At 39.3% G+C, this 506,464-nt stretch overlaps 27 protein-coding genes and 2 long non-coding RNA genes across 46 annotated transcripts; 11 read left to right on the top strand and 18 right to left on the bottom strand.

Moving 5' to 3' along the window:
- The first annotated feature begins 2,667 nt into the window (after positions 1-2,667).
- Positions 2,668-5,521, top strand: cfap97 (cilia and flagella associated protein 97). Its single transcript, XM_061273527.1, has 4 exons — positions 2,668-3,483; positions 3,772-4,043; positions 4,823-4,967; positions 5,050-5,521. Exons 1-4 carry the CDS (start codon positions 2,985-2,987, stop codon positions 5,172-5,174), a joined length of 1,041 nt encoding a protein of 346 aa, XP_061129511.1. The 5' UTR covers positions 2,668-2,984; the 3' UTR covers positions 5,175-5,521.
- A 32-nt stretch (positions 5,522-5,553) lies between these two features.
- slc25a4 (solute carrier family 25 member 4) lies at positions 5,554-7,807 on the bottom strand. Its single transcript, XM_061273530.1, has 4 exons — positions 7,624-7,807; positions 6,240-6,726; positions 6,038-6,178; positions 5,554-5,948 (listed from the first exon to the last, which is right to left on the bottom strand). The coding sequence occupies exons 1-4, from the start codon at positions 7,732-7,734 to the stop codon at positions 5,791-5,793; spliced, it is 897 nt and encodes a 298-aa protein (XP_061129514.1). The 5' UTR covers positions 7,735-7,807; the 3' UTR covers positions 5,554-5,790.
- Positions 7,808-8,983: 1,176 nt separating this feature from the next.
- Positions 8,984-31,678, top strand: acsl1a (acyl-CoA synthetase long chain family member 1a). Of its 5 annotated transcripts, none has more exons than XM_061273511.1 (22): positions 8,984-9,098; positions 9,442-9,497; positions 26,467-26,673; positions 26,804-26,918; positions 26,979-27,043; positions 27,114-27,215; positions 27,313-27,412; positions 27,479-27,654; positions 27,901-27,933; positions 28,010-28,061; positions 28,133-28,206; positions 28,480-28,557; positions 29,047-29,181; positions 29,282-29,416; positions 29,744-29,839; positions 29,911-29,983; positions 30,069-30,157; positions 30,288-30,404; positions 30,476-30,619; positions 30,696-30,797; positions 30,894-30,965; positions 31,039-31,678. In XM_061273511.1, the coding sequence occupies exons 3-22, from the start codon at positions 26,479-26,481 to the stop codon at positions 31,177-31,179; spliced, it is 2,094 nt and encodes a 697-aa protein (XP_061129495.1). In that variant the 5' UTR covers positions 8,984-9,098; positions 9,442-9,497; positions 26,467-26,478; the 3' UTR covers positions 31,180-31,678. The 5 variants fall into 5 exon arrangements, with proteins under 5 accessions (XP_061129495.1, XP_061129492.1, XP_061129493.1 ...); XM_061273510.1 differs by lacking the exons at positions 8,984-9,098; positions 9,442-9,497 and adding exons at positions 23,007-23,107; positions 25,924-26,022; XM_061273508.1 differs by lacking the exons at positions 8,984-9,098; positions 9,442-9,497 and adding an exon at positions 22,948-23,107.
- helt (helt bHLH transcription factor) lies at positions 18,213-24,952 on the bottom strand. 2 transcript variants are annotated; one of them, XM_061273536.1, is made up of 5 exons: positions 24,675-24,952; positions 19,897-19,950; positions 19,416-19,520; positions 19,226-19,322; positions 18,213-18,811 (listed from the first exon to the last, which is right to left on the bottom strand). In XM_061273536.1, the coding sequence occupies exons 2-5, from the start codon at positions 19,921-19,923 to the stop codon at positions 18,300-18,302; spliced, it is 741 nt and encodes a 246-aa protein (XP_061129520.1). In that variant the 5' UTR covers positions 19,924-19,950; positions 24,675-24,952; the 3' UTR covers positions 18,213-18,299. The 2 variants fall into 2 exon arrangements, with proteins under 2 accessions (XP_061129520.1, XP_061129521.1); XM_061273537.1 differs by lacking the exon at positions 19,897-19,950 and having other exon boundaries at positions 24,675-24,947.
- primpol (primase and polymerase (DNA-directed)) lies at positions 30,767-34,836 on the bottom strand. 2 transcript variants are annotated; one of them, XM_061273521.1, is made up of 13 exons: positions 34,465-34,836; positions 34,288-34,382; positions 33,983-34,121; positions 33,732-33,879; positions 33,602-33,656; positions 33,393-33,517; positions 33,157-33,319; positions 32,983-33,080; positions 32,820-32,906; positions 32,475-32,583; positions 32,318-32,394; positions 32,198-32,244; positions 30,767-31,910 (listed from the first exon to the last, which is right to left on the bottom strand). In XM_061273521.1, exons 1-13 carry the CDS (start codon positions 34,636-34,638, stop codon positions 31,692-31,694), a joined length of 1,536 nt encoding a protein of 511 aa, XP_061129505.1. In that variant the 5' UTR covers positions 34,639-34,836; the 3' UTR covers positions 30,767-31,691. The 2 variants fall into 2 exon arrangements, with proteins under 2 accessions (XP_061129505.1, XP_061129504.1); XM_061273520.1 differs by having other exon boundaries at positions 33,393-33,520; positions 34,465-34,834.
- A 1,723-nt stretch (positions 34,837-36,559) lies between these two features.
- LOC133150904 (neuromedin-K receptor-like) lies at positions 36,560-43,842 on the bottom strand. The gene is made up of 5 exons (XM_061273525.1): positions 42,049-43,842; positions 41,453-41,641; positions 41,223-41,373; positions 40,319-40,515; positions 36,560-40,231 (listed from the first exon to the last, which is right to left on the bottom strand). Exons 1-5 carry the CDS (start codon positions 42,462-42,464, stop codon positions 39,997-39,999), a joined length of 1,188 nt encoding a protein of 395 aa, XP_061129509.1. The 5' UTR covers positions 42,465-43,842; the 3' UTR covers positions 36,560-39,996.
- Positions 37,331-39,618, top strand: si:ch211-145b13.6 (GPI-linked NAD(P)(+)--arginine ADP-ribosyltransferase 1). 3 transcript variants are annotated; one of them, XM_061273532.1, is made up of 5 exons: positions 37,331-37,491; positions 37,834-37,939; positions 38,081-38,150; positions 38,257-38,933; positions 39,118-39,618. In XM_061273532.1, exons 3-5 carry the CDS (start codon positions 38,100-38,102, stop codon positions 39,194-39,196), a joined length of 807 nt encoding a protein of 268 aa, XP_061129516.1. In that variant the 5' UTR covers positions 37,331-37,491; positions 37,834-37,939; positions 38,081-38,099; the 3' UTR covers positions 39,197-39,618. The 3 variants fall into 3 exon arrangements, with proteins under 3 accessions (XP_061129516.1, XP_061129517.1, XP_061129515.1); XM_061273531.1 differs by having other exon boundaries at positions 37,332-37,491; positions 37,780-37,939; XM_061273533.1 differs by lacking the exon at positions 37,834-37,939.
- A 43-nt stretch (positions 43,843-43,885) lies between the features above and the next one.
- Positions 43,886-47,551, top strand: acy3.2 (aspartoacylase (aminocyclase) 3, tandem duplicate 2). Its single transcript, XM_061273528.1, has 7 exons — positions 43,886-44,027; positions 45,164-45,393; positions 45,464-45,656; positions 46,271-46,364; positions 46,514-46,621; positions 46,963-47,075; positions 47,172-47,551. Exons 2-7 carry the CDS (start codon positions 45,164-45,166, stop codon positions 47,364-47,366), a joined length of 933 nt encoding a protein of 310 aa, XP_061129512.1. The 5' UTR covers positions 43,886-44,027; the 3' UTR covers positions 47,367-47,551.
- On the bottom strand, positions 46,514-51,229 carry cldnd1b (claudin domain containing 1b). The gene is made up of 5 exons (XM_061273535.1): positions 51,133-51,229; positions 50,292-50,609; positions 50,026-50,133; positions 49,513-49,650; positions 46,514-48,498 (listed from the first exon to the last, which is right to left on the bottom strand). The coding sequence occupies exons 2-5, from the start codon at positions 50,575-50,577 to the stop codon at positions 48,278-48,280; spliced, it is 753 nt and encodes a 250-aa protein (XP_061129519.1). The 5' UTR covers positions 50,578-50,609; positions 51,133-51,229; the 3' UTR covers positions 46,514-48,277.
- Positions 51,230-51,487: 258 nt separating this feature from the next.
- glb1 (galactosidase, beta 1) lies at positions 51,488-59,280 on the bottom strand. The gene is made up of 16 exons (XM_061273513.1): positions 59,027-59,280; positions 55,589-55,758; positions 55,331-55,481; positions 55,014-55,074; positions 54,837-54,931; positions 54,501-54,681; positions 54,360-54,418; positions 54,029-54,150; positions 53,798-53,838; positions 53,610-53,722; positions 53,460-53,534; positions 53,063-53,152; positions 52,823-52,936; positions 52,593-52,724; positions 52,137-52,376; positions 51,488-52,041 (listed from the first exon to the last, which is right to left on the bottom strand). The coding sequence occupies exons 1-16, from the start codon at positions 59,078-59,080 to the stop codon at positions 51,790-51,792; spliced, it is 1,950 nt and encodes a 649-aa protein (XP_061129497.1). The 5' UTR covers positions 59,081-59,280; the 3' UTR covers positions 51,488-51,789.
- A 138-nt stretch (positions 59,281-59,418) lies between these two features.
- On the top strand, positions 59,419-61,209 carry ccdc86 (coiled-coil domain containing 86). Its single transcript, XM_061273526.1, has 4 exons — positions 59,419-60,216; positions 60,393-60,522; positions 60,590-60,664; positions 60,822-61,209. Exons 1-4 carry the CDS (start codon positions 59,513-59,515, stop codon positions 60,993-60,995), a joined length of 1,083 nt encoding a protein of 360 aa, XP_061129510.1. The 5' UTR covers positions 59,419-59,512; the 3' UTR covers positions 60,996-61,209.
- Positions 61,210-62,288: 1,079 nt separating this feature from the next.
- Positions 62,289-66,191, top strand: LOC133150900 (circumsporozoite protein-like). Its single transcript, XM_061273519.1, has 3 exons — positions 62,289-62,603; positions 63,179-63,249; positions 63,328-66,191. Exons 2-3 carry the CDS (start codon positions 63,213-63,215, stop codon positions 64,836-64,838), a joined length of 1,548 nt encoding a protein of 515 aa, XP_061129503.1. The 5' UTR covers positions 62,289-62,603; positions 63,179-63,212; the 3' UTR covers positions 64,839-66,191.
- A 1,122-nt stretch (positions 66,192-67,313) lies between these two features.
- rnf24 (ring finger protein 24) lies at positions 67,314-76,342 on the bottom strand. 4 transcript variants are annotated; one of them, XM_061273539.1, is made up of 8 exons: positions 75,799-76,342; positions 75,184-75,230; positions 75,025-75,105; positions 71,279-71,428; positions 69,900-69,942; positions 69,496-69,537; positions 68,731-68,810; positions 67,314-68,228 (listed from the first exon to the last, which is right to left on the bottom strand). In XM_061273539.1, exons 4-8 carry the CDS (start codon positions 71,419-71,421, stop codon positions 68,087-68,089), a joined length of 450 nt encoding a protein of 149 aa, XP_061129523.1. In that variant the 5' UTR covers positions 71,422-71,428; positions 75,025-75,105; positions 75,184-75,230; positions 75,799-76,342; the 3' UTR covers positions 67,314-68,086. The 4 variants fall into 4 exon arrangements, with proteins under 4 accessions (XP_061129523.1, XP_061129525.1, XP_061129522.1 ...); XM_061273541.1 differs by lacking the exon at positions 75,184-75,230; XM_061273538.1 differs by lacking the exons at positions 75,025-75,105; positions 75,184-75,230.
- Positions 76,343-82,482: 6,140 nt separating this feature from the next.
- On the top strand, positions 82,483-84,387 carry LOC133150912 (uncharacterized). Its single transcript, XM_061273534.1, has 4 exons — positions 82,483-82,614; positions 82,921-83,172; positions 83,430-83,687; positions 83,916-84,387. Exons 1-4 carry the CDS (start codon positions 82,539-82,541, stop codon positions 84,113-84,115), a joined length of 786 nt encoding a protein of 261 aa, XP_061129518.1. The 5' UTR covers positions 82,483-82,538; the 3' UTR covers positions 84,116-84,387.
- Positions 84,388-93,854: 9,467 nt separating this feature from the next.
- Positions 93,855-98,936, top strand: smox (spermine oxidase). Its single transcript, XM_061273517.1, has 6 exons — positions 93,855-94,062; positions 94,590-94,816; positions 96,223-96,396; positions 96,516-97,212; positions 98,064-98,224; positions 98,397-98,936. The coding sequence occupies exons 1-6, from the start codon at positions 93,855-93,857 to the stop codon at positions 98,547-98,549; spliced, it is 1,620 nt and encodes a 539-aa protein (XP_061129501.1). The 3' UTR covers positions 98,550-98,936.
- Positions 98,937-99,379: 443 nt separating this feature from the next.
- On the bottom strand, positions 99,380-118,467 carry fbxo41 (F-box protein 41). The gene is made up of 14 exons (XM_061275466.1): positions 118,370-118,467; positions 111,643-112,379; positions 111,324-111,553; positions 108,427-108,631; positions 107,333-107,406; positions 105,758-106,146; positions 104,213-104,451; positions 103,821-103,936; positions 103,556-103,708; positions 103,370-103,465; positions 103,165-103,283; positions 102,936-103,094; positions 102,701-102,816; positions 99,380-102,325 (listed from the first exon to the last, which is right to left on the bottom strand). Exons 2-14 carry the CDS (start codon positions 112,189-112,191, stop codon positions 102,263-102,265), a joined length of 2,508 nt encoding a protein of 835 aa, XP_061131450.1. The 5' UTR covers positions 112,192-112,379; positions 118,370-118,467; the 3' UTR covers positions 99,380-102,262.
- Positions 118,468-136,748: 18,281 nt separating this feature from the next.
- Positions 136,749-138,438, bottom strand: LOC133152087 (early growth response protein 4). Its single transcript, XM_061275624.1, has 2 exons — positions 138,282-138,438; positions 136,749-138,055 (listed from the first exon to the last, which is right to left on the bottom strand). Exons 1-2 carry the CDS (start codon positions 138,436-138,438, stop codon positions 136,749-136,751), a joined length of 1,464 nt encoding a protein of 487 aa, XP_061131608.1.
- Positions 138,439-147,826: 9,388 nt separating this feature from the next.
- mogs (mannosyl-oligosaccharide glucosidase) lies at positions 147,827-151,802 on the bottom strand. 2 transcript variants are annotated; one of them, XM_061275111.1, is made up of 6 exons: positions 151,689-151,753; positions 151,081-151,121; positions 150,638-150,998; positions 150,304-150,527; positions 150,024-150,217; positions 147,827-149,781 (listed from the first exon to the last, which is right to left on the bottom strand). In XM_061275111.1, exons 3-6 carry the CDS (start codon positions 150,981-150,983, stop codon positions 148,011-148,013), a joined length of 2,535 nt encoding a protein of 844 aa, XP_061131095.1. In that variant the 5' UTR covers positions 150,984-150,998; positions 151,081-151,121; positions 151,689-151,753; the 3' UTR covers positions 147,827-148,010. The 2 variants fall into 2 exon arrangements, with proteins under 2 accessions (XP_061131095.1, XP_061131096.1); XM_061275112.1 differs by lacking the exon at positions 151,081-151,121 and having other exon boundaries at positions 151,689-151,802.
- Positions 151,803-152,252: 450 nt separating this feature from the next.
- Positions 152,253-159,414, bottom strand: pdcd4a (programmed cell death 4a). Its single transcript, XM_061274912.1, has 11 exons — positions 159,129-159,414; positions 156,337-156,636; positions 156,041-156,138; positions 155,280-155,393; positions 154,972-155,193; positions 154,656-154,753; positions 154,422-154,536; positions 153,654-153,761; positions 153,150-153,260; positions 152,948-153,087; positions 152,253-152,762 (listed from the first exon to the last, which is right to left on the bottom strand). The coding sequence occupies exons 1-11, from the start codon at positions 159,172-159,174 to the stop codon at positions 152,711-152,713; spliced, it is 1,404 nt and encodes a 467-aa protein (XP_061130896.1). The 5' UTR covers positions 159,175-159,414; the 3' UTR covers positions 152,253-152,710.
- A 620-nt stretch (positions 159,415-160,034) lies between these two features.
- Positions 160,035-165,577, bottom strand: LOC133151989 (uncharacterized). Its single transcript, XM_061275448.1, has 5 exons — positions 165,464-165,577; positions 165,140-165,172; positions 164,862-165,009; positions 164,598-164,759; positions 160,035-164,437 (listed from the first exon to the last, which is right to left on the bottom strand). Exons 1-5 carry the CDS (start codon positions 165,509-165,511, stop codon positions 163,488-163,490), a joined length of 1,341 nt encoding a protein of 446 aa, XP_061131432.1. The 5' UTR covers positions 165,512-165,577; the 3' UTR covers positions 160,035-163,487.
- Positions 165,578-168,413: 2,836 nt separating this feature from the next.
- On the bottom strand, positions 168,414-168,947 carry LOC133151049 (eukaryotic translation initiation factor 3 subunit B-like). Its single transcript, XM_061273784.1, has 2 exons — positions 168,775-168,947; positions 168,414-168,705 (listed from the first exon to the last, which is right to left on the bottom strand). Exons 1-2 carry the CDS (start codon positions 168,945-168,947, stop codon positions 168,414-168,416), a joined length of 465 nt encoding a protein of 154 aa, XP_061129768.1.
- Positions 168,948-169,666: 719 nt separating this feature from the next.
- LOC133151620 (obscurin-like) lies at positions 169,667-173,834 on the bottom strand. Of its 2 annotated transcripts, XM_061274802.1 has the most exons (5): positions 172,925-173,834; positions 171,291-171,572; positions 170,741-170,998; positions 170,395-170,646; positions 169,667-170,174 (listed from the first exon to the last, which is right to left on the bottom strand). In XM_061274802.1, the coding sequence occupies exons 1-5, from the start codon at positions 172,980-172,982 to the stop codon at positions 169,972-169,974; spliced, it is 1,053 nt and encodes a 350-aa protein (XP_061130786.1). In that variant the 5' UTR covers positions 172,983-173,834; the 3' UTR covers positions 169,667-169,971. The 2 variants fall into 2 exon arrangements, with proteins under 2 accessions (XP_061130786.1, XP_061130785.1); XM_061274801.1 differs by lacking the exon at positions 172,925-173,834 and having other exon boundaries at positions 171,291-171,755.
- A 3,661-nt stretch (positions 173,835-177,495) lies between these two features.
- Positions 177,496-179,976, top strand: LOC133151628 (uncharacterized). Of its 2 annotated transcripts, none has more exons than XR_009713957.1 (4): positions 177,496-177,959; positions 178,067-178,235; positions 178,721-178,808; positions 179,318-179,976. It is a non-coding gene; the product is annotated as an uncharacterized LOC133151628 (long non-coding RNA). The 2 variants fall into 2 exon arrangements; XR_009713956.1 differs by having other exon boundaries at positions 177,499-177,959; positions 178,721-178,781.
- A 3,705-nt stretch (positions 179,977-183,681) lies between these two features.
- Positions 183,682-212,019, top strand: mxd4 (MAX dimerization protein 4). Of its 2 annotated transcripts, none has more exons than XM_061275583.1 (6): positions 183,682-183,915; positions 184,438-184,537; positions 185,311-185,365; positions 186,380-186,409; positions 206,788-206,950; positions 207,049-212,019. In XM_061275583.1, the coding sequence occupies exons 1-6, from the start codon at positions 183,852-183,854 to the stop codon at positions 207,231-207,233; spliced, it is 597 nt and encodes a 198-aa protein (XP_061131567.1). In that variant the 5' UTR covers positions 183,682-183,851; the 3' UTR covers positions 207,234-212,019. The 2 variants fall into 2 exon arrangements, with proteins under 2 accessions (XP_061131567.1, XP_061131566.1); XM_061275582.1 differs by lacking the exon at positions 185,311-185,365 and adding an exon at positions 206,051-206,165 and having other exon boundaries at positions 183,685-183,915.
- A 66-nt stretch (positions 212,020-212,085) lies between these two features.
- LOC133152054 (PRELI domain-containing protein 1, mitochondrial-like) lies at positions 212,086-214,868 on the bottom strand. 2 transcript variants are annotated; one of them, XM_061275585.1, is made up of 6 exons: positions 214,705-214,868; positions 214,050-214,247; positions 213,766-213,991; positions 213,478-213,591; positions 213,213-213,291; positions 212,086-212,859 (listed from the first exon to the last, which is right to left on the bottom strand). In XM_061275585.1, the coding sequence occupies exons 2-6, from the start codon at positions 214,139-214,141 to the stop codon at positions 212,744-212,746; spliced, it is 627 nt and encodes a 208-aa protein (XP_061131569.1). In that variant the 5' UTR covers positions 214,142-214,247; positions 214,705-214,868; the 3' UTR covers positions 212,086-212,743. The 2 variants fall into 2 exon arrangements, with proteins under 2 accessions (XP_061131569.1, XP_061131568.1); XM_061275584.1 differs by having other exon boundaries at positions 214,050-214,278; positions 214,705-214,867.
- Positions 214,869-216,121: 1,253 nt separating this feature from the next.
- On the bottom strand, positions 216,122-217,980 carry gpank1 (G patch domain and ankyrin repeats 1). Its single transcript, XM_061275580.1, has 4 exons — positions 217,251-217,980; positions 217,030-217,171; positions 216,883-216,952; positions 216,122-216,766 (listed from the first exon to the last, which is right to left on the bottom strand). Exons 1-4 carry the CDS (start codon positions 217,659-217,661, stop codon positions 216,325-216,327), a joined length of 1,065 nt encoding a protein of 354 aa, XP_061131564.1. The 5' UTR covers positions 217,662-217,980; the 3' UTR covers positions 216,122-216,324.
- Positions 217,981-218,246: 266 nt separating this feature from the next.
- On the bottom strand, positions 218,247-223,220 carry LOC133152051 (zinc finger protein 271-like). The gene is made up of 2 exons (XM_061275579.1): positions 223,043-223,220; positions 218,247-222,653 (listed from the first exon to the last, which is right to left on the bottom strand). The coding sequence occupies exon 2, from the start codon at positions 222,566-222,568 to the stop codon at positions 219,623-219,625; it is 2,946 nt and encodes a 981-aa protein (XP_061131563.1). The 5' UTR covers positions 222,569-222,653; positions 223,043-223,220; the 3' UTR covers positions 218,247-219,622.
- A 274-nt stretch (positions 223,221-223,494) lies between these two features.
- On the bottom strand, positions 223,495-364,563 carry sdk1b (sidekick cell adhesion molecule 1b). Of its 2 annotated transcripts, XM_061274806.1 has the most exons (46): positions 363,179-364,563; positions 314,006-314,162; positions 312,197-312,303; positions 311,976-312,123; positions 293,095-293,228; positions 278,009-278,035; positions 273,006-273,108; positions 271,415-271,590; positions 268,939-269,022; positions 267,217-267,411; positions 266,994-267,110; positions 266,484-266,651; positions 265,368-265,470; positions 265,110-265,283; positions 263,623-263,759; positions 262,090-262,237; positions 257,233-257,373; positions 255,242-255,423; positions 252,591-252,706; positions 250,707-250,902; positions 249,216-249,314; positions 248,210-248,401; positions 245,200-245,321; positions 245,027-245,139; positions 243,857-244,007; positions 242,085-242,319; positions 241,713-241,828; positions 239,808-239,994; positions 238,920-239,018; positions 236,413-236,607; positions 234,077-234,278; positions 233,303-233,406; positions 233,154-233,224; positions 232,363-232,495; positions 232,001-232,057; positions 231,819-231,920; positions 230,577-230,692; positions 227,758-227,944; positions 227,556-227,693; positions 227,315-227,476; positions 226,806-226,931; positions 226,329-226,493; positions 226,119-226,256; positions 225,038-225,161; positions 224,828-224,957; positions 223,495-224,746 (listed from the first exon to the last, which is right to left on the bottom strand). In XM_061274806.1, the coding sequence occupies exons 1-46, from the start codon at positions 363,327-363,329 to the stop codon at positions 224,438-224,440; spliced, it is 6,537 nt and encodes a 2,178-aa protein (XP_061130790.1). In that variant the 5' UTR covers positions 363,330-364,563; the 3' UTR covers positions 223,495-224,437. The 2 variants fall into 2 exon arrangements, with proteins under 2 accessions (XP_061130790.1, XP_061130791.1); XM_061274807.1 differs by lacking the exon at positions 278,009-278,035.
- Positions 224,846-226,121, top strand: LOC133151623 (uncharacterized). Its single transcript, XR_009713955.1, has 3 exons — positions 224,846-224,986; positions 225,058-225,196; positions 225,677-226,121. It is a non-coding gene; the product is annotated as an uncharacterized LOC133151623 (long non-coding RNA).
- Positions 364,564-506,464: the final 141,901 nt, after the last annotated feature.

The following is a 506,464-nucleotide window of genomic DNA, read 5'->3' as shown; positions in this document are numbered from 1 at the left end:
TGACCAAAATAGCAAAACATCTCGGCGCCTTTTTCCACTTAGTGCCACAGTCTTTGCTCAGAGTGAGTGATTCTGCTTTTCTTGTGCTGGCAGTGGTACCAGTCTGCACAGGCCAGGCGACAAAGGTGACATGCGTGGGCAAGCTGGGTGGAGAGCTCGACTTGAAGATGGGTGGCAGAACCGCCCCATTCAAATGGCATAAGGTTGACACAGAAATTACTCAGGCCAATTCCAACAAGTACGGTGGAGTCATCAAGGATACCCTGACGATCAAGTCCCTGGACAACGACGACGAGAAAGACTTCAAGGGCACCGGCACTGGCGGGCCAGCTCAAGAGTTTTCCGTCCAAGGTTTGATGTTGCAAGAAAGCCGGTCGCCACACGAAAGCTTTTTGTGCACCATTTCTTGATATAGGCACAATCACGCACACGCACACACATTTGCAGGCTTGGATTCTCCTGGCAAGCCATAAAAGAGCAAGTCAGAAAAACAAGAAGGTGCACATGACAGCACCTTAGCCAAATGATTACCAAACATTTTGCTAAATGTACACTCACAATCCATCCCGTGTTAACAGAATGTCCATCTGCTTTTCTTGTGCTGGCAGTGGCCAACTGCCTTGGCGCTACGGGAACCGTGCCGTGCCAGGCCAAGCTGAACGAACCCCTCAAATTAGGAATCTCAGACACAGTTAGTGATACTGTCACCTGGGTGAAAGTGGACGGCCAGCTCCCCGCCAACAACCTGAAAGTAGGAGCCAACGACGTAGGTCTGAAACTCAAGGACCTGAAAGCAGCCGACGTGGGAACCTACAAGGCCACCTACAACTCTGACACGGAGGTTTTCTTTGCTGTCAGCGTTCCGGGTGAGTTTGATGTTGCAAGACAATCCACTCACTGCTACGAGAGCCGAAAAGCTTTGATTGACCCGAAAACATTTTGCATTTCATTGGCAGTGGAAACCAACCAATAAGCTAGCCCATTCAGCAGCACTTTTTGTTTTACAAACCGCACTCGCAGTACTGCGCGCTAAAGTGTGCGGCAAGTTCAAACGTTGCCACTTGACCTTTTCCAATTGCCATTCTCCCATTCAGCTGGCGGCGACACCAAAAACAACAAGAAGGACAACAACAACAGCGGCGGCGGCAGCAGCAGCAATAACACCAGCACTGACCAAGTCAATTTTGGCGACAGCAAGCCCAAGCCCGAGGATGGCAGCGGCGTCGGCGGCCTGTCCTACTCACCTGCTCTGCTGGTGACGGTCACCCTGGTGCATCTGCTGCTTCAGCTGGCCGCCTAGAAGACAGCAGCAAGCTGAAGGTGGAGGCAGAAAAAGCCAGCCCACCAGCCATTGATTGGTCTCTGCATGCATTCTACTACCATTGATTTGCCACTGTACATTTTGCCATTGAATTGCCACCATAGGCGCATTTAGTCGTTGATTAAGCTTACATTTGCCACTGTAGGCGCATTTAGTTAAGTTTTGGCGCATTTAGTCAGGAGTTAATTTGCTTTTCCTTTGATTGCTTGAACTCAATGCTGCTCGATTGTTCTCTTTTTTTTTTTCCCTATATTCAATAAAGTCGTCAATCTTTGTTTTGAATGAGCTCATTCACAAACGGCGGCCACATTTCGGGCTTTAATGACGATCATTGCGTCAGCTGAGTGTAACACATTTGCTCCATCCACCAACGAGCGGGTGCTGGTGGTTTTCTCTTGCAAGTCCTGTTACTGTTTGGGGCCAGTGCAGTTTTCAGTAACGTAATAACCAAGACAACAATTGACAATGGCTGAATAAATATTCAGAAATGAAGAGGGCAAATAGCATGTAACAGTACGAAGGGCGGAGCGGTCAAATTGAAAGTCCAAGGCACAGTTACTGACCCTGATCCGGATGTCGCGCGGCATAAGGATAATGCACCTTCCAAACTTACGAGTGACAACACTAAGTACAAGAGTACTGGTGCCAAGGACATCGAACTGGAGATCCTGAACCTGGTAGAAAACGACAAGGGAGAGTGCGAAGCCAAAGGCATCACACCAGTCCAAAACTTTAATGACACACACAATCATTGAGTCAGCTGAGTGTTCAACAAACATGCTGCATCCACCAAAGATGAAATTGTGCTTTTCTCTTCCCCAAAAGTACATGCTTCATATTGTAAGTCCTGTCAATAGCCTGCACTTGGAATCTTGCATTTGGAGGCCCATCGACAAGACTCCGTTTCTGGTCACATCATGACGAGTCCATTGCCAAACGAGATGAATGGCTCGACCCTGGGGCCCGTTCCATGGACATTTAAAAAAAAAAAAAATGCTAGTGCGCGTAATGTTTGTATGGCAATTCCTAGGATAGAGCCGAGATGTTGGTCCGTTACCTTTCTTCTCCTTGAGCCACTCCTTTGAATGGAAGGATTCCAGGGGAAGGTTTGTGGGTGGCTTTAGGCGAACATTTTCGAGGAATGTTTACATGCATTGGCTGATATTTTTGCGGAAAGGAGCTGATTTATTACACCTAAAAAAAATGTAGACCACGGCCCGTTTCTACGATGTTCATGTCCCATCTCGATCGCGAAACGATGACGCCAGTTGCTCGTGACATCTAGTGGACAAAATGTTGAATTGCATAAATACGTCATCTCCGTCATGGGCTGACATAATCCTTTAAATCCGCTGGACATTAACACGTAAGGTCTTTGACCAGTGTCATAGCGAGCTGTCATCAGTATGCGGCTTTGATTAAACCAGTTGTGTCACTTCTTTATCACATTCGTAAGAGCGATGACGCGATGATTAAATCGGAGATCGAGCTCCCTTCGAGGCTAGTTAGGCCTAGCTCGGAGTTTAAAATGTGTATCCAAGAGGCACAAATCTGGCAACCGCGACCCATGACAACCGTTGCCAGGAAGTGACGTCAGCCAGCGTACTTTCGTCGCTCTTCTTCCTGATTTTAAACGCCGCGCTCCAGTCTCGCCCGTACGGCCATGGACAATTCAAGTGACTTGGAGGGTGACGTCGACCACTCCTTTTTTGACAGCGATCGCGACGATGACAGAGACCGGGCTAGACGAGGCAGGAGCGAAGACAATGGCGCGGAAGAGAGCGGTTCCTTCGATGCCTTAGAGGACGGGGACAGCGACTGCAGCACGGGAGGCACCCGTCGCGCACCCGTGGGCTCGCGCTCGGCATCGGAAGTAACCAGCGAGCGGTCCTCCCGAGCCAGAACACTGCCGAGTTCTTACAACCTCTCGAGCCGCTACAGCTCGCCGGGAGCCTCGAGGAGGAGTGGCCGAGCACCGTCCGCTGGCGTCCCCAGCCGGGCGTCCAACAGGTTGTCCCGGGCTGAAGGGTCGGACTACACGCAGAGAGGCAGCCCGGCCTCCTCACCTTTCAGGGATAGCAGCGCCAAGGGGAAGCGGCGAGAGAGTGTGACGCCGACCCGAGCCAGCAGCATCCTCCGTCCAGAGGGAACCTTGAATGCAGGTGGAGTGCAACTGTCGATGTGACAGCTGACTGGTACATCGATACAGGGGCGTAGCTAAATATTTTTCAGTGGGGTGCACACTGGCCAGGGTGACACAATTCTTCAGCAAATATATTGAAAAAGCACTAAATAAATAGCTGTTGAAAATGTACAGCTAAGTAATTACAAAAATATCTATTCCAATTTGGCCACTTAAAAAAACAAAGCACAGAAATGTAATGAAAGAAAATGATAATAAAAGATAACCGAGTGACCTCGTTTGACGAGGATGTATAATTATGTTTCAGACACCGACTCCTTTGCCAGTGGAAGTTTCATGGAGGACAACCTCATCCTTCACTGCAGAGGACGCCCATGCAGGAAGAACTTCACCTTCAACAACAACGAGGTGCAACGCATCGACCACGAGAATCAGCGACTCCTGCGGGTGCTCTCCCGCATCTCCTTAGCGCCCGGTGCCATCGTCAACCAGTTCACCCGCAAGAACACCACCCCGCTCATCCCTCACAGCTCTGTCAACCGCCTGCGTGAGCAGAAACGCATCGAGAAGGACAACCAAGTGAGTTCAGCTTTGCTCTCCCGAAAGTGATGGCTTTGCGGATGTAGCTGAAGGGTATATTTCTGGGTACGATGCTCAAATAAGTCCACTGATGACTTGTAAGATTGAGTGGTGGTTGCTCAGCTGAGTTCTTGGAGAGTGGCTTCATTGAAAGAAGACACTTTGGACGGACGTGGACGGATGGTGGCAGCTGGGGAGGGTGGCGGCGCACCACAGCAGAACTCACTGTGACATTATCGGAAAATCCAACCACTGCAGTTCTTTTGCCTCTTCCCAGCCTATATCGTAGATATTCTTAATATGTTTTGCTCTTTGCTCCATATAGCTGAAAAACCAGTGTCCATTTGTGGTAAGCTAACGCTCACTGAATCGCTTGTTGCCGGGCAGAGTTTGTAGGGCTCTATCATACCTGCCCCATTGGCCAATGGTTTTGTTGGCTTATTCTAACCACGGCCATAAAGGGTGAGTGTTAAAAGTTAAATGGAGGTAAGGCTTTTAAAAGTTCACTTTGAACACGGCAGCCTCCAATCAAAAAGATGAGCCAGCCGCCATTTTGATTGTTCATACTGTGTATTGCGGTAAATAATTCTAAATACGTTCTCACTATTTTGAGCTGCTTCTTGCTTTGTGCTTCATCTCAATACTGTGTGTCGATGTTTGATGATTGGTCTTTTTGAGTATGCCCACTCTTTCACATCTTTGTCACTGTCTATTCCTGGATTGTAGTAATTGAATATGTGATCACATGTTCACTCACAGTGGCTTTGCTTTCTCTGCAGGCTCTCCTGAAGAGGTTGGAGTACGTCAAACCCACGCCGGCACTCAAACGTGCCAACCTGCTGTCCGACTACCAGCGTCAAGTTCGATTCCAGGCAACTCCTTGCGAAGTGTGCGACGCCGCCACCAACATACTTCCATCCAGCGGTATGACCTCACACACCAAAAAATAGTGTTAAACGGAGACGCATGTTTGGATGTGAAAATTCAATTTTGTCTTGGTCCACAGTGGCCGCCGGCTTGGCCTCGATACGGGGCAGCACCTCCCAGATTGGAACGCGAGTCACCTCGGCAAGCTCCAACACAGCCAGGTCTAAAGCCCTCCTCGCGGCCCGCCCACCTTTTTGTTGTTAGTCTTATATGCTGTACAGTGTGCATAAGTAGATTTTTTTTTTTAATGAAATAAAACATTCAAACGACATTTTGATTAGAGATTTCAAATTGAAAAAAAAACACTTTTGAAATTGGATAGGAAGCTAAAAGTAAATGATGCTGTATTAAAAGTCTAATTAATTAAATTACATGTCCTAATTGTAATGGTTGGTGAATCAAATCAAATGTGAAATTGTAAAATAACATTTGAATTTAAAATGTAAATACCACTTTTTCATTCGACAGTTAAGTGATGTCATATTTTCAAAACTAAAATTGTCTGAAAAATGTGTGATTAAAATGTGATTAAAAACATGTAAATGACACTATTTGTTTGACAGCAGTGTGTTATGGCGCCACATGGTGAGAAACTGTAAATCTTTATTATGTCAGCCGTTGGTTACACTTGGCACTCCCTGGCCACTTAATTAGGAACACCTCCACAATTCAATCTCAAGCATTGCATTTTGCAGGTGTACCTAATGTTGAGGCTGCGGATTTTTTTTTTTTTTTTTTTAGTTGCTCCCACACATGTAAAGAGCTGACTTAAGACTAGCGAGCATCCTGAAGGGTATCCATGGCGACGCACTGCGATGGCCTATGTGTACTTCTTGATCTCGTCGTATAGCACCAGCACAAAAGCTCCGCCCATCCCTCTGATCACATTGGACCAAGCGCCCTTGAAGAAAGCTTTGGAACCTTCATCCTTGAGGATCTTCCTCCAGCAATCGATTGTGCCCTTGTACATGATGTCAGCTGCGAGGAGTCATTTGATACAGCAAAATATTCCAGCCATGTTTTTCTTAAACTTGGATGAGAATAGACAGGTTTCGTGACAAGCTCACCTCCTCTGCGTCCAGACTGCATCATCATACGACGTCTGACGGTGTCGAAGGGGTACGACACAATGCCAGCCGCGGCCGTCACCGTCTGGGCGATCATCCAGCTGACCACGATGTGTGTGTTCTTGGGATCGGGAAGCATTCCTGTTGGCGTCGGAGGATAAATGTGAATCTTGGAGATTTATTTCACTGCATTTTGCCTTGCCTTTAGCTGTGTCAAAGCAGCCGAAGTAGGCGGCCCTGTAGATGATGATGCCCTGCACGGACACGTTGAAGCCCTGGTAGAGCCCCTTGAGCCCGTCCGCATTGAAGATCTTCGTGATACAATTCCCCAGGCCGGTGAACTCCCTCTCGGCCGTGCCCTTGCCAATGTCGGCGGCCAATCGCGTCCTGGCGAAGTCCAGTGGATAGACGAAGCACAGCGAGGTGGCGCCGGCCGCGCCGCCCGACGCCAGGTTGCCGGCAAAGTAGCGCCAGAATTGTGTTTTCTGGTCCACGCCACCGAGGAAGATCTTCTTGTACTTGTCTTTGAAGGCGAAGTTGAGGGCCTGGGTGGGGAAGTATCGGATCACGTTGGCCAGGTTGCCCCTCCAGAAGGACAGAAAGCCTTGTTCCTTTGGGATCCGCACCACGCAGTCCATGATGCCCTTGTACTGCATATCAACTGTGATCTGCTTACTGGCATGCTGGACCTGCACAAAAACAGGAGTACAAGTCTTAATATTCAAATTGACAAGTCAATTGATAACAAGTATAGATTGACAACATCACTGACCTCTATTTGTAACCTTCTGTCTACGCAATGCCCGGGTGTCCCAATATTTTTGTCCACGTAGCGTCTTCCCCACTGTCACTCGAGAACGGTCTGAGTATGAAGTTACAGTTCCCGAGTTAAATTTAGCGCTTCACTTTCACTGCTTATGCTTAAGTCGGGCTCTGAATTCAAGTACTAAATTTTGGCTCACAGATGGCGTTCGGCGGACTTTCAATGGTGACGCGTTCATAACAATGTTGTGAATTCCAAAAAAAAAAATCACATACTTACACGTATGACGCACAGTTAGACGTAGAGCAAGTTTTACGCACAAATCAAGATTCGACTCTGACACCGATTCGACTTACCAACCTTGCCTGACTTATTTCGTCTGGTGATAATGAGTCACCAACTTTTACGCACGAGAACGTTGGTTGATCCGTATCAGGAGCTGTCCTTGCTCCACCCACTAACTATTACGCATGACAAGATTAACTCGTTTCAGCAGTTGTTATTACTTTATTTTTTAACGTTACCGCACGCATTACGCATTATTTCAGGAGATCATTTTGACGACACGCTCATTGACGCGCATGACGTCCATACAAGCTTACGTCACCAACTTTTACGCACGGGAATACGGCGTTCTCACACTTGCTCTTACTTTGTACTTACTCGGTACTTTTACGCATAGATTACGCACCCAAATTTGGTTGGTTGGTTGCTTCAGACTGACGCACATTTAGACGCACAAATCGAACGCACTTGCTCTTGCGCACCACAGTGTTGCGCACTTATTTCAATATTGCGCACTTATTTCAATATTTGTCATTACCTGCAGTAAGAGTTTGACTCTTTCGATGGGTGCCACGGCTGTTTTGGAGATTGCGGCGGCCACACCACCGGCCAAGAAGTCTTTCAGGAAACTGGTCACCGCGTCCGACATGGCTGCACGCTTCACACACACGCAGCTCCTCCAGGATACCCAATGTGGCAGGTCCAAGTGGACGATGCGCCACCCACGCGTGTCCTAATATATGAGGGGAGCTGGTGTATCGCGAGAATTAAGAGCTGATGGATCTGCTCCTCGTCGAACCCGCTCACGAGGCTGAATTAATATCCGGGGTTGAAGTTCACGAGGAAGTTAAATGATGTGCGCACACACACATCGTGGGGACGTTTAAAGGACACGAGAGAGTAGAAACGATACGCTCACTTAATACGTGCAAATAATCTACGTGCAAGATTTTCTCGCATTTCTTATCTTCTCAAAAATTATCCAGTTTTAAATTGACCTTATTTGGTGTGTTTCTGTGTGAGTTTTTGTGTGACTTTTTATGATATATATATATATATATATATGAATATATATAACCCATATTCATAAATATACTAATTAAACAGTGTAGTCAATTATGAAAATTTTATTTAAAAAAAACAACCTGCACATTCACAAAATAATCCCATATATTATTTACATGGACACGATTAAACAAAAGTTTTCCCAGAATATGATCGAAGTGATTAAAATAGAGGCTTCAATAAATGCATTTCACTGGATAACCACAAGACGGTGCTGTTTACCAGTTCTTGAACTTCACACACCAGCCAGTTGATGGCACTGAAGAGCTTAGTGGCAACTCAAACAGCCACTTTTACTGGGCGACACATTAATAGAAATAACACAGCACTTTATTCGGCATTACCGTGGAGTGAGAAGCCCACTCCCTGAGTGGAGTCGCCCCCTCACCCCTCCTTTTGAGGTCAGAGTTGAAGCTCAGCTGGCAGACACAGAAGGTTTGCTGGGGGATTGAGCGTCCCTCTCACGTGAGCTCTTCATGCAGCCGGCCTAGCAGCGGACTTGCTTGCACCTGCTTCTTCTTGCAGCTTATTCCTAAATTGATTTTTGCCCCAATTTTTTTAACCCATTTCTTCCTTATTTATTCACCGCATCAAACCAATCAAAATACAAACTTTTTAAAGCTGCCAAATCTCTATTTTTTTCAATGTTCTATTCTTAACGGATGTGTAAGCAAACATCCACAAGTCGTAAAAGGTGACATTCACGTGGCCTCCAGACCAGCAGAGGGCGAGCACGTACCAAATTACAATTAATTGAGAACGTTCAGAATGCACTCCAAACCTGCAGAGGGCGATCACACAAATACAGCTAGCGGAACCAAAGGAAGCGTCGTAAAAGGTGACCACAACATTCACCTGTGCCCCTCTAGGAAAAGAGAAGCGTAAAATGTTTGTAAGTAGCCCAACAAGTCTGAAACAAAATTTCAGATGAATCTGAAAATGCAACAGGTAGGAAAACAAAGTCGAGTGTTGATATATTTCTAATGTCTTTATGATTGATTTTAAGAAGTACAATGCAATGCAGATTGAATACATTTTGACATTTTGCTAATTCAAATTGTGGACTTTTTTCATTTGAATAATAATAATAGTCAATTAAATTGTTTGATATGCTAGAATAATTTATATTAATTATTTGTGTAAAAATACTAGTACGTTTGTTTTATGAAACCTGTGAATCAAGTAAATTTGTATTGGCAGTATTCTTTATATTTTTCAAGAGTGTAGAGAAACAAAAGTTAATGGAACTGTATTTGATGTCAATCTTTTTCTGTATAATTTAATTAATCAGGCTGTTTTCAAAATTGGACTGAGTTGTCGTTAAGGAATACACCCAGAACTTGACAGGTATGTAAATACACACACACAGTAGTATCACAGTGGTCACAGGGTATGTGCGTAATGAAGTTTTTGGGTTGGGCAAAAAAAAAAAAAGTTGCTTGATAAGATCTGTCAGTTTGAGGGAGGGGATCATGGTGGGGATTTGCATTTTGAGTATGAAGAGCTGCAGGTGTCAGACAGTTCGACCCTCATCAAAATTCACTGCACAGCCACTACAGTGTCCGTTCGCTTACTCTGCAGGATTACGTTTTGCATTTGCCTGTGGTTAATGTGGAGAATTAAAAACTTTATCTGGGGTGTTTTTCATTGATGCTTATATAGTTAATTGTTTATCATATTTTGAACACTATTGGGCTTGTTTCGTCCTCACCGATGCTCAATCCCACGGGTCTTTGAAGACCAGCCTGTGGCCCTAAATCCAAAGGGCAGGCGGGGAGGCTGACTGGAACTGGAGCTCAGTGGAAAGGAGATTACGTATTTGATCATTTCTCTTCTCTTGGCCTCTTTCCATGTAATGCTAAAGAAGGCGTTGCGTAGGCCAGGGGTGTGTACCTTTGACACGAGTTTAAAACCTGCACCATTTGAAGGCGGTGCCACGGTCAGAGCAGCTAAGGTGCCTACATGCACACGCAACACACACGCACGCATACACACGGAAAAAAATCCCCATGACCAATCAGGAAGAGCTGGAGACATACAATCAGTGGGGGACAGATTGATGACACGTACAGTGGGGGAGAGTGAAATATGAAGTTAATGATGAACCAGGATGAAAAGAAGACTGGTCCAAGAGAAATCTTTTTTTATTTTAGAAATGATAACTGAGAGACAAACTCTTGACTTGAGGGTTTTGATTTGGGCGATGGGTTTAGGTCTAGGATGCGGTTACGATTTAGGTTAGGGTCCATAATCCCAGTCTTAGCTCCAGAGTAACCCTAAAACCACCCCTAAATTTACTGATATTTTTTGGGATAAATATTATATTATATTGAAGAATGTAGTAACCCTGATACTTTCTTGCCACTAGAGGCTGCACTTGAGCATCAACAAATCCTTCAATTTTATTTATATAGCGCCAATTATTTTAGAGGCATTTTACACATTAAGCTTGTCAAGAGCCACACTCATCTATTGTCTATTATTTTTTTAAAGAGTCTACACACCCCTGTTCAAACTAACGATCATTGTGATATAAAAATAAGACCTATATAAAACTAAACTACTTTTAACCCAATTTGTCAATCAAACCAAAGTGATGCAACTAGTATATTTCAAAAGCTGAACTTTTCCAAAGGGGACATCAATTAGAAGAAAGATAGTCTTCCAGTTCCTTTTGTGGTACAATTTAGCAGTTTGTCAGGACTCGGGAGTCTCTCTTTACACAGCAGCTCTGTGACATTGTGTCATCAGACGTATACACAACAATGTCACCAAATTGGATCAATTAGACAAAGTCAACCTTGCTCACAGTCCATCTTCAAGATAACAAGATTAGTTCTAACTGGAATGAAAAGTGGGGCCTGTAAGTCTCCAGCACCTTGTAAATCCAAACACTTTATTCGGTACACTTGTTGCACTTGCATTATTATTTTTTTCCATTATTTTTTCTCTCTACCTTCTGCTCTATCTGTTGAGTTTGCAAAGGTCTACCTTTCTTTCTTCTGAAAAATAAAATGAAAGCATTGTTATGAGTGACAAATAACTCGCTTCTATTATGATGTAAGTCTTGTACCAAGTAGCCATTTGCATGTGATTAGCAACATTAGCGGCTGCATTAGAAAGTTGCTCGCCTCCTCCCCCCTCTCAAACAAAATCCTCACTTACCCCTCTGACATTTCCCTCCTCTTCACCTTGAGCGCTCACGGCGATTTTCTTTTCACTCAGGCACCTCGCACACTTAACTAGAAGAATTCCGGCGGCTAATCTGGTGAAGTGCACGTATATTTGCAACACCCTTAACGCAATGGGCCCATCATTAAAGACATTCTTGGGACCACTCAAGATGCATGGTGGAGTTTTTTTTCTCTTTTCTACGATGTTGCAAGTGGCAACCAACAGGCATTTTATTAAAGGAACTCGAGTAAAGGGAAGGTTTCGAAACTGTCACATAAGCAACATACTGGCTATGATGTGATGACAACTTTTATTAGTATTCTGTCATGGACAAGAGTATTTATGACTTTTGGTGTTGCTTAAAGTAGTATATAAAATAATAAATACATAAGTAAAGAGTAACACACATATCTGTTGTGTTGCTATTCTGTGCCATGACAAATTTGACCCTGATCAATAAATGTCATGTATGCTAAAGCTCATAGGGAAAGCCTCATATGTATTGATTAAAATATGCCATGAAAACCTCCATTAGCACCAGGAGGCCTGATAAATCAATTTGTGTCCCTGGACAATGCATCGCTGACCCTTTGATTGAGGGATCAGTCGCCGTTTGTGCGTCCATCTTGTCTTGATGGCCGAAGAGGAGTCCCGATTGACCTCTTGACCTCGGGGGTGTGTTTATGTCCAGCGCTCCCGTCGGTGGGTTAATCAGCGCCGGCTGGGGGCACCCCGGGCCTGGGCTAAGTGACACGACCTCCGCTCTGACCCCGTGCCCGTCCTCATTTGGACAGCTGCTACACAAGCTTTTACCGAAATGTCCTTGAAAAAGAATTGCAGAAAAAGTCTACACACCCCTATTCAAATAGTCACTGTACTGGTGAATACTGTCTTGGACTTTTATCAATTGCAACACGGCCTTCCTGCATTAAGACAAGTGAGGTCAACACACACCAGATAGTCCACATCCCCTACCTCCCTCCCTCCCTCCCTTCCTTCCTTCCTTCCTTGCCTCCCTTCCTCCCTCCTATGGCAGCGTAGATGTTGGTTAACGTGAAAAGGGGGGTAATGAATTTTAAACTGCAAGAGTAACAGCTCTCAGACATGCGGTTTTAGTGTGCGAGCAAGGGGGCGAGTGGGTGGGCGTGTGTGCGTTTGGGATTTGTGTCTATGTATCTGTGTGTGTGTATGTGTGTATATGTATAGGGAGGATAAAGACCTTGCAAACGGGCCTGGCTTAGCTGACAGGTGACAAGGGTGCGAGTGAAAGGGGATTTTGTAATACCAACAGTGGGCAAGCGAGGAAGGAACGTGTGAAAGGGGAGAAAAAGAAGACTTTTCTTGAGCCGCTGAAGGAGCAGAGAAAGGAGGCCCGGAGGCTTTTGCATGGCACTAATCAAACCGCTCCACCGTCTAGCGCGCTCATTTTTATTCAAAAGCTCCAAATGCTAAAATGACGCCAATGGGGTTGATCCCTGTGTCAGCGCCTGTGTGGTATTTCCTTTCTCGCCTTTTTCCGCCCCGTCTTCAACTTTGACATATCAGTCAAGCCTCCCTACAATACGCAAGACAAACCACACACGGTCTAATGATGAAAAAGTGACATTAGAATCTGCTTTGGCAGCATGTTTGCCATTAAGGGGACTTGTTGAAACACAACCTCAGCTTCAATCGTTCATCTAACCTTCGTGAAATTTGGCTACATTTAGTTTTATAAGCGGGAATTCCTGATTGCCACGAGAAGAAGAAATTTGCCCCAAAACACAACTACCGATTAAATGGGTTTTTAAACCCTTTTTTGGATCATCTCCCTCTCCATTTCACACAATTTGGGTTACTCAAATGATAATTGTGAGTTAACGTGGGTTAAATGGGCCCTGCTGTGCCCGAGTTGGTCCAACATTTACTCAGTCAAACATCAGACCCCTTTTCTCCACCCCCCCTTTGTGTCCCCCAGTGGCGGTGAAAAGGCGAGCAGCGAGTGCAGATTAATCACGGGATGAGCGAGTGAGTGTTTGTGTGGTCCTGCTACGGAAGGAAGGAAGGATGGGGAGAGACCAGGAGAGGCGGGCAAGCATCTCAGCGTGGCAGTGTGTGGGAACCACATAGGGAGAAATCCCCGGCGAGGAACTTTGTTTTTCCCCTCCCTTGTGATCCCATCCCTTCTCTCCTACTATGTTTCCATTTTTCGAGGGGGTGGGAGCTTGGTTTCATTTTTATTCATAGGGTGGAGGCAAGGCTGTCCAAAAAGCAGTGTGTGGATGTAGTAGGTGCGAGCCCTCGCAACAATAGCCGCAGTGTTGTTTGGCGACTTGCAATCCCGGACTTTCGGACATTCTTCCCATGTCAGTATAATCACTACTGGGAGGTAGCTCCATTAGGGATTACCATATCATTAATAGCAGCCATGACTTTTGTTCAAAGGCCACTTGTGTAATGTTGCCTTTGCGGACGACGCTTAATCCGCTGAGCCGCAGCTGTAGGAAAGCGCGAGGCGCCGTCGCCGGGCGTCACACGGTCGACGCGGCGTCATCTCCATGTCCATGCGAGGCGCTCAAAGACACGCAGAAACAAGACTCAAATACAAAGTTCCTCCCATAGAGGAAAGAGAAACATCCATTCGACACTTCCCAACTGATCCCTCATTCTTCTTAATGCCAACCACCACCCCCACTACCTCTCTTCTTGACCCCCCCCCCCCCCCCCTTCCCCTCGCGGATCCCCAGCTCTCTTCTCAGATGGTGGGCCAGATTAGGAGGGCGAACAATAACAGTTTTCAATGTAAAAATGTGCATCTTGTTAGTGCTTTTTTTTTTTTTACTTGTCTCCGCCATGTGAAGATGGAGAGAGAAAAGGAGTTAGCAACCATTCACCAAGTTATCTGTGGGTGTCTTCACCACACAAACGGGGGGTGGGGGGGTTATAATCCGACTCCGGGTCCACCAGCCGCAGCTGGATTGTAAAATTCGGAATCTCCAATTTACAAAATCCCTGGAAAAGGCTATTTGGAAATTTGGGATGATGTCATTGTTTGGTTTGTTAAATTGTTTTGATGTTGCTCCTGATTGGTTGTTTCTTTGGATTTAATTAATGTCGATAGTTTGGCCTTTGGTGAGGATTGACGTGTTTTTGAGACATTTTTATATTACACACGCATGTTGAAGTTTAGTCGTTTGACTAGTGTAGAGAATAGGCTGCTTGACAGGATCCAACCGTGTTTGGCAGATTAAAAAAAAAAAGGCATTGCCGAGGAAAGTGCGCAGCATGTGTGCGGCTCTTGACAAGACCTTGTTTGTTTTGCTAATCGCTAACCGATGCTAGTGTCAGAAAAACAACAACACTCCTTCTGTCTATGTTCACATATGGAGCACCTTTTAACCCACTAGTTAAAATTCCCACCAAAAAAAAGATAAATACTTTTGTTGCTAGCTAATGCTAGCTCCCCTGGCTACTTGAATGGTAGCAAAGTGACATTTCTTCCGTTTTGTGTATGAAAAGATATAATAAAAAATAAAACTCCAATGTAGCTGGTGCACGACATGAGTTTGCCGCCCCTTTTCAACGCCCGAGCGATGTGTGACTTCCGCTCTGCGTGTGTTGCAACATGCTGTCATGTCCGACACGGGCTCCCCGCTGAGAGGGCCGCAACTAAGGTCAGCGGGGGGCTTTGACCGCCCCCCCTCCATCTTCCACCACCACAGCCCCAAAACGCTTGACCTTTCACGTAATTTTTATTTTTTTTAAATTTTTCTGCTGCTCAGTGACACCTTTTTTTTTTTTGCTTCCGTCCATTGATGGTTTGGAATCCTCCCCCTCAATCAAAGCGTCACACTAGCATCAGTCACACAGAAACATTTATAAGCTGCATCTTTCACTGAGGTTCATTCAGTCACTTGACTGCCAATCTTACTTGTCTCCCCTCCGGACCGCGTACTCACTGGGTGACCTCAGGGGGCGACCCGCCAAGCCCCCGGGGGCGCCCTCTGGACGCGGATAAATACGCCGGAGCAGCCGTCAACCGGCCGCACAAAAGAGGCGGCCGTGGCACTTTTGGCCCCTGGCAAGTCCAGCCAAGCGCACGGGGAGCATATTAGGACCCCGAGGTTTTATTTTCACTTTGGCCCGCTCGGCCGCTGCTTGGAATATGTCAGGTGGCATCGCAAATAATACGCACGGCCATTCAGTGCACGAAAGACTTTCAAGTTGCTTTCTCCTGATTGACGCTGTCACACTTCATATGCTCTTCCCGCCACTCAAGCGTGATGTTATTTTTTTTTTAAAGGGAATTGACAGAACTTCCCTTACGTACAGTAATCAACATAAGTGAAAACTACAAAAACAAAATTCTAGTGCTCTCAAATTTCTAAACATAGTAAACTTATCTTGTGATGGATGCTTCAGTAAATAAATTTCTCCCCTCCCAACATTCAAACAAAACATTTTGACTTTTTTTGAAGTAGTGTGTGTGTGTTGGGGGTGCCAGCTCCGTGGGGATGCCGTAGGGGGTGCGCAGCTTAAAAAATTTGGCAAGGGCCGCTTGGAATCGCATCTCCTTGTTCCCATACAAACAAGAAAGAGAAATAAATGCGAGGGCGTGACAGAGACGTGAGTCCACAGTGGGACATTTGGTACAGTATTCAACATGTTTTCATTGATACCAGAAGATGCCTTTGACCCCCCCTCCAACACACACTCCTGTAAAACAGCGCCCCATTCACTTCTGCCTCCGATAAGTTGCTCCTAAATAGAGGTAGTGTTGAATCGGGGGCAACTGGGAACAATTTGCATAATCTGATGGGATGGCGGTGGGATTGCCGAGCGCTTGCCAAAATAGGTGATGTAGAGTAATGTGGACTCCTGGCGTATATATATATATATATTTTTAATGCTCTACTTGGTCCAGTTGTAATGTTTTTGTCAATATACAGTGAGGTGACAAGTGTTGTTGCAACTGGGCCTCATTTATTCACTTACAGTGAACACGCTGCCAAGCATGGCTTCTCTTCTTCTGATGGGAAAACTGTTGCTCATGTGCCTGCCAAGTTTTGGCATTAATAGCCCAGGAAGGGGGGGGTGGCATTCGGTGGGGGGGGTCTTGGGCGGGGGAGGTGTGATAGATAGGGCTATCTAGTGTGGGAATGATTTCTATCCCCAATCCCCCCCCCCACCCTCAACCCACCCCTTTTGCTCCCCCGTGTTAAGCCTCAGATCAGATTGTGAGGTGCGTAAAGGCGGCCGATGCCGCACTCCGATTAACTGTTGGTCTTCTCGCAGCTTGCGTACGTCCAAACAAAAACATCATTGTACTGCGGGAATGTTCACTGGCACCTCGCTGGATGCGAGTACTATGGCCCTCTGCCAAAAGTATCGGGACGCCATGGTCATATTCCTGTTTTCTTTCTGTATTTCATGGTATTTACATTTAAATGTGGTAAATAACTCGAGGCACCTTTTGTTTAAAGTTACAGTTTTAAAATGAGCAAAAGTATTGGAATACATGAGTTTGACTGAATAACATTTAATATTCCACATGGAATAAAAGTTTTTGATCTGAAATCCAAATACCTTTATCAAAAAACAGACAAATTAGTTTGAATGAGGAATATCGATTGGACAAGCCACTGAAATTGGTTAATCAAGATACCACTGTACTTTTCAAAAATTCGAAAAGTCTCATTTAAACGACTCAAACCGTTTGTAGTATTAACACCAAAGACAGCGGCTCGGTTTACATGACAATAAATGCAATTTCTTTTTACCCGTGCTCATATTATTATTATTCATGCGATGTGTGTGAGGCTTTTTTCGTGTCCCCCTGTCGGCTTTACTTTGTGTTAGCGGTCACCATTCATCCGCATGCATGGCCACTGTCTTCTTTTCAGGTTAAGGGGGGCCTGCTTAATGCCGCTTAACGTGTTTTATTCAAGCATCCAGGCGAATGATGCCGTTTTATTCACATGCATCCAGCCACCCTGAAATCATTCTTGTGTACACATATCAGTTTGTGTACACAATGATCTCTTTTTATGTCTTTTATTGATGTTGAATGTGTCTTGAGATGCCACATGGGGAGATGTGGATTCTTTCATGTTTTGAAAAAAAATAAAAAAAACAGGAGGGGGTGCAAGAAAAAGTATTTTCTTGTGGTTTCCTTAAGAGCAAAACTTTGATTTCATGGTGTTGATGACGTTTCTTCGCAATCACTCAAGGATGAAGCGGGATTGTTTGGCTTTCAGTCTTCGCTCACAATGACGCGGCTTCTTTTAGCTGTTTAAGATCCCCCTTTTGAACACATACAACTTTGTTAGAAGAGTTGAGAAGAAATGTGTTATTTCTCCTTTTAGGACCGTTTCTGTACCAACTAATTTGGAGACTTCGCTGGATTCTTTTATTAGTGTATTTGGAGTGGTTGATGTTTAACACTATGCTCTTTTTATACAATTGACACTGAAGAGGGCAAAATAATCCAATAAGGGTTAAAAATACTTTTTTTTAACCATATAGCGTTATTTTTAACATATTTTCAAAATATTTGGTTATTTTAAACCGAAATTGTATTTTAATTGGGTTATTTTTTTAAATAGCTTTATACTTTAATACTTTAACCCATATCAAGCTATTGTTATTTGCCAATATTTATTTCATTCAGAGTAAATATGATACCGTTTGTATATAATCCTGAATTATTGCAGAATTTAGTTTTGTCATTATTGTCAAACAATATTGTCATCTAGCCGTGGATATGGTGGGAGAGCAGGAGGCTTCGTAAAGCTCCAGTGTTCACACCCACTACGGCGCAAAATGCCCTTTTGAAAAATGCTGTCAAGCTCATCCCTGATTTACATGATCTATCAAGGTCATGTGTATAAAATGGCAAAAATAGCTGTATATTTTTTAATGAAACATTTACTTACATCATGTACAAGTTCCATCTCATCCTCTGCATGAATATAAATAAAACGACAACAATTTATGTTACATGGCGTGTTGCGCACTGTGCAGAGTGAAGGTGTTGTGGTGCGCGTGGCCAAGCAAGTTGAAGTAGTGATGATGTTCGAGTCCCTGCACCGGTGATAAGTATCCACCGTGCTGCTGCGCGTGCGCTGCACTCAAAGCCACAGCGGGCGGGTACGAGATGGCCGGGCCGCGGGCCGAGCCGTGCCAGGCCAAGTGTCGTGGCGGGCTCTGCTGTTGCTGCTGCTGCTGCTGCTGGTGATGTTGGTACATCTCTGTGGGGCTGTGCAAGCTCTGATGCTCCGGAGACGAGTGCAGCTGGTGGCCCAGGTAGTCCGAGGCATCGGGCCCGGCGGAACCGAACACGGGCTCGGTGATTGCGCGTGATTTGGACTGCAGGAAGGCGAGGATACGCGCGTACTTGATGTCTTTGGTCTCGGCTCGGTCTTCCGTGGTCAAATAGTGGACTAGGTTCTTCATGCACTCGTGGTAGCCGTAGTGGAAGTAGTTGGCGAACTCGGTCAGTAACTCGCCTGAAGTGACACACAAAAAAAATTGATCACGTTTGATATTCTGATTTGTAGTGGACCGATACCGTAGAACTCCCAAATTTAAAAGACAAATCTCACGCTGACGTTTCATTTACACTTTTGACTTCACATTTATTGCATTGTCTTCCTTTTTTTTTTTTTTTTTTTTTTTTTTTGTGGACTGCGTTGGCTAAGATGACTGTAATCATTTGGAAACATTTGAAAATTTGATCTTAAAAATCGGATTTTTAGAGAATATGTATCTTAACATTGTTTCTAGTTGAAATTTCTTCTCAGTATGGAGCCACTACCATTTTTTTTTGTGTCCATGCACACAAACATTTTAAAAAAAAAAAGGACATTTTTTTTCCTCATTTTGAATATCAATCGACCCCGTCGAGTGTCGTATATACTCACCCTTTTCTCTGCCTCTTGGAAAATCTGCAGAGTGGAGAGCTCTCAAATACTGAACTGTCATCTCCAATATTTCAGCCTTCTCCAGCTTCCCGGAGTTCTTTTAGTGGGAAGGAATTGACATAAAATGCGTATATTGTAACCACAATATCAATTTACATCGCGATGTGATGACGTGTAAAGACTTCAATACCTGCTTGGCCAGCGCCATCGGTACTGTTTTCCCCAGCTCGTTCAAGCAGCGATTGATACGATCTCGTCTTCGTTTCTCGATCACTTTGTGAGAAATTGGCGTTCTCTGCAAACAGACAAGAGCATCATCTTTAGTGAAAGTTGAACTTTTTCTCAGGGGAGTGCGCAGCGGAGCGCACCGATGCGCGTCAGGCAGCGTTACGCACAGCTTCTGGCAACTTTTCTGCCTCAAGTGCACTATTAAAACCGAAATATACTCTAGTGAGACTTTTAATGGAGTATATTTAGCCAATTTTAAGGTACTGTAGCTGAATATAGTGATTAAATCTGTAAATATATAAGCGCGTCTTGTTATATAATGACGTGATGGCGTTGCATGCGCATAAATACGTGGAGACAAAGTTCAAGAAATACAAATAAGCTCTATTAGGTTACAACTTAATATGAAAGAAGACAAACGTGAGCTGCATGCTTATATATACCTTTCGTTCCTTCATTCTGGATGCCATAAAGGAGAAAATCTTTTCCCCCCAAGTCTTCCAAGATGTTGCAATTTGCAGAGAGACGCGATGCCGTGGAAAGTAAAATGAAATGTAAGCAGTGGAAAACAAGGCAAGCCCTTATAAAGGGGCTCGTCCAGGGGGGATTCACGCCAAAATGTAAATTATTCCACGCAGGGATTAAACTGGGGACCATGCGTGCACGCTGCGCTAAATGTCCGTATAGGATCAGAAACAGTTTAGGGGGGGTGGAGAAAAAAAATAAAGCAAAGAGGTGGGCTGTCAGGGGGGCTAACCTGGCTTTGTTAACCCACGTGGCTGCTTGAAAACCACGTGATTCGTCGTGGGATCATATCTTTGTATTGTATCATGAATGACGCGGAAAACGGCGCGAGTGAGTGGCTTTTGGCGCACATGAGCGCACGGCCCAAAACAACCAAACAAACAAAAAGAAAGAAAAGAAGTCGTCCGTTTTTTTTCCTCACACGACGCCCTGTTTCGTCGTCTTTCAAACACACACATACACACATGGCACACACACTCCCTCACTGCCATTAGATTAATTAAGTAAGCTTTTAATAGGCTGTTCCGCCAAGTTTAGGAGAAACCTTTTTTTGGGCACCCCCTTAGCGTCACACGATTTACTCTCGTGCTTTGTTTTTTAGTTTTGTTTTTGAGACGTTCTTCTTTCATTTGTGTGCTTGTTCTTTTCTTTCTAGCACGACGAGGGCAGGTGCATGCATGCGTGCCTTGCGGGGGCCTGCTGGCACACGAGCGTGGTCCGCGTCAAGGCGCACGCGAGGAGCCGCCACTGGAGACCCCTTTTTGGAGGGGGCTCAATTTGTATCCTATTATCCTATAAGAAAATGTCTATTCAGTGCCATGAATAGTTTCATTGGCCTAAATTTTAATAATGCTCTGCGAAGAAAGGGAGAAATAAAGAAGAATGCAGCTGGTGCGAGCGCGCATTATCCGCCGTCACCTGCGAGATGGATAGCCTGGAGACCCCTATTCATTTGCCTAATTTCGGTCAACTTAACAAACTTTGGGAGAAATTATACTGCCATTGTTGCGAGGGGTGAGGCCTTCTGATCGAATTAACAGCGTGTTTTGATCCGGTAAATGTCATTAGAAAGCGGGAAACAATCGCGTTTCAAGGCGCCCGGGGAATGCGCCAACGCGGGGACGCCAAAGCGCAAAGTGCACAAAGGCTGCTGCTGAACGCCCTCAAAGTTTTCCCCTCTCCAAACAAAAGGCATTATTTTATACTTGAATACATTTCGTACAACAATTGGCTGTTTGCTTCAAACATATTTGAAGCAGTAAGGTTAACAACAGGTTTATTGTGTGCGTGCACCCGGACGGCTCTCATGCGCCAAAACAAGGCGGCTCGCATGCAGTCTCGCCTTTTCACGGAGCTTTTCATGCAAAAAAAAGAAAATAATTCACCCGCCGAGCGGCTCGCCTATATTTGATCCTGCGAGTGATGTCAAAGAATTAAAATAAAAAAAGATTGGAAAAAAGAGCATGGGGAGGTTGTGAAAGAAAAGCCTCAGCAGACGTTTTGGAGAGAGCTTCTTTTCGGGGAGCACCATGGAGAGAAAGGCGCGAGCGAGCGCGAAGAGGGCATAAAATCCAATTACTTGATTGTGCACTTGTTTAAAACACTTTTTCCCCCCCCTTTCTTTTTATGTGTTTGTACTTTTAAATGTGCACTTGTTGGACTCGTTTGTGTGACGCACAACTGCTGGCTCGCTTTGGGCTCCGCAAAAATAACGCACTGTAAAGTTAATGTGTGGCAACACTTTGACAAAGATATAGTGAATTATATAGTCATTTCCCCAGACTATATTTTATTTTAAGGACAACTTGGAACTTTGGGACTACCATATAGTCATACAAACAATATTAGTCCATGTAGAATGTTTATCCATCATTTTCAATTGGAATTAATTCAAAAATAAATAATAATGTATATATGTATATTTAATTCTTACAATGGGACTGGCAAATGAGGTTAATTTAAAACTCTTTTTGTCATATGGCAATGCACCATAGACCTAATTTTTCATAAATGCATGAAATAATTTCTCAAAGCTTAAAATTGGAATAAAAGCAAAACAACATTTGACAAAAACCTTACTTAGTTGTATTGTCAAAAAATATTATTTTTCCTTTGCTATATGTTCTAGTCAAAATACAGAACTCCTGTCCACACTAATGATGCACTCTTAAAATTCCTGGGTTAAAAAATTAAAGTTGGGTCATTTTGGGCTTGTTTTGTGCATAAAAACAACCTGTCAAATTGTCCTAACTTCCATCCGGTATAAGAGTTGTTTTGTACAAAGTAACCCAGAAAGTTGGATCAAATTGACACAGGTCGGTCCAATCTTTGACCAAACTTGGGTTGTTGTCCACCCCCAGTTTTAAACGTGCAATTGCAGATGATGATGTCTGAACTATGAAACAAAGCAGACTTTATATTTAATGTGAATGTTGCACAATATTTTGCATCCAAAGCAACACTTTTTCTGCCATTTTCACCATACTCATAATGCTTGATTATATAAAGCAGTATCTTGTCTGTACTTTGTATATTGCAGACACCAAAATGATTGCGCAATATGTTGAATTACTTCGTTTGTTATCACATCCATACAGGATAAAAACGCTTACAGGCGAATTTCATTGTAAATCCTCATGCAGGCTGATGTGTGACAGACTAACAGAGCAGTGTGTCTGTGTGTTGTCTGGCGCTGATCCGTGACCCGTGGTGACCCCTAAGCCACACACCCCTCCCCTCACATACACGCTCACACTCCATTATTTAGCTTAGTACGCCACCTACAGCCTAAAGACAGCCACTTCACACAGCCTCCTTTGAGCACAGCCCATACAAGAAGTAAAGCACTTTACATGCCACACAACTCATTCATGATGAATAGAATGCAGTCAAGTGTACAAAAAAGTAATTTTTACTCCTTTTTTTTTTTTTTTTAAGGAGTGCCTAATGAAATGGGACGCTACATGACGAGGGCAACAAGTGAACCAATAGCAGCTCTCCTTCTAACCTTTGCGGAAACCCATGAAGTAACCCGTCTTCTGATTGGCCTGTTTTCAATTGCGTTATTTTAACCACGTTTTGTCCTCTCACGGAAGTGTCACAACTGTGTCCGTACAAACTTTTCTCACGGTAAGTGCGATGTTTTACATATATGACTCGGTTCATAACTTGTTTTGCCGAAGTACGCGTTGCCATTTGTACCGAAAGTTTAATGTTATGTTCCTGCTTTCACGCTGTTTAAGCTTATGACTCTCAATGAGATAGTTGAAAGTCTGTTTTCATTTGGGTTTTTTCTTTCTTCTGGGGTTCTGTTTGTTTTTGGTAAAAGCTCTGGCGGTGCTGTCTGCGTTACGGCTCATTAAACACCGTCTGGAATTTTATCTCGTCGAGGAACCGTTAGATGCCTGCAGAATTTGAATTCCAACCTTCCACCCTCTGGTAAACGTGGAGGAACATGGTCGTAATGGAGTCAAAGATGTTGAGCGTGCAAAGCAAATTTAGCAAGAATATAGGGAGTAGCTGGGAAAAGCTGTCTTGTTTGTTCTGATCCAGATGTGCCCGATAGAGGGCAGCAGGTCAGGTGGGCGGGGTCACTTGAGATTGAAATGCTTAAGTATGTTCTTTATCTAAAGAGTATTTTGAGGTGACTTGGCAGAAATAAATAAAACCCAAATAATTGTGGAGAATACCTTGCCTCTCCAAATTCATCAGGTGCTAGCTGACTCGTCACTTCATTCTGTTTTGTTACAAATATTCAAATTGTATCCAAATGAATGGCTGCATGCAAAGCACCACTGCAGCGACATTGTGAGGGCGTAACCTAGTTGAGTAAATATAATTATTTTTTTTGCGGTACTGCAGATATTGCCTAAAATAAAAGTAAAAGAGAAGGATATACTTTGTGGTCCTTTCTCAAGTGGTCATCTGCACATGTTCTGATCACAGGTCGATGTAACTGTGGGTTAGCGTAGCGACAGAAAGAATCCAGCCTGGACTTAGAAAAGTACCCTGAATCGAATTTAAAAGAATCATGTGACAATGTTTTACTGATGAGTGGTAGCTGCATGGAGAAAGAAGTCATGCTGCTCGCCTCAAGCAGTTTTACACTATAGGGCCATTTTGTTTCCCTTTATTCACACTATTAAATAAAATTGCATAAACTTGACTTGGTTAGCAGTGCACATAAATGATTCAGTTCTTGTTTTGAATGTCGACTTTGTTTGTCTGTCGGGAGTTTGCTCATTCTGCGTGTTAACGCCTGTTTTGGCCAGCATTTGCATGGATTATGAATGTTTGCAGTGGGTTTATGTGGACAGAGATATTTCCAGATGACATTTCTTGTGTGTACAAAGGAGTATTAGAGTGAAAAAAAAAAGAAACCTCCAAAGCAGTTGACTTTGTGATAAGTTGCACTTTTTTGAGACTGAATTTTTACATGAAAGACTTTGAAAGTCAAAATTTGATAATAAAAAGAGCCTTGCAAGGTTTGATTGTAGTTGAGAAGAAAAATAGGTGTACAATTTTATAATTAAATGACCTGGAAAATGAAAGACTGGGAAATCCCAAGAATTAATTTAGTAGTGTATTTTCTTTTTCATAATGACTAAAATAATCTTTTCTTCATACTCTCTCATACATTTAGACAGGACTTGCCTAATCTTGATATTTATATCCCAGACTCTCAAGTTACACTCACCGAAACATTTCCAGGAATGCTTCAAGCGGTTTTGAGGCATTTTCCACTGCAATGTGACGCCAGAGTTGTCTCTGTGACCTCCACGGGTCGAACGCACTGATGCTGTGTTGGTAGCAAATGACGAGTGCACGCCCTTTGGCCCAGTTAACAAATCTCGTCCTCCCCCTCCGGCCCGTTTGCCAAGTGCGGCCTCTTCTTTTCTCTCTAAACCATGTGACTGGAGGTGTACAATTTCATAGGAGGTCAAGACCCGCAGCGTGAGCTGGTGAGGACTGTCACAGTGATACCACTTTTTCCCCCCCACTCATATGACACTTGACTTACGATATTTCTAATCAACTAGCAGCGTGACGATCCGACTCGAGTCAAGCTGTCCAACCCGTTTACATCACAAGTAGCACGATGAAGCCAAACAGACCCGTGACGTGTGTGTGCATGTTCTAATGTTGAAACTTCCCGTCTGTGTTTGAGATCCGTGTTTGCACACGGCTGAGCCCGTCTTGACGTTGCGTTGTTTCCGATGACCCTCCTGATCCGCTTTGCCCTCTCTCCCACTTTCTACTCCAGCCTGTGTGGGTGAGGGTGGCGTGGGGGAAGGAGGGGGTGTATGGGGTGACCCGCAAAACCATCTGTCATTGGTTCGCCATCCTCCCGGGCCAAGTATGGAGAGTGGAGGTGTTGGCAGATTGCAAAGTACCTTTTGCCTCCAATAACGCTCAGCCAAGTATGACAGTGGTTGGGAACTGGTGGTCAGGACACAGTCACACTGACCTTCAACTAAAATTCTTTGAACGACATAATTATATGTATATCTTTTTAAAATGTCCACGTGGATACACTTTACGAATGTACTTTATCCTTCAACACTTACTACAAATTCAGCTCGCACAGGACTTTAGCGTTAGCGTAACAACTGCTAGCATGTGATCAGTTCATTTTTGAAATGTTAGCCATATACACAGTACTGAGAGCTTTTGCTATTTAGTTTGCTGGAATTGTACACTTTTTTTATTCACAATTCAGCCAAAGGGTGACAAAACTGCTTTTCTCTGTCACCGACTTTTTATGGCGGATGCCCTTCGGCGCACACCCCCCTTTCAGCTTCTCTGTTAGCGTTGTTGCTCTTGTGAAATATACACCGGCTGTCTAGAAAGAAAAATCTTCTTTGGAAGGTTGGGCAGTGCCGTTGGTCGCGTGTGTGTCTTTCTGTTTGGGAGGGGACTGTTGGGCGTATTTATGCTATTCATAGTGTGAGAACCTCAGAGGTCTATTAGAAGTCATCGAGTCCTTCCTCATAGAAACCAGCGCACTTCTGCAAAGAGTTTCTATTTCTCGGTCACTAAGAACTGTGAGTATGGCTATTTGATTTAGGTGCTAGCACTTGTAGCTGTGACCTGACTCTTGTCATTGTGATTTTTGTTGATGGATTGGCCTAAATAGAACACTTAGTTAAGTGGTGACTAATGGACATTATTTGCTCATTTATTTCTGATTGTGGTCCGAGTGGAAGAATGATCACGACATTGAAAATGATCAAATCATCTTCTCCCAATGGTTACATTGTTTACAATTTTGACACTTAATTATAAAAGTAGGTGAGAAGTCAATTGTTTCAACTGTGGCTGTTGTTTGTTAGCGTGTTAACATACGGAACAACATTTGTTAGCATTGAAAAGTTTGGTTTATTTGGAAATGTCCTTAAGTTTCAAAGAAAAGCGCAGATGACATGAAATTACATTTTATAACAGTAGTTCAATAAAATGCAAATGATCTTTGCTATCTCTAACCGTAGTACAAAACAGCCATGCAGGCTCAGGAGGTCCTGAGACAGTTGCGGCTTCCAGAGCTGGATGACCTGCGCCAGTACATACGTGGACTTCCCACCAACACGCTGCTGGGCATGGGCGCCGTGGCCACCTTAACCACCTACTGGCTCTGCACCCGACCGCGAGCCCTCCTGCCGCCATGCGACCTCACCATGCAGTCGGTAAACATGCAGGTATGTTGGCTCTTTAATCACAATAGAGGTGTCAAAATGAAAGGTCTGAAATGGAGGATTTTCCTTGCCACCACACAAATGACACATTTTTCCGCAGTTCGGCAACGGTTGTGTGTTTTCTTTCCGTCAGAGTGAGGAGAACGCGAGAAGATCGGTGCTCAACAACAGCGACGAACACATGGCGTACTACCACAGCGACGCAAAGACGATGTACGAGGGCTTTCTACGAGGGCTTCGAATGTCAAGTGAGTTATCTCATCAGCTCGCCACCGCTCCGCGAAGCTAAGCGCTGCTTCTTCTCCTAGGTAACGGACCGTGTTTAGGAGCGAGAAAACCAAACCAGCCCTACGAGTGGCAGTCGTACAGAGAGGTGAGCTGTCCGTCGTCTGAACCAGTCCCAGCCGACAGCAATGAGAGAACTTTGCTTTGGGGCGGCGCAGGTTGCAGACCGGGCCGAGAACATGGGCTCCGCTTTGCTTCACAAGGGTCACTCTCAGTCGGGAGACAGATATATTGGGATCTTTGCACAGAACAGACCAGAGGTAATACGAGTCTCGTTATTTTTTTTGCTTTGGTTAGTTAGTTTTGGTTAGCAAAAGGCAAAACATTATCCACATTTTTTTTTTTGTGATCTTTTAGTGGACCATTTCCGAGCTGGCTTGTTACACGTACTCCCTTGTAGCCGTCCCGCTGTACGACACGCTGGGCGCAGAGGCCATCGGCTTCATCATCGATAAAGGTAATCGATGTCGCTGTGTGACTCGGAGTGATGACGACAACGGTTTCTTTGCCGCGCGTTCTCCAGCCACCATCAGCACGGTGATCTGCGACGTGCCCGAAAAAGCTCGGATGATCCTCGACTGTTTCAACGAAAAAAAGCAAACGGTGAAGACGATTGTGTTGATGGAGCCGTTTGATGCCGAGCTGGTGGCCCGAGGACAAACGTTCGGAGTCGAGGTTATGAGCCTGAAGGACTTTGAGGTTTGAATATTAACCTCTTTTTGTGCATCATGTATCATTTGGATATTAGTTTGTTTACGATTTGATTTTTTTTTTTTTGTCATCAGTCTTTTGATCTATTAAGACAGGGGGAGTTCTTAGTTTGTCAAATCCTTTATTCAATCAACCAGAAGTCACTTAGTTCAATTTGGCCAATATAAACTGGTCAGCTGGGAATCTTTAGCGTTGTTGACATTGTGTACTTTTTTTTTTTTTTTTTTTTTGCAGGACTTGGGTAAAACTTACCACCATGATCCCGTGGTGAGTAGAAGCACATAAGTGAAAAATCTACAAAATGACTATTTCGATTTTTTTATCCTGTGTAACATGATTACAGCCACCGAAACCAGAGGACCTTGCGCTTATCTGCTTCACATCTGGAACTACAGGTAACTAAGAAAAAGTATTCTAACATTATTATTATTTTTTTAATATTGATATTTTGTCTATATTTTGTCAGGAAACCCAAAGGGTGCAATTCTCACCCATGGAAATATCATCGCAAACACTGCAGCTTTTCTTAAAATAACTGAGGTAAATGTGTTTGATTGCTATGAGGAGGGTGGAAAGCTACAAACGGGAACAAGATGGGATCTGGTTTCCTTCACCTTCATGTGTGCCCGATCTATAAGAAATGCTCCCCCCCCTTCATTTTCACTCTTCATGGCATTAGGGCAAAATACAGGCCTCTTCCAAAGATGTGCACATCTCCTTCCTCCCTTTGGCCCATATGTTAGAGAGAGTTGTGCAGGTATGCCCCTTCGCTAACCACGACGCGTGCATGTGTTTTGTGTGTGTCCTTCACAGATGCACTGCATGCTGAGCTGCCGTGATGTTCTCATATCCTATCTACCTTTAGCTCATATGTTTGAGAGAGTTGTTCAGGTATGCCACTGATATTTTTTTGATTTCTTCACCAAAATTTCAAGTTGCTTTCGAGGTCTCGTAAGAGGTTGGATGTCAGCAGGTTCACAATAGCCTGCTTGCGATGCACACTAATATTCACTGGTTTGGATTTTTGAGTTTTAATCACCTCTTCTGAAGTTCAACACTACCTGTGGCGGAGCAAGGGGGTTTGGGTTTTTCTGGGAATTTTTGTCCCCACATTTGCACCCATCCCCCAAAGAGAACATATTGTTATCGCTATATTCGTAAGAATTAAGAAAGAAAGAAAGAAAGAAAATGGTTTACAGACTCCCTGAGATATTCTTGGAAACGTCTTTGTTCCGCCAATACGTACTACAAGCTAAGAATCTTCCCAATTGTTGTTTCCTGCTTTTGTTTTCCTTATATTTAATCAAAGCCCATTATGCAAAAGTAGCTGTGAACATCTGCCTGGATGCAACATGAAATGGTTGAAACTTGCTCCACCAGGGCGTCATCCTCACCCAAGGCGCTCGTATCGGATTCTTCCAAGGTGACATTCGACTCTTGATGGACGACCTGAAAGAACTGCGGCCGACGTTCTTCCCTGTGGTGCCACGTCTCCTAAACCGCATGTTTGATAAGGTCATTCCGCATTCACGAAATGCAAAAACGCATTTTTTTTTTTGAATGACTGGACACTTGCACTCAAAGCTCTTACGCAAAACTGTGTTGCCCTCTGCAGATATTTAGCCAAGCCAACACGCGGCTAAAAAGATGGATGCTTGATTTGGCATTCCAAAGGAAGCTTTCGGAGCTGAATAGCGGTGTGGTCAGGAGGGACAGTATCTGGGATAAGCTTATCTTCAAAAAAGTACAGGTAAATGGCCAAATACAGTAATTTCATTTCATTGTTATTACAAACACAATATGCTGAGAGAAAGAACAATACAAATATATCCCATCTTTTTTTGGAAATACAATACTTGTTGTTTTGTTGCTCTTTCAAATTCATTCTCTCAGTGTGCTGCCTTCTAGTGGTCAACAGTAGAATTACACCATACAGAAGCAAGTGTTAATATTAACTGGAAAAAAAACAACCACAAACATGGAACCTGTGATGGACTACAACCACATTTTCAGCTTGGCTCAAGTATGTCGTCAACATGGCTTCAGTCGTGTTTCTTCTTCTTACTTCCTCGGGCAGGCAAGCTTGGGTGGACGCGTGAGGGTGATGCTTACAGGAGCGGCGCCCGTGTCGCCCCCCGTGCTGACTTTCCTAAGAGTTGCGTTGGGATGTCAGGTGAGACGCATAACGACAGCACTTGTTTTTTTTTTTGTCAACGACAATCTAAGCGCGCTCCGTTTTGTCAGTTTTACGAAGGCTACGGTCAGACAGAATGCACAGCAGGATGCTCCATGTCGTTGCCTGGTGACTGGACAGCTGGTAATAATAGCACTTTGCAAAATAATTCCAATCGGTTCTGGAAGCAAATCATTGAGGCGTATATTGGTTTTTTTTTTTTTTTTAGGTCACGTCGGGGCTCCTCTGCCCTGCAACGCTATCAAATTGGTCGATGTGGAAGACATGAATTACTTTGCAGCCAACAACGAAGGAGAGGTTTGTTGGGTTTCCAAATACTTCTCATCCTTTCCTAGCATCACTTTTAGAAGTTGAATACAATCCATTTTTAAGTGGCTATTAATGCTGTGACCCTTGAGTTAAATGGCGTCCTGCTCTGACTTGTCAGGTTTGCGTCAAAGGACCAAATGTCTTCCTGGGATACCTGGGAGACCCCGAGAAAACGGCGGAGGCCATCGATAAAGACGGATGGCTGCACACAGGGGACGTTGGCAAATGGCTTCCAGTAAGGAATCTAAATTGCGGAAAGAGGATCGGTCGGTTCCCTTTCATAGCGTCTGACTCCATCTTTTGCAGAACGGTACTCTGAAGATCATCGACAGGAAGAAGCACATCTTCAAGCTGGCTCAAGGGGAATACATCGCCCCGGAGAAAATCGAGAACATTTACAACCGCAGCGACCCGGTGGCGCAGATATTCGTGCACGGTGACAGCTTACAGGCGAGTGCTTTGTCAGTCTTGCGCAACATTCCAAACGCGATGTGTTTATTGACTTGATGTCGTTGTCCGTGGAAAGGCATGCTTGGTGGCGATCGTGGTGCCCGATCCCGACTTTTTACCCATTTGGATCAAGAAACGAGGCATTACTGGCTCCTACTTGGAGTTGTGCAAGAACAATGTGAGTTTATTTTGACAACAGAATTCAAGCCAACTTTTATTTTGTCAACAAAATTCCCAAAACATTCCTCCACAATTTGTTGTGATTTTCTGGCAGGATGTTAAGAACGCCATTTTGGAGGACATTCAGAGACTGGGCAAAGAAGCTGGACTCAAGTCTTTTGAACAGGTGAAGTTGTAATTGTCAAAAGATTTACAACTCTAATATATAATCTCTGACCACCCCCCTCCCCCCTCCTCAGGTGAGAGACATTGCATTACATTCGGAGATGTTCTCTGTGCAAAACGGCCTGCTGACACCGACGCTCAAGGCTAAAAGAACAGATATTCGGAATCACTTCAGAGTGCAGATAGATGAACTTTATGCGGGCCTTAAGGTCTAAGCGGATTGGACTGGAAGGTTACAACTGAATGGGAACATGTTTCCCAGTGACACATTTTTTTGGGGTCTAAGCTTTTCTCAACAGAGCACCAAATCAAGTGAGTGGTTTTATTTATCCTACTATAAATCTTGCAGAAGTTTAAACTGGAGGTTTTAAAGTTTGTGGCATGTGAGTGGATAATTAATGAAGACATTACAGGTAAATAATATTTGAATTGTACTTAATATAGCAAAGAATGATATTTGCATTCCCCCCATTTCTCAACCGGTTCAGTTTGTTTTTATGATTGTTTCATTTGGGGGGCACAAAATAGCAACAATTTTAATCCTGTCTTTGTCACACTACTCGTTTTAAAAGGTGACTTATTGGAATTGAGACCTGCCAATTCAAAACATTTTGTGCTTGTAAAATAATGTATAAAATATATATATATTTTTTGCAGGTCCGTGCTTGAGTTGTGAGTAAAACAAAGTTCAATAAAGTGCAAAAGTAAATTGGATTAACGTCATTCTCTATGAATGGAAACCTTGCACGCAGTTGAGCAGCAGCTCATCTGAGATTTCGCTGCTTGTCAGCTCAAAGTCGTTGAGACAATCAGAGAATTCCTGGTCGTCCTCAGCACTTCCTCCCCACTTGTCGGCGGCTTCTTGATACTCAGCCGCTTGTTTCGGTGTCTGGGTGGCTTCAATGTTGCCTGCATCGTCCATTACGTAGTCCTGATCCTCGTCGTCCTATCAGGACAAAATTTGAATAAGGAAAAAAAAAGCAATCGGAAGATTTTGATAAAATACAGTCTTGACATACAAGTTTCATTCATTCTGTGTCAACTTGTTGACGAGTGTAACTCAAAACAATCAGGAATATAAACCCTCGATCATATTTGACTTAAATAGGAACAACTTAATAGAATGTAAAGAATTAAAAGGGAAGTCAAGTTTAGACCCGATATTACTACTAACTCAATAATGAAAATCAAGCAATCAAAATCAAATCTTGCAAAAGTCACAAATTTACCAACCAGCATCATGATGTAACTGATGCAGATCTCCTGTGGCAGTGGGTAACCTGTAACCCAAAAAAATTATTGTTCTGAACTAAATTACTACTATATTTGTGATCGTTGCATGAAATAACCTACTTGAGGATCTAAAGTTCCTACACTCGGGATCGTGACACTTCTGGTACCAAACCTCCTCTTTGAGATCCACCACGATCCTGCAAACAAAGAACGGACTCAAATCAAAGCGGTGGCCCACAGGTGAGCAGTTATCGTGAATGTTACCGACTTCACGTACATGATGTTGTTGCTTTTGTGAAAGCGGCCCACGTTGTCACACCAACGGTACTTGGCAATGTCGTAGACCAGAAGCTGCTCGGCTGCAAAGTAGTGCCACCGTCTGATGCCTGTGAATGCATAGGGAGAAAAATGTAATGTTTTTTTCACAAAGCCTCTGTTTACACCCTGTTTTCACCAGATGATTAATTTGGGAGAATTCCAGCAGTAATTCTGAATGTTTTGAGCACATGCATGATGAGAGCTCCCTCTTGTGGTACATGAAGGAATCCCTGCTGCGTACGCTTCAGGACAAAAAAAAAAAAAAGGAAAATGTTTAATTGTCTTTTCCTATCACAACACTTACTTCCTTGTATGTTGTCCCTCCTAACCACTGTCAAAACAAAGTCGTCCACTTCTCTGTGAGGCGACATTAGGTAGCCTGAGAGTGAGCCTGTCAAAAGAAAAGTGGACAACTTTGAGTAAAACGAAAACAGTGTGGCGATATAGCTTGACTCCTGTGGTCTTACTTGAGTCACATGGTAAATCCATCTGGGTGTGAAGCCTCGTGGTCCGACACGCTTGGGTGTCTGTGACTTCCCACGTTAGAATTCTCTGGCCTGTGAAGCTGATTGCATAACAGACTTTTATTAAATAGGAATAGCATTGACTGACAGGCTTGAGTTGGTTTCATTTCAACATACCTCACATTGCACACTAAAGATGCCAAGAACACACTTTCTTCTGCTGAAATGCCCTTGGTGGGTTTGGAGATGAACTTGTTGTCATCTGCTAAGGAGAAGGCAGCGTTCTTCCCGACCTTAGATGACTTGTAAAGACGGAAATTTCTGTTCTTGGTGTAGACCCCTGTTGAGTGTCGTTGAAAGAAAGTCACACTTGGGGGTATCGAGGCAAACGTGCACAATTTTGTGCGGCTTACCAAGATCAACAAACTTAGCACGGTGCCCATCTTTGTTTTTCACGTGAAGAAAGCTGAGGTCAATTTCGTCAGTTTTCAGTCTTTTGGTTTGTGTACTTTGACTTGTCAGCTCGCTGTGTGTTCCACTGCTAGAAATAAAGTGTAATGATTTTTTTTAAAAAACAAAACAATGACCTACGTAAATAATCTCAGCAAACTGAAGTACAAACCCATTCACATTGCATTCATCCAGCACAGGTTGAAGTATGGAATTAATGAAGGCACCTAAAAGCGACAATAACATGACTTTGTGTGGTTTATTACATCCAGCCCGTGACTAGTGTACTGCGACAAACGTACCGACATGAATGTTGTCCTTGAAAACGGCATTTGGTAGATTGAAGATGAGATGTCGACTAAATTTATCATCTGTGCTGGAGTCCAGATTGAGGATGTTTGATGCGCAACATTCGACCCCATAGATGTCCTTCAGCTTTTGACAAACATACTGTCAACAAAGGAAAACATACACTATTTATATAAAACTATATAATACACGCGTTTGCATATAAGATAAATAAGAAATTAACATATGTTCAAAACTAGCCAACCTGGATCAACATGGCCACCATCTTTTTGCCATCGGCTTCTCTGTTTGAAGGCTTGTGGAACTCCAAGTCAAAGTACAGTTTGCAAACAGCGCCCTCTGGGATCACTTCGTAGCAGTGCATCAAGGATTGTGTGTAAGTCCTGTGCAGAAAATGTAAAAAAAAATCAATTGACCATGTCTCACAGTACAGCGGAATACCAAATAGCCCATACGTCATACAATTTATAAATAATAAAGAATACACCTTCACACTATGTCCATATTTGAGCTACACGTGTTCTGTACATGCAGTGCAGAGATCTTTACCTGTAGTAGTGCCACAGTTCACCGTAAGTGGTCACCAGGAATATCCTTTGACCCTGGGGAGCCTTCTCTTTTTCCAATGCAAAGACATGCACAGGCTGAGGAGCAAATCAAGAACATCAATGTTAAGAGAGAGACTTAGTCTTTGCTGGAGAACAACAGGCTGATTCTAAACTGTACCTCCTTGCAGCTCTGAGCAAAAGCAATGGCCACACTTTGGCGATGGAACAGTTTCCAGACGGAGGAAGGCTGGTAAGGCCAAAGTCGAGGCTTGTAGCGCGGAATTACTGGATTATGATGAAAGGTCTCGGCCAGCTGCTCCACCTTCTTGAGACGCTCGCCCCATTTTTTCATCCTCGCTGTTGTATTTGTCCAGGGAAGTCTGGGTGACGACAAGCGACACTTCTTCTCAGCCTTTAAGCGGTAAACTGACACTTTCGGTTTCAGACTTTGGCGCGGCTGTAACCGGAAATAGTGTCGGCTCGTGAGTGAACGATTTGTTCAAAGGACCAATTCTTTTCAGTGAACGAGAGTGAACGAATCACTTCCTAAAATGATTCGTTCTTTTTTCAGTTCATATGACTTCGACCAGTAGGTGTCAGTAATGCCCATTGAAGCTGGTGCCACCTCGCGGTAAAACAAAACGAAGAAAATGACGTCACTTCCCGTTCACGAGCGAACAAAACACAACTTCTTTAATGCGCGTTTTCTCCAAGCTAAAGGCTCACTTTTAACAACGGGGAGATTATGCTTCTCTTTGGGTAATCTTGATTTTATAACACGTATAGTAGTTTTTAAATAACGTGTATGCATATATACGCCTAAACATTGTAATCCAATATATCCACTGCGATTTCACATTGGATTGCTGGTTTGAGATTTACTTTTAATATTATTTTTAATAAACATTTGTTAAAACATGTCTGGTGTTTTATTCCTTGTTTTTATATTCGCCAATTAAAACATAAAAACGGACATTTGCTTTATATGACAATATGTGTATGTTTATCTACTGCAATTTCACATTAGATTGCTGGTTTCAAATTTACTTTTATTATTATTATTTCTTTAATAAACATTAAAAACCTGTTAAAACTGGTCTGGTGTTTTATTCCTTGTTTTTATTTTTTTGGGCATGAAAACAAATATCTGACATTTGGATAACTGCTTTATATGACAATATGTAAATGGATTTTACGTTGTATAATATAATGTAGTGTCTGTGTGACGTCACAGACCAACCAGCCAATCAGGAGGTGGGGGTGAGGGCGGGTGTGGCACTTTTCACTTTCAGTTCAGCTTTGGGCATGTTTTTCCCTAATGAACTGGCCTGTTATTAGGTACACTTGAAAATGGCAGTGTACCTAATGGAGTGTCCAAGTGACGTCACAGATACTTAATACAGTGCTTCTCAAATAGTGGGGCGCGCCCCCCTTGGGGGGCGCGGTGCTATTCCTGGGGTGGCGCGTGTGACCCTGGGGAACAGGCTTTTTTTTTGGCAGTACTAGAATAAAGTGTAATTGCGCGTTTACTACAGCAGGGGGCAGTGGCGCTCTCATTGTTACTTCTGTCACGTTTGCGACAGTGCAACATTTTACGACTTACAAGACAGGTTAGGATAGTCACGGTGGGGAGGGGGGGCGCGAATAGTTTTCTTCTTGCTAGGGGGGGGCGTAACAGAAAATAATTGAGAAGCACTGGGTTAAATAAAGGTTAACCTAAAAAAAAAAAAAAAATTAAAAAAAAAAAGTGAACCCTGAACTTTGAACCCGCCGTGACCCCGCGGTGACCCCGTGGTGACCCCGTGGTGACCCCTGGGTGACCTTTGAACCCTGAACTTTTAACTCTAGTTAAAAATCGAAAATGTGCACATGACCCCGTGAACTTTGAACCGACCTTTGACCCCTGGGTGAACTTTGAACCGTAAACTTTGACCTTTGACCCCTAGCTAATTACGTTTTTTTTTTTTTTTTTTTTAAACCGGCATAGCAGAACGATCCATGGTCTTCAGATGCCGCGCTGTCGCCATCTCCTGGTCAGTTAGTGAAATGCTTTTGCTGATGTTTTTTTTTCTCTCAATTAAAACAAATCAATTAGCCAGTTGGTTTTCTTTATTTAATATCTATTATCAGACAAAACCAAATTGTGAATCAGTCACCTAGGCTATAGCAGAACAAACAATCCATGGTCTTCAGATGCCACGCTGTCGCCATCTTCTGGTCAGCTAGTGAAATGCTTTTGCTGTTTTTTTTTCCTCTCAATTAAAACAAATCAATCAGCCAGTTGGTTTTCTTTATTTAATCTCTGATATCAGACAAAACCAAATTGTGAATCAGTCACCTAGGCCAGTGCTTCTCAAATAGTGGGGCGCGCCCGTGCTATTCCTGGGGGGGCGCGTGTGACCCTGGGGAACAGGCTTTTTTTTGGCAGTACTAGAATAAAGTGTAATTGCGCGTTTACTACAGCAGGGGGCAGTGGCGCTCTCATTGTTACTTCTGTCACGTTTGCGACAGTGCAACATTTTACGATTTACAAGACAAGTTAGGATAGTCACGGTGGGGAGGGGGGGCGCGAATAGTTTTCTTCTTGCTAGGGGGGGGCGTAACAGAAAATAATTGAGAAGCACTGACTTAATAACTCTATGCATTTCTTGAACGTGTCAAGAATGTGTATTTGACTACTTGCTCTTTATTTTGGGGGACACCAACACATATTACACAACTTAAAACACATATACATAGTCATATAAAGCAGTTAACTAAATGTCAGATATTTGATTTCGTGCCCAGAAAAATAAAAACAAGGAATAAAACACCAGACAAGTTTTAACAGGTTTTAATGTTATTAAAACAACAATAATAATAAAAGTAAATTTCAAACCAGCAATCTAATGTGAAATTGCAGTAGATACATTGGATAAGAATATTTAGGCGTATATACATATGCATACACGTTATTTAAAAACTACTATAAGTGTTACAAAATCAAGATATAGGGTGCTTGCATGTGGAGATGGGATGTCAGTCTAGCTGTGACCCCGCTCCTCCCACACACAATGAAAGGTTGGCCGTCAAAGTGCACAAAATGTGAAGCTCAGCAGGCCTGTGCTGTGCTGCAGTAGCCGCAAAGGGAGGAAGTTTATCGGAGGTCAAGAGAAGAAAGCTCCCAAGAGAACGCATCGCCCCGTTGACGTTACAATCTCATCAGGTGAGTGCAAAATCAACTATTTAAATGTATTTTTTTTCACGTTGACTTCTAACTATTTATGGTCAGTTGGTGCAATGTTGCTGCTGGAAGAGGGGAAACAGGCCAGTGTAATCATTCAGCGCTAAAACTAAAATGAAAAGAAATTAAGTGTAAGATATACCTGGGAAAGTGACAGAAATGTGGAACATATTATTTTCAACTACAGTGCAGGTTGACATTGTTCACATAAGCCAGTAGCAGCAGCAAGAGACAAAAGTGCTCTAAATGGCATGTTATTTCCTTCCACAGGAAAGGAAAAAGGAGTTGCCTCGGGTGATAATATTTTTTTCACTCCCTACACAGTTTTTACACTGAGTGCCCCCTCCCAGCCCTCTTACACTACTTACATGGACTTAAAATTGTGATTTTGCACTCTCACTGAGGTTGCACATCTCTACCCATCTCTGCGGTAAGTCTATACGAGCTGAGGTGATCAATGGTGGGTGATGCTCAAGAGATAAGAGTTGCCTGAGCTCACTTTGAAAGAATTTGAACTAAAAGCCAAATTGAGCGGACAATCACACTTTCCAAAAATACTTCTTTGGTGCAGATACTGAAAATAAGAGAAGATGAGAGCTATGAAGAAAACATTCCTGGTGGTCTACGTGGTGTTATACACGGTAAGCTACATTCACTTTCATTCAAATAAATTGCACAACATACTCAGAAAAGTGAAGTGGATCACTAGTTGAACAAAACAATGCTTGTTTTTCCTTTCCTTGCCAGGTGAGTGCAGTGAAACAACTGGACATGGCCCCCAACGCTGTGGACCTATTGTACGAGGGCTGTCGCGACGACACCATGGAGAAATTGATCCGCTCTGATGTGCTACACCAAGAGCTGAGTCAGAATATTGACTTCTACGCAGCCTGGAGCGACAAGTGTCCCACGCTGCTCCCAGGAGGCACGAAGGAACACACCTCCGCTCTCTTAGCCTTCATAAACGGCAAGAATGCGTTCAAGAAAGCCTTCAACGACGCGGTGGAGACCATGGGGGTCAACGCCAGCACTTATGAGGAGCGCTTTCATTATAAGTCCCTACACTTCCTGCTCACGGATGCTATGAGCCTGGTGAGGCAGAAGACGTGTAAGAATGTATACAGAGTGTCCGAAATGGAATACAAAGTGGAAAAGGGTGTCCGAGTGAGATTCGGACGATTCACTACGGTCCAGTCAGACGTGTCGATGAAGGAGGACGTGGAGGGCGGAATCTATTTCAACATCACCACGTGCTTCTATATCAGCCTGGAGGGCTTCTGCGGCATCACCGAGGACGTCGCCATTTTGTCCCCCACCGAGGAGTTCATGGTGGAGGACATCAAGTTGTCAGACGATGGCGACTACACCGAGGTCATCCTGAAACACTCCAAACTGAAGGCTACTGATGACTGTTACAAATCACGGTAAGGCTGGGAAAAATCCTACATGGTATCAGAGGTCAGAGGTCATCCATGTTTTTGAAAGCAAGAGCTACTTTTTAGCTACTGATTAAAGTTTGGTAAATTAATTATGTTTTTAATGTTGCTTTCTATCTGGAGTGACCAATGGAACCATGAATAAATGATAGTTAATCTTTTGTACCTACAGGGCCCCGGAAGAGAGCGCCTCCCAGTGGCCGATGATGGCACTTGTGTCCTTCGTCCTATTTGAGACACTCAACCATTAGCGTCGAAAGCAGCGGCTGCGCATTTATTGAGGTTTGGCAAATCCTGCCGCAATCGTTGATATAGTTGAATCGCTGTTTACATTTGAGAATGAATAGCACTAGTATGTTTGTGATTCCCTTATTTTCTTAATCTAAAATGTATGCTTGCTCTTAAGACGTATATATGTAAATGCAACTGACAAGAGTGCTAATATTGTTTTTGATCGCTAATATTGTTTTTAAAGGATTTCAGCAACATCAACTGACTTTTGCAATTGTAATATTGTTCAAGTTTGATTGCTACCATCAGAAATATTATTTGCTAAAATGCCTCTTGGTTTTTATGAAGGGATGAATGATTTTTCTCCTCTTCCCATGTATTTTATTTTAACGAGCACAAATAAATGATTCAATCGGTCGTACAATAAAAAATATCAGACTTATTTGACTTATTTGAATTTTACTTTCATGGTAGGCTCATGTTAAATTAAAGGCAAATAAAACATTCATCTGAGAGACACTTTATTTAGAGTATCTACTTCACTCAGAGTTGTTAACTTACTAACTGAAGTCTGTTAAGCGTTCACTACAACAACTTTGCAACACTTTACTAAACAAGTGTGCCATTATAACAAAAATGCAAATAAATTTGTGGCTTAATCACTTCAACTTTTCGATTTTCATGAGACATGCGGACTGTACCTTTTAAGCGCCGAAGTCATCAAAACACAAAAAGGGGCTAGTTTTACCCAAATCACCTATTTTGGATCCTAAAAGTTTTTTTGTGAAGAGGTATATTTTATATTGACTTTTAGCATGGCTCAAACATTCGGCGAGTCATTATCAGACTGCAATTTACACTTGGACCTACGTGTATTACCATGCGAGCGCACACTCTTGTCCTTGCTGAGGATGCTGGTGTTGACGCGTGACAGAGTGCACATGCTGTTCTGGGGACCCGGGCCGCTCCGTCTGTTCTGGAGCTCCAGCTCATCGTAGCTGGTCACTCGGATGAATGGACACCAGCGGAAAACGCGCTTGAAGCCGGCTCGAAACCTGATCCGAAGGCCACACCGCAATCCGGATGAGATGTTTTCCTAACGTGTGTGCGTGTGGGGGGGGGGGGGGGGGGGGGGCACTCACTTGCTATTGAGGCAGCAGTAGATGATAGGGTTGTACATGGTGGAGCTCATGGCCAGCCACAGCACTGCCAGGTAGACCTGCTGGATAGACTTCCACTTGCTCAGACGTCTGTTGAGACCCGTCACTATGAAGTACATGTGATAGGGCAGCCAGCAGAAGGCAAAGGTCACCACCACGACCATCATCATCTTCACAATCTGCAGTAGGGGGGGGGAAGATGATGTCATCAGCATATGTCTCTCTCTGTCAATAGCCACATTAACACAAGAAAACAGGTCATCAATGAAGCACTTGACAAGGCAGAACTCCATGGATGAGCCATGGAGATGACGTTCCTCTCCTCTCCACCACAGATGTGATTCAAGACACCCGCTTTGTTTTCCCGACATGTATCAAAACGCTTTTATCTGCATCGGCTCAATTTCGCTAGCTAATTGCGCCTTTGATGGTGTTTGTTGTCAGCGAAGAGCTTTAAACTATTGCACCTGTCGCCGTCTCTATTTGTCGCCATCGATTGAACCCATCTGATTCTTAGTACGTTCCTACTAAAAGGAACGGACTTCAAATAAACGGAAGAAAATGTATTCGTTTTCCAGCAAATGTTTCTGCAGCATGCTTGTCGGGTTAACCTGCAACATTTTTCATTATTTATCAATAGAATGTTCTGTTCCGGCATTAATCCTGCCGCTGTCTAGATGGAGTCTTACATCACGGGTACCTGCTATTGCCCTTAATCCTTATATCAGACTCATTCAGTGCTCTTCCACGGAGGATGTCAAACACATGAGTCAACTCATATTGGTGCATTAATTAATTAAATTAAGGAAAAAAGTGTAATATTATAAATATGGGAATTCATAAATGACATTTTGTTACATTGATCAAATTGGCTTAAAAGCCATACCTTCCTTTTTGCCCGGAGCTGTCCATGGTAGTTATCCGATGTGTCTCCGGGGATCTCTCCTCCCCACAGGTTCACACCAATGATGGAATAAGTGATGGCCATCACCACTAAAGGCACCACATACACCAGGACAGTCAGAATGATGTGGTACCTGCCGATGCAGACACAAATACAATCTCAAATGTGTCCTGTTAGTGATGGAATGTTGGAGGAAGTGTTCTTTAGCTCACATGAAGGGGTCGTCGGCCATGCGGGGCCAGGCCACGTAACACAGAGTCCTACGAGGCAAGGCTCTTGTTGTGGAGAAATAGCCGAGGGGGAAGGCCAGGACGAGGGCCAGACTCCAGATGGTCACGATCACGGCCAGAGTGGCTTTGGCTGATAGACGAGGCTTTAGGGGATGGATGATGGCCATGTACCTACATTCGTAAGCAGGGGGGGGTGAAGACATTCAGCAACAGTTGCGCATAAAGGTTACACACACTCACACACCGTCCAAAATAATTTAAAAACAAAATTGAAAAAAAAAATCCCAATTAGAAACTGCTGATAGGCACAACTGGGAAAACTCAGACATTAAATAGTGCACAGTTTATCAACCATTTTGTTCAAAGGTTATGGTCCATTAAGACAATAATGTAACATATCTTAGTATTCAAAACTAATCAATGATTTAATTAAATAATGTACATAACGCTAATATAATTATTTAGCGTAATTAGCCATAGTTTAGCCACACGAGGCGTCCCCCATTATTTAAAACTTCAAATAAATAAACTAATAACATTAGTATTGTAAAAAGAACGGCGCCGTCTATGCGCTGTACCTGTCAATAGCAATCGCGGTCATGGTGTAAATACTGGCGAACACCGTCGTGACCGGGAACAAGTTGTGGAAGGTGCAATAGCGCGCCCCGAAGTACCACTCTCCGTGGGCCGCGTAGATGAAGTTGACCAGCGAGTTGAAGGCGGCCGTGGACGCGTCGCACACCGCCAAATTGAGCAGAAAATAGTTGGTGACTGTCCTCATCCGCTTGTGCGCCAAGATGATCCAGATGACCACCGCGTTGCCCAGCACAGCCACGCCGAGGACGGCGCAGTAAACCAGGGCCCACAGAACGACTCGCCATGCCGGCTGCACAAACTGGTGAGCCGGCGGGCTTCGGCTGGATACGGAGGTGTTAGGGGCTGTAGACATTCCCGTCTTGGGTCCAGACAAAAAGACGCATCTGGTGCACGGCATCGTGATGCGGCCATTTAAATTACGCACACTTCAACCCCTCCCTTGGGAATGGGGTGGAGTGGGGGCACAAATTGTCGTACAGGAGGAGACTACTGTAAATATTTTCACGAAAAATACTTCCGCTTAATTGCTCATATATAAGTAGTTATTTGCATTTACAATTACTTGAAGTAGTAAGACAGTTATTATTTGTAAGTTTACTTTTAAGTTCTTTTAATCATTGTACGTTTTTTTTTTTATTGATCAGGGGGTTTGAATGTGCCTAAAAAAAAATTATCAGTCAGGCCCTAAGTGATGACGTCGATGTGCTGGATTCTGACGTCACACTACGTCACTCAACACCCTACCACATAGACACTGTTCACACCGGGTGGGGAAAAAAAACAGCACACAAAAAAAAGAAGTGAAAAAGTGTGTTTTCCTCGCAGCAAGACCTCATTAGCTCTTTTGGGCCACTCCCCACTCCAAATGTCAGTTGTTCCGTTTCCCTCCCTGCACCCATAGCTAAAAAGGTTAGCCTCTGAAGTTCATTTATGACATTCCTAATTCTTCCTCTTTGTCACATGAATAAGTCAGGTGTCGTTTAATCTCAAGAGGGGGTGCGGAGGGAGGAAATTTCAATGGTGCTGCATTATACGGAGACCTACTTGTAATACTTTGGGGGATTTTTGTTATTCTCGCGTCTACCTAGGAATGAATTATCAGTGTTTTCTGAACAACGTTTGGAGGTTGTAAAAAAAAAAAAAAAAAAGGTTTTATATATCCTTGTCCCCCTCATGTCCACCCCTAAGTAAAACATCCAAACTTCACTAGCACCGCCCAATACTGGCGAAAAGTTGCGGTCCAATTAATAATTTTAAGTTGAAGTACCACCATTCACCAATAGATGGCAGACTTAGCTGCGTTTGCAATGTTTACCAGTTATCTGAAGTTTTGCATTAGTCAAGAAATACCACTATTAATTTAGAAGGAAAGTCGTCGTCAGTAAATATTTGTATGGGTATTTTAGGGCTATAACTACAAAATAATATTTACCGAGCAGTCTTTTTGTCCCTGCCTGATGTTCTTGACATTTATTGCTCTCCATATGACAAATGTGTTTATGAAACAACTCCCTAAATCTAATTCACAATGACAAAGCCTAAGGAACATATACTTTTTTGTACTTATTGCTTGCTCGAAAAGAATCTTGTTCCCCCCTTGCCAAGTCAAGTCTCTAATTTATTAATGCAAGCATATATTAGAATCAGAAGACTTTTGCATTGTCACTGCAGGGAACCACCCATCGCGGCTCCCTTAGTTTTAATGGGAGACAGTGAGTATGTACTTCCTGTTACATCACAAAGTGAAATGTGATCTGCGAGAGGAGGGCCTTCATAAGCAACAAACAAGACGAGACCTGTGACTGGGGCTGGATCTTTGCTTGCTTTTTTACCACCCAGCCAACACCAACTACTTCTCAATGCTCCCGTGAGACGTGAGTTGGCAGAGAACTTTACACAGAAGATTTAAGGGGTCACCAAAACACTGCCATTGATTACGAAGCTGGTTGTTGGCAGACAGGTAAGCAAACGTACTGCATTATTTTAGTATGTGACAGGAAGAAATATATCATTCTACTTAGCTTTGTTTCCAGGAAGTGTACTGGATTCTGCACAAGTGTTCCTCAATAACTGGCATTCTTAGATGTGCTCCAGTTCAAAACACTTCCAACAAGTTAAACAGACTGACTGCAGTACTGTATTAGAATATTTGAATTGATGGGAGGAGAGGGTGTGTATTTCTTCCTATATTGAGATTACGCAAGAGCAGCTGTATGGTTGCCCCCCTTTTGGTGTGCACTGTTGATTTTGGAACAGCGAGAAGTTTGACTTTCACAACAGCAGTTTGTCAGACAAAGAGCAGTTCAATATGCCTTTCTTTCTTTCTTTCTTTCTTCATTTTAAAGCAAAACGGTTTTCTGCTCATGGGATACCATTATAGAAAGTTTTGATTAATTTATTTAAATCTCGGAAAATTAAATTAACTTCATACAGGAGCTTTTGGGAGTTTTTTTTAAACGTGGCAATTAATAGTAAAAATCTGAGTTTAATCAAAATGTAATTATAATTAAATCTAATTGAAAATCCATTAGTAAAATTAATTCTTAGTTAAAGAATGAAGAATTAATTCAATATTTACACAAAAAATAGATGTCGGCTTCCACGAGTATTAAAGCCCATTTTTTTCTGAAAATATTTAGTTTTCATGTTTTGGGAATAATCACCTTACATATGTAATTTATGTAAAGAGTGATGTACTGGTCTCCACTTTGGTAAACATCACATATATAAAGGTGCAAGGCAGTGCAAATTTAAAAAAACAGGGCTGCACTGTTTATTTTGGAATACAAAACATGTGTAAATATTCCCCCTTTTAAAGACATTGCCATAAATCATTCAATAATGGGACTGGAAGAACACATTTAAAAGTCTCTTGAAAGTTTTCTCGCTTGGAGCAAAACGTGCGCCAAATTGAAGGATCTCTTTCTTCACAATGAATAGTGGACAAAGATCACAGTCTGGAGTTTAAAGTGTCACTCATTAAAGTGCCGACAAGACTTTTGCACTTTGGATTATCTCCAGATTATATAGTTACCACCCACATTCCAAAAAAAAAAAAAAAAAAAAACACGTTAGTTTGACTTTCCCTCTCCACAGATGGAGGACCTCTCCTTTTCACCGATGTCCCGTGTCGCCATTTGCGGCGGTACACACGGCAATGAGATGACGGGGGTATACGTGATACGAGAGATGGAGAAGAAGAAAAAGGACAAGGTCGGAAACTCTGTGACCGTAACGACAGTCCTTTCAAATCCGGAGGCTGTTAAGGTGTGCAGACGGTACATTGACAAAGATCTCAATCGTTGTTTCACGGATACTTTGCTGAGGTACGTTCTAATCGTAAAACAACAATGTTAACTTTTTGACTCAGCTGAAATAAACACTTGGGGCTTTCAGCGCACCTTTATCGGCCAACTCGCCGTACGAGATGAAGCGAGCTCATGAGCTCAACGCGCTGCTCGGGCCTAAAGGAAACTTGCAGGCCGTGGACTTCCTGTGCGACATCCACAACACAACGGCCAACATGGGCATGTGCTTCATCTTGAACGGATTTGACTGGATCGCCCTGCACCTTTTTAAATACGTAAAGGTTGGGTCAATCACACACTGAGCGAGCCGTGGTAAACGTTTTGCACGCTCGTCCGGTCTAATTCTCAGGCAGCAAGATGTGACTGAATGTCAGGAAAGAACTAAAAGAACAGCTGAACTTTATTCTGGGTCAATAAGAGTCACTGATTCCCTTTTAACATGAGTAAATGTTTGGTTCCAAACACCTGAGGGTGTGCAGACTTGTGCAACCACATTATTTTCATTTTTATTTCTACTTCCACTCCCACAAAAAATATCAGTTTAACATGTCATAGGCCACATTAATGGCAAAAAATATATATTAATATTCATCTTGGGAAATGGTATAGAACACAAAAATCTGGGTAGAATAAATATAATAATTATTATTAATATAATATTAAATTAAATATTCGCGCACAATAATATTTATTATATTAATATAATAAATTATGGCATGTATCTCAATGATAGTGCAAGAGGAATATATAACTAATTTGGCCAGATAACATTCAAATATTTGTGTGTTATTGATACTGTCGTCCGGTACAAATGCTATTTTCTTACTAGTCCAATGAATATCATGTGATCAACAACCCAAATAATTACAAAAAGTTAATTTTTGTTTTCTCTCAGAGTAAAACAACATTTGGGCCTGTGAGAGCAATCCAGTTTAACACGACACTTCCAGAGGCCTACTCACTTGAATCTGTGGCTAAACATGGTTTTTGTAAGTGCGTACCCTTTAACATATTCAATTGTTTTAACAATTTCAGGGGTGTTCCAAATTTCAGAGTATCACCTTATTTTTCTAGAATTGAACATTTGAATTGTATGGATTTCAATTCCTGCCTTATGACGGTTTCTCGTCATGGACAGCGTTGGAGGTCGGACCTCAACCCACCGGAGTGGTCAGAGCAGACATTTACAACATGGTGACGGAAACGCTGGATCTCATCATGGATTGGCTTGAAAATTTTAATTCTGGTGAGCTCACACAATTCAATTAGGGAAGAAAGAATTATATATATAAAAAAAAAAAATTAAAATTATTTTCAATTGAATTAGGTGAAAAATTAGAAATTTTCAAGACACAAAAAACAGAAGGAAAAAATATCTCAATGTTGCAAAAGTATGACACCCTTAAAACACGAGTTAAAAATTGGACCGACCCAAAATGTAAAGTTTTAAAAATTGTGTGATAAAGGGAATATTAAAAATATATATTTTGTGTGTCTGTGTATATTCTCAGTCACCTCGTTGATGGGAATCTGCAAAGATTAAACAACCAAAAGTGGAAAGCGCTGAGGCTGTTGTCAATCTAACAGGAAGTACGTTCGAGGGTGGTGAAGTAGAGGTCTACTGTCAAACCGCCGTCCTCGACTACCCAAGAGATCCCGCCACCGACGAGATCATCGCTGCTATTCATCCCCAGCTACAGGTACATCACAACTTGCCTCCAAATGATCACCATCTTGGATTTAATTCTGGAGATCTATGCTAATTTTTCCAAGTACTGTCCTCTGTTATTTTGCAGGACAACGACTTCAAGCTTCTCCGTGCCGGGGATCCTATTTTCCGGTCGTTCAATGGTGAGACGGTTAAGTACGAGGGCGAGGAGGCCTACCCGTTCTTTGTGAACGAATGCGCCTACTACGAGAAGAGGATCGCCTTTCAATTAGCTCGCAAGATTAGTATTTGCCTCCCGTCAGTCTGTGTGAAAAAGAACTGATAGTTCTTACGAGGAGAAAATGTTATTTTCATAAAAGGTGCCTTATCTTTTTTTTTTTTTTGACTGTGGATCAAACACACAAAATTTTAAGATTGACAAGCCGTCCTGAGTGATTGTCTGAAAATGTTCAACTCACCAACGAGCTTTTAAAGTTATTGATACTGATTAAAGTCCTCCAAAAAGAGTCAGCGATGCAAAATTATCATTTCTTTTCAACTGAAGGCCAACTGTGCTTCTCTTTTACACTAAAACCATTCCAAAACGAGTTACATGTGAATGATTTCTGTGACAATTTTTTGTTTGTCAGAAATCCACTTTATTTGAACACAAGTGGTGTGCTTGAAAACAGTTTCATAAAACACTGACATAGTTAACAACAATTATTTTGGACCCCAAGAGTACACTTAAGTCACATTTTTTGCCATCCGCAAAATGTGAACCTCCTTTAAAAGATTTAAAAGACACCAGAATGGACGACAGTTGTGACCGCTCAACATTTCAAACGTAAATCACTTGACTTGAGATTAACTACAATAATAAACATTAAGCGCAATAAAAGTGGTTACAATTCAAGTGAGTGACATTTTGTCAACACGACACACGCAAGGCTGGAGTGAAACAAACTTCGAAAGAAAGATGTCTTGAGGCATTGTGAATTTGATGAAGTTTACAAAAAGTTAATGGCAAGGTGAAGAGCAGCAGTGAAACTGATGACAACTAAAAGAAGGCAATCTCCACAGCGACACCACAACTTCATAAATAATACAGCATGCGCTCTTAGAGAAAAGGCTACATAGATGCAATGAAGTCAAGAACCACAAATGGATGTTGTGTAAGCGTCAGCACTTCCGATAATTGGCTACAAACATCCTCCGTCCGCCTTACGAGTTGGCTTGCTCCGAGCCGCCATTTTACGCCACCCTGTAGGCGATCATGCGCGTGTAGTTCTTGCGGTGGCTGCGAGCCGCCCAGAGGAACAAGGCAGCCGCCATCATCTGCAGCGGGAAGGAGATGAGGGCGAGGTAGAGGGACCAGCCCAGCGATGACTCCACCCCGTCGGGCCGCCTGACGTACTGGTGGAGGAGATCCACGCCGGCCAGGAAGCAGCACACGCTGCCCAGAGAGCACAAAGCTGACGGGGAAGAGGAGGGATGTCAGCCATGGGGACGCCGCCGCATTGACTGTCCATCTCTCGGAGGTGAAAGCTCTTCCTTTTGTGAAGCTGTGCTGCCCGGTTCCGTGTTATGGAAAGCCGTTTGAGCAGGTATTTTGAGATCCAGGAGATCCATCTTAAGGTGCATGCACTCGTATTCTCTTTCGTATTCACTGGTAAGACGATCTAGTGCACTCGTAGAATGATAATAATGTTTTGTCCTTGCTACTTCCTTCCATTAGTTGACATTTGTGAAGGGCTCTCAAGTTCTCAAGGCACTCCACATATTGGGCAGGTCAAGAACCGTACTCCTTACGCTTTATACTGCAACACTTTTAATCTTTGTGGAACAATTTTATGACTCAGTGACTTCATTTGAGGATTATTAATAACTATTAATAATCCTCAAATGAGTGTGTGTGTGTGTGTGTGTGTGTGTGTGTGTGTGTGTGTGTGTGTGTGTGTATGTATATATATATATATATATATATATATATATATATATATATATATATATATATATATATATATATATATATATATATATACACACACACACACACATACATACACGTATATACACATTTTATAGATATGTTATTAGTTATTTTTGCACATTAATCCCTGGGACCTGAAGCCAGGGTTTTATGAAATTATACAGTATGACAACAAATAAACATTTTTTTTTTAAATTACATTATCATTGTGAACTTTAATCTTATATCCAGAAGCAAAGCTTTAAGGTCAAATCTGCTGACTAAAACTTGGACGGTATTGTGTTTACCAAATAGACCAAAAAGAAATAAGGCACATTACATCAAGTAACCAAATCTAAATGAAATTGGGCGCTTGGCAAACTAGCTCCTTTCTATTCACAGCCATGTTTTTGGTATAAGTAAAAATCCATTTAAATTAATCAATAAATACTTTTTGGCAATTTGCGCGACTTCCAGTGACTTCCCCTTGTGGAGGTGCTACCAGCCGTGTTCTTACCTGCGAGAAGATGAAGCACTCCCACAGCCAGGGTGGGCGTGAAGCTGCGGCACAGGCAAGCGCAGACGCCGATGAGGCCGCTCAGGAACACCAAGGCCAGCGATACCAGAGGCAAGAGAAACTGGCACCTCCACAAGTCTGCAACAACATTTAAAACATTAGGACCCTTAAATGACAATTGCATTGTTGCCTGTAACAGTGAGCCCCCCACTATACTGCAGATCTTTAAGCTATCCTTTGTATATCATACAGTTCTCGACAGGCAAAATAAAATTTAGAGCTGGATGGCTTCAGCGTAGTGACACATCGCAGGCAGCACTGAGGTCAACTGGAAAAAATCTAGTATAATTAACAAGAAGAGGCAGAGAAGGTTTGCATTTTACATTTCTCTGTTCCACAAATTCCAGACTCTACAGACAAATCATTTAACTATCAGTTAGCTTTTAATGGTAGAAACTGGATCACAAATATTTAACAAACTTCGTATTGGACATTGGAGCATGGCGTACGTACATGTCCTTAACAGGTCCTCGTCACGATTGTAGTTTCCAGGGTGTTTGTATTTTGGCAAGAACTGCTGCGGAAGAGTGAAGCGCTCACACTGCCTTTTAAAAATGGGATCTAAAATAAAATGGAAAAAAAACCAGTCAAGACTCAAAATCACTATCAGATAGTAGCTCTGTATAATTATTCCTCTTTCTTGCAAAATCTCCAATAGATCACTTTGGTCATTTTAACCCGAACACGGGTGACCAAGTATAAATACTAATAACTTCTACCTGGCTCCTTGAACCAGTGAGACTGGCTGGGCACCAGGATGCACCACCACCACAGTCCCATGGTGCCATTGAGGCGATACAAGGTCTCGCTTGACGTCTTCTCGTCAAAGTCGCCGTCAACAGAGTCATCTCCCAACAATGAGGTGTTGCTTCCGTCATGTGAGCCCGGTGGGCTGCTGTACTGGTACCAATGCTGCGTTCCCACGGCCACTGAGAGGTACACAGCAGCCAGCAGGCTCAGCACGGCGCCGATGACCAGGGCTGTGGCATAGCGGTTATCCACCATGGTATCAGCTCACTAGTCAAAGTGCTTCCTGGCTGTAAACATTAGCGGAGTGTCAAAAGAAAAATACATAATGGGATAAGGAAACAAGAAATTTCACATATGACATGGCAGATTTATAACAATGTGATATCAGCAAGATAAGTCTGTTATGGTCGCATTTAAATTAACTATATTATCTCAAGGCAAAACTGTATGCCAGCTGAGAGCTTGTGTATGACAACAAATGCTAGTGACGTCACCGTCACGACTAGTACTGGTAATGCCAAATACTGCGGCTTTGCCTCACTCGTCGTTTTCCTACTTACGTGTGCTCGTGCGTTAAATGCTCTTACTAACGAGGACAAAGGTCTTTGAATTTAAAACTGAATAACGAAAAAAGGCTCGAAAGTCGCTTGTTAGCAACTTAGCCTGAGGTATAGCGAATGGTTAGCGAAGAATCCTCCAAAGGTGATTCGTTATCTCATTTCAATCTGCTTTGAATCTTCTTTTTTTTTTTGAATGACATTTCATGACGTGAGAAAAAACTTTACATCATTGATAATTTGTATCTATTACCTCATTTCTGAACAAAAGGGCGGTTTCTCCTGTTCCGGAAACCGATCGGGCAGACCTTTCTTCTTCTGCGCTTTCTTCTTCTTCGCCTATTCGCAACAAGTGTGAAAGATAACACTGCCACCTAACGGAGGAAATTGGATCATGCCAGAGACGGGTTATTAACAAGCAAGGAAAAGGTGATAATAAAATTTAAAAAATAGAGACATCTCTCCTGTTGAATATAAACTACAGAACACAAACTACAGAGCATCAGAACATTATATATTCGAAGGTAAGCATAATTTGGGAATATTGCTATTGTTTATGGTGAAGTATCAACAGTAGTTGAGTACAAAGACAAAAAAAAGAAAAAGCATTTTAAAGTATCCGTCATTTTTATTAAGAGGCAGTGCATAAATTTAAAAAAATCTCAATTAAATTAAATCTAATTAAAAAAATAAAACATCGGCCAGTGTAAAAGTATTTTTCACTGTTGTGTTTTTGGCATTAAAAACTATTATTTTGGCAAAATACTGATTAAAAACCTTAAAATACCAAGGTGTGATCAAGCATTTCAGACACTGACACATTAAAGGTCAGTCACAAATCATGAAAAGACTGCAATCAGGCACAAATCACATGGTGGTTTCAGTAAGATACCACAGTCTCCCTTTTTTGTTAAAGCAAATCCTTTCTAAACATCAGCCAGGGTTGCCTGTGGTCGCTGTGCACTGTTGCGTTCAGGATGGGCATGGTTGTGAACTCCACCGTGCACGGTCCTAAAAGGCACGGGCTCACTTCCAGCTCCAGGATTGTCACATTGTTGGGAAAATCAGTGCTGAGGATGATTGCCGGGACGAAAAGAGTCAACTGAGGGCCTTGCGCCGACCAATAGCGTCCCAAATTGAAACCGTTGATCCAAACCTGGCCCTGAGGAGAACAACAAAATACGGACTGAAGGTTAGGAGCCCACATACTACAGTGAGAATCAATGACAGACAGATGGCAGTTTAAGCGTAGCGTGCCTTTCGCCATTTGGGCATGCTGATGAAGGTGTCTTGAGGTAGATCCGGGATGCCGCTGGGAATGATGAAAGTTCCTCCGTAGAAGGCCGGAAGTGACTGGGCAGTGGGAGGAAGTGGGCTGGCCGACGTGGGCTTTGTTTCCCATAAGAGGCCCTGGGCGACCGCTTGGTCGATACTGAGGCTGTACATGGTCCACCCTTTGAGCACGACGTTGTTCAACGTCAGGTTGCTCACAAGGCCCTGCGCAAAATCAGCACATGAAATAATTGTGTCATTTCCTACTTTCAGATTACCACATTTGCTCAAATACTGTAGATGCCTCCTCAGTCCTATAAAAAAAAAAAGCTCCAGATCTAACAAACTCTGGTTGCTCACAAACATTATTATAGTTCAATAAAACGAATGAAATAAAATAGAAAAAGCTCATGAATGGAATTTTTATAAACAATTAAAAACCTTGAAATCATTGATGCCTTTTCCATAGTTGATCCGGCCCATATTCTCCACCAAGACGTCAAGTTGACTTCCAGCTTTGCCCGTCACGTTAATGCTTAAAACTTTGTTCCTCTCCAGAATCCCAGAAGCAACCTTGAAATAAAGTCAGTGTGAATCAGTGTCAATCATTCAAAGATTTGCGCCACGATTTGATTCCTATCGCTAACGGTGGAGGTTCACTGCTAACTTACTCCATCTACAGACACATACGCTCGATCATGGACCCCGTTCAGGGGCGATGATAGCGGCGTGGGAGTGCTGCAGTTCATTGGCAGCTCAGTCCTGTAGAGCACATAGCCAAACGCCTACAGGACAGCAACAGAGAAGCCATTTTAAACAAGAAGACAAATACATACATCTAGCCATCCTTTGGTCTTGCTTGGAGATACAGAAAGATTTTTTTAAACAACTAGTAATGCATGAGGAGATACCTGGTTGAGGTCAATGAACGTCTGAGGGAACATGCTCTCCACTGGACCAGAGAAGGAGATGGTATCTAAAGCTTCAGTCACCGTCTGGAGCTGTCGGGATAGAAGCGGGTTATATCACTTTGTCTTCAAACATCTGTTGCTCGACCAGTTCTAAATCCATGACTATCGAGCCTAACTATATTAGCATGTCGATGGCATTTTCCAGTTTATGTTAGCATTAAGCTAACAGGCTAGACTTATTGTGATTTTTTTTTTTTACGTTTTTGCTTTAAGATTAAATTGATTCAAGTGAGAGTGGCTTAAAACAGTTTGAAGCCTCTTTTTGATTAATTAACTACCTGCCAAACGGCTACTAATTCAGTCATTGCAACGTATTATCATGAGATTATGTGCCTACCTGCTGCATTTTAACGGCATCATATGCAAACTTTGGACTTGATGGCGGGACGAGCCCTTCGGGTATTTTGCGGTACTGTTTAAAAAGAAATATGTGAGTTTCTTCACCTGTTACACCAACAATATTGCAATGTAATTCCCATTAACGTACCATTTTGATCACCTCCCGGATTGCAAAGTATTTCTCGGTGAGGTCGCCGGCCTCAGTGAGCGGAGCATTGTAGTCGTAACTGGTCGGTTGAGCGGCGTAGGGCAAATTGGCACCTGGGGGGTTCAAACGTGATCAGACGCCATCAAAGCTGTGTTATTAATAACTTTTACATACGTTTATGTACTGACCATTCCAGTATCCAAAATTGGTCCCGCCAATAAACATGTATCTGTCAGGAGACAAAATGATTTCCAAGACTATAAAGATGTTACAATTGGCATTTATACTACAGTATTTTTCATGATGACTTTATTAATTTCTTGACCTATTGATATTGCACTTGCTACTTTGTTGTCCTGATACATTTTCATATACACAAATTCACTACCAGATTAAAAACAAATGAAAAAAGGACTCACAGGTTGACGTTGGCACCCATTGCCAGGATCTCGTTGAGGGTCACGGCCACGTTTTTGACAGAGACAGTGGAGTGAGGCAACCCCCAGTGATCCAGCCAGCCAGTGTAGTACTCAGAATTCACCTGGAGGAACCGAAGAAAGAGGGAAAAACTTTCTTTAAGAAAAAAAAAAAAGGCTTGAATTAGTGGTACTTCTTAATTGATCTCATACTCATAACTCAAATCACTCTTAACACAAATATTTCCCCGCTGAAATAAAAAACACAGTAATACCTTCATTAGAGCAGAATATAAAGAACCAAAGTGTAGACTAAGACAAAATAAATGCTTGCCAAAGGTCCACGAGGTTCTGCGGATCGTTGCGTAGCAAACGCTGCTGACACATTGGAACCTGAAATTAAGGAAAAAAAAAAAAAAACAACAACACCATCAGGGTTTTAGTCTGGCCTCGCGTCACCGGGCCGCTGACCAACCTGGCCCAAAGTCGACTGTGGCGTAAACGCCTTGGATGGCGCCGCATTTGAGGAAACCGATCGAGGCGCCGTCGGTAGTGAACAGCACCACGTCGTGACCCAGGTAGGACCGCATCAGCTTGTAGAGGTGACGCATGTAGTTGTAGTCGCAAGTGAAATAGCTGCCGTATTCATTCTCCACCTGAACAGCAAGGTGTTAAAAATCCCGTCATCAATATGTGGAACTGTAGTGTGAATCCGTTTTTCAACACAATTATAAATCAATGCCATAAATTCAATTCCTAATATGAAGCCCATCCCGACTGAACGTTTTCATCGAAACAGACAAGACACTACCTGCACACTGATGATGGGGCCGCCATTCTGATAGAGGAAAGGCTTCATCATCGGAAGCAACCTGCCCATCCAGCGATCCACTGCTGCTATGTAATCTGAAACAGTTGATAGTATGGTTAATGCTATGTTCTTCAAAACACACACACATACACATGACTGCTACGCTAGGATTTTCACCTGGATCTGAAGAGCGCAGCACAATGTCTTTCTTTTGGAGAAGCCAGGCAGGTAGTCCTCCCTGGTGGACACATATTGCATATTTTTATTTTGTTATTATTGTTTTAGCCACTGAATCCAGCATAATTACCTTAATACATTCAATACAAATATATTTGTTTTTAAATCAATTTGTTGCTGTCAAAGAAGTGTAATTTTTGTTTTGTTTTCAGGGCTATCTGGTGGAATATGTTTGTTGTTGTAGGGTTTAGTTGGACTGCTTTTTTTATGCAGGTTGATATGTCCTGTTTGGCTGGAATGGATGGAGTTTCTCTCACCATGTCCCACTCGGCGCAAATATAAGGCCCTGGTCGAAGGATGACCAGCAGACCGACATCCTGAGCCAGCTGAAGGAAATGTTCCAAATCTCGATCGCCGCTGAAGTCGTAAATGCCTGGGGAGTCCTCGTGGAAGTTCCATGGAATATACCTGTAACGGGAAGATGTTGCAGCTGTATTATTTAAAACATATCAAAGAATAACATGGAGCTATTTCTACTGAGACAATCCGGCAACTTCGGTAACATGGTCACGTACGTCTGGATGGCATTCAGGCCAGCCAAGTACATCTTGAGCAGCCGGTCCTTCCAGTAGGCTCTTGGGATCCTGCTATAGTGGATGCTGCCCGAGATGTAGCGGAACTTCTCTCCATCTTTGAGGAAGCAGTCGTTCTGGTAGTCAATTTGGAAGGACGGAGGAGCGGCTGCCTGGGAACACACAAAAAACATTTTTTATGGATTCTTTATTGTCAAGCACGTGCTCCCTCGGCGAAAGATAACTCATTTGCTTGACGTTCATTATTTTAATAGCGTGTCAGTTGACTTGAATATGACTCAAGACTTTTAAAGTGTCAGCTGAGTCAGGTAGTCAACACAAGGTCAGTCATGACTATATTCAAATGTGACAAATGGGGAAAAAAGACATTTTAAGAAGGAATCCATCCGTTTTAGATGCCGGGCATTTTGACTTTTTTATTTTTTTTATATATATAAACCATACCATTATATACAATGGGACTTTTACAAGCATACTAGGAAAGGCGTCGGTTCACCATTGCTACATACATTATCTTGAAAATCTAATAAACAGACAGATTATAGGTTTTGTTTATTATAAATTGTGGTATTTGAATTTTTAGCATTTTTTTAATCGTCAATTTTGTAATTACGACGTGAGCGCAGGTTAGTGATAATCTAGGTTACGTGCAGATTCGGGTTACGTCGCCGCCGTCGTAAACAGAGGCGCTGCCACGCTTGTGTACAGAAAAGAAAACACCTTGAAATCGACGCCCAATCAGTTACAGTTGGCGTCATCTATAGAAGCCCGTCTGCTCAAGGAACTGAGCTTGAGCTACTAGATCAACTTCGATGTCACGGGAGAGGCAGAGACTGTCTGATTGTCGGTGACTTTAATGCGCCCGCTATTGAATGGGACAGCCTCCACTGTAACCTAGATCAAGGAACTTTCGATGCCCAACTGCTTGATACAATCCTCGACTGCAATTTGACCCAGCATGTCATGTCTCCAACCCGTATGTTTCCTGGTCAAACCTCAAACATCCTGGATCTTGTTTTAACAGCGTCCCCAACTGACATCGACAAATTGCAATGTTCGCTGCCAATCGGGAGAAGTGATCACTGTACAATTTCCTTTCACTGGAGCGGTTGTGCATCAATTAACGATTCTGGTAGACCTCGTCGAAATTATTGGCGTACAAATCAACCCACTCTTCAGGAAGCTGCTGCTCAAACAGACTGGAGTATTCCGTCTCATCTCGAACTCGAAGATGCCTGGACCCTGTTTCGTTCCAAACTTGAACTTCTTGTGGAGGAGCATGTGCCAATTTCTCGGAAACGAACCTTCACCAAAGGTCCTCCTTGGTTTGATGGTGAACTAAGACTCTTGCTGAAAAGTCGTCGTAAACTATGGGATCGATTCAAACTGTCTCAATCTCCCGTGGACTATGATCGCTACAAAATAGTTCGAAATCGGTGCACACAAATGAAGCGGAAAAAACGAACCGAATATGAACTGCGTCTGGCGGAGACATCCAAGACTTCCCCAAAGCTCCTGTTCGCTTATTTGAAGAGAAGGACCAAGGCAGGAAGCGGCATACCTCCCCTTCGTTCCCCGGGTTCTGAGGATCTCCTTCTCCAGGATGCCGAAAAAGCTGAATCACTCGGCTCACAATACGCCTCTGTGTATACCGTCGAGCCGCAGATCCTGGATTCCCATATTCCTGTTCCTGACTCAGGCTTCCACCATCTTGTATTTGAGCGAGAAAATGTTATGAAAGCACTTCTGGAGTTACGGCCGGACTCCTCTCCTGGGCCAGATGAGATGCACCCAGCTTTCCTCAGAACTATTGTCGAGCATATTGCAGAACCCGTCCGACACATACTCCAGCTTTCCTTGGAAACCGGACGTCTACCTGTCGACTGGAAAATCGGCACAGTCAAACCAATATTCAAGGGAGGAGCTCGCCATGATCCGACAAATTACAGACCCATATGTCTGACCTCGATCGTTTGTAAGGTCATGGAAAAACTACTAAAGCGGGCTCTACAAAATCACCTGAACGAGCTTGACGTGCTAACTGCTGCTCAGCATGGTTTCCAGGAAGGACGTTCCTGTGTATCGAATCTCTTAGTAGCCAGAGAGAAGTGGGTAGCTGCCGTCGACGCTGGTAAATGCCTTGATGTCATTTTCGTGGACTTTAGCAAAGCCTTTGACAGAGTACCTCACATGCGTCTCCTGCTTAAACTCCAAAGGGTTGGTGTAACTGGGAAGATCTTATCCTGGATTGCTGACTTTCTGGAAGGACGTTATATGCGAGTGAAAGTCAACGACGCATACTCAGCGCCTGTGCTTATGTCTAGTGGAGTGCCACAAGGATCGGTCCTTGGACCCGAACTCTTCAAGCTCTATGTCAACGATCTCCCACAAGAACTGAACATTGAGTGTTTACTGTACGCGGATGATTTAAAACTTTGGGCTGAAGTTACTAGCGTCGAGGATGCTGACCGTTTCCAAGACGTGTTAGATAGGCTCCAAAGTTGGACGGAAAAATGGCTGCTTCCAATAAACCATGCCAAATGTTCAGTGCTCTCCATGGGAACTCAGAATCCACTCGGGGCGTACCATATTGGAGGATATCTCCTTAAAAACACCACAAGTGAGAAGGACCTTGGTGTCATAGTGTCGTCAGACCTAAAGACTAGTCTTGACACCACGAAGAAGGTCACCGCTGCCACCAGGATGTTTGGATCCATCAGACGGTCTTTTGCCCGTATGACTCCTGCGATTTTCAGACCCCTGTTTATCTCTCACGTGCGTCCCATTCTTGAGTACGGACTGCCTGCAGTATTCCCATTGACCAAGTACGAATCCGATATGCTGGAGCGAGTTCAACGTCGCGGTACGAAAACAGTTGCAAAACTTCACCAGCTTTCCTACGAAGATCGACTGGAACAGCTGAATCTCTTCTCTCTGGCCTACCGTCGTCACCGAGGAGATCTGATATATACCCGGCGCATTCTCCGAGGCGAACTTGGTGAAGACCTGAGGGAGTATTTCATCTTAAATAATGATACATCGACACGTGGTCACAGTTTGAAGCTATACAAACCGAGGAGGTTACGCATCCATGGTGACGCCACTCTCTCTACCCGTGTAGTTAATAGCTGGAACCGCCTACCCGAATCATGTATCACAGCCCAGTCAGAGGAAAGTTTCAAGAGAAGTATTGACGCAGTGTTTAAAGTCTGAAAGGTGATGCTTGGTAGCATCCCTTCAACGTCCGGGAAGTGAAGGAGCTGACAAGGGATTCTTCCCTCTGCTTTCTACCTCTCAATGAAGTCAATGAAGTTTTGCGTAAATTTAAACAAATTCTTTTTAGTTGGAAAAAGCATGTGTGCTATTCTTGACAAGAAAAAAGTGGAGTATATTAAAAAAAAAAAAAAAAAAGATTCTTACCGACAGTCCGACGAGCAGCAGTAGGAGGAATCTTGTGAGACCCAGCAGCGACATGACTATTATTCCGCAATAACCTTTCCGGGTTCTTCTTGAACTACATGAAAGCGTTTGTTTCTTGTTACGATACTCCAATTGGGTTTCCTTGCATGTGCAAGCAGAGATACGAAGTCATTCTACGGCATCTTGTGGTGCGGAAGTTCTAATCATGTGATGCCATATTTCATGATGTAATGACGCTTTTCGGCCAAAAGACGGCAGCATTGCATTGACTACTTAAACGGAGCAGCGTTTGAAAGCGACGAAGAAAAACGAGCTGTATTTTTGTTCCGCAGAGATGTTTGTAGTTCGTCCTCCAACCAGAAGGTGGCAGTAGCGAAAAGACACGTTGTTTACAATAACACGGAAGTAGGCACCGCAACCACTACCGAGTCAACTTCAGTTGACTTCACACGTGGGAAGAGAGAATTAAGAGTGGCGTAGGAAAACATGTCGAAAAGCAATGATGTGAGCGACGCTTCTAAACCGGGGAACGTAGTGGAAGACGGCCAGGACCCACCGCCCATGACCACGCGGACCCGAAGCGGCCGAGTGGTGCGTCGCCCCTACGCACTCCAAAGCTCTGAAACTCCGGTAAGGACTCCCAGCAGGAGGACCAGAAGGTCCGTCATAACAGAACAGAACGAGCTGGAGGAACAGGCACCGAAGCCGGTTGAGGAGAATCCTACTGTGAGTGTCGTCCAAGAAACGGTACAGGAGAAGCCCGCAGTGTGTGGTGAATCGGAGACGGTGGAAAAGCCCGCCGTAGGTGTCGAACCGGAGCCTGAGCCTCGTACAGACGCTGCAGCAGAGGTTGACACAGTACCCACAACCGCTCCAGTAGAAAGAGCACCAGCGACCCCTCAGACGGAGTCGCAACCTCCTCAGACGGAGTCGCAACCTCCTCAGACGGAGTCGCGACCCCCAAAGACGGAGTCGCAACCCCCAAAGACGGAGTCGCAACCTCCTCAGACGGAGTCGCAACCTCCTCAGACGGAGTCGCAACCCCCAAAGACGAAGTCGCAACCCCCTAAAACGGAGTCGCAACCCCCTAAGAAGAAGCCTCGCCGGGGAACTAATGTAAAAGAGACTGTAGTGATTCCTCTGGGGAAGCCAAAATCAGGACGAGTGTGGAAGAACCGCAACAAACAGAGGTGACGTTTTATAACATTATTATTATGCATCAGCATGTACATGATATCTGTGTTGGTCGCTTCTTCAAAATAAAACAAAATAACGCACGCTATCCAGTCATTTGTCAATTTGTGTCTGAACACGTTATGCCAATCAGTTATTTTGTACATTTTTTTAATTAATTGCGTTTGTGTAGGTTCTCGGCGTTAGTGCGAGATGCGGCGCTGTGCACCTCCTGGGAGAAAAAGATGCAGGCCAAGCGAGAGAAGCAACTGGTGCAGAAGTACTCGTCGCAACTAAAAGAGCAGAAAGCCCAAGCGAAAGAGGTACGTACAAAAAAACAACAACATCTTCAAATCTTATTCACTTCCCTGTGACTCGCTGCCTCCACAGGAAAAGCGGAAACGGCGAGAGGAGAACTTGAAGCGGCGCGAGGAAAACGAACGCAAAGCGGAGGTCGTGGAAGTGGTATGTACTTAACCCCTGTGCTGAATGTCACAATATTTAGACAGGAATTCAACTCGTATAATCAATATGAACAGTCGTTAAATTCTTGCAGTACTACAAAATACAACTGAAGTGTTTGCAGCATGATATTTTAAATAATTTGCTTTTTTGTTGTTAGATCCGAAACACGGCGAAGCTCAAGAGGATGAGGAAGAAGCAGTTGAGGAAGATCGAGAAGCGCGACACACTTGCACTGCTGGAAAAGTCCAACAACAACAAGAAGAACCAGAACCAGAAAAACAACAACAAAGCTAAGCGAGCAAAAAACAACAAAAGTGAAAATCAGATTTAAAGACTTCTTTGTCTCCGTTTTGTTTCTGCCCTGCATTTTTTTTTGACCTATGTACACAAGATCTTTGAAGCTTTCTGTTTGACAGTGGGAAGCAAAACGTTGAAAATATTCTGCACTAATAATACAATTGCTGCTGTACAGGTCCCTCAAGTTCGGTTTCGCCCAGTGATTTTTGTACTTGCAGATCTTTCTATTAAATGAAGTATTCCCTGAAGTGCATGACTATTTTTTCCATTGGCCAGCATACATCCATAATTCACAGTTTAGCAAGAACAGGTGAAAATCAAGTTGTTGTTTTTTTTACATTGTACCACGTCAAACAATACTTGGTCACTACCACAAAGCCACAGTAACATCATGCGTGGTTTAAACATTTAGCATTTTTGTAAAATGATGTTTTAAAACATGCATTATATATTTAGCTTGGAAGTATCTATGTTTAACAAATGTAACACAATGGATTAAAAAAATATGGCCACAATAACCTAATGAAGTGTCTTATCATATCTACTTTTTTTTTTTCCTTCTCCCCATCATGTCTATCTGAACGGTCCACTTGATCCTAAAGGTAAAGTTGCAGAAATTGTCACTGCCTGCACAACCCATGTTATGTTACATCTAACTTCAGTTTAGTCAGTCAGAATGAATGTTCTTTTCCACGGATGTCAGACTCTTGCGTCACCATATGTGTTTGTTATCAGAGTTAAGCCTTTTATTATTATAGTTACTTGATGTCCAATCACTAACGCAATTTTGGGCAGTGATATTGTTGGTGGGTTAGTATCACTATAACATATGTTTGTTGTCGTCATTAGAATCAATTAGTCATCTTGAAAATATTTGCAGACCAATACAATTAAAAGTTTCTCATTCTCAATTTAGCCAAACTGTTTTTATTTTCATGGCTTTATTATCCGCAAACTATTTGACAAATTGAGTCATTTGGTCAAGTATAATTTATGTTTTATATGGAACATTTTGAACAAATCCCTCAAATTGCTTGTAAACCTTTAAAAAAACAAAAAGAAACCTCAGTTTTAGTGAATTTACTCCTCGTTTCTTCAATGGAGGCTGAAATTGTAACAAAATAAATATTTGCACTTGTATTTTGTGACTACTTGATTGTGTCTCTTTTCAAAAACTGAAATATGACATAGTACTATTTTTCCTTATAAAAAGTAACTTTTTTTAAGAATCTAACTTTTCTTTCTGGAATACATTAAGATCAAATGTCACTGTAGTGTTTATTTTTTTACTTGTTGACATAACGGGGCTTAAATTTAGAAAACTCCCGCGTCCCCACCTTTTTTTGCTCATTCCGCAAATGTCCTCTGTAGACAAGCATCCTGGGATCTGCGATGACGGCATTGTCAGCACGGTGCTGGCGTACAAGTGCGTCTTTGTACACACTTGTTTGCTTTGCAAGGGGGCCACGCCACGATGATGCGATGAGCCCTAAAAGAAAAGGACAAAGGTGAGCAAGGTGGAAGGAATGATCACAATACATCTTTTGGTTGTCACCAGGCCTATAAAGAGGTCAAAGTCACATACAACTAGACACACCAGGCTTCAAGTCATCTAAGACGCAGAAACACAAGTCAACACTGTGTAAGTATATTTCTTTTTTTGACTGTTACCATGTTTTCATATTTCTGCAGAAAAGAAAGACATGTTTTTATTATTATTAATAATACTAATGACTAGACATAGATTTTTTTTTGCTTTATATGGAAACATTTGAGATTTTTGCCCTCATGTTTTTTTTTTTTTTTTGTAGAAATGCTATTTTTCAAGTGTATGACATTTTTTAATCACTACATATTTTTCCTCACAATACTGCCATATATTTCCGAGTTCCTCTTCTGTTAAATCCAATAGCTTTGTGTCTTTTTCTCCCTCGTAGTGTTAAAGCTTCACTCGTTTAGTTTTTAATTTCTTCTAATACCGTTTCAATTTCATTGTCATTTGAAGAAAGACTTCTCCCATGTACCATTTTATTTCTCATGAAAATGTGTATTTGTGTGTAATGTTTGGACTTTACTGAAAAGAAAGTATTTACTTTACTTTTGTATTACAAGTTACATCCTATATACAGAACTTGTTTTTAACCCTGATGATTTTTCTTTTCATTTTTCTTGCGCAAATTTTACAATTAACATCATTCTTCCTTTTTTTGTTTTTAGGTACATACTTGTGAGATTTCATTTGCTGAAAAAAATGCTTTTGCTAATCCTGCTCCAACTCCTGCTCATTGGTAAGCTTTTATTCCTGCAGTTCACATCTATTGAGGATGATATACAAACTCGTCTGATTGTTTTGTTGTATTTCACAGCATCCATAAATGCTCAGACACCTGCCCTCACTACGTCCAATGCTGTGACCAGCAATGCCGTGACCACAGCCGGTAACGCCGCGACTGGCAATGCTGCAACCACAGCTGGCAATGCTGTGACCGGCAATGCTGCAACTACAGCTGGAAACGTAGCAACTGGTAACGCTGCAACCACAGCTGGTAACGCTGCAACCACAGCTGGCAACGCGGCGACCGGCAATGCAGCAACTACAGCTGGAAACGTAGCAACTGGTAACGCTGCAACCACAGCTGGTAATGGTGCAACCACACCTGGTAACGCTGCAACCACAGCTGGCAACGCGGCGACCGGCAATGCCGCAACTACAGCTGGAAACGTAGCAACTGGTAACGCTGCAACCACAGCTGGTAACGCTGCAACCACAGCTGGTAACGCTGCAACCACAGCTGGCAACGCTGCAACCACAGCTGGCAACGCAGCGACCGGCAATGCCGCAACTACAGCTGGAAACGTAGCAACTGGTAACGCTGCAACCACAGCTGGTAACGCTGCAACCACAGCTGGTAACGCTGCAACCACAGCTGGCAACGCGGCGACCGGCAATGCCGCAACTACAGCTGGAAACGTAGCAACTGGCAACGCTGCAACCACAGCTGGTAACGCTGCAACCACAGCTGGTAACGCTGCAACCACAGCTGGCAACGCGGCGACCGGCAATGCCGCAACTACAGCTGGAAACGCTGCAACCACAGCTGGTAACGCTGCAACCACAGCTGGTAACGCTGCAACCACAGCTGGTAACGCTGCAACCACAGCTGGTAACGCTGCAACCACAGCTGGTAACGCTGCAACCACAGCTGGCAACGCGGCGACTGGCAATGCCGCAACTACAGCTGGAAACGTAGCAACTGGCAACGCTGCAACCACAGCTGGTAACGCTGCAACCACAGCTGGTAACGCTGCAACCATAGCTGGCAACGCGGCGACCGGCAATGCCGCAACTACAGCTGGAAACGTAGCAACTGGTAACGCTGCAACCACAGCTGGTAACGCTGCAACCACAGCTGGTAACGCTGCAACCACAGCTGGTAACGCTGCAACCACAGCTGGCAACGCGGCGACCGGCAATGCCGCAACTACAGCTGGAAACGTAGCAACTGGCAACGCTGCAACCACAGCTGGTAACGCTGCAACCACAGCTGGTAACGCGGCGACCGGCAATGCCGCAACTACAGCTGGAAACGTAGCAACTGGCAACGCTGCAACCACAGCTGGTAACGCTGCAACCACAGCTGGTAACGCTGGGACCGGCAATGCCGCAACAACATCTGGCAATGCTGTGACCGGCAATGGCGCAACCACAGCTGGAAACGGAGCAACTGGCAACGCCACAACTGGGAGTGCAAACACTGGAGCAGCAACAAATGCTAACAACTCAACGACGACAAGCGCCGCTGTCATGTCAACCCGCGTGAACTGGGTTCTTCTAAGTCACCTCTGCGTGGCACTCCTTAAACTCTACACAATGTAAATACACTGGCTTTGTTGATTTCATTTAAAATGACACCAAATGTACGTTGACTGGTCGAAACAAAGATCCGGATGATGGCGTGTTTTATTGTTGTCATTGAAATGAGTCAAATATATTTAACCAAGACTTAATTTAACATGTTGATTATTGTACCGTGTTCAAGTATTTTTGCCCCATCGTTTCTACTGCCATTTATAAATATGTACGTGTGACTGAAAATATGGAAAGGCAATATTGTATAGCTATTGTAACTTATTTAAATGGTATTCATTGAGGAAAATAAATAATAAATTTATGCAAAGGTATGCTGATTTTTATGACTTTTATTTGGTCAAAACCAGTTGATCTTTTGCATTATATCAGTTAACGATATAGGTTGACAATTTCAAATACAAAACCAAGTACCTGCTTGAGGAGGAAAGGTGGAACGGCCAAATTAACATTAATACTGAAACATGAAATCAATCAGTCGTGTACTTACCCAAACAGAAAACTGCAATGCACGCAGACGTTTAGTCAGCCGTGTTTTCAGTTGCAGTAACGCTATACGACCACACGATGGCGATGGAACTGCAAGTTTATTTTGAATTTCAGCCTCATAAATACTAGACATCAGATTTGTCAGTCAAACGCTGAAAAGGACTCAAATCTTGGAAACGTTTATTACAGTTCAAGTGTGTCACATGCAGTTGCTTTCTTTTTAAAACAAATAACCATGAAATTAGCCAAATAAAAAGATGAGAACAAAATCATAGTATTTTCCTCTCAAAATAGTAAGATACAAAAATAGAGCTTACAAATACTGTACAGGTATTATTGTCTCCAAAAATATTCTGCTGCAGAATTCTTAGTTTTACAAACAATGTCTGTGAACGTCCACAAACAGAACATTTGTGTAAGTCAAGGTTGCTATATTTTATATTATTATTATTAGTGGGGGGGGGGGGGGGGGGGGGGTTGTGTGCGATGGGCACAACAAAGCTACAGAGGAATAAATAACATGTGCTTGACCTTAAAGCATCCACAAATATTCAAATGAAACTCTCCATTTGTAACATTCCTTTTGCTCTTTTACACAACATTTGTTCAATGATGCAAAAATATCCTGCCTTTTCATTGCATTAGTACTTTGACTAGAATCAGGATGTTTACATTATAAGACGTAAGACTTATTGATGGAAGGAAATGATAGTTTAAAGTGATGTCCAAAACTCTAGTTATGCGAGTTGTGGGTGAGTGGGGGTTGGTGCACCCCGTTTAAAAGTGATCTTGTGGTATCAATACACTAGCAATGCAAATGTTAAAGTGGTGATGGGAAAATACAGAATAAAAACTGCTAATTTGTTTGTTCAATTTTGCTGTTTTGTTCGCTCAAATCAGGATTTCAAAGTGTAGGTCGGTGGCCAAAGTTGTTGACCAAGAGTCAGAATAAAACAAAAGCACACAAGAGCTTGGCTCTTTGAATCATGTTCATATGGGAAAACTGTGATTAAAGCAACAGTGAAGGAAGCAACGGATATACTTTTTGTTCCCAGAAAGGATAATGTAGAGAAGCACTTGTTCCCAATTTTGTTAGACATTTGACTTAAAGTTGCATCTATGTAACTTTTAATTGCGTTTCAATTTTTGGGATGTTACTGATGGTGCCTTTATATATATTTTTTTATGATCAGCACTTTTAGTGAGAGTAGCTCACAACCAGGGACACAAAAAAAAAACCTACACAAAAAAGCAGGGCTCAGTGGTCCAAACAAAACGAAACTGTATAGAAAGGGAGCGAGAAGCGAAAGCTCGAGAAGCATGCATCCTGTGTGTGTGTGTGTGTGTGTGTGTGTGTGTGTGTGTGTGTGTGTGTGTGTGTGTGTGTGAGTGACTGAGTGAATGGAAATGCTGCTTCATTACATCCAGTGAGCGCTGACTCGGGCAGAGGGTAACTCACGAAAAATTAAATGCAATGAAACATATTTAGGTGAACAAACGACAATTAGCTCCATTCATGCTAATACTGCTTTAAAAACATTCACATCACGTGAAGTCGGGTTTTTGGCATTGAAGGAATTTTGTTAATTTTTCTTCACAATGTCTCACGTTTAGACATTGCACGACAAAATCCAAATGTACCATCTTTCCTCGGATAATGACCTTGCCTCTGATTAACATCACACATTAATCCAGTGCTTCTCAAATAGTGGGGCGCGCCCCCCTTGGGGGGCGCGGTGCTATTCCTGGGGGGGCGCGTGTGACCCTGGGGAACAGGCTTTTTTTTTGGCAGTACTAGAATAAAGTGTAATTGCGCGTTTACTACAGCAGGGGGCAGTGGCGCTCTCATTGTTACTTCTGTCACGTTTGCGACAGTGCAACATTTTACGACTTACAAGACAAGTTAGGATAGTCACGGTGGGGAGGGGGGGCGCGAATAGTTTTCTTCTTGCTGGGGGGGGCGTAACAGAAAATAATTGAGAAGCACTGCATTAATCGATGAATGACAAAATAAAAGCCACATGCTTGTAAGTCTTACCGCTAATCGTACTCTCTGGAGTTTAGTAAATTAGTCCTCTCACCTTCGCCGCACAGCCACTATAAGAGGGGGGGGGGGGGAAATATGGTAATTTTGGTTATTTAGTGGAACACACTTCTAGACCGGACAGAATACAAAACCATCCAAAGAGCAATGAAAACGTGCAAACATTTCCGAACATTTAGCAAAAGTCTTATTTTGTCCCTTTGAGAATAATGATGCGAGTCAAAGTTGACCAATTAAAAAAAACGAAAACCTGGGAGGCTTTACGCTAAACATGGAAGTAATGGTCAAAAGTTAGCTATAAAACATATGCTGCCACAATGGCAAGCAATTAAGTTTTGACTTCTTGTAAAGTGCTGTTTAAATTAAATAATGATCAAATAAAATACAAAAAAGAGATTATATATTGTAGATCTCGGCTGCTGTGTTTGTTGTCGTCCTGCTCTTCAGCTGGTGTCCACAGGAAAAAAAAAAAAAAAAGTGCTTTGGTTATGAACCGCATCAATGTTCTTTCCGTGTCCATGAAGAAAGAGAAAAGGTTAATCCAGTTGCTGAGCAATCCAAGCGATAAGTGAAAAATATTTTTTTAGGAGTCAACGTGAAGTTAGTCCAAGCGTCTTTTTTCACCAGACGGGTCCACAGAGTCACGACAAATTGGACCTATACAGCCCACTGTTATATTTGTGTGTGTACAAATAGTGTCACCATTATGTCGGTTTCAGGTCTACTAGACCAGGTTTTCAACACCGGGCAGAGGCTGTTGGCTCGGCACTGGCGGTTCCGTAGTGCCGGCCTGCTGGGCAAGCTGTAAGACGGGCATGTTGCACAGCGGGCACACTTTCCTCACCTCCAGCCACTTGATGAGGCACCTGACACATATGGAGAAGAGGAAATGTATCGACAAAACAATTATTTGTATTAAGGCTGAATGATTTGGAAAAACAATTAAATTGAGATTCTTTTTTTTCCCCTCCCTCCACTATTTTGTCTCCTTACCCCTGTGTTTACAGGTTTATTATAATTAAATGTCTTATGGGTTATGCACACTCACACACATGCTCACACTTAGTGGCAGTCATTCAAGGCCAAGAGAAGTGTCATACTGGTATAAACAACCGAGGTGAAAGGGCGCGGGCTGTGTGTGTGTGTGTGTGTGCGCGCGCGAGTATGTGGGGCAAAGTTAACTTGGTGAAGTGGTCACCTGCTTTGCAGTGTTCCCTTACACATTCATCATGATAGTTCCAATTTGAAGCTAACAAACATTAAATTATGAGGAAGTTGACTCGTTGAATTTCATCCCAGAACTGGAAAAAAAATAAAATAAAATAAAAAAAATAAATAAAAAGGACAACAACAAAGCTTTGCACTTACTTCCGATGAAACGCATGTTTGCACGGACATATCCCCAGCTCGTCTTTTTGCTTGAACTCCTCCAAGCACACCGCGCATATCTGCAAGAGAGCGAGCAAGGATTTATTTTTGTGTTGATTTTTTTTTCTTTCTTTCTTAAGAGGACATCTAACACCTTCGCACCTTCCCATGGATGAAAATAATAATTGGAAATAAACCCTCCCAAGACCAAATGAAAACGGACAGGACCAATCTGGCTCTCAGTCTGGCACATGTTCACTTAGCCTAGCGAGAGGTCATCGTGCTGTCAACGTTGTGAGCTTAGAGGGATTCAAATATCTTCAGACAACAATAAAAACACTCTTGCAGGTCCATCTGGCCCCTGTGGTATTTTAAACACTGTGAAATGAGAAGACTGAAAGCGCTGCACGCTTTCCCAGGGTGGGACCCAAAAAGTAGGTGGTCTTCTAACACTTTCTGCCTGTGCGAGTAACATTGCCGATAGTTGTCCGTGTCGCGGAGGCGACTCACATGACACTGTCAGATGCCTTCTCTCTGTTTGTGATGACATAAACAAGAAACTCCCGATGCTTGTTTTGACAGTTGGACACAACAAGGCAGAAAAAAACACAAAAAAAAAACACAATGCCCAAGTGCAGATGAACAACAAATGCATCCAAGGTTGTATTCTCACAAATAATGACCTCCTATTCTAAATAACTGCAGTTTCTTCCATAGTGTCATTATTCAATTGATTGACCATGAATAAGAAAGAGGACAACTCACCTCATGCAAATTTAACTCTTTCACCTTTTCCTTCTGAATAACCTGAAAGAAATATCGGCAGAAGAAAAACATTAGTCGCAGTGAGAAGAGAGAAGGTTTGAAATTTTAGGAAGCAATAACTTGAGGGGGAAGGTTTGTCACAACTTCAACCATCCATCTTAGAATATAAACAGTGGAGCTGTGTTCATCTCATCTTTTAGATTTGACGTCACTATTTATCAACTAAAAAGGGAGCTTAAGTAACTATGATGACATCACAGTCAGAAAATGCAAGTAAATAAAGACAGCAGCTGTCCCTCCCCTTTTACACCAGGTTAAGTTGAGTGTACAGAAAATTAAAAAAAATAAAATAAAAACAGACCCTCTCTTTTGATTTCAGTGTGTAGTGTTCTCAAAGTGCTTACTTGTTTGTATGCATAGAGCTCTTTGTGCGCCTGGTGCCGTAACCTGGGGAGACGAAAAGACAAAAACATCCTTCCGATTAGCCACTTGCCTCCCACGTCATTTCTACACAGAGAATTCAAAGATCCTGGGGGTGCAGGGGGAGAACAGAAAAATAGAAACTTGAATGCCCTCTCCTTGTCATGACATCAATTTGAAGATATGCGACATGGAAAGCAGGTGATAGCAAAATCGAAAAGGTGCTACATTTCGCAACTACGAGAGGGCGGTTGAGGAGGTTGTTTGTGTTGCTTTTGTTCCACATGACTGGATTTGCGGTCATAAGAATCACTGGCAATGGATTAACCAATTACAGGTTGAGTAAAAACCTAACTGTTTGGTTTGTGCTCAGAAAACACCTTACGAGCAGAAATTACATTCCTAAGAAATCATTTCAAAAACAAAATCCTAATGAATGCCAACGTAAGAGGCAGGGCCCGGTTTTGCTTGAAACTCTCGCCGTAGATCCTCATAAAGACTGCGAAATAAAATCATCGGAATGAGGAGAGAACAGGCACAGCGCTTAAAAAGGAACGTCTAGGCTACAAGAGTGACGATAAACATGGAGGACAAGGGGGAAGGATGAGCGAGAGGTATAAGAGAAATTTGTGGGTTTGTAAGATTTACCTCCATTACAAGTAACCTTAACCTCTCGCTGCAGAGTGAGAGGGATCTGTAAAACAAGCAGCACAGTCTCGGAGAAAAACGGACATTTCTTAATTTATATTTAAAAAAAAAAAAGAAAAGTCAGCACGTAACTATGCAGAGACTCCTAAAAGTCGGGGACAGGCTTCAGGGTGACACTATCATGGCTCTCTCGATGCACATTTTATAATACCACTTCCAAAATATTGATTTCAACAAACCATAATAGATTTATTTTGTTCAGTTACTCTCACTGGCTAACAATGATATATGACTAAATGGGAAATACAAATTGAACCAACCTTTCCTGCCTTAAATTCAAAAGGAATGAGTGGAGCCGCTGCCATTGGCCAGGACACAACTTGTCTGTGTTCACGCTCACAACGCCAAAAACAAAACCAAAACAGCATTTTGCACTAAACTTACACTGGAAATGAAAAATAGGGCCCTTAGTGTGATTTCTATTTAACTCTAAAAGCCAGTGGAACCTTGATCACACTAGATCCTCCCGAGAAAAAACAACACTGCCCGTGCTACATGTTGCAATATTTGTAGAGGTGGCTGACCTTGCGGGTTGCTAAGGTTGACTGCTTTACAATATTTGTTTTTGTCTATTCCATTGTGCATAGGAATGAGATGATGGCGCATACACTCCACAATGTCCAATTCAGATGACCAAGGTAAAAAAAGTGTTTACCTTATGAGGTAGCAGCAGAAGAGGAGGCTGAGGATGAAGACAAAGATGGCTGTCCCAAACACAACAATGTAGATATTAAGGGGCAGGTTCTGGAACCCGATATTTGGCATCCTGAAAGTGTAGTGTGAAAAATCCGAGCTCATGGATGTTCTGTAAAGCAAAAGAGTCCACAATCAGACGAATCACAATATACGTGTCCACGCTGGGCAGCAAAGAAACAACTAGTCGAAAGACAAAGTGAAACTAAAAGGCTATTCAAGTGAATTTTACTTTCAATATGACAGATTGGAATACATGATTATTCCCCAGTCATATTGACAAACAACCATTTAAAGTCCAATAAAGAGTTCAGCGATTCCTGACCGCAAGGGCAAACGTCCTCACCACAATTCCACTAAATCGATAGGTTCAGTAAACTAAGGCCTTCATAAAAAAAATGAAACAACACAGCTAACTGTGTCTGTCAACAGACAGGAAAGCAAATGAATACAATGACTTCAACAAAACACATGAATCATGAACGAATGACATAACGTGTTATACAAATATTTTACCAAGGGTGTTAACTGAGGCTGCTTCCCGCAAATAAACATAATCCATAAAGACTGAAGCTATCAACAAAGGTAGTCAAGGGGCTCGTCCAGAATCGAAGAAAAAGGACATGACTGGACATGTCTATTCCCCCCTTTGCAAGGAGGAGCACAGCCCAGGAATAAACATTCACTCCTTGTGAAAGTGACTAAAGATCCTCCCCCATTTGCAAACATCCTGACAGAGGGAGTTTTTGTGAAAGCCACGAAATGTGAGCCCACGTTGTGCGTTGACCTCCAAATGATGCCGCGGATTTCAACTGCACCCATTGCGGTGGGATAAGGAGAAGACATATTTATTTACACGAGGTTTTAAATCTGTCCCTCTGAGTGCAACTTCATTATATCCCAAGTTTGACAGCAGTCATTTAATGTTTTCCAGTATTGCTCTCAGGAGAGAAAAAAAAATGCCATCACGATTCCCGTCTCCACCAAGTGGACGGGAAATGTCAACACGGAGAGACCGGCAACATTCTAGACGTGCAACACCGTGGCGATGGTCAAATGACTCGAATCAGAATCCGAGCTAAAAAGTCTGAGACGAGCCTTGCAAATCCGGTCGGTCGCCTCGGAGGGCAAAGTTCAAACTTAGGCTAGGCAACTCAACAGGAAGTTGCCGGATGCCTTTTGCTTATTTATTTGGTCCTGAAGTAGGTTACAAATTGTTATAAATGCCTTACACAGAAGCTTTGACATTCCCTTCGAGGGAGAAAAGTTTCATATTATCACAAACACACTTTTTGCATCCCATTCATTAATGAGCAAAATCAGGCACACAAACTCTTTGCAGCCATCGTCAATGACGATAAGGCGACTTTGCCGAGGTTTTATTGTCATCAAATACTCTGTCGTTTCCACTGTCTCAATATAGCAACACGGCATTGAATTACTGAATTGTATCAAACTTAATAATGATGCCAGGCTGTCACTCAAGAGCAACCCTCGCGTGACTCACAGCTACCAAAACATTGGTCATTTTCCAAAACCCTTAATATAGATTTGTTGGGATACCCAAAAAAAAAGGTCATTTCCACCGACCTCCAAGGCATTTTGTTCAGGAGTAGTAGCTCCAAGGAGAAGTGGAAATTTCCACTAGCAGCATGCAAATCTGAAACCTAATATGCTTAAGGGTTGGACCAAAGACCGGTGCCTCAGAGGCAGAACAAGGAAATATGCAGCAGGTCCCAATGTTTATTTGACATGTCCACATTAAGATTGTGGCTTGGAGCAGAAGGCAACACAGTTGAACAGTTAAGCCTGACTGACTCATCCCGAATGCCAATAAAAGTTTTAAGTGCGGTTGTTAATTCACAGTAAATAGCAGTTTGCGATGGGAACACTTATTGATTATTTTTATCGCTTATAAAGACACCTAATCTGCGTTTGTTAAATAGATGTTCGGGAGATTGGCTATGAGAAGTAATAATGCTCCGAACAACGCTAAAAAAAAAGAGGTCATGACCTTTTCTAAATTTGCTCTTCTGCTCCCCCCCGGACCCCCCTTTCCAAAAGTAAAGCCCACCATTCCAGCGTGGCCTCTCTGAAAGTAACACAAGCTGCCACAAAGAAGAGGAACTGACACACACAGCTGTCCCCCAACTTTTTTTTTTTTTTTTAAACTTTTCACCCTTCTACACAAATCAAGTTCCTCAATTATGCAGATGGGTTAATGTTTAACAGCAAGCTGCGTGGCTGTCGAAGTACTACATTCCCTCTCGAGTCATGAACGCAAGGTCACGCTTAGACAGTTCTGCGGTTATCAGCTACTGGGAAGGGAGAACAAATTTGACCAATTGCGCAATGGGCCTACTTTAAACTGTAGTCGTAGATTACTCCACCGGGATAAAAAAAAAAAAAATCATCAGTATTGGTGAAGAAACTTTTCAAGGCACTACAGTATGCAAGTGTCAAGATAAGGACGAGTATTGCTCAGCATACATGTTCCTTCCTGCATAAAAGCTATTTCAAAAATATGGTGAAACCGATTATACAATACGTCGTATATGTCCGAGCATGAAGGTTACGTGTCAAGTGTAAGGTTGGGCAACATAGCTTACTAGATTTCCTGAGCTGTGTAATGTCGGATCGAACCATGTTGGCTAACAAACACTTAGCGGGACGGCTTCATGTATCATTTCTGGTATGTCGGTAACAAAGCAGATCTTTTAAAAATCAATCGTGTGAATGAAAATGACCTTAGATGAGATAGCAAGCTGGGAAAGCACTCTAGGAAGGTCTCGTATAACTTATGACACATTTACTGGAGCCAGCAATAACCGCAAGCCAAGATCAATCCGGAACATTAAGGAATCAGAGACAAGATAAAAGCCTCCCGCTAGCGTGATTGCAGGAGCAGACCTGATCGTATAAACATAACCGAGAGGAACTTGTTAAACTCCATGGCCGAATCTTCAGAACTTCAACCTCTCAACCGTTTTTGTAGTCCTCTACAAGAGCAGACTGATGATTATATTAATAGGCTCCACAGAAAATGGATGGAGACAAGGAATTAATTTTGGAGTTGTTCCAAAAGAAAAAAAAAAAAATGCAGATGTTATTTCTGTAGCACCAGGCGCTTTACGGGAACCCTCAACATACCGGAGCAACATTTGCAGGAGTCTGCTAGAAACGGAGCGTGCTCAAACAACAGCGGCACCTTACTGAGACACTAAGTGGCACCTACATGATTCCTTCCCAAAACTGCTCCAATGCCGCAAAGGTCCTAGATGAATGACTTCATTTGTTAAACCTGTGACGAGCAATCCAAGTCCAAAAATGATCAATCGTCTGCTGCTTTATTAAAAAATGATACAATGGTTGTTTCAAAGCTGTAATTCATCTCCGGGGAACACAAGGTTGGAACATTACGCAATAGTAAGTTCATATTGTTAAATTCATGTCTTCTGTGCAATGTTACACCCATCAGCAGCTGTGAGATGTCAGGTTATGTCATTTTCTGTAGGGAGTATCCAAAATGTCATACCATAAATATGAAATGAGCACACGCTTGTATTTGAATGCATACATGTGATTTTGTTTGACTGGTTGTAATGTTTAACTGACGAGCTAACAATAAATATATTAAAAAATAATAATAATATGCATTTTTATGCATTTTATGTTTGATAAATGTTCGTTTGGCTATATGACACCTACAATTGACTTTGGACCCGTCCAGGGTGGTCTGGATCTCTCAGCCAAAGTCAAGCAGGGTTTGGCTGCGGCTCACCGACGACCCTAATAAGGACAAGTGGTATAAAAATAAAAGGATCGATAAAATACACAGTGGAGCAGAGGGTAGTGTGTTTGCTTCACCTTATAAAAGGCTTTGCGGGTTCAAATGTCAAATGGAGTTTGCATGCCTGGAAACACACAAACACACGCACGCACAAAGCGTTCAGATGAAGACTCAGAATTGCCCAAACTCCAAATAATGAAAGCAAATAATGCTTAATACAACTCCACCAGCATGTGTACCTAATATTGTGTGGGTCACTGTGACATGATGATGACAATGAGCTTAAGTCACGTCGACAAGAATGGAAATAACACCGTTTGACATTTGACCACTAGGACAAATAGCCCAAGGAGGAATTTTACACACAAGGTCGTCCGTCAATGCAAGTTGGCCTTTTTAATTAGCGGCCGAGTGTGACCAAATCTTGTGGAAAAGGACGTAGGGGCGTAGGCTCGCTTGCTAGCTCAATAAACCCCCTGGGAATCAGCACATCGTAAAAGCAAAAGCGTAGTTTCAGTCCACATCAACAAAAACAAGTCATCCATGAATCGTTGAGCGTTTTGATGACGTTTAAGTGCCCCGTTTTTTTTTCAACAGCTTGGTAGCATCGGTGCTCGTTGCCAAGTGATGTTAGCTAGCTAGTAGTAATTATGTCAGTGAAAGAGGTCGTGAAGAAATGTCCACTCACTCACCAAATAGGCACGTTGCAAAACGTCGCTGTTGTCTTCTGTTTCAGTTTCACTTGTAGTCTGCAAGTTCAAGACTACGGAGGTAAATAAATAAACAGTAAAAATCCTCAATTGAAATTGACGTCGCCCAATGCCGCGGCTTGGGGGGACTTCATCACGTACGTCCGCCTGTGGCGGTGCTACTAACTGTGACTACTACAAGTAATAAAATAATTTGTAAAAAATCTGGGCTCAAGGATGTTAGTTTCTTTAGTAAAAAAAAAAGGATGCAGAAACGCGTGGAATTGAAGGATGCGTCGTCCTGGTCTTCGTCTCCTCTCACAAGGGGGGTTTCCTCAAATCCGCTGGAGGAAGAGAACGGTAGACTAGCAGCACGCTCCGCACGTAAACGTGTGCGGTTTTTTTTTTTTTTTTTAAACAGAGCTTCCACGAGTGACTCAATCCACACGTCCTCCTCCCACTCAGGCCAGCCGACAAGGAAGAGAGCTGAGCGCGTAGAGCTGCTGGCTTGTTTTGAGCGCGGCGTGTCTGCGGGTAATGATGCCAAAAAGAGTGGCGACTATCAACCAGAAGGGGGCGCGCTATTGGTTTCGTACCAATGCTGCGTTCAAATTTTTGTGGAAAAAGAAAATCTGCTTTAATTGTGACGGATGGATGATATTAGATGATACTAATTATACTAGTGGTCTACTGTGGCTGAAATTACTGAATGGCGATTAATCCATCTGAAAATCGTTATACCCAACTCCTGAAGAGACAGCGACAATCGTTTATGAAGGCTCATCGTCGCGCTCCAAGTACCACAATCATGACCGAAAATAAAATACAGTAGTGTAATAGGCCCAAGTGTTCATCAAAAATGAGAATGGGTTTATTCTTACAAAGTATGTTCAACATTTTAAAGTTACCATAACTTTATGCAAAATTGAAAAAGTTGAATACAACTAAACAGGAGTTAGATAATGAATGGATGAATGTCCGCAGCAATTCTTTCCTGTAATGAGAAGTATGTGCACCGTACTTTGAGTCTAGCGCTTTTATTTTATTTTCAGTGCGACTACAATAGTCTTTCCGGAGCGTGCGTCACATGAACCTACAGTTGAAGGTGTCGAGCACCCCCGCCCACCCCCTCCTCCTATCCTTTGCCAACTCACAATTTCCTCCTACAGAAAAAGGAACATGGTATCCAGGAAGCCACACTTTGGCCACCCAGTCCGGCACTTCATTCCCTTTGAATCGAGTGGAGGAGCACGCCCATTGGCCAATGTTGTCACTGCAAGCGCATGTCAATGAGGGTGCAAGTGACAGGGCTGCTTTGTGAGATGTCCCATGTGACACTCTTGAATAGGTTGCCAAGGGTTGGCCGAGGGGGGTGGGCAGCCTCCACAAAGCCCCATTGAAGAAGTGCAGACGGATTCTGCTCTTCCTTCCCCTCCATGGAGGAGGCTGCTGCTTGGTACCTACTCAAAGGAAGGATTCTTTGGAAAGAATTGGAGAGAAGATCACTATTATCACCATGTTACACTTCCTCCGCTTGCTGAGATGCTGCCTGTCAAATGACAAGTTTTCTTCTTATCACCTCAATTGACCCACAGCTAATATTGCCACTCAGCACTTAACGCCTGTAGTGAATTTGAACTTCCTTTGGTAAACGCAAAACACAAAAACTATTTCATTGTAATATAGTGGAGACATGAATTATTGGTTAGACTCAACCATTCAACTCAAAATGCAAAATGGTGGTTAAAGCATATGGCTCTGAGATTCTGGGTTTGAATTCCAGTTACTGTCCAGAATTTGTATATTCTCTGTTGGATCTTTCTAGTTGAATGAACATAAATGGCTATTTCCATTTATGGGGATGTGCCGCAGTATTCTTTTGGGTAAATTTTGTTTTTAAATTAGCTTAAGTGTGGTCTCAATGAAATGTGGCCTCACTTGGCCCCCAGACCTATGTCTGTTTGCTTCCATCTAGTGGTTAATAATAATAATAATAATAATAATAATAATAATAATAATAATAATAATAATACATGTTCAGATTTGTTCATGAACTCATTAACTGTATCTGCCTTTCTTTTTTAGGATGGATTTCAGTTTGTTCACACTTACGGACAATTTAGAGTGTTAACATATGTATGTATCCGAATGCAAATGTGCAACACACTATGGTAGGCGATATAGTCCATAAGTTAATAACAAAGTGGCCGGTAGAGGGCAGTGTTGCTATTCGATCGTGAGAAAATATGGATCCACACCCCTGTTCTGTTGGACTGCGAATTTCTCAGAAGAAAAACCCCTGAAATTGACTTCTACCTGGAATAAGAAGAACTTTTAGCCTTAACTCTTAAACTGCTCGAATGCCCTCCACCATTAAAGTTTCATATTTGATCTTCTCCAACACAGCCTCCTTGTACGTGTAAGCGTAGGGGCCTCCAAAGTAGCCCCCAGCTCTTCTTGTTGGCTCCACCAGCAGCCACTGTCCTTTTTGCTCCTCCAACAAGGCGTACGTATGCCTTCCGATTTGCAAATCCCAGACTCGTTAGCTCTCCGCCACACCTTATCCCCCCAGTCTGTGAACAACATCTACTGCGAGGTCCATTTTCACTACGAGCTCCGGACCAATCCTGCTGATATCCCGGGACGCAGCCATAAGACACCAGCTCAGTGGACTAGTGGTTAGAGTGTCCGCCCTGAGACTGGAAGGTTGTGGGTTCAAACCCTGGCCGGGTCATACCAAAGACTGTAAAAATGGGGGAACGAGGACACCGGCACCTCGTTCCAGAGGATGCCATGGACGAGGGTATCTATCTACCACCCCATGACGCAGAGGTACACAACTGAAGACGTGAAGAGGCCCAGCTTCTACGAGTGGAGTTCACCTGGGCTGACCTGGTGTAGAACGGAAGAACAAAAGAACGTACCATCATGTCCTGAAAAAGAAAAGCATTCTATTCCAGGTCTCCCCTATAGCAAAGAAGTGCATTTTAAAACTTCAAATGAGACTATGTATCTGTCCGTGCCTGTCGGCATCTAGTCGTTTTTGGGAAAGATTTGAATGAACTTTGAACTTTTTGGGTAACAGTTCTTGTCCTTGAACATTTTTTTTGTGTGTTTGTTTTTCCAAACAAAATAAAAAGTTTTGAAAGTGAAAGGAAATGTCTTCCATTTTCTCACAATTATAAAGATTTGAATATGAACGAAATTTCTTCTATTTTCTTGACGGGTTTGTTTCCTTTTTGAAGACCCTTAGATTTATAAAACAAATTCTATTCATCTTGTCGTGGTAACTGGCAGTTAGTTGCACGTTACGTGAAAAGCTCGAGCTAATTATATTTTTAATTCTATTTTGATTGTATTTTTATGATATTTTCTTTAATTGCTTTTTATTTGCTATTACATAATGGTCACTGTGTCTATTTCATGATGGTCGAAGCCCTTTTTGTCATGTACTGAATTTTTGATACGGACCTTCAATTTAAAAAAAAATAACATTCATTTATATAAGTTTTGGAAGTGAAACGTTTCCTCACAATTATAAAGTTTGGAACAAAATTTCTTCTATTTTCATGAAGAGTTTGTTTCCCTTTTGAAGACCCTTAGATTTATAAAATCAATTGTAATTTCGGTATAACTGGCAGTTATATGTTACGTGAAAAGCTCTAGCATGTTTTATTTTTAATTCTATATTGGTTGCAGTTTCATGATCTTTTTTGTCTTTCGTTTGGTATTGTATAATGGTTACTGTTTGTTCATTACTGTCGAAGCCATTCTTGTCACGTACTGTATTTTTGAATGCACGTTTAATGGAAAAAAAAAACCATACAAACATTCATTGATATAATTACTTGAAAGTCAACAAAGCATGCAGGGAAAACCTCTTGCCTTGTGACGATGGACAAGGGAGCGTCATTATGCACCAGAAGTGGCGTAAATAAAGGAGTGCCGTGAACGCCTCTTCATTTGCAGTGATGACCTCACCAAGCTCCCCGCTCTCAGCCCCCCCCCCCCCCCCCATCAACTCCACATTTTAGTTAGCCTGCTCTTAGTCAACAACAATCATGCTTGAAAATCAGTGGGAAGAACAATAGTTTTTCTGCAGGATTTGTTTCCGAATGATGGCCTGCGCATTGCTTACACGATTTTGGGCTTAAGATGTCCACATCTCACGAAAGAAAAACAAGCCATGCCACCAATGGCACGCAAGTGAACCCATAGAGGCTATTTTAGTGACGTTCCATTCCTTTATGGTCTTTGAGTGTGTCCACAATCGTCGTCATTGTGATTTTTTTTTTTTTTAGTTATTTCTTAATTAGGTTGGATGTCTTTTTGGTCGCGACGATTTCTACTACTGCCACTAAAGGCACCACCGGGATAAGGGGCACTCGAATGTCGAGGAGACGGCTGTGTATCTGTTCAGTGGAGTTGGAAAAGAATCGAAAAGACTTCTGAAAGGACAAAACGTGCCGCTTGTCGTGACTCGGAACCGCAACAGTTATGACATTTTGTAAAGGCTTTAAGGAGACGAGCAAGCAGCTGTATGGCGTAAGACAAAGGGAGTTATGTAAGGTTACGCGGCCGCTTTTGCGTACGTGTAGCACGCACGCACTCACGCACTCGTCATAAAGTTCCCAAATGCAGCCAATGAACGAGCAACAAATGTGCAAATTTTCGAAGCGCCATTGAAGATGACGGCGATTGAGAGCTTTATAGGAAGCTCGCTCGCTCGCTGAGTTTATTTCGGCTCGTTCTGTTCAGTGGATGCGCCTGCTCGCACCTCTTCACGCGGCTCCAGCTCCAGCAACAGCACCATCAGGTCCGTACGCTCCCTCCCTTCCTAGTCATCCGCGAAAGAAGATGAACTTCTCCAAGCTTCTGTACTTGGTGCTCGTGTGCAGCGAGCAATTTGGGCAAGGTAAGGCCGTTGAATTCAATTACTGTTGCTAACCATTTTGCGCACGAATAAAACTGGATTTAGGAGACGACGCTTTTGTTGTGTGCGCGCGCGCCTTGCTTTTTCTCTGCCGCATCACTTTACTTAAACACTATAAAGAATAAATTTGGATTTTTGTTAACAAATTGAAATCAATGTTGCATTCTTAAAGAGAACGTGGCGCTTTTTTAAGATAGATAACACGTTACCTTGATTTCAAAGAAAGCCTCTATTTTTTAAAAAAAAACTTTTATGCAAACGATATACTCTTAAAAAAAGAATGAATTCAGACTTGATTTCCCCAACAGTCTAAGGAATCACATTTTGCATTTTGAAACTGAACGTGGTGTTTTTTTTTTTTTTTAAATATAGTTAATCAGCATATGTTACCTTGATTTCGAAGAAAGCCTTTAAACGAAAATAACATTCAAAACCACTCATGGAAACTTACATTGCAAACGGTATCCACTGTCAAGAATAAATTCAGATTTTTTTCCTTTTTTTTTCTTCTAACTGATTAAAGGCAATCACACTTTGCATTTTTCAAACAGAACATGGCGTTTTTGGAATATTACCTTGGTTTCAAAGAAATAAAAGAATACATTTCAAACCCCTTTCATTGCAAACGGCATGCACTATAAAGAATAAATTAAGATTTTTTCCAAACAAAAAAAATGGAATCAGTTCGGGTTTTAAACAGAACATTTTTTTTTTAATTTAATAATCCAAATGTTACCTTGGTTTCAAAACGTTTCAAACCACTTTGATCGCAAATGGTGTACACTATATAGAATAGATTTAGATTTCTTTTTTAAAAGAAAAAAGGGTTTTTAATTTAATAATCCAAATGTTACCTTGGTTTCAAAACATTTCAAACCACTTTCATCGCAAATGGTGTATATACTATATAGAATAGTAAGATTTCTTTTTTAAAAGAAAAAAGGGTAATCACATTTTGCATTTTCAAACAGAACATGGCGTTTTTTTAACATAATAAAACACGTTACCTTGGTTTCAAAGAAAGCCTATTTAAAAAAACATTGAAAAACACTCATGGTAACTTTCATTGCAAACAGTATAGAGTAAAAAAAAAAAACTAAAAAATACAGAAACAAAGGGAATCACATTTTGTATTGACAAACAGAACATGACGTTCAAATATCAAAAATATTTCAAAGAAAGCCCATTTGAAACAAAACGTTGCAAACCACTCATGGAAACTCCCGAGCAAACAGTATACACTATAAATAGAATAAATGGTGAATTTTGCTAACACATTCAAATAAGAAAGGGAATCACATTTTGAATTTAAGAAACAGAACATGCTGTGGGTGAATAGAGATGATCAAAATATGTTACCTTTGTTTTTGTTTGAAACAAAACATTTCAAACCACTCGTAGAAAACAAAATAAGAAAGACAAATTAAATTGGTGCTTACAATTTGGATCCAGCCCTGTAACGTAATTCCAAAGACAACAATTGACGATGGCTAAAGGAATATTCAGAAATGAAAACGGCAAGTCAGACAGTCTTTTCCTCAAATGTGTACTTTGGACCCAGACCAGAGTGAGTGAGTGATGATATACTTTGCCCTCTTCTGCTTTTGTAGTGCTGGCAGCAGCAGCGCACACAGGAGCCGTTTGCACCGGTGGTAATACTCCCGTGACGTGCAAGCGCAAGAAGGGACAAGCCGTCACATTGAAATTCACAGGCGAAGGAACAATCACCTGGAAGAATGGGGATGACCCAGTCAACACAGGAGAAACTTCTAAATACGAAGAAAAGGCAGATGAAAAGTCTCTGAAGATCATGACCCTGGCAGAAGGCGACGAGGGAACCTACACGGCCGACGGCACCTCACCAGTCGAAAAGTTCCAGGTCCAAGGTTAGATGTTGCAGGAAAGCCGCTGGCCACACAAAAGCTTCTTGCGCACCATTTCCTTCTTCGCACAGGGCACACGCATGTTTTTAGAATGTGGGAGGAGAAGGCGCGCGCACAGGGACAACACGCACACACTCAACACAGGGAGACTGCGTTTGCAAAATTCTCTTATGCTCAGGAGAAAAGTTGGAGAAAAAAACTGATTTGTCCAAAGTTTGACCAAAATATCAAAACATCTCGGCGCCTTTTTCCACTTAGTGCCACAGTCTTTGCTCAGAGTGAGTGATTCTGCTTTTCTTGTGCTGGCAGTGGTACCAGTCTGCACAGGCCAGGCGACAAAGGTGACATGCATGGGCAAGCTGGGTGGAGAGCTCGACTTGACGATGGATAGCGGCACCACCCCATTCAAATGGCATAAGGACACCACAGAAATTGTTGCATCAGAAAAGTACGGTGCAATCGACGCGATGACCCTGACGATCAAGTCCCTGGACGACGACGACGAGAAAGAGTTCAAGGGCACCAGCACCGACAAAATAGCTCGAGTGTTTGGCGTCCAAGGTTTGATGTTGCAAGAAAGCCGGTCGCCACACGAAAGCTTTTTGTGCACCATTTCTTGATATAGGCACAATCACGCACACGCACACACATTTGCAGGCTTGGATTCTCCTGGCAAGCCATAAAAGAGCAAGTCAGAAAAACAAGAAGGTGCACATGACAGCACCTTAGCCAAATGATTACCAAACATTTTGATAAATGTACACTCACAATCCATCCCGTGTTAACAGAATGTCCATCTGCTTTTCTTGTGCTGGCAGTGGCCAACTGCCTTGGCGCTAAGGGAACCGTGCCGTGCCAGGCCAAGCTGAACGAAGCCCTCAAATTAGGAATCTCAGACACAGTTAGTGATACTGTCACCTGGGTGAAAGTGGACGGCCAGCTCCCCGCCAACAACCTGAAAGTAGGAGCCAACGACGTAGGTCTGAAACTCAAGGACCTGAAAGCAGCCGACGTGGGAACCTACAAGGCCACCTACAACTCTGACATGGAGGTTTTCTTTGCTGTCAGCGTTCCGGGTGAGTTTGATGTTGCAGGACAATCCACTCACTGCTACGAGAGCCGAAAAGCTTTGATTGACCCGAAAACATTTTGCATTTCATTGGCAGTGGAAACCAACCAATAAGCAAGCCCATTCAGCAGCACCTTTTGTTTTACAAACCGCACTCGCAGTACTGCGCGCTAAAGTGTGCGGCAAGTTCAAACGTTGCCACCTGACCTTTTCCAATTGCCATTCTCCCATTCAGCTGGCGGCGACACCAAAAACAACAAGAAGGACAACAGCGGCGGCGGCAGCAGCAGCAATAACACCAGCACTGACCAAGTCAATTTTGGCGAAAGCAAGCCCAAGCCCGAGGACGGCAGCGGCGTCGGCGGCCTGTCCTACTCACCTGCTCTGCTGGTGACGGTCACCCTGGTGCATCTGCTGCTTCAGCTGGCCGCCTAGAAGACAGCAGCAAGCTGAAGGTGGAGGCAGAAAAAGCCAGCCCACCAGCCATTGATTGGTCTCTGCATGCATTCTACTACCATTGATTTGCCACCATAGGCGCATTTAGTCGTTGATTAAGCTTACATTTGCCACTGTAGGCGCATTTAGTTAAGTAAGTTTTGGCGCATTTAGTCATTGATTAAGCTCATGGAGTTAATTTGCTTTTCCTTTGATTGCTTGAACTCAATGCTGCTCGATTGTTCTCTTTTTTTTCCCCTATATTCAATAAAGTCGTCAATCTTTGTTTTGAATGAGCTCATTCACAAATGGCGGCCACATTTCGGGCTTTAATGACGATCATTGCGTCAGCTGAGTGTTGAACACATTTGCTCCATCCACCAACGAGCGGGTGCTGGTGGTTTTCTCTTGCAAGTCCTGTTACTGTTTGGGGCTAGTGCAGTTTTCAGTAACGTAACCAGCAGCAGACGGATGGCGTGTTTGTGTGAAGTAATACAAACGACGTGTAACGGTCATTGCATAAAGGTATTTGGCTTTTAGTCGGTAGTAAAGCATGGATATTCGAAAAATACTTTTTGAAAACAAATGCTCTTATTAACAGCATAAAAAAAAAAATCACCCAAAAAATGATCAGCGACGACGCTGATATTAAGAAGAACCGTTCCCAACACCTCAGTGCCTTTCCCCCATCTACTGGGGAAAAGCAGTCACTGCAGGGGGAAATGACCCCCAAAAAAGTGTTCTAACACAATTGATTCAGTTTTGGCGGGCCCGGATTGAACGGCTCCGTGGGTCCTAGTTTGCCCAGATCTGTGCTAGGGGCATTGGATCATTGCGGGCAACTTCGGATAGAGCTGAGGTAGCCGCAGGAGGCGGCGTAGAGGCCTTTGTGCCATACTTCCTCAGTTTTCATCCTTTTTTATTTTAAATCCGCAATGTACCGAGGCCGCGATGAATGATCCGCAAAGTTAGCGAGGGATGTTACGATAAAGCCTAATTGCACTCAGATGCTGAGACAGATACGTTATGACGCTGCTGTTCCAGTGCAGTGATTTGTTATGACACGAGGGGGCGCAAGTGGATATGTAATAGAAGTTGAGAAACCTTTGTTTTCTCAGTCACTATCAGAGGCAACTACAGCCAGGCCTCTTTACGGTAGTGGGCAGAACTGTGCATCCATCCATCCATCCATCCATCCATCCATCCATCCATCCATCCATCCATCCATCCATCCCGCTTTGTCCCCACGGGGGTTGCTTGAGTGCCCGTAGAACACCCAAGCAGGCACGGGGAGAACATGCAAACCAGAACAGAGCATTCTGTTTAAAAAGCAAACCTATTACCAAATGCCAAAATATTGCATAACAGTCAAATACAATAGCTTCATGTATTTGTTTGAAATGTCGAAAAAAATATATATATTTGGTAAATTGGTATGTATTAAAAAAAAAAAAAACTTTTGCGGATGAATCGGTCATCATTTTTTTCCGCTTTCAATTTTTTGGGGAAATTTTTCTCAAAATTCGAATCGGTCGAGCCCCTGTCAGGGTTTGCGACATCTTTTTCGGTAGTGTTTTCAAATATAAAACATCATTCACTTTAGGTTCATTTGATCATGCTTTTGCTCATATTTAAAATAGGTGGTTTCAAACAACAGGTGCTCTGTCCAGATTTGTTTAACACATCTGGATGTAAACATCATTACATATATTTGTCAGTCTATTGTCTATTTTGGCCTGTTTTTGAAAATTGTTAACAGTTGATCCAGATTCATCTATTCTGCGTATTCAATCATGGCTTGCATTGTCTGCGCCGCTCACAATAACAGCACCAGGGTGGTGGCCACTCATCCCTTTCCTGCACTTCGAAAATAGTCTACGTGTACGCACGCAGCAGGCGCCGATGTCCGCCCCCACCTCCACATCTCCACTGTCGCACTACCGGATGATAGCATACAGTGGGCCAGGACATATTTTGTTATTTTGTTGCTGCCCTTTTGAGGCCAAAGTTAAGACAGGAAGCTATATTTATTATTGCATCCTCCTTTTTCATGTCTGTCTATCTCTGCCTGCTACCTATTGAATAACCCACGTTCACTATGTTGCTCCCGTTTGCTCCATCCCAACTCAATCATTAAGCTTTTGCTCTTTTGCAGTGAGTGCCTTTTTTTTTTTTTTTCAAAGCGCAGTTAAATGGGATTTCAGATGAAAGAGACTTTTGAACTTGTTCGGGAAAAGAGAGACAGATTTAAGATGGATAAATAAAATAGAATTCCTTGTTGAGAAACGATAACTGATCTCAGAATTCTGAGCTATGTTGTGCAATCGTTGGGCCGGCCTTGAGCATGACTTGGGTTCGCAGAAGGAGAATGAGTCAAATAGGCCGACGACACAAATGCATGATAACATCCCTGCATTATGTACTGTATGCTTGCGCTCCAATGAGAAGTTGATTTTTTTCCAGATATGCTGAGGCGTGTGTAATGTCCTTGGCACAATGTTGCAGCTGCTGGTGAGCTCATTTCTTTTTCCTCAGGAAGGGAAGTGACATTCTAGTTTAAAGAGGTTGTCTTCAAGGTTGCACAGACAGAGACAGCGAGTACGGGAAACTGCTGTAGACAATTACACCAAAATTAAATATTAAAAATGTATACTAAAGGTTGCACAGAGAGAGACACAGCACAGGAAAATTGTGTAGAGAACTACACCAAAAATAAAATTAAAATTTGCCTTGAAATGCAAAAGTGGACTAACATTTTTCAAGATAGATTTTAACATCCCATACTGTTGATTTATTTTAATTTATGGTATCGTAAGTTATCAAAATTCCCATTTGGCCCTCGTTTATTGCAGCCCGGAAGTGGATCCCTCTACCTGTGATTCCTTCTCAAGGTTTCTACCCACCATTTTCTCTTAAGGAAAGAAAAATCCTTGATAGGGGATGTTGTCGATTTTTGTGAACCGCAATCCTGGAAGCCATTAAAAATGCGCCATCAACGGCTATATAAATCAACTTGTCTTGTCTTACAGATTCATTGTTTTTTTTCAATAGGGTAAATAAAAGCTTGGTCTATAAACACTAAATAAGCAGTCGAAAATGGATGGGTGGAAGTTGGGAATCACATTTAAGAGGGTTCGGAAAATACAGTCACTGTCTTCAAATACCTTAACACGACGGCAAACGGAATCTCACAAGAATAAAAAGCTCAACCGGAAGAAAAACGTCATTAATTGTTGACCGATTACGGCGGTGTACTTAGTGATCCGCTCGAGACCTCCCGTGCAAGTTTCTGGTTGCTGGGGAATAGCTGGAGGTCATGACTGGCACTTTGAGCCAGCTGAGTGACTTCGCCGCTTCTGAAAACGTCAATGAAAAGCTACTTTCTCCCTCGCCGCTGTGTAGTGCGACAGGGAGGTGGGGAAAGTGTGGACAATACAGTCAGCCAACACTGGGCAGACTCACAATGTGAACTCTCTGTGAAGCCTTTCTCATGATCCAAGATTTGCACCAATCAGGCAATTGCATTTCTCTCCACTCCAATTATGCAGGGAACACATGCAAATTCATGTGCCGGCCCACATCACATTGGATGTGACGTAATGGAGACAACAAAGATGCATGTGATCATCCCCCTAAAAACAGGGACTACACAGTGTTGGGATTACATAATTCTGTCTTTGAAGAATCGCTGAGTATCTTGAACAGTAAAATGACCTTAGTTGACCTTTCGAATGCAGCCTCGAGGTTTGGTAAACTGTAAACACTAAGTGTGCTCCTTACCACCAGCGGTATTCTCCTTAATATTATGGAAGATCAAAACATAACATCGTGCTACTCCACTCATGTGCCTTGCCACAATAAGAATATGAAATGATTATTAAGTGAACAGTTATACAGCTATACAAGATAAAAATAACAAGAATTAAGCAACTTTTTCTGTGATGTTTGACCAGAAATGTCAAAACCAAGTCCAGAAAGTAAAATCCCAGCCAATGTTTGGCTTTAGTCAACGATGCTTCGGAAAGTAAAACTGCTGCTACCGTTTGGCTTTAGCCAAAAATGCTACTAATCAAACAAGCTAGCTGGCTAGTTAGCGAGGAGCTACACGAGCATAATATGCGCTGTATATTTACTGTCCTTACTAAACTGATTTGCATTAGGTCTGCACACCGATGATACGAAAATAAACAGCCTAATACAATCATCCCATTGTCTTTTACCTGAAGCGTTTACAAACAAAACCTTTGATATTCTGGACGACTGTCCTTGTAACAAAGGCCAGACCAAACTATTCCCATGACAGGATGGGAGGCAACCAAGCGAGATAATATTCAATAGTGATTCCATAGTCACACCCAGATTAAGTCTGGTAACATCTTAGATGTGCAACGATGCAATCATGACTTGCTGCTGATGAATGACTCAACCGGTTTAGCCAAAGCAATTTAAGATGGCCAAAGAAAACACCAACAGTCTACTTCCTGGAGGGTTTCCATCTTAACCACGCAAAATAAAAAGTTTTTAACTTTAACATGACACTGCATGGAACTATCACCGATCTATTATCAATGATCTATTTATCTCATATCTATTTTGTATTAGACAAACAAGCTTTGTTAAAATGTGGTTTATGCTGAAATGTTGGTAGTCAGTAAACATGTTTTGCATACGGTTGAGCAAGGGGCAAACCCAGTTGCCGTGATGCTGAAATTCCAAGGAGTTTAGAATGAATCCTTTTTTTGGTTGTAAAGGACAGCTATGTTAACATATGTACTAACACTAAAATACAGCCAAACATCTGAGCTCAAACAAATTCTGAGGATTTTTAACCGTACAATTTGCTCCTTAACAAAGTTGAAACGTCACCTATTGTGATTGTACAGATTTGGATTTGTTCTAGTTGAGAAAATTATATCAAACACGACATCCAATTTTCTCATTGCCACAGGTAATTTCAGTCGTTTTCAAGCAACGGTTGGCATTGAACTTTGGGACATTGTCAAGCATTTGATACATAGCTCTCCTTGAGGTTATAAATGTAGGGGTCTAACGATTCATCGATACACATCGATTAATCGATATAAGGCTCTACGATTTATTGGCATCGATGCTAAACGTAAACATCGCTTTATATCGCCGTGTTTGACCTCGGACATTAGTTCATTGTTGCTTGCTTCCTCTTTCCGGGAGCAGTGAGCGGCGTGTTGTGTTGTGAGCCGAGCAGGCACGTGAAAGGGGAGTCGACAACTAGTACGCGGCTTCTGGGCTGGTGCTATGGCTAGTGTCCAAAAAGACGAGGAAATTGGTTCCCCTTTAGGCTTCAAGTCATTCTTTGGAAGCACTTTGGATTCTAAAGAAAAGATGACTCAACGGACAAGACACGTGCAGTCACTTTGGATTCCAAAGAAAAGATGACTCAACGGACAAGACACGTGCAGTTTGTCAATCCTGCCATGCGGTGATCAAATATTCAGGGAGCACAAATCTCGCCGCACATTTAAAGAAAAAACACCACATCAAAGTTCAGTGTTAAAATAAGCGCTTTGTATTAGGGGTGTAACGATACATCGATACACATCGATTAATCGATATAATGCTCTACGATTTATTGGCATCGATGCTAAAGGTAAACATCGATTTATATCGCCGTGTTTGACCTCGGACATTAGACGCGACTTTATTTTGAAATCCAGTTCATTGTTGCTTGCTTCCTCTTTCCGGGAGCAGGGAGCAGTGCGCGGCGTTGCTGCACATGAAAGGGGAGTCGACAACTAGTACGCGGCTCCTGGGCTGGTGCTATGGCTCGTGTCCAAAAAGACGAGGAAATTGGCTCCCCTTTAGGCTTCAAGTCATTCTTTGGAAGCACTTTGGATTCCAAAGAAAAGATGGCTCAACGGACAAGACACGTGCAGTTTGTAAATCCTGCCATGCGGTGATCAAATATTCAGGGAGCACAAATCTCGCTGCACATTTAAAGAAAAAACACGACATCAAAGTTCAGTGTTAAAGTAAGCAATTTGTATACTACAATACTCTTGTAATTTCCTAAATAAAGAGTTTGCAGTACCTTGTTGATTTTGCGTATGAATTGTTATAAATCAGGATATTGTTCTATATTTTTTATTTAAAAAAAAAAAAAAAAAAAAAAAAAAAAAAAAAAAAATCGATCGTAGAGCACTATATCGCGATATATCGTGAATGAATCGCAGCAGGCTTTAAGATATCGGCAAATATCGTATCGTAGTTCTTTATATCGATATTATATCGTATCGTGACAAAACCCGCGATTTACACCCCTACTTTGTATACTACAATACTCTTGTAATTTCCTAAATAAAGAGTTTGCAGTACCTTGTTGATTTTGCGTATGAATTGTTATAAATCAGGATATTGTTCTATATTTTTTATTTAAAAATAAATAAAAAATGTATCGATCGTAGAGCACTATATCGTGATGTATCGTGAATGAATCACAGCAGGGTTTAAGATATCGGCAAATATCGTATCGTGATTCTTTGTATCGATATATCGTATCGTGACAAAACCCGCGATTTACGCCCCTATTATAATGCAGTTCTGGTCCAGTTGAAACTTTTGACAAGACTATAGTACACTATTGGGTCATCTTGGATGGCAGGTTGGCATTAAGGATATAGCACTACATTGATTCAGTATCCAAAGGCCAGTAAAACTTTTGCTTCTCTGTCTGGTATCAGTGACCTGACCTGACCTGACCTGTATCCCACAGGGATCCTCTCTTAGTAATCTACAGCTGTAACTTAATATGCAAAACAAAACCAAAGTTAGATTTATTTTTCAGTAAAATTGTTATTAGTTCTCCTTGATATGTTCCATGTCATCTATTCTAAAGTCCCGAGGCAGGGGTTTAGTTTGTGTTTGCTGCACGCAAATGAGCGTGCGCGCGGTGGGCGGGTCCGTGACGTCACCGCGCACTTGTTTACAACCAATGAGGCAGCAGCGACTCTGCACAAAACTGGTTGCTTCTGGTTTGCACGCATACATATATTAGCGGAGCCGGTGAAGAGGCAAACCATTGGCACAAAGGCGAGCCGGCGGTGCCACAGCCCGACGTTTTAGCGGCGTCAAAACGACGAGACACTCGGGGTAAGTCCGCCGGCTTGAAACACTACACGAGCGCTTGTCATAACACCCCCCCCCCCCCCCTCGCGACCAGCGTGTCACTTGACAGAAACAAAAAAAACAGAACCGCTCTTTTTGTTTATCGTCCGTCTGCACTTTAACAACGGTGTCACACACAAAAATATTTAATAATAATATTACTAATACTCAATAATTTTGAGTAGAAAATTGATGACACTCGTGTTTTTACTTTAGAAAAATAAGTTGTTTAACTGTTTGGATCGGCGTGCACGCGCAGTGTTTCTCTTGTCAGTTTTTTTTTTTTTTAACAAAATGCTATGTGTGCTGATGATGGGAAATCTCAGTGCACTTGTGTTGGTGGTCCATAGCCACTGTGGCACCGCAGTTTCTACGTGGCACTTGTCTGCCACCCTTACTAGTCTATAACAACGGTCAGATTTTTATTGTTTTTCTGGGACACAATTAATTTATTGCTGTTCTTTGGAATAAATGATTGATACGTTTTCATGCCTACTGCTGCTGATTATTGTTCTTTATTCAGTGAGTATCACTTGGGCAAATATCTAACATTTTATAGTAATAAATAAAAACAAATGTTAAACACATGTCCTGAGTGTTGTTAGTCACCTAAATGTTGAACAGAGGCTGAGATGTACCAAAGTCAAATTCCTTGTTTGGCATACTCAAACATGGCCAATAAAAAATCTTGAATCTTGAAATGATGATGTGTTAAATGGCCAGAGCATCTATTAGGAAGAGAAACTTACTCAATGCATTATTATTATTATTATTTTGCCTTTCGTGTCAGCATTCAACCTTGAAATAAGGCTAGTATCGGCCTGATATTGGTACTAGTAATTGTAGTATTAGTCGCCTTTCCTTAGTTATTACTGCTAAACCAAGCAAAGGAAGAATATTGCTAAATCAGTTATGAACCCATAAATCATCAAAAGTGTGATGTATAATGTCAAACAATTCAGATGGATTTTAAAGGATTTTTCAGTTTCAGCCACACTACATTAACTGAATACTTCACTCAGACATAATACAATTACATGTTGCAAAAAAAAACCCCAACCCTCATGAGAATAAAGTTGTAATTTTACAATAAAGAAATATTCCACACATGTTTGTGTTTTATTCCACACATGTCTGTGTATTTACATGACATTCCATTTAGGGCAAAAGTGTGGAATGTCTAACCTTTGACACAAAGCAGCTGAGATTAAGAGGGTTTTTTTTTTTTTGTGTTCTCGCTCGATGCAGCGAAGGACATGTTTGTTGTCGTACAAACGGGGTCTCCAAAATAACCGCAGATGTGACTGTGCATGCAGCTGGAATTAAAAATGGGAGAGATGGGGGACAGGTCACTTGTAAAAAAGGCTGACTGTGCTCTTCGAAGAAAAAAAAAAAAAATCAAAAGGCCACTAGCAGATGTGTTGTAGAGTGCCATTTCTAGGTCAGTGGTACCCCCCCACCCTCCTTACACCACCTCACCCTGAGCTCCCGATCCACCCAAGGCCAGCCCACACATTAATCTGCCGTGATGGTGTAAAGAGTGCGGCGGCAGTATTAACCAAGCACGAAATTACAAGCGAGAGGTTGCTTTTGGTTCTGTCAGCTTCACTCATTACCGAATATACATTCTTCAAACAGATTAGCATCTCTTTTTCAGTTCAGTAAAATAAATTACCCGGTCGGTCCAAGTTTGACCAACATAAAATTCCCGAGGATTACGTATGTCTCATTTGGGTTTGAGACCCAGCACGACTGAACCATCCCAAAGAAGTATTTTCGTAATTAGATTGCGTAATTACGTCAAAGTACAGTTTGTGACCTGTGGAGGCAGTAGTGAGTCTGGCACCACAATCCAACTGGGGAGCTGGATGATGGGACACAGTATATCCAATCTCCAACCCCCCCCCATTTACGTCTACAGATTCAGGAAAAAAAAGCCTTTAAAATTTAAGTAAAGCAGCAGCAAATGTTTTGTCAATATATCTCCTCAACCATTTGTTTCGTCTACTACTTTGGCACCCTCTTCCTCTTCTGGCACCAACTGATAAGTTTCCGTTTAAAATATCCACAAGTCTGGAGCAAAAAGCCAAAGCAAAATTACCAAATAGCTTCATTTAATTGCATTATTCTTTCCATAAAAACGACCACCGCTCAATAAATCCATGCGGCGGCTGACCCACATCCCGGTAGATGGTAACAGCGCCATATCACGTGTTCAGATAAACATGGTTAACACATATGTGCTCTTGTTGCCGCCCATATGAAAATAATGTCAAATAGGTGCTTCTGCAAATTTACGCGGTGTGACTCTCAACTCAGTCAGCTCGTGTTCAGCCCGCACCTTGCATGCTAATGAGTCAGTCTCGCGTCTTGAAAAGAGAAACATTTGATTTTCATTCTTGCTGTGTTGTCTTTCAATTCAAATGGAAATTCTAACCGAACCCCTTTTGAACTCCTCATACTCAAAGTCTGACTTGTCATCAGATTGCGAAAACCAGATGACGCGATTGCGGACGGCACTTACCTTGTGACTCAAGCTGAGTCAAAACTTTTCTTCATCCTTTCCATACAGCCCAAATTGCAGAGGAGCTTGGACGGCATGCAAAGTTGTGAAATCTCCTCAGACGGCGCTGATGATCCCCTTAGTAGCGGCCTGCGCACTCCTCGGCAGCCTCGAGTAGTCGTGATCGGCGCTGGCTTGGCCGGACTCGCTGCAACCAAGGTCTTGCTCAAGAGGGGCTTCACTGATGTCACAGTCCTCGAAGCCCTAGACCACATCGGCGGGAGAGTTCAAAGTATTAAGCACGGTGAGAAAAAACAAATATGGCTCCATACTGACAAAAGGCAGATCTTGTCTAACCAATTAATGTTGGTATCGGTATCGGTGCTGACATCAGGCTTATTTCACCGTGTAGGTACTGGCAATGTCAAAATGTGGCCCACCAGTCAATAGAAATTTGAAGATTAGAACATCGTCATTAATTTTATGCAAATTTTAAATTTTGGGGGCAAACCTTTGGTATCAAAAGTATTAGTGGTATCAGTTCTTGGTATCGGTGACTACTCAAGAACAATTGCTAAAATATCCAATAAAGTATCTATCTATCTTAGAATAAAGTAGTATTGAGTACCGCTAATATTTACTGCATATACTTTATTGATTTGTTCTTGCTTCATAGCAGAAACACAATTTTGTTGCAAAAGCAAATAACTTCAGTCGAGCCTCGGGCGACATTAAATCTGTCTGGAACACTATACTGTAAATGGATGAGGTCTGATCGGCGTTAGCGTCTCTCTCTCTCCCCAAAAATTATTGCTGCGTTTTGTCTTGCAGGCGAAACAGCTTTGGAGTTAGGAGCCACGTGGATCCACGGCGGCACCGGGAACCCGGTGTACCACTTGGCCGAGGACAACGGGCTGCTGGAGCACACCGCGGATGGCGAGACGAGCGTCGGGCGCATCAGCTTGTACAGCAAGAACGGTGTCGCGCACTATCTGACCAATGTTGGCAAGAGGATCCCCAAAGACCTCGTGGAGGAGTTCAGTGATCTCTACAATGAGGTCAGAGAACCCAAGTTCTTGGAATCATACCTAAACGTTGAATCGTTAAGTCGGTTTATGTCATCGACGCTTGCCTAAATAGTAACATCTCCCCTGCTGCCACGTTAAAAGCATTTGGTCGGAAGATTTTATTCACACACTGAATTGACATCATTTGGAGTCTCATGCATTTCAGTCGACGCATGCGTTTGAAAGCACAGGTCGGGAAGAAATCAAATGAATGAACATACAAAAACAGTACAAGGAAATTTTAGCTGTAATAAGTTCAACTGGTGATAGAGACTTAATTGCGAATCATGAAACAAACGATCGACGATTCTAAGGCAATTAAAATTGTTCCTTTTGTGTTCTCCTTCCACAGTGCGACAATAGATCAAAATAAAAAACAGCTACTGGAGCACCAATACAGCACAAGCCAACGCTTAATGCACCCCCCCCCCCCCCACCACAGTGCCCTCACAAAAACATTGAACAATGCACATTTGTTTTTACCGTTACCAAGCTGATCGCTCCACCGATAAACACACGCCATGGCGCAAGTTATCATATCTTGTCCCTGCCCCAAATATCTAATAAAAGCCCAATTTTACATCTTTGTCTTGCTTGCGGAACAAGGCCTAAATGACAGTCAAGGCTTTGTTTTTCACAAATAATAGAGCCCTTCTTTCTGCATCATGGGTGCGGGTGTACTACACATCTGGGAAAACAGTGACACAAATATCACAACCACACACACTACGCTTTCTTTGTTGACATTTTGCCCTTAGCGCTGGTCTATTTTCTTAGCAAACATCACACACTAAACCATCAAAATGAGATTATAACAGATTACCAGGCTGTCAACATGGACTGGCGTTATTTTTTTTTTTTTTGGGCTTCAAGCATGTTTGGAAAGCCATAAAAAAACATTACAAATAAGTGCCGATGTCAGCACAGCAGTATTTTTGTCAGACATACTATTTCCGTGCTAGTCATTACAAAAATAAAAAAGTCAGAGTTGACCTTTCTGTCCAACTCTGCCTTCATCACAACATTGTTCTAAACTTCCCCGAGTTACAAGGGCAAGAGACATAAATGGGTGTGATCCTCGGCCAAGATTCAATCTGGTCTGGGCAAGTACAAGCGGAACTCGTAATCAAGCAGGAAAACAAAACTGTCAATTCCAATGAAAGCTCAACTTCTGTAAAATAGTCTCGATCTATTCTATCACAAAAAACTTTCAAAAGGGGTGTGTAGACTTTTCAAATCCACTATGTCAGCTGTGAGTGACTCCAGTTCACCAGTGGAGGCCCGGCTCGAGGGACAGAAGATAATCTGGGTTCACTTCTGTGGTTGTCTTCCTTGTTTGACCTCTGTACATCTTTCTTCCTCTTTTTGCAAAGTGATGACTCTCTGTCTCGCTTTAGGTGTACGAGCAGACTCAGGAATTCTTCCAACACGGGAAGCCCGTCGGCGCCGAAAGCCAGAACAGCGTTGGCATCTATACGCGAGATGTCGTGCGCAAGCGGATTACAATGGACCCAGATGATTCCGAAAGCACCAAGAAGCTCAAACTGTCCATGCTTCAGCAGTACCTCAAGGTTTGCACACATGGAAATGTGGCCTCACCACAACTTGTCATTTCTCAAAGCTAGTATTTCTTTTCTTTTAATAACTTCCTACCATGCACTAAGAAATGTTGTCAAATGTCTTTTTTTAGGTTGAAAGTTGCGAAAGCAGCTCTCCCAACATGGATGAGGTGTCTCTGAGCGAGTTTGGCGAGTGGACAGAGATCCCCGGCGCGCATTACATCATTCCCACAGGTTTCAATAAGATCGTGACGCTCCTGTCCAGGGACATCCCCCTTCACACCATCTGCCTCAACAAACCAGTCCGCTGCATCCACTGGAACTACTCGGCCCAGCGGGACGACACAAACCGGAACAACAACCACAATCGAAAGACCCTCGACGCCGGGCACCCCGTTTGCGTGGAGTGCGAAGACGAAGAGTGGATAATGGCCGACCACGTGATCGTGACGGTTTCCTTAGGTTTGTTAAAGCACAACCACGAGGCCATGTTCTCACCTTCTCTACCTGAGGACAAAGTGTTAGCCATTGAGAAGCTGGGCATCAGCACCACAGATAAGATTTTCTTGGAGTACGCCGAGCCGTTCTGGAGTCCCGAGTGTAACAGCATTCAGTTTGTGTGGGAAGACGAGGCCCAGCTTGAGCAGATGACCTACCCCGAGGAGCTGTGGTATAAGAAGATCTGTAGCTTCGACGTGCTCTACCCTCCGGAACGCTACGGCTACATGCTGAGCGGCTGGATCTGTGGCGAGGAGGCTCTCTGTATGGAGCGCTGCGATGATGAAACTGTAGCCGAGACGTGCACAGAGCTACTCAGGCACTTTACAGGTCAGAAAAGCCCATTAGCATTTGTTGTTGGGTGAGTCCTTGACCGAAAATGAATCTTACTGCTGTCAAAATATTTACATTCTTGATGGAGTCATCTCATTTGCACAACCTACATGGAACTGGAAACACGGAACGTTCTGTTGATTGTTGACCGTAAGCAAAAATATTGTCTAACAGGTTTGGGTAAAGAACTTCAAAATGTAAAATGCATGTTGCAGAAAATGACCTGCATTTTCCATCCCGAGCTCCAACATTTAAGAAATATTTGTCCTGGGTCCCAAAATGTACACTAGGTAGCAGGTCTCAAGAGTAAGCTCTTTTAAAATGTTGTTGATGAAGGTGCCATTGTGCTCTTTCCAAGCATAGGTTTTTTTTTCCCGCTAAGAATTCTTTTTCCAGAATCATACCATGCCTTGTTGCTAAAAAGTAATCATACGTGTAAGCACACTGGCTCAAATTATTGGCTGAAATTACTTTTAGTGAACAGAAAGTTGAAAAAATAATGAACTAGCTTACCAGATGAGTTAAGGTGGTGTTATGGGTACACCTTTGGCGAGCAAAGCCTTCTTTGACATGTGGTCTGCCATTTCTACATGTAACTGAAACAAAATGGCCGACTCAAAGAGATGACACAGGTGATAATGGAGTAACACGCGTTCTGATAGGCTGAGAGCAAAGAAAGAGGAACTACTCAACACCTGTCATTAATTAGCTCACCTAAGTTTTTTTTTTTTTTTTTAACTTCTCTTCCTAGTCAAGCTCAATAGTGAGCATATACCAGCGCCAGGAGAGATTGACTAATTGATTTTAATCAATACATTTTTGATGATGCTAATAGTCTTTATCTTCAGGGAACCCTGACATTCCAAAGCCCCGCCGTATCCTGCGTTCCTCCTGGGGTAGCAACCAATACTTTCGAGGCTCCTACTCCTATACCAGGGTAGGCTCCAGTGGCGGAGACTTTGAGAGGCTAGCCATGCCACTGCCTTCCGCTAACAGCACCAAGGCTCCGGTAACAGTTGCTAACTTGTTGACATTCTTTTTTATTTTATTTTTGTAAGTTTTGTTAGAAAACATTGCACTGAGAACATGTCATGGAAAAACAACAACTCGGCATTAAAATACTATTTGTCACACTCACACGGATGTCATCTTAGCACTAAATCTCTCATTTATTTGCACAGGCCCTGCAGCTCTTGTTTGCTGGCGAGGCTACCCACCGCAAATACTATTCCACTACCCATGGTGCATTGTTGTCCGGACAGCGAGAGGCCTACCGTTTGGTGGAGATGTATCAGGACTGGCAAGCTGCTGACACCACAAAGCCTAAAATGTAAAAAAAAAAAAAGACAAAACAGGTGTGGACAGGGGGGAAAAACAACAACAAAACTTCTTACAGCTTAATTTATAGTCTTATAAATATATATATGGTGGGCATTATTACTTTTGGTAATATTTTTACTCTAATGTAGATACAAATCCTGCTACGTTGTATGTCAGGTGAAATGCTCGAAGGTTGCCAATGGTGCTATGTCAAAAACGATACTTCTTAATACCCAGAAACTATCATCTAATGTCTTTAATAACAGCAACCATGATTTAACTTGATTTTTTAATGTAAGTGCCTTCTGTACCCTAATGTTTGTTTATATAATGTGTGTGTATGGATATAAAAACTAAGAGGTTTTCAACCAATTAAAAGCTTTTATTATCATCTCACAAAATCGTTGTGTCATTATTGTCAAATTATTTTTGGTCATGAATCAACACGCACCGGAAACAAGAAAAAGTGTTGGCAGCTAAAATTGATGGAGATTGGCACAAACTTTGATCGAAAAGTACACTTCTCACTTATTACCATCTTGATACGAGGTAGTATTTCCAATTTTATCATTTTTTTGGGAGAAATCATTGAGCGTTTACCTACCCTTGCGGCGCATCAATATAGCCACGCCCACTTCCATGAGATTTCTGACGGCCCTATAGCACCCCCTAGGCCCGATGCAGTGTCATCGCTGCTTTTAAGACCAATCATGTCCATACAGTTAGCCTGGAAATCTGGAAAAAAAAAATCATCACGGGTACTTCAAAATATCAATTTGGCTTTTTGCCACCAAGATGAGCTCAAATAAATTTCGGAATAAACTCCATATTTTAAAGCGGGTTTATTGATGACAACAAATGAGAAATAAAACCATCTATTGCAGTTATCATCAGTTTTGATACCGTCAAGACTTTTTTTTTTTTTTTTTTGCAATCTTGGATGGACTTTGCAACACACGTACACACGCGCACTCACTTAATCACCCAGATAAGTGTTGAGGTAATATGCAAAATACGCTTCAGAATAACAGGCAGAGTACAATCGTTCATACATGAGGCCCAAGTATGTACAGTTTGTACAATTTGACAATAAGGTTAATGCGTGACGGTGACATTTGGTTCATCAGTTAAATAAATAAAAAAATGCAGAAAAAGTGGATTTATCTAGCACCTGCTATTGGTGGAAAATCTTCAGCAGGCCTTACTCTGTATATGCAAATATCATCAATTGGCAATGAATTGAAAAAGCATTTGGCAATCAATGAAAAATGCCAATGTGTATTATGACTAAGTACTCAATGGGCTGATGATCATTCAAAGAAAAGTGCATTTCATTGTGTCCAATACAAAGAAACAGCCCGACATTTAAAAACAACACTCTTCATAAACATCTGTAATATATTTGTATATATACTATGTCTCTATATTTTCTCTCACTATAGTGCAACAACAGTCAACTAAAAAGAAATGTTGTCAAACCGCAAGCAATTGAAGCTGTTGAACGTCACATTTCTTGCCACAGTAGCAGAACATTTAAAAGGCAACTTAATGATGCTTCAACACAAACATGCCAACATTATACATGTTTTTTTCCCTAAATATATATACATCTATAGAAATAAATAGCGGCGTTAGCAACTTCATCTTCTTTAAATAATTTCCACCTCTATGTGAATGGTGCACATTTAATATAAAGTATCTAAGACACAATTTGAACACAACTGTTTTACATCATATAATTCTCTTATGTCACGCAACTTGAGAATGCTCGCACAATGTAAACAATCAGCGTCTTCCACTAGCTGCTGATCAAATGTTGATGCTTTTCTTTTCTTCCCTCCCATATTTCTTTTTTTAGGGGGCGGGGCATACATTTTATGTACAAAGTAGCCAACAACAAAGGCAGGATTGTCAAAAATGTCAAATGTATTGTGTCCCTAAACATTTTTTCCAGACTAGCATTGATTAAATACTAAAAAAATAAACTGGGGCACAAGCAACATGAATTCTTTGAAGCCATTCTGATATTTGGCAAAATAAAATTCTAAAAACCGATTAATCGGCTGATATAAAATAACTTTTCGGGTCATACAGCGAAAATATCATTTACAGACTCAACATCCTCAAGAACCCCTAAAACAAAACATAAAATCCCTGAAAGTGTTGAAATGCTTAAAAAGGAAGGTCGTGATTGAATGATTGGTTGTCCTCTGCGAGTCACAAAGCGGGCGTGTGAGCTAGAAAACAAAAGTCGAATGCACTTGCTGTCAGAAGCTTTTGCCCCAAGACGAGCTTCTATACGTAACTTCATATTGCACGTTGCACAAATCCATGAAATACGACGGATGTGGCGGCAGAGGAGAATTTGACTTTTGGTTCTATAGACGGATTTAAGTATTGCTAGCTACTCCTGCTCCTCAAAATTTGTCAGTTTTCCACTGCATGGTACTCGGCTCCAAAAAAAATCTCAATTTGGTGTTAGTACCTTTCCACTGGTAAAAGCAGACACAACCAGGTTTTCATATCATCACTCTAAAATAAAGGTCGTTTTTTTTTTTCCAGGAAACACAAGGAACAGAACTAATACTGATGATGCAGTTTGTTTAAAAAGGCGCTTTTGTGTGAACGCTGAGAGAAACATTCACACATTCAAACATCCAGTTTTTTTTCTTTTGCTAAATACAAAATGGCCATCCATCTTTTTTTTTTTTTTTTAAATTCATGTCGTCATTAGCTAACTTAGAGGCTAAATACTTCTTGCCAATCACAGGATGTTATGCAAGTGCACGGCAAAGGATTAATACATCCTTAAACACACTTGATTGGTTGTTTTTCTTCAGGCGCTGTTAAAAAAAACAAATTGAATAAATTAGATTAAATATTAGATTATACTACTTCAATATTTGTATGAAACCCCCATCTGTGTTGTTAATATAAAACAAGCCGGTAAAATGGTAGGCGCGGCGTCAACCGGGTGTTTATTCATGTGCGGCATGGATCGCAGAATCTTCCGGCACCTGCAGTCGAGGCCGACCAAATTCTGAAGTGTGATTGATGGACATGAAATATTCCCACCTCAATGGCACGTCGGATTTAAAAAAAAGAAGAAAAAAATCTCACCGCAACGAGGGCAGACACAAATGGCACCGCTTTGGAGATGAAGATGGTTCTCTCAGTTTGCCTGACATTTTTAAAACCGTCAGGAACAAAAAAAACATCATGAAAGCAAAAGATGATAGAAGAAATACACGAGTGCCAAACCAGGAAGTAGGCAAGCACGCTTCTTGTGCAGGAAGTTGAAGCTGCAAGTTTCAATTCAGTCTCAAGGCTCGGGCCTTAAATCTTACCTCAAGTGGAAAGTTTAATGTGACCCTTGGCTCCACAGCAAGCAGTCCGGTGACCCTGCTCCGAGTGTTTCCACAATGAGATTCCGCTCTGAGACAACACCTTGATCCAAAAAGCAAGGAATCTTTTTTTTTTTTTTAGTGTCATCAGGAGACCGCCATGAGACCGCATCAAGTCATCACAGCAGTTCAGCAGATGACTTTGCCCGCAACAAGCGTCTCCTTATGCATGAATGAGCCTCAATACGGGTTCATCAAGGCGGCTCAGTGTTACGTCTGTTCACACACTCATACACACGTACGCACGCACGCACAGAGCAGCGTCGTTTTGACTTGAATGGTTTTCGGCGGTGACGTCTCAACATAATCGCCGTGAAATGATGCTAGCACAGACTGTCTGCTTTCACGTGGAGGATTTTGGAGAAGCCGGGTCTTTTCTTCAAAGCCTGTAAGAGAGACAAGGAGTATTTATTTAAAAGAAAAATCTGGATCCCAGCATCAGGTGAAATCGAATTTGTTGTTTTGTTGCATTGCACTCTGGACTGTGTGTAGTCAGGAGTAAAAATAAATGCAACTGTTAGTCATCAGATGTGCAGCAGTTGTGCAGGTGGGTGCAGAGCACAGTCAATAAATGGAAGATTTAAAGTCCAGGAGGAGAGGGGGTTCTAAATTTGACACACCACCCTGAAGAGTGAACAAAATTCTGCCAAACGTTGTTGGTTCAACTAAAAGCATTGTCAAGGGCTACCAGAATGTACCCCCATGAAACATCTCCGGGCATCTTCCAGAATATTCATCCAAGCGATTCTGTCAATTGTTACCTGGAGCTTGTTAACCATCTCATCAAATAGTTTCCTGGCTTCGGGGCTGTTGGGGTCTTCAAAGTAGTCTTCAATACCGATCTGCACCACGATGGACTTCAGGTTGCGGCACACACCTGCACGCAATGCAAGGAATGCTCATGAAGGGAATACTGATTATTATTTCATTTAATATCAGATCATAGCAAAATATGGATGGATGGATGGCCTCTTTTATATTTGCTTTCCAACTCACTGTTGAAATGAAGCAGAGCTTTGGGGGTGACAGGCGTGGAGGTAAGCACCAGCATCTCCAGGCCCTTCAAACCTTCCCTGCAGACCTCTGCTGCCACCTCCTGGTTGATTTCACTCACGTGATCCAACTCCAGCACTTGAAGGCGCATGCAGTTCCGTGCTGTATGAAGAGTAGAACATCATAAAGTGAGTTACCTCGGAGGTGCCCAAAATATATAATTGTCACTTACCCAGTGAGGCCAGGCCCTGAATGCCACATCCAGCCCCCCCCACACCGAGCGCACGGAGATGCGGCCAGCACCTCCCGATGGTCTGCAGGCATCTGTTGCTGAAACGAGCCGGCTGTTGACTGAAAGCGAAAAGAAAAAAAAAAAAAATCTGGTTAAGGCGTAATGTCGTAACCTAATTCGTTTTTCTTCTCAGTGCCATAATTACCAAGGGTGTAATGGTGCCACCTGCAGGGAGATAATGTCTCTGCACCCGGCCCCGAGGGCCCAGATAACTTCTTGTCCAACTGGGTCTGTGGCACTCCTGAAACATGCAGCAATAGACATTTTCTAAAATCTGAAGATCTTGTTGCAAAAAACGGTCGACCCTTGGAGCGACCCTACGAAGGCGGACCTGTAAGTGACGGCTTGCAGGGCTCGGCAGTAGCAGCTGGCCAGCCAGAGGGAGCGGTCGGTCAGCAGGTTAGGACAATGCGAGATCTTCAGGATGAGCAAATTACTTCCAGTAGCCTTCAGCAGCGCCTCCAATCCTTCCTCCAAACACCCTCTGACAGAAATACCAAGAAAAATGCAACTTTTATGTATTTCTGGTGGTGGATAAATATGTATTGAGCCCACAAAGTAATCAGCTTTTGAAATTTTGTTTTTCTGCAGCTCACCGTGTGCTTTTGAGGTACTCCTCTTTGGTTTCCTTCTTCCCGCGCTGACGCGGTTTGAGGTTCTGCAGGATGAGCGAGTGCGTCTGAGTGCACCACTGAGACAACGTTCCCAGCAACTAACACACAGAGAAGATTTGTCATGTTTGTGACTTCAGACCAATTCAAAATGACTTGAAATAAAACGGTTTCTTTGAATTACCGTAATTTTCGGACTATAAGTCGCGTTTTTGTTTTTCATCGTTTGGGTGGGGGGGGCGACTTATACTCAGGAGCGACTTGTATACATATATATTTTTTTTTTCACTCATTTTATGGCTGGTGCGACTTATACTCCGGTGCGACTTATAGTCCGAAAATTACGGTAGAACTCAAGAATTAAATAGACAACCAACCTTGGAGGAAATGCGCGCGTTCTCCAGCAAAACTCTGGTCCACACGGCCGGGTGGCGGGCCACGAACTTCCAGTCTCGGCAGACCTCGGCAGCTCTCAGCAGCGTTTTGGTATCCAAGTAGGTGAAGATGCAAAACAAACCGGCACGCATCTTCAGGATCTCGGGACTGATCACCTCGTTGGATTTGGACGGGCTCTTCTCGTGGCGACACGGTTTGCTGTAGACGCCTTCACTTCGACCTGTTGACAGATAAAAAGTCGGGGAAAAAAAATCAGAGACAATCAATTTTGATCGACATGTTTTCCCGATTTTATCGGTACACCGTGGAACCCGACCTGTCAAAACTCTCGCCTATTTTGTGCACTGAACGTAGCAAAAATAAATCAGACTTTGGGTTTTAAACATAGTGGGTGAGTCTTGGAATTTTTCTGACACACCTCGTTATTTTTAGTCCAGGCCTCTAATTGTCGTATTTGATTTGATTCAATTGGCCAATACGTTGCTTGCACCAGATTGAGCTGCATTTGTAACGGATGTACAGACACGGTAGATCTATATGTGTGTGAAGCTATTCATTTGCAGCTTTGCGTGTGTGCAGCTTGCGAAAAAGAGTGAAAATAAGCATTGATGGGAGGGAGATGGCTCGGGAGGTGACTCATCTTCATCTTCATCCAAGGCCGTCCGTCTGCTCCAAACCATCAGGCCTGTGAACCACTCTCGCTTTCCTCACGTATACACTGCGCCTACACTTACGACTGCAGAATGAACCCAAAAATAATTTATTTGTTAAGAAAAAAAAAACGTGCGTATGCGAATATAGATAATATCTGAGAAAACCATCTCCCGCTAAGGAACTACGTCAGAGGAACACCATGTCGAGTATGACATAAACGTTTGTCATATGGGGGTCCTTTCCATCCGGCAGCACATTTTGAGTCATGGTATTGCATTGGAAAGAGTATGAAACTCATCACAAAAAACGCTTCCTCTCAGTTGTTATGCTATGAATAAACCACTAGGTGGCACTGTGGCTTAAAGTAGGATAAAGTCATTTTTCCGGGAAGTCATAAATTTGATGGTTAAAAGAAAAAAAACAATAAAATAAATAGGAAATATTTTTTGAATTTTCACTCAAATTGGTTTTTATTTCGGTCTCACTTGTTTGTTTTTAAATTCAGGTAGTTTTAATGACTTTTTCGAGCGGTTTGTTGGGTTTTATTTCATTTTTTTTTTTAAATGCTTTGTTTTAATTTAGCATTTATGACATTTAGTATTAGCTCCACTTTTCTTTTATATTTGTAGAGTGTTGGGAAACGTTATTAAGATTTCGTAAAAAAATAAAGGAAACTACAATTCTGGAATGAGTGTTTAAGAATTCCTTCCGTCTTCTGTATGAATGCAGAACAATACTAAAATTAATAGATTTTCCGCAATAATTATAGTAAACTTAAGTTTCTTAGATTTATTTCTTAAGAATTTGTTTCCAACTAACAAAACAATTCCTTCAAATTTGAGCTGTTTTGCTAGTTTTGGTGACCTTGTTACCTGCGTTGGGTCGATATCCGGCCCTGCCGTGGTAAGGATAGGGGGCACTTGACTGCTGCTGCACTTCCGCCACCGCTCTCCTCTCCTGCTCCCACATGTCCACTTCGGACTCGGTTGTCCGAGAGCCCACGTCGGACACGTCTCCCTCCTCTCCCTCAGTGCTGTTCCTGTAAGGCCGCCGCTGCCAGTTCTGGATGGCCTGTTTGCGGAGCCCCCAGTTCCTGCCCCCTCCGCCGCATCCAGGGGAGCGCTCGTACGCTACTTCGTTCAGGCGGCACTGCATGTGGTAATACTGAGCCTCGGGGCACTCCTCCATGGGGTGCATCTCCACACTGTCGCTATCGTACCCGCCGGAACCCTGCGAGACCGACTTGATCCGACCCGATGCGCTGTAATGACAAGATCAATCGTGAGAATTGAATCCACGTGTCATCAGAGCTTTAATGCTACGCTGAGAACTAGCTTTCAATATGATGCAAGTCTCCTCAATTGAATTCACCGGACTGTTGTGGTGCTGCTGTTTTGGTTAGCAAATAATATCAAATGGGAGCTTCTGTTAATTACTTAAAGATGTGTAAAAAAAAAATAGCATCTATGAACTGAGATGATCACTTTTGTAAACACAAATGTCAACCTCGCACGGCTAATGATTGATCGTATACAAAAAAATAAAAATAGCAATCACATTGACGCAAGACAAGGCTTATGTTGGTTGTATAAATATCTGCTGAGGTCACAGAACAGTTGCACAGTTAGTCCAAGACGAGGAGCTCATCACTAAGACAGAAGGCTGATGGGCCCAACCGGGTGTCTCCATGACTAACTCCAGGCCGGGAAGTGTGTGACGTCCCAATAAGAAACATTTGCACCCCAACTGGCGGCTCAGTCGGACCTCACGCGGTGACTGGATGTCAATGTGTGAACTAACACAGTATTTTCCCAAGATATGCGTTTGTACAGTCACACTCTTAGCTCACAGAAGAAGACAGGTGTTCCTGAGATAGAGCGTGTATTTGTAAATGACAGATTGGCTTTCACTAGGGGAAAGTGATGTGCACTCATTTTGACGTTACATGAGCAGTCATTGAGCTCCTAGCCAATGTATATATGATATGTATACACTGAGAAGATCATTTGAAAAATTGAAAAAAAGAATTGTTACAAAATGGTCACAAATTGGTGAGAAGAAGGTAATACACTTGCAATTTGACATGCATAAAAGTCAAAATTGTAAGAATAAAGTTTTACATTACAAAAAAAGTAATTTTACAAAATGAATAAAGCATTATTTTAGGAGATCAAATGATCATCTTTGCACCAAACTGTAATTCTAACGTTGCAATTTATGTGGAGTGGGCTTGCAACTACGTGACAAATAATTGACACCTCACAGGCTCCGCCTTCTTTCTCTGATTGGTTCTTTTTCTTCAAACCTGCTAACTTCTTGTATGCCGGAGCTGGCAGAACGTATTTATCATGCCCTGAACTAACTGTACTTGTCCAATCATAATAACTCAACAAATATGTCAATCTATTATTTTTTGAAAATTAAAAAAAAAAACAGCTGCACCTTACCCCGTACTAGGGGAGGAGCGTCTTTCAGATGCTTGGTAGATGCCTCTTGTACTTCCAGAGATGCTGGAGTTTCTCTGCGGACACACATCAAGATGTCGATTTTTCCGAAAGACAAGAAAGTCTGAAGTTGTATGACTAATGTGGCAAAGTGTATTCTGCCGTGACCTGTGTTCACGCATGCTGGGCTGCGTGTGGGCGGGAGACACCTTTTATTCTCCTGCTGGGTCTTTAATTGCTTCCCAAGTGGCTAGAAGGCTTTAAATACATCTAAACATCATACCGAAGCCTCATTTGCAATTTTACGAGATTACATAACATAGGCTGCTCATGTCTTGTATTACAGCAGTAGTACAAATAAATATGCAAAATAACCAGAGCAAATCATTAATTGTGGCATTGATTTTTTTTAGCTTGACCTGAAGGTGGAGCACGAGTGCAGCGTTAAGAAAGCTTCATCACAAGATTTTTTTTTTTTTTAATAGTGTGAGCACAATCTGACCTTCACTTTCGCTTTGCCCTGAAGCTGTTTGTATGCTGCCGGAGCTTTTGGATTCAGATCTACTTTACAGTACACGAATGTGAGCGTCTGCCAACTGCCACGACACATAAAAACGTGCCCGCTCTAAATGTAAAATGCAGCCTGCCATTGGCTTTGCGCCCGCTATAAAAAGTAAGAAGGGTAAATGAAATCACTTTGCTTCCAGTCACTCAACTCAACCAGGTTTGACCGAGTTGAGTTTTCAGGTTATCAAATTGCTATAATCAATGGCAATCAATCACCGCCCCCCCCGCCCGACACCAAAATCATATCCTTGGAGAAGTAGCAAGAACTGGTTTCCACGGAAACGAACCCATCTGTGCAATAGAGCAGGTGGCCTCTCTCTCTCTGTTCCTCTCAAGCCCTCTCTTGCCGAGATTCTGGATGATGATCTGAATAAGTGACATGCTCGGCAGTTTCGTTTTAATCAATGTGGGATGAGATAAACAAGACTAGTTTATGTATCCCTGCCAATTCTGCCCTTTTTCCAGATCATTATTTTATTCTAATAACATACCATACATATGATGTGATGCCGGTGCAACGCTTTCCTTACCTGGCGTCCGTTGCCCTTGCCCTGGAGACTGCAGCGCCCTAAGCTTCCGTTGGGCGTGGTGCCGCAGCTACTGATGATTTGCAGCTGCTTCTCAGCACGGTCGGCACGGTCCAGCAGCTCCTCGATGAACTGCTGCAGGCGAACTTTGGCGTTGGCCTCGCGCGCCGCAGTCTCCTGCAGGAACTGGTCGATCTGGGCCACCTCCCTGTGAGACAAATAGAATATTTAACCCATTTTGTACGGTTTTGACGTGACAAACTATTATTATAAGTTGCATCACACAACCTGCGCCACAACTTAGACCCGTTTTTACCTGGTCTTAAGTCTGTTTCAAAAACAGAAACGGAACCTCAGAGTATGGCACATGCTGATTTTAAGGTGCTCTTATGCAAGAGTTTAACGTTTCTTGAAATTAGGGCGCTCTGGGCTAAAAATAATGCGCCATCAAGCTCAGATAACTTCTCTCATGTCGTTCTAAAACGACTCCCGGAGATCCACAGACACCAAGCATTTAATAATTGCTCAATTAGCTCGAACCCATCTACGTAAACGAGCAATGAGATCAACATGACAGTATGTAGAAGACTTTGACGTGGCAACAATTGGTGATTTGAATTTATGAATCTTTGTCTGCACTTCTTGACACAATGCGACTGCTTGCTTGTAAGACAAAGACCATTTTATCCATCTCAACTGTCTCCCCCATCTGCTATGTGCGGCTGGCACTCTGATTCAGAGCTCTTGCAAACAGATTTTAAAAATAGACCGGCCCGAATATTAGGCACGTTATACCGAGAGTCGCATAACACATGATCTTCGACGACAGTTTTGGTTCTGTTTGAAATAATGACGTACTGATGTTGACAGACTGAGCAGTAAAATCGACTCACACACAAACATGCTAACAGAGACATGCAAAACGCTACTCACAGTGTCGTCTGGAATAGTTCATAGTATTCCCAATTAAAATTAATGTTATGTATGGATAGTTATGGTGCAAAACTGTAAGTCCCAAGCGTCCCTTATTGACAAGTGAATATTTCTCTCATGAGATTTAAAACCGTGTTGAGTTCTTCCACGATATTTATAGCTAGCGCTTCATTTGCTGTCCTCTTGTCAGATCAAGCAGTGTAGACACCTCCATGTAACGGGCCTGAATAATAAAACATGTGAGCTTTTGAACGAGGGATTCTCTTTGAATGCTAATGAAGATCCTTTCACAGGTATCGCCGACGCTTTGCGCGAAGCCTCATCAATATTTGACGAATAAAGATGACTGAGCGAAAGAACCCAAATAAAAAATGCACGCGAAAAAACTCGCCAACTCGTAATTGACCCTCACGCTCAAAAATGAATTTTCCTGAACGGCTCAAATGTGTTTTGGATAAACTGTTTGAATTCATGCTCGAATTACTCCCCTGCTTTTATTTACCTCCAAGGCAGAAAATAATTCATCAGTCTTTAGTTGATTTGTCACAATTATGAATCCCGCCACCGCTCGGAGGACTTTGCTTAAGTGTCGTGTTGTCGCCTAGCAACTCTCATATTCTCGTCCTTCTCACCTCTGATGGTCCAACCGTGATTCTGTAAAAGCTTCATAACACGCGAGGACTTTTAAAAGGCCGTGTCTCCGTTAAGGAATGCTTAGTCATGGACTCAGTCGGACACGCACCGACGGTGATGCTCTTTTTCCATCTTTGCTTAGCTGTTCTGTACTTTAGAGTGTGAATGATCTCACTGTTTGACTGCCAACTTCTCCTCGGGGAGAAACAGAGAAATAGAGAGGCAGAACGAGAGAGAGAAGAAGAGAAAAAAAAAGGATATCCTGGTTTGACAGGCCTTTGATTATCTTCGAAAAGGCAGAATATATTGCTTTGGAGCTCATTAAGGTATGAGGGTGTACCTAATAAAATGATATTCAAATTAAAATAAAAAAAATATGGCTGCCGGCTACTTCTGCGAGAAGCTACCGTTTCAATCAATGACAATGTAATAAATTATTCTTTAGGATATTAGATAAGTAAATTTTCATTGGGATGATGGAATATCTTAAACGTATTTTTTTTACAATAAATAACTGTAGATTTTTAGTAAACAGAAGCTGATAATATGAAAATATGCGCATCTTTAATCTACCTCTTCCCTCATGTGAACATTTCTAATTTTACTATACACTCGTTTAATTAACGTTTGTTCTCTTTCTGGGCAACGTCGTAAATGCTTCACTGGCTCTTATTGAGTACAAAGAAAAAAAAAATCCTCATGCTGTATGAGAACTTCAAACATGTTTATCAAACTCATGTCCAGAAATAATTTCCATGGCCACACTGTGCGATTCATGTCCAAACAAGCCTTCTATTTACAGAACCTGAAAAATGAGCCAGCTCACGAAGTAGCTCAGTTTAAGACAAATGGACAAAAGTATCGGGACAGACATCCATAATGATGATACTCAAACCACCTGCAAAAAAAAACAGATTTGATTAGCAGCAATGCTATAATCCAAGTTGTTTTCAGTCAGCGGCAAAAAATAAAGAAACGGGCCTCAGTCTTCCAAAACTCTCGCCTGCAAATGGGATTTTTGCCGCATTCTCATTTCCCACGGTGAAAGAGGACACAGTCTAGAGCTGCAGAAAATCAATCCACTAATGAAGGCTGATAGAAAAAGAATTGGTTGGCACAGCAATACAAAAAGCAGCATTAACCAGAGAAGAATTATGATTTGGCGTCAAACCCCTACGTGATATGTTCAAAACCCTTCACAATGAGGTTGTAATTGAGATTCTTTGAGTCGGATTATTTTTTCAAAATGCGGTATATGTAGTTTATAATTAAGGAAGTGGGTTCTACTAAATGAAAACAAAGTCCGTTTGACTGTACCAAGCCTGTTCACTTACTGCTGCTTGTGGCTGAGCTCTGCTTCCTTGTTCACCAGGTCCTGTTTTAGGTTGGCCAGCATTTCCACCGAGACGTCCACCTGCCTGGACAGCTCCAAGGCCTTGTCCTCGAGTTCTTGCTTCTCCTGGCTGAGCCGCTCGCTCTCGTGCTTGGCCCGCTCCAGCTCGGAGCTCTTTCTCTCCAGCTCGGCCTGGAGACGGCCCACTCGGGCCGCTATTTTCTGCTCCACCTACAGGATGACAGATGTTGAAGTTGCGCTCTTGTCTATAGAAAACAGAAATTGGACGTAGTTTGTCCCCATCATCAAAATGGCCTTACCTCTTCAGACAGCTTCTCCATCCTCTCATCCAGGTCAAGACGTTCAAAGGCGCGTGCCTTCAACCTTGCCAAGCCTTCTTCATAAGCCGCCTCCACTGCACTGGCGGCCACGTTAGCTGCTACGGCCACGGCTGTATTGGGGTTCCCATAGGGGCCCGGGTCTGTGGATGTCATGGCCGTCTTCATCAAAATCTCCCCCAGAGGAAACTCCACATTGGGGATGTACCTGGCCGAAGTGTTGGAGCTCGCCGGCGTCAAACTCAAGTCGTCTACGCACGGAAGCTCTCGACAGGGGAAGCGGCGTTCTTTCAAAGCCGACGGCCGAAGCGGTTCAAAGGACTCGTTATTGTTGGGAGGCGGTAGGAGGGCTCCCTCTGTCACGAGGGGGAGCAGGGCGGCGGCGTCGCAAACGCTGTTGGACTTGGAGAGGACGTAGAGGGTCTCGTACGTGTGGTTGTACTCCAGGTGGGCGCGTAGGGATGAGAGGCTTCGGAAGCGCTTGTGCTCCCCACAGCGAGGACAGCGGTACGGCAGGTCCAGAGAGGCCATGCCGCGCGGGGTCCGCGGGGAGAATCGGACGGCGCTCACGCAACCGGACGGTGGCGCCGGCGGGTCAACGACCCATCGGATGCTCTCATGGTGACAACACTTGCAGTCGACCAAGCAGGCTGATGACAGATTTTAGAAGCTCACATAGTGGCAACTCCCACTTGGTCTTTTCACGCCATCATCATTGCCTAGATGAGAAGGAAACAAAAAAGCAGTTTGAGAAAATAGCTGATCAGTTAATTTTGGTATAATCTAATCTCGATGGTGGCCGTAATTCCAGTGTCGACCACTAGATGGCGACATACCAGGTAGTTTGAGATGGTATACATTTACAAAAAACAAAATCAGGAAGTAATAATAATAATAATAATAATAATAATGGTCCAGCACAGCTATATTTTTATTGATTTTTTTTACGTCATCCACTTTAATCCAGTTTTTATGTCTACAGAAAGCAACAAGTAAACAGTAGATTTATAATTTGCATCTTTGGTTATCATTAATAATACATGTGATTTTGAGGAAACTATGGAAACATGAAACCCTTGTTCCACTGGCCTACACTTGCAGTGACAATCTGTCATACATGCAAAAGTCCTCTAAGGACAACCGAGGGAAGCAACAGGAAATGGATCCATTACTGAGAGTGCTCCTGAACTCCAGTAAGCCTTCCTTTGCCTTCAACGACCTTAAGGCCTCGCTATAATCAAAACTCTCTAATCAAGCGCAGTGTTGATTAATAGGTCAAAGGCAGTCTTGAATTGCAAGCTACTCAAAAGGATTATGTACAAAGTAGCAGCTGTCTGCTCTTTCTTACCTTTAAAAATAATGCAAGCATTACCATGGGCACCATTTGAGGAACAATGGCAGGCCATGTATTTAGAAAAGGACTAACCCTAACCCCCAGTACCCAAACCTCAACAATGGAAATTCTAAAACTACTAATAACTATAGCCATCAAACTTTTTTTTTTTTTAGATGGCACAGCAGTCAGCTATGGCCTTGAGTCTGTCTCCCAGCCAGCGTGTGCCAGGAAATGTCACCTTCGTCAAGCCCAAATAAACAGGAAAGGCACGGAAGCGTTCCGAGCTTGGAACGCCTGAGAGACGCCTCCTGCAGGGGAAGATTCAGCTCTCGCAGCAGGATCGCGACGTGTGTCGAACCCAAAAAAATAAAAAAGGAAAATCCCTGCATTCACTCAACGGGGAAAAACAACATGTCAGTCATCAACCTTCTAACTAGATGTCACGAAACGATAAATGCTTGTGATGAGAGGAACTGCCTTTAAAAGGATCATGACAAAACAATCACTGTTGGCTTTTTACAAATTTACCAATATATATATTTTTTAAAGTTTAATTTCAAACAACTTGGAAATCAACCGGCGTCACGGCACCTTTTGTGTCCCCCTGTACTGTTATTCTGCCATCGCCATGTTACCATGACAGGGCGTCAAATATACTGCACCTCACTAATGGGGACGAGTAGCCTTCCACGTCTACTAAAAAGCTGCTTTATAAAAAGCCTGGTAAACATTCTCAGCACAACACAGTAGCACACAGCTCCTAATTTCAAGCGTAGTAATAAAAACCTTGTTAAATTAATACCTCATAACTGAACATTATTATCTTTATAAAGAACTAATTGCTACACAGAATGAATTGGATCTAATTAGAAGTGCAGGTGAGCGTTAAGCGGAATACGAATTAATTTGATCAAAAAAGCCGGGAAAGCCAGACTAAGGCTCTGAAAGATGGTAAAAAGTAAAAAAAAATAAAAATAAAATCACCAAAAAGAAGAGTTTGATTGACTTCCTAAGCTAAAGCCTCTTTTTCTACTACGCTTTCATAGTCTCTGTAGCAAGACGCTGCCCCTCATAGGCCAGTCTTGGTACTACGCCAGGCATGAGTAAGTACACACCATTTTCGGTAAAGATATGATTAGATCGTTAGATCTCTAGATTATTGTCTAAATAAGAAAGTAGTACTTTATTTTTCTTTTACCATTAGCGTCAGTGTTGGGTCCCAACAGAACAAACAGTAGAGGATTTTAAAAAGCAATAAAAAACGATAAAGATGTTATAAAGCACCGTCTACCTCACTTAAGTCCGCAAAAAGTTTGCTCCTGTGTGTCTGGGATTTTTTTGTTTTGCTTGCATGTGTGAGAAAAGGAACAAATCACGCCTGGCCTATGCCCAGCTTTATTTTTTTTCTTTAGCCAGCGATATTGCGACACTGTGGTCAAACAAGCAATGTGTTACCAGGCGCATAATAAAAAGTGCCAAGACTTGTGTTCTCAGAGGTGTGACACGACACTTAAGAAAAAGCACCTTTTCCACCCGCGCTATATTAACAGTCCAGGCTTGCGAGTAAATACAAGCGGCATTCACTTAAGAACTCGAGCATTTTGGCAGTGCAAGCCTTTGACATGTTTTACTCGAGTCTAAAGACATACAATATAACCTCAGGAGGGTTAGCCAGGAGCTCAACGAGGCCCGCGAGCTCCTACGTGAGCATGTCGAAGTGTTTTAGCACCGCTGAAGGTGAGGGGACTCCCGTGACAGGACAAGTTCACTACCTGAGGCTCGGCAACTGACAGCTAAGGGCACAGAAGAAGCACTTCGGTATTATTGCAATTCCGCTTTCTGACACAGAAAAAATATTGTAGAAGTCCATAAATGAAGGATGACAAAAAGAGCAGAACTAACTTGTAAACATGCTGGTTCATTGAGAGAGCCAAATCTATTTCTATTCATATTCTATAAAGCTTGTCCAATCGCTCTGCTAAACTGCATCCTCAGTGAGAGGGAGATATCGTGGTTAGAAGAAAAAAAAATTTGCTTAAGTCAAATATTTGCATGCAACACATATCGTGGTTAGAAGAAAGAAAAAAAAAAAAAACTCAGCTCAAGTCAAATATTTGCATGCAACACAGTCCCAGCAAAACAAATTGACCAAGCGACAGCTTTAAACTTAAAAATACTAGCACGTTAAGGTAACTTTGTGATTGCGTACAATATAAGCAATGAAAGAGTTAGTATACCATAATATGCCACCAATAGAAGTACCATTCGTAAAATTGTACAAGCTTAAACTTTCAATGCGTAATTGCCTACTTAAATGATCATGACTTGTGCCTGTTTTATTATTCTCACCATTAATATTATATTATTAGTACTGTTATTTACAAAAAGCATTTATTTATAATATATATGTAAAATAATCATTAGCCTTGATAATGATTAGCCTTTATGGTTATTATTAGAATAATAGTGTACACATGAGATATTTTGGAATTAAATCAGATATTATATTTAGTCTAATCGTACAATGCATACCTATATATTTATAAGTACATAACAAAAAATGAAAATACCCAAGATAGTTCATAAAATGGTGCTGACTCTTATCTGTCGTACAACCCGTACGAGTAAAAAAAAATATTTTAACGTCACTTCTTCCACACAACTAACATTTTCTCCTCAGGTCTACTATCTCCATCTGTTTGAATTTTTGGTTCAGAGAAGCCCCTTGCTTGGCTGTCAACTTTCTTTTTAAATTTAGCATTCTTAGTCCACTCACAGCACGGGGACGCTTTCTTCCTCTTCATTTGTTTTGACGTTGAGCAATAGTTTGAAAAGGTGCTACCCAGACCTCCGGGACTTTGTAATGTGTGACTTTTGTGCAACACCAGAAGAATACTAAAAGCAGCACTCACTGTGGTGCTACCGAATTGGTATTGGCAGCGAGATGAGGGGAATGATAGGACAGTGAGACTCAATGACTTCCTCCAATGGACGCTGATGGCTACACTCATAACAATCACTACACAGACACACACAGACACACACACCCTGCCTGCCCCCGTCTACTATTGATTGAGACAAGGATCTAAAGAAATAATTATACCCTCGCTTGCAAATAGCAACATGGCATAGAATGTAACCTAAAGTGACCTGGTGTTTCCACGGACCACATACGCACTGGCGGAGCTAGTGGGGGGGCTTGCGGGGGCACTACCCCCCCGACCCCAAACATGTATGGATCCTACAGGTGCTATACCAGTTAATAGACTTTTGAGTATTTTTTTTCTGGGATTTTTTTGTCATATTCTCCCGTAAGTGGCACAGTTTTTGTCAGAATTTTGTGAATGAATTTATGGCTTTTGTCAAAAAATAAAGGTCTGTAGACCACTTGCGATATTTTTAGATCACCACGGCCACCCTAGGAAAAATATCTTAGCGCCACTAGTGCACATAAGTCCTGCTCCAGACCAGCAGTTTACAATATCAAGTACTATACTAATATATTTTGTGTTTATGCTTTTTCAATAAGAAAAGCTGTCATTTTTCAAAGACACACAAAAAAAATGGCGACAAAGGCTCCAAGAAGGATTTGTGAAGCAAATGAGGCAGACAATGTCTGGTGAGATAAGTGGATGAATGTCTGAGGTCTTCTCATGTTCATCCCAAGCTTGAGAGGACGTGATATGCAAAATGTACACTATGCAAATGCTGCACATTGTTCAAATTCATGTTTGATTTTTACATCAAGTATTTCAACCTGGGATGGGAAATCATTTCAAGTACTGGACTTCTATTAGCAATTATTGACCGTAACCAAAACAATACCATTTTTCAGGGTATCAATTATGCACAGACTTTCACTATTCATGCACAATCCCCAGACAGTCCCCACTGCACATAAATCATTTTGAGGAAAATATTTTTCTGATGACTGGGTTAGACTGACCCACATATGGCTAGGGAACACTTTGGAACAATATCAGGAGACATTCCAATTGTGGGTCATTATTTCCTTGCCTGCTTTTGCAAAAGAGAAAGCGATTGAATACGTTGCATAAGTGACATTTTCATTCGTATTTTTCTAGGCATAGAGAATTTTAGACTGTGACAAAAGTTGACACCCTCAAAGGCCAGAATCATGAGCCACATCTTTGATTTGTAATGAACGCTTGAACGAACATCTTTGCACATGCAGCTCCAACAACGTGCCCATGGACTCGCACGATAAATACACAAAGCGCCAAAGTAAATTATAATGAAACTTGGATTATTATGACAGGGGGAAGAATCAGTATGACATATTTTGCCTATTAAAGCGTGTGTGTAGTATGTGTCGCGGTTGTTCACTGTCAAGTTATTAAAATGATGGACTTCATCTTAATGTCACACACGCAACTTAATGGATTTTCCCATACCACACACATGCACTCAAGTCAACCACGCTGGAGGATGTTCCATCCTATCTCAGCATCTTTTTGTTGTTTCTCCCTTTTCTACAACATACACACGAGTGCGCCGGTCTGATTTGTCACGCCTTGTAGTCACACCGAGTTTGCTAAACTATTCTTGCACTCTTCTTGCCTCAGAGTAAAGAGAGACATTTTTCTGGAGGGTGTTAAGTCAATAGGGCTGAGAAATTAGCATATTTTTCACAAATTAAAGCCTTCAATTAGAATTTATGAGTCAACTATACATTTAGAATGAAAGTTGGCTGTAAAAAGGATCTTAAATGTTTTTGTTAGCATATAATGCATTGTGAATAGTGTCTATAAAATTATCCAAAAGCACTAATGACACTTTTCCAATTAATTCGCAGTAATTCTCATGGGAACTTCCCATTTACAATGTTGGAAAAAATCTGATCTTGATTTATGGAAATTTACCAGAACCTTTCCACTTTCCCACCCCTTTGACATATGAAAAATATTCTGTGCTTTAAATTTGTGGCATGCACAAAGTCCGGCTTGTGGCCGTTGCATCTCGTGTAGCAACCTTCCAAGCAGGCCGAGCACAAGCTGCCCCATTGATCACCATCACACATGGCAGCCATGCAGGTAGGAAGGAACTGGCTGCATAACATCATGTGGGCGTGGACCAGCCCCAGCACATGACATTTTTGGAGCGTAAACGATCGAGGGGCCTGTTTGCTTGCAAAGGTGCGCGGACATGGGGTGCAGCTGCAGAAAAGAGCGCAACACCCCCCCCCCCCCTCATCTCCTCCTCCTTTTAGCTTCCCACCGCTAATATGGGGGGGACGTCAATTAGCCACACGGGAAGCGCCCATGACGCGATGGATCGGCCGCGCGCGCGCGCACAGGTGCATATACATTAAGGATAGGATAGGATTTGTTCTTAAAGAATGAAAAGACTCACCTAGCTGTGTGAATCTTCTCGTGCTCATTTTCCCTCCCTTTGCCGCTATACGGAGCAAGGAGGAAGCGCTCCAGCCCTCCTTGACGTCACAAGGCTGCTGCAGCAGAGAGAGAGAGAAAAAGGGAGAGGGAGATGAAGAGTAAGCCTGATGAGGAGAGGAAAAATAAACAAAAGAAAAAAATATATACATACTCCCTCCCCTCTTCTGAAAGTGCAAAATTAGGGTGTGCTGACCACAAATCTCATTATCAGCAAAATCATTTGCCAATAAATGATGTTAATAATTCCCTGGATGTGAAAGTCATTGATCCCTTCCTGCCTCCCTCCCCCCTAAAGCGTTTTGTATTGTGTCGTATTTTGACAAAATAAGCACTCTATAATATTATTATAATATTATATTTTTTTTTTTTTGCAGATTAAGCATACTGGAATAAATGAAGAAAAAAAAAATCCAATCTAAAAATACTACTGGAAGTGTGAAAACACATTTATTCGTGGCTGTTTTCTGAACGGTTTGTTCTAATTCAATGTTTCTGTATGTTTTAATTATACTGCATATAAAACACTGCATTTTTATTGTCACTATTATATAATTCATCATTTTTTAATATTGCACTTCATCTCGTGTAGCCCGTCCAAGTTGAGGCTGATAAGTGCATGTTGAACTATCTAGTGACGATGACCAATATATTAACTAATATTCCAATTAACAAGGCTGCTGAAAGCTAAACATACCATTTAAGGAGAATGAATAATTAATGCAAATGTACGAACGGAGACTTCTTTTGCAGCCAACAGTCCACTAGCCTTTTTTTCTGCGCAAATTCGCTTATGTTTGCACTCACTCAGTAAGCAATAAATTCAAACGAGAAGTCCAGGACTGGGCATTCTCTACTTAGTATATAAAAGTGGCCAGCAGAGGGCGACAGTACCGTTTGTAAAATGTGACTTATAAAGGATGGCGACAGCACGCGTTAAATCACCTTGAACATGTCAGCCATTCACACTCAGGCAAACGAGACTGAACTAGAGAGAGATGAATAGAAAGATATGTGGATTGACGGACGGATAGATGGATGGACACATAGAAATAGGAAGAAAAAGAGAGGAGAAGCAGAAAAAGAGGGATGATGTCTAAATATATAGTGCCAGATGAATACATAGATGGACGGTGAGATAGACAGACAGACAGACAGCAAGCCAGCCGCATGGACAGATGGCTGGACGAACAGACGACTACAAACGAAGGATGATAGAGAGCAGCATGCTGTTGTGCCACTTGTGTTAATATTCAAACGCACTTACAGTATCCAACATCCCCCCCCCTCAATTCTCTTGAGCTTTTAATCAATTCGTTTCCACCTTTTTCCAGAGCAAGTGATTGCAAGCAGCCTTTATAAAGCGCATTAAGGTGTCAAACGGGCCCTAATTCATCACCCCACAGTGAGTGTCGAATTATTCTTGCCAAAATGTCAACATTCCCTTGCTCCTTTGCCAGTTGCCATAACCCCTTCCTGATTTTTAAGGTTAAAAAAAAAAAAAAAGAGCTCTTTAAAATGGCAACACGGTGACGGGGATGGAAAACATTAATAAGTTTCACCATTAGTTCGATGTGTTTCAAACTGTCTATTTGTGAATGAATTAAAAAATAAAATAAAAAAAGCCTAATCAGGAAACTATAGGTGCTGGGGTTTTGGTTAGCAACAGTGTATAAATGGGCTCAGCAGGGAAATCCCTGATGTGAGTCTGAGCTGAGATAGTTATTGTCCCATTCAGTTGACCTGATGAGAGGTTAATTATATTAGGCAGTCAGTGCAAAGCAGGCCTAAATCTTTTTTTTTTTTTTGTTACCCTTCAATTTGTGCAAAAAAGAAAAAAAAAAATCAACTTGGGTGACATTGAAAGGACTTTTGATGGATGCTAATGAATCATTGACGTCAACCCAAAGCGTGTTCTTTAATACATTTCCATTTCTTAGTAACAGCTGACACAAAAGGAGCTTAAGAAAAAAAGCAATATCCATCGTAAAATTAAAAACTTAAAAAGAAATCAAAAATTTCTCCATCAACGTGCCCTCCGTCGCCGCCCTCCCCGAGCTGCACTCATACGCTCGTGACAGCACAAGAGTGACACACAAAAGCTTTAAAAACTCTTTCCCTCAGGAGGTTTTGATAGGATGAATATGACGCGAGACCACGTCAAATAAAAAAAAAAAGTGGCAAATTTAGACCCAACACCTTCCCTCCACCCCTCCCTCCTCATTCATATTTATGAGCGGTGACTGGCAAAGTCATTGTTGTCTAATTACAGTGTGGTGAACCTTCATTGTCTTTAGATTGGTGGAGACTGAGACATGCTGGGCTTTGCTTTGCTGCTGCACTTGTGCAAACCTCTCACTACCATGCAGACAATATTCTTCTGCAGTATCCAATGCATGGAATGTATTTTATACAGAATAAAGGCAGAAATGATGTACCCAGATTTTTGGGGTCATCAGAAATGGAATCACAATTGTAGAAGCAATTGCTTCTCAAACCTTTGACACTAAATTAACCCCCTCACCTCAAAAATGGCTCTCCGGGTAACATAACCAACATTAAAAAAAACAATCGTCTTGTAGGCCAAAATATTAATTAAAAGAAAGAACAGATGTTATTAAAATGGTATTATTATAAAATTACAGAATTTTCTACAAATAACCTATTTTTAGTCGAAATACAATATAAAATAAAAAAATAGAAAAATGTCAAATAGTTTTTTTTTGTAGGTTATTAGTTTGCCCATTGTTTGATCAACTTAATTGAAAAATGTTGTTTTTGTTCCAACTTTATTATTATTATTTTTTTAGAGTGGCATGTTTTTTGAGGTTGTTCAGTGGCTTCAACTATTGTTTTGTTTTGCCAGACTACCTGCTAAAACCCACGCAGGCATGTTTTTATCTTAATGTACTTACTTAGGAACTGTATTATCACATCAGCATTAGTCACGATGTGAAGCAGTGATAGCCATTAACAGCAGGGGGCACTAGCATAATGTGACCATCAGGGAAAAAGTCAGTGAGAGAAATGTTTCTTTTCGTCGTCACAATCAGCCAGAATCCCCGTACTTGAAATGTAAATTATTTCAATCATGTTTACTAGAGTTAGTACCACACTGAACATAATTTCATCATAATTAAGTCCAATTGGCAATAATAGAAAAGGAGACAAAATGCCTTCTCATTATGAAATAACATCTGACGCGTTTTGGGCTTCAAATCATGAAAATCATCTTTGATTGTGCATCACTATAATCTCAAGTGAACATGTGTGTTGATATTACAAACATTTCAAATTCAAAAGCATTTGTATCGTGATGACACGTGACAAGTGATTAATTGTATTATTATGATTTCACCCAGCGGAGAGAATTGCATGTGCGCAATTTTTTTTTCCTCTCAGTTTAGTCCAAGTGCTGCTGACTGAGCGCGCCAGCTTTTATTTTCACTCGAGCAGCACAGTTGGAAGTAGATGTTGTGTTGGCCGTGTCTTTTTTTTTTTTTTTTTAATGTACTTGTGAAATCAAAATGCAATAACAAAAGCAAAAATGTGTTTTGTTAGATACCAGCGTGTCTCAGGGCAAATCATTTTATTTTAAACCTCAAATTTTAATAATAATAATAATACAAGGAACCATTTATATATATATTTTTTTATCCTGTGCACAAGTTGCATTGTAAAAAAAAAGCAGATGCTGGCTGGATGGATGGAGACCTCATCATAAGCATTGAAAACTATTGTTGAGATTACCGCTGAATGGAGCCATTAATGTGCCAGTGTTGTATAATAATAACATGCACGCCTGTTAGCGAAACCCACGTTTCAAAAAAATAAATAAATAAATAAATAAAAGATACAAACATGACAACATTCCTCTCTGCATTCTTAGCTTGAGCCACGGATGTTGCCATAGTAACACAAGTATGTCTTATCAAGTACAGCCCTTGTGATTTTTTTTTTTTCCCCCACTGTTCACTGTAGGTATGACAATACACATAGTCCGTGGAGTTGTTGGATTCATTTCCATGCTTAATGGCGCTCGCAGCCATCGCACATTGCCTTGACCTTCCAACCCGCCCTGGCTATTAGCTCATGTCAAACTAGCCTGGTTGCACTGTTGAATTTTTTTAATGATCTATAAATAGGCATGAAGCTGAGAAAGCCATATACTGTGGAGCAGATCCAGACAAGTTGATGCTGAATAATAAAAACATTGTCACAGTGTGGTATTTGGATTTTGTATGTCAGTTCATGAGAATATTATGGAATTTTTTTGTTGCGGATTATTTAACCACTTGAAAAAATACTGTCCAATTCCAATTTTTTTCATTTAAAACTAATATAATTTTTTGTGATGTTAAGTTTTGAATTTTCGTTAGCTGTAAGCTAATGATACACAAACGGTGGCGCAACTGTAGACCGACAATATGAAAAAACTTAGGGGCATGTTTTCTTTCTCTCAAGGTAGCACTGTAATAAGAGTTTCACTTTTTGAATTAGAAACTATAGAAATAATGTTCTCAATGATATTCACTTGTTTTGGGACCAACACATAAGCACAAGTTATATTGTTGTGTCATTATTCAGTGTCATTATTACAGGCCTATGCATTGCACGGAGTTAACTCTTTTTTGTGTTGTTGTTTCCTTGGAAACCTGAGCTCAGCTGCCAAAACAAAGCAGAGTAAGGTTTGAAAGTTTACAGTGGCCAGTCCTGCCACTTCTACCTCTCCTTTCGTTGCAGTAGAAGGGCAGCTGAGTCCAAGTTGTCAAGGAAACAGCAAAATATTTTTTTTCTAAATATCAAATTTTACAATTGCAACAAATGATATACATTTAAAAATATTTTATATCTATATTAGTAATTATTATTGCACTATTGTATGAATCATTTCTATGCACTCGCTTGCTAGCTCTTGTTGGAATTAATGATGCGGTTCAAGAGGCCACTGTGAGCCCAAATGAGAGGAGTGGACCATCCAGGACACATGAAAGCCCTCCAGTGCATTTGGACCTGGACACCACGGGAGGCTACTCAGACCATTTGATGAAGGGCAGCAACAGAAAAATCCTGTATACACGTCTCCATCTATTTTTTTTTTTTTATTTCTTCATGAACACAAAAATAGGCGACGATGTAGTTTGGAGGTTTTGAGAGGGCCGCCATGATCAGACTTGATTCTCTCGTGTGGTAACTCTCGGCCCTTAAAAGTGTATGCCACTTTTCCAATATAAACACTGACCCAAGTTGTCCGATTAAAAGACTGCTTGTCGCGCTTTAGTTTGTCATGATAATCTCAACTATCAGCACGTGCGGCAAAGCGACGAGTCCATAAATTCTCTTTTTCTTTCCTCGTCAAGGGGCAGGAAGCAGCGTGTCTTCCGCTCATCATATCAATCTCTCTCCTCCTTTTTTTCCCAAGTCGCCAGCGTCAGCGGTGCCAAGAGAGACACAAACAGAGAGCGGATGGATGAGTAGGAGGAAGAAGGAGCGCCCGGCGCTGGAAGGATCGGCAGCTCTTCATTTATCCGTGGGACGATAAGAGGAAGAGCCCCAGCTGGGATGGGGTTAATATTTCCCCAGCCTGAAATCACGCAAGGGAGGCTTTCCGCCAGTGAGCCACCAGTGGCACTGCTCGAGTAGTTAATGGTTACACGCAGCATCCTGCCGCTTGTAGAAACTGGATGTCCTCTCGGTTTGGGTCTTTGAAGTTGAAGCTTTAATAACTTTCATTCATAGTTACAGGTAGTGCAACATTGACTCCTCGCTCGTTCTGTTTTTGTTACAACTCTCCCGCTCTCTGTTTTATGCCCTCTCACTTCCTCCGTCTCTTAAAGGGGTAGTGTCTAATTATCACGACACTACATCTCTCCTTTTCTTTTAAATGAAATGTCCTTCCTTAGTTTCAGCTTTACTTACCCTGACAGAATGTACAATTGAAATAAAGTGGTTTCCAAAATACAGTCATGTAAAATTGTGATTCCGTATTATACTATGAATTCAAAATCAGATATACAAACACTTTAACAAATAACTAAGCTTAACATCTCTGAGCAGTACTGAACACACATTACTCTTGTGTCGATAACAAACATAACGGTGGCGAGAATTTGTCAGTGTCTCATCACTCTATGGCCTTTGCTATATCTCAGTGATGAGTCTGAGGCGGTCGTCTGTTTACCCTCACAGGGCGTCGCCTCCTGGTTTCAAGGTTAACGTGTTCGGGATCACCTGCTTGTCCATTAACACTGTCGTCATCACAGTTATCACCGTCTCCTGTTGTGAATGGGACTTCCGGTTTGTGCTTCAAGAGTTTGAAGTGCGATCTATGTCTTGTGAGTCTGTGGTCCTGTCTCTGTGCAGTGACCATCGTTCCGTTCACTGCGATGACTTTGTAGGGGTTTGGGTTGAAGGGCGTCACAAGTTTTCCCGTCTTCCTCTGTTGTATTAGGACAACATCACCCTCCTTGAGCACAGAGTGTGATGCGTTCCTCCTTTCGTCCGCATACTTCTTCATTTTGTCCTTCCTCAATCCATCTGTCCGACGGAGATCATCATCACTGGGGGGACGAGAGATGGACGGCAGCTTTATACTTATGGGCCGACCATAGAACACCTCAGCCGGAGGCCGGTTGGTGGTATGATGAGGTGTTGCCCTGTAGTCCCTGAGGAACTTGTACAGCTCTTGCTTCCACGGCTTGCCTTCCAGCGTAGCTGTGTGGATCGCTTTGGTCAGAGTCCTGTTGAACCTTTCAACCGCAGTGTCGGCCTGTGGCCAGTAGGGGGTTACCTTCCTGTGGTGGAATCCAAGGTATCTTGCAAAGTCCGAAAAAGCCTTGCTCGAGAATGGGGGCCCATTACCGCTTCTCACCACTTTTGGGATTCCCACTGTCGAAAAGATTTTGTCCATGACAGGGATGAGTCTGCATGCCGATGTAGATGGCATAATCTCCACAAAGGGAAACCTCGAACACTCATCCATGAGGACTAACAGGTAGTCACCTGAAGGAAAGGGGCCACAGAAGTCCACTGCAACATCCTCCCAAGGCCCCTGTTGGAGTTCAGACATTCGCAGCGGTTGATGCACAGTCTTGGGTACTGCATGTGTAGCAATGACGGAGACATGCATTCCAGTGTCCACGTCATCTGTGATACTGGGCGTGTGAAGTGTTTGTGGATGGCGTGACACGTAGTCTGCCGAGTTTGATCTTCCAGGTTTGTGAACAATTTTGAGCTTGTAAGGTTGCACCTGTATGAGACCTAGTTTAGTTGCAGTGTCATGGCCCAGCAGCGAGCCGTGGTCTCCATCAACAACGTAGAATGCTGCCTGAGCTGTTCTCCCATTGGCAGAGACTGTTGTGGTGACCTTACCACGAAGGGAAAGGGGAACGTTTGTACCATAAGGGTATATCCTTTTGCTTGACTGCTCCAGTTTGAGTTTCGTTTTCAACTCGCCGTAGGCTCTTCGATCCAGGAGATTAGCTGAGGCTCCCGAATCAACAAGAACATCAATGCATTCACCAGCTACCATGACTGACCTCACTGGCGGTTTTCTCCCCTCCGCAGCTCTAGTGACAAAGATGTACTCATCATCCGTGCTCGAGTCATCAGCCGCGAGATGACTGATGGGAGCGGTGTCAGCACCGTCAGCAACAATAGTTTTGATTTGTCTGCGCCTGTTAGGCCACGACATCTCTTGTGCGCTCTGTGTCGGTTCCATTTTCCGTCCATGTTGACGGTGTTTCACCTTCATGCCAGGGCCGGAGAGACAGCAGCGGGCGAAGTGGTTGAATTTTCCACATGTCCGACACTGTAGACCTTTCGCTGGACATGCTGCCTGACCACCCTGATGAGGAAACGCACCTCCACAATTCCTACATTTCATCCCTGGCTGATCTCTACGGTCCATGTTTTCCATACGGTGTCCTGAGGTGGTCCATCCTCTGCGTCTTGAATTGAGCATGGCTGCAACATGTCCAGTATCTCGATTGTTTTCAATGCCAGACGCCTGAAGTTCCGATGTCTCGAAAGCTCGGGCCAGATCCAATAGACCTTTCAGAGTCATGTCCGGGTCTCTCAGTGCCCTTCTCCTGAGACGTGATGATGTGCAGCAGAGTATTATCTGAGACTTAATTTCCTTGTCTACATTAGTGAATTCACAATTCTGAGATAGCTGTCTCAGTCTGGTGTGAAAAGCATCAACAGTTTCACCTGGGTTTTGTTTCGATTGTCTAAACACGTAGATTTCATATTCTACATTATGACTTGGACTGAAATATTCGGTGAGTAGTTGTACTGCCTTATCAAAATCACCTGGTTGGCCTCTTTCAGGAAAAGTCTCAAAGATATCCTGCACTTGTTCCCCAGCGTAGTACAGAAGCATAGCCTTTTTTCTTGTTTTATCAGTTATGGCAGCCGCCGTGAGAAATGTCTCAAATCTCCTCATCCACTTCGTCCATTTCAGGGAAAGGGAAGCCGGCTCTGCATGTACATCAAAAAGGGGAAATGCGGGTAAACCAGCCACACCAGCCATCGTTACAATAGGTTTTGTTCGACAGCGTTTTCTTTTCCTTTCCACAGGAATACCACTGTCCACGTGTGTGTGTAGCCGTTGCTAGCCCCGATCCAGCAGGCAAACCGTTGTGAGCGGTAGAAACTCCGTCGCGGGGATCCGTTCACGTCAGTCGCGCAATATCCTCGTCGCCATTGTAGAAACTGGATGTCCTCTCGGTTTGGGTCTTTGAAGTTGAAGCTTTAATAACTTTCATTCATAGTTACAGGTAGTGCAACATTGACTCCTCGCTCGTTCTGTTTTTGTTACAACTCTCCCGCTCTCTGTTTTATGCCCTCTCACTTCCTCCGTCTCTTAAAGGGGTAGTGTCTAATTATCACGACACTACACCGCTCAGACGCCATTTTGTTTAGGTGACAAAGGAAGGCCTTGCCTCAGTGTCCGAACGCCGTCGCCATCCGTCCCGAGGGCCGACAGGGAGAACAAATACGCAAATACGCAGACGGCGGGAGGCCAGCGCTGATGCTGTAAACACATCATGTTAACAGGAAGCGGACGTGTTGACTGACAGGAAGCCCGAGCGCATTTTTTTTTTTTCCCAACCCGCTCTAAATCGTCACTAAATTGGTTTTTTTTTTTTTCTTCGCACCCCCTGAATAAGCAAGTCTACTGCTGACTCTCCCAAGCTGAAATACACACGGCGCTTAACACATTTCGTAGACCACCTGCTCCTTCCTATTTGTCTCAGCGTGCATTCGGCATCGTGCCGCGCTTTAATGGACACATTTGATTTCACTTTCCTTCTCAAAAATTCTTCCAAATAAGTACAATTCATAAACAACGATTATTAAACCTCCGTAGGTAGCGCTACAGACATATTGTTGGTAAACATTCGCCTATAATAAGTTTTTAAAATTATGTAATTATAAAAATAAATATTTTTCAAAAGGCCTGATGTGTGAATAATACATTTTCCAGAGGGCGATACTGAGTACGTTTTGAGCTGGGTCGTTTAGGACCTGCTTTAAAAAATACATATCGACTAGCGCTCAGGCCCTAATAGCATTTTAGCTAGCGGTGCAATGCTGATTCAGCAACTAAATAATTAACAAATTAATTGTGAACTATTTTGAAACTCACTTAACCATTTAAATGTGGCTGTGCTAATGCGTCTGCGCCAAAACCTTTCTGGAATTTCGGACTTAAAGTTCAACATAATACTATTCCGGTTTTCCGATAAAACCAAGAATGAAACATACACAGGTTTGCCGAAACTTTTTCAGGCATGGTGATATTCTCCAAAAGGCAATTTTAATTATCATCATCACATAATAGCAATAAAACAATGATTACAAGAAGGCCTTTCTATTGCCTGGTGCTAGGCCCTAATAACACTTTTGAATTTAACTTCACCTAAAGTGACAAAAGCAACACACACACCGTGCACACACTCACACAAACATCTAAATGTTATTTCATGCAGCGCTGCCAAGACAAGGGAATTAGGCAGCCTAGCAAAAGTGTGTTTTGATTTTTCAATGTGTGCTGCTGATGTGACTCACGCATATGAAAGGCCCATTTTAAGAGAAGCTGGTGGGGGGTTCGACATGGGTCTCTTTAGGCTTCCAACACTCTACAGGTTTGAGATCTGAAGCGGGCCTCGTCTGATCGACGAGCTCAGCCCCCCCCCCCCCCCTAAACATCCTCACCTGACCCCAGCATGGCTCCCATATATTCTGTGAGGAGGGGGCCGGGTGGCGTCACTCTCTACGTGTTCCCCACTGTGTTAGCGACAGGCCATTATTTCACAGAATTACAAATGTCTTTAACTTTTGTTTTTAAAGACTTTTAAATGCACTCTTAATAACGTTGCGTTAGCTTAAAATGCCCTCTATGGAAACCTGCCTTGCATGTATTATTTTTATGTAAAAATATTAGGTTTTTATTTTTTTTTTCAGCATGATTTCGCCTCGACTAAGTGAAGTGAAGACCCGACGAAATGTCAAGATGTAACAGCGCATTTTCCTGACACTCTGGGCGTGGAACAAAGGGCCATTCAGCATAATGTCAGGGTTAAAGCTATTCACCCGATATACTGTACATTTTTTAACGCATATAGTGGTGCATTTACGAAGCCTTTCTGTTTTTGTAAAAGGCTCCTTTTCCCACCAAAGCATTGAAAAATGTTTTGCCAAAAGAGCCACAGAATAGACATACATGATACAAGTCGCCATTTTTTTTTTTGGGCTACTCTATGCATGTCCATTAAATTGCTGCAGACGCAACTGTTATCGTTCCATGTCTTTTACGAACGAGAATTCATGCGAGGCGCTAATATTCAAGTGGCCTCATTTTGCATACATTTCATGGCGCGGCTGTACTTGATTTCGATGCTTAATTTAGATGCGTCATTTGCATGAAGCTGGTTGAGCGTGTGCAAATGGCTGGCCTGGCGCACTCTGTGAGCAAGCCCACTCACTCAATCACTTCCGTACTATGGCGAAACCTCGAAAGTCAAACGCCCTGCAGGTCCAACTCTTTGGAATTATAAGTATTATGAATGTGCAACACACACCATATATCACGATTGTTTGCATCAGTCATCATCAGCCAAAATCACAATGTTCAATTATGTTCTGTGTTTTGTTTCTTGCCAGCTCTTACCTGTGTTTTTATTGTTGCGTTTGGGGAGCGCGGCGTGCTGGGTTGAGCAGTGTACCTGTCGCCATTGCCAATCAACTTCCTGTTTTGAAAGTGCACACCTGGGTGTGATTGGTAATTGCTAATCAGATCCTAATCTTAAAGGGGCGGTCAAGTGAAAAAAAATATTCTAAACAATAATATTTCCTCCATTTATCTAAACGTGACATTGTGATTATTAGTACATTCGCGGAATATGATTTAAGGGGGCGGCCATATTGGCCATAAGTAAAAATGACATCACAATGGCAAAAGGGTTACCTAACGACCAATCACAGCTCACCTTTTCCAAGTCCAACATTGAAAGAAGATGCTACATAAAATAGCATCCGTTATAACAATGAGCTAGTTTTAAACTTTTTCTTATAGACTGTATAGAGTACAAAGTAAACCCTCTGCCTCGCCTTTCCGCATGGTTCCCTCAGACTTGTCTACCTCACAACAGGTGAGGCGTCATTATGGGATGCGAAAGAGAGGGAGAGAGAAAAAAGTCAGTGTGGCTGTGTTTGGCCACACTGAGCTTCCCTTCCCCATGCCGGAGTGAGCCGCCGGTGAGACACAGACGACGGCGTCTACCGCCGCCGGTGACACGGCTGTCACAGACGGGTGCCTCATTACTGCCGCCGCAAATGTCAAAGCACTAAAGTAATCACTCACCGCGAGGCCGGACACGCGGTCACGCCGCCACGTGTTTTTACAGGGAGAGGGTTAACAATGGTGCACGGAGACAGGCGTCGTTTTCAGGCGTCGCTTTCAGTCCTCTTTGGTGTAAAGGGAGCGTGCGAAATGGCCGTGCGTTCGTTTGACAGCATTCAACAGGTTTTGGGATGCAACTTCCCTCAGAGTCATTACTGTCAATCCAGGATGCTTTTAGCTACATGTCACCCGGTGTGCCGTTCGACGTATGCACCCAAAGTCGGAGCTCCCCTCATTAAATACTCAAGCTGTGAGGGGGAACTTCATTGAAATGGGTTCTATTTCTACTCTAAAGAACCAATCGAGGTGTATTTTTGAAGACAGCAGCTATCATTTGTTCAAATATTCCGCCAGCATCTACTATGCAGCTGGATATGGGAAATTAAAATGAATAGTCCACATTTACCGTATTTTCCGCACTATAAGGCGCACCGGATTATAAGGTGCCTTCAATGAATGGCCCATTTTAAAACTTTGTCCATACATAAGATATATACATTTGGCCCGCGGGCCAGACTTTGGACATGCCTGCTGTAGTGACTCAATATTGGTCCATATATAAGGCCCACCTGATTATAAGGCGCACTGTCGGCTTTTGAGAAAATTGGAAGATTTTAGGTGCGCCTTATAGTGCGGAAAGTACGGTAAATCAATAAGAATAATATAGAATTAAACGGTTTGTGCATCATGACAAAGTAATTGTGGCATTTTTCGTTGGGTGCCATTCAACCACCAGGAGGCGGTATAATACAGCCATGCCAACACAAACGAAGAAGACTTTCACAATTACTGTGATTCAGTCAAATGCCATAATATTTGTCATATTTGGACAAAGACTAGATGAATAGGTGTCTGTCTATATGTGTTGCTACACCGTTTGTTTTGAAATATATATCGCTTCAAATGTTAAAGCTTGTTATTCATTAAGTCATGTCTGCCGTTTTGTATTGTTTGTGCTTTTTATTTTTATTTTTGGGGCTTCAACACCTACCCTCAAAAATTGCTCATGGCCGATTGTCAGGTTATCAGGGTGTTCTTGGATCTAAGCACAGGAAGAACATGCTAGCTCCTCACGAACGGGAACATTTGATGACATTACCGCCTGATTACTCGCTCGTGTTATATTTCTGCCTTCACTCGGAAAAATAAAAAATAGTACACAACTTCAGTGACTATCCCCATCTTAAAGTGGAATGCAGACGTTCCAAGGGCATCTGTAAATTGTCTGGAGTAATTGGATGCCTAAGTTGTCATTCAGCGAGCAAGACGTACAAGGCCTCCCATTCATTGGGGACGCGCCATATGCTGTGACTCCTTTGACGTGGTTGCCATAGCGATGGCCTCCTTGATCCCCGGGGTTGACTTGGAAGGAAAGTGAAAGAGAAAGTACTTTCCACCTTGTTGCGCTCGGCCTCGTCACAAACACAAATGAAGAATTGGGAAAGCGGAACAACGAGAGATGAGGAATTAAGCACTTTGCAAATGTTTGCATAACGAGCTCCTTCGCCATGCAGCGCCTTCTCCGGGTTTTAATCACCTGCGCTCTCCAGACCACCTACACCCTTCTTCATGGTCCGAAGCGGGACCGGCGGCCCGAGGCTCGATCCGAGGAAAATGAATTCGTCGAGCCTGATTGCCATTAGCGCCGTGCGATTATACACCTTGATTACTGTGCCCACCCCGAGGACCATGACGGGGCCCCCGGTGCACATTTCGAAAAGGTACGCATAACATTATGTGATTGCCCCGCAACGGATTCATCGAGAAGCGCCCCGAGACCGCATAGACTGTCTCAAGTAGGGCTGTGATTATTAATTGGCACTTGAGGTGACCTGATATCCGGAGCTCCAAACACAGCAAGTGCCTCCGATCCCATCGTACAAGCAAATTAATTCAGTCTCATTCAAAGTCATTATTGGATTATTATTGTAGAGGGAGAATTGTTTGGAGTTCAAGCATGGATAACCGGGATGTTGGACTCTTGAGGGAAGACAGGGGGCTGCACTTGCGGCTCTCGAGATGGGTTTAAGATGCCGAATGGCTCCCGAGGATGAGAAAGGCTTTGACGTGGAGATGGGCCACTTAACTAGCGTTGGTATTTACAAAGGACGAGAGGGCCGATTCGCTCTTGACTGATTGTTAATGTTAGACAAAGAATACACCTACATCTTAATCAATAATCGTGTCCTTGGCGGATACTAGCAATTCATGGACAACGTGTTCAGGGCAGAGATTTTCTTTGGCGTTTTGAGTGGAACGCTTTCGAATTTTGTCCGATTTATTGATTTTTTTTCAGGCACGAGTTGTTGCTCGGGTGATTGTTTTTTTTTTCCACAATACTTCACTTTATACTGTACTTAAAATAACTTTTCAGGGAGGTACAGTTGCACCTGCTTATACAGAATCCAATAGGTGCATGCTATTTTACTCCCAAAGGAACGAATTAAAGGCCATTTCATTCATTCCAATGGGCAAAAATGATTTGAGATGCGAGACTCTTTACGTTTCAGTCAGCTCACAACATTTTACCATCCCCAGAAATCCTTGTCAAGGTGTCCCAATACATTTGTCCATACAGTGTAGCGAAAAGCCCGATTAAGTACAAAGCATTGTGCTGTGACATATCCTTTGGAATCTGGGCCAATCTAATCCCTCGCTGTCAATTCGAAGGCTTTTCTTAATCTGGAGCCAAAGTGCTCATTTGGTGCTGCAGATAAATGCTTCGTATTGATTTATCCAGGAGCAATCCTGCATCAAGCGATTAATTGGATGAGACAATGAAGAAGTAAGAATTCATCTGCGCGTGGTTACATTCGGAATACATTAGCAGCACAAGACACACACACACACACACACAACCTCAAATAACCCTCTTTGCTTTCCCCCACCTCCTCGTCCTCCTCCGGGCCTAATGTTAACATGTTTGCATTTGTAACACCTGGCAGAGATTTAATGGACTTGATGTGCTACCATTCACAGCGGAGGTCCGCGTCGTGAGAAATCTTAGCGGCAGACATATGCCCTTCTTGTGCGATTACTTAATGGCCTCTGCAATTATGCATGTCTACGGGAGCTGGCAACATAAATGTCAGTGGCAAGGAAAGAACTGATTTATGTCTTTTTTTTCTTTTTTTTTTTCTTTTCCTCCCGCGAGCTGGGACACGCCGTTCGATAAAGACGACATCGGCAATACACGCTCACCGGTCTATATTGAGCACCATTTATAATATGCAAATGGGGAATGTGCGCCCAAATGCAGAAATTTCATCGGTGGCCAGAGTTCAACAACTCTTCAATCTTCAAGTGTTGGGATAATGGTCACAGTGACTGCACATTGCTGCAATTCAAAAAGCTCCACTATCCATCGCTGGACAGCTTTTTGCCACTAAAACAACACGCATAATGAGTGTGCGTGTGCTATTGTGCGTGTGTGTGTGTATTACTGTAAGTGTTGATAGACAGCACAATGTACAATTCACGGTGCTCCAACTGCAGTAGCGGGAAGCGACCAAAAAGAATTATCGTGTTAGGGTACTTAAAGGGGATTTTTGTTTTTGCAATTTTCAAAAACTTTTTTCATAAAGCGTCATGCATGCTGGTTAGTTCGGCTGTTCAAATCGTTTTTTTTTAATTTTTTTTAGCTGCTGCTGCTTTTTTTGGGGGGGTTAGTAACTCGGAATGGCAATGGATAGCCACTGTTGTGAACGAGTCTGTCGCCAGGCGCCATTTTAACTATGATCCAAAAAGTAAGAAACTGAAATCGTCATCCATTTTAGCTAGGATCCAAAAAGTAAGAAACTGAAATCGTCATCCATTTTAGCTAGGATCCAAAAAGTAAGAAACCGAAATAGTCATCCATTTTAGCTATGAAGAAACCGAAATTGTCATCCATTTTAGCTATGAAGAAACTGAAATTGTCATATCTCTCTCTCTCTCTCTCTCTCGCTCTCTCTCTCTCTCTCTCGCTCTCTCTCGCTCTCTCTCGCTCTCTCTCGCTCTCTCTCGCTCTCTCTCTCTCGCTCTCTCTCGCTCTCTCTCTCTCTCTCTCTCTCTCTCTCTCTCTCTCTCTCTCTCTCTCTCTCTCTCTCTCTCTCTCTCTCTCTCTCTCTCTCTCCGTTTCTCTCTCTGTATGCCATAATTAGACACAAATGTCTGAATTCATACATGAAGCCAAATCAGTCTTTTTTTTTTTATTTTCTTTTTTAAACAAGTATCATTCCTTCCACTGCAGTCCAAAGTGAGACTATTTTAGTCACCTCTGTCCAACTGGCAGGCTGCCCTTTTAACACGGCGACAGTATGTTTGACACTTACGAGTTGCTGGGGGCAACCGAGGTTGCGTTGTTTCGCCGGATGAATGGCATCATGGGAACACGTCCGGCGTGCCTGAATTGTGCCTGCGCTTGCGTCATATCACCGAGTGTGGGCTTCTACAGCGACACAGAAAGATCGAGAAAGGTCATCAATAGAGTTTTTAATTTCAATTTTAGATGAGATACTAGTCGGGAAGTGAATTTGGGAAAGACGTTTTGACACAGGAGAGCATGACATTGGTAATAGTGGTAATAGTTCTTTATAAGAAGAAAAAGAAACCCCAGACTATAATCACTGCCTGTGGTTAAGTGGAAATGAATATTCCTTTCTGTTTGACTGGAAGTGTAAAGCAAAGAATAGCAATAGGGTATCAAATGATCACACACCAAAAAAGAAAATGCTCTTGAGAATAGAAGAAATGTCATCTCTGAAGTCGAGGGCGGTTGGCAGCAGTAACTAAACGGTTTTCCTTTAATGTTTTTTGGGAGAAGGCCTAAGTTGACATAAGGAGACATTTTTGGCGACCAATGTGCGTGTTAAGGTCCAACTGATTAATGGGCTCAATTCGGAAATTGGCAAAATTCAGGTGGATTTTTTTTCCCCCTGATTTTTGCAAATAGTGTTTTTCTTTCACACATTACAGCAACATTTAAACCTTCAACATTGTATCACCAAATAAATATCAGTTGTTTTTTCATATTCTGTTCTACTTACATACAAACCGACAAAGTAATGTAAACCGGTCAAATGTTTTGAGGACCCCCCCCCAAACTAATTAATGTATTTTAAACAATCGGCTGATTAATTGGTTAACGGAATATATTTTTGTCAGATATCAAATTTGGCATTAGCCTAAAAAAAAAAAAAAACATTTTAACACGCTGGTAAGTGAAGACATTCATCCTGCTGCTCTGTTCAAGGATTCAATTCAGCAAAAAAGCGAAGGGCAAATTTTTGTTACTTCAAATGATGCACAAAGGCAAAGAAAATAGCTGGCAGAAAATGTTTATTTTGTTCATCATCTTCATAAAAATAACAACATCGATATCAAGTTCATGTATTGTAGAAACTGTATGCAAATTCGAACAGTTAATATAACTTAAGGCGAGTTCAAATTTTTTTTTTTTTTTTTTTTTTTGCAGTACCCTGTTGGTGCCAATGTCACCCAACTGACAACCTTTATTATTTTTTTCAAGTTGCAGCATCTTCCAAGCAAAAGATACATTACATCAAAAAGTCCTTCATGGCTGAACCCAAGCTTGCAGCAATATGTGCTACCTGATGACCCATTCAGTGTAACAACGCTTGTCGGATGAAGTGCCCAAAAAAAGTTTCAGATATCAAACGGTGACATTTCAAATACTGAGTTACTCAACAATATAGCCCTCGAAAACCAACACGTGATTAAGGATATTTGAATACCCCCAGAAAACGAGGCTCAATTGTCATAAATGTAAAATATACACTCAGCTATAAAAATACAAGGAAGTACAGTCATACAAATATATTTATTTGCCATTAATTATATATCTTTCACAATTTAAACAACACAAAGTCCAATGACAAAAAACACTGACGGCTAAATGATAGGAAGTATAAACAAACACTAAGTTTGATCCAAACTTTATGGCCCAAACCATAAATATATTAGCTTACATTCATTTGAATAACCCCCCCTCCACTGTGACATGATTGAAGGAGGGGGGCGCTATTTCAGGTAAGAAAAAAAAAAAAAATCAAACATGCATTGAGCAACATAGTCCAATAACTGGAAAAAAGAGAGAAAAAAAAATAGAACATTCTTAGTTGAAAATCTCGATAGAAATCTGCAAGTGCAATCCACCCGTGGGCGATGAGAGGCGGGATGGGAGTGAGCTAGGAGCTGTCCGGCCGCGGAGGTGCTGAACTGAACAGTAGCAGTCATGCAGCAAACAGCCACGCTTGCCTCCACCACTGACGGCCACACGTCAATGTTCCCCTGACGTCTTAATCCACCCGTGGGTCAAATCGGCGTGCCTGTTACGCTCTCCATCCAAACTGACTTGAAGTCGTGTCTTCCGAGAGAGAAAAATCCTAAAATGTGGTGTGCGTGCGATACGATGCGTGGGGGAGCCTCGTCTTCAAATGCCCTCGGGCAGAGTGAAGGGCCACGCGTTGGGAGTCACTTGGGGCTTCAGCTCCATTTTCTCCTTCTGCTTCTGGTGCACGCGTCCGTGCCGCTTGCGTTCGTCGCTGCGGGCGAAGCGCTTGCCGCACACGTCGCAGGAGAACGGCTTCTCCCCCGTGTGAGTCCGGGTGTGCGTCGTCAGGTGGTCGCTCCGGCTGAAGCTGCGCAGGCAGATGCGGCACTGGAAGGGCTTGTGACCCGTGTGGATGCGGATGTGGCGGTTGAGCTCGTCCGAGCGCGAGAAGCGGCGGTCGCAGCTCTCCATGGGGCAGGTGAAGGGCTTCTCTTTAGGAGGGCCGTGCGAAGTCGATCCGGATGTGCTCTTCCGGGCTCTGGGGGGCTTGGCGGCGCTGGTGCCGGAGGTGGAAGTGGCGGCGGCACGCGTGGTGTAACTTTGGGCGAAGGAGTCGGGAAGCAAGGAGGAGTAGAGGATGGAGTCTATGGTGCTGGGTAAAGCCGGAGAAGCGTAAATGGAGTCACACTGGTTGGATGCAGGGGGGGCTTCGGGGTAGGGCTTCAGACCCATCGGCGGGGGGAGGTAGCCGTTGTACGAGTAGCCCTGGGAGCACGTGTCGGAGAAACACTGCTCCTGCTTGATGCCCCCCTCCACTTTGAACTCCACGTCCGGATTGGGGCACATGGCGGGGAAGGTGTCCAAAAGTTCCTTCACGTCCATTTGCTGCTCGGGTGGGAAGTCGCTGGACATGGGGAACGTCTCCGTGTGGAAGCCGCTCTCCAAGCAGTCGGATTTGCAAAAAGCCCCCCATTCATAGCTCTCAAACTCATTCTTGACCACCACCGGGAAGGAAGCCGCCTCGGACTTGGGCTCGGTTTTGGCGAAGCCTAATTGGGAGGTGGACGGCTCCGGCGCAGGGGGTTCGGCCTGATCCTGGGAGAAACCGGTCTGGTGGTCGGAAGAGGAAGAGGGGTACGCCGGCGGGGTGGGCGCCGAGCAGGTGAAAGGTTGCCTCTTGACGTCTCCAAACTGCGCGCTGTCCACAGGGGGCGTGTATGAAGCCCCCCGGCTGTTGGCGCTTTGCTGCTGGGCCTCGGAGAGCTGCATCGTGGATATGCCCACGATCTCGGTGATCATGTTGAGGAGGGTCTCGGTGGTGCACGGCGCCCCCTGAGAAGCTTCCACGTAGAAGCTGCCGGAGTAGGCGAGCGAGGAGGGAGTGTAGGCGTCTTTGGGGCCCTCGCAAGGGTTAAACGCGTATTCCGAGTTGGAAGCTTCGGTTTTGAGGGTCGCGGGGGCTCCTTCTGTTGAATCAGAAAGGGAGAAAACTTTGTCAAATCCCCTTGTTTGGCTTTTTCATGTGGGGGGCGGGGGGTGGGGGGGAACGCGACGTTACATAAACATGCATGCGCATCCGGCGCGCAAACGCGTCGACGCTGCGCCGCAAGTGTGGCCGATTTGTCGCACACCATCGCCGGCATCCGACATTCCCTTGCATGCAACATTTGCTCCCCGTGCAGCGGGACTCACCGTGGCCGAACTGCGCGGGCACCGAGCGCTCCGCGTCGCCGAACGCGTCTCGGTTGTCCTTCCTCGCGCCGGCGTCCATGCCCAGAGAAGAGCCGCTGCAATTGTCAAACTGAGGGTAAAAAGAATCTTTCGCGTTCAAATCCATGTTGTTCAACATAATGGTGCACTTCAAAGGTCCGGCTCCAGGATAAATGTATACTGTATCGGGAAATCGGGGTGACTTGTTTTCCTTCAAACCCCTCCTCTTTTTATTTTTGGGATGGTGTGCGACAAATGATCCCCAATTGTGCTTGATTTAAATAATAATAATGATGAAAAAAAAAAAGAAATTCAAGATAATCCTTCTTGTCTGTCGCTCCGCGGTCATTTGCTTGCTCTCCCGTCTCTTCCCTTATATACACTTTGGCGGCTCCACGGCCCTCCTCCCCATTCATCAGCTCAAGTGAGAGGATTCCCCGCTGCGTGTAAACTTCATGCCCATATATGGACAGAGGATGTGACGAGTCTGTCCTCTTCCTCTCCTCCCATCGTGGCCCTCCCCTTCCTTGCCTATCCGAGCAAGGATGGAGACTGACGTTGCAACAAGTGGCCACCCGTGCTGCTTTGCGTTAATCATCCCCAACATATGGCTGAAAGGCCACTATGGGAATTCCTCCAGAAAAAAACTGAGATGATAGCCGATATAACCCCCAGACCCCATCATCACCAAAAAATAGAGGACTACGTGAACCCGTAGGACACATGCGTCATGGTGTGTTGTACAGATATAGTTTTACCAACAAACTTCAACCACAATTGTATTTATTGTATTATATTGATGTGTTACTTTTAAATCACAAGCAGTAAATTAATCTAACGATGTAAGATTTAACATACATAAGGATTTTGGTCCTACAGAAAGAAAAAAGAAAGAAAGAAAGAAAGAAAGAAGAAGAAAGAAAGAAAGAAAGAAGAAGAAAGAAAGAGGAAGAAAGAAAGAGGAAGAAAGAAAGAGGAAGAAAGAAAGAAGAAGAAAGAAAGAAGAAGAAAGGAAGAAGAAGAAAGGAAGAGGAAGAAAGAAAGAAAGAGGAAGAAAGAAAGAAAGAGGAAGAAAGAAAGAAAGAGGAAGAAAGAAAGAAAGAGGAAGAAAGAAAGAAAGAGGAAGAAAGAAAGAAAGAGGAAGAAAGAAAGAAAGAGGAAGAAAGAAAGAAAGAGGAAGAAAGAAAGAAAGAGGAAGAAAGAAAGAAAGAGGAAGAAAGAAAGAAAGAGGAAGAAAGAAAGAAAGAGGAAGAAAGAAAGAAAGAGGAAGAAAGAAAGAAGAGAAAGAAAGAAAGAAAGAGAAGAGAAGGAAGGAAGGAAGGAAGGAAGGAAGGAAGGAAGGAAGGAAGGAAGGAAGGAAGGAAGGAAGGAAGGAAGGAAGGAAGGAAGGAAGGAAGGAAGGAAGGAAGGAAGGAAGGAAGGAAGGAAGGAAGGAAGGAAGGAAGGAAGGAAGGAAGGAAGGAAGGAAGGATTTGTATTGCAAGACAGATGGGTAGATTCTATGGTTGGGCAAATGGACTGCAAACAGAGCAATCAGTAGCTGGAACAATCTGAATGGGAATATGCGCTTGATGACGCATGATAATCAGTGTTTATATTGAACAAAGGTGAGTGAAATAGATAAAGATATTCTGCCAGACATCTGATGCCCATTTAAAAGGTTTCCACTCATTTGAGCATTGCGTTTTGACCATTCCATACCCAAGGCCAGGCTGCACATTTTTAGCAGTTACAGTGATCGACTCTGCCAAGCCGATCTTTTATCCCGCTAGTAAATTGCGGGTCACTCACACCATAGCGACGACGCCTCATCCGAAAACGACCTCTTGGCCTTTGAAAGCATCGGAGTGAGTCGATAACACCCCTGATGTGTTCAGTGGTTGAACCCAACCGTTCACGTGACATTTCAACACCCAAAGCGTTTTTATTTTTTCACTTCTCTCTTTCGGCATCTGTTGCCGGGTGAACTCGACGGTCACGCTTCCTACTACACAAAGTCGATAATCTTTGATAGGCCGCCGTGGTGTGCAGTGGACTTCTCGCTCAGGTTGTCGCATCAGAATGGTGAGGATCGGCTGTACAGATAGAAACACGCTGACTGGCCGTCTATGTATATATATATATATTTATATACATATATATATAAATAATATAAATAATAAACAGGGTTAATTTATACATAACCGCTCCCACAACAGGTTTCTCCGCCCATTAAATAATCGGCTAGGGTGGGTGAAGCTCCTCAGTAACTTTCAAATGATGGCCAGTGTCAAGTGTTTTGCTTCTTCCCCACATTTGAAGAGTTGAACCAAACTGAACATTAAACTGAATTCCACTCAATAACCAGACTGTTGTTCCATCTTTTCCTTTTATTTGCTCCCAGTAATTACTAGGTGAAAATCCTCAAGGACGAAACAAACAAACTTTAACACTTAATATTTTGCATATTATTTGTAAAAGCAGGTCCACAAAAAATAGCTGTGAAAACTTTGACATTAAATCCTAGAAAAAAGTTGTTTTCCTTTGAGGCAAGATAAGCGTTTTTTTTTTTCTTTTAATGATTTATGTAAATGCATCAAATATTAAAATACAGTTGTATAAATATAGTAACCACATGATGAATTTAAACTTCTTAGTAAACCCAATGAATGCAAATATTAAACAAACAGTGAACCATATTTACAACCATATATGATATTACGTTTCAGCAGTGAATATTTTCAATACGTTTCAACCACGTGACCTATGCAGGAAGAAAGATGCGCGTTTTTAATCCGTCGCGTTTTTATAATTGAACACAATAGTATCCACTTATCAAACGCACATTTCCCCCACGTCACTCGTATTGACAACAAGGAAGATTTTTGTGAGCTTACCGGCTATCTCTTTTTGGTATTTTGTATTTTCTCTCCATTGCGTGCTGCGGTGACATTCCGTTTTTCCTCCTGGGATCCGTAATTATATGCAGGTGAGTCGCGTGCACACGCTCTGTTTCCTTGATTCACGCAGGTAAGCAACGTGCACGCGCGCAGATAGCTGACGTTCACCGCTAACAGTGAGCTTTAACTCTTTTTTTTTTTTTTTATATCTTTGGAAAAAAAATAAAAACAGACACACAAAGAGCCCTAACCAAAAGTCAACATTTTTTTTAGTGACATTTGTTGGAAAACAATGAAAAAAAATTGGATTCCACAAAGGCTGAAACGTATTAAATTATGAATCATTTCAATGAGAATAATTCCCATATACCACAGGTGTCAAACTCAAGGCCCGGGGGCCAAATCCGGCCCGTCACATCATCTTTGTGGCCCGCAAAAGCAAAATCATGTGAGTCAATTCAATGTTTTTTATTAAAATACCAAAACTGAGATATTGCAATTTTTTTGGTGATAATCCTAATTTCCAAATAAATTCGAAAATTGTTGAACTTTTCTGTTGCGTGTTATGATAATATTTATTTCTATTTAAGTCTTTAATGGCCCCACGAGGGAAATCATAACTCCGATGTGGCCCGCAACACACAGTTGCTACTGAATCAGAACAAAAGCCTTAAACCATTGCATTTGAAGAAGAAACAAAAAAAAACCCAGCAAAACTTAATCAGCAATACGACATCTTTGTGCCAAAGCAGATTGACAGGGCGAAAAAATGAAACGCCTGAGTCACACGGAAATCAAACACAATACACACAATAATAGACATTGACTCAAATTGTGTCATTTCCCTTAACGCCAAGAGGTGGATGAGGCATATGAGTGCCACGATGCCGTCGTCTTTTTGGAAGGCGGCGTATGATAATAAGCTCTTTCGATGCATCGCTGACATTCTCCGGGAAACAAATGGCTTTCACCTTAGACGTGCACTCTAATTTCAAGGGCCTGCAAGATGTTTAGCTTGGAGCGAGAGACTATTAAAACCAATCTGATTGCTCAAGAGTTCAGATCATGGGAGGGCCTGGGACCAGAACTGCAGGGATGCTAACCTCGCTGGACTTCATGGAAATGCCGCGGCGGAAGGACGGCGTAATGGATTTATGTAACGTTAGCACTTACTGACATTACAGGTTGACGCTATACCTGCATTCATAATAAAGCTTTGTTTATGAACCTGCTGGCATCTGATGGACCAAATGCTCCCTTTTTGCATTTTAACAAGGATTTGGAGAAAAGAAAGTTCAAAATGAACTGGCCGGGATGCAACACTTATTTAATGAAAGTGTCTCTTGGCACTTTGACGAAAGGGGACATCTCAGAAAGCTAAGGTGTAAATTATCTTTTGGGCTCCTGAAATAAAACTGATGAGCTGGGGAAAAAAAAAATCACACCTGCATTGGTGGAATAAAATGGGGTATGTGGTCCAGAATATAACCCCCGCACCAAAAATATATTTTTGACCAGTCCTGGAACTTTCCTGACACATCTCAAATATGTTTTTGTGATGTTTTCTGATTGCATAACCATTGTTTTGTTGATGATTGGTGCAAGCTTTTCATAATATTTTCAGAACTTGGAGGGGTTTGCTTTGAGTCCTTTTTTTTTTTTTCTGTGCACTGTAAATGTAGACCCGTGTTATTTTAAGGCTCACTCCTGGACAGGGTGTGGGAGTTGTGCTTGCAGGTGGGTGCCTGACTTCCCTTAGGGAGCTCTGCCTGCAAGATAAAGTACATTAGATGGACAACACTGCCTGGGCTTGGAATATCTTTTTTTTGTTGTTGTCTCCACAATTGCTAACAAATCGCTGATGTTGTTGTGGGGAGACTCAAAAGTAACATGAGGAAAGCAGCAATGTTCTAGCTTCGGGCTCACAGGTGGAAGCGCCCGACGGTGTTACTCGACGATGGGCAGTGACCAAACTCTACTGACACGAGGCATAATAATGAATCATAACATATCTATTTTGAGTTCCACACCAACTCGCTGCTTCTATTTTTTTTTTGCTGTATGTGCGCTTTGCTAATACCATTCTTCCCTAATCAGAAGAACGAGAGCTGTTTCCATCAAGACATCGTTATATAAAGAACACTAAACTCGGCATTTCCGACAACCCTCACGAAATGAAAATAAATCACAAGAATTTGACCCGTGCCGCTTGAAATAATTATTTTCCCAAAAGCCCTTCAGGAACAACATTGCCTGCCTTGGATGCGTAGATCAATCAAAGACCTCCATATCAGCCGACAAACACATTAGCATTCAGCCTTAAGTGTTTTTGAGGAAACCCTTTTTCGCTTTATGGATGCAAAGCTGATTATTTGGGAGCGATCCTACAAATTAAAAACAAAACACACACGAGCGTATCGAGTGTTGCAAAATCCAACCGCCTCCTCCGAACCGCATTGTGACATGTCTCACATAGAAATCTCACCCCTGAGGCGTTAGCTGAGGGAACATCTTCAATCTAAACCTGGATACAATGGGGCCTGTAAGTCACCGCACAAAATGGATTGGGAGAGTTTAAAAACCACAGAAACCTCTGCCGGAAACACGACTTTCTATAAATACACGCTTATTCGCCTCAGCTGCCAGATCCTCTCATACACACATTTACAAACTCCTGTGTGTGTGTGTGTTGGGCCGCACACTGTTACATATACGACATCATCATTCAAATGTCGGGTATAAAAATAATAAAAGTAAAAAGCAACGGAAGCGTGGTGCTTCTTCTGAAAGAATTCTCACATCCTGCGCTTTCTCCCAGAGTGGGAGTGGGTTAGGGAAGCCCGGTACCAGGCCCCAACACGGCTTGCGCTGCCGCTCCAGGTTTCCCGCTGCTTCCAAAAATACTTTTGCCTCTCGCCCACTACGGTCCCCAGCTGCCTGTGGTTTCTACAACATGGTGATGATGGGTGAGGATGGCACACACACTGAGCGCTCGGATCATGATTGCGGAATGCCCCTGGTGTTTCTTCAAACGTGCCCCCAGACTCCTCCACGCATGGCTTGCACTTTGCACTCTTCTTTGCTGGATCCATTTTCCCAGCAGCAGTTGGACCCGATCCAGAGCCTGCACCTGCTGTTACCTAACTGTGAGGCTGCGCATCCATGACGCACAACTCTCTGCTCGTCTTAATTTGGCTAATTGCAGATGTTTTAAGCATATTTATGATGGAGTCATAAGAAAGATGGGGTGGGAAATCTGCAGCCCGTGAGCTACAGCGTTTGATTTTGACCGCCGTGCAATTCGGTATAAGAAGACTGGCAAGTCCAGTAAATTCTGTGTGGATTGCTAAAACTAATGTCAGAGGCACTTTTTTTTTTTTTTGCTACTAATTTTTGTTGAAAATGTTCTGCTTCGAATCAGTACATCCAAATGCCTTTTTATTTTTCTCAGCTAAAGAGCAGCAGAGCGGCCTTTGTCTATAAAACCGTAAGCAGCCCTTAGTAGCAAAAGTCAGGACACCCCAAGGGTTTCCCCCAGATACTACAAAACTTCCTGGACTAAAAAGATCAATAACCACACGCAATCATTATTATGGCTAATTGCATGTGCTGTTGACCGGCATAAGTTAATAGGTCTCAGTGTTGCGGTCTCTGACTCATCCGCACCCACACTGGTTTCTATTTGTTGCTCTTTCTCCCATGCAGAGACTCGTATGCGAAAACATGACTGCCGATAATTAGAGAACGCCTTCATCTTCATCAACCGTGCCACTGTCGACACATTCATTAGCGGGGACGGCGCAATGCAAACAGGTCCAAACAAATAGCCCGACGCGGCAGACACGCGAGGAAACAGATGAAGAATGTTAAGAGCTTGCAGCTAACAAAAGTAACTATGGAAACGGGCAGCTCGATGTGGCACTAGCATCCACAGCTCTCTCCAGAAATAATAAAATAATAAATAAAAAAAACTGTTGGGCCAAGAGCGAATCAGGTAAAGACAAAAGATCCCGGGTGAACCTATTTATAGTGGAGCTTACATAACATACATAGACCTATGTTGGCTCAGGCAAGTTTGCTGCTCAACAGCAAAACCTCTGTGGGGCAAAGATTTCATGGAAAGCAAAAAAAAAAAAAAAAAGAATATAAAGACATAGAGCGGCGTGCACGATGGTGGCTAATGCAACAAATGGAGGCAGGAAGGCTTGCTCATTTGGATGCCAAGGTGAATATGAATTGTCTGATTCAGAAAGCGCTCATGGCCGCCAGCATCAACTATTAAGCACGGATAGAAATTGCATCGAGCACAAGAAGCCTCATGTTTGTTTTCATCCAGAACATCGGCTGCGGCTTCCTAAAAAGCCCGCGAGAAGTGTCCCCATCCCTGAAAAAAAAAAAAAAAAAAAAAGTCCCCCGTGAAAATTACAGCCTGTCACTAGATCTTCAATGTAAATTGATCATTAGCATAATTATCCACTTACGCTGTTTTAATTCTAAGTAGCTCTCCATTGTAAAGTAAAATGATAGCCAGAATGTACTGTATTCAAAAAGCCTCTTCTGGTGAATGCTTTATTAATTAGCTCCCTCTAGCATACAAGCAGACTTTTGCAAAGTGCTGCATGGTTCAATTTAAGTACAGTGCAGTAAAACCAGAGCCGAAAGGGCTCAAATCTAAGATGTCATTTAAATTAAAAAAATAAAATGAAAAAAAAATGACAAGAAAAATCATATGGAAAGGCTAAAGTAAATTGCCTTTAATGAATGCCTTACTAATTATTGCAGCTTCCTCTAGCAAACATTTGGAGTAAATGCATACACGTCAAACTTTTTAAGATTAAAACATTGACAAAAATAATTAACATACATAGAAACAAACAATTTGTATTTATTACTGTGGTTAAAGTGATAAACAATCCCCAAAAGTATAATAGTTATTGCAATAATGACTACGTTGTTTCAATAAAATATTAAATAATCCATCAAATATTGACTACATTTATTTGGTACTTCCAATTCATTTTTAAAAACTGAAATGAATAAAATCATTTGAAAAGGAATGTTATCCCTAATAGTAATAAGGATTTAAAATTAAAATAATAAAGTTGGTCAATGGACAAATGGATTTTTTAAGACTGTATTATTATGATGATTCAATTTCCAGCAATGAGGGATATTCACAATTCCTGCATTACATAACCATATATTGATATTCATTGGGATGAACCTATTAGGCTACTGTACACATCTACATACACTACACTTGTTGATTAGTAGAGATCAATCAACTATCATTGCTATTGCTTATAAACAATGACAACATTGAAATATGCAAATGAGCACATTCTGACTCATCTGTTTATTATGCAGTCACATTAGTTAGCTCTGATGCCGTTTGCCTATTATCCCATCATCGCATTGGAAAAAAGGGTCTTGGGTGAGGGGGATGGAGCACTGAGTGCCTTAGTCACACACATTGTCTACACCCTCAAAGAAATACATGCAGTTTGGAGCCGCATAAAAGGGACGTGCAATCCATTTCCTCTGCGAGACACTGGAAAAGGCACAGGACGATGGCTCATCACCGTTAAATGCTTTTACTTCCGTGTTTTGCCTTCACACGCTCACAGGTCAGATGAGGCCCACTGACAATCATCGGACATTGACACAAGTCGTTTGACAGGTCTGGCAATCAGAATTATTGAAAGCACTGGACTCAAATTTAAATAAATCAATAAAAAAACTAAATGATAATTAGAAGGATGCAAGTGCATGTCGGTGTCCTCAAAATAATTTGATAATTAAATTAGATTAATTAAAATTGTGATTGAATTCCAAGTAGTAAAACTTTCGGGCGCTTCAAAATTGTCACACGGGCAGAAAAACTGTCATCTTCTCCTAAATGTGTCGCAACTGCAAATCGGGTCGTGGGACTGGATAGAAGCCATTATTTATATAAGCATGAGACCTTGCTGCACCGCTCCGAGCCTTCAACTTTACAACCGTATTCAACGCATTCGTAGAAACCATGAGATTGGAGTCATGCATGTTGACGGCCAGCATGGCCGCTCTGGCTAGCTGCCTTTTATACGTGGTGTCAAAGTATTAATAAGAATCTTGCCACTAGCTGCCCCGCCAGTGTGATTGTATGTCATGATGTCGCCAAGAGTGCACAGAAGTCAATTTTGGTGTCTTTTGATGTCAGCTTGAGCGGCGAAGCCTCACAACAACCATGCTCCATGGAAACCAAGCAAAAAAAAAAAAAAGACTTGTTATACTGACATTCTACTGGAAGCCTTCACACAAAGTGACAAAAGAGAAATGCTCCGGTGGCTTCGCTTCAGGTCACGGCGTGCTGAAGCTAATGTGAGCTACAATGGAGCAAGTCGTTGGCATGTACCTGGCGAGGAGTTTTAAGACATATAAAATAAATATTTCAAATATTTATACCGTTCTGACATGTCCTTTGGGAGATGTGCGAAATCAGAATGGTGATCGTAAATAGTTAAACATTTAAATGTTCCCCTGTGTTTTTTTTTTTTCTTTCACAACTACAAACAACCAAGTATGATGGAGTTTCTCTCGAAAAAATAAATAAAAATGGGTCAAGTTGTTGCATAGAGGTAGTAACACATGATTCATGCAAGTGTATTGTCAAAAACAGTTAAATCATTTATTTTTTTTCAAACGACATTGACATGAGCAGTGCCAAATTCGACTGATTCTTCAGGTCAAAAACATAAAAAGTATGAAAAATTGCTTTACTCATTAAATTATTTAAACCCCCCTCCCCAATGTCAGGTCTGGGGCGTTGTAGTTCTCTGATGAGATGATATTAGTACTGCTCAGCCATCATTAATAAAGTTAGGGATGACCACCCAGTGAAGGGGTGGCTCCCTTGACCCGCACCAGTCAAGTCGTCGTAGTTTTCCCAGATGTAACCCGTTTCGGCGTACTGTTTATAAATATTATTGACAATATTTGTCCTGAGTTCAACGTACAGCTGATTCGCCTCCTCCTTATACGGCCCCTTGGTATGGCTATAGAAGTAGAGGGCCCTGACTGCCAGGAAGTTGATATTAAGCCATATTGGTCCTCTCCAGTAGGGGGCGTCATGTTCCGAGTTTCGCTTCATGTACAACGGATCGGATTTGGACAGAGAGCGCAGGCCGTAAGGCGTCCACAGCTTGTTGGGATCTTTCATGTCGCTGAAGACGGCCTTCAATTTGGGGGAGTCGGGCTCAAGAACCAAAAGCAAGAACGGGAACAAGCTGACGTAACCCAGAGCGTTGACGTAGCGGAGTTTGGGAGCCTTGCGAACCAGGCGAACAAATCGCGTGACGGGGACCTGCTGGCGGTGTTGTCCGCGGGGCATGTACACCTTCTCCTGCTCCAAGGATACCTCCCGAGTGTGGTTGCCGTAGTCGCTGAAAGCCAGGAGGTGCTCGGACCAGTGGTGCTCGTACAGCAGGTCGTTGTCTGACAGCACTTGGTGGGTGAATTCGTAGTCCGCCCGAGGTTCGTCTAAAATCCGAGCGATCTGAACCATGATACCCGAGACCATGGTCATCCAACAGCGCAGATCCACGTGGCGCTCTTCCGCCGACGGGTGCGAGGCCCGCGGGTAGTCATCCAGACCGGAGGTCAACGTCTTGGGATTGAGGAACAGATTGGAGTCCTTGTCGCGCCCTCGCCAGCGGTACGTGTGAGGCAGCTGCCCCGCCTGAGTGGTGTTGTACCACTCGAACCAGGTCTTGAGTCTGGGGTAAAGTCGTCTGAGGAAAGGTATAGTTGGCCGCGCTTCCTTGCTCCGTGGCTCCGTTGACAACTGCTTAATGAGTTCGCCAAGTGCTAGAAAGAGCGTAGGCGGGTTTGCGTTCTCATTCCGCTGAACTATGAACTCAGCGGGGACCTTACTGCGAGCCTCATCTCCGAGGATCTGCTCGCGCGGGATCCAGCCCTCCACGTTCATCAAGTCCATCCAGTGGGCGATGACTTCTCTGGTCAACTGTGGGTCCCACTTACTCAGTAGCAGCTGGTGAAAGCCCTCATCCCAGAGAAAACCTCGGGGAAAGAACGAGCGCGAAGGGATGGCGGTGAATAACGCGCCCTCGGGATACAGGAGCGGGTATTCGTTGTAGACGGACTGCACCACCGACTGGCCGTAGAAGTAGCCCATTCCACCCAACATGTTACTGAGCGCCGCCTTGCCAAACTTGATGTAGGCCTGATTGAAACTGCTATTCTCGAGCTGAAAGGTCTCCTCAAACTTGGCGTTGAACTCGGCCTTCCTCTTCTCCAGCTCCTGGGTCATAATGGGTCCCGCCAGCTGGTCGGGGCGTCTGCGAAAGCTCGCCGATTCAAAGAGCACTTCAACTTGAAAGGGTACCTGAATGGTGACCTGGTGCACTACGAAGTCACTTTCTTTCCTTGCATCGGGGTCGTTCTGTTGGTTGGGCTGATGGGGGGGCCTGTAGGGGCCCAGGCCGATGTAGTGCCTGCTCTGCCCGTTCGGAGGGTTGTGGACAAACTTGCGGTTCAGACTGTGCTTCACGATGTCAGTCAGCTTGTCCAAGCCGGGAGTGAGAGTCTGAAGGTAGTTGTAACTGGAAAAGGCAGGAAACAAATACAGGCCTTCACAAACCAGTCAGTGTTACTTACATGTCCTTAATATTATTTATATTGGCTGTATTAGTCCTTAATATTATTTATATTGGCTGTATGAAGTGTGAGCGCTTGGTCAAACAAACGAATAGCTGCTACATACTGCCATCTAGTGGTCAACGTTGTGAAACGCTCCCTCATGCAGTGACATGAGAGGAGATGGACACGCTTGACATTTTTTTACCTGGCATATTTAGATTTGGTCAAATTCCGTCCAACAGGTTTCTGGAACGTGATCTTGAAATTGCCCAGCTCTTCCGAGACGCCCGTGATGGAGGCGAGACGGGATTTCTCCTCCACGTGAGCCTGCAGTGAGCCTTGGGTATCTGCTGCAGCGTAGAACATCAGGGAGAGGATTGGCCCCGCTGAGCCAGAGCTCTGATGGGTTGAAAACAAACAAAAATCAATCAATCAAAGATGGCGGTTTGTTCATAGCGGTTGCTATGGAAGCATTGTGACTCAACAGTTGGCTTAGCGGTGACCCTCCAGGTCCAATCTCCACCGTGATAACCTCCGGCTCGCTTGACGAACTCGGTGGTCAGTACGACATTGTTGTCTTGGATCTCCTGGACGCCGAAGGTGAGCCCGTCGTGCATCAGCCAGCCGTAACTTTTCAAGCGATCATCCTGCTCACAGGTGTGCCTCAGTTTCACATCCATGGTGGAAGGCTGAATCATCCACATCATACCTGATGGAGATAAATATACACACCAGTTGATCACAAATTTGGTTGTACCGATTTATTTCCGGAATAAAAAGTATTTATTTTAATTGACCATTCTCTATTCGTATGTCTACCTGTCACAATTGACCTAGGACTCCTTGTTTTCATGCCAAAGTAGACCTGAGGCCTGTAGGATCCCCAAAACCTGTCTGGAGAGACCTTGGCGCTGGTGGAATTGGCATCCAGGACAGGAGGCGACGGGTGCAACGTCACAACGCGCCTGGCCAGACTGGAGCGCATGTAGTACGCGTAGAAGAACCAGATGAGGCTGACCACACAGAGGGCGATGGAGATGTTGATGAAGATTTTGCCAATATCCACTTTCTTCTTCTTATCCTTGCGAGCTAACACAGAGGGCTTCTCATTATTTAGGAGAGAGGAGTTCTCTCTTGCCGGCACCCTCCTACGCTGCCTGCCCATCCTGATCTTGTAGACCTGCGGACGAGAGTAACGTGTGGAGCTCAAGGACTTGAATGGGGTCCAACGTGTTGAAGAAAATTATTAATGTGAAAATTACGTGTGCTTTTTTTTCGCCTTTCCAGGACTGACTGGCAAGAACTGGGACAAGACAAAAGTATTGAAAGCAACATAAACACAATGTTGTAACACTGCCAATAACAACTGAGACAACACAAAGTATTCAAAGCAATAAAGGCAAGCTGTCACAAAGGTCAACCACAATATTAACAATAACCATCATGGTGTCAATCAAGCCGTAGACGGCCATTAAAGGGGCATTATTTACAATTTAACAATTCGTCTGATGCATTAAAAAAGCCCATAAATTCCTTGGGGATTTTTTTCTGCACATAAATTACACATATTGTTGCTTCACGTTGCTATTGCTTTGTTCTGGTTGATATGGAACTTCTTGATGTTATAAAGGCGAGAGTCAAATTTGCATTTTCGGTACGGCAATTAAAAATAACTTGACACATGAGCCACTCATCACAAAGTTGCATCCACGCCTCCTGATAGAGCTGCCTTGAAGGCAAGACGATAGTACGGTTGGTTGTCACGAAATTACAATGTTAAAATGATTGGATCCAAAATTAAAGCAGTTTGATATAATGTTCATTGAGTGTATGACAATTTGATATGTGCACTGGGTGTACGATCACCCACCTGTCGACAATTTCAGACTCGGCTACTTGCTCGCTCGGCTCGCTACTTCCACGTTCACGTCGCTGTTTGATGACGTTTCTCTCGGGCGCTTGAATGTGACGTCACCCAATGGTACGCTAGAGCATATTTAGCTAAATATAAAAATACATGAAATAAAATACCGTGAATAAATTAAGGGTAAAAAAAAATGTCGTATATAAAGCGGTCAATAAATTATGAAAAGTTTAACCAATTAATTTACAGGTATTATATTGTACAATGTAATTGACACTGCAATAACTGATTGGTCTTTGTACTTGCTTAATTTTATAACAGGAAATAAAAAGAACTAATAATTTAGTTAAATTTTAATTTGGGCAAAAGAATAATATTTGGCTTTTGAGGAAAATAATGGAATTTTTCATTTAAACCTTAAATTAATCTACAAATTCTTAAGATTAATCAATACTTGCACTATATTTTTAGAAGTACATGTTTCAAGGTTTAGTGTGGCCCTCAGAGTACTGGGTATCACTTGTAAAAAAATAAATAAATAAAAAGTAAGAAGAAAACAAATATGCTGCCTTTATTTAATGAACGTATTTTATTTTTTTTTTTTTATACATATTCAAACTTTGGTCAATATGTGAAACAGACAGAAAAACCGTGATGTGTTTATGTTGAACCAAACCATCTCCAGATCAACTGACCAGAAATGTCCATTTATGGAAACTGTCAAGCAAAGCACCTCAATAGAAGGTCCACGATGATTTGACTGCACCTGCGAGTTATTTTTTTTGGAAAGGAAAAAATAATACAAAAGCTGAAACAAGACGGGTGGATTAACCCAAGAAACAATGAACATTCTTACAAAAACAACAACAGCGTTAACAAGATGAAGCAGACTGCCTTCACTTCCACCAAAGCTGCTGTGTGTGTGTTTGTGTGTGAAGACACCAGGGGGAGGAGCTTAAAACTCCCAACTTGTTCAGATGAAACTTGAATGCCCATCTTCTCCTGAGGATCCTCTTCATTTCTCATTTTTAATTTTTAATCTTGCCGCCATCACCTTCGCTGACCATACGCTTGCGCCCTCTATTAAAAAGAAAACAAAACATGGTGGAATGAGAGAAAAACATCAACAGAGGATCCTGAATACAGCATTTCCGGTAAATTTACTTTAAATCTAAAGTTTTCTCACCAGTTACACAGTAATTGAGTAGACCGGCGGTCCACCACAGCCTAAACGTAAAGGCGGAATTTTTCCATATTGTACCAACCTCGAAGGACAATCATCTCTTAGCTGCTTGGTGATGACCGACTCCTGGTAGCAGAGGTCCACAAACGTCTCCATGATCGTGTGGGCGTGCGGCACATCAAGACTGATTTCGGGGAGTTCGTCGTAGACCCGCTGGAACCCCTACAGAGGTAAAAGTTAGCGGGTCCACAAAGAGTTCTTCACACCAAGATGACGAGACTGACCCTGTTCATCTGATCCACGGTGAGGTGGCCCGTTTTCCAGAGGGACTGCAGCAGCTTGATGATCATGGGGCTGGCCGTGTCGCCTTTGGATTCGAGCACCATGACAATAGCCTGAAAATACAACACCAGCTTTTGGGCTCTCATTGTTAAATGTCATCCTCATTTCAATCCAATATTTTACAAATTAATAGAAGAACAGCCAGTGGCAAATTGGGAAGTAGGGAAATTTATTTCTATAGACGCTCTGCGACACAATGTTCTTATTTATTTTGGATTGGTCAGTACGGAATCCGTACTTGACAAATGAAAGTGTAGTCCCTGCCAAAATGAACAAATAGTCCTTGGCGTAAAACTGAAAGAAAAGATATTTTATTCCAATTAGTTTTGTACTTGGCTGGATGCAAGGAGACGCTAATTAGATCCAATATTCCCTTTATTTTTTAGCTAAAATATGGAGGGTGTCATGTTGTGGTACCCCCACACTATAAATCAGCAAAATGATACCTCATAGACAAGCTCATGGTGGAAGTGGGGGACTTCCAGTTCTCGGAGGCAGCGCTCGGCCTCCAACACATCTCCTGAGGTCAGGTACTCCTTCAGCAGAAGGTTCATCTGGGAACAAACATAAAACACTCCAAACTATAAGTAATTAAAAGACCCCAAAACCTAAACTGTGAATAACAAGCTTTTTTTTTTTTTTTAAACAGCAATACATTCTAATCACATACAGCAAGAAAACACAATTTTTTTTAAAAAACTTCATTCTCTTGCGCAAGATAGCATCTCATCTACACACGGCAACATCCAAATTCGAGCAGCAAAAATTCCACAGCAGGCAGGAAAAAAAAAAAAAAAAAACACCCTGGTGTGCAGATGTGTGTGTGTTTGTGTACGCCCCCGCAACAACACACATCCCTGCGCAGAAGGCACTCTGCTGCTGACAGCAACAAAACAGAGGCCACAGCACCTTTTGTTTATCTTGCGGAATGAATGTCCACAAAAAAGCGCGGCGGTCCGTACACACTCTCGAGTGTCTCCTTGGATGCAAACGCGTGGCAAGAGGGTCGTCAAACCACACAATGGCCTGCTACACCTTGGGCTGGTCAAGAGCCCATCACAAGGTACACACGGAAACACTTAACCTACTTAAAGCGTCACGTTTCCACAGCCTGCAAATGCCTTTTTTGTGTCGAGTTTTTTTCACCTACGATGGAAAATGTGGAAGTGGATCTTCACATTGTAGCAACAAAATGGTTACTGGGCTAATCGTACTTCTTTGATGAGATGTTTGACCGGTCTGAGGCCGCCGCCCACTCCCCACACGTTGTCCAGACGCACCATGGCGCTCTTCAGGGACAGCAGCACGGCGGCGCGGTCCAAAGCCACTCTGACCACAAACAAAAATAGGGTCAGTAGATATAAACAGCAGAAAAAGACATTTTCCATCCCATATAGAAAACAGAAGATTTTCAAATCAAATCATAAAAAAAAATATACAATATTCACCTGGCATGGTCACAGTCCACTTTGCCTTTGTAACAGTCCAGGAATGACATGGGAAGGACATGATCCGCTATGGCTCTGGCTATGAACTGGCCCAACATCTGGCGAGAGAAAAAGTATCAAATTAAAATAACACAGATGTACAGGAAACGAAATAAACTGGTCGACGTGAGAAAACTACTGACTACTCTTCCTTCTTTGCATTTTCCAGCAATCTCGTTGCCCTTGTAGCACCCCACTGCCCCCCACAGGTCAATCCTAGTACTTGCGTTTGTCACACACACCAACACAAGGCTAAATTCACAGATGCATTTAGTACCTGCGGAGCCTCAGGCGTGTCCAGTATGAGGTCGGGTAGGTCTTGGAGCATCTTGTCAAAGGCTTTCGCCATGTCGTTTTGGCTTAGCACCTTGACCGAAAGATCGGACAGTAGGCGGGAGGTGAGCTCTCGGTGGCTGGCTTTGCCTTCCAGGGACAGCGAGACGGCCACCGAGGAGAACTCGTACTTGTGGGAGCCCAAGTTGAGTTCCTTCAGCAGCATCTTAGTGCACATGCATCGCCGTGTTATCGAGTGCAACTTGCATGTAGAATCGGGTCTAATTGTGCTCAAATTGTCTTTTCACTAACCTGGACCTCCTTTGTGTCGCCATGTTCAAAGTATTCTTGGACAATTGGGTTGACCATTTTCCCCAAGTCCCTCTTGTCCACCTCTGGAAGAACTTTGACATAAACCGTGTCTCCCTTAAATGATAAAGTAGTGCGTTAGACCCAATGCGACTATGCTAAACAAATATTTCAAATGAATCATTCAATTCATCTGTACTGCCTATCGGTCTTAAAAAAAAAAAAAAAAATGTAATTGATTCATCTTGTTAGGGTTAGAACCATGTTTCCATCCTACAGTATGTCCCGAACCATGTGACCTTTTCCACATTTAACCCAGACGTTTATCTTTACTACTGGGTATCTTCCCAAGGACATTGTGGCCTTGTGGGTCAGGCAATCCCCTTGCTCAGCACACAAGCCATTTATTTGTCAGTACCGCTGTGTTCAAGTTCCCCAACGACACTGTTCCGGTTCCACTGTGTTCCAACATCAAGGCCGAAATTATACTGTTATCAACGCTCTTTTTTTTTTTTTTTTAACTTGGTTGCAGAAGCTCCGTTCCCACTCTACTTTCTTTCACTGGCACGCTGAGCCCTTTGCTTGATAAGGAGGTTAAAGATTGAAAGGTTCTGTTGATTGACAAGTGACACAGCCATCTGGATGACATGAAGGTGCTGGGATACGTCGATGCCGCTTTTTACTGATGTTTGATAATGCCATTCTGTCTTGCAGCGCTGATGGACATTATTATAATAAACCGAAACATGTTCGTTCATGCCAACCTGAGCAGATTCGTCGTAGTTGGGATCCTGCAAATCAGGTTCTTCATCCTCATAAACCATCCCAGCGGCACCCCACACACCTTTACCGCCTGCTCCACCTGAAAAAAGAACAACAAATAATTCATAAAAAAAATATGCCGTTTAAAATTAGGGTGTGTAGACTTTTTATATGCACTGTATGGCACCACATGTTGATGCATAAACAGGGAATTTTGGGGGGCAAAAATGTCAGCTTTTTAGCTAACAGCAACCAAAATATCAAATCAAAAAACTTTATAGTCTGGTCCAAAAAGTACCTTTTTTCGGCAGGCCTCTGCCTTTGCCCGTTCTGGATTTGCGGTCACTGGGGACGACTTTGCTTTTGGGACTGTTGGGGTCCACGCCGGCGGTGTCCCCCGACTCGGAGATAGAATCGCTGGTGGAGTTGCGGGATGACTTGCGCAGTCGCCGCTTGGCCTTGGCCTTAAGCCTGGCCTCGTGCAGGGCCTTCTCCTGAGGTGTCCAGTTGGCGTTCATCTCCACCTCGTTCAGCTCGTCGTCATCGTCGGCGTAGGGACGCTCTGCCTCTTCTGGCTGGTCGTCGCGAGGAAACGTCCCTGTGAGTGGGTGGGACAGTGGCAACGTTAATGAGGTTGTCTGCATGATGGCTGTGAGGCCTTCAACCGCCCCATTTCAGTTAAACTGTGCAGATGGCACTGATACTACTGGTCGCTTATGGAGGGAGAATTTGTCGAGCGCAAGATTTAAAAAAAAAAAATCAAAGTATTGCATAATAAAACACTTTCGGGGACTTTAAAACACTGTATTCCCATGATGATGATACATGTACACTGCATTAGCCTTAAGTAGGCCAACGTGGCCATTAAACATTTGTGGATTTTGAGGAACGAGTTGCAACAACAGGCTGGACTGGTGTGTTCCTGCAGGCGTGGGAGGGGGAGGAAGGAGCAAAGGGAGAACACATGGTAAAGAAATGCTGACGCCTGGTTTTTCTCTCACGTCGCTCCCGTCCTTGCACGGTCGACTCGCGGCGGCCGAACTGACTACATATGGCATGGTCGTGGGTCACATGACTGCCTCGGGCGGGTCCCTAGGGTGGGGTAATGAATACTTCTGCAGGGATCCAAAGGATAGTGTGAGCTCTCACTGCATATGCAGTATTATTACTGGAAGACATCCAGACCACATAAAAAGTCTCAACTCTTCCAAAATGAATTTTCATAGAAAGCCAGATGCACATTTTGCAGAATTGTAGTTCAAGAAATAAATGGAAAAATAAAAGGAACACTGCAGAAGCGACGACGATTAACTCTTTGCAGCCACGCCCGATGCCTTGAAAGAGTATAAAGAAAAACATTCCACTTTGCTTGTTCCTTCCCTCCCCATATGTAGGTCACACGGCCTGTCACTGGCTGTAAATTAGAACTCGACCAACCGCCCTATGCCAAAACACGTGGTCAACCAATCCGGGTAGAGTGGAGCGCTGCGAGGGAGGAAGAAAAAAAAAAAAAGTTTTGCCTAGATAGGAGTTGCGCAACAAGTGTCAGGCAATTTCTGCAACTGTTGAAAACTTTGTTGTTGTCACACGTAAACATAAATGGCCTATAATGGGGAATAGGGAACCTACAGCACGTGGGCCAGATAGGCCAAGAACATTTGATTTGGTCACACAGTACTGAAAACAAACTATTGAGAACATTTGATTTGGTCACACAGTACTAAAAACAAACTATTGCAATTGAAATTGTTCTTCCAATTTTCTAAGGATGCATAAATGGAAATATCTTGGTATGAAGTAAATTGCTACAATGTTGAAAATAGGGCGATTATTATGTTTTTTTTACTTTAATATTGTGATGGTGATTGTAAAAGGGGAACGAGCTGATCGTATCTTGCCATGTATCAATAAAATAATAAGCACTAAAGAAAGTGAGATAAAACCGCATTGCTGACGTGTTTGCTTTTTTGCAGCGTTCACAGGAGCGGCGCTGGAGAAGCGAGCAGGATGTAAACACTCCTCCCCTTTCAAATAACATGCTACCAGTACACCCGACTGTACGTCACAAATTTATGAGGAGCTCCCCTAAACATGACTTTTCCCCTATAGTTTGGACTTGCTCAGTTTAGTGAGCTAATTTTACAACTGGAATGCAAACTTGACACCTTCAGTGAACGCGCTACGTGGCCCAGTTGAATTGTTTCTCTCGCTCTTTCCTCACAAATGGATCTAATGTGGATCTTGTGCATACATAAGCTTCACTTGACATGCATAATGAAGAAAGAAAAAAAAAAGCCATGTGGGTAAACTAGAACACGTGTGTCGCAGAGGTCAATATAGGTCAGTGTATTAATAAGAACATGGAGGGACGGTGCTACACGGGGGGCTGGGGGTGCTTTAGCCTCATCGGAAGTCTGCGGAGCACGATTTAAACCTGTTCAGCATTTTCATTTCATATTCTATCTCAGCCTCCCTTATGTGTCATGCTCCCCCGTCAGACACAAAAATGTCTGCTTAACCTGTTGGTTATGCAGCTAATAATACATACAATACAATAATACATTCCGATAATAATAATACATTCCTACGCTTTACGTAACATTTCAACAGAGTATAAAACGGAGATTATATAAGACCTCCCTTTGGATACTAACGCTACGCGCTTGGGTCTTTGTGTAGCGTTACGTGACCTCGAATGTAAATAAATAAATACACCATAGAGAACCATGGCGTTGTTTTTGATTTTGGAACACTGTCGCGAAAGCGTGGGCAGACATGTTTGTCGAGGCGGAAGTGAGCGCTCCAAGATCATCCAATCACGACGCGAGGATTTATAAATATGGGGGAAAATTGCTTAATGTGCACGAGGGAGTAATTTGGAATATGGGCTGGAACTTGAAAGGTGCAATATTGCGTCATCCTATTGCGGTGATTGTTGTTGCGGTGGTGGTAGTTTGGGAGGTTCTCCGGAGCACATGGTGCATGCTAGCCATGCAGCCCGTCCCATGCATAGACAATGGGGGGTGGCCAGTGCATGCCATCAGGCCCCGGGGTAGTGGAGGTCGAACCCCAACCCAAGCACTGACTCACCGTCTGCCTGCTGAGCCGAAGACCGAGCGTCCACTTCGGTCGCCATGACGAGACTTGGCTGGATAACAGTCAGTCCTCCACCAACGCGAGTTCTGGAGTGTATCTTCCTTCTTTAGTTCCACAAGGGGACAAAAAAAAAAAAATCGGGGACGGGGAATTAGCTCAGAGGTTAGCAGTGGCGAGAAAGACACGAAAAGACGAGCAAGTAGACCTTTGAGGCCGAGCACGTTTGAGCAGTAAGATAAACAAAGTCTGTTTTTAACTTGGAGAGCAGGGAGTACGGTCACGTGGACGCGCTGAGGGTGGGGGTTGGCCCGTCCTGACCAATCACAAGCAGGGGGTAAAAAAAACTAAAAAAGAAGGCACAACATATCACTTTTATAGCCTGTTTTGTTTTAAGTAATGTAAAGTACATCGTCCCCTTAGTATTGCATGATAACAGACTAAGAATTCGAAATATATTCAAACTCAATAATAGAGTGGCAATTTCGTGGTCTCTAACGCGTGCAAGATGAGGTAAAGCGCCATTGTGACGGGTTGTTGTAGTTCCACTTCTCGCCAGCAGGTCGCAGTGTAAACCACGTTGATGGAGACTGGAACGTAGTGTAATTACGGACCGCGGCCCACTTACGGCATGTTCTGTTCTTACATACGATCCAAAGCGTATTTTGATCAACTAAGAAATGCAGCCATTTTCCCTGAAACCTGTCAGTTATAAATTTTTAATACGTTTACCTCATGGAATAATTGCAAATACAAATTCATGATTTTTATGAAATACAAAATGGGGATTAAAATATATAGTGTCTTGTTTTCTTAAAAGCATTTCCTTTCCAAACAGAATCATCTGGAAAGTCAACTTATAAGGACGAGAACACAAACAGTTGCTAACTCAGTCCATTTTATTTCATCACCAAATCCACATCATCCTTGATTTAAAGTACTATAGATGTCTGTATCCAACATGATAGAATTCCAGAAGCAGCAGTGAAGAAAAAATAACATCAGGAGATGATTATATCATAGGACCAACCTTCTGAATAACAGCACCCAATAAATATACAAATATATGAAAATGTTAAGAGAATCTCATTTCACATCTGAGTATGCACCACAGGTGTCTATGCTATACACACCAAGATTTTGAATCATTGCCAGACATAATAAACACGCCCGGATGTTCATATTGACAAATATCATGATAGTAAAATGACAATCAACTTTGGCCTCATGAAAAGCGTGTGTTTTGGTTTTTTCAGTTGCACAACAACAGTTTAAGTCTCTCACACATGCTAAGGTACAACACAAGAGAGCAGCACGGATAGTAGATAGCTTAAAAAGAACACCACAACTTGTAGTAATATTCATCGGAACTAGTTCACATAGTCACATGTACTTATTATATAAATCCTGCTTGCTTCTAAACACATGAATAAATGTTGTTTTACAAAGAATCAACAGTCTTGGTTGATCATGTGTTTTTGTATTCCTGGCAAGTTGCCTTATCAATCCCCTGCTTCACTCGAGTAAAAAATATAGAGGAAATGCTCTCTTGAGACAACAAACAGTCCTTAGGAGTCTTTAACAGTCTTAAAGTGGCCCGTGACCTAAATTGAGGGCAAAATTTGGCCATGTTTGATCTTAAACAGTTGCACAGAAGGCAAAAATCAAACTGTGTTCTTTATATACAGTGAATCAACGCTCAACAACTCGGCTTTGATGTGAAATCAACACTCGGTGGTCCTCATGTGTTACCATTATTATTATTTTTTTTATTTTAAGGTTTTTCCTCGTACAACTGACACAAATGTTAGTAACACATGGAGGCCACAAACAGAGCCTAAATAAAGCCACCTTTCTTGTTTGCACTTGGGAGAAGCCTTTAAGACAAAGGCAATTCAAATGCTTACAGTATATACATATACTGCGTATGTACAATCGAGGGCCTCGGCCCAGCACAGCTCACGGCTCAGTACGAAAGAGGTAAAAGTCTTTTTTTTTTTTCACAACAGTTTGTTTCCCATCAACCAGCCTCCACCAGAGTCAGGAAAAACAGTGTGAACACTATTGCTAAATACTACTTTTGCGATTCTCGCGTGTGCGGCATCTATTTAGAAAGTGACCGCTTAAAAGCACAGCTAAAACTGACTTTGTGTACGACACACAACGTACAAAAACACGCACGCACGCACACACGCTCATGTAGCAGCGAGAAAATATATTATGCCTAAAGAGCTTCTAGGCACCACAGGCTGTTTTAAATCACACATCAGCTAGTGCTAATCAATAACATGATTTAAATGAGTACAGAAATGTACGATACATCTTGGTTACAAGTAGGTTAACATTTTTTATATAACTTTGCATTTATACAACACCGTAATAGTTTTGGTGTTAACTCTTAGAGATTTACCATTTGATGACCTTACTGACCCACTTTTTGAATACATCCATTTCCTGTCTTGTCCACTGGGAGTCAGTATTGTGTAATATTGTCATAAAAACATTTGTAATAAATGTTCTTTCTTTTTTTTTCAAGGATATATGCCTGCGACAAAGGCTGAACATGATCTTTTTTGGCTAACAGGCTTTTAACCACTCAGCATTTTCACTAATTTATCACTTTCATGAACAGAATTTAAAATGTCAATATCAGAGATGTTATTTTAGCATTAATCTGGCAGGAACTCTGCTAGCATCGCAGTTTGGTTGGTTCAAATAAATGTGCAATTTAATGTTGAATTACAAGTGGAAGTGGCATGAAACAACTTTCTTATGATGTCATAATATGCCATAATGCTTAATTATATCTTGGTACTAATTATTGTCAAATTCATAGTGATGGGGTATAAAGGAAAAATCTAAATGTAAGCACTCTTTCCCTGTGAGACATACAGTGTGTCATAATGGCCTTTAAAAATCAAGCAATCGCAACTCTAACAGTCACGTTTGCCTTAGTGTTTAGGCTAATAGTAAGCATCACTTTCACACATAAAATGACCAAAAGGGCCGCTTTAAAATCAAAAATAGTCTCTTATCGATTAACCGTGTCCCCTATGGTAACGACAGTAGCACACGCGCATTAGTTTGATGCTTAAATACAGTCTATGTACGCGTGTGTGTTATCTCCATATAATGGAGACGTCACCAGGACAGAGTAACCTGCTTCAATCTCGGGTGGTACTTCAGTCAAGGGCTCCTCATCACCCACCCACTGAGGCGGGCACTCTACATGGGCGACCACTGTACAGTCCAACTAATGACTTTGAAGTACAGTGTGACTAAGCCTTAAAACTAACTGGAAATATTTGTAGACAGCGAAAAACAAAACACATCAGAGCTCGTATTGACTGGCTGCATACAATTCACTGTGGGGGGGTCCACCCCCCACTGTAAAAATGTCCAGAAGCATTCGAGCAGTCCTTTTTATACATTCATCATCAGTGTATGAGTGAGTTGGGTTAACATGTTGCCTTTAAACATTAGCAGCCTTGAAAGACACAAGAGAGCTGTATATTATGGTATCCAATTATAAAAAAGTGTTGCTATATCAACATTTGCACACCAGGAATATAATATGAAGCTGGTGAGAGGACATCTTCATGTACAGAAAAAAAAACAAAAACAACTCGTTGAATTTACTTTACATTGGGGAGAGTATCAATTCATGATTATATTTGATATATATAGCAAATGGATCAATCGCATCATCATCATCAAAGTGATTTGTACGGCAAGAGTGGCGGCCATCACATTGCCGCAAACAGTGTGCGACCTCCACCAAACTTGATTGTTTGATCAAACTTGATCACTTCATTTGCTGGTATAAAAAGGGTGGAAGGGATTTCATTACCTTTAAAGGTTACGTTTACTCAAAATTGAGAGCAAAAGAAAAAAAAATGACCGTAAATGCACTTTTGCGTATTCCCACCCACACATGGTGAATTTTAGTTTGTCACTACAATGTTTTTGTTGTTGTTTGCATAATCCTAACTATCACTAGTATTAAAACGAGACCTCTCACCTTGGTGATGTCATGTGGCCTAGCACAGGTTTATTGTGCAGTAAAAGACGGACTTTACCACTTTGACTATGGAGTGGGGGGGTGACTCGAAAAGGGAAATTAAGTAAATTCATGTAAACCCATCGACGTCTATCCAAATAACCTCTCCTTTGTGCTTTTTGTACTTTTGTACAATCGTCACGGCTCAACTAACACCTGCTCTCCGAGGTGAAGAGGAGATCAAACTCATCCCGTCCTCCCACTCACCTCCAAGACTTTAACTTCAGTGACTTTTCACCTACTAGTCTTGCTCTACGAGGACGACGCTAACATAACAACACTTCCTTCTTTGCTCGTCAGACAGCCGAGGACTCCACGACGTCCAGCAGGGGAGAGAGGACCCCCTCCTTAGCCCGGAGGGAGCAATCCACGCTGTCGTGCCGCTCCTTCTCCTTGAGGCCCGCTTCCTCTTCTCGGTCTCTGCGCTTCACTTGGCAGCGACACACCTCGATGCCGGAATCACCCGTCAGGCGTCGGTGGCGGAAGTGATCCTCCTCGTCATCGTCCTCGTCATCCTCCTCGTCGTCGGGGCGGATTGCGGCTGGGACGGCTCGTTGAGAAGGTGAGGTGGTGGAGCGAGGTAAGCCGTCTTCCGTTCTGTAGTTGAGCGTGGCGCGCAAGGGGTCGGAGTAGATGAGAGGCCGGACTTTCCCGGAGGAAAGGGAAGGGAGCAGAATGAGGGGTGAAAGCGGAAGGCGAGGGTGGGCCGAGGGGCGGTAGCTATTAAGGGGGCGCAGGGGAAGTGAGAGCGGGGCAGCCGGACACGGGATCCCCTCTTTGCCATGATAGGAACGACTGGGAACGACGTTCCGAGCGATCGGCGATGTAACATCCGCTGGAACCTGCGCCAAAGGTGGCGAAGACGAGGATAAGCGGCCGCCCCCCACCCCGGGCAAGAAGGCGCCGTCGCCACCCGTCTCGCTGGGCGTAGACACGCGGCTGCTGTCGTACGTCTCGTCCGTCACCTGGACGGAGAAGGAGGTGCTGCAGGGCGAGGTGAGGGAGCAGGACTCGCAGGAGCAGCTGGTGTAGTTGTCAGAGCTCTGGGGCGAGGTGAAGCCGCTGGGGCCCGGCCCCAGGTAAGGGGGGCAGGGGTGACTGTGGAGGTGGTGATGAGGGTAAGAGGAGCTGGACCCTAGCGTGGCGCCGCCCTGCAGGGCGAACACGGAGCTGTAAGGCGGAGGGGGCGTGGTGGGGTCCGCTGCCACTTCATCGTAAGAGGGTAACTTGAAGGTGGCCAGAAAACCTAAAAGAAGAACGCATACCTTCAGCGTCCATTTTCATTTTACAATTTAGTTTTAAAATTGAGTGGCACCAAAGTTAGACTGCACAATACAAGTAGGAGAAGCACATATTCTCTTTAAACACTACAAACCGATGAAATGTGTGTCTCTTAATAAACCTACTCAGATCCAGCATGGAGGACGGGTAGTTGTAGGTTCCGTTATAGGCAATAAGATTGATTTCCCGCTGTCTCTGTTGCTGCTGGATTCTCAGCTTGGCGCGGCGGTGGCGGTAAGCACAGAAACAGCTAAAGAGGATCAACACGGTCCACAGCAGCCAGAACCCTGCAAGGAAGAGTGAAGCCCCATTTTTAAGCCCCACCCAACCTTAAGATGTCCTAAATTATTTTCTATCTCGTTTAATGGCGACTGACAAAGGTGACTCACACCAGAGTTCGTAATAATAGGTACAGCAGCCCGTCTCTCCGCAGCAGTGTCCTGTCTCACACAGGTAACCCGGATTGTTGTTTATACCAGGACAGTACTTGGGACTGACTACGGGCTGGCTACCAGAACCGTCATGTTGCTTCACCACCTGGTGGACAAAACAAAACCCCATGTGACCTTTGCAATGCCAGGATATATTGCTCTTGCATTTATGTCAATGATTATGAAGATATAAGTTTGAATACAGAAGATTTTTAACACAAGTAGACTATTGACACCTTGTTGGCCGATTCCTTATTGGGAACAGCCACCTGTAAATAAAAAAATAAAAATAAAAATGGTTGCAGTCTGTCTGATGTGATATGTAATAAATGGATTGAGATAAACATTTTTTTTTTCCATCAGGAGCCGGCATTATTTCACAATGATTACATCAGTGAAGGAAAGCCCGGAGTGAGCCGCAGCGATATCTGCCTCGCGCATGGTAACCACACGAGCCGTAACGGCAAATAATTGAGTCGCCATGGCGACCACTGTGGTTATGCTCAGAGGCCTGATTTTCATAGCGCTCTGAAATGAATAGCGAAGGTCGAGCTGCTCACCGTGGAAGCCTCGGTGGTCCCATCCAAGTATCTCAGGGACATTGTCATCTAGTGAAAGACAAAGAGATACATGCAACCGTTACAGGAAACACCACATTGTGAACTTCCACAACTTCATTCTAGCAGAGACTCCACATAATAATCTCCTCCACCGGTTTAAAACTGCATGTGTAATTATTTTCATCTAAACAAACATTTCTCTATAGGTCAAGGAGCATCAAGGTTCCATTCTAACTTCATCTATCAGCTTATCCATCACTATTGCAAAGCGCAAGGGGCTTAAAACAGATCCCTGAGGCACTCCCAGTAAAATATCACGACTAATAAATACAAATTCAATCATTTCAAACATCGGAAGTCACATTTTTCATTCAAATGTCTTGTCAGCGTGTGCAAAAACTCCAAAATGAGTATATCAGTCATTCTTGTGTAAATGTCATGGAGGCCCACGGTGAGGAAAGTGACAAATTGCGAGTGAAAGTGAGAGGCAACAATGCAGAAAGACCGTGGCTGTGTTTGGAACTCTTTTGTCAACTGCCTGATGGATATGTCGTTTGTACGGGGGAACAAAGTATCGCCCTCTACCGCAATTCAACGCACACAAAGAACTCGACCGCGTATGCACGAAATGATGATGAGCCAAAATTCAACAAGCCCCAAATGTCACACTGTACACTGATATCCAAATCCAGAACTTTCTTGCTGTCTTAACTATAACGGTGGTTTTAAACAACATATATCTTTCCATATGCAAATTAGGGCAGGTTTATTTGTTACTTGTTTTCTCTTGCCCTCAAACTAAAAGTACTGTAGTTAGGAAATGCCATATTTGGGCTTTTAAGTTTATACTTATATCACATGTGCATTGTTTCACTTCAAATTCATCATGGTGGTATGCGAAGGTAAAGACGATTATTATTTGAAATGTCATCGTCCAAATAACTGTGCAACAAAGTGCAACTTGATTCGTGGCGAGAAGCTTTAATCACCACGCAAAAATGGAAGGTCATTAACATTGTGGAGCTCTCAGAATCCTGAATCAGCAATTTAGTCACTTCTACAACTGTTTGTCATGCATAAAGCATCACCGGGAGCAAAAAAAAAAAAGCTGTAAACATTGTACTGTACACAGGTGAAAGGCAGCATCTTAGAAGAACAAGGCATCCATTTTTTTTTCATACTCTCGAATCAAATATTTGTTGAGCATCTGCTAAAGTCTTTATTTGCATGACGAGTGGGAGACACGCAATTCGGAATTGGGGAACCAATTAAAAAGATCGGAGGTAGACATGAGTGCAAGCTAGTAGAGGCTGCTGCTGCATTGTTTATCAACATGGAAGCATGTTGCTCTGCAGCAATCCATGCCCTGCGTTTTGACAGCAGTGTGTGTGCGCGCGCGCTCACGCGTGTGTGCGTGCGTGTGTGTGTGTGTACCGCCTCAGCCTTGAGCCCGAGACAGAACGTCAAAGTCTTCTCGGGATCCATGTTCAGAAGAAGCGGACGTCCGATCGGAGCGGCGACGTGCACAAAACGCAGGAAAGAGATGCGAGCTCCTTCTTCGGGTTTAGAACTCCATCACAGCGGCCACCCCCCTCTCAGCAGACACGGCGGCTTCCCCATCCGCCATTCACACGGACAGACAGACAGACAGACAGACAGATAAACAGACGGAATGATGCCCCTCCCGGACCTCCTCTCAGTGTCTCTCCACACACCGCGCGTATTGAAATAGACCCATCCCCATATTACCCCACCCCTTAGGATGTGTGACCCCGATTTAAGAGGCTTGCAAGACGACGTTGTCGTCGAGTGACGTTGCATGTGGCGATGCAAATGTATTTTGGTCTCCCTTTGTTTGTTTTTTCGTCTTTCTTTTCCTCTTTGTTTTGGTGCCAGGGTCGCGGATGTTGCGGGTGACGTCATGCCTCCTGCAACCCCGCCATAGTGCAAATGCACCCACCCCGCGATCGACTTGATTGGCCTGAGCTACCAGCAACAGTTCAAAACCATAAATCCATGTATCACTCACCATTTATATCTATCTATCTATCTATCTATCTATCTATCTATCTATCTATCTATCTATCTATCTATCTATCTATCTATCTATCTATCTATCTATCTATCTATCTATCTATCTATCTATCTATCTATCTATCTATCTATCTATCTATCTATCTATCTATCTATCTATCTATCTATCTATCTATCTATCTATCTATCTATCTATCTATCTATCTATCTATCCATCTATCTAGCCATCCATCCATCCATCCATCCATCCATCCATCCATCCATCCATCCATCCATCCATCCATCCACCCACCCATCCATCCATCCATCCATCCATCCATCCATCCATCCATCCACCCAATCCATCCACCCAATCTATCCATCCATCCATCCATCCATCCATCCATCCATCCATCCATCCATCCATCCATCCATCCATCCAATGTCTCGACAAAATGAAAAAAATAAAATAAAAAAAACAGACCTTTGAAGCCTTGGACTGGCTCAAACGATCCTTCTGCTCAAAGATATTGGAGTATTTCTTCAGATCTTTCTTGATCAACTTCAAGAGACACAACAATGGAGATCATTTTTAATAATCCGAAAGCAGAAAAACATGAGTCTAGTCTTCAATTTTTACATTTTTTTCCCCCGACAATTTTCCAAAGAATTGCAACATATTTTTTTTTCCCTACAAATATTCGACCAAAAAGTTTGTCACCACGCCCTGGATAGGACAAAAAAAAAAAAAAAAGCCATTTCAACTTACATACAGTAAAGCAAGTCATCATTGTCAGATTTCGCCAATCCTTCGAGAAAGCAGATTGATGTATCTTTTGTATTTCATCAAAACAAAAAGATTTAAAAACATATGCTTTTACGTTGAAAAACAATGGTCATCATTAAACAGTAATTGTTTTTTGTTTTTTTGACTAAATCAAACAAAAATTGTATCCGATTGATTGACAGATTGTGAAAAAAGCAAGCCCATGTATGGTTTGTTCCGTTCCCTTTCGCTGCGTGTCCCTTTGGGAGTCCTGTCCACCTTCACGCACAGGTAGTCTCCATTCCTCTGCCAGTACAGCTTGCAGTCCACCACGTTAAAGAGGTTGCGCACTCGGATCTCCTGGCGGGAAGGCAGCTGCATCAGAGTCACCCTGGCCGGGATGTCCTTGTCCTCAGGCACCCAGAACGCGAGGATGTTGTCGCCCGGAGACCACGAGAAGTCCCTGTGTGTTCAGACGTACAAAATTTGAATTTTGAGAACGCTTAAAGCATGCGGAGGAAAAAACCCTTCCTTGATTCCGCTGATCTTAAGGCTCTTCTTGTCGAGCAGGCCAATTGACTGAAAGCGACACAGGGAGTGTTTTCTGCTTGAACTTCTCACCGCCCCACAAGGCCTTTGGTGGAAGGTGGCCAAGTAGGTGCCTTTGGGAGACCAGCGCACGTATGTCTCGGTCCAGCGCAGCATCCAAACACAGAAGTGGGTTCGTGAGTACTCCAAAAAGATGTAACTGGTGGAAAAAATACATCGATTATACATCTCTTCTTCAGTCATCAGAAAAAGGAGATGTCCTACCCTTTGGTCGTGCCATCGGTCTCCGGGTAGAACTCGGTGGTGATCTTTCCAAACTTGGAGAAGATTTTATGGATGACATTTCTGAGCTTTTCTAAACGCTCTGGGCCAACCTGCGGGACGTTGTCCACCGTTCTCCAGCCCTTGTGGGGAGGGCTCGGGATGGGAGGCTGCTTGCCTTGCTGGATTCGGACTTGAGGCGGTGTGAGCGCCATAAGATGTTCTTCTCGCGAGATCTAACCCTCAAACGCGAGCGCGTGCACACAAACACACACATACATATTTACGTGGGGAAAAAAAGCTAACTTACATACACATTGACGTGGGAAAAAAAGCTAATAAAAATACAGTAGGTTTTCAACGAACATGGGATACAATAGGGAGAGGTAGGACATACACCAAAAACTAAATACCGATCCGCAGGCAGAGGCCTTCCGGGGTACTTTTGCGCCGTGGGCCAATCAATCTTTTAATGGTGGTTGCAATATGAAGCATGTAGTTTTGGGGAAGAGAAAAACACCAGCAACACAGTGCAACACAGTCAACGTGTGCGTGCGCGCCACTCATTAAAGCCCGAAATGTAACCGCCGTTTGCGAATGAGCTCATTCAAAACAAAGATTGATGACTTTATTGAATATAGGGGAAAAAAAGAGAACAATCGAGCAGCATTGAGTTCAAACAATCAAAGGAAAAGCAAATCTAACTCCATGAGCTTAATCAATGACTAAATGCGCCAAAACTTACTTAACTAAATGCGCCTACAGTGGCAAATGTAAGCTTAATCAACGACTAAATGCGCCTATGGTGGCAAATCAATGGTAGTAGAATGCATGCAGAGACCAATCAATGGCTGGTGGGCTGGCTGGCCGGCCGGCCGGCTGGCTTTTTCTGCCTCCACCTTCAGCTTGCTGCTGTCTTCTAGGCGGCCAGCTGAAGCAGCAGATGCACCAGGGTGACCGTCACCAGCAGAGCAGGTGAGTAGGACAGGCCGCCGACGCCGCTGCCGTCCTCGGGCTTGGGCTTGCTGTCGCCAAAATTGACTTGGTCAGTGCTGGTGTTATTGCTGCTGCTGCCGCCGCCGCTGTTGTTGTCCTCCTTGTTGTTTTTGGTGCCGCCGCCAGCTGAATGGGAGAATGGCAATTGGAAAAGGTCAAGTGGCAACGTTTGAACTTGCCGCACACTTTTGCGCGCAGTACTGCGAGTGCGGTTTGTAAAACAAAACGTGCTGCTGAATGGGCTTGCTTATTGGTTGGTTTCCACTGCTAATGAAATGCAAAATGTTTCCGGGTCAATCAAAGCTCTCGTAGCAGTGAGTGGATTGTCCTGCAACATCAAACTCACCCGGAATGCTGACAGCGAAGGACTCAGTGTTGTCGCCGTAGGTGGCCTTGTAGGTTCCCACGTCGGCTGCTACCAGGTTCAGGATCGTCAGCTCACTGTCTTTTTCTCCGCTTTTGACGCATTTCTTATCAACAGGCTTGCCGTTCTTCGTCCAGGTGACGTCTTTGTCAGCTTTGCCTTTGACTTTCAATACGAGGTCTCTGCCCACCTTGCCCACGCAAGGCGTATCGTCGCCCTGGCAGACTGGCGCCACTGCGAGCACAAGAAAGGCACAAGTGATCAAATGGGAAAGAAATGGTGCACAAGAAGCTTTTGCGTGGCGAGCGGCTTTCCTGCAACATCAAACCTTGGACGGAAAACTTTTCATCTTCTGAGCCGCTGGGGCCGCCCATGAATTCTTTCTCGTCTTCGTCGTCCAGGTTCTTGATCTCCAGGATAGCCTTGTTGACTTGACCTTCGTACTTTTGACCGGCTCCAATGGTCGTCTTACCCTTCTTCCAGGAGAATGTGGTGCCAGTTCCGCCTGAGAGCCCCAATTTGATGCTGCCACCCTTCCTGCCCTTGCACAGGCCGGGTGTGGTTATGCCACCCAAGCAGTCCACCACTGCCAGCACAAGAAAAGCAGAATCACTCACTCGCAAAGTACATTGGAGCAAACAAAGACTGTGGCGCTAAGTGGACCCTTTGAAAAGGCCGCCGAGATTTTTTGCTATTTTGGTCAAATTTTGGACATTTTTCTCCAACTTTTCTCCTGAGCATAAGAGAGTTTCCCTGTGTGGAGTGTGTGCGTGTTGTCCCTGTGGGCGTGCCTTTTCCCCCCACATTCCTAAAACATGCGAAGGAAACGGGGCACAAGAAGCTTTCGTGCGGCCAGCGGCTGTCTTGCAACATCTAACCTTGGACGTTGAACTTTTGCTCTGGTGAGCTCTTTTCGGCTTTGTACTCTGCCTCATCAGCTTGTGCCAGGGTATTGATCGTCAGTTCCGCGTCTTTCGCACCACTCTTCACCAACTTGATGCCGTCAATATCCAGAGTCGTTGGTCCCTTATGCCACACGACAGGCTCAGAAACTGCGCCTGAGACTTTCAATTTGACCGCTTCGCCCGTCTTGCCCCTGCACTGCACAGTTTTGCCATTAGTAGAGTCGCCCTCGCATTCTGGTGTCCCGGCCGCCAGCACTAGAAAAGCAGAAGAGGGCAAAGTATCACCCACTCTGGTGTGGTCTGTGTGCAAAGTACACATTTGAGGAAAGCATGTTAGACGCTACTTGCCATGTTCATTTCTGAATCTTAATTTTGCCATTGTCAATTGTTGTCTTTGTTATTTACGTTACACCACTGGATCCAAATTGAATGTGTCTGTCTTGTCTTCTTTTCTATTGAAATGTTAAACAAAGGGAACATATTTCGATGATCTCTACTCCTCCCCACCACCAAGTTCTGTTGTAAAAGCAAAATGGGATTCCCTTGCTTTCTGAATGAATTATTTTTTACTCTATACCATGAGTGGTTGCCAATGTTTGTTTTGAACGAAAAACGTCATGTTCTGTGTGAAAATGCAAGATGCTATTATTAGCCTTCTATCTCTAAATCTATTCTAAATAGTGTATACCGATTGCAATGAATGTTTTGTTTTAAATAGGTTGTCTTTGAAACCAAATTAACTTTTGGATTAAAGGGAGAAAAAAAAAACATGTGCTGTTTGAACGCAAACTGATTCCTTTTTTTGTTAAAAAAAAATCTGAATTTATTTTCTATAGTGTAGCCCGTTTGCAATGAGTGGTTTTAAATGTATTGTTTTAAATAGGGCTTCTTTGAAACCAAGGTAACATTTGGATTATCTTCAGTTTGAACATGCAAAATGTGATTCCCTTTGTTTAAAAAAATCTGAATTTATTCTTTAAAGATGATAGCATTTGCAATGAGAATGTTTCCACGTTTTGATTTTTTTTTTTTAAAAGGCTTTCTTAAAAACCATGTCTTCTAATTGTTTGAAAAAAGGTCCGAATTTATTCTTTACAGTGTATATACCGTTTGCAATGATAGTTTCCACGAGTGGTTTGAAATGTTTATTTTTTAAATAGGCTTTCTTTGAAATCAAGGTAACAGATTTTAATAATCTATATTCAAAAAATGCCATGTTTGGTTGGAAAATTTATAATGTGAATCCCTTTAGTTGTTTAAAACAAAAATCGGAATTCATTCTTAATGGTTTGCAATGAAAGTTTCCATGGGTGGTTTTGATATATACATATATATTTTTTAAAATATAGGCTTTCTTTGAAATCAAGGGAACATGTTATCTAGATTCAAAAAACGCCATGTTCTGTTTGAAAATGCAAAATGTATTTCAATTTGTTTACAAAAATCTGAATTTATTCTTTATAGTGTATAAGTGAAGTGCTGTGGCAGAGAAAAAGCAAGGCCCACACAACAACAGAAGCGTCGTCTCCTAAGTCCAGTTTTATTCGTGCGCCTAAAAGCTTGCGCAAAATGGTTAGCAACATCGTAATTGAATTCAACGGCCTTACCTTGCCCAAATTGCTCGCTGTACACGAGCACCAAGCACAGCAGCTTGGAGAAGTTCATCTTCTTTCGAGGATGACTAGGAAGGGAGGGAGCGTACGGACCTGATGGTGCTGTTGCTGGAGCCGCGTGAAGAGGTGCGAGCAGGCGAATCCACTGAACAGAACGAGCCGAAATAAACTCAGCGAGCGAGCGAGCTTCCTATAAAGCTCTCATCGCCGTCATCTTCAATGGCGTTTCGAAAGTTTGCACATTTGTTGCTCGTTCATTGGCTGCATTTGGGAACTTTATGACGAGTGCGTGAGTGCGTGCGTGCGTGCGTGCGTGATACACGTACGCAAAAGCGGCCGCTTAACCTTACATAACTCCCTTTGTCTTACGCCATACAGCTACCTGCTAGTCTCCTTTAAGTCTTTACGCAATGTCATAACTGTTGCGGTTCCGAGTCACGACAAGCGGCACGTTTTGTCCTTTCAGAAGTCTTTTCGATTCTTTTCCAAATCCACTGAACAGATACACAGCCGTCTCCTCGACATGCGAGTGCCCCTTATCCCGGTGGTGCCTTTAGTGGCAGTAGTAGAAATCGTCGCGACCAAAAAGACATCCAACCTAATTAAGAAATAACTAAAAAAAAAAAAAAAAATCACAATGACGACGATTGTGGACACACACAAAGACCATAAAGGAATGGAACGTCACTGAAATACCCTCTATGGGTTCACTTGCGTACCATTAGTGGCATGGCTTGTTTTTCTTTCGTGAGATGTGGACATCTTAAGCCCAAAATCGTGTTAGCAATGCACAGGCCATCATTTGGAAACAAATACGGCAGAAAAAAAATATTTTATTGTAACAATATTGGAGTGGGGATTCATTACAATTATGTTCTCGCCACTGATATTCATGCTGGATTGTTTTTTTATTGTTTGTGTGTATATAATAATAATAATAATAATAATAATAATAATAATAATAATAATAAAAAAAGTGTGTTTTTTTAGTGCCGCTACAAAATGCCATTGCCGGTTACCTAAAAAAAAAAAAAGACTGACTTTTTGAACTCAAACTATTTGAAGCACCTGCGTGAGCCTGGCTTTTCCCACCCCACGCAAGTGTGTACTTTGTGTACGTACTTGCACCGTTTGACAGAACAAAGCGAACTAAAACGTGGAGTAGATACGTCTGTACACCGCTCAGAGACAGCCATTTCTTACGCAATCCACAAGATGGCGGCATTTCCATAGCAACATAACTTCACGTCACATTAGGCCCTGGCTGGTGGAATTGATTTTAATGCCACCACACTTTTCTCTCTTTAATCGTGTCCAGTGAACTCTCCCCTGCAAAAGATTAGATTTACATAAATTAATTTACGGTACATGTGAACTATACTGAAAGCATTATATTACATATATAGTTCTAAAATTTGAATTACTCATACTTACTAAGAGAGGCAAATCAAGACGTAATAATCACAATACAGTAATTGCCATATTGCTAAATTAATACCCATTTTAGAGTGTCGATCAAAACTAAGCATTTCTATCTGTCTACAAGTAAATTTCTAATTAGTTTGTGAGTGTGCCTAATAAGAGGGTAACAAAATACAGGCCTTGGATGAAGCCTCTAGTCCTAATATAGTAGAGCACGGTATTATAGTTGATTAAATAAAAGTAATCACGTATTCTACTTCATTGTGTTGGACACCTGCACATATAGCTAAATTGATCCCTTTTCAAATTAGCGGCACTTCCTATCTTATGGTGTACACTTTTGCCTGTCCCCGTCTCTTTTCATGTTTTTCTAATTTATTGTGTACACTTTTCTATGTGTAGACATCTTCCTTATGCTGTATTTGCTATTTTCCTACTTGAAAACCCAGATGAGCAAGATGAAGCTGTTTTTTTTTTTTTTTTTAAATAAAAGCAGTTTGCTAGATGTTCACACTGGAATGTATATTTAAAAAAATGGCATTATATAATTATTTATAATTGTCTAACCTCAAACTATCGGTTCAAATTGACATTTAACCCTAAAAAAATACATTTAGTCACATAATAAAAATGTATTAAAGATAATGCAATTATATACTTTTGTTTTTTTGTTCATCTTTAGCTTTCGTTGTTGAACGGAAGAAATTATTGCTTCCTTATGTCCGTTTCAACTTAAAAAAAAAAAGGTTCCTCCGCCTATAAAGGAGATCTACATAATAATCGAGAATGTCTGGGCGCTCAACTGGAATTGGTGAGTTGTAACGTTCACATGGGGTTGAAAAAAAAATCCATTTAAGGCGTGTTGCCATGATGCCATGATCAGATTTTCTGTAAATTTCCCAAAAAGCTTGTTTGCTCACTCTCCTAAATGACACAATATGTCAAAACTTCCTCTGACTCATCGACGCAACACACTCAAACGTGTGCTTTCACACACAGCACACAATTTAAAAATAGTGCTTAGTAAAGTCACCATCATATTTTCAGTTGATTCATAAGAATAAAATATGCTAAGCCAAAGAAAGAAACATGTAAATTGGAGGCGTGCTCAAATATTTGGGCTCAATTTCAAAGCAGCTCCTCTAACGACCTTTTTTTTTTCTCTCTCTCTCTCTGTCTAACACAGCTATGACCAACTAATGGCCCGCGGGCTTCTGTGCGTGTTGTTGTTGTTTTTTTTTTTTTTTTCCAAACCGAATAAATTCTTCAAAAAATGCTAATAAACATTTCATTTATGTTGTCCACAAAAAGCTGGAGTGAAATGAAATTCGAGACAAAAGAATCGGCCCTTTATGCGATAACGGAAATCCTCTCCTCGTTCTTGTATTCTTTGAATCTTATCACGAGAAACTGTCGTCAAGTTTAGCAGAAAGTCATAACGAAACTCATGATGCCAGCCGTCTACATGACGGCAATAATGCACCTTTAATTGTGCAGTATTGTCGTAAAAGAGATATAATTGGATTCAAAGTTTGCAAAATACAGTTCCCTCCATCATCCATTCAAACTGTCAACATATCCCACGCGAAATTCATATTTATAGCTGATGACAAAACACAAATGGTTTGATGAAACATTGGACGGTAAAGAGCTCACATTTTGACAGCGTTGTCAAAACAGAAGTCCTTGTACCGGCAAAAAAACAAATGTGTCTGCGTGTATTTTGAAAGCTGCCTGTCAAAATTACAGTCACACGTCTCAACAAGTGACGTCATCTGGAAAGCGCAACTGAACTTCCCTACAATTTCCAAATGCCGAGCAGAAGGTGAATCATCCAATGCTGAGAAGGCGTCACATCGTACCACGTTGCCGTTTTACACCAAATGTCAGGTGGACCAACGTCCATTTTCCAAACTCGTTTGACAAACCATTCCCATTGTTTTAGTTCTACGACTGTATTTTAACAGTAATACTGTATTTGAGGTTTAATTGACTGTTTTTGTTGTTGTCTCATTATTATATTTGTTACACATCCAGCTGCTGTGTATAAAAATAAAGTTGTATCGTATTGTACAACAAAAACAAAATGGTGTCACATTAACTTTACAATCCATATTGTTTTATATTGACAGCTTGAGCTGAATTAACATTACATCGTTCCCTTAATGGGGAAATGTTGAAACAAAAACCACTTGTAAGTCAACCATAGTCACATGGACGATTCTTTCATTCATATATCACCTTATGATGACCTTATTTACTTAGTTTTATATACAAGGCATATGATAAAACAATAAACTGTCACTCTAGGTACTTGCTGTAAAAAGTTTACAATCATTATGGTGCCCATGGAGTCATAACGGCTGACATCAGGTCAATAGGCAACATATCACAAAGAGGGACAATCAAATAAATGTTGGAAGGCACAACATGAAAAATGGAAAGATTCCAACAAGATGTTGCTGTTGTAAATTAATTCACTGCTAGTTGGAATGGATCTTTGACGTCTATAGCCGTCAATGGTAGTGAATGAGTTAACAAAAAACAAAAAAACATATATATATAAGAAGGAGGGCATCCCAAGTGAGCATGTGCAACGATTTTGTGGCGAGGTCTTTGCTAAAAAGGAAATTTAGGCATAAGCAGACACACAAAAAAGCTGACCACCGTGTCTGTGATCTATTTCCTCATTGCTGTCTTGTTGGAGTTCATGGACACACTTTTTAACGTGTGAATTCAAAGCCTCAAACTTTGTTTATGTAACGCCACAGCGGAGTGTAACATACAAAACACAGGACAATGCAACCATATGTTTGTGTTTCCTAAGAAAAATGAAGACATATTGCGGCAGAGAAAAGCTGCGTGAAAAGAGAATAATCAAAAAATTCTCCTTATTTACAAATGTTCCTGCCTGTATATTTTTAGGGGATCGGTCCTCAAAACCTTTCCACAAAGTACCACACACAAAAAAAATGACAACCAACATTAACGGAGCCGTATCACGCGAAATTGACTTTTGTTATCCGCGTGAAAATGTTATGCAACGACGAATCTGCTCGACTAAAGTTTTCTCAACTCATGTGCCACTTTAGTCAAACATTGTCTTTAGTAATCCCGTGCCAAGATCAACTCTCTGCAGTTTCCTGTATTTTTCACTTCTTCATTTATACTCAGCTTGTCCTGAGACACAGTGACCCATTTTAAATTCCGCCCACTCTGCGAAACAGTGTGAACAAATGTTAGCGCATAAAGCTAACGCCAGTTGTTTTGCAGGATTTTTGGAAAGGAACCCCCACATCTTTGCCAGTTTGTTGGGGGACCCCGAGTAAGATGCTGCTCATTTAAATACAGACAGCAAACAGCTTTATGAAATTTTGATGGATGGCAGGGATGGGTGTTGACAAAGAAAAGCAATTTTGGAAGAAAAATAAAAGGGGCTCTCCAAATGTAACAACAGAAAATTGATGGTCAGGATGTTTTTTTTTTTTAGACAGCTGTACTTTGCGGCTGTGGAAACGTTTACAGGAACCATGCTCTATTATTAAGCATGCAACCTGGATCGGCCATCTACCTGCACAGCATGCAAAGAAAACAACACGTGAATAATGTACACGACTTATTACATACTTGACTCTGGCATGTTTTTTATCATTACTCCTTCCTCTTGTTTTTCTTCCTGCTCCCTTCTCTACCTTCCCCCATGGCTGTGCATAGAAGGGCCATGGGTTCAAAGATGCAGAATGTAGGTCGACCATCAGTGCTGAGTTACCGATTAGAAACAGCTGTGTGTTCCTGAGCCGCTCTGTTGAGGCCAGCATCCATCTGCGGGCAAAAACGGAGCAACTTCACCCACGCTCGTGCATTGAATCGATCGAAGACGGGGGTGAGTGTTACAACTTGGGTTCTATGTGCAAACAAATCCCATGAGTCATGCTCAGCACTCCCGCTCGAATGAAATCGTGTGGTGGGTCATCTAGCGCCGTATGGTAACAGGTGAATGAACTCTCTTCCCAACACGCACCAGTTTGGCATATATAAGAAGTAAATTCAAATAAGAGAATAACCTCCACTATCTTAATGCTAGCATGAAACAAGAAATGCCGTAGAATGACAGGCTATGTGGCAATGTCGTTCCACAAAACGCAACAAATATGGTGCAGCAGCACACGTAGATAGATGATAATATCCTACTCATAGGTATTCTTTATCCTCTGCAAGGAACAACTACTATTACCGTTTTAGGAAGATTGAAGGAAAAAGTTGACAAAAACTGTTTGGTTCATTTTAATTCGATTTAATCAGCATCTTTTGTGAGTATTACACATTTTATATTCAGAACTGAGACGTTCTGTTTCTTATTTTTCACAGCAAAAATATTTCTCACATGGCCCCCTTTCCTGCTGCGGCGGACAATGGCTGTTGTGGACCAGTGAGTGTTTGAAGTAAAGTCCTGAAGGTGACACTGATTCTAACATGTCTGGATTACCCCTTGCTGGCAGCACTGCTTATTATAAACACACCCATGAGTGTATGAGCTTTAGAGCCTTTGCTAGTTTTATTTAAAAAAAAATGTTATTACCAAGTTTACACCAACCCCAGCGTGTTTTAAAAAGAATAGCATTAAAAATGAAAAGTAAAAATGAATTCAAAATATTATATAGCATGGAACGAACAGATAATTCTTTTAATTAATTCCTTTATCCAGATATATCAAATGGGTTGCTATTAGACTACTGCCAGATGGCTAATCCAGCTAACTGTATCTGACCCAGTATTTAATGTTTAACTAATTGCCGTGAAGGCTTTATGCGTACTATTATAAACTTTTTAAAACAAAAAAATCTCTTCTAAAGTATTTCAAACCATGTGGAGGGCTGAAGTTTTGAGTTTTCCTCTAGCTCTAAAGGGTTAAGAAAAGCACACACTGTATAGTACTGACACACAGACCCCCTTTTCTGATGCCAGGAGACAAAAAGTTCTGGAGTGCAAGTGAAGTCGTGGAATAGTACAGCAGGAAGGGAGTGGCGTGGCGACTCTTTGCACACCCTCAGACCCTTTGACAGCCCTCCCTCCACTGCCAGCTCAGCACCGGATATGAGCCAAACCCTGAACCCTGCAGCTGTGGGTCTGAAATGCCAGATGGGCAAAATAATGTGCACAGACACCCAAACACACGTGTCAGGTTTTTTTTCTCATAAATAACAAGTATGCGTGACAGGCTGCAAAGTGCACCAGCAAAAGCTTGCAGGCAATCACGACGGGAAAACACGTCATATTGTATGTAGTGTCTCAAGAGACGGGAGTAATTACGGCGCCCTCACACGCGATGTCCCCCGCCACGCCCTTTGGTCCAGAACTGTTGAAAAGACAGACTTTTCCCTAACGTACAACTCACAATTAACCCGACTCATGAATTTTTTTGAATGTACAGACTTGCAATTTACTTGGAAAAGATGAGTGAATGATGTATTTTTAAGCATGTGGGTTTCAACTTGTGTGTGTGCAGTTTGCCGTTTATTTTCTTACATTTGATCGAAGGCAGAACCACAGGGCGGTTTGCTAGAAATGCTTTTTCCTGTTCATAAATCAACTAAATGGCTGATAATGATGTCAATCAGGGATTTACAAAAGGGAGGGGGGGGGGGGAGGGCGCACCCTTGGGTCAGATTTCTCATGGATTAAAAAATGAATTGTGAAGCATTGAGACATTCACATTATTTTTTATATTTTTTCCCCACAAATTTCAATAATTTGATGATGTGATATTTTTATTGTTGAACTCAAAAAACAACAGGGTATTTAAAAAAAGAATACTCAAAATATGGCGGCCTATCGGTGGGGAATTTTCATTAATTAAAAAATAAATTGTGAAGCATTTAGACATTCACATTATTTTTCTTTTCTTTTTACGTACAACCTTGTCAGATGATTACTTGCCATCGATTAGCACAATGTACAGTAATGTTAGAAACTCCACACCCCAATCCCGAAATCCTGGCAGTCACTTTTTTTTAAATGCCATGCCCTGACTTTAATTCTACTTCTGTGTTGAATTGGAGGACCGGTTTATTTGGAGTCAGTGCACTTGAAATGAGAAAGCTACACGGAACAAACACAAGTGGCAAATAATAGGAGGAAGGGAAGTTACAAATATTCATAAATAATTCAAAATTGCTTCCGAGATTTTTAAATAGCAAACGTATGCGACCAAATGTTTACTGAGCGATGGTGTTCCATTCCAAGGCAAATAATAAAAAATGCATATAATTTGTTTGGAATTTAGAACACACTCTAAACAGTTGTAAAGTCTTTATTAGAGTAAATAATTCATTTCATTAATATTGATAAGTGATCAATGCAGTACATCCCTTTGTGCGTGGGTGTACATTGTTGTATTTGTCACTTCGGACAAAAGTTTACTCATTCAGCCTGCGGGAAAATTTCCAGACAGTTTCATCCCTGGTGTTTCTTTAGTATACATGACGGTGTATGAGACACAAGCCTCTCAAGAAAATGCTACAAACGGTTCAATGACTAATCGCCAATTGTTGCAGACTGAGCGGAGGATTACGTCACATTAACGTTGAAACAAAAGTTGGGACTTAGTCATGATGTAAAGCTGGAAACTACACTAGCTATACCAGTTAATGTGACCAGAGAAAGACAATTCATGCTAGCATGCTATTATGTAGCCTTGTTTATTCATTATTGCAGAGCTGCCGTGCCCTGGACAAAAAGCACTACAAGGTTTGAGCCACTGTGATCAGAGTGTATTCAGATGATGAAGTCTATAAATAGAAATGTTACAGCGGGAGGGATAAAGGTTTTTCCAATCGCAAGCGATGTAAAAGATTGCTTGGATTTCAGCATTTTTTTCAGAAGATTACTATTGCATTGGAACCTTTTTGATTGTATAATTTTGTTGTTGTTGCAAATTTGTAGTTAAAAACAACATTAGAATAAAAAAAAGTCTATTGCCATTATGCAGAGCTGAGATTTTAAATTCAATATACCGTATTTTTCGGACTATAAAGCGCACCGGATTATAAGGCGCACCTTCAATGAATGGCCCATTTTAAAACTTTATCCATATATAAGGTGCACCGGACTATAAGGCGCACCATTAATGCATCATGTCAGATTTTTAATCCAAATCAAATCCTTCTCCATTTTATCTTTTTTATTTCAACTTCAGACGCAACAAATTACTTTATAATCACAAAATAATGATCCATAGTCTTTTTGATTCATGATTCATAGTCTTCAGCGGGCCACTTATGATTGATTTCATGACACAATGCTTCGGGCCAGTTTAAATGTAGGAATTTAGTCCATATATAAGGCGCACCGGACTATAAGGCGCTCTGTCGGCTTTTGAGAAAATGTTAGGTATTTAGGTCCGGAAAATACGGTATGTATATTTATCATCAATATATGCAGTAAAGAAATGGGAGCTTACAAAAAATGGAATAAATATGCCTCTAAAGTAACACAACATTTTAACCATCCAGCATTACCAACAACAAATAAAAATTCACAATAGGCCTCCAGTTTTTGATTTCATTTGTGTTTTACTGTGCTTGACTACACTTTCCACTTTTCCAGCAATATGTACTGTAAATCAGCATCAGCACTTACGGACCACAAAAACACACTTGGCAGTGTGTCATCGCCTCATTTCCGCATATGCAGCACAGCTTTGAGAGAAGAAATAATGTTTTACCAAAAAAAGAGGAGTGCTTGGCAAAAAAAAAAAAACAACGTTAACTCAAACAAGATGGTGACTGCTTGCTTACATAAACAATCCGTGCGAGGTCAACGTCGACAAGGCTCGATTACGCTGAGGTCAGGCAAGAGCAACAGGGAGTACCCGCGCCTCGCGTGACGTTGTAAACCTGTGGCCTCCCGCAATCTTAGATCGGCAAGTATGTTACAGAGTTCAACGACACACTGTGCGTACGTCACTGCATCTGTGCGCCTTTGATAAGAGCGCGTTGCATATCTTGGCTAAAATTATGTCTGGAATAGTGTTTGAAATGCGGGCCAAACAAATGATCAGGTTTGACAACTTTAAAGTGCAATGAGTTTGGCATATGTGCATATACGTGCTGTTGCTGTGAGGTGCAGTTAAAACTCATCACACACATAATCAGGCAAAATGTGTCGGGGATCAGATCGGCATCTGCCTTTTCAAAACAAAACAAAAAAAACTTGGTTGACGGGAAGTTGCTAGCCATACATTTTAACAAGGGAAATCCATTGTCTATAATGCTGCTTGCCTTCACAAAGATGAGGCAAAGTCACATTTCTATAGTACTAGTAATCTCCTTTAGTAGTAACATTATCATGAATGCACCAACCTTATATGGTTACGCTGAAGGCAGGCATTGCATAGTTGCATAACATGACCTACTTCTGAAATTCTGTGCATTGGCTGGCGACCAATTCAGGGTGTACCCCGCCTACCGCCCGAAGACAGCTGGGATAGGCTCCAGCACGCCTGCGACCCTAGAAGCGTTTCAGATGATGGACAGACAGATGGATGGACGGACAGATGGATGGAGTACATAGTAACCAAAAATGTCCAAGCCATGTTTAAAAGATATGGTTCAATTTTGCACACCTCTCTTTTTAACGTTTATCAAGCTTGCCAACATGCAATTAGCATTGTCAAAGATGTCTATGACAAAAAAGCCTAAAAATATTTGCTACTAATGTGCTTTTCACTTTACACCAAGAGCCTTAGAGATTGACAGAGAATGTGCATCGACAATGTCAAACACCGCAAACATCTGCCGGCCAGAGCGAGCCACATTTAAACAGGCTCTCGTGCTGAGATGTTTCTCCCTTTACAATAATCTAGGGGGGGATTGTGTCACTTGTGCAAACTCTCACCATTTATATGCATGCTTATGACACTGTTGAGGCTTTCACACACATGATTCTTAACTACTCCCTCTAAGGTTCTGCCTCGCTAAAAACACTTAATATTAAGCACTTTCTAAACTTTCCGGCCTTTGCACTTTACTTCCGGTCTATACTCCCGAGAAGTTTGGTAACCAAAACAACAGTGGCCAGTTCAGCTGTGAGAAACGCCCATGAGCGATTCTAACCAATCATATGTCACTTGTATACGTCACACCAACCATGTGGAAGAAGGCGGGCTGTTGCTAGGGTATGTCCCCGATTACTTTAACCGGTGTCCGGCCAATCAGATTCCACACTTGACACTTTCCTCTAGCTCATTGGTTGAACGCTACACTAAAAGCCCGCCTTTGCTCTCTCCGATTGGGTAAGAATGACATCATTCATCTGACTGAGTTTTAGTTAGGTGCTGTAGGTTGTTGCTACTGTAGTTTGGAGTCACCAAGACTCAGAACTGATAATACCCTCGTACACACACCGGACTGAAACAATTTTTTGGTTAACATTTCCATTCCAAAACTGTATGTAATCTTGTGCATATACAGTCTCCTATTTGTTTTGAGACAAAAACAAGATGGAACTTAATTCGCTTCTAATTCTGCTGGAGGCTGCAGAGTACTTGGAAAGAAGAGACAGAGGTATTTCAAGCTAAATTGACGCGATGACAGCAACTATTCACGATTTAACTACACCCTGGACGAAGTGCTGACTTGTGTGGCGGTTTATTCTAGGCACTAAATTTAAGTTTAAGCTGACATTTTGGTGGTGCAGGTATGATGTCACTGTGCATAGACAATAGGACGTGAAGCAAACGATGGGTCCTAACTGGACCCGGTGTATGTTGTTGTTGCTTTAAAAAAACATTTACATGGTAACTAAACGCAGATTTTCGGGGTATATATATTTTTTAATCTGGGTGTTATTTGTTGGTGGGGTGCTGTAATTTGGTGGACAAATGGGTAAACAACAGTGACATCAGCTTGTAACATCACGACAGATGAAAAAAAAAAAAAAATGACGGGACATTTGTGTGTGCGTGTTTGTGATTTAACAAGACAGACACGTGACCCATTGACAGCTCACGTATTGACTCGATTCTGCAGCCACTTTTGCAACCCCCTCCCAAAAAAATGCACGTTTGTATTTGTTTGTGTCCACAGAGGCAGAACACGGATATGCCTCGGTTTTACCATTCAGTAGCGACTTCTCCAGGAAGAAGACGAAAAGCTCAGCAATAAACAGAAAAAGTCCGAACAATAGGTATATATCTACGTGCACCTCTTGTGTGTTTTTCTTTTTGTCCTTCTTCTTCGCATGTCAGTGTGAGTGCTGCTGCAGGCCGGGGGAGGAGGGAGGGAGGCGCTGTTTTCCTGCACACTGCCATCTCTCTGCTGCCTGGGGCTGGGTTGGGCTCTCTCTGTTTTGGTTTCTAATAAACACTGCCACGCGTACACTGTCAACTCTAAATGGGCCCTCTGCACCCCCCCCCCCCCCCCCATGCAGAGGGGCTGCAGTCCTTCGGTTACTGCACCTCTCCCTTCATGTGGGTTTCTACTGTAACTGTATGTGCATGTGAAATTGAAGTGCAGTACAGCTGCACTCTTTCTCTGCTCCCTTGATGCGGTTTGTGCACTTGTTGCCTTGAAAAAGATCTGAAATCGAGATTGATTCTGAGTGAATTGAGTCGCCCCACCGCAATATTCCCATTGTGTGCACTAGTTGACAAACCCTTGTAGTATTTGTGAAATATTGGCAATATTTTGACAAGATTATTGAGATATTTATAAGATATTTAAGCGGTAGAAGATGGATGGATGGATGGATGGATGGATGGACATCAGGTCACATGCTTATTTCCAAATCATTGTTTTACATAACATGTGACAGTATCTGTGTATTAACTGTTAAAGGGAAAGTCAATTCCCTTTAATGTTGTAGTATTGTAACTATTCCAAACATTGCATTCTTATTAATATTGCTTTTGTGGAATATGAATTAAGGAGCAGGATCTACTTGTTTTTAATCCATCTCAGGGGGCAGCCATTTTGCTGTCAACTGAAGATGACATCACAGTTGCTCAGAGCTCAGGTAACGACCAATCATCTGTTTCTTGAGTTGGGTCACGTGACATTTGCATGCTGATCCATGAATGGTTGTTGCAACGGTGGTGTCATTTTCAGTTGCCAGCAAGTGGCAAAATGGCCGCCCCCTGAACAGCTTCCTATTTTGACTAGTTGGGCCAATTAGTACATATCGTTAATTGATATTTGAGGTGATTCCACTTTATGGGACTTGATAATGATTTTAAACAGTCAGTGTATTTTCTTCACGTCACTCGCATGCCATGGTGCGTTGCCATCCAGATGCCTCGCGCTGGACGGCGCAGCTGTGGGAACCGCTGCTTCGCCAGCACAAGGGCCCTCAACCCGCGTGCCAAATGTGAAAGGGCTTGTTGTGTGCCTGCTCCCACCCCCTCTCCTACTACACACTTTTGTTGTCCCTGTTTTTGTTTTTATTGCTGTGGTATCCATGACGGCCACAACAAGAGGCCCCGCAGTGTCCTCACTGTTCCCGGGTCTGCGTATCACGGGGGGACGGGGGGGGGGGGGGGGGGGGGGTTGCTCCTCAGAATAGCCCTCGCGCTGTGGAATTCTGCACCGTCTCGGCCTCCAGACGTCTGTGGGGCGTGTTGTTATCCACACTAGTGTATGATCAGCATGCATGCTATTTGTTTGCGTGGGCAAGGAAGCGCCTTCTTATCCTGAGATGATCTTTTTTTTTTGGACACACGCTTTGTTAGATTGAGCTATGAATTTCTTGTCAATAATCTTACATTTTGTTGGATTAGGGTTCAAGTCGGTTTTCGAGCCGGCTTACTCATTTCTGAATTGGGGGCAATTATAAATTGGGTGGGACGAGGATGCATTTCTTTTATAATAAGAAAGTCAATTGGAGTCTCCCCTTCACTTCACCTGTCTTTAGTCACCCTAAAAAAGCATCACAATCTGACTAGTGACTAACTTCAGTTCCCGGGTGTAGTCTGCAAAAACATGCTCGTCATATTTGGAGACTCATCCTTACCTTTTGTCTGTTTCCTTTCAGATCGTCGCACAACGAGCTGGAGAAACACAGGTAAGGCTGCATTTCAGGTTCTCCTGCGTGTGTGTGTGTGTTTTAGTTCCACATACTCTAGTTGAACGTCAGATGCCACAGACGTCCTCATCAAAGCACTAGAGATTGAGTCAATTGCATTTTTGGGTTTGTCCGAAAAAGAAACTGATACTAAGATCTCAACCAGTTGGCCCTCATGCTGATAAGATATGTCATAGTTTCTCTTCCTTGTATGGAAATAAAGTCAATTCTATAAAATGTTGTTGAGGAAATGAAATCATGGAATTGCCTCTATTGGTGGTGCCTTTCTGCATCAAGATCAACCTGAGCGGCTCTCATTGACTCTTAACGAAAAAAAAAAAAAGGTCTGGCTAAGAGGATTTAGGAAACAGCTGATGTGAACTGTCTGCATGTGAGCAGAAGCAGCAACGGTTGTGTGAGGTTGAGTTGTTTGTACGAGAACGTGACGCACACAGTTGACGGATTACTAAGTCACATGTGTGCGAGTGGACGTGCCGAGCAAAGGGGAACATGCATGGGCATATTCCACCTCAAGACAAGACGGAGAAGTGTGATTACGCCGCCGATGTTGACACACAGCGGTTACCTCATGTCCGATCACGGGTGTGGTTATGGACAAAAGATGGATGACGTCCACGCGCAAAGCTGACGCATACTGGTTATACCGTCTCAGTCTTTGCCCTCTTGGATATGAGCATTATCGAAAGGTTATTTTTATGCCCACTCCAGAGTCCAAAACAGTGTTCAGAATCGACACCGATTATGGAAAAACGTTAAACACGGATGTGTTAAATCCATGGTAAAGTAACACGTAGCGAGGTTATCTTAATGTTGTCGTTTTAGTATAATTAAGCTAACTAATAAAAGTTCCGTTTCAGTTTCTTGCCATGTGCCAAGGGACCTTCCGATAGACCTCTCCAAATTGTTTTCCTCGATTTTTCTTTTCTCACGCTTCTATTTTGTGCTTGAAGGCAAAAATGACCGAACGAAAGAATGAGTCTCGAAGATAATAAACCAAGTCAATCTAATCTCTCTCTGTTGATGTCAGTCAGTCTGTTGATACATAAAAGTTTTCCTGCTCAACCAGTTCCATAGGTATTTGGCCACCTTGAATCGGTCCTTTCGAGATTAATCTGCCAGTATCGTGTCCCGAAAAGAACTCAACCTCCTGACCCTCACGCCATCAGATGCACTCCAGGGTGGCGTAGCTATTTGAGTCCTGACTCACCGTCTTTGTTCGGTCACATTGAGCTATCTTTATAGTCTCTGCTCACGTGTTTGGCAAGGTGACAAATAGAAGTCTACTTTAGATGCCACAAGGCAGTTGTGGTTGAATCCAAGGATTTCGAAGCAAGACGGAGTTGGATTGTTCATCCTTCAAACCAATTGCTCTTTGAAACCAAAATACGACTTTGTATAGCAAATTTACATTAACATCTTTAGCCTAGCGGCTCAATCCTGTGAGGAAACCTGGATTTGAATTAAATTCGATTTAAATCATTTGGAGATGGTTAACATTACAATATGTCTTCAGCATTTCACCATAGCACAATTCTGAAAAATAGTCCTATCAATCTAATTTCATTTGTCTTAAATGTGTGATAGATTTGCAATCATTCAACAGAGAGCACGCCTTGAAGAGTCTATGCTAGCGCGGTGTTGTTTGTATTTTGGTGCTTCTGCAAATATTTACTTGATATTATTAATAGCAGACCGGCTGGCTCTCACCAAGCTGTCTGCTGTTTAAGAGACGTATTTATGTCCTGTTATCAGAGTGAGGCCAGCAGCAGCCGACAGGGCCCGTGTCCTGATGCGACCCGGTTATCTGCTGCGGCTGTGCTGCTCTCGCTCTAGACAATCTCATTGGTGACTTCATTTGCTACTGCTTTATTTTTTTAATAGTAAACCAGGCCTGCATTAGTAAGAGATTAGTTATTGCTGTGAAACCAAAATGCCATGTGGCTCATCTCTAGTGGGTTGGCTTCCTTCCTATTTCTGACCCAGGCCGACGATTTGTCCTCACTGCACGCTTCCTTTTTTTTTTTTCTTCTTGTGACACCGATGCACGGTGAAGCTGCAAAGGTTGTTTTCCAGCATGTCACCTGTTTACTGGAAATGTGAGTCCACTCGCGTGCTGCTGAAAGTTTGCTTTGTTTTTGCATGCTTCCCTCAATTGACTCTCGGATTTACGCCTTTATTTTTATCCCCGCCCATGTTTGCTCTTGGTTTCATTTCTGACAGCGCACATGACAAGCGGGACGTCCAAAGTTTATCCAACAAGTTTTATTACCCTCTGAGTATGCAGTGGAGCCTTTTAAAGGTTGAACATAATCCATGACGGGTCATCGGTTGATCTGAAACTCTTCAAATGGAGCACTATAATATGCTAGGAGATCTTATGTATAAAAGGCATGAAAATATAAAAGTTAGCCTCAGTTACATGAGAAAGACACTTAAAACACAGAATTTAAATGAACAATCTCATGGTTTTAAATTAAATATAACAAGTGTACAAATAATCTAATATAAAGTGCTAAACCAATACAGTCCTCGAAATTTGATAACAAACAACGATGCGTATGGCAGCTGACACTGGGACTTCTCTTCTGGAACCACAAGAAAATGTTACAAAACATTTTTTCAGAATTATTTTTGTGTCACATCAACATCTCACACAACATGACATATGACAGGGATTGGACTCAGTTGGTATCCAAGATTGTGTCAGTCACACTAAGCAAACTTGCTAGCTACGAACTACGTCCTTTGCTAGCTAGCACGACTAAACACTCTCCTTCCAGGCTTCAAAACATTCTGTTCCTATAAATCACACAAATAAGATACACTTCGGACTAGTATCATTGCCGCTAAAGAAGAACAAGGTGTACCGATAGCTAATCATTAGACACACCAAGCAGGAAGAGAAAACAGGAGACGACGGAAAAGCCATGCTAACCGCTAATGCTGAGTCGCGCAAGATTAGAATTAGTGCCCAAGGTTATAATATTATATTGTGTAATGACAATAAAGGCATTCTATTCGATATTAAGACATATTTTGCCGAGTTTTCAAATTATTATACGACTTGAGGGAACCACCTTAAATCCCAACCCAGCAACTGTGCAGCAACTGTCCAACTATGAATTTAAATTTACTCGGGGAGTACTTGGCCACACTCTAAGCTTCCCTCTAATTAAATTTACTCTCTCGGTGTCTTTCACTCCCAGCTGTGATAAATGACTTATTTGGCTTTGGGGGGCTTTCACTTTCTCCCCTTGAGTGAAGCCGGGCCTCACGATTGCATGTGTGTCTTTGACTTATGGCAATTCGGCCCATATTGCCTCCACTTCCGCCATCTCTGTTCTTTTTCTATCTCTCCAGGCCACATCTGCTTTTTCTTTCACCTTCTCCTCATCCCACCTCTACTACCCCCCCTTTAAAAGTCACTGAGTCAGCAGAAACCTGAGGCAGGGAGAGCAACCCCCCCCCCCCCCGCCCCAGTTCTCTCACAGAGGGCCTTTATCGCTGTTATCCGGCTTGTATGCCAACACTGTGCCAGTCGCTCCTCTTGTGAAGTTATAAATCTTCTCTTGTGAGTTTTACGTGCAAGGTGGTGCGTCTGAGAGTTCAGATTCACATTGCATACTGCATGCATTCGAGGTCTTTTGAGGACATGTCATGAAGAGCCAGTGCGATATTCCAGGACTTTTTATTTTCTCACTCGTGGCAGCGGTGGTGGTGGTGGTGGTGGTGGGGGGGGGGGCATTATCTCATGCGGCTTTTGTGTTTAACTTCCTCAAAATGTCACACTGTCACATTCATTCCTCATGAGGGTGTAGTGACCGGCAGTGTGTCGTGCAAAACATATCATATGATGCTTTGCAATGCGCTGACAAAACACATTTATAAATTAAGTATGGTTCGTTGGAATCTAAAGTCTCCCACGTGTAAATGATTTGTGCGCATTGTAAAACGCCACGCCGCTAGAATCGAAAAGACACTTATGCAATGCGTCTTCTGCTTTCTACGTGCCAAGCAATTAATCAAGAATATGATCCACAGATTAATCAACAATCAAAGTCATTGTGAGTGACAGGTCTAATAGAAACGCTTTAACATCCTGCTTTAAATTTCATGCAGCTGCATGCACTTGTTTGGGGAAAAAAAGGCCGTAGAGACTCGTTGCGTACGTGCTGGGTGTGTTCCCAGAGGCTAAGATGACGTCTTTCGATTGATATTTATATCCAAATAGACCTGTCATTCAGGACTGAAGTACATTAAATTCATTTTACCATCATCAGACAGGTGCTATATTGACTGGCCCATCTCCAGTTTGCTTAATTCACTATTAATGAAATAAAGTAAAAGCACATTGGCATCCATTTTCCATAGCACTTGACGTTATTAGCGACTACATACAGAGTGGATTGCAGCTAGCTTGTTAGCAACGCCGGAGCACCCCGTCGGGTTCGGCCGTAATATTGCTTTTATAAGCTCTTCGTCATCCCGCTCATACGTGCAAAGTTAGTCCTTCGATACGGGCTGCACTTAACCACGCTGCTGAGAATTTTGTCATAAAATTTCTTTTTAAAGACTGTTTTTGATTGGTTCAAGCCTGGAGGACAGCACGGCATGTGGCCAAAATGTACAGGCAAGGGATGCCAAAAAGGCATACGTGCGCAAATAATTCCACGTATGCTCGGGTCACGCCCAGCCGCGACCTCAGAGAGGGAGGACGGCCTAGTACGCTGTCGCCGGCCTACCTAGCTCGCGTGTCCTCCCGTGCACTCGCACATTTCGGCAACACGCCCCCGCCGCCTCTCGGGTGTCAACGCTGCGCCACGGGGAAGGTCATGTTTCCGTGCGGGTAATAAGACGCCCGGCAAACAGCCGCTGCTCGTAAAAAAGCGGGGAAAAGTGCGGTTTGCGCTTTAATAAGTCACAAGCTTTGCGTACGGGTTGTATTTGAGTGGAAAACAATGAAAGAACGCATGAGGTTAACAGCGGGGAGGAAAGCAAGCTGGCTGCTTTGGATGCAGGCAGAGGCTGAGACATTCTTGAGCGTTGCTGTAGGGAGGGACGTGGCTGCTGTGCGGAGCAGCCAGCCTGAAATTCAGGTCAGCAGACTATGCACACATACGCTCCAACGGAGTGTTAAGTAAGCAGCACCGAGACGTTTTGCACACAGCAAGCTGACAGGGCGACAATTACGACAATACCGTATAACATTGAGGAAAGAAAAAAATAAATCATCGGATTTGTTCGTTGCTACTGATGTGTTTTCGGTTTAAACTTCCCATGTCCCCCTTCGTCTTTTTTTCTTTCCACCCACAAGTTCTTTATGAGGTTTATTTGTCCTTTTTGTAGAAAGGGTCAAAGAAAAGGAAGCACAGATTAATGAGGCATGCTGATTTTCTGATTTTCTGAAATCCTGCCAGACTTTGGCGCATGATTCTGGTCCACAAACACAAAAAGACACAGAAAAAAGCCAAACGTGGCCAGAATAAATGTTTTGACGCATGCTCGTAAAGAAAGGCGTTCTGTCTTTTTTTTATTGGAACTCTGTAGTCGTGTCGAAACTGTTTGCGAAAATCCTTCAATTTGACAAATTCAGCGCTTTCATCAGATTGCGCTGAGCCTTCTCTATACCTGACCCGTTTGTTCCATTCCTCCACTCGGTCGGTTGGCGCCCACCCCACCGTTCCTAATCCCGTGGTACAGTAAACATCAATGCTGAGCTCTTCTGTCATGCCACGGGATTCCTGCGTGCTAATCATTGACTTGGCTTCATTAGAAAAAGCCCAGCTAGCCCGTCCCGTGTCAGGGGAATGTGTTTACGGAGCTCTGGGAACTTGTCCGTGCTAGTCCGACCCGACGTGCGCGACTCCGGCAATTACCGTCCAAGTCTGTCATTTGACATTGTGCTGAAACGATTCTGAAACAAGGAAGGAATCTCTTCTGTGTCTTCCTGCTCTCCTTTCTGATCTGTTTTTGCTTCTCTTCAACTACGATTTGACATCTGTTTTCCTGTTAGGACCTCCGTAAGCGGCCTGCGGGGAGGGAGGGATTTTTTGTAACGACACGGATTGTACGTAAAAGGAAAACAAAAGTCAGATGACCCGCACTCGCGTGGCATTCCCGAGCACGCGGCAATAGAAATACGAGCGCTCTCGCCACTCTTTCCTGTTTTCTAATCATCAAGTTTCGAATACTCGTAACTCCGCTTGCGTGTCAGTCGTCATGTGAGCGCCGGCGTCAAGTTGCTGCCGTCAGGAAATCGTATTTACGAGAGGGGAGTAGACGTCTGTCTGCTCTCGCAGTTGTCCGTGGGAGGGGACGCGGATGACCTAAAGCAAAACACGTCTTGACCCCGTTTGACTGACAGTTGGTGTCAGGGCGAGAGAGGCCTCTCCTCGAGTGTACATGTGGGACGCACGGCCACTTTCACCTCCACGCTTCTTCTCACGGGCAGCACATGTGATGTGAGTTAAATGTAAACACATTGAGGGCAGGGGAAGACTGATGAGGACCTGCTGAAAGAGCCACTGTATATGTTTTTGCACGGCGACTTGGTTCCGTCGCCATCCGAGGAGGCCCCTCCTCCATCCATACGTGCACACCAGATGTGGAACCACCGCAAACCTAAATTGCACCAGTTACACCGTGGTGATCCACACTCACGCGAGCTGCTTCACTTTCGCTGCCAAACAGGCCACCAGATGTGTGTATGTGTGTGTGGGGGGGTGCATTTTCTGTTTGAAAGCCAAAAACAACATTGTTGGATCACTGTAGGACAAATAACATGATAGGAAGAAAGCCTCAAGGACAAAGTAACCGTGTATGATATTTTCTTTCCCACGATTCCGCGTTAGCGAAAGAGCAGCAAATTTTCGATCAAGTTGAAACGATGACGCAATTTAGCGACGACTGGTGTGAGAATGTTGCCACGCAGCAAAAAAAAAAGCCGGGTTAGCTGCTTGCTGTTTTTCATTCTACACATTCTGGACATTTTTCTTTTAATTAGGACTTTACGATGTTTGCAGACATTTGTGATTGATCAAATTCAGTTGATGTTGTTGGCGCGGGAACGGATTTTCATTAGAGGTTGACATTTCTTCGAGAATCCCACAATTTTTCTAGTTGGCCAAACCATAACTATCATGTCTTTTCCTACACCAATTTTGAGATACTAAAAAACAATACATGTCCCCCTTACCCCGAGTGTAACCATAAAATGTTGAGCTGAACCAAAGTGGCATGTTGCGTTACGCTAGCGTAAAGTTCAGGTGCTTTTACAGCTGCCAAGATGTGACCCTCATTCTAAAATGTTATTTTGTGGGATCAAACCCCAAAGGCCTGGAATTTTCTTTTCACCGTAGTAGCCGCAAGCGCTTGTGAGGAAACGTTGGAATGGGAGGGGGGGGGGGGGGGGGTCCTCGTGACTGTTGACCTTCATTTAGCAGGATTGGCCGTGTGCCAATCAAGCCACTCATTCCCGTGCATACGGGCTGAGGAATTTGCGGGGCCGCAGAAGCCTCATTAAGCAGCGCAACGAGCGAGTGAGTGAGGCTTGAGGGTCTGTTGTTTGCACTGGCTGGCCTTCTCATAACCTGCGCCCCCTTTAAGTCCCTGTTCCAAAGAGCTGTTGTCTCCAGGACGGTGTCAAACTGCTCACGTCTCTGGTACAGCTCACGCAAACACAGCCGTCGACTTTAAATAGTTGTTTGCCGGTCAAGGGAATCTTGTGAGAACGGACCGATTTGTACTCGGGTAACCTTGGAGCACAAGTCAGCAGTTTAAATAGCTTGCTCCAGTTTCTGCTGCTCTTTTTTTTTTTTTTTTTAAAGTTCCTTTTCCGTTCTCTGCTTTTGCTTTGTTTTGGCACTCAGTCGCTCAGAGAGGGAGGGGGGGGAGGGATGGGGAAGGCCAGAGATCAGACACAAATCATCCCGTGGTACTTTGCACGTGAGCGGTCAGGTGGTTGCCTCTCTGCAGACGTGACTTTGTCTCAAATTGAATTGCAGACTTAAGCCAAACGTGTCGAATTTGCTTGTTGACACTTGGCTAACGTCATTTGAATGTTTGTATCGTGAGCTATATGAACAAGTTTTTGAAGATCTGGAAAGAAAGAAAAAAATGGAAATGCTGGTGGATGCCTGCCAGGACCAGCTGTTAGCAATTAAGCCACGGACTCCAAAGACCGTAATGCTATCATTTTCAAAAATTCACAAAAACTCTTTTCAAACATTACTCCAAGTAAACAAACGAGCCAGAATTCTTATCCTTTTTTTTTTTCTTCCCCAGCCTCTCGTACACACCCTTTTTTTTAAACTGTGACGGTAGTATTTACAACCTCGGTATCAAAGAGCGTCCACTGTTGAAGCCAGACAAATTGGAAAATGTGATGCGAGTCAGAAGCACGCATACCAGACGGAGCAATCTGTCCGCTCCCCTTCATGCACACAACATTATGGTGCCACACTCTGCACGGATGTTTGGGACCATCTGATAAACATAGCGTGACCAGGGCTTGACTTGGGAATAACAAAAAATGAACGAGGCGGAGTAGGGGGGCAGGGAACCGGAGTCATGGATGTGGCTCCTCGGTGATCAAGCACGTGCTTCGGGGAAGGAGCTGTCAGGAACAACCCGCCGACTTTGAGCAGGTCCCGTCTGAGATACTCATCAGACGCATTGCAAGCTTTTTCTTCGACCCAGTCACAATAACACGGCAAACATAGCGCTTGTGGGAAGGCATGCCCGGACTTGTCTTAAGTCACGATGCAGAAGGTCAAGATGAAAACCGTAACGTGAGCTACAATTTGCATGTAAGGGAAGACTTTTTTTTAATCAAGTTTGATTTGGAAGAACTCATTTTGGATTCTAAGGCTTGTATGTTTTCTAGGGAGAAAAGTCAAATGGAACAAAAGCACACTCTGACTTTAGTTGTTGATCATCTTGGTTAGATGTTGTGACATTATTTGCACGTCAACATGATGTCCGTCTAGCTCCATTCATACCTTTTTGCCTGGTCCGACTCTGGCATGAAAACAGGGGTTCACAGACGAGAGATCCTCCCATCCCATAAAAAGAAAAAAAAAAAGTCCATCCTGTCGTGCACGTGTCAAACTCAAAGCCCGCAAAGGCAAATCATGTCGACTTTACATCCTTACAAATTGTCTCTACTTTCTAATGTGGTGAATTCTCTTCGATGGTCAGCTGGTCTTCCAAACAAGATGGTGAAAAAGTGGCTGGCTTGGGGAAGGAAAACTTCAGTCACACATGGCTGATTGGGGAAAGATTTTATTCAACCGATGTCAGAGAGAAGTGTCTCGCGCCCTAGCCAAGATGTCGAGTTCCTTTGTCTACTCTCGTCCTAAACCTTATACTCTTGCGCTTCCCTCCACGCGGGAGCGCGCAGATGGGGCTGTTGGCTGACCTATGACCCCGCAGTTGCCTCCTCAGCTCTACATCATGTGTATCTTAGCAGTCGTTAATGGAAGCCAGATGTGTCTGGCGCCAACGAGTCTACCTTCCTGGACCAAGCCCCAAACAATACCACACGAACCTGACCCGAACATGCCCTGGTCGTACTTAGGCTTACTAGTGAGATATACATTGCATGATACCAGAATAAAAATTCACAACATACCCCCTTGCCGGGGTACCACAAGTGCCCCGGCAACAACTCAACACGAAAAGACATCGGTACATCCAAAAACCTTCCCCCAACCATTTTATGGTTTTCGTCTACAATTTGGACCTATTTGTCTCATCCTAAATCATGCTCAAGGCATGCTACTTAAGGTTACATTAACTAGGAAAGCTCAACCTAATTTAATAGCAAATTTCTCCCTGACAGCAATCTGAGGCCTCTCAGGAACCACATTTGACCAAGATCGAATCCCCCAACCCCATTAACTGATTGACGCCGTCCGCACACCCCCCTTCGGTAATATATCACCAACGCCATCAATTTGGAGAGGAAAAGTTTGCTGTGGCCCGTTAGAAGCCCCAAAAAGCTGCCGGACCGCCGTCGAAAAAACCTCGCCAATCTAATGACGAGGAAAAAGAGGGAGGCCCATTCTACACCCCCGGAGGCGCCTCTCGCCTGGCGAGAGTCAGGTGAAGGGAGCTCCGGCACACACCACATTTCACAAAGCGTAGCATGAGCCCTAAACACAGCAACAAGCAGAACCATGACCCTCAAATACAGATCGCTCAACATGCAACGTCGTATCGTAAACATGCCACGGGGCAAGCAAATGAGGTCACATAATAAAGTAAATAACATGGCAACAAAACAACGATGTAACACAGTGAGGTATATAAAAACGAATCGTCAAAGCATGCGAGAACATTAAACCCGTCGTTGCGCTGCCCCCCTCGCATGCACAAGTGCGTGCAGATATGAAATCCAGTCCACTGATCCGTCAGTGGAAAATAGCACTAGTAGTAGACGGCACTGTCCCGGGCCGGCTGTCCGTTCAGTGTCCTCCTGTTGCTTATGATGGCCGTTGAATCCCGTGCAAGGCCCCGGTCAGCAGCCAGGCGACCTATGACAAGCTAAAGCTACTGTCCGTATCGAGTGACTTTAACAGTGCGAACATGTGGAGTCATAATGTCAAAGGTAGCAGCCCAGGCCGGACGTCCTTCCGGCCCCGACGGCCACCGCTGGCGGGCAACACAACCCGATAGCTCCAGTGTTTCCAGCCCCCTCAAATAATTATTTGGCGGTGATGGGGCAACGAGGAAAAAGCTGTGTCAATCGTCCCATCGAAACCTCATCAGAACGCCCGAGGGCTCCCGACACCTACCCCTCGTTTCCAGAGGCCCACGCGGTCCCTGAAACAAACAAACAAACAAACAAACAAACAAACAAACAAACAAACAAGCAAACACTCCAGGACCCATTCCCCTCATTTCCCGTCGTGCCGACAGCGTTGCTAGCTCCCCCCAGTCACAATGTAAATTCTACCTGTTCCTGGTAGCCTTTCCTGTCGCAGATGTCCCTGTCTCAATCACACTGTCATCTTTCTGAAGTCCCGTCAGTCATGTCACTTCAGCCGCTCTTTTTCCCGTCCAAATACTATTTGTCACCCCCAAATTCCTTCTTCCGTCTAAAGATGTGTAGCATTCTCAAACCGGTACCCCTCACAATACTGTAGTTTCCTAGGTCTGTACCTTTATGTCTCAGTGCCTTACGTTCGAGTCACCTCACTGTTCAAACCAGTCATCATCCTGAAACAACGCTCACGTAATCTTTCCAAAACGGTACAGCCACTCAAATCCTTTCTGTATTCGTTATGCAAACTACTCGTCCTAAAATGTATAATTAAACATTTGCCCTGTAATAGCAGCTTTGATGCAGTCACGCGTTCAGAAATTTCCCCGTTCCTTGTCTCTGGCCCCGTCTTCCCCCGACATTCTATAACCTTCCAAACTTTCGTTGTGTATTGTGCCACTGTCCACTCCCTAATCATTGTATGATTTGTCCTTCGTACTTTGTCATTGAAAAACCTTAAACCTTATAGTCACTAAATTGTTACCACGCTTCGCACCCATTCCAGGCTGTTGTCCCCCGTTAACTCCCTTTCTTTCAAGATGCTTCTTCCGCTCCTTCCGTCACTGCTAGTTGAATTCTGGCGTGTCCTGTTAAAGCTTAAAAACAAGTGAATTTGGAAAAAAACTTTGTATATCACAATTACAAATTGCAACCTACTCACCCCCTTTCTGTTTTACCACTCCCCCCTTTTGACACATTCACTTAATGTGTCATTACCTATCAAAAGGAACCTGCAAAGCGTCCCCTCTCATCACCACACTCATTGTAGCCAGGCCCGCGGAACCTCTAGCTCCAATCCAGGCCCCGGGACCGTCACCCCAAGTCCCTGAAACTTGACTGTCCATCACACACTCGGCAACACACACAAAAATCAGCGCACTCCTGTCAGTGAGCTTATAGCCCTGCTGACAGCGGACACTTGTACACACAAAAACAGACATCAAGTATCAAAACAAAAACAGTCATAAAATGAATCCTGGCGCTCGGGGATCCTGTCCTGAAAACCATGTAATCAACAAGTTCATTATAAAAACCAAAAGGGCAAGGGTTAAAATATTCTTGTAAATTCAACACAAACGTTCCACGAACGCAATCGACAACCTGCAAGAACGAAAACAAGTTACGCAAGCAGCGCGCAATCCGCTCCTTGGCTGGCGGCCGTTGCTGCTGCTGCAAAAAATCAAGTCACACAGAAAACCAAAGCAGAGCTCGCTCATGTCGCAAGCAAGCTCAAGCGTCAAACATTTGGTCACTGTCCACCTAGTCCGTCACCCCGTTGGGTGAGCTCAAGGTCGTCACACGTCAAATTGTCCAAAGTCTTGATGTTCAATACTAGTTCTGTCTTGTCTGACCATATCACTGAAACGGGCCTTCTCCATCGAACCGTTTGGTTGTCGATGGTGCCCCTGATTGATCATTGAACCATGGTTCCGATCAGAACTCATCACTTACCAGTTCCAGTCCCTCCGATCTGTACCACCCCTTCAGGTGAGAGGAATTTTATCCTCAACGGCAAACACATCATCCCAACTTCAGACCTCTCTGGCCAATCATACTGCGCACACACAGCCGTAGATGATCCCATGCGCACTCACCCATCCACACACTCACAGACACACTCATCCGTCTCTATCACTCAGCTCTCCCCCCAAACCAAGCAAAGTTAGTATGTTAGTGTGTAGGCAAATATTGACTCCTAGTAGTGACTCTTCACATTCGGACATACTCGTCAACATGACCTATTATAAAATCTCCAATTCAATTTTCCATAAACTCGCCCATCAGATTCATCGCAAATTGTCATATATGTCTATCTGAGGGACTAACTGTGGGACCCGCGTTTTGAGGGAGCCTCCATACCCTCGTATTGGTCCTACAAACTCGATCTCTATTACTTATGTTAATTAAATTCAATAAAGATGGGTCAGACTATTCTCTCTGGCTTTTTACGTCATCGTTTGGCTCTCCCCCTTTTTCCCCGTTGTCTTGCTCAAAACTGTTTCTCAGTCTGCTTCTCTTTATTGCCCCTCTTGGCGAGTCTCACTCCCCCCCCCTTTTTACTTTCTTTCTTCTACTTCTTCCTAAACCTCCTGCCTGTCACACCATCCAACACCTCTCCCTACTTCCTTGTGGTCGCCTATCACCACTCCTCACTCGCGCGGTCTGCCCCCCTTCTGCAAAGCTGCAGCTCCACACAGGGAGCGCCGAGCCCTCTCCCTCGAATGAGCAGTTTTTAATGTAATTCACGTCATTGCTGTCCAGATCTTCTATCCTCAATCTCCCTTGCTGCCAATTCCTGTTAAAATGCCAAAATACTCCCGTTCCTACTTGCTCTAATCCGATCTTTGACAATGGAGTTTGCCCTTATTAAACCTTCGAATATCTATGTCCTCCTATTATCCTCGCCTCCACCTCTTAGTAGTTCTTTTGTCAGAATCTCCTATTGGTAACCCTACAGCGGACTGTTTAGCATATAATCCCTTACTCCGCTCTCCTGCTTCCACATTGCCGTGTGGGTGCAGTTGAATTTGAGCCCTATCTCAGTCATTATCTTGTTACCTGTGGCCTTGTGCGACTCCTATGCATGAATGTGTGAAAGTCAAAAATTTAACGGATCCAACTTTCTGACTACCCAACCTCCACTATGGTGCAACAAACTTCTATCGTATTGAGTAGGTACATCGAGCGTCCTAGCTTCCTCTTGGCTGAATCCACTTTAGTCTAGATGTCTTATTCTAAAATTTATCTAACTCGATTTCTACTTCTTATGTGTGGTGAGCCAAAACATCAGATCTCGCTCTTGTTTCCCACCGTTTTAGCCCATTTGTTTTATTCAAATCTGTTCAATCTCTGACCATGATGCTTCTCTCTGTAGCTCTACGCATTATTCAATTTTTTATCAAATCTCCTCAGTTCTGTCAAACCCAGTGCACAATGAAGCTCCTGTCCACTCTAACCCAAGCCCCACGAGGTCTTAGCACCGCCACGGCAAGGAGTGCGATTTGGCCGTCGGACATTTCAAGTCCATATCTTTTGCCGCACCTCACCCTCTCAAGATGGTGTTCTTTTGTTGTTGCTTCAGAGCCAACACATCCATCACTCTCGAATGAGTCCATTGTTCAAATGTCCATTTTTTCTTCAACATTGTGAGTTCCTCCACTTCTCACTGTCTTTTCTCGTCTCCGAGGATGTTGTCTATCCTCCGGAGTGTACTTGCCCCCTCCAAGCACAACAACAGTCTTTCTTTGTCCTTGCCAGAGGTCAAAGGTGCCTCAAATCCAGGCAACGTCTTGTAGTCGTCCACGGCTGCAGGCGGAGTCTCGGGATCGGGTTTTCAGGGATCCTGGCACTGGAGAGTGACAGACTGGGACATCAAACTTGTAAGACTATCTCCAAATGTAGCTGCTGCCCTCCATTCACTAGTAACGTTTGTTTACCAAAAGTCGAATTCTCCTAGTAACAGCAATGTCGTCTTTATATTGTAAGTCCTGCAACTCATCCTATTGTCGAGCTACGTTTTGTCTATAGTTCCAATTTAATGGGACAGTACATTGTGTCTTCAGTATCATTATTCAAAATTAACTCCGAGGTCTGCGTCCCACAACTAGCCCTGATCTATGTCTTGATCTCTCACGCGTTATTACCTGTGTCATGCTTGCTCAAAAATGCGACTTAGAATATGTGCTGTGAATTTCCAATCTCCTCGATCAAAGTGGATCCCGCTTCTCAGCTCTCCTCTCTCATGCTCCTGTTAGCCTGCAATTGTTCAAATCAAAAATGTTATTGTCTTTTAACTGTCTTTCTGTTGAACCTCTAAGTCTCTCGTGTTGCTAACTTATCTCCTCCAGGAAATGATTTAAAGGGTGTTAAAGAAAGGACCAATAGATTACTCCCAATATCTCCTCATTATTTACGAGTTAGCCCCCCTTTCTTCTCTCACTCCCTCTTTCTATCTGTCTCTGGCCGCATTTGTGGCGTCCTGACGTAAATTAGTGAAGAATTTGGGGGCAGCGCTCCACGAAGCTTTTCCTCAGACGACCTGGGAGTTCTGTCCGTGTCTCTTTGTCCTCTGGGAGGAGACGTGCGCGTGCACCGTCTCGTATTTGTTATGCAAACAGGAGAAATAGCAATCTCGTTCAAGTTAACGTAATCACTCACTTTCTCATTAGTTGTCAGATGGACTAGGGGCGCTGGCCGCCCTCAACAGGCTCCCTCTTAATTTACGAGCGAACCCCCCTTTCCTCACTGTCTCCCCCCACCTATCGGTCCTGGGCCGAATGTGTGGCGTCCTGCCACAAATCACTGCTGCCACGGCCCAACTCCTTTCTTAAGACACACAGGTACACAAACATTAGTATTTTAGTGAGTATTGCAAGCATGTCTCTCTCTTGCCTGTTTGCAAACTGTTCAACATTAGTGCCAGTGAAGTTTCAGTTTCAATCATGCACGTTCGTTGTTAATCATGCACCCTTCGCTCATCCACATTCGATCTCCCCTCGTCATGTCTCAGTTCTCATCGACATTGACCTCTACCGGGGGGACCCAGCCTCGCCTTTGCGGGCTCCTCGGCACAGCGCCCTCGGACAAGGGGGGGGTCAGCGTACCAATGTTGACTCCACGGGCTGGCCAGGCCCGCGCGTCTCGCCGGCCCCCACCTTCGCCGATACAGCACCATTCCGCGCCTCGGAGCACGCAGGGCCCCCTCCTTTCTTGAACATTCTCCCATGCGTGTGCACATGAACACACACACACCGAGCGCGCACACAACCGCGCGTGCACACAACCATCCGCGCGCACGCACGCCCGCTCAATACACACCGCGCGCACGCAGAGCTCACACACTCACGCGCATCCGCACGCACGCGCACCCCATACACCAAGCGCGCACACAGCTCAGACGAACGACGACAACTGACAGAAACTTCACAGACATTACGCACAAACATAGAACACAGACAAAGGGATTCGAATCCATCTCTCATGTAGCTTCTCACTAACCGCTTCCATGCGGTTTGGTCATTCTGTGTCTTCTTACCGTGCGCAGGTGCACGTACAAACATGCCCTTCGCACTTCTTGTCTTTGTTTCCCCTAAGAGCGCTTTGCATTTCCCCTTATACTGCAGATTTTTAACTTCAGTGTGCACACAAATTACTTTTCTTACATGGTATACCAAAATTAACCCCCCTGAGGCCTCTTTTTTCCACGTTTTCCAATTTCTATCGGCTGCCCACTCCTCCGCTCTGCCAATTGCGGTCTGCTGCAAGCCGTAAATTTTATCAGACTTTGACAGGAGTGTGTGCTATTACAGTGCGCCTCGCCAATCGGAATCGGACCGTGACGACTTGGGTACAACCGCAGCGCACCGGTTCACCCCGGTAAGTTGCCCGAAGAGTGTCTCTCTAAGCGGCTAACGCACCAGCTGTCAGCCGGGGGAACCTTGCAACCCGCACAAACTCCTAATCTGATCAGTGCTCAAATAACGTGGTCTGCGCGCATCATCCTTCTCGGCACCCTGGTCCCAGACCCAGCCGGTAATTTTCCCACATTCGTTCACACGGTTACGGATGCCAAGGCTGCCCATTCCTCCGCTTTGCCAATTGCGGTCTGCAGCACGCCTCCCTTTTTCGTGCGACCTATATATAGAGACAAATGCCCCCACCGAACATCTCAACCACATTGAGTGTGATCTCAACTACATTGAATGTGATCTCGACGTCCCAGCACGACCCCGGGAATTGTGCCTCCGGTGGCTTGGTGGTGCCCGTCTCTTGTCGCACACAGTGTTCAATCGTACCTGTGTTTCCGCCTCAATCACACAGCTAAAATTTCCATCCTCCATCGGATCTGTAGCCAAAACAAAGTCCACGTTTTATGGGACTTTCTATTATTCTTCTCTCGTGACAGCCGATCAGCGATGTCCCAGACATCCTGTCCTGTTTCACGTGCCCTCTCTCGGAGCATTTTCTTTCTCATTCATCATTCACACCAGACATGTCACTCACACTGTTGTGCACATTCCCCATTAAGTTTTATGCTATTTTCCCATTTTTATTTGCCTTTTTTCTTTTTTCTATTTTTATTGAACATTTTCATTTTTCTATTGGGGCTACTCCCCCCTTTCAAACTCCACATCTCGTCGACATCCAGCTAGGGGAGACCAATCCCCCCCCCTTTTTGCCAGCCACTGGCACACCAGGCCCGTTAACTGTCCCGCTTAGGAGCCACTCCATCCCCCCCCACACCAGGCACGAGCACATTGCGATACTGTGAGTGAAAGCTTCTCACCTCAAACTCAGCCTGCCGGCCGGACGCTCGATGCTCGCACCCAGGCGGGCGAGGGCTCCCCGAAGGACAAGAGAACTGTTCGTGACGCCAAAATTGTGGTGAATTCTCTTCGATGGTCAGCTGGTCTTCCAAACAAGATGGTGAAAAAGTGGCTGGCTTGGGGAAGGAAAACTTCAGTCACACATGGCTGATTGGGGAAAGATTTTATTCAACCGATGTCAGAGAGAAGTGTCTCGCGCCCTAGCCAAGATGTCGAGTTCCTTTGTCTACTCTCGTCCTAAACCTTATACTCTTGCGCTTCCCTCCACGCGGGAGCGCGCAGATGGGGCTGTTGGCTGACCTATGACCCCGCAGTTGCCTCCTCAGCTCTACATCATGTGTATCTTAGCAGTCGTTAATGGAAGCCAGATGTGTCTGGCGCCAACGAGTCTACCTTCCTGGACCAAGCCCCAAACAATACCACACGAACCTGACCCGAACATGCCCTGGTCGTACTTAGGCTTACTAGTGAGATATACATTGCATGATACCAGAATAAAAATTCACAACACTAACAAGAGATACTGCATGATTTTTATAAGACAGGAAACCATAGCAACAACGTAGCCCTTGCCAAAAATAAGTTTGACACCTTTTGCTGTAATGAATCAACCAATCGGCCGTCTGCGGTTAAAATAATGGAGGGAGTGCATGTGTACACCTTTCTAGTTGTTACATGCCAGCTAAATTATGTGTCTCGTACACAGGTTAGACCTTTCGGTGAGTAAGTCGGGGGGGGAAAAAAAAAGTCAATTTTCTCGCGGGTAGTCAGGCGAGCGCACGAGCCAACGCCTTGTTTTTGTTTTTCATTACAAGAGAGGCAGAAGGGTGGAAGTGGGGTGCAAGAATTCTTGCCCATTGGCTCAAGTTACCCTTTGGATGATGTGTCGGGAGCGCTGCCTGGTGCAGCTGAGCACACTGCGCTCTCAAAGAGCCCTTTTTTCAAAGTCACCCACTCGCTCGGACCCCGCTCCCAGAAAAACACCAATAAGCCTCGCTCCCTCCTCCTTGCCTGCAGACCCCCGGCCGGCTCTTTCCTGCCTGCTTCCCCTGGCCAAGGTCCAAGTGCTTCATGTGGCTGTGACTGGAGCAGGTTGGAGGTGGAGTTCCCGCCCATGTCCTCTGAAGACACTTGTTTTCCGATGGGACGAGGGTGTGTTGGTGTTGGCAGAGTGGAGCAAAGGGATGGGGAGGGGGGGTTCTGCGGATGAAGGGGGATTGAGACAGCCCCTTGGGAGAAGAAGAAATAAAAGAACGAGAGAACTTTCACACGCCCTTTCCCAGGAATGCCAAATGCACCTGTAGAGAGGTAAAAACACTTGAAAGGACATTCAACAAGTTTTCATTTCACGATTTATTTCAAGTTAAGATGTGACTAGCTAGTGGTCCTTGGCTGACCCCAAAGTGAAACAGACCAGGCTTCTGAGAAGGACCTACTTGTGTACCGGCAACGCCCTTCCTGAAGACGAAACAGGCTGTTCTTGTGTCAAGAGTCCAAATGTAGCCTTTTTTTTTTTTTTATATATATATATGAAGCTGATTAGGTTGATTGTAGTTGCAGCAATGGTCAGTGGAGACCTTGCATTGTTGGGGTTTGTTTACTGTTCAGATGGATTTAGTCAAAGGAACCAGGGACTCGAGGAGGGGGGTTGCTCAGAACAAAGAAATGGTTCATGGACAAGCTTGACTAATGGAGGATCGAAAAGGGCCTCATGAACAAATTTGAATGGACCAAGGGCAGACAGGGAAGGTAATCCGCTATCTTTTTTTTTTTTTGTAAGAATAAAAGCAGTCCTTTGGAGATGCTACTTTTGTCTCTATCATGAAAATATGCATCTACAGAGATGTTTACTCGCAGGTTCACGGACATTAGCTTGGCAAGGGGAGACTTTTCCGAGGCCGCAGTTTATCTTTTGGGTTCCGTCTGTAACATGGGGGACTTCCCATGCTTTTTTTTGGTCCACAATGACATTTGCTCCAGGTTTCTGCATGCTGGCTCTCCAGGACTCAAATCTTCTAATTGATCAAACACAAGACAGTGTTGCCTTACTTTACATCGTCCAAATCCGCAGGGAATCATTCCTGATCGTGTAGTAACGAGTCTCTCTTGCTCCGTGGATGTATTTTTTTTTTCCCACCCCTCAAGACAAAACCAGTGAAAGGTTTTAGGCTCTTTAAGGTCACAGCGTTTGTCGGTTTGCTGCTTTTCGATAGTGACTCACTTAATCACACTCCGCTTGTGTCCTTGCAGACGCGCCAAACTACGGCTGTACTTGGAACAGCTGAAGAAGCTGGTGCCTTTGGGTCCAGACAGCACCAGACATACCACACTGAGCTTGCTGAAAAGGGCCAAGATGCACATCAAGGTATTAAAGAGCTCGTAATAAACAGGATACAAACTGGTCGGGCGCTATATCGTAGGTGTGGTGTTCTTCTGGGTATGTGCCGTTTTCTTTTTTTCTTTTTTCTTCCAGAAAATGTCGTACGATCTTGAAGATGGGAAGGATTAACTTTTGGACACACTTGTAAAAGACCTGTAGGCAAGAACCTCATGCTCAATGTGAAGCATGTTGCTTTGAGCTTGTTTTTCTTCTTTAGTCAAGGTAGTACGAGTTCAAACGGAGGAATTCCAAATACCAGTCTTTTTTTTTTTTTTTAACTTAAAAACTTCAGATGTCTGCTTAGAAGTAAAGCTGACGTCCAAATGTTTGTTCTGTTTACCCGCAGTAGAAGCAGCGGTGCCGTGTGGTCGGTGGGAAATTCTGTTTTAACCCTTGGTTTCCTGTTTATTGTGCACGCTGTTGCTGTGCAAACATGATGATTGTCGTCATGTCGTCTGACCCGAAAAGTGTTTATAGTGAGAAATCTATCTTTTCAGCCACCACCACAAAAAAAAAACCTTCGTCATTCAACCACTTCCTTATTGAGTCTTGCAATGCATTTGTTCAATGCATTCATTTAGTGGCCTCTATCTGTGTATGTTTACAGAAGCTGGAAGAGCAGGACAGGAAGGCTTTAAACACGAAGGAGCAACTGCAAAGAGAGCACCGCTACCTCAAACGTCGACTTGAGCAGCTCTCCGTGTCCGGATCGGTGGAACGCATCCGCACGGACAGCATGGGCTCCACCATCTCCACCGACTCTGAGCAAGGTACGCTATGATTCCATAACGGGGATGGTCCGGTTTTATAGTCACGAGAGTTCGTGTCATGATGGGATTACTCTCATGATTTTTTTTTTTCTGTGCAGAGGTGGACATCGAGGGTATCGAGTTCACCCCTGTCGAGGTCGACAGCGTGGGGAGCATCAGCGACCCCGAGGAAGAAGAGGTGGAGGACGAGGAGGAGGAGGACCACTACAGCCTCCAGAGCAGCTCCAGTGACACCAGCTACACGGCCCCACATTCCCACAGACTGCAGCCACACCACTGTTAGACTCCCGTGGCCCGATGATCCATTTTTTTTTTTCACCCCAAAATCCTCCAGACCACCACCAACCAACTTGACCGTGTGTACGCACAACACACATCAATGCAGTCCACAAAGGCGCTAAATGCCACACAAGCCTACTCGACAGCTCGCCCTCCCCAACCCTTGTTGTATCAAGTCCCAACCAACCAACCAACCAACCAACCAACCAACCAACCAACCCCTTAGCCTAGTGTAGCTCGCTGCAGGCTCACATACAGCAGTGGGGGACTTCTGTGGTGAGAAGCTTTAACTGTTTGGGAGTCAGAGTGTATGTATGCGTGTGTTTGCATGTGGCTGTCAGATGATAACACAACAAAAAGCTCTGTCTCATCTCCACATGGCAATAGCACGCAGAAAAAGGCCTTAAAGTATACAAATGACCTCCGTCGGTTTCCGCAGTCTGTACACAACTAGGACCTCATTAGCCAGCCACATCACATAGTACGAGCAATAGTCACACGCATGAATGCGAAGGGAAGGTCAATAATGTTCCTACGCCAGAATCAGGAAATATTTTTTAGCTTGGCACCAACGAGGTGAAGGAAAACTAGTCGACCTGGTTGTAACAATGAAAGGACGGAAAATACAGTGCACCAGCACTCTAAAATTCCCCTAAAATCTCATTTCATTTGTACAGTTAAATTGTATTCATACAGTTCCTAGTCGTAACAGAAGCTACAGTTGTGTTCAGAATAACAGTAGTGTGTTGAAAAAATGAGCAAAGTTTAAAATGCTAAGTAGTTACATGTGACATGGAGTCCGGCCATTTTAACACACCACTGCTAGCCTGAACATAGCTGCCAAATTTTAGCCTAATAGCCTCGTCATTTTCCTTCTGTTATCAGACTAAGGCGTTCCTCCAGATTGAAAGGTTTTCAAAAAAAGCGACATTCTCCCTGCTTCTTGCCGTCTTCACGCGAAGCTAATCTAAGCTAGGCTAATCGAGTCCACCGGCCGTATTGTAATTCAATTTTTTTTTGAACAAAAACAAGAGTCACTGAGCTGCCGCAGGGAACTGAATCATTTTATTAATTTGTGTGCCCCCTCTCCCCATCCACCCCTCGCTGCCATTTTTTTTTTCTCACCACTACTCCACACTACTGACCACTACACTATAACACCCTATGGTGTGGATGGACTACTATGGCCTTTTCGCACTTCAGTAGCGAAGCGATGTAGCAGAGCATGCAGGAGGAGGGTGCTTCCTCCGAATGTTTCAAATGATTCCCTCCGGGACCACGAGGCGCCACCGGAGACTCGCGCCCCTTTTTAATGCCAAACCACCAAATGGCCGAATCGGCGTTCCTCTGCAGCAGCTCTTTTTTTTTTTTTTACGTTGTTCTTAAATATCCCCTTAAGATGACTAACTCTCCTCATGTTCTTGTCACAGTCAGTCATATTTGTAAGAGAAATAATCTTTTTTCTTCTTCTTAACCTTTAAGGTTACAAACGACAGTCACTATTGACGGAAGAGGCGCTTCTGTTGGCCATTTCAGGCCACATCTTTGCGGGAAAAAAAAAGGTCCATCCTGTTAGACCTTGTAAAACAAAAAAAAAGAAAAAAAAAATTAACAAATCTCAAATGCACACAAAAAAAAATCACTATATTCGCCAGTCTAGTCTATTTCTTGCATTACATTTTGTATTCTATTTTCCTACATGTGCTCTTTTAAAAAAGTGATGAATATTATTTTTGTGTGCACATGCATACTAATTTTTGTATATATAATATGCAAAACTGACTACGTATGGATGTATACACAAATACAATACAAAGCCTTTCCAGAGATAATAATAATGTTCCAAATGCTTTTAGTTGGGTAGATGGCCTAAAGTCTTACCATATGAGCTCCCCCCCCCCCCAACTATTATCTCTGTAAAGGCCAAATAGTGGAAACAGTCTCCTAAGATTGTGCAGGTGTACCTAATGTAGTGACCGCTGCGTGTATGTATAGCTTTGTATAGAAATAGAAAGCTGGATCTAAATCTAGAGAGAGACTTGTGGAAGGAAGGGAGTACGGGGGCAGACTCTCCTGCTGTGTTCTGTGCCTTGGTGAGCCACCCGCCCTGACCCCGCCCCCAAAGCCCGGTCCCCCACTCAGGTTGCCCTCCACCCCTTGTCACCCATCAACTCGAAACATCAACCAAAAACACTTCCAACCAGCAGGGGGCGTGCCAGGAGAGGTCCACGCACCCCCCCACCCCGACCTCACCCCCACCCACCCCCCTCCACACTGGTAACACCCCACGGCAGCTTCTAGTTGGCCCCCCCTCCTAAAATGGTCACCACCAGGGGCTGGACCTTTTCAGGCTTGAAACTTGTTTTATGCGGATTATTTTTTTTTGTTTTATTTTCAAAGACTTTGTGTTAGTGGAGCGGGCGTGGCCGGGAGAGGAGCGATATTCAAGAATAATTGACCCGATGGCAGCTTTGCGGCGTGATCGTCTCCTCGACGTCCCACCTAAGGCTCGGCTCCAACAACAGTGTTTGCTTGTTTCTGTTTGTTAGCTTCCATGCTGGCACAGCAATACGACCATTGTGCGCTTTTTGCAAGGTGCGGCCAGGGTTTTATTTGATCTTTGTGTTTTCTTCTGGAAGACAAGCATTTTCTTTTCGCTTATGACTCTGTGGTGCGTTTAATGGTGACCAACTCTTGACGACCTCCTATCTGCACTCTCTTCAAACACTGCAGGAGGGCCCAAGAAAAAAAAATATGGAGATTTAAACGAAACAAAAAAAAGCTTTTTTTTTTTTTTTTTTGTCATTGACAGTTTACATTCATGTCGAGAATTTGAACATGACCGTTTGTAGCGTTCCTTTTAGTCTGTTAGTTAGAAATGTTTGGTAGCACATTGTTGCCACACGCCAAAAAAGGCTCAGTATCACATAATGACGTAAAAAGTTCCTTGTAATGTGCGAAACCTCCTAAACCAGAAGGACCACACCGCCCGATGGTGGCAGCGAGTTCAGTTCAACTGACTTCACAATATGTAGCACTTTGCCAAATAGTGAGCAACCCCCCCCCCCAAACGAGGCTCACGTTGTTTATTGCCACTCCTAGTTCCAATTAACTGTTAAACTAAACACAAAACTGCCCAAAGGCCCCACTAGCTTATTGTTAACTTGCGACTATGTTGCTGTTCTGTAAGCAATCGATTGAACACAAATCTTCCAGCAACCACGGCCTCCCAATTTAACAGTATATATTCTTTATCCTCTGCATAGAACTGATATTTGTCAGTTACTATGCATCGTAAGACACATCCTTCTAGAATAGGATTAGCTGCTGCAGAGGAAAGGACCGCTGACAAATCAAATAGGATTGATTCGTCATCATGAGTCTATCTGAGCTATACTGCCTCCAGGTGGTCAAGCCAGTCACGCAAGAAGGAACAGACTTTCAGATTCTTCGAATTCTATTCTGTTATCACTGAATGTTTTTAGAAGTGACACTGAGCCTTTTTTTTTCCCTTCCGTGTGGCAGCGATATGCTTTCATTACAAAAAAAAAACCATATTAATGGAATAAAAGATGATCTCTTGCACAGAACCTTCCCTGTAGGGATGAGGATGGAACGAGCGAGGCGATTTGCGGGCCACACGTGAGATTAGAATTCAGTGCTCAAGAGTTAGGGTAACTTGCAAGATAAATTCCCCAAAAGATGCACAAGTCTTGAAATTATGTTGGAGAAATATGTCAATTATAACTTCTTTTTACTACTTTTATCTTTTAAAAGTATGCCATTTTCTTTTTAAAATGATTACCTTGTTCCCGAATCATGACAATTTCTGACTGTTCTCCTAAATAATTTCTTTCTTGCGTCTATTTTAATCCTAAATAAGTTCCTCATTTTTGTATAAACTATTTTTTTTCTTGTAATATTTCCCTTTTTTTCCCCCTCAACATTAAACACTTAGTCAATGACAAAAAAATCTAATTAATACTGTAAAATTAAAATAAAATATTCCCTTTTTCCTTCTGAAATAAAATCACCTCATAATAAGAAATTATCAGGTTAGAATTTATCTTCCCAATTTTTTTTAAACAATTTATTCCTAACAGCAAAATTACCAAAATAGAAAAAAAAGTAGTGTATTTTAAACTGGTGATGGTTCTTTGTTCTTTCCTTTTTTCTTTTCCGTGTGGCACTAACAGCCCTTGGTAGAATGTGAGCAGCTGACATAGTCAGCAGCTATAGAAAAAAACAAACCTTTCAATGACGTGCCTTGTGATAAATGTATTTTCTTAAAAAGTAATTTAAATTGTAAAAAAAAAAAAAAAGAGATTATCTATGTAATCAGTGAGTGACTGATTATCCACTGTATCTGCTCTAAGTGCAAATGGGAGGCACAGATTGAACACACCATGATGATGATGATGAAGATGAGTGGTCTACTGTGCATCCTAAGTGCTTGTCAAATCAATATTCCTGCCAAATACAAAAGTCACTTTTGAACACCCTCACCATGCCGGATAACTAGAGAGATTCATGAAAGGACACTCAAGTCAAGATGTGTCTCGACGGCGAGCAGGGGGGAGCGTTCTGTGCCAGAGACCTGTTGAGTTATGTTCCTGATAGCAGATATAAAAACAAGGTTTTTGTGCGTTCGTATGCATGAGTTGAGTGTGTGTGCGAGCGCGAATGTGTGTGTGTGCACGAGTACCTGGTGCTAGCTATGTTTGAGCAAACACTTGAAGGTATTGTGTACGTTCTCATTGTAATATAATTAAAATGTTTTCTACTTAAAATGTGGCCTCGCCTTACTTATTGGCTTGGGTGGTGAGTCACGTTGTTTATGAAATATACTACAGAGCGGTAATTTATTTATTTATTTATTTATTTACACAACAATTTATAATACCTCCCCTCAATTTTTGTCAAAAAAAAAAAGCTTATTCACAGAGTTTTACAGTACATCACAGTAAATTAAAATACTTTTTAGAACACATTTTTAAACATTGGAATCATTTTAAAACTATTTCAGCCCCTATGAGAAGCAGAGGAAAATAAATATCCCACTTTTACGAGCTTGATGTCAAAGGAAAGACAAAAATTTATATGAATTGATATGTTTCACATTCGCAGGCATCAATTGCATGCAGTGTGAGTCATTTTTAACATTTCCTTTTCCTATACAAACAAGATTGTAGCCTTGCACACCCGCTCCGTGTTTTTGCCTTTACATGCACACACATGACGCATCAAGGTGTGTCTTTGAACGAGTGACTATTCAGGCGTAAGTAAACAACGTTGCGTGCAGGTCTATTGTTGTCGTTGCAAGCTTTTGTCTGTGTCGTCATGCCCAAAAAAAGTCAGATATGTTTTTAAAGATCACAAAATGGGAATGACGAGCAATCTTGATAAAAAGTACTAGCTTATGATATGGATTGAAATGATGACTGCAGCTGTGAAATGTGCTTCCGGGCTAAGACCCTGAGACCTTCCAAAGTGGGAGGATGGCTGTCTCCTCCGTCAGACGTACTGCCGAGGGTTCTGCGTGGTGGAAGAGGCCAGGCTCTTGGTGGCTCCTTTAGCCTTGTCGGAGGCTTCCTTCACTGGACCCCTGAGCAGCCGCTGGGGCGTCTCTCCTGGGTGTGCACAAAACCAAAACACCGGCTGTGACTTGAACGTGAGTTTGAGACACCCTGCCAATCAATCTACTGTGACCTAACCACTGACTCACTCCTCTGCTACACTTCACGTTAAGCCGCTACACGTCATTTGCATACTCACCAGGCCGCTGACGTCTGAAGGTGGCGGTGGGGCGGAATCACACAACAGCGATAACGCATCGGCGCCATAGTATTTTGCCAAAAGCATGGTTTTTTTTTTTTGTCATTGGCTTTTGGTCCAACCAAAAAATGATTCTGATTGGATGGACAAGGAGCTTTTCCTCTATTAATGTTTTTTAGATGCTGTGTTTGTCGTCGTGGCGACCAACCTTGCAGATTTGACAGCGCGTATTCCAGCCCTTTCATAGCTTTCGTTTGGTTGCTTTTGAAGCGGGCCAATCCAAACTCCTGAGTGCAGACAAGGAGGAACAACAGGAAAGTTGTTTACATGCAGGACAGATATGAAGAGCATAACTTCCTGTTTTGAATTTTTACGCCCTGCGGGAAAAAAATGTACTTTCTTGCACAAAGCAGTTGAATGTGTGTAAACAATTTAAGGTGAGGAGTTAACGAGACGAAAAGTTCTTCGGAGACCTGGATGGGTCGAGAGAAGCCGTAAATGCTGGAGGAGATCCATGCCTCTCGTTTCAGTTGGGTGACTCCCGGCAGCTCTTCCGAGTCTCGGAAAACACAACGCTCCTCCACCGACTGATGGGAAAACAAAGGAAAAGATAAGTCCAACAAAGCTTTTTGTGAAACAAAATAATCAAATTGCCTGATGACAGCTTCCAAATGTTTTTTGGACCATTTGTAGAGTTGCAGTGGTGACCGCAAATCACCTTCATTGGTCTATATTTCATTTCAGTGGGTCGGCTTTCTCACCATGAGAGTGGTGTGGTTGAGGTTCCAGGTGTACGTTGTCAGACTCCGGCTGACCGGGTCCACGATGGAGTCCTCCACAATGTACACGGAGCGCGACATGCCAGTGGGGAAGAAGCTCTCGGCCCAGCGCGGCAGCCGGTTGGTCTTGGTGAGCAGACGTCTGGAAAGGAGCCGGTGGTCCGTGGTCACCTCGCGGTGCACGACATCCTCCGTGAGAACGTGCGTGCTGGACAACCACAAGAACGTTCAAAGGTGGTCGAAGACAACAACGTCAACGATGTTACCTGAAGGGGTTGGGATAGCGCTGCCAGAACGCAGACACGACATGGTCCCACGTGTCGCCGATGTGACTTTTGCTAGTAAAGTACTTGACCATTGTTCTGCTGATGGTGGTCCGACTGACGTGTCAAAGTGCAGTCACTTGTTGTGACGACACCATAAAAACAACGGGATGCTGACTCCATCCAAAGTCTGGTACAGTTCTGCAGAGGTGAAACGATCATTGATGGGGACCTATCATGGATAATTCATTTGTTATTTACTTGTTGTACGCAAAAGAAGAACAAAACAGTTTTGGAATCAGGGAAGTTCCAAGTCGCTGTGACGAATCTACAGTCGCAAAACACAAAACTCGCCTTACAATAACAGTCGTAACTCGAGACGGGGAGCAAAATAACATGGGAGCAACTTGACATGTAACACCAGAGGTACGACGGTGTTAAGTTAAAGGTTGATTTACTAGCGTGCTAATGTTGCTGTACGACGGCGAGCGCCCTTCGCAGAGGAGCTTCCACCTCACCTCACAAATTGTAGTCGTTTAGTTTTAGTTAGTAATTATTGTTTTTAGAGATGCCCATTGGAACGAGAAGTAAACAATGAGAGGACGTTTGCTAACATATTCAAGCAGAGTGACGACAATGAAGAAATATCAACATTTACCTGTTACTTCGACGAAATGCTGGCTGGTATAGGACTGGATGTCTTCTTGTTCAAGCGTCTTACGATACTAAACTATAATTGGCCATTTTACACTGAAGACATCTTTGACGATCATTTCACGCCACGCCATTTGTCACCGCGGCCAAGGAAGGAACTGCAAACATGGCGCACGTATTGTGACCTAACGCTACGATCATTTTTAAAAATAAAAATTAACATATCCTTATTTGTTTTTGTAGTGTTTCGTTGTTTGCAGTTTTTATTTCGTATACAAATAAAAATAGTTTATTGTGCATTAATGACAGCAATTAAACAGGCAGATATTTTTACTCCTATTACCATAAGAAGTTCATCCCTGGCCCTGAGCTTCTTTATCTGTTAGCCCAGTGCTTCTCAAATAGTATATATCAAATAGTACTATTCCTGGGGGGGCGCGTGTGACCCTGGGGAACAGGCTTTTTTTTTGGCAGTACTAGAATAAAGTGTAATTGCGCGTTTACTACAGCAGGGGGCAGTGGCGCTCTCATTGTTACTTCTGTCACGTTTGCGACAGTGCAACATTTTACGACTTACAAGACAAGTTAGGATAGTCACGGTGGGGAGGGGGGGCGCGAATAGTTTTCTTCTTGCTAGGGGGGGGCGTAACAGAAAATAATTGAGAAGCACTGGGTTAAATAAAGGTTAACCTAAAAAAAAAAAAAAAAAAAAAAAAGTGAACCCTGAACTTTGAACCCGCGGTGACCCCGCGGTGACCCCGTGGTGACCCCGTGGTGACCCCTGGGTGACCTTTGAACCCTGAACTTTCAACTCTAGTTAAAAATCGAAAATGTGCACATGACCCCCGTGAACTTTGAACCGACCTTTGACCCCTGGGTGAACTTTGAACCGTAAACTTTGACCTTTGACCCCTAGCTAATTACGTTTTTTTTTTTTTTTTAAACCGGCATAGCAGAACGATCCATGGTCTTCAGATGCCGCGCTGTCGCCATCTCCTGGTCAGTTAGTGAAATGCTTTTGCTGATGTTTTTTTTTCTCTCAATTAAAACAAATCAATTAGCCAGTTGGTTTTCTTTATTTAATATCTATTATCAGACAAAACCAAATTGTGAATCAGTCACCTAGGCTATAGCAGAACAAACAATCCATGGTCTTCAGATGCCACGCTGTCGCCATCTCCTGGTCAGCTAGTGAAATGCTTTTGCTGTTTTTTTTCCCTCTCAATTAAAACAAATCAATCAGCCAGTTGGTTTTCTCTATTTAATATCTGATATCAGACAAAACCAAATTGTGAATCAGTCACCTAGGCTATAGCAGAACAAACAATGCATGGTCTTCAGATGCCACGCTGTCGCCATCTCCTGGTCAGCTAGTGAAATGCTTTTGCTGTTTTTTTTTCCTCTCAATTAAAACAAATCAATCAGCCAGTTGGTTTTCTTTATTTAATCTCTGATATCAGACAAAACCAAATTGTGAATCAGTCACCTAGGCCAGTGCTTCTCAAATAGTGGGGCGCGCCCCCCTTGACATTTGCACTGAAATAAAATGTTATTTTTACAACCAGACAGATATACATCTTAAGCTACTGTAATGTATTGCAAGTGTGAAACAACATGGTAAGCGTCAAAGATAGAAAGAGGCACGGAAATCTCTTTCCCAGGCCTTCTCTTGTTGTTCTTCTCTCCAAATCTGTTTTTTCGTCTTCCCCTTCCGACCCCGTCCCTCTTCCTCTGGACGCTGTGGTTTCACTGCTTCCCGATCCCCCGCTTTGAAGTGAGTCACTCTGGCTCTCGTTATTGCCCCGTAGCCGAGGCCTTTCTGATCCCGCTTCAGGACTGTGGCCACGGGTCGCTTGGGTCCTCGTCCATCCGGACCCAGGCCCCAGCCGGGCCGCCAGCCACAGCTAAGCATCATCTTGTAACTGTTGGCGGAAGGTGGGAGACAGTAGTACGGAGCTGGCGGGGGGCGTTTCATATTGAACTGATGCAGCGTGGAGGACAGATGAGATGACAGGCCGCTTGTATAGTCCACACCGCATGCTTCGCACCACCGAGGCCGGGCCGAGCTGAGGGGTAGACAAAAGACGACATTCATTAAACAATGAATTAGACAAATGTCTAGGTATCAATGTTTCAAGTGCTTGGGGCTATTTTTGCACATCAAGAAGAAAGGCTAACAAACCTGGTATGAGTTTGTTGAGGTGGACTCATCCCATAGTTTTCCAGCTCCTCCAACACGCCACTGTGGCCCGCTGAGGAGAAACCAGGTGATATGTCATGAGACCAGTACACACAGTCACATCATCAACATGGGCAGATGTTTACATACCCTCCAAGGCGAGATCTTTGGCATCTCGACCCTGAGTGTCAACAACGCCCACCCAGGCGGCGCCTTCCTCCAACAGCAGCCTCACCGCAGCTCTTTGTCCTGCCCAGCTTGCGCACATCACGCCAGTCCAGAAAAAGCTATCCTGAAAGACCAATGAATAGTGTTAGTGTTTCTATTTGGATCCCCAAACTTAACTGGTCACAAATCGGAGCATAACCTACCTGGAAGTTGATGTCCACCCCCTTCGAAAGCAAGTCCTTCAACCCAGCGAGGTCTCCATCTTGGGCAAAACGGAGCAGTCTGAGACCCTGGAGCTCCGTGGACATCTCAGAGTTGACATGTCCGCTTGTCGGCTCTCTTGTTCGGTTGCCTTCCGCTCCTCCAGTCGTTCTTCTTTCCCTTCCCACGGCTTGTGTTTCAGTCCTCCTTTTACTGGAACCCCTGTTCGTCTTCGTAGGATGTTGTCCAGATGGTCTCATGAAAGTCACTTGATCATCTATGAGGAGGTTTTCATAGAACTCTCTGGCTTCTTGTCCGCTGGATGTGCTGCTTGTTTGAGAAGGCGATGGTTCAAACGCCTCTATGCTAAAAATGTCCTGTTTTCTGGCACGGGTAAAACCTAACCCAGCCATCGTGGATGAATAATTCCACTATTTGCTTTTACATACCTCCGGTGTTTATAGTGCAGTTCCCGTTGACAACAAGCTAACATTAGCTAATATTTTCTCGGCAAGTGGAGTCTTATTTAGTTCGCTGTCGTCGTTGATTATCACGGCAGATAACTTATTATTCTGCTGATGTGTACGCGCGATTAAAATAACTTTTGTGAAGCGAAAATCACATCAACATATCGCTAAAATAAACAATTGTGTTACTAAGATAGCTTACCACACTGGGCAGTGAAAAACAAGACGTGACAATTTCTTCTTTTGAACGTAATCACGACGCGTGTGATCACAGCCAAAGTGTGTGCTGCCCCCTAAAGGATTTGAGGTGAAGTGCAAAAATCCAAAACGCATTAAAGAAGGGGCCTATCTTCATTAGTTTCTAAAGATGTATTAAGTAATACAAATGTTATTATACATATTAAAATATGAAAATATCATACATATTAAAATATGAAAATCTAAAACGATCTAAAAATACAAACTAATAAAACAACAACTTCCACCTTTCATTATCAATAGTGGCTGAAAATTAATGACTTGGACCTTGACAAAAGTTAAGACAACCGACTTTATTTTCACAAGTCTCAAGGCAACTGTTGGAAAAATGTATATATATATGTTATCATGCGTTCTCTTTTAGTTTCTGTATTATCATATTACAGTAAATGATCTACCGCTACATTAGTGCGGACGTGTGCTTGTTGTTCTGCTTTGCTGTTCTTATGTTCACCACAGAAAACCACATCAGCTTGAGTGTGAGGTCTTATCTTGGTCAGCGAGATGCAGCTGCAGAGAAAACAACACCCTGCAACGGCATTGTGTCTATCTTGGTCAAGTGGCTGACTCAGCACTTCACACCCTCAAGATATGGAGCGCCCCTGGTCCCTGCTGATATGATTGCTTGAACCCATTGAACTTGCTGAACTCTGTATGCTCCTTCCTATATCGCCATATTAGTATATCGTTTGCAGTAATCTACACTTACCAGAAGTTTTCTACGCTTACCAAAGCAGAAGCCTTTGCGCTTCCCCCTTCCCTTATCGGCTTCTGCTATACATGTGATTAGGGCAAATACCCCAAATAAAAAGAGCGAGGATGCAGACAGACTTTAGTGTAGCTCGGACATTGTAAGCTGTGACTCAATATTCTGCCTCACTTGTGATTTGTCTGCTGATGCTTCTCTCTTAACGTTTATTCACTTTGTCTGTAAAAACCTAACAGCAACAATGTAGTTCTGCACATAATATAAACGCGGCCCATTTGTTTTGTATTTTACAGATGCTCAAACCCTCCTGACATGATTTAAAAAAAAAAGATCACCTGTTTCCTGTAGTTGGTATGACGGATGCAATGGTACTCTTACCATTACTTACCTAATACAAATAGTAATACGTCTTTCGACTGATGAAATTTTATTTTATTTTAATTAAAAACTCATTTTTCCTGATGACATACACTTTCCTATGACATACATTGCTCTCGAATATATATATATATATATATATATATTTTTTTTTACAGTAATAACTTGTCACTACTGACCAAAACCTAAGTGCATGTTTTTCGGACAGTCCTGCTGCGTTTTACTTGAAAGCAGTCCGAAACAAGGCATTTTAGTTATATTGGATTCTGAACATGGGGTACTATGTAAACAGAATTTAGTACATAGATTAGACAAAGAAAAACAAAGAATCTATAAACACAGGGTACCCTCTTATTCCAAAGTAAGGACAAAAAGAGAGTGAGATAAAATAAATACTACACATTATAGGAAGCGCAGGTTGGCAAACTCGGGAGTTTGCAAGACGTCAGCAGTCACGGTCATCATCCATTTTGCAGGACCCCCCCCAAACATGTCCCTTAAAAGCACACTTTGATTGGCGCTTGCGTTACGACGGCGTGTGGAGAAGACGACGGGCACGGGGCTATAACCAGCCGTCGGGAGAAAGCAGTTGAGAGTCTTTTGGGTGGAACTTATTGATGTGTCTGTTGCGGTCCCCCGACTGCCTGAAGGTCTGCTTGCAGTGGGGGCACGAGTACGGCCGCTCGCCCGTGTGTATGCGAGCGTGCACCGTCAGCTTGTACTTGGTGACGAAGGTTTTGTTGCAGCTGACGCAGGTGAAGGGCCTGTCGCCCGTGTGGTAGCGCTGGTGCATTCTCAGCTCGGTCATGCGGCCGTACGTCTTGCCGCAGTCGGAGCACTCGAAGCTGGGCGGCGCCTCCGCGTGCCGCCGTCTGTGCAGCCGCAGGCCGCTGGCCGAGCGGAAGGTCTTGCTGCACTCGGCGCAGGCGAAGGGTTTCTCGCCCGTGTGCGAGTAGATGTGCTGCTTGAGGTTGGCGGCCGTGGGGAAGCCGTTGCCGCAGTGGGGGCACAGGTGGGGCCGGGCCCCCGTGTGGATGCTCAGGTGCTTCTCCAGCTTGCTGGCGTTGAGGAAGGTGCGGCCGCAGATGTCGCAGCTGAGCGGCGCCTCGCCCTTGTGGCCCTCCATGTGCGCCGTCAGCTCGGCCAGCGCGGCGAAGGCGGCGCCGCAGCGCGTGCAGTTGTACGGGCGCTCTTTGCGGAACTTGCGGTGCTTGAGGCAATGGCGCTCCAGCTCCTCGTTGTCCACAAAGGTGTCCATGCAGTAGACGCACTGATAGGGTCTCTCCTGGGTGTGCGTCTGGAGGTGATACTTGAAGGTGGTGCGCTTGAGGAAGACGTCCTCGCAGTGGGGACATTTGATCTCGCGCCGGTCGTGCATCTCGGCGTGGCGCTTGTACTCGGCCGGGCCGTCAAAGTTCTTGTTGCACACGGCACAGTGGAAGCTCGGGCTTTTGTGCTTCTCCTCGTGCTTTCTCAGCGCTGCCTTTACCTTGAACGTCTTGCCGCAGACACTGCACAGGTAAGAAGCGTTATGCGCCTCCAAATGCGCTTCCAGCTCCTCACGGCTGCCAAAGTTCCGCTCGCAGTGCGGGCACGTGCCTCTCTTTTCCTTGGCGTGATTGATCAGGTGCCTCTTCAGGCCCTCCGCCGAGAGGTAGGTCTTGTGACACTCGCCGCAGGCGTAGCGCTCGTTGCCGGCGCCCCGGCAGTGCACCATCACGTGCCTCTTCAGGTGGAACCTCCGCCCGAACACTTTGCCGCACTCTGGGCAGATGAGCGAGTGCGGACTGCGCGGGAGCTGCTCGTGCAACTTGAGGTGGCTCTCCAAATGGGCTTTCTCCTTGAAGCTCTTGTCGCAGGCGGGGCACGTCAGCTGCTTGGCCAAGTGCATCTTGCGGTGCTGCTTTAGCTTGGCCCAGCTCGCCAGCGCCTTGCCGCAGTTGTGGCAGCCGTACTGCCGCAAGCCGTGCTGTTCCCTCATGTGGCGGTCGCGGTGGTACGACTGGCTGAAGAGCAGCGAGCACACGGTGCAGCGGAAGGGCTTCTCTTTGGTGTGCGTGCGCATGTGGCGGTTGAGCTTCACGGCGTAGGGTAAGGTCAGGTTGCACACGGGGCACACGTGGCTCTTCTTGCAGGGGACGCTCGCGCCGCTAAAAGCCACCGTCACAACACGGATGTCCGATTCCTTCCTTTCGCTCGCGCTGCCGGTGTCCGTCAACGACTCCGTTACGTTGCTTTGGCTTTCCCCCATACTGGCCTTGATTTTCTCCATATTGCTTTGGGTTCCCTCCATATTGCTTTGCATTTCCTGCATATTGATTTGAGTTTCCTGTTGATGCGCCTCGTGATACGCGATGTGGCGTAAAAACGCCTCGTCGTTGGGTGACTTCTCTGAACAGTAGGGACACAGCAGGAACTGCCCCGCGTGCTTCCTCCTGTGGTCCTTGAGCTCCGCCAAGGTCCCAAAACTGTCGCAGCACGTGGAGCACACGTGCTGGGCGGCGTTGTGCTGGACCCGCATGTGGCGCGTCAGGTGGTAGGACTGGCTGAAGACGGTGGCGCAGACGGTACAGTGGAAGGGTTTCTCCTGGGTGTGCATCCTCATGTGTCGAGCCAGCTTGTTTGCGGTGACAAAGTGTTTGTCCGTGCAGACGGTGCAGGTGAAGGTTTTACGGACTTTTTGGTTGCCGTCCGTATTGGGCTCGTCCGAGGACTCCTCCAGTTTGAAGGGTGATAATAAGGCGCTATCATTGTTTTTCTCATCGCAATCATCATCATTGCGGACCGCATCGCCATGGTCCTCATCGCGCTGCAGGTTTTCGTCGCCACTCCAGTCGACTCCATGTCTCAAACTTTGGGTTTCAATCGCAACTCTCTCCATACGCCGAGGCCTTCCTCTTTTGCGTCGTTGCACGAGAGGCTTGACGTCAGGGCCGTTCAAGACTTCGGACTCCACCTCTTTGGCGATGCGCAGGGCGGTGGCGAGGGTGAGCGTTTCCCTTTGCGAGCGCAAGCGCTCTCCGAGCCGCGGCACATTTGTTTTCTCGATCAGTTGATTGAGGATCAGTTGGTTGTCCGTGCAGTCGGCGGTGGCCAGCAGCGCCTCCAACGCCGTCACAAACTCATCCGTGCTCTCACCGATCATCTGAGCCCTTTGGTGGAATTCCAGTAAACACGCCCGAGTTGCGCGACCGGCGCCGAAGTAGGCGGTCAGGGCTGAGACGGCCGCCGCGTACGATTGTTCCCGCGAGACAAGCGTTGCAAAGAGTCGCTGACCCTCTTGACCCAGACAGTTATGCAGAATCATACATTTACTGGTGTCAGTCAGCTTTTCGTCATCGAGTGCCTCCAGGTAGCGTTCGAAAGCAGCGAGCCACTTTGGCCAAACGATGTTCGGTTCATCGGGCGTTGGCAGGAAAGGTGGAGGCAGGGCCAAAATGATTAGTTGTGGTTCTGGATGGAGGACTTTGCCGATTAACTCATCCATACTGAGAGTCACTTCACCCATCTTTACTGATAAGACCACTTTTTGAAGTTTTTCAATTGACACAACTTCCACTGTGGTTCGCTGGAGTCACATTGAGGTCAGGACTCTAACAAAACACAAGTTCAAACATGTTAAAATGAAAATGTGTGTCCCTGTCAAGCCCTGCACATACGTTTCCACGCGTATTGCAAATGTGAGTAAACATAGCAGCCCATCAAAGTTGTGTATTACATTTTTATGCATGGTGGGACCTTTTGTTCTAAGTGCCCCCCCGTGATCATCGTGCCCCTCACTCCAGGAGTTATTGCATCGCAATTTACAAACACACACACACACAGCAGATCGATGGACACTTATAAACTCATAATAATTATAATACCAAGGACTGAAAAAATATTAGCTCCAAACATCGGTTTAAAAATAAATTGAGAGGTGCTTGGATAAGTAAGGTAATGCAGTATTCACATACAAAGGAACGAAGCGACACAAACTCACCACCCCGAATTGAAGAGCACAGTCAGCGGCTTGGCTCAACAGTCGCTCCGGTGACGAAATGCAGCACGTTTTAAAGACGACATTAAAATAATTTGAGAACGGATGTGATATCGTTGAACAAATACAAAACAGCCATGACGACGTTTGAGGACAATTTGCCGTGTCGACGCCCATTATTTCCGGTTATCTTAAGGACATGCGGCTAACTACAGCGCCCTCGTGTGGCCAGAATACGTTCTGCCAGTGTACCAATGCTGCGTTTTCTACTTTCTCGCATTTTGTGAAGCCTAATAGCCTTCAAATCAAAATGTACACATTTTGAGCCAAAATGTCTTATGTGCAATGTGTGCTGTAATGACAGTTTTAAATTCTGCACTTACTGAACAAAAGAATAAAAATAAAATAATGAATAAATAAATAATAATTAAAAAAAAAGGGCCACAGCCACACAGTTTAACAATGACCATTTATTCACACACCATATAGGCGTCAAAACGTGTGACAGAGTGCTGGAGGCTGCTGGCTGGAAACTTTAAATAATACATGAGTACAAAGTGTGTGAGTGTGTGTATATGTCAGCTTGCTCTGTCAGGGTTAAAGCTCGGCCACTTTAAATTTGTTTTCCATGTACAAAATCCATTCTTAAAAATATAAACACACAATGCGCCCGCTGCGATTGACGACGATTCTCTTTGTGCGCATGCGTTCAACGTACACACTCAAACTCAAAACGTAAAAAGAGAATGCAAAGGGGCTTCGGCTTAGTACAAGCGTCAAACGTTGGGAGAATAAAATCAAATGGAAAAACAACAACACACTTTTATATAATCAGAAATCACACTCAATTTGTAGTGCTGGGGGAAGAGTCCACACGCACGCACATGGATACTCACGCACGCACGCACACACACATCATCTAATAGTGATTATCACATTTTTTCCCCCTCTAGGTGTGTTTTAAAGCTGTCATCTTCAGATTTGTTCACAGGAAATCCATGTCTTGCTCCTGTCCCGCCTTCTTACCCCCCCAAAAGACTTCACATGGGTTGGTCCACGCGTGCTCGCATATGTGTGTAAAGACAGACGACAAGTTGCTTTTTTTCGTTGTTGTTTTTTTTGTGCTGATTTTTCCATGTTCTCCCAGCTCAGGTCTCTTCTCCGAGAGTCTCTGCAGTGTCCGGGTAGAAGTGGGAATGTGTGTGGGGGGATGCTAACAGTGTGTGTTGTGGGAGCACAGTGACACTCAAGCATGAAAGAGTTGGAGAGCGAATAGGGAGAAGAGCTGTGCTGCGTCAGTTTTTTTTCAAGGGGCATTAAGCTCAGGTCTCCCCTACCCTCAAGTCGTCCGCTCTCCAGTTCAAAATGGAAGTTCCCCACGCCGGCGCACAACCCCGCTCACACAAAGGAGGAGAATCCCGTCACGGGCGTGCGCGAGCCGGGCGGGTTGGTGTTGGGGTTGGCGTGGGCGAGCGCCGGCTGACCCGTTGGCGTGTAGACCCCGCCCGCGCTGTGTTGGGTGACCACCGTCTGGTAATACGGCTCCGACTCTGCGGCGGCGGCACACTCCTCGTAGCTGAACGGCGAGCCCAGCGCTTTGAGGCCTTTGGGTTGCCGCTTCCACGAGTTGTAGTAGGTGGGGTCGCTCATGTAGTGGTTGACGAAGGAATGCTTGGGCTGCTCGTCCTCGTAGTCGCTGTCCGTCAGCTGGACGCACACGGAAAAGACAGCCGGTGAAGACGCGACGGTGTGACGCCGTTTCACATTCCAAGCTAGCGGCCACGCTACCTCTGACTCGGAGACTTCGGTGGGTTTCTCTGTGAGTGTGGTGCTCTCCGTCAGAACCGCTCCGTTGTAGTTGTTACAGATGTCCTCATCCGAGTAGTGAAGACCGCCTGGACTTGGTCTGGGAGGTGACCTAGACGCGGAACCCGTGAAAATGAGAAGGTCAGCATAGTGCCTAAAGGAAAGTGTGTGAGACTGATTTAAACATGGCACCTGGTCCCGTTCTTTTTCAGAAAAGTGTTCTTGGTGTTGGTGAGCGCTCTGCTGTTGAGCTCCAATGTGGTGAAACCGCCGTTGTCCAGGGTGACAGATTCCTCCATAGAAGACATGTGCTTTCCTGAACGACCACAAGAGGGCGACAGATGGAATTCGGTTAACCCTTTTATTTTCTTTATGTATTTCATGTTGGTATCACAGTTAAAAGGAAGGTTCATATATGATCATAAAAAAATATCTGGCTAGAGACCAATAATGACAATATTAAAACAGCAGCCATGTTGAACACCTCCACCATTTTTTTAAAGAGCTGCCTCAATGGAGAACTGATTCCACAAACCATCATCCAACTCCTAAATGTCACATTTGCAAATAGTCCCGAAACGGTGAGACGGCAACTATGATGATAAACGTTGAACTCCGGGCACTTTATTATGCAGCGATAATAACCAAGTGTATAACGTCTTGGATTCACCCTCAAATAGACTTGCCTGGAATAGTTTTTATTAGAAAGCAAATATGGTACAGTAGCTGGAATAGTTTAAGCCTTAATTAAAAAGTTATTCCTAGTATCAGCCCCAAACCTTTTTCAGAATAACTCATGAAGAATATTTGTTTTTTCTGTTTTTTTTTTAGAATGAGATGCTTGAGGGCAGTATTCATTCTTGAAGCCTGCAGGAGGAAGAACAAAGATGACCTTGTTTTGCTCTCCGGTGCACGTCTCGGGCTGCTCCAGGGAATGTTACTTTTTAAGTGGAGTCTACTTTTTGCAGGAATACAAGCAAATTTATTTTATTTTTTTTAATAAATGCATTTTGTCTCCAATGTCGTCCTTGTTATGCGTTAGCAGAATGCGTGCCAGTGTCATGACTGAAGGGCTAAACTTTCCAAACTGAAGTACAAATACCTCAGTAGATTTTTCAATTATCTGTGCTGTTCTTAATTTCTCCCAAGTCTTTCTATTTTTACTATTTAAAAAAAAATACATACAATAGTACTTTGACTTACAGAATCAGCTTCATTTGTCTCTGTACCTGGAATTTTTATTTATTTATTTTTTGCTTGAATTTGATGTTACCTGTGCCACAGGCCTTGTACTTGTTGCTGTGGCCATGCATCAGCAGAGCGAAGACCAGGATGAGAATAAGGATGAGGCCCACCAGCGCCATGACAAGCAGGAACCACCACTCCTCGTAGAAAGGACGCTCGGACAAGGCTGGAGACGCAAAAGGTTGTCTTCAACACGATGATGCTTATTTGATAGCGTGGCCTTTCTGAACGCGCGTACCAGCGAGCGCTGCGGAGGGCGCGCTGGGCTGTCCGAAGCCAAAGCGGTTGACGGCGATGACCCGGAACTCGTAGCTGATCCCGGGTCGCAGGCGCTCCAGTGGGATCGATACGGACCTGGTGCCGGGAGACAGCAGTCGGATGAACGAGTCCCACACGCCCTCGTCTACGCACACACAAAAGAGGACGCCACGTCAACAACAACAACAAAAAGTCAATTCACGGAAATGAATGGATCGACTGTTCTCGTTATATTGTAAATATTTTCTCAATTATTGTGCCTGATAAACGTAATGATGTTGAGTCAGTTTACAATTCCAGTCGGGATCCTCGTAATAGTCGACAGTTTACCGCCGCCATTAAATCATTTGCCACTGATGAACACGCCTCTGATAGATCAGCTCATTACAAGCTTGCGGCTGACTTGATTAGCTCGGCAGGCGCCGACGACGAAATGATGGAGCGGTCCGAGCGTCACCTGAGGGACGGGACTCGATCACGTAGCCGCTGATGGGCGCCGCCCCGCTGTCGCCCTCTGCCCAGTGGATGGTGAGGGCGGAGGATGCTTTGGTGATGGAGATCTCCATGGGCGACCCGGGTGAGCCTGCATAGTCAAATAGCCGAATAGGAAATTGGGGCTCTGTAATTAATTTGAATGTTTCCCCCACAGTTCCTCCTTTGTGCAGACATAATATCCGAGCTTTTGAATACTACTTAGAAACATTCACTATGGGAACAATTCAGACATTCAAACTCTTCCGTGCTAGTTTAATTTTTTTTTTAAATGTGACATAATAGCTTGCTGAACAGCATCGTCGGGTGATTAATTAAAAAAAAAAGTGACTAGTAATACTAAAATTGTATATTTTAATGTAATCATTTATTATTATTTATTTTAATGTAATAATTATTATTTGCTATCATATATTTTAATGTAATAATTATTATTTTATTATTTATTTTAATGCAATTATTATTGTCGCTCACCTTGGACGGGCTCTGCAGTGAGGTTTGCACTAATTGGGGGTCCGTAGCTGACGGTGAGGGCATAGACAGTGAACGTGTACGTGACTCCTTTCACCAGATCTCGAACCTTCAACCATCTCTGCCAGCTGCCCTTCACGTCCACCGTCACCACTTTGCTGACACCTGCTCACACACGGGGCCAATGTGTGCGTCACGAGTGTGTTACTCAGCGTTTGTGTGTTTACAACAGGTGGGCGTGTACCTTGGACCGGAGCGGTGGGCTGGTAGATGACCTGGTAGCCCTCCAGCAGGCCATTGGGAGTTAAAGGAGCCCCCCAGGAGACGTTGACGCTTCCTCCAGTCACCTCGGAGAAAGAAAGGTAGCTAGGCTGGCTGGGGGCTGAAAGATGACAGGGTTATTACAAATTGTCTTCCACGAAGAAAAAAAAATCAACACTTCTTACCCGACTGCATTGTCTGTGCACCGCGAGGGTCGCTCGGCGGTCCGTCGCCGGCCGTGTTGAAGGCGGTGAGAGTGACCAGATAATGCGTGTAGCTACTCAGGTTGCTCAAGTGCATCCGTGTGTCCGGGACAAAAATCACCTTCACCTTCTCCGTCTGGTTCTGTTTATTCTTCTGCCAGTAGTGCACCTGCCCACACGAGAGGAGCCGTAAACAACCACGGCTGACTCTTCCGCGGCTCATTTGTTGGCCGGCGCCGCCGCCTCCTCTTGACAACACTTTGCTCTGTTTACTTTCACGTTCTCTGCTCCTCGACATCCCCCTCATTAATTCTGATCATGTGAAATGGTGACAAGTCCAAATTCAGAGTTGCTCGCCTTGCAACAAGCACATTTTCACCCAGTGCATCTTTTTGTGTGTCCAGGCTGAGCAGAAGAAATAGAAACTCCACCCACTAAGACTGGCAAAGCCGAGAGCTGCGAAGCAGACGGGTTAACAACAAATTCAGCGTGCTGCCAAAGTGCCAAACTTCACCAGTAATGAAGACGCAAAGGCTATTTTGGGCGCAAATGAACCAATCCCTCTCATGATGGAAGCCCATATGCTGATATCCCCTTTCAGGTATTGTTGCCATCGTCTCAAAATGTCATTTATTTTTCCAGACTAGAACAAATGTAACGCTAGATGTTTTGAAGGCCACTGATGAAAGCATTACTCTTTGTTGAGCCATAGTGGCCAAGTTTTTTTTTTTTTTTTTTTGCATCAGCCAAAACAAGTCCCAAGTGGGCAACACTGTACATGGTAAACAAGCAATGCACTTCCACGAAGCGGCCTTTGGAATGTATCAAAGAGGCGTCCTGTCACCCATAACGCTACAAGCCAAACATCATGCCTTTGATCCATTTGAGCAAAGCCCAATACGCGACTGATGGGAGTTTAGGGTGTGCCTCCCCTGCCATCATGAAAAGGGGAAAAACTAATTAAACTGTCATATTCATCAAATTGTTTTTATTATAAACTTTCTCATTTAAAGTCCTTTTCCTTTTAATTTCAGTAGTTTTGTATTATTTTGAACCAAAATCGCTGAATTTTGATGTTAAAACCCAAGAGGAGTCGCTCGGAGGAGGCAACTCTCTGCCTTGCCTCCTCTGAGGATTGCGTAATCACACCTGTAGAATAAGCGATCTCGCTGTGTTTTGCGGGAATAAATGAAGGTGCTAAGTGGCGGCAATAAAGGCTCGACATGGAAAGCGCTTGCAAAGTTGTCGGTCTATCCGATTCACACTAATTGCAACAACGGGAGCCGGCTCGGCCTCTTGCATTATGAATGCAGCAAAGAGGAGAATTTTTTTTTTTAATCTCGTAATCGCCTGAGCTTTTAGAGAGAATAGATCAGATGCGACAGTACACTTCACTTAGTTGGTTTATTTTTAGCTAATTTAAAGAAGAAAAAAAGTGTGATTATGACGCAATACACAATGAGCACATTTTATTCTACACCATAAAGTGCTTGGAGGCAGCCCCTTAGGAAAAGCACTTGAGGGCAGCACGACCTCGGCAGATTGAGTCAGGGAGCACAGTGAGAGAAATGTTCCAACAATTCCCGACGTTGAATGAAAGATTTAACCGTCAGCGTTGGAATGCAAAGAGCACATACGCAAAATATTTTTTTATTCCTTGTAATGAAGATTACATTAGCTGGTGTGAAATATTGGTTTATAATTTGCTGTCAAAATTACAACACGGCAAAGTCTCCAAACACACGAAGGCAATTGTAATGACAATTATCTATATATTCTATTATTTACATATGTTTATATTACGTTTTATAATTATTATATATATATATATATATAGAACTATTTATTTTGACCAGATCTCAATTATCCTGACAAGACCATTTAACACCTTTAATTGCCCTAATCGGACATCAACAAAGTCAAACTAATTATTTACGTACGTAACAACAAACAAAAATCCAAGGTAACAAATTTGGGTAAGTTGTGGCTGTAGCCCCAAAACGCATTAATAGAAATCATTGGTTCCCCAATACTTGTATTTGAAAAGCAGTCAAATAAAAAAAGCAAGGCAACATGACGATAGTAAAGTCGGGTTAAGGATCTAAAAGCTAATCAAGAGTTGCCACGGTAATATACTAAATCATTGATTTGTGCGCCGGGCTCTGTTGATAAGTACTCAACAGCGTGTAATTTTGGTGATTGATTTTGGCTGAGAGTCGCTATTACCTGTCGACTTTTCTATCAATGTGTCTAACAAGCCCACCAGGGCATTGCAGCCATTTACCTGGGCGGAAAAAAAAAAGTCTCTTCTACTCTTGAGAAGAAACATCGCCCGGGCGCTCGCTACCTGCTGCTGTCTGAGCGACTATTAGCGCAAGTCAGAAGCTATCAATCCATTAAACATTCATTCTTTGCTCCTATTTCGCTGCACTTAATCTGCTTAACCTCGTCGCCGCGTCCGTCCGTCTCTGACACTTTGATGCACTCCCCTTAATCAGGATTCTACAGGGACGGGCGCTCTCGGCTCGTTCTTTTCGCTCGGCAAATATTACATTGCCGTCCGTCTTTCTTCTCCATTCCACCTCTGCTCCGCTGCAGAAATCAATGTGTCCAAAGCGGGACAGATAACCTTGTGTTTGAAGTACTGAGGGGAGGGAGGGAAGGAGGGGCTTGTCGGGCCAAACGGTGATAGTGAAACCGTTTAAGTCGGTTCCCTTAACTTAATTCTCTGCCCCTCCGCAGGACACTTGAAGCACAGCGACAGCCTCGAGACGCACATTACGCACGTTTGTGCCCCTCACCTTGTATCCTTGGATGAGTCCATTCTGTGTCTCCAGGGGGGGCATGTCCCAGCTGACTTCCAGGCTGGAGGACGACACGGCCGACACTCGGATGGACTGGGGCGCCACTGATGGAGCTGCAAACGAGACGAAGAGAGATGTTACGTCAATGCTCTGTTTTATATCGAAGCAACAACATGGAATATTTTGTGATTAATTCACATTTGAGTGCATAATGAGCCCTTCCAATTAGAAGGGGGCCTAAGATCGGCAACTTTGGACATGCACGAGCGCCCAGAAAAAGGCCAGAGCACCGCATTTTATCATCAGCAGCCTCCAGCCATTTCTGCCACCTCACTGGACGCTGCTTATGTCTGATATGCGTGGCCTTCTCAAGCTGACAAAAACAAACAAACAAAAAAAAAAAACGCACAACCTCCCCTGAATGCCAACAAACATCTTGGCTGTTTTTTTTTTGTGTGGCGAAAGGTAAACATTAGTGGAGGCTTCAAGATTGGTCTACTGGTCTATTTGTCATTCAAACAGTGGCTAGCGGCCTCACGCTATGTAACATTTAAGGCTCGGCTGCAACCGGCTGCTTTGCCAAACAACCCATGGCTCGGCCGTTTCATCAGAAAGAACATTCTGGATGTTTATTTATTTATTGCTAGCTGCCAATAACAAAAGTGGCAGATCAGTCATTCACTCTTGTATTCATTCATAACACTGCAGGGATAGAACACAATAATCAAAACGATAGCGGCTGCTTCAACGAGCGGGGAGTGTATACGCAGAGAAATCAAAAAATGGACAGAGACTGAAAAATTTCTTTGTAACATCATTTAGTGTAGTGTTTTGGTTCACCTTGTCCAGGCATTGGAATGTAAAATTTCCACAAAAACCAAGCTGTGCAAAATTATAGAACTATATAAATAAACAAACACGCAAGCAAATAAATAAATATTTAAATAAAGGCACGCTGACTTTAAATTGACCTTGACAAAGGCTCAAGATCCTTAGAAGTTTAATGCTGATGAAGATTTCTAAATGAAGTTTACACAGAGAGGGCTGCAGCGAGGACGGTACGGAAATGATGCAACCCGAGCAATAGTCTAAGCACTTGGACCAAATGTTGCAGCAAACGTGAAACCCAACAAAGCTCGTAGCGGTCACAGTGGCTAACAAAGCACTTTTAAATAATCTGCCTCAAAAAGCTTCACAAACAGGATCTGTCGAAATCAAGGCTGACGGATTTCTACTTGCCTGCCTCTCCGACGGACACCTCGACGGGTTCAGATGGCGGACTCTCGCCCACGATGTTGTAGCTGGTCATGACTATTTGATAGCGCTTGAACTTCTTCAGTTCTGGAAAAAAAATAATCCAGTACAATAAACCTGCATGCTCATCAAGTCAACTCTTGTAATAATCAAGCGATATAACTTACGTGTCAACTCGAACTCTGTCAGTGAGGAGCTGCTGACTGTCTTGAAGGTGCTTTTGGCTTTGGAAGAGAAAGACAAATGAAGGAGAACATTGGTCAATTTTCACATGTATTGCATTCTCTTTCTTTCTTTCTTTCTATTTCTTATTCCTATCTTCTGTAAATAAAAAAAAAAGTGGAAGAGTTTTATTTAGACATAAGTACTGTTTTGCCGCCATCTTGTGGCACCTATAGGCAATTGCGCACCTTGGTTGGAATTTCATTCCGTTCCGTTCACAAGACAAAATTACAAGGTGCAACCTCCTCGTGAACTGATCTCACGTTGATGATTATTTTTAACGCAGACGTCGTGCGTGTCGATTTACTTGTAATGTGGGCGTCCGTTGTGCTTTTGCTTCCCCGGAGCACATCGGCAGAGAAAGTCGAGTTGGCTGGCAGCTCTCGATAATACAGCCGGTACCCCGTCAGCACCCCGTTGATGCGTTGGTCGCTGGGCCGCTGGGGGAAACACGCACGAGAAATCAGTCATTTATTTCCTAACGAGGACGTTCTGGAGCTTCATCTAGCAGGAGTGCTGACTGACATAAAAAAGTCACGCTGACAAAGACAACTTTTAAAGTGCGCAGAGCTTGAGTGGGTTGTAAAAGATGATGAAATCGTTGGCGACTTTGTTTTCACAGCCTCCTGCTTTTGTCATTAAGCCAGAAGGTGAAGACGCTCTCCTCCGTGTTAGAACACCCGGGGCTGTCCGAGGCGCCCAGCCGCTCGCTCGCTCGCCCGCCGAGCCCCTTCAATTGTCACTTTAGTCTGACGTGCTCCACTTTGATGAATAATGTATTAACAGCAAGCGCACATTCTGCGGGGCCCGGTGAATTATTAACATGTATTTGGACTGCACTTCAAATGTGTGCGTGTCTGAAGCATGTCAAGGGAGCAGATAATGGTCACTCATGGTAATGGTCGGTTAGCATAAAAGGCTGCAGGATGTGATCAGATTATGACTTAGTCGATCAGCGAAGCGAGATTTGTGTCAATGGTCCCCACGTAGTGAAAGAAAAATCCACTGTGGTCATATAGAAATAATTTCAATCTGGCAAAGGAATAACAAATGAATTTTATTTGACTAATATTGGGGTTCAACGGAATTCCAATTTACCTTCCACTGGACCATGACGGAGGTAGTTGTTGATGGTTTGACTGTGAGGATCTCAGGAGGCTCCTCAGGAGCTGGAAGGATAGCATTAATATCAATAGACCGACGGTCATATCTCCGCCAAGGAAATTTTGAAATCCGCCATAACTCACCGTCTTGTAAAGTCGTGACCGCATCCGTCTCCTTACTGAGGACGCTGTTTCCGATGTCGTTGGTGGCCACCATTCGCAGCCTGTACGAGGTGAACGGCTTCAACCTGCACGGATGGGCAGATCGTATTTGCCATTCACATTCTGCTCCCAGTTAGCAAATATAAGTCAATCGTTTGGCTGTGGAGCCACTAAGATTTACACCTGGTTTTAAACAGCATAAAAAAAATAAAAATAAATGAACTGCTGTGTGAGTACAATATTTTATCTGTTTCCTCCCCTGTGCAAGGTGACTGCATTAATAGTCTAAGCGTAATAATAATAACATTACTCACTTTGACAAACAGCATACTTAGAGTCAACACAATGAGCATGAACTCGTAACATAAACCGATAAATTGCATTTATTCATGCGAATGCTCTCCAGCGCACTTGCTGCTTAAAATGCACAGTAGGTTGCGTCGTTTTCAACAACAACAACAACAAAATAAAAAAAGAAGAAAAGGATCGGAAGTACAAAAGGCATCAAGCTCAGGGAGGCTTGGTCGAGCAAAAAAAAAAACGCGTTGGGACAATGTTGAGAACATTGCTTGAAGGTGCCTTGTGAAGTGACTGTTCTAGGCCTGAGGAATGTTTTTGTGTTCTGCCAGGATGTCCCATCGGCAAATCTCACAAAGTTACAGAATTCTGCAAAGAGACCCGCTTACATATATTTCCGACCTAATTCAAGTCAGACACTCCAAAGAAAAAAAAAAAACTTGATGGACTTGTGCATACCCGTCAACGGTCCAGGAAGTCAGGTTGTGCGGGATATCCGCCATATTTGTGATCCAACCGCCATCCGGCAGCTCTTTGATTTGCACGGTGAGGTACCTCACGGGGGAGGAACCTGAGCTGCCAGTCACCCAATGAAGGCGGAGCCGACGTGCTTCAACGCCATCTTGAGGAACTGCCAACTTCCTGGGAGGCTGGGGACGCTCTGCACATACGAAAATTTTTTTTTCATTCATCACAAATGCACAACAGGTTAGCTTAGCGTCAAAAGTAGCGATGTGTGTGGAGATGCTTAAAAGAGCGTGGCTGTCTAATTTCAGGGCTGCGGGGGGGGATATTGACTAGGTGCGGTAATAAAAGCGTTATCGATTCACATTCCGAGGTCTAATTAATGTGCACACGCATGCATAGAGGCGAGCGCGGTCGCGCACGCAGCCTCGCTATATTCTCCATCCATCCTTATCGCAAGTAATTAAGACAAATCGGATTGCTTTCCTCCATCCCTCTTTATCCCCATTTCCCAATCAGTCCCTTTCAAAAGATTTGACAACACCACTTATGTTGAATCATCTCGTGATAGCGGAATTAAAAAATTCTGACCAGAAATATAATTCTGGACCAATTATGCGTTTTTAGTATTCTTCAGCTTTTTATGACATTTATTCATCAACATGTCATGGGAGCCCTCATTTCATTTTATTTCCCTGTTTATTCGCATTAATCCGATTCTTTTCCAAAACATGAAAACATCGGTAGCGGTCGATGACGACTGCAATGAAGCCGACAGGTAGAAAGGATCCGAAGATCCTTGGTAAACAACGCCGCAATTTGCTCGCTATTAAAAATCTTACCGATTGTTTTTTAACCTTTCGCTAAAAATGTCGCTGCTGGAAAGGGGAGGCATGTTTTATGGCTTAACTCATGACACACACACACACACAGAATCAAAGAACCAATTTCGTTTTCGAGGGATTAATTTGGCTTGTTTGCCATCATCTGAAAGAATTCTTAATGGGACTATTCTAAATGGGCCGGAATGCCAGTGAAGGGGAACAGCCAAGCTGTGGATGGCGGCCCTGAGAAAAGTCAATGTCATATAGTAAGATAATCAACAGTTATATTATTTCAATGCTTACCGTGTTGACTGAATTAAGCGGGGAAATTTAAATATGCGAGCGGCATTGAGAAGAGTTATTAACGATTGTTAGCCTATGTTGACATTTACAGAAGTATTTCAAATAAAATTTAAACATATGCTAATTTAGCATGCAGCTATCTGATTACAATTAGCATTTAGCAAAAGTGTGAGAAAAACATGCTAATTGCTAGTCCTACCTTTTCTTTTTTTTTTTAATTAAGCCTGAAATTGTAATGCATTAACTTCTTAAGACGCCGGACATGAAAGACACACACAAACTTACGAACTTTATAAGAATAGCAACTTGAACTGTAACTTTTTTTTTTTTTTTTTTTTTTTACCCCATAATGGCAAATCTATATAAAAGCGTGACACAACTCATATTCTTTAATTTATTTTGAGAATACTAAAAGAATAAATGCTATTGAACGCAGTCAAAATTAAATGGCCTGAACATCATTATGATATGTCAAAGGTCAATTATTGTACCGCGTCAAACCGCGTGCCTGAAGCGTGTAGCGGCTGACGTTCTTGCCGGTTACGTTTTTTTTTTTTGCGCATTAGCAAATGATATGAACTGGATCGACTTTTAAAGAGGCTGTCGCTTCCGGCAGATTGTGCGCTTTACATGTCGCTGACCTGCCGCCTCGTTTTCGTGTCACACGGCCTCTGTGAGTGTTGTTTTATTTTCCCACGCATCATTTTAATTGCGCACCGGGTTCCATTGCGGGCAAGCGCATTTCTTTGCAATGAATTTTACATGAGATGAGATGTCGTGCGCTAAACACACATCAACGAGTAATAGCATTTCGCAGGTGAATGCATGATTTCCCCCTGACACTTTCAGTTTTAGAAACTATTTATTTTTCAAATATATATAAAAGGTTTTAGCAAGAAGTAACATATTTGGATACGGTTACAATATTTCAAATAGGCGGCTTTTTCTAAGCTTCAGTACACATCTTTTCTCTTCCCCAGGGGATCTAGTTTTATTATATGCCACAAAAAGACCTTATCAAGGTCTAGCAAGCGTTTGAATATGCTGACACGGCATTCGACAGTATAAATCAAGTAGATTCATAAAGCTTCATGGGCAACGCAGTGGCTGAATTGTGAGCAGGCTCACTATGGCCCAGGGTTCCAAAATATGAAATTTGGGTCCGTTTAATGATGATAATCGTTCCGACGCTATCAAGTTTACCTCTTCGCTCCGTGGTGACCACCAGGGCGACGTGTTCCTGGCCCCAACCCACTGCGGTGCGAGCCATCAGCCGGAACACGTAGGTCTGCTCCTGGTTGAGTCCGGTGACGGTGAACTGGCGTCCGTTGGACCCCACCTCCACCGTGGTCCACTGCTGACTGTCCCTGTGCTCCAAGCGGTAGGCGATTTGGTAGCCTGAGGAAGGAGATCAATGTTCAACGTGTCGCCAAAGTTGGGTGTATTTACAAGTGGAGAAAATAATAGTTGCGAGACTCTGACATTCTCATATACACGTATAACCTCTCATGCTTACCCTTGGCTGGGAATCCCCGTGTACTCGCTCTCCCTGTCTCATGTGCAGCAGGCCATGTAATAACACTAACACCTCACATCTCAGCATATATATATATTGTGCACACACACGGGCCCACGTCCATTTTTCCACAGGCCACTCACAAAAGCACGGTAAAGTCTAATCAATCAAAAGACTGTAACTTGTACTTGGGATGTGTACAAGGGGTCCTCGGATTACATTAGTTTGATCATTGAAAAAAAAGAAAACTTTTTGGAAGGGGTTTGGGGGAGCAAAAAAGAATTTGTGATCAAATTCCAAAAGGTCTTAATGTAAATAAGACTACATGGCCTAAGTCAAATAATGAAAATGTTTTTTAGAATTGGATATTTAAAGTGGTACATTTTTTTGGGCTGAGTAAAATACGAGTTAAAAAAATAATACATCTTGTTCCTTTGATTGAGTTGGAATCTGTCACACCATGGCCCTGATTTAAAAAACCAAAATGGAGCATTCATACATATCCTTTTGCTGAAAATGCGACTAAATTCTCATGAGAACATGCCCGGCGCCGGATACGATTGGTTAGCGGTAAAACTGTTATGACGATAATCTGCTGACAGGCGCTTACGTTTTGTGATAATCTCATCAGATAGTCCGATTGTTTGCACAGTGTAAGCGGCGAGCGAGGCAGATTACCGGATAACGACGAGATGGCAAATCCGGCAGCATCGAAACAATCGCAGCTCAGAGTTATGGACGGGATATCTCCGGGACATCCCCGTCGATGAGATCCACGCGGATAAATCTCCATTACAAAAAGGGACTGTGTCATTTTCGTAAAAAGCCCCCTCTCTGGAAAGATGCAGCGCATAAATATTTAACGCCGGCTTTTGGCAAAATGTGCGTCTATGGCGACGCTAGCGGCTCAGCGTGCTTGGCTGCGCTTGTATAGTTCATGAAATACTCATAAGCGCTGCAAGTTAACAAGCTTGTGAAGGTATTTTTAACATCCTTCTATGGAGTGCTTCAAAGAACATACAAGATGTCTTGTCGGGCACACATTGAAATGAGGCGGCACTTGTAAAGGGACGATATATAAATGACCACCTGGGGGCAGTATAAGACAAACACTGTAGCAGAGACACAGCTCCTTTTTGGGCTTCTCAGTACGGCAGTTAAAATCAGTCATTCTTCACAGAGGATAAAACATCTCTAATGATGTTGCGCTATAAAAACTGGATGGGTGGATTTGAAAATCTTTCCCAGTGTGACTTTACTGTATAGCACCAGGATGTAGAGTGACTCTTAAAGGACACACAACAGCTATTATTCATAAAAGGCACCTTGCACCAAATGAGACTTTACACTTTATGTGCACTTTGCCCCCGCGTCTTTGGCACACACACTTCGGGCCCGGCAAGCACAGCAGGATTAGGCGGCTTGTGTGCGAGTCTGTCGGCAAATGGCATCATTCGAAATGTCTTCCTGCTTACATTACGCTCGCTCATCCTTCACACTGTCCTGCTCAACTCAATGCCCCGCTGAGAGGACAAGTGTTTCTCCATCCTTGACGCTGGCGGAACCATACAAATACACAAACACACAAAAACTGCCTCCTCAATGAGGTAGCTGTCCCGTGGCGTGTTTATACATTTTGAACCTTAGCAATAATCAGCTGGTTCAGAGTCATTCTTCAGGCTGTGTGGGTTCGTACATCTATTTGTTTTTTAATCTTTGAGTATAGCGTATACAGTACACAGGTGTGTTGAGTTGTCAGACGGAACATGTTAGGTAGCAAGCAAATGAAGTGCTGTAGGCGATTGTTGTTGACACTATGTTTAAAAGGGAAAAAAAATGAACATCCCTGCTAGGGAAACGTCCATACCGATAACATTTGAAAACACAATTAGACTCATAATTATTGTATTATTTTTTTCGCGAACCGATCCACCGTCATTCACTGAATAACGAAACTAAAAGTACTGCTTTGGCGCCATCTTGTGGCATTTTGGTGGAAGCCAATCGCAAGACACAGACGAATAACCATTCACACTCACAATAGCTTTAAAATATCATCTTTGACGTTCCTTGTGTGCTCGCTCACTTTGTAAATGTGAAGTGGTCCTTCAGCTCCACTAAACGTAAACTACTGGATGATAATGTTTAACCCTCCTCGCCTATGTGTGTACGTGTGTGTGTGTGTGTGTCATACCTAATATGATGCCGTTGGGGTTTGCGGGAGGCTCCCACACCACCCTAGCCGATGACAGGCGGACATCTGGGAACACCACCCTGACAGGGGGTCCTGGGACTAAAGGGAGGCGGGAGAAAAATACAAATGGGAGTTGTCAGCCGAGCGGACCACTCATAATATAAAAAGAGCTGCAGAGCATCTCGGGCACTTACATTAAATGTAAATAAGAGGGAGCGAGGTTTTTTTATTGCCCTTCGCACACACACAAACTGTATAGAATGTCTTATTAATTTTTTAACACATGCCTCGAAAGATGTAGAAACATTTTTTTTTTTTTTTCTTAACCCCATTGCGTCTGCCTTTGAACCTGATTGAAGTACATGTTCCACACCATCAAAAACGCGTCATTGTGACTCACCCACCCACGTACCCCTTAGGAATCACACACCACACACACAAGGCAGGTTCATTATCATTTGACAAATTGACTTCTTCAAGTTCTAGCCTGAAATGAGAAAAACTTTCCAAATGTGACAGCGCTCGGTGATGTGTGCGTACGTGTGTTTGTGCCGGTGTTTCAATATTTAAAAAGGCCAGTAGAGGTTGCCACGGTGGTTATTAGCCCAACTTCCACCATGAATGTGTGAAAATATGCACGCCCCGATGCTTCATTCCACACTTACTGATGAACTGAGAGGTCCCCGTGACACTATGTTGGAAAATGAGCCTTGAGATGCTGCAGCGTGCCAAAGTTGGACATATATATGAACATATGACTTGCTAGGAGGATGCCTTATATTTTTATATTCACCATTTCATACGTACTTATGGCTAAAAAGCGAAGTGTGGAGAGTCTCTGTTATCGAACGTTAACCCTAGTGTGTGTAGCTGAAAACTTGTTGCTACCGTCTTCTTTGGTTCTCAGTAGCAGGGGGCTGCTGGGGGGTCCGTCGCCCATCCTCGTGAACGCCGACACCTGCAGCGAGTATACGGTGTACTTCCTCAGCGTGCCGAGAAGCAGCGAGGCGTTCCTCTCTCCTTCCGCCAAAAGCACACTGGGAGGACGTTGTGAGTCCTTCTCGGAGTACAACACCTGAATACACACACACACGGGCAAACACACACGTGTTTGGTTTTCTCCCAGCGGTCAATAATGCATCGGCGTTTTTAGCGTTTTAGTGAAGTCTGTTCACTCCACAAGGAACTATGAGGCAAACGTGCTAACCACTGCCCGTGTGCGAATTTATGCCGGAGCGGGGGTGGGGGGGGTTCTCCTTCGGCTTTTCCAACTCACTGCCTCACCTTACAAAAACGCGGAAAGGAAAATGTCAGTTGTGACTTGAAGGGAGCGCCGAGCGAAAAGTCAGGAGCCGCTGGTGGCAGCTGGCAGAAGAAACTATCGGGCGTCTAACGGCGAACGGAAGCGAGAGCTGCTGGCAGCTGCTTGTCATCTCTCAGCACAGTGGGCACACACCAGGGAAGAATATAAGTGTGCCACGCACTCTGGGGCTAACGGATTATATAAGCAGATTTCTTTTTTTGTCGAAACCTCCAAACAATGGAGGCTGGAGTTATTTTGTTTCCTGCATATTAACACGCGCATGTCAACACAAGTGGAAACAAATCCGCCTTTATTCATCTCCTTTGCAGATTAAGACGCGGACACAATTTCTACATCACATTAGCCAAAATAGTTTTTTTTTCCTCTTCGTGTTGTAAAAACACAGACACAAAGCTGCGTGTCGTCCTTTTATTCTCGGATCAAAACAACAACGTACATTACAATAGATCCTCAGGGGATGCGTGGGGGGAGGCTGTGAAAAGCAGTTTGAAGAAAGAAAAAAAAAAAAAAAAGACGAGCACATATCTTGTCTTCGTCTGGCGCTACTATTTATTTCTGTCCTGATTTCGATGAAGAGCTTTGTGACATTGTGCACGTTTGATAGATTGTCGTTTCTTATCGGGGATGACACCTTGATGATGGATCATCTTCATCTTGCGTTTTGTCATGTCAATATATCTCACTGTATGTTAAGGCCTTAAAACCACTTCCTCTTGTTTGTTTTTCTTTTTTCTAAGTAGCATTTTGGAATAAATTTGTCATGTACAGAACAACTCGCCAACAACTTCAGACATTTTCAGAAGATGACAGACAAGCAAAGATTGATGTCATGGGAAGTCATCTATGTCAAAGCTGTTGATGGTTTGAGGCATCGCCTGTCCATCCCTCCTCTCAATAAATGTAGACCTAACGAGCTGTTATTTTGCTACAAGGCTGGTAAACAACCAATTGGTATTCCTTTCACCAACCATGTAAGGCTACGACAGCATTATTCTGCCGTTGAGCACCCGCCAGAGCATAAAAATAGACAGACTCAACAATTAAACATTTGAAACTTTTGCCTCAAAGGTGAACGATAAAGGAAGTGAAGATGATTGGTGCAAAGAGTCAATTGTGGAGATGCCCGTATAGACAAAAAAATAAAAGTCCACAGTGAAAGTAGTGCTCACTCTGGGGCGCCATTTTGTGGCATTCCACGGCATTAAAAAAAAAAAAGTATCTCTTATTTATTCTGTTGGAACTAGAGAGAGGAAACAAAGTAACAAACTTAATGAAAAAGTATTACAAGATGAAAGCATGCAATTAGTTAGTCAAAGATGCAGGAGCTTGGAGTTATCTTTAGATAATACTGCAGTTACCAGACATTACATCATGTCTGGCCTTTTTTTTTCTTTTTTTTTTTTTTTTGCAAATGTGCGAAAGTCTGGGTTGGGTGTTAATGGTGTGTGCGTAAAATGTGTTATGCGCACCTTGTAACCGAGGATTGCCCCATTCCGCCTCTCCTGAGGGACAGGAGACCACGTGAGCAGAATCTTGGTGGAACTCACGGCATTGGCAGTCACGTTGACGGGAGATCCTGATGGGACTGTGGGAGACACACATTTGAGTCAGTGTTACTTTGCACTCGCAATCGATCTGGTCTTTTATCTGAATCATCTCCACCATCCTCCCTTAGTGACAGAGAAGTAAAGCAAAGTCAGGAAGTACGAAGATTGATAGCACCCATTGTGTCTTCTTACAATACAGAATGGTGCAACAATGGCCACAATGCAGCTAGATACATTTCTTTTTGTTTTTTAGCTTCTGGCATTTAAAAAAAAATCTTCTTTTCTTCTACTCACCAGATTCAGCCGTGCGAGCGGAGACTGCGTCACTCCACGGGCCAGGTCCAATGGAGTTATAGGTTTGTATCCGGGTCCGGTAGTGTGTCCATGGGTCCAGGCCCTCGACGGTGACCTCACCCGTGACCCCCTCTACCTCCACAGTCCGATCCTCAGCCAGGCCGTCTGTTCTGCGCACGCGAAGCCGGTAGCCCATCGTCTCCGGGCTGCCGTTGTACTCGGACTCGGGGAGAGGCTGGAGGTCATTGAGGGGAGAGATGTTTATGACTACAGGTTGCAGTTTTAGCTTAAATACCTGCGAAATCATATCATTATCTGATTTTTATTTTTTTGAATGACAGGTTTTTTTTTTTTTTTATAAGCTGACAGTCCCACAATGTCATGTCAAGGAAAGGACACATTAAGAGACACATTATTATTATTTTTTTCCATGGTCATTTGAATGACACAGATGGTGCGGGAATCTTAAGTAGATCTTAAAAACCCTTTTACAATCTTGTCCACTTTGGCATCCCATCTCCCAATCGCCCTCCACTCCCGTGTCCCGTTCACCCTTCATCATGGTTTGTGTCATCATCGTCATCCTCGTTTCGGCTCTCATTTCCTGTCATCGTCACCCCGCATGCCCCTTTACCCTTTATGCTTTGTCACCTCAATTTCTCCACCGTGTCATTATTTATTACCATCCATTCGCCGTGTAAAAGAGCTTCCACGGCCACGGATAAATATAGCGGGCATCGGCCACTGCTTATTATTGCACGGTCGACATCAAATTTGACTTTTATTTCTTTCTCGATGCAATAACAAGACTCGTAATGCTTCTCTACTCTGTGGAGACAGCTTCGGATAGCTGAGGAGGTTTTGCGCTAGCATGCTGGTTTAAAAAAAAAAAAAATTGCTATGCCGCACAGGTAGTGTGCATCTGTCAAAGTTTGATTTGACAGGGCGATGCTCTCGTTCCCATTCCTTAAATGGAAAATTTCTCCGCTTCACATGTTTGAGCTGTTAGTGAGAGACTCGTGCTGTAAGGATATGATGACAATGTTGTTTGCACCAATAAGAAGAAAACAGTAGGAAGTAACAAAATACTCTGCCTGAAGAAGTGAAAAAAATAAAAAGTCAATTCAATAATTCATCACTGTATTTACGTAAGTCGATTTTTACCTTACCTTACCGAAACAAGTATTCTGTTTACTCTTTCTTGAATCGATTTTTCAGGTACTTCACTTTTTTTACTTTTACTGTTTGAAAACAGATATATGTACTTTTTACTGTTTACTTTGTCCTATTTCCAACCTCCATGGAATACGACATGACATAAAAAGAAAAGACGTTAAAGTCAAGCACGGCTGAGCCCTTGGGGATTTATTAGCCAGAAAAAACAGGGACAGCAGCGGCATGGAGGAACGTGAACCGGGGGATGTAACGAGGATGATGAAACACACTTCTGGAAGCAAGATATTCCTAATCCTTACCGCCCCCACCAAAAACCTTTGACCTAATTATCCCAGAAAAGTATCCTCTGTTACTATGACGATAAATGTTATTGGTTGGCTCTTTAATTGCATTACAGCTTTGAAAAGAATTGCTATTGGTGTCTGTTTCTTTCTTGTTACTTCTGTTCTTAAGTACATTTCAAGTATGTGTGCTTCTAATTAGGTACGGCGTGAGTGCCTTCACCGCGGCACGAATGCTAATGAGCAAACACGGATAAGAGCCTGAGCGCCGCATGGATGATTCTCCATCAAGCAAAGTAGTTTGTATGCAAGTACCTTCCACCTGAAGCAAAGGGCGCTCTGTGTCGGAGACAACACGGTGAGGTTGGACGGGTGCGTGTCAGGGGCCGCTTGTAAGGTTTGGATCAGCCTGGAGGGGCTGCTAAGGGGACTGGAGCCCACGATGTTCACCTGCTGCATCCGAAACCTGCGGAGAGAGCACGAAACAACAAGAAAGGTCATTCAGCAGGTGGGAAATAAAATAAAGTGTTGTTCATAAGAGTTTATGGAATTTTAAGGACGAGCCTGGCCGTCAGGTTTTTTTTTTGTTACCCACCTGATGGTGTTAATCGGGGAGTGAGAAATTCACATACATCACACCTTCACAGGCAGAAGATATGGCAAAAAAAAAAAAAAGGGTGAGGGTGCAATGATGTCACTACCTTTGAACGTGAAGATACAAAGTGTTGTATCTCAGGGGATACGCAAAACAAAACTAAAATGTTTAAGTTATCACAAAACACTGATAAAGACTCACGCTACGAGGAGAAATGTGGAAAAGAAATTCCATGAAAAGACACCCAATTGGGGGGAGGCAGTGCCCCGGCGGACCCCCCCTCTAGCTACCCGCCTAGATTTCTTTTCATTATTACACTTGTTATAGAAGTTGACTGTTATTGAATGACTCTCCAATTACGTTCACGTCTTAATATGAACGTATCAACATAGTTTTACACTCGCGTGACGGTTACAAATGTTAAAACATTTCTTAAAGCATTGCCTGTAAGTGAATAAACGTCGGGCATGGACGTTGACAGTTTGACAGATTATTTCCATTTCCGTGATTTCCTACGAGAAAAAAAATAAATAAATAAAAGCAGAACAAATTGGAGTTGGCCAAGTGTCGTGGCTTTCTGCTTTTCCTCCTCACTACTCTGTCCACACTCTAATGACTTTTCTTCTCCCTTTCCTCATCCCTTTCTCTCTACCTTGCCCGCCTTCTTTCTTCCACTGCGCCATTTGGGGAGGGTAATGAGGATCTGCATGGTGTAGCCTGTGAAGGTGCTGACAAACAAAACAAAAAAAAGCCTCATCTGGAACCGTCTGTGTGATTTATCTGACTTCACTTTAGGCTTGCAATACAGCAAAAACTGCCAGAGAGTAACATTTGGAAGAGAGGCCACGTTTGTGTGTGTTCATAAATGAGATGGTGTGTTTGCCGTTTACCTATACTGAGTGAAGGGGGTGAGGTTGGGGATCTCCAAACTGTCAACGCCCGCCTGGTTGTCCAGCTGGTAAACAACCCTCCAGGCGTCCTCGGTGCCGTCCTTCTTCACCACCTGTGTGGGCAGCGAGGATTTCGTCAAGGATAGTCAGGTTTGGAAAAGGCGCAAACCCACCTGGCCTTCAACGATCCATCGCGAGATGGCCGTCTTGCCGTCAGAACCGAGTCGGAAGCGCAGGGTCACGGTCCGAGGGCTGATGTTGGAGATGACTAAGTTGGAGGGAGCGCCAGGGAGTTCTGGAACACACAGAAAGTTCATATGGATGGAAAGGAGAAACAATCTTGTACGGATACACGTATATTAGGGTTCTCGTTTATTTGGGAGTGCAAACTGAAATTTTAGGAGAACTTTAGAGAATTTTAGAGAAAATTAAGGGGAGTAAAAACACGGAGTGTAACTCGATATATCCGCCGAGTTGGGGACTTGTGATAATGACGTGAGTATGGCTCCACGGAAAACCAATTTGCTCAATGGTAGATTAAAAAAGAAGCAAGGCTTCGGTAAAATGGAATAATCTCGGCAGGATGTCAATCACCTGATGTGTGATGTAGAATATGAATAATCTTTTGTTTCCGAGCCACGGGGAGGATTATTTTTTATGTTTCTACCTGAATATAAAATTACAAAGGTGCCTCCACCAGCTCCCTTATTTTGTCTTGTGCTCTCTATATGTAAATAGGAACTACAGTGGTCAGAAAGCGGTAAAGGCTTGAACATTTTATTCGCTCATTAAATCTCGGTTGTGGTTATTTAGAAGAAAGATAAAATGCTATTTTCGAAAGTCTTGTCTGAACGCACACAGGTCGGGTTGCAAATGCTTACCATGCAGGTTTGGGGGAAACGCCGACTTGAAACTGAACTCAAGCCGCCCGAAGTTTGCTATGAACTATATGGCGTGACGATCCGATGCAAAGATTAATGTCTGGCGGTTAGCGATGAATCAAATGTGCGGTGCAATGTAAGTTCATCCAGGCCAGACAAGTGCGGGCGGCGAGCCTCGTTAATCACGTTTGACCCTCATTAATTGCTCCATCCCCGCGGCAATAACGGATGAAGGGGAACTGTCAGCGAGCTCAATGTGTTGTGGGCAGCCAGGAGAAAGCCTCCGCTTTGTCATACCTTTTCTTTTACATCATGTACTGGATTTATGTATGTAAAGTACACAACTACGCGGATATAAAAAGTCTGCACACCCCTGTTCAAATGTCAGGTTTTTATGCGAAGCAAAATCATTTCAAAAATTTCTCCGTGTGATGTGACACTTGCGACATAATACTAGAATTTTTAAAATCTGCTTCATAGGGAAAGTAAAAATAACTGGAACAATGCCGTTGCGTAAGTGTGCACACCCTCCTATAACTGGGATAAGGCTGTCCTCACAATTAACCAAACTCCTTTGATTGGAATCAGCACACACTCACGACTATAGTAAAGCACCTCCAATTAGCATCATAAAGTTCTGATGTTCTGGTAGGCTTTTCCTGACATTAGTTTGCTTTGAAGCTTTTCGAAGGTTTCGCGCAAAGCGCTCATTTGATTCGGGGTAAATCAGAGGCACTTTAAAAGCTGGCAGGTGTGTGCGCTGACTCCCAAATTGGCTGCATTAATGATTGAAAATGTTTCAAAATTTCTAATCTTGCTGTCATTTTTCTTTACCTCAAAAAACAAGGGGTGTGTAGACTTTTTATAACCACCGGATATTTACCTAACTGCATTATTAATGTAACCAAAAATAATAATAATTCTTATTATTATGATGACGCAGATATTGTTAAATGACTGCATCTCTTGCAAAACATCATTACACAACTTTTATGGGATAGCATTAAATGCAGACGCACCTAATGTTCTGGCTAGTGAATGCAATGTGTGAGACAATTTGCAGCGATTATATAATTGCATGGTTTATTTCCTTCAATGGCATACAGAGCAATTATTTTTTTTTACTAGTTATGATCTGGAATACATTACACATCAGTGATACCCTTTTTAATTTGCACACCTCGAAGGAAATATTAAAAATATAATAAAATATTAAAAAACGTCTTCCCTGACAGCTGCTGGAAACAGACCTGGCAGGCGGAACATTGGCAATATATGTGCACGCTTGTTTCTGTTAATAAAATGTCAGTCGGCAAGGCGTGGGGGGGGAAAAAAACTATTTGATATTTGTAGATGCTCTAAGTGGTCTCTTGTGATCAGCTGTAATCCGTACGATTCTGCAGCCGCGTTATTTTTTATATATATCTATGAATAATAAGCAAAATACACACACACACAAATTCTTCGTGTATCGTGTGCGACAAAAGGACAACTGTAAGCCGGTATGGCGATGATGATGTTGACATCAGGCGGCTGACTGTGATGAATGATCAAATGCAGTGAACTTCATGAATACATGAATAGCGATACGAGATAAGAAAGCGGGAATCCCGAATCTCTCTGTTCATTCTTTTGTTCCGTTTGAGAATCTTTAATCCTTTGGCCCCTGTCTTTCTTTGACTAGTTTTGCTTTCATGAATTAATGAATATCCTGTGAATCTAAGAACTGTCTGCATTCATCTTGTTCTCACTCTTCCTGCTTTTATTCATGAATTAGTCATTGGAAAGTGTCACACACACACAAATCCTGCTTTTACACTCCTCTTCCTCCTTAAGTCTTCCTGGCTTTAGGACAAATTTTGCTCTGGCTCATTATACTTTTGGCAAATCTTTTTCTTTTTTTTATTGGGCGGGGGGTGGTTGCTTTTTTGATGACCTCTTGTCAGTCCGAGCACAGAAATTTCAAGTCAGTCTGAATGACTGCTGATGATCTGAACAAGTGCAATCACGTTCACTCAGCAGGCAGAGTTCAGATGCAGCAAATCACAAATTCTGCGTGTTGGTCGGACTCAGACTATTCATGCACAGTCAAGCACTACTGAGAGTTGGCCCGTGTGTTAGGACATAAAGACAGACGCCAAATTATCAACTGATAAAGTGGGCCTGATTGATTGATTATGCTATTTTGGGTTAAATGGATATTACTTACTATTGAAAATCCATCATTTAAATACAAAATAATAAGAAACTCAGTGTCATGATTGGTTAAAGTAAAATAAAAAAATTAAACAGCCTGTCAAACCTGGAGGGACGCCCGTGGAGATATTGGCCGACGTGACCACGCCCCGGCCGGCAGCGGTGAGCGCGGCCACCTTCAACGTGTAGGTGGTGGTGGAGGTGAGGCCCGTGAGTTGGTACTGCAGCGTAGAGTTGGACAGAGCTCGTTCTTCACGCCTGGACTGCACGCCAAACACCTCCCACCACAGCGTATAGCCTGGGGGTGGGCATGCCGTGATTAAAGAGGTGCTTGTATATTGTGCCGGGCAATAAAATAAAATCAAATTTAAAAAAATAAATAAATGAATAAAAATGATGAATTTCCGTCTGTCCCATCACACCGTCACAGTCATACATTCCACTCTGGCAACTTCAAACGTGTGTGTGAAAGCCATCTTCCTGTGTTTGTGTGAAGCCCAGGAGGGAATTTGCGCGGTCCCTCATGAGTCCCTCTGCTCACCGGGCGCAGGATGAAAAGCAGGTAGAGGATAAAAGAAGAAATATGGATTGACTAGGTCCTCTCACACTCTGCTGTGCAGCTAAGACAAATACTGAGCGCCACCTCAGCTTGGTGTTGTTTCACCGTGGACTTAGTGCTGTAGGCGAATGAAGGGAAGTGGAATTTTCCCACCATTCCAGCCAGTGTGGCCAACCGTTACAAAGCGTGCTCTGCGCTGGGGGATTTTGACAGGTATCTAAGTTTGTTGCGCCATCTCCGCCAAAGGGAAGTGGTGGCCTATAAAACGGAGTTTACAAAACACCGTCTGCACTGAGCGATAAAGATAACGTGCCTCTTCATTCCAGTGTCAACACATCTGGTCGGCATCAATAAAGTTACCAAAATATGCTCATATCTGCACCATAAAGACAAGGATGTGCGTTTTGACCATGAGAAAGTGCACACAAGAAAGTGTGTGTGTGTGGTGCAAGATCCGTGCTGGAGCTAATATGAAAAGACAAGTTGCACAGAGTGGAGATTAGCAGGATGACAAATCGGTGACGCAAAATGAGGCCAAACAGGGTGAACTTACCGGTAACAATGCCGTTCTTTTCTTCAGGCTCCGCCCAGCTGACTTGCACGGACGTGTCCAAGATTTTGGTGAAACTCAAATGACGGACTGGCCCAGGTGCTGTAAAACACCCAAAAAAACATTCCATGTTGTTGGGCATATTTGGATAGAATACAAGCTACTGATGACAGTACCCCAACTTCAAGCCTTGGTGGAGGTCCTCTTTGACAAATATTTTTGGAAAAATCTTTCTAAAGTCAGAACGTCTGTGAAGTCAGAGTATTCTCTGTGTGAGAAGAACAGAACACGGAGTTGTGGAGTGTGTCTGCACATGCTATTATCACGCTGCCAACCAATCATGCTGCTATTGACCACTGTTGCGCTCACACACGCACACACACCCACACGCTTGTCCATGCGTGCCGGCCATATTTCATCTCATCTATGGCTCTCTAAGCTCCTCTCCCAGCAGAGCGATTAAGCTATTCAGCTGAGACATTCAATAACACACACACACATACACACAAATACACACAAACACACACACACACAAAGCCATCATCAAGCAAGAATTACACCCACCGTTAACCCTGCAACACGCCCAGCACCCGATCAATGCCCGTCAACGATTATGTGCATGCATGTGTGTGTGTGTTTAGGCTTTTACGTGTGTGTGTGTGCATGGCTCCTCATAGCCAGTCTCCCACTCAATAATTGCTGCATGCTCATAATGACTTGTCTGTCGGCCATTGGCCATTGTGTTTACTTTGACAGTGTGGCCGTGCGCGTACTCTCCTTATATACAATTATATACAGTGCCGCCTTAAAATGTGAGTTTAATCTGTTCCTTGACTATGCTTGGAAGTGAAATCATTGATTTCCTTTGGTTTTGAAATGGCTTAGAATGTTGACAAAAATATTGGCAACACACACAATTAGTGGCTTTGAGCAATATAAATAAAACGTCTTGCCTGAATTGACGGTGAATAGAAAATGAAATGTTCCTTGTATACAATAAAGAGTGGAGAATGATTAGAAGAAGTGACTAAACCTCTGGCCAGACTTAAATATTTGCTATTTGCAAAATCACTATGACTTAGCAAGCAAAGTTTGATCCAAGTCTGCAATTTCCCCTGGATCCACAGGACCAAACGGTAATATGATGAAATTAGAAGCTGATCTAATGAGACTGGACATATAGAAACACCTGAATATGTTAAATGGGTTCAATTCAATTTGCTTCCAAGTGTGCAATCTGGATGACATTTTTGGGGTGGTTTATTTGTACCGTGGCCACAAAATAGTTTGATTATTTCAATTTGATCGGGAGCTTTGTGTGAAATTGAAAAGCTAACCCTCAAGAATTGGAATTTAAGAGTTAGTAAGTGTGAACAAGATATTTTTGGGGAATATATTCTCTGTTATTTGCTGTTGCTCTGCTCAAGACAAAGCCATGTCTAATATAAAAAAGCTTTTGTGCCGTCTTGTGGCTTGTCGTGTGTGTATACTCACTGTCCTCATGTGTTTGGAGCATGGTGGGTGGGCTGCGTGGTCCGTCTCCAGGTGTTGTGAAGCACAGGATAGAGGCAAAGTACCAGGTGAATTTCTTCAGTGCACCGACCAGGCCCGTGTGACGTGAGCTGGGGTAGTCCGGGGTGATGGTTACCACGGTGACATCCTCCGGAGCTTGTTCGGGCCAGACCAGCAGCTACAGTTGGTAAAGTGCGAACGTTAATATTTAAAGTTCATCTCGACTGCCATCGGCATATGAATTCTCCTGAGATGGTCCATTCATCCATTTTCCTTGTTCGGTCGGGCAAAAGGAGAAACTGACTTCGCAGTCAGTTTTTTGACGACAGCGAACGTCTTGCCGGCTCGTTCTCCTTCATAAATTTGCGGCAGTTTCACAGGATCTCAAACCATTCACTGCTTCATCTATCAAATGGCATCTCTCTACTACCCGCCCACCGACAATGAATTAGCAGACGGACGGGCGGTTCCAACAACGCCCCCCCCCCCGTGTGAAAATAGCATTCTAATGGAAATCTAAATGATGCATTAATGCTATATTTCCACCAGGTGCACATTTACATTTGTCATGGTACTAAGAGCAGTGACTATTCGCTTCTGAGGCGAGATGTATTGTACTCACAGCGTGTCGGGATATCCTAATTACATTTTTCAGGTGTTGAACGATCAACGATTACACGAACAAACTGTTGATAAGGCAAAACTGGCACGTAATATCAATAATGAACACACATTGCACATTCCCCCCGGGATACACTGGGCTCCATTAGATTCCATTTTACTGCAGCAGGGATTTTTTTTAAGCAATCCCTTTGAAAGCCAAATTATTAATTACGAGCAACCGTGTCCACAGCCGGCAGCGCGTCGACGACGTTAATCCGAATGTGTCGATTTATTTGATGAATAGAGTTAGGATTAGGCTGCTTGATAGCGTCATCTGCAAATGGGGTGTTGGAATTCCGAAAGTAATCAAATAATAATCATACCTTGATTTAGGAGTTTGATTTATCCCAAGCTCCATTTACTCGCATATCAAATCCATTTTTCCCTATTGAAACGATTCAGCATTCTTAATCGCGACTCGGCGGCAAAAGCTCCGATCAACAACTTGAACGTGCCACTGACCTCCATTTGGGGGGAACGCGAGCGACACCCGGACACTTTCTTGTGGCCGTTTTTATTCCACGCCTCAGGGTGCCGCACTGCAGCCTAGGCCTGCCGTGGCGAGATAAGGGCTTCTATTGTCGTTTATTATCGCCGTAGTACATTTTGGGCACAGTAAAAGAATGCTGATTTGGCATCCTGAGCATCTGATGGAAGTCTTCAAACAATCTCTCCCTCCCGTGCCAGTTTCTTTTTTTCCAAAGGGTGCCAAAAGGGATCGGTCACACGGTTGCTATAGTTACATGTTGGATGTGGACCGCAGACACGAGGCGAGTTGAATTCACTGAAGAGTGCTCATCACAAGCCGGGCATAAATCACAGCGTTGCCATTTTTAACGGGCCAAGTTCACTTTTAAAAGGCTAAAAACCACACGCCATCCCATCCCTGCTTTTTACATCGCCGAAATGCGACGTGTGACTAACAGGTAGAACGTTTTTTTATGGTCTTATCTGAATGAATGCGGGGAAAAAAAGTCCAAGGGAGCGTAATATAATATTAAGTAAAATTATAAATATATTACAAAATGATAAGCCGTGTAATTATATCCAGGCCAAAAGGGGCGATACTTGTAACCTTTGTATTATTAAAATGTTTCGCCTTTTAATAATGTTTCTAATTTTAGCAACAGGATCGACATATTCCGAAGATTTTTAAAAAAGTTTTACCTTGTCACCGTTTTGATGTCAATGCGATGCGTTTACCTTGTAACCCTGGTTGATGCCGTTGATGAACTGCTGAGGTGGCGGATTCCACGTGAAGCGGATGGTGGTGGAGTTGATTGCGACGACTTCCACTTCCTGCGGTGGAGCTGTGGGAACTTCATACACACAAGAACACACGCACCATATTCAGCTAGCTGTGACGGCTCGACGAAAGGACAGGATGTAATGAAACACACATCAGAAAATCAGAAATGGAATAAACAATGCACAAATATATGCTGGTATTCAAATTTGCGGATAGGGAAAAAAAATTGGGCTTTCTAATTTTTTTTTTTATCACATCACCTGAGCACTTTAGAAGAAAAACACGCAGAAAACTTCTATAGAAATGTATATCCGTCCTAAAATAATCATGGTTACTTTACGTCCATGATTGTTCTTGCATTCTGCCAGAGCTGAACAGAAATTACTCACTTGTTTGTCCGTTATTATGAAAAATATACCATTTATACCATCAAGACGCAAAAAAAAAAAAAAAAAGGTAATCATTCGCAAAGTGCATAGAAACTTTAAAGATCAAAACAGAAAAGTGTTTTGAGCAGACAGTGATTAAGTGGAGGCGCCGAGGGACGTAGCATTTAAATGCCAGCTCATTTTTAAGTCTTATTATCAGTTTAATTTGAAAGCACGGCGCCTAGGAGAGATGTTCTGAAGAGAAAGATTTCGTCTTACTACCAGAGTGGTCAGACGTTCCGGCGCGTGACACGAGTGTGTGGGCAGACGTTCCGGTGATTACACAGTAAGAGGTTTACGTCCATGCACGGGGGACGTTGGGGAGTGATAATACTGCATGACGGGAGTGCCCTTTTCATATCATATAAGGGAGCCCCTGGAATAAAACGTTGGTGAAAAATGGGAAAAGTGGAGAGGCAGCTACGAAAGAGCGAGAGAGGGAGGGAGACGGAGATTAATTGATGCTAAAGATGTCCCCCCCCCCGCCATGCTGAGTGCACTCTTGGGGCCCGGCTTCTTAACCCCGGCAGCTCGTAGCTCCTGATAAAAGAGTAAACTCGGTCCTCTGGGGAGATCTCACTATGCACGTATGCCAGAGTGCAGGAGAGCAGCAGCAGGAGAGAAATGCTATTAGAAGACAAGTCCGCTTCACATAAGACAGAACGTGACTCATCGAGTGCCTCCACGCCCTCCGAATCACGTTAATGAGCTACACTTCGGAGTCTATAAACCTGTCCGCTTGGTGACGAGCGGGTTTGCCGTCCACTTTTAATTACAAAATACTTGAAACATAACAAATTGAGAAAAAGAAAAAAACATCACGTGCTTAAGTGGCTCCATCTTTTACGACTCTGAGCAAAGAGCATTTTGATTGGGAATTAAAAGCACGAGGCCGAGTTACGGTCACGGCGGAGCCAAGTTCCGACAGAAGGGCATCTGAACTCCCATAAAGACAAATTCATTGATGTGTGGTCGTTCAATTATGGTAAATATGCACTAGGCGTCCATCCGTTTTATTTGGCGCGCGTCCTCATTAGGATGGCGGGTGAGCTGGAGCCAATCCAAGCAAGAGGTGCGTTACATCTTGACCAATGGTAGGGCTAAACACAAACAAGTGCGTTAACACAAAAACACTAATAATCGCTGGGCTGAAAGCTTTGGAAGACGGTCTTGGACACAAAGACCATAAGCACTGGAGTCCCTCAGGGCTGTGCACTATGACCACAGCATTTCTCTGTCAAGGCTTGACACATTCCCAATTAAAATAGTTCAATCCTGATTTAAAATTAAAATTATTATTAAAATAAATAATTAATCCTGATTAATACTATTCTTTCCACAGACACCTTCAAGTTCCTGGGAACCACAATCTCTCGGGACCTGAAATGGACCGGCCACATAGACTCTGTCCGGAAGAAGGCCCAGCAGAGGCTGTACTTCCTGAGACAGCTCAAGAAGTTCAACCTGCCGCGAGAGCTTCTGAAGACCTTCTACACTGCCATCATCCAGTCTGTCCTCTGCACCTCCATCACTGTCTGGTTTGGATCGGCCTCCAAACAAGACAAGCACAGACTACAACGGACAATCAGAACTGCAGAAAAGATCATTGGAATCAACCTCCCATCTATCCAAGACTTGTACCTGTCCAGGACCAGGAATCGGGCAAGGAACATCTCTACAGACCCTTCTCACCCGGGTTGCAGTCTGTTTGAACTACTCCCCTCCGGACGGCGTTATAGAGCTCGGTACGCCAAAACCAGCAGACACAGAGACAGCTTCTTCCCCCAGGCTGTTGCTCTGATGAACTCACTCCACTCATAGAGTCTCAGAGACAATACTGTGCAATAACATCCTGCTCCTCACACCTTCTTGAATTTGTCTACACTGTTTTTGCATTATTCACATGTCCTGAATGTTGTTAGTCACCTAAATGTTGAACAGAGGGTGTGTTTCTACCGAAGTCAAATTCCTTGTTTGGCACGCTCAAACATGGCGAATAAAAAACTCTTGAATCTTGAATCTTGAATTCTGAGTTTTTAAACTCAAAACGGTGTCGTTTGGTTACACTGAAACAGTTCTTGGAAAACTGTAAAGTGCAACATTTGAAAATGCCAGAATGGTTTATAATATTAAAAATGGTAAAATGGACATCCCAATGGGACATCTTGTATTCTGACCTCCCTGCAGGGTGTATTCGGTAACAGCACTGCTGTAGACGCCCAGGCCGGCGCCAGTATAGGCGGCCACTTGGATCTGGTACTGGGTCCAGATGATCAGCTCCTTTAGCAAACAGTAGTTGGTCTCCGGACTGCTGATGTTCTTCTCTTGGTAGTCACCTGGAAGGCCCGCTAGACGGTACCTTAACACACACAGGTACACACATTGATGAGTCACATTATATTACTATTTTAATTATTACCATTATTAATCTCATTATTGACTCAAAGTGAATTGAAATATCCGTCCACAGATTACAATTTTTTTGTGCATACCGTTGCGTGTGTAGCGTGTTAGCACTTTGCTATCGCTCTGCCATCGGAGCAAAAAGCGGCACTAATCTGTACGTCAGTATCTTCATCCAGCGTCAAAATGTAACAAGATTGTTTGAACAGCTGACTCAGCGCTGTGGCGGACGTGCTGTGCGTCAACCCGGGCAACCCGCGCGCACACATCAACAGAGTTACATCCACTGGGGGCGCCACTGGAGGTTGACAGGATGTGTTTATGCAGGCGGGGAGATAAACAGCTCGGATGGAGGATGGCGCAGGGGGTGAACAGAGCAGAGGAAAGAAGAGAAAGAACAGAAGGTGGGGAGTGAGGAGATGACAAACTGGCAAAATAAAAGGAAAGGATAATCGAGGTGAGAAAGGAGGTGGGCGGCCCCTCGCGTCCCGTGAAGCCGAAACGAGCCGGCCGAGGTTGTGCTTTGAGTGAAGTGGGAGCAGATTACACAGTGAATAAGGATTAAAAACAGGAGCTGCAATTATATGCAGATGAGCAGGAGGCAGCGGAGGGCAGTTTGATTGCAAACAGTGCAAAAAAAAGAGAGAGAGAGGGCTTCTCCATCCTTTTTCTCACGAGACAGCTCGGGGCACATCCTGGACTGATCAGCGATGTCAAATATTTTTAATTTTATGTGTGTACTTTTTTGTGTGTGTGTGTCCTGCCCTGAGTGTCTGCCCAGAACAAGAACAAGCTATAGATGAGTAGTTTCAAGGTCCTCACAGTTCCATACATGTATGACCACTGTAATTATGGTGACTGATATAAAAATGCAAATAGCAGAAACTAAACTGCATTTTCACTCACTCTAACAAATTATAGGTATGTTTCCAGCCATGTACTGATTCTAATCTTGGACTATGATATGTAAAAAAAGCGCTAAATTACGTGTTCAATCACTCAAATCAAAGTGCATGCTATGTGGTCAGCAGATGTAAATGCGGTTTAGTTTGTAATTTGACTTTAGTTAGTCAAAAACTTTACATGACACACGCACAGTTCAGTTATAGACTAACAGAGTTCAAACGCAAGCTACTGATTGCTTTATTATAATAACAAAGGCTGCATTCGGAAATTAATGGAAATGCTCTGCCTCCGAAGTATATTTGTTTTGATGCATACATAGTTACTGTTATGCAGATTGCGAGTACGTGTTGTACCATAATTGTGCCTTGAACAATATAAACATGTGGCGGTGATAATATTTATATTATGAGGAAAAAAAAAAGCAAATTTGTCCTCTGTAGGAGAGTTTTTTTTTTTTTTAGATGAACGCCAGTGTGTTGCAAGCATGCGATCATGAATAATACATTTGTGTAGGCTCGGTAGAAGACTTTTACAGCAACTAATACACTCGCCTGCACTTGTGATATAATGCTTTCCATAAATGGAGATTAGTTTTTAAAAATGCATACTGTGACGCCACTATATAATATATTACAGAATGCAATTGGCCATGTAGTTAATGTGGGCTTTAATAAAGGGTGCTGGTTACTGTCTACATTGGCAGACTATTGTTTTTGTTTTTTCCAGTTACGATAGAGAGGGTTGAAGAGGTGAGGGAGGTACACAAACAAAACAATGGACCTCAAATTCATACCGATAGACAATTTAGAGTCTCACACCAAAACTGTATGCTTCATTCACAATGGTTCAGTCTTTGTACCTGAGCATATATCCTCTGAGGACTCCATTGAGCTGCGATTCTGGAGGAGGCTGCCACTGGACCATAATGGACTGGTTTGTTCGCCCGCTTGCCACAATGTTCTTCGGGGGGGCACTTGGCGCTTCTTCTCTCAGCATCAACCTGACATAGCATGAAAACAGAGTGGAGCAGCGATGCTAATTAGGGATGAGCACTTTGATATTCCATATTATTGTAGTAATGTCATAAAGTGAAAACAAATTGGTTTCCAATTCAATTCAGGATATGACCAATATTGTATTGTAAATGTTTTTTTCCCATTGCATTTCTTTTTCATTAAGAAGTAACACACTATAATATAGTACATAAGTACAGTCAGGAAAAAAAAAAAAAAACTAAGCAGTTTGTGCACATGATAATGCTCCAAAAATAATCATCATACCGTCTCTCCTAATGTTAATAGAATTTTCCATACTGTATAAACGAGCATTACGCGAAACAGACTTTAGCAAAGCTAACGGGTTTCTTAACTAAACAATGTGTAAATCACTTTTGCTTGAAGTTTAGTTTGACCGTAGATTGAAAGTGGGAGTAGCCACAAAAAGCTTCTCCTTCTCAGGCGCCTTGTGAAACTGTTGCAATGTAAGACAACAAATCCCCGTTACGTCATCCACGTAGCCTTTTGCTATTCTGCGCTCATTTCTCCCATTTCTCATTTATACTGTCACAGCCTTGTAGGGTCACGCCATTCATTCATTTGTTTTCCTTGTCTTGCGGTATTGTTCATTTACTTCAAACAATCACTGCAACAGCTACAGCAGATGATGATGGAAGTGCTTTAGCCATCATCCCCGGGGAGCGTTGTCGCTGACACCGGCTGTTTACAAGCGCCAACTGCAGATTGCCTCGTGTGTTTCGATGGCCTGGCGGCAGACAGCAAAACGCGTTTAGCGTATAGCCATCGCAAATTAAGATGAACGCAATGACTTTCACTTGTTTTTCGACATCTGTTTTGTTCGTTCTTGATTTTTTTTCCCCATTTACGATCGCCATCCACCGAGAAAAGCAGCATTTACCATCAATATAATACCCTGGATACTTAAATATTTCGAAGCCATCATACTAAGCAAGAGTCTTCTTTTTCTTTCTTCAAAGTGAGTCTCCCATTTTTTGACAGGGAGAGAATGAGAGCAGGAGCTTAGGAATAAATTTGTGTTGAAAGCCCGTGGGAGAAGTAAAACTATCAAAAAATCTATATGGCCTCTCTGCATCGTAGATTTTACAGAGAACGTCTGTTTATTGCGGAAAGGATAAACGGCCGTTCATTGTATCGTGACACGTGAAAAAGGTCCACTGTCCTGGATGCTCAGTAGAATACTAAAGAAACAATAATCATAGCCCGCATCTTGTCCAGAGTCCGCTGGGATAGGCTCCAGCTCACCCGCGACTCTAACGAGGACCAGAGGTATCGGAATTGGATGGGTCGATGTTTCCTAATTGAAAGTAACCAAGAAGCCAACAAATCAGAGGTCAGAAAGATTCGGGTGTAGCGCTTAGCCCATGTCCAAACACCCCGCTGTCCAATCACCGTGTCCCCAGCTGCTTACTTTTCAACGTTTTAATATCCGCTGCCCTCATTTCCCCTTGCATTTCTTCCACCCAACAAATCGCCATTTTTTTTTTCTCCCCACCTCCTTTGAGCTGTGGTCGACTCAAGCGTTTGATTTAAAAGTCGATACGCAATGTGGATTCGGTGCCACGAAAGCGTGTGGGCATTAAATGGTGAAGGACGACAAAAAAAACTTGTGTTAATTCCTGCAGAGTGGGGAATTACACACAAGCACACACACAGACGAAAATGTTCATCTCCTCCAGAAATCCATCCTCTTTTCCTTAATAGCAGGGGACAGATAAAGTGTGTCAAACAGCCTTCAGAGCAACTTATGAGCTAGAGTTATTATTCGGAAGCTGCATGTATATTTTTGCGCGAAAGTGCTGCCGCCTCGTCGTCAGCTGGGACTTTATGATTCGTGTTTGTGCGAAGTTAACGTCCCCGTGTTGAACCCACTTGATGTGAAATATTTACTTTTAAACGATTTGGGCGGGAATGAAGGCAATTCATGGTGTTTTTTTTTGCTTTGGGGTGCAACAGCTTGTGTGTGCGTATGTACTTGGGTGGCGTGCTAATTCACATCATCGATTTCAGTCAAAAAAAAAAAAAAAAGATTGTCAAAGATTACATTTCGTTTGTCTCCAGATGGTAAACTTCAACCATCAAAAGCCATGGGGCTACTCTGTCTGGTGTCTATGCTAATTTTCCAGCTAGTATCATGACTTGTTGTTAGTTGTTGTCATAGTCTTTGTTTTGTCTTATCTTGCTAATCAGGTTTCATTATCATCATCAACAATACAATAAACAGTGACATCTATATTTAAAACAACTTCACCTTTTGAAAAACTTGTATTAGCTTAATGCTAACGTAAAACTGCTACTAGTTAATATTTGTGACATGGGACATGGTAGCCAGGTGAAATTCTTCTAGCTTAATGCCAACATAAAGCTCCTACTAGTTAACATTTGGGACATGGGATATGGTAGACAGACTTGTTAGCATTAAGCTAGCAGAATTTCGATAAAATGACGTGATTTAGAGGAATATTTTGGCGTTTAAATCTATAACGTGTAAATGTTTTCATAGCAAATGGGAGGGATAAAAGTAAACCCAGAAACCTTTGCATTTTATCATTGCAGATTATTCTAATTTACCATATTTTAACAAAAGTGCACATATCGCGAGCACAAAACTAATGGCTCAGTAGCTCGGAGCATCATCACTCAAGAGGGACATGTGGCAAGTCATAATCCGTGCCAGGGAAAAGGCCATCGGATGTTGCGGCGCATCCTAAGCCGAGCGACAAATGTGTGTGTTGACACATATGCTTACTGATTATGTAAACTGAGCAGCTTACAGTAAAGCCACAAGCTCTCCCGCTTCCATCTTTTTTCTTTACCCCCCCCGCCGCCCCGACGTTTTTGGGAGTCATAACCACTATCAAGGCCAGGTCGGGTCAGCAGCGTTGGACGCCGAGCGAGGTTAACAAGAAGAAGGAGGAAAGCGGAAAGACAAGTGAAAGATGAAATAATTGAGGGCAAAGGACATGATGGACAAAAAAGTAAAAGGTTGCCAAAAATGGCGGGAGAAAAATGAAAAGTGATCAAGCTGTTCGAGGAAATTGGATGCTGGAGGAGAAAGCGAGAGGCCAGGAGGGATCACGCTGCTCCGCCGCTAAGAAGTGATCTGATGACAGCGGCCCCGTTCAAGTTCCTCAAGTTGAACTCATCAGATTTGGGCATAGAAAATCTCAAATATGGCTCTAAAGTCATCAAGAATGGTGTTCGGTGACACTTGACCATATCCCACGACATTTCAAATGCGCTGTTCGAGTACAATCATGACAAATATCCCCCGATGTGATCTCAAAGGTTAATGAAATGTCTCGGGACAAATCATCGCAACTAAAAAGTGTGACTCAAAACAATTAACACATCATATTAACAATCGATCGATGACAACACACACTTCACCACTGAAAGGCAATCACTTTAACTTATCCGCCATTTTAATTCCCGATAGGCAAACTTAGCGTTTAAATAATGAATCCGCTTGGCACCTCGGAAGTGTTTGAAATTTATGAAATAATCATTTTTTTTGTCATCCCAGTGGCACTTTTCCACTAGATGATGACGCATTTGGTTACGCCTCAAGCTTGGAGCTGCAGGCGAGAGCACCAAGTGTCTTTTTTTGGCCACTCGTAACGCGTGCGTCGCCTGGTTCCAGCTGACGTCCAAGAGATTAAAAGCGTCGCGCGTGTGGTCACATACGGAACGAACGCTGATGAAGAGCCGTATCCATCTGCTCTGATCCGCTGACCAACCGATGACTTGTCCACCTGCCAGTCTCTCATTTGCGGAGGATCAATGTATTCTGTTCTCCAGTGCTTCTAACAACCTACTTTGTGCTGAGGAGCAGGTGGCCCGCTGTCGGACAGAACCGACGCACGCAACTACTGAAGATTGGCAATCGACAAATAAAGGACACGTCTGCACAATTTATACTTAGTGTAATACGATTCAAGTGGAATTTAGTTCGCTTCAGTGGGATTATGTTTTGATTCGACATGATGTTATTAGTATACCTGTGTACTCGTAAATTGAAGAAGAAGAAAAAAAAAAGCACAATATGTTCAAACTAAACTTCGTTTAGGTTGTTAAATGAATGCACTTTCTATCATTACAATTGGCAGCAGCTCCATTGCTGAGATTATATTTGGAGGAGCGACATCTGGCATCTGTCAATGGCCACATCTGTGCTATTGTGTGTGTGTGTGTGTTCAGAAGCACAATTGGCAACCACACCTCCCTCTATGCCGCTGTTAGTGTCCCGTCTTTTCCCCCTCCCACACACACACCTGCACAACAATGGGTCCGCTTTTAAGGCCAAATCCACTCCCCCACTTTAACAAAAAGGCCGCTCACTTTCCCCCACCCGCTGGCTAATAAATTCCCTGAGACTGGCGGGGAAATAACATAGCACATTTCCAACGAGGACCTGATCACAGAAAAGCCTGCAACTAAGGCAAATGGATTTTTAACAGCAAACCTTGACATTTGAATGCACTAAATTGCGTGGCCTCTCTATGAGCATAGTCATGATTATATTATCCTGCTTTCTGACCGGCATTCAGTTTGCAGCAAAACTCTATTTCACAGAAAGCCCGGCTAACAAATTGTTTTCAGGTTTCCAACTAAATACGAAATAAAACGATAGCGAGTCTTGGGGATAAAAACAACAACAAATGAACACGAAATACTCTTACCGCTGCGTCTCGGCGCTGTACTGACCCCGGCCCACGTGGTTGACAGCGCAAAGGCGGAACTGATAAGTCCGGGCAGGGGTGAGCCCTCCCACTGATATGTTGGTCACTGTGGGGTCCACTTCGGACAGGTAGACCTTCCATGGAGAGTCTGGATGGACACAAGCGGGAGAAAGGGGGTTAGGTTTTTTTTTTACCCAATAGGGATGAAACTTTTTGCTATAAATCGTGACAATATTTCAAAATAAAAACAACCCCAAATAATAAAAGGAGCACAGATATTGACGTCCATTTTGTCTACGTGCACCTTCTCATCTGAGTGTCCAGGTGTGTGGATGGCAGGCGTAATGTGGGAGCGTATGCAAACAAAGCAAAGGCAAGAAAGCAACTGTGTGATGGATAAATACGAGCATTAGCAACAGCCACTCCGAGCACCTAATGTGTCATGAATGTGTGTGGGTGCACTCACACGGCGACAACATAACAAAACCACTTTTATCTACCCTTCAATGTCACCAGGCTTGCTATAATTTCCCCCCGTCACACTTCTTTTCTCCTTCGATGAAAAAATATTTTTGTGTTACATATTGCGTTCCACTTGCACATAAGAGCAGAAGAACAATTATCTATCTATCTATCTATCTATCTATCTATCTATCTATCTATCTATCTATCTATCTATCTATCTATCTATCTATCTATCTATCTATCTATCTATCTATCTATCTATCTATCTATCTATCTATCTATCTATCTATCTATCTATCTATCTATCTATCTATCTATCTATCTATCTATCTATCTATCTATCTATCTATCTATCTATCTACCTATCTACCTATCTACCTACCTACCTACCTACCTACCTACCTACCTACCTACCTACCTACCTACCTACCTACCTACCTATCTATCTATCTATCTACCTATCTACCTATCTACCTATCTACCTATCTACCTATCTACCTACCTACCTATCTATCAACTTTCGGCAATACTCCATGATAGTAAGAATAAGTCTAAGCTAGCAATGTAAAGTAGCTGTGAGCTGGAGGTGTTTCTGAGTCAGGGATGGAGTGAAGTGAGGCCTCAATCTTGCTCGTCAAGGTTCCATCCTCCAAGTTTACGCGTGGAGTTTGAGTTTTTTTAGTTTTATATTAAAATAAAAAGTGCCTGTCTGTGCACAAAATAGAAGGAGAGCAGACGTCGGTGTAGCCATCTTGTCATTCTCTTCCTCCATCCCTCTTTCCCTCTGTGTGCCATCTGAAAGCGACGCGGCCTGCTGTTCCAAACATCTGCGCTGACGGAGGAAGCGAAAGCGAGCGAGAGAACGAGACTGGTGGGAGGGTCGTGAGAATTTATTTATAGAGAACCTGGACGTACATTTACGCAGCAACACTATTCCCCATATGCTTATAAATGAGCGTACATCAGGGCCAGCTAGACAGCGAGCGAACAGCTGTTAGCCGCTCTGGGGCTATAAATTAGCCCACCAGATCCCCCCCCCCCCACACACACACACACGCTTATACGTACTGTTCTCCGAGAGCTCCAACAGATAGTAGAGTAGCGGAGAGTTGCCGTCGAAAGGACGAAGCCAGGAGAGCAGGACCGAACGTGAGTCAGAGTCGTTGAGACGCGCCGCCAAGGAGCGAGGAGAGTGTGGCAACTCTCTGGAAAAAAAAATAAATAAAAAACTTGCAACACATACTTTTACACAGAGAAAGTCTGACATTGGCATAGAGTAGATAAAATATATTAGTAAACCCCTTCAAGTATTCTTTCATGGAACAACGGAAAAGAAATAACACAAGTCCGTGTAAGAAAAAGCGTGATGGACACTGGCGGAGCTAAGATTTTTTTCCTTGGGGGTCCATGGGGTGACCAAAGAAATCTTTTTACAAGCCCTAAAAACGAGAGTAAACGTGGAAACAAATTCCTGTAAACAAATCGGAAAATTACCATCAATTATCTGGCCTGCCACCTGGGGGTCCGAGTATATTTTAGGCGAGGCCAGTAGCTCTAGAAATAAAACGGCTCGTTTGTTTCCTCCTACAATGCCATCATTAACTTTTTGTCGTCACCTTTGAGTCATTCCATATTTCAATAAAGTAATTGTGAAGATGATGATGGCAGACAGATGAAGGTGATGGTAAAGGTGGCGATGCTCCGAGAGGATACGGGGAAGAGAAAAGAGGACGAGGGGAAATGAGATTGATGTTTTCTTCTTAGAGCTGACATGACGGCATTAATTAATGGATGAGCATCGAGAATGTTGGAGCGCTTACCTCCGCTGAGGCCGCGCGCGCACACACGCACACACGCACGCACTTTGAGAGTGACGAACACATGGATGGGCCTTGTGAGAGTTGAACCAATAACCTGCTGGTAATTAGTCTGTCTCCTCAGCCGCCAGCGTCTGTTAGCCTCCGTGACCCGACGATAGCGAGCTAACGAGAATGTCACTCTCACGCATGCGCCAAATCCCTAATTTACCGTCCCCTCTTTTTTTTTCCATAAGCGTCAACACGGAGCTACTCCAACGGACAAGCAACCTCGCCACTCACTACGGTTCCGAAGACTACAGACCCGACTTCCCGCCTTCCTGCCTTGTAATTTTAAGAATATAGCATAAGTATGGTTTATAAATATATCATACAAGTGTTCATTAATACATAATGGGCCCCTACCTGCGAGCATTCCCTCACAGCGGCTTTAATGAGGTGCGCTTGGTGAAATATGCATGCGACCTGATTTAATATTAGTGACTCGTTGGGTGTGTGTGTGTGTGTGTGGGGGGGGGGGGGTATAATTGCCGACACATTTGCACATGACGAAAATATTAAAACGGATGACAAATTAAATGAGCTAAACACTTTATTAATGTCGATGTGTGTAATTTCTGACTTCTGCCACGTACGTTCGTTCCCATTGGGCAAAGCAATAAAAGCATCCGGTTTTTTATCTTAATCTAGTTTCAAATCCGAGCCGCCATTTTTTGTAGTTAAGGAATGGCAACTCACATGACTTCCAGGCGAGCGGAGCGGGAATCGTTGCCAGCCCGCGAGATCACAGTGCAGGTGTAATCCCCGATGTCGCCTGACCAAGTCTGGCCAATGGTGAGGGAGCCTTGGCGTACGGAGACACGCCCCCCGCTGGTGGTCAAGATGGGCGCACCTCCTCGCTCCCATTTGAAGCTGCAACAGAGAGGCGCTGCGTTTATTTCCAGCATGGAAAACAAACTGCCCTAAGTTTCCACTCTCAAACGAAGAAGTTGGTACCTGACGTTGACTCTCGGGTCATGTGTTGCATTGCAGGCCAAAAAAGCCGTGGTGCCTTTGATTACACGTAGCTCGGACGGGGGGACAGAGATGATGGTGCGACCTGAAAATAACAGTCATCAAAACGAGGCAAACTTCTAATACACAAAAGATATTTAAATTATTTTAAAGCAATATAATAATAAAGAAGCATAAAACCTCCACTTAATATTCGATCAACATATTTTAATGATGGCAATTTTTGAAGAGATGCTTGGTGTGAAAAGTCGGAGAACTTCTGCTTCGAGTACACAAACGTGACAAATGATTTGTTAAACGCGAAGCTGTGTTATTCTAAACGTTCACGCAAGGTTGCCCCTGACTCGGAAGAAGAAAAAAAAAATCAATTAGTCACCATTTAATCCAGGAACTAGCGGAGCACAACCGTACAAGGACGTACATTATCTGCTCGAAAAAAGACACGCCTGCGCTTGTGTTGTTCGAAAAGTGCTGACGACGTGGTATTCCGTTCCTCTCATGAAAAAGAAATAAAAATGTGCACGGGCGAGGACGTCGCCGGCTCATTCACCGTAGACGACGGCGGCGCTTTAGATGAATCACCCGGCAAAGAAGCACTGACGGCGAGCATCCAGCAGGCCGCCGGCCTAATCGAATCCAGCAGTATTTAATGTGAAGCTGGCGGAATAAATGTAAAAATGAACCGATCGATACGTTTAGCGGCCACTCAGTCGTCCTCCTGCCCGGCCAATCACATGATTTATTCGCCATCGCATCTGCCCGTGACATCGATCGGCAATCGTGCGGCTGTTTGCTATGCTGGACTAATGCCACCCGACAGGGACGGCTTAATTAGTGTTCCGCGTCTGTATTGAAGGATTTCATGTCGCTGCTCCCCCGACAAGGACGATACGCCCCTTGAAGTTTAGTTATATAAAAAAATCTTTTGATTTAAATGTATTTCCACCAAACTTTGTCAAGGCCTCTGGAAGAAACCATTTCCCAGTCCAGGATGATATGGGCTCCATATTACTGATAAAGTGTGCAGCAGAAGTTTGTTTCAAATAAAGTTCTGGACATACATCTGAATATTTGGTGGCAATTTGGAGTCTTACTTACTCAAGACAGTGAGCTTTGCCGTGGCGTTAATGGTCTTCTCCGAATTGGAGGCGAAGCAGGTGTATTCTCCCGAATCCTGAAAGCTGACAGGTTGAACCTGCAGACTGCCCGACTGCAAGAGTGTGAACCTGGGAACCTGCACGGAACCGCTCGCCAACACCTGCAAGCCTACAACACAGAAATTGAGACTTTTCGTTAACCTAAAGCAACGGATTTAATATTATACGTATATTTAGAATTCTGTATGTGCCTGTGACTGAAAAGCAAAGGGTGGAGAGTCTCTGCTCACTTTCCTCTATGTATTATAATATACAGGGCCTAGGCAATCCACTCCTGACAGTGGCGCCATGCTGTTTATGTTGCGTGTGCGAAGGAAGGTCAATTGCCTGGTGTGCGTCAGTGACTATAATTTGCTCTTGATTGTCCAGTTCAGTCGCGTTCAATCATATCGCTCACGCCGAGTGTGTGGCGAGCCCAGGATGCAGACTTCAATTTTTGTGAACATGTTACCTTTCCTCCAGGTGATGCCAGGCTTTGGCGCGCCACTCGTCTGGCATATAAACAAGGCGGTGTTGCCTTCAGTCACGGTTTTGTCGGATGGGCGCTCGGTGAAGGTCGGCGGCGCATCTGAAATGCAGCGAGGGAGCAAAGTTGGGAAGAAAGAAGACACGAGAGGAAAGTTGTGATGAGGATGCAGAGGGCGAAGGAATGACAGCATCCTTGGAGGACTCACTGGAAACGAGGAGCTGCGTGTGAGCTTGCGTCTCGCCGGCGGCGTTGCGGGCGAAGCATTGGAATATCCCGCCGTCCCCCGGCTGCACTCGCCGCACCGTCAGGCCCGCCGCGCTCGTGACCTTGTAGCGAGGGTTGGCTAGCTTGGAGAGAGGCACGGCGTCTTTGTACCATTCCAATCTGGGCGGAGGCACACCTGCGCAGAACAAAGAGTGCTTCCATTTTCCTGAAACATCAGGGTGCCACTGCCACCTACTGGAGTGGATGTGCAATTACACTTTCCCGCATCCCGGCATTGCATAAGTGATATTTCGATGATATCTCAAGTACATTTCTCAACTTGAAAATTGAGCCTGGGTTCTGTACACACAAACGTCCATCTTATCTAATTGGGACACAATTGAAAAACATTTGACCTCCCCGAGCAGTGCTCGTCGCTCCTACAACGCCTTTCCCTGCTCTCTGTTGCTATTAATATGTATGGCGACATAATGACTGCTAATAATATATTGATTGCAGCCCTGTCTGGGTGATGGGGGCAGCTGGAAAATACTCTTGATAAATTATAGCAGCAAATATCTACAGAACAAGCGGCAACCTACCTGACACTTATGTCGAGAGTGACAGGCATGAGGCTAATGTAATTAGCATCAGCTCTCCATACTAATTTGTACAGTATGCGTGTGTGTTCAGAATTCCTGCTTCTCGCCTCAATCCGTCGATGTCAAACTTCCCGCGTGAAGTATTCTCGGTCCCTCAATGCATGTCACTCTTCCTCGGAGCCGCCATCGCTCTGCTCTGCCCTCACCCCGAGGCGCTCAGACTATTTAATAACGCCCGGGCAGTATCGACGAGGAACGTCAAACTTGCTCGGTGCTGTGTGACGGATGCAAGAATGTTGACTTTTTTTTTTTTTTTCCCCTCCTAAACCGCGTCCACTCCTACACGTTAAATCATCTTTGCGTAATCCACTTTCTAGCATCTGTCATGAACAATGGGTTTTGGTGTCACTGTTTTAATCTGCTCCTACTGCTAAACGCAATTCTGATGTTCACGGAGCACGCAGACGCACAACGAGGGACGCTGTTGAAATACAATGGTGCTTTGTGATGCGGGTCCTTGACTGTGTGTAACTCAGCTTTCCCCTTTGAAACGAATGAAAAATGTTTTGTTTGTGTTTTCATGAGGAAAACTCGACCTCTATAATGTTGTACTTTATATTCGAAGCATAATCACAATTAAATTGAGTGATCAACACAAACAATAATCTTAATTACTGAAGTTTCATTAAGATTTTTAAAAGAAAATAAATATATACAGTACCAGTATTGTTATATGTGTATATATTTGTGTTCAATCGTATGTATCAATGCTAATGTTAGCATGTCAGTGAATATTAATTTGGAATCACCCTTTAATATGATACATGACGTACATTTGAGTGTCTTCAAATAATATAAACCATTTTTTAATGTAAAACAGCACCTTTTTACCAAATTTCTGGTGGCACACTTTGTATTTCTCATGCCGATGCAATTACAATCAACAATGACGTCAAGCAAAAGTGTCCTTGCTTAACAATCAATAAAATAGCTTGAAGTATTTTACTCTGGCAGCAAGCCAATAAACGCTGACCCTGGAACAGTTTAAGTGAACGCTTGGGAAATTGGGAAGAAGATAAAGCTCATATCTGCCGATGGAAAAAAAAAAAAATGCAACATACCCGTGGCCAAGCAAGGAATTTCCACATTTTTGTCAATCTGAGCAATGATCTTCAACTGGGGCTGAGCGGTCAAAGATGGTGGCTCTGGAAAGAAAACACAAAACATCATCTTCTTTCTGTCCTTCCAAATGGTCAAACTATTTTTGTCCCATAACATTACACTTTGGAAGAAGACGAAAGGAATACATCCATTTGAATAACTCGGACGCAAAACTATATCAAAGTCATCTTCAATTGTGCGGAATGTGAGCAACACCAAAAAGAAAGTGTAAGTTTAAGACGGCCGGCGTGAGGGAAGCTTCTCCATTTATTCTATTTGAGTATGCCTGCTTTTAAGTTGTGCTTTGTGCTTTCTCTTTTCAAACACACAACGTATGTTTATTGAGCACAGTTGGAGTTGCGTGTGATTTTCGACTGGCAAAGTGTGCCGTGAAAGAAAACAAAAGCGACATGATGAAAAAAATTCTAATTAAAAAAAAGAAAAAAAAAAAAGTCCTGGTGGTGTGACACTGATAAAGCACATGTATTAATCCTCTTCAATCAGATGAGTACCAAGACGCACAAAGCGAAACACATAATTTCGGATTTATTTAGCCAGTTTGGGCTTTCAAGACGCTTCTGCTGGTGTCCCATTTGTGTGGCAGTAAAGCAGCGGGAAAACAAAAACAGATCTATTGTTGTCGGTGGTGGCGACGCAACACGCCAGCTCCCCGTGTCATACATATTCCGATTGGTGGGCAGAATAGAAATGCGACTGAATAATGAAGACCTTTGAGGCACGCGCACGCACGCACACACGCGCCGTTCTGTATAGAAATTAATTTCACTGCATTCACGAGGTCTATTGAGTCCATATTAGATACTGAGTATTATTATTCATCAGTGATGCCGAGCAGCCCTTATATATTTTTTGTCGTATTTGTTCGAGCAGCTGTTATGACTTGCTATTATAGCGCGTGATGAATATTACCGTTTTTTTCCATGTATAATGCGCCCCCATGTATAATACGCACCCTAAAACTGGCATGTTGATGCTGGAAAAAAGCCTGTACCCATGTATAATACGCACCCAAATTTTGACTCCTACTTAAGTCCGTGAACGTAAAATTATTTCAGAAAAAAGATCATCTTTGGGAACAACCGGATGTTATTCTGCCGGTCAGTATCACTGCGCATGCGCTAGCAAACTCGATAGCGATGAAACTTTTCGGATTTGTGTAGGGTACATTGTGAGAACTTACGAGCAGGTGATCTAGCAAGCATCTGATACGAGAGCATTGTGTTCGTATGGAGCGTGTTTGAAGTGAACAGCAGAGAAGAAAGCGCATCTGTAATGGCGGCCTCCGTATCATATACGGATTAAAAAAAAAAATGTACCCATGTATAATGCGCACCCCAGATTTTAGGACAATAAATTAGTTAAATTTTGCGCATTATACATGGAAAAAAACGGTAACTGTGAAAAGAAGTCTAAAAAAAAAAGTAACGCTGACGCAGCTTGGACAATCACAAAATTGTGTTGTCTGCGATAGAAATATTAATCCCCAAAATGATTGTTCAGCCCGATTATCAACACCAATGATGTGTGTGCTCAGAGTAGAAAAAAGGGCTAAGCACACTCTGGCAGGTCTTGTGTCTCGTGAGAATTCTATCGGCGTCACTAGTTTGCTCTCTGTGCGTTAAGGCGCTCCCACGCTTCGACAACCGCAGTAGATCAAAAAAAAAAGACGCTGACGTGCGGGTAGGAGGGAGCGCTTCATCAATCAAGCCTTGGCTGCTGGGGTCTGTTGTTTTCTATTTACACACAAATATCCAGGACAGCCACCGCTTGCCATGAGAGCTTCTATGCGACTGCCTTGATTTTTTTTTATTTTTTTTATCCCATCCCCATTATTGATTTGTGACTCGGAAGGGGGGGAAAAAACTAATTTAGCTGGCGGGCAAACTGGCGTGTGTGCCCATAGTGTCATTTTGCCATTACATTCTAAGAGTGGAATTGACACACACACGTGCACACACGCACGCACACTAATTTACTGCATGTTGATACACTTTATTGACGGACAAGAGATTTAGCTGGAGTTGTCTCACGGTGGACATTTAATCCCCGCAGCGTGCGCATTTGCAATTTCCAGGGACATGTAACTATTTGATTTATTCTACCTTTTTCTATTCTCCGGGGAAATTCACTCTTCAGTGTGTCGTAATTTTTTACAGTTGATCAAGTTCAACGGCGTGGTGGTCCCACAAAAAAAAAAAATCCAGTTTGAAAACGCTGTCGCGTATGACGTCACCAGATGTCTCACAAGAGGAGGATTTACTTCACAAGCATTTTTATGTTTTTTTTTCATTGGATTTTACTGTGATGCCACCGGAGAAAAGATACCAGTGGGTCGTAAAGCCGCTGAAAACATATGATGGGTTCTTAAAGGGGTTGGACAGCTATTTAATTTTTTTTTTTTTTTTTTTTGCTTACCAATGACAGTGAGGTGCGCCTTGGCCTGGGCAACTTTGGCGGTGCTGTTGTCGAGCAGCGCTTCGCAAACATACTCGCCGCCGTCCGAGGAGGTCGGGACGGGAATCACCAGCTGACGCCCACTGGCCAAGTGGCGCCCATCGCGTTTCCATACCACCAGCAAGCTGTCTACATCTCTGAAAAGGAGGAGGAAGAAGATAATGACGTGACAGAGGAAAAAAGCAGAGCTGAGTAAATGCATCAATGAGAGAGCAAATGAATGGCAACAGTATGAATGACAGCAAGCATTGCGAGATCACTAGTATTATCTCCTTAGAAAATAATATTAATAATCATCATAACAAACATGCATTAGGCTTGGCGAATAAATGTATTTCATTTGATTCTTTTTTTTCTTTTAAAAGTTGTCGGAGCACCCGCTAAGGAGATTTACTTTGTTCTTGTTCTTATAAGAAAGATTTATCAAAGTGCATCTTATATCTGTTTCATTTCAACTTATTGTACCCTTAATTGGCAAAACAAAAAAGCTGTTATTAGCAATGATTACAAGTATTCATTAAATTTGCATTGGATCCACGACTTAATTCCCTCATTTAGACAGAATTGCCTCTATGAGTTGGTGGGGCTTAGATATTCATGACTCTGCGGTAAATTGACTTAACGACGATGATAAACAGTACTAATTTTAATTCAACAAAACTAAACTCCCATTGTGTTCATTGTTAATCACCCAGAAAGAGTCAAGACCTGTGAGATGAATGCCAACGCTTAGACGATAACTGAAACGATGCTAACGCGAATCATGCAAACATTTTGTGAAAAATGTGCCAACACCTATTAATAGCACTCTGTGGTTCTTTCCAATGGTTCTCAACAGCTACATTCCATTGGCTGATATGCGTAACTATCTATTGGCGAGCGTGCTGATTTGCTCTGTGCATCTTGACAAAAGCCCGGCCAAGACACACACGAGCCAGACAGACAGCGGGCTCAATAAGCCAATCCGACAAAACCCCTCTCCAAACACTCGAGTGCGCTTCGGGAGCGTGTGCAGCTTATCACCTGTTGATTTGAACACAGTCGGCCGGCATCTGAACACTGATGAAATATATCTTTTGAAAAGCTGGGTCAACACACATAAATGGTCCTTGCCTGCTATTATTTCGCTGTTGAATATCCTGGTGTGTTTGATATAAAAACAACAAGGCCTATGATGTAAGTCTAATGCAACTTCAGGGGTGCTAATAGTCATTCCGGTTGCATTTGTCATGCACTTCAAATACATTTAACGGCTCTCAGGAAGGTTGCCGTTCTCAACAAGACCAGCCCGCTCATTGTAAAACTCACAGTTGTGCTAAATTAACCGCATTGCTCATTTAAATGTATATATTGGTTGCGATCGGCGATTTCCAACCCTAAATCATCATTGATGTTAATATCCATGAATTTTCAAATACACTTTAGGTCTGAATTCAAGTGCTTGATGATGCCGCCAATTTGTATATAAAGCAGCGCTATTGTATTGGCTTACATTGGATTATGCAAACATAACAAATATGGCAGCCAGCATGAATAAATAAATTAAATGTACCTGGCATTGGCGATGCATTCCAAGGTGGCCTTGGTCCCTGCCAACACTGTCGTGTTTTTAGGTCCGATCACAATAGCCGGAGCGTCAACGTCTGACTCCAAATCTGCAGTAAAAAGATGAAACTCATCTCACGAGGTTCACCATATTTTCATTTGAACAGTAAATCCACCATCAACAAATACTCTAAACTATTCCTCACTCTTCAGAGTAGTAATGATGAATTGCAAAGAGGATAACACTACACATGTGTGACAATGATAACATGAAAAATAGTACACTGGTATGCGTGAACAATGATTTATGTCCCCGCTGGTAAAATAAATGGTGGTGCGAGTAAGAGATTATGATGATGATGTGTGCTTGTCTGAGAAGGAGCGAGGGAGAAGATGATTTATGACCCAAATGGCCTCTCATAATAAAAAAAAAAAAAAGACTCAATAGGATTCTTATCACAGCTGGAAAAGTGTATAATGTGCTCAGCAGAATTAGTATGAGAAGAAACGGCGCCTACACATACGAACGTCATTGGATTGGCCACGGCGCCGCGTAGTTATGAATATGCAGATTTGCAATCAGTCAGAAGTAAGGAGTAGAAATTAAAGAGGCCAACTGTGACAGGAGTTGGATGGGGATGTGAGCGTCAGAAAATGATAGGTTGAGTAGTGCGGGGTTAGGGAGCCAACGCACTTGGAGGTGAGCAGCGTCTTTCATCTCCCCTTTGAAACCGAGCACCAATAAGGTGGTAATTGACTCCCTGCTCTTTATTCCTTCTCCTTTTTTTTGGGAGACACTCACAAGAGCCAAAGAATCATATCCCGCTGTCACAGGGAATAAGACATGCGGGTGCAATAAAGGAGGCAAATGACTACACACACACACACGTATATACATTCGCACTCTTACACACACAATCTCACACTCTTGTACACTTTAACATGCCAGCGCCTTGTCACTGACACCCACTTGTCCTCCAACTTAGGAGTACAGGTTGAGTCACGAACTGAGAAGATACAAAAAGAAAATTGGGGGCGAACACCATGCTCTGACGTGTGTTAACATTAAAAAAGGGATTTTTTTTTCGCTAATAAAAGAGAATAGGATTCAATTTCTCCTTAGAGTCAGAAATTCTTTAATGACTGTAAAGGTTGCTAGATAACTTCTGCAGGCTAATGTTAGCTTTGTTGCGCTGGTGTCAATAGACTGAAACTAACTACCGTATTTTCTGCACTATAAAGAGCACCTAAAAACCTCCAATTTTCTCAAAAGTGCGATACATTGATATATTGTTATTGTTTTCACTATCTCGAGTGTTACTATATTGTGATTGCATTAACGTTTGAGCAACATTGAGTTATTTATTCGATGCGCTTTATAATCCGGTGCGCTTTATATATGGACAAAGTTTTAAAATGGGCCATTCATCGAAGGTGCACCTTATAATCGCCTATGTGGAAAATATGGTAAATTCTATTTGCCCTGAGCAGGTTTCACTTTCAAATAGGTGGATTTTCCCGGGGTGGCTGTGTTAGTAGATATCTTCATCGCACATAAAGGTTGTCATCGTGCAAAGGGCCAACGTGTCGTACAACGTGGTGTAATTAAAAAAAAAAAAAAAAAAAGACCTGTAGCAGGTGAGCAAGATGGAGGGTGGTCATTAAGACGAGGTCAGACAAGAAGCCATTGGTGAGCGTGTTAAACGCCGACAGTGGCCACGAGTAACGCGCTAAAGGTGACAGCCAGTTAGCTCGGACGGAAGGAGGCAGACGGAATCTCGAGGGAGGTTGAAAGGAGGTGAATAAAAGGGCTCGGCTGAGGCAGACAGCGTATCGAGGGGAGTGTCGCAGATGGCCGACGTCTCGCCGGAGTAAAAGATGGCGGAAGCGGAGGAGAAAGCAAAACGCCATATGGATGTGTGATCGTCCCTCCTATTTCCTCTCGCTAACAGCCTCTCCCGTCTGGGGAAATATTATTTCATCTTGTCACGAGCGCATCGTCCCTCATTCGCTTTCATGCCGTTTAAACATTTTCCAGTTTGTTTTACGCTGACATAATGGCAGGCAAAACTTTTTTTTTTCAGCTTTTAATTCTTTGTGCATGCACAAGCTGTGCCAGCTCGAACAGCTCCCTGCAAAGAGGCGATGCGGAAAGTCCAGAAATTTCATCAAAATATATTGGATTGCTCTTTAAGCGAATGAGAAACACCATGTGGTCGGCCGCCGTCCTACGAAAGCATAACAACCTTTTAAAAACAGGCAACCTTTGATAAAAAATAAAATAAAAATAAAAAACACCAGAGACTAGATTTGCCAGTCGACGGGACGTTAGCTTGTGCTAGTGTTGAATGCTAATGACTTTACTGTCTCTTCAGCTGCATGGCTCCACACACACACACACACACACACACGCACACACACACACACACACACACACACACACACACACGCACACACACGCACACACACACAAACCTGTGAGGATGGTGGGAAAGAACACAGTGTGCCTTTATGCGTGCGACTGTTACAATGCTGTCATCAGTGCACTCACTGCTGATTGACAGCTAGGCGTGTGTGTGTGCTTGATATTTGGTCAACAAAAAAACCCAAATTAAATAAAGGCTGGAACGATACAAAATTTAAAAAAAAACAGGGCTAGTAAAAGGATTTGTGCAGCTTTAGGGCTGATAAGAGATAGCGATGGATAAAGAGAGAAAAAGTGAGAGGGGGGAGAAAGTGCGATGGAGATAGAGAGAGAGATGAGAGGTGATTCCATCCAGATTAGAGTGTAATCCCGCTTTGAATGGATTCTCTTGGATTACAGCTTGTTCTCTTATTAAATCTGCCACTCACTCAACACACCAAGTAGTGTGTGCGTGCGTGTGAGTTGTAAGCCTTTTAAACAAAACTCAGCAAGGACCTAGAGAGCAGAGGGAATTGTCCCAAATTAGGTTTCCCCATTGAAATGAATGGAAATGTCCTCAATCTGTTCCAGGCTAATCTGTTCAGTCTTATCTTTCAGCCCTATTGTACACTTTTCTTTTCTGAAAGATTTCCAATGTTGTTTTGATGCCTTTCCTCAACGGCTATTCGGAAATACTGGTACAATACACTCGGACATCCATTTGGGAAATTAAACAGCCTAGAAGTGAAATAATTGATAAGTAAGTCAAAAGGAGAAAAACACGAGGGAGAGATGTTTTTTTTTTTTTTTTTCTTCTCTGGGCAAGTAGAAAACGATCATTTCCCTCACTGGCATGCGATTGCGAAAACGAGGCGAGTGTTTGTGCATGTCACCGCGCTCATTAATGGTGCTCGCTGACAGCGAAGTGTCACGGTCTGACTGCGCTAGCCTCTCGACGCCGCGACATCACCACTAGCACCACCAGCAGGCAAGAAATGACCCCCATCGACCCACGCAGAGCGATGCCCTATTTTAAATATTCATCCCTCGTTTCGGAGTTGCCAAAATCCTGCATCTTCTTTCCGATGGACTTAAGGGGAATGAAAAAAAAAAACGAGGAAAGAATTTTTTTTCCACACCTTACTTTTAGAACGATGCCACAATGTCATATTGACGTAACGTCATCAGCGCACCACATTAAAGTGGGAGCATGGTGTACACAATTGTTGTTGTTTTGTGATTACTATTTTAAACAGACGCTCCGGGGCATGAGTCCTAAATAAAAAATATGGCGCTCAAATATTTACACGTACAGGATAAGACAGAATACATAGTAGCACGATGCACTTCAATCGAGTACTGTACAGCATCGAATACAATATATATTTTTTTTCTCTCAAAGACTTTGAAATAGGGGGGGAATAATTTTGAAAAAATAACCTACAATTCATTGAGTTAATGCTTGTCGTTTCTTTGCTATTGGCGTCTGATAATGTCCTAGCATGAAGCGAATTTCATTCTTAGTCATTAAATACAATACATTTTTGTTCCTGATTTAAAAAAAAAAAAGGGTTAAAAGAGATCAGACTGACACCTTAGCAATGTTTTTGGACTCAAGCTCAGGTAACACGGTCTGGTGATGCTGTCAGAAGACATTGTTCAAATGGAGCTAAGTGAGTCAAGTCAGGTTGAAAGTGCGACAACGCTAACGTCCTGTCACTTAAACGACAGGAAAGAGCCGGCGGAAAAGCGACAAGCTAAACCTGCGGGTCATCTTATTTTCAAGTTCCTTCAATCAGGTTTCATTTTGCCACTGGATTTTCATTGAATCCAGTTCACAGTCGGAATATTTTTAGAATCGATTATTCTATCGGTTATACAATTGATTAATGGTAAAATCGGATGAAATTGAATTTTGCGTGAAAGTGTATTACGAAACCAATCGATTCATCGATTTTTTGACAGCTGTGGTTTACAAGTTACAATCTGTAAATTGACAATTATACTTTTAATTTAATAATGTTTTGCTTCTTTGTCTTGAATCATTTGGGCTATTATAAGGATTTGTCTTCCTGTATCCTACATTAATCCATTTACAAACATTTTTGAGAGGGACGCTAAACCAGATTTGCGATACACAGTATACAGAATTCCAGCAAACACACAACTTAGTATCCACACACGTGTGTCTGTGTGTGTTCCACTCCCTTGCATCCAGCTGCCAGGCTAACCTGGCCTTTTCTTTGCGGTGACCAATGAGGTCGGACACTTGACACCAATTAACGGCGCTGTACGTAAATTAGATCCTCGTCATAATGTGAGCTGAACCGAAAGGTATAACACCAAACAACAGGTCCTGTCCGAGTCCACGGTACAATAACGCTGGAGGCCATTACATTTACTTCAGAGTGTTCAAACTACACATTATTTATGTGCGTGTTTTTCCAGAGTTAGTTATTCATGATGGTAGTAGGCTGCAGTAATAGGACCACCCGCCGCCAGCATTTAGCCGAGAAAATCCCTTCGGAATGGAAGAGTGGCTCACAAAAATATTATGATCCAGAGACAACAAAGATATCGATTGTAAATGTAAAGATAAGATTTACCTGTTGACCCTCGGCTCTTCTTGCCAACTGTCAGCGAGAGGGGTGGAAAGAAAGAAGGGGAAAAGAACAGCTATTTTAGTGCATAGTTAAAAATGCAGTTAAAAAAAAAAAACTTTCGGAGCGTTTTCAATCAATTGAGGGTTAGACTTTTCGTCGCAGTCTACCTGAAAATATACTTTGAGTGGATATGCTTGTTTCAGGTGCTAATCGTTCATTTGTGAGACAGAAGATGTGTTAGCTAACGTGTTAGCTAACGTAGCTCACGTGTACGTAGAGTAATCTATTCCCTCATCACTATTAAACCAATTAAAGTCTGTGTGTTGACATTCTGTAACTTTTAACATTTATGTGCACGACGAATTTCCAGTGTTCACAGTCTCACAGACAAACAACTACCGTAATTTTCAGACTATAAGTCACGTTGGTTTTTTTTGTTTGGGTGGGGGGGGCGACTTATACTCAGGAGCGACTTACATACATATATATGTTATTTTTTCACTTTTTTGGGCATTTTATGGCTGGTGCGATTTATACTCCGGTGCGACTTATAGTCCGAAAATTACGGTATTCACATTTACTAGCATTAGACTCTTGAATGAATACTATTTGGAATAAGGGAGAAAATAAAAACCCTCAGAGAAGTGAGGCAGAGGTAAGAGTTGAAATTCGTCCATGTCATCTCTGTTCATAGAAGCACTACAATTAAACAGAATTTCCAAAACTTTCATTCCTCTGAAAGACTTTCTACAAGATGCTGGAGTGCGGCGTCTGTGAGAATTTCTGGCATTTGTTAGGCTCGAGGTCACCATTCTGTACAAGTTTTTTCCACCCAACTCATTCAAGCATGGTTTTGTGCAAAGGGATTAGACAAAAAGAAAAATCAAATAGTCAGGGGGGAAAATGAGCCACTGAGAATAAGAGTGGCTGAACAATTTTTTTGACATGCTTAAATGCATGAAAGAGAATTTTTTTAAAAATATGACGTTACAGAAAAGGATGTAATGCCACAAGAAGCTTCTTGCGTCCAGATATAGTGTGACCGAAAATGAAGGTATGGACGTTTTCTTGGCCGTAAATCTGCTTTGGCTCTGCATCTATCGATACACCCACTTCATTCCTGCTTTTGTTTTCATACACTCACCACTCGCATATTCCAAGTACGCGCCAGGCTCCTGACTGTTTGGCGGACATTGCGCAATCGGCCCGTAAATTAGATTCCGATGAATCACGTTGCCATCGACTGAACGTTTGCTCGGTGGAGAGACGCGCAAAAATACACACAGTGCCAAACAAAAGATGAGCACAGCAAAAGCACACAAGCTCAAATCAAAAGATAAAGCCAAACAGATAAATGGGGGGCAGGCAGATATTTAAGAACAAACTCTATTAAAATAGCATGATTGGACCTGACCAATCAATTTGACCTGAGATCAAAATATTAGGAACAACTCATTATAATGCCACCATAGCAAATCACAACCACACTATATTTTCTGGATTGTTTTGGTGACCCCTGACACCGGCAATTCTAAGAAACAGCTCTGACAAAGTTCCAGTCAACTTTTACACCACAGCAAAGCAAATGACACAGTCAATCAAAAGTGAATATTATTATTTTTGTCAAGGCAGAAGCTCATGTTTTGGCTCTCATTAGACAGCGTGGTGTGTGTGTGTGTGTGTGTGTGTATAGAATGGCCCACACATTATGTTAATGGATTCCCTTCAGCGCTGAGACATTGCAGCAGGTGGTGGATAAAAGAAAATCCAGATGTAAACAATAATGTTCACTGTTCTTGAGTGGTGCCAAAACGGGGGTCACTGACTGAACTCGCCAATGTACACATCCACTTTAAAGCACAGAGATTTCGGTTTGGAGGGATTTCAATTTTTTCCTTTGCCATATTGAAGGATCGTTTTTTCTGCAGTGTGGGGCAGAGAAACAATGAGGACATTGCAGTGACAATTCACCTCTCCCCCTAAAATAATTCTTAAAATACCCAATTCAACTTGTTTTGTTGCAATCCACAAAAGAAAGTTGTTATTCACTTATTTTGGATTTAGATGCAGGTTGATCTAGGTCTCTGCAATTAATCAAAATTAAAACTACGATGATTACACTCCACAATTACAAAATTGGCATAATTACAAAAATATTTGACTTTTTTTTGCAACCAAAAAAGAAATCATCATTTGAATAATTGTGACTTCAACTATGACCGAATTAATCAGTAATATTTTTTTGGAGGACCCAAAGTTCGACCCCATGTGAAAATTTTCCTGGCCTCAGGTACACTTTGTATTCATGAATTCACCGTGCTGTATTAATCTGCCCGAAGGATTTACAAACAAGCAAGTCACAAGCGTGTCCTCATGGTGTGTTCGCGTGTTGTTGTTTGTGTGATTTTGTGTAGTACCTGCCCCTTCTTAATGCGTGTCAAGGTTGTTATGTTTGTCATGTCTTATTGTGTTGACCCGAGTCCCTGCAGTGAGTCACCTATTAGCTGAGGTGACTTTACAAACCCCTCTGGACACACACACACACAACACACAAACACACACACAAAGCAAATGTCCTTTGACCTTGGTGGCAGCCTCGCTTAGTCACAAATTTTTATAGCGAGACATTTGGGACTTTTCTTCCTCCCTGGTGTGTCCAAGCTCCACGAAAAAATACTCACACTCCAATTTACCCTGTCAATCTCACAGTAGCCACAACCCTTCTTCTCATTCTCCTCTTCTCTGGTCGCATTTGAAATTCATATCAAGCACCATACAGACGCACAGTCACACTTTGGTTTTCCTGCGTAGACAAAATCATAGAAGTACACACACACACACACGCAGCGACACACTGGTAAAATAATAGGCTGGCAGCTGTTTTTGACCTCGGACCCAGCAGTGATCCCTGTAGGACTTCGATTCTTACAGAGGTCTGGCTTTCAAACACCGGCTAGTGAAGAGCTGAACTATTTATGCCCAATGTATATCTAAAAGCGCTGAGTAGGGTTTTACATATTGAAAAATACACACACAGATCCTCTTTAGACGTTGCAGCTACCTATCCGTCGACCCCTCCGGAGAACGCTTGACCTTTCCAATTTGAGATGTTCAGCCACGCCTGCAAGACGCGCACCAATTGAGTCTTTCCGTACGTGCGGCTGTCAATCAGAATCCAAAACGTCAAATACTTTGACCTTTGGTCTTGTCTTCATCAGCGCCGTTTGCCTCAATCACTTGAACACTCGTTTATCAACACTGCTTGTTTTTGGAATCTATTGGCTTTGTGTAATTAGTGCTTATGACATGAAAAGATTGGAGAAAATAAACACAGATAACCCCAAAAAAAAAAAAAAGGGGAGCGGAAACACGCAACTTTCCTTCATAAAGTCAATTTGGGAACTGACAATCGGGTGCGCCTCCTTCCTCCCAGCGCACTGCAAAATTAATGGACTGATGAAATCGCCTACCTTAGTAAAATCTAGAAATTGCAATTCTCACAGAAAAGTATCTGGCAATGTCATGACATCATTGCTTTTCTGTCCAAGAGAAAAGTCCAAGTCAGATAACGTGTTAGAGATAAATCTTCAGCAAGGTCAGTTCAATCTTTGAATACTGCTATTTGTGGCGTGAATGTTTGATTTTCCAGCGCCGCAGGAGGCCTACAGTGGCATATGATTGAAGTCAATAATCCAGGCACCATTTTGCTTCCTGAAATCCAGATTGCGTCACATCTTGCTAGCTTTACTCTTCACTCAGCGTCATATATTCGACCAGCGGTACTCCGATTTCAAAGTCAAACTAACTGAAACATATCTGGCGTAACATGTCTACACGATCTAATTACATTTATGCTTGCGTAATTGAATCATTTTACAAATTGGGCGGCATTAGCCGCCTTTGAATTTGCAAATGTGAAAGCACGGCGTCGCTCTAGAGGTTCGAGCTAGCGGCGGAACACCAGATGGAGAACAGGCGGCATCAGCGAGCATCCGTCCTCATCTAATCAGTTGCCTTATCCCCCCCCCCCCCCCTGAAAGTGGCCAGGTAGTCCTCCACATACATCACACTCCTTCATTGTCTCGCCTCTTTTGTCTTTATGTCCCCGCCGCTCTTTATCGCCTCGTTCTTGTCCGATTGACGCGAGTAAGTGAGCACAGCAGACCCTCGACGCAAGTAAATGTGTCGCCGTGTGAGTGGATATTGAATTTCAAGTGTCCCCCCCCTCAAGGAAGGGGAGCTATCCGAGTTTTGTGTTCATGACTCTTTGCATACGCTCTCCATTTTCTGGCCACTGTCCATTCAGACACATCAGCGGCGGTCGACAAGTTCTTGGCACTGGTTTGGCTCCTTGGGTGCTGCGAGCTATTCTGAGACTAACATGAGAATATGAATGCACTTGTGGAGGCACATTTTAATTATTTCCGCTAACAATGATGGCAGAGAGAAAGGTGGCATTATTATCGCCACAATAAACCGGGAATGGAAACAAAGGAAATAAAGCCAAGCAGTGATGAACTGGCCCTTTCCTGTTTAATTTGGACTTTTCCGTATGTCTTGTTGTCATGATGGGCATACATCCATCTCATTTCAAAATTGATACTCATTTTTTTTGACTGAGTGAAAGATATTTTTTTATTATCATACATTAATTTCATGAGCAACAAATTTGTTTTTTAGGGAAGTCTGGAGTAGTTGCGAGAGAAAAACAATAACCCCAAGAGGGTCCTTCCATTGGGCCCAAATGAAGAAGAAATGGTAAACTATATCGATGTATTATTTATAAATTGGGAATGAATAAATATGTAGATGGCAAATGAAAAATGAATGCAGATGATGTCATAAAACAGAGACAGAAATAGCAGCGTGTCGGCAGACGCTGACTATTTCCAACAATTTGTGCTATTGAATAAAAGTCTGATTAGTTATGCTGTTTATTTTCCCCGCTGATCCCATCGGCAAGGTTATTAGTCCAACTATATGCGAACATAATCATCCTCTATTGAACACGTCTGCTCATAATTCTCAGGAAAACGGAAACATGCTAGTCTAGAAGGAGCGTGCGCGTACGTGCTAATTACCGGCGTGCAATTGTGAGTGTTGTCGACGTGTCAATAATATCAGAAATAAATTCGTATGATTCTACCTCTCGCTCGAAGACAGCTGGGATGAGGTCCAGCAAGCGGGTGAGGATGACCAGATAAGGAATGATAACGGCTGAGCAAATTCCGACGCGCTAAGCGAGTGTTTGAGTCGGTCGCGCCTGTTGGTTGCATTTGGCGCACTTGCTGACTTAACTCCACGTGTTTGTGTGTCTTTTTGTCTGTGTTTATATGTCATGTGATCACTCATCCTGGCCCAGTCCCCCGGCAGGAACAGTTGGGCTCCGCGTCTGATTAATGGCCTAATTGATTAAGTGGCTCGGAGATTGATTGTTGAGGTCTGGCCATAACAGATTCATTAGGGCAGCAATAGATCAGTGCGATCTGGCTGCAGCTGTTCCGCCTGGTTTGGGCGGCTCGGTAATGGCCGTCATCTGTCTGCGGATCACGCCATGGCGACCCGCACGCACAAACACACGGCTGTCGCATGTGTTTTGATACAAAGAGTGATAGCGAGTTAAGCAACAGAGACTATATTTGGATTAAAGGCCCTGTTGATCTATTCCTGTTTTCAGCATCCCCTTTCAATATTTATTTCACACCCCGCCTCTCTTTCTTCTTCCCAGTTTTGTCCTCAAAGCTAGCGCGCTTTTTGCACCGGCTCGCCGCGTTTTCTTGAACTTCTCCCCCCTCGCACACCTTCCCTGCTCCCTCCATTTTGTTTTTCTATGTTTTTCTGCCAATGACTTCTGCGTTGTTTTTCCTGCATTGAAAAACCGTGCTGATTGTTTGGAACAAGAGTTTTAACGATACAAATTGGAATTTTGTCATGAGACTATCATCTCAAATTAGTTGAGTGTTGTTTTACAGGATAAGTTAATTTCCACTAACAACCCAGGTCACACCTTGCTCTGCCTCGAATCTTCTTCTAATCTTTCTTTTTGGATGGATGTGTGTACCGTGGGGGTTTACTGTACCGTTGGATATATTAGGAAATAGGTGTCAGAAACAGCATTGCATTAGAGTTTATATGACAAGTAAAAGAGTTGAAGGCACTGTATATATGTATATACCGTATTTTTCGGACTATAAGGCGCACCTTCAATGAATGGCCCATTTCAAAACTTGGTCCTTATATAAGGCGCACCGGACTATAAGGCGCACCATTAATGCATCATGTCAGATTTCTAATCCAAATCAAATCATTCTCCATTTTATCTTTTTTATTTCAACTTCAGATGCAACAAATGACTTTATAATCACAAAATAATGATCCATAATCTTTTTGATTCATGATTTATAGTCTTCAGCGGGCCACTTATGATTGATTTCATGACACAATGCTTCGGGCCAGTTTGAATTTAGGAATTTAGTCCATATATAAGGCGCACTGTACTATAAGGCGCACTGTCGGCTTTTGAGAAGATTTTAGGTATTTAGGTGCGCCTTATAGTCGGGAAAAAACTATATATATATATATATATATATATATAAACACACACACACACACGCACACACGTATATATGCTGAGCTAAGCAATCGATGCCCTCATATCCCCTTTTTTTCCACTCTCCGTTTCCGCTTCCTCAGCACCTCGTTATCTAGTGTCCCACCCTTCCTTTAAGTTTCTTTTCTTCCTACACAGCGTCACACTTGCTTTGACATGCAGCCTCATCATTCACTGGTGCGTCTGCCGTCATTTTTCTGTCGCGACAAATGAGCATCCGCCGACCGGGCCGAAGCTCTCATCTAACCTGTTACGCGGTGCGCACGAGAGGAAGCAGCGGCGCGCACAAGACGGGAAAGGCAAATTTGCATGCATAATAATACTTCATTTGTATTCTGGATACTCTGAAAGTGTTTAACAAAGCGAATGCGCTGATACAGACGAGGGTATGAACATTGCAATCCTGTCTGGCTGCTCCATTTTGGATGGGTGGAGAGGACGCATTGGAATCCATTTTCCCCCCCCAGAATTCTTTAAACCTACCGAGACAAACTACGACTTTGACTTTGTCCCTCCCAGTTCCACATGGGTGCCGTTTATACGTGCTCTCCCAAGTAATGAGTGTAAAACATCTGTCTACGTCTATGTGTTGTCTCCAGCTGCTATCCACAACACTCATTTGCATACACACATCACCGTTTGGTTACGAGGACAGCGGCGGGGACCGTTGGGATTATCAAAACAACGGGCGATTTATCGGCGTACTTGACATCTCATCCAGCATCCCTTAGTAGCTTTCATGTGCGCTCGTGCATTCCATCTCCTTCAAACGGCGCCAAATCAAATCCAAATGTAAAAGCGTGCGCCCGTAAATTAGTCAGCGTCGATGGCACATTTTTTTTTTTTTAGCTGGCATCCCTCACAATAACGCCGCATTATTCCGCCCGGCAACCCCCTTCGGCAATTCCTAACGCTCTCTCGGCTGATTCACCATCGGACATTGATCCATCTGCTTCGTTTGCATATTGCCACGGGACTTGTTGACGCATACAAATAATATGGAGATGCTCGTTTGCTGTTGAGACTCGGCACTGCTAACACAAAGTTAGGAGAGACTTTTTTTTTAGCCTCGCAGCTTGTCCAAAACACTTGTTACAGGGAGTTTCTGGCTTTTCTTGTTTAGTGGCTACCCCCAATTACAGCCTTTTTCTTTCAAAATATTCTCGAGTGTTGGCCGACGTGAGTGGGCGTGTTGCCTACGTGACTGTCAAAGCAATCCACGTAAATATCGGGAAAACTCATACAGTGAACAAGGTGGAGGGGCAACTGAAGTACACACAAAGCAGTCACACTGTGAGCATATTGCTTGTCAGAAGCACATAGTGCATGACTCACTCTCCTGTCCATCACTCCATCTCTTTGTCTGTGCGCCTGGGTTTTAATTATAGAAGCAAAGCGGGAGACAAAGACAGCAAAAGGAGACGAGGAGGAGGAGGGGATGGAGGGGCATGAACGGAGGCCGATCTGATCCTCTCTGCAGCTGCAGTAGTCAATAGATTCATTTCAGACGCAAACTCTCGTGGCGGGAATTAATAGATGCACAAAGTCATTAGGCACACGGAGCTGCGCGGGAATATGTATAAATCAAGTGTGGCTCCTCCGGAATAATGAAGGGCAGCTTTGCTAAAAGTTCTGAAAGTAAAAGCTGGCCTTGTTTACACAAAGATCCTGCTCATTGAACTCTTCAGAGCTGTGACCTAAAAAAAAAACCCTTTTTTTTTCCCACTTATGCCTGTTACACAAATCAAAGTCAAGTATTGCCACAAGAGGCAGTATAACGATGCTGTCCTCATCCAAATAGTAGAGTAAGTAGTAGTAGTCTTTTTACAAGCGGAACATAAAAAACGAGAAGACAGGATGTTTTTGAGGAGCATGCTAACAGCGATGCTAAGCCAACGGCATTTTTACATGGAGCCGCTTGTGTAACACGGTTAGAAAAGGTTTTGCGAGTAATTAATTCAAAGTCATTTGAGCGGAATTTATGTGATCTTATCAGTGTGGTCGTGAGCTGCTAAAGTGTCCAATGAGGGGCTTGACTCATCTTTGAAAATTGGAGAAAACCACCTGACAGTCTTGTCATGTTGAGAGCAATTGTATAGTTATTGTCATATTTCCATGCTTTTGTGCCTTTGATGAAAGTCATTTGTGCTTTTGGTCACTAAAAATACATTTTTATCACCGATTTATTGTGTGCCTTTTCCATTAAGCTTTTTACTGATTGGCTAAAATGAACATTATTTGCAAAATTCAGGTGCCTCCCAATAAATTCGAATATTGCGGAAAAATATTTCAAGATGACAATCATCATTGTTATTTTCAGAATGATTATAGCTTGTTTTATTTTGGTAAACTACTGAAATAAGAAAATGTTTAAGTTATATTCTAGTCAACCAAATCACCTGTCCACAGTCAAATCCATTTAAATGCCAATAATCTGTTCCCTACAATATTTTTCTGTCTGTTTAAGACAAACAGTACCGTTTTTTTCCGTGTATAGTGCGCCCCCATGTATAGTACGCACCCCTAAAAATGGCATGCTGATGCTGGAAAAAAGCTTGTACCCATGTATAATACGCACCGAATTTTTATGAATTTTTTTTAAAAAAAAATTTAATTTTTTTTTTTTTCTTTTTTAAGTCCCAATGATCGTCACACACGCAGGGAGGCAATGGGTCCCATTTTTATAGTCTTTGGTATAGTCTTAACTAGGCTGGATGTAATTTTTTTTGTTGGCGTTGATTTCTCCGACTGCCCATAAACGCACCACCGCGCTCCGTGCGCATGGAGCGTGTTTGAAGTGAACAGCAGAGAAGAAAGGAACAAGGCAAAGTGTTGTGAAATAAAATATTACCTGTAATACGGATTTAGGTAGAGAACTGAACTCTCGCTCTTTATATAGCTGACGTGTCTTGCTCATCCGTTCTGCGCATCTGTAATGGCGGCCTCCGTATGATATCCGGTTTGCGTGTGTGCGAGAGCGAGAGAGAGCGAGAGAGAGAGCGTGCGAGAGAACGCTCAACCGTAGCGCGCCGCCGACCGCCCAACTGCACCGGGCTGGCCGATTATTGTGACAGAGCCGTCGCTGAAATTTAGAAGATATTTTTAAAGTCCTGATGTACTTTCTAAAATTTAAGTGGACCTCAGTGCGCACTGCGCAGGGAGCTTAATTTGGTGCGGTCGCGCAACCGCAGCGCGCCGGGCGCTCACTGTCGCATTGCTTAAAGAGCGCCTTTGTGTTTTAGGATGAATAGCAGAGACCAAAGGAACAAGGCAAAGTGTTGTGAAATACAATATTACCTGTAATACGCATTTTGTTATTTGCTGATTGAAACTGCTCATTAAACTGTGAATTAAAACTAATAGGAAGAAAACAACTCTCGCTCTTTATATAGCTGACGTGTCTTGCGCATCCGTTCTGTGCATTTTATTTCACAACACTTTGCCTTTCTTCTCTGCTGTTCACTTCAAACACGCTCCATGCAACCGCAATGCTCTCGTATCAGACGCTTGCTCGATCACCTGCTCGTTTGCTGTCCCGTGCGCGCACGAAGCGCGGTGGTGCGTTTACGGGCAGTCGGAGAAATCAACGCCAACAAAAAAAATTACATCCAGCCTAGTTAAGACCATACCAAAGACTATAAAAATGGGACCCATTGCCTCCCTGCGTGTGTGACGATCATTGGGACTTAAAAAAAAAAAAAAAAAAAAAAAACAATTTTTTTTTTTTTTGTACCCATGTATAATGCGCACCCCGGATTTTAGGACAATAAATTAGTAAAATTTTGCGCACTATACACGGAAAAAAACGGTACTCTATTGTATAATTTAACACTACAAAATGTAATCATTAAATAAACAAACAGATGGATAAATAAATAAACTGCCTTCATAAAATAATTTATAATTACTGTATGAAAAGTCACGACAGCTGCTGGCATGCGATGTAATGCATGTATGACATACATATACAGACGTGCACACGTTACACTCGACACGCCACAACAATCAAACGCTGTTCAGGGGACAGTAAAAGACCTCCAATTAGACGCGCCGCAAAAACAAGAGGTGGGACCTGGAGCAAACACACACTCACAAACACGCACCGATGTGCACGCAGACAGCAAAAGAGCAGTGGCAGGCTCTCATTTAAGATTCAGTGACGCGGAATGGAAACATCTGGTCAAGGAGGGGATTAGGGACAGAAACAAATGGCACATTGGCACACAAGAAATATTGTCAGCACACACGCGTGCTCGCACACACAACCATACAACGCTGAGCAATTATTATCAAGTAGTTTTAAACGTTTCCGTGAATATTCAAAAAAAACTATTGCACTGTATCACATACACAGATAATAAATGGTTACAATTCTAAAGAAAACAACTTTAGAGCTCCTCCGAAAAGTATGAATAAATGAATGAAAATGAAAATATGACTACGAATGTGTTTCTGCTTAATGATAGCATTACCATTAGGCTAGCAGACTGAGCTAGGTGTTTCTTTTAAATACACAAAGTCTAATTCTCCTTGTTTTATGCTTAGTTTGACAGTAACTGGGAGTAGCATTAAATTGCTTGAAGGCTAATTTTTGAAGAATTGTTCACGACTTGAGGGGCAGGGGGTTGGGGATGGGGGGCAGCTCTACAGAGGTCAGACACCGGCTATGCAAGACCGAACAAGACACATATTCACTTCTGGGAAAAGAAACAGAATGAAAAGGAGGAATGGAAGCAGATGGGTTGGTTGGCGCCTTGTCTGACTGCAGGTGTAATCAAACCCTGAAGGATTTTCTTGCAATCACTACTCTGCCGTACATGCTCTGAAATACATTGCGGAGGCGTCTAAAGTCATTGTCCTAACTCTTCTTCCTCTGCCAGTCCTTGCTTGCACTCTATGTACGCTCTCAAAAAAGAAAGAATCAAAATTAATTGGATTCTATAGACTAAAGTGCAGCCTAATATAATACAGAACCTTGCATTCTGAATAAATCATTCAAACACGTGTTAAACGGGAGTCAACGCACAACTACCATTCAAAGTTCCTCTGATGACCTCCAAATAAATGCCAGGTGTTCTATTCAGCTTTAGTGAACATTTATTTTTCTTCTGCCTTTTTACAAACCCAGTTGTGGATTTGGAGCAGATTGGGTCAAAGAGTGCATTTGGGCAGGCAGCAGAGCTGAAGCGAGTCGCTATTGGATAGTGTCCACGTCTGAATGGGACTAATTTGAGCATTTTTCTTGCACTTCAGCAATCGTTAACAAGTGTGACATTAGCGCCTTCGCTATAAAAAGATGGAGGCGGCCGATCAATTACTGAGGCTAGAGCCGAGATAGCATTCGTAGCGCTTTAATAATCGCGCAAGCGCGTATTGCAGAGTTCTGCCACAAACTCGTTTGATCCACAAGCTTGTGTCGACAATGCGGCTACTTCCCTCACCTCGTCAACGTTGTTCCAGAACCACGTTCTGACCTCTTATTCTATGGACGTCCAATGCTTACTATTTCCCTCCTCATTTCTTTACTCTCCTAAACGCTCGTCTAGTCTTTGATGGTGTCCAAGACGTGGTGGGCGCCTCGAGGCGGGTGTCTTTGCTATGTTTGTGTGTCTTTCATGTGCCCGTGTGCGGTGGCGCTCTGTTTGGGGATATTTTGCTCTAATGGTCTGCAGCAGAAATCTACAAAGACCTCCACTGTGCTCAAGTGAGAGGAAAGACATGAAGGCTACGCTACCCCGCTTTTGATTGACAGGCAGGAGGTGTGTTGGTGCGCTCGGGCATCAAAGGGAGATGGGAGGATGTATGTGTAGACTTTAATTAATTGGACTACAGAGTCTCATCTCTTATCACTTACAGGGAAATAAAAGCCCATAGGCAATTGGAAGTGGTTCTCTGGCATGTTACAGACACACACACACAAACCATCCATTTTCTATCGTGCGTGTCCTCATTACGGTCACATGTGAACGGGAGCCTTTTCCCAGCTGACTTTAGGTCGATGCACCCTGGAACGGCCATCACTATCAACTAAATAAAGCTACCTTGTAGTAGAAGTTTGAAGAAAATGTTGCATTTATTCCATCCCTCGGGAGCAGTGAGGGGCAACCATGTCGCCGCCGGGTATCAAATTGAAGATTCCAGACGGCATAGAGGGGATGGGAAAAACATATCTTTCTGTTATGACCAACTGTGCAGAGATGAAATTGAAACACAGGTTTGTTTCTTGACAGCTCTGTGGGTAAAACTCAGGAGTCAAGCGGAGCGAGCCCGGAGACAGCGGTACCTTGAAATCCAAATGTTGGCGACATGGAAACTCAGCTTCTGACTTCCCCATCAATTCATCGGTGTTATCTACATACATCTTTTGAAGTTCCTCTGATTACCCACAAATCTATTTTTGATGTATTGCTTTATGCTAACATTGGGCGCCATTTTAAACTGTTCATAATTCCTTCTTTGAGTGTCCCATCGGACCATATCGGCATATTTTCCACATTTTGCTTTGGGTCTGGTTTTCTTCAACTGGAACTGGGGCCTTAGACAAAGTGGAGTGAATTATGAACAGTTCAAAATAGCAGTCAAAAAGTTTGGAAATGATTTATTTAGGCATTCCTAATCCGGCATGTGAACAAGGCCATGTAACTATTTTATACACACTCTTACAAGTGTGTGAATGATGGTTTTATTTTAGAATGACAATAAAAGTTCTAAGAGTGTCCTGCTGTCTAATGTGGCGCCTTGGTGACTGAGTTTATGGCCATATATTGTCTTGGGCATTAAAAGTGCTGCAGGAGCTGTTTATTTTAGAGCAGCGCTATACTCTCAGTGATTATAATGTGACCTCTCACCGTGCTGCCGAGCCGCCATCAATTGTGCCTGTTCCATCTCGAGCGCCGGTGACAGCTAACGCTTTTTTTTTTTTTATTCATTCGTCTTCAAGGTAGGGGAAGCGGGCAGGCGCATGGGGATAATGGATCTCTCAAGTGGGCAGGTCATGTGGCCGGTCGTACGCCGCCATCTAACTGGCTCGGCAGATTAGTCAAATGATTTGGACTGTCCATCACCGGGAAGCGAGATTGCGACAAGTCCACTCTCACCTGTAGCGAGCGGTTTAAAAAAAAACAAAATGATAGAAAGTCCTCCGCAGCGGCTGTGCCAATGACTCACTTCATTACTTCCTTTTTGTCGCTGCCTCTGCTAATTTGACTTTCCTTCTGTTCTTCTTTGCAGAGCGCAAAGTTGGAATCAAAGTAAGAAAAGGGAGAATAGGAAATCAGTGTCTAATTTATTCAGGCACATTTAAAAAAAAAAAAATAGGTGGTTCGACAGACTTCTGAAAATGCGCCTGTGCCGATTTAACGGAAAGAAGGTGGAGGAAAATATGCACAATTGTTCCTATTTCAGAGAAAAAAAAATCCCTAATTTCCCCAAATTCCTTCCTTATCTTTCCTCTCTCAATATCGTCAGCACCTTTGTTTTATAACAAAGGATACGAACGTTTACTGTGGGAAAACACAAGCTGATAAAAAAAAAAGCCAACGGGCATTTTACAACCCGAGTCTTATCAGTAAAGTCTAACTGTGCCCCTTTCTTACCAATTCTTCGAAAGCACCCAGGGGAACACTCGGCGCTGACAGCGGTAACAAGGTGCTGTTTGTGTGTCGGTGCGTAGACGTGACAAAGGATGCCAAAGGATACAACCCCGTAAAGAAAATCTAATTAAAAGTCGTTACAGCCACGAGGGACAGAGCACCAACTGCCTCTCTCGCTCTCAGCTGAAGGACTTGCGAGACGCTGAAGTCTATCATCTCACTCCCACAGAGATAAAGAGGAATGTTAGGGGAACCACGGGTGATAAAATAATTCCGGAAACGTCGTGAAAAATTGGCAAACCCGCGAGGACAATATCGTCCCGTTTGTACGCTGGACACAAACCCCCAAAAGTGGTACCATTTAGAGTTTAAACAACATTTTTTACCAAAGTCAAACCTAACAAGAAGACTTTTGTAGCTCATTCTTAACACTTGTTCTAGCTTGGCTTCCACCCATATTCCCAAAACGTGCATTGTTAAGTTCATGGAAGTCTAAAGTGAGTCAAATACTTGTCTGAATGTGTCCTGGGAGTGTCTGGTCCAAGATGAATCTTGCCTAATGTTAATCGGAATAGGACAAAATGGATGAATGCTAACATTACTAGCACTGCAATAAACAACTAGCATGACCAGAAAAGCTAGTTGTTGGGGCATTTTCAATTCTTTAGGTTTCATCAAAATTGCTGTAACTTGTTTTTGGACCCTTGTTTACATTGGTAGAGATGAACAGAGGCCAAATATCTGGGAGGAGAACTAAGATCAGCAAAATATTGTCCGATTAATCGCCCAGACCCAAAACATAACATTACTTAAACACCAAAATCAACTTTCCAGTACCGTGATAGCAGAGTTCATCTGACATTTTCTTCTTTCGTTCTTTTTCTTACCCGAGATGCTCAAATAGACAGCGGGACTGGTGACATTATCGCCCGTCATTTCATTCACGGCCTCCGCGTGGTAACGTCCCGCATCGGCTGTGGTGGTTGCCAGGACGACCAGCTGATTATCCAAGGCGATGGCACTGCGAGGGACAGGCATCAAAAAGAGGTCACGAAACAAAACAAACAAAATCCAGGCAGGTACATTTCTGGAAAGAAGAGATTTCGACCCGTTCCGAAAAACGAGGAAGGAAGAAACAATTAAATAAGAGCGTCAGACAGGAACGAGGATTTTTCCTCACGGCTATTGTTGTTATTGTTGTGTTTGCTCTCCTGCTTATCCGTCATCATTTCTCTCCGCAAACTAGCTCGAATCAACACCTCAGGCAAAATATCATCACAACAGACTTCTTTCGGAAGCGCTGATCGTGGAGTTATGTTGAGGGACCGAGCGGTTGGATATATTTCGCGTCGCTCCGGAAAATGCCGATAGTCGGGAAGTCCGCTTGATGGTTTATTGATGCGACTGGGTTGACGGGGACTAGAAACCCCGATATTTTCGGGGGTAAACATGAGGTCTAGTTATAAAATAAGATCAATATTAGAAAAGTCAGAAGAAAGCTTATTTAAAGCATGATGAGTGTCTTATTTATTCTGTGTCTACTGTACACGGTGTTCTGATATATACGATCCTGAGAGACGCACTCAGGATTTTAGGCCACATGAATAACGCATAAAGTGGAATAAGATATGAAATGTGCATGAAAGTGAATATTGTGTCTAAAGGCATTTGTATGCACTGTTGGCGAGGGTTGCTCTGTTTGGCAGGATGATAAACTCCAACCTTTGCTAACTTGATCCGATCGCAACGGAAGCACCGGAAGTCATTAACAAACAATTAAAATGTAATTAAGCTATCAGTTAGCCACAGCGTCTATAAATGGAGGCCTTGGTTATTCCGTTAGCGAGGGATTAAAGAATTTCACAAGAGGGTGTGAAGAGTCCATGACAATCCCCAGCAGCTTGTGAAGGGCACTTGATAGTCGGTAAAAAAAAAAAAAAGAAAAAAAAAGCCTCTGGTGATCTCGGCGGATATTCTGACGGCACTGACTGGGCCCGCTTTGATTACAGCGCCAATACAGAGAAGTAGCGATGGGAGGCGGCACGATATGTCAGAGTGTGCCTCTTCAGAAAGATGAGGGAATGAATGAGAGAGAGCGGACCCGTCTGGAACTAACCTAACCAGGCAAAACTATCCAAATCTGTCCTTAGAGAACTTTTTAGTTGTCCAGTTTTGCAGATTTACAAAAAATAATGCTATCCATGTGAAGCCATTTGAGACATTTAATGGCTATAGAAATAAATTGGACTTAACTTTAAAATGTTTACCTTATCTTAGATGGGCTACAACTATTTGAATAAAAAAAATGGTTTCCTCTGGTTTCTTTTACGCATTTCCATAAATATTACCCGCTCCGGCTGCGTTTACAGTGAAACAACAGGCAAGCACAAAAACACAAATTGCACGTAAATAACTTCAACGATGGGAAAGTTCACTTTGGGGTGTACTCGCTTTTGTTGCCAGCACTTTAGACATTATGTTTGGAGTCATTTTTGACATTGACACACAAGCTTGAAGCAAAGCGTCACCTCCAATGCTGTCTCATGGAAAAAGTCAAATCAAATATTCATAGATATGCGAGCGGCTACACACATTTCTTACAGTCACCACCGAGAGAGTTAATCTTTGTAAGTTTGAGGTCAAAAGTGCTCACCCCCCCCCCCCCCCCCGAAAAAAAAAGGAGAAGAGCAGCGATAAGCAGAGAGAACTCATCCATCGTCTAACAAGAGCTTTTTGACATCCACTCTGACCAAGACACACTCGCATTCAGAGTCTCAGGTCTAATTTTATTCGGGGTGATTTCCCACGAGGGCGTAGACGAGAGCCAAAGATTCAACACGTTGCCTGGTGAGTCGACTTTTCCAACTGGAGCATCACTCTAAGAGGTCTATAATGCAATTTGCAGCTTCTAAGGCTATTAATTGAGCTGGTCAGCCTATTTTCATTTCAACTGTTTTATTCAGCAGATTCTGATTAATAGGCAAGGACAGCGCTCTCTTCCCCTTGTCTGTCATGTGCAAGGCTGCTTTGAAAGAATTTGGGCACATTCAATTAATAACATTCAAAAACACAAGCGCTTCGCGTGGGGCTCGAAGAATGCAACGAGGGCAATTAAGATAGAACATTTACATCTCGGCATTTGTCGACTTTAAAGAATGTGTTCATTTTCGTCGTATTTTCCCCCCGTCATTTGCATTTTCTCATTTAAATGTTCCATTTGCACGTGAAATTACCGACGATGACACGGGCTGATGTTTGCGGTGATTCGCCTTGCTCGTTTGCTTCAAACTGGGAAGTCTCAGGCTTGATTTCCCATTAAATGAACACATGGAGCGCTCTTATCGGAAGAAACCCGGCGGAAAATAAATGAAATGTGCCAATGTGTGTCTGCTCCAGCAGCAGAGATTAGAGCACCTCAATTTATTGGATTTTTTTTTTTTTTTTCAAAAAAGAATAAAATAATTTCTCTAGCTGGAAGGTGGCTGTACATTCTCTCAGAAGAACAATATGTGTAAATTGGAATGTGGATGTAATGGAATAATTGGGAGAGGGGCGCTTCTGTTGGAGCCAATTTTCTGTTACATCTAAGTACTTATTATTTCCGCCTAAACACATCCAATACAGTACGAATTATTGCTATCTACTTTTTTGTTTTGTAGCTGGCCTTATTTTGAGGTATTGGGTACTCGTGGAGGCCGCCGAGATCAGGCACCAATGGATAAGTAAGTCCTCCTTGGCGCTACACAGCGGCAGTCTGACATCTGTGTTAGAAAGAAACATTTTTGCTCATTATTACATTGTGTTAAATGAAATTGTATGAACGAAAAGTACTATAGGTATAGGGACTTGATATCGGTGATGACTCAAAGAGAAAAAAAAATGGTACTGAACAGCCCTAGTCAAACTTTCTCTGGTCTTATTATGGCTTTTTATCAGTTATACTAAAAAAAAATGAGCAAAAAAAGTATTATAAATATCTGAAATAATAATCATAATAATCATAATAATAATAGTTAGCAGTCTAAATATCTTTACGATATTTTATGTCGGAAATATTGCCTTGGTTTTCAGCCAATTTAATTTGCATTTGACTTTCTGGAACAGATTCATCGGGGAAATTGAGGTTCCAATATGTGAGGTTTTGGGGCTGGCAGTTAAGAAGTGAACAACAAATTCAACATATTAGCTACAATGATAGTATTGAGCAACAGGGCCGTTGGTGACACACACTGACGTCTATTTACCTCCAGTGAATCATTCATTCAATATGAGCCGTTAACAAGCAATCGAAGCCACTGCCGAAGCAAATTCTCGCCCCTAACGGCAACGGAGCTTAATACTGACGGCTGTGTCGGTGTCGAACGGAAAGTTGGATGTTTACGTCCGACCGATGTGTGGGTGCTTGTCTACCGCTCACTAAGTGGAGGAGAAGCTAGCGAGGGAAAAAGAAAAGCTCCCTACAGCCCTGAACTTGCGGTCTACATAAACGTCACACATTTGCACTTCTAAAAAAAATAAAAGACAAAGCTCCAAAGGGGTGAAGGAAATGAGTTTCTTGTGAAAGACAAATGTGGCTTTGGCTTGAAGACATTATAGATAATTAATAATGAAATTGGAAAGGATGACTGGGAGGGACACGGGCAGCAACAACGCAAGAGAGGCGGTTTGGTTTTGGATTGCAATAAATCAATTTCCTTTTACCGCCTAACACACACACACACAAACACACACACAGTCGTATTCAACAAGTGAGCTTGTTTCTTTTTGATGAACACGAGTTTTGTTTGATTTCATTTAGGACCTGTACAACTTTATTTTTTTTTGTGTGAATGTGATTACCGTATTTTCCGGACTATAAGGCGCACCGGACTATAAGGCGCACCTTCAATGAATGGCCCATTTTAAAACTTTGTCCTTATATAAGGCGCACCGGACTATAAGGCGCACCATTAATGCATGATGTCAGATTTTTAATCCAAATCAAATTATTCTCCATTTTATCGTTTTTATTTCAACTTCAGATGCAACAAATCACAAAATAATGAGCCATAGTCTTTTTGATTCATGATTCATAGTCTTCAGCGCTTATGATTGATTTCATGACATAATGCTTCAGGCGAGTTTAAATTTAGGAATTTGGTCCATATATAAGGCGCACCGGACTATAAGGCGCACTGTCGGCTTTTGAGAATTTTTTTGGGGTTTTAGGTGCGCCTTATAGTCCGGAAAATACGGTACTTACACAAGCTGATACTGCGCACCAATGCTCGATAATGTGTTTTATTTGAATCCAAAATGGTTAAAGACAACATTTTTGCTTGAATGTTTTGTGGAAAAATAACAATAGCAAATAAATAAACAACATTACAGTTGTTTATGAACATATCATGTTGTTGTTCTACAACTGGATTAAAAAAAACAAGAGTAACAGGTGGAACATATCCAGTCGGCTTTGACATTCTGCTGCCAGTCGTTCTGCAACGACTGCTTGAGTGATTTTCCACACATAGCTTTAATGGTGCCATTGTTAACAGCCTGGGGTTGGATTTTTTTTTCTTTTTTTTAAGAGCATATTTGCAGAGCCCTCTTTAATCCTTTCGCTGTACCAAAAACAATTATCACTGAAGAACATTTGTAATAAATTACCACAAAATGTCAACGAGGACCCGTAAAATTATTGCACCAGAATTACTTCAAATAAAAGTGAGAATAATCCCAATGCCGCCCCAGAAAAATAGCTTTTATTATAAATTAAAACAAAATGATGTGTGTAAAAATTATTTGAACAGGCTGTTGCAATATCAATATATAAATCAATGAATTTATTTTTCACTATTAAATGTAACATGTCACATGTCGTATTTGTATATTGCTAGGGTAGAAATGATGCTGATAATCTGTATGAGGTGTCGGAAAGGTTTCCAGGTTGTTTACATAAGTCACCAAGGCTACTCAAATATTCATCCTTGAAATGTCAATTTTTTTCTGACATGATATAGATTAATATTTATGTTGAATTACCATATATGGGAGGAAAAAACAATCCAGTACATCTATCTTCTATAAAACCAGAATTAAATGACTAACTGTCAATCACCTGCACGCCCACTGCTGCTTGTTCAAAACTAATCTCTCAAGCACTTAAAGAAAACAATATTCTCGCCAGTCTTCTATCTCGTACTGAACCAAAGGGCAAAAACCAACAATTGCACATTTCAATAATGAGCTTGCTGGAGCTCAACCAAATGACACGAAATAATAAAGAAGCAAGCTGCCAACACATTAAAATTGTGCATCAACTATTTAGAAGGTGCGGAGGCTGTCTGTTTGGATGCGGGTCTTTTCACAACGATAACAGGGAAGCGTGCGTGCATGCTCGTTGAACTGGCTAATTGGGAATGCGGCGCTAGACAATCAGGTTAGGAAGCGAGAGACTTATTGTTATTCAGTGTCTTCCCATTTTCACTTCCTGTTTATTAATTGATAGAAGAGGACACCGCAGACCTGCTACCAGGCAAAACCTGAAAGCATTGATGGGCTGATGTTAGCCAATAAATAGCCCCAAGGTTGTGGCCAAGGCCAATCCCATACTCCAGAAGCTGAATCATGACTTTGTGCACAGTCATTGTGCCGCAGAAGGAAACACTTGCCAACTTTTGGACACGCCCGCTTCTCAAATACATAGTCAGGGAAAAGAAAAAAAAAAGAGACTTGATATTATGATTGTATAAAAAAGTTGAAATATAATAATAATTGTTGCAACAGTAGACATTTCTTGAGAAAAAAAATATTGTCATATTATATGAAAAAAGTTGTACCGTTCCAAGAAGAAAGTTGTATTTAGCGGAGTTGTTATTTTTTGAAGGTGCGCATTTCTCGAATAAAACAGCGATTCAAACGATTGAAAAACGGCATACCTTAAAGTGGAACGATTTGATTCGACAAGCTTACTTTCAAATAAAAACTAAATCAGTTTTCGAAAGAAATGCCCAACATCACAACTTGATACCCCTAATATTTTTTTTTTCAAATATTACAAATGGCCAAAATTGTATGTGCTTTTTATAATGTACTTTTTTTCACGATATTAGGAAATAATTTATTTGCTATTCATTTTCTTTTCATCTTTTCAGTGTGGCCATCATCCAATTTTGTATTTGAAGCACACACAACCTACAAAAAAGAAAATCTGGCATTTCAATCAATTTGGGTTGCACACCATGTTAATATACCCAAGTCCTGCTTTTACGTCTTAGTTCTGCTTGATAAATCTTTGATTTTTTTTTTCCCCTCAGCCTTAGATATATAGGCAATATATGTGACTGCAAATGAGAGCAATAAATGGGAGGGAGAAAGGGTGAAAAAAGAAATATGGTAAAGGTTACAGCAGTAATGAACCCTGATGTGTTTGTGGGATATTTTAACAGCCCCCTTCAGTGAGTCAGAAAACATTTTACTGCCTCCCCCCCCCCCCTACACACTCTGCAGCTTTGTGACTTGTAATTAATGCACTACCTAAATCACCGCCTCTCTTCCTCAATCACCTTTAGAGCTCCTTCAAACCGCCAAGCGGCCTCCGAGAGGGTGACCTCGCCACCGTGGCTCAGCGAGATAACGTTAACAATAAAAAGCAGGTGCAACTTTGTGTCGTTCAATGGCAAGCGCTATGTCTTTTTTTTCTTTCTTCTTAGTTATCTATAAAACACTATATTCACAGTGGCACTTTGTGAAGAAGAGGCCATGACTTTCATAGATGTAATGAAGTTTCCATGCCTGTTTTCACACAAATCAAAATACCTCCCTCCTCCTCCAGCTTTGCTTTTAAAACCATTCCGATAGTGACCGCACCATTATCGACCATTAGCACTTTCCACCCACAAAAGACACGCTCGTTCATTTCACGAATCTGACCATCATTGACCTCATTCTTAACCACTCGACAGCAGGAATTTTAATTCCTATGGAAAGAAAAGCATGTTGACCAAAGCAAATGGATTAAGAAATTGTTTCACAGCACTGCGAACAAAAATAATAAAACATGTCAATGTCTCGAATTGTTCGTGACTTTGCTTGCGCAATCGTGGGCCCAGGACGGCTCCGAAGGATGAGACCGGTAAACACTTCGCACCGGTTGCTTATTCAGCAAAAAAAAAATCCACGAGCGGCCTCCTTTCTTTCTCCGCGTAAAGGCGCCGAGAAAAAAAATGATTTGGTACATTAAGCTAAGAACGCCCTCTTGGAACAAGTCGGCTTGATTGTTTGTGTTTGTGTTTATACGCATTTAGCCGCATCGCTGTTGTAGGCCGATGGCTATCTAGACAAATGGCTTTTATCCTAATTAGCACTAATTACCCGCATTGCTGATTAACTGCAAAACTAGCGGTCATCTTGCAATCGAAGTCACACTAGTCCGAGGCTTTGCGGTGCAGTTACGGACCGACGGCGTGTTCCCAACTCAAATCGACTGTTGTTATCAAGCTCGGACTTATATGCGACTGTAAGAGCAAACGTAGAAGTCATTAAGGTCAACTCGGAGTGTTTCCAGCTTTTACAACTTTACTAAGTGAGTGCACACCAGCGAAGAGAATAGCTGTGCCTGTGTAGGGATGGCTATTGAAGCTGTGTAACAAATGAGCCCTTGGGGCTAAATTACCAAGTTAGATTAAGAAAATGAAGAAAATAGGTCTTTTAATCCTACCAAGTCCTTTTCTAATTTTCATTAAGAGTCAGACATTCATCTCCGAGGCCTAATCGTTATTCCCTCACCTGCCCGAGAGTCTGCTTCATGTCTTTGGCTTGTGCGTCGGTACTATTAAATGTCTTCCTCTAGAAAAATTCATCACACTGCCTGTCCGCCAGATCTGGACAAAGATGAGCCTAAGCATGTGGATGAAATGAAGCAAACATGTCCGCCTGTCGGAGAATCCGAATCAGAGCAAAGATGCTGACGGTGCATTCGGGGAGGGAGGAGGACAGTAAATCAATGGGGAGTCAGGTGGAATTCACACAGTGACATTTTGACAGCATGTGTTTCACCTGAGGGGCACTTTAACGGCCTCTTTCAAAGCACGGGTGGTCTTGCATCAAGCACAAACTGTACATGCAGATCCAGCAGCTTGTTTGGAAGGAGAGCAAAGGCCCATTAACACGTCACTCACTGAGGTGCATTTCTTTCAACGGGGTTTAAGAATCGGCTCATATCGCGGCCAGGGGAATCGGTTTAGTCAACTGCCGAGAGAACAAGCGAGGTCTGCTGGTTCGATTTTTCCGCGGAACTTCTAATTAGTTGTACTCGGGAAATGTTATGTTGTTGTGAGCTAGCTAACTGCTAGGTTTTTGCTAATGTTAGCATTTAATGAGCACGTTGAGGAGCTTCAATTAGCAACACCTAACTGCTGACATTTTTATTAACGTTATTTTCGGGATGAACTTGAATGCTAATGTCCTCGTTGTTTTGTATCAATGTATCATTAGCATTATTGTCATTTGTTTGATGACTTGTCAATATATATATATATATATATTTTTGTCTTTTTTTTCTTAAATATTTAAATATGACTTCTACGCAAGTCCAATCCAGTTTCTGCTAGCTCACATACAAGAACAAATGCTATTCAAAACGAATAGATGGCTACACGGGATTGTTTAGGTAATGGTCATGTGTCACAATGCCTCCATAAAGTACCTGAGGGTCATAATTCCTAACAGCTCACAACATAAATACAATCAAGTCATGACAAAGACACAATTTAATGAGTCAGCAATAAAAGCATACAGCCAGAACAATGCCTCAGCTTTATTGCAAACTGCAAACCTGGTCGTGTTGTTAGTCCCCGGTGTCTTCTCTCACAACAAGAGTTTTTAAGTGACACACTCGCCACCGTGCTAATCGCAAATCAATGCAACGGAAATAAGCATTCTACCCAGAGGCGAAAACATTTTCATCTACATTACTACGTAACCTCACGCCCACACGAGCGCACGCTTGAGCGTACGCTCGCTCTTTTAGATGCTTTTATTTATTTATTTTTTTTAAATAAAAGCCTGAAGCTATATTTTCAAGTCAATACATTGCCCACCCGACCTCATCTTTTGTCGGGTGGTTGTGTTAACTTTTGGGAAGTTTTGCTTTGACTAAAGAAGTTAATTACCGTAAATTCCGGACTATAAGCCGCACCGGACTATAGACCGCACCAGCTAAAATTGGGGGATATTTTTGTTTTTTTCTTATATAAGCCGCACCGGACTATAAACCGCACGTGCACATGCGTCTTTTTAAAAGGAAAGACCGTTCACAGAAAGCCTTTTTAAAGTTTTAATAACGTACTTTAACATGTCTTTCTAAACACTGCCTGTGACGAAGGGTTTAGAGCCCTTTGACGCAGGTCACCTAGCGTCCATTCCTACTAAAGCTCATAATAGTCACAAGCAACACAGTCAGAATAAGCAGCAGCCATAGTAGTGTTTCAAAATAGTATTTTTGTTGTTGTTTTTTTCTTCAGGATACCGCAGTGTATAAAAGTGATCAAGTCATCACAAAAATCACGAAGAAAATCCTTATATAAGCCGCACCTGACTATAAGCCGCAGGGTTCAAAATTTTGGAAAAAAGTCGCGGCTTATAGTCCGGAATTTACGGTAAATAACGTGACATAAAAGAACAGTGCATCCGACACAGAAGAGGAACATGACGCGGTACGGGTGGAGAAAAGATCAGAGTTTAAAGTCAACAGAATAAATGTATGACCTTTACTCATCGATCCAGGTCTGCACTCGTGAGAGTTTGAACCGTACACTGTGCAGTGTCTACAATCCAACAAGGTGACCCATCTATCCTAAAACCCAGTTGGCTGAAACAAAAACAAGGCAACTATCTCAGAATTATGATTGAACTCCACCTCGAGTCGCATCCATACATAGAAAGAACATTTCAACAAAGATGGGCTGTTGACAAAGAGAGGAGCGAGCTTTACCGAACAGATGCGTTTGTCTCGCCAACGTTTTGTTTATTGCTTTGTTAGCGTCGCCCTTCCTGTGCTAACCAGCCGTCGTACTAAAAGCACGTTTTCATCAGTCACTCACCGCCGCGCCGCCCTCCCCGCCTGCCTCGCTCACACCGAGTCGATTGCTCCCGTTCTCGTTTGCATCGATAGGTTAAGAACTCTCTCCGATGATACGTGTGTGTGTGTGTGCATGTGAAAAGTCAAGCGAGTGTGTGATAGATGTGAGCGTGGCAGGTAATTAAAAGTGTGATTAGTGGATAATTAAAAGAGGATTCTGTCTTTCGAATATTTAATGACTTTAGACAGGTGACACGTGCACACGCGGTCACATGCGTGCACGTTTGCAGGTGTTGTTTCGGGCCTTAATGGGGTCGTAATGATTTTGGAGACGGTGTAGGATGCGGGCAACGTCAAATGAAAGCAGAGAAACATGGTAGGAATGAATCACCGTCGGACGCCGCTAAAATGGACACGCGTGCGCTTTTCTCTTGCTGACTTTGAGTGATGGCGTCAGACAGGAGCAGCTGCTACCTGGCAGGTAGAAGTAGCTCAGCCAGCAAATTATCAAAGTAGGATTCCACTTAAAATCCCAAAAGTTTTTTTTTTTTTTTTACAAGAGTGACTTGCTGTTACCTTAACATGCTTTGTCTGTTTTTAAAACGTTTCAACGTTTTGACAACGTTTGCAGCAAAACGAACGGCGTTTCGAAAGTGAGGCTAAAAGCATTAGCATTATTCATAAAGCAGCTCGCGATTGTGTTTTGTGTGATGCTGTTGTCGAAGCGGCGTGTTTACACCTTGCATCTGTTTTTCGACATCTGCATGTTTAATACCGGGGCCAAGGGGGCCAATTAAGAGCAAAGGCTGATCTAATCGGGCTTGTTATGAGGAACACGTCTGTGTACTGTGCTATCTGTTTTTTGCTTCTTTGGATTTTAATGACATTAGGAGTGCATAGTAGTCGTGCTGCCTACATCTGAGAATCGAAAAAAATCCATATGGGAAGACACTTGCTGAATCTTTGCTAACTGATGGAATACAGAAGGAAATGTGTTCCTTTATAACCCTTTAGAACTCGTTTCATTGAGACACAATATGGTTATCGCTGGTTTGGGCCAATCAGAAGAAGGCATTTTGGCCTTACAAAAATTGCATTTGTGCACTTTGGATCCATTTGGTTCTAATCAACCCATCAGTAATCAGCTCATACCTGGGCTCTGGTCTGTCTGATGTTATTTTACCTACAAAGATAAAAACTCGGGAAATCCAATTGGCCAAGTGTCCCAGAACAGAGAACGTTCATACTTCGACTGAATTTAGAGATGGTAGTCACATCGGTGTCTCAGGGCATTTAAGGGATTCTTTGTTCTCGCTCTTCCGCTTTCCTCCCAGCTGAAGGTCCCTTGAGTACACGAGGCAGAGTAAGCTCCAGTCATCGGGGAGCGTCATTATGTACAGCCGCTGAGTCAATTGGCTCACCAATTCCTGCTTTTAAGAAAAGTTTTGTTTTCCCTCTGCTGTGTAACATTCAATATCAGCAAATTTGGAACAAACATCTCAGATGTACCCATCAGATATTTGATTTGAAAGATATGAATCTGAGTCATTTCATTTTTGAAGAGGGCAGTACAGTACGAGTACGATTCAGAAAATCGGCAAAAATATCGATCGACGTTTCGAAACGATACCAAACCGATAACAAAATATCAATGCATTTGAAATTTACCGAGTTGATCAATGGCCAACCTTGATACCCCAGGATTTGATCAGCCCTTGTCTAATCGCCTGACAAGCAATCCAGAGTGTAACCCCGCCCCTTGACAGCAACGCTCCAGCTCGCCCGTGACCCCAATCAAAAGAACTGGATGGATCTTTTTCCACGTGGTTGCTCACCTCCACGTTCTCGTATGGCCCAAGGCTGGCCCAAGAAGGAGCGTCAACACTGAGCAACAACAAATTGCTTTTGGCGTTGCAACCGATGAATATTCATGGCGTGACAGCAGGCCCTAAAGTGCTCTCTCCATCGTGTAATTCCTCCGCACTCCACGCAGACAATGAATAAGATTACTTGAAAATGCAATTAAAGCAAGCCCTTGTTCCCTTCCTGACTTTGCCACATGTCGCTCCTGCACTACCATCCAACATGCGGCAACAGCGGTAAGATTAAACATTTAACAAGTCTTCCGATTTTCTTGGACTGCAAAATTCATGAAATGTAAGGTACAAGGGGAACAAATCGTATTTTCAAAGTGGAGTACCATTCAGACCCGATATTTTGCAAACATGAGGGCCAGGGGACGAAGCGGCCTGTAGCATGTAAGAAAAAAGATGCAATAATCCTATAAAAAAATAAACACCTCTCTAACCTAATTATTTTTATGATTATGACAATAAATACGTCCTTTTGTCGCTGTCTCTATTTGCAAAGTATGGCATTGACAACTCACCAAGCAGGTGAAAATAATAAATATAAAAATGAGTTGTGTTTGTTCAGAAGAGAGAACTATATCCTCCTCATAAGGCCCTCGACTATTGTTTCAGCTGCCTAACTCTCACGCCCCCTTCTGAAGTGTCACATCGTTTTCTCCTCAGGCATGTCGGCGGGACGCCGTATAATAGGCGTAATTAAGGTGATTATATTTAGGTCATATTGCAAAAGCAAGAGAGTTATGGCGGAGTGGAAGAATTTTTATCGACAGCTTTTTTAGATGCGAGATTGAACGGGGAATAACGGAGTAAGGGTGGAAAAATAAACATCTATTTAAACAGACGAGAGGGATAATAAGAGCGGAAATGGACAAGTTTACAATAGAGAGCGTTTATTCGGGTCTTTGGCACCACGTTAAGGGAGCAAAGGGAGTCATTCAATTAGAGAGGAAAAAAATGGAGAAAGAAGTGGGAGCAAAGTCAAGTGAACAGTGAGGGGATACTATAAAATCATCAAGATGAGGCAGACATCCAAAAGACATTTGGCTTCTCTGAGGGATGGACCTTTTCACCGATTATTCGACAACTGTGTTGAATTGATTGTATTCCGTGCGTCATATTTATTCTGATCGTACTGACAATGCCTTTGACTTCAAATACCGTAATTTTCGGACTATAAGTCGCACCGGAGTATAAGTCGCACCAGCCATAAAATGCCCCAAAAAGTGAAAAAAAACATGTATATGTATATAAGTCGCTCCTGAGTATAAGTCGCCCTCCCACCCAAACTATGAAAAAAAAAACGCAACTTATAGTCCGAAAATTACAGTATACAATATGGGTCTTAAAAATCAAGCCGCGGTCTCTGCTCTCAAATGCTGTGGGAAAGTCCGCTAAATAATTCAATCTTACGACTCCTTTATGAGAATCTAAGGCTTAAATTCATTCAATTCAAAATACAGTATACATCAAAGAGTTGTCGCAATCCTTTCACACTGTTGTGGCGCTAATCATTAGCTAGCTTACAGGCTAACGGGCTTCCGGTGCCTCTCTCGGTTGTCACCTCCCTGCTAACAAATTTAAAATATGACGCCTAGCAAGCTAACTAGCTAACACTATAATGGGTCGGAGCAATCATAACTAAAAACTGTCCTTGTATTTTTGTTTTGTTTACCATGCAACACTGACATTTTTGACAGGTCTAATTAGGGCCATCAATTTTCAACAGACAGTAGAATGCCGAGCGAAAGCAAAGTCAGACCGGTGCGCCGGCTCTCTCCTATTTATCTTTAATTCTCTTAACGTTGCCTGACTCAAAGCTCACATTAACACACGAGTGGAAAGTACCTTGCAAATGAAGATGTACTACATTGGCATTTTTGCCAAACAAGTCAGACAAGCCATTTTAGCCTCGCAGAAAAGAGGCTGTTCTGAGGAAGAACTAATGTAAGAGACATTACGATAATTGAAACACAGCTGGCATAAAACCCGGCACGCCGGTAGTTTGCGATTAATGTAAAATTAGCTTTTTAAATGTGCTCGAAATGTTTAGAGAGGCTCTGATTTGCTTTTGGACTCCATTTATTAAATATGCATGACGCACGAGTCTGTTAACAATAAAAAAAGAAGGATGATACATAATGGAGCTGGATGAGAATGCTAATATAAAAAGTCTAACAATGATAATGCAGAATATACCTCCACAATAATTTCTGCCGCTAAAGGTTGAGACAGCCAGATAAATCCAGGGGGTACGTGACAGATGGATTCAAGCAGACGGCTTTGCAAACTACTCCAAACTGATCAAACGATACCTGCTGCAAGACTTATTAACAGAAAAAAAAACCCCCCAGAATCCGTTTCATATCCCGTAAACTCAGATGGCAAAGTAGATTGGCACTTGGCGGATAGCAGACATTCATCAAGGCCAAACAATTCCAATTGGAAGGCGTGACAAATTACACGCCTTTCAAGATTGAATTTGGCCTCTCATGCCAAAATTTTGTCATCACGATTAAAGCATTATTTATTGACAAATTAGGCAAAGTGCATTTATTCTTTCTTGAAACCGATAAGTTGCTTGGAAATAATTCATCCATTTTCTGTTCACTTGTCTTCATTGTAGAGGACACCTAGAATTGGTTGCCACCAGTCCTTCCGTTAAGTCATTTTGGGAGTCAAAGCAAAACTTTCTTTTGATTATAAATGGGATATTTGGTAAGAATGTTTGTTGCCTTCCTTATTATGCGATACTGTTATTTCCAAAATTCATGGTGGTGATTATCATTAATAACTTTTGGCAGTTGTGCTCGCATTGATTATCGCAGTTGGCACGTTGGGGCAAGCAAAACTGAACTAAAATGAAGCATTAAAAAAAAAAAGAAAACTAAGAAAAACTAACAAAGTACAAATTAAAACTACTTTAAAAATCGAAATGAAATAAAATTTTACATTTGAGGTCATTTCGAGGTAAGTTCGACCTCGTGTCATTTATACTTTCAGCAAATGAAACTCCACTCAAATCTGAGAACGCCATTCATGACCGGAGCACAAAAGAGCCAAGCAAACATTTGGCACATTTTGCAGACATATGTCCTCAAATCTTCAGCCTGTTTCCCTAATCTCAAAAGTAACCAAATCATATCACTGGGAAGAGAGTCACATACACTATTTAAATTGCTGCGGGCCCAGAGATTAAGTTCCAGACACAATGGATTGAGAAGAGCTTAAAGTCCACACTCATTTCCTGTTTTCAAGTATGCTGTCACTATGAAATGACCGTGGCTGCCGTGAGAACGGCCGATTGTATTTACGGTACGGAGCCGATACTTTGTTCCGATCTCTCCATAATTCCGCTCTCAAAGTTTAGCTACCGAGAAAAATGCTTCTGTTCGGGGGTTCTGACCTCTTCGCTGTGCGCAATGGAAAGCGGGATAATGAATTGTCTCCCCGCCTCTGTTAAAGCGGCGTGTGACGAATGAAAATAAATGAATGTCGAAACACACGTACACATTTTTACAGCATATGGCCTCCCTGCTGAAAACAAAAAAGTCCTGTTCCCGCCATGCTCTTGCATAGATCACTGGGTTTATTTGATCATTATCATCAGAAGCACACCCTGGCTTTGTATTTCGACGTCTCTTCATCACATTCCCTTCACGTCCATCTGCCACAAGCCTCAAAGCTAATTAAAGGCAACGGCTCGCCCCTCGCTGCCCAGGGCTGCGGGGGTCACCGCTAAAATATACGTCGGCGCGGGGTCGGCGGTATCGAAATTATTTTGAGCTCGGACAGCTGTGGCTAAAGATTGTGAGGTATAAATATTTTTTTACGACACTGTATATTAATTAATATCTTATATCAAATAATTGAAACACATTTTCCCATCCAATTGTTGGATGTTGTCAGCCGCAGAAGAATCGACCGACTCAAAACGATATCTCCAGCGAAAATAGTAAGCGTCTAATGAGAATGCTGCTTCAGATGAACAACACGACGTCATTACCTGAGCAACTGTGATGTCATTTTTAGTCGACAACAAGCGAAAAAATGGCCGCCCCGAGACTGGCAGGATTTTGATACGCAATACATAGTTTCGATCACTTCTACAGAAGTGAGCTTCTCGTTCAAGTTTATTTCTAAGATTGAATATTTTGCGTTGAACATATTAAAATATTTAAAAAAAAAAATTTTTTGTTTTTTAGTGTTTGTCCTTTCTTTGCTATTAGCCAGGTTTGTTGTTCTGCTATCGTTATCCGCTATTTGTTAGTGTACTCAGTGTGCTCACTCAAGTGTGAATGACAAGAAGTTAATTCCGTCAATTTCTTTCTCCCTACTCGAAGAAGGCGTGGGAGTACCTGCATGTGCGTGCACATGTGCAAGAACACAGAGCGAAGTTTTGAGGCCAGACGCCTGGACATAAAGTGCAAGCTGTGCGCGGGGGCTGAAAAGACCGCGAGATAGAGCGCATCACGGATCAATAAACATCATAAACGACATCATCAGCTTGGCCACCGCCAAGATAGCCAACCGCTAGGCGCCATCTGGCCTCGTCTCGCCGGACGGCGGGATCGGCCAGCGTCACCTCACCCACACACACACCTCGTCAGCAAGCTCACAATCTACGCACGGCTGCTCGCTGAGATCTTTCCGGCCAGGTATATGGAATCGAGATAAGTCTTTGGAGACAGATTGTCTCGGTGTGCGTCTTGACCGAGGGACAGACGTTTACGGCTTCACCGACAGTATATCCTCCCATGCCGTAATGACCGTAAAAGAGACGGAGAATGCAAGCGCAGCGAGGGAACGTGGCGGTATAAAGAATCATTTGGAGGCAGGGGGAAAAAAAAATGAGATGCGGAGGGGTGGGTTGGTGGGGGGGGGGACGCGTCTTGTCGAGACAAGAGGGGAGCTGTGAAGAAAGGTGCAAATTAGTCTTATGAAGGTTCAAAGGAAGTGCCACGCTCGAGTCTTCAAACAGCGGTTGTGAATGTGTGTGGGCGGCAAGCCAATCAGGGAAATTTCATTTCAAGATGAAGAAATAAAGGTTTCTGTCCGGATTTTTCCATCCTTGAAAAGGCGGCGGGATAGAGTGTCTTGGAAGGAAAATGAGATTCTGACATATGTGTCAAACTCATCAAACGGCAGAAATGTTGCCAACATCACACGGGATTAGTTGATTTCACACAACCGCACAGTTTGATGATGGAGAAGATCTTCTTGGTTGATTGATTGCTCAACCAATAAATAAATTGTCCACAACATGCGGGTTAGCGGTTACCCTGTCTGCTGAACAAAAGGGGTCCAAGGGTTGACCCTTGCGGGACACCGCACGGCAAGGCCTGAGCAGTTCCCGCGTCCTGCAGATCTTACCTTAAGCTACCCCTATTGGCGAGGGCTACCATGGAATCAATCGAGGTTTCTAATTGCCTTTCCTTGCTATCTTGTTTGTCATTTGCTCAACAGCAGGTAAAATTGATTTGCAATCGTTACGCCTTTCTAACCCTACAGGTTGATATTTTAAAATAGTGGCCACTTGGAGCTACAATGTGATGATTATATTTTTTTTGGCAAGGTGTTTGAACAATTTTCACACTGTTCTTCCGATGATATTGTCAAGGACACAGGTTATGGGGGAATGGGATGCATTTCGCTCTCTCTATTAAGTACAAAGTGCTTCAGAGGCAACATGAGCGGCATTAACTGCAGCTTCCTATTTCCAGGGGTGCTGGCAAGCTTCTTTTTTTTTTTTTAATGAAAAAGACACATTTCATATTGCACCAAATGTTATTCCAGCGAGAGACGCTTTTCAGAAATGCATAAGTGAAGGAAAGGCGGTATCTAATTGACACTAGACGGACATCTAACTGTCCATTACGCGATGCAAAAATGGGTGAAAATATGGAGACGCTCCAACGTTTGGCTTACGTTCCTCTAGGAACGCTTTCAGTGGAGATTCTGTGACGTCAACCATGACCCCTTCTTTGCGAAGGATGGGACGTGTTGGATGGCTGACAATATCTTCCAAACCTCATACAAGCATGACCTTGCTATGCGTACTGATAAGTTGGAGCCTTTTACCGATTATCATATCGGTAAATCTTGAAGTTGCACATACCGAGTTAGTTTCCCATCAACTGAATGCGATCATCTTTAATTTACGAATCGTATATTTGTAACAATGCTCATTTCTCAGCAGAATGCTCTGAAATTAATATATTGTGCCTTGTAAAAATTAAACACAAAATTTGGACACAGACAAACTGAACAAAATGTCGCAAGGACTTTTGTGAAAGTTCCGTCCTCTATTTGGGATTCAAATTGAATCTCTTTACGAAAGCTATTGATGCAAGAGCACGTTTCTTTTCCATCAACGCTTAATGAAAAGAACATCATATTAGAATTGAAATAATAATTGTTCTTTTATAACGCTAGGTAAAATATCTTCCCTTGTATCGGTTGAAATGATAAAAATGAGTTGATTCCTTAATGACCCCGTTGAGCATTTGGGAAGTGCCATTAGAGGAGTGAAAAAGCAGCAGACTGACCATTTACGTGCACAGAGAGGCCACAGACAATCTCATTCCATAGCACGCCCGGGAGCAGTTAGTGCTCTTAATGGTTAGTTATGCTGGCAGGCCACACACATCTTCGCATAGTTCACCCAACAAAATGTTCCAATTGCACATTTGTATCAAAAAAACATTTCGGCCAACGCATGAATCGGTTGAGCTTCACTGTGGGTGGAGAAGTGTCAAAAATGTGGTCAACTAGTCAGCAGACTCACCTGCTTCAAGTGAAAATCCACAATATAGGCTTAAAACAAATTTATTTTACTCACATTCGGTGGTTGGGAATAATCTTGTGTCCATCTTTGAACCAAGTTGCCAAGGGCTGAGGGAAGGACGCCAAGGGAGGCGGGCTGAGGATGGCGGCCTGGCCTTGGCTCACTGTCGTTCTCTGCTCTTGCCCTGAGAACCTCCCCATAACTAGAGGACACAGGAGTTTGTGTGACACACCAAAGTCTTTCTCGAACTCGCAAATGATTTATTTTGTACTCACAGGCCACTTGCACCTCGGTTCTTCCGTGTATGATGGCGCCCATCCTGTTCCTCACAGTGCATTGATACAATCCGGCGTCTGTCCTCTGCAGCGACGCCACAAATAACCTACAGATGACATGAGGATTGTGGAATGACCTTTCATATCATGTGATTCCCCACTTGTTATCCATTTTCCACTTATACAAATAACAATCTCGATAAAAATATCTCAAAATGAATAACTAAATAAATAAATGAAATAAAGTAAATATTATACAATAGGGATTACTGTCGTGAGTTTTATGAGTTCCAAGTTTCCATTGTCATCCTGAAAATGATATTTTTCTGGGCACTCTTACATTGGCTCGGCACCTGCATGTTTATTTCACTGCATCCATGTTTTTTTTCTTTTTTTTTCCTGAGAGGTTATTAATGTATTAATGGGTTTTAAATGGATAGGGATTCCCTAATGGCAACCTTGGCGTCGGATCTAGGTTGCTGCCACCCTGGACAAACTCTCTAATGCAAATACACACACACATACACACACAAAACTGGACATCGCTTAGGGGCTCATTATGAATAATAGGCCAGCCAAGTACTTAACTCGCAGGCTGTCAGTGTATGATGCCAACCTGTGCCAACAACACACATAGTGTCCAATGTGCATTGTTTGCACGCCGGCGTCATTTTTGAAAGGCTCGTATAATTCCGTTTAATCAAGAATAGCACATAGCGTAATGTAACACGGTAGCGCTCCCTTTCTGGCTGTCATTACGTTTTATTAGACCGATACGGTGGCGGCGGCGGCGGCAGGGCTGACACTGCAGTTTTTAAGCACCCGGCAAGTTTAGCTGGGAGATATCTCACTGGACTCAAAGTCCGTTGTTGACAGTTGCCAATCAATAGAATCATTTTGGTGACACAGTCGCTGCTTGGCTGGCAGGGCTCAATTCTCTGGATGATTTAGGACGGGTTCAATCAGCTTTTACTCGCGGAGGCGGCTTGCAATCGACCTGGCTGCCCTTGTTGCCGGGTGGGCTCAACGATGATTCAACAAGCACAATTTTAGAAGAGAGCAAAGTGAAGACTGGGAATATTTTTTCTTTCTTTTTTAATTCGGTCTTTAATAAAGACAAGAAAGAGAGGTAGAAAACAATATTACCGTGTCTAATAAAACAGAACTGAACTTAAAAAAAATATTTGGGAAAGATTAAAAACGTATTGTATTATTATTAATTAAATATTTTCTTGCCCGGGAATATTTTAAATTGCAAAATTTCAAAGAACAAGGTCAATTTATAGAAATAGAAATTCCGAAGATGTTGCTTTTAGCTGTCTTTGAACAACCGGAGGTAAAACGCACTCGTTAAATTTTTTTTTTAAAAAAGATCCTGCAGCTTTCCGTCCTCCCTGGTGTTTGTCCTCACATCAGACGTGTTATAAATTTTGACAGCAGCGCAAATACGACACACACAGCGCCCTGCCAATCTGCCGTGTTGCCGACCTCATCAAACTACAGCTGCCAAAACGTTGAGAGCGGTCCAACGTGTTACGCAACACCTCCTGCTTCCTCACCCGAGTAGATCGGCTCTCCCAAGTTTATCGCTATTTTAAACGATGACAAAAAAGCACTTGATTCTGTCAGCCTTGGCTCTTACTACACAAAACACGGGACAAGGAGAAAGACAGAATTGTGGAATGGTGCACTTCTAAATGTTGGGCTGCAATTATGTGAGACGTTTTTGCTATTTGATATAAACTGACAGAAACGTTTTGGACCTCATTAGCCCGACGAGAGCGAGTCGGCCAGTTGGCGGCAGCTGACCTGTACTGCGGCGTCCAGTCGGTGATGTTGCTGCTGTTGAGAGACCAGCGGTACTGCAGCGGCCAACTGCCTCCAGCCAAGCAGGTCAGCACCAGTCTGTTTCCCTCCAGCACCACTTGTTGCTCCAGGCCGACCCCTCGCAGGTAGGGCGCCACCTCTGACGGACACAAAGAGAAGTCATATTTGGATAAGGACAAAGTTGAACGTGCAACGGAAAGCCATGAGGCCGCAGGTGCGTATTAGTCAACAGCACATGAAGGTGCAAAATCACAGGATTCATCCAAAGTGTGACAAACTGTCACTTGCGATTCCAATAAATGGATGAATTCCCGCAACGGCCAGACATAAACATCAAATGATTCACTCTGGAGCGTCTAACTGTCCAAAAAGATATCACTTTTTTGTTTGACTGCAACTTGGGCTGAAATGGACGACAGATTTTTTGACACGGAAAAGTTCCAAGCATTTATTTTAGACAAAAAGATAAAAACAAAGTCTTGGAAGGTATCTAACTTGTGCAACTAATGGAAATTCAATTACAATTATTACACTCCACAATTATTACACTCCAAATTGGCATAATTGTAAAAAAGAAACGATTATTAATATGCATTCATATCTAATGGACAGTGTTTGTTGATACAGTACTTTTTTGCATCGTTTGGTCCATTAACTTACATTATCATATTTCAAAAAATGCATCTTAATATATTTTCTTTACATGTTCTTGTTTTACAATCGTTTGGTTTGACTAGTAATCGTGATTTCAATTTTTACCGTAATTCATATTTTTTCTAACAGCCCCACCACCTCCTTATCAAAATAATTGCCATAATCTCAAGTAACTTTTTGATCACCACCCAAGTGGATCTTTTTTCCAGCAGTAAGTAATTTGATACAGCAGGTGCTTTTAAGGTCAAAAGTGTTTCACTCTTCCTCATTCTAAGCAGCCCTCTCATTCAGCGTCCATTGCATTCGCTCCCACACTCCTTTTCCCAGTGGAGATCCCGGGGCCACATTTCCCTCCCTTCTCTCCATCTCGAGTTGCCCCTCTACTTTGGATTGATAGCTGCCTTTGCTATGCTCACGGGGGAAATGTTCCATCTCCGCTTGATTTATACGTGAGCCAGTGTGTGTGTGTGCTCGGCAAGGATGCAACCTTAACGGTTTATCATACCCGGTGACTCGTCTAAGAAAGGCAGGCCCGCTTGCAAAAAATAAAAATAGAAGCATGTGGATGTTTTTGAAGTGCCCCAGCGATTTTCACTTATCTGCACTTTCTTCCTAGCGCGCTTTACTCCTCGTGGCCCTTTAATCCTACCTTGCGCTTTAAAGCCAAGTCCATTAGGAATGACAGATGGAGACGGCGAACGCTAGCAAGCATCTGAAAGGAGCAAGGTCAGCTAACGGCTGTGTTTGTCGCCCGATGTCAACAAACGTCTCTCCGCCATTATGCCTAAACCAGCTAGTCCAAACCATGGAAAATCAGGGTCAAAATGTGCCGAGACTCGAGGTCGGCCTTGTTTTTTTTCCATTGTCCGTTGACTAACAGGAGAGTCAAGAAGAATAGGAAGGTAAAATTCACGTGGCGTTAATGAATTTGAGTGGGAGAGGTCACCCTTGGGGGCAGCCGTCCTCGAAAAATCACTTCATCTACACCCGTCGGGGGAAGCGGCCTGACAGAATTGATTGTCGCCTACGATGAATACTGATTGGCTGCACACGCTTTTGCTGCAAAATACCGAAATCAGTCTTTTTATGACATGTAATTTGACTTTTAATAAGCAGTAGCAATTTGTTTGGCTAAGCACTTTTCTCCCCGCCGCAGAAGACTTTTTGATTATCGGGTGCAAATGAGTTCTAGTCCATTTTGATCTAATAAATCTGCCTGCACTTGTTTTAACAGTCATTTACAACACGCAATTAGAGCGACGCGGCGGTTGGGGAAGGGAGGAGTTCAAGTTTTTGCCCGTTAACAGCACGCCGAAAGAAATAGGGGGGGGAAAGGCAATTAATGAGACGATGCAAGGTGAAAGAGGCTGATGATGATGGATTCGGTCATGGTTAGATGAAGACCAAAGCGAATATTAGAACCAATGCTGTTCATGCTACCTTTAATTACTCACGTAATAAAGGCGAGACTCCACTGGTGAACTGGATCGTGCCCGTGTCAAAATCAGATACACTTTCATCGAAAGCAAAGTGATAAATACATTTAAGTGTTAATCAACAAGTTTCATTAGGCCGGAAGGAGGATGAGAAGCTCGATTCCTGGGTGGTCAGAACGTTTCCTGGGCTTGCGGCTGGAAGTCGCATCCTCTTATCTATTCCGACAATTGCCAAATTGCGGGTAAAGGCCGCACTATTATTATCATTAAATGACTAACGATAACGCCGGCTGTTTTAAAAGAGCAGAGCGAGAGATTTCACGTTCTTTCCTCCCGAGATCCATAGGCGCCGGCTTCTATCACGCTCACCATAAGCTTTGACTGATAGCTATCAGATCAGAGTCGACGGGTGACTGACTGATCCCGACTCTCTGATCGACAGATGTCAGAACAGGCCACAAGTTAGCGAAGACGCCGCACACAAAAAAAAAGCGGGTGTCGTCGGGCGGAATAGTCACATTTTTGACTACGTTGCTTTCAGATAAGAGTTGAATTTGCGCTCTGTCTACACTTGTGACTCAAATCATTCAATTCAACTCAAAGGAAGTTCCGGATCTCTGGAGTAGACTTTGGTTTCTTGTTTTCCCTGTGTTCTTGTCTCATTTTTCGTTCGCCTGGTTCCTTGCGTCAACCAATCAGCTCCCTCCAGCTACTCCTCGCTGTCTGCTCCATTTACATCTATGTATGGCTTGAGGTATTGACCAGTGCAATCATGTTCTAGTATTTAGTTTAAGCAATGCTGCAGTTGTGACCTAAAATAATTTAGTATTTAAAACATTCTTTGCTTTTAACAATACACTAATAGTGCATATGTGAGCGAGAGAGAGAGAAAGAGAGAGAAGCAATCAAATGGAAGAGACTGTGCTCAGTGACATTTGTAAGAGGTGGGCCACACTGCAGGGCACATCTGCTAGAGAACACACAAATGCTACACGATACTGTCGGCTCTGATCGCCTGACGAGCTCACATCAGACGTGAGCCGACAGTCGGGGCCGCCGTCTTGAAGTTTTTTTTATGCAGAGGACGCGAACACAAATTGGACCGTAAAAGTGAGGAACTGACCAATTGGTAAACTGCGTCTGCATTGTTTATGAAATTGTGTTTTCTCTCATTTTTAATTGATGAAATTGACAGTCAAGTGTCACTTCATTAGGTCTACTTGTATGATGCTTCCAACACAACATTATCCTTTCCCAAACGCTTATTGACACGTTGTAGGTGGGCTTGATCTATCAAATATTTGCAAATATTGCAGGGTATTTTTATGATACCAATGCAAAGTATGCATGTGAGGTGCGGGTATTATTTTAGTCTCCAAGGGGTCGCCATCAACTCGTTTTAGGGCGGAGTTAGCTGGCTGTTAAGTGGCTAGCTTGTTAGCTAGTCTGTGTTGCTTTTTCTAAGCATGAATGTCAGATTGATTATAATTTTTTTTACGTTTCAGAAACAATTTAAATAGTTTTGAAATATTTTTATGTTTTATTAATTAAATAAAATTATTTTTTAAAAAAATCATTTGTATTTTTACTTACTTACTTACTTATTTATTTTATGTAGCTCCTGTACTGGATCTCGTTACAATGGGGAAAAGTACCTAACGTTTATCTAATGTTGTGGCTGATGCAAAAGAAAAACAAAAAAAAAAAAAGGAAAAACCTCAGAGTCTCAAATACCTTGTCCTTTAGTCTGACGTCTGTTCTTTTGGAAGAGAGTGAAATAAATAGCTCCCACTGCAACCAAAGACTCCACAGAGGGAAAGTTGTGCACAGTACACAAGTGACTGTGAAAATATTTCCACACTTTGGAGTGACACACACTAATGAATTCTTAGTTTTGATCTTCCCCAATGCCCACATACACCCCAACACTTTACATGTCCTCATTAAAACATGTTGGGAACAAGTGGATGGCGTGTGCCGGTCTAATTGTGTTGAGTGGGTGGGGTCAATAGCAACTCGTTCTCGGGGGCGGCGTCCTTGTCGGACACAATCATCACACAATCATCACACAACCTCAACGCTATCGCCCTGGGCTCCACACACGCTAACCCAGATCTGGGTCTGACTCCGATCTCCATGCCATTCAACATTTACACACGGAAGAAAAAAAACAGAAAGCCATGTCTAACCTTGAGGTTGGTCGGGCAGGCTGAGTCGAGTGTATTTTTGGCCTGGCTTCTCTCTCTCCGTTGCTCGGGCTGTTGTTTAATTATCCTTATCTTGTCTCACCTCTTTGGAGGATCATTTCAAGCCAGCTCACTTCATCCCCTCTTTTTGTTCTATTTTCTTTTTTTTCCCCTGCCCTCACTAAAGTACCCCATCCATCCATCCCGCTGGCTCGCTCGCTCGCTCTCGTGCGTATTCGGGCACCAATCATATCGCCCCTCTGACAGCTGCCACTGGCCTGACCTTGCACATTGTTGCCTGCCTGCTTGTGAGGTGATTGACGAATTGTATCCTCTCATTCATTATTGAAGGTGGAGATCGCAAGAGCGGCGCCAAGGGGTATCGCCGTTACAGCCCAGCAGAGCAGACGGCGATAAAGTGCTTGGGTGGAGGGGAGGTCATCCGAACAAACAAGAAGTAGGACGGCGGGGAGAGAAAGCAATGGATGCTCTTGGAGAACCGGATAGGATACAGTCGAGACAAGTTATGAAAGAGAAAAGACCGAATAATACCATTTTATGAAAGGTTGTTGCTTTTGATAATGCTTAGGCCAGCGGAGAAGGCCCTCGGTGGACGCCGCCGCTGGAGTCTTATGTGATTGTTTGAGAGAGGTCGTCATCATCGCAGCACATTTCACCCGTGTGGGTGTTGTGCACAGAAAGGCAAAATATTCCTGCCGAATAGCTTCGTGCCATGGCAGTGGATCGCAATGAAATGAGAATAGGCATGGCTGGAATTGCCTGTGGCCTTTTGGTAATTGCGAGGAAATAACCGAGACATGGCTTCATGCTATAGCGCAACATTAAAAGCCTTAAAGGGGAACTCAACCTAAAAATATATATATATTAAAAAAATAATAGATTCTGTGTCGAAACACACAGCTTCAGAAAATTGGTGAGCCGTGATTGGTTGTGACCTGAGACCTGGCAATGTGATGTCATTTTCGATCAATAACAAGTGGCAAAATGGCCGCCCCCGTGATGGATAAAACAGGTGAATATTTGGGCTTAACTCATATTCCATATTTATCAGAATGTTGTGTTTAGACTAGTGGGGGCACTAATAAAAAAAAAAGTCAAAAAAAGAACGAGAAAAAAAAGTCAAAATGAGCAAAAATTCTTACTTAGATGGTCCCTCAAAGAAACAAAAATAGAAAAAAGATAATTAAAAGCAAATTTCATATCATGAAAGGGAGAAAACGGAGGAGGTAATGTATATAAGAACATTTTAAAACTCGTAATTAAAATAAGTGGGGGGAAAAAAAGGTCAGTGTATTATTTGAGCTTGGCAGTTGTACTAGTTTAGTTTGTGCAAAAAAAAAAAAAAAAATTGTGCAGTGGCTTGCAGCCGTATTGCACACCGTAAACATTGAAGTGAGCAAGATTATAGACGTAAAAAAAATATCGCACGGTGTGGTTGACAGATTGTGATGTCATTCGTTCAGAGGTCTGATGGCATGTGGGTAGAAGCCGTTTTTTTCGTGGCTGTCATCTCCAGTAGCGTCTGCCAAGTAGGAGAGGTAGCTTGTGTTTTGGATGTGTGCATTTTCGGATAACATTCGGTGCTCTATTTGCGTCGCAGCTGTTATATATGAATGCAGGAGATTTGCTGTACGGCTTTTACGCATTCCTCACGTGGGACGTCATCCAAAGTCAGTCCTTCAAACTGCAACATTTTCAAAAACTTCAAGCATCTCTTTTTATTGGTCGTGACAGTTTGACAACGCACCGTTTTTCAGTCACCCGACGATACAAACAGCGATGAGTAATATCGGCTGAGGTGCCTACAAAATCCAATAGCGAGGCTCCGGTGTCCATCATCCATTTTGAATGTTAGTCCGCAACGGCCATTATTTTATGTCTATTTTCAGACGTTTATCGTGTCGCTCCTCATCGGTCTCCATTACCTTTGCCTTGTGTTTATCTCAGTTCCATCTCGAGCATAGGATAGCATTGATTTAGTTTTTTTTTTCCTGAGCTGGCCCACTCGCTCGCTTCTCTTTTCAAAACACACCGTGCATCCTCGGGCATTGCTATTTACCTGTTAGCTACAGTACGTGGGCAGGAGAGTAACAGAAGCGTTTTAAGCTTCACTTCTACGACCTTCTTCTTCCACTTGCTGCGTACTTTTCTGCCATTTTTGATGCTGTCTGGTACGAAAGAAAAACTGATAAGACTCCAAAAGCACATGTCCTTGTAATCGATTCGATGCGGAGTGTTAAGTTACCGTAGTTCGAAAAAAGTAGATCAAAACTAACTCAACGAACAGTTTTCTCGATCGAAATCCTGAAAGAAAGATGTCCTTCCGAAAGAAAGAACGACTTTGCGATTTTCTCATTCGCATTTACACACAAAACGTATCGACGTACGAAGGTCAACCGCGATTCCCGGCGCAGTTGTTTCTAGTAACAGCCAACAACTGCTAATGACGAGGAACACGCACAGAGAGACGCTCATTGGAATCTTTTTTCTTATTTCACAAAAAGCAGTTATGTTAGGAATTTCTATTTTGAGGTGGGTTTTATTTTGCATGTATGCAAATGGAACTTGTGAAGGGTATTTTATTTTTATTTTTTTTAAGTGATAGCTACTCGGAGTATCTTTAATCAGATTGCTGTCACCACTACACTTTGAGACAAACTCGAGTTGTGTTTATTTCAAGGTGCACTTGAACTCTTGCAGACACCGAGACGTCATTAACAGCACTCGGCTGTCCCAGTTTAACAAGCAGGAGACGGGGGCTACATTACTTTCCGGCATTTTCATGTCTCTTATCGTGGGAGAGAAATACTGAGAGAACTTTCTTCTGTTTTTGCTCTCGGGATATTCGGTAAGATATAGACTGTATAAGTAATGGCATTTCCATAACATATTTACGTACGTGTTCTTTGTTCAACTTTATAGCAAGAGAGAGAGAGAGAGAGAGAGAGAGAGAGAGAGAGAGAGAGAGAGAGAGAGAGAGAGAGAGAGAGAGAGAGAGAGAGAGAGAGAGAGAGAGAGAGAGAGAGAGAGAGAGAGAGAAAGAGAGAGAGAAAGAGAGAATGAGAGAATGAGAGAGAAAGAGAGAGAGAAAGAGAGAGAGAAAGAAAGAGAGAGAGAGAAAGAGAGAGAGAGAGCGAGAAAGAGAGAAAAAGAGAGAGAGAGAAAGAGAGAAAAAGAGAGAGAGAGCGAGAGAGAGAGAGAGAGCGAGAGAGAGAAAGAGAGAGAGAGAGAGCGAGAGAGAGAAAGAGAGAAAGAGAGAGAAGAGAGAAAGAGAGAAAGAGAGAAAGAGAGAGAGAGAAAGAGAGAAAGAGAGAAAGAGAGAAAGAGAGAAAGAGAGAAAGAGAGAAAGAGAGAAAGAGAGAGAGAGAAAGAGAGAAAGAGAGAGAGAGAGAAAGAGAGAGAGAGAGAAAGAGAGAGAGAGAAAGAGAGAGAGAAAGAGAGAGAGAAAGAGAGAGAGAAAGAGAGAGAGAAAGCGAGAAAGCGAGAGAAAGCGAGAAAGCGAGAGAAAGAGAGAGAGAGAGAGAGAGAGAGAAAGAGAGAAAGAGAGAAAGACAGAAAGAGAGAGAGCGAAAGAGAGAAAGAGAAAGAGAGAGAAAGAGAGAGAGAGAGAGAGAAAGAGAGAGAGAGACTTCAAAGACGGTGTAGAATTCAAAGTTCAGAGTTTCATCTCCTCACTTCTTGCAATTTGTAAGTCAATGTGGTGAGTGGATGCGTGCAGTGTATCAAACACTTGACAGGCTGTGAAACCTTTGAATTGAAAGATAAGGTACCGAGAGCACAGACTGACCAAGGCATCAGTCACTGATTGATTATTCGCTATGTCTGCGATGGCACCGACGTTGGTTGGTCGGATGGTGGAAACTTACACGCCTTTGGATTTCCAACAAACTTTTTTCGACGTACGGGTCTGGCATGGAGCCGGAAAGGATCCGATTTTTATTTTACGTGTGTACCGCTGGCAGGGGCGACACAAACCACTGCCAGTAGCTCAGTGGTCCGTCAAATTTGTCACACTTCCAAAGTAATCCAACGATAACGTCATCTTATCCTGTTGTCGTGGACGCGGCAGTGTCTCGTTATAATACCCCAACGGTGACGTCGGAGAGGTTTCGTGGCGCTCCCAACAACTTTTTTTGTGGAAAACCAGCCCCTCAAAACCAAAGCGAAAAGGCAATACTGCGCGTTTAAACCAAAAGTATCATAGCGGAAACTCGGCAGACATAACCAATGAACCGTGGGTTTGTGCAAAACCAAAATAGTGGCAGTTAAGGCTTTACTTTGCCTGATTGTGATAAATAGGTAATCTCCCACGCTTCTTTTCAATGGTTATATCCGCATTCAATCAAGTATGCAGACCTGAGCCGGGTTTGCTCATGAATAGCTAACAGGAGAACCGCAACAATGCTCAGATTCACGCAAAATGGCCCTCTACCAACAGTTCCTGTATTGGCTGCCGGTGAAGATGGATGGAGCATAAAGGGTGGGAAAGTAATGCAACAGAAGAGTGGGCGGAGGAGCAATCAAGTGCGAGAGAGAGAGAGAGAGCGGTGCAATGTGTAAAGAGAAGAGGAATGGAATATATCATATGAAGTTATTGGAAAAAGAAGGAAAAAGTCATTTCACATGCAGGCCATCTGCCAGTCTGTCTGCGAGGCTTATCAGTTTGCATGATAAACAAAGTTGATAAATGAACAGGAGCGTTTTTTTTTTTTTTCAGGAGACGCAGAGTAGGACGCACTTGTGTCACGATGCCACCATCGTGATTTTGGCAGATCTCCTGGAACCATTATTATCTAGTCTGCCTTCACATTCATTTGTCCTTTTTTTTCAGGTTGCTTTCAAACAAGTACTCCTTAGGAATTTGTTTTGCGGGTTGGTTTGTTTGGTTAGGTGTGAACGCAGTGACAGAATGCGGGTCAAGTGAAGTGTGTGAACACTTTGTTGTGAAAAGAACGGAATTTGATGGAAAGGAACCAAAGATGTTCTGGCAAGACTACCTCTAATTGTCATCAAGTGAAGGAGGCTTTTTTTTTGGTGGCGTATAATTACTATCTTCAAGGATAAAGCATTACTCACTGGGTCCACGAAGGAGTCAACACCAAACCCTCTCTGCTGTTATTGACTGGATTTAACAAATATGACTCATCTGACCTCAGCTGCAGAAATATACAAAGTCGAAAGGAAATGTCTTGGCTGCCTCACCAGGCACAAAAAAACACAAAAACGTAAATTATCAATATTTCCAATTTTCCGTCTTTTTCTGAATAAAAAAAAAAGAAAGGAAGGAAGTCTTTGTGCTTGCTTCCGAAGAAAAACACAACATGTTTTTTCACCTTGTCGCTGGCGTATATTTGACTATTTTTGTCCCATTTTCTGATTTCTTCAGATGGGTTGTGGTTTTCAAACAACAAAAGTGAAAACAGCTTCTATTATCTTGTCTCTTGGTGGAAAAGGCTCATCAGAAATATGTCATGGAAAGGGTTGTGATGTCTGGAAGTAGCCACTATCAGGAAATTTGAATTTTGGGGCAAATTAATGAACAATGTTTTTTTTTCTTTTTTCTAATAGGGCTGCAAGAATCTGCTACAATAGAAACACTTTGCTGCACTTTAGAAAAAAGAAAAGTAGCTACCAACCAATCAATTAAAAATACATTTGTACACTTTTTTATCCAATTAATCGAATAATTGATAAAATAACAAATTCGAAAAATATGAGTGAAAGCCCTACACTCCATTTCTGAAATAATGCTAGCGATCAATTAATCCATTTATCAGTTTTTAGGCCGTACCCTGGTCATTCTAACATGCATAAGGAAGTACAGATAAGTGAGGAATTTCTTTCCATTTTAAAACAATTTTTTCCCAAATATGCAAATCGGCACTTTGACACGATGCTAGCTGCAAACAACAACGCAGCAGGATATGAAAACAAAGCAGGAGCATTGCTACAGTCCCAGATATTGGGCTGAGATAAGCACAAACAGTGGATGTTGATTCAGAGGAAAGCAAAAGAGCCCGAGCAAAGCCAACAGGTACACTAAGCCGCGTGAATATCCCTCCAACTGCGCTCCTAACCGTTGCCGTGCTTGTATACCGATTCCAAATATCACACGAACAAAGTCGAGGTCTAATTAATCAAGCTCGTCGGTGGGGTGAGGGGGTGGATGGGGGGGCTGGCAGCTCAACCAGCCCACTCTGCGGTTGCTCTTCCAGGCTCTGACTCTGCAGCAGTTTACGCACATTGGCGGCTAAATATTGGCTCAGGAGGCTTTTTTTTTTTTTTTTTACTTCTCGCCAAAAGTAAACATGCAAAAAAAAAAACATCCGCCAACTTCATAAACGTGACCTCGGATGCCAGGGAATCAAACGCTTCACGGAACGTTTGCATAATGTTTGTGTGTTTTCCCCCAGAAGAGTTGACTGATGCAGTATATCACGGCTGAGAACCATTTGGAGATATGGAAGCAGAAATTCTTTTTTTTTCTTTTTCAATGTTCATCACGCTGTCAGAGGTAGAAACGTCGCAATTTATCACAACCGAGCTTTTGGACACAAAAGTATTCTTATTTAACAACAAAGTAACGACTAATCGCGCTATGAGTTATGCATCGCAGTGAGTTGTCATTGTGATGAGGCAGCAAGGGCGATAAAGCATTTCGACACTAAAAACCGAGGCAGAAAAAAATATTGCTTTGTTTACCAAAAAGAACTGCTCGACCTTGCTTTTAAGACGATCATTGGTTAGGAATCATGAGAGTCTTGATGTTTTTGGTAAGTATCCAAGAGCAACAACCGGTTGTGCTCACACCTGCTCAGCTCACAAAGCACCAAAGGGTAAACGAATTTTATCAAATCATCTCAACAAGGATCATGTTTTAAGAAAAGAAAGAAAAAAAAAAAGCCGGTTGAAACTCGCAACTAACATTACCTTGAGTGCCTTTAAGGGCTGTTTACAATTATTTCTGCAGACCCCGATGAATCAAAAAAAAGACATCAGCAAATATATTCATATTTTGATATCGATATTCTTGGCCCAATTGGACGTTTTATGTGTGCTGACTGAACACTATGTAAGAGTTAAGAGGAAGAACCAACACTGCATTTGGCTTAAGTAGAACATTCATTAGGTTGAAGTGAATTACAACATAGAGTTTGTGCAAGACAGCGCATTATGCAGCTTCGTTTTTTTTACGATCACACCTCAATCACTAAGCACTTCTCAGCATCTCGGGCCGACTTTTGACTTTGACCTTTCCAGCCGCCCTTCAATCAGGCCCTGGCGATCCCCCGCCCGTCCCGACACTTATCAGCGTCCCTTCTGTCTGGCACAACAGATGCGCACACACGCGGTGACACTTCCTGTCTTCACTTGACAGGCTTTTATATCACGTCAAGCTGGCCGGACCCACCTCGCCAGCGCTGCCTCTTCCCTCCTGACCCCGCGACCACGCCATGATGAGATATGGGACAATCTGCTTGGTGACAGCGCATAGACACGCGCTCGAGCACATCGGCACCTTTTATCGGAATGGCAAACTCATTGAACGCAAAATAATGGAAGGGCAAGGCGCAATTTAACGTATGCCTGCTTCGAGCGCCGGGGTCTGGGAATACCACAACAAAGCTCGTGCGTGCGTGTGGCAGCCTTTTAAGTGGAGACATGCTCGTCAGAACATTGAAGTCATCCCTCGCGGGTTTGGCGGCGTGAAGCAATTTTGTTCTCGTTAGACGGAGTCCATATTAGCCTCGACCAAACGTCAAGCACACAAACGCGGCGCTACCGTTCTCTGGGGGGGTAAGTTACTTATAATGCAGCTATGCACGCTCTAATCACACTTGAGATTCGATCAAGCGGGCTTGGATTCTCATTGCGGCACGTCCCGACTGAATGGCAGTCAGTGAAAGGCTGTTGTTTTGTCTTTTCCTCGTGTTTTCACCGAGGCTTATTGAAGTGGTCAATAAACAGCAATGACTCGCATTCCTGATTTACATTCTTGAATAAAAGTCAATATTTACATAATAATAATTTCACAAAGAAATGTAAGTACACATAACGGCGGAATGCAATTTCAAGTGGGTTACACAATTAAGCGTGATCAATAAGTCTCCTTCACTTTGATTGGATTTTATTTAGAAGCCTGAATAGCTTTTTAAGTCAAAAGCCTTTTGAGATCAACCGTAATTCATTTTCTATTCCAACTCGGATCACGCACGTCTCAAATCATCTTTGCAAATCGTAATGACAGGAAATCACATGAATAAGTTTCACCAAAAACTTGTCTGGATGTTTTTATAATAAAACTATCTATGATCTTGGACTTGGTTACACATAAATGTAATATAATGGATATGAAATATAATAACATAATGGTTGTATAACTGCTGTATATTGACATCTGTCCAGCACTGTATAGAAGTCTCAGCTCCTCGCAAAGGAAAAAAATATGAGAATTGTTTTATTGATCGTCCACAGTATGTAAATGCATTGCTGCACATTTGTATTCAAATATCTTTTGCTTAAACGTTTATATATGCATTTCCCATAACATTGGCATTAGCATTAAGCTAGCGGTTTTAGTACACGTGTAATTCTTCTGGTTTTATGTTTTGTTGAACAGTAACTTTTAACCGGGAGTGGCAATAAATTACTCGAAGACTTTGTTGTGGTTTTGTCAACGTGTTTTTTTGTGGTATGTCAAATAAATGTTAATTAAACCTCTTAATAAAATATATGAAGTATGCTTAGCTTTCCAAGCACGCTTTCAAAGAACGGATACAGTCTGACGGCATTTGATAGAAACAACGCAGTGCCCTTTTATTCTAGTCGTCCGGGCGGGCTTCAGATGATTCAGAGCGATCCAGCTCATCTTAGGTGTGAGCGCAACAGAACTGGAGCACACATTCCATTCATAAAAGTCTCAATCATTGCATTTATCCAACCCTGAAGAACTATGATGGAATGATCGGCTACTTGATCTGAATCATTGGTCTCCACCGCTTGATCGCCAAAACGACGATCACAAGGTGTCCGTCTTTCGTCCAAGTCAGCTGGGATGACTTCCAGCCTCCCCTGACAGTCAAGAGGATAAGCAGTATGGAAAAGGAATGAACAGATGCATGGTGCAGGTTCCTTGTTTCACATGTCTGTCCTCAACATTCCATCGATCCATCAACTTCGCGCAAAGGCCGAGCACAACCCGGACTGATCGCCAGTCAATCAGAGGTCAAATGTGAAGAGCGCAACGAGTGGAAATTGATCCCGTTAAGATAGGAGCAGCGTGGCGAGCAGGACAAAGAAGCAGAGTGGAAAAAAAAATAATCTTGCCCACATAAGGACAGGCACTCGACGCTCAGCCGAGTCCGAGTAACCACATCACGTAACTAAAGAAACAAAACGCAGCCACGAGGTAAACACTTTTAATTAGCTGCTACACATTTACACATGCCAGTGAGACTGTAGCATTTAACGCTACAGCTAGTGTGTCCAATTAGGCAGATAACGACAACAGTATCCATAATCAAACTTACTTAAGCGTGAAAAAAAAATAAAAATAACTCGCTTGCTTGGGTTCTTTTATCTCTGAATGCATTCCCCCCCCCCCCCCTAAAAAAATGTCTGCAGTGAAAGCAATGAAAGCGACTTGACAGATGAAGATGCAAAACTTTGCTGACACAATATCAGGAGATGAAACAATGGATTTTGGTAGAAATGAATGAGGCCTCTGTTTTCATCACATTGCGCAAAAATGGACTTGATTGTTATTCAACGTTTGCGCAGGCGAGACAAGCCGAGCCAAGTCGAGCAAGGCCGAAATTAACTCGAAAAGACAATAAGGTTGCACAAGAGCGACTGACGGGAAGCATTGTATTAGCGAAAACAAGTCAGGTTGAACGGAATGTTGAGGAGAACGCCATTACCATACAGACTGCGTCACTATTTTTTATCAGTTCTTTTTCCTCACCGTCTTTGTCTTCTCCGTTGCTATGCTACTCTTTCAATATCAGTTGACGATCTGTGTTATCTTTTGGACTAAACGTAGCAAGGTCGAACCTCAAGCAGATTCAAAGAAGCTGGAAGCCCAATGACATGAGAGTCTAACAACATCACGGTTTTCCAGTTGAATGGATTCAGGCTCTGACCTTCTGACCTTCTGACCTTTTCCTCCACACGTCTTTCCTCTTTCCATGTCACTCCTGTCCTTTGGTCCATATCATAATAACACACTCCTCTCAGTGTGTTGACTTTGCATTTGGCGTCTTTGGCTATCCGTTGTGTATCTATATCTCCATCCGTCGTCATCTGTCTAAATTCTCTCCCAACAATTGGTAATTGGCACAATTGGAAGTCAGGTTTGAATTAGAAAATCTCGTACTAGCACCGAAATTGTAATTTCTTCCCTCCAGTTGTGTCCCGGTGCCCTTTCTAGAGAACACAGAAAAAGGGCAAGAACAATGATGGCTTTTACAGTGAAAGGGTAGTCACATTTACAGATTGCCCTACTATTGAGAGGTAATCAGTCCTGGGTGTAAACTAACCTCACCCGCTTGGAGTCATCCGAGATGTCCAACGCCTGGCGGATATTTATAAGCGGCGTAGAAAATGGATTGTTGATAAATGTTTGTCTGCTGCCAGTTGGTGCGGCGTGTCAGATGATCTGAGTGAGTGAGGATTCCAATTTGCGGTGATATTTGACAGCTCTTTAATTCACAGGACCAAGCAGTGAGGTAAGGAGGGAATTACTTTGGGTTACATGGCCGCCAAGCTGATTACCTATCGACTGGTTTAAACACCCCAACGAGTAGTGTGTGCGTGACCGTTAATGTTTGTCGGAAGACATCGTCTACGCAATTCTTATCTTTACGTTTCGGCAAATAAACCCACGCTAGTGTCCGATTGCCTCTGTGCTATTTATCATGCGGGTTTTATTCGAACTGACTGAACGGGGCAGCAACCGATCAATAATGTGAGGAGAATGACATCACTGCGAGAGATGGACCTGGGTTAAATGCTCATCAGTCCAATCAACTGCTCTTCTGACACTAATGACCTCATTGCCCAGCGCCAAGATGGCTGAAAGATGGGCCCGGCCCGGCCCAGCCCTCGAAGAACTCAATTATGTTCTCGACAAGCAAGCCACAAAAGCAAACTTGTGAACACGCGTCTACAAATCTTATCAAACCTGGACACAGAATGAGTTTCCGTTTAGCCGACGTCCGCACATGAATAACAGATTGCACGCTAACGTACAAAAGAGAAGCCTACAAAAGCTTGTCGATTCATTCAACACCTTTCAGCTTTCATTGGAGCGGCACAAAATGAAGATTGAATTCCACATTCATCATATTGGCCGCTAAACTATGACAGCAAAAGTACACAAATGAAAATCCACCTATTTCAGTTACCATAATAACAAAGACCTCCATTATTTCGACATAATTAGATAATAACTAAAGCTAGAAATCCTTCTCCGAATACTTAATGCAATTAAACCTTGCATTGGGAGGTGGTCCAATCCATTAGTAACGCACTCTACGTTTTGCAAAATAAAGAGCTATTACTTACGCTGTAAATATTAATATTAGATGGAAGATATAGTGATTCCCCTGAAAAATGAAAACATTGAATGAAAAATGTTACGCCTGGCATCATTTTCAGGAGAAAGGCAAATAACAGGAATATTCTCCTGGTACTTTATCACGTTGATAGGAGTTACAGAAATGTCTAGTTCGCCATTTTACACGGTAAGTCATGACTGGAGGTGGATAAAGCGTATGCAACGACAATCATGACATGATGACTAACGCCACTCACTTGATTGTGTCGCCGCCATCTTGGATTTGGACCCCTTTGGTTGTTTAGTGGCAAATATCCTTTCTCTAGGGTGATTCTTTGCCATAGTTTAGTAAAGCGCCAACCCGAATACCTCACAAAGACCAAGCTGTAAGTACTTTGCACCATGTAATAATTTTCACTCCAAGCCCATGTCTCTTTCCTCGTCTTAATATAGATCACTTTTTATTATGCCCCCCATCCTTCTAACGCTTTCACTGCAGTAACTCTGTAAATTTCCCAGCGGTGAGACTAATAAAATATTTTTTTATAGCTTGATGACTGTTAAATCACAGTTACTTGGAGACAGGGCTAACAGACTGCTTCACTTTAATCACTTTTTAAATCAATTAGACACAAATTCAGTGCCTCTGTGGAACCTCATGAATGGAGGCGGAAAAAAAAAACCATGACCGTAACAACAAATACATTCGGAACGCTTACTCTCAGTTAATACTCAACAGAATGGTATTAAAATGAGTATTATTATCAGCGCTATGAAACAGAGAAACGTTTTGAGTTAGGAGCAAGGTCACACAAAGACCCAAAGTCGTATCTCAAGGCACCACTGCACTTAGTTGTTTAAATTCACACTTCATACGTGGGCGGGAACTCCAGAGAGCCAGTTATTGTATCCAACTAAAAGGCCAATTCCATCGAGGAACACAGAGAGGATGCTGAGCCAGAGACATGCATTAGCAAAGCCTTCCATTTCTCTGATTGTTACCAATTACTAGCATCCCGACCAACTACTGCGCAAATTAACGCTCGCATTAGTCTTTAGTCGTAAATGGACAGATAAAGTCCAGACAAAGGAAGCAAAACAAGAGTGGGAGGGCCAGGCAAACAGCTCTTCGTCGTGGGCGATGTGGCGAACGGCAAATGGAAAGAGCATGACGGAGGCGAAGAGAGAGAGAGCGAGCACGTACTCCGCTCGGGTGGAGGCCAGACAAATACGGTGCGTTTACTGGGCTTTCAAAAAAACGTTAATTCCAAAGTCATTCCTCACGCATGTGGCCGGCCGGCTGTGTCCGAGCAGATACAAAGGCCCGCGCCCTCTCGATTCAATCAAGGCAGGTGCCGTTTCGGCGGCGACGCGCAATGAATCACGGGATTGATGATGCGCCCCAGCAAGAGGACAAGTAATTTCTACTGGCCAGGAGATGAAGGGAGGAAGGAATGGATGTTGAGGGAACTGAGGAGAAGACAAAGGAGGAGAAAGCAAAGACGAGTTAAGAGAATAGAGTGGACTGGGAACAAACGGGCCGCCCGCCGCCTTCCTCTACTCGCTAACAAGACGGCAGAATCACAATGGAGAGTTTTCCAGAACAGACTCTGACTATGGAGTGTCCAAAAGAAGAAATAATGAAGGGGAGCAAGGACGCGGAAGATGATTGTTTCAAGGAGGAAGGGTGATAAAAGGGAGACAAATGTGGTTGACGCCAAGATAAAGACCATCCATTTGTCCTGCTCTGGGTCGCTTACAAGGGCTGGAGTCCATCTCACTTGACTGGATTGGTCGCCGGCCAATCGCAAGATACATTTAGACATTGGGTGTGAAGGCACTCCAAATATTTGTAAATTATCGTCCATTTTCCAGAATATGCCCCCCCATTTTGGGCCCCCTTTTGATACAAATGAGGAATTTTCAAAGTCATGTTATTCATTGGACATCTGGGTCAGGTCGCTTGGGGTTTACCAGAACGTCAGCAGTGATAAGAAACTTTCATCGCGTTGGTTTTGACTCTCAGAATAATGCAAAACTAATTTCCACTAAACGGGTGTGCATAGTCCAAGCCAGAACCTATCAAATATTCAAGAGGATAACATTGCAAATGTGGATCATGCAAATTTTTCCCCCACTTTTCTTATTGCTTCTCAATGTGTGTTTGGGTTTATTGGTGAATCATAAATATAAGAAAAATCCAAAAACACTCGAGGGTTCACTCCGCTCTACCTGCAACTCGAATGAAGAAAAGCAGGATGGATAGGTGGATAAAAACGCCGTAAGCGTGTACACGATGACTTATTTGGTGCTGATCCAAATGAGGATTTGGAAGCCTTGGGTGAAGATTGACTGCGAGCCGTTCTAGTGCATCAGTCAGTCATGCTTTGTGAGGCAAAGTGCCATCACCTTTCCATACGTACGCCCACACGTAGCAACACATAGTCTCGGTCCAGTACGGCATCCTTTTAAAACCCCCGCACACTCTCTCTCCTGCCAAAGTGCTTCAGACGGAAGAAAAAACAACAACACTCATACAAAGAGGGCGATGTCATAGTAGCCTGTCTGGTGAAAATAAAGATGATGTCGGCATAAATATGACTCCCGCGATGATTTTTCTCCCTTTTCGGCCCACTCGCCCAGAAATCAGCTAAAGTCGATGCTAATTGCCATTAACGGAATTACTACAGATTAACATTTGGGTCTTTGGGGCTTTATGATGGCAATAAAGCAAAAATGCTTAAGAAGCCACGTCGCAATCCATCACGGAAATATTTAATTAGTACGCCGCCATCAAGTTAAAGTGATCTCGGAAATATTCACCAACTCTCCGGCGGATGAACTCCTGCCAATAAAGTGCCAGTGAATTGGCTTGGCGAGAAGGCTTCAGTACATATTTGTTTTGCAGTGTCAAGGCGTGAGCCATGAAATTTGAGCCAATTGCACACCAACCAACAATTTGGGAGGCTGAAAATGACACCTCGGGCCCAGTCTGAAGGAGTTGATTTCTACACGGGGGGGAGGGGGGTAGTGGCCCCTCTGTAAATCTCCCGTGCCTCGATAGTTTACTAAATGCGCATCTTGGGCTAAATCCCATAAATCAGTGGGACACTATGCCAAGCGGGGCTACAATTCAATATGCATTGGGGCCACCGTTTCTTTTACGCAACAATATACGCTGGAAAATGATTTCAAGCTAGGTCATACTTCAGCCCTTAAGTCCAGCTACACCAATAAATAATTCACTTTTGACACCTACAGCACATTGTTTATGATGAAATAGCCCCCAACTATAATGGCGTTAGCCTTTTAAGCTAACGCCAATGTATGTACATACTATGGATAGCAGCTTTACATATTAAAATGATGAAGCCCTTGAGTGCCCTTTGGCTGCAGACATATTCCATTGTGTACCAGCTAACTGCAATGAATGCATAAATCAAAAGAGTTTCACTCAGGGATTGGGCCTTTGCCAATTTTTTTTTTCATAAGGCTAAAAAAAAAAAAAAAGAGAGATAAGCCATAAGCACTTAAAGCCATGCGTTCACTGTCAGAGCCCTTAAATGTGTGTTGCCTTAATAATAAAAAGTGAACTCACCTAATGGTGCAGATATGTCGGGGTGTCCAGCATAGAAAAAGAAGAGAAGAAAACAACATTAGCTTGACGACGCAGGAGAATATTTAACAAGTTTCATTTGTGGAAAGGCCGTAAAGAAACGGCAGCCCAAAATATGACACAGCAAAGTGAATTATGGTACAAACAAGGCTGCGAAAAAAATATGCCTCCATCCTCGCTCTTTTCTTTCTGCCAACTACAAAATGTACACAAATAAAAAGAAGCAATAAAAACGGAGGTGGCAAAGTATTTTATAGCTCTGAACGGTGTGAGGAGATGAGAGGAAATCATTTGCCCAAATACAGAGAGAACTTTTTTGGGACAAACAAGTAATCAATTCAAATCATACAAATCTGATTCATCACTAAATTGACAAATGAAACATCTGCTAGCTTAATGCTAACATACAATGGGAACTGCCACCCTGGCTAACGATTAGCATCTAAACGTTTCATTTTAAACGTTTCAAACGTTAACAAACTTTAGAGTGCTATTTTTCACCAGCTCAAGTTTCACCATTAACATTTGATAACTTTGTTAAACTCTGACAATTAAGAAGTCGCATTATAAGAAGAGTCATCATTCCATTTTGCTATGGTGTCCACGTGATGTCATCAAACGATGGCCACCTTCCATATTTTTCCCACCGACTCATCTCATAAGCTGATTATGTTCAAACTTGGTTCCACTGTCAAAGTGAAAATCCAATTGTTATGGAATCTTGTCTCCATCTTAAAGGATCATAAATTCATTCTGAAATGGAGAGTTAGTTAGTTACACAGAACACAAGATTGTACAGGTCAATGTATCAACAGCAGTGACATGGGAAAAAAAAAGTCCATCCATTTATTTTCTATAGCGCTCGTCCTTATTTGGGTCACGAGTCACTGGAGCCTATCAACTTCGGGACCGAGGCTGGCTCCACGCCGGACTGGTCGCCGGTCAATTGCAGGGACAAACAACCCATTTACGCCCACAATAGAACCAATAGAATATTCAGTCCTCCATCAATCTAATAATAAATCTTCAGGAGGGAGAAGACGTTAACGAATGGAAAACTTTGACGAACCCAACACACATACACGTGCTTCATCTTAAAAAAAAAAAAAAAAAGGAAAAGCAGAATCACAACGCTTTGAGCCGCACAGTGACTTTGCCATTTGCGACTCTACTACAGAACCTGCATTGGGCAATCTGCCAACTTGTACTTCACACTCTAACTGAACTGGAAAATAACTCTCTGGCTGCACACACACACACACACACATACACACAAAGTCACACCAGGTAGCACACATGAAGGGAGAGACCTTTCCATCAACTCCGCCGCCGACATATTCAATACAGCATTTTCGCAAAAGTGAGCACGCTTTCCGGCATAATTACTTCTTACAAATTTCAACCCCAGAAGAAGAAAAATGATATATGCCTGTTACAGCTCGACCTCCCACGATGCATTTGGATAAATGAGCCAATCACAGGGTACAAGTCCTCCCACAGTTCCAAAGAAATGAGCGTTATTATCCCGCCCCCACATTGTCTGTGACTACAAGTCTGCGTGCGCCCGTCCATGCGTGCTTGGGATCGATGAGACAACACGAGCCTAGCGGCACTTCTTGTTTGCTGCAGGGTAAGGGGGGGGGGGCCCTAGTGAGCCTTCATTTAAGCTTGTCCTGTCAAGCAGGAAAACAAGGGACACCCCAAAGGTCAAATGCATCCCCGTGGTGTGCGAGTCTGACCATAAGTTTAGCTTTACTACACTTCAGATGTAATACAATTGGGACCAAAACGCCAACTAAAAGTTTGGTGAAGGAATGAGGGGAAAAAAAAAAAAAACTTCCACATTGACTTTGGGTTCTAGTCGTGACGAGTGTGATAAGTACAAAACTAGAAATTGTTTTTGCGGTAGCATAAACGCTGGAGGGGAAAGCCCACGGTAAAACGGCCATATTGGTGGATAGAAGCAGATGGAGTGAAGCGAGAGATAAAGACAGCAACATGTACGAGAGCGACCTGTGAGAGGATGGGATGCGGAAGGAATCGCCCATGAGGAGGTTGATCGGGAAAATGAGGGGCAAAGAGGCAGTAAGGAGTGAAGAGGGCGGACAGATTTGGGAGCTTGGTGAAAGATGAGGGCGACGCCTCGACGGAGGCTAATTAGGACGGTGGCAGCGGCGGTGCTTGGCGTGGGAAAGATATCGACCATGGGGTTGGTGGAGGGGTCCATCTGTCTATCTTTGGCCCCGAATTCTCCCTTCTATGGTCTCAACAGGCGTAGGGAGGTGGGCAAGGGGAGAAGTTGCAGATTTATTTGCATGAATTATGCAGGTGTCGTTCTTGGTTTCGGGGGAGCGGTCGCAAGCACAAAGACTGACTTTTCTAGAGCTCAAGATGCGTGAAACGAGATGTTAAAAAAAAAAATAATTGCAAAATATTACAGTGGTGTTTTGAATTGAGCATTTACAGTAACGAAATAGCTAGCTGTTAGCTCAGCTTTCTTCCCCAAACGATTATCATTGATTATTGACGTGAGTTGTCTTTAGAGAGTAAACTAGTGCTATGCTAACATTAGTTAAGCAATTAAACACGTTTCCTCCGAGTAGCGGTAAATTGCTTTTAAAAGTAGGTGCCACCTTCTGCATCTAAGGTGGCGAGAAAGTCAAACAATTATTTTTTTTCCAGAACCCTGCCGTGCTATGTCAAAATTAAAAGGTGGCACTTTTCGACTGCATGGTCATTTAGACAATCCAGAAAAAGCAAAACAAGTCGCCTCCCTCTGTAATGTACGACGCACCAAAGCGTAACTTTGATTATAAATCTGCCACATATATCAACAAGACCACACCACATCTAATTGTAATTAAAATTCGGTGTTCTTCAACACGATCAGAAGAGCGGAAAATTAGAGCGCCAACAAGGTCCAGCAGAGCAGAAACAAAAGGCGTCTAAAGCTACTATGTCAACGCTTCACTCGAAATAACACGAGGCTGGAAATAGTCGTTGAGATTGCTCTGGATTCAGGAATTTGAATAACTATGATTTATGAATTCTGTTTAGAAAAGAGGTTATTCTTGGCTCTCCGACTACTATAAGCTCTCTCTCATACATATGCAGGCAACATTTAAGCTGCTCTAAAGGCCAACGAGTGTAAACGCATGTGCGTCGGAGAATCCTTCACCCAGAAAAACATGTTCCCAGCTCAATTTCCTTTGAGAGGTGCAGAGGAGATAATTTGTTTGGGAAATGTATGGCTTTAAAAATAACACTTGAGAGGTGTTCTCCTGATATCTAAGTGGAACCATTTCACGGTATTCCTGAGAGCCAAATAGAGCACTCGATATTGCACTAAAAAAAAACAACCAAAAAAAAAATCATTGGAGGATTTTGTGTGATATCGTTCTTGGACTACCTGGTCAAAAGAAAAACAGCAAATTAGAGTAAAACTGGAACACTCAATTCTTTTCCAAGATACCTTCTGGGCCTTTTCATTTTATCCCCATCAAAATCCCAGACTTCCCTCTGCCCAGCCATTTTTTCCAGGGGATGCTGAGATCTTCGAAAGCCTCTCCAGCGTGTCCTTGGTCTTCCCCAGAGCCAGAAAACCCCACAAGGGAAGCATCCAGAAGGCATCCCAAACAGATGCCCGAGCCATTTCATCTGGCTCATCTCCATGCAAGAGGCGCTGCTTGAAATCTGCTAACACAGTAGTAAAGTCCTAATTCCATTAAGTACCTTTGGCAGCAACTGAGCGTTCATTGCGTGTCGTTTGAAACCTAAAGTCGTAAACTGAGATCCCGCCTATTGGTTTAAAAAAAAAAATGTTTGGGATCCAGGCAAATCAAAGGTTGTCCGTGGCTGTCGTTAAAAAGCTGCTTGATTGCTAGCTAAGCTAACAAGCGTATGTCAGACGTAAACACTTGAAACGTTCACGCTTTGCATCTTTCATCAAATCCCCGTTCCTCACTCTAGCACGCTCTCTAATGAGGCAGAAAACGGAAAACACGATGTACCCATCATAGCAGGAAACAACTTTTTTTGCACTCCACTACAGCATCTTGTCTGGAAGCACTTTTCTTTCATTCTTTGGCTGACCTCAGCCTTCTCTGTCTTTGATCGATCAGAAGGGAGAAAAGTTGGATGGTGTCGGGAATCAAAAGCTCTAAACTACAATTTTGCAGGACCAAACACGAGGTTGGCTCTTCCCCCAGCGGGGAGGGGAATATTGCCAGCCTGCCTGAGGCTTTACGTCGATGTCACGCTCAGTGACGGAACGGAGAGTGAAACATTCCGGTTCAGTCTCGGCACGAACATGGGCCCGGATGACCCATAAAAGCATTTTACATACGTTTCGGCCTGCTTAGCAACAATGCAAGATGGATGGAATGATGTGAAATAAAGGGCAGAGGTGGTGCTAAAAGTACTTTGCCATCTCTGAAGCAAATGTAAATAGTCACGGCGGCACTAATGCATGGGCACTTGGTCCAACTCCGAATGCGTCCGCCTAAGTGAACGGGATATATCGAAACGCAACCCTACATCGGTACGGGTGAACGCTCGTATTGCTGTAATGTGGTGCTTATCTCCAGATTATGCTGACTCGCAGCTATTAGGAACTTTTACATTTAAGCCGACAGGGAAGCTATTTCTAAAACCGTATACGCTGTCTATCAGCCCATTGTCTGTCCCTTTGCATACGCCAGTAGGCGTATATAAAGCTGTAAAACGAGCGGCAGGGAAGGGAGAGGGGGGGGGGAGTAGATAGCGGAATATAATGGGCGACAGATAGTGGGGATGTCAGCATTGATAAGCAAGCGTGGCAGCCAGAAAGAAAGCGTTAGGGATGGATGATGCGGGGAGACGAGACGACCGCGGAGGCAGTCACGCGACGGCGTTGACGGCGAGCCTCGATCAAAAGCGACATAATGAGAGTTGACGGAACGCGATGTGACGCAGGGGTGTGCGAGGAATGTTAGCCGCCATTGAAATAGACAGGGCGTGGATCACTGTTATAACCATCACCGGGCGACAAGCTTGTTCTGCCATACGTTCAGTCATGAGGGATTATCAAAATTGACTTGGAATAAAAGATTGGCTGTTATGACATCACAAACTTTTTTTTTTTTTTTTTTTTTTACATTTGGCCTGCTGGACAACTTTTTTTATTTATGTTACCTTATTAGCAAAAAACTTTTTGGGGTGTACTGAATATTATAACTTTTTATTTTTGTAGTTTTTACATATTTTTGACTTTGTATCGTAATTTCCCGACTATAGAGGGCGAGTGAGTGTAACCCGCACTCACAAATTTAAAATCAAATAAATAAGACTCTTTCTTTTCTCTGTACTTCTCAGATTTGCTAGTAATTTCCCCAATTAATTAAAACAAAGTCTTATTTTTTACACTAAAAGGTAAAAATGAGTGCCAAATAATTGTCGCGCACACGTCTACGTGCACACCGTCACGGAAACGACGACATGTCAAAATGACACATGCCGACATACATCATGCATTTCAACCCGGCTGTTATTGAATATGTGTCTGTGATTTCCTGCGTGCCTGATAAAATTGTGCGTATAGCGCCGCGTGCACCTGTCCGGGAAGTCCCAGACAGCGAGAAAGAAAAGGAGCCTTACACAGTACTGAAAGGTCTCATATGCATATGCATTGCATACTAATATAAGAATGGTCAAAGGGGTGCAGAGTGTGATGGATGAGACGGGCAACGCGATCAATTTTGCAAGCAATTAGGAGATGAGGCCTGTGGCTCAATTCCGCAGTTCACCAGCAAACACACACAAGTTGTAAATCACATTTAAGGGTCTATCTACACTTAACTTCAAGTTGTCAGAGACTGATTGGTGATGTAATGACAGGCTTGCAAAAGGTAAAAGCTACAAGATGGTAGGTCTGGATCGGAGAGGTGCAGAGAAGAAAAGTCTATTCTCAGGTAAGAGCACTTTGGCCAAGTAAGAATGGGATGGAATGGGTTTTTGGATGACTGTCGCTTTGTGGAGGCTCCATGCTTATTTTATGAGTCACTGGCATTCTGTGTCATTACTACGAGATGGAGAGGCGAGCAAGATGTGCTAAAATGACCACTCAGTTCGCTCGGTCCCTTCGCCTTTCAAAAGGACACTTGTTAAATCATTGAGATTAAAAGAGATGGTTATAAATGTGCTAAAATGGCCGTATTTTTGTTGGGGAAGGAAAAAAAAAAACATATTTGCATTCTCAGGTGACAGGTGAGAACAGCCACTCTCAAACTTCTATTTAGGCTTGGCATAAAAATAGATGGATTGAGCCACTCCATAGGGTTGAATTAGTTTGTGTAAAAGTATCAATTTTGTATCTTTGAAGCAATTCTATTGTGACTTGTGGTGCAGTGAAAAATAGGCAAAATGTTTTAAATCACCGATGGTGTGCTGCGAAATATTTTAGAAAGAGTTTATTTAGCTTAATGATCAGACTTTTGGTTTAAAACACTATCTCAAAGAATTGTATCCCATTGAAATGAATGGAAATGCTACTAATCCGTCCCGGGCTGCGTGGTGTCAGTATTGCAAACTGCGATGATCAATGCTAACATTAGCATGTTTGCACTTGCAAATTCGAAGCAAAATCAGCCTGCTCACATCTCAAAAAACAAATAAGTTGGGTCACTTGTATCTCAAGGTACAACTCCCAAGAAATGAACAGGAGCATCACCTTGATAGCACCCTAAACAAACAACGTTTTTGTTAGTAGCAAGACTGTGGTTGGTATTTGATTTGTTGTTCAGCTTTAACGCACTTCTTCAAAGGGCCTGCTGAGGTGAGTTTTGTATTTGTCTCAGTTGTCAAGATATGAACATATTCTTTAAATATGATGTTTTCCCCGAGGCAACAGCTCATGTGTGTGTGGGAGCAATTTACAGCCTGGGATCAAGCAGATGCTTGTAATTGGGCCGCATCTTTTTTGTCGTGTGCTTTGCAGCATCTTTATCAAACGCGTGTGCCGATATCAGAGCGCCGATCTGCGAGCAGTTCCTCAACTCCAGTATCAGCTTGTGAACACCCGCCTGCTCTTGACACTATCTTCTCCCCAGTCTCTCTCTCTTTCTAACCCCCCCACAAGCCAGAGGAAAAGTACACACTGATCAAGCGCTACTTTTCTGTAGCACCACAAGAGAACTTTTTCCACAAGAACAATTTTCAAAAGCATATCGGTCTCAGTGAATAAAGTGTGTGCGTTGTCTGGGGGGTCTTTGTGTGATAGATTAAAAAAACAGCAAGTGAAAAAATGTGGGCTTGGAGCGTAAAGCAGGGAAGCTTTGCTGATGACAAGCTTGGCCAAACTGCAGATGGTAGTGAGACAAAATGGATCAAGACCAAAAAGTGGGCACGGTATGAAATACTGTGTGCTAGCACAGAAAGCTAATGCAGCTACTTTTAATTAGCTCTCTTTTGAACATGCTCCTTCTCAATACCATCGAGTTGACAATCGCTCCGAACAATACTGCAACATTATTGTTGAGGAGAAGATAGATCAGGAAGGGAAAAAAAATGGAATACTTGCACACACACAAACACACCAGAGTGCCAACTGGAGTGTGACAAATGGCAAAAATATATCTTTAAAGGGTTCAGCAGTGGAAAAACAGGATTGGATGTGGCGCGATAACAACATTAGCATATATTTAAGAGACAAAAAGCTAGTGAGTGAACACACACAAAAGAAGTTAGTACAATCGAGACTACCCATGAACCCTCTTGTCACTCTTGTCATTTGTCTTCTCAGTTCCACATTCCAGAACTGTTATTCCAAATTCTTTGGGGGGGGGGGATCCTCCCACCTTTAGGAACACAGATAAAGCTGTGGGGCGGCTCCGGAGGTGGATTTGTGGCTAAAAGTGATGTGAAATGACAAAAGCACTATCAGCTAGACAGACTGCATGACCTCCTGTCACCTCGGTGTCAACGCCACAGAGCCTCCTTTTGACCACTCATTTAACTACGTACTGCGTGTGTGTGTGTTGTGTGTGTGTGTGTTTGACATTGATCTATCTACGATGTGATGAATCCATCCAGTGCACGTGACCCACAGATTAAATCATCTCTACAAGGAAACTGATTAACCTTTCCCGGCAACGATGGTCTCTTTACCTGTCGATGGCAAAACGTGGGAGGGTAGAAAAAAAAGAAAACACTAAATGACACTCTGTCATGCTTCTTTTTTTAAAACTTCAAACCGCCTCAGCAGCGACTTAATTAAAAAACCTAAGCGGCATTACGAGTGACTAATGCGCAAAGCAGAGGTAAACATCGAATCGGGCGGCCTGTTTGGCAATGAAACAAACTCGCTCGACTAATAAATGCGCAGCCAGATGAGGAAGGGCCTAAACTGCGATTGTTCTTCAACGGCGTCAGCAGCGGAATACTAAAGAAGTTGATTTCGCCGAGACGAGCGGGGATAAAAAGGCAGCGGAGTGAGCAGAATAATGGCCGCTGAAGAAAGAGAGAGAGAGAGAGAGAGAGAGAGAGAGAGAGAAAAAGAGGGAGAGAGATGGACAATATCCTAAAATTCTGATTTTTTTTCTCTCTCTCTTTCTCTCTTTGTCTGCCTCTCAGTGGAGGACAATGAGAACATGAGATGGGTAAGAGGATTAGTGTGAAAAGATATAGATAGATAAAAGACAAGTACTGGATTCAGACTGATGAAAGAAGAATTAACATTATAATGGATGATATAGCTTTTTCGAAATGTAATCAAATGCTCAATGTATTTAGCTCAAAAAATAAAAATAATTTAGTTATGAGGGGCAGGAACCTGAGTACAAATCTATGATTTCAAGATTGGAAAAATAATTAGGGCAATGAGGATATGCTTTTTAAAAAAAAAAAATCGGACGTTTATTTTCTTAACTAACATTAGTGGTGTTAATAAAAACGTCTTCAATGTTCTTCTCTGGAAAGAGTTACGAGAGGAAAGCAGCGCCTTAGAAAGACTATGAGCAGTGTCTGACAAACACGACAACGGCCTGGTTAAATCTGCGGGGATTTCGTAGGCTTCGCAAAACTCCAAAGGTAGTCCGTTCTTTTTCGCGCCGTCCCCTGTGATATGACTAAGAACGGGAACAGCGTTTCATGGAAACCCTTTCAGACTCCTCCTCACTCTGCCACACTGACGGGAAACATCCACACCTACACTTCACTCGAACCATTTTCCCATCTTTTTCGTAGTCGTCAACTCAACATGACTTTCAGCCCTGGAGAATTTTTTTTTTTTTCCATCACTGTACCTGAACTGGTTTGTATATCAAAGAGCGTCTGTGCATCCAAGTTCCATCAAGTGCTCTCAGTTTGTGTGTGTTCCTGTGTGCGTTTTGTGTTGGCGCACTCCTTAGAGACGGCAATCTGATCCATTGAGATGAATGGCCTGTCTGTATCGCCTCTATACAGCTGACACTATCAAATAGCCACCGCCTTTCTCTCGAAACTCTCCTCACCCGGCACCCCACTTTGTCTTAACGCCGGTTTCCTTGTACTCTGGCCCGCGACCCTCATTTGTTGTTTACGATCAGAGCCAAGGATGACTGGCATTTTATCTCGCCGGCGAGAGAAGCTACAAAGATAGAGAGGGTAAGTAATGGAAGCGGAGAGACGGGAGATTCAAAGGAAGCCGTTTGTGCGTGCCAGCATCTGCTGCTGCCGGGCACGGACAGAGAGGTGTGTGTGTGTGTGTGTGTGTGCGTGAAGAAAAAGCCTAATGGGTCAGGATCAACTCCGACAGATCATTTGATGCCTTAAGTCCCTACGTTGTCCCTCCGACAAATGCACTGATATATACTTGATTATTTTCCTTTTCCTCTAAACCCTTTCCCGTCTTCTCCTTGTCTTTGACTTTAAAAGCTTTCTCCAATACATTTAGTGGTCTGACCTGACGGGTCAAACAAGTGGAAAAGCAATAGCGTTGAAACTAAAACATTAGCCAAACATCTGATTTTAACGTTTGATCATAGGAAATGAAAAATAATTATTTTAGTAGGGATAGATGTGTAGCATTATCAGGTTGCTAGTTGCTAGCTGAAATACTGTGGATGTTAGTGGAAATAAAAACTAGACTCAGACCAGCTTCCACTACAACAGGGGTCACCAAACTACGGCCCGCGGGCCGGATACGGCCCACCGGACCGTTTAATCCGGCCCGCCAACCCTGAACAAATTGTATTATTAAACTTTTTTTTTTTTTTTTTGCTCATTTTGCCTGCAATGACTGCGTTTCCCCAGTAGATGGGGAAGCGCTCGCCTGCGCATTTACTACCGGAAGCCGTGTCAGAAAGCTCGGTGCACACTCACAAGTGCGTGTACGGACATGGTGCACTCGCGCTCTATTTGTATCAGTCCCGAATTTAGAGCGTGGGCTGTGACGACAGCATTCTTGTAATTTGCGCGCTGAGCTTTCAGATGCAGTTTTGCGCTAAAGCCACCCACAAACCTTCCCCTGGAATCCTTCCGTTAAAATGTCGCCCAAGGAAAAGCAAGGTGAACACAGTGCCGAGCGTTTAAAAGAGAGTGGCCAATTTGGCTCGACGTACGCGACGTGACGTTCAGCCACATGAACGTCAACATCTACCCTCAAAGATCGAGGTAAACGGACCAACACCTCGGATCTCGCCTAAGAATTGCCACAACAAATTTTACCCCAGACTATGACGCACTATCAAACTTTAACAAAAAAGACAGCGGTGTCTACAAGCCTACTGGAACCTACAAAAGGATTATAAGGAATCAACACAAGAACTTTAAGAGACTGCTCATATGTGTCAGAGAGGTTCTGCTCTGACAACTGAGCTGAACTTTTATCTGTTAAGATTGTGCATGGCACAACAGAAAGTTAATGTTCCATGTTTTTTTTTCTATGAAGAACCCAGAGAGAGTTATTTAGTTATTATTTATTTCCTGTTTTTTCTGTGAAGAACTCAGAGAGGGTTATTTAGTTATTATTTATTTCATTAATAGTGTTATTATTTGTTTCCTGACTTTTTTTCTGTAAAGAACCTGGAAAGGGTTATTAAATAACCGTTATTTGGTTATGGGTGGCTTTCTGTAAAACAATAAAAATTTTAAGCTCCCCTACGATCGTCACACTTTTTCTGTTACAAACTGACACCGGCCCGCCATCAGAGAAGGGAAAGGTTATGTGGCCCTCACAGGAAAAAGTTTGAGGACCCCTGCACTACAAGGTCTAATTGAATAGAAATAGAATATAATAAAATGTTATAAAAGCCTTTCAAGGTATTAACGTATTATCTGGTAAGCTTTCATTTTGAAGTTGGCCTTCACAGCACGTTAGCGGCGTGTTAGCATCACAAATAGCATGAACAATTATCACGGCTGGCTTGACTTGTCTCGCCCCCACCCCCACAGTGCACACCAAATAAACGGTTGCCCGAGGCAGGAAAGAAAAAAAAATCTTTTTGAAAGTATTAATCAAGGACTATACAAAAAGGAAAGGAACAACCTTTGTTGGAAAAATGAGACTCGATTGGCGCTTGCCAAAGGTGACGTTCATTTGAAATCCGTTATGTATGAAAATGTTTTTTGTTTTTTTTTGTTTGTAACATTTCTCCCACAGTTATATATAACTGCTTTAGAGACCCTACTTCCCAGTAAATCCAAATTTCAAATTCAGGGCGTTCCACTTCATTGATTTTCCAATACAAACGTACTTCATGGGCATTCCTGAAACGTTCACATGTTAATCTTGTTGCATGTTCAGACTCATTGATGTCATTTATGCGTGTTTGACTGATATGGCGTGTTGTGTCCAATCTTCTGTGCAACTTGGTCCTTAGTGCTGAGTAGGAAGCTATGCCTCATTGAGAAACATTAGCAGCTCAACTGGGCAGCGAGAACTCCATAAATCACAATGTTCTAGCCCGTAATTCTACCAAAGTTACGGACTGTTATCATTTCTATTCCCCTGAGGAATATAAGCGGTCAGATATGCGGAGATAGTTTGATTTTTTATTTATTTTTTAAATAACATTTTAGGATAAATAAATTGTTCACACGGTTTCTGAGCCATATTCGGCATATCAGCGATGCCAAAAATATCTGAATCCCTCGAAGAACTCTAAAGTAGGATGTCAAGTGCCGACATTAAACAAGTGATTACTTGCCTGCAAAATGCCAAGCGCAAACTGAAATATATCAGTCAAGGTCAGCCTTTTGCTTTCAGGCTTTTGAGGAGCACACAAACAGAAAAATATCAGTCAAGGTCAGCTGGTTGCTTTCAGGCTTTTAAAGAGCTTCAAAGCCTGGATGTGCTTTTGTTGCTTCCACGATCAGCATCTTCGGAGATAATGATAGCGGAGGTAAACAAACACAAAAAAAAGAGCTTTCATTTGATAGGTGATTGATTCCAGATCTCGGATCGACAATCCAGGTGAGTAACATACGACGCAGGAAGAAAAAGAAAGATTTTTTCAAAAATCTAAGAGCCGCTCACTTGGTTAAAGCGTTTCTTTTTAAACCTGGTAAGATAACCAGTCTTAGCAGTCTTTATTCCTTCATCCCGCAAAATCTCCTTCTAGTTGCCTTTCACTTTTCTCTTCCAATTTGTTTAAATCAAATCCGGCCTTAGCCTCTTAGATGAAAGCCATGGCCCATTTTACCATTTATATTAGTTGCCATGGTCATACGGTGAATGGATACTAATAAATGAAGCTAGTATAAAAAAAATATGCACGGCACAATAGGCCCTTATGAAGCGTAATTTTTCAGCATTGTACTCTGGCTAAGCAGCTGGGGCGAATTGAATAAAAAAAAATCAAAAAATGGCTTTTATGCGGTTGCTGATCGATTTTCTGTACCACAGTCATGTTTGTTTGTCTCTTCCACTAACAAAGAGCACAACCAGCTTTTAAATACGGAATACAAGCTGTTCTTGTGTAAGTCAATAAGACGACAACCCGGACTGCTATTCTCCTTTTTTTTTTTTTAAATGAGAAAAAATATTTCCAATAATTCTTATTCAATATACATTTCAAAGATAATTGATTAAAGGGGTTGGTTGTCTAGAAATCAGTATGCATGTGTCTATAATATTATTATTAATAATAATAATAATAATAATAATAATAATAATAATAATAATAATAATAATAATAATAATAATAATAATAATAATAATAATAATAATAATAATAATAATAATGGAGTACAGCACATATTCCTTTCTGGCTTGTCAACATTGCCATACTTCAGTTTTTGGATATTATCCAGCAATGGAATTTGGGTTTGTTAGTATGTGCGTGTGCGTGTGTGCGGGTTCAGAGGCCGAGTGATCAGGTCTAAAGCTGTGTTTAGGAGATAAAGGAAGTCATTAGTGATTTCTGCCTCTTAAGACCCTTTAATACTTTGGATGGGACCCTGTCCAGAGGTTAGGGTGCATAAGTGTGCGTCTACTGTATTTGTGTGCGTGCGTGTGTGGCGCTGTAATTTCATTCGTTCACCAGGGCAGGGATAACCAACATTGCAAACAGATTTGAGTGAGTTTAACATCCGGGAAGCAGCAACAAATTGAAATGAACGCTTCGTGATCATGAGCAACCCCACCCCCCCACCCTTGAATAATATCCAACCCAAAATGTTTGCCTTCATATTTTGTGTTGTCATTTGGTATATCAACACAGTTCATTGTCTTGCTTCCTGCATTTGCAGCATTAACCACAGGGATGATGGAGACAGTCAAGGGATGGGGATACGCTGGGCTTGAAAAGGGCTTTATCGGCTCATAATGTATCAGAGGGCTTTTTGATCAGCATTTAGCGGGCTTAACAGAGCTCTCGATCAATACGACTGCGGATACATGCATGGATCTGCATTTATTACTGTGTCTGACCGCCACACACGGTGCTACAACTCTCTACGGCATCCATGAGGAGTCAAAAGAACTCAACCAGTGTTATAAATGATTAGTGTTATTTATTGGCCATTTCTACCAGTTAGCTAGTAAATGTTGTGTATTTATTACGAAAAAAACAAACAAACATGGAAGTATTTGTAAATTTACGCTCAGAACTTGAAGCCAAGATGCTACACGCAAGCATGTCTGGTTCGGCAAATCGGTTCAGGGCTCCTTAGTCATCAAATGAATGAATAAATGAATACTAATTATTTGGAGCGAATAGCGTGTCGGATTTGAAGGCGAAAACACGGTCAAGAGACAAAAAGATTAAAAAGGCAGTTAAAAATGGCATGCAAACATGAAGAAACTCAAACAAATTAGAGCAACTGTAAATATTATCCTGACTGCTTTTTCCCTTCCTCTCTTCCAAGCTTCCTTCCCAAGCAGATTATTTGTCCCTCTGGGTAAACAAAATATTTAAAATGCAATACAGCATCTGACAAAAACTATTTTCGTCCACCTGCCCACTGTGGTTTGAAGGCTGACAATATGGCAACAGCATGTGAAAATCTATGACTCCACAATGAATATTTCGGTAAATAAGCAATTTGTGTGAAGTTAAATGCGCACTCGCTCACGTTGATTGTCTTGTGCGAACAGAGCAGACCAAAACAGAATCAACATGAAGGTGAGAGATTTACAGCCGCGAGGCAGCGACGACACAGCCTTAAACAACACCGTGAGGGGTAATAACAGAAGCTGTTAAACATGTTACCGTGACAACTTATGGAAATAGAAATGCAGTAGTACCTGACTTATGTCCTTAATATATTCCAGGACCAAACCCGTGACGTAATGTACTCCAAATCAAATTTTCCTATTGAAATGAATTGAACTAGTATTTATCCGTTCCAACCACATACCGTAATTTTCGGACTATAAGTCGTGTTTTTTTTCATAGCTTGGGTGGGGGGGCGACTTATACTCAGGAGCGACTTATATACATATATATGTTCTTTTTCACTTTTTTGGGCATTGTATGGCTGGTGCGACTTATACTCCGGTGCGATTTATAGTCCGAAAATTACGGTAATTGTTAATAACAAAATGAAACATAGTAAAGGAAAAATGTGAAGATAAACTGGTTGTGTAAAATATAAATGTACATTGGGACAAACCAAGTCACAAGAATAACAAAAAATGAAGCAAAAGAATAGCATAAATGACAGAACAAAAGATTGGATTCCAAAGGATGAGACTTTTTACAGTCCGTCATGCTAGGCATTTGCGTCATTAGGTTAGCTTACTTGCTACTCAAATGTCCTCCTCTGTCTCCTTGTTGAATGAAGCGAGCATACCCGTAATTTGATTTGAAAGAAATAAAACTCATACTCAGCCGTCACCATGGCTTCTCGACTCAGCAAATTAACGTGCCACTACATAAAAATCGCCCACATTTGGCAAGCTAATTCCCACCCTGCGCGCTCATCACGCAAAAAAATAAAAATTGTCTTCCCAATCACATATCTCCCTGCTGATTTCATGCCGGAGAAAAAGCAATTTATTAAGCTGTCTCTTAGGAGCCGGGCATAAACTAAACTGCTACAATGGCCTACTTAGGCACACTCGCCGGAAAGTTGTTTGCTTCTTCGCCCTGCTCCCATTCATCCAAAAACAGACTCCAATAACTCTTAAAGAGCTCCCCGCAGAGTCTCATCAATGATCAGGTGAATAAAGCCACTAATGGAACTTGCAGTCTATTATAATTTGATGAGATATGAAGCGACGCTAACAAGTGTTGGATGTCCCCCATGAGGAGCAGTTGCTCCGAGGGAGGGCTCTGTCGCTATAGCAACCAGAAGAGTCAGCAAACTCCTCCTGACTGGGGCCCAAAACTTTGCTTTGACCTCTTCTTTCATTCTTTGAGGATTGCTGCTAATCCTGTAGCCACTCTTGAAAAAAATTGGAGAGACTAAGTCCACATCTTGGGTGATATTGCTTAACTGTTGAGTTGTTTTTTTTCCATGAAATATTACCAAATAGACAAAAATAATGAAAATATTTTTTTTGATATAATAATAAGAAAATAAATATAGAAATAATAAATATAAAAATACTAAATATAAATACAAATAATTATATCAAAAACTAAATTTTAAAAAAGAATAAATAATACCATCCATTCATTATCTGTACCGCTTATCCCAAATACACAAAAATAATTAAAATAATTATATTAAAAAATAAATTTAAAAAAAGGATAAAAATCTCAATATGGTACTTGGGTGATATTGCTTAACTGTTCAATTGTAAAATAATACAAAACTAACAAAAATAATTAATAATATTAAAAACCAAATTTAAAAAAAAGATTAAAAATTAAAAAAAATAATTGGCTAATAAACGGTAATCGGGGGAAATGTATTTTAATAGACACTTTAATGCGAATAAAATTGTATCCGATTATTTGATCTAATAATCAATTCTAAAAATATTCCACAGTGACCAATAAATCCAATCACAATGATGCTCCGGCGTAGTTGCTGCTCATACATTCTTATTTTAGACTCATAAACTCTGAAATGATTAAGTGACACGTGCATCTTCCCCAAAATACATCCATGCACACATGGATGAACACAATTTTGGTTATTTAAGGCGCACACAGGCGCGTGAAGAGCCGTGCCCAATTCCATTTCACTAATACAGTCTCAGTATTTACAACCTCCTTGTGAAAACAGGTTCCTGCTTAATTAGATTAAACAAATGCGTGTGTATGTGTGTCTTACTCATTTACATGCGGCGAACAACAGGTGAGGCGTGCAAAAGACGCAGCGAGAGGGAGAGACGAGACCGTTCTATATTCATGGAGGTGGTGTAGATCGTTAGCTCAATAAATTAGTACCTTGCGGCTGTGGATAACACACTGCCATATGTCAGAGTGAGACAGAGAGAGGAGGAGAAGGAGGCAAAAGACTGATAGAGAGGAAAGGAGAAGAAAAATGTGTTTGCTACATTAAGTGTGAATAAATGCATACAAATGCAAACAAGAAGATGACACGACGCCTCGATGGGGAGAAGAAAAGTTCATCCAGGAAAATTGAACTCGGAGCAGATTGAAGCATAGATGATCTTCTTGCCCGAGGCTTTCGGAGCGCTGGCATACGCAATGTGAAAGAGATTCATAGATCAGGTCTTTTTTTTTTTTATATGTATAAAAAAAGGAAGATATTAATTAGTATTATGGAGCGTGTTGATGCTGAGGATAACCTCATTATTGACGAGGCGAGCAGACAATGGCAGACGGCACAAAGGGTTATGAAGAGATGTCAAAGATCAAAGGTCAAACTAAATGTGACACTGGTCCACTTTAATCACATTTGATTTCATTTGACTCCATTTATGACAGTGGTTTGACAATTTTAAAGAGTCAAAACTTGCTAATACTGGCTGTACAGCAAGCAGAGAGGGGAGGGGTGAGCAAGTGACCACCATGGAATATTTCCAAAAGCGGAGTTTTTCCGCAAACTTTCTTGAAACCTAAAATGTATTATTATTCTACCTTGACTGTCCTTCTTTCTCCATCGTGCTTCTTTATTAAACCTGAGGCCTCCTTAATAAATTACAAATACAAAAAAGAAACGGAGCACCACAGCATCCAGGGGGAGATTTAAACAGCACACAATGATTCGACACACCTCAAGTCAGGAGAGAAGATGCCACGGGCGGGGAAACATTTGCGAGAAAAGCGTGGGGGGGGGTGAGTGAAAGCATGCTGGGGGGGGAAAAATACAGAACAGAAGTATGGGTGGAGAGAACAGCCTTCTCGGGGGAGTAGGCGGGTTGGAAGTATCAAGGTGTAAATGTCTTGCATCAACGTCTCGAGCCAAAACGTCCAGAGAGGTTTTAACACTCTTGTTTGCGACTGAGGTGCAAAGACACACACACACCTATACACACTCTGCAACCCTGAGAATAGAATCTCTCGACAACAATCAAAATGCAACCCGACGTCATAACTGCATATCTATTAATAAGTCCCGCGGCCTACACGGGACGCAAAAAAAAAACCCATTCCCGCCCTGTTTTTAACTCTCTTGACTCTTTATCACCCTCTGGCTTCACTCTCAATGTAGGGGGGGGGGGGGGAGAAAAAGTTCAGCGCAAACTCCAAAGTGGAGCGCAATCTGTTCGGTGCAGTTGGTTGATTTCCAAGGTGTTCTATTTTAAATTTATTGGGCTCAAACTGCCGCCACCATAAAACTTTATTGACTTTAGAGGCAACAGTCCGATACAATACAAACAAGAAGTTACAGACTAAAAACACAACTCGTCTCGACTTAGCGTTGAAACTGATTTTGCATAATACAAATAGAAAATGCTGTGAGGGGCAGGTGTTATTTTGGTCTGCTTGGACAAAAAAAAATGGAATGAACACTTTGAAAATCATCCAAATATTGTTGCAGAAAAAAAATGTGTGTTCACTGTACATGATGAACAAGATTTCCCTATCTATCAAATGTGGGGTGGAAATCGCTAGAAATGACTGCGTCCCTATTTAAATATTAGATGGCCCGGAATGTGTCTTCATGTTTTATTCCTTTTGTACCCCGAATAACACACATTTTATTCATGAGTTTCCAAACTTGTTTGCGGCTTCTTTTCTACATGTTTACCTGTAAATATTAATAGACATTTCAAATTAAACAAAATACAATTTTGCAGAAGAAAAGCGCCCCTGACAATATTTTAATACTTAAAACATGAATTTGAGTTATATTGTGAGTTCACTTATTATTCTTGGCCAGCCCTAATTGGCATTGTTTGGTATTCAATCATGGTCTGGACTAGACTTGTTTTGGACCCATTTTTTTTCTTGACTTTTATGTTAATACAAAATACTCCCCGGGACCGATGTTGTAGCAAAATAAACTTTAAGTGTAATGCAAAAAAGTATATCAAAACAGAAACAATTTATTTGCGCATACCGACTGATTATTCTGAGTTAAAAAACAAAAATAGAAGAAATATACGACACCCTTTTCTCTCGCTTTCTCATTGTCTTACCGAGTGATCAGCGATTTATGTCTTTAAAAGGAAGTATAAAACCAAATGCAGCGAGTGAAACGAACTGTGAGATTAACCCGCCCCTCCCGGCCCTTTCTCCTCTCTTTATTATCGGAGAGCTGTAATTAAAAAAAGTCGTCTTTGGTTCTTGCGTAGCCCTAACAAGTAAACTAAAACAAACACGCACACACACACACACGGATGAGTACGCTCGCACGGGCACTTTTTACACCGTTTTAATTGAACTTGCTAGATCCTTGCTGCAATTTAGTGTGGTGTGAAAACAGCAATTAGAGCGAAAACAAGAAAATAAACAAACCACATAGGAAGCGAGCTGCAGCTCAGAAAGGGAACGAGAATTGGGAAACGTCTTGGTTCCCTTGAATGCGTATTACAAGCGAGACCAGACGTATGAGCCTTAGAGCGTGACGTCATTTTGAGGTCGTCTAGCATGCTTTTATTTTGAAGGCCCGACTACCATCCGATGATGCCCGAGATCAGGAGTCATTGTTTGTGTGGAATAATACAAGAAAAAAACAACTCCACAGAATAAATATCCTTGGTGCCGCTGGCAACAAATCAAAATCGACTTGAATCTCATCAATTTGGCGTCGACAACCTGTAATTCCTTTTTTTTTTTTTAAAAAAGACGGATTGTGAGCCTCTTTTCTGCCCTTTTTTCCTTTTCCGAACCCAAAACGCCTGCAGCAATCGTTTGGTCTGAAGAAAACAAGACACTATGCCAATTTGTGTTTGGCTGCAATGCTCGGATCAAAATATGGAAATTTGCACTTGACAAACTTCAATATCTAAAGAAATACGGCGTAAATGTCCCAGCAGGCACCAACAACTGTTTTGACAGTACATCTTCAATCAAGTGGTGGCGTCTCAAAGTGGCCAATCTACAAAAGCTTTATGGACTTCAATCTGGGAAGTGGTGCTTTTTTTTTTTTTTTTTATGTTGCTCTACTGTGTAATTTGTAGTTTAGCATGTTGTGGCTACTCTTCCCCGCTGAGAGATGTTGTAATGTTTGGCGTCCTGCTGACTTGGGAGGCCAAAACAGGATCAGACGAATGTGAACGGCGAGGACTGTTTTGATGTTTAAATGGTTGTTCCGCCACCAAAAAAAAAAAAAAAAAAAATTCAGACGCGCTTCATTCCAATGTACCGCCTATAAGAGCGCCACTCTTAAAATAATGTGTTTGTTTGTGTATGGATTTGCTTAACCGTTTCGTCATTGATTGGAGGACTGCAAGAGCATTATGGACTCTGTGAGATTAGCTGAGGTTTAGGCTTTCTTCGTGCTTTGAGAAATTACAGCTCTGTGCTACAAAGCCTCTCAGACTTTTCGAAGTCCAGCTACAAATACTTTAGAATTACATTTAACACGGTTAATTGCTTGAAAATAAAGTCAGCATTTCAATTTGACAGTGTCATGGTCGTGCTTTGGGTGAATTGCAAAAAGCTTCAGCATCATTTGGGAATAATAAAATATTAGTGGGGGGGGAAAATAAATCATCTGTATAGTTGATTGATGCTCGTTTTGTTCTGCAGATATCAGGCATCCCCAGAGAACCCCGACGGCAACAACTTTATTTGATGATTGTACAGAAAGCATTAAAAGATCTGCTGAAAGTGCTGCACGCAGACATTTATGGACCTAATTAATGTGTCCCAGACTAATTCAATCCCCATTTAAGTCTATAAAACGTGTACTTCCTTATATGTAAAGGCAAAGCAGTATGAGGCACGATTTGGAACATGAGAAAATGAGAAAGGATTGGATGGTGGCCACGCCCTCAGGACATATCAGCGACGTTTTCACATTTACAGATTTAATAGCGCAGAGAATCATGTCCGATTATTTACCCAACAACCCAACTCGACTCGCACATGTGATTTGCCCATTTTGTTTGTTCTTTTTTTTGGGGGGGTTTTATTGTTGCCGACTGAAGAAGTGCCGTACCAACCCAAACGCAGATAAGGGTCTCACGATGCAATTATGCAACGGATTTAATGTGAAAGATGTGATTTGCTCAACCAGTATTTCCAACCCCCCGTACGCCGAAGATGGTCCAAATGAGGCGGACTAATGAATAACTACATGACGACCGGATACTTATTCTGGTCTGATTAATGTGTTTTCCTCCATGCCAATTATACACTGATTACACAAATTAACAACTCTAGGTCCCCATAATCACTGACTACTCAACAATGCACCCCCCCCTGCCTTCACACGCTGATGTGAGGTACCACACCCCATTTGTTCTTCTATTCTATCCGCAAATGCTGGCAGGCCTGGCAGTTGTTATAAACTAATGCTTTTAACCGCACATGGTCCCGGATCGGGTTACCGACCACATTCAGCGAGCGCCCCTCCGCACTGACTCATTTGTTCTCACACGCTCGGTTAAAAGGAGTACCAAGTCATGGAGACTCCGAACGACAGCTGGTGCCAAAGGGGGCAGTTAATGGATGCCCCCTCTGGAATGGATCCCCTTGTATGGAGCCGGAGGGATGTCAGAATGTAAGAAAGAAGGGAAGGAAATGGGGACAGCGGTGTGTGTCTGGGGCGGGGGGGGCAAGAGGCCAGTTGCCGGAATAAAAAAGGAAAAAGTTTGTGTGCAGTTACGCGACACCGCGATGGGGGGAGGTGAGGGTGACGGCATGGAAAAAGAGAGTGTGTTCAGACTAAGAAGTAAAATGAAAGGGGATCTGAAAAGCTCCTTAAAATGTGGAAACGACCACAAGTCCACGCACGGGCGCAAAATGAGAAAGGCCCAGCTGTGCCATTACACGAGCATCCGTATACATCCATGACTCAAACTAATTCGTTTTAGAAAAGCATTGGGCAGGGCTACCATCATGTAAGAGTGAAGAAGAAAAAGGAAAGAAGGGAGGTTTGGATGACGGATACGCTGACTTTGTCCAAAGAAAATTTTTTTTTTCGAAAAGATCTGCTTTAAAAGCCAAATCAAATACACATCCACAAAGCAATTACCCGCCGACATAATGGGCTAAAATGCTCCGGTACACAAGGTAAACACGCACACACACCTTGATGTGTGTGACATCCTAATAAGCCACTGAAGAAGACAAAGTGAGTGTGCAAGCACTAATCAAGTCAATTTAGCAAAGAAGTATACGGAGCAGAAAATACAGAGCTTCGAATGCAACACGCGCAAACACAAAAGCCATTAAAGGCTCGCTTGCCTGGCACCAGGACGTCTGAATGGTGGAGCGGCAGATTGTTGGAACCAAGCCCGTCCGCCTAAGTTTGCCTTTGAGAGGAAATCGTATTATTTCACTGAACAATTAGAGGCTGCGGTCACGATGGCAATCATAAAGCACGGCGCAGCGAATGGGACCTTGTCTGAAGCGTGCGACACATATTTAGCAACAACTGTTATAAATTGGCCTTTCACAAGTGCAGGCAGGTCTGTGCTGAAAATACAAAAATGTGCGACTCTAATGACGGAAGAAATACATGGAATAGATCAAATGATGCAAAACTATTCACATGCACAGTGTAACCTTAAAAGTTAAACAAAAGTCAGCGAATAAAATACAGTGATAGGTTGGTTCCATATCCCGCGCACTATCTTAGCGTTAGCTGGGATGAGGCTAGTAGGAATATCAAAAGATTTAAAATGAGGCCAGGGCACTTAGCGCTAGCTAGGATGCGCTCTATCTTAGCGTTAGCTAGGATGAGGCTAGTAGCGGTTTTAAAGGATTTCAAATGGAACTAGGGCACTTAGCTAGGATGAGGCTAGTAGCAATATGAATGGATTTAAAATGGGACCAGAGATCTTAGAGGTTATAATAAATGATTCAACCTAAAAATGTTACCCTTCTCCGAGTGTTGATATGCTACGTCAACAAATCTGTGTGTGTTATACTCTGATACGTTTAAATAAGATAAGTGAATATGGCTAAAGTCCTATCACTTCACACGGGGCAAATGTTTAGCTATCATTTGCTAATGTTTACATCACCCACAAGTCCAGTACCCGCTTTTGAAAACTATACACACCCAAAGTCACAGATACTACAGTTGAAAGTGAGGCGGGTAACCTCGAGTGGACAAAATAACACACACAAACACACACACACACACAAAGCATTTCAAGACTAAAAAGCTACAGCTCATCCAAGAGGCTAATCTAATGGCAGGTTGAAAATGCAGTGGCAAGGACATTCTGCTGAGTCAAACGCAAGCACAAAGCCAACAGAGGCGAAAGGCAGTAGGTCAGACGAGAGCACAAGATGACGAAGCATATGAGGGTCGGCGTCCGCGTCTTTGTGCAAACACTGAAGCAGCCTGCTGCTGCTGCTGCTGCATGGTGCCCACAGAGGAGAGTTTGCACAAACGAGCAAATGGGATAATTAATTTCTCCTTTCTCTCCACGCGAATGCTTTCATTTGTTTGCTTTTCTCCTCCCACACAAAAGGAAACACAGTAAATCTGTGAAGAGAGAAAGGACATTTACTTGATGGTAAAACGGGAGAGAAGAGTCTGCATTTGTAAGGCTTCACAAAATGGAAGTAGCAGAAGAAGAGCAACATAATATTCAATGATTGGATGAAAATAGCAGCTGGAGAGGAATTAAACGAAGGGGATTGGGGAGGAGATGAAGCGAGTCCATTAAGCATCAAACTAGTTTCTCTTTCTTTGAGGAATTCTCTTCATCCGTCAGGACGACAAATCTCCAACTGGCTCTCTTCTCTTTTTATGCTGCGCTTTCGCATCCGTCCGTCTTTAGTGACCCAAAATTCGGACACCCCAATCCACCCTTCAATTTTCTTCGCCCGCCCATTTGATGAGCACTTTGATGCATGTTTTCTCATCTTATCCCTTCCTCTAATTATCATCAAATAAACACGTCAGTCAAAAGTATCCCTTTCATTGAAATCCGAAATGAACCAGATCAATTTGTGGGCAAACTCAAGTGGTTATCTTTACAAAATGAAGTCATAAAATAGTAATATCACCACAACCTCGGCTCGGTCTTTATAGTTTGATCATGTCAATGTGCACCTTTCCATATGTGACAGGCATAAAAGATCTTATATTCCCCTCGGAGGCATTTTCATCGAAAGGTATTACGAGCACCGGAATTTTAGCACAGAACTGTCCATCAGCCAAGAAGTTTCCTCGACAATGCGACAAAGGCGCTACTTTCTTGAGATGGGTTTTCTTTTTTCCTTCTTCCGATTCTTTCCTTCTGTGCCTCCTATTCATCCCTTCCAGGTGCCACCAACTTGATTGGTTCCCACCTGAGTATTCCAGTCTTGTACTCATTGATTCTCTCAGACTGGAGGCTTGAGGCACATCAAGCAGTCCAGGTCTCACGGGAACAGAAGCATGTCACCAAAAAAAGTTCACTCTTCATGATATTAGCCTGTCTGAGCCTTGGTGGATTGAATTCAAGGGAGATTAGATCTTTTACCTGAAGGTCTGGTGTTAAACTTCACAGATTGAATACATTTGATTGGTCGTTAGCAGTTTTGGATTCCTCTGTTGATGTGATACGGCGGCAAGGTTGGTTATTTAACTGCTCCATCTACTCTGACCAATTTGGATCTTCTGAAGAAAAGCATCGAGTTATCCTAAGGATAGAGTCTTCCACCTGAGCGGTGGATTTTTGCAGCTCAGCCAGAGTGACCATGAACCTCCAGGCTGCTTCTCTGATCAGTGCTTTCACTCTGTCAGGTTAGGTGGAAGGCCATGTCTTGGTAGATTGAAGGTTTTGCAGCACTTTTCAAGATGATGGATAGAATGGCGCTCCCTGAGATCAAAGCTCAAAGTTTGAGAAATCTTTTTCTACTAACCCTATTTTAAACGTCTCTACAATTTTTTTCCTGACTTTTCTGGTGAGTGTCTTGGTCTTCATGACGTTGTTGTAAACCGGCGCTTTCAACCTGCCATTAAAACCATTCAAGGCTGCCGACCTTTTGCAATTTGGACTGAACCTCGGTGGGAAAAAAAACATTTGCAAAAACCTTTGTCACTCTAAATGATTGTGAATTTTACGTAGCTGAAATTGGTCATTTCCGACCTGAAGAATTCGGACATTTAAAAATGCCAGTACAAATCCGTATTTTGGGTTTCTGCATTTATCCGTTCCCACTCCCAGCAACAAAAGATAGCTCACGTGGAAAAAAAACAGCAAACATTTGATAACATGAAAGAGTTTCTTGACAAACACAAGCACTTTTGCTGTAATCTGGCCACGGACACACACACACGTCTGTTGCATGCCAAGTCTGGAGCCACCTGCCATGGTGAAGCCCTCCTTCCAGCTAGATCAAAGGAATAAGTTTATAAAAAATAAAAACTGGCCAGACACACATGGAGCGATTCCTGCTTATTCCTAGGTGACATCAAAAAGGAATTTTTTTTTTCCTCGCTTGGAGCTTATAGAAGTGATAGACACACACGTGTGTGAAAGTGAAGCCAGCCCGCCTCTCGAGCACCTGTGGCGGATCAAACGTATCGTAGTGGGAACACGCACCTGCAAAAGGGTGTGTACTGAACAAGCAAATCACGATGCTCCAATACACTGAATACACAATCGGGCAAATGGAACGCTTGTTTTGATGTCATCGCAACCTCACTTATATTATCCAGGGACCGGCGAGTCAATTTGTCAAGGCAACATTCAAAATCAGCAACAACAGAAGCCTCCATAAATAAATAAATAAATGGATACTCGATTAATCATCGATTCATTGGATATAATATCATGAGTTACTATTCCAATTTCCAGCCCAAGAGTGGAAAGAAATCTGTCCATCTCCACAAGTTTAATTGCAGTTTTAATCCAAATAGTGAATTAAACATTTCAAGAGAAGGTCAACTCAACATTGTGAGACTTCTATTAGCTTAGCTTTAAAATAACAAGAATAGCTCGATGGAAGTCAAGGCTGCCAGAAGTGAAATGGTGAATGAAAAGATTCAAGCAAGCTGCTGGTTAATAAAGATTCGATTATTAATAAAGAAAGTTTGCTGCGACGTTCAGTTGAATACCAAAAAATGAACATCAAATGATCGGTGTTTGTGTATCAACCAAGTACCATTTGGAAAGAAAGCCTTTCTGCACAGAATTCAAATACTTCCTCAGCACTATTGTTGACACAGAGAAAGGCAAAGACGAGGTCCTTGAATGAAACCGTCATGTTCGACAAAAGCCACAAAAAACAATCACATTTTGAGAGGAGCAGCAGGATGTTGCTCTTGAAAATCAAATGAATTCATCTACGCTTCCTATAAGTCCACAAAGAGTATTTCTGGAAGATTTTCTTTGAGCTAGCCTGGTCCCGATCTGCCGGGTATAGTGAATTGAAAGTATTTGCACGTTTCAACGAGCTTTTCTTTAAAAAATATATATATATATAAATGTGTTGTTTGCCCTAAGATCAAGTCACCTTTCCAAGGCTAAGTTGGCAGTTCGGGGTTATAGCACCACCTGCTACCTCACAAAACCTCGCCAGTTCTGCCAACATTTGAGATGTTGGTTTTGTTTTAGAAGAAGGCTTGCTGATTTGTTTTTCCCGACAGATAAGAAATAAGCGAGTCGATGTCGAGCGGGGCAGTCACTCCCTCTTGCTAAAGTCCCAAAAGAATTCAAATTTAACTCGAGAGGTAAAAAGGTAGAAAAGCAACAGGAGGTGGCCCATGCAGTCTAATGAATTTGATGAAGTCTGTAATTTATCCTTATTCTCATTACAACACGCTGAAGTAATAATTTCACATTTGATTTAATAGTTTGACGCTGATGAGTGCGAGTACGTGTGCGCGTGAGTCCGTCAGTGAGTTAGTGAGTTGGTGTGTGTAACCCTTAGTGCGCCTTATACTGAGATATTATGCCTGTTCATCGAGAGTGTGCCTTATAGTCCAAAAAAATAAAATAATGTCATATTCCCCTGAAGTCATACCCCGATGTATCGCCAGAATAAACAAACGCCGCACCTCGTAATTCTTTTCCCCCACTGGTGAAAAACAACAGCTGGTGTGACATAGGTGTCTAATTATAATTACAATTATGATGACCGATACCACCATGTGTCGCGGTAGACGTCGGTACCACGCAAAGGTTGGAAAAAAGCGTTAGATAGACATAACAAGCGGGAAATGCGTAGTTTGGATTCAAAATTTGTGATAGTGGTTCTGAATCTTTTCGAATATTAAATGTCTGGACCACCCGCCGCAGTTACCTTGGCCAAGGTTAGGCGAAATTAACAACGAGCAGCCGTATTTTTTCATTAGAATTTGTCTACTTATAAACTCATTATTATTATTACGCAGTGACCAGGACAGCTGTTCGAAACCAAATGATCCGCGTCACTGTTATGTTAGCTTCCGTTGACTTTTGGCATCGGACTAATTTTACATGGAACTTTGTCAGGGCTCATAAGAATGCTAGCAAATTAGAACGAGGGTGTTGTCAGTTGACCGAAAAGTCCAAGTCCTCTCATTTTTGCCATCGAGAATTTGATGACGATTGTCAATTAAACTTAATGTTAGACTTCCAAGCTGAATGTAAAGTACCGACTGAGGCTCTGTCGAGTATCTGTGCTGGAAAGGTAAATCAGTCCAACGGCTGTGGGGCTGAACCCACTCAATGACACGGGGGCGCTCAGAAAGCGGCGGGATAAGTTATGAATAAAGGGAAGGAGAGCGACGAGGTGAACAGATGAGAGGCGGAGGTGGGTGGGGGGGGGGGGGGGAGGTAGAGACAGTAAAATGCTGCCGTCACTTAAACTCTAAAATGAAAGATCGATGAGCTTATTTAAATGTGCTCCCTGAGACGAGGGTTGGCTCGTATAAAAGCCTTGCATTTACGAGGGTGTGGGCATCGATTGACCATGGGGAGAGAAAGATGGCGAGATCAGTAGGATCAACCTATGCTCGTGATTTTCATCCATCTCCACCTAAAATAAAACGTCCCAATAAATGTTGGGGATAGAAGGCTCGGAACACCTTAAAGAAAAGTTTTATAGCATTGGCTTGGCCTTATGATGCTGTATGTCAACTCTGCAAGACGACCATCCCCTATCACAAACATGCTAAGTAGGAAATTAATTCAATTTAATTGATCGTGATGTGAAACCTCCCATTAACAAGTTTTTACATGACACAAATAGGTTGTGTTGAGAGTTTCTGATATAATAACGTTGACGAGGAAACTGACCAAATAAGCTAACGGTTAGCTTAGTTCCTTCTACTTCTTCTACCACTGCTACCCATTCTTCATATGCCTAGTGGCAGGATGCTGCCTCTCACAGGTCAGTCCTGGTACTACACGCTCCCCTTGTCCCACATTAAAAAAAAAAAAAAAAAAAAACTTAAGCCACCAAACAGTTCTAGTCAGTTCAGTACACATTTTACTGCCTTCGCATTGTAAAGGGACCCAAATTATCCAACCGTATCTTTTATGACGCTTCTTTGGGGAGTGAGCTGATTACAGTGGCACACATGACTGGTTGATGAGTTGGCTGAATTGTCTGCCTTTTTCCACGCTACAGTGGAATGAATAGAAAAGTACCACTTGGACACACGGCGGATTCAGTCAGGGTTTACTTGTTACCCCCTCGGGGTTTAGAGACACATCAATTAAGGTCTGTGGGGGAACTCGGGTGCTGATGCTGCTGCTGAGACGGTGACATCGCAACGAGGAGGAGGGAATGGGGAGTGGGAGCTGACTCTGCAGCCACGCTGCACCTCCGCCTCACACCTCCTCCTCCTCCTTGACACCTAGGACCAAGGGGTGAAGATAGGCAGCATGCTGACTTTATGAAAAGGTACACAGAGGTGTTGTATGACGCCGTCATCGATTAAACTGCAGGCGCGCCCTATTCGGCCAATAGCAGACCCGTGACCAGCCCCCTACACCCTCTTCGACCGCCTTGTGTTGTTTCTTTCACACTGACACTTTCCAATTCTCAAAGCGTTCACAAATAGCTCCCCCACCACCAGCACCACCCCACTCCGCCCGACACCTCGCACACATTCCTCCAACTCCCTCCTCCTCATAACCCCACGTCTCAGCCTTCGCCCACCACGCACCATCTGTGACCCAGAGAACATTTGTGTGCTGACACCGGCCTGACCTTTTTCTTTGAGTCTTTGTTTTGCCTGGTCTGATCTGATCCCCCCCCCCCCCCCCCCCCACACACACACACACTTACCCTCCCGTCTGAACAGCAAAACACACTTGAACATATCCAAGCATCGAATCGCACCATTACCACAAGGCACTTCCATCTTATGATTCTCCCATTTCTCTTTGCTGGATTCAACAATTACCCATATAGTCATGCAAAAGAGTCTGAAATGATGAACCGAAGTGACCCGAATGTTGGAACGTGTGACCTGTATTTGTGTTGCTATAGTGTCAAATCAGGGGCCTCGGTTAAGCAGGTCATTGACTGAAAAGGGGGAATTATCAATGCTTGCAAAGGTTAACACTCTCCCCAAAGCAGACACACAATACCATAATCCTGCAGACATCAATCTGCATCACATAATGCTCACAAACAAGGCTTGATTTAATTTAGCAAAGTGCAACATGGGGCAAAAAAAAAAAAAAGCAAATAGCAACCATGTCTATTACCTCTTTTTTACTTTACCCCACTTGCAGCTTTTGTGCTTATATAATATTAAATAAACAGGTGATTTGCAGTATTAATGTCAAAAATGCATTTTTTTTTTTTTTTTTACCTTGGCCGTGCAACATGTGGTAGTTGCATCCGAGTAGGAGCAGCAGGAGCAAGACAGGAGCCTGCTGGCTTCTCAGCATCATCCTCACACTGCCGAGAGAGAATCCCTCCACGACCTCCGGAAGGCTTCCGAACCGGCAAAATCCCAACATAGGGGAGCCTCAGGCAACACTGTTCACTCCCGGGAAGGTAAGTCCCAATTCCCAGATCCCAAAGTTCTGATGCGGCTCACGGCTGATGACTTCTGTCGGTCTTGGTGTTCAAAAGTCAGCTTGGGGTGGAAGGAGCGGAGCCAGCGAGACTTCACGGCTAGAACACCCGGCGATGTGGACGTGCTGTGGCGGAGTCCGCGTCTTCCATCGCCCGGCCGGTGTACATGGCTGATCTGCGTGCTGAATTATTACATTTGAGTGTTAGGGGGGATTTATTTTTTTTTTATTTTTTTTTTTTGATTTATCGGCTTACTCTCCACAATCGATCTGCAATCCCACTTTGTCCGAGATCTTCTGTGAAAACCAGCAGCGATCACGTCAATTCTGCCCAAATTAAGCCGCTCTCCGGGGATCAATTCCGTAATTGATTCGATGAGTTCAAATACTTCAAGTGTGGCAATATGTGGACGAGTCTTACTAAACCGCTTAGTTAGTACTCCCAACTACACTCCTAGTTAGTGAGCAGCTGGTGGTAGCGAGACGCTTCACTCTCCCCGCTGATGGGTCGCCTTCCTCGGGTAAATGCGGCGGGCACCGCCGGTGGCACAACAGGTTAGCGTAAAACCAGAAGAGCCTTGTTTGTGCTCTTTAGTTCACAGTCTGGTGCTTTAATCCTTTAGGACACGGAAAAGAGTTTATAGCAACGCGGCAGAAAGTTGGTTGTGAAACGGAGGAAGGACCACTGGGTATCCGTGCTCTTCCACTGCGTCACGGTTGCCCTTTTGCCGCCGCCACCGACGTCTTACCCGGGACCAGCCAGTCCATTCGTGGTACTCCGTTGCCTACCCGCCAGTAGTAAATATCTTCCGGGGTTCCGTCAACTCTTATCGGGGGTTGTGGTCCTCAAAGTTGGCGGTTCTTTCCGCAGCTCCGCTGGCACCCTGTTGAAGCTCAGGGCGCAGACTGAGTGAAGCGAGCAGCTCCCTCGCGAGCGAACACCTGCCAAGCTCCTCGACGCACACTTGGGGGGTGGAGAGAGAGAGCGAGAGAGAAAGATTTCCTTATTTCCGACTTTTTACAAGCATTCCAGCCTGATTAGAGAAAACAAAATGAAGAAATTTGACTCTGCCGGTGTACTTTTCCCATCCATTTGCGCTTTCAAGTCCAGTCCGTCTCACGCCGACTCTCTTTACACTCGATCTATCACAAACTCAAAAACTTCCATTCAATAGCATCCCTCGTCGCTGATTGGCCCATGCCGAAGCCTCCGGTGTTCCTATTGGACAGGCCGAATGAAGGGGTGGGAAGCAACCAAACAAGAGGGGGGGGGGGTATTACTATTTAGTACACTTGCACAATCTAAGTAGGATTTGATTCAAAGTATGAATCCGAAATCCTGATTCAATTGGGGTTTTAAATTTGGGTTGGGTTTTCAATTTAGGGTTTTAAAAATGGGTAAGGCTTTCCAACTACAGTAATCCCTCGTTTAGCGCGGATAATTGGTTCCAAAAAAGACCCGCGATAAGTGAAATCCGCGAAGTACGGTCACCAAAAAGAAGTACTGGGCAGGCTAACGAGTTAGCGGAAAGATGCTAATTCGCGATCGTGCTAACGCGAAAACGGACTTCTAAAGGAATGTAAACGAACATTTTGAGCAATACTACATTGTCCTAAAGGTTAGACACACGTTTTCTCAATTTAGAAGTTTTATCTTGACTTTTAAATGTTTTTTTTAATTTGGAAAAAAAAATCCGCGATGCAGTGAAGCCGCAATAAACGAAACGCAAAGTAGCGAGGGATCACTGTAGTTTAGTTATAAAGCCAAATAAGGCGCCATTTAAAATAAAGCAATCAAGATCCATTCCACTGATGTTGACACCAATGAGCTTCGAGTCTCTCAGGACTTGGCGATGACGCTCGCTCCAAAAACATGATTTCATGTGCTTTTTTGGAGTGTGTTGTAATTAGCTTCGTGATTACGCATTATCACAAGGGGCACCATCATGATGTAGACAGGGCGTACCATGAGATGAGCAGCACGACGACTGTCTCATTCTCCTTGTCCTTTTTCGAAAAAGATTCATGTAATCCACCAAAAACAGATTTTGTGAAACACCGCTGGAGCAGCAGCACCTCAAATAAAAGCCTGCAGCTATATCTTACTATTCGCAAAAGGCGACTTTCCAAAGCTGCAAGGGTCATTAAATAGCACATTAATATTAAAGCTTACAACACAGTGACCTTATCTTTTATTTTCCCTATAAATCCTGATAGACTTCCCATCCCCTGATTGGCCAAATAGTCTTCCCGCTTGTCAAGCTGTGCTCAACATACTCACTTTAAGCACCTTCACCTCATCTATTGCTTTTTACGCACATGCTCATTTCACACTATAGACTCTCAAAGCGCTGTTTTCTGCAATAAAGTAGCTATCGTGCTATTTGGCTATTCATTGTTGGATCTCAAACCTCAGCAGTTTCTTAGGTATTGTATTCAAAAAATGCAAAAGATCAAAATACGTAGCAAAGTTACGGTGTCTGTAAACAAGCTGTTTTGATCCATCTCAAGGGGCGGCCATTTTGACATCACTGGGCTTATCTTGCACAGGTCACATGACCAAACTCAGAAGACTGTATTGACATCTCCAATGATGACAATTAAGGCTTCTTATTCCAGTGAGGGAGATAGCATCCCAAACTCATAGTGCCTCGATCGAACTCTGTTGGTGGATGAATCTGCATAGCGTCCTCTCTACACTTTAACCCTACGATTCAATCGCCCGAGGCAGAATCTGTACTCATCACTGAACAGAACGTTCCTAACCCCAATACAGTCATAGCAGGTCTCCTGAGATTGGCCCCGGGCAGTCGCTTACGAATTGTTTGGGCAGACTGCCGTTAGCTATCTCATCCTGGAACCCTTAACTGCAAATCTCCATAAGAACATACAAGAACATGGAGGAACATGGAGGGAAACACAGTGACTTTGGTTAGGTTTGTTTCCAACATGAAATAATTGCCAAAGAAATATTAGCCAAAAAAAAAACAATGCAGTCTTATTTTATAATATATTATGTGCATATACAACACACACACAGACACACGCACACACACACACACACACACACACACACATGCATTCGTAGCACCCTGGGCTGATAGCTGGCAGGGTCTAATTCCGAAGCCAATTTAGCTTCCAATTACTTGTGTAGCCACTGCAATTACTGCTGCATTTTCTACTCTCAATCACTGAGTGGCTCACCCCCGAAAAAAAATCCACCCAAAATTTTCAAACACATAATTCAACCATTTTTTTCACTTCTAATGGTCGGATATAAAATATATATTATTTTTTTTTGGACTAAAAAGAAACTTGAGTTGGAGAAACTTCAAAATGAATTCTTGACTTTGCTTTTGGTGCAAAATGCAGGTAAAGCCATCTTTCGCCAAAGCAAAGTATTTTGTTTAAATGCTCGCTTTCAAATTTCAGAATTTGTTGCCTTGAAATTTTGGATTGACCCAATTTTACCCCCTCCAGTGTAGAGTATCAAACCAACAAGACACTGACACTCTCCTTGCTTCTGTTTAACTATCTGACGCCCCCCCCCGACTCATCCTTTACGCTTCAATTTTCGACCTCCAAAGCGAGCACTGTGAGCAATGGCACCAATCTGTTCTTCTCGCTGAGATAAACATCTGAGCCGTCCATCATCTCTTTAACACATGTTAGACCTGGCTAATGATTTCCGTCCTAGTAATCAACATGACTCTAGGTGCGCTCACACACTCAGAACCTCTGAAGCACACACCCCGTACATGCTGGGGCGCAGTTAATGAGTGGCTTCCTGGAGCTTGAGCCGTCATTGTGGCAGAGGGAGATAATGTCAATATTAACTGACCTGTCATAGCGGCTAGGAGGATAAACACCGTGGGGGAAGTGGGAACACACAGAGGGACGTGCACATTTTAATACCTCGCAGTAGGATCTCCACTAACACCATCACTTATTATTGTTGCTTAGGCAACTCCCGGACTCATCATCATAATGATGCTTTTGGGGAAAAAAAAAAAAAAAGCTCATGTTAAAGTTATATTCTGGTCACATTTCTCAATTTGAGGGATTATTCTTTAATGTCATGGGTTTTGAATGTTCATTATCTGAGGTCAACGCTAATACCAGAGATTAATCTTAATCATTAATTGCACTTCAATTTGAAAGGTGTACCCAAAAAATTGACATCATTTAGAAAATGAATATCGAAGTAGCGGGATGTTCGAAAAATAAAATGTTTCTTCATCAAAGATCCAACGATGATGTAGATTTGTAATATATTTCTTGATTGTATTTTGACAGATAGAAAGGTTGTCATAACATTTAGCAATGGCTTCAAATTGTGAAAAAAACCCACAGTATATCTCCTTTAAAATTCGCTTTCACGTACAGTATCCCATTCAACACCCAAAACGTCAATTACCTGGCCTGGCTGGCACTTTGAGGGTCCAAGCAATATTTTTGGGGGGCAGTGCCCCTTTGCCCCCCCATCTAGCTCCGCCAGTGCATATAGTAGCAACTTGCATTGCATAGGCAATGAAATTACTATAAGATCAAATCAATCAAGCGTTAAGATCACAAGCAAAGCTTATCAATTATTCGAAGTCATCACCGGTGACAATAGTCTCGCTGAAAACCCTGCGAGGCTCCTCTTACTGTACGTGTGAATGCAAGACAACTGTGTCATTTATTGCTTCCATCCATTGTAGCCTGGGGTGACGCTGCACTATTACGTTTCAAGAAGGAGAACTTGATCCCCTCCCAAAAACCTGCGGCTTCACCCGATATCCGAGTTGTCCCCTCGGGTGACGTGTGGGGGTGAACTGAGGGTAGCAGTGGGAAGCCTTTCATCTGGATGGGAGGGGGGGGGGGGGGGGGATTGTAAGTGGGGGTTAGGTCACACCTGTATTGGACTAAAAAAGACAGGGAGGGATGGACGTGTAATACCAGTGGGGGAACGGTGAAAGAAAGAAATCTCTTTTGGTGAGTCCAACTGAGAGAAGAGAGTGTGAAAATCACAGTTTTAGCTCTTTTATATGAGTGAAGAAAGTAGGTGAGAAAACGTGGAAAAGTGTGCCTCAAGTCAAGTGTGTGGGGGGGCCATAAGAAAATATGACAGACGATTCCAGAGTCATCGCGTGAGCTGGGCACAGAAAAATGTCTCTTAACTTCTATCTCGCCTTTAGCAACAGCTAATCCTGCTGGCCGGCTCCTCGGGTGTCCGCCGTGACGAGAGGGAGCCTCGCGGCTGGTCCCGGGGACCTGCAGTGCGGACGTGTGGGATTTTTCTGAAGCTCTTCCCGGTGCACCTGTAATCACAAGCAATTATCCAGAACCACACTGCGGGGCAGGAGCGGCCCGAGTTGGAAACACATGATGCTCACAAACCATAGTGGAAACTTGAAAGCAGAACATTTCTAGCTAGCTTTGAAGCGTAAAACAAAGTATCAACACAAGAAGGTGGTTATCACAGTAAAAATGTTCGATGAGTACCGTATGTTCCGCACTATAAGGCGCACCTAAAAACTTCCAATTTTCTCAAAAGTGCGCCTTATAGTCCGGTGCGCCTTATATATGGACCAATATTGATTTGTGGATGAGGACTAATTCATTAAAGTATGCTTTACGTGTTTATTTTGTGTGTTGTGTGATATTAACGTTTGAGCAACGTTGAATTATTGATTTATTGTTATTGTTTTCACTATTTCGAGTGTTACTATATTGTGATTGCATTAATGTTTGAGCAACGTTGAGTTATTTATTCTATGCGCCTTATAATCCGGTGCGCTTTATATATGAACAAAGTTTTAAAATGGGCCATTCATCGAAGGTGCGCCTTATAATCCGGTGCGCCTTATAGTGCAGAAAATACGGTAGATGAAACTCGTAGAGGTGAACAGTCAGCCTCCTAATACCCACACGTCTGTATTAAATGTGTAAAAAGACCATCACAGAAACCGTTACTAAAATGTTTTTAGCGACAGGGTGTCAAACCACCGACATCATCACAATATAAATGTGAAGTTGTTCCATATGTGGAGTTAAATTGTTTTTGCCCGTGTTGTTTTTGTTTCCAATATCACAAAATATAGCAAAATCAATAACGATATTAACGCTGTCAGGTTGAAACCCCCATCTGTCCAAATAGGGTCAATTTGATATTTTTTCACAAATCAATACTATTTGTCTGTCCACACCACGGTCATTCTTAATCAATTTAAAGTGTTCTAAACAGACGGAAAAAACAAATCTATTAATCCTCCAGAACTGCGAGAGCCGTGCGGCGTTATCTCAACAAATGCTTCAATTCGGGATTATTTTCAAACAATAACAACGTTTGAACCCGTTTAATTAAAACTAGCCAGCTAGTTGTAATGTGTCACGACAGAAGAAGCTCTTTAGCCACAAAAAGTACATTTGTAAAGTGTGCTGAAGCCTCGCAAACACCAAAACGGAAAATCAAATAAACAAGCATCAAATTAGCATTGGCGTTCTTGTCGTTATTGTTATAAATGCACGTGGCGCGGCAAACGTTTGTACAAGCAAGCGCCCGCCAGGCATTCCCGACCCCTTTTGGTCCGATTGGGTGTGGAGATCCTTCTCTGATCTCCCAGGGAGAATGACGGCGCACCCTGAGGGAAGCACGCCTTTAGCTTTCATTTTCGTCCCTTTCATCCGTCTGACTTGATGCCCTTTATCCACCATCCTGAGAACTCAATTCCCCATATCCGTCAAATACTGTATACGTGTTCTCCTCACTCTGGAGGCTTACAAACTGACTTTTTATTACAACACCCCCCCCCCACACACACTGCTGGCCTATCCGAAATCTTTCCGTATTGTTTGTTCCTTCAGCCAGTCGCTTACACGAGCTAACAAAACAACATTTTTAATGAAGTGATGCAAATCAATTAATATGCGCGCAAAGAAAGCAATTAAGAGCATCACCAGACACTTTTGAAAATGAAGTATCTCGGTAGATTTAAGGTTGGGATGGGAAAAAAAGAGGTAGTTTCGCTCTTCATCTGCCAAGTGTTAATCATTGTACTTTTTGTCATCGTCGGTCATTTTATTGCTTCATCCTCCTCTCGCTCGAATCAATCTGTCACCACGGAAACCTGATCCCTAAAGTGCTCCCGCATTAGGATTTACACATAATCAATTTTGGACTGCGAAAAGAAGTGAGGGTCATTGGCAAGGAGGCAGATAGAAAGTGGTTTTATAGTTTTTGTGATGAGGATGATTATCTTTGTATGTTTGTTTTAGTCATTATGTGTTTTGATGTCATGATATCGAACCTAACATCCTTTTATTGTCCTTCAAACTTGTTTTTTGTCAATGCATGCCATAGAATATCATCAAGGTTCTAGTTTGGGATTAGGTTTTATTTCATTTTGTTTTTTTCAATTCAGTTAGTTGCAATTAGTTTTTAAAGCCATTTTAGTAGTAATATATTTAATATTAATTTTAAATGTATTTTATTTTATTTAGTTTTTAAATTTTAATAGCAATATATTTCATATTAATTTTAAATTTTTTTTTATTTTTTTTTTATTGACCTGGAAAGTGTGAGTAAAAAAAAAAAATCAATCCAAAACTCTTTGTGGAATGGTTCCGCGTTTTACACACGTACGCACACAAAATCACTCACATATTTTAAGCGGACATGGCGCTCACCTGGCTGAGCTAGTAACTGGTGCATGTACATCCCTGACATGCTTTCCACATGCACATCTGTCACAGATGCATTTCAGGACACGCTGTCAACACCCCCCCCACATCACCTCTATCCTCCTGCTATGAGTCAACACACACGCATGGATGCACACAATACACACGCCTGCCTTCAAAACAGATGTCACAACCAGTTAATAGCCGAGTGCATCGGTTGTCAGACAAGGTGGACCGTATCGCTCAACACTAATGTTTGCTTCGAACCAAACTCAGGAAATACACATCATGTATGGGAGGGTGCTTGCTAGAGGTGCTTTTTTTTCTCCTTCCACACAATTGCTGCACGACCTTGTCCGTTGCTTATCTAGTGCCCGAGTTGTAACTTTTAAGATGTGCTTGGAAGTAAGAGCCACCAGACCTTTGAGGACTGCAACAAAAGTGGATAAGATTGACACATGGGTGCTTAGTCGGTGTATGTCACCATGTCTCTCTTTTTTTTTTTTATGGGTGCTTCTATTCTATTGGGTCACAGAGCTACACTGCCCCCCACAGGCTAGCTGCTCCCTCATCCGTCACAGCAGAAAAGGGCAAAAATGACACAAGACGAAATTATAGTGAAGCCTCTAAGGGCAACAAACGTACGTATGCGACCTCGGATTTGTTTGTAATAAAACTTAAAATGAGTATAGGGTACTCACTGATGGATGTTGCGGGCGTGCGCCAGGTCACATGGACCAATCACAGCTCGTGTTCAGCCGATGACCTGACCTCTGAAAGGTCACCAGGTGTGGGATGGTTGACTGGCAAATGAAGTGCACGCAACCAACCGCTTGATGACATGCATGCAAAATTTCATGCATACACACACACAGACACACACACGTACATACAAATCAGGAAAAGGCAATGGAACACCTGCCTTTTGAACCATGAGATGATTTGATTTTTTTTTTATGGGCATTTACTTTTCATCCGCATCTGTGGCGTGGCAGATGTGTATACTTGTGTGTGTGTGTGTGTGTGTTAAAGGAAAAACACAAAAGTCTCAGCTGCAGAGGCTGCGAATAAATTCAATAGAAAACATGTTCTCCCGCCGCAAAGCAAAACGTTCAACACGGTCGCTGTCTCCTAACAGCTCGGGCGACATTCTTCAAAAACGTTGCATATTTCAACGCTCCCGTTTGATGTAGTGCTCTGTTAAAACCTCTTGACGTTATTTACCGCCATTACAAATGATGCCCCACCGCCGTTATTATATAGTTGTTGAAAAGCAATTTAGCGGCGCGCGGACTACCGCGGCTCACGTTGGACGCCAAAACAGAAGGGGTCACGCTTCATCACGTTCAGCTGTTCAGGCACTGCCTAATCACGCTGGGACTTTGGAAAAAGCGATTTTGAGAGTTGTCAATCACAAGAAGAGAGAGTCGGTTAGAAACTGTTACGATCTAAAAATGACATTGCGCTAACTCTGTAGCCAAGTACGAGTTCCGCTGATTGCGTGCTGGAATACTTTTGGCGCCAATACGGATCCTAATTACGAAAGATATTATAGCCGTGACATGACTGTCCTGCATTCAATTCCCACAACCATATCAGGCCTGCACAATGAGGCTCACGGCAATTTGTATCGGGAAGTGATAAAATCAAATTAGCTCTGTTCATCTCGACGGAGATATCAGCGTCTGTTTGGGGATTTATTATGTTTTCGAAATTTGAGAGATTAGAAGGGTAGAAGCAAATTCAGTCAAACCTCAATTGATAACAACAGTCGGTATGATACATCGTATTTAGTGACGCTAAGCTAATGTCCGTGCTCAATGAGAGCCCCTGCCAACATGGCCGCCACGAAGGCACGTCTGTTTGCAATTTGTTTTCACCCCAAGCAATCGCTTTATACTTTGTGTCTAAATTGTATCGCTGAAGTGACTTTAAACCGATAAATTATGCATTATTCTCCGTTCACCTGTCAGATAAAAACGTTGACATACATTTTCCTCCATTGTACTGAACCGGTTTCATTCATTCCAGGTATTTCCTGTCTGTCCCAATGCATTAGCATGACAACAGTTTTGATCCCTTTTCAGCTTTATACGTCCTGACGAGTCTGAACAACAACTAAAAACCTCAGCCCGAGATGTCAGGAACTGCCGAATGCGCCTCAAAATGACTCCAAAACGAGAAGACGCCATGTAGAAAGTCTCTTTCACTGTACCTCGATCAGAGCTCTTAAACAAAACATCAATCTTTCGCCGCAGTATGGAATCAGTGCGCTTTCCACGTTCATGGCGCAATTGAAATGCAAATGCCATTGTGGTTTTTTTTGCCGTATTTAACCGATGGGATTATCTTCTTGTCTTTGACCGAGCGTGTTATGCTCTAACTATCGGTGTATGCGTGAAATGAACTCGGCCTCTCGGGGGAAGTCGCCTGCTGACAGAGATTAGTTAACATCGTCCTCTTTTCAATCCTCCCCTCTGTTTCTGTACAAGCACACACAGTGGTAAATATCAGCCACGAGCGGCAAGACAGATGGAATCGGATTAAGTACAGTTTTCTTTTTCCCCCATTCGTATTTCAGCGTCACCTTGTGCTCTTCTTAGAGCGTCGAAGGATGAAATGTGTGCTAAGAACAAATCACAATTGGAGAGAAATCGGTTGCCATAGATACGGAGATGAACTTTCTATATCACCTGTATTGAGTCGGTGTAACTGAAGTACCAGGCAGTAAGTTAGTGTACATATGTTTGCAGGCCTGACGTTTGTTTACTTCTACTCCCTTTTTGAACAAATATGATTTTACGATAAAGGAAAATTATAATGCAACATCTTTTTTCTTTTATATTCTATTGTATTATGGAGTTATCATTTTTCTGTATTTTTATTTTTTCTTGTATTTCTTTAATGTTCGAAATAAACGTTTTTTTTTTACTGTACTAACTTAGCATTGTAGTATGAGGTACTTTGGTCAGAGATTTCAGTCAATTCATTATTGTTAACAATTTAAACACTTCAAACTTCCTCTTTTGAGATTAGTCGATATCTTTTAGTTCGTTATATTGTTGGGCAATATTTGAAGTTGTGTTCATAATCGCTTACAGAAAAAAAAATTGCATAAAAAAAAAAACATCCGAGTGCAGAATCCAAAATGTACAAGGAGATCGAGCTGACAGAAAATAAGCGACGTTACTTTTCCTAGAATCAACCTATTTGATGGAAGCATATTTTTTTCTTAAGTAGATGGCTCACTCGAGCTCTTTTTAAAATCTTTCTGCAAATGGAGACAAAGAGAACACCACAGAGACCTCTTTGATTATGCTCGAATGTTTTTCACCTTCTCGTATGAACGGCGCATGGAGGGGAAACGGTTAGATAAGTCTGTTTATGTCCTCCAGTCAAACATGTTTGGCCCGCTGTGACTTTGACATTGCTAATCCATTCTTCCCGAAAAGGACGTTTGTGCCAGTTGTAATAAAATTCCATTCACGTCTTCCTGAGATATTGTACACACAGGAGCGAGTCTGGACAGACAGACAGACAGACGAGCTAAAAAACATAAAGCCCGTGGATGGATTAGACAACGCTGAGCGACATTAAAAGTCTCCTTAGAGGTTACACGGGGGAGTTGGCAGCCATGTTTGAAACCTTCTCATGCCTTTCAATTGGGAAATCCGCCTTTACAGAAATGAATTCAAATGAAATAATGAATAGAAATGTCCAGTTTTTCTTTCACTATGCAATGATAATGTCATATAAATGTGCTCATCATCTCAACGCGTTGGATGACGCACGCATTTATGCAATGATGACAGTTCACACGTTCACCGGTTCATTCCAGTTCTCCAACAAAATGGTCGTAGTCCGAAGTCCCTCAACGAGCAGATAAAGGGTAATTAGGAAGCTATCGCCTTTTCAAACAGGTCTCTTTCACAATATGAGCGCAGGGACGACTGATAAAGCTGCTTAATTAAATTAAGTGCTTCTCTTCCATCACCTCTACGACATGAAGCCTCTTCCCGCTGCTGCTGCTGCAAAAAAAAAAAAAAAAAAAAAAAGGCAAGAACAGGCCTGATTAGGCTGATATATCAAATCAAGCATATTGTCATTTTCTGGGGAATTGCACACTTCAGATTTTAAGTTCAACATGTCTAAGAAATGTTGATGAATTGTTTTTACAAGGGTTAAATGCTAGTGGCTGCAGCCTCCTGAATTGTTGAATTGTTTACGTCAATTTGGTTAGACTGCCCAGCAGTAAAGATTGGAAAATAAGTGTCTTACCAACGCTTCGACATGCCGTATCAATTCCATTGATTTGTGACGACTTGCTATATGAGCAGCAGCCTTACTTCTTCACACTTCGCAACAGGCAGATAGTTGTCAAATAAAGACCAATTCTTCAAAGAAGGAGCCTGATGCTAAGGCTAACACATATTGACGTCTGAACAAAAATGATGCAGCAGCACATTTAGACATTAAACAACACTCAGCCAGTCCTCCGTCTCGGGATCGGGTGGTCCCACAGGTTTTTATCAATTCTGACATATTTCACCTCCTCTACTTGGCCCTCCTCAGCGCTCTGTATCTCTTCTTTGCTTGCCATTCCTTCCATTATTCATGGCGCACTTCACCTGTCCCACTCTCCGTGCCTTTATGACTCTCTTTGTCATTCCCCACTTGTTCACTGAAGCCAACAAGCTCTCGTTCCTCCTCTGCCATCATTTCTCGCCGTTAACATGTTGCTTCTTTAACTCTCGCCCTTGGTTTCTTATCTTTACCTCCACACACACTCACACACAGGAGAGTCTCCAGTTTCCCCACTCTCAACGTTTATCTTCTCTCAGTCTATACATCCGAGTCTTCATCTTCCGACACATCCACCCACTCTCAGCTCTTCATTACATTTTAAGTGTGCGTGCGTTCCTGACTTCAGGGCTCCATGTTTACTTCTGCGGATGTTAAAGTGATGACAGCCATTAATGAATTCTTCCGACATTGGCAACGTATGAGTTTACGTGTTTGAACAGTTCCTGTCAAAGGAGTGAAAGTCACAACGGGTTCTAATGACGTATCTAAAAAGAAGCTTAATAGAACAGTCGATGAACATCATTTTTGGGGACGTGAAAAGGTTTTGCATACGCTGTGCAGTAACATGAGCGCCCTCTACTGACTTGAGTGCTAATTACAGCCGGGGTTGAAATGTAATTCAGTCATTTGCAGTGCAAATCATATTCTATACCCTGTATATAAATTACAGAATAGTACTGGGGAAAAATGTATTTTATTAGTCGTACATCGACAGGAATCCGAGATGCCAGTGCAAAAAAATAAATAACTTTTTCAAATGAGAATTAAGTGCAAGTCGCTAGTGACTTGCCAAGGTTCTGGCTTTGAGCCTCGTGTCCCGATGGGCTTGCGACTGTGCCAAATGAATGTAATTTAATTAGACACAGTTTCATAAGAGAGTGTCCCTTGCTGATGATTAAAAAGATGCTTTGCATTGCACTGCAATGCAAACAGTTTAGGGACTAAAACTCCGGCGGCAACTTAAAAAAATATGCACTTTTGCAAAAAAACATCGAAGCTCATAAGTGCAAATCACAAATGCTAACCGCTAGTGTTCTACTAGCTAACATTTCCACATAACGTGCTTTGAAATCAGCATGAAGAAGATTGACAGCTCATCGTGCCTCATAACATAATGACTGGCAATCACGCAAATGAGGCCGGCCTCCCTTCCCTGCCCTGCGAGCCGGCTAATCAAAACTCTGGCAATCAACATAAAACAAAAGTGAAAACTACAAATAGTCAAATCATGCACCTAGGCAGGTTTCTCTGATTAAATACACAACGAGCAAATAGCATCACGACGTCCTGAGAGCTGTTTTGTGTTTCAGTCAGAAATTGTACCGCGTCGTGGATGATTGCCATTCTAGTCTGTGTGAAAGCCTGATAAAGAACTTGGTGAATGCAAAAGAGCTGTAATGTGGCTCTGATCTCAATGGGAATCCAATTGATTTGATTTTCACCATTTCATTCCGACGTGAGATGAATACGCTCTCCTCGATTCACATTACATCTGCTCGGCAGAGTATCTTTTTTAAATCCCCGTCAGAGTAAAAAAATAGATTGAAGCTCAGTCACAGTCGGACGCAAAATAAACCTGAAACAAATCCTCAAAAAAAACATTGCTCGAATAATACCAGCGTTATTTTGATGACAAATATTTTTGGGTGTTCTGTCAAAAAATGTCGGATTTATTTTAGCGAGCACAAAAACAAAGCTTTGACACACGTGTGGCTGAGACGATGTTTACGGCAACAATTATTATCCCCTACTTTCGAGTGATATACTGTACCGACTAGGGGGAGCCTATCAAATCTTTAATACTGTTTCTGACCACTGTTTCAATCACAGAGGGATCGCCAAGCACGCACACACACACAAACACACACACACATACAACTCCACACGAGTGGATCCAGCGTAGAGAAGATTACTTTTCCTCTACTGTGGAAATCAATAGGAGTGCTCCATCGCTCAATTTAATGCCCTACACCTTCTCCAACAAGCTCACACACGTGCACACACACACACCTGCAAGTTGCAATTGTGTTAAGGGAAGTTGGCTGTAAATACCGTTTTTTTCCATGTATAGTGCGCCCCCATGTATAGTACGCACCCCTAACAATGGCATGCTGATGCTGGAAAAAAGCTTGTACCCATGTATAATACGCACCCAATTTTTATGAATTTTTTTTAATTTTTTTTTTTTTTTTTTTTTTTTTTTTAAGTCCCAAAGATCGTCACACACGCAGGGAGGCAATGGGTCCCATTTTTAAAGTCTTTGGTATGGTCTTAACTAGGCTGGATGTCATTTTTTTTGTTGGCGTTGATTTCTCCGACTGCCCCTAAACGCACCACCGCGCTCCGTGCGCACACGGCGGCTCTGTATGGGAGAGACGTTGAAGAGGAATAAAAACACCCTTGGAAACCAAAACTTGCCCCTCGTCGTGACTCGGAGCCGCAACAAATGTTTCGGATTTGTGTAGGGTACATTGTGAGACAGCAAACGAGCAGGTGATCGAGCAAGCCTTGTCTGATACGAGAGCATTGCGGTCGTATGGAGCGTGTTTGAAATGAACAGCAGAGACGAAAGGAACAAGGCAAAGTGTTGTGAAATAAAATATTACCTGTAATACGCATTTTGTTATTTGCTGATTGAAACTGCTAATTAAACTGTGAATTGAAACTAATAGGTGGAGAACTGAACTCTCGCTCTTTATATAGCTGACGTGTCTTGCGCAACCGTTCTGCGCATCTGTAATGGCGGCCTCCGTATGACGTCCGGTCCGCGATGGAGATTAAAAAACAAACAATATTTGACAATAACACACCATCGAGGATTGCACCATCGCATCAAACGATGTGTCGTCAATTATGAATTTTACTAAGTGTGTTGGGCAGGATGGCTGAATGCGATGCGCGATTGACAACAAACAAGAAGAAAGGTGAGTTTTATTTCGGGGGAGATTTGTCATGTCTCGTCCCCAGTTTTGCTATGTGTCTTGGTTGCCATAGTTTCTGTTCGTGTCACCCCGCTCTTCCTGTGTCACCTCAATCGATGTAACGTGTTTTGTATTTAAGTCCTGTCTGCCCCTCGCTCACCGTTGGATCATTGCATGTGTTACTGTCATTCTGTTCCTGTCTTTGGTAATGTCACCCTGTCTTTTTGTTCCACGACTTTGTCGGTCAGTCCTGCTGTTGGTTTTGTTGTACCATGACTTTATTTAAAAAAAAAAAAAAAAAAAAAATTTAAAAAAAAAAAAAAAAAAATTTTTTTTCTTTGTACCCATGTATAATACGGACCCCAGATTTTAGGACAATAAATTAGTAAAATAATGCGCACTATACACGGAAAAAAACGGTAGTCAGTCGAAGAGACCAAATATGCCTTTTGTTTTTCAAAATGGAAACAATTGACAGTGTTTTGCAATGTGTGCAAAATAAATTCTGGATTTTATTTAATTGCATAAGTCTCAGGAAAATTCCACATTTTAAAGCCAGCTGTGGGTAAATCACACCTTGTTCCCGTGTTTCTTCGCAGTTTCTGCATGTGTGATGTCACAAGTCTGGACAGAAGTGCCAAAAACAATTTACAAACAAACAGGAGAATATAGCAACTGGTGTGTGTGGCGGGCCAATTACGATTCCATCCTAACATTTTTTTTTTTTTAATCACGTCATGTGATCAAGCAGACAAAACTCCAGAGTGGATCTGTGACGGTGACGCCGCCAAATAGAAGTTCGGTGAAGTGCGTGAAAAGAGAAGTCACGCAGGACAAAGACGAGGAGGAAGAAGAGTGATACCTTGTGACGAGATAAAGCAGGCCATCATTGACCTCGTTTTTCCCCGAGCGAGCGAGCGAGAAGTGTGCGAGCAAAGCTCTTTTTCCATCAACAGCGCCATCTTTCTCAGCACAACAGGTGAGATGAATGTTAATTGATCTGTGTTTAACTACAAATTACAGCACCATCCAGCAATGATGGAGGGGGGGGGTCGTAATTAGTGTTCAGATGGGAGGTTTGCCTCGTTACCGCCGGCCGCCGTTACGTAAACAAAGTCGTGGCGGATTTGATATCTGCTCTTCTGTTGCTATGTGAGATAACGAAATGCACGTGTGCTTCTTGCAGAGACGGAGTCATGCTTTACCAGCTCCGGAAACCAGATGGTCACTTCCACTTCTACTCATACAGAATGGCAAAGAACTGAAAACCGCTTCATTCAAGAGTTTCTCCACCGCCATAGCATCCGCTAAAATGAGCCGCCATGATTTCGACCCAATTTTGGACTACTCCCGCAACTTGTCACTCAAGTCGGCGTGTCTTTGCACGGCAGCCCGTCTCAGCCACTTTGCAGTCACACTGTGGCATTTGTTCCCTAACAGTGAATCGATGAAGTGGAACCAGACAACGAGGGCCAAAGAATCCATAAAAACATGTTAAGGATGGTCACACGCTGTGTAAAATGTCGTCCATTAGCTTGGGCCCGATTGTAGCGAGCGAAAAAATCGCCGCTGATGTTTCGAATGTTAGAGTGCGACGTAATTTCCGTTGCAGGAAAGCTCTCATTGCATTTTATTCAAGTTGATTAGGCATGATAATCACGACCATGATGAATATTTGTTAGCAGCATGAGTGTGTGTGTGTGTGTGTGTTGTTGCCTTTGACTTGCGTCTGATGTAGATGAGTAGGTGTTACATTAAAGACGTTCGCCGCTTCACTCACTTCGTCACAGAGCTCTGATCCGAGACGTCACTCCGTATTACATCTGCGTGTGCGTGTATGTTCAACAACATCCAAATGGCTGCCAAGCTGTTTTTCAACACACACACACACACAAACAGGAAGCGACAGACAAGTTTTCGTCTGATCGTGTTCGCATTAATCCCACCAAAAGTGGGGAACATTTTTTTTCAAGATGTTCTCCCAGTTTGGCAATACTGAAACTTTTTTGTATTTTTAGCGGCTTCATGAATAAACACGAGCGACTTCTCCTCCGTGTGATACTTTTTTTCTTTTTTTTTTCGCTAGCATATGATGTGCAACTAAAAAGAGATGCAGTTGATTAATTAATCAGAACAACAACAAGAAAAGCGCCGGATAGCAACTTTATCATCTCATTGGATACTTTTTCTTTCCACTTCTTGCTTCTAAACTTTTGTAGCTTGCTTTTGTCTCAGGCACAACGGAACTTCGAAGAATCTTAAAGTGCACAATTTGAAATTCTTCCCAGAATTAAAACTACACGGTGAGACACAATCAATTAAAAAATCTAATAGATAGATAGATAGATAGATAGATAGATAGATAGATAGATAGATAGATAGATAGATAGATAGATAGATAGATAGATAGATAAATAAAAAGTGCAGCATAAGCAAATTCACATACTCACTGTATTTTTTCCATTATTCCCTGAACGATTCACGTTTTCACCATTTTGTGCTCAGTCTGTGTTCACTCCCACAACGGCGGAGATCAGATCCTGCAAGAACAACATGTTTTGTTATTCCCCGCCTCCACAACAGAACCCTTTGTCGTCCTTGTGATGAAGACCATGTCATCCAGTGTGACTCTAGTTTGGAAACTCCTTTTTAACAATATGGCAGGCCCGTTCATATAATAACGTCTGTCGGATGGCTACTCACTCGTGAGACGCACTCCTTCCCGGCAATACGTCAACAACACAAGCAAGTGTAAATGAGATGATACATGAGAGCTCTTCAGCGGCTTCTACGGCGGACGCCATCTTTTTTTTTATATTTCTGCCCCCACTCCGGCGTACGCGCTTTTGATGAAGTGTCAGAAGAAGGATCCAAGCTGACGAGCGTGCGGTGAGGAAGATTCACCGTGAGATTTGGAATATAATAGAATGCCTTCTCAGTAACTCTCCCCTGAGTCCAAATCCAAATATAGATCTGAAACATGACCTTTGACCTTTTTTCTTAATTTTGTCACTTTTTTGAGTATTTGTAATGCTTTTAATATGATCCGTTGAATCTTGCATTTATTATAAAATGTAAACTCAACTCCATCGATATTATGTCATCTTGATTTTTGTTCCGTTTTTTTTCCGACCGTCCTAAGAACCTCTTGAGCGTTTGTATTAAAACGTGTCGCGGTGGTCGTTATTTGCAAGCAAGCAATCTCTGGCGCAGTCACAATGTGCGAGCTTCTGTCCAATTAAATCTCCGCCCGTCTCACTGTGTGTCATTCCAATGAATGTTTTCCTCATCTGTCTGCTTTGCATATAAATTGCTAACCGCGCTTTTGAAACGGCTGTCAAAACAGCACTAGCCCGACAGATGCTAGCAGACGGCCATGATAAATACAAATATGTTTTACGAATCTACAGAATGAACGCCGAGGGATGGACCAAATACGGACGTGGCAGGTTTTAATATAATATTAATTGTCTTGATGTCTCTTTTTGTACCCTTCTTTGCAAATCTCAAAATGGACTCTTTTAAAAGATGGAGACAAAAAATTAACAGGAAAAATAAACATTCTTCAAGGAAAATAAATGGGTCTAAAACGTTTCCCTGTGGAATGCCACTGAGAAAAATCAATTTGCACGAATGTCATAGTGCAAAATTATGTTCATGTGATGCAATTTATGAACAAAAGCTTCGCAATACATTCCTTTTACTTCCATCGTAGAAAAGTAATGGACCTAAATCATTGCCTAGAGGAACTCCACTCCACTGATTAAAAAAAAAAAAAACATCTCAATTTGGATTCATTGTATTGGTGCAAAATAATGCTCATAATAGGTATGCTATGCTATTTAGAGACAAAGGTTTTCATTAATAGAAAATGAATGGCGCTAAACAAGAAAAAAAAAAAATTCTGCTTTTGAAAACAATGCTGCACACTGCTCAAATTAATAGCTACATTTTCAAATTTTAGGGTGGCAGAGGACCAATGGATGCTTTAGTGATGAAATGAGCTCATCATCCTGTGAGATAACTTGTGTTTTCTCACAGCAGACTTATTCCAACTCCACTACCGATACCAAAGTTCTATGAATAAAATTGATATATTTCATAATCTGCTTTTCGCTCGAAGCTTTTCGTCTACCTTTTTTTGTTTGAATTTTGCAAACAATCTCAAGCTCGCATGAGGGGGGAAAATTGGCTGCATAATGGAAAGAAACGGCAGTAAATCATCAGACATAACAAACCTCCACTGAAGCGCCCTTGACACTCTTGCTGTTTGTTTAGAATAAAAATAAATAAAAAAAATTAAATAAAGTTTAACTTTAAAATAAATAAATAAATAAATAAATAAATAAATAAATAAATAAATAAATAAATAAATAAATAAATAAATAAATAAATAAATAAATAAATAAATAAATAAAAAAAAAATAAATAAATAAATAAATAAATAAATAAATAGTCTTGTCGTCAAATTGCCGATTGATTTGTTTGAATTCCAACTGATGCCAATTATCTATTTTTTAAATTATTATTTTCTTAATGTGTAAAATTACACAAGTACTCTCTTAATATTTGAATGGGTTGTTGTGAATTTATGAAGTTTTACCCGCTGGCCCCGGCCGGGAGTGTGTAATAAAGTATTTGACAGTGATTTCTCCCTATAACACAAAGTGCCTCAAGAACAAAATTGTCTTTCACGAATGGAATTGTTGCCGTTTGTAAAACGACACGACGGCGAGGAACGAAAGCAATCGTGTGGAAGCTTTAATTAAGTGCGCAAACACAACAAAAATCAAAATAGACGTCTAAAATAGGTTGATTTTTAAACCAAAAATAGACGTCTAAAATAGGTTGATTTTTAGACCAAAAATAGACGTCTAAAAAAGGTTGAGTTTTAAACCAAAAATAGACGTCTAAAATAGGTTGATTTTTAAACCAAAAATAGACGTCTAAAATAGGTTGATTTTTAAACCAAAAATAGACGTCTAAAAAAGGTTGATTTTTAAACCAAAACTAGACGTCTAAAATAGGTTAATTTTTAAACCAGAAATAGACGTCTAAAATAGGTTGATTTTTAGATCTAAAATAGGTTGATATATAGACCTAAAATAGACACCTAAATTAGGTTGATTTATAGACCTAACGTAGACGTTTAAAATAGGTTTATTTTAAGATCTAAAATAGGTTGATTTATAGACCAGAAATAGACGTCTAAAATAGGTTGATTTTTAGATCTAAAATAGGTTGATATATAGACCTAAAATAGACGCCTAAATTAGGTTGATTTATAGACCCTTAGGTTGATTTATAGACCTAAAGTAGACGTTTAAAATAGGTTGATTTTTAGATCTAAAATAGGTTGATATATAGACCTAAAATAGACGCCTAAATTAGGTTGATTTATAGACCCTTAGGTTGATTTATAGACCTAAAGTAGACGTTTAAAATAGGTTTATTTATAGATCTAAAATAGGTTGATTTATAGACCTAAAATAAGTTGATTTATAGACCTAAAATAGTCAAAACTAAACTGTCGAGGTAGGGTCATTCAACAAAGTTTCCCAACCCTTATTAATTTGCAAAATCTTGATCTTGGCTCAATTTACTAGACGTTTAAAATAGGTTTATTTATAGATCTAAAATAGACCAGAAATAGACGTCTAAAATAGGTTGATTTTTAGATCTAAAATAGGTTGATATATAGACCTAAAATAGACACCTAAATTAGGTTGATTTATAGACCCTTAGGTTGATTTATAGACCTAAAGTAGACGTTTAAAATAGGTTTATTTATAGATCTAAAATAGGTTGATTTATAGACCAGAAATAGACGTCTAAAATAGGTTGATTTTTTAGATCTAAAATAGGTTGATATATAGACCTAAAATAGACGCCTAGATTAGGTTGATTTATAGACCCTTAGGTTGATTTATAGACCTAACGTAGACGTTTAAAATAGGTTTATTTATAGATCTAAAATAGGTTGATTTATAGACCAGAAATAGACGTCTAAAATAGGTTGATTTTTAGATCTAAAATAGGTTGATATATAGACCTAAAATAGACGCCTAAATTAGGTTGATTTATAGACCCTTAGGTTGATTTATAGACCTAAAGTAGACGTTTAAAATAGGTTTATTTATAGATCTAAAATAGACCAGAAATAGACGTCTAAAATAGGTTGATTTTTAGATCTAAAATAGGTTGATATATAGACCTAAAATAGACGCCTAAATTAGGTTGATTTATAGACCCTTAGGTTGATTTATAGACCTAAAGTAGACGTTTAAAATAGATCTAAAATAGGTTGATTTATAGACCAGAAATAGACGTCTAAAATAGGTTGATTTTTAGATCTAAAATAGGTTGATATATAGACCTAAAATAGACGCCTAAATTAGGTTGATTTATAGACCCTTAGGTTGATTTATAGACCTAAAGTAGACGTTTAAAATAGGTTTATTTATAGATCTAAAATAGACCAGAAATAGACGTCTAAAATAGGTTGATTTTTAGATCTAAAATAGGTGTATATATAGACCTAAAATAGACGCCTAAATTAGGTTGATTTATAGACCCTTAGGTTGATTTATAGACCTAAAGTAGACGTTTAAAATAGATCTAAAATAGGTTGATTTATAGACCAGAAATAGACGTCTAAAATAGGTTGATTTTTAGATCTAAAATAGGTTGATATATAGACCTAAAATAGACGCCTAAATTAGGTTGATTTATAGACCCTTAGGTTGATTTATAGACCTAAAGTAGACGTTTAAAATAGGTTTATTTATAGATCTAAAATAGGTTGATTTATAGACCTAAAATAGGTTGATTTATAGACCTAAAATAGTCAAAACTAAACTGTCGAGGTAGGGTCATTCAACAAAGTTTCCCAACCCTTATTAATTTGCAAAATCTTGATCTTGGCTCAATTTACTAGACGTCTAAATTAAAAACATTAAATATGATCATATTTTGGAATTTTGAAGTCTGAACAAGCCGTAAGTTGTATAAATAATGCACAGAAGTTGTTTGGGTTTAACAAGCATATTGATCCGTACATGTGAATTGGTTATTCCTGTACCACTGATAAAGATAAAAATAAGTTGATTTTCAGACCAAAAATAGACGTTTAAAAAAGGTTGATTTTTAAACCCAAAATTGACTAAACAAGGTTGATTTTTAAACCAAAAATAGACGTCTAAAAAAGGTTGATTTTTAAACAAAAAATAGACGTCTAAAAAAGGTTGATTTTTAAACAAAAAATAGACGTCTAAAATATGTTGATTTTTAAACCAAAAATAGACGTCTAAAATAGGTTGATTTTTAAACCAAAAATAGACGTCTAAAATAGGTTGATTTTTAAACCAAAGATAGACGTCTAAAAAAGGTTGATTTTTAAACCAAAAATAGACGTTTAAAATAGGTTGATTTTTAGACCAAAAATAGACGTCTAAAAAAGGTTGATTTTTAAACCAAAAATAGACGTCTAAAATAGGTTAATTTTTAAACCAGGAATAGACGTCTAAAATAGGTTGATTTTTAGATCTAAAATAGGTTGATATATAGACCTAAAATAGACGCCTAAATTAGGTTGATTTATAGACCCTTAGGTTGATTTATAGACCTAAAGTAGACGTTTAAAATAGATCTAAAATAGGTTGATTTATAGACCAGAAATAGACGTCTAAAATAGGTTGACTTTTTAGATCTAAAATAGGTTGATATATAGACCTAAAATAGACGCCTAGATTAGGTTGATTTATAGACCCTTAGGTTGATTTATAGACCTAACGTAGACGTTTAAAATAGGTTTATTTATAGATCTAAAATAGGTTGATTTATAGACCAGAAATAGACGTCTAAAATAGGTTGATTTTTAGATCTAAAATAGGTTGATATATAGACCTAAAATAGACGCCTAAATTAGGTTGATTTATAGACCCTTAGGTTGATTTATAGACCTAAAGTAGACGTTTAAAATGGGTTTATTTATAGATCTAAAATAGACCAGAAATAGACGTCTAAAATAGGTTGATTTTTAGATCTAAAATAGGTTGATATATAGACCTAAAATAGACGCCTAAATTAGGTTGATTTATAGACCCTTAGGTTGATTTATAGACCTAAAGTAGACGTTTAAAATAGATATAAAATAGGTTGATTTATAGACAAGAAATAGACGTCTAAAAAAGGTTGATTTTTTAGATCTAAAATAGGTTGATATATAGACCTAAAATAGACGCCTAAATTAGGTTGATTTATAGACCCTTAGGTTGATTTATAGACCTAAAGTAGACGTTTAAAATAGATCTAAAATAGGTTGATTTATAGACCAGAAATAGACGTCTAAAATAGGTTGATTTTTTAGATCTAAAATAGGTTGATATATAGACCTAAAATAGACGCCTAGATTAGGTTGATTTATAGACCCTTAGGTTGATTTATAGACCTAACGTAGACGTTTAAAATAGGTTTATTTATAGATCTAAAATAGGTTGATTTATAGACCAGAAATAGACGTCTAAAATAGGTTGATTTTTAGATCTAAAATAGGTTGATATATAGACCTAAAATAGACGCCTAAATTAGGTTGATTTATAGACCCTTAGGTTGATTTATAGACCTAAAGTAGACGTTTAAAATGGGTTTATTTATAGATCTAAAATAGACCAAAACTAGACGTCTAAAATAGGTTAATTTTTAAACCAGAAATAGACGTCTAAAATAGGTTAATTTTTAGATCTAAAATAGGTTGATATATAGACCTAAAATAGACACCTAAATTAGGTTGATTTATAGACCTAACGTAGACGTTTAAAATAGGTTTATTTATAGATCTAAAATAGGTTGATTTATAGACCAGAAATAGACGTCTAAGATAGGTTGATTTTTAGATCTAAAATAGGTTGATATATAGACCTAAAATAGACGCCTAAATTAGGTTGATTTATCGACCCTTAGGTTGATTTATTGACCTAAAGTAGACGTTTAAAATAGGTTTATTTATAGATCTAAAATAGACCAGAAATAGACGTCTAAAATAGGTTGGTTTTTAGATCTAAAATAGGTTGATATATAGACCTAAAATAGACGCCTAAATTAGGTTGATTTATAGACCCTTAGGTTGATTTATAGACCTAAAGTAGACGTTTAAAATAGATCTAAAATAGGTTGATTTATAGACCAGAAATAGACGTCCAAAATAGGTTGATTTTTAGATCTAAAATAGGTTGATATATAGACCTAAAATAGACGCCTAAATTAGGTTTATTTATAGACCCTTAGGTTGATTTATAGACCTAAAGTAGACGTTTGAAATAGGTTTAATTATAGATCTCAAATAGACCAGAAATAGACGTCTAAAATAGGTTGATTTTTAGATCTAAAATAGGTTGATATATAGACCTAAAATAGACGATTTATAGACTAGAAATAGACGTCTAAAATAGGTTGATTTTTAGATCTAAAATAGGTTGATATATAGACCTAAAATAGACGCCTAAATTAGGTTGATTTATAGACCCTTAGGTTGATTTATAGACCTAAAGTAGACGTTTGAAATAAGTTTAATTATAGATCTCAAATAGACCAGAAATAGACGTCTAAAATAGGTTGATTTTTAGATCTAAAATAGGTTGATATATAGACCTAAAATAGACGATTTATAGACTAGAAATAGACGTCTAAAATAGGTTGATTTTTAGATCTAAAATAGGTTGATATATAGACCTAAAATAGACGCCTAAATTAGGTTAATTTATAGACCCTTAGGTTGATTTATAGACCTAAAGTAGACGTTTAAAATAGGTTTATTTTTAGATCTAAAATAGGTTGATATATAGACCTAAAATAGACGATTTATAGACCAGAAATAGACGTCTAAAATAGGTTGATTTTTAGATCTAAAATAGGTTGATATATAGACCTAAAATAGACGCCTAAATTAGGTTGATTTATAGACCCTTAGGTTGATTTATAGACCTAAAGTAGACGTTTAAAATAGGTTTATTTATAGATCTAAAATAGACCAGAAATAGACGTCTAAAATAGGTTGATTTTTAGATCTAAAATAGGTTGATATATAGACCTAAAGTAGACGCCTAAATTAGGTTGATTTATAGACCCTTAGGTTGATTTATAGACCTAAAGTAGACGTTTAAAATAGATCTAAAATAGGTTGACTTATAGACCAGAAATAGACGTCTAAAATAGGTTGATTTTTAGATCTAAAATAGGTTGATATATAGACCTAAAATAGACGCCTAAATTAGGTTGATTTAAAGACCCTTAGGTTGATTTATAGACCTAAAGTAGACGTTTAAAATAGGTTTATTTTTAGATCTAAAATAGGTTGATATATAGACCTAAAATAGACGATTTATAGACCAGAAATAGACGTCTAAAATAGGTTGATTTTTAGATCTAAAATAGGTTGATATATAGACCTAAAATAGACGCCTAAATTAGGTTGATTTATAGACCCTTAGGTTGATTTATCGACCTAAAGTAGACGTTTAAAATAGGTTTATTTATAGATCTAAAATAGACCAGAAATAGACGTCTAAAATAGGTTGGTTTTTAGATCTAAAATAGGTTGATATATAGACCTAAAATAGACGCCTAAATTAGGTTGATTTATAGACCCTTAGGTTGATTTATAGACCTAAAGTAGACGTTTAAAATAGATCTAAAATAGGTTGATTTATAGACCAGAAATAGACGTCCAAAATAGGTTGATTTTTAGATCTAAAATAGGTTGATATATAGACCTAAAATAGACGCCTAAATTAGGTTTATTTATAGACCCTTAGGTTGATTTATAGACCTAAAGTAGACGTTTGAAATAGGTTTAATTATAGATCTCAAATAGACCAGAAATAGACGTCTAAAATAGGTTGATTTTTAGATCTAAAATAGGTTGATATATAGACCTAAAATAGACGATTTATAGACTTGAAATTGACGTCTAAAATAGGTTGATTTTTAGATCTAAAATAGGTTGATATATAGACCTAAAATAGACGCCTAAATTAGGTTGATTTATAGACCCTTAGGTTGATTTATAGACCTAAAGTAGACGTTTAAAATAGGTTTATTTTTAGATCTAAAATAGGTTGATATATAGACCTAAAATAGACGATTTATAGACCAGAAATAGACGTCTAAAATAGGTTGATTTTTAGATCTAAAATAGGTTGATATATAGACCTAAAATAGACGCCTAAATTAGGTTGATTTATAGACCCTTAGGTTGATTTATAGACCTAAAGTAGACGTTTAAAATAGGTTTATTTATAGATCTAAAATAGACCAGAAATAGACGTCTAAAATAGGTTGATTTTTAGATCTAAAATAGGTTGATATATAGACCTAAAATAGACGCCTAAATTAGGTTGATTTATAGACCCTTAGGTTGATTTATAGACCTAAAGTAGACGTTTAAAATAGATATAAAATAGGTTGATTTATAGACAAGAAATAGACGTCTAAAAAAGGTTGATTTTTTAGATCTAAAATAGGTTGATATATAGACCTAAAATAGACGCCTAAATTAGGTTGATTTATAGACCCTTAGGTTGATTTATAGACCTAAAGTAGACGTTTAAAATAGATCTAAAATAGGTTGATTTATAGACCAGAAATAGACGTCTAAAATAGGTTGATTTTTTAGATCTAAAATAGGTTGATATATAGACCTAAAATAGACGCCTAGATTAGGTTGATTTATAGACCCTTAGGTTGATTTATAGACCTAACGTAGACGTTTAAAATAGGTTTATTTATAGATCTAAAATAGGTTGATTTATAGACCAGAAATAGACGTCTAAAATAGGTTGATTTTTAGATCTAAAATAGGTTGATATATAGACCTAAAATAGACGCCTAAATTAGGTTGATTTATAGACCCTTAGGTTGATTTATAGACCTAAAGTAGACGTTTAAAATGGGTTTATTTATAGATCTAAAATAGACCAAAACTAGACGTCTAAAATAGGTTAATTTTTAAACCAGAAATAGACGTCTAAAATAGGTTGATTTTTAGATCTAAAATAGGTTGATATATAGACCTAAAATAGACACCTAAATTAGGTTGATTTATAGACCTAACATAGACGTTTAAAATAGGTTTATTTATAGATCTAAAATAGGTTGATTTATAGACCAGAAATAGACGTCTAAAATAGGTTGATTTTTAGATCTAAAATAGGTTGATATATAGACCTAAAATAGACGCCTAAATTAGGTTGATTTATAGACCCTTAGGTTGATTTATAGACCTAAAGTAGACGTTTAAAATGGGTTTATTTATAGATCTAAAATAGACCAGAAATAGACGTCTAAAATAGGTTGATTTTTAGATCTAAAATAGGTTGATATATAGACCTAAAATAGACGCCTAAATTAGGTTGATTTATAGACCCTTAGGTTGATTTATAGACCTAAAGTAGACGTTTAAAATAGATATAAAATAGGTTGATTTATAGACAAGAAATAGACGTCTAAAAAAGGTTGATTTTTTAGATCTAAAATAGGTTGATATATAGACCTAAAATAGACGCCTAAATTAGGTTGATTTATAGACCCTTAGGTTGATTTATAGACCTAAAGTAGACGTTTAAAATAGATCTAAAATAGGTTGATTTATAGACCAGAAATAGACGTCTAAAATAGGTTGATTTTTTAGATCTAAAATAGGTTGATATATAGACCTAAAATAGACGCCTAGATTAGGTTGATTTATAGACCCTTAGGTTGATTTATAGACCTAACGTAGACGTTTAAAATAGGTTTATTTATAGATCTAAAATAGGTTGATTTATAGACCAGAAATAGACGTCTAAAATAGGTTGATTTTTAGATCTAAAATAGGTTGATATATAGACCTAAAGTAGACGCCTAAATTAGGTTGATTTATAGACCCTTAGGTTGATTTATAGACCTAAAGTAGACGTTTAAAATGGGTTTATTTATAGATCTAAAATAGACCAAAACTAGACGTCTAAAATAGGTTAATTTTTAAACCAGAAATAGACGTCTAAAATAGGTTGATTTTTAGATCTAAAATAGGTTGATATATAGACCTAAAATAGACACCTAAATTAGGTTGATTTATAGACCTAACGTAGACGTTTAAAATAGGTTTATTTATAGATCTAAAATAGGTTGATTTATAGACCAGAAATAGACGTCTAAAATAGGTTGATTTTTAGATCTAAAATAGGTTGATATATAGACCTAAAATAGACACCTAAATTAGGTTGATTTATAGACCCTTAGGTTGATTTATCGACCTAAAGTAGACGTTTAAAATAGGTTTATTTATAGATCTAAAATAGACCAGAAATAGACGTCTAAAATAGGTTGGTTTTAAGATCTAAAATAGGTTGATATATAGACCTAAAATAGACGCCTAAATTAGGTTGATTTATAGACCCTTAGGTTGATTTATAGACCTAAAGTAGACGTTTAAAATAGATCTAAAATAGGTTGATTTATAGACCAGAAATAGACGTCCAAAATAGGTTGATTTTTAGATCTAAAATAGGTTGATATATAGACCTAAAATAGACGCCTAAATTAGGTTTATTTATAGACCCTTAGGTTGATTTATAGACCTAAAGTAGACGTTTGAAATAGGTTTAATTATAGATCTCAAATAGACCAGAAATAGACGTCTAAAATAGGTTGATTTTTAGATCTAAAATAGGTTGATATATAGACCTAAAATAGACGATTTATAGACTAGAAATAGACGTCTAAAATAGGTTGATTTTTAGATCTAAAATAGGTTGATATATAGACCTAAAATAGACGCCTAAATTAGGTTGATTTATAGACCCTTAGGTTGATTTATAGACCTAAAGTAGACGTTTAAAATAGGTTTATTTTTAGATCTAAAATAGGTTGATATATAGACCTAAAATAGACGATTTATAGACCAGAAATAGACGTCTAAAATAGGTTGATTTTTAGATCTAAAATAGGTTGATATATAGACCTAAAATAGACGCCTAAATTAGGTTGATTTATAGACCCTTAGGTTGATTTATAGACCTAAAGTAGACGTTTAAAATAGGTTTATTTATAGATCTAAAATAGGTTGAGTTATAGACCAGAAATAGACGTCTAAAATAGGTTGATTTTTAGATCTAAAATAGGTTGATATATAGACCTAAAGTAGACGCCTAAATTAGGTTGATTTATAGACCCTTAGGTTGATTTATAGACCTAAAGTAGACGTTTAAAATAGATCTAAAATAGGTTGACTTATAGACCAGAAATAGACGTCTAAAATAGGTTGATTTTTAGATCTAAAATAGGTTGATATATAGACCTAAAATAGACGCCTAAATTAGGTATATTTATAGACCCTTAGGTTGATTTATAGACCTAAAGTAGACGTTTAAAATAGGTTTATTTTTAGATCTAAAATAGGTTGATATATAGACCTAAAATAGACGATTTATAGACCAGAAATAGAAGTCTAAAATAGGTTGATTTTTAGATCTAAAATAGGTTGATATATAGACCTAAAATAGACGCCTAAATTAGGTTGATTTATAGACCCTTAGGTTGATTTATAGACCTAAAGTAGACGTTTAAAATAGATCTAAAATAGGTTGATTTATAGACCAGAAATAGACGTCTAAAATAGGTTGATTTTTTAGATCTAAAATAGGTTGATATATAGACCTAAAATAGACGCCTAGATTAGGTTGATTTTTAGACCCTTAGGTTGATTTATAGACCTAAAGTAGACGTTTAAAATAGATCTAAAATAGGTTGATTTATAGACCAGAAATAGACGTCTAAAATAGGTTGATTTTTTAGATCTAAAATAGGTTGATATATAGACCTAAAATAGACGCCTAGATTAGGTTGATTTATAGACCTAACGTAGACGTTTAAAATAGGTTTATTTATAGATCTAAAATAGGTTGATTTATAGACCAGAAATAGACGTCTAAAATAGGTTGATTTTTAGATCTAAAATAGGTTGATATATAGACCTAAAATAGACGCCTAAATTAGGTTGATTTATAGACCCTTAGGTTGATTTATAGACCTAAAGTAGACGTTTAAAATAGATCTAAAATAGGTTGATTTATAGACCAGAAATAGACGTCTAAAATAGGTTGATTTTTAGATTTAAAATAGTTTGATATATAGACCTAAAATAGACGCCTAAATTAGGTTGATTTATAGACCCTTAGGTTGATTTATAGACCTAAAGTAGACGTTTAAAATAGGTTTATTTATTGATCTAAAATAGACCAGAAATAGACGTCTAAAATAGGTTGATTTTTAGACCTAAAATAGGTCGATATATAGACCTAAAATAGACGCCTAAATTAGGTTGATTTATAGACCCTTAGGTTGATTTATAGACCTAAAGTAGACGTTTAAAATAGATCTAAAATAGGTTGATTTATAGACCAGAAATAGACGTCTAAAATAGGTTGATTTTTAGATCTAAAATAGGTTGATATATAGACCTAAAATAGACGCCTAAATTAGGTTGACTTATAGACCCTTAGGTTGATTTATAGACCTAAAGTAGACGTTTAAAATGGGTTTATTTATAGATCTAAAATAGACCAAAACTAGACGTCTAAAATAGGTTAATTTTTAAACCAGAAATAGACGTCTAAAATAGGTTGATTTTTAGATCTAAAATAGGTTGATATATAGACCTAAAATAGACACCTAAATTAGGTTGATTTATAGACCTAACGTAGACGTTTAAAATAGGTTTATTTATAGATCTAAAATAGGTTGATTTATAGACCAGAAATAGACGTCTAAAATAGGTTGATTTTTAGATCTAAAATAGGTTGATATATAGACCTAAAATAGACGCCTAAATTAGGTTGATTTATAGACCCTTAGGTTGATTTATAGACCTAAAGTAGACGTTTAAAATGGGTTTATTTATAGATCTAAAATAGACCAGAAATAGACGTCTAAAATAGGTTGATTTTTAGATCTAAAATAGGTTGATATATAGACCTAAAATAGACGCCTAAATTAGGTTGATTTATAGACCCTTAGGTTGATTTATAGACCTAAAGTAGACGTTTAAAATAGATATAAAATAGGTTGATTTATAGACAAGAAATAGACGTCTAAAAAAGGTTGATTTTTTAGATCTAAAATAGGTTGATATATAGACCTAAAATAGACGCCTAAATTAGGTTGATTTATAGACCCTTAGGTTGATTTATAGACCTAAAGTAGACGTTTAAAATAGATCTAAAATAGGTTGATTTATAGACCAGAAATAGACGTCTAAAATAGGTTGATTTTTTAGATCTAAAATAGTTTGATATATAGACCTAAAATAGACGCCTAGATTAGGTTGATTTATAGACCCTTAGGTTGATTTATAGACCTAACGTAGACGTTTAAAATAGGTTTATTTATAGATCTAAAATAGGTTGATTTATAGACCAGAAATAGACGTCTAAAATAGGTTGATTTTTAGATCTAAAATAGGTTGATATATAGACCTAAAATAGACGCCTAAATTAGGTTGATTTATAGACCCTTAGGTTGATTTATAGACCTAAAGTAGACGTTTATAATGGGTTTATTTATAGATCTAAAATAGACCAAAACTAGACGTCTAAAATAGGTTAATTTTTAAACCAGAAATAGACGTCTAAAATAGGTTAATTTTTAGATCTAAAATAGGTTGATATATAGACCTAAAATAGACACCTAAATTAGGTTGATTCATAGACCTAACGTAGACGTTTAAAATAGGTTTATTTATAGATCTAAAATAGGTTGATTTATATACCAGAAATAGACGTCTAAGATAGGTTGATTTTTAGATCTAAAATAGGTTGATATATAGACCTAAAATAGACGCCTAAATTAGGTTGATTTATAGACCCTTAGGTTGATTTATAGACCTAAAGTAGACGTTTAAAATAGGTTTATTTATAGATCTAAAAAAGACCAGAAATAGACGTCTAAAATAGGTTGGTTTTTAGATCTAAAATAGGTTGATATATAGACCTAAAATAGACGCCTAAATTAGGTTGATTTATAGACCCTTAGGTTGATTTATAGACCTAAAGTAGACGTTTAAAATAGATCTAAAATAGGTTGATTTATAGACCAGAAATAGACGTCCAAAATAGGTTGATTTTTAGATCTAAAATAGGTTGATGTATAGACCTAAAATAGACGCCTAAATTAGGTTTATTTATAGACCCTTAGGTTGATTTATAGACCTAAAGTAGACGTTTGAAATAGGTTTAATTATAGATCTCAAATAGACCAGAAATAGACGTCTAAAATAGGTTGATTTTTAGATCTAAAATAGGTTGATATATAGACCTAAAATAGACGATTTATAGACTAGAAATAGACGTCTAAAATAGGTTGATTTTTAGATCTAAAATAGGTTGATATATAGACCTAAAATAGACGCCTAAATTAGGTTGATTTATAGACCCTTAGGTTGATTTATAGACCTAAAGTAGACGTTTAAAATAGGTTTATTTTTAGATCTAAAATAGGTTGATATATAGAACTAAAATAGACGATTTATAGACCAGAAATAGACGTCTAAAATAGGTTGATTTTTAGATCTAAAATAGGCTGATATATAGACCTAAAATAGACGCCTAAATTAGGTTGATTTATAGACCCTTAGGTTGATTTATAGACCTAAAGTAGACGTTTAAAATAGGGTTATTTATAGATCTAAAATAGACCAGAAATAGACGTCTAAAATAGGTTGATTTTTAGATCTAAAATAGGTTGATATATAGACCTAAAGTAGACGCCTAAATTAGGTTGATTTATAGACCCTTAGGTTGATTTATAGACCTAAAGTAGACGTTTAAAATAGATCTAACATAGGTTGACTTATAGACCAGAAATAGACGTCTAAAATAGGTTGATTTTTAGATCTAAAATAGGTTGATATATAGACCTAAAATAGACGCCTAAATTAGCTTGATTTATAGACCCTTAGGTTGATTTATAGACCTAAAGTAGACGTTTAAAATAGGTTTATTTTTAGATCTAAAATAGGTTGATATATAGACCTAAAATAGACGATTTATAGACCAGAAATAGACGTCTAAAATAGGTTGATTTTTAGATCTAAAATAGGTTGATATATAGACCTAAAATAGACGCCTAAATTAGGTATATTTATAGACCCTTAGGTTGATTTATAGACCTAAAGTAGACGTTTAAAATAGGTTTATTTTTAGATCTAAAATAGGTTGATATATAGACCTAAAATAGACGATTTATAGACCAGAAATAGAAGTCTAAAATAGGTTGATTTTTAGATCTAAAATAGGTTGATATATAGACTTAAAATAGACGCCTAAATTAGGTTGATTTATAGACCCTTAGGTTGATTTATAGACCTAAAGTAGACGTTTAAAATAGATCTAAAATAGGTTGATTTATAGACCAGAAATAGACGTCTAAAATAGGTTGATTTTTAGATCTAAAATAGGTATATATATAGACCTAAAATAGACGCCTAAATTAGGTTGATTTTTAGACCCTTAGGTTGATTTATAGACCTAAAGTAGACGTTTAAAATAGATCTAAAATAGGTTGATTTATAGACCAGAAATAGACGTCTAAAATAGGTTGATTTTTTAGATCTAAAATAGGTTGATATATAGACCTAAAATAGACGCCTAGATTAGGTTGATTTATAGACCTAACGTAGACGTTTAAAATAGGTTTATTTATAGATCTAAAATAGGTTGATTTATAGACCAGAAATAGACGTCTAAAATAGGTTGATTTTTAGATCTAAAATAGGTTGATATATAGACCTAAAATAGACGCCTAAATTAGGTTGATTTATAGACCCTTAGGTTGATTTATAGACCTAAAGTAGACGTTTAAAATAGATCTAAAGTAGGTTGATTTATAGACCAGAAATAGACGTCTAAAATAGGTTGATTTTTTTAGATCTAAAATAGGTTGATATATAGACCTAAAATAGACGCCTAGATTAGGTTGATTTATAGACCCTTAGGTTGATTTATAGACCTAACGTAGACGTTTAAAATAGGTTTATTTATAGATCTAAAATAGGTTGATTTATAGACCAGAAATAGACGTCTAAAATAGGTTGATTTTTAGATCTAAAATAGGTTGATATATAGACCTAAAATAGACGCCTAAATTAGGTTGATTTATAGACCCTTAGGTTGATTTATAGACCTAAAGTAGACGTTTAAAATGGGTTTATTTATAGATCTAAAATAGACCAAAACTAGACGTCTAAAATAGGTTAATTTTTAAACCAGAAATAGACGTCTAAAATAGGTTGATTTTTAGATCTAAAATAGGTTGATATATAGACCTAAAATAGACACCTAAATTAGGTTGATTTATAGACCTAACGTAGACGTTTAAAATAGGTTTATTTATAGATCTAAAATAGGTTGATTTATAGACCAGAAATAGACGTCTAAAATAGGTTGGTTTTTAGATCTAAAATAGGTTGATATATAGACCTAAAATAGACGCCTAAATTAGGTTGATTTATAGACCCTTAGGTTGATTTATAGACCTAAAGTAGACGTTTAAAATAGATCTAAAATAGGTTGATTTATAGACCAGAAATAGACGTCCAAAATAGGTTGATTTTTAGATCTAAAATAGGTTGATATATAGACCTAAAATAGACGCCTAAATTAGGTTTATCTATAGACCCTTAGGTTGATTTATAGACCTAAAGTAGACGTTTGAAATAGGTTTAATTATAGATCTCAAATAGACCAGAAATAGACGTCTAAAATAGGTTGATTTTTAGATCTAAAATAGGTTGATATATAGACCTAAAATAGACGATTTATAGACTAGAAATTGACGTCTAAAATAGGTTGATTTTTAGATCTAAAATAGGTTGATATATAGACCTAAAATAGACGCCTAAATTAGGTTGATTTATAGACCCTTAGGTTGATTTATAGACCTAAAGTAGACGTTTAAAATAGGTTTATTTTTAGATCTAAAATAGGTTGATATATAGACCTAAAATAGACGATTTATAGACCAGAAATAGACGTCTAAAATAGGTTGATTTTTAGATCTAAAATAGGTTGATATATAGACCTAAAATAGACGCCTAAATTAGGTTGATTTATAGACCCTTAGGTTGATTTATAGACCTAAAGTAGACGTTTAAAATAGGTTTATTTATAGATCTAAAATAGACATGAAATAGTCGTCTAAAATAGGTTGATTTTTAGATCTAAAATAGGTTGATATATAGACCTAAAGTAGACGCCTAAATTAGGTTGATTTATAGACCCTTAGGTTGATTTATAGACCTAAAGTAGACGTTTAAAATAGATCTAAAATAGGTTGACTTATAGACCAGAAATAGACGTCTAAAATAGGTTGATTTTTAGATCTAAAATAGGTTGATATATAGACCTAAAATAGACGCCTAAATTAGGTTGATTTATAGACCCTTAGGTTGATTTATAGACCTAAAGTAGACGTTTAAAATAGGTTTATTTTTAGATCTAAAATAGGTTGATATATAGACCTAAAATAGACGATTTATAGACCAGAAATAGACGTCTAAAATAGGTTAATTTTTAGATCTAAAATAGGTTGATATATAGACCTAAAATAGACGCCTAAATTAGGTATATTTATAGACCCTTAGGTTGATTTATAGACCTAAAGTAGACGTTTAAAATAGGTTTATTTTTAGATCTAAAATAGGTTGATATATAGACCTAAAATAGACGATTTATAGACCAGAAATAGAAGTCTAAAATAGGTTGATTTTTAGATCTAAAATAGGTTGATATATAGACCTAAAATAGACGCCTAATTTAGGTTGATTTATAGACCCTTAGGTTGATTTATAGACCTAAAGTAGACGTTTAAAATAGATCTAAAATAGGTTGATTTATAGACCAGAAATAGACGTCTAAAATAGGTTGATTTTTTAGATCTAAAATAGGTTGATATATAGACCTAAAATAGACGCCTAGATTAGGTTGATTTTTAGACCCTTAGGTTGATTTATAGACCTAAAGTAGACGTTTAAAATAGATCTAAAATAGGTTGATTTATAGACCAGAAATAGACGTCTAAAATAGGTTGATTTTTTAGATCTAAAATAGGTTGATATATAGACCTAAAATAGACGCCTAGATTAGGTTGATTTATAGACCTAACGTAGACGTTTAAAATAGGTTTATTTATAGATCTAAAATAGGTTGATTTATAGACCAGAAATAGACGTCTAAAATAGGTTGATTTTTAGATCTAAAATAGGTTGATATATAGACCTAAAATAGACGCCTAAATTAGGTTGATTTATAGACCCTTAGGTTGATTTATAGACCTAAAGTAGACGTTTAAAATAGATCTAAAATAGGTTGATTTATAGACCAGAAATAGACGTCTAAAATAGGTTGATTTTTAGATTTAAAATAGTTTGATATATAGACCTAAAATAGACGCCTAAATTAGGTTGATTTATAGACCCTTAGGTTGATTTATAGACCTAAAGTAGACGTTTAAAATAGGTTTATTTATTGATCTAAAATAGACCAGAAATAGACGTCTAAAATAGGTTGATTTTTAGACCTAAAATAGGTTGATATATAGACCTAAAATAGACGCCTAAATTAGGTTGATTTATAGACCCTTAGGTTGATTTATAGACCTAAAGTAGACGTTTAAAATAGATCTAAAATAGGTTGATTTATAGACCAGAAATAGACGTCTAAAAAAGGTTGATTTTTAGATCTAAAATAGGTTGATATATAGACCTAAAATAGACGCCTAAATTAGGTTGATTTATAGACCCTTAGGTTTATTTATAGACCTAAAGTAGACGTTTAAAATAGGTTTAATTATAGATCTCAAATAGACCAGAAATAGACGTCTAAAATAGGTTGATTTTTAGATCTAAAATAGGTTGATATATAGACCTAAAATAGACGATTTATAGACCAGAAATAGACGTCTAAAATAGGTTGATTTTTAGATCTAAAATAGGTTGATATATAGACCTAAAATAGACGCCTAAATTAGGTTGACTTATAGATCCTTAGGTTGATTTATAGACCTAAAGTAGACGTTTAAAATAGGTTTATTTTTAGATCTAAAATAGGTTGATATATAGACCTAAAATAGACGATTTATAGACCAGAAATAGACGTCTAAAATAGGTTGGTTTTTAGATCTAAAATAGGTTGATATATAGACCTAAAATAGACGCCTAAATTAGGTTGATTTATAGACCCTTAGGTTGATTTATAGACCTAAAGTAGACGTTTAAAATAGATATAAAATAGGTTGATTTATAGACAAGAAATAGACGTCTAAAAAAGGTTGATTTTTTAGATATAAAATAGGTTGATATATAGACCTAAAATAGACGCCTAAATTAGGTTGATTTATAGACCCTTAGGTTGATTTATAGACCTAAAGTAGACGTTTAAAATAGATCTAAAATAGGTTGATTTATAGACCAGAAATAGACGTCTAAAATAGGTTGATTTTTTAGATCTAAAATAGGTTGATATATAGACCTAAAATAGACGCCTAGATTAGGTTGATTTATAGACCCTTAGGTTGATTTATAGACCTAACGTAGACGTTTAAAATAGGTTTATTTATAGATCTAAAATAGGTTGATTTATAGACCAGAAATAGACGTCTAAAATAGGTTGATTTTTAGATCTAAAATAGGTTGATATATAGACCTAAAATAGACGCCTAAATTAGGTTGATTTATAGACCCTTAGGTTGATTTATAGACCTAAAGTAGACGTTTAAAATGGGTTTATTTATAGATCTAAAATAGACCAAAACTAGACGTCTAAAATAGGTTAATTTTTAAACCAGAAATAGACGTCTAAAACAGGTTGATTTTTAGATCTAAAATAGGTTGATATATAGACCTAAAATAGACACCTAAATTAGGTTGATTTATAGACCTAACGTAGACGTTTAAAATAGGTTTATTTATAGATCTAAAATAGGTTGATTTATAGACCAGAAATAGACGTCTAAAATAGGTTGATTTTTAGATCTAAAATAGGTTGATATATAGACCTAAAATAGACGCCTAAATTAGGTTGATTTATAGACCCTTAGGTTGATTTATCGACCTAAAGTAGACGTTTAAAATAGGTTTATTTATAGATCTAAAATAGACCAGAAATAGACGTCTAAAATAGGTTGGTTTTTAGATCTAAAATAGGTTGATATATAGACCTAAAATAGACGCCTAAATTAGGTTGATTTATAGACCCTTAGGTTGATTTATAGACCTAAAGTAGACGTTTAAAATAGATCTAAAATAGGTTGATTTATAGACCAGAAATAGACGTCCAAAATAGGTTGATTTTTAGATCTAAAATAGGTTGATATATAGACCTAAAATAGACGCCTAAATTAGGTTTATTTATAGACCCTTAGGTTGATTTATAGACCTAAAGTAGACGTTTGAAATAGGTTTAATTATAGATCTCAAATAGACCAGAAATAGACGTCTAAAATAGGTTGATTTTTAGATCTAAAATAGGTTGATATATAGACCTAAAATAGACGATTTATAGACTAGAAATAGACGTCTAAAATAGGTTGATTTTTAGATCTAAAATAGGTTGATATATAGACCTAAAATAGACGCCTAAATTAGGTTGATTTATAGACCCTTAGGTTGATTTATAGACCTAAAGTAGACGTTTAAAATAGGTTTATTTTTAGATCTAAAATAGGTTGATATATAGACCTAAAATAGACGATTTATAGACCAGAAATAGACGTCTAAAATAGGTTGTTTTTTAGATCTAAAATAGGTTGATATATAGACCTAAAATAGACGCCTAAATTAGGTTGATTTATAGACCCTTAGGTTGATTTATAGACCTAAAAAAGACGTTTAAAATAGGTTTATTTATAGATCTAAAATAGACCAGAAATAGACGTCTAAAATAGGTTGATTTTTAGATCTAAAATAGGTTGATATATAGACCTAAAGTAGACGCCTAAATTAGGTTGATTTATAGACCCTTAGGTTGATTTATAGACCTAAAGTAGACGTTTAAAATAGATCTAAAATAGGTTGACTTATAGACCAGAAATAGACGTCTAAAATAGGTTGATTTTTAGATCTAAAATAGGTTGATATATAGACCTAAAATAGACGCCTAAATTAGGTTGATTTATAGACCCTTAGGTTGATTTATAGACCTAAAGTAGACGTTTAAAATAGGTTTATTTTTAGATCTAAAATAGGTTGATATATAGACCTAAAATAGACGATTTATAGACCAGAAATAGACGTCTAAAATAGGTTGATTTTTAGATCTAAAATAGGTTGATATATAGACCTAAAATAGACGCCTAAATTAGGTATATTTATAGACCCTTAGGTTGATTTATAGACCTAAAGTAGACGTTTAAAATAGGTTTATTTTTAGATCTAAAATAGGTTGATATATAGACCTAAAATAGACGATTTATAGACCAGAAATAGAAGTCTAAAATAGGTTGATTTTTAGATCTAAAATAGGTTGATATATAGACCTAAAATAGACGCCTAAATTAGGTTGATTTATAGACCCTTAGGTTGATTTATAGACCTAAAGTAGACGTTTAAAATAGATCTAAAATAGGTTGATTTATAGACCAGAAATAGACGTCTAAAATAGGTTGATTTTTTAGATCTAAAATAGGTTGATATATAGACCTAAAATAGACGCCTAGATTAGGTTGATTTTTAGACCCTTAGGTTGATTTATAGACCTAAAGTAGACGTTTAAAATAGATCTAAAATAGGTTGATTTATAGACCAGAAATAGACGTCTAAAATAGGTTGATTTTTTAGATCTAAAATAGGTTGATATATAGACCTAAAATAGACGCCTAGATTAGGTTGATTTATAGACCCTTAGGTTGATTTATAGACCTAACGTAGACGTTTAAAATAGGTTTATTTATAGATCTAAAATAGGTTGATTTATAGACCAGAAATAGACGTCTAAAATAGGTTGATTTTTAGATCTAAAATAGGTTGATATATAGACCTAAAATAGACGCCTAAATTAGGTTGATTTATAGACCCTTAGGTTGATTTATAGACCTAAAGTAGACGTTTAAAATGGGTTTATTTATAGATCTAAAATAGACCAAAACTAGACGTCTAAAATAGGTTAATTTTTAAACCAGAAATAGACGTCTAAAATAGGTTGATTTTTAGATCTAAAATAGGTTGATATATAGACCTAAAATAGACACCTAAATTAGGTTGATTTATAGACCTAACGTAGACGTTTAAAATAGGTTTATTTATAGATCTAAAATAGGTTGATTTATAGACCAGAAATAGACGTCTACAATAGGTTGATTTTTAGATCTAAAATAGGTTGATATATAGACCTAAAATAGACGCCTAAATTAGGTTGATTTATAGACCCTTAGGTTGATTTATAGACCTAAAGTAGACGTTTAAAATGGGTTTATTTATAGATCTAAAATAGACCAGAAATAGACGTCTAAAATAGGTTGATTTTTAGATCTAAAATAGGTTGATATATAGACCTAAAATAGACGCCTAAATTAGGTTGATTTATAGACCCTTAGGTTGATTTATAGACCTAAAGTAGACGTTTAAAATAGATATAAAATAGGTTGATTTATAGACAAGAAATAGACGTCTAAAAAAGGTTGATTTTTTAGATCTAAAATAGGTTGATATATAGACCTAAAATAGACGCCTAAATTAGGTTGATTTATAGACCCTTAGGTTGATTTATAGACCTAAAGTAGACGTTTAAAATAGATCTAAAATAGGTTGATTTATAGACCAGAAATAGACGTCTAAAATAGGTTGATTTTTTAGATCTAAAATAGGTTGATATATAGACCTAAAATAGACGCCTAGATTAGGTTGATTTATAGACCCTTAGGTTGATTTATAGACCTAACGTAGACGTTTAAAATAGGTTTATTTATAGATCTAAAATAGGTTGATTTATAGACCAGAAATAGACGTCCAAAATAGGTTGATTTTTAGATCTAAAATAGGTTGATATATAGACCTAAAATAGACGCCTAAATTAGTTTTATTTATAGACCCTTAGGTTGATTTATAGACCTAAAGTAGACGTTTGAAATAGGTTTAATTATAGATCTCAAATAGACCAGAAATAGACGTCTAAAATAGGTTGATTTTTAGATCTAAAATAGGTTGATATATAGACCTAAAATAGACGATTTATAGACTTGAAATTGACGTCTAAAATAGGTTGATTTTTAGATCTAAAATAGGTTGATATATAGACCTAAAATAGACGCCTAAATTAGGTTGATTTATAGACCCTTAGGTTGATTTATAGACCTAAAGTAGACGTTTAAAATAGGTTTATTTTTAGATCTAAAATAGGTTGATATATAGACCTAAAATAGACGATTTATAGACCAGAAATAGACGTCTAAAATAGGTTGATTTTTAGATCTAAAATAGGTTGATATATAGACCTAAAATAGACGCCTAAATTAGGTTGATTTATAGACCCTTAGGTTGATTTATAGACCTAAAGTAGACGTTTAAAATAGGTTTATTTATAGATCTAAAATAGACCAGAAATAGACGTCTAAAATAGGTTGATTTTTAGATCTAAAATAGGTTGATATATAGACCTAAAGTAGACGCCTAAATTAGGTTGATTTATAGACCCTTAGGTTGATTTATAGACCTAAAGTAGACGTTTAAAATAGATCTAAAATAGGTTGACTTATAGACCAGAAATAGACGTCTAAAATAGGTTGATTTTTAGATCTAAAATAGGTTGATATATAGACCTAAAATAGACGCCTAAATTAGGTTGATTTATAGACCCTTAGGTTGATTTATAGACCTAAAGTAGACGTTTAAAATAGGTTCATTTTTAGATCTAAAATAGGTTGATATATAGACCTAAAATAGACGATTTATAGACCAGAAATAGACGTCTAAAATAGGTTGATTTTTAGATCTAAAATAGGTTGATATATAGACCTAAAATAGACGCCTAAATTAGGTTGATTTATAGACCCTTAGGTTGATTTATAGACCTAAAGTAGACGTTTAAAATAGGTTTATTTTTAGATCTAAAATAGGTTGATATATAGACCTAAAATAGACGATTTATAGACCAGAAATAGACGTCTAAAATAGGTTGATTTTTTAGATCTAAAATAGGTTGATATATAGACCTAAAATAGACGCCTAGATTAGGTTGATTTTTAGACCCTTAGGTTGATTTATAGACCTAAAGTAGACGTTTAAAATAGATCTAAAATAGGTTGATTTATAGACCAGAAATAGACATCTAAAATAGGTTGATTTTTTAGATCTAAAATAGGTTGATATATAGACCTAAAATAGACGCCTAGATTAGGTTGATTTATAGACCTAACGTAGACGTTTAAAATAGGTTTATTTATAGATCTAAAATAGGTTGAGTTATAGACCAGAAATAGACGTCTAAAATAGGTTGATTTTTAGATCTAAAATAGGTTGATATATAGACCTAAAATAGACGCCTAAATTAGGTTGATTTATAGACCCTTAGGTTGATTTATAGACCTAAAGTAGACGTTTAAAATAGATCTAAAATAGGTTGATTTATAGACCAGAAATAGACGTCTAAAATAGGTTGATTTTAGATCTAAAATAGTTTGATATATAGACCTAAAATAGACGCCTAAATTAGGTTGATTTATAGACCCTTAGGTTGATTTATAGACCTAAAGTAGACGTTTAAAATAGGTTTATTTATTGATCTAAAATAGACCAGAAATAGACGTCTAAAATAGGTTGATTTTTAGACCTAAAATAGGTCGATATATAGACCTAAAATAGACGCCTAAATTAGGTTGATTTATAGACCCTTAGGTTGATTTATAGACCTAAAGTAGACGTTTAAAATAGATCTAAAATAGGTTGATTTATAGACCAGAAATAGACGTCTAAACTAGGTTGATTTTTAGATCTAAAATAGGTTGATATATAGACCTAAAATAGACGCCTAAATCAGGTTGATTTATAGACCCTTAGGTTTATTTATAGACCTAAAGTAGACGTTTAAAATAGGTTTAATTATAGATCTCAAATAGACCAGAAATAGACGTCTAAAATAGGTTGATTTTTAGATCTAAAATAGGTTGATATATAGACTTAAAATAGACGATTTATAGACCAGAAATAGACGTCTAAAATAGGTTGATTTTTAGATCTAAAATAGGTTGATATATAGACCTAAAATAGACGCCTAAATTAGGTTGACTTATAGACCCTTAGGTTGATTTATAGACCTAAAGTAGACGTTTAAAATAGGTTTATTTTTAGATCTAAAATAGGTTGATGTATAGACCTAAAATAGACGATTTATAGACCAGAAATAGACGTCTAAAATAGGTTGATTTTTAGATCTAAAATAGGTTGATATATAGACCTAAAATAGACGCCTAAATTAGGTTGATTTATAGACCCTTAGGTTGATTTATAGACCTAAAGTAGACGTTTAAAATAGGTTTATTTATAGATCTAAAATAGACCAGAAATAGACGTCTAAAATAGGTTGATTTTTAGATCTAAAATAGGTTGATATATAGACCTAAAATAGACGCCTAAATTAGGTTGATTTATAGACCCTTAGGTTGATTTATAGACCTAAAGTAGACGTTTAAAATAGATATAAAATAGGTTGATTTATAGACAAGAAATAGACGTCTAAAAAAGGTTGATTTTTTAGATCTAAAATAGGTTGATATATAGACCTAAAATAGACGCCTAAATTAGGTTGATTTATAGACCCTTAGGTTGATTTATAGACCTAAAGTAGACGTTTAAAATAGATCTAAAATAGGTTGATTTATAGACCAGAAATAGACGTCTAAAATAGGTTGATTTTTTAGATCTAAAATAGGTTGATATATAGACCTAAAATAGACGCCTAGATTAGGTTGATTTATAGACCCTTAGGTTGATTTATAGACCTAACGTAGACGTTTAAAATAGGTTTATTTATAGATCTAAAATAGGTTGATTTATAGACCAGAAATAGACGTCTAAAATAGGTTGATTTTTAGATCTAAAATAGGTTGATATATAGACCTAAAATAGACGCCTAAATTAGGTTGATTTATAGACCCTTAGGTTGATTTATAGACCTAAAGTAGACGTTTAAAATGGGTTTATTTATAGATCTAAAATAGACCAAAACTAGACGTCTAAAATAGGTTAATTTTTAAACCAGAAATAGACGTCTAAAATAGGTTGATTTTTAGATCTAAAATAGGTTGATATATAGACCTAAAATAGACACCTAAATTAGGTTGATTTATAGACCTAACATAGACGTTTAAAATAGGTTTATTTATAGATCTAAAATAGGTTGATTTATAGACCAGAAATAGACGTCTAAAATAGGTTGATTTTTAGATCTAAAATAGGTTGATATATAGACCTAAAATAGACGCCTAAATTAGGTTGATTTATAGACCCTTAGGTTGATTTATAGACCTAAAGTAGACGTTTAAAATGGGTTTATTTATAGATCTAAAATAGACCAGAAATAGACGTCTAAAATAGGTTGATTTTTAGATCTAAAATAGGTTGATATATAGACCTAAAATAGACGCCTAAATTAGGTTGATTTATAGACCCTTAGGTTGATTTATAGACCTAAAGTAGACGTTTAAAATAGATATAAAATAGGTTGATTTATAGACAAGAAATAGACGTCTAAAAAAGGTTGATTTTTTAGATCTAAAATAGGTTGATATATAGACCTAAAATAGACGCCTAAATTAGGTTGATTTATAGACCCTTAGGTTGATTTATAGACCTAAAGTAGACGTTTAAAATAGATCTAAAATAGGTTGATTTATAGACCAGAAATAGACGTCTAAAATAGGTTGATTTTTTAGATCTAAAATAGGTTGATATATAGACCTAAAATAGACGCCTAGATTAGGTTGATTTATAGACCCTTAGGTTGATTTATAGACCTAACGTAGACGTTTAAAATAGGTTTATTTATAGATCTAAAATAGGTTGATTTATAGACCAGAAATAGACGTCTAAAATAGGTTGATTTTTAGATCTAAAATAGGTTGATATATAGACCTAAAATAGACGCCTAAATTAGGTTGATTTATAGACCCTTAGGTTGATTTATAGACCTAAAGTAGACGTTTAAAATGGGTTTATTTATAGATCTAAAATAGACCAAAACTAGACGTCTAAAATAGGTTAATTTTTAAACCAGAAATAGACGTCTAAAATAGGTTGATTTTTAGATCTAAAATAGGTTGATATATAGACCTAAAATAGACACCTAAATTAGGTTGATTTATAGACCTAACGTAGACGTTTAAAATAGGTTTATTTATAGATCTAAAATAGGTTGATTTATAGACCAGAAATAGACGTCTAAAATAGGTTGATTTTTAGATCTAAAATAGGTTGATATATAGACCTAAAATAGACACCTAAATTAGGTTGATTTATAGACCCTTAGGTTGATTTATCGACCTAAAGTAGACGTTTAAAATAGGTTTATTTATAGATCTAAAATAGACCAGAAATAGACGTCTAAAATAGGTTGGTTTTAAGATCTAAAATAGGTTGATATATAGACCTAAAATAGACGCCTAAATTAGGTTGATTTATAGACCCTTAGGTTGATTTATAGACCTAAAGTAGACGTTTAAAATAGATCTAAAATAGGTTGATTTATAGACCAGAAATAGACGTCCAAAATAGGTTGATTTTTAGATCTAAAATAGGTTGATATATAGACCTAAAATAGACGCCTAAATTAGGTTTATTTATAGACCCTTAGGTTGATTTATAGACCTAAAGTAGACGTTTGAAATAGGTTTAATTATAGATCTCAAATAGACCAGAAATAGACGTCTAAAATAGGTTGATTTTTAGATCTAAAATAGGTTGATATATAGACCTAAAATAGACGATTTATAGACTAGAAATAGACGTCTAAAATAGGTTGATTTTTAGATCTAAAATAGGTTGATATATAGACCTAAAATAGACGCCTAAATTAGGTTGATTTATAGACCCTTAGGTTGATTTATAGACCTAAAGTAGACGTTTAAAATAGGTTTATTTTTAGATCTAAAATAGGTTGATATATAGACCTAAAATAGACGATTTATAGACCAGAAATAGACGTCTAAAATAGGTTGATTTTTAGATCTAAAATAGGTTGATATATAGACCTAAAATAGACGCCTAAATTAGGTTGATTTATAGACCCTTAGGTTGATTTATAGACCTAAAGTAGACGTTTAAAATAGGTTTATTTATAGATCTAAAATAGGTTGAGTTATAGACCAGAAATAGACGTCTAAAATAGGTTGATTTTTAGATCTAAAATAGGTTGATATATAGACCTAAAGTAGACGCCTAAATTAGGTTGATTTATAGACCCTTAGGTTGATTTATAGACCTAAAGTAGACGTTTAAAATAGATCTAAAATAGGTTGACTTATAGACCAGAAATAGACGTCTAAAATAGGTTGATTTTTAGATCTAAAATAGGTTGATATATAGACCTAAAATAGACGCCTAAATTAGGTATATTTATAGACCCTTAGGTTGATTTATAGACCTAAAGTAGACGTTTAAAATAGGTTTATTTTTAGATCTAAAATAGGTTGATATATAGACCTAAAATAGACGATTTATAGACCAGAAATAGAAGTCTAAAATAGGTTGATTTTTAGATCTAAAATAGGTTGATATATAGACCTAAAATAGACGCCTAAATTAGGTTGATTTATAGACCCTTAGGTTGATTTATAGACCTAAAGTAGACGTTTAAAATAGATCTAAAATAGGTTGATTTATAGACCAGAAATAGACGTCTAAAATAGGTTGATTTTTTAGATCTAAAATAGGTTGATATATAGACCTAAAATAGACGCCTAGATTAGGTTGATTTTTAGACCCTTAGGTTGATTTATAGACCTAAAGTAGACGTTTAAAATAGATCTAAAATAGGTTGATTTATAGACCAGAAATAGACGTCTAAAATAGGTTGATTTTTTAGATCTAAAATAGGTTGATATATAGACCTAAAATAGACGCCTAGATTAGGTTGATTTATAGACCTAACGTAGACGTTTAAAATAGGTTTATTTATAGATCTAAAATAGGTTGATTTATAGACCAGAAATAGACGTCTAAAATAGGTTGATTTTTAGATCTAAAATAGGTTGATATATAGACCTAAAATAGACGCCTAAATTAGGTTGATTTATAGACCCTTAGGTTGATTTATAGACCTAAAGTAGACGTTTAAAATAGATCTAAAATAGGTTGATTTATAGACCAGAAATAGACGTCTAAAATAGGTTGATTTTTAGATTTAAAATAGTTTGATATATAGACCTAAAATAGACGCCTAAATTAGGTTGATTTATAGACCCTTAGGTTGATTTATAGACCTAAAGTAGACGTTTAAAATAGGTTTATTTATTGATCTAAAATAGACCAGAAATAGACGTCTAAAATAGGTTGATTTTTAGACCTAAAATAGGTCGATATATAGACCTAAAATAGACGCCTAAATTAGGTTGATTTATAGACCCTTAGGTTGATTTATAGACCTAAAGTAGACGTTTAAAATAGATCTAAAATAGGTTGATTTATAGACCAGAAATAGACGTCTAAAATAGGTTGATTTTTAGATCTAAAATAGGTTGATATATAGACCTAAAATAGACGCCTAAATTAGGTTGACTTATAGACCCTTAGGTTGATTTATAGACCTAAAGTAGACGTTTAAAATGGGTTTATTTATAGATCTAAAATAGACCAAAACTAGACGTCTAAAATAGGTTAATTTTTAAACCAGAAATAGACGTCTAAAATAGGTTGATTTTTAGATCTAAAATAGGTTGATATATAGACCTAAAATAGACACCTAAATTAGGTTGATTTATAGACCTAACGTAGACGTTTAAAATAGGTTTATTTATAGATCTAAAATAGGTTGATTTATAGACCAGAAATAGACGTCTAAAATAGGTTGATTTTTAGATCTAAAATAGGTTGATATATAGACCTAAAATAGACGCCTAAATTAGGTTGATTTATAGACCCTTAGGTTGATTTATAGACCTAAAGTAGACGTTTAAAATGGGTTTATTTATAGATCTAAAATAGACCAGAAATAGACGTCTAAAATAGGTTGATTTTTAGATCTAAAATAGGTTGATATATAGACCTAAAATAGACGCCTAAATTAGGTTGATTTATAGACCCTTAGGTTGATTTATAGACCTAAAGTAGACGTTTAAAATAGATATAAAATAGGTTGATTTATAGACAAGAAATAGACGTCTAAAAAAGGTTGATTTTTTAGATCTAAAATAGGTTGATATATAGACCTAAAATAGACGCCTAAATTAGGTTGATTTATAGACCCTTAGGTTGATTTATAGACCTAAAGTAGACGTTTAAAATAGATCTAAAATAGGTTGATTTATAGACCAGAAATAGACGTCTAAAATAGGTTGATTTTTTAGATCTAAAATAGTTTGATATATAGACCTAAAATAGACGCCTAGATTAGGTTGATTTATAGACCCTTAGGTTGATTTATAGACCTAACGTAGACGTTTAAAATAGGTTTATTTATAGATCTAAAATAGGTTGATTTATAGACCAGAAATAGACGTCTAAAATAGGTTGATTTTTAGATCTAAAATAGGTTGATATATAGACCTAAAATAGACGCCTAAATTAGGTTGATTTATAGACCCTTAGGTTGATTTATAGACCTAAAGTAGACGTTTATAATGGGTTTATTTATAGATCTAAAATAGACCAAAACTAGACGTCTAAAATAGGTTAATTTTTAAACCAGAAATAGACGTCTAAAATAGGTTAATTTTTAGATCTAAAATAGGTTGATATATAGACCTAAAATAGACACCTAAATTAGGTTGATTCATAGACCTAACGTAGACGTTTAAAATAGGTTTATTTATAGATCTAAAATAGGTTGATTTATATACCAGAAATAGACGTCTAAGATAGGTTGATTTTTAGATCTAAAATAGGTTGATATATAGACCTAAAATAGACGCCTAAATTAGGTTGATTTATAGACCCTTAGGTTGATTTATAGACCTAAAGTAGACGTTTAAAATAGGTTTATTTATAGATCTAAAAAAGACCAGAAATAGACGTCTAAAATAGGTTGGTTTTTAGATCTAAAATAGGTTGATATATAGACCTAAAATAGACGCCTAAATTAGGTTGATTTATAGACCCTTAGGTTGATTTATAGACCTAAAGTAGACGTTTAAAATAGATCTAAAATAGGTTGATTTATAGACCAGAAATAGACGTCCAAAATAGGTTGATTTTTAGATCTAAAATAGGTTGATATATAGACCTAAAATAGACGCCTAAATTAGGTTTATTTATAGACCCTTAGGTTGATTTATAGACCTAAAGTAGACGTTTGAAATAGGTTTAATTATAGATCTCAAATAGACCAGAAATAGACGTCTAAAATAGGTTGATTTTTAGATCTAAAATAGGTTGATATATAGACCTAAAATAGACGATTTATAGACTAGAAATAGACGTCTAAAATAGGTTGATTTTTAGATCTAAAATAGGTTGATATATAGACCTAAAATAGACGCCTAAATTAGGTTGATTTATAGACCCTTAGGTTGATTTATAGACCTAAAGTAGACGTTTAAAATAGGTTTATTTTTAGATCTAAAATAGGTTGATATATAGAACTAAAATAGACGATTTATAGACCAGAAATAGACGTCTAAAATAGGTTGATTTTTAGATCTAAAATAGGCTGATATATAGACCTAAAATAGACGCCTAAATTAGGTTGATTTATAGACCCTTAGGTTGATTTATAGACCTAAAGTAGACGTTTAAAATAGGGTTATTTATAGATCTAAAATAGACCAGAAATAGACGTCTAAAATAGGTTGATTTTTAGATCTAAAATAGGTTGATATATAGACCTAAAGTAGACGCCTAAATTAGGTTGATTTATAGACCCTTAGGTTGATTTATAGACCTAAAGTAGACGTTTAAAATAGATCTAACATAGGTTGACTTATAGACCAGAAATAGACGTCTAAAATAGGTTGATTTTTAGATCTAAAATAGGTTGATATATAGACCTAAAATAGACGCCTAAATTAGCTTGATTTATAGACCCTTAGGTTGATTTATAGACCTAAAGTAGACGTTTAAAATAGGTTTATTTTTAGATCTAAAATAGGTTGATATATAGACCTAAAATAGACGATTTATAGACCAGAAATAGACGTCTAAAATAGGTTGATTTTTAGATCTAAAATAGGTTGATATATAGACCTAAAATAGACGCCTAAATTAGGTATATTTATAGACCCTTAGGTTGATTTATAGACCTAAAGTAGACGTTTAAAATAGGTTTATTTTTAGATCTAAAATAGGTTGATATATAGACCTAAAATAGACGATTTATAGACCAGAAATAGAAGTCTAAAATAGGTTGATTTTTAGATCTAAAATAGGTTGATATATAGACTTAAAATAGACGCCTAAATTAGGTTGATTTATAGACCCTTAGGTTGATTTATAGACCTAAAGTAGACGTTTAAAATAGATCTAAAATAGGTTGATTTATAGACCAGAAATAGACGTCTAAAATAGGTTGATTTTTAGATCTAAAATAGGTATATATATAGACCTAAAATAGACGCCTAAATTAGGTTGATTTTTAGACCCTTAGGTTGATTTATAGACCTAAAGTAGACGTTTAAAATAGATCTAAAATAGGTTGATTTATAGACCAGAAATAGACGTCTAAAATAGGTTGATTTTTTAGATCTAAAATAGGTTGATATATAGACCTAAAATAGACGCCTAGATTAGGTTGATTTATAGACCTAACGTAGACGTTTAAAATAGGTTTATTTATAGATCTAAAATAGGTTGATTTATAGACCAGAAATAGACGTCTAAAATAGGTTGATTTTTAGATCTAAAATAGGTTGATATATAGACCTAAAATAGACGCCTAAATTAGGTTGATTTATAGACCCTTAGGTTGATTTATCGACCTAAAGTAGACGTTTATAATGGGTTTATTTATAGATCTAAAATAGACCAGAAATAGACGTCTAAAATAGGTTGATTTTTAGATCTAAAATAGGTTGATATATAGACCTAAAATAGACACCTAAATTAGGTTGATTTATAGACCTAACGTAGACGTTTAAAATAGGTTTATTTATAGATCTAAAATAGGTTGATTTATAGACCAGAAACAGACGTCTAAAATAGGTTGATTTTTAGATCTAAAATAGGTTGATATATAGACCTAAAATAGACGCCTAAATTAGGTTGATTTATAGACCCTTAGGTTGATTTATCGACCTAAAGTAGACGTTTAAAATAGGTTTATTTATAGATCTAAAATAGACCAGAAATAGACGTCTAAAATAGGTTGGTTTTTAGATCTAAAATAGGTTGATATATAGACCTAAAATAGACGCCTAAATTAGGTTGATTTATAGACCCTTAGGTTGATTTATAGACCTAAAGTAGACGTTTAAAATAGATCTAAAATAGGTTGATTTATAGACCAGAAATAGACGTCCAAAATAGGTTGATTTTTAGATCTAAAATAGGTTGATATATAGACCTAAAATAGACGCCTAAATTAGGTTTATTTATAGACCCTTAGGTTGATTTATAGACCTAAAGTAGACGTTTGAAATAGGTTTAATTATAGATCTCAAATAGACCAGAAATAGACGTCTAAAATAGGTTGATTTTTAGATCTAAAATAGGTTGATATATAGACCTAAAATAGACGATTTATAGACTAGAAATAGACGTCTAAAATAGGTTGATTTTTAGATCTAAAATAGGTTGATATATAGACCTAAAATAGACGCCTAAATTAGGTTGATTTATAGACCCTTAGGTTGATTTATAGACCTAAAGTAGACGTTTAAAATAGGTTTATTTTTAGATCTAAAATAGGTTGATATATAGAACTAAAATAGACGATTTATAGACCAGAAATAGACGTCTAAAATAGGTTGATTTTTAGATCTAAAATAGGTTGATATATAGACCTAAAATAGACGCCTAAATTAGGTTGATTTATAGACCCTTAGGTTGATTTATAGACCTAAAGTAGACGTTTAAAATAGGTTTATTTATAGATCTAAAATAGACCAGAAATAGACGTCTAAAATAGGTTGATTTTTAGATCTAAAATAGGTTGATATATAGACCTAAAGTAGACGCCTAAATTAGGTTGATTTATAGACCCTTAGGTTGATTTATAGACCTAAAGTAGACGTTTAAAATAGATCTAACATAGGTTGACTTATAGACCAGAAATAGACGTCTAAAATAGGTTGATTTTTAGATCTAAAATAGGTTGATATATAGACCTAAAATAGACGCCTAAATTAGCTTGATTTATAGACCCTTGGGTTGATTTATAGACCTAAAGTAGACGTTTAAAATAGGTTTATTTTTAGATCTAAAATAGGTTGATATATAGACCTAAAATAGACGATTTATAGACCAGAAATAGACGTCTAAAATAGGTTGATTTTTAGATCTAAAATAGGTTGATATATAGACCTAAAATAGACGCCTAAATTAGGTATATTTATAGACCCTTAGGTTGATTTATAGACCTAAAGTAGACGTTTAAATTAGGTTTATTTTTAGATCTAAAATAGGTTGATATATAGACCTAAAATAGACGATTTATAGACCAGAAATAGAAGTCTAAAATAGGTTGATTTTTAGATCTAAAATAGGTTGATATATAGACCTAAAATAGACGCCTAAATTAGGTTGATTTATAGACCCTTAGGTTGATTTATAGACCTAAAGTAGACGTTTAAAATAGATCTAAAATAGGTTGATTTATAGACCAGAAATAGACGTCTAAAATAGGTTGATTTTTAGATCTAAAATAGGTATATATATAGACCTAAAATAGACGCCTAAATTAGGTTGATTTTTAGACCCTTAGGTTGATTTATAGACCTAAAGTAGACGTTTAAAATAGATCTAAAATAGGTTGATTTATAGACCAGAAATAGACGTCTAAAATAGGTTGATTTTTTAGATCTAAAATAGGTTGATATATAGACCTAAAATAGACGCCTAGATTAGGTTGATTTATAGACCTAACGTAGACGTTTAAAATAGGTTTATTTATAGATCTAAAATAGGTTGATTTATAGACCAGAAATAGACGTCTAAAATAGGTTGATTTTTAGATCTGAAATAGGTTGATATATAGACCTAAAATAGACGCCTAAATTAGGTTGATTTATAGACCCTTAGGTTGATTTATAGACCTAAAGTAGACGTTTAAAATAGATCTAAAATAGGTTGATTTATAGACCAGAAATAGACGTCTAAAATAGGTTGATTTTTTAGATCTAAAATAGGTTGATATATAGACCTAAAATAGACGCCTAGATTAGGTTGATTTATAGACCCTTAGGTTGATTTATAGACCTAAAGTAGACGTTTAAAATAGATCTAAAATAGGTTGATTTATAGACCAGAAATAGACGTCTAAAATAGGTTGATTTTTTAGATCTAAAATAGGTTGATATATAGACCTAAAATAGACGCCTAGATTAGGTTGATTTATAGACCTAACGTAGACGTTTAAAATAGGTTTATTTATAGATGTAAAATAGGTTGATTTATAGACCAGAAATAGACGTCTAAAAGAGGTTGATTTTTAGATCTAAAATAGGTTGATATATAGACCTAAAATAGACGCCTAAATTAGGTTGATTTATAGACCCTTAGGTTGATTTATAGACCTAAAGTAGACGTTTAAAATAGATCTAAAATAGGTTGATTTATAGACCAGAAATAGACGTCTAAAATAGGTTGATTTTTTAGATCTAAAATAGGTTGATATATAGACCTAAAATAGACGCCTAGATTAGGTTGATTTTTAGACCCTTAGGTTGATTTATAGACCTAAAGTAGACGTTTAAAATAGATCTAAAATAGGTTGATTTATAGACCAGAAATAGACGTCTAAAATAGGTTGATTTTTTAGATCTAAAATAGGTTGATATATAGACCTAAAATAGACGCCTAGATTAGGTTGATTTTTAGACCCTTAGGTTGATTTATAAACCTAAAGTAGACGTTTAAAATAGATCTAAAATAGGTTGATTTATAGACCAGAAATAGACGTCTAAAATAGGTTGATTTTTTAGATCTAAAATAGGTTGATATATAGACCTAAAATAGACGCCTAGATTAGGTTGATTTATAGACCCTTAGGTTGATTTATAGACCTAACGTAGACGTTTAAAATAGGTTTATTTATAGATCTAAAATAGGTTGATTTATAGACCAGAAATAGACGTCTAAAATAGGTTGATTTTTAGATCTAAAATAGGTTGATATATAGACCTAAAATAGACGCCTAAATTAGGTTGATTTATAGACCCTTAGGTTGATTTATAGACCTAAAGTAGACGTTTAAAATGGGTTTATTTATAGATCTAAAATAGACCAAAACTAGACGTCTAAAATAGGTTAATTTTTAAACCAGAAATAGACGTCTAAAATAGGTTGATTTTTAGATCTAAAATAGGTTGATATATAGACCTAAAATAGACACCTAAATTAGGTTGATTTATAGACCTAACGTAGACGTTTAAAATAGGTTTATTTATAGATCTAAAATAGGTTGATTTATAGACCAGAAATAGACGTCTACAATAGGTTGATTTTTAGATCTAAAATAGGTTGATATATAGACCTAAAATAGACGCCTAAATTAGGTTGATTTATAGACCCTTAGGTTGATTTATAGACCTAAAGTAGACGTTTAAAATGGGTTTATTTATAGATCTAAAATAGACCAGAAATAGACGTCTAAAATAGGTTGATTTTTAGATCTAAAATAGGTTGATATATAGACCTAAAATAGACGCCTAAATTAGGTTGATTTATAGACCCTTAGGTTGATTTATAGACCTAAAGTAGACGTTTAAAATAGATATAAAATAGGTTGATTTATAGACAAGAAATAGACGTCTAAAAAAGGTTGATTTTTTAGATCTAAAATAGGTTGATATATAGACCTAAAATAGACGCCTAAATTAGGTTGATTTATAGACCCTTAGGTTGATTTATAGACCTAAAGTAGACGTTTAAAATAGATCTAAAATAGGTTGATTTATAGACCAGAAATAGACGTCTAAAATAGGTTGATTTTTTAGATCTAAAATAGGTTGATATATAGACCTAAAATAGACGCCTAGATTAGGTTGATTTATAGACCCTTAGGTTGATTTATAGACCTAACGTAGACGTTTAAAATAGGTTTATTTATAGATCTAAAATAGGTTGATTTATAGACCAGAAATAGACGTCTAAAATAGGTTGATTTTTAGATCTAAAATAGGTTGATATATAGACCTAAAATAGACGCCTAAATTAGGTTGATTTATAGACCCTTAGGTTGATTTATAGACCTAAAGTAGACGTTTAAAATGGGTTTATTTATAGATCTAAAATAGACCAAAACTAGACGTCTAAAATAGGCTAATTTTTAAACCAGAAATAGACGTCTAAAATAGGTTGATTTTTAGATCTAAAATAGGTTGATATATAGACCTAAAATAGACACCTAAATTAGGTTGATTTATAGACCTAACGTAGACGTTTAAAATAGGTTTATTTATAGATCTAAAATAGGTTGATTTATAGACCAGAAATAGACGTCTAAAATAGGTTGATTTTTAGATCTAAAATAGGTTGATATATAGACCTAAAATAGACGCCTAAATTAGGTTGATTTATAGACCCTTAGGTTGATTTATCGACCTAAAGTAGACGTTTAAAATAGGTTTATTTATAGATCTAAAATAGACCAGAAATAGACGTCTAAAATAGGTTGGTTTTTAGATCTAAAATAGGTTGATATATAGACCTAAAATAGACGCCTAAATTAGGTTGATTTATAGACCCTTAGGTTGATTTATAGACCTAAAGTAGACGTTTAAAATAGATCTAAAATAGGTTGATTTATAGACCAGAAATAGACGTCCAAAATAGGTTGATTTTTAGATCTAAAATAGGTTGATATATAGACCTAAAATAGACGCCTAAATTAGGTTTATTTATAGACCCTTAGGTTGATTTATAGACCTAAAGTAGACGTTTGAAATAGGTTTAATTATAGATCTCAAATAGACCAGAAATAGACGTCTAAAATAGGTTGATTTTTAGATCTAAAATAGGTTGATATATAGACCAAAACTAGACGTCTAAAATAGGTTAATTTTTAAACCAGAAATAGACGTCTAAAATAGGTTGATTTTTAGATCTAAAATAGGTTGATATATAGACCTAAAATACACACCTAAATTAGGTTGATTTATAGACCTAACGTAGACGTTTAAAATAGGTTTATTTATAGATCTAAAATAGGTTGATTTATAGACCAGAAATAGACGTCTAAAATAGGTTGATTTTTAGATCTAAAATAGGTTGATATATAGACCTAAAATAGACGCCTAAATTAGGTTGATTTATAGACCCTTAAGTTGATTTATAGACCTAAAGTAGACGTTTAAAATGGGTTTATTTATAGATCTAAAATAGACCAAAACTAGACGTCTAAAATAGGCTAATTTTTAAACCAGAAATAGACGTCTAAAATAGGTTGATTTTTAGATCTAAAATAGGTTGATATATAGACCTAAAATAGACACCTAAATTAGGTTGATTTATAGACCTAACGTAGACGTTTAAAATAGGTTTATTTATAGATCTAAAATAGGTTGATTTATAGACCAGAAATAGACGTCTAAAATAGGTTGATTTTTAGATCTAAAATAGGTTGATATATAGACCTAAAATAGACGCCTAAGTTAGGTTGATTTATAGACCCTTAGGTTGATTTATCGACCTAAAGTAGACGTTTAAAATAGGTTTATTTATAGATCTAAAATAGACCAGAAATAGACGTCTAAAATAGGTTGGTTTTTAGATCTAAAATAGGTTGATATATAGACCTAAAATAGACGCCTAAATTAGGTTGATTTATAGACCCTTAGGTTGATTTATAGACCTAAAGTAGACGTTTAAAATAGATCTAAAATAGGTTGATTTATAGACCAGAAATAGACGTCCAAAATAGGTTGATTTTTAGATCTAAAATAGGTTGATATATAGACCTAAAATAGACGCCTAAATTAGGTTTATTTATAGACCCTTAGGTTGATTTATAGACCTAAAGTAGACGTTTGAAATAGGTTTAATTATAGATCTCAAATAGACCAGAAATAGACGTCTAAAATAGGTTGATTTTTAGATCTAAAATAGGTTGATATATAGACCTAAAATAGACGATTTATAGACTAGAAATAGACGTCTAAAATAGGTTGATTTTTAGATCTAAAATAGGTTGATATATAGACCTAAAATAGACGCCTAAATTAGGTTGATTTATAGACCCTTAGGTTGATTTATAGACCTAAAGTAGACGTTTAAAATAGGTTTATTTTTAGATCTAAAATAGGTTGATATATAGAACTAAAATAGACGATTTATAGACCAGAAATAGACGTCTAAAATAGGTTGATTTTTAGATCTAAAATAGGTTGATATATAGACCTAAAATAGACGCCTAAATTAGGTTGATTTATAGACCCTTAGGTTGATTTATAGACCTAAAGTAGACGTTTAAAATAGGTTTATTTATAGATCTAAAATAGACCAGAAATAGACGTCTAAAATAGGTTGATTTTTAGATCTAAAATAGGTTGATATATAGACCTAAAGTAGACGCCTAAATTAGGTTGATTTATAGACCCTTAGGTTGATTTATAGACCTAAAGTAGACGTTTAAAATAGATCTAACATAGGTTGACTTATAGACCAGAAATAGACGTCTAAAATAGGTTGATTTTTAGATCTAAAATAGGTTGATATATAGACCTAAAATAGACGCCTAAATTAGCTTGATTTATAGACCCTTGGGTTGATTTATAGACCTAAAGTAGACGTTTAAAATAGGTTTATTTTTAGATCTAAAATAGGTTGATATATAGACCTAAAATAGACGATTTATAGACCAGAAATAGACGTCTAAAATAGGTTGATTTTTAGATCTAAAATAGGTTGATATATAGACCTAAAATAGACGCCTAAATTAGGTATATTTATAGACCCTTAGGTTGATTTATAGACCTAAAGTAGACGTTTAAATTAGGTTTATTTTTAGATCTAAAATAGGTTGATATATAGACCTAAAATAGACGATTTATAGACCAGAAATAGAAGTCTAAAATAGGTTGATTTTTAGATCTAAAATAGGTTGATATATAGACCTAAAATAGACGCCTAAATTAGGTTGAGTTATAGACCCTTAGGTTGATTTATAGACCTAAAGTAGACGTTTAAAATAGATCTAAAATAGGTTGATTTATAGACCAGAAATAGACGTCTAAAATAGGTTGATTTTTAGATCTAAAATAGGTATATATATAGACCTAAAATAGACGCCTAAATTAGGTTGATTTTTAGACCCTTAGGTTGATTTATAGACCTAAAGTAGACGTTTAAAATAGATCTAAAATAGGTTGATTTATAGACCAGAAATAGACGTCTAAAATAGGTTGATTTTTTAGATCTAAAATAGGTTGATATATAGACCTAAAATAGACGCCTAGATTAGGTTGATTTATAGACCTAACGTAGACGTTTAAAATAGGTTTATTTATAGATCTAAAATAGGTTGATTTATAGACCAGAAATAGACGTCTAAAATAGGTTGATTTTTAGATCTGAAATAGGTTGATATATAGACCTAAAATAGACGCCTAAATTAGGTTGATTTATAGACCCTTAGGTTGATTTATAGACCTAAAGTAGACGTTTAAAATAGATCTAAAATAGGTTGATTTATAGACCAGAAATAGACGTCTAAAATAGGTTGATTTTTTAGATCTAAAATAGGTTGATATATAGACCTAAAATAGACGCCTAGATTAGGTTGATTTATAGACCCTTAGGTTGATTTATAGACCTAAAGTAGACGTTTAAAATAGATCTAAAATAGGTTGATTTATAGACCAGAAATAGACGTCTAAAATAGGTTGATTTTTTAGATCTAAAATAGGTTGATATATAGACCTAAAATAGACGCCTAGATTAGGTTGATTTATAGACCTAACGTAGACGTTTAAAATAGGTTTATTTATAGATGTAAAATAGGTTGATTTATAGACCAGAAATAGACGTCTAAAATAGGTTGATTTTTAGATCTAAAATAGGTTGATATATAGACCTAAAATAGACGCCTAAATTAGGTTGATTTATAGACCCTTAGGTTGATTTATAGACCTAAAGTAGACGTTTAAAATAGATCTAAAATAGGTTGATTTATAGACCAGAAATAGACGTCTAAAATAGGTTGATTTTTAGATTTAAAATAGTTTGATATATAGACCTAAAATAGACGCCTAAATTAGGTTGATTTATAGACCCTTAGGTTGATTTATAGACCTAAAGTAGACGTTTAAAATAGGTTTATTTATTGATCTAAAATAGACCAGAAATAGACGTCTAAAATAGGTTGATTTTTAGACCTAAAATAGGTCGATATATAGACCTAAAATTCGCGATCTAAAATAGGTTGATTTATAGACCAGAAATAGACGTCTAAAATAGGTTGATTTTTTAGATCTAAAATAGGTTGATATATAGACCTAAAATAGACGCCTAGATTAGGTTGATTTATAGACCCTTAGGTTGATTTATAGACCTAAAGTAGACGTTTAAAATAGATCTAAAATAGGTTGATTTATAGACCAGAAATAGACGTCTAAAATAGGTTGATTTTTTAGATCTAAAATAGGTTGATATATAGACCTAAAATAGACGCCTAGATTAGGTTGATTTATAGACCTAACGTAGACGTTTAAAATAGGTTTATTTATAGATGTAAAATAGGTTGATTTATAGACCAGAAATAGACGTCTAAAAGAGGTTGATTTTTAGATCTAAAATAGGTTGATATATAGACCTAAAATAGACGCCTAAATTAGGTTGATTTATAGACCCTTAGGTTGATTTATAGACCTAAAGTAGACGTTTAAAATAGATCTAAAATAGGTTGATTTATAGACCAGAAATAGACGTCTAAAATAGGTTGATTTTTTAGATCTAAAATAGGTTGATATATAGACCTAAAATAGACGCCTAGATTAGGTTGATTTTTAGACCCTTAGGTTGATTTATAGACCTAAAGTAGACGTTTAAAATAGATCTAAAATAGGTTGATTTATAGACCAGAAATAGACGTCTAAAATAGGTTGATTTTTTAGATCTAAAATAGGTTGATATATAGACCTAAAATAGACGCCTAGATTAGGTTGATTTATAGACCTAACGTAGACGTTTAAAATAGGTTTATTTATAGATGTAAAATAGGTTGATTTATAGACCAGAAATAGACGTCTAAAATAGGTTGATTTTTAGATCTAAAATAGGTTGATATATAGACCTAAAATAGACGCCTAAATTAGGTTGATTTATAGACCCTTAGGTTGATTTATAGACCTAAAGTAGACGTTTAAAATAGATCTAAAATAGGTTGATTTATAGACCAGAAATAGACGTCTAAAATAGGTTGATTTTTAGATTTAAAATAGTTTGATATATAGACCTAAAATAGACGCCTAAATTAGGTTGATTTATAGACCCTTAGGTTGATTTATAGACCTAAAGTAGACGTTTAAAATAGGTTTATTTATTGATCTAAAATAGACCAGAAATAGACGTCTAAAATAGGTTGATTTTTAGACCTAAAATAGGTCGATATATAGACCTAAAATAGACGCCTAAATTAGGTTGATTTATAGACCCTTAGGTTGATTTATAGACCTAAAGTAGACGTTTAAAATAGATCTAAAATAGGTTGATTTATAGACCAGAAATAGACGTCTAAAATAGGTTGATCTTTAGATCTAAAATAGGTTGATATATAGACCTAAAATAGACGCCTAAATTAGGTTGATTTATAGACCCTTAGGTTTATTTATAGACCTAAAGTAGACGTTTAAAATAGGTTTAATTATAGATCTCAAATAGACCAGAAATAGACGTCTAAAATAGGTTGATTTTTAGATCTAAAATAGGTTGATATATAGACCTAAAATAGACGATTTATAGACCAGAAATAGACGTCTAAAATAGGTTGATTTTTAGATCTAAAATAGGTTGATATATAGACCTAAAATAGACGCCTAAATTAGGTTGACTTATAGACCCTTAGGTTGATTTATAGACCTAAAGTAGACGTTTAAAATAGGTTTATTTTTAGATCTAAAATAGGTTGATATATAGACCTAAAATAGACGATTTATAGACCAGAAATAGACGTCTAAAATAGGTTGATTTTTAGATCTAAAATAGGTTGATATATAGACCTAAAATAGACGCCTAAATTAGGTTGATTTATAGACCCTTAGGTTGATTTATAGACCTAAAGTAGACGTTTAAAATAGGTTTATTTATAGATCTAAAATAGACCAGAAATAGACGTCTAAAATAGGTTGATTTTTAGATCTAAAATAGGTTGATATATAGACCTAAAATAGACGCCTAAATTAGGTTGATTTATAGACCCTTAGGTTGATTTATAGACCTAAAGTAGACGTTTAAAATAGATATAAAATAGGTTGATTTATAGACAAGAAATAGACGTCTAAAAAAGGTTGATTTTTTAGATCTAAAATAGGTTGATATATAGACCTAAAATAGACGCCTAAATTAGGTTGATTTATAGACCCTTAGGTTGATTTATAGACCTAAAGTAGACGTTTAAAATAGATCTAAAATAGGTTGATTTATAGACCAGAAATAGACGTCTAAAATAGGTTGATTTTTTAGATCTAAAATAGGTTGATATATAGACCTAAAATAGACGCCTAGATTAGGTTGATTTATAGACCCTTAGGTTGATTTATAGACCTAACGTAGACGTTTAAAATAGGTTTATTTATAGATCTAAAATAGGTTGATTTATAGACCAGATATAGACGTCTAAAATAGGTTGATTTTTAGATCTAAAATAGGTTGATATATAGACCTAAAATAGACGCCTAAATTAGGTTGATTTATAGACCCTTAGGTTGATTTATAGACCTAAAGTAGACGTTTAAAATGGGTTTATTTATAGATCTAAAATAGACCAAAACTAGACGTCTAAAATAGGTTAATTTTTAAACCAGAAATAGACGTCTAAAATAGGTTGATTTTTAGATCTAAAATAGGTTGATATATAGACCTAAAATAGACTTCTAAATTAGGTTGATTTATAGACCTAACGTAGACGTTTAAAATAGGTTTATTTATAGATCTAAAATAGGTTGATTTATAGACCAGAAATAGACGTCTAAAATAGGTTGATTTTTAGATCTAAAATAGGTTGATATATAGACCTAAAATAGACGCCTAAATTAGGTTGATTTATAGACCCTTAGGTTGATTTATAGACCTAAAGTAGACGTTTAAAATGGGTTTATTTATAGATCTAAAATAGACCAGAAATAGACGTCTAAAATAGGTTGATTTTTAGATCTAAAATAGGTTGATATATAGACCTAAAATAGACGCCTAAATTAGGTTGATTTATAGACCCTTAGGTTGATTTATAGACCTAAAGTAGACGTTTAAAATAGATATAAAATAGGTTGATTTATAGACAAGAAATAGACGTCTAAAAAAGGTTGATTTTTTAGATCTAAAATAGGTTGATATATAGACCTAAAATAGACGCCTAAATTAGGTTGATTTATAGACCCTTAGGTTGATTTATAGACCTAAAGTAGACGTTTAAAATAGATCTAAAATAGGTTGATTTATAGACCAGAAATAGACGTCTAAAATAGGTTGATTTTTTAGATCTAAAATAGGTTGATATATAGACCTAAAATAGACGCCTAGATTAGGTTGATTTATAGACCCTTAGGTTGATTTATAGACCTAACGTAGACGTTTAAAATAGGTTTATTTATAGATCTAAAATAGGTTGATTTATAGACCAGAAATAGACGTCTAAAATAGGTTGATTTTTAGATCTAAAATAGGTTGATATATAGACCTAAAATAGACGCCTAAATTAGGTTGATTTATAGACCCTTAGGTTGATTTATAGACCTAAAGTAGACGTTTAAAATGGGTTCATTTATAGATCTAAAATAGACCAAAACTAGACGTCTAAAATAGGTTAATTTTTAAACCAGAAATAGACGTCTAAAATAGGTTAATTTTTAGATCTAAAATAGGTTGATATATAGACCTAAAATAGACGATTTATAGACCAGAAATAGACGTCTAAAATAGGTTGATTTTTAGATCTAAAATAGGTTGATATATAGACCTAAAGTAGACGCCTAAATTAGGTTGATTTATAGACCCTTAGGTTGATTTATAGACCTAAAGTAGACGTTTAAAATAGATCTAACATAGGTTGACTTATAGACCAGAAATAGACGTCTAAAATAGGTTGATTTTTAGATCTAAAATAGGTTGATATATAGACCTAAAATAGACGCCTAAATTAGCTTGATTTATAGACCCTTAGGTTGATTTATAGACCTAAAGTAGACGTTTAAAATAGGTTTATTTTTAGATCTAAAATAGGTTGATATATAGACCTAAAATAGACGATTTATAGACCAGAAATAGACGTCTAAAATAGGTTGATTTTTAGATCTAAAATAGGTTGATATATAGACCTAAAATAGACGCCTAAATTAGGTATATTTATAGACCCTTAGGTTGATTTATAGACCTAAAGTAGACGTTTAAAATAGGTTTATTTTTAGATCTAAAATAGGTTGATATATAGACCTAAAATAGACGATTTATAGACCAGAAATAGAAGTCTAAAATAGGTTGATTTTTAGATCTAAAATAGGTTGATATATAGACCTAAAATAGACGCCTAAATTAGGTTGATTTATAGACCCTTAGGTTGATTTATAGACCTAAAGTAGACGTTTAAAATAGATCTAAAATAGGTTGATTTATAGACCAGAAATAGACGTCTAAAATAGGTTGATTTTTAGATCTAAAATAGGTATATATATAGACCTAAAATAGACGCCTAAATTAGGTTGATTTTTAGACCCTTAGGTTGATTTATAGACCTAAAGTAGACGTTTAAAATAGATCTAAAATAGGTTGATTTATAGACCAGAAATAGACGTCTAAAATAGGTTGATTTTTTAGATCTAAAATAGGTTGATATATAGACCTAAAATAGACGCCTAGATTAGGTTGATTTATAGACCTAACGTAGACGTTTAAAATAGGTTTATTTATAGATGTAAAATAGGTTGATTTATAGACCAGAAATAGACGTCTAAAAGAGGTTGATTTTTAGATCTAAAATAGGTTGATATATAGACCTAAAATAGACGCCTAAATTAGGTTGATTTATAGACCCTTAGGTTGATTTATAGACCTAAAGTAGACGTTTAAAATAGATCTAAAATAGGTTGATTTATAGACCAGAAATAGACGTCTAAAATAGGTTGATTTTTTAGATCTAAAATAGGTTGATATATAGACCTAAAATAGACGCCTAGATTAGGTTGATTTTTAGACCCTTAGGTTGATTTATAGACCTAAAGTAGACGTTTAAAATAGATCTAAAATAGGTTGATTTATAGACCAGAAATAGACGTCTAAAATAGGTTGATTTTTTAGATCTAAAATAGGTTGATATATAGACCTAAAATAGACGCCTAGATTAGGTTGATTTATAGACCTAACGTAGACGTTTAAAATAGGTTTATTTATAGATGTAAAATAGGTTGATTTATAGACCAGAAATAGACGTCTAAAATAGGTTGATTTTTAGATCTAAAATAGGTTGATATATAGACCTAAAATAGACGCCTAAATTAGGTTGATTTATAGACCCTTAGGTTGATTTATAGACCTAAAGTAGACGTTTAAAATAGATCTAAAATAGGTTGATTTATAGACCAGAAATAGACGTCTAAAATAGGTTGATTTTTAGATTTAAAATAGTTTGATATATAGACCTAAAATAGACGCCTAAATTAGGTTGATTTATAGACCCTTAGGTTGATTTATAGACCTAAAGTAGACGTTTAAAATAGGTTTATTTATTGATCTAAAATAGACCAGAAATAGACGTCTAAAATAGGTTGATTTTTAGACCTAAAATAGGTCGATATATAGACCTAAAATTCGCGATCTAAAATAGGTTGATTTATAGACCAGAAATAGACGTCTAAAATAGGTTGATTTTTTAGATCTAAAATAGGTTGATATATAGACCTAAAATAGACGCCTAGATTAGGTTGATTTATAGACCCTTAGGTTGATTTATAGACCTAAAGTAGACGTTTAAAATAGATCTAAAATAGGTTGATTTATAGACCAGAAATAGACGTCTAAAATAGGTTGATTTTTTAGATCTAAAATAGGTTGATATATAGACCTAAAATAGACGCCTAGATTAGGTTGATTTATAGACCTAACGTAGACGTTTAAAATAGGTTTATTTATAGATGTAAAATAGGTTGATTTATAGACCAGAAATAGACGTCTAAAAGAGGTTGATTTTTAGATCTAAAATAGGTTGATATATAGACCTAAAATAGACGCCTAAATTAGGTTGATTTATAGACCCTTAGGTTGATTTATAGACCTAAAGTAGACGTTTAAAATAGATCTAAAATAGGTTGATTTATAGACCAGAAATAGACGTCTAAAATAGGTTGATTTTTTAGATCTAAAATAGGTTGATATATAGACCTAAAATAGACGCCTAGATTAGGTTGATTTTTAGACCCTTAGGTTGATTTATAGACCTAAAGTAGACGTTTGAAATAGATCTAAAATAGGTTGATTTATAGACCAGAAATAGACGTCTAAAATAGGTTGATTTTTTAGATCTAAAATAGGTTGATATATAGACCTAAAATAGACGCCTAGATTAGGTTGATTTATAGACCTAACGTAGACGTTTAAAATAGGTTTATTTATAGATGTAAAATAGGTTGATTTATAGACCAGAAATAGACGTCTAAAATAGGTTGATTTTTAGATCTAAAATAGGTTGATATATAGACCTAAAATAGACGCCTAAATTAGGTTGATTTATAGACCCTTAGGTTGATTTATAGACCTAAAGTAGACGTTTAAAATAGATCTAAAATAGGTTGATTTATAGACCAGAAATAGACGTCTAAAATAGGTTGATTTTTAGATTTAAAATAGTTTGATATATAGACCTAAAATAGACGCCTAAATTAGGTTGATTTATAGACCCTTAGGTTGATTTATAGACCTAAAGTAGACGTTTAAAATAGGTTTATTTATTGATCTAAAATAGACCAGAAATAGACGTCTAAAATAGGTTGATTTTTAGACCTAAAATAGGTCGATATATAGACCTAAAATAGACGCCTAAATTAGGTTGATTTATAGACCCTTAGGTTGATTTATAGACCTAAAGTAGACGTTTAAAATAGATCTAAAATAGGTTGATTTATAGACCAGAAATAGACGTCTAAAATAGGTTGATCTTTAGATCTAAAATAGGTTGATATATAGACCTAAAATAGACGCCTAAATAAGGTTGATTTATAGACCCTTAGGTTTATTTATAGACCTAAAGTAGACGTTTAAAATAGGTTTAATTATAGATCTCAAATAGACCAGAACTAGACGTCTAAAATAGGTTGATTTTTAGATCTAAAATAGGTTGATATATAGACCTAAAATAGACGATTTATAGACCAGAAATAGACGTCTAAAATAGGTTGATTTTTAGATCTAAAATAGGTTGATATATAGACCTAAAATAGACGCCTAAATTAGGTTGACTTATAGACCCTTAGGTTGATTTATAGACCTAAAGTAGACGTTTAAAATAGGTTTATTTTTAGATCTAAAATAGGTTGATATATAGACCTAAAATAGACGATTTATAGACCAGAAATAGACGTCTAAAATAGGTTGATTTTTAGATCTAAAATAGGTTGATATATAGACCTAAAATAGACGCCTAAATTAGGTTGATTTATAGACCCTTAGGTTGATTTATAGACCTAAAGTAGACGTTTAAAATAGGTTTATTTATAGATCTAAAATAGACCAGAAATAGACGTCTAAAATAGGTTGATTTTTAGATCTAAAATAGGTTGATATATAGACCTAAAATAGACGCCTAAATTAGGTTGATTTATAGACCCTTAGGTTGATTTATAGACCTAAAGTAGACGTTTAAAATAGATATAAAATAGGTTGATTTATAGACAAGAAATAGACGTCTAAAAAAGGTTGATTTTTTAGATCTAAAATAGGTTGATATATAGACCTAAAATAGACGCCTAAATTAGGTTGATTTATAGACCCTTAGGTTGATTTATAGACCTAAAGTAGACGTTTAAAATAGATCTAAAATAGGTTGATTTATAGACCAGAAATAGACGTCTAAAATAGGTTGATTTTTTAGATCTAAAATAGGTTGATATATAGACCTAAAATAGACGCCTAGATTAGGTTGATTTATAGACCCTTAGGTTGATTTATAGACCTAACGTAGACGTTTAAAATAGGTTTATTTATAGATCTAAAATAGGTTGATTTATAGACCAGAAATAGACGTCTAAAATAGGTTGATTTTTAGATCTAAAATAGGTTGATATATAGACCTAAAATAGACGCCTAAATTAGGTTGATTTATAGACCCTTAGGTTGATTTATAGACCTAAAGTAGACGTTTAAAATGGGTTTATTTATAGATCTAAAATAGACCAAAACTAGACGTCTAAAATAGGTTAATTTTTAAACCAGAAATAGACGTCTAAAATAGGTTGATTTTTAGATCTAAAATAGGTTGATATATAGACCTAAAATAGACACCTAAATTAGGTTGATTTATAGACCTAACGTAGACGTTTAAAATAGGTTTATTTATAGATCTAAAATAGGTTGATTTATAGACCAGAAATAGACGTCTAAAATAGGTTGATTTTTAGATCTAAAATAGGTTGATATATAGACCTAAAATAGACGCCTAAATTAGGTTGATTTATAGACCCTTAGGTTGATTTATAGACCTAAAGTAGACGTTTAAAATGGGTTTATTTATAGATCTAAAATAGACCAGAAATAGACGTCTAAAATAGGTTGATTTTTAGATCTAAAATAGGTTGATATATAGACCTAAAATAGACGCCTAAATTAGGTTGATTTATAGACCCTTAGGTTGATTTATAGACCTAAAGTAGACGTTTAAAATAGATATAAAATAGGTTGATTTATAGACAAGAAATAGACGTCTAAAAAAGGTTGATTTTTTAGATCTAAAATAGGTTGATATATAGACCTAAAATAGACGCCTAAATTAGGTTGATTTATAGACCCTTAGGTTGATTTATAGACCTAAAGTAGACGTTTAAAATAGATCTAAAATAGGTTGATTTATAGACCAGAAATAGACGTCTAAAATAGGTTGATTTTTTAGATCTAAAATAGGTTGATATATAGACCTAAAATAGACGCCTAGATTAGGTTGATTTATAGACCCTTAGGTTGATTTATAGACCTAACGTAGACGTTTAAAATAGGTTTATTTATAGATCTAAAATAGGTTGATTTATAGACCAGAAATAGACGTCTAAAATAGGTTGATTTTTAGATCTAAAATAGGTTGATATATAGACCTAAAATAGACGCCTAAATTAGGTTGATTTATAGACCCTTAGGTTGATTTATAGACCTAAAGTAGACGTTTAAAATGGGTTCATTTATAGATCTAAAATAGACCAAAACTAGACGTCTAAAATAGGTTAATTTTTAAACCAGAAATAGACGTCTAAAATAGGTTAATTTTTAGATCTAAAATAGGTTGATATATAGACCTAAAATAGACGATTTATAGACCAGAAATAGACGTCTAAAATAGGTTGATTTTTAGATCTAAAATAGGTTGATATATAGACCTAAAGTAGACGCCTAAATTAGGTTGATTTATAGACCCTTAGGTTGATTTATAGACCTAAAGTAGACGTTTAAAATAGATCTAACATAGGTTGACTTATAGACCAGAAATAGACGTCTAAAATAGGTTGATTTTTAGATCTAAAATAGGTTGATATATAGACCTAAAATAGACGCCTAAATTAGCTTGATTTATAGACCCTTAGGTTGATTTATAGACCTAAAGTAGACGTTTAAAATAGGTTTATTTTTAGATCTAAAATAGGTTGATATATAGACCTAAAATAGACGATTTATAGACCAGAAATAGACGTCTAAAATAGGTTGATTTTTAGATCTAAAATAGGTTGATATATAGACCTAAAATAGACGCCTAAATTAGGTATATTTATAGACCCTTAGGTTGATTTATAGACCTAAAGTAGACGTTTAAAATAGGTTTATTTTTAGATCTAAAATAGGTTGATATATAGACCTAAAATAGACGATTTATAGACCAGAAATAGAAGTCTAAAATAGGTTGATTTTTAGATCTAAAATAGGTTGATATATAGACCTAAAATAGACGCCTAAATTAGGTTGATTTATAGACCCTTAGGTTGATTTATAGACCTAAAGTAGACGTTTAAAATAGATCTAAAATAGGTTGATTTATAGACCAGAAATAGACGTCTAAAATAGGTTGATTTTTTAGATCTAAAATAGGTTGATATATAGACCTAAAATAGACGCCTAGATTAGGTTGATTTTTAGACCCTTAGGTTGATTTATAGACCTAAAGTAGACGTTTAAAATAGATCTAAAATAGGTTGATTTATAGACCAGAAATAGACGTCTAAAATAGGTTGATTTTTTAGATCTAAAATAGGTTGATATATAGACCTAAAATAGACGCCTAGATTAGGTTGATTTATAGACCTAACGTAGACGTTTAAAATAGGTTTATTTATAGATGTAAAATAGGTTGATTTATAGACCAGAAATAGACGTCTAAAATAGGTTGATTTTTAGATCTAAAATAGGTTGATATATAGACCTAAAATAGACGCCTAAATTAGGTTGATTTATAGACCCTTAGGTTGATTTATAGACCTAAAGTAGACGTTTAAAATAGATCTAAAATAGGTTGATTTATAGACCAGAAATAGACGTCCAAAATAGGTTGATTTTTAGATCTAAAATAGGTTGATATATAGACCTAAAATAGACGCCTAAATTAGGTTTATTTATAGACCCTTAGGTTGATTTATAGACCTAAAGTAGACGTTTGAAATAGGTTTAATTATAGATCTCAAATAGACCAGAAATAGACGTCTAAAATAGGTTGATTTTTAGATCTAAAATAGGTTGATATATAGACCTAAAATAGACGATTTATAGACTAGAAATAGACGTCTAAAATAGGTTGATTTTTAGATCTAAAATAGGTTGATATATAGACCTAAAATAGACGCCTAAATTAGGTTGATTTATAGACCCTTAGGTTGATTTATAGACCTAAAGTAGACGTTTAAAATAGGTTTATTTTTAGATCTAAAATAGGTTGATATATAGACCTAAAATAGACGATTTATAGACCAGAAATAGACGTCTAAAATAGGTTGATTTTTAGATCTAAAATAGGTTGATATATAGACCTAAAATAGACGCCTAAATTAGGTTGATTTACAGACCCTTAGGTTGATTTATAGACCTAAAGTAGACGTTTAAAATAGGTTTATTTATAGATCTAAAATAGACCAGAAATAGACGTCTAAAATAGGTTGATTTTTAGATCTAAAATAGGTTGATATATAGACCTAAAGTAGACGCCTAAATTAGGTTGATTTATAGACCCTTAGGTTGATTTATAGACCTAAAGTAGACGTTTAAAATAGATCTAACATAGGTTGACTTATAGACCAGAAATAGACGTCTAAAATAGGTTGATTTTTAGATCTAAAATAGGTTGATATATAGACCTAAAATAGACGCCTAAATTAGCTTGATTTATAGACCCTTAGGTTGATTTATAGACCTAAAGTAGACGTTTAAAATAGGTTTATTTTTAGATCTAAAATAGGTTGATATATCAACCTAAAATAGACGATTTATAGACCAGAAATAGACGTCTAAAATAGGTTGATTTTTAGATCTAAAATAGGTTGATATATAGACCTAAAATAGACGCCTAAATTAGGTATATTTATAGACCCTTAGGTTGATTTATAGACCTAAAGTAGACGTTTAAAATAGGTTTATTTTTAGATCTAAAATAGGTTGATATATAGACCTAAAATAGACGATTTATAGACCAGAAATAGAAGTCTAAAATAGGTTGATTTTTAGATCTAAAATAGGTTGATATATAGACCTAAAATAGACGCCTAAATTAGGTTGATTTATAGACCCTTAGGTTGATTTATAGACCTAAAGTAGACGTTTAAAATAGATCTAAAATAGGTTGATTTATAGACCAGAAATAGACGTCTAAAATAGGTTGATTTTTAGATCTAAAATAGGTATATATATATAGACCTAAAATAGACGCCTAAATTAGGTTGATTTTTAGACCCTTAGGTTGATTTATAGACCTAAAGTAGACGTTTAAAATAGATCTAAAATAGGTTGATTTATAGACCAGAAATAGACGTCTAAAATAGGTTGATTTTTTAGATCTAAAATAGGTTGATATATAGACCTAAAATAGACGCCTAGATTAGGTTGATTTATAGACCTAACGTAGACGTTTAAAATAGGTTTATTTATAGATCTAAAATAGGTTGATTTATAGACCAGAAATAGACGTCTAAAATAGGTTGATTTTTAGATCTAAAATAGGTTGATATATAGACCTAAAATAGACGCCTAAATTAGGTTGATTTATAGACCCTTAGGTTGATTTATAGACCTAAAGTAGACGTTTAAAATAGATCTAAAATAGGTTGATTTATAGACCAGAAATAGACGTCTAAAATAGGTTGATTTTTTAGATCTAAAATAGGTTGATATATAGACCTAAAATAGACGCCTAGATTAGGTTGATTTATAGACCCTTAGGTTGATTTATAGACCTAACGTAGACGTTTAAAATAGGTTTATTTATAGATCTAAAATAGGTTGATTTATAGACCAGAAATAGACGTCTAAAATAGGTTGATTTTTAGATCTAAAATAGGTTGATATATAGACCTAAAATAGACGCCTAAATTAGGTTGATTTATAGACCCTTAGGTTGATTTATAGACCTAAAGTAGACGTTTAAAATGGGTTTATTTATAGATCTAAAATAGACCAAAACTAGACGTCTAAAATAGGTTAATTTTTAAACCAGAAATAGACGTCTAAAATAGGTTGATTTTTAGATCTAAAATAGGTTGATATATAGACCTAAAATAGACACCTAAATTAGGTTGATTTATAGACCTAACGTAGACGTTTAAAATAGGTTTATTTATAGATCTAAAATAGGTTGATTTATAGACCAGAAATAGACGTCTAAAATAGGTTGATTTTTAGATCTAAAATAGGTTGATATATAGACCTAAAATAGACGCCTAAATTAGGTTGATTTATAGACCCTTAGGTTGATTTATCGACCTAAAGTAGACGTTTAAAATAGGTTTATTTATAGATCTAAAATAGACCAGAAATAGACGTCTAAAATAGGTTGGTTTTTAGATCTAAAATAGGTTGATATATAGACCTAAAATAGACGCCTAAATTAGGTTGATTTATAGACCCTTAGGTTGATTTATAGACCTAAAGTAGACGTTTAAAATAGATCTAAAATAGGTTGATTTATAGACCAGAAATAGACGTCCAAAATAGGTTGATTTTTAGATCTAAAATAGGTTGATATATAGACCTAAAATAGACGCCTAAATTAGGTTTATTTATAGACCCTTAGGTTGATTTATAGACCTAAAGTAGACGTTTGAAATAGGTTTAATTATAGATCTCAAATAGACCAGAAATAGACGTCTAAAATAGGTTGATTTTTAGATCTAAAATAGGTTGATATATAGACCTAAAATAGACGATTTATAGACTAGAAATAGACGTCTAAAATAGGTTGATTTTTAGATCTAAAATAGGTTGATATATAGACCTAAAATAGACGCCTAAATTAGGTTGATTTATAGACCCTTAGGTTGATTTATAGACCTAAAGTAGACGTTTAAAATAGGTTTATTTTTAGATCTAAAATAGGTTGATATATAGACCTAAAATAGACGATTTATAGACCAGAAATAGACGTCTAAAATAGGTTGATTTTTAGATCTAAAATAGGTTGATATATAGACCTAAAATAGACGCCTAAATTAGGTTGATTTATAGACCCTTAGGTTGATTTATAGACCTAAAAAAGACGTTTAAAATAGGTTTATTTATAGATCTAAAATAGACCAGAAATAGACGTCTAAAATAGGTTGATGTTTAGATCTAAAATAGGTTGATATATAGACCTAAAGTAGACGCCTAAATTAGGTTGATTTATAGACCCTTAGGTTGATTTATAGACCTAAAGTAGACGTTTAAAATAGATCTAAAATAGGTTGACTTATAGACCAGAAATAGACGTCTAAAATAGGTTGATTTTTAGATCTAAAATAGGTTGATATATAGACCTAAAATAGACGCCTAAATTAGGTTGATTTATAGACCCTTAGGTTGATTTATAGACCTAAAGTAGACGTTTAAAATAGGTTTATTTTTAGATCTAAAATAGGTTGATATATAGACCTAAAATAGACGATTTATAGACCAGAAATAGACGTCTAAAATAGGTTGATTTTTAGATCTAAAATAGGTTGATATATAGACCTAAAATAGACGCCTAAATTAGGTATATTTATAGACCCTTAGGTTGATTTATAGACCTAAAGTAGACGTTTAAAATAGGTTTATTTTTAGATCTAAAATAGGTTGATATATAGACCTAAAATAGACGATTTATAGACCAGAAATAGAAGTCTAAAATAGGTTGATTTTTAGATCTAAAATAGGTTGATATATAGACCTAAAATAGACGCCTAAATTAGGTTGATTTATAGACCCTTAGGTTGATTTATAGACCTAAAGTAGACGTTTAAAATAGATCTAAAATAGGTTGATTTATAGACCAGAAATAGACGTCTAAAATAGGTTGATTTTTTAGATCTAAAATAGGTTGATATATAGACCTAAAATAGACGCCTAGATTAGGTTGATTTTTAGACCCTTAGGTTGATTTATAGACCTAAAGTAGACGTTTAAAATAGATCTAAAATAGGTTGATTTATAGACCAGAAATAGACGTCTAAAATAGGTTGATTTTTTAGATCTAAAATAGGTTGATATATAGACCTAAAATAGACGCCTAGATTAGGTTGATTTATAGACCTAACGTAGACGTTTAAAATAGGTTTATTTATAGATCTAAAATAGGTTGATTTATAGACCAGAAATAGACGTCTAAAATAGGTTGATTTTTAGATCTAAAATAGGTTGATATATAGACCTAAAATAGACGCCTAAATTAGGTTGATTTATAGACCCTTAGGTTGATTTATAGACCTAAAGTAGACGTTTAAAATAGATCTAAAATAGGTTGATTTATAGACCAGAAATAGACGTCTAAAATAGGTTGATTTTTAGATTTAAAATAGTTTGATATATAGACCTAAAATAGACGCCTAAATTAGGTTGATTTATAGACCCTTAGGTTGATTTATAGACCTAAAGTAGACGTTTAAAATAGGTTTATTTATTGATCTAAAATAGACCAGAAATAGACGTCTAAAATAGGTTGATTTTTAGACCTAAAATAGGTTGATATATAGACCTAAAATAGACGCCTAAATTAGGTTGATTTATAGACCCTTAGGTTGATTTATAGACCTAAAGTAGACGTTTAAAATAGATCTAAAATAGGTTGATTTATAGACCAGAAATAGACGTCTAAAAAAGGTTGATTTTTAGATCTAAAATAGGTTGATATATAGACCTAAAATAGACGTCTAAATTAGGTTGATTTATAGACCCTTAGGTTTATTTATAGACCTAAAGTAGACGTTTAAAATAGGTTTAATTATAGATCTCAAATAGACCAGAAATAGACGTCTAAAATAGGTTGATTTTTAGATCTAAAATAGGTTGATATATAGACCTAAAATAGACGATTTATAGACCAGAAATAGACGTCTAAAATAGGTTGATTTTTAGATCTAAAATAGGTTGATATATAGACCTAAAATAGACGCCTAAATTAGGTTGACTTATAGATCCTTAGGTTGATTTATAGACCTAAAGTAGACGTTTAAAATAGGTTTATTTTTAGATCTAAAATAGGTTGATATATAGACCTAAAATAGACGATTTATAGACCAGAAATAGACGTCTAAAATAGGTTGATTTTTAGATCTAAAATAGGTTGATATATAGACCTAAAATAGACGCCTAAATTAGGTTGATTTATAGACCCTTAGGTTGATTTATAGACCTAAAGTAGACGTTTAAAATAGATATAAAATAGGTTGATTTATAGACAAGAAATAGACGTCTAAAAAAGGTTGATTTTTTAGATCTAAAATAGGTTGATATATAGACCTAAAATAGACGCCTAAATTAGGTTGATTTATAGACCCTTAGGTTGATTTATAGACCTAAAGTAGACGTTTAAAATAGATCTAAAATAGGTTGATTTATAGACCAGAAATAGACGTCTAAAATAGGTTGATTTTTTAGATCTAAAATAGGTTGATATATAGACCTAAAATAGACGCCTAGATTAGGTTGATTTATAGACCCTTAGGTTGATTTATAGACCTAACGTAGACGTTTAAAATAGGTTTATTTATAGATCTAAAATAGGTTGATTTATAGACCAGAAATAGACGTCTAAAATAGGTTGATTTTTAGATCTAAAATAGGTTGATATATAGACCTAAAATAGACGCCTAAATTAGGTTGATTTATAGACCCTTAGGTTGATTTATAGACCTAAAGTAGACGTTTAAAATGGGTTTATTTATAGATCTAAAATAGACCAAAACTAGACGTCTAAAATAGGTTAATTTTTAAACCAGAAATAGACGTCTAAAATAGGTTAATTTTTAGATCTAAAATAGGTTGATATATAGACCTAAAATAGACGATTTATAGACCAGAAATAGACGTCTAAAATAGGTTGATTTTTAGATCTAAAATAGGTTGATATATAGACCTAAAGTAGACGCCTAAATTAGGTTGATTTATAGACCCTTAGGTTGATTTATAGACCTAAAGTAGACGTTTAAAATAGATCTAACATAGGTTGACTTATAGACCAGAAATAGACGTCTAAAATAGGTTGATTTTTAGATCTAAAATAGGTTGATATATAGACCTAAAATAGACGCCTAAATTAGCTTGATTTATAGACCCTTAGGTTGATTTATAGACCTAAAGTAGACGTTTAAAATAGGTTTATTTTTAGATCTAAAATAGGTTGATATATAGACCTAAAATAGACGATTTATAGACCAGAAATAGACGTCTAAAATAGGTTGATTTTTAGATCTAAAATAGGTTGATATATAGACCTAAAATAGACGCCTAAATTAGGTATATTTATAGACCCTTAGGTTGATTTATAGACCTCAAGTAGACGTTTAAAATAGGTTTATTTTTAGATCTAAAATAGGTTGATATATAGACCTAAAATAGACGATTTATAGACCAGAAATAGAAGTCTAAAATAGGTTGATTTTTAGATCTAAAATAGGTTGATATATAGACCTAAAATAGACGCCTAAATTAGGTTGATTTATAGACCCTTAGGTTGATTTATAGACCTAAAGTAGACGTTTAAAATAGATCTAAAATAGGTTGATTTATAGACCAGAAATAGACGTCTAAAATAGGTTGATTTTTTAGATCTAAAATAGGTTGATATATAGACCTAAAATAGACGCCTAGATTAGGTTGATTTTTAGACCCTTAGGTTGATTTATAGACCTAAAGTAGACGTTTAAAATAGATCTAAAATAGGTTGATTTATAGACCAGAAATAGACGTCTAAAATATGTTGATTTTTTAGATCTAAAATAGGTTGATATATAGACCTAAAATAGACGCCTAGATTAGGTTGATTTATAGACCTAACGTAGACGTTTAAAATAGGTTTATTTATAGATCTAAAATAGGTTGATTTATAGACCAGAAATAGACGTCTAAAATAGGTTGATTTTTAGATCTAAAATAGGTTGATATATAGACCTAAAATAGACGCCTAAATTAGGTTGATTTATAGACCCTTAGGTTGATTTATAGACCTAAAATAGACGTTTAAAATAGATCTAAAATAGGTTGATTTATAGACCAGAAATAGACGTCTAAAATAGGTTGATTTTTAGATTTAAAATAGTTTGATATATAGACCTAAAATAGACGCCTAAATTAGGTTGATTTATAGACCCTTAGGTTGATTTATAGACCTAAAGTAGACGTTTAAAATAGGTTTATTTATTGATCTAAAATAGACCAGAAATAGACGTCTAAAATAGGTTGATTTTTAGACCTAAAATAGGTCGATATATAGACCTAAAATAGACGCCTAAATTAGGTTGATTTATAGACCCTTAGGTTGATTTATAGACCTAAAGTAGACGTTTAAAATAGATCTAAAATAGGTTGATTTATAGACCAGAAATAGACGTCTAAAATAGGTTGATTTTTAGATCTAAAATAGGTTGATATATAGACCTAAAATAGACGCCTAAATTAGGTTGATTTATAGACCCTTAGGTTTATTTATAGACCTAAAGTAGACGTTTAAAATAGGTTTAATTATAGATCTCAAATAGACCAGAAATAGACGTCTAAAATAGGTTGATTTTTAGATCTAAAATAGGTTGATATATAGACCTAAAATAGACGATTTATAGACCAGAAATAGACGTCTAAAATAGGTTGATTTTTAGATCTAAAATAGGTTGATATATAGACCTAAAATAGACGCCTAAATTAGGTTGACTTATAGACCCTTAGGTTGATTTATAGACCTAAAGTAGACGTTTAAAATAGGTTTATTTTTAGATCTAAAATAGGTTGATATATAGACCTAAAATAGACGATTTATAGACCAGAAATAGACGTCTAAAATAGGTTGATTTTTAGATCAAAAATAGGTTGATATATAGACCTAAAATAGACGCCTAAATTAGGTTGATTTATAGACCCTTAGGTTGATTTATAGACCTAAAGTAGACGTTTAAAATAGGTTTATTTATAGATCTAAAATAGACTAGAAATAGACGTCTAAAATAGGTTGATTTATAGACCAGAAATAGACGTCTAAAATAGGTTGATTTTTTAGATCTAAAATAGGTTGATATATAGACCTAAAATAGACGCCTAGATTAGGTTGATTTATAGACCCTTAGGTTGATTTATAGACCTAACGTAGACGTTTAAAATAGGTTTATTTATAGATCTAAAATAGGTTGATTTATAGACCAGAAATAGACGTCTAAAATAGGTTGATTTTTAGATCTAAAATAGGTTGATATATAGACCTAAAATAGACGCCTAAATTAGGTTGATTTATAGACCCTTAGGTTGATTTATAGACCTAAAGTAGACGTTTAAAATGGGTTTATTTATAGATCTAAAATAGACCAAAACTAGACGTCTAAAATAGGTTAATTTTTAAACCAGAAATAGACGTCTAAAATAGGTTGATTTTTAGATCTAAAATAGGTTGATATATAGACCTAAAATAGACACCTAAATTAGGTTGATTTATAGACCTAACGTAGACGTTTAAAATAGGTTTATTTATAGATCTAAAATAGGTTGATTTATAGACCAGAAATAGACGTCTAAAATAGGTTGATTTTTAGATCTAAAATAGGTTGATATATAGACCTAAAATAGACGCCTAAATTAGGTTGATTTATAGACCCTTAGGTTGATTTATCGACCTAAAGTAGACGTTTAAAATAGGTTTATTTATAGATCTAAAATAGACCAGAAATAGACGTCTAAAATAGGTTGGTTTTTAGATCTAAAATAGGTTGATATATAGACCTAAAATAGACGCCTAAATTAGGTTGATTTATAGACCCTTAGGTTGATTTATAGACCTAAAGTAGACGTTTAAAATAGATCTAAAATAGGTTGATTTATAGACCAGAAATAGACGTCCAAAATAGGTTGATTTTTAGATCTAAAATAGGTTGATATATAGACCTAAAATAGACGCCTAAATTAGGTTTATTTATAGACCCTTAGGTTGATTTATAGACCTAAAGTAGACGTTTGAAATAGGTTTAATTATAGATCTCAAATAGACCAGAAATAGACGTCTAAAATAGGTTGATTTTTAGATCTAAAATAGGTTGATATATAGACCTAAAATAGACGATTTATAGACTAGAAATAGACGTCTAAAATAGGTTGATTTTTAGATCTAAAATAGGTTGATATATAGACCTAAAATAGACGCCTAAATTAGGTTGATTTATAGACCCTTAGGTTGATTTATAGACCTAAAGTAGACGTTTAAAATAGATCTAAAATAGGTTGATTTATAGACCAGAAATAGACGTCTAAAATAGGTTGATTTTTAGATCTAAAATAGGTATATATATAGACCTAAAATAGACGCCTAAATTAGGTTGATTTTTAGACCCTTAGGTTGATTTATAGACCTAAAGTAGACGTTTAAAATAGATCTAAAATAGGTTGATTTATAGACCAGAAATAGACGTCTAAAATAGGTTGATTTTTTAGATCTAAAATAGGTTGATATATAGACCTAAAATAGACGCCTAGATTAGGTTGATTTATAGACCTAACGTAGACGTTTAAAATAGGTTTATTTATAGATCTAAAATAGGTTGATTTATAGACCAGAAATAGACGTCTAAAATAGGTTGATTTTTAGATCTAAAATAGGTTGATATATAGACCTAAAATAGACGCCTAAATTAGGTTGATTTATAGACCCTTAGGTTGATTTATAGACCTAAAGTAGACGTTTAAAATAGATCTAAAATAGGTTGATTTATAGACCAGAAATAGACGTCTAAAATAGGTTGATTTTTTAGATCTAAAATAGGTTGATATATAGACCTAAAATAGACGCCTAGATTAGGTTGATTTATAGACCCTTAGGTTGATTTATAGACCTAACGTAGACGTTTAAAATAGGTTTATTTATAGATCTAAAATAGGTTGATTTATAGACCAGAAATAGACGTCTAAAATAGGTTGATTTTTAGATCTAAAATAGGTTGATATATAGACCTAAAATAGACGCCTAAATTAGGTTGATTTATAGACCCTTAGGTTGATTTATAGACCTAAAGTAGACGTTTAAAATGGGTTTATTTATAGATCTAAAATAGACCAAAACTAGACGTCTAAAATAGGTTAATTTTTAAACCAGAAATAGACGTCTAAAATAGGTTGATTTTTAGATCTAAAATAGGTTGATATATAGACCTAAAATAGACACCTAAATTAGGTTGATTTATAGACCTAACGTAGACGTTTAAAATAGGTTTATTTATAGATCTAAAATAGGTTGATTTATAGACCAGAAATAGACGTCTAAAATAGGTTGATTTTTAGATCTAAAATAGGTTGATATATAGACCTAAAATAGACGCCTAAATTAGGTTGATTTATAGACCCTTAGGTTGATTTATCGACCTAAAGTAGACGTTTAAAATAGGTTTATTTATAGATCTAAAATAGACCAGAAATAGACGTCTAAAATAGGTTGGTTTTTAGATCTAAAATAGGTTGATATATAGACCTAAAATAGACGCCTAAATTAGGTTGATTTATAGACCCTTAGGTTGATTTATAGACCTAAAGTAGAAGTTTAAAATAGATCTAAAATAGGTTGATTTATAGACCAGAAATAGACGTCCAAAATAGGTTGATTTTTAGATCTAAAATAGGTTGATATATAGACCTAAAATAGACGCCTAAATTAGGTTTATTTATAGACCCTTAGGTTGATTTATAGACCTAAAGTAGACGTTTGAAATAGGTTTAATTATAGATCTCAAATAGACCAGAAATAGACGTCTAAAATAGGTTGATTTTTAGATCTAAAATAGGTTGATATATAGACCTAAAATAGACGATTTATAGACTAGAAATAGACGTCTAAAATAGGTTGATTTTTAGATCTAAAATAGGTTGATATATAGACCTAAAATAGACGCCTAAATTAGGTTTATTTATAGACCCTTAGGTTGATTTATAGACCTAAAGTAGACGTTTGAAATAAGTTTAATTATAGATCTCAAATAGACCAGAAATAGACGTCTAAAATAGGTTGATTTTTAGATCTAAAATAGGTTGATATATAGACCTAAAATAGACGATTTATAGACTAGAAATAGACGTCTAAAATAGGTTGATTTTTAGATCTAAAATAGGTTGATATATAGACCTAAAATAGACGCCTAAATTAGGTTAATTTATAGACCCTTAGGTTGATTTATAGACCTAAAGTAGACGTTTAAAATAGGTTTATTTTTAGATCTAAAATAGGTTGATATATAGACCTAAAATAGACGATTTATAGACCAGAAATAGACGTCTAAAATAGGTTGATTTTTAGATCTAAAATAGGTTGATATATAGACCTAAAATAGACGCCTAAATTAGGTTGATTTATAGACCCTTAGGTTGATTTATAGACCTAAAGTAGACGTTTAAAATAGGTTTATTTATAGATCTAAAATAGACCAGAAATAGACGTCTAAAATAGGTTGATTTTTAGATCTAAAATAGGTTGATATATAGACCTAAAGTAGACGCCTAAATTAGGTTGATTTATAGACCCTTAGGTTGATTTATAGACCTAAAGTAGACGTTTAAAATAGATCTAAAATAGGTTGACTTATAGACCAGAAATAGACGTCTAAAATAGGTTGATTTTTAGATCTAAAATAGGTTGATATATAGACCTAAAATAGACGCCTAAATTAGGTTGATTTAAAGACCCTTAGGTTGATTTATAGACCTAAAGTAGACGTCTAAAATAGGTTGATTTTTAGATCTAAAATAGTTTGATATATAGACCTAAAATAGACGCCTAAATTAGGTTGATTTATAGACCCTTAGGTTGATTTATAGACCTAAAGTAGACGTTTAAAATAGGTTTATTTATTGATCTAAAATAGACCAGAAATAGACGTCTAAAATAGGTTGATTTTTAGACCTAAAATAGGTCGATATATAGACCTAAAATAGACGCCTAAATTAGGTTGATTTATAGACCCTTAGGTTGATTTATAGACCTAAAGTAGACGTTTAAAATAGATCTAAAATAGGTTGATTTATAGACCAGAAATAGACGTCTAAAATAGGTTGATTTTTAGATCTAAAATAGGTTGATATATAGACCTAAAATAGACGCCTAAATTAGGTTGATTTCTAGACCCTTAGGTTTATTTATAGACCTAAAGTAGACGTTTAAAATAGGTTTAATTATAGATCTCAAATAGACCAGAAATAGACGTCTAAAATAGGTTGATTTTTAGATCTAAAATAGGTTGATATATAGACCTAAAATAGACGATTTATAGACCAGAAATAGACGTCTAAAATAGGTTGATTTTTAGATCTAAAATAGGTTGATATATAGACCTAAAATAGACGCCTAAATTAGGTTGACTTATAGATCCTTAGGTTGATTTATAGACCTAAAGTAGACGTTTAAAATAGGTTTATTTTTAGATCTAAAATAGGTTGATATATAGACCTAAAATAGACGATTTATAGACCAGAAATAGACGTCTAAAATAGGTTGATTTTTAGATCTAAAATAGGTTGATATATAGACCTAAAATAGACGCCTAAATTAGGTTGATTTATAGACCCTTAGGTTGATTTATAGACCTAAAGTAGACGTTTAAAATAGGTTTATTTATAGATCTAAAATAGACCAGAAATAGACGTCTAAAATAGGTTGATTTTTAGATCTAAAATAGGTTGATATATAGACCTAAAATAGACGCCTAAATTAGGTTGATTTATAGACCCTTAGGTTGATTTATAGACCTAAAGTAGACGTTTAAAATAGATATAATATAGGTTGATTTATAGACAAGAAATAGACGTCTAAAAAAGGTTGATTTTTTAGATCTAAAATAGGTTGATATATAGACCTAAAATAGACGCCTAAATTAGGTTGATTTATAGACCCTTAGGTTGATTTATAGACCTAAAGTAGACGTTTAAAATAGATCTAAAATAGGTTGATTTATAGCCCAGAAATAGACGTCTAAAATAGGTTGATTTTTTAGATCTAAAATAGGTTGATATATAGACCTAAAATAGACGCCTAGATTAGGTTGATTTATAGACCCTTAGGTTGATTTATAGACTTAACGTAGACGTTTAAAATAGTTTTATTTATAGATCTAAAATAGGTTGATTTATAGACCAGAAATAGACGTCTAAAATAGGTTGATTTTTAGATCTAAAATAGGTTGATATATAGACCTAAAATAGACGCCTAAATTAGGTTGATTTATAGACCCTTAGGTTGATTTATAGACCTAAAGTGGACGTTTAAAATGGGTTTATTTATAGATCTAAAATAGACCAAAACTAGACGTCTAAAATAGGTTAATTTTTAAACCAGAAATAGACGTCTAAAATAGGTTGATTTTTAGATCTAAAATAGGTTGATATATAGACCTAAAATAGACACCTAAATTAGGTTGATTTATAGACCTAACGTAGACGTTTAAAATAGGTTTATTTATAGATCTAAAATAGGTTGATTTATAGACCAGAAATAGACGTTTAAAATAGGTTGATTTTTAGATCTAAAATAGGTTGATATATAGACCTAAAATAGACGCCTAAATTAGGTTGATTTATAGACCCTTAGGTTGATTTATAGACCTAAAGTAGACGTTTAAAATAGGTTTATTTATAGATTTAAAATAGACCAGAAATAGACGTCTAAAATAGGTTGATTTTTAGATCTAAAATAGGTTGATATATAGACCTAAAATAGACGCCTAAATTAGGTTGATTTATAGACCCTTAGGTTGATTTATAGACCTAAAGTAGACGTTTAAAATAGATATAAAATAGGTTGATTTATAGACAAGAAATAGACGTCTAAAAAAGGTTGATTTTTTAGATATAAAATAGGTTGATATATAGACCTAAAATAGACGCCTAAATTAGGTTGATTTATAGACCCTTAGGTTGATTTATAGACCTAAAGTAGACGTTTAAAATAGATCTAAAATAGGTTGATTTATAGACCAGAAATAGACGTCTAAAATAGGTTGATTTTTTAGATCTAAAATAGGTTGATATATAGACCTAAAATAGACGCCTAGATTAGGTTGATTTATAGACCCTTAGGTTGATTTATAGACCTAACGTAGACGTTTAAAATAGGTTTATTTATAGATCTAAAATAGGTTGATTTATAGACCAGAAATAGACGTCTAAAATAGGTTGATTTTTAGATCTAAAATAGGTTGATATATAGACCTAAAATAGACGCCTAAATTAGGTTGATTTATAGACCCTTAGGTTGATTTATAGACCTAAAGTAGACGTTTAAAATGGGTTTATTTATAGATCTAAAATAGACCAAAACTAGACGTCTAAAATAGGTTAATTTTTAAACCAGAAATAGACGTCTAAAATAGGTTGATTTTTAGATCTAAAATAGGTTGATATATAGACCTAAAATAGACACCTAAATTAGGTTGATTTATAGACCTAACGTAGACGTTTAAAATAGGTTTATTTATAGATCTAAAATAGGTTGATTTATAGACCAGAAATAGACGTCTAAAATAGGTTGATTTTTAGATCTAAAATAGGTTGATATATAGACCTAAAATAGACGCCTAAATTAGGTTGATTTATAGACCCTTAGGTTGATTTATCGACCTAAAGTAGACGTTTAAAATAGGTTTATTTATAGATCTAAAATAGACCAGAAATAGACGTCTAAAATAGGTTGGTTTTTAGATCTAAAATAGGTTGATATATAGACCTAAAATAGACGCCTAAATTAGGTTGATTTATAGACCCTTAGGTTGATTTATAGACCTAAAGTAGACGTTTAAAATAGATCTAAAATAGGTTGATTTATAGACCAGAAATAGACGTCCAAAATAGGTTGATTTTTAGATCTAAAATAGGTTGATATATAGACCTAAAATAGACGCCTAAATTAGGTTTATTTATAGACCCTTAGGTTGATTTATAGACCTAAAGTAGACGTTTGAAATAGGTTTAATTATAGATCTCAAATAGACCAGAAATAGACGTCTAAAATAGGTTGATTTTTAGATCTAAAATAGGTTGATATATAGACCTAAAATAGACGATTTATAGACTAGAAATAGACGTCTAAAATAGGTTGATTTTTAGATCTAAAATAGGTTGATATATAGACCTAAAATAGACGCCTAAATTAGGTTCATTTATAGACCCTTAGGTTGATTTATAGACCTAAAGTAGACGTTTAAAATAGGTTTATTTTTAGATCTAAAATAGGTTGATATATAGACCTAAAATAGACGATTTATAGACCAGAAATAGACGTCTAAAATAGGTTGATTTTTAGATCTAAAATAGGTTGATATATAGACCTAAAATAGACGCCTAAATTAGGTTGATTTATAGACCCTTAGGTTGATTTATAGACCTAAAAAAGACGTTTAAAATAGGTTTATTTATAGATCTAAAATAGACCAGAAATAGACGTCTAAAATAGGTTGATTTTTAGATCTAAAATAGGTTGATATATAGACCTAAAGTAGACGCCTAAATTAGGTTGATTTATAGACCCTTAGGTTGATTTATAGACCTAAAGTAGACGTTTAAAATAGATCTAAAATAGGTTGACTTATAGACCAGAAATAGACGTCTAAAATAGGTTGATTTTTAGATCTAAAATAGGTTGATATATAGACCTAAAATAGACGCCTAAATTAGGTTGATTTATAGACCCTTAGGTTGATTTATAGACCTAAAGTAGACGTTTAAAATAGGTTTATTTTTAGATCTAAAATAGGTTGATATATAGACCTAAAATAGACGATTTATAGACCAGAAATAGACGTCTAAAATAGGTTGATTTTTAGATCTAAAATAGGTTGATATATAGACCTAAAATAGACGCCTAAATTAGGTATATTTATAGACCCTTAGGTTGATTTATAGACCTAAAGTAGACGTTTAAAATAGGTTTATTTTTAGATCTAAAATAGGTTGATATATAGACCTAAAATAGACGATTTATAGACCAGAAATAGAAGTCTAAAATAGGTTGATTTTTAGATCTAAAATAGGTTGATATATAGACCTAAAATAGACGCCTAAATTAGGTTGATTTATAGACCCTTAGGTTGATTTATAGACCTAAAGTAGACGTTTAAAATAGATCTAAAATAGGTTGATTTATAGACCAGAAATAGACGTCTAAAATAGGTTGATTTTTTAGATCTAAAATAGGTTGATATATAGACCTAAAATAGACGCCTAGATTAGGTTGATTTTTAGACCCTTAGGTTGATTTATAGACCTAAAGTAGACGTTTAAAATAGATCTAAAATAGGTTGATTTATAGACCAGAAATAGACGTCTAAAATAGGTTGATTTTTTAGATCTAAAATAGGTTGATATATAGACCTAAAATAGACGCCTAGATTAGGTTGATTTATAGACCTAACGTAGACGTTTAAAATAGGTTTATTTATAGATCTAAAATAGGTTGATTTATAGACCAGAAATAGACGTCTAAAATAGGTTGATTTTTAGATCTAAAATAGGTTGATATATAGACCTAAAATAGACGCCTAAATTAGGTTGATTTATAGACCCTTAGGTTGATTTATAGACCTAAAGTAGACGTTTAAAATAGATCTAAAATAGGTTGATTTATAGACCAGAAATAGACGTCTAAAATAGGTTGATTTTTAGATTTAAAATAGTTTGATATATAGACCTAAAATAGACGCCTAAATTAGGTTGATTTATAGACCCTTAGGTTGATTTATAGACCTAAAGTAGACGTTTAAAATAGGTTTATTTATTGATCTAAAATAGACCAGAAATAGACGTCTAAAATAGGTTGATTTTTAGACCTAAAATAGGTTGATATATAGACCTAAAATAGACGCCTAAATTAGGTTGATTTATAGACCCTTAGGTTGATTTATAGACCTAAAGTAGACGTTTAAAATAGATCTAAAATAGGTTGATTTATAGACCAGAAATAGACGTCTAAAAAAGGTTGATTTTTAGATCTAAAATAGGTTGATATATAGACCTAAAATAGACGCCTAAATTAGGTTGATTTATAGACCCTTAGGTTTATTTATAGACCTAAAGTAGACGTTTAAAATAGGTTTAATTATAGATCTCAAATAGACCAGAAATAGACGTCTAAAATAGGTTGATTTTTAGATCTAAAATAGGTTGATATATAGACCTAAAATAGACGATTTATAGACCAGAAATAGACGTCTAAAATAGGTTGATTTTTAGATCTAAAATAGGTTGATATATAGACCTAAAATAGACGCCTAAATTAGGTTGACTTATAGATCCTTAGGTTGATTTATAGACCTAAAGTAGACGTTTAAAATAGGTTTATTTTTAGATCTAAAATAGGTTGATATATAGACCTAAAATAGACGATTTATAGACCAGAAATAGACGTCTAAAATAGGTTGATTTTTAGATCTAAAATAGGTTGATATATAGACCTAAAATAGACGCCTAAATTAGGTTGATTTATAGACCCTTAGGTTGATTTATAGACCTAAAGTAGACGTTTAAAATAGATATAAAATAGGTTGATTTATAGACAAGAAATAGACGTCTAAAAAAGGTTGATTTTTTAGATCTAAAATAGGTTGATATATAGACCTAAAATAGACGCCTAAATTAGGTTGATTTATAGACCCTTAGGTTGATTTATAGACCTAAAGTAGACGTTTAAAATAGATCTAAAATAGGTTGATTTATAGACCAGAAATAGACGTCTAAAATAGGTTGATTTTTTAGATCTAAAATAGGTTGATATATAGACCTAAAATAGACGCCTAGATTAGGTTGATTTATAGACCCTTAGGTTGATTTATAGACCTAACGTAGACGTTTAAAATAGGTTTATTTATAGATCTAAAATAGGTTGATTTATAGACCAGAAATAGACGTCTAAAATAGGTTGATTTTTAGATCTAAAATAGGTTGATATATAGACCTAAAATAGACGCCTAAATTAGGTTGATTTATAGACCCTTAGGTTGATTTATAGACCTAAAGTAGACGTTTAAAATGGGTTTATTTATAGATCTAAAATAGACCAAAACTAGACGTCTAAAATAGGTTAATTTTTAAACCAGAAATAGACGTCTAAAATAGGTTAATTTTTAGATCTAAAATAGGTTGATATATAGACCTAAAATAGACACCTAAATTAGGTTGATTTATAGACCTAACGTAGACGTTTAAAATAGGTTTATTTATAGATCTAAAATAGGTTGATTTATAGACCAGAAATAGACGTCTAAGATAGGTTGATTTTTAGATCTAAAATAGGTTGATATATAGACCTAAAATAGACGCCTAAATTAGGTTGATTTATCGACCCTTAGGTTGATTTATTGACCTAAAGTAGACGTTTAAAATAGGTTTATTTATAGATCTAAAATAGACCAGAAATAGACGTCTAAAATAGGTTGGTTTTTAGATCTAAAATAGGTTGATATATAGACCTAAAATAGACGCCTAAATTAGGTTGATTTATAGACCCTTAGGTTGATTTATAGACCTAAAGTAGACGTTTAAAATAGATCTAAAATAGGTTGATTTATAGACCAGAAATAGACGTCCAAAATAGGTTGATTTTTAGATCTAAAATAGGTTGATATATAGACCTAAAATAGACGCCTAAATTAGGTTTATTTATAGACCCTTAGGTTGATTTATAGACCTAAAGTAGACGTTTGAAATAGGTTTAATTATAGATCTCAAATAGACCAGAAATAGACGTCTAAAATAGGTTGATTTTTAGATCTAAAATAGGTTGATATATAGACCTAAAATAGACGATTTATAGACTAGAAATAGACGTCTAAAATAGGTTGATTTTTAGATCTAAAATAGGTTGATATATAGACCTAAAATAGACGCCTAAATTAGGTTGATTTATAGACCCTTAGGTTGATTTATAGACCTAAAGTAGACGTTTAAAATAGGTTTATTTTTAGATCTAAAATAGGTTGATATATAGAACTAAAATAGACGATTTATAGACCAGAAATAGACGTCTAAAATAGGTTGATTTTTAGATCTAAAATAGGTTGATATATAGACCTAAAATAGACGCCTAAATTAGGTTGATTTATAGACCCTTAGGTTGATTTATAGACCTAAAGTAGACGTTTAAAATAGGTTTATTTATAGATCTAAAATAGACCAGAAATAGACGTCTAAAATAGGTTGATTTTTAGATCTAAAATAGGTTGATATATAGACCTAAAGTAGACGCCTAAATTAGGTTGATTGATAGACCCTTAGGTTGATTTATAGACCTAAAGTAGACGTTTAAAATAGATCTAACATAGGTTGACTTATAGACCAGAAATAGACGTCTAAAATAGGTTGATTTTTAGATCTAAAATAATAAATATATATAAATAAAATAGTTTGATATATAGACCTAAAATAGACGCCTAAATTAGGTTGATTTATAGACCCTTAGGTTGATTTATAGACCTAAAGTAGACGTTTAAAATAGGTTTATTTATTGATCTAAAATAGACCAGAAATAGACGTCTAAAATAGGTTGATTTTTAGACCTAAAATAGGTCGATATATAGACCTAAAATAGACGCCTAAATTAGGTTGATTTATAGACCCTTAGGTTGATTTATAGACCTAAAGTAGACGTTTAAAATAGATCTAAAATAGGTTGATTTATAGACCAGAAATAGACGTCTAAAATAGGTTGATTTTTAGATCTAAAATAGGTTGATATATAGACCTAAAATAGACGCCTAAATTAGGTTGATTTATAGACCCTTAGGTTTATTTATAGACCTAAAGTAGACGTTTAAAATAGGTTTAATTATAGATCTCAAATAGACCAGAAATAGACGTCTAAAATAGGTTGATTTTTAGATCTAAAATAGGTTGATATATAGACCTAAAATAGACGATTTATAGACCAGAAATAGACGTCTAAAATAGGTTGATTTTTAGATCTAAAATAGGTTGATATATAGACCTAAAATAGACGCCTAAATTAGGTTGACTTATAGACCCTTAGGTTGATTTATAGACCTAAAGTAGACGTTTAAAATAGGTTTATTTTTAGATCTAAAATAGGTTGATATATAGACCTAAAATAGACGATTTATAGACCAGAAATAGACGTCTAAAATAGGTTGATTTTTAGATCTAAAATAGGTTGATATATAGACCTAAAATAGACGCCTAAATTAGGTTGATTTATAGACCCTTAGGTTGATTTATAGACCTAAAGTAGACGTTTAAAATAGGTTTATTTATAGATCTAAAATAGACTAGAAATAGACGTCTAAAATAGGTTGATTTATAGACCAGAAATAGACGTCTAAAATAGGTTGATTTTTTAGATCTAAAATAGGTTGATATATAGACCTAAAATAGACGCCTAGATTAGGTTGATTTATAGACCCTTAGGTTGATTTATAGACCTAACGTAGACGTTTAAAATAGGTTTATTTATAGATCTAAAATAGGTTGATTTATAGACCAGAAATAGACGTCTAAAATAGGTTGATTTTTAGATCTAAAATAGGTTGATATATAGACCTAAAATAGACGCCTAAATTAGGTTGATTTATAGACCCTTAGGTTGATTTATAGACCTAAAGTAGACGTTTAAAATGGGTTTATTTATAGATCTAAAATAGACCAAAACTAGACGTCTAAAATAGGCTAATTTTTAAACCAGAAATAGACGTCTAAAATAGGTTGATTTTTAGATCTAAAATAGGTTGATATATAGACCTAAAATAGACACCTAAATTAGGTTGATTTATAGACCTAACGTAGACGTTTAAAATAGGTTTATTTATAGATCTAAAATAGGTTGATTTATAGACCAGAAATAGACGTCTAAAATAGGTTGATTTTTAGATCTAAAATAGGTTGATATATAGACCTAAAATAGACGCCTAAATTAGGTTGATTTATAGACCCTTAGGTTGATTTATCGACCTAAAGTAGACGTTTAAAATAGGTTTATTTATAGATCTAAAATAGACCAGAAATAGACGTCTAAAATAGGTTGGTTTTTAGATCTAAAATAGGTTGATATATAGACCTAAAATAGACGCCTAAATTAGGTTGATTTATAGACCCTTAGGTTGATTTATAGACCTAAAGTAGACGTTTAAAATAGATCTAAAATAGGTTGATTTATAGACCAGAAATAGACGTCCAAAATAGGTTGATTTTTAGATCTAAAATAGGTTGATATATAGACCTAAAATAGACGCCTAAATTAGGTTTATTTATAGACCCTTAGGTTGATTTATAGACCTAAAGTAGACGTTTGAAATAGGTTTAATTATAGATCTCAAATAGACCAGAAATAGACGTCTAAAATAGGTTGATTTTTAGATCTAAAATAGGTTGATATATAGACCAAAACTAGACGTCTAAAATAGGTTAATTTTTAAACCAGAAATAGACGTCTAAAATAGGTTGATTTTTAGATCTAAAATAGGTTGATATATAGACCTAAAATACACACCTAAATTAGGTTGATTTATAGACCTAACGTAGACGTTTAAAATAGGTTTATTTATAGATCTAAAATAGGTTGATTTATAGACCAGAAATAGACGTCTAAAATAGGTTGATTTTTAGATCTAAAATAGGTTGATATATAGACCTAAAATAGACGCCTAAATTAGGTTGATTTATAGACCCTTAGGTTGATTTATAGACCTAAAGTAGACGTTTAAAATGGGTTTATTTATAGATCTAAAATAGACCAAAACTAGACGTCTAAAATAGGTTAATTTTTAAACCAGAAATAGACGTCTAAAATAGGTTGATTTTTAGATCTAAAATAGGTTGATATATAGACCTAAAATAGACACCTAAATTAGGTTGATTTATAGACCTAACGTAGACGTTTAAAATAGGTTTATTTATAGATCTAAAATAGGTTGATTTATAGACCAGAAACAGACGTCTAAAATAGGTTGATTTTTAGATCTAAAATAGGTTGATATATAGACCTAAAATAGACGCCTAAATTAGGTTGATTTATAGACCCTTAGGTTGATTTATCGACCTAAAGTAGACGTTTAAAATAGGTTTATTTATAGATCTAAAATAGACCAGAAATAGACGTCTAAAATAGGTTGGTTTTTAGATCTAAAATAGGTTGATATATAGACCTAAAATAGACGCCTAAATTAGGTTGATTTATAGACCCTTAGGTTGATTTATAGACCTAAAGTAGACGTTTAAAATAGATCTAAAATAGGTTGATTTATAGACCAGAAATAGACGTCCAAAATAGGTTGATTTTTAGATCTAAAATAGGTTGATATATAGACCTAAAATAGACGCCTAAATTAGGTTTATTTATAGACCCTTAGGTTGATTTATAGACCTAAAGTAGACGTTTGAAATAGGTTTAATTATAGATCTCAAATAGACCAGAAATAGACGTCTAAAATAGGTTGATTTTTAGATCTAAAATAGGTTGATATATAGACCAAAACTAGACGTCTAAAATAGGTTAATTTTTAAACCAGAAATAGACGTCTAAAATAGGTTGATTTTTAGATCTAAAATAGGTTGATATATAGACCTAAAATACACACCTAAATTAGGTTGATTTATAGACCTAACGTAGACGTTTAAAATAGGTTTATTTATAGATCTAAAATAGGTTGATTTATAGACCAGAAATAGACGTCTAAAATAGGTTGATTTTTAGATCTAAAATAGGTTGATATATAGACCTAAAATAGACGCCTAAATTAGGTTGATTTATAGACCCTTAGGTTGATTTATAGACCTAAAGTAGACGTTTAAAATGGGTTTATTTATAGATCTAAAATAGACCAAAACTAGACGTCTAAAATAGGTTAATTTTTAAACCAGAAATAGACGTCTAAAATAGGTTGATTTTTAGATCTAAAATAGGTTGATATATAGACCTAAAATAGACACCTAAATTAGGTTGATTTATAGACCTAACGTAGACGTTTAAAATAGGTTTATTTATAGATCTAAAATAGGTTGATTTATAGACCAGAAACAGACGTCTAAAATAGGTTGATTTTTAGATCTAAAATAGGTTGATATATAGACCTAAAATAGACGCCTAAATTAGGTTGATTTATAGACCCTTAGGTTGATTTATCGACCTAAAGTAGACGTTTAAAATAGGTTTATTTATAGATCTAAAATAGACCAGAAATAGACGTCTAAAATAGGTTGGTTTTTAGATCTAAAATAGGTTGATATATAGACCTAAAATAGACGCCTAAATTAGGTTGATTTATAGACCCTTAGGTTGATTTATAGACCTAAAGTAGACGTTTAAAATAGATCTAAAATAGGTTGATTTATAGACCAGAAATAGACGTCCAAAATAGGTTGATTTTTAGATCTAAAATAGGTTGATATATAGACCTAAAATAGACGCCTAAATTAGGTTTATTTATAGACCCTTAGGTTGATTTATAGACCTAAAGTAGACGTTTGAAATAGGTTTAATTATAGATCTCAAATAGACCAGAAATAGACGTCTAAAATAGGTTGATTTTTAGATCTAAAATAGGTTGATATATAGACCTAAAATAGACGATTTATAGACTAGAAATAGACGTCTAAAATAGGTTGATTTTTAGATCTAAAATAGGTTGATATATAGACCTAAAATAGACGCCTAAATTAGGTTGATTTATAGACCCTTAGGTTGATTTATAGACCTAAAGTAGACGTTTAAAATAGGTTTATTTTTAGATCTAAAATAGGTTGATATATAGAACTAAAATAGACGATTTATAGACCAGAAATAGACGTCTAAAATAGGTTGATTTTTAGATCTAAAATAGGTTGATATATAGACCTAAAATAGACGCCTAAATTAGGTTGATTTATAGACCCTTAGGTTGATTTATAGACCTAAAGTAGACGTTTAAAATAGGTTTATTTATAGATCTAAAATAGACCAGAAATAGACGTCTAAAATAGGTTGATTTTTAGATCTAAAATAGGTTGATATATAGACCTAAAGTAGACGCCTAAATTAGGTTGATTTATAGACCCTTAGGTTGATTTATAGACCTAAAGTAGACGTTTAAAATAGATCTAACATAGGTTGACTTATAGACCAGAAATAGACGTCTAAAATAGGTTGATTTTTAGATCTAAAATAGGTTGATATATAGACCTAAAATAGACGCCTAAATTAGCTTGATTTATAGACCCTTGGGTTGATTTATAGACCTAAAGTAGACGTTTAAAATAGGTTTATTTTTAGATCTAAAATAGGTTGATATATAGACCTAAAATAGACGATTTATAGACCAGAAATAGACGTCTAAAATAGGTTGATTTTTAGATCTAAAATAGGTTGATATACAGACCTAAAATAGACGCCTAAATTAGGTATATTTATAGACCCTTAGGTTGATTTATAGACCTAAAGTAGACGTTTAAATTAGGTTTATTTTTAGATCTAAAATAGGTTGATATATAGACCTAAAATAGACGATTTATAGACCAGAAATAGAAGTCTAAAATAGGTTGATTTTTAGATCTAAAATAGGTTGATATATAGACCTAAAATAGACGCCTAAATTAGGTTGATTTATAGACCCTTAGGTTGATTTATAGACCTAAAGTAGACGTTTAAAATAGATCTAAAATAGGTTGATTTATAGACCAGAAATAGACGTCTAAAATAGGTTGATTTTTAGATCTAAAATAGGTATATATATAGACCTAAAATAGACGCCTAAATTAGGTTGATTTTTAGACCCTTAGGTTGATTTATAGACCTAAAGTAGACGTTTAAAATAGATCTAAAATAGGTTGATTTATAGACCAGAAATAGACGTCTAAAATAGGTTGATTTTTTAGATCTAAAATAGGTTGATATATAGACCTAAAATAGACGCCTAGATTAGGTTGATTTATAGACCTAACGTAGACGTTTAAAATAGGTTTATTTATAGATCTAAAATAGGTTGATTTATAGACCAGAAATAGACGTCTAAAATAGGTTGATTTTTAGATCTGAAATAGGTTGATATATAGACCTAAAATAGACGCCTAAATTAGGTTGAATTATAGACCCTTAGGTTGATTTATAGACCTAAAGTAGACGTTTAAAATAGATCTAAAATAGGTTGATTTATAGACCAGAAATAGACGTCTAAAATAGGTTGATTTTTTAGATCTAAAATAGGTTGATATATAGACCTAAAATAGACGCCTAGATTAGGTTGATTTATAGACCCTTAGGTTGATTTATAGACCTAAAGTAGACGTTTAAAATAGATCTAAAATAGGTTGATTTATAGACCAGAAATAGACGTCTAAAATAGGTTGATTTTTTAGATCTAAAATAGGTTGATATATAGACCTAAAATAGACGCCTAGATTAGGTTGATTTATAGACCTAACGTAGACGTTTAAAATAGGTTTATTTATAGATGTAAAATAGGTTGATTTATAGACCAGAAATAGACGTCTAAAAGAGGTTGATTTTTAGATCTAAAATAGGTTGATATATAGACCTAAAATAGACGCCTAAATTAGGTTGATTTATAGACCCTTAGGTTGATTTATAGACCTAAAGTAGACGTTTAAAATAGATCTAAAATAGGTTGATTTATAGACCAGAAATAGACGTCTAAAATAGGTTGATTTTTTAGATCTAAAATAGGTTGATATATAGACCTAAAATAGACGCCTAGATTAGGTTGATTTTTAGACCCTTAGGTTGATTTATAGACCTAAAGTAGACGTTTAAAATAGATCTAAAATAGGTTGATTTATAGACCAGAAATAGACGTCTAAAATAGGTTGATTTTTTAGATCTAAAATAGGTTGATATATAGACCTAAAATAGACGCCTAGATTAGGTTGATTTATAGACCTAACGTAGACGTTTAAAATAGGTTTATTTATAGATGTAAAATAGGTTGATTTATAGACCAGAAATAGACGTCTAAAATAGGTTGATTTTTAGATCTAAAATAGGTTGATATATAGACCTAAAATAGACGCCTAAATTAGGTTGATTTATAGACCCTTAGGTTGATTTATAGACCTAAAGTAGACGTTTAAAATAGATCTAAAATAGGTTGATTTATAGACCAGAAATAGACGTCTAAAATAGGTTGATTTTTAGATTTAAAATAGTTTGATATATAGACCTAAAATAGACGCCTAAATTAGGTTGATTTATAGACCCTTAGGTTGATTTATAGACCTAAAGTAGACGTTTAAAATAGGTTTATTTATTGATCTAAAATAGACCAGAAATAGACGTCTAAAATAGGTTGATTTTTAGACCTAAAATAGGTCGATATATAGACCTAAAATAGACGCCTAAATTAGGTTGATTTATAGACCCTTAGGTTGATTTATAGACCTAAAGTAGACGTTTAAAATAGATCTAAAATAGGTTGATTTATAGACCAGAAATAGACGTCTAAAATAGGTTGATCTTTAGATCTAAAATAGGTTGATATATAGACCTAAAATAGACGCCTAAATTAGGTTGATTTATAGACCCTTAGGTTTATTTATAGACCTAAAGTAGACGTTTAAAATAGGTTTAATTATAGATCTCAAACAGACCAGAAATAGACGTCTAAAATAGGTTGATTTTTAGATCTAAAATAGGTTGATATATAGACCTAAAATAGACGATTTATAGACCAGAAATAGACGTCTAAAATAGGTTGATTTTTAGATCTAAAATAGGTTGATATATAGACCTAAAATAGACGCCTAAATTAGGTTGACTTATAGACCCTTAGGTTGATTTATAGACCTAAAGTAGACGTTTAAAATAGGTTTATTTTTAGATCTAAAATAGGTTGATATATAGACCTAAAATAGACGATTTATAGACCAGAAATAGACGTCTAAAATAGGTTGATTTTTAGATCTAAAATAGGTTGATATATAGACCTAAAATAGACGCCTAAATTAGGTTGATTTATAGACCCTTAGGTTGATTTATAGACCTAAAGTAGACGTTTAAAATAGGTTTATTTATAGATCTAAAATAGACCAGAAATAGACGTCTAAAATAGGTTGATTTTTAGATCTAAAATAGGTTGATATATAGACCTAAAATAGACGCCTAAATTAGGTTGATTTATAGACCCTTAGGTTGATTTATAGACCTAAAGTAGACGTTTAAAATAGATATAAAATAGGTTGATTTATAGACAAGAAATAGACGTCTAAAAAAGGTTGATTTTTTAGATCTAAAATAGGTTGATATATAGACCTAAAATAGACGCCTAAATTAGGTTGATTTATAGACCCTTAGGTTGATTTATAGACCTAAAGTAGACGTTTAAAATAGATCTAAAATAGGTTGATTTATAGACCAGAAATAGACGTCTAAAATAGGTTGATTTTTTAGATCTAAAATAGGTTGATATATAGACCTAAAATAGACGCCTAGATTAGGTTGATTTATAGACCCTTAGGTTGATTTATAGACCTAACGTAGACGTTTAAAATAGGTTTATTTATAGATCTAAAATAGGTTGATTTATAGACCAGAAATAGACGTCTAAAATAGGTTGATTTTTAGATCTAAAATAGGTTGATATATAGACCTAAAATAGACGCCTAAATTAGGTTGATTTATAGACCCTTAGGTTGATTTATAGACCTAAAGTAGACGTTTAAAATGGGTTTATTTATAGATCTAAAATAGACCAAAACTAGACGTCTAAAATAGGTTAATTTTTAAACCAGAAATAGACGTCTAAAATAGGTTGATTTTTAGATCTAAAATAGGTTGATATATAGACCTAAAATAGACACCTAAATTAGGTTGATTTATAGACCTAACGTAGACGTTTAAAATAGGTTTATTTATAGATCTAAAATAGGTTGATTTATAGACCAGAAATAGACGTCTAAAATAGGTTGATTTTTAGATCTAAAATAGGTTGATATATAGACCTAAAATAGACGCCTAAATTAGGTTGATTTATAGACCCTTAGGTTGATTTATAGACCTAAAGTAGACGTTTAAAATGGGTTTATTTATAGATCTAAAATAGACCAGAAATAGACGTCTAAAATAGGTTGATTTTTAGATCTAAAATAGGTTGATATATAGACCTAAAATAGACGCCTAAATTAGGTTGATTTATAGACCCTTAGGTTGATTTATAGACCTAAAGTAGACGTTTAAAATAGATATAAAATAGGTTGATTTATAGACAAGAAATAGACGTCTAAAAAAGGTTGATTTTTTAGATCTAAAATAGGTTGATATATAGACCTAAAATAGACGCCTAAATTAGGTTGATTTATAGACCCTTAGGTTGATTTATAGACCTAAAGTAGACGTTTAAAATAGATCTAAAATAGGTTGATTTATAGACCAGAAATAGACGTCTAAAATAGGTTGATTTTTTAGATCTAAAATAGGTTGATATATAGACCTAAAATAGACGCCTAGATTAGGTTGATTTATAGACCCTTAGGTTGATTTATAGACCTAACGTAGACGTTTAAAATAGGTTTATTTATAGATCTAAAATAGGTTGATTTATAGACCAGAAATAGACGTCTAAAATAGGTTGATTTTTAGATCTAAAATAGGTTGATATATAGACCTAAAATAGACGCCTAAATTAGGTTGATTTATAGACCCTTAGGTTGATTTATAGACCTAAAGTAGACGTTTAAAATGGGTTTATTTATAGATCTAAAATAGACCAAAACTAGACGTCTAAAATAGGTTAATTTTTAAACCAGAAATAGACGTCTAAAATAGGTTGATTTTTAGATCTAAAATAGGTTGATATATAGACCTAAAATAGACACCTAAATTAGGTTGATTTATAGACCTAACGTAGACGTTTAAAATAGGTTTATTTATAGATCTAAAATAGGTTGATTTATAGACCAGAAATAGACGTCTAAAATAGGTTGATTTTTAGATCTAAAATAGGTTGATATATAGACCTAAAATAGACACCTAAATTAGGTTGATTTATAGACCCTTAGGTTGATTTATCGACCTAAAGTAGACGTTTAAAATAGGTTTATTTATAGATCTAAAATAGACCAGAAATAGACGTCTAAAATAGGTTGGTTTTAAGATCTAAAATAGGTTGATATATAGACCTAAAATAGACGCCTAAATTAGGTTGATTTATAGACCCTTAGGTTGATTTATAGACCTAAAGTAGACGTTTAAAATAGATCTAAAATAGGTTGATTTATAGACCAGAAATAGACGTCCAAAATAGGTTGATTTTTAGATCTAAAATAGGTTGATATATAGACCTAAAATAGACGCCTAAATTAGGTTTATTTATAGACCCTTAGGTTGATTTATAGACCTAAAGTAGACGTTTGAAATAGGTTTAATTATAGATCTCAAATAGACCAGAAATAGACGTCTAAATAGGTTGATTTTTAGATCTAAAATAGGTTGATATATAGACCTAAAATAGACGATTTATAGACTAGAAATAGACGTCTAAAATAGGTTGATTTTTAGATCTAAAATAGGTTGATATATAGACCTAAAATAGACGCCTAAATTAGGTTGATTTATAGACCCTTAGGTTGATTTATAGACCTAAAGTAGACGTTTAAAATAGGTTTATTTTTAGATCTAAAATAGGTTGATATATAGACCTAAAATAGACGATTTATAGACCAGAAATAGACGTCTAAAATAGGTTGATTTTTAGATCTAAAATAGGTTGATATATAGACCTAAAATAGACGCCTAAATTAGGTTGATTTATAGACCCTTAGGTTGATTTATAGACCTAAAGTAGACGTTTAAAATAGGTTTATTTATAGATCTAAAATAGGTTGAGTTATAGACCAGAAATAGACGTCTAAAATAGGTTGATTTTTAGATCTAAAATAGGTTGATATATAGACCTAAAATAGACGCCTAAATTAGGTTGATTTATAGACCCTTAGGTTGATTTATAGACCTAAAGTAGACGTTTAAAATAGATCTAAAATAGGTTGATTTATAGACCAGAAATAGACGTCTAAAATAGGTTGATTTTTAGATCTAAAATAGTTTGATATATAGACCTAAAATAGACGCCTAAAATAGGTTGATTTATAGACCCTTAGGTTGATTTATAGACCTAAAGTAGACGTTTAAAATAGGTTTATTTATTGATCTAAAATAGACCAGAAATAGACGTCTAAAATAGGTTGATTTTTAGACCTAAAATAGGTCGATATATAGACCTAAAATAGACGCCTAAATTAGGTTGATTTATAGACCCTTAGGTTGATTTATAGACCTAAAGTAGACGTTTAAAATAGATCTAAAATAGGTTGATTTATAGACCAGAAATAGACGTCTAAAATAGGTTGATTTTTAGATCTAAAATAGGTTGATATATAGACCTAAAATAGACGCCTAAATTAGGTTGATTTCTAGACCCTTAGGTTTATTTATAGACCTAAAGTAGACGTTTAAAATAGGTTTAATTATAGATCTCAAATAGACCAGAAATAGACGTCTAAAATAGGTTGATTTTTAGATCTAAAATAGGTTGATATATAGACCTAAAATAGACGATTTATAGACCAGAAATAGACGTCTAAAATAGGTTGATTTTTAGATCTAAAATAGGTTGATATATAGACCTAAAATAGACGCCTAAATTAGGTTGACTTATAGACCCTTAGGTTGATTTATAGACCTAAAGTAGACGTTTAAAATAGGTTTATTTTTAGATCTAAAATAGGTTGATATATAGACCTAAAATAGACGATTTATAGACCAGAAATAGACGTCTAAAATAGGTTGATTTTTAGATCTAAAATAGGTTGATATATAGACCTAAAATAGACGCCTAAATTAGGTTGATTTATAGACCCTTAGGTTGATTTATAGACCTAAAGTAGACGTTTAAAATAGGTTTATTTATAGATCTAAAATAGACCAGAAATAGACGTCTAAAATAGGTTGATTTTTAGATCTAAAATAGGTTGATATATAGACCTAAAATAGACGCCTAAATTAGGTTGATTTATAGACCCTTAGGTTGATTTATAGACCTAAAGTAGACGTTTAAAATAGATATAATATAGGTTGATTTATAGACAAGAAATAGACGTCTAAAAAAGGTTGATTTTTTAGATCTAAAATAGGTTGATATATAGACCTAAAATAGACGCCTAAATTAGGTTGATTTATAGACCCTTAGGTTGATTTATAGACCTAAAGTAGACGTTTAAAATAGATCTAAAATAGGTTGATTTATAGACCAGAAATAGACGTCTAAAATAGGTTGATTTTTTAGATCTAAAATAGGTTGATATATAGACCTAAAATAGACGCCTAAATTAGGTTGATTTATAGACCCTTAGGTTGATTTATAGACCTAAAGTAGACGTTTAAAATAGATCTAAAATAGGTTGATTTATAGACCAGAAATAGACGTCTAAAATAGGTTGATTTTTTAGATCTAAAATAGGTTGATATATAGACCTAAAATAGACGCCTAAATTAGGTTGATTTATAGACCCTTAGGTTGATTTATAGACCTAAAGTAGACGTTTAAAATAGATCTAAAATAGGTTGATTTATAGACCAGAAATAGACGTCTAAAATAGGTTGATTTTTTAGATCTAAAATAGGTTGATATATAGACCTAAAATAGACGCCTAAATTAGGTTGATTTATAGACCCTTAGGTTGATTTATAGACCTAACGTAGACGTTTAAAATAGGTTTATTTATAGATCTAAAATAGGTTGATTTATAGACCAGAAATAGACGTCTAAAATAGGTTGATTTTTAGATCTAAAATAGGTTGATATATAGACCTAAAATAGACGACTAAATTAGGTTGATTTATAGACCCTTAGGTTGATTTATAGACCTAAAGTGGACGTTTAAAATGGGTTTATTTATAGATCTAAAATAGACCAAAACTAGACGTCTAAAATAGGTTAATTTTTAAACCAGAAATAGACGTCTAAAATAGGTTGATTTTTAGATCTAAAATAGGTTGATATATAGACCTAAAATAGACACCTAAATTAGGTTGATTTATAGACCTAACGTAGACGTTTAAAATAGGTTTATTTATAGATCTAAAATAGGTTGATTTATAGACCAGAAATAGACGTTTAAAATAGGTTGATTTTTAGATCTAAAATAGGTTGATATATAGACCTAAAATAGACGCCTAAATTAGGTTGATTTATAGACCCTTAGGTTGATTTATAGACCTAAAGTAGACGTTTAAAATAGGTTTATTTATAGATCTAAAATAGACCAGAAATAGACGTCTAAAATAGGTTGATTTTTAGATCTAAAATAGGTTGATATATAGACCTAAAATAGACGCCTAAATTAGGTTGATTTATAGACCCTTAGGTTGATTTATAGACCTAAAGTAGACGTTTAAAATAGATATAAAATAGGTTGATTTATAGACAAGAAATAGACGTCTAAAAAAGGTTGATTTTTTAGATCTAAAATAGGTTGATATATAGACCTAAAATAGACGCCTAAATTAGGTTGATTTATAGACCCTTAGGTTGATTTATAGACCTAAAGTAGACGTTTAAAATAGATCTAAAATAGGTTGATTTATAGACCAGAAATAGACGTCTAAAATAGGTTGATTTTTAGATCTAAAATAGGTATATATATAGACCTAAAATAGACGCCTAGATTAGGTTGATTTTTAGACCCTTAGGTTGATTTATAGACCTAAAGTAGACGTTTAAAATAGATCTAAAATAGGTTGATTTATAGACCAGAAATAGACGTCTAAAATAGGTTGATTTTTTAGATCTAAAATAGGTTGATATATAGACCTAAAATAGACGCCTAGATTAGGTTGATTTATAGACCTAACGTAGACGTTTAAAATAGGTTTATTTATAGATCTAAAATAGGTTGATTTATAGACCAGAAATAGACGTCTAAAATAGGTTGATTTTTAGATCTAAAATAGGTTGATATATAGACCTAAAATAGACGCCTAAATTAGGTTGATTTATAGACCCTTAGGTTGATTTATAGACCTAAAGTAGACGTTTAAAATAGATCTAAAATAGGTTGATTTATAGACCAGAAATAGACGTCTAAAATAGGTTGATTTTTTAGATCTAAAATAGGTTGATATATAGACCTAAAATAGACGCCTAGATTAGGTTGATTTATAGACCCTTAGGTTGATTTATAGACCTAACGTAGACGTTTAAAATAGGTTTATTTATAGATCTAAAATAGGTTGATTTATAGACCAGAAATAGACGTCTAAAATAGGTTGATTTTTAGATCTAAAATAGGTTGATATATAGACCTAAAATAGACGCCTAAATTAGGTTGATTTATAGACCCTTAGGTTGATTTATAGACCTAAAGTAGACGTTTAAAATGGGTTTATTTATAGATCTAAAATAGACCAAAACTAGACGTCTAAAATAGGTTAATTTTTAAACCAGAAATAGACGTCTAAAATAGGTTGATTTTTAGATCTAAAATAGGTTGATATATAGACCTAAAATAGACACCTAAATTAGGTTGATTTATAGACCTAACGTAGACGTTTAAAATAGGTTTATTTATAGATCTAAAATAGGTTGATTTATAGACCAGAAATAGACGTCTAAAATAGGTTGTTTTTTAGATCTAAAATAGGTTGATATATAGACCTAAAATAGACGCCTAAATTAGGTTGATTTATAGACCCTTAGGTTGATTTATCGACCTAAAGTAGACGTTTAAAATAGGTTTATTTATAGATCTAAAATAGACCAGAAATAGACGTCTAAAATAGGTTGGTTTTTAGATCTAAAATAGGTTGATATATAGACCTAAAATAGACGCCTAAATTAGGTTGATTTAAAGACCCTTAGGTTGATTTATAGACCTAAAGTAGACGTTTAAAATAGATCTAAAATAGGTTGATTTATAGACCAGAAATAGACGTCCAAAATAGGTTGATTTTTAGATCTAAAATAGGTTGATATATAGACCTAAAATAGACGCCTAAATTAGGTTTATTTATAGACCCTTAGGTTGATTTATAGACCTAAAGTAGACGTTTGAAATAGGTTTAATTATAGATCTCAAATAGACCAGAAATAGACGTCTAAAATAGGTTGATTTTTAGATCTAAAATAGGTTGATATATAGACCTAAAATAGACGATTCATAGACTAGAAATAGACGTCTAAAATAGGTTGATTTTTAGATCTAAAATAGGTTGATATATAGACCTAAAATAGACGCCTAAATTAGGTTGATTTATAGACCCTTAGGTTGATTTATAGACCTAAAGTAGACGTTTAAAATAGGTTTATTTTTAGATCTAAAATAGGTTGATATATAGACCTAAAATAGACGATTTATAGACCAGAAATAGACGTCTAAAATAGGTTGATTTTTAGATCTAAAATAGGTTGATATATAGACCTAAAATAGACGCCTAAATTAGGTTGATTTACAGACCCTTAGGTTGATTTATAGACCTAAAGTAGACGTTTAAAATAGGTTTATTTATAGATCTAAAATAGACCAGAAATAGACGTCTAAAATAGGTTGATTTTTAGATCTAAAATAGGTTGATATATAGACCTAAAGTAGACGCCTAAATTAGGTTGATTTATAGACCCTTAGGTTGATTTATAGACCTAAAGTAGACGTTTAAAATAGATCTAACATAGGTTGACTTATAGACCAGAAATAGACGTCTAAAATAGGTTGATTTTTAGATCTAAAATAGGTTGATATATAGACCTAAAATAGACGCCTAAATTAGCTTGATTTATAGACCCTTAGGTTGATTTATAGACCTAAAGTAGACGTTTAAAATAGGTTTATTTTTAGATCTAAAATAGGTTGATATATCAACCTAAAATAGACGATTTATAGACCAGAAATAGACGTCTAAAATAGGTTGATTTTTAGATCTAAAATAGGTTGATATATAGACCTAAAATAGACGCCTAAATTAGGTATATTTATAGACCCTTAGGTTGATTTATAGACCTAAAGTAGACGTTTAAAATAGGTTTATTTTTAGATCTAAAATAGGTTGATATATAGACCTAAAATAGACGATTTATAGACCAGAAATAGAAGTCTAAAATAGGTTGATTTTTAGATCTAAAATAGGTTGATATATAGACCTAAAATAGACGCCTAAATTAGGTTGATTTATAGACCCTTAGGTTGATTTATAGACCTAAAGTAGACGTTTAAAATAGATCTAAAATAGGTTGATTTATAGACCAGAAATAGACGTCTAAAATAGGTTGATTTTTAGATCTAAAATAGGTATATATATATAGACCTAAAATAGACGCCTAAATTAGGTTGATTTTTAGACCCTTAGGTTGATTTATAGACCTAAAGTAGACGTTTAAAATAGATCTAAAATAGGTTGATTTATAGACCAGAAATAGACGTCTAAAATAGGTTGATTTTTTAGATCTAAAATAGGTTGATATATAGACCTAAAATAGACGCCTAGATTAGGTTGATTTATAGACCTAACGTAGACGTTTAAAATAGGTTTATTTATAGATCTAAAATAGGTTGATTTATAGACCAGAAATAGACGTCTAAAATAGGTTGATTTTTAGATCTAAAATAGGTTGATATATAGACCTAAAATAGACGCCTAAATTAGGTTGATTTATAGACCCTTAGGTTGATTTATAGACCTAAAGTAGACGTTTAAAATAGATCTAAAATAGGTTGATTTATAGACCAGAAATAGACGTCTAAAATAGGTTGATTTTTTAGATCTAAAATAGGTTGATATATAGACCTAAAATAGACGCCTAGATTAGGTTGATTTATAGACCCTTAGGTTGATTTATAGACCTAACGTAGACGTTTAAAATAGGTTTATTTATAGATCTAAAATAGGTTGATTTATAGACCAGAAATAGACGTCTAAAATAGGTTGATTTTTAGATCTAAAATAGGTTGATATATAGACCTAAAATAGACGCCTAAATTAGGTTGATTTATAGACCCTTAGGTTGATTTATAGACCTAAAGTAGACGTTTAAAATGGGTTTATTTATAGATCTAAAATAGACCAAAACTAGACGTCTAAAATAGGTTAATTTTTAAACCAGAAATAGACGTCTAAAATAGGTTGATTTTTAGATCTAAAATAGGTTGATATATAGACCTAAAATAGACACCTAAATTAGGTTGATTTATAGACCTAACGTAGACGTTTAAAATAGGTTTATTTATAGATCTAAAATAGGTTGATTTATAGACCAGAAATAGACGTCTAAAATAGGTTGATTTTTAGATCTAAAATAGGTTGATATATAGACCTAAAATAGACGCCTAAATTAGGTTGATTTATAGACCCTTAGGTTGATTTATCGACCTAAAGTAGACGTTTAAAATAGGTTTATTTATAGATCTAAAATAGACCAGAAATAGACGTCTAAAATAGGTTGGTTTTTAGATCTAAAATAGGTTGATATATAGACCTAAAATAGACGCCTAAATTAGGTTGATTTATAGACCCTTAGGTTGATTTATAGACCTAAAGTAGACGTTTAAAATAGATCTAAAATAGGTTGATTTATAGACCAGAAATAGACGTCCAAAATAGGTTGATTTTTAGATCTAAAATAGGTTGATATATAGACCTAAAATAGACGCCTAAATTAGGTTTATTTATAGACCCTTAGGTTGATTTATAGACCTAAAGTAGACGTTTGAAATAGGTTTAATTATAGATCTCAAATAGACCAGAAATAAACGTCTAAAATAGGTTGATTTTTAGATCTAAAATAGGTTGATATATAGACCTAAAATAGACGATTTATAGACTAGAAATAGACGTCTAAAATAGGTTGATTTTTAGATCTAAAATAGGTTGATATATAGACCTAAAATAGACGCCTAAATTAGGTTGATTTATAGACCCTTAGGTTGATTTATAGACCTAAAGTAGACGTTTAAAATAGGTTTATTTTTAGATCTAAAATAGGTTGATATATAGACCTAAAATAGACGATTTATAGACCAGAAATAGACGTCTAAAATAGGTTGATTTTTAGATCTAAAATAGGTTGATATATAGACCTAAAATAGACGCCTAAATTAGGTTGATTTATAGACCCTTAGGTTGATTTATAGACCTAAAGTAGACGTTTAAAATAGGTTTATTTATAGATCTAAAATAGACCAGAAATAGACGTCTAAAATAGGTTGATTTTTAGATCTAAAATAGGTTGATATATAGACCTAAAGTAGACGCCTAAATTAGGTTGATTTATAGACCCTTAGGTTGATTTATAGACCTAAAGTAGACGTTTAAAATAGATCTAAAATAGGTTGACTTATAGACCAGAAATAGACATCTAAAATAGGTTGATTTTTAGATCTAAAATAGGTTGATATATAGACCTAAAATAGACGCCTAAATTAGGTTGATTTATAGACCCTTAGGTTGATTTATAGACCTAAAGTAGACGTTTAAAATAGGTTTATTTTTAGATCTAAAATAGGTTGATATATAGACCTAAAATAGACGATTTATAGACCAGAAATAGACGTCTAAAATAGGTTGATTTTTAGATCTAAAATAGGTTGATATATAGACCTAAAATAGACGCCTAAATTAGGTATATTTATAGACCCTTAGGTTGATTTATAGACCTAAAGTAGACGTTTAAAATAGGTTTATTTTTAGATCTAAAATAGGTTGATATATAGACCTAAAATAGACGATTTATAGACCAGAAATAGAAGTCTAAAATAGGTTGATTTTTAGATCTAAAATAGGTTGATATATAGACCTAAAATAGACGCCTAAATTAGGTTGATTTATAGACCCTTAGGTTGATTTATAGACCTAAAGTAGACGTTTAAAATAGATCTAAAATAGGTTGATTTATAGACCAGAAATAGACGTCTAAAATAGGTTGATTTTTTAGATCTAAAATAGGTTGATATATAGACCTAAAATAGACGCCTAGATTAGGTTGATTTTTAGACCCTTAGGTTGATTTATAGACCTAAAGTAGACGTTTAAAATAGATCTAAAATAGGTTGATTTATAGACCAGAAATAGACGTCTAAAATAGGTTGATTTTTTAGATCTAAAATAGGTTGATATATAGACCTAAAATAGACGCCTAGATTAGGTTGATTTATAGACCTAACGTAGACGTTTAAAATAGGTTTATTTATAGATCTAAAATAGGTTGATTTATAGACCAGAAATAGACGTCTAAAATAGGTTGATTTTTAGATCTAAAATAGGTTGATATATAGACCTAAAATAGACGCCTAAATTAGGTTGATTTATAGACCCTTAGGTTGATTTATAGACCTAAAGTAGACGTTTAAAATAGATCTAAAATAGGTTGATTTATAGACCAGAAATAGACGTCTAAAATAGGTTGATTTTTAGATTTAAAATAGTTTGATATATAGACCTAAAATAGACGCCTAAATTAGGTTGATTTATAGACCCTTAGGTTGATTTATAGACCTAAAGTAGACGTTTAAAATAGGTTTATTTATTGATCTAAAATAGACCAGAAATAGACGTCTAAAATAGGTTGATTTTTAGACCTAAAATAGGTCGATATATAGACCTAAAATAGACGCCTAAATTAGGTTGATTTATAGACCCTTAGGTTGATTTATAGACCTAAAGTAGACGTTTAAAATAGATCTAAAATAGGTTGATTTATAGACCAGAAATAGACGTCTAAAATAGGTTGATTTTTAGATCTAAAATAGGTTGATATATAGACCTAAAATAGACGCCTAAATTAGGTTGATTTATAGACCCTTAGGTTGATTTATAGACCTAAAGTAGACGTTTAAAATGGGTTTATTTATAGATCTAAAATAGACCAAAACTAGACGTCTAAAATAGGTTAATTTTTAAACCAGAAATAGACGTCTAAAATAGGTTGATTTTTAGATCTAAAATAGGTTGATATATAGACCTAAAATAGACACCTAAATTAGGTTGATTTATAGACCTAACGTAGACGTTTAAAATAGGTTTATTTATAGATCTAAAATAGGTTGATTTATAGACCAGAAATAGACGTCTAAAATAGGTTGATTTTTAGATCTAAAATAGGTTGATATATAGACCTAAAATAGACGCCTAAATTAGGTTGATTTATAGACCCTTAGGTTGATTTATAGACCTAAAGTAGACGTTTAAAATGGGTTTATTTATAGATCTAAAATAGACCAGAAATAGACGTCTAAAATAGGTTGATTTTTAGATCTAAAATAGGTTGATATATAGACCTAAAATAGACGCCTAAATTAGGTTGATTTATAGACCCTTAGGTTGATTTATAGACCTAAAGTAGACGTTTAAAATAGATATAAAATAGGTTGATTTATAGACAAGAAATAGACGTCTAAAAAAGGTTGATTTTTTAGATCTAAAATAGGTTGATATATAGACCTAAAATAGACGCCTAAATTAGGTTGATTTATAGACCCTTAGGTTGATTTATAGACCTAAAGTAGACGTTTAAAATAGATCTAAAATAGGTTGATTTATAGACCAGAAATAGACGTCTAAAATAGGTTGATTTTTTAGATCTAAAATAGTTTGATATATAGACCTAAAATAGACGCCTAGATTAGGTTGATTTATAGACCCTTAGGTTGATTTATAGACCTAACGTAGACGTTTAAAATAGGTTTATTTATAGATCTAAAATAGGTTGATTTATAGACCAGAAATAGACGTCTAAAATAGGTTGATTTTTAGATCTAAAATAGGTTGATATATAGACCTAAAATAGACGCCTAAATTAGGTTGATTTATAGACCCTTAGGTTGATTTATAGACCTAAAGTAGACGTTTATAATGGGTTTATTTATAGATCTAAAATAGACCAAAACTAGACGTCTAAAATAGGTTAATTTTTAAACCAGAAATAGACGTCTAAAATAGGTTAATTTTTAGATCTAAAATAGGTTGATATATAGACCTAAAATAGACACCTAAATTAGGTTGATTCATAGACCTAACGTAGACGTTTAAAATAGGTTTATTTATAGATCTAAAATAGGTTGATTTATATACCAGAAATAGACGTCTAAGATAGGTTGATTTTTAGATCTAAAATAGGTTGATATATAGACCTAAAATAGACGCCTAAATTAGGTTGATTTATAGACCCTTAGGTTGATTTATAGACCTAAAGTAGACGTTTAAAATAGGTTTATTTATAGATCTAAAAAAGACCAGAAATAGACGTCTAAAATAGGTTGGTTTTTAGATCTAAAATAGGTTGATATATAGACCTAAAATAGACGCCTAAATTAGGTTGATTTATAGACCCTTAGGTTGATTTATAGACCTAAAGTAGACGTTTAAAATAGATCTAAAATAGGTTGATTTATAGACCAGAAATAGACGTCCAAAATAGGTTGATTTTTAGATCTAAAATAGGTTGATATATAGACCTAAAATAGACGCCTAAATTAGGTTTATTTATAGACCCTTAGGTTGATTTATAGACCTAAAGTAGACGTTTGAAATAGGTTTAATTATAGATCTCAAATAGACCAGAAATAGACGTCTAAAATAGGTTGATTTTTAGATCTAAAATAGGCTGATATATAGACCTAAAATAGACGCCTAAATTAGGTTGATTTATAGACCCTTAGGTTGATTTATAGACCTAAAGTAGACGTTTAAAATAGGGTTATTTATAGATCTAAAATAGACCAGAAATAGACGTCTAAAATAGGTTGATTTTTAGATCTAAAATAGGTTGATATATAGACCTAAAGTAGACGCCTAAATTAGGTTGATTTATAGACCCTTAGGTTGATTTATAGACCTAAAGTAGACGTTTAAAATAGATCTAACATAGGTTGACTTATAGACCAGAAATAGACGTCTAAAATAGGTTGATTTTTAGATCTAAAATAGGTTGATATATAGACCTAAAATAGACGCCTAAATTAGCTTGATTTATAGACCCTTAGGTTGATTTATAGACCTAAAGTAGACGTTTAAAATAGGTTTATTTTTAGATCTAAAATAGGTTGATATATAGACCTAAAATAGACGATTTATAGACCAGAAATAGACGTCTAAAATAGGTTGATTTTTAGATCTAAAATAGGTTGATATATAGACCTAAAATAGACGCCTAAATTAGGTATATTTATAGACCCTTAGGTTGATTTATAGACCTAAAGTAGACGTTTAAAATAGGTTTATTTTTAGATCTAAAATAGGTTGATATATAGACCTAAAATAGACGATTTATAGACCAGAAATAGAAGTCTAAAATAGGTTGATTTTTAGATCTAAAATAGGTTGATATATAGACTTAAAATAGACGCCTAAATTAGGTTGATTTATAGACCCTTAGGTTGATTTATAGACCTAAAGTAGACGTTTAAAATAGATCTAAAATAGGTTGATTTATAGACCAGAAATAGACGTCTAAAATAGGTTGATTTTTAGATCTAAAATAGGTATATATATAGACCTAAAATAGACGCCTAAATTAGGTTGATTTTTAGACCCTTAGGTTGATTTATAGACCTAAAGTAGACGTTTAAAATAGATCTAAAATAGGTTGATTTATAGACCAGAAATAGACGTCTAAAATAGGTTGATTTTTTAGATCTAAAATAGGTTGATATATAGACCTAAAATAGACGCCTAGATTAGGTTGATTTATAGACCTAACGTAGACGTTTAAAATAGGTTTATTTATAGATCTAAAATAGGTTGATTTATAGACCAGAAATAGACGTCTAAAATAGGTTGATTTTTAGATCTAAAATAGGTTGATATATAGACCTAAAATAGACGCCTAAATTAGGTTGATTTATAGACCCTTAGGTTGATTTATAGACCTAAAGTAGACGTTTAAAATAGGTTTATTTATAGATCTAAAATAGACCAGAAATAGACGTCTAAAATAGGTTGATTTTTAGATCTAAAATAGGTTGATATATAGACCTAAAGTAGACGCCTAAATTAGGTTGATTGATAGACCCTTAGGTTGATTTATAGACCTAAAGTAGTCGTTTAAAATAGATCTAACATAGGTTGACTTATAGACCAGAAATAGACGTCTAAAATAGGTTGATTTTTAGATCTAAAATAGGTTGATATATAGACCTAAAATAGACGCCTAAATTAGCTTGATTTATAGACCCTTAGGTTGATTTATAGACCTAAAGTAGACGTTTAAAATAGGTTTATTTTTAGATCTAAAATAGGTTGATATATAGACCTAAAATAGACGCCTAAATTAGCTTGATTTATAGACCCTTAGGTTGATTTATAGACCTAAAGTAGACGTTTAAAATAGGTTTATTTTTAGATCTAAAATAGGTTGATATATCAACCTAAAATAGACGATTTATAGACCAGAAATAGACGTCTAAAATAGGTTGATTTTTAGATCTAAAATAGGTTGATATATAGACCTAAAATAGACGCCTAAATTAGGTATATTTATAGACCCTTAGGTTGATTTATAGACCTAAAGTAGACGTTTAAAATAGGTTTATTTTTAGATCTAAAATAGGTTGATATATAGACCTAAAATAGACGATTTATAGACCAGAAATAGAAGTCTAAAATAGGTTGATTTTTAGATCTAAAATAGGTTGATATATAGACCTAAAATAGACGCCTAAATTAGGTTGATTTATAGACCCTTAGGTTGATTTATAGACCTAAAGTAGACGTTTAAAATAGATCTAAAATAGGTTGATTTATAGACCAGAAATAGACGTCTAAAATAGGTTGATTTTTAGATCTAAAATAGGTATATATATATAGACCTAAAATAGACGCCTAAATTAGGTTGATTTTTAGACCCTTAGGTTGATTTATAGACCTAAAGTAGACGTTTAAAATAGATCTAAAATAGGTTGATTTATAGACCAGAAATAGACGTCTAAAATAGGTTGATTTTTTAGATCTAAAATAGGTTGATATATAGACCTAAAATAGACGCCTAGATTAGGTTGATTTATAGACCTAACGTAGACGTTTAAAATAGGTTTATTTATAGATCTAAAATAGGTTGATTTATAGACCAGAAATAGACGTCTAAAATAGGTTGATTTTTAGATCTAAAATAGGTTGATATATAGACCTAAAATAGACGCCTAAATTAGGTTGATTTATAGACCCTTAGGTTGATTTATAGACCTAAAGTAGACGTTTAAAATAGATCTAAAATAGGTTGATTTATAGACCAGAAATAGACGTCTAAAATAGGTTGATTTTTTAGATCTAAAATAGGTTGATATATAGACCTAAAATAGACGCCTAGATTAGGTTGATTTATAGACCCTTAGGTTGATTTATAGACCTAACGTAGACGTTTAAAATAGGTTTATTTATAGATCTAAAATAGGTTGATTTATAGACCAGAAATAGACGTCTAAAATAGGTTGATTTTTAGATCTAAAATAGGTTGATATATAGACCTAAAATAGACGCCTAAATTAGGTTGATTTATAGACCCTTAGGTTGATTTATAGACCTAAAGTAGACGTTTAAAATGGGTTTATTTATAGATCTAAAATAGACCAAAACTAGACGTCTAAAATAGGTTAATTTTTAAACCAGAAATAGACGTCTAAAATAGGTTGATTTTTAGATCTAAAATAGGTTGATATATAGACCTAAAATAGACACCTAAATTAGGTTGATTTATAGACCTAACGTAGACGTTTAAAATAGGTTTATTTATAGATCTAAAATAGGTTGATTTATAGACCAGAAATAGACGTCTAAAATAGGTTGATTTTTAGATCTAAAATAGGTTGATATATAGACCTAAAATAGACGCCTAAATTAGGTTGATTTATAGACCCTTAGGTTGATTTATCGACCTAAAGTAGACGTTTAAAATAGGTTTATTTATAGATCTAAAATAGACCAGAAATAGACGTCTAAAATAGGTTGGTTTTTAGATCTAAAATAGGTTGATATATAGACCTAAAATAGACGCCTAAATTAGGTTGATTTATAGACCCTTAGGTTGATTTATAGACCTAAAGTAGACGTTTAAAATAGATCTAAAATAGGTTGATTTATAGACCAGAAATAGACGTCCAAAATAGGTTGATTTTTAGATCTAAAATAGGTTGATATATAGACCTAAAATAGACGCCTAAATTAGGTTTATTTATAGACCCTTAGGTTGATTTATAGACCTAAAGTAGACGTTTGAAATAGGTTTAATTATAGATCTCAAATAGACCAGAAATAAACGTCTAAAATAGGTTGATTTTTAGATCTAAAATAGGTTGATATATAGACCTAAAATAGACGATTTATAGACTAGAAATAGACGTCTAAAATAGGTTGATTTTTAGATCTAAAATAGGTTGATATATAGACCTAAAATAGACGCCTAAATTAGGTTGATTTATAGACCCTTAGGTTGATTTATAGACCTAAAGTAGACGTTTAAAATAGGTTTATTTTTAGATCTAAAATAGGTTGATATATAGACCTAAAATAGACGATTTATAGACCAGAAATAGACGTCTAAAATAGGTTGATTTTTAGATCTAAAATAGGTTGATATATAGACCTAAAATAGACGCCTAAATTAGGTTGATTTATAGACCCTTAGGTTGATTTATAGACCTAAAGTAGACGTTTAAAATAGGTTTATTTATAGATCTAAAATAGACCAGAAATAGACGTCTAAAATAGGTTGATTTTTAGATCTAAAATAGGTTGATATATAGACCTAAAGTAGACGCCTAAATTAGGTTGATTTATAGACCCTTAGGTTGATTTATAGACCTAAAGTAGACGTTTAAAATAGATCTAAAATAGGTTGACTTATAGACCAGAAATAGACATCTAAAATAGGTTGATTTTTAGATCTAAAATAGGTTGATATATAGACCTAAAATAGACGCCTAAATTAGGTTGATTTATAGACCCTTAGGTTGATTTATAGACCTAAAGTAGACGTTTAAAATAGGTTTATTTTTAGATCTAAAATAGGTTGATATATAGACCTAAAATAGACGATTTATAGACCAGAAATAGACGTCTAAAATAGGTTGATTTTTAGATCTAAAATAGGTTGATATATAGACCTAAAATAGACGCCTAAATTAGGTATATTTATAGACCCTTAGGTTGATTTATAGACCTAAAGTAGACGTTTAAAATAGGTTTATTTTTAGATCTAAAATAGGTTGATATATAGACCTAAAATAGACGATTTATAGACCAGAAATAGAAGTCTAAAATAGGTTGATTTTTAGATCTAAAATAGGTTGATATATAGACCTAAAATAGACGCCTAAATTAGGTTGATTTATAGACCCTTAGGTTGATTTATAGACCTAAAGTAGACGTTTAAAATAGATCTAAAATAGGTTGATTTATAGACCAGAAATAGACGTCTAAAATAGGTTGATTTTTTAGATCTAAAATAGGTTGATATATAGACCTAAAATAGACGCCTAGATTAGGTTGATTTTTAGACCCTTAGGTTGATTTATAGACCTAAAGTAGACGTTTAAAATAGATCTAAAATAGGTTGATTTATAGACCAGAAATAGACGTCTAAAATAGGTTGATTTTTTAGATCTAAAATAGGTTGATATATAGACCTAAAATAGACGCCTAGATTAGGTTGATTTATAGACCTAACGTAGACGTTTAAAATAGGTTTATTTATAGATCTAAAATAGGTTGATTTATAGACCAGAAATAGACGTCTAAAATAGGTTGATTTTTAGATCTAAAATAGGTTGATATATAGACCTAAAATAGACGCCTAAATTAGGTTGATTTATAGACCCTTAGGTTGATTTATAGACCTAAAGTAGACGTTTAAAATAGATCTAAAATAGGTTGATTTATAGACCAGAAATAGACGTCTAAAATAGGTTGATTTTTAGATTTAAAATAGTTTGATATATAGACCTAAAATAGACGCCTAAATTAGGTTGATTTATAGACCCTTAGGTTGATTTATAGACCTAAAGTAGACGTTTAAAATAGGTTTATTTATTGATCTAAAATAGACCAGAAATAGACGTCTAAAATAGGTTGATTTTTAGACCTAAAATAGGTCGATATATAGACCTAAAATAGACGCCTAAATTAGGTTGATTTATAGACCCTTAGGTTGATTTATAGACCTAAAGTAGACGTTTAAAATAGATCTAAAATAGGTTGATTTATAGACCAGAAATAGACGTCTAAAATAGGTTGATTTTTAGATCTAAAATAGGTTGATATATAGACCTAAAATAGACGCCTAAATTAGGTTGATTTATAGACCCTTAGGTTGATTTATAGACCTAAAGTAGACGTTTAAAATGGGTTTATTTATAGATCTAAAATAGACCAAAACTAGACGTCTAAAATAGGTTAATTTTTAAACCAGAAATAGACGTCTAAAATAGGTTGATTTTTAGATCTAAAATAGGTTGATATATAGACCTAAAATAGACACCTAAATTAGGTTGATTTATAGACCTAACGTAGACGTTTAAAATAGGTTTATTTATAGATCTAAAATAGGTTGATTTATAGACCAGAAATAGACGTCTAAAATAGGTTGATTTTTAGATCTAAAATAGGTTGATATATAGACCTAAAATAGACGCCTAAATTAGGTTGATTTATAGACCCTTAGGTTGATTTATAGACCTAAAGTAGACGTTTAAAATGGGTTTATTTATAGATCTAAAATAGACCAGAAATAGACGTCTAAAATAGGTTGATTTTTAGATCTAAAATAGGTTGATATATAGACCTAAAATAGACGCCTAAATTAGGTTGATTTATAGACCCTTAGGTTGATTTATAGACCTAAAGTAGACGTTTAAAATAGATATAAAATAGGTTGATTTATAGACAAGAAATAGACGTCTAAAAAAGGTTGATTTTTTAGATCTAAAATAGGTTGATATATAGACCTAAAATAGACGCCTAAATTAGGTTGATTTATAGACCCTTAGGTTGATTTATAGACCTAAAGTAGACGTTTAAAATAGATCTAAAATAGGTTGATTTATAGACCAGAAATAGACGTCTAAAATAGGTTGATTTTTTAGATCTAAAATAGTTTGATATATAGACCTAAAATAGACGCCTAGATTAGGTTGATTTATAGACCCTTAGGTTGATTTATAGACCTAACGTAGACGTTTAAAATAGGTTTATTTATAGATCTAAAATAGGTTGATTTATAGACCAGAAATAGACGTCTAAAATAGGTTGATTTTTAGATCTAAAATAGGTTGATATATAGACCTAAAATAGACGCCTAAATTAGGTTGATTTATAGACCCTTAGGTTGATTTATAGACCTAAAGTAGACGTTTATAATGGGTTTATTTATAGATCTAAAATAGACCAAAACTAGACGTCTAAAATAGGTTAATTTTTAAACCAGAAATAGACGTCTAAAATAGGTTAATTTTTAGATCTAAAATAGGTTGATATATAGACCTAAAATAGACACCTAAATTAGGTTGATTCATAGACCTAACGTAGACGTTTAAAATAGGTTTATTTATAGATCTAAAATAGGTTGATTTATATACCAGAAATAGACGTCTAAGATAGGTTGATTTTTAGATCTAAAATAGGTTGATATATAGACCTAAAATAGACGCCTAAATTAGGTTGATTTATAGACCCTTAGGTTGATTTATAGACCTAAAGTAGACGTTTAAAATAGGTTTATTTATAGATCTAAAAAAGACCAGAAATAGACGTCTAAAATAGGTTGGTTTTTAGATCTAAAATAGGTTGATATATAGACCTAAAATAGACGCCTAAATTAGGTTGATTTATAGACCCTTAGGTTGATTTATAGACCTAAAGTAGACGTTTAAAATAGATCTAAAATAGGTTGATTTATAGACCAGAAATAGACGTCCAAAATAGGTTGATTTTTAGATCTAAAATAGGTTGATATATAGACCTAAAATAGACGCCTAAATTAGGTTTATTTATAGACCCTTAGGTTGATTTATAGACCTAAAGTAGACGTTTGAAATAGGTTTAATTATAGATCTCAAATAGACCAGAAATAGACGTCTAAAATAGGTTGATTTTTAGATCTAAAATAGGCTGATATATAGACCTAAAATAGACGCCTAAATTAGGTTGATTTATAGACCCTTAGGTTGATTTATAGACCTAAAGTAGACGTTTAAAATAGGGTTATTTATAGATCTAAAATAGACCAGAAATAGACGTCTAAAATAGGTTGATTTTTAGATCTAAAATAGGTTGATATATAGACCTAAAGTAGACGCCTAAATTAGGTTGATTTATAGACCCTTAGGTTGATTTATAGACCTAAAGTAGACGTTTAAAATAGATCTAACATAGGTTGACTTATAGACCAGAAATAGACGTCTAAAATAGGTTGATTTTTAGATCTAAAATAGGTTGATATATAGACCTAAAATAGACGCCTAAATTAGCTTGATTTATAGACCCTTAGGTTGATTTATAGACCTAAAGTAGACGTTTAAAATAGGTTTATTTTTAGATCTAAAATAGGTTGATATATAGACCTAAAATAGACGATTTATAGACCAGAAATAGACGTCTAAAATAGGTTGATTTTTAGATCTAAAATAGGTTGATATATAGACCTAAAATAGACGCCTAAATTAGGTATATTTATAGACCCTTAGGTTGATTTATAGACCTAAAGTAGACGTTTAAAATAGGTTTATTTTTAGATCTAAAATAGGTTGATATATAGACCTAAAATAGACGATTTATAGACCAGAAATAGAAGTCTAAAATAGGTTGATTTTTAGATCTAAAATAGGTTGATATATAGACTTAAAATAGACGCCTAAATTAGGTTGATTTATAGACCCTTAGGTTGATTTATAGACCTAAAGTAGACGTTTAAAATAGATCTAAAATAGGTTGATTTATAGACCAGAAATAGACGTCTAAAATAGGTTGATTTTTAGATCTAAAATAGGTATATATATAGACCTAAAATAGACGCCTAAATTAGGTTGATTTTTAGACCCTTAGGTTGATTTATAGACCTAAAGTAGACGTTTAAAATAGATCTAAAATAGGTTGATTTATAGACCAGAAATAGACGTCTAAAATAGGTTGATTTTTTAGATCTAAAATAGGTTGATATATAGACCTAAAATAGACGCCTAGATTAGGTTGATTTATAGACCTAACGTAGACGTTTAAAATAGGTTTATTTATAGATCTAAAATAGGTTGATTTATAGACCAGAAATAGACGTCTAAAATAGGTTGATTTTTAGATCTAAAATAGGTTGATATATAGACCTAAAATAGACGCCTAAATTAGGTTGATTTATAGACCCTTAGGTTGATTTATAGACCTAAAGTAGACGTTTAAAATAGGTTTATTTATAGATCTAAAATAGACCAGAAATAGACGTCTAAAATAGGTTGATTTTTAGATCTAAAATAGGTTGATATATAGACCTAAAGTAGACGCCTAAATTAGGTTGATTGATAGACCCTTAGGTTGATTTATAGACCTAAAGTAGTCGTTTAAAATAGATCTAACATAGGTTGACTTATAGACCAGAAATAGACGTCTAAAATAGGTTGATTTTTAGATCTAAAATAGGTTGATATATAGACCTAAAATAGACGCCTAAATTAGCTTGATTTATAGACCCTTAGGTTGATTTATAGACCTAAAGTAGACGTTTAAAATAGGTTTATTTTTAGATCTAAAATAGGTTGATATATAGACCTAAAATAGACGATTTATAGACCAGAAATAGACGTCTAAAATAGGTTGATTTTTAGATCTAAAATAGGTTGATATATAGACCTAAAATAGACGCCTAAATTAGGTATATTTATAGACCCTTAGGTTGATTTATAGACCTAAAGTAGACGTTTAAAATAGGTTTATTTTTAGATCTAAAATAGGTTGATATATAGACCTAAAATAGACGATTTATAGACCAGAAATAGAAGTCTAAAATAGGTTGATTTTTAGATCTAAAATAGGTTGATATATAGACCTAAAATAGACGCCTAAATTAGGTTGATTTATAGACCCTTAGGTTGATTTATAGACCTAAAGTAGACGTTTAAAATAGATCTAAAATAGGTTGATTTATAGACCAGAAATAGACGTCTAAAATAGGTTGATTTTTAGATCTAAAATAGGTATATATATAGACCTAAAATAGACGCCTAAATTAGGTTGATTTTTAGACCCTTAGGTTGATTTATAGACCTAAAGTAGACGTTTAAAATAGATCTAAAATAGGTTGATTTATAGACCAGAAATAGACGTCTAAAATAGGTTGATTTTTTAGATCTAAAATAGGTTGATATATAGACCTAAAATAGACACCTAAATTAGGTTGATTTATAGACCTAACGTAGACGTTTAAAATAGGTTTATTTATAGATCTAAAATAGGTTGATTTATAGACCAGAAACAGACGTCTAAAATAGGTTGATTTTTAGATCTAAAATAGGTTGATATATAGACCTAAAATAGACGCCTAAATTAGGTTGATTTATAGACCCTTAGGTTGATTTATCGACCTAAAGTAGACGTTTAAAATAGGTTTATTTATAGATCTAAAATAGACCAGAAATAGACGTCTAAAATAGGTTGGTTTTTAGATCTAAAATAGGTTGATATATAGACCTAAAATAGACGCCTAAATTAGGTTGATTTATAGACCCTTAGGTTGATTTATAGACCTAAAGTAGACGTTTAAAATAGATCTAAAATAGGTTGATTTATAGACCAGAAATAGACGTCCAAAATAGGTTGATTTTTAGATCTAAAATAGGTTGATATATAGACCTAAAATAGACGCCTAAATTAGGTTTATTTATAGACCCTTAGGTTGATTTATAGACCTAAAGTAGACGTTTGAAATAGGTTTAATTATAGATCTCAAATAGACCAGAAATAGACGTCTAAAATAGGTTGATTTTTAGATCTAAAATAGGTTGATATATAGACCTAAAATAGACGATTTATAGACTAGAAATAGACGTCTAAAATAGGTTGATTTTTAGATCTAAAATAGGTTGATATATAGACCTAAAATAGACGCCTAAATTAGGTTGATTTATAGACCCTTAGGTTGATTTATAGACCTAAAGTAGACGTTTAAAATAGGTTTATTTTTAGATCTAAAATAGGTTGATATATAGAACTAAAATAGACGATTTATAGACCAGAAATAGACGTCTAAAATAGGTTGATTTTTAGATCTAAAATAGGTTGATATATAGACCTAAAATAGACGCCTAAATTAGGTTGATTTATAGACCCTTAGGTTGATTTATAGACCTAAAGTAGACGTTTAAAATAGGTTTATTTATAGATCTAAAATAGACCAGAAATAGACGTCTAAAATAGGTTGATTTTTAGATCTAAAATAGGTTGATATATAGACCTAAAGTAGACGCCTAAATTAGGTTGATTTATAGACCCTTAGGTTGATTTATAGACCTAAAGTAGACGTTTAAAATAGATCTAACATAGGTTGACTTATAGACCAGAAATAGACGTCTAAAATAGGTTGATTTTTAGATCTAAAATAGGTTGATATATAGACCTAAAATAGACGCCTAAATTAGCTTGATTTATAGACCCTTGGGTTGATTTATAGACCTAAAGTAGACGTTTAAAATAGGTTTATTTTTAGATCTAAAATAGGTTGATATATAGACCTAAAATAGACGATTTATAGACCAGAAATAGACGTCTAAAATAGGTTGATTTTTAGATCTAAAATAGGTTGATATATAGACCTAAAATAGACGCCTAAATTAGGTATATTTATAGACCCTTAGGTTGATTTATAGACCTAAAGTAGACGTTTAAATTAGGTTTATTTTTAGATCTAAAATAGGTTGATATATAGACCTAAAATAGACGATTTATAGACCAGAAATAGAAGTCTAAAATAGGTTGATTTTTAGATCTAAAATAGGTTGATATATAGACCTAAAATAGACGCCTAAATTAGGTTGATTTATAGACCCTTAGGTTGATTTATAGACCTAAAGTAGACGTTTAAAATAGATCTAAAATAGGTTGATTTATAGACCAGAAATAGACGTCTAAAATAGGTTGATTTTTAGATCTAAAATAGGTATATATATAGACCTAAAATAGACGCCTAAATTAGGTTGATTTTTAGACCCTTAGGTTGATTTATAGACCTAAAGTAGACGTTTAAAATAGATCTAAAATAGGTTGATTTATAGACCAGAAATAGACGTCTAAAATAGGTTGATTTTTTAGATCTAAAATAGGTTGATATATAGACCTAAAATAGACGCCTAGATTAGGTTGATTTATAGACCTAACGTAGACGTTTAAAATAGGTTTATTTATAGATCTAAAATAGGTTGATTTATAGACCAGAAATAGACGTCTAAAATAGGTTGATTTTTAGATCTGAAATAGGTTGATATATAGACCTAAAATAGACGCCTAAATTAGGTTGATTTATAGACCCTTAGGTTGATTTATAGACCTAAAGTAGACGTTTAAAATAGATCTAAAATAGGTTGATTTATAGACCAGAAATAGACGTCTAAAATAGGTTGATTTTTTAGATCTAAAATAGGTTGATATATAGACCTAAAATAGACGCCTAGATTAGGTTGATTTATAGACCCTTAGGTTGATTTATAGACCTAAAGTAGACGTTTAAAATAGATCTAAAATAGGTTGATTTATAGACCAGAAATAGACGTCTAAAATAGGTTGATTTTTTAGATCTAAAATAGGTTGATATATAGACCTAAAATAGACGCCTAGATTAGGTTGATTTATAGACCTAACGTAGACGTTTAAAATAGGTTTATTTATAGATGTAAAATAGGTTGATTTATAGACCAGAAATAGACGTCTAAAAGAGGTTGATTTTTAGATCTAAAATAGGTTGATATATAGACCTAAAATAGACGCCTAAATTAGGTTGATTTATAGACCCTTAGGTTGATTTATAGACCTAAAGTAGACGTTTAAAATAGATCTAAAATAGGTTGATTTATAGACCAGAAATAGACGTCTAAAATAGGTTGATTTTTTAGATCTAAAATAGGTTGATATATAGACCTAAAATAGACGCCTAGATTAGGTTGATTTTTAGACCCTTAGGTTGATTTATAGACCTAAAGTAGACGTTTAAAATAGATCTAAAATAGGTTGATTTATAGACCAGAAATAGACGTCTAAAATAGGTTGATTTTTTAGATCTAAAATAGGTTGATATATAGACCTAAAATAGACGCCTAGATTAGGTTGATTTTTAGACCCTTAGGTTGATTTATAGACCTAAAGTAGACGTTTAAAATAGATCTAAAATAGGTTGATTTATAGACCAGAAATAGACGTCTAAAATAGGTTGATTTTTTAGATCTAAAATAGGTTGATATATAGACCTAAAATAGACGCCTAGATTAGGTTGATTTATAGACCCTTAGGTTGATTTATAGACCTAACGTAGACGTTTAAAATAGGTTTATTTATAGATCTAAAATAGGTTGATTTATAGACCAGAAATAGACGTCTAAAATAGGTTGATTTTTAGATCTAAAATAGGTTGATATATAGACCTAAAATAGACGCCTAAATTAGGTTGATTTATAGACCCTTAGGTTGATTTATAGACCTAAAGTAGACGTTTAAAATGGGTTTATTTATAGATCTAAAATAGACCAAAACTAGACGTCTAAAATAGGTTAATTTTTAAACCAGAAATAGACGTCTAAAATAGGTTGATTTTTAGATCTAAAATAGGTTGATATATAGACCTAAAATAGACACCTAAATTAGGTTGATTTATAGACCTAACGTAGACGTTTAAAATAGGTTTATTTATAGATCTAAAATAGGTTGATTTATAGACCAGAAATAGACGTCTACAATAGGTTGATTTTTAGATCTAAAATAGGTTGATATATAGACCTAAAATAGACGCCTAAATTAGGTTGATTTATAGACCCTTAGGTTGATTTATAGACCTAAAGTAGACGTTTAAAATGGGTTTATTTATAGATCTAAAATAGACCAGAAATAGACGTCTAAAATAGGTTGATTTTTAGATCTAAAATAGGTTGATATATAGACCTAAAATAGACGCCTAAATTAGGTTGATTTATAGACCCTTAGGTTGATTTATAGACCTAAAGTAGACGTTTAAAATAGACATAAAATAGGTTGATTTATAGACAAGAAATAGACGTCTAAAAAAGGTTGATTTTTTAGATCTAAAATAGGTTGATATATAGACCTAAAATAGACGCCTAAATTAGGTTGATTTATAGACCCTTAGGTTGATTTATAGACCTAAAGTAGACGTTTAAAATAGATCTAAAATAGGTTGATTTATAGACCAGAAATAGACGTCTAAAATAGGTTGATTTTTTAGATCTAAAATAGGTTGATATATAGACCTAAAATAGACGCCTAGATTAGGTTGATTTATAGACCCTTAGGTTGATTTATAGACCTAACGTAGACGTTTAAAATAGGTTTATTTATAGATCTAAAATAGGTTGATTTATAGACCAGAAATAGACGTCTAAAATAGGTTGATTTTTAGATCTAAAATAGGTTGATATATAGACCTAAAATAGACGCCTAAATTAGGTTGATTTATAGACCCTTAGGTTGATTTATAGACCTAAAGTAGACGTTTAAAATGGGTTTATTTATAGATCTAAAATAGACCAAAACTAGACGTCTAAAATAGGTTAATTTTTAAACCAGAAATAGACGTCTAAAATAGGTTGATTTTTAGATCTAAAATAGGTTGATATATAGACCTAAAATAGACACCTAAATTAGGTTGATTTATAGACCTAACGTAGACGTTTAAAATAGGTTTATTTATAGATCTAAAATAGGTTGATTTATAGACCAGAAATAGACGTCTAAAATAGGTTGATTTTTAGATCTAAAATAGGTTGATATATAGACCTAAAATAGACGCCTAAATTAGGTTGATTTATAGACCCTTAGGTTGATTTATAGACCTAAAGTAGACGTTTAAAATGGGTTTATTTATAGATCTAAAATAGACCAGAAATAGACGTCTAAAATAGGTTGATTTTTAGATCTAAAATAGGTTGATATATAGACCTAAAATAGACGCCTAAATTAGGTTGATTTATAGACCCTTAGGTTGATTTATAGACCTAAAGTAGACGTTTAAAATAGATATAAAATAGGTTGATTTATAGACAAGAAATAGACGTCTAAAAAAGGTTGATTTTTTAGATCTAAAATAGGTTGATATATAGACCTAAAATAGACGCCTAAATTAGGTTGATTTATAGACCCTTAGGTTGATTTATAGACCTAAAGTAGACGTTTAAAATAGATCTAAAATAGGTTGATTTATAGACCAGAAATAGACGTCTAAAATAGGTTGATTTTTTAGATCTAAAATAGGTTGATATATAGACCTAAAATAGACGCCTAGATTAGGTTGATTTATAGACCCTTAGGTTGATTTATAGACCTAACGTAGACGTTTAAAATAGGTTTATTTATAGATCTAAAATAGGTTGATTTATAGACCAGAAATAGACGTCTAAAATAGGTTGATTTTTAGATCTAAAATAGGTTGATATATAGACCTAAAATAGACGCCTAAATTAGGTTGATTTATAGACCCTTAGGTTGATTTATAGACCTAAAGTAGACGTTTAAAATGGGTTCATTTATAGATCTAAAATAGACCAAAACTAGACGTCTAAAATAGGTTAATTTTTAAACCAGAAATAGACGTCTAAAATAGGTTAATTTTTAGATCTAAAATAGGTTGATATATAGACCTAAAATAGACGATTTATAGACCAGAAATAGACGTCTAAAATAGGTTGATTTTTAGATCTAAAATAGGTTGATATATAGACCTAAAGTAGACGCCTAAATTAGGTTGATTTATAGACCCTTAGGTTGATTTATAGACCTAAAGTAGACGTTTAAAATAGATCTAACATAGGTTGACTTATAGACCAGAAATAGACGTCTAAAATAGGTTGATTTTTAGATCTAAAATAGGTTGATATATAGACCTAAAATAGACGCCTAAATTAGCTTGATTTATAGACCCTTAGGTTGATTTATAGACCTAAAGTAGACGTTTAAAATAGGTTTATTTTTAGATCTAAAATAGGTTGATATATAGACCTAAAATAGACGATTTATAGACCAGAAATAGACGTCTAAAATAGGTTGATTTTTAGATCTAAAATAGGTTGATATATAGACCTAAAATAGACGCCTAAATTAGGTATATTTATAGACCCTTAGGTTGATTTATAGACCTAAAGTAGACGTTTAAAATAGGTTTATTTTTAGATCTAAAATAGGTTGATATATAGACCTAAAATAGACGATTTATAGACCAGAAATAGAAGTCTAAAATAGGTTGATTTTTAGATCTAAAATAGGTTGATATATAGACCTAAAATAGACGCCTAAATTAGGTTGATTTATAGACCCTTAGGTTGATTTATAGACCTAAAGTAGACGTTTAAAATAGATCTAAAATAGGTTGATTTATAGACCAGAAATAGACGTCTAAAATAGGTTGATTTTTTAGATCTAAAATAGGTTGATATATAGACCTAAAATAGACGCCTAGATTAGGTTGATTTTTAGACCCTTAGGTTGATTTATAGACCTAAAGTAGACGTTTAAAATAGATCTAAAATAGGTTGATTTATAGACCAGAAATAGACGTCTAAAATATGTTGATTTTTTAGATCTAAAATAGGTTGATATATAGACCTAAAATAGACGCCTAGATTAGGTTGATTTATAGACCTAACGTAGACGTTTAAAATAGGTTTATTTATAGATCTAAAATAGGTTGATTTATAGACCAGAAATAGACGTCTAAAATAGGTTGATTTTTAGATCTAAAATAGGTTGATATATAGACCTAAAATAGACGCCTAAATTAGGTTGATTTATAGACCCTTAGGTTGATTTATAGACCTAAAATAGACGTTTAAAATAGATCTAAAATAGGTTGATTTATAGACCAGAAATAGACGTCTAAAATAGGTTGATTTTTAGATTTAAAATAGTTTGATATATAGACCTAAAATAGACGCCTAAATTAGGTTGATTTATAGACCCTTAGGTTGATTTATAGACCTAAAGTAGACGTTTAAAATAGGTTTATTTATTGATCTAAAATAGACCAGAAATAGACGTCTAAAATAGGTTGATTTTTAGACCTAAAATAGGTCGATATATAGACCTAAAATAGACGCCTAAATTAGGTTGATTTATAGACCCTTAGGTTGATTTATAGACCTAAAGTAGACGTTTAAAATAGATCTAAAATAGGTTGATTTATAGACCAGAAATAGACGTCTAAAATAGGTTGATTTTTAGATCTAAAATAGGTTGATATATAGACCTAAAATAGACGCCTAAATTAGGTTGATTTATAGACCCTTAGGTTTATTTATAGACCTAAAGTAGACGTTTAAAATAGGTTTAATTATAGATCTCAAATAGACCAGAAATAGACGTCTAAAATAGGTTGATTTTTAGATCTAAAATAGGTTGATATATAGACCTAAAATAGACGATTTATAGACCAGAAATAGACGTCTAAAATAGGTTGATTTTTAGATCTAAAATAGGTTGATATATAGACCTAAAATAGACGCCTAAATTAGGTTGACTTATAGACACTTAGGTTGATTTATAGACCTAAAGTAGACGTTTAAAATAGGTTTATTTTTAGATCTAAAATAGGTATATATATAGACCTAAAATAGACGATTTATAGACCAGAAATAGACGTCTAAAATAGGTTGATTTTTAGATCTAAAATAGGTTGATATATAGACCTAAAATAGACGCCTAAATTAGGTTGATTTATAGACCCTTAGGTTGATTTATAGACCTAAAGTAGACGTTTAAAATAGGTTTATTTATAGATCTAAAATAGACTAGAAATAGACGTCTAAAATAGGTTGATTTATAGACCAGAAATAGACGTCTAAAATAGGTTGATTTTTTAGATCTAAAATAGGTTGATATATAGACCTAAAATAGACGCCTAGATTAGGATGATTTATAGACCCTTAGGTTTATTTATAGACCTAACGTAGACGTTTAAAATAGGTTTATTTATAGATCTAAAATAGGTTGATTTATAGACCAGAAATAGACGTCTAAAATAGGTTGATTTTTAGATCTAAAATAGGTTGATATATAGACCTAAAATAGACGCCTAAATTAGGTTGATTTATAGACCCTTAGGTTGATTTATAGACCTAAAGTAGACGTTTAAAATGGGTTTATTTATAGATCTAAAATAGACCAAAACTAGACGTCTAAAATAGGTTAATTTTTAAACCAGAAATAGACGTCTAAAATAGGTTGATTTTTAGATCTAAAATAGGTTGATATATAGACCTAAAATAGACACCTAAATTAGGTTGATTTATAGACCTAACGTAGACGTTTAAAATAGGTTTATTTATAGATCTAAAATAGGTTGATTTATAGACCAGAAATAGACGTCTACAATAGGTTGATTTTTAGATCTAAAATAGGTTGATATATAGACCTAAAATAGACGCCTAAATTAGGTTGATTTATAGACCCTTAGGTTGATTTATAGACCTAAAGTAGACGTTTAAAATGGGTTTATTTATAGATCTAAAATAGACCAGAAATAGACGTCTAAAATAGGTTGATTTTTAGATCTAAAATAGGTTGATATATAGACCTAAAATAGACGCCTAAATTAGGTTGATTTATAGACCCTTAGGTTGATTTATAGACCTAAAGTAGACGTTTAAAATAGATATAAAATAGGTTGATTTATAGACAAGAAATAGACGTCTAAAAAAGGTTGATTTTTTAGATCTAAAATAGGTTGATATATAGACCTAAAATAGACGCCTAAATTAGGTTGATTTATAGACCCTTAGGTTGATTTATAGACCTAAAGTAGACGTTTAAAATAGATCTAAAATAGGTTGATTTATAGACCAGAAATAGACGTCTAAAATAGGTTGATTTTTTAGATCTAAAATAGGTTGATATATAGACCTAAAATAGACGCCTAGATTAGGTTGATTTATAGACCCTTAGGTTGATTTATAGACCTAACGTAGACGTTTAAAATAGGTTTATTTATAGATCTAAAATAGGTTGATTTATAGACCAGAAATAGACGTCTAAAATAGGTTGATTTTTAGATCTAAAATAGGTTGATATATAGACCTAAAATAGACGCCTAAATTAGGTTGATTTATAGACCCTTAGGTTGATTTATAGACCTAAAGTAGACGTTTAAAATGGGTTTATTTATAGATCTAAAATAGACCAAAACTAGACGTCTAAAATAGGTTAATTTTTAAACCAGAAATAGACGTCTAAAATAGGTTGATTTTTAGATCTAAAATAGGTTGATATATAGACCTAAAATAGACACCTAAATTAGGTTGATTTATAGACCTAACGTAGACGTTTAAAATAGGTTTATTTATAGATCTAAAATAGGTTGATTTATAGACCAGAAATAGACGTCTAAAATAGGTTGATTTTTAGATCTAAAATAGGTTGATATATAGACCTAAAATAGACGCCTAAATTAGGTTGATTTATAGACCCTTAGGTTGATTTATCGACCTAAAGTAGACGTTTAAAATAGGTTTATTTATAGATCTAAAATAGACCAGAAATAGACGTCTAAAATAGGTTGGTTTTTAGATCTAAAATAGGTTGATATATAGACCTAAAATAGACGCCTAAATTAGGTTGATTTATAGACCCTTAGGTTGATTTATAGACCTAAAGTAGACGTTTAAAATAGATCTAAAATAGGTTGATTTATAGACCAGAAATAGACGTCCAAAATAGGTTGATTTTTAGATCTAAAATAGGTTGATATATAGACCTAAAATAGACGCCTAAATTAGGTTTATTTATAGACCCTTAGGTTGATTTATAGACCTAAAGTAGACGTTTGAAATAGGTTTAATTATAGATCTCAAATAGACCAGAAATAGACGTCTAAAATAGGTTGATTTTTAGATCTAAAATAGGTTGATATATAGACCTAAAATAGACGATTTATAGACTAGAAATAGACGTCTAAAATAGGTTGATTTTTAGATCTAAAATAGGTTGATATATAGACCTAAAATAGACGCCTAAATTAGGTTGATTTATAGACCCTTAGGTTGATTTATAGACCTAAAGTAGACGTTTAAAATAGGTTTATTTTTAGATCTAAAATAGGTTGATATATAGACCTAAAATAGACGATTTATAGACCAGAAATAGACGTCTAAAATAGGTTGATTTTTAGATCTAAAATAGGTTGATATATAGACCTAAAATAGACGCCTAAATTAGGTTGATTTACAGACCCTTAGGTTGATTTATAGACCTAAAGTAGACGTTTAAAATAGGTTTATTTATAGATCTAAAATAGACCAGAAATAGACGTCTAAAATAGGTTGATTTTTAGATCTAAAATAGGTTGATATATAGACCTAAAGTAGACGCCTAAATTAGGTTGATTTATAGACCCTTAGGTTGATTTATAGACCTAAAGTAGACGTTTAAAATAGATCTAACATAGGTTGACTTATAGACCAGAAATAGACGTCTAAAATAGGTTGATTTTTAGATCTAAAATAGGTTGATATATAGACCTAAAATAGACGCCTAAATTAGCTTGATTTATAGACCCTTAGGTTGATTTATAGACCTAAAGTAGACGTTTAAAATAGGTTTATTTTTAGATCTAAAATAGGTTGATATATCAACCTAAAATAGACGATTTATAGACCAGAAATAGACGTCTAAAATAGGTTGATTTTTAGATCTAAAATAGGTTGATATATAGACCTAAAATAGACGCCTAAATTAGGTATATTTATAGACCCTTAGGTTGATTTATAGACCTAAAGTAGACGTTTAAAATAGGTTTATTTTTAGATCTAAAATAGGTTGATATATAGACCTAAAATAGACGATTTATAGACCAGAAATAGAAGTCTAAAATAGGTTGATTTTTAGATCTAAAATAGGTTGATATATAGACCTAAAATAGACGCCTAAATTAGGTTGATTTATAGACCCTTAGGTTGATTTATAGACCTAAAGTAGACGTTTAAAATAGATCTAAAATAGGTTGATTTATAGACCAGAAATAGACGTCTAAAATAGGTTGATTTTTAGATCTAAAATAGGTATATATATATAGACCTAAAATAGACGCCTAAATTAGGTTGATTTTTAGACCCTTAGGTTGATTTATAGACCTAAAGTAGACGTTTAAAATAGATCTAAAATAGGTTGATTTATAGACCAGAAATAGACGTCTAAAATAGGTTGATTTTTTAGATCTAAAATAGGTTGATATATAGACCTAAAATAGACGCCTAGATTAGGTTGATTTATAGACCTAACGTAGACGTTTAAAATAGGTTTATTTATAGATCTAAAATAGGTTGATTTATAGACCAGAAATAGACGTCTAAAATAGGTTGATTTTTAGATCTAAAATAGGTTGATATATAGACCTAAAATAGACGCCTAAATTAGGTTGATTTATAGACCCTTAGGTTGATTTATAGACCTAAAGTAGACGTTTAAAATAGATCTAAAATAGGTTGATTTATAGACCAGAAATAGACGTCTAAAATAGGTTGATTTTTTAGATCTAAAATAGGTTGATATATAGACCTAAAATAGACGCCTAGATTAGGTTGATTTATAGACCCTTAGGTTGATTTATAGACCTAACGTAGACGTTTAAAATAGGTTTATTTATAGATCTAAAATAGGTTGATTTATAGACCAGAAATAGACGTCTAAAATAGGTTGATTTTTAGATCTAAAATAGGTTGATATATAGACCTAAAATAGACGCCTAAATTAGGTTGATTTATAGACCCTTAGGTTGATTTATAGACCTAAAGTAGACGTTTAAAATGGGTTTATTTATAGATCTAAAATAGACCAAAACTAGACGTCTAAAATAGGTTAATTTTTAAACCAGAAATAGACGTCTAAAATAGGTTGATTTTTAGATCTAAAATAGGTTGATATATAGACCTAAAATAGACACCTAAATTAGGTTGATTTATAGACCTAACGTAGACGTTTAAAATAGGTTTATTTATAGATCTAAAATAGGTTGATTTATAGACCAGAAATAGACGTCTAAAATAGGTTGATTTTTAGATCTAAAATAGGTTGATATATAGACCTAAAATAGACGCCTAAATTAGGTTGATTTATAGACCCTTAGGTTGATTTATCGACCTAAAGTAGACGTTTAAAATAGGTTTATTTATAGATCTAAAATAGACCAGAAATAGACGTCTAAAATAGGTTGGTTTTTAGATCTAAAATAGGTTGATATATAGACCTAAAATAGACGCCTAAATTAGGTTGATTTATAGACCCTTAGGTTGATTTATAGACCTAAAGTAGACGTTTAAAATAGATCTAAAATAGGTTGATTTATAGACCAGAAATAGACGTCCAAAATAGGTTGATTTTTAGATCTAAAATAGGTTGATATATAGACCTAAAATAGACGCCTAAATTAGGTTTATTTATAGACCCTTAGGTTGATTTATAGACCTAAAGTAGACGTTTGAAATAGGTTTAATTATAGATCTCAAATAGACCAGAAATAGACGTCTAAAATAGGTTGATTTTTAGATCTAAAATAGGTTGATATATAGACCTAAAATAGACGATTTATAGACTAGAAATAGACGTCTAAAATAGGTTGATTTTTAGATCTAAAATAGGTTGATATATAGACCTAAAATAGACGCCTAAATTAGGTTGATTTATAGACCCTTAGGTTGATTTATAGACCTAAAGTAGACGTTTAAAATAGGTTTATTTTTAGATCTAAAATAGGTTGATATATAGACCTAAAATAGACGATTTATAGACCAGAAATAGACGTCTAAAATAGGTTGATTTTTAGATCTAAAATAGGTTGATATATAGACCTAAAATAGACGCCTAAATTAGGTTGATTTATAGACCCTTAGGTTGATTTATAGACCTAAAAAAGACGTTTAAAATAGGTTTATTTATAGATCTAAAATAGACCAGAAATAGACGTCTAAAATAGGTTGATGTTTAGATCTAAAATAGGTTGATATATAGACCTAAAGTAGACGCCTAAATTAGGTTGATTTATAGACCCTTAGGTTGATTTATAGACCTAAAGTAGACGTTTAAAATAGATCTAAAATAGGTTGACTTATAGACCAGAAATAGACGTCTAAAATAGGTTGATTTTTAGATCTAAAATAGGTTGATATATAGACCTAAAATAGACGCCTAAATTAGGTTGATTTATAGACCCTTAGGTTGATTTATAGACCTAAAGTAGACGTTTAAAATAGGTTTATTTTTAGATCTAAAATAGGTTGATATATAGACCTAAAATAGACGATTTATAGACCAGAAATAGACGTCTAAAATAGGTTGATTTTTAGATCTAAAATAGGTTGATATATAGACCTAAAATAGACGCCTAAATTAGGTATATTTATAGACCCTTAGGTTGATTTATAGACCTAAAGTAGACGTTTAAAATAGGTTTATTTTTAGATCTAAAATAGGTTGATATATAGACCTAAAATAGACGATTTATAGACCAGAAATAGAAGTCTAAAATAGGTTGATTTTTAGATCTAAAATAGGTTGATATATAGACCTAAAATAGACGATTTATAGACCAGAAATAGAAGTCTAAAATAGGTTGATTTTTAGATCTAAAATAGGTTGATATATAGACCTAAAATAGACGCCTAAATTAGGTTGATTTATAGACCCTTAGGTTGATTTATAGACCTAAAGTAGACGTTTAAAATAGATCTAAAATAGGTTGATTTATAGACCAGAAATAGACGTCTAAAATAGGTTGATTTTTAGATCTAAAATAGGTATATATATATAGACCTAAAATAGACGCCTAAATTAGGTTGATTTTTAGACCCTTAGGTTGATTTATAGACCTAAAGTAGACGTTTAAAATAGATCTAAAATAGGTTGATTTATAGACCAGAAATAGACGTCTAAAATAGGTTGATTTTTTAGATCTAAAATAGGTTGATATATAGACCTAAAATAGACGCCTAGATTAGGTTGATTTATAGACCTAACGTAGACGTTTAAAATAGGTTTATTTATAGATCTAAAATAGGTTGATTTATAGACCAGAAATAGACGTCTAAAATAGGTTGATTTTTAGATCTAAAATAGGTTGATATATAGACCTAAAATAGACGCCTAAATTAGGTTGATTTATAGACCCTTAGGTTGATTTATAGACCTAAAGTAGACGTTTAAAATAGATCTAAAATAGGTTGATTTATAGACCAGAAATAGACGTCTAAAATAGGTTGATTTTTTAGATCTAAAATAGGTTGATATATAGACCTAAAATAGACGCCTAGATTAGGTTGATTTATAGACCCTTAGGTTGATTTATGGACCTAACGTAGACGTTTAAAATAGGTTTATTTATAGATCTAAAATAGGTTGATTTATAGACCAGAAATAGACGTCTAAAATAGGTTGATTTTTAGATCTAAAATAGGTTGATATATAGACCTAAAATAGACGCCTAAATTAGGTTGATTTATAGACCCTTAGGTTGATTTATAGACCTAAAGTAGACGTTTAAAATGGGTTTATTTATAGATCTAAAATAGACCAAAACTAGACGTCTAAAATAGGTTAATTTTTAAACCAGAAATAGACGTCTAAAATAGGTTGATTTTTAGATCTAAAATAGGTTGATATATAGACCTAAAATAGACACCTAAATTAGGTTGATTTATAGACCTAACGTAGACGTTTAAAATAGGTTTATTTATAGATCTAAAATAGGTTGATTTATAGACCAGAAATAGACGTCTAAAATAGGTTGATTTTTAGATCTAAAATAGGTTGATATATAGACCTAAAATAGACGCCTAAATTAGGTTGATTTATAGACCCTTAGGTTGATTTATCGACCTAAAGTAGACGTTTAAAATAGGTTTATTTATAGATCTAAAATAGACCAGAAATAGACGTCTAAAATAGGTTGGTTTTTAGATCTAAAATAGGTTGATATATAGACCTAAAATAGACGCCTAAATTAGGTTGATTTATAGACCCTTAGGTTGATTTATAGACCTAAAGTAGACGTTTAAAATAGATCTAAAATAGGTTGATTTATAGACCAGAAATAGACGTCCAAAATAGGTTGATTTTTAGATCTAAAATAGGTTGATATATAGACCTAAAATAGACGCCTAAATTAGGTTTATTTATAGACCCTTAGGTTGATTTATAGACCTAAAGTAGACGTTTGAAATAGGTTTAATTATAGATCTCAAATAGACCAGAAATAGACGTCTAAAATAGGTTGATTTTTAGATCTAAAATAGGTTGATATATAGACCTAAAATAGACGATTTATAGACTAGAAATAGACGTCTAAAATAGGTTGATTTTTAGATCTAAAATAGGTTGATATATAGACCTAAAATAGACGCCTAAATTAGGTTGATTTATAGACCCTTAGGTTGATTTATAGACCTAAAGTAGACGTTTAAAATAGATCTAAAATAGGTTGATTTATAGACCAGAAATAGACGTCTAAAATAGGTTGATTTTTAGATCTAAAATAGGTATATATATAGACCTAAAATAGACGCCTAAATTAGGTTGATTTTTAGACCCTTAGGTTGATTTATAGACCTAAAGTAGACGTTTAAAATAGATCTAAAATAGGTTGATTTATAGACCAGAAATAGACGTCTAAAATAGGTTGATTTTTTAGATCTAAAATAGGTTGATATATAGACCTAAAATAGACGCCTAGATTAGGTTGATTTATAGACCTAACGTAGACGTTTAAAATAGGTTTATTTATAGATCTAAAATAGGTTGATTTATAGACCAGAAATAGACGTCTAAAATAGGTTGATTTTTAGATCTAAAATAGGTTGATATATAGACCTAAAATAGACGCCTAAATTAGGTTGATTTATAGACCCTTAGGTTGATTTATAGACCTAAAGTAGACGTTTAAAATAGATCTAAAATAGGTTGATTTATAGACCAGAAATAGACGTCTAAAATAGGTTGATTTTTTAGATCTAAAATAGGTTGATATATAGACCTAAAATAGACGCCTAGATTAGGTTGATTTATAGACCCTTAGGTTGATTTATAGACCTAACGTAGACGTTTAAAATAGGTTTATTTATAGATCTAAAATAGGTTGATTTATAGACCAGAAATAGACGTCTAAAATAGGTTGATTTTTAGATCTAAAATAGGTTGATATATAGACCTAAAATAGACGCCTAAATTAGGTTGATTTATAGACCCTTAGGTTGATTTATAGACCTAAAGTAGACGTTTAAAATGGGTTTATTTATAGATCTAAAATAGACCAAAACTAGACGTCTAAAATAGGTTAATTTTTAAACCAGAAATAGACGTCTAAAATAGGTTGATTTTTAGATCTAAAATAGGTTGATATATAGACCTAAAATAGACACCTAAATTAGGTTGATTTATAGACCTAACGTAGACGTTTAAAATAGGTTTATTTATAGATCTAAAATAGGTTGATTTATAGACCAGAAATAGACGTCTAAAATAGGTTGATTTTTAGATCTAAAATAGGTTGATATATAGACCTAAAATAGACGCCTAAATTAGGTTGATTTATAGACCCTTAGGTTGATTTATCGACCTAAAGTAGACGTTTAAAATAGGTTTATTTATAGATCTAAAATAGACCAGAAATAGACGTCTAAAATAGGTTGGTTTTTAGATCTAAAATAGGTTGATATATAGACCTAAAATAGACGCCTAAATTAGGTTGATTTATAGACCCTTAGGTTGATTTATAGACCTAAAGTAGAAGTTTAAAATAGATCTAAAATAGGTTGATTTATAGACCAGAAATAGACGTCCAAAATAGGTTGATTTTTAGATCTAAAATAGGTTGATATATAGACCTAAAATAGACGCCTAAATTAGGTTTATTTATAGACCCTTAGGTTGATTTATAGACCTAAAGTAGACGTTTGAAATAGGTTTAATTATAGATCTCAAATAGACCAGAAATAGACGTCTAAAATAGGTTGATTTTTAGATCTAAAATAGGTTGATATATAGACCTAAAATAGACGATTTATAGACTAGAAATAGACGTCTAAAATAGGTTGATTTTTAGATCTAAAATAGGTTGATATATAGACCTAAAATAGACGCCTAAATTAGGTTTATTTATAGACCCTTAGGTTGATTTATAGACCTAAAGTAGACGTTTGAAATAAGTTTAATTATAGATCTCAAATAGACCAGAAATAGACGTCTAAAATAGGTTGATTTTTAGATCTAAAATAGGTTGATATATAGACCTAAAATAGACGATTTATAGACTAGAAATAGACGTCTAAAATAGGTTGATTTTTAGATCTAAAATAGGTTGATATATAGACCTAAAATAGACGCCTAAATTAGGTTAATTTATAGACCCTTAGGTTGATTTATAGACCTAAAGTAGACGTTTAAAATAGGTTTATTTTTAGATCTAAAATAGGTTGATATATAGACCTAAAATAGACGATTTATAGACCAGAAATAGACGTCTAAAATAGGTTGATTTTTAGATCTAAAATAGGTTGATATATAGACCTAAAATAGACGCCTAAATTAGGTTGATTTATAGACCCTTAGGTTGATTTATAGACCTAAAGTAGACGTTTAAAATAGGTTTATTTATAGATCTAAAATAGACCAGAAATAGACGTCTAAAATAGGTTGATTTTTAGATCTAAAATAGGTTGATATATAGACCTAAAGTAGACGCCTAAATTAGGTTGATTTATAGACCCTTAGGTTGATTTATAGACCTAAAGTAGACGTTTAAAATAGATCTAAAATAGGTTGACTTATAGACCAGAAATAGACGTCTAAAATAGGTTGATTTTTAGATCTAAAATAGGTTGATATATAGACCTAAAATAGACGCCTAAATTAGGTTGATTTAAAGACCCTTAGGTTGATTTATAGACCTAAAGTAGACGTCTAAAATAGGTTGATTTTTAGATCTAAAATAGTTTGATATATAGACCTAAAATAGACGCCTAAATTAGGTTGATTTATAGACCCTTAGGTTGATTTATAGACCTAAAGTAGACGTTTAAAATAGGTTTATTTATTGATCTAAAATAGACCAGAAATAGACGTCTAAAATAGGTTGATTTTTAGACCTAAAATAGGTCGATATATAGACCTAAAATAGACGCCTAAATTAGGTTGATTTATAGACCCTTAGGTTGATTTATAGACCTAAAGTAGACGTTTAAAATAGATCTAAAATAGGTTGATTTATAGACCAGAAATAGACGTCTAAAATAGGTTGATTTTTAGATCTAAAATAGGTTGATATATAGACCTAAAATAGACGCCTAAATTAGGTTGATTTCTAGACCCTTAGGTTTATTTATAGACCTAAAGTAGACGTTTAAAATAGGTTTAATTATAGATCTCAAATAGACCAGAAATAGACGTCTAAAATAGGTTGATTTTTAGATCTAAAATAGGTTGATATATAGACCTAAAATAGACGATTTATAGACCAGAAATAGACGTCTAAAATAGGTTGATTTTTAGATCTAAAATAGGTTGATATATAGACCTAAAATAGACGCCTAAATTAGGTTGACTTATAGATCCTTAGGTTGATTTATAGACCTAAAGTAGACGTTTAAAATAGGTTTATTTTTAGATCTAAAATAGGTTGATATATAGACCTAAAATAGACGATTTATAGACCAGAAATAGACGTCTAAAATAGGTTGATTTTTAGATCTAAAATAGGTTGATATATAGACCTAAAATAGACGCCTAAATTAGGTTGATTTATAGACCCTTAGGTTGATTTATAGACCTAAAGTAGACGTTTAAAATAGGTTTATTTATAGATCTAAAATAGACCAGAAATAGACGTCTAAAATAGGTTGATTTTTAGATCTAAAATAGGTTGATATATAGACCTAAAATAGACGCCTAAATTAGGTTGATTTATAGACCCTTAGGTTGATTTATAGACCTAAAGTAGACGTTTAAAATAGATATAATATAGGTTGATTTATAGACAAGAAATAGACGTCTAAAAAAGGTTGATTTTTTAGATCTAAAATAGGTTGATATATAGACCTAAAATAGACGCCTAAATTAGGTTGATTTATAGACCCTTAGGTTGATTTATAGACCTAAAGTAGACGTTTAAAATAGATCTAAAATAGGTTGATTTATAGACCAGAAATAGACGTCTAAAATAGGTTGATTTTTTAGATCTAAAATAGGTTGATATATAGACCTAAAATAGACGCCTAGATTAGGTTGATTTATAGACCCTTAGGTTGATTTATAGACCTAACGTAGACGTTTAAAATAGTTTTATTTATAGATCTAAAATAGGTTGATTTATAGACCAGAAATAGACGTCTAAAATAGGTTGATTTTTAGATCTAAAATAGGTTGATATATAGACCTAAAATAGACGCCTAAATTAGGTTGATTTATAGACCCTTAGGTTGATTTATAGACCTAAAGTGGACGTTTAAAATGGGTTTATTTATAGATCTAAAATAGACCAAAACTAGACGTCTAAAATAGGTTAATTTTTAAACCAGAAATAGACGTCTAAAATAGGTTGATTTTTAGATCTAAAATAGGTTGATATATAGACCTAAAATAGACACCTAAATTAGGTTGATTTATAGACCTAACGTAGACGTTTAAAATAGGTTTATTTATAGATCTAAAATAGGTTGATTTATAGACCAGAAATAGACGTTTAAAATAGGTTGATTTTTAGATCTAAAATAGGTTGATATATAGACCTAAAATAGACGCCTAAATTAGGTTGATTTATAGACCCTTAGGTTGATTTATAGACCTAAAGTAGACGTTTAAAATAGGTTTATTTATAGATTTAAAATAGACCAGAAATAGACGTCTAAAATAGGTTGATTTTTAGATCTAAAATAGGTTGATATATAGACCTAAAATAGACGCCTAAATTAGGTTGATTTATAGACCCTTAGGTTGATTTATAGACCTAAAGTAGACGTTTAAAATAGATATAAAATGGGTTGATTTATAGACAAGAAATAGACGTCTAAAAAAGGTTGATTTTTTAGATATAAAATAGGTTGATATATAGACCTAAAATAGACGCCTAAATTAGGTTGATTTATAGACCCTTAGGTTGATTTATAGACCTAAAGTAGACGTTTAAAATAGATCTAAAATAGGTTGATTTATAGACCAGAAATAGACGTCTAAAATAGGTTGATTTTTTAGATCTAAAATAGGTTGATATATAGACCTAAAATAGACGCCTAGATTAGGTTGATTTATAGACCCTTAGGTTGATTTATAGACCTAACGTAGACGTTTAAAATAGGTTTATTTATAGATCTAAAATAGGTTGATTTATAGACCAGAAATAGACGTCTAAAATAGGTTGATTTTTAGATCTAAAATAGGTTGATATATAGACCTAAAATAGACGCCTAAATTAGGTTGATTTATAGACCCTTAGGTTGATTTATAGACCTAAAGTAGACGTTTAAAATGGGTTTATTTATAGATCTAAAATAGACCAAAACTAGACGTCTAAAATAGGTTAATTTTTAAACCAGAAATAGACGTCTAAAATAGGTTGATTTTTAGATCTAAAATAGGTTGATATATAGACCTAAAATAGACACCTAAACTAGGTTGATTTATAGACCTAACGTAGACGTTTAAAATAGGTTTATTTATAGATCTAAAATAGGTTGATTTATAGACCAGAAATAGACGTCTAAAATAGGTTGATTTTTAGATCTAAAATAGGTTGATATATAGACCTAAAATAGACGCCTAAATTAGGTTGATTTATAGACCCTTAGGTTGATTTATCGACCTAAAGTAGACGTTTAAAATAGGTTTATTTATAGATCTAAAATAGACCAGAAATAGACGTCTAAAATAGGTTGGTTTTTAGATCTAAAATAGGTTGATATATAGACCTAAAATAGACGCCTAAATTAGGTTGATTTATAGACCCTTAGGTTGATTTATAGACCTAAAGTAGACGTTTAAAATAGATCTAAAATAGGTTGATTTATAGACCAGAAATAGACGTCCAAAATAGGTTGATTTTTAGATCTAAAATAGGTTGATATATAGACCTAAAATAGACGCCTAAATTAGGTTTATTTATAGACCCTTAGGTTGATTTATAGACCTAAAGTAGACGTTTGAAATAGGTTTAATTATAGATCTCAAATAGACCAGAAATAGACGTCTAAAATAGGTTGATTTTTAGATCTAAAATAGGTTGATATATAGACCTAAAATAGACGATTTATAGACTAGAAATAGACGTCTAAAATAGGTTGATTTTTAGATCTAAAATAGGTTGATATATAGACCTAAAATAGACGCCTAAATTAGGTTGATTTATAGACCCTTAGGTTGATTTATAGACCTAAAGTAGACGTTTAAAATAGGTTTATTTTTAGATCTAAAATAGGTTGATATATGGACCTAAAATAGACGATTTATAGACCAGAAATAGACGTCTAAAATAGGTTGATTTTTAGATCTAAAATAGGTTGATATATAGACCTAAAATAGACGCCTAAATTAGGTTGATTTATAGACCCTTAGGTTGATTTATAGACCTAAAAAAGACGTTTAAAATAGGTTTATTTATAGATCTAAAATAGACCAGAAATAGACGTCTAAAATAGGTTGATTTTTAGATCTAAAATAGGTTGATATATAGACCTAAAGTAGACGCCTAAATTAGGTTGATTTATAGACCCTTAGGTTGATTTATAGACCTAAAGTAGACGTTTAAAATAGATCTAAAATAGGTTGACTTATAGACCAGAAATAGACGTCTAAAATAGGTTGATTTTTAGATCTAAAATAGGTTGATATATAGACCTAAAATAGACGCCTAAATTAGGTTGATTTATAGACCCTTAGGTTGATTTATAGACCTAAAGTAGACGTTTAAAATAGGTTTATTTTTAGATCTAAAATAGGTTGATATATAGACCTAAAATAGACGATTTATAGACCAGAAATAGACGTCTAAAATAGGTTGATTTTTAGATCTAAAATAGGTTGATATATAGACCTAAAATAGACGCCTAAATTAGGTATATTTATAGACCCTTAGGTTGATTTATAGACCTAAAGTAGACGTTTAAAATAGATCTAAAATAGGTTGACTTATAGACCAGAAATAGACGTCTAAAATAGGTTGATTTTTAGATCTAAAATAGGTTGATATATAGACCTAAAATAGACGCCTAAATTAGGTTGATTTATAGACCCTTAGGTTGATTTATAGACCTAAAGTAGACGTTTAAAATAGGTTTATTTTTAGATCTAAAATAGGTTGATATATAGACCTAAAATAGACGATTTATAGACCAGAAATAGACGTCTAAAATAGGTT

Source organism: Syngnathus typhle, linkage group LG3, assembly GCF_033458585.1.
Source record: "Syngnathus typhle isolate RoL2023-S1 ecotype Sweden linkage group LG3, RoL_Styp_1.0, whole genome shotgun sequence".
In the NCBI taxonomy this organism is placed as follows: domain Eukaryota; kingdom Metazoa; phylum Chordata; class Actinopteri; order Syngnathiformes; family Syngnathidae; genus Syngnathus; species Syngnathus typhle.
Note: the sequence above shows the minus strand (reverse complement) of the source record. Positions and strands in the feature narration are given on the sequence as shown.

Bases quoted from the DNA above. Each gene is read 5' to 3' on its own strand.
- glb1 (XM_061273513.1), bottom strand. From the start codon at position 59,080: ATGTCGCTGCTGGGTCTCACAAGATTCCTCCTACTGCTGCTCGTCGGA. The intron at 55,075-55,330 runs GTGAGAGAAACT...TGTGTCCACCAG, and splicing joins TTTGCGCCGAGTGGGACATG to GGAGGACTACCTGCCTGGCT. The intron at 54,682-54,836 runs GTAGTGTCTTGT...CTTGCTGTTCAG, and splicing joins GCCCCATCATCAGTGTGCAG to GTGGAGAATGAATACGGCAG.
- slc25a4 (XM_061273530.1), bottom strand. From the start codon at position 7,734: ATGTCGGACGCGGTGACCAGTTTCCTGAAAGACTTCTTGGCCGGTGGT. The intron at 6,179-6,239 runs GCAAGGCAAAAT...CGACGCCAACAG, and splicing joins CTGCTTTGACACAGCTAAAG to GAATGCTTCCCGATCCCAAG. The intron at 5,949-6,037 runs GTGAGCTTGTCA...GACTCCTCGCAG, and splicing joins GCAGTCTGGACGCAGAGGAG to CTGACATCATGTACAAGGGC.
- smox (XM_061273517.1), top strand. From the start codon at position 93,855: ATGCAAAGTTGTGAAATCTCCTCAGACGGCGCTGATGATCCCCTTAGT. The intron at 94,817-96,222 runs GTCAGAGAACCC...GTCTCGCTTTAG, and splicing joins TCAGTGATCTCTACAATGAG to GTGTACGAGCAGACTCAGGA. The intron at 98,225-98,396 runs GTAACAGTTGCT...TTATTTGCACAG, and splicing joins CTAACAGCACCAAGGCTCCG to GCCCTGCAGCTCTTGTTTGC.
- mxd4 (XM_061275582.1), top strand. From the start codon at position 183,852: ATGGAACTTAATTCGCTTCTAATTCTGCTGGAGGCTGCAGAGTACTTG. The intron at 206,166-206,787 runs GTATTAAAGAGC...GTATGTTTACAG, and splicing joins GGGCCAAGATGCACATCAAG to AAGCTGGAAGAGCAGGACAG. The intron at 206,951-207,048 runs GTACGCTATGAT...TTTTCTGTGCAG, and splicing joins CTCCACCGACTCTGAGCAAG to AGGTGGACATCGAGGGTATC.
- LOC133150900 (XM_061273519.1), top strand. From the start codon at position 63,213: ATGCTTTTGCTAATCCTGCTCCAACTCCTGCTCATTG. The intron at 63,250-63,327 runs GTAAGCTTTTAT...TGTATTTCACAG, and splicing joins GCTCCAACTCCTGCTCATTG to CATCCATAAATGCTCAGACA.
- si:ch211-145b13.6 (XM_061273533.1), top strand. From the start codon at position 38,100: ATGAGAGCTATGAAGAAAACATTCCTGGTGGTCTACGTGGTGTTATAC. The intron at 38,151-38,256 runs GTAAGCTACATT...TTTCCTTGCCAG, and splicing joins TCTACGTGGTGTTATACACG to GTGAGTGCAGTGAAACAACT. The intron at 38,934-39,117 runs GTAAGGCTGGGA...TTGTACCTACAG, and splicing joins GATGACTGTTACAAATCACG to GGCCCCGGAAGAGAGCGCCT.
- fbxo41 (XM_061275466.1), bottom strand. From the start codon at position 112,191: ATGGCCTCTCTGGACCTGCCGTACCGCTGTCCTCGCTGTGGGGAGCAC. The intron at 108,632-111,323 runs GTAAGTGAACAG...TTTGTCTCACAG, and splicing joins GAGCTCAGCCACAAGCAGCA to GGAGGTGGCCCAGATCGACC. The intron at 103,466-103,555 runs GTCCGCCTTCGT...TGCATGTTTCAG, and splicing joins CTGCAAGCCGTCACTTACAG to GAGTGCCACAGACCCAGTTG.
- helt (XM_061273536.1), bottom strand. From the start codon at position 19,923: ATGGCATCCAGAATGAAGGAACGAAAG. The intron at 19,323-19,415 runs GTATTGAAGTCT...TCCCACTAAAAG, and splicing joins CGATGGCGCTGGCCAAGCAG to AACTCCGGGAAGCTGGAGAA. The intron at 18,812-19,225 runs GTGAGTATATAC...GTGTCACTTCAG, and splicing joins TCCAAGAGGCAGAGAAAAGG to GCGAGTTACTGACCGAGTTC.
- LOC133152051 (XM_061275579.1), bottom strand. From the start codon at position 222,568: ATGGGTGAAGTGACTCTCAGTATGGATGAGTTAATCGGCAAAGTCCTC.
- ccdc86 (XM_061273526.1), top strand. From the start codon at position 59,513: ATGTCGAAAAGCAATGATGTGAGCGACGCTTCTAAACCGGGGAACGTA. The intron at 60,217-60,392 runs GTGACGTTTTAT...GCGTTTGTGTAG, and splicing joins AAGAACCGCAACAAACAGAG to GTTCTCGGCGTTAGTGCGAG. The intron at 60,665-60,821 runs GTATGTACTTAA...TTTTGTTGTTAG, and splicing joins AAGCGGAGGTCGTGGAAGTG to ATCCGAAACACGGCGAAGCT.
- cfap97 (XM_061273527.1), top strand. From the start codon at position 2,985: ATGGACAATTCAAGTGACTTGGAGGGTGACGTCGACCACTCCTTTTTT. The intron at 4,044-4,822 runs GTGAGTTCAGCT...CTTTCTCTGCAG, and splicing joins GCATCGAGAAGGACAACCAA to GCTCTCCTGAAGAGGTTGGA. The intron at 4,968-5,049 runs GTATGACCTCAC...CTTGGTCCACAG, and splicing joins CAACATACTTCCATCCAGCG to TGGCCGCCGGCTTGGCCTCG.
- rnf24 (XM_061273539.1), bottom strand. From the start codon at position 71,421: ATGAGCTCGGATTTTTCACACTACACTTTCAGGATGCCAAATATCGGG. The intron at 69,538-69,899 runs GTAAGCACTTTG...TATTTCTTTCAG, and splicing joins AGCTCTATGCATACAAACAA to GTTATTCAGAAGGAAAAGGT. The intron at 68,811-69,495 runs GTGAGTTGTCCT...GCTCTCTTGCAG, and splicing joins AAGAGTTAAATTTGCATGAG to ATATGCGCGGTGTGCTTGGA.
- LOC133152054 (XM_061275585.1), bottom strand. From the start codon at position 214,141: ATGGTCAAGTACTTTACTAGCAAAAGTCACATCGGCGACACGTGGGAC. The intron at 213,992-214,049 runs GTAACATCGTTG...GTGGTTGTCCAG, and splicing joins CGCTATCCCAACCCCTTCAG to CACGCACGTTCTCACGGAGG. The intron at 212,860-213,212 runs GTTGGTCGCCAC...GTGCACACCCAG, and splicing joins CGCGCTGTCAAATCTGCAAG to GAGAGACGCCCCAGCGGCTG.
- LOC133151620 (XM_061274801.1), bottom strand. From the start codon at position 171,636: ATGTGTACTTTGCACACAGACCACACCAGAGTGGGTGATACTTTGCCC. The intron at 170,999-171,290 runs GTTAGATGTTGC...TTGTGCTGGCAG, and splicing joins GCAAAAGTTCAACGTCCAAG to TGGTGGACTGCTTGGGTGGC. The intron at 170,647-170,740 runs GTTTGATGTTGC...TTGTGCTCGCAG, and splicing joins TGAAAAGTTTTCCGTCCAAG to TGGCGCCAGTCTGCCAGGGC.
- acy3.2 (XM_061273528.1), top strand. From the start codon at position 45,164: ATGGAGGACCTCTCCTTTTCACCGATGTCCCGTGTCGCCATTTGCGGC. The intron at 46,365-46,513 runs GTAAGTGCGTAC...CGTCATGGACAG, and splicing joins TGTGGCTAAACATGGTTTTT to CGTTGGAGGTCGGACCTCAA. The intron at 47,076-47,171 runs GTACATCACAAC...GTTATTTTGCAG, and splicing joins CTATTCATCCCCAGCTACAG to GACAACGACTTCAAGCTTCT.
- primpol (XM_061273520.1), bottom strand. From the start codon at position 34,638: ATGAAAAAATGGGGCGAGCGTCTCAAGAAGGTGGAGCAGCTGGCCGAG. The intron at 33,657-33,731 runs GTACGTTTGTCG...TGTCGCTTTTAG, and splicing joins CAAGGACAACATTCATGTCG to GTGCCTTCATTAATTCCATA. The intron at 32,245-32,317 runs GTAGGTTATTTC...TTTGGGTTACAG, and splicing joins TAGGAACTTTAGATCCTCAA to GTTACCCACTGCCACAGGAG.
- mogs (XM_061275112.1), bottom strand. From the start codon at position 150,983: ATGGGCAGGCAGCGTAGGAGGGTGCCGGCAAGAGAGAACTCCTCTCTC. The intron at 150,528-150,637 runs GTAGACATACGA...TATCTCCATCAG, and splicing joins TCCTAGGTCAATTGTGACAG to GTATGATGTGGATGATTCAG. The intron at 150,218-150,303 runs GTTGAGTCACAA...TCAACCCATCAG, and splicing joins GGGTCACCGCTAAGCCAACT to AGCTCTGGCTCAGCGGGGCC.
- gpank1 (XM_061275580.1), bottom strand. From the start codon at position 217,661: ATGGCTGGGTTAGGTTTTACCCGTGCCAGAAAACAGGACATTTTTAGC. The intron at 217,172-217,250 runs GTAGGTTATGCT...TTGGTCTTTCAG, and splicing joins GGGTGGACATCAACTTCCAG to GATAGCTTTTTCTGGACTGG. The intron at 216,767-216,882 runs GTTTGTTAGCCT...TCTACCCCTCAG, and splicing joins CCTCAACAAACTCATACCAG to CTCGGCCCGGCCTCGGTGGT.
- sdk1b (XM_061274806.1), bottom strand. From the start codon at position 363,329: ATGTTGGGATTTTGCCGGTTCGGAAGCCTTCCGGAGGTCGTGGAGGGA. The intron at 314,163-363,178 runs GTAAAAAAAAAA...TGTGTCCGTCAG, and splicing joins CCACATGTTGCACGGCCAAG to AGGTGGCGCCCTACCTGCGA. The intron at 236,608-238,919 runs GTATGACACACA...CTCCTTCCTCAG, and splicing joins CCCCAACGGCATCATATTAG to GCTACCAAATCGCCTACCGC.
- LOC133150912 (XM_061273534.1), top strand. From the start codon at position 82,539: ATGACCCTGGCAGAAGGCGACGAGGGAACCTACACGGCCGACGGCACC. The intron at 82,615-82,920 runs GTTAGATGTTGC...TTGTGCTGGCAG, and splicing joins CGAAAAGTTCCAGGTCCAAG to TGGTACCAGTCTGCACAGGC. The intron at 83,173-83,429 runs GTTTGATGTTGC...TTGTGCTGGCAG, and splicing joins TCGAGTGTTTGGCGTCCAAG to TGGCCAACTGCCTTGGCGCT.
- LOC133150904 (XM_061273525.1), bottom strand. From the start codon at position 42,464: ATGCCGTGCACCAGATGCGTCTTTTTGTCTGGACCCAAGACGGGAATG. The intron at 40,516-41,222 runs GTATGGCTTTTA...CCCCTACTGCAG, and splicing joins AGCTCCGGGCAAAAAGGAAG to ATTGTGAAGATGATGATGGT. The intron at 40,232-40,318 runs GTGAGTGCCCCC...CCTTCGGATCAG, and splicing joins TACTGCTGCCTCAATAGCAA to GTTTCGAGCCGGCTTCAAGC.
- cldnd1b (XM_061273535.1), bottom strand. From the start codon at position 50,577: ATGGTGGATAACCGCTATGCCACAGCCCTGGTCATCGGCGCCGTGCTG. The intron at 50,134-50,291 runs GTAGAAGTTATT...ATTTTATTTTAG, and splicing joins TCACTGGTTCAAGGAGCCAG to ATCCCATTTTTAAAAGGCAG. The intron at 48,499-49,512 runs GTAAGAACACGG...CTTCCCCGTCAG, and splicing joins AGTGCTTCATCTTCTCGCAG to CTTTGTGCTCTCTGGGCAGC.
- LOC133151989 (XM_061275448.1), bottom strand. From the start codon at position 165,511: ATGACAATGTCCCTGAGATACTTGGATGGGACCACCGAGGCTTCCACG. The intron at 165,010-165,139 runs GTGTCAATAGTC...TTTGTCCACCAG, and splicing joins ATAAGGAATCGGCCAACAAG to GTGGTGAAGCAACATGACGG. The intron at 164,760-164,861 runs GTGAGTCACCTT...TCTTCCTTGCAG, and splicing joins CTATTATTACGAACTCTGGT to GGTTCTGGCTGCTGTGGACC.
- LOC133151049 (XM_061273784.1), bottom strand. From the start codon at position 168,947: ATGCTGCGCTGGACCGAGACATACGTGCGCTGGTCTCCCAAAGGCACC. The intron at 168,706-168,774 runs GGAAGGGTTTTT...CTGAACACACAG, and splicing joins CTTAAGATCAGCGGAATCAA to GGACTTCTCGTGGTCTCCGG.
- LOC133152087 (XM_061275624.1), bottom strand. From the start codon at position 138,438: ATGTTGAACAACATGGATTTGAACGCGAAAGATTCTTTTTACCCTCAG. The intron at 138,056-138,281 runs GTGAGTCCCGCT...CTGATTCAACAG, and splicing joins GCCCGCGCAGTTCGGCCACG to AAGGAGCCCCCGCGACCCTC.
- pdcd4a (XM_061274912.1), bottom strand. From the start codon at position 159,174: ATGGCGACCGAAGTGGACGCTCGGTCTTCGGCTCAGCAGGCAGACG. The intron at 154,754-154,971 runs GTACTAAATGCA...TTCTCTCGCCAG, and splicing joins ACACGCCTGAGGCTCCGCAG to ATGTTGGGCCAGTTCATAGC. The intron at 154,537-154,655 runs GTGAATATTGTA...GTTTGTGGTCAG, and splicing joins GTGGACTGTGACCATGCCAG to AGTGGCTTTGGACCGCGCCG.
- acsl1a (XM_061273511.1), top strand. From the start codon at position 26,479: ATGCAGGCTCAGGAGGTCCTGAGACAGTTGCGGCTTCCAGAGCTGGAT. The intron at 26,674-26,803 runs GTATGTTGGCTC...TCTTTCCGTCAG, and splicing joins TGCAGTCGGTAAACATGCAG to AGTGAGGAGAACGCGAGAAG. The intron at 27,413-27,478 runs GTAATCGATGTC...CGCGTTCTCCAG, and splicing joins CGGCTTCATCATCGATAAAG to CCACCATCAGCACGGTGATC.